Source organism: Rhyacophila brunnea, unplaced genomic scaffold (genome assembly GCF_057557595.1).
Source record: "Rhyacophila brunnea isolate RB1 unplaced genomic scaffold, BYU_Rbru_1.0 scaffold_2, whole genome shotgun sequence".
Classification (NCBI taxonomy): domain Eukaryota; kingdom Metazoa; phylum Arthropoda; class Insecta; order Trichoptera; family Rhyacophilidae; genus Rhyacophila; species Rhyacophila brunnea.
This window is the reverse complement of record NW_028232859.1, coordinates 46,966,410-47,543,125: the sequence shown is the minus strand read 5'-3', so window position 1 is coordinate 47,543,125 and position 576,716 is coordinate 46,966,410. Positions and strand designations below refer to the sequence as shown.

Here is a 576,716-nt window from a genome sequence, read left to right as displayed (position 1 = left end):
AAGTTTTCTTTCTGTACGTCTAGTTGGCGGGAAGCAAGCAACGAAAAACTTTTCGTAGATTGCTACAGCATTTAAAATTTAAATTCCGCGTAAAGTTTGCAGCGGCCGACCCAAAGGAAGGTGTTTTGACTCTGAAAAGTTACCTTCCGTCCTAGTTATCTTTACCTTTATTAACTCTCTGGTAAACTTTGGGAGATTGCGGTCATACATTTGATGAAATAGTCACATTAATAAATTGTAAGATAATTTCTGGGTTTCCTTAGTGCTAAAGAAAATGATTCCCCGGTGAAATTATGAAACATGTACCTAACCGAAAAAAACTATTTTTTTAAACGGTACATGTTCAAACACGCGCGTTAACATGATTTTACTCCCTACTTCAGTTATAATTTATCAGTTTATGGCTACGGCCGTATGTTGTAGCTTAACCACTGGGAAATGCCATTAGAAATGGCGTATTTAAAAAAAATACTACCTTATTCTTAGGTCAATAATTATTATAAAGCAATCATTATTAATAGAATGTTTATCACATTGTAATGGTCAAAGACATGGCTTATAATCAGTATCTTTAGAATTATCTTCAAATGTGTTAATCGTGCCCATTTTTTGAATAATAAAATCCCTAATTCCTATATAATATATTTTTTTGTCGTAAATATGTCACTAAATAATGTTAACATTAATTTTACTAATGGTTTTGTAAATGCGTTTAAAAATTAATAAATCTAAAAAATCTTAACACCACTGCACATGGACGTACTGAAATATGACTATATTCTAAAACATAAGATCGAGAGGTTTAAAAGAATACTATTTTATATAATAAAAATACTTTATTTATAGTCATCAAATGTTTAAAATAAAATTAAAGGATAATAAGGCTTCAAAATTATATAAATAGATTATCTACAACGTTTAAGGAATGTCCAGGGTTATGCTCTGAAAATACCATAAAAGCTCCATTTTTACCTACGCTGAGCATGTGGGCCCTTAAGAAAGAGTGGGCAATTTCTAATTCCTTGTCTCGAGCTTCCAATGACTTTTAACGCTGCGAGAATTTTGGGGAAGAATTGCGATGTCCAAGAAAAGTCATTATCCGTGTCAGTAAGGTAATATGTGAAATCCGCAGAATCAGAAAAAAACACTAAAAATACTCGTTTCAATATTCATATGCGCTGTTGAAATCTGGAATATAATCAAATTAAATGTAGTTTATACGAATACAATACAAATTTATAAGCTTTAATAAAAATAACACTATAGCTACTAGAATACGCGTCGCGACTTTCGATGAAACGAATATAAAAAATTACCCCAAACGTGACCTCACATGCTTTTGCATCCGTATCTTTGGACATAGTTTTTTTCCATCCCCACCGGAATATTAAAAAAAAACCATAAACATGTTGATAAACGTTTTTTTTTCTTTCACTTTCATTTTATTCATGCACATGTACCTATTTTTTGGTCTGGGGTAGACATATAGTGTAAATGAAGTTGCAACTAACATTATAGTATTAAGTATTGTACTATTAAATTAGGATTATAGATTTTTTAAAACGCCATAGCGGCCGTTTCTGATTCCCACCAAATTTGACAATAATAATGAATCTATTCGAACTACTTTTCGGGCATTACGTGAAATTTATGATCAAAATAATTAACCTACAGAGCTCATTATTCGTAATTTAGTTAGAAAATTCAAGTCAAATGGTAATTTTTTAATGTTAAGAATCTAACTCGTCAAAAACGTAAACTTACTACTGAAAATATCGATGTAGTGAATTAAAGTATATATATGAAAATCCAGATCAATCAATCGCAAGTCGTTCTCAAGAACTTTTTTTGGCACTTCATGGAATATTCTAAATAAAGATGTGCATTTGAAGGGATATAAAATACAGTTAACACAAGAACTTAAACCGAATGGCCATTTGGTGCTTCGATATTTTGCTGATTGTGCTTTAGAGCAACTTCAAATAGACCCGTTATTTCATAAAAAAATCATCTTCAGTGATGAAGCTCATTTTTGGTTAAATGACTTCGTAAATGAGCACAATAATTATTGTTGTACTTGGAGTTATGAAAACCCATATGCTATTCTTGAAACACCTTCACATCCACAAAAATAAACAGTTTTGTATGGTTTATGGGTCTCGAGGTGTAATTGGACCATATTTTTTGAAAACGAAAATGGTAAAGGAAAACGCCACAGAAATATGATTAGGTACTAAGTTTTTCTGGCATAAATTAGATGATTTTGATCTGGATGATATTATGTGGTTCCAACATGAATGTGCAACATTCCATACAGCTCATGAAACAATCAACTTATTGAGAGAAAAGTTCAGTATATTACATATTATATCTCTTATTTGATATCCCTTTATATGCATATATTATGCTGATATCGATTTTTTGGGTCAAAGTTGTTTTGATAGAATTGTTTACCTTTTCACATTAGCTAATTCATATTATAATAAACCTACTTCTCCTTGTTCCATAAATAAAATTAGATCTTGATAGAAGTCAACACGGATAACTTGATTTATTTATTCGTGTCATAGAAAATTGACCTATTTTTTTTCATTATTTTGTTTACCATCATATCACACGCCTCATTAATTCATTCATTGTGGTGTCACCATCACCATCATCATCATCAGAAAACTCTTCTCTATCCTTGACCTAAATTAAAGTTATCACGTATTATCATAAAATTTATTTAGTTCATTTTTACACAACCCTTTTTAAAAATATCAATTCTGTGGCAATTAAAATTTTGGCATACTGGAATAGGGTTTTTGTTTTCGAGACGATCCTGGCTAAACCGATACCGAAGTCATGGTTTCGGTGTGTTGTTAAATCCTAAAATTATCACGTGTGAAATATTATGCACAAGTCATCAATTTATTTTTGAAAACTAAATAATAATATTATATTAAAATATCAGCAAACACAAACACAATTTAGGGATGGGAAATTTTCTATTCGTTGGATAGCAATAATACCTAGATCAAGTAAAAATATCTACTAGATTTTTTTTAATACGACGCCTGACGAGACTTGAACCTGTAACTACTGGATTCGCGCCAATATGCTTTACTAATTAAGCTACGGGAATCCTACCTAATTCCGACGAAATTAATCATCGGTTGCAGTAACGAAGGGTGGTCTGCTGGAAGGACCCTGGAAGGTCTGGAAGGCTGCTGACGTTTACTGTGCACTATTTATATCAGATATTAACAGGCCTACCTCCACCTTTCACCACTGATCGGTTGTTGTGTTTTAATAAATAGGTACCATACAATATCGTCCTTCAGAATATTAAATATGTTAAGATAATGAAAATGGTTTAATTAATTTTATTGTGTTACCTTTTAATTCGTAGTTGAAATGCACTGTGTTATTAATTTAAATATAACGTAATTTTACCGTAATTCTATTAAGTATAGTATTTTTAGTGAGTTAATTTTCTTGGTAAAATCCTAGTATTTAAACATTTACTCTGTAGAAGATGGAGTACTATATACTTATAATACCAATAAATAATAATATATTGTGTACTGTAAAAATAGATTGAAAAATTTCCCTAAATATCTCTAAACTGGTCAACGAAAAATTTAACCTAGGTACTAAAATATGTCTTAGACTTGGCAATGTCAGGTTTGGGAAAATTTAATTTGGAAAATACAACAAAAAAACAATATTATAATAATCATTGAACCAAAAATTATGTTCTTTTCACACAAAGCAATACATTACACCGGAGTACTCCAACTGGTGTGCCGCAGGTTTTCATTATATTAAGTTTTTAATATAAAGTGATATTTTCGCGTATATTTCTTAGAAATGTGTATAACTCGTATGTAAAGTAAAAAGTATACGTAAACATGTTGAAGATTTTTTTATTTATATTTTCAACTCGGTATTATTTAGTGGTAGTTTACCACTTTTTCAATGTTGCCTGTATTACTTGTATTTTATTCAGCGCTTGAATTGGAAAATTTTACGAACCGGAGCGTTCGATAAATAATCTATCAATATAGTTATACAGTTTTATGTGTATTTTATTTAAATAATTCTGTTGGATTTATTTATTATAATATGGCTACCTAGTTCAGAGGGTCAAATATTTTTTCCACGAGACAGAGCGATAATGTTGGGGATTGTATGAACCCGACCGGCGCTTCGGTGCGCTCCGGTCCATTTCGAGCCGTGATTTTATTATGATTCTAAATTAAACAATATTTTATCGCAATAAACTGTATTTTAACCATTCAGTCAGTTTCAGGAAATTGTTTTACAGAACATAATATTATAGTTAAATAATTGCAACATAATAATGATTGATAGTATAAATTTAAAAAAAAATGATTGGATAGTTAGTTACCTGTATATTTTACCCAATAGCCATCCTTGCTAACAATATCATAAACAGTGAGATTATAGGTGGCATATTATTTTCTCTTATAATGAAAGACTCATACTTCACTTTGTGACACCGTTAAAACTTTTTGTAAATCAAAGCATGCTGTAACAGTTGTAATGAGATTTTCTTTTTCACGATTTATATCACCCTGTTTCATCTCTCTCGAACGTTCTGTAAATAATAAATATTGCTGATAATCACTTTCCAGTTATTGTTTCATTGAAATTCACTATTTTTATGGAATTATATAAATCTTGACTGGCAAAATTGACTATTTTGTGATTGTCGGCGCATTTATGCTACATTATTGACTGTTGTTTGAACAATCTCAAAAACTCCCAAGTAACTTATACCTATTATGTGATAGCTACATTATATCACAACTTCAAAAATGTCGAGAATGATGATTATTAATAGTATTATCAATATCCATCTTCCAATGTGTCAACGTACTGATTATTCATTTTTCTATGACCGTCAAAGCACACACGCTAAAAATCTCGTTGAATCGATATACAAAAAAATCATATGATAGCGTCTATCCAAAGAAATGTGAAAAATATGTTACATAACTTGTAATTATTTAATAAGCTATAATAAATTTTCTTGAGTGTGTTGGAAAATTTTATAATTTGAAAATGAATAAATTTGGGAAGCACTGCCTAACAACACAGCTTGTTATTCATTTGAAAATAAAAATAGGTATTGTCGATATTACTAAGTTTTTCGTTGTGAAGTAAAAAAAAAACATGACAGTGGAACGAACCTATTTCTTTTAACAAAGAGGTTATTTTCATTTATCTTCTTTGCTTTGAAAGAAGTCCCGACTGAAACCAATAGCAAGGCATTGGTTTCATTTGTTGAACACTCTTTGAATACTGCTAATGGCGTTTCTTTTCCATCTACACGTATGAGTTCAATAGCTGCCAGCTATAAATATAACCTATTCATTCCCTACTACAAAAATGGTATTTTTATCTTTTCACTATCAACACTTTTCCGTTGTGAAGTTTGAAATATCACGGAAAATAAAAAATAACAATCAAGCTACGCGTGAGAAAATTGTTATAAAATTATGGTATAATAATTACAAGATAAAAAGAACTTTTTATATACAACGTTTTTAAATTTTCTGTTGTATCATATAAACTTGACTTGATTAGCTTAAAGGATCAAAAAAATTGTACTTGATAGAAATACTGAATAATGAAATGTCATTCCATATTAATTTCCATAGTAACGCACGTATATATTATTAATGATTTAGTTGCTAGGACCCCTTAGCGAACAATAATGGAACTTTTCATACAAAACAGAATTAACTAAAAATTAATTCAATTCTACTTTTAAGTAGAATGGAATTAATTTGATGGCTAAAAGTATTTAAAAAAATGCATCGGCATCGTGTTCTGATATATTCTAAAAGTTTAAAATATCTAGCTAGTCGGGAAGTAAGTTAAAAATCGATGATTTGTCAAAAATCTCTTATTAAGCGATGCTTAAAAAACGTAATAAACTAAATTTTAATAATAAATATGACCATAATATATAAATGTAATAATCAACAAATTCACATGTTATTACATTTTTTACAATAATTGTAAGTTTATCATTGATTTAAAATAAAAAATATTCTTCTTCTTCACGTATTTATTAATACAGTTGAAATTGTAAATTATCAAAAAAATGTCTCAAATTGCAAGCTTCGTATTTTTCCGCTAGGTGCCTCTGGGACGTAAAGACATCACCTTATGTAGATATATAGATCATGTTAGTCGAAACATTTTGATGTGATAGTTTCACCAAATTCTTTGTACACGGCTGTGTCGTCAGTGTTACAGATCAAATCCCTTGATAAAAAAGTGTCTAGTTAAATATTTAATACAGTATAAATAATAATGTCAATTTAAAATTATTTTTAATTCACACACCCCTGACTTTCTATCCCAATCTTTACGATTTAGGTAGAAGCGTACACGTTTTTAACATTAAGTTTACAATCGTCTTATACTGATAGAATATTTTATTGATCTTTAAAACCGTATTCTTTTCTGAATCTCAAAATATCTTTATATCTACCTAGTTAATCATTTCTTCCTGAAATTCACACATACAAACGCGACATAAATCGTGACTCTTGGGAGTCAGGAGTCGGCTTACCTGACGATGTGAGTGAACAGCGCAACACGATATTTACGATTACTCTTCTCAATTGTAGACACATCTTACTTCTATCCAAAGAAGTGTCAGAAGTTTCGTCCCTTTATATAATTAAATCCATTTATCCAAATTTATCCAACGCCCACGATGACCAAGAAGTAACGTGTCGGCTTTTAGCCAATAGCTCTAGCCAATATAATATGTGTTATTTTTCAACGTATTTTTGAACCCAGAATAAGTTAAACAAGTAGATAACATCCATTTCTTGTAAAAAAAAATCGGTTAATTCAATTTCCAGTTTGAGGAGGCTCATATTATGATTTTTTTACGATCAAACATTGTGATTTTTAGTTTTCACAAGAAATGGACGTAAATCATTTGCTCAACCTATTAGATTCGGTGGCTCTTGTGGTACAGTGCGTAAGGCGCTGGCCTTCCACCTGAGAGTTCTTTGGTTAGGAGATGATGTAGGGAACTAGAGGGTAGGTTGGTTTGACTCCAATAATAAGAAGGTTGATGCGTGCATTAAACGAACCTTGGTTTTATTATCTCCTTCCAAATAAATATCAATTTAATTATTACAGGTAAGTTTACAGATTATAATTTAGATGAGTGAAATCACGGGTATGCATTCTGATGATTACGAGTTTGACCGGGCAAAGCTTACGATAACCCTACGGCTAAATATTTTATAACTGAATGACGATGTTGCTTTCTTCTACTGAGTGTTTTAAATAATGATTCTATACAATAGAAAATGCTGTTATCAGCTACTTGAATAGTTTGATAATCATGCTTATGAGGTTTATTTTGCAATGCATGATTCGTTACGTAAATTATAAACAATTGATTTTAATTTGAACAATTATGCAGTTTTAATAATTGAGCAAGATTGATTTTTATACAAACAACTTTTGTGCATATCATAGTAAACCTATATAGCATTATGTATTCATTTGCAATATTATTGATTAATTGAATTATTATATTATTTTGCTAAATATTAGCTTTCTGTTGAAATTTGATTGACTCACATAAATCGCTTATTTTGCAATTTTACCAATATTATGTTGCAAGATACATTGTAATAAATTAATGGTTTCTCGCTGGAAGTCATGCTGGATGGTAGGGTATTCAACCTACAGTTCTGGGTTCGATTCTGGGTGAGGATACAATATTTATGTGTTTTTCTCAAAGCCTGACTGTTTGTGATTATTCAAAATTACTAACAACTACATTGTACATAAAATCAAGGACATGGTTATTGATAATTCTAAAAAAAACCCTATTAGGTTCACACTCTGAGTCCAAACACAAGTTGAAAAACAATATTTGATTTTTTCCAGAGCCGATATTCAAACCCGGGACCCGCGACATTGTAGGCCAACACGTTACCCATTCAGCAATCATGGGCGCGAATACAAAAAGGGGACCAGAAAAAAATTCATTATTTTTCCGCACTGTTTCTGGAGTTCGTGGCTGTACACGATGGAGTGTGTTGGTGATTTTTTTTACGATAGTATTGGTTAACTTTATTTTTTCTATATTATTATTGTTATGGCTAAACGTTCAAAGCCTGAAAAAATAACTCATTGTTTGACATTGTACGCTGTTTTTTGCAACCAGGGGGTCAATGACAGGAAGGCTACCAAATATATTAAAAATAATACAAGTACAGGTTGAAATAATATTATGTCAATAGTGATTCAAAACATTTTTATCGGTTAATATGGATTTAAAGGATACCTTTAAGCCAAGACTACCCTTAAAATTTAATGACAACATAATGATATTGCTAATTGAAACAGATCCCCGGAATTTTGGAAATCTCGGAAAATTATCAAAAAAACTAGTATCTTTATGATCCACAGCGCAGAAACAATCACAAAAGATCAGTAAAGTAAATTATATTTATTATCAGGAGTAAGGTAATTTAATATCATAACAATACGCGCATTTTTTCAGTATGAATATAAAAATTATGGGTCCTATCACATCCTCCAATTTCCTCATCTGGATTAATATCTATTCAAGTATTCTCACGTTGGACATATACCTAAACTGAAAATAGGTAAAGGCTGAGCAAGTAGAAGAGGATGCAAGATTGGTTTTCTCTTTTACACCAACCACAACCCTGCGGCAGGACAAGGTCCCATTTTTGCTTGGACTAAGTCACTTTACCCTGGCGACCCACCTGGAAGGAGCTCTGCACTTAAAATCAACTTACTTTGATGACGGCCGGTTCGGACGCCGGTCAACTCTAATTCTCAGTATTGCTTTAGCTTCACTTAAACTTTCTTCACTATTTATTTTGTAGAATCAGTGACTTTCAATGGACAAGCATATGAGTACCCCCATTTTTGTATTATAATGTTCTTGTAAAACTATATGTTCACAAAGCATTGATCACGAGTCTCTTAAATTCCATGTCTCTATCTTTATACTTGTTTTAATAAATTCAATATGTTTTCTAGCTTTAATTGTTACCCCTAAATATAGTGTTTTCTTTAATTATACAGTATTTCATCATGTACACATCTAGAAAGCACTTGGCGCCCCAATTATTAATTTTATCATACACTTAGAAGTCTTGTTTATTCACACCTTTTACTTTCTATTTAAATTCATTCTGTATTATATTCTATATATACTCATGCCCTGAGCAACTTAATAATCATGCTTTATTTCTTTATGTTTTACTTCATAATACCTAGCTCTCTACTCTACTCTACTCTTTACTTTTAACTTCTCTAATTACAATCTCATCTCTCCCCCTTTTTAACCATTACAGTATATAGAACACATAATGAAAAGATAAACAATAATTTTATAATAATATAACAAGAATCTCAAAATGAAGATAAATAGGAAATAGTTTAATATCATTTTTTTTTTAATAAACTTTTTATCAGCCCTATGAAAATATAATGGATTTCTGTTTCAGTCCCTCTTATACTACGGGTGTATTATCATTGTCATATCAAATCTTATACAAGCACATACTTACCCTTGTCACGATTGAACATCGGAACATAGGGTAAGTACAAGGTCAAGGTCGTACCATTTTCCTAGGCCATATTAGGGTAGTAATCCAAAAGAGCGTTAGGAAAATGTTTGCTTAAATGACTATTTATGGGTTTAGATAGTTTAAGGCTTAATTTTTAACATGTGAAAAAACGTCTACAAAAATTATTCTATAACAACGAAACATCCTATATTGGTAGGGCATTAATGATAAAAAAGACAAGCAAAGGGAAATCTCTTACAATACTATCAGTTGGCTTTCCAAAAATATAGCCTACGCGCCTATGATTATAACATCCCTCTTTTCGTCTAAGCCAGGCCCATTATACAACACTATTATGTAATTACATAGTAAATTTAAAGATTTAAAAAGGTTACATAGACAGTTGGTTTCAAAAGGAAAAGCTTACGTGTACGAAGGAAACATATTTTGTTTCTATAAAATGATAGTTTTTAAAATTTTCAAAGAAAGCGCTGTAATAAAACAACCTACCCAGCTCTTTCCAATTAATTGATGTTTAATTAAAATTTCACGGTGAAGTGTGATACGGCGAACTGTATACGTACAAGTTTCAGGATACGCTACACCACCAATAACCACTGATCTATCCACTCAGACTCAATGTTGTTTTAAAAATATCCTAAATTGTCTTGGTTCAGTATTGCTATTTTTACCAAAGCTCTCTTCTTTACTAACAATAATAATTTATAACTAAACGACATTGTAACAAAGATTTTTTGCGTCGTCTTCTATATATTTCTTCGGTGGCGGTAAGCACAGAGCTTTAACCCGCCCGCGGCTCTAGAGCGTCGTGGCGTAGAGGGAGCTTTCCTGCAATTCTCCTATTGCTAGAACACACAAGTACTCTCCACATAGAGCTTTATTACAACTTCGTGTAGCGGGTAGTCAAGGAAAGAAAATTTGTAAAATATTGCTTCGTAAGTACATAGTTTTTTTATAAATTTCACTTATTATCAGAATAGTGTAAATGCCATTCAATTCAATGCATTATTAGTTATATAATATGCATTTATTGTTTTAATTAAGAAGGTTGGTTGTAGTATAAATTTAAGTACCTACATATTATATTTTAACAAGTATTGCAAGATAATTTACGAAGTACCAAAATAATTTGTAATATTAAGGACCCACATTTATGAATATGGATATTAATAGACTCTGTTAAAAATATATATACGTCATTAGCATTTCATATCTTTTGTCATTCAAGAATTTAAAATCTCATCAATGAATAAAATATATTTATATTTATTACAAAAAGGTATTATTGTAAACGTCTTCATTTGAAATTGAGAATGAAGTTACATTTTGATATAATCAGATTAACGCGGCTATAGCCATTTTCAAAATAATTCATTTGTCCATACGTGTACTACCTATTCCTTTAATTTTAGTCATAAGGAACATTATATAGGCAAATATATTTTTAACTTTATATTGGAGTTTGAAATTGACTCGTTATTTTGGAGAAATTGCAGCACGTTACTCTCTATATTTTCTGTGATATACGTTATTATATCATTATAATGGTTCAATATTACATTTTTATCTCAATACCATTTTATAAGAAATGTTAAAATTAACTTACTATTTCTTTTATTCAACGAATAATTCACAAGATTTAAGAATGTACCATTCTAATTATTGAACAAATTTGGGAGAGCGCTGATAAGCAGGCCAATAGTTGAAATGTGTCGTAATTAGTATGTCACCTAGTAGCATAGTGGACAATGCGTGGACGGGGCGTAAACCCAAGAGATGCAGGTTCGATTCCTGCTGGGTTTCTTACTTTTTTCAAACAGATTTTTTCTATTGGTTATAATAGGACACATTTTTATTTATTGTGATCCTTAAATCAGTATTTTCAACAGCTGACAAATCACCGATGATAAATCACGTTACTCAACGAAAAAAATATTTTGTGTACTTGTTTTACCATTTTTTAATGGTAAATATCGTGGTAAAAAACAAATGTTCCAAAAGTACGAGACAATTACGAACTCAAATAGAAAGTTTTCCAAATTTATTTTACTATTTAAATTCTTTGTCATTAAAATTATGTATAATCCACGTATTGATCAAAATGATGATTTAAAATTGTGCTATAACCACGCAAATGGAATGTAACAAAAAATGTTCTATGCTCAAATTCAAAAGACAACCCATCGATGGTATTCATATATTTTATATGAAATATTGAATGATGAAGAATCCAAGAACTCGCGGATGTCAGTCAAACGGTCGGCCTAAAGATGACAGGAGTACGCGATGCAATAGACGTTGCCAAACAGCTGAAATGGAGATAGGTGGGACACATTGCTCGCCGAACGGAGGGCCGCTGGACAAATGCCGTCATCCAGTGGTATCCAAGGAGAACGAAATGGCCACAGGGTCACCCTAAAAGCAGCTGGATTGACGAACTGGTAAAGATAGGCGGAAATACGTGGCAGCAAAAGACACAGGACCGAGAGAGTTGGAAGAAGCTTAAGAAGGCCTTCATCCAGCAGTGGATTGATCCCGGCTGATGATGATATGAAATATTAATTTCTAGGTTGAGAAAAGACAGGGCATAATAATAACATATCGTTCTACAACTCGTTGAGACTTAGTTTCCAAAGATACCATAAACTCTTTATTTTCGAGGGATTGTGGGCTGTATTGTGATATTTTAATTGTTCGTAATATCTCCAACGTTTCTTAGTAAGTGTAAATAATTTTAACTGCAAAAGAAAAATCTACTTTCTTAACAATAACTTTGTTTTAAGTGTTCAACTCTGCTGGCTTAAGCACACTCTCTGTTACTCTATTTTAACAAGAAAGTTTTAGAACGAACGTCAAATAAAACTTCAATACTTATATTAATGAAAATATTATCAGTTTCATACTCTTTAATATGATATTCTCAATTAATATTAAAAATTCAGTCTGACAGTAAAGTTATTAAACTATTTATTAAACTAATAATATCAAAAAAAAAAACTATTTATCCAAAACAATTAACACTGATTAAATAATTGGAGAGAAACGAGTCCGCTGGGAACCAAGCATTATCAGCAAAATCCGTGACATACGAATTGATCGCAAAATTACAATTTAATTGTTTTAATATAGATTTTTCATAGGCGGTAAGCGGTATCGGTTAGTACTTACTTAGTGAGAAACGCTAACGGCGAAAATAAAATTGTTTATTACCGGTTGGGCCGATTATAATCCCAATCCAAAATTTAAAACCACACAAATATCCCATACCTACTATCCTCATATATTGTTGTCAACCAGGCGCCCAACTATTTAACGAGTCATCAGTCGCCCGTGATTGATACATATGCAGTGTTATTCATAGATGAATACCGGGTAAACTTGCTACAGTATAACCGTCGTCCAAGCAATAATTTAAATCGAGTCTCATTACGAACTCCGTAAACTAAACACCTAGCAAGCCGTGATACCGGCTCTTGTGATTTAACAACCGTAAACGCATACAGGGATACTCATCAAGCGAGTACCCTTTCGTGTGATCTAAACCCCATACACCCCGTGTACCGTGCAATAAATAAACAGAACCATTTACACACTAGTGCGTGAGTTCATGATTCGGGACCGGCTCCAGCCATAAAGCCGTACAACACCAAGGTTAGTGCCTGGATTAACTACCGTATAAACCACCATCCCCCAGCATCCGCATCCAAAATCATCCCAAATTACAGTCAACAAAAGTATATATACCTATATAAAACATATATTCTCTTAGCATAAAAAATTTACACGAATCTAGCTATCACTAGCAAATAATAACTTTTACCTCAGTAATATTTATTATGTTAAAATGCATTTATAATCGATAAGCATAGGATACTCAGTGTTAGCATTATTCAATCGTGAGGGGTTCTATAAATAGCCTATCATGATCGAATGAATGTCACTCCATATAAGTCACTCCGTATCGCCGATCCTCGGGCTAAATATCTCACTTGTTTTTATCTCTTGTATTATTGTCTTTATGTACCTATATAAACTACACTTGCCAATTCTTAAATAAACACGCCATCTCTACCAACAAGTACAATTCTTCATACTCCACTCATCACATCACACATCATCAGCATCCCTCATCTCCACACACACTCTTCATAGCAAAAATACAATACGTGAAAATAAATTAATTGAATTTATTAATTAAACTATTTCCTATTTTCAAATCTTGAAAGTTCACAAGATTTATAGTGTGGTGTTCGATGTGTGGGTTATGGTGTTGAGGATGATGATGAAGAAGTCGAAGATGTATGCAGGAGCGAGTTTTATTTGCAGCGTAACGGTCGGTAGGATAGTAGAAATACAATGACAGTACATAATATTATCTACTGAGATAGTTACGAGCCAGGTACTTAGATTCGAGTGACATTTTGATAAATCATTATTCGTAATTTATATAGTCGAAAGTAATACCTAAACATTATATTCTAGTATATAATTATATTGAACGAGTCAGCGGTTTAAATACGAGTGGCTGTGAATTTTATTTATTATTACCGTCATAATATAATATGATACTATGGGAATGGATATTAGACTAATTTTCCATTGCAATACCGTATTTCATATCGCCAATCAATCTGCTGATACAGGTAATGAGTTTTTTACCGGCATATGAGTCGCTGAGAATTTATTATTGCGGTCGAATAATTTGATACATTAAAAATAGATATAATGATCAATAATATACTGACAGCTACAATAGTATTCACAAAATCACGAATGTTAATATATTATTATATCGTGTATATTATTGATAAAAGTTATTTTAAATAAATAAAATTAGTACATAAACCAAGAAGAGTGTAGTATCTACCTACTGTTAATGAATTGATTTAAAATTATAAAAAAAAATAGTTAGGTACTAATATTAGGGGAATTTAAATATTGTTAAGAAATTTCGGCTAAATTGCTCATGCACAGCTCCCGGCTTGCAAAGTTCGGGCCCATTCGATATTTTTTTTCTTATGGTATGTTTCAGAAATGCTCCATAGTATGTACGCCTAATTAAATACACATACGATATTATTAATATACAAGTTAAATTTTGCCAAAACTTAGTAAAATACTAACTCTCTCCCTAGCCTAATAAGTGACATCAATTAATTATTGCATCTATTTTTTTTTTTTTGAATAAGTATTACATATAGGTACGTATTTTATATATTATGTAGTACAATTTCTATCTACCATTAAGGCCATGAAATGCTACTGCAGGTTTTCTGGAGGTATGCTGATAATACAGTAGCTCGATTCGAGATAAATAAAAATGGTTTCAAATTAATCACATTTTTATTTTCTATAAAATATGTTTATTATTTTATTTTAAATATATATCTAGAATTAATTATCCATAAATTGCGCCAGTTCATCTGATAGAACTTATTAAACTACATTGTAATCATAAAAATATTCTTGAATCGCGTAATTACAAATTGTAAAATATTTTCATTGAAATGTTTTTAAATACAATTAAACACTTTTAAATATAAATTATTAGTAAAATATATTTAATATAAAACTTTCAAAGATACATCTAGAAGAGTTCACTCGCCTTAAAGTGAATGATAATACCTAATAATTTTCTGTCAAAGAAAATAAAATACAACATTCCTAAGAAATCGAACGAGCTGTGTTATAAAGGGAACCTGATATTATTTTATATGTGACGTTTTCAACGTAGTTTGACTTTAACGAATAATATCGTATTAACTCAGTTGAGAAGCTGTTTCACATACTGCTCCGCAACATTTCTAAGAAATACTACGTCAGATTTAAGAAGCTGGCGCTTGAATCGGGTAAGCTACAGAAATATGAGATGGAAGAAGACATACATTTACCTAACAACAAATAAATGTTCTCAAATATATTCTTATGTTAATAATTAATGCTGTGTATTGTATTTATATTATTTACTTCTTCTTGGGAGCTAGGTTTTAATTACGAGCTGAATTTTCAATACTGATATTTCGCGATTAATATTCTTGATTTTGGCCCCGGGATTAGTGAAAACAAATGAAATTTTATAAATAATAATTGGTGGCGCCTTTTGCAGTGAACTAGGGGGGAGGGTTACACAGGATGCCAGGCACTGACCTTTATGTTGAGAGGGATGGCGCGCGCTGGGGCCGGTTCGGTGTTCACGCACTCACGCACTGATAAATGGATGGTACACTTTTTATGGATGCTATAAGGTTGATGAATGATGATGTTAAGTTCAAGGTGGATGATAGACGTGACGTTCGCTCAAACCGTATCAGATTTAGCACAACAAAGGTCAAACGGGTACATTTCGTATGAATCACTCTGTAGCTAACGCGGCGTCATTCGTATCGTATCAGATATAGCGCGATATCTTTATCAAGCCTACGTCCTCGGCTGTCTTGGAGTAACTGAATGTTATTCGCAATCACGTTCGTCTCATGACCCGTAATTGCTAGTTGCCTGGTCTTGTGACAATAATACTTCTACTAATTCCTATTGCAAGCTCGCTGTAAAAAAGTATGGGCTCTGCGGTGACTTTTTGAAGTGAGCACAGGCGACATAAATGATGCATGCAGTCAAATATATTGCATTCGACGGTAGACTTTTTTTGGATGCGGTATGCGGATGTACATTAAGTGACGGGGTGTGCGATTATGATAAATGTGTTTTGTGAATGCCAGCAAAATGATATCGACAAATTAGGTTTATTTCAGTCGAGACGAGTTTTAATATGCGATCCAGCTAAAGAACACTTACGTACTGTCGACTGGTCTGCAATACATGGATGCCAGTAACTACATAAGAACTATGGTTGTGTGAAGCAACCACGTGCATACATGCTGATTTCCTCTCTTCTGTCCCGTAGTTGATGATAACCTCAATGCTGGAAACTGATCGATAATTCATTGAGTACTTCTAGTAAAATATCAGATTCTAATGAATAGTTTTCTTTTAAATTAAAAAAAATCAATTTGTCATATTATTCCATAAAAGAAGTAATAAGTAATAAATAAGTATTATGTCGTATGCCTTCCTTGTGATTTCCAGAATGTATAACTTCATAATTAATAAATTACATTATAATAATATATTATTCAGTTTTTGTATCTCCAGTAAAATTTGTAATTTGTGGTTTATGACATATTGCAGTTTGTCAAACGTTAAAGCTCATTCTTAAAACCCACATTTCCAACAATAAATTAAGCTAGATTCAAAAATCTATTGATAAATAAAAGCTTGTAATTTATAAATCTAATATCCAATGAATTATATCGTACTATAAGTATAAAACAATATGTGTGTATACTTACATTATTACATTCACCTTCACCGGGTCCATTCTGTTTGCTTGTTTTTTATATTACGAGAAGCATCATCGTTCATTCACTTCTGACAAGAATAAAAACACTTCAACAGTGCAACAAGTATTTATAGTGTTTACAGTGAACATTTTCTTATAATATTTTTACTTTGAAAACACGAAACAATCTATTGCTTAAGCTTACTTGTTGTATTTCTTATTTATTTTAGTTAACTTGGGTTGTAAGAAAATAACACCTAATAAACATTATAAAATCGTGGCAACCAACGAGTCCTGTGGGAACCAAGATTTGTCAGCACATAAATCCGCAACAAAGGAGCCGATCTCAAATATATTATTCAATTGTTTTAATATCAATTTTCAAAGGGCGTCAGCGGTATCAATTGTTATCGTTTACTTGATAAGAACACTGACGGCGATTATATTATTGTTTACTACTACTTACTAAGAAGAACGATTATCTCAATTAATATTTATTATTTTTACTATGCATTTCTCACGAAAATTCATGTTTTATTCAGTGTCATCATTATTTTAATATAATGCTTCAATAAATAGCCCATCACAATTGAATGGAGATATCACTCTGTATCACAGCGCCACGGGCTAAACATCTAGCTCAGCTTTTATCTTATATTATTGATAACTTTCACTCGTATACATTAATACCATTATATTTGTTTTAACCAGTAAATAAACTCGCAATCTCAATTTACAATACAAGTCTGCACATCAGTTATAACATCATAAATCCTCATCTCCACATAAACTTTGAATTCCAAAGAATAAAAATAATATTTAATAACTAGCAGCACCCGGCGCTGCCCGGTAGTGGAATGGTTTAATATTTGAAAATAAAAATTCTAAATTTAATACGTAGAGTGCAAAGGATTGAATTTAAAAAAGTAAAAAATATATTATTAGAGATTTTTATTTTTATTTAAATAAGTAGATACAGATTATACAGAATAATAAATATTCAAATATTATCTTTGAACCTAGCTTACTCAAAAATGACCAGAATGGACTTGGTTCACTATGCTCGTGAACCACTCAATTATTGTCCGTGAGTGAAGCATTCCAATCTAATGTGGCAGCACTGCGTCGCCTGCGCCAAACTGCCGATTAGTAATTCTAATAACACAATTATTTTCATCTAACTTTGCCATTTGACCTCCAATCGCGCTGAAATAAACGCCGATATTTTTTTTAAATGTACACATTCTAGCGACATTTTCAATAAAAAACGGGGGTTGCAGCATTACCTACCGCATTTCAAGGCCCTGTTTGCGGCGCCCTTTTTTTGCAAAAACCGTAAAACTGTTGTTCCCTGGGTGCAACGGGTTAAATCTGAAATTCGAGACTCCTACCACGCACGCCAGCTCTGATGCAGCTACATACAATTATTGTCCGTGAGTGAAGCATTCTGATCTAATGTGGCAGCACTGGATAGCCCGCGCCAACCTGCCGATTAGCGATTCTAATAACGCAATTATTTGCATCTAACTTTGCCATTTGACCTCCGATCAAGCTGAAATAAAAGCTAATACACATTCTAGGACATTTTCAATTAAAATGAGGGTTGCAGCATTAACTGCCGCGTTTCAAGGCCCTGTACGCTGCGCCCTTTTTCCGCAAAAGCCGTAAAACTCTTCCCAGGGTGCAACGGGTTAAATCTGAAATTCGAGATCCCGACCACTCCGGCTCGTCGGCCTCTGTCTACTATTTTGCCGAAATCCGACTGCACGTGTGTATTTCTATAAATAAAAACCGAAGAACGATACATAGAAACATCCAAATAATATACTCTTCAAATTATAGTATAGATATGCATTTTCACAACCAAACTAACCAAACATGCATTTCCAACTGAATAACTGAATATTAAATAGTTACCTCCTTCATTTTATCAATCACACTCCAATATCAGACAACGACCACTATAATATTCCAGCCACGACACAAAGGGTAAACTTCGATGGTAGTGGTAGCTTTTATTCATACTTCGAATGCAATATGGTGAATTGTATATTGATGATGACTGCCCGTTGATGGGATCCGACCGAGTAGCTGTGTGCCAGGATCTGCCCACACACGGGCCCGATTAGCCACGCCAACTTGATATCAACCAAGGCCAACTTTGAGGCATTTTAAAAATTTGCTGCATCATATGGAGTACGGAATAATTATTCCAATCTCTTCTTAGATTCATTACTTTCAACTCCTGACGCCTCTGTTTTGATACACGGTTACAGATGACACTTCATGTCATTAAAGATAAATGACGGCAGAGCAAGTCAAGGTTCTTTTTATTTTCTAAAGCTCTTTTTTCAAGTGACATAGTTGCTACATCAGTCCCGTACAGCATCACTTCGGGACAAAGAACTGTGGCACAAAAAAATATTTTCATCTTGACTTGCTCTGCCGTTATTTATCTTTAATGGTTGAAATTATTTATATAAAGGCCTCCATTTAATTTTTAGAATTTAACGATTCGATTGCGTCATGTGTGTTAAAGAAAATCTCCGCGCTGACTTCGAAGACACCAATTCGTTTAAATGACGTGAGCTATTCAAATATTGTAATGATATTTCCATTTAGACGAGCAGTGATTTAAGTCAATGTTATGTTAATGTCTCAAGTTGTCAGTCGGTAATTAAATCCCAACAACCACCACCGTAATTTCCTGATGAGGCTATTCAATCAGATGGGGTAGGTAAAGACAATGATAATAATAATAATATCGCTCTTCCCCATCGCTTTCTCGGGACAAGCAGTGACGGCATCTGACAGTGTTGAGTGTGGGAGGAAACAGTAAACAATTAATCAAATTATGATTATTCTTTGTGAAACTGTCGACACTTGGGGTTATGAGCCTTGAATCAAATATATTTCTCAATCATGAGTCGAATTCGTTGCTAACTCCAATGTCCTCGACATTTGACAGCAAAACATCGACCCACAGCATACGCTGAAAATCTTTCGAAGGTCTTATAATATCTTATATACAATTAAGATAATATAAATTTTTAATATTTCTAGTACACGACGTTAATGTGCTCCAAGTATAAATATGTCGCTAGACTTCAAAATCAGCCAAGTCCATAATAGATGAATAGGAGAAAAACAGCTTTTTGTTTTCTCAAGTACACAGTCACAAGGGTGAAAGTTTATATTATTTCGAGTACAGAATATTTAAAATTAATAAGTTCCACATTCCGATAATGCAGAAATGTTAGAAAGTAGTAGTTCTTCAGCAATTCACAAAAATTCAAAAATACCCAAAGGTGGACTTGGCTGATTTTGAAATCTAGCGACACAAATGATTGATTTTAACGTTAGTGTCATTTTAAACGCAAATGTGCAATACAAGCAAAAAAAATTGAACATAAATAATTTGAAAACATCTCATGCATATTCCACTAGGAAAAATATTATACCCGACGATACCTATATTGATTTAATATACAAAAACCGATAGATATAAAATTATATCGCAATTAGATAAGCATTTCATATTAGAATCACTAATTAAAGTCGTCTTAAAGGATGCCCGTAGCTTAATTAGTAAACCACACTGGCGCGAATCCAGTGGTTACATGTCCAATTCCCGTTGCATGTCGTTTTTTTTTTCTAAAAAAAGATTTTTTCCAGTGGTTATATTATACACGTGATATTTTCAAATTTTTGTGAAAATATTATTATTGTAAGTACTAAAAAAATCCTTTTTTGATTCTTTATAACATATGGAGTCGGAATAAGCGTATCTGAATAAGTATGAACATAAAAATGGTTATCAGCTTAAGATCATTGATCTTAAAAATGTAACAAATGTAACAGAATATACTTTTTAATGTTTTTTTCTTCACATAAACAATGCTTGTAACTAATGCATTGACGTATATTTAAATCAATATTCTTAAATATACAGTTTTCAAATTAATGACAAAAAAAAATTTTAAAGTGCTCTCCTGTAAAATGGCAAAAAAATCAATTAGGCTTGTTCTGTTCTAAGGGGACGAAATTATGTTTGTTCAATATTATAAAATCTTACATTCTTAAATCGTGTGAATTATTCGTTGAATAAAATAAATAGTTTATTAAAATAAAAATTGTTTGAATTATTTCAATTTTCAGTGTATGTAAATCGTTAAGTTTCCAAAGATTATTTTTTCGTATTCTTTTGTCAGATTTTGGGAGTTTTATTATATAGATTAATAATTACGTTTCATTTAAAGCTAAATAATAACAAGATAAAAAGATTTTTTTATATACAACGTTTTTAAATTTTCTGTTGAATCATTTATATGATGCCAATGCATTTTTTAATACTTTTAGGCATCTTAAGTAGAATTGAATTCATTTTCAGTTGATTCTGTTTTGTATGAAAAGTTATTTTGACACCATTATTGGTTGCTAAGCGGACGGTCCTAGCAACTAAATTATTAATATATACGTGCGTTACTATGAAAATCAATATGAATGTCAAAATGACATTTCAGTATTATTTCTATCAAGTACATTTTTTTTGATCATTTAAGCTAGTCAAGTCAAGTATAAACTTGATAAGTTATTAGTTATTGTCGTTAAGAATCGACTGTCACATTGACAAACGTCCTTGTGTATTTTGATATTATTATAAAGTATGCTTACTTTGATCGTCACTTCCAATTATTAATAACACAATATAACTACTAAATCAGATGAACTCCAAGGTCTCCAAGATAAAGATGCCTAAAAGTATTAAAAAATGCATTGGCATCGTGTTCTGATATATTCTAAAAGTTTCAAATGTTTAGATAGTCGGGAAGTTAGTTAAAAATCGATTGCAAGATTTGTACCGGACAAAGAACCACCGGACAAATAAGAATACGAGCTAAGAAAAACGTTGTAAAATATGATACTATGTAGTTATTATATAATGCAATTTAGCACACTTAATATACTCGTACGTTGTCTTTTCTTTTAATTTATAACTTGAATTTGTCACAGAAATAATGAAGACAATATATTGCTTAAACATTCATGACTGTTTGTTGTGTTTGATTACAAAATGTCATCTACATATTATTATGTACCTATAGTTGAATATTTTTTATCTTAAATGTGGAAATATTGTCCTTTAAAGCATTTAAAAACGTTATTGGTTTCCTGTTTCTTGACAAAATTAATTAATTCTATACCAGAAATAAATATAATTTATTGTCCCTTTAAACTAAAGCACTTACATCCCCTATTTATTTTAATAGCCCTTATCAATTTCAATTATTTTGAAGTGTGATATCTTTAGTCGACTGTTTGCTCCTCCGCGCTAGGCACGTCACAAGAAAGCTCTCGCCCTCGCTATTCAGGAAACCCCCATGGGGAGGGTAGGGAAGCCTTTCTGCGGCACAGGTGCCTTGTTATATTACCCTTATTTTCATCTCCCGACACCTCAATCTCGGCTTTCATTATTCTTGGTCTGCGGTCGAGAATTGAGAACATTTACAATGGAAACACTATCAATGAAAGCTATCCACAGGTATTAAAGTTAAACCATATCAGAGAACATTCGATATTTTAACTATTAATTCCGTATAAATGTAATATTAACTTCAGTTTTACGTTATTTTTAACTGTTTTATAATATGCTTAAGTACTGGTGAGTGATGTAATACCTAGCGCAAATATTATGAACCGTTTTGCAAATTACCCATTAACAAGGGTGTCCGGCAAAGAGACACGATTTCATCAAAATAATTCACCACTACTCAGGTGACTTGAATGGTAAAACAGTGTAATCACCAAATGGCGAATACCTCAGTCACTCGAATTTTGCGAACGTCTAGGTTTAAAGATAAATGCCTCGATGACAATTAATAGTAATGATAAACTACTGCTTTGCTGAACCAAAAACAATTCTCATTAATAGCACTTAAGTCCAGAGTGTTGGAGCGGAGCTCGGAGCAAGAACACGGAACAGTGGAGCAATTGAGTCTTACTCGGAGCACCGAAAACTTTTAGTGCTCTACTGCTCCGGATGTTTTTTTTTATTATTAAATTTTCGTCGTAAAATATTATATTTGACACTTTGCAACACAGGTATTATTTGAAATACAGCAACACTGCAGAGTGATAAATAACCTCACTTTTTTGACAGACGAGGCAGATAATAAAATCAATAATGAACAATTAACCTTATTTCATAAAAAAATATGTAATTTTTAAACATCTGTATACAAAATAAAACTTTTACGCGGAGCGGAGCAGACCCTGGAGCAAGTTTTAGGTCCCGGAGCGGAGCAACTCAAAAAACGCTCCGCTCTAATCCACTGCTTAAATCGATCGGGTAGACAACTACGCAATTATATACTACGTTGTAATATGTGCTACCAGTGCTCACGGATGCATGGGAAACATATACCCTTATTGAAAGAGAAATAAAAAAAATACGAATAAACACTCAACGTGGCATAGAAGGGTACATGTTGAGCGTAACACTGAAAGACAAAAAAAAAACAATGAATAAGGAGGCAGGCAAGTATACGCGATTTGGTAGAGATAAAATGGCCGTAATCAAAAATATTGTATGCAAAAACAACATAGTGGTAGGTACTATCTTTAAGCGATTGCAAGTAAAGATAAAGCACTTGCAACAATTCAATACGAGTACAAAAAGTGGTCGGTGAAATGGCAGCGGCGGAGTGGTGAGGTGAGGTGCGGTTAAATCGGCGCGCGCCTATATACAACTGTTGTCTGTCTCATTGTTTAGGGAAAAAATCGAATCAGTTTATCTCACCTCTTGTAATGTAAAACCGTCAAACAAAGAAGGATTAAAATATTATATCTGATTTACCTAGTTGTTTCAGAGGCCAACCTACTAATGCTTTTATGTTACAATCACAATAAAATCTTCAGGCATATTTTCAATGATTATTTGGAAAGGACTTCTGGGTGGGCTATACTTTGTTCCGAAAAAAACCAACACAATTGATACATTTAAATATTCTATTAGTATTCCCTTGCCCGAAAGCCTCACCAAAGGAAGAAAGGCTTTTAAAATGAGAGACAATTTGAATGATTTATGTGTAGATTTTTATTCTGGTTGCCAGTGTTGGGCTGGTGAACATAATATGTTATTATATAATATTTTTAACCTTTTATGGTTATCAAATAAGAGATATATATATTTAATTTAACTCTCAATGAGTTGACTGTGTGCTGTATGGCATGTTGCACCATCTTCGTCCAGATAAAAATCATCTAATTCATGCCAGAAAAAACAGTAATCAGTTTATGTGGCATTCTCCACTGACAGTAACTGCATGTCCATTTTCTTTTTCAAAAAATTACAGTCCAATTCCATATCACGAACCACGCCAAACCGTATTTTTTTGTAGATGTAAGGTCTGGCCTATAAAGGTGTTTTAACCGTTTCAATACTGGCAAAAAAAAATAGAAAACCCTCCCACACCGGCATGATTTCTGAAAAATCTTTCATTACGTAGTGTTGTACTAAAATACTTACAAAAGATATATTTATGGGGACATTGGAATAAAACTCAGATTTTTTAACAATGTAATCAATATTTATTTATTGTGTGGTATTTTTGCCAGCGAGATCCTTTGTGAAGAGGCACATTGCACTCTTGACAAAGGTATCTGGTCTCTCCTCGCCTCTAATGAACAGCACATACTTGGCAGACTCGCGATGGATACTCTTTTTTTTCAATCGGTGGAATCGCCTTCAGAATATGTCTGGACATTATTCCAGACAATCTATTATTGCCGGTGAATTCATTTAATTCGGGATTCGAAGAATCCAAACTGTCTCCAACTGTCCCCAACTCTCGCCAACTGTCTCCAAATATTTTCAACTGTCTTCAACTATCCTCAACTCTCGCCAACTGTCTCCAAATCTCCAAGCATGTAGGTTTTCATTACTTCAAATGCGACAATTGTGCTTATTTACGAAGCTATTTACCCCTAAAATGAGCTTCATCGCTGAAGTTGGTTTTTTCATAAAGTAATGGGTCTCTAACGCTAAATCAGCAAAATTTCGACGAACCAAACCAAATAGTCATTCGGTTTAAGTTCTTATATTAACTGTGTTTTATACGCCTTCTCTTTATCTATCTTTATCTATAGTTATCTATCTATCTTTATCTATCTTTATTTATAGTTCATTTTCGTTTTGACGAGTTGGATTCCTAACATCAGAAACATTGCCATTTGACTCGAATTTTCAAAGTAAATAAAATTACGAATATTAGGCTATGTAGGTCGATTATTTTGACCATATATTTCACGTAATATCCAAAACGTAGAGATACAAAAAAATACACTTTGTCAGTCATACTAATTTGTTTTCATTGTGCTAAGAATACAAATAGGATTTTTTTTAAATTTGATTACTTAAACCAAACTATAAAATATAAAAAAAATCTTCTATCTATAAAATATCTAAAATTATGTATGATTTAATGCCACAATTTTAGATATATATCTATAAACCATACTAGCTTATGCTTTAGGCAGGAATTTATTGATTAAAAAAACCAATTTATTATTCGTATTAACCAATACCATCTGTAATTTTATTTGTGTTCTTTTTTTTTTTTTTTTTTTTTTTTTTTTTTTTAACCATGTCCGATCCTAATAGGATCATATGGGCCTCCACAGAGTAGAGGTTTGTAATAACAGATTTTTTTTTACGAGAAATGGATGTCAGCCACTTGCTCAACCTATTAGGTCCATACCCTGACTCACACACATATTGAAAAACAATATGTGTACTTGCCAGACCCAGGATTCGAACCTGGGACCCACGGCATGATAGTCCAACGCTTATGCCGCGCGGCCATTTATGCCGGTTTTCCACAGCCTATATACACTCTTTACCACTGTTGCAAGTTAAACATACTGCATTACATACTGCATACATTACATGAAAGCACACATAGTGAACTGAGAAGACAAAACCTTACCTGACAAAACATTGTCCACCTTAACTCACCTTCATGTAAATGGAATATATTATCAAAAGCGATTTGATTAAACATACTTGGTTAGTTAGTTCTGCAATTTAAGAGAACAAAGAACTAATGCTCTCGATTTCTAAAAGAGTTATATAGCATTTTTTACTCTTTATTTTGGAGTACTTACCTCAATTAATATATTTATATTTTTTTTCAACGCATACCGACATCTAATGCGGCCCTGCCGTACGCATTTTTTGAATGATATCTTTTCGTTCAATATCAATTTGAAGGATGACAAAACTTGATGAGTTCACAAACAGAGAGGCAGACTCAAGATGAATGTGCTTCAAAGTTTTGTTTACTTTGCCATATTCAATAAGAGCAGATTGACTTAAGTTGTCATTGCACCCAGAGAATTGAAGCATTGACATTTTTTTCTTTATGAATTTTCGATATAATATGCTTGAAATTCATATTGAAACGTGTGGACGTTTAAATTTAATATTGATAGACTTTTGAATTCTATCAAATTATAATAATATGAAGTTTATTACTATCAGCATAAATAATATTTAAAAGCTGTTTTCATAAAATACAAAATCGATACAATATTAAATTTATCTCGATGGAAGAGATTGATATTTTGTGCAAAAGATCGCAGGTAAAATAATTAGTTTTTTTGATAAAAAGAATATAAATATTGCAATAACATAAATATATTAAAACTCTCATTTTAAAAAAATCACCCTCGATGGCCGAGCGGACTAAGCGTCTGCTTATACCGTCGATATTCGTCAGACGAAAGACGTCTGCTTATATCGAGTATGGACCTTATAGGTTGAGCAAGTGGTTTACATCTATTTCTCGTAAAAATAAAAAAATCTGTTAATATAAACTTCCACTCTGTGGAGGCCCATATAATCTTATTAGGATTTTAAATGGTAAAAAAACATATTAAAAATAATATACAAGCCTAGCTCATCGGCAGATAAAAACTCTTTCTTGGGCGGAAGCCGGCATCCGTTGTAGGAGACCACGTCGTGTATCTAAAAGCACGTGAACCATAAATAAGAGTAGAATTTCTCTCTTCTGTCCATAATGTATATCAATGTATATTTGTGATAATAAAAGATTCAATAAAGCGTCAATTACATTGAGCCTTTTTACGAGCTGATTATTGGCAAATTTATAATCTGCCTGTAAATTCGCCCAGTGTAATCATCGAACAAGCTAATAAGCAGGTTGTAAACACTCCACCGAGAAAAGTTGAAAGCCGGTCAACTTTATAAGCTACACGCCGGCTTGTGGGCGTATCGCGTCTGCGCAGTAGAGCGTGGTGGTGGAAAAACGAACTACTCATTTTGAAATTTACCTTTTTGACGTTTAATGGAAACATTATTATGGAGCGTAGCGACCTCCCGGCAAAAAAACGAACTACGTTCCGTCAAAATCGCTCGCTGGCTTGTGGCTTATCAGCGAATGGAAAATTTTGTGTGTAATCATGAAATCGCAGTAGCTGAACCGCCCGCTTTTAAATTTGCCAATAATCAGCTCATAAAAAAGCTCAATGTAATTGACGCTTTAGGGGAAACACGCAAAATAAAACACGATGGAGTCAATTTCAGAACATTATAATTTACAATCAAGTTACAATACATGGAAGACCATGCTACAGACAGGACAGATGATAAAAATACGATTATCCTAGACATTATTATGATTTGAAAGTGATTATTTTTTAAATATACTACAAAATTGCCGTTATATAAATAATGAATCTCTCTAATCTCGGGAGTAGGGAATCCAATCCCGAGCCAAAATTCTGATCCCGGGATTACAATTTGACAATCCCGGGATCCCGGGACTGGTCCCGGGATTGGCATCTTTTGTCATTGTTAATATATTTTTTTTATATTTACAAATAACGTGGTTAAAATCGGTCATAAATAAATCTAGTATAATTTATACTATTTAAGACATGTATTGTTAATATTGTATACGTTCAATCTTGGAAATACACAAGTTTAATGGAGTAAATAATAATATTTTAATATAAATAATAATGTGAATTTAATATGAGATTGCTGTTTCTGATAATAAAGACATAATGAATGGATTAGCGAGATTTAAAATAGTAAAGCAAATAATCATGGCGTACTTATGGCCTTTCCGCTTCATAATTCTAATTATTAGTCAGCCAAATATGAAACTGCCGTAAAACGTATGATATCATGGTAAAATTACTTTGTTAAAAGTGCGAAGCATTGTTTTTTTTCAATCTTTCTCATTTTTAATAATTCATGTGAAAAAATTAAATGAATTCGCAACCTACACATGGGTATAAATCAAACTTCATTCAAACTCAGTTTATTTCTAATGTAGCTATTTTTTATTAAAAGTATTTTTTCTGTTTTATTTTCGCTTTTATTTTATTTTTCATAAAAATTGATAAAAAAATCAATCCCGAAATCCCGGGATTATGTTTATCAATCCCGGGATTCATAGGTATCGAAAATAGCTCGGGATCCCGGGATTCCGGGATTCGGGATCCCGGGATTGGAATCCCTACTCGGGAGTCTCTCGTGGTCCAGTGTATAAGGCACTGGACTCTCTCTCATCCGGGAGCAGGTTGGCAAACTCTACATCGACCATCAAAGCAGAGTCAATTTTCGCGTCTACATTGATATAGCTTTTGGCGACCGCATTTCAACATCACCCACACAGACTTTATTTCCAAACCATACTTATAGGAACTCAGTTCATCGCAGTAGTTGCGTATAAGTCAGAAAGCTCATCCATTGGATAGATTCACAATTAAAAATAAGTTTCACGCGCTTTTGCTGGCCAGTATAAATATTACTTCTATACGAGTAATAGATTAGTCTTAAACTGAACGTGGTATTTGTGAATAGGGATTCCAATCCCGGGATCCCGAGCTATTTTCGATATCTATGAATCCCGGGATTGATAAAAATAATCCCGAAACTTTCGGGATTGATTGCAATTTTTCAATTCAATTTTTATGGAAAATAAAATAAAAACGAAAATATTACAAAAAAAATACTTTTAATAACAATTAACCACATTAGAAATTAACTGAGTTTGAATGAAGTTTGATTTATACCCATGTGTCAGTTGCCGATTCATTTTTTTTTCACATAAATTAATAAAAATGAGAAAAATTGGAAAAAACAATGCTTCGCGCTATTAACAGAGTAATCCCACCATGATCTCATACGTTTTACGGCAGTTTCAAATTTGGCTGACTAATTAGATTTATGAAGTGGAAAGGCCATAAGTACACCATGATTTGCTTTACTATTTTAATCTCGCTAACCCATTCATTAGGTCTTTACTATCAGAAATAGCAATTTTATATTAAATTCACATTATTATTTATATTACAATATTATTTACTCCATTCAACTTATATATTTCCAAGATTGAACGTATACAATATTAACGATAAATGTCTTAAATAGTATAAATTATACTAGATTTATTTTTGACCAATTTTATCAATGTTATTTGTAAATATAAAATTTTTATATTAACAATGGAAAAAATGCCAATCCCGGGATTGTCAAATTGTAATCCCGAAATCCCGGGATCAGAATTTTGGCTCGGGATTGGATTCCCTATTTGTGAGTAGGCTCACACGAGAACCCGATTTTCATGTTGTTACATCGAATATCAGAATCGCACTGAGTTGAAACTGTGCGTACATCATTACAAGACTGGTCCCAATATTCACGGATGTTTTTCTTCGCGTTCACTATTTTATTCATAAATTAATTAATACCATACGTATATAATATTCTACAATATATTAAAAACTAATCATCCTGTACTATCTTCGTAGAAGTAGAGACTTACCTTTTAACACGGGGAGACGAGAATCAGCCAAAGAAGTAGACATTGTCATCAATAAATGATACATAGATACTAGTTATCTTAATAAATGCATTAATTTTTAAAATACTCACTCGTTCCTTCCAGATTTTTTTTAATACGTAAAATTAAATAATGGCTTAATCATTATTAGCTACTTGATACTTCTTCAGTTTCGTGGTCTCACTTTTTATCTTACCAATTTAAAACAATTCAAATACATGTAAAAACCAAGATAATGGTTGTCGATCGGGCTAACCTTCTACCAACAGCAAGTACACTCCAAAACTTAGAAACAGTATACGAGTTTGTATATTCGTCGGTGTTTTGTAAAAAGGGCGAATTAACCAAAATGCTACTTTACAGGAGGAGGATTTTTAACTTTTGACATTTATTTGTTTTTTACCTGTAGATGATTATAAATATCTAACAAGTTTATAATAAAGCTTAGAAAAAATACTGTCATTATAATAGGTAGTATTATATAATATTTTTAAAGGCCTAATATGTCACATTTGCTTTTTATTTCGTAATTTTAATTAATTTAATTTTAGTCGATTATCGTTTTTAAGTACTTTCCTGTGGAGATAAAAATTCTCCGTTTTTACACAACAAAGCTAGTGGGGTACATATTGTATTTTCATTAAAATCTCGATTTCGCCAAAATGGTTGATTCGCCCTTTTTACAAAACACCGACGATATGGGATCGACCATTAGTGGAAAAGGCGGATGTGAAGCGGAATTAAGAAGGCGCACACAGATTGCATAAAATGGGATGACACATCTTACCACTATATGGAATAATCGGGGAATTTCGATTGCCACAAAAATTATGTTAGTGCTTGTGTTCTCTATATTTTTATTCGGAGACAAGTCATCTACCCTAAAGGCAAGGTAGCGGAAGTCAATTGATGCTTTTCAGATATGGTGTTGGCGCCGAATGCTTTGTATTTCTTGGACAGAACAGAGGACGAACCAATCCATCATCCAGAGACTGCATATAAAGGAACGGCTCTCAACAATATGTCTGAGATGCATTCTGCAATCTTTTGGACATATTTTCCGGCGCGGATCGGACAACCTGGAGGGACTGGTGGTTTTGGGTGGCCTCTAGGGAAGGCGAATCAGAGGAAGAGCGTCTGCGCGCTGGATCGATCAAGTGAAAGAGCTGATTGGGGACACAATTCATTCTTCCATAAGAGAAGCGGAAGATTGAGAAGGATGGAAAGTCTTGGTCGTTCAAAGGATGGCAAAATTAAAAAGTGGTCACGATCCTCAGCCATGAGTGTATTACCAAGAAGAAGTAAAGGAATTAAATAGGTACACCGTGAGTATCACTTTGATGTGTGGTAGGTCATCGCTGTGAGTGTCATGGTTTAATGGATGAGGAAGTCGTCAGAAGGAGGTTACAATACTAAGTTTATGATACGTATCCGAGGTCCGCATCTCGGTATAATAAGATGTTGTGCGGGACGATACGGAGATTGAGATAGTAACAGACCGGAAACGTATATTCGAGTGACATTTCCGATGAATTATTATTCGCTCTTATTATTTTATACAATCAAAATAATATTATTTTTATTGAAATAATCGAGTCAGATATTATCTGGTGTTTGCGTCAATGGATGACTGACTAAGTGAAAAACGGATTTGCGGAATTTATTATTGCGGTCAGCTCCTTACCGAGTTTGCTATAATTTGACACTACGGAAAATAGATACTTTTTTTACAAAGTTTTTATTAGCTCGTATTCTTATTTGTCCGGTAGTTTTTTTATCTTGCAATCGATTTTTAACTAACTTTCCGACTAGTTAGACATTTGAAACTTTTAGAATATATCAGAATACGATGCTAATGCATTCTTTTAATACTTTTAGCCATCTTTAAGTAGAATTGAATTCATTTTCAGTTAATTCTGTATTGCATGAAAAGTTATTTCGGAAGAAATCCGTAATCCAATCCACTATTATTGGTTGCTAAGTGGGTGGTCCTAGCAACTAAATTATTAATATATACGTGCGTGACTATGGACATTTTAGTATTCTATATTTGTTTGTTTTTTATTTACTTCATATCAAGTACAAGTTTGAGCATATTGAGTATAATAATTCAACAGAAAATTTAAAAACGTTGTAAATAAAAAGTTCTTTTTATATTGTAATTATGTAATTCTATATCTCTATAGATGCATATGCAAACATTGAGTTTATTAAGCACTGACATAATTTTAACGTATAAACTAAACTTCAAACAAAAACAATGTGACAATGTATAACGGATACAAAAGCGAAATTTGCATCGGCCATGCTTTTCTATGACATCGCGTTAACGTCACGTTAATTAAACGGTGCCGTGTAAATTAATTAACATCGCAATTAATGCACTATGTTTGCACATAATTACTGCGATTCTCCACGCTGCCCTATGCAACGTGCAATATAGAACGGGCACATTATTCTTTCGATGTAGGTTGTACGCGCCATATTGATTTCATGATAATTGTTAGCCTTTTGTTATATTGGTAACCGTGCAATAGAAGCGGTAAATTCAATTATATAGTTTTAGAATAATTATATGGAATTAATAACTATGAGGTCAGTAATTCTTATGATTTAAAAATGAACCTCAAGAAAACAAAACTATTACTAGTATCAAAAATAGCGACACCAGACACCAACACAAATTTTGTCATTAACCAATCGAACGTGTGACCCATTATAAATATTTAGGTACATGGGTCAGTGACAAATGGGACCAGTCTCAGGAAATAAAAACTAGAATAATTGAGATCGCAAGGAGCGCCTTTCTCAAAATGAGACGCCTCCTTAGCAATCGAGACCTTAACCTAGATCTGAGACTGCGTATGGTGAGTTGTTATGTTCTCTCAATTCTTTTCTATGGTATGGAAGTATGGACACTAAATCAAGAGATGTCACGGAGACTTGAAGCTTTCGAGATGTGGCTGTGTGACAGGGTGACAAATATTGAAGTTCTCAATCGAATGGGGAAAGACCGAGAAGTTCTACGTAGTATCAAAACCAGGAAACTACAGTACCTCGGCCACATTATGAGAGGACAAAAGAACAGCATTCTCCAACTTGCCATTCAAGGAAAGATCAATGGTAAGCGTAGCAGAGGACGGCGCCGCATTTCGTGGCTTAAGAACCTCCGTGATTGGTAAAAGTGCAGCTCCACTGAACTGTTCCGGGTAGCAGACGACAAAGCTAAGATCGCCTTGATTGTGGCCAACCCTCACTAGGGGATGGCACAATAAGAAGAAGAAGAATAAACTTAAAAAAAACAAACACATCACTTAACCTGATTACAAAACTACATACAACCCCCCGCAATCAAATTATAATATAGTTTATAACCTTGAGCTTGCGCAAATTTTCATGCACAATCATTTATTTGAAACTCAACATAATTGTCCACATCTCTACACTTGTAAAGACAGCTAGCAGTGGCAAAGGGTGGAGTTAGGCTGGTAAGATCCGACATAAATAGTGCATATTAAACATTGTCAGTTTAACGTATTTGTTTTCATTGAACTAAGTCTAAAATATAATATTTTACAGGTGGTGTTGGTTAGTTTTTTTTTTAATTCAATTAAACATTCCGAAAACCAAACCATTAATAGATAATAATCAAAAAATTAATCGTCCATCGATAAAATATCTAAAGTTATGCCATTAAACCATATATCATTTTTGATATTTTATAGATAGAATAATATTTTTTATCTTCCATGATTTGGCTTAGGCAGGGCATAATAAATTTAAAAAAACTAACCAACAACATGTGTAATTTGTATTCTTAATTCAACGAAAATAAATAAGTTTGAATGAAAAAGTGTGCACTATTTTGTCGAATTATCCATAACATACCAAAAATAGTGTGGTTTGGTTTAGGCAAGGTTTAATTGATTTTTAAAAACTAACCAATACCATCTGTAAATTGTAGTCTTAGTTCAGTCTTAGTAAATGTGGAAGGGTTATGTCACCTGCGAGATTTTGTTCACCTCAGCCTGTTCTGCTGCTTTAAAATCCTTTAAACGCGGACTGCACACCTGCTGTGCCCTCATTAAATAACCATTCGATATAATTAGCATGTTATTTAAATGTGATAATTAAATAATAATTAAATAGTAATTAAACAGGGATTAAATAATAGTTAAATCGTAACTAAATCGTAATTAAATAATAATTAAATGGTCCGCGGTTAGCTTAAAAATATTATTGATAATTTTTCAAAATTGACCCCCCCCCCCCAAAAGCATTTTTCTGTGTGCGTGTCTGCGCAATGATGTTAATATTTTATAATGAATAAATATTACGCTCGACCTATACAGATTTTCGCACTTTTTGATAGTCGGGTCAAATAATAATATATTCAGTGTTAATTAATTTATACAGCCGTTGATTATGACATTGTGAGCTTAACGCCCGAACACCTACCACAATAATTGTGGTTATTCTCCATTATTGATCGAAATATTCACAAAAACCATACTTTTTCAAATAAACTCTAATTAAATGTTGTCATGAGCAATTAATTCCATACATTGTATTCATTTTAATTAAACAACAACACTCTTTCCATTGTGTATGCCATCAATTATTTTATGTAACAATATAATTGTTTTCCTTTAAGGGGGTCATAATATAGGCCAACAGAGAACGTAACGGAAAAATACGAAGCTTGCAATTTGAGATTTTTTTTTTGATAATTTACAATTTAAACTGTATTAATTAATAAATATGTATCTGAAAACATTAAAAATATTTTTTTTTTATTAAAGTCAAAGATAAACTTAGAATTGTAAAAAAATGTGAATTTGTCACATACTTGGTACATAGCTTTCGTTATCATTACTTTATTTTTATGGTTATATTTATTATTAAAATTTAGTTTATTAAGTTTTCAAATTTTTACCGTTTAGATTTTTGACTAATTCATAGTTATAATATTTTTATCTATATTTAAAAAAAAACATCGATTTTTATTAAAAATACAAATGTGTATAACTTGAAATCCTTTTTATTTATATCAAATCTAGCTTAAGGAGGAGAGGCACACCAGCAGAGAACCTAGCGGAAAAATTCGAAGCTTGCGATTTGAGATTTTTTTTGATACTTTACAATTTTAACTGTATTAATTAAAAAAAAAGGATTTCAAGTTATAAACATTTATATTTTTTATAAAAATCGATGTTTTTTAAAATAGATATAAAAAATAATAAAACTGTGAATTAGTCAAAAATCTAAACGGTGAAAATTTGAAAACTTAATAAACTAAATTTTAATAATAAATATAACCATAAAAATAATGTTATAATAACGAAAGCTATGAACCAAATATCTTTAATGTTTTCAGATACATATTTATTAATTAATATAGTTGAAATTGTAAATTATCAAAAAAAACCTCAAATTGCAAGCTTCGTATTTTTCCGCTAGGTTCTGTGTTGGCATATTTATGATCCCCCTTAACCCGGGTAGGTTTGCATGCGTCAGAGTACCTACAGTATTTCGTAAAGGAAAACGTGATACTATTTTTTCCAATACCGAAACCATACTAAATCTACAAAATACAATTTTGCGGTTTTAAAAAGAATTTTGTGTGGCCTCCACGGCCAGGCATTGTACTATGTATAATAATGACAAGTGACGTACGAATTAATCATTTGAAACGTATATATATATACAAAGAAAATCACAAGTTAAAAGTACCAACAAAACCTATTTAGGTATTTTTTTAATACATATAGAAAATCTTTTGTGTTTTTTTAGAACTAGTAAATCGTCTTCTTTTCCGAAAAAAAATATGAGCATTTGAATCACTGAGACTGACAACCTATATGAAAGCCATTTTATATAATTTTTCGGGATATTGATATAGTTTTTTCTATGTCCACCAATATCATAATATTTCGTTTTGAAAAAGTCACTATTCATCCTAGTATCAAAATTTCCCTTAATACACTAACTCTAACTTAAAGTTTCAAAATATTGATAGCTAAATCCGTACAGGCATTCAGTTTTTTCCATGTAAAATAGCAAAATAAAAAAAAATAAAGAATATTTAGTCGCCTGACATTCAAAATGTAGTAAAACCCATATCTTATTATCAAGACTAATTAAATATATCTTACAAATCAAAATTATTTAAATATACGTTTACCACGAAAAATTCTATTAGATATTCACTTTTAATCAATATTCTATAATATTGTTAAACTATTTTACAACGTTTTCTTAGGTCGTATTCTTATTTGTCCAGGAGTTGTTAGTCCGGTATCGATTTTCAACTAACTTCCCGACTAGCTAGACATTTGAAACTTTTAGAATATAATATCAGAACACGATGCCAATGCATTTTTAATACTTTTAGCCATCTTTAAGTAGAATTGAATTCATTTTTAGTTAATTCTGTTTTGTAAGAAAAGTTATTTTGATACCATTATTGGTTGCTAGGGGTCCTAGCAACTAAATTATTAAATTATATAAACGTGCGTTACTATAGAAATCAATATGATATGAAATGACATTTCATTATTCAGTATTTCTATCAAGTACAATTTTTTTGATCGTTTAAGCTAGTCAAGTCAAGTTTATATGATTCAATAGAAAATTTAAAAACGTTGTATATAAAAAGTTCTTTTTATCTTGTAATTATTAAAAGCTCAAGTGCAAAAACTCGTTTCGTGAATATGCTTTAAAAGTCATAAATAATGTATTCATCGATTTGACAGGTAAATTCATGTTATTTGTTTTGAATGTGTTATTCATATGTATTTAAATATTGACCTTTTTATATTCTGATTTAAAATTATTATCATCGAGACTTTATGAGACGATAAAAACGCAATCTTTTTAAAGCTCAGAAATTATCCCACGTTTATATACAATTAAAATATACATAATTTTATAACCAATAGAAAAAATCTTTTTGAAAAAAGTAAGACACCCCGCAGGATCGAACTTGCACCTCCCGGGTATCGCGCCCGCCACGCATTGACCACTATGCTAAAGCTGTCATACTAATTACGACAATTATTATCTATTGGCTCTTATAATACTATCTGTAAAGTGTGGCATTATTTTTTTCATTCTGACACGTTTATAGCGTCATAGAAGATGGCCGTGCACAAACAGCGGCTGCATATGTATGGCGGGTGGTGATGGGTAACTCAAATCATGTCGTATGCTTTGATAGTAGAGCATAAATGGTTAGGCAAAGTAAGTAAGGTACATAATTATTAATAGTCTCAATGTTAGTGAAAGCTTGAAAAATATGCATGAACAAATACAACATAAATAAATAAGCATTACCATTATATTAATATCTGTGATTTCACCCTCCTAGAGTTTTATATTTTGCTGATTGATCTGATCTTAGATTCCACCGAAAACAATATTATTTCAAGATGCATCGAATATATTTCATTCAAAAATCACTTGTATCAAGTTTTTAAGTTGGCCCCTTTTTTCAGCTTCCCTATATTATAAGATATATCGCAACCAATCTGCATGAAAACCCTTTGTAAATATTCGCATGATAATACAAAATATTTCATACCAGTTACCTAAGCGTAATACAATAAAGTTATGCAAAACTTTTTCATTGCTCGAAGCTGTATAATGCCAAGTGTCACGTGGAAACAGAATGACTTCAAATTTCTTTTTTATTATTTCATTTCATGATGGATAATTGTATTCCCTCGCAAAGTCGGTGAATCATTTTATGCGAGAGTAAAAGCGTTACGTTTCCGGGACATTTTAGAAAAATAACTTCTACTGTAAAGTATAAAATATAATAAAATATTTTTAACTATAAATTAGTATAAATAATAATAATGGTTTCGTCTAGCGCCTCTAAGAAGCTCTGTCAGTCGACAGTCCTCAAACGTCTTCCCAAGTAATGCCATAATCCCGTGGTTCCGCCGTATATACCTACCTACCTAGCCTACTTCAATGAAACGGCAAATAATTTTCAACAGTAGATGTGACGAAATTTTCACTAGTCGCCAATCGGAAACCGACAGTCGAAGTCATGTCATGGCGTCAGATGAAAATATTCTTAAATCGTGTAAAGATGACTAAAAAACTTGACGTATGTACTTAAAAAAGAAATCATGTCAATAAATATACTATTATTATTAGTAATATAACAATAAACATAACATTAAATGGACGCATGTTGGATTTTTATGACAAATTATATTTCGTTCGGCACGCGTCATTTGTACAATCCGCACATCGACCTAGCCACGATCTTTTTAGACCATGCCTCAACTGAAGTATAGCCTTAAGCTACTTTTCAGGACGTTGGAATGCGAATGACTTAATTATAGAAAATATAGACCAAGTTGAGAGTATCTTAAAACATTCGTAGCATGTGACCAAGCCAGGTCCAGTATTGCTTCTTCACAGTCGATTTGATGAGAAGCTGCATGGTCTACCTCTTCTCTTTACATTTATACCACCCCATCCTTCCAGTATCCACTGCAAGCATCTGTTCTCTAACCTTAGTATATGGATTCTCTGAGCCTTCTTAATATGCAATAATCACTACCGTAAAGCAACAGCGTTATAACACAATCGTCAAACATGTGATATTTATTTTTAATCGAATATAACCTTGATTTCCAGACAATTAGCATCAAGCTATTTTTCCAGCCATACCAATTTGATTAGCGAAGCTCTTTTTGCAAAATACCATCTCGTACAACTTCAGGTATACAAATCCGTCGACATTCTCGACATTTTGTGGGTCACTAAATAGGGGAAATCTGAAACGTGACAAGTGCTATTGCGAAAAACATTGGTTTTCTTCGCCTTGATTTTCAAACCAACTTAAGACAATATAATGTACATATAGGTACTATATGCCGGCCACCTAGCACGTACAGATGACACAGCATTTAAAAAGAAAAAAGAAAACCATGAATGACACGCATTTCCTTCACTTAGTTATTAGTGGATACATACTATCTACCTATATGGTTGTATCATGAGAGCCGAACAGACATCGCAATGCTTTCAAGATCCGCAATAGTGCTTTGGAGAGAATAATTTTGGATACTTGGGGTCCTCTATTAACAATGAGAGTAACCTAGAAATCGAAATTAAAAGAAGAATATTTATTCTACTTGGTAACAAAATAAATGTCGTTTTGGTCTAATGATGGTGCTACATTCTATGGCATATAACCGACATTTGAAATGTATATTGTATAAAATACTAATAAGACCAGTTGCCATGTGAGGCTCGAAGACCTGGTCTATGACTAAACGCATGGAAATAGTGTTGGACTCATTTGAGCGGAGCATACCGCGCGGTATCTTTGGACCCATCAATGACAAACAGTTGGGGTAAGGATACAATTACGAACTGTACACTTTGTACGGAGGCCCGCACATTGTAAAGTCGATCAAATCGGGCTACCTTGGATAGACACGCCATCGATACACAGTGTGTACAATACAGTCTAGTGGTGAAGGTGGAGGTAAGCTGTTAAGATCCGATTTCAATTAAAACTAGTAGGTCATACATGAAATGCTTATCCAATTGGGTTATTATTGACTAAAGGTTTCTAGTGTGTATAATATATCTGAGGTGTTTTCAAGTTATGTATGTTCAATATATGGAATGTTATATTCTCAAAAACTTGTGAATTGTTCGTTAAATAACAAAAATGGTTTATATATATTTAAGTTCTGTACATTTTACACTTAACAATATCTATTTTGGCCTCACAGTTTGATGCTAATCTCTACTTGTCAACGGTAAGAGAACACAATTTATTGCGACAACTCCGTAAAGCAGTCACTTATAACTTTGCTAAGTCCCTCCATTTCGTTGATGAATGTTTCTTCTAACGAAGCTCATTAAGAGATGCGATAATATTCTATTGTCAGTTATTTGCGTATTCGACAGAGTTAATTTAGTTAGGGGTTTGAAACATCAAGTAAGTAGTTGTCAAAAACTTGACATTGTTTTCTATCAGAGATGTAAGATATGAATTAACAAAACGTATATGTATATATATATATATGAAAACTCATTAGAAATTTACATGAGTAATAATTGTTTATGACATTTACTTATGGGTCCACGTACCATGTAAATGTCGAAAATTAATAATTTGAGGGAGCTATGAGAAAATAATTACAAGATAAAAAGAACTTTTTATACACCACGTATTTAATTTTTCTGTTGAATCATATAAACTTGACAATTCTATGTATTAATAAATACTTTTTATTGTACTTGATAGAAATACTGAATAAATATTATAGAATACAGAAATGTCATTTGGACATTTTCATATTGATTCCCATAGTAACGCACGTATATATTAATAATTTAGTTGCTAGTACCCACATAGCAACCAATAATAGTGAGTAGTAAATATTACTTTTAACGATTTTTTCCCGAAACATTCAAAACAGAATTAACTGAAAATTAATTCAATTCTGCTTAAAGATAGCCAAAAGTATTAAAAGAATGCATTGTCGTCGAGTTGTGATTTATTTTAAAAGTTTCAAATGTCTAGCTAGTCGGGAAGTTAGTTGAAAAATTTGTATTGCACAAGAAAAAATCTGTACCGGACAAACAAGAATACGAGCTAATAAAATCATGGTAAAACGAACGCTTAGATATAAATTCTAATGAATTTAAGTTTTGTGCTATTCCATTTGAGTCGTTTTTTGCGATCTGGGTTTCGTCTTTCGGCATCTTCAAGCACTGTGTACACTCACCAAAAGGCAAATACACACTGACAACGAATACTATTAACTCCAACTTACATAACAAATCAATACAATAAAGTAGGTAAAAACTTTATCACTATCTATTAATTCAAGGTTTACAATAAAAAAAATATAATAAATATATAAACAAATTATGAATAGTTGAAGTGTTTGTAAAAAAACTCCCTACCTTATCAATAATAATACACTCGATAAACGTAGGAATATTTCGTCAAAACCTAATAATAGGTTATTAGTAATTACCTATAAATAATAAAAATAAATACAAATTTCATTGTAAATATATAACGCAACGAGTGAATTGAATACTCAAATTAAAATTTTATCAAAATATTTTGTTATAATGTAATTTTTTAATAAAATTATTCATATTAATACACGGATTGATAAATGTATATTTTTTAATGTGCTTTAACTATGGACATCAGTGTATACTAAAATAAAACTCATTTTAAAACGATGATTCCAATGGATTTAAGTTTTGTACTATTCCATTTAAGTCGTTTTTTGCGACCCGGGTTTCGCCTTTCGGCATCTTCAGGCGCTGTACACACTCACCAAAGGCAATCATACACTAACAACGGCGAAACTCGGGTCATAAAAACGACTCAAATGGAATACTACAAAACTTAAATCTATTAGAATTTAAATTCAAATTCCATCATGTACCTTCGGTCGGTAGTATTAATATAATAAAACGATGATCTTTACAATCCTTTATGGTAATAGTATATTACATATTATATTCATGAAATACATGTTTACTTATCTAGTAAAATAATATAAAAAGTGGGGATACACCAATGATTCTTTAAACTGCGAATATGGCGCGGAGGAGACTGCGAAACATGTGATAGTTTGATTGCTCGTTGCATCAAGCTGCACCATCGATGATGTGGAACGTCCATCACAGTGGTCAATGTGTGGTTAGGAAGAATCTACGTGCATCTGTCGTACTGTTATACAACATCCCATGTTTCAGAGTATGTAATACCTACCAAGCTTTGCAAGTTTATAAGGGTTAATAAACAATAGCCATGTAATATTATGCAGTACCTACAGAATTTCATGACTTGATACACACAAATGTAGGGCAGAGACGGTCATTGGACTATAGAGCTACGCCGGATATCATACACAAGACGTCAAGAAACTAATTAAAATGATATCACCAAAAATGTATAAAAAGGGACATGCACTCGCGCCCTTCCCCTATTATTTATAAATCATTGTAATGCGTATATCTTGTCCACTGTATATGTACTCGCATCTCTGTTGAATAAACTTTATTTTAACTTTCGTGAAAGCTTATTGTTTCTCGATCATCTTCTCGCTATTTAGTCTGAATACATCCTTGAAGGTAAATCACCTGACAATTACCTTCAAGACGACGATCTTTAAACGTAACAGCTGTGACAGAAGTCCAGTCTTTGGTAAGGAGGCGAAGGAAGGATAACACCATTACACCATATTAAGCTCCTGTCAACCCAAGCTGCAGGTTTCCTTTGCCTTTCTCGTTGAGGGACATAACAGTACGGATATGACAGAAGAATATTATCTACCTATAATATTTATATATCCACACATAATTGTATTTTTTATGAATGGCAGCATGCAGGGTTTACCAAACCCTTAGTGCATTATGATTTTTCCGCAATGCCCAAATAAACCGATACGGACTCGTTGTCTTCATTGAAAATATGTTCTCACGACATACTTTGATAACCTTTGGTGTATGGACACTGTGGTATTGCCAACTGGATTTGTCCATGTCACCCCACCGTTTCTTCATTTCACCTCGTTTTTTTTCCGTTGTGAACGTATGGTTGACAATTAACATTCCATTAATCAACTTAAATAGGGGAAGGATATTGATTATAGTAACTTAAATATACCAATAATAATGTTATGTTTTATATGATTTGTTTATTTGAACAATACCATACGATACGTTATATTTGTTTTACTGTGAAAGCTTAAGTCAATAGTAACTTTTCATTCGTTGAGCAAATTTGCTTCACACGTTGTGACGTGAGCTTTTCTATTCGCTTGAAAACGTTCGTAATCAAAAGACACGCCATAACAAAAGTTTTGCACTGATCAAACGTAAATCTACAAAGAAACGCGTTGACCTGATTCATTATTCATAATTATACCCTCCTTCTTATCGAGCAGCGACACATCATTCAAAAAAAAGGGTAAACCAAGTAAACTTACGTCTAGCAAACGAAACTTTAAATTAAATACTTATATCCGCTATCACGTTATCTACTATAATCCTATGCAGGTATAGAGAAAAGATTATAATCTATAATTCTCGAACAATAATCAGAAAAGCTGAATCTCGAATCCCGAAAAACAGATTTTCCGAAATTAAGAGAATTCTCATTTCTCGAGAAATCATTAATGAAACTCGAGAATTATCTATCTTGTCGCAATAAGATAGGACTAATGTGGCTTAGAGTTAATAGCGAAGATATGCGTGAATTCCAGGAGCGCGGGTTCGAAGTCCGGTTGGCGTCGTATTTTTGAATTATGATTGTTTTAATTATTTAGATAACTTTTAGTGTTTTTACAATATTTTAGGAATTGCAATGCCGATATTCAATTATTTATCGATACAGAAATACCGGTTTCGAAAATCCAAAATACCGATATTTTTGAGTATTAAGAATTTATTTACCAGTTTTTAATTTATAATAAATTTATATCTCGTTTATTTTTGTCAAAAATGAATTTAATGCTATTTTTTAATTACTTAAATCTATAGTATATATTAAATTTAGTGTATAACATGAATGCTGCCTAAATGCAAATATTGACTGAAACCAACAATAGTTTAATAATAATAAAACAAAATCCTTCAAATATTATAGAATTGTCGCGATGAATTACAAACATTCGTGGCAAATATTTCCAATTATTTTATAACTATTGACCCAACGTTGATAGAATATCCAACAAACGTAGAATTTGAGAGAGATTTTTCTGTACCTGGACTTATTAAAATATTATGATCTATACATATTTATAAAGGTCAACATAATACATGTAGGTAAGTACTTTAGGTTGGTACAACATAGCGTTTTAAATAGATTTAATAGATATTTTTTTGATTGGTACTTCTTTTTTTCTATAATATGTTTTGACGAATACCGAAATTGAAATATTCATTCGGTATTGCAATCTCTATTAATAATATACTATATAAATAGATTTTTTGCTGACATAATGTGAGTTTAATATAAGTAATATACATATAAAATGACCATTTCAGACTGTCGAGAGTATTTTACTGGGGGGGGGGGTGCGTTATTATGAAAATTATCTGGTCCGCCTAGCTCACCATGTATTTTGAGAGGTGTAACCAATGACATTTATATGGACGATGCATCTGGAAATAAAAATGACACTCACTTTTTTGTCGGGCCTGCCGAATGACATAATCTGTTCTAACGCCATAACAATAAAGGTGATATTGCTATAAATTCCCGACGCTTTTTGTCGGGTCTGCCGAATGGTTCGGTTCGAATGGGTTCGCTCAAATGAACATTGACACTAGAAACACTGTTCTAACGCCATTACAATAAAGGTCATATTGCTATAAATTCCCGATGCGTGATATCGCATAATGGAAATTGCGTGACGTCTAACTATACAGTGCGAATGTCGCTATGCGTAAATTTACTTGCTAGCTACTGTATTGAGTGCGTTGGCCATTAATAATGTCATTGGGTGTAACCATTGATAAACTACTGGATGAATCATATTCTTCTTAAAATGACGCCCGATTTTCAGCGACTCGGCCAGTGTTAAAACTTACTGTTTTAATATCAGCGGACTTAACTCGATATAAGCTCACTTAATATTTGTCTCGAAAACGACCTGGCAATAATTATAAGTAAGCCCGATCTAGCTTGCATCTTACTCTAACTAATAGTCAGCGCATGACGACTTGCTCTGTCCGCTCAGACATGAATTTTTGGTAGCTTGCAAGCTTTGGGTTGCAGCACCCTTAGGGTCACTATTCCAAGAACGCAAATTTAGTTTTACAGCCAAGGCAATACGGGTGAAATTCGGGAATCCGTGTTAACGGTCTTAACGCATTATACCTACAAGGAAATATTATAAGACGATATTCGTAATATCTTTTTTTGTGGTACATTTTTAAAATGACACTTGTATGGGAACTCCTCATCTAGTAGTATATCAATGGGTGTAACACGTATAATATAATGGAGGGCGTTTAGACTTCGTTACGCCACTGTATACGTATGCATAACAGTTGTATAAACGTGATGAGTGATAGAGTAAAAGACAAATTCAAGCTCTTAGTAAGTCGTAACCAAATGAATTAAGGAGGAGTACTTATACAATCGCGTCGCATTGTAGCAGTGAAACCATTGGCTACGGGAGAGTTTTCTTTTTATTATGGATCCTTTATCGCGCAAAAAAAAGATCGTGTCTATGGGGTGCTATTTCCGAAAGAATCCTCAAAATAATTTGGCGGGAAAATCATCGGTTGGTACTCCTATTCACCATCTGTTGCGACGTAATCAAAAAGGCGTCCTTGAGATGAAAACTCAATTGAATATTTTATTTAAAGGTCGATTGTGTGTACCACCAATATATCACCGGAAATCAAATATGCGTTTCAATTTATTATTGAATGGGAGATGGCATTCTTTTTAATCTGATCATTTCGTGGCATCTTATGAATACGCCCGCCTCGTTTACATTTTTAATATCGAAGACGATTCAATATTTGTTTAATAAAAAAATGATTGCTTTTTAACCAACCTTAAACCCCGTTTATACATGCAATACGTACGTTTATGCGTGTTTTTTTGAGAATCTCGTTGAAAGAGGAGACGTGACCGCTGTGTTTGGGTAAGACCAGGAGGTGTAGATGGAGAGTCGTCAGGAGGAGAGATGAGAAGTCGAGATTTGGTGATGATTGCTCCGATGGATGCAGTATCCAGTTTTATTTGTAGCGTAAACAGTCGGTACAAGAGTATGTTACAAGAACGTCATGTTACAATAGTTATGATATTGTCCCGAGGTCCGAACTCGTGGGACAGGAGCGACTTACACGAAAGCTTACTGATCGGACGGAGATTATGATTGATACTAATAGGTATTTAGACTGAGTTACTAATTAACTATGACCTGCTAATTTTATGCATGAATATTCGGTAAATTGCGAGTTATTGCTGATGAAGTTTGCTATTGAGAAATCTGCTGGCCTCTGCATTATTGTACTTCGATGTCACGCGAGTAGAATATGCTGACTGTAGATGCGACTATTAATTGTGCGATAGTTTAAATGATTTGCTAATTCTTACACTGTCGAAATAATGCTGAGAAGGCCCGAAGTCATTGACAACTAGGTACATGTTTACTGCTGACAGTACGTATTATCGCAGCCATAACAAGAAAATGCACATCTAAACATGTATTATCCTGCAAGTTGCAAGATTGAATGCATGAATCAAAAAAGTTCGGAAGCTTCTGAATTTTCACGCGACAGTTGGGATTTGTTCGATATTCTGCGCAGTAGGACGATAGTGTCGAACTTACCGGGAAAATAACGAACTGCAGGTTAACCGATTTTCACTGCCTGTCAATTAGTACCATACAATGACAACATCGCGTCTCGCTTACTCTTGAAGAATGAGGTTGGCGAGACAGTCAGCACTTCTACATGTTACAACAGTTATTATCGCGATAATTTAAAATACACAGTATTGGTGCAAGTAAATCTATGCACCACAAGCGCTATTATATTAGCGTCTGGTGTCCAAGAAAATACAATTCTGGGCATATAGCGTGAAAGTGGAACCGATAGTTCTGTATGGATATAGAACCTGGAGCCTGGTAGAGAGACGAGAAAAACTTATTTAAGTATTCTAAAATAAAATTCTCCGAAGCATACTAGAAAGGTGGTGCATATATTTGAACCATATACAGAAGGAAACTAATACGTTTTTCGTATTAAAATGTTTGAAAACAGTTTGATTTTCGAATCGAACGTTTATACTAGAGTGGTTGTATTTGTAATAATTTTATTATTTTCCTCTTCTATTGGCAGCGCCAAAAACAAAATGGTGGCTCGAATTCTGATTCGCAGTACATTGCTTTTTTATACAATTATTTATGTACGCGTTTCTCGTTGTTTTGCGTGATTATTAATCATAAATAATTACAAGATAAAAAGAACTTTTTCTAAAATTTTCTGTTGAATCATATAAACTTGACTTGACTAGCTTAAGCTATCAAAAAAATTTATACTTGATAGAAATAATACTGAAATGTCATTTTGACATTTCATATTGATTTACTTCGTACCTAACGCACTTATATATTAATAATTTAGTTGCTAGGACCCCAGTCCGCTAGCAACAAATAATAGTGGATTGGATTACGGATTTCTTCCGAAATAACTTTTCATACAAAACAGAATTAACTGAAAATGAATTCAATTCTACTTAATGATGGCTAAAAGTATTAAAAGAATGCATTGGCATCGTGTTCTGATATACTCTAAAAGTTTAAAATGTCTAGCTTGTCGGAAAGTTAGTTAAAAATCGATTGCAAGATTTGTATGTTAATGTAAATGTAATGTAATTGTAAATGTTTTTTTCTACATTTTTGGTATCGTGTGGTTCCTAGATTTCCGAGGAGGCATATCTCATGCTCGATGGGCATACGTCAGTGAAAATACGCTTCGCCATACTGTGAAATCGTGTTTTGGGTTGACCATTTAATTTCGCCGATCAATTATGGCAAAATCAGCCACACAAAGGTCGAAAGAATACATGCGAATGCACGTCCTAAAATTAAGGAAACTGCTACTAGTGAACGACGGCGTGTCCGAGAACGGAGAATAAAATAAAATATGTTACTTTCTGTCATATTATGTTCGCATTCATTTTTGTTATGAAAAATGTTCCTATTGGGATAATTGGAACATTATCCCAATATCCCGCATAAAAATTAGTGAATTTGAGTCTTCGGTTCCCGGGATATTGTGAGTGAATTCAACTTTCAAAACACTTTTTATCATAATATTTTTAGTGGTATGTAATTAATACCCACGGTGGCCGCGCGGCTTAAGCGTTGTACTATCACGCCGTGGGTCCTAGGTTTGAATCCTGGGTCTGGCAAGTACACATGTTGTTTTTCAATTTATGTCTGTCATGGTATGGAACTGATAGGTTGAGCAAGAGACTGATATCCATTTCTCGTAAAAAACAAAATCTGTTAATACAAACCTCTACTCTGTGGAGGCCCATATGATCTTATTAGGATCGGACATGGTCGAAAGAAAAAAGAAGAAATTAATACAGATATTAATTGTAAACACTTAAATAAGTGGATCATATTATCATATTCAAATAAGTTATGTATGTATGAAAATTATTAACCATTAAGTTAGTAGAATTTTCTTGTAATTTTATTAGTAGGTGTCAATTCCTCCTTTCTCTTCTAATATATATTACACGTTGATAACAAACTTTGGTTAAAAAATTATCGCTTATAACTCAAAGCCTAGACGACTTAGTCTAATTACCATATTATTATTATATCTTCCCAACTGTCTGTGACCCTTTTCCCTTTACGCGCGTTTAATTTATTTGGCCTAGATTCTGCCATATTATATAGTTGGCAAAAGATGTTATCAATAGATGATTTTTCAGAAGTTTTCAGTTTAGCTGTGTACATATGTGATACAATGACAAACGCTACTACCTACAGCAAAAATAAAAGTGTATTTCAAAAGATGAAGTTTCGTTTAGAGTTATAGAAATAAGGCGTGGTTCTTGGTGAAATTAAAACAGACTAGTGTTGATCTTTATGTCCCGAAAAACCATCTAAGAGAGGGGCAGGAAACCGGCGAACCTCAAATGGTTGACTATGCTTAAAATAGCCGAATGTCTCTGACATAAAAGCTTCTGAATCTGAATCCTAACTATATAATATGTAGAACATAATTAAATATGTTTTTTTACCCTTTTTATATTTATGTGTGTCCACATGGTGGGATAATACACTACAGCAGTTCTACGTATAAATTTTGATTCACACATTAATATGTACCTATATGGTGATGTGAAAACTGTTTCTTATTCATTTTATTTAATATTTGTGTCGCTGAGTTTCAAAACCCACTATTACACTTTTTCATTTTGTTGAGAAAATCAACAAAAACTTTTTGAACTAATAAGGTTTTTGAATGTTTCAGTAGTGTTATAGCGGGATTTGATAGACACATTGATTTTGTTTCATAAATGACAGTTAATCGTAGTGGATTTTGATAGAGGCAATAAAATTTTCATGTAGAGATTTTAATAACGAATCCAACGATATATATATATATATATATATCTTAATTATTTCAAAAAAGTGTTATAGCTGGTTTTGAAATTTAGCGACACATTTATCTATTATGTCAAAGCGCAACACAGCCTCGATATGTGCATGTTGGGCATAGCGCGTAAAGATCACAAAATATACCAATGGATAAGGAAGCCTCACCAACGATGGTCGCGCGGCTTAAGCGTCGGCCTATAGCGTCGTGGGTCCCAGGTTCAAATCCTGGGTCTGGCAAGTACACATATTTTGTGTTTTTTTGTTTATTAATTTATGTATGAGTCAGAGTATGGACCTAATAGGTTGAGCAAGTGGCTGACATCCATTTCTCGTAAAAACTAAATCTGTTAATACAAACCTCTACTATCTGGAGGCCCATAATTATCTTATTAGGATCGGTCATGGTCGAAAAAAAGGAAGAAAACGAGAATACGCGATGTGATAGAGGTTGCTAAGCAGATTAAATGACAATGGATTGTACATGTCGTTTGGCGAGTGGACAACTGCTGGACAAATGCCGTCATACAGTGGTACCAAAGGGGCACTAAACGCCCAACAGGATGCTCTAAAATCCGTTGAATAGATGAACTCAAACAATTCTGTGATTGTACGTGGCAAAGAACTAGGGACCTCGAAGCTTAGAGGAAGCTAGAAGAGGCTTTCATCCAACAGTGGATTGTTCCCAGCTAATGATGATGATGATGATGTCACTTGTACTTGTGTAATTCTTAGCACAGTAATTTTGTTATTGGGAGTCGAACAATACTTTCTCTTAAGGCGAAGTCTTCACTGAGCCTTTTTTAAAGAGGCACCTAGCGGAAAAATACGAAGCTTGCAATTTGAGACATTTTTTTGATAATTTACAATTCCAACTGTATTAATGAATAAATATGTATCTGAAAACATTAAAAATAAAAATATTTTTTATTTTAAGTCAAAGACAAACTTACAATTTTAAAAAATGTTTAAGTGATGCTTAGAAAACTTAATAAATTAAATTTTAATAATACATATGACCATAAAATATATGTTATATTAGGGTGCGGACCGATAGAACAAATTCACATTTTATTACATTTTTTACAATTGTAAGTTTGTCTTTGACTTAAAATAAAAAATATTTTTATTTTTAATGTTTTCAGATACATATTTATTCATTAATATAGTTGAAATTGTAAATTATCAAAAAAATGTCTCAAATTGCAAACTTCGTATTTTTCCGCTAGGTGCCTCTTTAAAAAAGGCTCAGTGAAGACTTCGCCTTCTGTTAAATGTTTTAAAATAGTTTCAGTTAGTAGGGTCCCTAGATCATTATTAGAAAATTACACGAGAATGACATTACAAAAAAACATACTAAACTAATAAATACCCCACAAAATCGCATAACAAAAGCAATATCTTAAAATAACCCCGGTTTGTTTTTCATTTCAAATTTTAGGGCTGATTTATTTACGTGTTTTTGTTATTTTTGCAACACAGGTTGCGCTATTGAATATATTACACCAGTGATACAAAACGTTTATATTGTCAGTAATGCCAATTAAATGTCTCCACTTTCTGATATTATGGCTTTGTGTTTTGATAATAGAGTCTCTCTCGTTTAAATTAAATGAGTTTATCTGGATACATACTAGACACTCCGATTACTTTACAATCTCCATTATGTATACATTTATTTACAAGATGCATCTCAGTGTCAGTGCTAGTGGGGTCATTGACGATTAGATGTTTACCTATATAATATAATATACCCAGTATATTATTACCAACCAATAAACTTTTTTTTATAGTAATAATATATTATATTCAATGGGCGAGTCATGAAGCAAGAATTGCCGAGCAGGCCAGACTGTGTTGTAAATCAACTTGAGCAAGTTGGTTAGACGATGTTAGCAAGGACGCTAAAGCAGCCGATACCCGAAATATACTGGTTCAAGATCTGTGTAGGATACTAGGACCCACTGTTTTGTGGCACTAAGCCGTCTCGCATATCTAAACTAGTCTTGCAACATGTCAAATACGTCGATGTGACGTCATCGTTATTCAGAAAACACATGCTGATGATGCTGCCAAAATGGAGATCCGCACGTTGGTGGAATGCGGCTTTTTAGTTTTAAAAAACATCTATTGTTGCTGGCAACAAATCGCGCGCATTTCTTGTTGCGAGTCGAAGCCGCCAGTGGTGCGAATTAGTTATTTCTTTTTAGCCATCAAAGCTCGCAGGTCGTCGCATCCCAAACACATCCACGTTTCGAGAGGTCACGCGCAACTGTCGCTAGATGCATATGTGCGCGATATTCATATGCAACATCGGTGCGACGTTCCTAGGAGGTTTGATTTATGGCTATGCCGCAAATGAGACGAGTTTAGATGTGAGAGCCGGGTAATGAGGCATTAACGGATGGATGAAAACATTTTAGCGATGCTTCAATGGAAATATAATAATAAATTATTTATTAATATTTTTTGATACCTTATTTAGTCAATGGGTCTATTTAAATATCATAAAGAGTTGAGAACCAATGCATTAGGTACACAGCGTATTTCAAAATACGCAGCGAGACAATTGAAATGAATAAGATATATCGTCCAAACAATGTCAGCAGAAATCCCAGAAACCATAGTGGGTACCTACAAATACAGTAATTATAATAAAAGCATTTATGACCATGATGTATCTAACTTACTCATACAAATTGATATAGCTTACCACTAATAATTAAATATATTCATTTTAACACGTTTTTCTTAGCTCGTATTCTTGTTTGCCCGGTGGTTGTTTATTCAGTACAAATCTTGCAATCGATTTTTAACTAACTTCCCGACTAGCTAGACATTTTAAACTTTTAGAATATATCAGAACACGATGCCAATGCATTCTTTTAATATTTTTAGCCATCTTTAAGTAGAATTGAATTCATTTTCAGTTAATTCTGTTTTGTATGAAAAGTTATTTCGGAAGATATCCGTAATCCAATCCACTATTATTGGTTGCTAAGGGGGTGGTCCTAGCAACTAAATTATTAATATATACGTGCGTTACTATGGAAATCAAAATGATATTTCAGTATTCTATATTATTGTTTGTTTGTTGCAAAATAGCAAAAAAATGATTTTTTGACAATTGACTTATGTGTCCTAAATTATTAATATATAGAATTGTCAAGTGTATTATTGATTCAACAGAAAATTTAAAAACTTAGTAAGTATATAAAAAGTTCTTTTTATCTTGTAATTATTTCATTTATCTTCAATTTTATTCATCGGTAATTTGCACTTGACTTGCAATCCACATTCATTATTAATTATTTTAAAAATTTAAAATAAGAACACTTTTAAACTCCAACCCTCGTTTGTTTACCAGTGTTGCCATGCTTTTTCGCTTTCGCAAAAAATACCCGATTCATATTATGCGACACAGGCCGTTACCTACTGGGGTCGAAACAGAAATAGAATATGCTATGTTATTATTATTTTCATCAAGTTTAGTGGAATTTACAACAAACTTCCAGATTTATTTCTACGGTAGGCAATAAATTCTACAAGTTCACCCATATCGTCTTGGCTTTCTCGTAAACTTATTCATCAAAACATTTATAACAATAAAATATGTCTTGGCGTTGGTTGGTATGACTAAATTCGGAAACATGACTCTGTGTCCATCCCCTGACAATTATTAATATTATAACAACATGAATATTAATGGTGTATAACGATGATTATTGCAGCATTATCTTCTCCTTCAAGGGGTCATTCATATTATTAAGTATGATTAGAGTTGGGTTTCGGGAATTTCCCGATGGGAATTCTCGAGAAATGAAATTTTTAACATTTCGGGAAATTCCGGATCTCGAGAATCTTTTCTCGGGATTCGGGATTTCTTTATTATCAAATATTAATTGAAAAAATGATTTTCTAAATGAAAAAAGTAGATAGAAAACACAAAACATTCAAAGACTGATCGGGACATTTAACACAATTAAGCCAACGTCGACTCAAAATGAGCGGAATTTTTGCAACATCAGGGAATTTTGTGTCTAAAAAACGTACGCGATTGTCAGACGCAGAGACTGGCAGTCTGTGTTATTTTTGAAATTCTATTTTAATAAGTTATGTTTTGAATTATTTTTGTTTTCCTACTTCTATTTTGTTTTGTCTTCTTACAAAATTCTTTAAGAGAATTCTTTTCTGGAAATCCCGGAATTCTGGAATTTCCTCGGGAAATACCCAACTCTAGGTATGATGCCATGACTTACGGATGGCAAGGGGTCTAATATAATATTAAGATTTGTAATTAAGAATATAGGAGTGTTATAAACATTGTGACGTCATAAAACAAACAAAATGCAAACTATATTTTTCTAAGAATATATAATTTTCAAGGAAATTGTTTTCTTTTTTAATTAATGTGGGGGAGTTAAAATGACGTCACCTAATTGAGAACATATTTTCTGACGAAATGTGCGCGACGGATGTTTAAAAAAAATACCGAAAATCAAGTGACGTCATTTATGGACGATCCATAAGAAGTATATACGCCATATTTTTGGATAGTCATGATAGAAATTTACCGCCTGGGCACTGTTAACAAGGAAAGATACCTACCTAATGAGGAAGAAAACCCATTAGAAAGCCTAGTATGAAGCAATGCAGTCATTTGTTAGATAATTCACACGTTTTAATGCGAATTTATTACATGCCACAATTTATTGAGGCTTTTGGTTTTAAAGTCAGTTGTATTTAGGATTCGAACCTGGGACCCTCGACACTATAGACCGGCGCTTAAGCCACGCGGCAATCGTGTGTGTCTTTTACACTAAGGGGATTATTTACACTAAATGTTAATTATTTCGGCTAAAAATTTGTTTTTTTTTAACCATGATTGACGTCTACGTATATTGGTTAGTTATGTAGAAATCTCTCTTCAAGTTTGTGTAAATTATTCACTATTTTACAACGTTTTTCTTAGCACGTATTCCTATTTGTCCGGTGGTTTTTTGTCCGGTACAAATCTTGCAATCGATTTTTAACTAACTTCCCGACTAGCTAGACATTTGAAACTTTTAAAATATATCAGAGCACGAAGCCAATGTATTTTTTAATACTTTTAGCCATCTTTAAGTAGAATTGAATTCATTTTCAGTTAATTCTGTTTTGTATGAAAAGTTATTGCGACACCATTATTGGTTGCTAAGTGGATGGTCCTAGCAACTAAATTATGAATATATACGTGCGTTACTATGGAAATCAAAATGACATTTCAGTTTCTATCAAGTACAAATTTTTTTGATCGTTTAAGCTAGTCAAGTCAAGTTTATATGATTCAACAGAAAATTTAAAAACGTTGTATATAAAAAGTTCTTTTTATCTTATAATTATTATATTTTTCATGATTCACGTAAACCAAGTAAATGGTGACTAAATTAATAGATATCTTTCCATTTTTTGCATGTATCGCGAGGGATGGTTTCCAATACTGGTGTCCTAAAGAATTTAAAATTTACATGCGCCTGTCAATTACATACGTGATCGCAGACAGGATTTATTCTGGATCAGAACCGTTTCCTCGTGTCAAGCCAAGCAGGTACCATTAGCAAGTGATAAAAGACTAATCAATGCGCTCCACAACGACGTAGGTATTTTCGGTGACGTTTTATTTTTCTGTATAAAATTGTACTTATATTTTTGTTTAATTATTATTCTTCTTCTTCTCTCTTGTGAGACTAATATTTTGTTATAATGTAAATCTCATATTGTGAACCTCTTGAATTTGCATTTATTATGTCCACAATTTTTTGTTTTCTTATAAATAAATAAATAAATATCTATCAAATCTAACCCAATTTGGTATTAAGATAGTATTATACCAGAAGTTGATTACCATGTCCATTATAATATTCATTAGCCAGTCGATTGTCCGTAGAATTATTGTTACACAGCCCCTCGATAGCCTCTTGAATTATATCGATTGAGTTTTCGAAAGGGACATCTCTGTCAGTCATATACCTTCACTCTAGGGATGACAGCCATGCCCCTCAGCCGGAGGATATTGACTTTCGTTGTATGAAGTTGAAAAAGATGATGAAGAGAAGCGAAACAAGGACACGACCTTATATGACTCCAGTCATGACCCAAAACATTGCCCACTGAAGAAGGAAGCCGATACATTACACGACTGGTCCTACTTTTCGCCCCTCCAGTTGTCAATGGATGACCTGGCATTGCCTGTCATTGTCTATAGAGTGCTCATACTGACGCGTCTGTCATGTTCACTTGTCGGAGTATTCTTAGTTTCAGATTTCTTTCATTATTTTAACGTATCTTGGAGACCTTGGAGTTTATCTGATTTAGTGGTTATGTGTTATTAATAATTGGAAGTGACGATCAAAGTAAGTAAACTTCTTCTGGGTATAATAATATCATAATACACTAGGACGTTTGTCAATGTGACAGTCGATTCTAAACGACAATAACTAATAACTTATTTATACTCTTCAGTCATTATAAAATACCAAACTTTGCTTGCAAGTACATTATCAATAAATAGTATGGCAGTGGACCACGTTGCTTGCGCAAAAAGTTATGCTCAGGCTTTATTAATCTAAAGATGGCGGTGCCCAAAACCATTATGTGACATTATCACAAATTTTGATACAGCATTCTCTATTATCATACAGTGAATTGTCTATGGCGATCATTTGAAAATATAATATGATTATAAAATTCGACCCACGGTGGCCGCGCGGCTAAAGCGTTGGACTATCACGCCGTGGGTCTCAGGTTCAAATCCTGGGTCTGGCAAGTACACATATTGTTTTTCAATTTGTGTGTGAGTCATGATATGGACATAATATGTTGAGCAAGATGCTGACATCCATTTCTCGTAAAAAACAAAATCTGTTAATACAAACCTCTACTCTGTGGACATGGTCGAAACGAAACGTTGTCGTTTACCATGTTTATATTTAATTGGTATTAGAAAATATACGCTTCGTATAGGAATGAATTTATGTAAGCCGACCAAGTTTCGTGAAGTTGCCTACAAAACGTGATGTCAAAGCGAATGACAAAACCGCGGTAATTTATTTAAATTTTCAATTTACGAAAAATCTTTAATATTCGGTAAAGTTTGAATTATTAAAACTGTTTTTACAGTGTGAGAGGTTTTTCTGTTATTTTTTCACATAAATAAATCATTAGCATTTAATATTGTATTTCACATTGCAACATCTGTTATTTTTCTAGCATATAGGATAGAGGAGAGATCCCGATTGATTGATATATTGTTATATCGTATTATTAAATTGTATGCCAATATTATGCCAAATTTTATTATACCACGCCCACGATGATCAAGCGGTTACGCGTCACTCCTATATGTAATTACATTGGTGCCGGGTTTGAATCATTTATCTGTAAAATCCACGTGTTATTTTTTTATTACCACATTTTTATTAGCTCGCATTCTTGTTTGTCCGGTACAGATTTTTTCTTGCGTGTCCAGTACATTTTTTTTCTTGTTTGTCCAAGATTTTTATTGGACGATTGAAGATTTTTAACTAACTTCCCGACTAGCTAGACATTTGAAACTTTTAGAATATATCAGAACACGACGACAATGCAGTCTTTTAATATTTTTAGCCATTTTTAAGCAGAATTGAAATCATTTTCAGTTAATTCTGTTTTGTATGGAAAGTTATTATTGTCGGTTGCTAAGAGGGTCCGAGAAACTAAATTATTAATATATACGTGCGTTACTGTGGAAATCAATATGAAATGTCAAAATGACATTTCAATATTCTATAATATTTATTCAGTATTTCTATCAAGTACAATAAAAAGTTTTTATTAATACATATAATTGTCAAGTTTATATGATTCAACAGAAAATTTAAAAACGTGGTAAGTATATAAAAAGTTCTTTTTATCTTGTAATTATTTCAATATCTGTTTAGAACCAGAGTACCTATAGATAGACTTAATATGTTAAGCAAGTGGTTAACATCCATTTCTCGTAAAAAAACAAAAAAATCTGTTAATACAACCTCCTCTATGACGTGGAGGCCCATATTATGATCTTTTTAGAATCGGACATAGTTTTTTTTAAGCAGTATAAGATACGAAACGCGTCAAAGCCTTATTACTATACGCATATTTGACATTTGCCTTGACTTAAATAAGTTAACTATTAAAATTATTGCCAATTCTAATATTATTTACATGCCTATTGCCACAAATAGTGCAAATTAGTTTATTATTTCATACGAAGGTAATGAAATTACAACATGAGAAATAAGCGATATCTTTAAGTAGTATAAAATTTCATCTTCTTCTTCTTTTGACCATGTGGAGTGGAGTCCAAAGAGTGGAGGTTTATATTAACAGATTTTTTTACGAGAAATGGATGTCAGCTACTTGCTCAACCTATTAGGTCCATACTCTAACTCATACACAAATTGAAAAACAATATGTGTACTTGCCAGACTCAGGATTCGAACCTGGGACCCTTGACACAATTGACGGCCATCGTGGATTATTGGAGATTTTTTTTTATTTCGACCATGTCCGATTCTAATAGGATCATATGGGCCTCCACAGAGTAGAGGTTTGTATTAACAGATTTTGTTTTTTAGGAGAAATGGATGTCAGCCACTTGCTCAACCTATTAGGCCCATACTCTGACTCATACACAAATTGAAAAACAATATGTGTACTTGCCAGACCCAGGATTCGAACCTGGGGCCCTCGACACTATAGACCGGCGCTTAAGCCACGCGGCCATCGTGGATTATTGGAGATTAACCGTAACCAAATATTTTGTGGCTGTTATCGGATTCCTGTTAGCCAGATCTCAATTATAATATTATTAAAAAAAAAAAAACATTTTTCACGTAGAATCACTTATAGGTACATATAATATGCGTTTGTAATAATATTATGACAAGTAATATGATTGCATAATTATGTGCGCCGGTCAATAAATAGCAGGTCATAATTGATTGGACATTTCACTCCCGTTACATAAGTCCCCGTTAAAGACACATCACACCGAATTGTCATCATATTTATTATATTGCATCGATTGTACCCTTGGAATTGTAAATAAACTTTCGCCTCCTCCACTATCACGAACAACTACTACCATCTTTCATCTGCAGTACCTATCCACCGCCGAAGTGGAACAGCTACATTTATATAAAAATACTTGCTAGTAGTATAATTAAATTTGAGAAATGATAATAATTCAAAAGTTCATAAGTCAAATATACCAGCAAAAAATACCTCATGTTAATTAATATATTATACTTACTATGGCTTTTTTAATAAGCATCGCTTAATATCTAAATGTGAATTATTATTAGTAACATTTGTTGCAGTTGTGTAATACGCCTAAAAAGGTAAGTTTTCCACTTTTTTTTAAATCTCCTAACGACAAATTAATATAGCACTGTATATACGTACTCACTCTATTCTATACCAAACGTCTGTAACGATGCATTTTATATTTCCAAGAGCATTCATCAACGTCACAATATAAATCAAGAGATAGATTATATTTCAATCAATCCAGTAAACCATTGTTTTCTCTGAATCAATCACAGAGGCATGCATCATATATATATAATATATATATATATATATCTCTCCCCTTCAGTTCGTTCAATTTTTGTCTCAAATTGTATGAATTTTTTATGTGCATACCTGCCTATTTTACTATCAAAATGACAAATGCAACAAAAATCATGAAACAAATACGTACATATCGTCTACTGAGAATTAGAGCATTTGTACGAAACTTCTCTATTAAACAGCGATGGTTTTATATTTGTGGAGGTCTGAAGTACTGACAAGTTTGGAGGAACTCTTTCGAGTTCTGTAAACTAAGACACAAATGCTCAATTCAATCATGTATTTATTTTACATATAATGATCATGCCAAATTATAAATTCAAAGCGTTCACGATATGACATAAAGTAAGTGTTAACAATTTTCAAATAAAAATACAAGTTAATGTGAGTATGTAAATAATACAATAATAAAATAAGAAAAATAAAAGTACGTGGAAGCACACAAAGTGAACGTGGTTGATAGACCCTATCTTAGAAACTTATAAGACAACGTCCACCTCAATTCATCTTCACGTAAGTGGAATATATCAATATCCGAAGCGATTTAATTAAACATAGTTATTGCCCTCCCAATTGGTATTACCAAGACATTCAAGGTGCATTTGACAATGCATGGTGGCCAAACATAAAAAACGCCCTTGCAATCAAGTCAACACCGCCTTACTTGTACAAACTGTTCAGCAGTTATCTACAAGATAGAGAAGTAAAACTCAAGTATGCAGGCGAAGAAATAAAACAAGACCAAACCAAAGGTTGCATCCAAGGCTCAACTTGTGGCCCAACACTATGGAATATCGCTTTAGACAGTCTATTAACAACACTCTTACCCCACAATACACACATACAAGCCTTTGCTGACGATGTGTTAATATTAATAGCAGCAAAAGATACCGACGAACTGGAATCAAAAACTAATAGCGTGCTTCAAAAAGTAAACTCGTGGGGTGAAGACGCTAAACTAACCTTCTCAGATATTAAAACAAATGTAATGTTTATCAACAAAAGAAAAATACGGACACCAGAAATCCAGTGGAAAGGAAAACCGAAAGAGTTGGTGGATTCTTTTAAAATTCTTGGCATAATACTAGACAGGCACATCAATTGGGCGAAACACATCGACTACATATGTAAGAAAGCAGCTCAAATGGGAAAATTCTTTTTAAAAACAGCAAGAGCCACATGGGGAGCATCACCTGAAGTTTTAAAAATTATATATCATGGAGCTGTAGAGCCAACCTTAACGTACGCGGCATCGGTCTGGAATAAAGCAACTCATAGAAAGTCGGTCCAAAAAAGACTGAATTCCGCGCAAAGACCTTTCGCAATATCAATTTGTAAGGGATATCGCACAATATCACTAACGTCAGCACCAGTTCTGGCAGGCATAGTGCCAATAGATATAAAAATACAAGAACTCACAGGAATATACCAAGTTAAAACAAGCCACATACTTCCTCGACACTTACCTACAGACAGAACATACGAAAACAAAATACACTACACAGAACTTCCACACCCTGGTATCAGACATCTAGAAAATATAGAACACATAGGAACAGTTGACGAAGACACTAAAACAAAATATCACATCACAGGATTGGAGATCTACACAGATGGCAGTCTAATTGATAACAAAGTAGGGGGGGCAGCTTTTGTAGCTTACGAAAATGAAACATTAATAACCCCCCGAAAATTGAAGCTCGAAAGCTACTGCACTGTTTTCCAAGCAGAAATATTTGCTATCAAAGAATCTCTCAAGTGGACACTGAAAAGATTAAAGTTCCACAGATACGACTCAACACAGCTTCAAATGATAGGAACAAACCCTAGATTCTTCTGGATACGAAGTCACACAGGGATAGCCGCAAACGAGGAAGCTGATAAATACGCTAAACAAGCCACAACAGATAAAAGACCTTCAACCTACACACACTTCTCTCAAAGTTACGCAAAACAAAAACTAAACGAAGACACAATAGAGCTATGGAACCACTGATACACAACATCCGCCACAGGATCAATAACGCAGAAATTTATTCCAAACATAAACTGTGACATCACTCTTGCCAGGAACTTAAAAATATCACACGAACTCACACAGATACTAACAGGCCACGGGCGGTGCGAGCTTATCTAAAAAGATTTAAATTGAGGGATGACGACTGTTGTCCATGTGACGGCAACACATCTCAAACTGTGTGGCATATCATCAACGACTGCCCTATACTAGAAAGGGAGCGATGGACTCTCAGGACTCGATGTAGACAGCATAATTATGAAATTGACCTCCAAAAGCCTCACAAAGTACTAAGCAATAGAACAACTCAAAAACACTACACAAAATATTTAATCCTGGCCATAAAGAAAATTAAAGACATAAATGGAGGAACCTAATTAGCCCCACATCAATGCAACTAACCCAGCCAACCACCTTGTACGAAAAAGCAAGGGCATGGCTATTAATATTTAAAAAAAAAAATGGCAGGTTAGTTCTGCACCTTGGTAGAACAAACAACGGATTCCCCCGATTCCTAACACACAAGCCAATACCACCAACAATGGTAGAGTTTTCATTTACGCCGCGTATAACTCGGAAAAAATATTTAGCTTAATAAAGATCCCTTCTAAAGTTTAAGCTACAGTATAATATTTGACCACTAAACATTTGACCACTAAACGTCAGTTTTCTGTCAAACGTAATGCCGAGATCCCTTACAGATGATATTCGTGATAAAAATTTGCCATGCATCGAATACTGGAAAAACAATATGTACCATGAGGCTTTAGTAAACGATAAAATATTGCATTTATCAATATTGAAGTCCAGTTTGTTACGCCTGCCCCAATGTAATATGATTAATATCTATATCAAGTTGGAGTCGACGACAATCGTCCAAGATGACAACTTCCAAGAAGAGTTTCAAGCCATCAGCGGTACTGCAAAATAGGTATTGCAAATAATGGCTTCTTCTCCTATTTTGAGTATGATATTATTAGAATATTTCTATAAAATATATCAAACTTTGGGTGCAGTCCGAGAGTCCGGGTGGAGTCAGCCCACAAAGCTTTTATTTAAATATATTATATATATTATTGATGATATTCGTGTAATAATTATATTTATTTATAATTGTATAAAAACGTCACAATATTAATTATATTAAGGAGCAATCCTCATCTACAACGATGACGTATTTACGATGGGTAAGTTTACAAAATATTTTTATTTCTACTTTTTGCCATGTTTTTATTAGCTCGTATTCTGTTTGTCCAAGATTTTTAACTAACTTCCCGACTAGCTAGACAATTGAAACTTTTAGAATATATCAGAACACGACGGGAATGCATTGTTTATATACTTTTGGTCATCTTTAAGCAGAATTGAATTCATTTTCAGTTAATTCTGTTTTGTATGTTTCGGAAAAAAATCGTTAAAAGTAATATTTACTACTCACTATTATTGGTTGCTAAGGGGATCCTAGCAACTAAATTATTAATATGTACGTGCGTTACTATGGAAATCAATATGAAATGTCAAAATGACATTTCAGTATTCTATATTTATTAATACATAGAAATGTCAAGTTTATATGATTTAACAGACAATTTAAAAACGTGGCATATAAAAAGTTCTTTTTATCTTATAATTATTTATTATTAATAAACTGACTGGTTTCGTCCGCTGCAAAGGGACATTTTCAACTAGTGATAGTGCTAGTAGTCATTTCCACCATCAATTAACAGTTAACATCATTAAATAAATTTATTTATAAACGGCGCATGCACCTATGAAATACAGACGTACCTACATATCGTAAACTTATATATTATTATTATTGATTCGATGAAAAAGGGTTTCTTTAAGCGTAGAATTTTATTATTTCATGATTTTTATAATAATATATACATATTTTTTTTTTATTTACTCTAAATTATTTTTAAATGGAATTACTTTTTATGGACAAATAAATAAAAAAGGTAAAAATGTGCAATTTACAAATCAAGTGGACTGGAAATATAACATATTCCAATATATTCAAATTGATTTTTCATTTAATTTAAAATCATGGAAGCTGAAACCAAAATATAAAGAAAAAACGAAAATAGGTATATAAAGTAAGTTTGCAAAAAAGTCTTTTGTGAACTCATTTCTTTAAGCATTTTCAAATAGCGATCGTCGACTGTATATGCATTTTTTTTATTATTGAAATTCCAAGTTTCTTTTTAAAGGGGCGAAAAATGTCGAAAGAGCGGAGAAAAAAGCGAGATGATGTTCAAATAAAATTTTCCGGTTCCCTTCGGAGCGTCACGCTTTGCTAAATCTTACACAAAAGGTTTTTTTTCTCCGTCTAGTCCCTCGGAATGCATAACTTCTCGGAAACAATACACACAACTCTGCATTATATCCCCCTTTAGAATATGTGAATGATGCGGGATGCGCGGAGGAATTCAGCTTTTTATACACTTTTCTAACGTTGTCCACTAGGGGTTCGCGGGAACTGCTTGATTAAAATTCAAATTATTTATTACTAGCTGAAGTACCCGGCTTTACACGAGGGCCATTCATCGATCGATATTCATTCATACTTAATAGTATACTTCAGTGAAACGGCAAATAATTTTCAACAATAGATGGGACGAAATTTCGGACTCGTTGCCAATCGGAGAGCGATAGTCGAACTGTAAGCACGACAATTTGTTTTGTGATAGCGTCGGAGGAATATATTCTTAAATCGTGTAAAGATGACTAAAAAACGTTACGCATTTACTCGAAAAAGAAAACATGTTAATGAATATATTATGATTATTATTACTAATATAACATTAAATGGACGCATGTTGAATTTTTATGACAAATTATGTTTTGTTCTGCACGCATCGCACGTGTTGCGTAATAACGATCTTTTTAGACCATGCCTCAGCTGAAGTATAGCCATAACAAAACTGTAATGTTCAATGACTTCGGGCCTTCGAGCATTATTTCAACAATTAGCGAATCATGTAAATTATCCCACAATTATAGTCGCATATACAGTCTGCATATTCTACACGCGTGACATCGAAGTGCAATAATGCGGAGGCCAGCAGATTTCTCAATAATTGCAAACTTCATCAGCAATGACTCGCAATTTACCGAAGATGCATGCATATAATTAGCAGGCCATAGTCGATTAGTTGCTCAGTCTAAATACCTATTAGTATCAATCATGTATAATCTCCGTCCGATCAGTAATTTTCATGTCAGTCGCATTCGATTCCACCAAGTTCAGACCTCGGAACATTACCATAAGTATTGTGACATAACGCTCTTGTAACATACTCTTGTATCAACTGTTTACGCTGCTAATAAAACTCGCTCCTCCACCCATCGGAGCAACTACCAAATCTCGACTTCTCATCTTTCCTCCTGACGACTCTCCATCTACACCTCCTGGTCATCCCCAAACACGGCGGTATCATCCCTCAACAATGAGACCTTGCAAAAAAACAATAATAATTATATTCTTCAATACCAAAATATCTATATCTAACCAAACAACAATATATGTCAAAATTAAAATAATTCTGACAGCTACCTTAGTCAAAATAAAAGAACGTAAAATAATTGAAAATTCAAAGTTGGAATTGACAGGAAATGTAATTTCAATAAACACTTTGTATTTTTTATTAATGTCAATAATCAAACGAGGTCCTTGAGGGCTGATGTAGAGGAGGGTTCCGCGTTAACAGCCGTTAAAAACCCTAACTGGGCGTCTTACGTGGGCGAAGTCGGTGAAGCGTTGAGCGGCGCGCGCAACTCAAACGCATAACCGTGTGTGAAAATGTTCGTACACAAAGTTTTTTTTATTATACGTTTGAGTTGCGCGCGCCGCTCAACGCGCCGCCAAACGCGCTTACCTAAGACGAGCCGTAAGAGAAATCAGTATATAGATTACGTTCGATCCGAATCATGTTGGCATAATAGTATAAAAAAACATACATGCTGTCCCGCTTTGACATTTCTCTCATGCAGTGGCCAATTGAATTTAATGCAGTAATACGTGGTATCTAATAACATTTATCAATACGATGTAACATTTTATAAGCAAATTTTATGTTAACTGTTTATACATTTGATTTGTAATAGGTATTCTGTATAACAATTTATTTTATTCAAATATAGTAATTTCAATTTAAGGACAGTATCGTTAATTCATAGTTAAACTACGGTATTGACTTATTTTTTAATGATACATACCTACGGCAAAAATACGTCAAAAAACAGATACAGCGTGTAAAATTTAGCTATAATTTTTACGGGGTGCAGACTATAACTAGCGATAGCCCGTGACTTTGTCCACATGAAATACTGAAATAAAAAGTGGTCAGCTATAAATACAGAATGAAGAAATATACTGATTCGATTTTACTAATGGACAACGGTTGCATCTTGACGCGCGCTCTTCAATTACACCTTAAATCACCACCCCATCTAACTACTTAACTTACTCGTGATTCAATTAATATTTTATTATATCCGACTAATCTTCCGCGATCGGCAACGGTCGGATGTAGGCATGAGCCTTTCTATCCGCATCACAAAAGTGTGATGTCCGCATTAAAAAAAACTTTATTTTGTGTTTAAAGATCATGAAAACAGTTTAAACGTTGATTAAACGAGAAATATTTTGAAATCGAAGACGGATTCTTTTATTATTAGTAAAGATTAAATTATTATTTTTCCGAAAACAGAAATGGCACGAAAATAAGAAGAGTGGTGCGAGGTTTGATGTATCAATGTTTCTGATTAATTTTTAATAATAAAAATACTAATTGGGAAGTGCATGGCCCCCAGGCCAGGATCTTTGGTGGGTCTCCCTACCTATTCCTAGGATTGAAGATGTTGTGTGTTGTTCCAGGTAATATTAAGGGTATTCAGTATATTTTTAACGAGTTTTCGTATTTTTAAAAAATCCACTTGAAGTTGTCGAGTATCAAAATTGTATCGCACAACCACGTGTTATAAAATGTTAAAACTTCTTAAGTAAAATGCGCCGCAGGCGACTTTTTATTATTAGGGAAAAATTGTGAAGTGTGCTTATCTCACTTATCTGGTCGATCGGCCACGCCGGGCACCCCATGAGCAGACTAGAGCCCTGTCAGCCCCCATGGTGAGGTCCATGAGGAAGTGTATCCAGAGGATAGCTTCAACCGAACCGCTTGTTAATTATTTTGCGGGGCATCACTCACTATATCTCTCAAAGCGCAACATCGCTGGAGAGTTTTTCATTTTGTACTATATATACATTTCTACGCCACCGGGCAACATAAATTATGTTTTATTTTCTCACTTCGGAGCATTTTTGAGGTTCCGTTTTCCGCAGAGGTCACCCAAATGTTCGCGTCGCTATTTTACTTTTTGATAATATTATACCAAGCTTTACTTTTTCCCGGTGCGAAACAGGCGAAAATAATGGCCATTATTTTGATGGATTATAATATGATACCGCGGGTCGTTTTTATAATAGATGTCAACAATTTTGATATAAGTAGAACAATGTAGGTGAAATAACTCGAGATCACTATCATTCTTTTAACACTGCCTTTGATAGTATATATTATTATGATATATATGACATACAGACATATTATTATTAGTATCGTCATAACATAACATAAATAAATATAAGAATATCATATTAAGAATTATATTTAAAAAATAATATTTATACATATAAACATATTATTGTTGCGTTGTAGTTTCAAACAAAATTCTATATTATATTCTATATTATAATTCAAAATTCTATATTATAACATATTATGCTTATTTGAAACAATTTTATTTAATCATAATGTTTTATTTTTCTTCGAAAGCTCAGCTGAGCTTTTTTACTGAAAGTATGTAGATACGAATAAACAAGAAGCTTAGTGTTCTCGTTTTGTGCGTTGCAATACTTTTATTGCAGTATGGTAAGCAGGGAATGCACCTGATGTCACTATTCGCGTATTTCCTAACACAGCGGTTCCCAATATTAATCCTCAATCCAAGTTGCCGAATCCGTGATGCTTTAATGTACGTAAGACAACGATACGACTTGGTAAGTCATTCTGGACTATTTGGCACATCGATGGATGAGTTGATAACATTTTAAAACTCATAGTATGTCAGTAAGCCTATAATTTCGCAGGTTTAATATTATATTCGATCGTTTGGTGACGATGCGAGGCAGATTATAGTGGAATCGTCGGGTTAGAGATGAATCGTCAAATCCATGTGCAGTGTTGCCATGTCTGCTGAAATTTCAGTAGATCAACTGATATTTTTTGCCAATATACTGAATTTTTGATTTTTTTTCGAAATTCAAGAAATCTACTGATATTTGTGTTTCTACATAATTGTAAATTAACTGATGATTCTTTTAATAATAAACTTGAAATGATTTACGCATGACCTTTTTTGATGTTATACACTTCTAAATTGACATAAAAAGCATTGTAACTCTACCCAAGAGCGCCATTTTACCCATTAATATCATCATTGTTTACAATAAATTAATATTATTAGTTATTGTTATTCTTATTAGTTTTAAATCATATCTAATAAACCACATTTTTCAAAATCTACTGATATTTTATAAAAACTAAATTTTTTGTCAAAATCTACTGGAATTTTAAATTTTGACTTGGCAATACTGTCCATGTGCAACATGGAATTGAATCGATTTACAGTGCCAACTAATTAGGAACATACTTTAGCGAAACGGCAAATAATTTTCAACAATATGTGCGACGAAATTGCCAATAATCGGAGAGCGAAAGTCGAGCTGTGAACACGTCAATTTGTTTTGTGATGGCGTCGGGGGAATTAATTCTGAAATCGTGTAAAGGTGACTAAAACACGTTACCCGTTTACTTGGAAAAAAAACAAGTCAATGAATATATTAATATTATTACTAATAGAACAATAAACATAACATTAAATTTTTATAAAAAATTATGTTTTGTTCTGCATGCGTCGTTTGCACAATCGCTTCGCCTAGTCACGATCGTTTTAGATTTAGAATGTGCCCCAGCTAAAGTAGAGCCTTAAGTAGATAGGTATCTATATATTTTTACCTGCGTACCTAGTCCAATTACTTTCAATGATTGTCTTTCTAATCGAATCCTAGTTAAATATATCAACTACTTAAGTAGTTGATATAAATACTTATTATGATGCCAAATAATGTATTTTAAATAACAATTTCAGATTATGTGTCATAAGGTCACTAGTTCAAGTTCTTTATCTCTTAAACGAAATAAATCGCAATATTCCTTATTATTCGTGAATGTTAACATCATTCAAGTAAATTTGTGAAACAACTTACAAATGAGTGGTTGTGTAGATACTATTCATAGTATAAACTTGTAAGATGTATAACAGTTGTAACTTCAACAATATGTCGACAAGAGACATCGTCATAATATATTATGTATTATGTACCATCGCACAAATTTCCTGTCACTCAAGTAAGTTCAAAACAAATGATTATAATCATAGTCTATGTATGTTTTACGTACTTACTTATTACAATAATTTGAATAAACGTCATCGTGACAGTTTAGTTTTCGTCCACTACAGAACATAATCCATTGTTTTTTAATAAATGTTATATTCTAATGTCACAATTGGCAATATACTTTAATATTCTGATTTCATAGCATGGTACATAATGTTTATGAATACTATTGACTCGATAATAACACGTAACTCATACGCTTGGTCAGTGGCGCACTCAGAATTTAATATTGGGGGGGTCAAGGAGAACATAAATTAGTCCCATAGGCTCTTTTTCTTCTTCATATAATTATTTTTTTTATATATTTTCACAATATACGGCGGTATATTTTTACAGTTTCTCTTAGTTTTTTTTAATTGGAGGCATAGTGGCGGTAACCGTTGAGCGTGTCATGAGCAACTGGCGGATTGGAAGTGACTAACAGCGACCATGCTGGACATGACGTGTGCCTAGTATGCTAAAACACTACTCAAATAATATCGGCTGTGCTACCCGCTTGGTCTAGAGAGCTACAATATTTATGTCGAATTCCACTTTAAAAAGTTCTTTTGATTTACACCACCACCGACTGTAGTGGGTGTAGTCGTTCTTTTCGCCGAATGTTTATCGTCGATTTTTGGTTTTTTTTATTGAGGTTCCAAAATGTTAATTGAAAATGGACAAAAAAAATATTGCATTTAACTTATACACAAACCTACTCAACACAACACAGCCTAATTTCTCCTTTATCGGTGTTTTGTCTATTGCACTCGGTGTACCTACACCATGGCCCCCACCATCCTGAAACGGGCCCTCAGGCTAGAATATTTGGCGGGCCCCCTACCTACCTCTAAGATTAAAGGCAGTGTGAAAAAACACAAAAACATAAATGCCGCCTATTCGACGCTTGCATTCTGACGGTGTTGCTTTACGGTAGCGAATCATGGCACCTTACGAAGGCTCAGAGCAACCGTATACTGAGCTTCGAAAACAGATGTTTGCGACGAATACTGGGTGTGCGGTGGTATGACTTTAGGAGCAACGAGGACATAAGAGAATGCACCAAGCAACCTCTCATCACGCTGAAAGTGAAGACGCGACGTTGGACCTAGCACGGCCACATGCTGTGGATGCCAGAAGAGAAGTTCAACCTGGTGACACGAACAGAAACGCCGACCTTCAGTCAGTGTTTATGGCGGAGTATGGTTTAACGACATAACTATACAAATCTAGCCTTGTAGTCAATTCTACTTCTCAATAGCCGTGCGACAACCTCACGACAAGGTACAAACAGGATATATAAGTCCCATGGTTCTAAACTATGGAAGAAGCAGGAATGAAATGGTCGAAAAAGACCATGAACAGGTAACCAGTAGCGTAATCGTTTAGTAATAGGAAGTAAAATGTACGTTGTTAACCTTTTCTTTGTAAATGTAATAAAAATTTTACGTAAAAATCTCGCCTCAGAAAATCGAGACTACTGAAGTGTAATTGGAACACTGTGACCACAGCCCTCGAAATGTCACGTCATGAAATTTCAACGCGATCTATTTGGATATAAATTTCCGGGAAATCTCCATTAAACTTAGAAAATAAGTTATAGGAGAGATTGTTTACGTAAAATTTAGCAAGTACATGCTTCAATAACTTTTATAGCTATAATGGAAATGTATGAAAATTGAAAAAGAAAATTGAATATTTATAAATTTATATACTGTATAATTGTGAATAAAGGATTTTAATACTAATTTTATCGATACCAGATAGAAGCTAACTATCGTTATAAAAATACTGTAAACGCGTACCTATATCTATAGACGCGTAATTATAATTATAGATTTTGTTAATGCTATAACTCGCTAACTATTATAAATATTATAAAAGTAACAATTGGAATAACTTGAGATTCTGGTATAGATGGGTTTCTACCCATAAACAGTAATAAATCTTAATCGCATCTTAAGTGATAAAAGAATCAAAAATCGTAACTAAAAATACGAATTATCACATAACCTTGAACTTTAAAGCAGATCTATTTCAGGCAAAAACACGGCCCAGCTGTGCTGGCTCGCGAAGTAAAAATAGATTCAAGGTTACATTCAAATTACTATGTAAAAGTTACCATGCAAGATTAAATAAGTTAGTAACCGCTCATGATTAACATCTTGTTAGAATTAAGCATTTATATAATTAAGTGGAAATGTTAAGTATAATATTATAGTATTTTCACGTAATAATGTTCGTCTGAAAGGTAAATATCGAATGAAAAAGTTTCTGCGGGACCAAACAGTTTTATTAAAACTTAGTAAAATTCTATTGGCCTAAAAAGGCCAAGAGTGGTGGAAAGGACCAGCACGTGGGTGTCAACCTTTCGTTTTGACGTTTTAAATTTAAAGACTGCCATCCCCTTATCTAGTACACGAATACCTATTCCGATGCCTCGTTGGAAAGCTAAAAACTTTCCCCTTCGTTTGAACACGAAAAATTATATAAAATCAACTATTTTGCTTACGTCATCATAACTGCGTATTTAAGGGACATGTTCTAGAGGGTGTTTAAAACATCCCTATTGAGTCTTAATTTTGCGGAAATAAAGTAGAGTAAATTTAACCTGACTAAAGTAGAAGATATCTCTATTAGAAAGTTGTCAGGAACGGGAGATATACGTAAATTTATCCCATGAGAGAGAGATATAGATCTGCTATCCCTTACGGACTGTTTCCTGTTAAGCCTCTATCCGGAGGGTATAAAAGGTGACGTCTTTTTCCGTAAATTCATTAGTTTCTACACTCTTCACCGGCGATCTTCAGCAAGCAGCAGTCCTCACTGCCAAGTTGCGAGACACGGTTCTCAGTACATTCGCGATACATACGTACCAGTAAGTCCCCTTCGGCGGGCAAAACGTAGCGCGAATACCACGTATCTGTCGGTAGTGACGTATGCCGCTAAAACGTAGCGCGAATACCACGTATCTGCCGGTAGTGACGCACGTCGCGGAGTAACTTTATTTTTTACGCATCATACGAGGTGACGTAATCGGGATAAATTACGTGATCGGATTGTTTTATAAAAACAAATTAATAAACTCAGTTTGTAATAATAAATTTTACAAATCATTTCGGAATTATAAAATAAATTTTTGAAACTTTATTAAGTAAACATAATTATAAAAATAAATTTTAGTAAATAAAATTGTAAACATTAACAAACCTTTTGTAAACAAGTTTGTAAACACAAATAAATATTTGTAAACATACTGTGAACATAAATAAACTTTATAAACAACAATAAAATAAATTCTATTCTTTTTATAAACCCAATACTATGTGACTAAAGAATAATTTATATTTTCTTATGGGAAAATATTTCATGAAATAAAAATATTCAAAGAATATCTGCGTATACATTTTCCGAGTTAGGTGTGACTTTTTGGAAACTTGTGAAAGATTTCACAGAGATTCTATAGTGAACAAATAAATGGTTTACTGATACTTTAATGAGATTTAATTACGGGAACAATGACAGTTAACTTTATTGTGAAACCGTGAACTCTAGAACCTGAATAAATTCGGTACCACACCAGCTGAGAGTTTTATTTGGGAATTCAAAGGTTGTGATACTACAAAGGAGATCCACCCTCCTAGTTCATCACTAGTCTCCTCAGTGACGGCCCGGTAGCATTATTGAGCTAGCCGTGAGCCGGGTCATGTCACTGGCTTGCCTGTTCTTCAAGCCGACCGGATTCCGGCGTCCTGGAAGGCCACTAAATACAATCTACAGAGAGTATACGGCGGAGCTACAGGATGCTGGTTTGACCTGGAACGAATGGCGAGCGACAGGGACTCATGGAGGCGCTGCGTGGTGTCCATATGCTCCAGTTAAGGGGCGGATATGGCCAAAGAAGAAGAAGAAGAAACATTACATTAACGGTTTTCAAATTGTGTTTTAGTTCAAATTAATGGTATCTACTTATACAGTGAATTATTGGCGATTTTTAATACTTACATCAACTTTAACGATAGAGCTGTCGAGTATCGACACATAATAATCAGAAAATATATTACACAATTATATAATTTTAAATGTTCATGGCTATGAAGTATAATATCAGGCGACTTTTTAACTATTAAAGCTAATTTATGATCTGTGTTTATCTCACTTATCTGGTCAACCCGACACGCCGGGCCCCCCACAGCCCGGGCCCCCAGGCTAGAGCCCTGTCAGCCCTCCCCAGCCATGACCTACACCACTCCGGAATTCGGGTGGACACCGAGATTTTTTTGACAGTTCCATTAGGGATTGGGTTTCTAAAAAAACCCGACATTAGTGTTTCGATATTTTTGTGTTAGAAATTAAAATCTAAGAAATTTTTCTAAAAAGGGTGCTGGAGAATAATTATTACAAATGATTTTTTTGCCGTCTTTTTATTTGTCTAAGCCCAAGATATAGTTTATTACCTTTCAATTTCAATGTTTAAAATCATTCTGATAATTTTCATGTTTGGGGTCCCAGGGCCCCTTGCCCCACCCCCTGGGTGCGCCACTGCGCTTGGTAGTTCTAATAACATGTAAGCCCTGTAAGTATACCTATACCTACATTATATTTAAAAATTATCGAATGAGTATAATTCAGAATAGTAAATATTGTCCTACAACAAAATGAGTATATTCATTTGATTCCGTAAGTTGAAATATTTAGTTTTAACTCCGTCCTGATCACTTGGATTAAACGGTGTGTTAGAATTAAGCCGACGATATTCAGGCAAGGTTGCATTTGCTGTTCAAACATGCGCGCACAGAAGGGGAAAAATATAAACTATTGAAGTAAATCGCACATTAGTTATTCTTCTTATTCATCAGTACTTCATGGCTGAGGATTGATCCCCGGATTATTCGATCAAACAGCCTTCTCAATGGCTCACTCATCTAGGCATTCTACGACACGCAAGGCCTGTAGTCATTTGGAAGACCTGTGGCACTCATAAATTGGTTCAACTGTCTGGGACATCCAATATACCAATGTCATGTCCGAAAGACAAGGCAGCGCGGGTGACACAAACGCAAACTAACAATCCTAATAAGTATGACTGTTAAGCCATTCGCATTCGATAACCACGTAGGTTAGTTATACCTACAGGCCAGGTGCGTATCGCTAAACTCAAATTGTAGAGTATCTGGGTATGTAGAATTTACCCGTAAAAGTGCTATGTTCCGCAATTAAAGCAACGAGATGGTCAATGGCACCTGCCAGATTTTGTTAATTTCACCCTCTCCCGCCGCCATAAAAATCAATAAAAATATATTATAGCTAATTTTTCGAAACGTACCCCCCCCCCCCCCCCCATAGAGGTATTAAATAAAAAAAGTGGGGTAAGGAATCGGCTTTCTCATACAACTGAATGAAGCAGGCCAACAATAGCCAATAACTTACGAGAAATAGCGACGCGATAAAAAAAAATGCAAAGCATCACCGAGGATTTACTTTGGTTATTATATCGTACCCGTATAATATAATGTTAACGTGGTAATTTTTCCGCAAATTGATTACCAGCCTGCCTCACCATACCTACTTGCCTGCTTCACCATACTTTCATATAACCTGCTGCCCCTTGGTACCACCCCCTCCCAAACAATTTTTCTGTGTGCTCATAGAAACCTTGACTAATACGTAATACTAAATTGAAAAACCTCCCCTGAAATTATCATAACAGAAAATATTGTACCCAAGTATAAAACTTATATTTATAGTCAAAATTCTTTGATAATATTATAATATGTTAATCAACCTTTGCAGTAGGACCGAGAATTGAAATTCAACCAATCGAAGATGTCAAAATCCTCGACGGGGGCGATGCTGAATTCCATTGCAATGTGAAAACCGCTATTCCACATTCGATACGCTGGGTTCGTGATGGATTCGATTTCACCGAAAGACGATATTCAACCGACAGGAACGGACTTCTCCTCATCCAGAGGGTATCACTAGACGATGCTGGCACCTACACATGTGTCGTATCAAGCGAATATGTGCAAGCAACCTTGGAATCAGAACTCATTGTCATAGGTACCTATAATAATTTGCAATCCATGATAATAATCAAAACTATCTCGTAGCATGACACTTACCGAAACGAATATTCTATCTTTGTTTCATGATGAGAGCTTTTGTAAAATACTATAGGTGCTTTTTTCTTTCTTTTTTGCTTTCATTTATTTTGAACCCCTAATAATAAATTTCAAAAATTTACTTCCACACTGAATAATAGTGTCTGGGTATGGGTAATGTACCTGGAAAAGTGCCATATTCTCTGGTTGAAGCGATGAGAATTGTAAGTAATTGGCGGGGTAAATGTGGATTTCAGTGACACCTGCTAGATTTTCTTAACCCCGCCCCCCACCCGTCTCCTTTAAAATCAATAAAAAAAAATTAGATGGACCCCCCCCCCCCAAACTATTTTTGTGTGTGCGCCTACGGTAGACCAGTCATGAAAACTATTTGTTATTCAGACATTAAAATCGGGTTTTATTGATTAGATATACCGCAATCATTGTCAATTCTTAACAGGGCATGGTGGAGTTACTGCCGAACTCTTTGGAGTTTGGACTTGTCACCCGACCAATATGTCCATCTGGCGGAGAACTACAGGATGCAAACCACATCATCTAGGAATATTCTAGAATGTGCTCCGAAAAGAAGAGATGCTCAAGTCGGTCCAACCAGCTGTTGGGCCTATCGGGTCGTCCGACCTGATCGCCGTAAAGGTCAACAAAAACGCTTTTGAAGATCTCTTCACTTAGTTTAGTATGTCCGTATTGTTTTAGCTTTGTTTTTACATAATATTATACGTACCTAAATTAATTAGAATCATTCTTTTTGTTAATTCTCTATGCTCCTCTCACCCATGGGCGCTTTGATTAAATTATGTTTCAGTAAACTCAGTGAAAGCACACTTGAGTGAGTGGCGACCTCAATCTTAGGCATCTGCTCCTGAGATATTCCTAGGCATAAACAACTGCTGGTGCTTCACATCCAATTGTAAGACCTCATGATACACATGATTAAGACCAATATGTGGTGCGGGGCATGTTGGTTTGGAGGAATCAATTAGGTAGTCATTGTTAGTTGTAAAAGTTTTCATACATATTACATAATATTTCCAGAAAAAACTCGGATAATTGAAGACCCTGAAGACTTTGAAGCCGTTGTTGGAGCACCGGCATGGTTCCATTGCGAGGTCTATTCAGACCGAAGAGTTGATCTGAAGATTCAATGGATGCATAATAACGAACCGATAGATTTCGATAGAGAAATAAGGTTAACCATTAAAAAAGACCATACACTGCACATAAATGCATTAATTGATTTGGATTTCGGAACATATGAATGCGTTGCGTCTACACCTTTTGACAGAGTCACTTCGTCATCAGCTGAGCTTATGGTCATGGGTATGTAATGAATTTTTTTTATACATATAAAATAGGTAGGTAATTAATGATGTATACAGGTACTGTAATACCATATGCCTATTACAACAGATAACATGTAAAATTTTCCGAGAATGATTAAGGTGAGTCGGGGTAAGTGTGACATATCGCACCCCTAGTTTTAAACTATTACAAGTCAAAAAACTGACATTTTGAGTTAATAATGCAGAAAGGTTGAAAATATCATTATTTATCTGGTCAAAGACTATCACAAGTCTAAATAAATTCTACGGAAATACAGGACAGAAAGAATAGTCTATCATTTTTAAAAATAGTATTGTGTGATATTTAAAGACTATGCTATTTTGAGTTGTTATGGTCTTAAATTAGGATTCAAAATTTTAGCGAGTTTAAGACTATGACATCTTGAATTATCATAGGTCAGGAATGGACAAAGTAAATAAAACTTGTGTTGTGGTCACACTGTTGACTAGCCATTCTGACAATTGAACAGTAGTTTGTTGATAAATACAATAATAAATAAAACAAACAGTGATGGAATCATAGAAAAGGATCTCAGAGAAACACATGAAAACCATAAGAAAATTGATACCGAATTAAAACAATATGTTAGAGATCACATCAATTGCATTCCTAGGGTAGAATCCCACTTCCTGAGAGCTCAAACTTTCAACCATGTCCGATCTAATAAGATTATAATATGGGCCTCCACGGTGTGGTTTGTATTAACAGATTTTTGTTTTTTTTTCGAGATATGGATGTCAGCCACTTGCTCAACCTATTAGGTCCATAATCTGACTCATTCACAAATTGAAAAACAATATGTGTACTTGCCAGACCCAGGATTTGAACCTATGACCCACGACGCTTACACCAGACTAACTACCAGACAACTTATTGATGGCTCTTTAAATTTAGCAACACTATAGGCTATACAAAGGAAAGTGTCAACAAAATGATCGACATTTCGTGAAGTTATCTCAGTATTCTACGATCTTTAATACAGAATTTAATATTGGGCGCTTTCAGTCAAAAAAGATCAATGGTCAGCACAGCATAATATACAAATTTAAATGATACACAAAAAGCAAAACAATTAATTTCGTTCAATATCATATCCCAAATAAAGATAAAGTACGAGAGGAGAAAAAAATGACGTGAAAAATGGAGCTATCTCTGATCCAGATAATATTATGATAGTTTCATGTTTCGATTTGCAAGCAGTTCTCTCATAACCCTGTGGTGAAGTCTCAAACTTCTATTACACCAGAAAACTTGCAACATATTTCACCATCTTTGATATTGCTGAGAAAAAGGGTTTTGTTGTATCTGGAACGAAATGACTGCTAAAAGAGGTTCTAATGAAATTGGTAGTTGTATTTACATACCATTACTTGAAAAAAAATCTAAATAAGAATGTGCATTTTTGGTCCGATAACTGTGCTAGACAGAATAAGAATAAATATTTAGTTGCGTTGTATTTATCATTGGAAACAGAAAATGTAAAGTCTATAAAGCAAAAATATTTGATGGGTCACACCCAAGATCAGTGGATTGCGATGCACTCACTCATTGAAAAAGCAAAAAGAGAATGCTAAAAGTGCTCCAGTATTCCAGCTCAATATAGATACCCATTATTGCCATGGCTGAAAAGAATGGTGAACCTTATAGAGTTAATGCAATGGCAACTGATGATATATTTGACCTGAAATTGCTGTCCGATGAGCTGGAACAAAAGTATGTTATAACTACCGTAGGTACGAAGGTAACATGGCAAGCAATCAAAGTCATGCATTTGAAAAGAGAATCACCGTATAGTTTTGTCATTAAAACCAATTTTATTGATTCTTCCTACGAGGAAATTAATATAAGGCATCGCATGACGGGTCGTCCGGTTCACATGAATATGATAATTTTACAGAAAGCTTATAATGAGCCACCAGGAATAACCATGCAGAAAAGGCAAGATCTTTTAACTATATGCAAAAAAATTAATACCGATGACGTACCACAATTTTTACAATAATTTGAAAGTCGCTAGAAGTACTCAAGTGGCAACAAATGACTTGGTTCACGAAGAGAGTGATGGAAATTACTCTGATTAATTCTAAATTATATAATAATTTTCATTACGTAATGTGCAAGAATCTTGAATAGGTAATCATAATCTTATATAATTATATATTTTAAAAATTTGGTAGGTATGTGATGGTTTACCTGTTCCAGTTATTTTATTTTGAAATAAAAATTTCAAATAACCATTTCGTTTATTATTTTACTTGATATGCATAATATATTGAAGAGATTTTATGTTGTTTCATATTAGTTTGTATTGTGTGCATGATGGGTTATTTCAAAATTTATCAAAATAGTCCAATTTTAGACTATGACATTTCAAAAAAACTACCAAAAATATGTGTTCTGTATAATTTTTCAATATAATAATAATTTCATACAAAAATATAAGCCCTGATACACATTGAGCAAGAAAATCAGTTTGGTACATACATTTTTAGATTTAGTTGAGAGGGTTTGAATCTTTGAATCCAATTATCTCAGAATGCTGTTTTTTGACTTGTCATACTTTAAAACTAGGGGTGCGATATAATTTGATGAGATGAATTTCAACCTGGTTCATGATGAATAGGTATGTTTTAAACAGTTGAAAACTTTACCATAGGATCTAAAATATCATTACAATTAATATGTACAGAAGGAACCCACTGTAAATCTTACTATAATACGACATTTTAATATTTTTTGATCACTAGTCAGTTTGTCACACTTACCCCGATATTGGGGTAAGTGTAACTAAATTCACCATTGTTCCAAAAGTTCTTCAAAACCATAACGTATTACATGCATAGAAAGGTAATATATCATTTAATGGATATTGATTCTTAAATTAAAGATTTTGTATAGATTTTCACCAAAAATTATCTATATCATTTTTTTTGGGGTAAGTGTGTCATACTAATGTATGTAGAGCTAGTGATGTCCCGAAACAAAAATTACGTTTTTTATTAGGTAGGTACTTAATTATTTAATGTGGTTATCTCAGCAACAGGAGTGGTAGGTAAATGAATCAAAGGCTTTTGAAGATTGACTTATAATTTTATTTGTCTCGAAAGAGCACAAATACAAAGTATACAATACAGGAATGCAGAGTAACCCTAAAAATAGTCAGTACTTACATGACACGACATGAAACGATTTTAGATAGTTTTGATAAAAATGAGAAAAGGGCATATCTATTGAATACGTAAACACTATGTAGGTATTTATTACTTGATTTATACATTATAAAGAGTATTATACCTATTTAATATATTTTACTCACTTTTTACACATTATTTTACTAAGAGAATAAATTAAAAATCAAATGATTTTTATTTTAGGGGACTTTGAAACTAACCTACCATTTTAAGGGCTTTTGAAATTAACATGTATGATTTTAGAGTATTATGAAATTTGCATTGTAGCAATGACGCACGAGGAAATAGCAAAAGGCGTTCTGTGGTTATTTTTCTTGGAGAAAAAATAAATGTAAGTCGAAGTATTTACTAAATTTAACAATATAATTATGTTTGCGACATATATTTTATTACCGTATACATATACATAATATGTAAGTATAATGACAAATATTACAAATAATAAAATAGATCAGTAGGTGTTTATTATAAAAAAACTGGAAGATATTTAATACATTTTCGTTGAAAATGCTCAATTAACGAAACCAGTTCTGATTATTTACAAATAGGTTACACATTTTTAAAATTTGAAATGTTATAATAGCTTCACCAAGAATTAACAGGGTAAAATATTATTTTTTAGCTCGAAACAGTGAGCATTAACAAACAGTTGATGAAATTTAATACACCTAACATGATTATTTTGGTATTATTACAAATTTAAATAACAATCAGCAAAAATAAAATGTGGATACAAATAGAGAGTAAGATATAAAAGAAAAAATAGTAATTAATACACAAAAACATTAAAACTCTAGTAACGTTTTGGGTCTCATTCTCGAATCATTCTTTCGTTTTTACTGTACTTAAAATTCAAGTTAAGTACTTAACTTACAAAACTATTTATTCTAACTTAATTATTTCGAATTGCAATATTTGAAATTGCATGACTAGGTACCTACTGAATATTGTAACCAGAGATTTTTGTTTTGAAAATTATTTCGCCTCTTCGTCCAGTTGATGGTTGAGGCGATATGCAGATGACATCCTCTTCTTTCACTTCGTAAATGTCTTCTACTCTTGGAAATGAAAACATAATTTCGTTTTCTTTTTTAATCGTCTTAAGTTTTCGAGCAAACTTTGTCAGAATTCTGTCATCTTGCTCAAGTTTTATTATAACTCCGACAAAATGTTTCACAGTTTTTTTTGTAGCAAATTGTACTACAATCCACTTTCCAATCTCTAACATTTCTTAATTAGATGCAACTGCAGTATCATCGAACTGATCAGACAATTAATTGAAGGATCGTTTTCCTCATCGCCGAGCAAATTATTAATATAGTCTTGCATATTATCTTCGCTTTCGTCACTTGATGTCCATGACAAATCTTCTTCTGATGACATGGGTTCGTGTTTTTTTTGTTTTGGTGTACTTTTATCGGTTTCAATACCTTCTTCTGCATGTTAGTTTTGTCTTGCAATGGCTTTATTTTCTTTTCTATTGGGACATTATTTTTCATTCTCTCTATAACATCATAACATGTAATCACTTCTGCTCCTGGGGCAACCATTTTTCTCTTATTCTTTATATGCGCCTTACTACTAATAAAATTCAGCAAACGTGTTTCAAACAAAGTTTTTTCTATATTTTCTGCAGGAAACTTCTTTATTTGGTAATTGAACAACTTTGCAATCCAGAATTATAGGCTTAGAAGAACATTTTTGAGTCGAACAGTCCCCATACAAATTGACGTTTTTTTTTCTTCTTCGGAAAATTCGATTTATAGCAATTTTCGCGAATTCGAAATCAAATTTTCAGAGTCCCTTGGATTTCGAATTATCTAGGTTATACGGGTACACAAATTCTTACATATAAACATTCTATTTCAATTACGAACATGTTCGATCTTCGATACTTCGATCGATATAAATAATGCGTCATGTCCCATCACTAGTTAAAATATTGACTTTGCAAATTCATACAAAATATATGGGGGAAGTGTGACACAATACAAAGGCACACTTACCCCACGCGTTTACTTTCGTGGGGGAAGTGTGTCTACTTGATTAAAGGTTTCAAATGCTTATAATTCAGTAAAACGATAACACCACGTGAAGCAGCGTATCAAAACACATAAACTCACCAATTTTTACAACCACAATGTGCAGATTTCCATGTTTAAAAAAATATTTTAGTAACAGCTACCATCTCACTCGTCGACTTCAAAATGTCGTCTGGAGAAAATTCCATGTAGTCACCTCAAAAAACATGGTATCGACACCATTTCTGATTATTTTTATAAATCGGTGATTTTGCTATCACCTTTCCATAGATGGCATCATCCAATTTGTAGTAGATACTGAGATATCTTAGTAGCTACACTTACCCCAAAGTCACACTTACCCCGACTCACCTTACATTTAATAACAAACTGAGCAATATATTGAAGCAACATTCAACTCGTTGAGAAACTAGCAATTTTTTTATTCAATGAATAATACAAATTTCTTTATTAAACATAGATAATTTAGAACTATCTCAGAAACATATATATCGTCACTTCAATACTACAACTATAGTGCAAAAACATCTTCTTGGCTACGTGTTAAAACTGTGAACTAACATGTTCCGCCCATTTTTAACCGCACTTCCATTATAAACTAACATGCTCCTCCCATTTAGTAAACAACAGCGCTTAGAAGTGTAGCCAAGATGTTTTCACACAGTAGATAACTTGATTTTCACTGTTTTTGAGATAGCTATTGAACATGATTCTACATTTCCTTCTCTACAAAATGATACAACTATGTAGGTAAGTCAGAAATTAATGGGAACTGTATTAATTTTGTGTTTGAAAATATTAGATAACTTAAAACCATAGATGCGTTAAATAAATAAAATAATATATCTACAATATTTTTTCATACAATTGAACATTGTTTAATTGTTCCCAATTAGGCAAGCACAATTTTCCATTAATAGTATATAATAATGTATATAATTATAGCCTGGATTTAAGTAAAGTAAAGTAAAGTTTAAATTTCATTTTCCCAACAATGACCAAATCAGAATTATCTAGTTGTAGTATTGAGGTGATGATATGTATTGAAACAATTTTTGTTTGCCTGCCATGGCTTCATATTTAGGCCATCATGCGTGCAACACAATAAAATAATCATCTTTCAGATATACCAGAACCCCCTGAAATTGAAGATATTACTTGCGACCCCGCCAGTACGACCATACAATGGCGGGGAATTGGAATCAATCGTTGGAAAATTCAGAACCACACAGTGATATACAGTATAAACATGAGACCTGAAATCTGGATAACCTCTTGCCAAAATGTACCTGTCATCTATAACTCCTGCAGCATTGTTTTAAAACCTGGAGGTGACTACAAATTTAGAGTAATTGCTACGAACAGTGTGGGTCAATCTTTGCCATCAAAGGCTTCAAAAGTTTGCTCAGCATAGGTCAAAGATCAGCAAATCGATTTTCATTTTGATACATAGCCATTCCTAATATACAATCTATTAATGATAAATTATTAAAATATCCACATAATATTATCATTTGAATATAAATGTGACAACATACAAAACATTAAATTACTCTTATCTCAATATTATTTTTGACCTTTCGTCACTGTAGGATTGGTTTGTCGAATAGACCAAATGGCAAATGTTCAGGAGACGAAAAACAAATTTCATTATCCTATATTTAAATACATGGAGGTATTGAAATTGTTGTTTTTACATCATATGCATGCTGTATTCATTACAAAGCAATTTAAAGAAAAGGATGGTTCTGGTCCATTTAGATACAAAAAATCATTCTGCATCAAAAGGTCGATTTCGACAATAACGGATATTCGACAAACCAATCCTATAGCGACGCTTTATGGACGCATACTCAAGCACGCACACAAGGGGCAGGGGTGAAATATTTATTCTTCGAACGTATCATAGGATCATGACTCAGATAATTTTGTAAGGCCTGTAGACACTGGAAGACCCGTGGCATTCATGAGGGCCTATTCTAACATATCACTCAACATCCAAAAGAGCTAATTGTGATAAATATATCACATTTACCACTTTACATATTCTGGCGGTTGGTTAATTATGTAAAAAAGTTAACCGTCTGAACTGTCAAAAGGTGATATCTTTTTAACTGCGCCTCTGTTCGGTGTGCTAACGTGAGAACGGGACAGAGTACGTCAATTTTACATATTGAGAATTGAGATGCAAGATGTTTCGAAAAATAATTACGACAACATCTACGTGCCCGGCTGACAGAATTGTAGGTTATGTTGACTGTTTGAGCTTTAAAGGTTTAATGTTTGTTGAAAAAACTTATTTGTAAACTTGTCTGTATTTCGACGTTCGGAAGCAAAACCATATCACATGACTTATAAAATTGTAGGTTAGGTTATTACCGATTAGATGGCACTGGTTCGACTTTATCCGCTTGTATTCGTTCTTATCCGCTTGGGTTCAGTCGCACGAACATATTATCCAAATTTGACCGACATGTCTACCAAGAATTAAAGATAGCCGCTACTAACAGTTTAATCAAGTTTAGTGTACAGAATTCCTAGCGTGCTAATTTTGACCAATGATAATAACGGAAACATGCTAAAGTGATAACTGTTAAGAATAGACCTAATGAATTGGTGCAACCATCTCGGGCATTCAATGTTTGCTTAAAGATTTTGATGCGACACGTCTAAAAGTCGAAACAGCGCATAAATTATAACCGTTAGGCCACACTCATCCGATAATCACTTGTGGATGTGGATGTATATGTACAAGTCTCATCTCTATAGAAGGTTTTCTACATCCTTAGGCACTCCTAGTATCCATGATGCAAATGTTGTGTTGTGTAGTGTAGTGTTGCAAAACTCACATATTCTTTTCTCCCTGTGTGTTTGATCCAAAACAAAAAAACCAATAGGTCGCACAATATAATAATAGGACTAATAAAATATAGAAGACATTTAAATTCTAATGGATTGAAATTTTCTACTATTCCATTTGAGTCATTTTTTGCGACCTGGGTTTCGCCATTGCCAGTGTATGTTTGCCTTAGGTGAGTCTACACAGCGCCTGAAGATGCCGAAAAGTGAAACCCGGGTCGCAAAAAACGACTTAAATGGAATAGTACAAAACTTAAATCCATTAGAATCATCGTTTTAAAATGAGCTTTATTTTAGTATACACTGATGTCCATGGTTAAAGCACATTATAAAAATATTCATTTATCAATAAGTGTATTAATAGCAATAATTTTAATAAAAAATTACATTATAACAAAATATTTTGATAAAATTTTAGTAGTTTAGAGTATTCAATTCACTCGTTGCGTTATATATTTACAATGATATATGTATTTATTTTTATTGTTTGTAGGTAATTCCTAATAACCTATTATTAGGTTTTGACAATTTATTATACGCTTATCGAGTGTATTATTATTGATAATGTAGGCACTGTGTACACTCACCAATCGGCAAACACACACTGACAATGAGCACTATTAACTCTAACTTATATAACAAATCAATACAATAAAGTAGGTAAAAACTTTATCACCTACCTATTAAGTCAAGGATCCAATAACAAATAAATTATGAATAGTTGAAGTGTTTGTAAAAAAACCCCCTACCTACCTTATCAATAATAATACACTCGATAAGCGTATAATAAATCGTCAAAACCTAATAGATCATTAGTAATTATAAAAAATAAAAATACTACACACAAAAATGACTCAAATGGAATAGTACAAAACTTAAAACCATAAGAATTTAAATTCAAATTCCATCAAGTACCTTCGGTCGATAGTATTAATATTAGAAGACATTTGTTCTGTTTAGCAGAAAAGATGGTAATTTACCTTATTTTTTAGATACCTAATAAAAAATTGTATAAAATTTATTCATAAGTTCACTAATTCTTGTGATATTTGTAATAAGTTTCTTAAAATAAAGGATAACACCCACGGTGGCCGTGCGGCATAAGCGTTGGACTATAAAGCCGTGGGTCCCAGGTTCGAATCCTGGGTCTGGCAAGTACACATATTGTTTTTCAATTTGTGTGTCAGGGTATGGACCTAATAGGTTGAGCAAATGGCTGACATCCATTTCTCGCAAAAAACAAAATCTGTCAATACAACCTCCACTCTGTAGAGGCCCATATGATCCTATCAGGATCGGACATGGTCGAGAAAAAAAAAAAAAAAAAAAACAACATAATTTACCTTCTTTTATAAAAAAAAATATCATTTGATATGAACAGATGAATGTTTACATGTAAAATTTCATCACAAATAAATTTATAAATACAGCACAGCTTGATGTGAAAACCCTTTGTTACAAAAATATTCATATTTGCCGAACAATGTTTCACACATAAAAAGTTTTCTGAAAGGCCAGAAAACTTTTTCCATATTTTTTTGCGAAGATCTGTTTGGATTGAAAACCAAACAAATTGAATTTACAAATACAAAATGGCACAAACATTTCGACGCACATACATACTATTACATATTATTATATTACCACAACTGATTGATTTGAATTTTTTTTATAAACATGTAGTAAAAAGTATTTGCATGTACCATGTCGTGTCCGGAAATTTGTACGTATGCAGTTCACTGTATCACACTTCACCGTGAAATGTTGTATAGGAAATTCGTGGGTATACTGCGAATAAGCATTAAGTCAAAAATACTAGTTTTGAGATAATCGAGTTTGAAAGTTTGAACGGTCTTAACTTGATTTTATATATATAAAAGGCAAATTCCTTTCTGCGATATTGCTTTGAGTATGACTTAGTGCAGTTTTGCACGCAGAATTTTGTGAATATAGCCTGAGAATGAGAGAAGCAAATGCACTAAGTCCTTTAGTGCCTTTTCTCTGAATAGATGTATGTCTTTTTGACTTATAACATAAATTATCTTCGCCAGTTTTATAGATATGACTGTGTGTGTTTTTGTAGACTATAGAGCGTACTCTTAATAAGATTACCTCATCATTAAGTCAAAACAGCAAAATTTTGACTTAGTGCCTTTTCGCAGAATACCCACGATATATACAGTAAAACCTCGTTAATACGAATTCCACAGGACCGAAAATCGAAAAAAATTCGAATTACGAAATATATGGAGGGAAATGTTTAAAATTTTGATTTTCATTAATTTCGTTTACAATCATAGATGTGCCTACGAAATTTCCGATTCCATATGTGTTAATGGGTCATAAAATGTCAGGATTATTAATTATATTACCTTCTTAAAATAAGTAATTCATGTTTTAAGAAAAATCTGTCACAATTTTCAATGACTGCCTCATGAAATAGTGTACTTTATTACGATTTATTGAATATTTTGCATGCCTGGACTCTGAAATCATTTCGAATTACGAAATTCGAATTAAAGGTATGGTTTTATATAAAAATAATGTTCAAGGGATATCGCACTAACCTCATCAGGCGGCGGGGGAAGCCGCACCGCGAACCTCTGATTTGATCGATTTACAATGCTTGAGACCACTGTAGCAATGCCCCATCTGTTCCGAGCAATTATGATGTCAATTTGTGCGTAAAGAATCAAAATAAGTAATACAGTAACAATCATTTCATTACTTCCTTCCACAAAAATGGCTGTACCAGATTAAAAAATAATAATTGGTGGAGCTAGTAGTAATAATTCTGGCACACAGTTTCAAATTTGGTGGACAGAAATGTGAGAAATGTGTGGCGTAATTGAAAAATGATAAACCTATATGTGTGCTATGTGTTCTTAAAAAATATTTTTTCCCCATGAAAAACTGCTCTACACGTCAGAGAGTCGAAAAATAATATTTGGGAAATTTTGGCATGCGTACGTAAAAAGGTTCGCCAACCCTGCACTTCGCCACTTCGCTTCTGCAGGCCGTATTAATTAGATGAGCCCGCAACCTGAGTAATGTAAATATTAAAGTAGGTACCAAAAAAACAATGAATTTATAAAAATACTGCTGTTTATTTGAGTCAAAAATAAATAATGAGTACATATCCAATAAATACGGATACAACATCATTATAATATCATAATAAAATAATAATATATATATATAATCACACAACAACCGGCTTATATTAATCCGATTTGACGTCCAGGGTAGGCTTAAATTCGGTTAGAAAATGTTTCAATTCAGATCTGACAGAAACTGGCTTGTCATCTGACTTGATAATGTCACTCAGCCCGTCCGTGGTGCCATCCTTCATCAGCTGCTCACCAAGCATCGCATGCTCCGGAGATATTTCGTTTAACTCATCCAGTGACATTGGGGTATCTAAACGTGTAAATGTTAAAACATGAAAATTACTCAAAAATCACACAATTCTACATTCTAAAGAAAACATATTAATTTGTCACACTATAAAAGGTCACAAGGACACCAATTACAGTAGTGAAATATATCACAGACACACCTTGATAAAATCACACCATATTATGTATTGTAACCTCGTAGCGACCCAGTAGCCCAGTGGGGCTCCGGGTTTGATTGCTGGTTAGGTCACAATATATTTATGTGATTTTATCAAAACCAAACTAAAATATTTGCGATTGTCTCACTTATATCAGTAATTACACTACTGTCATTGCGCCTCATGGCCTGTTATAGTATTAAAAAAAAGCCTCATCGAGAATCAAACCTGAAAAACATGGTGTGCGAAACCAGTTGCTTATGCAATACGGGAGTCTTAGATATTAAAGTGAATCTTCGTCAGAAAAAATATCTTTCACACTAACATCCAAACCTTCAAAAACAACAAAAAATGCAACTTGCAAACATTTAATCAGAGATATACCAAAATATAGTTCCATTTACATTTGGAGAATTTCTTTGAGAAGAGATGATGAATAACAATGAATTCTTTAATTTATATGAAAAGCTAGATCAAAATACAAGTATTTTTCACACGACTGTGACTAAACTGCCACAAATTACAATAATGAATATGTTGAGTAACACTTTAACTTTAGGGTCCAGATGGCTCTATTAAAAAATAAGTACAAAACATCGTAGAATAATATACTTACCAAGGTGAGCAAGGGTAATTCCCATTGCTTTTCTGACACTCATTAAAGGTGCGACATGCTGCGGTTGGACACGCGCTGCCATATCCTTCAAGTTGGCAACAACTGCTCTTGCGACCTCTTGTTCAGACAAAGACGGCTTTGGCACCATAGACAAATGAGTCGGTATTGGCTGCGACAAACTGTAATAAAAGGCAAAATCATAATACAATAATGAACACTTTCAGATCAATCAAAATTTAATTATAAATAGTCCTGATTGCAGTTAGCGACTGTTAGCAACACGGCTCAATTCGTTGTTCATTTCGGAAAAAGTAATAAAAATTAATTTCTTTTATTTTGTGAACTGTCAATTCATGGTGGAAATGCATTGTATTATTGATTTAATTTAATAAAACACAATTTTTTTAGTACTTAGTCCTCTTTTAATCAATAAATCTGGACCGGTTTCGTCCGCCTCAGAGGGAAATTTTCAACTAATCTTTATAAAACAGACATTTATTAAAAACAAATTCAAAAGGCAACACAAATAATCTATTAACCTTTCTAACGCGGCAACTGACTTTAGTCAGCCTATACGCGCGAGTCATCCGCGCGTCAGCTGACTAAAGTCATTTCGATTTTCGTTTGCCTAGTACTGCTTTCCGCCAGGCGCGAATAATTCGAATATTGATTTAATTTATTCAAAAATCATCCTTCTCTTGACATCTGTCAATGGATAGCCTAAACTTTTGTTCTATCTAATTTAAATAAATATTTTTCGGGAGCGTGTCTTGAATAAAAATATATCAGTCATCGGGCCAATTCAAATTTGCCGCGTATATAGTGTCTTATCGCTTCTTAGTGCATGTGCGCCGAAGACATTTGACTGACGTGTTTGTAACGATACGAGTTTGCGATATAATAAGTTATATTGTTTTTTAGTGATTGAAAAACTATTTGGTGCGTAAACTGTTAAATAGAATATTCGAAAGTTACATTGATCAAAGTGAATTTACAAAATATTTTTACAAAAGGAATGCTTTTGGAGATTGCATTCATTCGCCTATCTGCCAGTATATTATCCGCGAGTTTATAGTTTCGGAAAATAATTTGAACCAGGTGTCATTTAAATATACCTAGAAGTCCGCGATTTAATATGTCTCTTTGTTTATCATTGATTAACATTTTTAAATACTATTTTCTGGTTATAGTATTAGGTGAAACAGACAAAAATTATTTATTTACCCTAGTTATCAGCCATTTATAAAGAAAAGACACGAACACTCAGACGCCCGTTCCCGCATAAATGCGGAAATTGTCGTATTACGCAAACACCAGGTCCCGCGCTACTGAATTTTTATACACTGCGCGGCAAATCATCGTCTGCTGGTGTGAGACAGACACTTGAGAATTATTTTTTTCGTAATACTATTCAAAAGGGTTTGATTCATGACTACTATTTTTTTTATGTAGAATTCTTCTTATATTTATAGTCGAAAATAACTCGAGTTACTTACTATCACGTCATTATAATAAAATAAGAGATTACCTATTCTAGTACCAGGTTATTGAAGTAATATAATAAAAAAAAAACAAATGAACTTGAAAATAAAATTGTGGTGACTATAAAGCATTTAGAAGTGCAAAAAGTGTTTGAAATTTAATATTTTACGAATTGTAATAGGTATTCGAAAAATAAACCATTTTGTTATATAAACTATGTGTCATTCGATTCCATTCAGTTCGGGGTCAATGGTAGGTACAAACCAGGCACTGGTGGTAAGTACATCACTCTCAAATAGCCAGTAGTTCTCAAGGATGATTTATTTATACTCGGCCTGCAGTGCTGCAATGTGTATGCGAGTTCAAACAAAAGTTACACAGTTTGAGATGTCCTGGATGCTATAAAAATGAGTTATTTATGACTGATATTTTTTCAACACACTCAACAAAAATGCTCATAAAAGTCATAAACCATATTATTATTCATTATGTGTATGACATATTTGTCGAAATGGTAGCCGGTAGACTATAAGAATACTGAACTGTTCTTACACTTGTTAATCTGTCATCGACGCATTAGTCCAGCACCATTTCGTAAGTGTCATGGCGCCGCTCGAGTAAGCTGGCATTTTTTCAATGAAGAAGTCTTGTTCGTGATTTCTTATCAGATTTAGGCGACGAATGTTTATTTTTAGAGTCACATAAAATATTAGGTTCTGTCATAATCATTTTTGAACTTGACTCCGATTTTTTACTACTCTATTTGTGTATGTTTGACTGACATTTATTACGATTTATTGATGCTTGAAATCACAACGCGCACTGTTGTACTAAGTCGGGATTCGTAACGCTTAGAAAGGGTTAATACATTGAATTATCCATCCAATAACAATTAAATTAAAATTAATAAAACCGGATATTAATATTTCATACTACATCATGTCCCTCTGAGGGTCCCCATATGGTGTTGGAAACAGAGAAGTCAACAACATACATAATCAATACAATTTGGCATAATAAGCTGTGAAATATTTTATTAGGTTGATACTACTAAATACTGGTAAAATACTTTTTAGTCTGTGTGTAAACATTTTTATAAGTTAAAAGAAAATAATATGTCAAAAAATAATGTAAATCAACAATCTGACTCAACAATATTCACAGGAGTTTATTTCGGGACTATTTTGTTATTAAACTGGGAATTTACTTGCTACCCATGTATCTACCTCCACTGTTGGTGATGTAAGATGGACAGAAATTCAATTACCGTTCCCTCTGTTCTGCCTCTAACTTGCGCAATACAACCAGATTACTCTGCAGTGCCTGCTGAAGGCCGTAGTCTTGTTGTGAAGCTATTATATCATCTTCAACGTCCGCCAAGAAATCCACATCCACGCCAATCTCAGCGAGGGTCTTGAGCCTCTCAATGTCCACCTTTGCGTCAGCGATATCGGTCTAGAAATATCAAGAGAATTTTTTTAATTGGGATATAAAACCTTTTGATAACATAAAGAACCCAGTCCCAACCTAGTGAAAGCGGATTCATAATGTCAAAAAAATAGCATAACGCGAGTGGAGAATAATTACAAGGTACTAAGTGTTTGTCCTCAGTGAAACGAAAGTAACAATGAGGCAGCTTAGAAATACTACTTTATTGTTGGGTTTGTTTTCTCAAAGATGAAGACTTCGAACGTTGTAGTATTAAGCTTGTGATGAGTTAAATTACATTTCGGATCAGTATACATTGGATATTCAACAATTATTAAAGGTAAAACTATCATTATGATATATACTAATATTGAGTCACAGCACTTGACAGTTGCGACACCCACACAAGACGATGGTACGGTGTGCACAAGGGTACGAGTCCCGGCGTTTGGAGAATGATTGTATAGTAAATTTTTTGAAATGAAATGAAATGGTTTTAAAAAAGGAAAAAAAATGTATGAACGTCGCACTAATGTGGTACGCTTATATTATCGAATATTACTTTTGGTGTAACAAAGTAGTCAAGAAAACAATAATTATTATTGATTGTTTTCTAATGTCATAATCATATGGACGAGTGGTAAACTGTGTGCTTGTGAAGTCGTGGGTTCGAATTCCGTGTTTGACAAATTCATATGTTGTTTTTAAATGTGTTTGGAGCCAGAATGGATCTAATAGATTGACCAAGCGACTAACATCCATTTCTCACAAACAAACAAAAAAATCTGTTGTGAATCCTCCTCGAGGAGGCTAAGATTCACATCAGATTATTAAAGTCAATGAAAAAAAATGTGACACTTAATTTACTCCAGTATACCAATGAGCAGTAATAGTTTTTTAATAAGCTTGTGAATCTGCCAGTGGTGAAGGGTAGTAGGCTGTTAGATCCGACATAGTGAGCATTAAACTTTTTCTGTTATACGTATTTGTTTTTATTGAATATGGCTTGGTTTTCGCAGGGTTTAATTGAATTTTAAAAACTAACTAACACCATCTACAAATTGTAGTCTTTTTTCAATGAAAACAAATATGTATGACTAACAAAGTTTAGTGTGCACTATTTATGTCAGATCTTAACAGCCTACCTCCACCCTTCAACACTGGAATTTGCCTAAGCGTATAATATGGCAGTCTTTTGCAATATTTTCTTATGTTGTTAGTTTGTAAGCCATCTTACCTCAGTTGTATTATCAGGCGAAGACTTCAATACATTTCGATTTGGGAATAACTCATCCATGTTGTAAATACAATTCCATGGAGAATCGGATGAAAATCTTAATACACTATCATTCGATGAAAGACCACTTTCATCACCTATGAAATATAAGAATATCATTAGATAGCACTATAAACAATAATACTACTTAAATACTTTAAACATATCCATGTGCACTCCATTCTAACATTCTGGTCCACATTAACTTCATGTGCTAATCAAAGAATTTGACCCAATTACGTTTCATTTTTTCAGTACCCTTATGGAACGCCCTTACAAATGAAAATCAGACAGAATCTACACTTAGTTTGGACTCACCTACATCATAAGGATGTAAAATCGCATTGGCTGAAAATAGTTCCATACTAATCAACTGATACCTCATTGGCTGCATATCGTCTAACACGAATAGGCAAACCAAAAATCTGTACTTATATAAACTGTAATCGCATACTACTTACTACAAAATGTACGTTGCAGAGGTTGAAAACATTTGTGCGGATAAATTTGCGCGCATCCTCAAGGGATCGACGACTATGAGCTTTTAGTTTTACAGAAATTGATGCGAATTCAGGAATGTACCTAGTGTGGTTGAATTGGTAAAGAGTTATCCAACTTGTGGTACGAATTTCAGTCCTGTCATTCGTTACCTGTCAAATATTTCGTGCCTATTTTTTGACATATCATCAGTTGAAAGTCAACCATTTAACACAATAGATCGTTTTTGACATATCTGCACATTTTATAATCTGAATCATGGGATTGAGTCTAAGTGTTTTTTTAAATGCATGCGATTTTTGACAGATATGAAATGGTGTAAAGTTCACTACATTGCTGCTCATGTAATCATGTTACTTCCTTATAGTTAGGCTCTGTTTTCTGGAGGTTTTCTTCAACTTCATTGAAATAAGTAATGTAAAATTATGATATAAATTTGCTATTTTAGACAACGATGAATATTTAACAATAAACTTCAACTCACCAAAAGTATAATATAGTAAATGTGAATCTTCTTTGGATAATGTTGCAAATGTGGAATCATAGCTTGGTGCGTAGGACCCAAACGCGCCATAATTTAAAGGCTTAACACCTTTTACAATATTTCTTCGATCTTCCTTAAATCCTGGAAACAAAAATGATCTTATTATTACAATATTATGAGTTTTATCATCACTTTCATGCAGGAACATAACTATTGATTATGTATAATGATTTCCTGTTTGAGTGCAAGCCTTAAGTTTGCACAAGAATTAATACATGCTGTCACTTTGGCAGACTTGCTTCGACTGCGTAATTACACAATCAATTTGGGAAGGAGAAAATATTGCACCCATATCTCGATTACTATTATCTCACCAATTTAATTTCTAACTGAATCAAGAACTAGATAGTTAAAATATATTGAAACTATTAGATTATTCAATCCTAATCCACATCACGTATTATTCATTAGCTTATTTCAAATCGCATTTACCCTGAAGTGTCCCTGTTCCATGAGCTATTCGTCCTGTGTATAGGCCCAAAGAGACTGGTCTCTGATTACTTGTCGGTGACATGCCATCATTATCCACCAACACCTTAAGAGATGTAAAGCCTTCAGCGTCCAAACGAGGGAAGGCTGAAAAGACATTCATAATTATTTAAAGGAGAAAGGCATAGGATTGTAATGTCAAATTGAAGCTTTAAACATATTTTAACAGCTTTGCTGCCGCCGTATACGATCGGAGCCACCTGTATAGTAATCACGAAATTGTCATTATTTCACTGGCACTACCATTGAGTGGTTTATTTCTTAGCTGGCATCATAGTTGAATACGTTACCGATATTTTTTGCTAGTTGGTTTTTATTTTGCATCATAATTAGACTTTTTATAGACATTTTTCGGCACTGTGATTTATAAGGTCCTACCTACATACCACTTATCACATGTTCAGCAGTGGCAGCATTAGGTAATTTAGAATATATTTTTCAGTATGATAAAAAAAGATAAAAAGTTTTTTAGTCAAGCAAGCCACTGTTCAAAGAAAATATTAATTGGTCTTCATATTAGTGTTACTCAAGTGGATTGCTTTGATTGATTTACAATGCTTGAGAACACTGCAGCGAGAGAATGCCTTGTCTGGTCAGAGCAATTCTGGTGTCGATTTGTGGATTAAGAACCAAACTAATTAATACAGTAGCAAACAATTATATTAATTCATTTATATCCACAACAAGGTTCGCCAACCCTGTCCTAGATATTTGATAGGTGGGGAAATGTCTACCAACCAATCCTTATAAAAAGTAATACATATGTATTAATAAGATTAACACTATTATTAAGAGAGTGAATAGTTTTACTATGATTAATACTACATATTCACAACATAATGTCCATAATATTTGCAGTCTAGGAGTGAGCATGTTGAAATAAAAATTGAATGGATAAGAAGCTAAATACATAATATAGTCGGGATTTTGTAATAGAATTTTTAATACACAGTTAGAAAAAACTACTTATAGATGTACGGACCAAATCAAGAGTACAAAAGGTTTCCCACTTGCACAGACTATGCATGATTTAAACAGATGGTAGTAAAAAGAAGGTACATAATTGAGACTATCGCAGATACACATGCTCCCATTCTAAATGATAAAAATGTAAAAGATATTTCCAATTATTTAATACCTTTTTTAGCAAGCCTTTTTCGATGCTGCTCCCTTATAGCCTCCATTTTTAATTTCATCTCATCATCAACGGCGGAAATGTTGTCTTTGGCTTCGTCTCCGTCTGCCTCATTATCAACATTGTTCGTCTCCTGCTTGAGTGCCTTCTGAGGACAGAGAAAAATGCTTCAGTCAATACATATTTAAATCTTCGCAGTCAATCAGTTTTGATTCAATTTATGGCCTTGAGAACAATTTTTACTATTTACAGAGATAAATTCAGAGTCTCATAGGACAATTAGCTGAAGCGTGAAATCAGTGTTTTCAGTAAAAAAAAGATTTTAAAAGTAACATTATTTTTGGTTCCATATTTATTTTTATTTATACGCTACAATATTAGGCATTAAAGTTTTGTACGTCTGTATTTGAAATTTCGAAGCCTAAAATTCCTATTTCTATACAATATTTAATATGGGTTACCATCGGTAATTTTCTACACACGTATTTCAAAAAAACACAACAACTTTATCCTCTCGGTTTTAAATTCAGAAATAAATTCAATGAAATATCCATTTAGTTAGGTACTATATATATATATATTTTAATGAAAAAAATGTTATTTTTCTTCAATATCTCGTACTAAACTTTCAACCGATCAGTCATATTATCGAAGATACGAGAATGCGTTGCAACTTTACTGTTACTTATTATTGCAGTAAACACATACCTTGACTTAAGAGAAATAACTCCAGTATAATCATCTGTCGGAGTTCAGTATTCCATGTACTTACAAACACGTAACTCAAGATACAAGTTTATAATAATTCAAGTTTAAGTAAGTGTAAGTCTTTTACTGTGATACGATTTTTTTGCATTGCTTAAATCTATTATGTTATAAAGTATGTTTTGAGATACATGTTAGTAGAATATGTGCAATTCTGAATTCACTACATCAAACCACTCAAAACTGACAAAGATTGAGATACGTGTTTGTACAAAATTACCGAGGTTACGCCATTTAACTTTCAACATTATCAATTTTCGAAAAATTTGTTTGGACATTTACTGGTTATTTGACTTTCATTAAAAAAAATTTAATTATGGCTTGAGCCGATTGTTCTTTAAACTTAAAGCCCACAATTATTAGTAACATACAAAACTAATTCAATAGTCAATATAAGACTGATATTTTAAATATTTGGCACATTGTTACGTTAATTAATTTTGACACAATAACAGTGTATTCGAGGTGATTTTTTAACAAGCGCGTTGGCACATTTATTGCTACTGAGATAAATGTTATAGGACAATTTCAAACATAGACTAAAATGAGTTACAAGATTATTATGTGTAACTATACAGAATAGACATAGAAGTGATAAAAAAATTATGAACTGTACCCGTGCATGGCGTGAATAAATTGATAAGCCAAAAATCGTCAATGTTCATAACAGCACTTAGTTTAAGTAGATATGTAAATCTGGTTGATTTGTTCGTCTGGGAAGCAAGTAGATATATCGAAATGTCTATATAATATCTGTACCTCAAAGGCAGACGGATGCAAATCCAAATACCCAATTGTTCAGGAGAGCCAAAAAACAATTTTTATTTTAAACAAATACTCATAACTTCTAAGAAAATATACATAGAATGATCATTATTTTTTTTATTCTACATCAATTAAAGTAGGTACTTCTGGAATATGTAAGAAAGGAATAAATATAATACAATTTTATATCTAAAAAAAATAAAATAAAAAACGTAGAGTGGATTTGCATCCTTCTGCCTCTAAAGATATTTTGTTAATGTGGATTTGTATCCTATTTACCTAGCCAAAATAAAACAATTTATAAGTTAAAAAAAATTATAGGTATAAATATAACAAAGCAAAACAATTTTTTTTTTTAATTTTATTATATCATCATCATCAGCCTGAATCTATTCACTGCTGGATGAAGGCCTCGCTAATCTCCAAGCTGATTCCACTTCTCTCGTTCCTGTGCGTTGCGTTGCCAAGTTTTTCCGCAGAACTTTATCATTTCATCGATCCAGCGGCCTCTAGGTCTACCTTGCGGATGTTTTTTACCTCTTGGATACCACTGGATAACTAAATTTGTGCAACGATTGTCCTTTCTTCGAGCCATGTTCCAGCCCATTTCCATTTGAGGTTTTTAGCAAACTCTATCACATCATTAATACTTGTCTGTTCCCTTATCCACTCATTCCTTTTTTTGTCCTTTTGCGTTATGCCCAGCATGCACCTTTCCATACCACGTTGTGCTACTCTAAGTTTCTGGATCTCTCTTTTACTTAGGCTCAATGTTTCACACGTATGTGGTTACGGGAAGTACACACTGGTTGAACACTTTGCACTTTAGGCATTTTCGAAGAAATTATTCAGGCGGCCAAAAGCACTCCAGCCTAGCTTTACTCTGCGAACAATTTCATCAAATATACATCCATCTATAGACACTTATTGCGCCAGATAGATGTAGTTTATCACCTGTTCGAGCTGAATGCCATTGATGAGGATCTCTTTTTGGCCCGCAAAGCAGTTGAACATGACTTTATTCTTTGATACATTTATTTTCTAGCCTACTTTGTTGCTTACTCCAGCGAGTTACTGCATTCTGCTTTGGAGGCCTACTGAGTCTTGCAAACTACTATTTATTGTTATCGGCAAAGCGTAGATGACTCACGTATTCTCCATTTATGGGGACCCGTGTCATTCCAGTCAAGTTGTCTAAATAAGTGTTCAAATGTAGCTGTAAATAGTTTAGGTGAGATTGTATCACCTTGTCGGACTCCTTTGCTGATAGGAAATGCGCGATGGTTTATGGAGATGTTGTTGCGCTACTGTATATATTATTGAAAATATTTATATAGCGCCCGGGGATTCCTTGATTTCTGAGTGCATCAAGTATTGAAAATTTCTTTATGGAATTGAACGCTTTCTCATAGTCTATAAAACCCATGGATACCGGCAGCTTGTATTCCTGCTACCGCTCTGATTTCTCTGATGACTTGGATAATATGGTCCATAGTGCTGTATCCTCCACTAAAGCTCGTTCTCCTGGCTGGTTCTCGTCTAGTACATATTGCAGACGGTTTGAGAGAATTTTATCTTAGTGGATTATTGGATTTGCATCCTTCTGCTTCTAAGGTAGGTATGGCATTTGCATCTTTATGCTATGCATATCTTGGACTAGGACTTTCACCTCTCTGCCACTAATAGATAAAGCCTTTAGCATGACGATTCTTAAAAAAACTCATTTTCCCCAAAAACGGAGTTGCATCCGTCTGCCTCTGAGGTACAGATATTATGATTTCACTACATCACATTGCAAAACTTTAAAATGAAGATGTTTCTTTAACCTTATTCTTACTGTGCTAGTAATAATTTCCGTTCAGTTCTGTACCGTGACATTGCGCTACAACGCTAATTTTACAATATGACGGTATTTTTAAATCGAAATGCTGATTTTAGTGACAATAAATATTAATTCAACATTATGCACTATTTATTTTGTCGATAACTCTAGGAATAATTTAAATATGAATTAAATGAAGACATACAATATATTAATCAATATAAGGATAAAAAAAATTACGATATTTGAGTTATCAATGTACCGTTTGCTCTACAGATACGTTGTTTTTCATTATATGGCTTATTATGTTTTTAATATCAAGATCTGAGCTTAGCCACAATTAATCCATAAAACCTGCAATCTATTTTAATATTACAATAGTGACCTTTTCTTTCAATTAAAACAATAAACATTAACAATTCACTAAAGCATTATTAAAATAACCTATTCAAAAAATATATATACCTACCTATAGATATACAATAAGACTTCTCTTGATGTAATTATGTTATGAAAAAATACATACCCTTTTAAATGATTGATTTTGAAGAGGTTATTTACAAAACATACTATCTATTACTCACACTACATCTATGATTTTTATAACTAGCATACCTTTTGTTTTCCAGCTGGTTTAGGAGGCTATCATAAGATTAGAGAATGATGTTAATTTCCGATTCAAAAAAATAAATGCAACATAGAAATAAAAATGTAAATACATCAAAAAACATCAAATATAAAAAAACACTTCAGTATAATAACATCAAACGCTTCGAATGCGACAGACACGCAACGAACGAAAATCAAAAATTAATTAATTAACAAATTGTCAAGTATCTATCGATAAATAATTGAAATTAAGATAACCGAATTGATAAGTTTGAAACTCATTATAACCTTTAGTAATTCAACAATTTATTAGATTAAATGATGTTTTTGTAAATCGGTTTGTCATTATTATGATGACTTGCATGTAATTAATTAATAACATCATAAACATCCATTTGGTTTTATTTTAGATAATCTATAACCAATTGAACTTAAAAATAACTTTAAATGAACACAATCAGATGATAATTGGGTGTATACTCACTGACAAAAAAAACAAACAGTTACTTTTCAACCTACATTATGCAAAACATTAAAATTTAGAAAACAACTACATGTAGATAATAATCGACCATCCTTTAATGATAATTAACTCTAGTGATGACTCCGAATGTGCATGATGTTCAATGGAAAATAAGCCGGTGAAGATAGGGTGATAAAATTGACTGCTGATGACAAGACATTGATATGAGAATGTAGTTAGCAACGAGTTTGACTGACCACATCCATCTTGCCCATGTCGAAGCCGAGCTCGCGTATTGGGATCTCGTACATGTAAGTGAGGATGTTGCCGAGGGGGCGGAGCTTGGCCGGCTGCAACTGCCGCATCCCGATATGTAGCAGCTTTCGAGCCGCTTTGTGGTAAACTGTCCCCGTTTTATTGTACTTCATAGCGTTGTTGCACATCAGCTTGAAATCGCCCTGAAAATGTCATTTTATGATTATTACAACAGTAGTGGCGTTCGGTCCACAGATGCTGTAGATGCGGAACATCCCCAGAAATAATCAATGTTACTCTGTAGTAATATCTTTAAATATTATGTAACTATTTACAGTGTGGAAATTTCAACTGATTATATCTCTAGAGGTTATATTATTTTATTGATAGTATAGTTGATATTTTTACAATATCTCAGAGCTACTACTCTGCAATATCACACACTACAATACTATCATAAATCAAATAAAATTCAATTAGTAGATACTTAATTGCAGCAAATATACATGTAGTATATTCTTATATTATGTGTATGTTTTTTTAACAGAATCAGTACAATAAAAATCAATGTACAACAGATACTAATGCACTAAACTCATAATATCAAAACATTACTTAAAATTAACATGACTAAAATAATAAAGGAATCCCTATAAATGGGAAAAATCCCTATAATTTAACCATGTCATAATTTTATCGCCCGACTCAGAAGACATCCAAAACAGAATGCAGGAACTCATAGAACTATAAGTGGCATTGTAGGCTTCAAAATAAACGTATCAAAAGACAAAAGGCACATGGCGATATTACATATTACAAATTGAATTAATAGACATTTCCATGTAGGTATCGAGTTATAGCTAACTTTGTAGATCAATGACCGCGACAATAATCTTTGTATATCTGTTCTCACTTAGTTAGTTAATAGCCTAATTATTACATAATTATAAGTTGATAAAATAATAATCAGTACGTCATGATTGATAAAAAGAGAATTATTCGATTGTAAGTTTTCGACCGAAGCACATCGCTCTGTGCTGTGATTCACATTATTGTAACAATTGTACACATGTGCTGACGCAATTTAAATAACCTCACGCCCTTCATAATCACGACAACGACTTCTCATCTCTCCTCGTCACAACACCATTGGCCCTCACATCGACAACACCTACAGGCATGTTTAACTACTTTGCTGCCCAAAAAGAGAATTCATCAACAGCAATCAGCTCGAAGAGGTGAAGAACTAGGTACATCTATCAGGGACAGTGAGTGTCAATAAATAATTGTATGTGTCAAAGACTGTAAGATTATCTTCGGGGAAAAGAATGTAATCTAACCAAGCAAATGCAACAATCTTGACACCCTGGCAACTAACACATTGATTATTTTGTTTTGTAGTAATTTGAAATAGCAATACTTTACAAATACGAGGGGAAACCCCCAAGCAAAGCTGGGTACAAAATGCTGGTTGAGTATAACTCTTAAATTTTATTGTGCCTCAACAATATTGCGGTGTACTTTTTTTTGTAAATAATAATAATATGTATAATATATACATATAATATTCTTTTCAACGCTACCTCACCACCTCAACGCCAGATAAAAGACTAGCACCTTATGCACTGCACCACGAGAGCTGCTATATTGTAGTTATATTTCCCTCGCTTAAGCTTGATGCATAGTAAGTACATATTAATATAACAATCAATGTATGTATAATTTGAGTATAAATAATAAACAGTTTTCACTAGATATAATACCCCGTTTACACGTGCATGGACTTACTGTTGACAGTAAGTATTATCGCGGCCTTAACAAGAAAATGTATGGGTGGGTGTATGGGTAACACCCACGGTGGCCGCGCGGCTTAAGCGTTGGACTATCACGCCGTGGGTCACAGGTTCGAATCGTGGGTCTGGCAAGTACACATATTGTTTTTCAATTTGTGTATTAATAGGTTGAGCAAGTGGCTGACATCCATTTCTTGTAAAAACAAAATCTGTTAATACAAACCTCTACCCTGTGGAGGCCCATATGATCCTATTAGGATCGGACATGGTCAAAAAAAAAAAAAAAACATGTATTTCCTGCAGTTGCAAGCTTGCATGCATGAATCAAAAAAGTTTTCATGTGACAGTAGGGATTTTTTCGGTCTGCACCTGCGCAGTAGAACGATACTGGCAAACCTGCCGGCAAAAAAACCAACTATACTCATCTCGAGGTTAACCAATTTTCACTGCCTGTGAAATAGTACCATAAAATGACAAAATAGCGTCTCGCTTACTCTTGAAGAATGAGATTGGAGACAGTCAGCACTTTTACATGTAAACAGTTATTGTCACGATAGTTTAAAATACGCACTATTGCTGCCAGTAAATACATGCACGTGTACAGGCGCTATAATATTATGTTGAAAAAATATCGGATACCCATGATACCTGTACCCTGTATAAAGTGACACGGTGAGGGAAGTGGTAGATAAAGGTATTACGTAAGTTAAGACATATCATAGACAATGTAACAACATAAAAAAGTAATCTTACGATGAAACAGTTCAAGGATCTGTAATCATTATCATCAATCTTCTGCTTCATGGAAGAAAAATCCATTGGTCGCTTGATGATTGTTGAATAATTAGGAGCATAATTGTCCGTGACTGGCCACGCGAAGAATTGATTCTGATCTCTCTTTTCCAAGTTCCTCAACAGCTGCTCCAATAGCCTAGAGAGAGGTTTCCTTTTCTGCCGTTGATTTAAAACACATGACCGTGGCTCCCGAACTCCTGAATTACCCGGCGAGTGAGATCCTGGACTTCCGAGGAAGCTGATGTCTTTTTGACGCTTTGTGCCGGGTTCATCATCCGAATCGTCATCATTAGAAGCGTCGTCGTCGTCTAATTTTATCTGTAAACATGTGAACGATTAAAAATAAAATAATATGACTTTACAATAGGTAGGTACTTCTAAACTTATAAGCTAAAAGGTATTACAAAAAGTCAACATGGGTTTTCGTGCCGCAGATGCCCGCATGAGCTTTTATAATTATTTTTTTTACGAAAACAGTTTATTCCATGTAGACAATTATAAAATACCTTTTTCTGTCGGCGCAGATCCTGTTCGATCCAATAATTGTTAGTTTAAAATTTGATTATAACACGCTAAGATTATGTTAGGTTATATTAGGTTGGGCCAGGTTAAGTTAGGTAAGGTTACGTTGGGTTTGATCTAAAAAGAAAGTTATAAAAGCTCATGCGGGCATCTGCGGCATATTTACCCAGAAAAATGTCTGAAATAATTATTATCAAAGATACTAGACTTATTGTTATCACTGCGACAGATAGAATGGGACCAAAAATAAAAAGATTATGCAAAAAATCCAAATTTTTGCTTTTCTCTCTGGGACCACCTCACACTGAACATTGTAGGAGACAGTAGTTGATGAGTTTGTCTACTACAGATGGGCGACGAAATTAAAAGGTAGTCTCTATGGGGCACCTTAAATGACTTAAAACATCCAAATTATCATAAAACACAAGTCTGTCCATATTAAACATTGTTGACAAAATATATTGGGCTATGGTTCGGGGAGTCGGGAGTTAGGAGTCAGTGATTCTCCAAAATTACATAATGCTGGTGCGAAATGTATTAGTCGAGGAATATTAATACTATTACTTTGAGTATCGTCTACAATCGCCTACAAAGGTGTTGAGAATTGAGATACATCCATCACTATGCAAAAAACTAGGTTGGTCTGACCTATGTAAACATACCATTTCGAGTTCACGCTTTCGTCTTCTCCTTTTCTTAGGTTTTCCTTCGGCCTCTTTCGTTTCATCGGCAGCAGACAGGATTTCAGCATCACTAGTATCCCGTAATTCTGAAAGCAGCAACAGAATAAATCAGGTAAACAGGCCCTTTATAAGTTCAGACAATTTCAGTCAGACATAAAAATAGGGGATACACGAACAATTCAGATGGACAATCATTTAGTTACATTTGATTACCTGAGGAGGAATCATCCATTGCTGGAATCGTATTTATTAATCTTTAAAACATGAAAAATCTACAGACAACTAATTGAAACAAACGACATGTCAAAATTTGACAAAAAACCAAGCCGGCGTCAATATCATTACCATAGACAATATTATACGTAAAATCGATCCGTCTGTCTATGGTATCATAGATATAGTCATAGATAATACTATGTAAAATCGATACGTCTGTCTATGGTATCATAGATATAGTCATAGATAATACTATACATTCTTTATGCCAGCGAGCCAAACTTCAGAGGACAATAAATCGTCCGATTTGTCTATGCTCTGCTACTGATCAACGAACGAATAAAAAAGTCGACCTGTCAAAAGTTGCGATTATTGTAATATCTTCCGATAATCCTATAATTTTGTGTTATTTATAAGTAGACTTGCATAAAATAGTATAGCAGTGAAAACAACAAAAGTTTCACGTTTTCTTTTTTGAATGTAAATTAACATATTAATCAATGAGCATGTTTAAAACAATTAGAGATTTTTTCGGTCCGAATGATCGCGTATAGCCTCCCCCAAACCAAAGCGAATATTCGCAGCGAATTCGCAACGCCCTCGCTATCGCTGTCGCTACCGCTTGGATTTGATGCGAATTTCGCGTTTGGCCCCACACCAAAGCGTCAGCGACGCAGCCATAGACTAAATAATTTTATTTACGCGCCAGATTTAAAATTGTAAATATTATTAATATTTTACGCCAATTATTCTATAATTTTTATGAATTAAATATAAAAAATACACATACACTATAGCGCTTTCAGAATTGCTACAACTTTTACCCATTTTGCGTAAAGTGTATTTTAATTATCTGAAACAAGGTGGCAGCATTGGATGCAGCCATAGACTAAATACATATACGAATGTCAAAGTGACAGTTGTGTGTTGACAAAATGTACACGTCTTCTGAATGCTTATTACACGCTGAAGATATAATGAGATGGCGTGCGACAAATTACATCGACATTTAATATAACCTTACTTTATGACAGGGCAAGATTGCCATGGCTCATAGGTAAGATAGATTTACTCAGTTTCATAACTGCACATATTATAAATAAGCATTTACCATGAAGGGTTAACAGGAATTGAAGGTAATATGCTATTGAAAGAACATGTCTCCGTTATTTGAATTGTAGGTTTTGACTATTTTGCGTTTCTACGCAGAGGGAGCGTACCAAAAACGGGTAGGCCAAGTCTTCTGCGCAATGAGCCAGGCATCAGTAAGCAGATGCATAGGAAACGTGTCCGATGCTATAATAGCAGTGCTTAGTAATACTTACATACAGTCGCCATACAGCGCTGACAGTCTTTAGTGTTGTGTTGATACCCTCTGATCAATTTATACAATATTACAATGTACATGTCATGTAACTAGAGTAACTGCGCATAGACACAACAAGTAAATTACCTACTCAATAAGAATTTAACGGGAATATTATTTTGTGTCGGTAAAAATATTTTTTAATTTCAGACTTCAAGAAAGGGCAGGTTTCCCGAAAATCATTGGGTGCATTAACTGCACCCATGTGCGAATATACCCGTCATACTTGGAGACTTTCAAAAATGAGCACAGAAAATTTTCTGTAAATGTGAAATTCGTAATAAAATCTATGTTGTTTCTGATACATTCATATTCATTACGTATAATATCATAACATGACATTTATTTTTATGCAGGTATCTGACATGGACATTCTGGCAGTGAGTGCCAGATTTCCTTTGAGTGTTTATGACCAATTCATATTTAGTGGATCGTTGGTAAAAACTGAAATGAAACATCTACAGAACGACAAGAATTGGGAATTTTGTTTTATTAGGGAAGTATGTTAAACTTTACTTTACTATGGCAGTACCAGTAACAAATATTTTTGTTTGGTTTATATTCATCCGTATTTTGTATAGGTACTTCAAAGGAATCAAAATTTTGCATAGGTATTAATATGATATTTAATGAAACAGTTTTTTAATTATTTAAATCCTGATTTCTAATATTTTTACAACTTTCAGTCGAAAACATATTCAAATTAACAGACTGTGTATATTGAAATCATTCTAGTGCCACCATAGGCCAGCCAGACTCACTACACGGCTGCCCGCTGTTTGACCAGGGATGTGATTGAGTGTTTTTGGATAATGGACCACACCAGATCGCATAGCTACAGCAACAAGTGCAAGACCAACCGTGGCTATACATACAGTATACATGTATATATTAAATATAATTTATGTATATTTATTTATGGCTTATACACCGAAACAAAATATGTCACTTAACTGTACTTGAATATTTTTGCAGGATCATTCAATAAAAAATACTTGGTTTAGGTTAAAAAAGTTTTAATAATCATTTTTGCACAGAATACAAGAAAAATATTTATATAATTATTAGAATTACAATGAGCTTTAAAAGTAACACGATATTGTAATAAAATGGACAAATATGAAAAAAAATAACAATAAATTGTATATAGATAGGTAGACAGGGTTCAGATGATTCTGGCAGTGCAGGCGACTCATTTAGGTGTCAGTATTGTTACTTTCAAATGACAATAACACCGTTCCAATGTGATTCGGTCGTGCCAGAAGACTCTGTCCTTCCTCTATTTAGTAACCGGGCGTTTTACAACTTTAAATGAAAATTAAGTGGGTATATAGATAGTATATGTTTTCTAGTATAATATTATTTAATTAGGTAACTTTTTATTTCTTTATTACTTGAAATGGTGTTTATATGGTAGATGGATTATAATGGTTTTGAAATATGGTTATTTTTGTTAATTCTACTTTAACTGAGTCATTTACCTTGACAGCTGTTTCGGCACATAAACTCATTTTCGGAACATTCAACAATAATTTGTGATTATAAAAGAGCTACAGGTCACGTAGCAAATTAAATACGCTTAGTTAAATAATAAATACGTACCAAATATTTTACAAAATACACCACATACATCCATCGAATATGGTATATAAAATACAGATTCAAGTATCAAATAATTCTTGGATAAATAATGTTTATGTAAGTATATGTTTTTTTAAATACTTACATGATACTGTGTTGTATAACATTTAAATTTATATTTTTGATTTTGATTTACATACTTAAATGTACCTACATAAATTTGTAATGTACAGTAGGTACTTAATTACATTTTTAACATTAGGAAATTACCATTATTCGATTCTATCCACCCGCCATGTCTATAATCACCCCAACGCTGGATAGAAAGAGACATCACACAAAATTGGCTGTTTGATAATAAATGGTAGTTGAAAAATATTTTAGAGTATGATTATGTCCATAGAAACAGGTTTTAAGTCATTCATATTTGTCCGAATAATGTGTAGCAGAAAAATAGAAATTTTAAAAAGGGTCTATTCAGTATTCACCCCATTCTACGGCAAACATTTTTCTTAATAAAAATAGGTACATCAATAGAGGAATCATAAAATGGACCTTGGCCCTCGCCCACGCCTTATTCATCCTTGTATATTATATTATCACACTTAATGTTTTGGAAAATTCATTAACATTGTGCACAAATGCCACTTTTGTTGATTGACACTTCACTTAGTTGATCTCTTTGTTCACGTGAAGTACAATAAAAGTATGTAGCAGCGAAGAACTAGAGACCGAAAATAGTAGAAGGAGCTAGAAGAGGCTTTCATCTAGCAGTGGAATGACCCCGACTGATGTTTATGATGAAATATTATTTTATTCCTGTTAATGCCGGGGGTTTCATTTTTAATTTCTTCTGGTGCTTTGTACCTACGTTGAAAGGTTGAAGATCTTTGCTAAAATTAAATTCATCACAAAGCATTAGTATATCTCCAACATCATTCAGGTAGGTATTCATGATGATAATATAATATTATGTACTTAGAGGAGGTACCTGACCTTTATATTTACATGCACATAAAATTATTAATCTTATTGCCTAATGCAGACCAAGATATACCTACCTACATAATATTACATGAACAGAAGTTTAAGAACATCTCAATTAAGTTTAAAATGTTTGTAGGTATACAAATTAATGTGAAACAGAAAACATTGGTTATGTTAGGTAGGTACATGGAACATGTAGATATTATCTTGGTTCGCGGTCGGCACTGGGCAAAACCAGTTTATTAGCTCAATATACCTATACATAATGAAGGAAATATATACCTAGTAGGTATATAGGTACATAATATCGTTTTTGTGATTGAGGTCTCTTGAGATCAAAAAACAAACACAACCTAGGTATGTCCTACTGTAAATAACCCGATAGTAAGTAGTTAACCTTACAAAATACCACAATGACGACATGGAGTACCTACTTATCTACCTATATGTATATTATATCTTTAGCTAGGTACAATAGAAATGCTATGCTGCATAATGTTAGATGCAAAAAAATAATCTTAAAGACTACCTATCTAACCTAAAAAAATATTATCAACGAATATAAAATGGGTATTTACGTGACCGATACCGAATATGATTGAAGTAGGTATTGTAAATGATACCTAATTATAACATTATTGATATGACTGCTCGAAAGTCGAAACCAAAACGTCAAACGATCGCAATAAGTTAGAACTGTCAGTGCACTAACAATCAAAGTTATAAAGTTTCTGTTATTAAAGGCTGTGCATGACGCAAATTAATAATATGTATTTTTTAAATATCGGGACCTTAGATTAAAGTTATTTATTTATAATAGCGTATTCATCCTGTCAAAAAACTTTACATACTTTGGTTAGACAAAGATACCTACATAATATTATTATGACGACCTTCATACCATTTTCAACAATTTCCCTGCCAATTTCATCCCATATCTTATCTTTCTTTCTTATGTTTTGTAGTCACTGTCAGAGAAATCATAAAGGATTGGATATTTCCGGACCAACTCGATCAGCTGCTCAATGTCTTCGCCATTTTGATTTTACTAATTCCCTTGGCGAAATTGTCCGCCGCGAATAAATTCGCTGTCGACAGAGTTCCCGAAAATCGCAGCGAATATTCGCTGCAAATTCGCACTCAAGACGCAAGGCGGTCGCGCAAGCGTGCTCTGTCCCGTAAGCCAATACGAGCTTGATTGGCGAATAATTCGCTGCGAATATTCGCTTTGGTTTGGGGGAGGCTTTGTCAAGTCGAATTTGCAATGTGATCGACGGACGAAGTCTGGCAACTCGGAGAGTAAAATATCAAACATGTTTGAAATCCAACGAGCCTGGTCCGCAGACTGCTCCACGCGAAAAAGAAGTCCTAAGGCTGTAAATCGTCTCACTTGCGAGCCAATGGAGTGCCAGCATTATCTTCTATATATTATTATCCTACAGCTTTTCCCGTTTTGGCGAACGATTGTGTGCCTTATTCGTTATGTTTGATGGGTTCAAAAAAATAATCCGTTCTCGAATAGATTAAAATGGTAATTTCAAAGTTTTGACACCCGCATGATTAGTTTCCATACGAATTCGGTGATTTTTGATCGGTTTTCAATATATTTTCGATCGACACGTGACTTTATTGACAACTTAATAATATCGGGGAATTTATATTTTCACAGTGTTTGTATTTGGTATTTATCAAAATTGCTGATATTATAATATCTACCTATCCATATCGTCATTATCATCATCAACCCGGATTAATCCACAGTTTGATGAAGGTTATCCCAACTTGATTCTACTCTTTTTGGTCATATAAATTATTGGTGTATTTTTAAAATTTGTGATTTTATATACCTACTCGTTTATATCGTCATTATCGTTATCAACCTGTTTCAATCAACTGCCGGATGAAGGCCTCTCTAAGCTGACCTTTGGGTCTTACAAATTCATACTCTTATCAGAATTGCTCTATTCCTCTCAGATAGATGCATTGCTTCATTATTATTATCAACATTTGTTTCGATATGAAAGTCGCATCGGGAAACTATAATATTATTTAAGGCTAAAATTTTAATTCAAAATTTGATTTTTTAAATATTTATCTATGGCTGCAAGCACTTATTATTTATAGAAAATGAAACAAAATAGTGTTTAAATTTATTTTGTACACTGCTAACCTTCTATTATCTAAATGAGACCCGTGGGAGATTAATATTCACGTTATATTTGATAGCTTTTTATGAATCATTAGGCTCAGAATCCTTAGGTATTAAATATTATTTTGAGCGGCCCAGAACCAAATATCAAAAATATCTATCCGTTTCAGACAATTTTAAAATATTTAAGCCCTATTTGTTAGCACCTATTTTTAAATATTTTTGGAAAATTACATATTTTTACATATTCTAGGTTAAAGCACATATTTTCACATAAACACAAAATTTCAATGTTCCTGGACCAATTGGAATAAAAATAGGTACAAAATTAAATATGTAGTATTTTAAATAAAAATACTGGACTTTGGGAAATCCATTAGATGTCTCAGATGTTTAAATTTTTTCTACTTCAGAAATAGTTTCATTTAAGTATATACGCAATAATAACATCTGTAAAAGTGGTAAGAAGTTTTTCCATGTATAAAATTTTTCTAAGATCATAATATTATGTGAAGTGTTTTCTGTTTGTGAATAAATAATAAATTAAACTGTTGAAATATATTTATGATTTATTGTAATAAGTATGTACTTATTAAAATTTTTAGCACCTATTTTTGTTTTTTAGCACATAATTATGAAATTTTAATCACATATTTTCCAATTAATATGTCTACATATTTTAGGTACCTATTATTATTTTTTTAGCACCTAAAAATCCTAAGCCTAATAATCATATATCTGTGGCAATCAGGAGAAGTGGTATATGTCATCAAAAATCCGAAAATGAGTTAAGTATGCAGATGTCTAAAATTTCAATCATTCTATGCAGGAGAACAATCACAAGTCATGAAAAAAAATTGCTTATACCCGTTTTCGCTATTTTAATATGGTATAATAAATATGTACAGAAATATACAGAAAGCTGTTAAGAAAACAGTGTTATGTGACCCTCTACTCCCAATTCGCTGTGGCGTGAATTAATACTGCAGTGCTGTTTGAATCAGCGACATATATACTAAAATAGGTTGGATAGCAGCGCTCGAAATGGACAGGAACGCACCGGAGCGCCGTTGTGGTTCGTGGAATTCCAAAATATACCGTTCCGGCTCGTGGATTCATTTAAAATTGCGTTGCGGTTCGTTAGATTGAGGTATTTATGTGTGAATGTATCTTTTAAAGTTTTATTCAAAATTAAAAATTAACGAAGTTATGTCATGCCGGGCGTGCAAGGGTTAAAAATAAAATTTATGACATCCCTAAATTTCTTTCAATTTTCTTTTTTGTGTCGATACATCCGTGTCTAAATGCATTGTCTAAACACTCCAAATAATTGCATACTTACATAAAAAAAGTAACTACAGCTGCAAGCTACAAAAGAATTGTGCCTTTGCTGACATTGTTTGAAAACCTTTTGTACTTAAATAACTTAAATTCAATAAAAAATAAAGATGGCACCTACATATTTGTATAATAATTTCTAAAGTATGAAATATCTCAGTACAGTCTCGCTTTTACCTTTGACTGGTATGCATTGCGAATTTACTTACCTACTAATTTATTACTTATATTTTATTGTGAGTGATAAAACTTATTTATTTTCATCGCCATCTAATCGCCGTGTTAATTTTATACCCACGTCTATTTTTGCGGGCAAAATTTTCGGTGGTAAAATTAATATGATAAAGTTTGGTAATTTAAATCGTACAATTCCGCTAAAATCTACTTATTAGTGATAATCGCTTGTTTTTTAAAACATTTTGTATTATTTAAATTTGTTCTCTTGAAATTTGGTTAAACATCTCAGCAGGCGATACCTTTCTATATATTACATATAAGTATATTTTTTGTCGTTGGTATCCAAACTGATTTAACATATCGCACCCTCAGTAAAATACTGTAGTAAGTCAAAAATTGGCATTTTGCAGGAGAGCCATTTGAAGTTTCAAATATTCTTTGTAAATACAGGAAAAGTCTGAATGTAAAAATTATTACTCATTTTTATGGAAAAACATGATCTATTTTCAACTGTATTCATCATTTTTCTCTAAAACATATACAAACGGAGATATTTGAATATTTCTGAGTTACGACTGTATTTTATTAGGATATTTGACAATTTCATGTTAAAATTTGAATCAACTCAATACTTTCTATGTAAATTTCCCTACCATCACTCTAATAATTTCAACTAATTTGTTGGGCACTGTAAAGGAAGGTTTTCAAAATATTAAGTTATGGTACAATCTTTAAAGATTTATTGAAAAAAAAAAAAGAAAAATACATTAGTTCAAAACAACAAAAAAATACTTAATTATTTAATTTAATGGAAAAATAAATTTTTTACATACGATTTTTAATTTTTAAACATCACTTGGAAGAGAAGCAAAAAATCATAATAAAATTCACGATGTTTAGCGGTGTAGAGGAAAGCAAATCCTTCTTTTTAATTGTCGTTATTTTTGGCCACTCTTGATATGCTTTGGATATATTGAGACCATCCATTGGTAACGGTTTGCCTATTTGCTGTTGTCGAACATTCAATTTCCTACATTCTTCATGATTACTGGTTTTAAAAAAAATAATGTATGGATAGTCTCTGTCTACTTTTATAACTTTAATCTTCTGCCACAAAACTTTTTCTCCATTTTCATCCGTGTTGTAATTTTTACCGATTTCATCTGCTAGTTTTTTCATGGTGAGAAAATTATTTGTCGTCATGGGTTTAACTATGTATGGTTGTCCTGTTTTCTTACTTGTTTGTACAATGGTAATCATTTGGCTGGGCACAAATATTGGTCCACTTTTTAGAGCCCTGGTTTTCTGCTGCTCAATTGTAGAATGGACGATATCGCCTTCATTTTGTTTATGCCCGGTGACCAAAAACTTATGAGAGATCGTTGTATTTTTTTGTGAATTCCCGGTGGCATATAAATACATTGCAGCAATGTATTTATTTTTTTTCTGCCCGGCACAATTGTCACTGTAAAAAATAAAATGCTCATTGTGGTGATATTTTTTACATGCATTGTAATCGAGTACACAGCTACCAATTTTATTGGATCCTCATGCAGCTTGACTCTCGTCCCACATGTATCAGTTTGCAATATTTTCAGTGATATTATAGACTGTACGATTGTACATTGCCAAACTTTCGTTTATAATAGAAATTTGACACATTTCCGCAAGGAAGCGGTAAAACAGCCTGCAAATCATATACAGCTACATTAATGACGCTATTTTGGCCATTAGTTCGGGACTCTGCTACGTCTTTGATCTTTTCATCCCTTGCCTCTTTTTTCCAGGTTGATGTGTCTCATATTTTTCTTGAAGTTGTTTTTTTTCATCATGTGGTGAAGAATTATTGTATAGGTCGCATTCAACGCACAAATCTTTTTTTAGGCTTAAAGAAGCCAAAATACAATTCGTCATTAAATATAGATGCGTATAATAGTGTTCTTTTCCAAATGGCATATTGCTGTCAGCTTGTTGTTTTTTGTATAACCGATACATTTCAGCAATTGTTAATTTACCATCTAAATACAATTTGGACGTCTGTGCACGCAAATAATGTTACTCGATCACTGGGAAAGACTTAATGTGAGCTCTTATATCATTTTTTTAAACATCACTAATTTTTTTGTGATTTTTGTGATCTCTTTGTTCTGGAATTGGCGTTCCGGAAAGAAGATCTCTTGTTTTCCATGCAGTAAAGCAGTACCTTTCACTCACCCCAAATGTGTTGATAAAGTATTTTTTGCATACTTCTTGTATTTTACTTCCATTTAATTGTTGATAACAAAAATTGTTGCCTCTGCTGCTTCCAGTTTTTTTTGTTTGAATACTTTAGAACAATAATATCCATGCAATTAGTGAGAAAATTACGCTGTATCTCAAGATTTTCCTGTAGTAACAGAGTTACAACAGTATTTTTTGAAAAGTATTGTTTTAGTTTTTTAGAAAGCTTCTTGTAAAATACTGTCGTAACTTAGTTACAACACTATTTTATTATCTATTCAACAGTTTTCGGAAAGTAATGTACTGTATTAAGTGCTTTCTCTCCGACACTATTTGAGTTTGAGATACGATAGTATTTTATTAAAATGGCAAAAAAAAATACGAATCCAACCACATCCATAACTCAAAACGCCCATTTCAGACTTACGACAGTATTTTACTGGGGGTGCGATATATAATGCTGTTGACCAGTGGCCACAAGCAGAATTTTTTCGTTTTGAAAATGATAAATATGAGTGGATATTTATAAATTTTATGAAGGTTTAATTAAGTAGTAGGTACTTCGTGTAAATCTGCTAAAAAATTAAGAATTCACTCCGATAAGCATTTAAGATCGACAATACAGTTGAAACAGGGTTTTCTGATTCAATGTCATTTCGACAATTGACTCGACGTGTTAAAAATATTTATGACGTGTCGTAAACCCTTATTTTTACAATGAGTAATAAATAAATGCACCATTATGCCATTTTCCTACAAAAATGTTTTTGGTATGAAACTATTGAATAGCCTACCGTAATTAGTTTATTTTTAAGGGACGTTTCTATTGTGTTATTACATACGTTGTAACTTGCTACTTAAAAAAAATAGAAATAATAGATACCTACTATGTAGAGAACTTTTAGTTAATTTTTGTTTGTAAATTTGTTTTAAAAAAAAAGATCCTCCAATAAAATTTTATTACTATCATAATAATAAATTATTGTTCTGTATTATCATTATTCATCACCGTGGCAATAATAATGACTATAATGAGACTAGGTAAGGACAAACATCACAAATTGAATCGTTTAGTTTAAAATACACTCACAAATTAGGTAGGTACGTGTTCAGTGCGGACAACAAATAATTTTAGATGGTAGTCATAGATTAAATAAATACGGTGGTAAGTTCTTTAATCTGAGGTGGTAAGTGTACGTATATTACAATAATGGTAACCAAAGCATCATCATTGTAACATATATGTCATGGTCTCCACAACGAGTGGCTGAAAGGGCTCTAGCCTGGGAGCCCGTGCTCAGGAGGAGCCCGGCGAGGCGAATCGACCAGATAAGTGAGATAAACACACATCACAAATTTGCTTTAATAGTAAAAAAAAAGAATTTTCTTACAATACTATTATTTATAGTTATGTGGTTATACGAAACAATTCTTAATTGTTTATCAATACTCGACATCTCCATAATTCGTATGGATGTTTTAAAATATACAATAAAACACTAAATATACAGATTATTGTTACCCCGTACATACTGCCTTTATTCTTAGCGATAAGAAGGGGGCCCCACCAAAGATCCTAGCCTGGGGGCCAGCTTCACGATGTGGGGCCTATGGTATAGGTATATACATACACTACAATATTAGTCCTTATAATGTTGAATATAGGTAGGTACCTACTGATTAATGACAATTTTATATTATTCTATAGGAATCGTGTTTAGCAACTCGAGTTGCACCTTCCGTCATGTTTTATCTTATATAATTAATGATACTTCTTCTTCTACCCTGTCATGTCTTAATATTGGGGCATAGGGCAAGCATTGGCGCCACTTCCCTCGGTCCATCGCCATGAGCCTCCCGCCATGTCAGACCTGCAGCAAATAGGTCGCTTTTTAGCAACGCTGCAGGGTGAGGGAGAGGCGGCCACGGCGATGGAACCCTTGAGGCTGTGCCACAAGGGTACGAAGTGCCGCACTCTTTGGCGGCATCCGGAATACGTGTCCCAGCCACGTAAATCGTCTTTTCGTGATAACTTCAATCACCGAAGGCTGCTGTGCTCACGAACTCGGGTATTTGTAACGCGGTCGTACCAATGTACCCCTAAGATTCGGCGGAGACATCGATTCTCAAAGTTCAAAAGCCGATAATTAATGATACACCATTGGTAATTTAAAATGCTATAATTACGTAGTTTGGTGATGATGGCTTGAAGCTTTTCTTAGAAGTAGGTATGGCCTAATGGCCCTTATGGTGGAGAAGGTCCAAAAGAAATCTTTGAGGATCCTTTGTTTGAAGCTGTGTGGATGCCATCCATGGCTTTATCCGATTGATTTATCTTAAGAACGCTTACACACTGTGTTCAACCAAATCGCTTCGGATATTGGTATATTCCTCCTGCGTGAGAACGAGTTTATGTGAACGATTTATAAATTCTTAGTTTGATAACTTCTTAAATAATTAAATGGCGTAGTTAGCTCTATCGGTATACAGATATGTACTGTATAAATTTTGTATTTACTCGTCTCTGTATAGGTACTTACTATTTTTTCTAATAGTTGCTGCATCTATTTCTTTATTTTTAAACACTATTTTAATACTATTTCTTTAATTTTTTTAAAAATATTCTGTGCTCGTCTTGAATCTATAATCTGTAAAATTTGTTATATGTAAATTAATTTTTAATTTGAATCTTTATGGTAGGTATGTGGATATGTTGTTTTTTAAGTTTAATTAATTAACAAACTGAACTATCCCAAATGAGACAGTAATATAAGTTATAAGCAGTGACGAGTGGTGGTAGAAGTAACATGCCTGCTGATTATGGGTGGTAGATAAAGTAAGAGTAAAGAATAATACAATTCTTGACGGTATACTTTGTTGAGACGAGGTTCTTTCGCCTGCGGCGCTGACAATCCTTGCCCACTTGCTCAATATACATCCGCGTAAGAAGTTCAAAGTTTATTGTTGCATTTATACATCCAACGTACGTACGTATGTAAAGAAAAAAATTAAGCATACCGTTTTTTCGGAAAATTATAGAGCGTTCCTGTTCGTGAAATTTTCCATTTCGAGCACTGTTGGATAGTGCCTATAGAGAAAGCATAAAAATGCCAGTCTGATGCACTTTTGTCAAACAAAACTCTATTACAATGATATTATATACACTTGGGCCTATTCCCTTTATTTGTGACATCAATGTTTTTTCCGGTAAAATCCTAAGTTATGATTGTTATTAGTGATATTTCAACACATAAAACGTATCATAATAAGTGTGCATTCTATTTTACGTTGACATGGTATAATTGACGTTTGTAATAGTAAGTCATTGCAATGATTATTATACAAAGAGGTTAGATAAAGAGGAAGCCAACTTGGATCCAACCAAAGGAGTTTTTTCATTAGATCTCCGGCTGTGCCTACCAACCCTGATGTTAGCATTTATTGTTGCCTTCTATAAACGCCTACTTTGTACATTCAAATTAACCATCTACGATTGTGATGATAGGCATTCATGGAGTTACATAGTGGGTAAATTGCACCTGTCTCAATAAGCAACAGTCAAATCAATTGACCACATATTTTTGATAGGTACCTGGGCACAATCACATGGAGTGTTAACAGTGCCCACTCAATAATAGAGAGAATAAATGAACAAAACAACAAAGAAGGCATACTGATATAACATCCACGAGAATGGTGTCAACTAGTAAGATCAGCGGGGGAAAACATCCATGTTTATGTTATGGATCGAGATCAATTTTATGAAAATTCTGATTTATTGAGGGTACCTTTCCAAAACCGCAAAGTTGATACGGAAGGACAGAAATATTCATGGTTTGACATAAAATCGTCAGCTGAATGCAGAACTATTATAACGCACATTTGAAATAATTTAGAATGGAATTCTTTAAAACAACCTACTTACTTATCACTTGTATAGATAAATGTACCTTTACATCATATTTTAGTAGGACGGTTGATAAAAATAATGATGTATAAATGTGTCTATATAAATAATAAATAACATAAATAGGATGTTTCAAAACTACTCATGTAAAATATATTTTCTAATGTGAGATAAAATAGTTCCCATTCAGCTAACGAAATGGTTTCAATACAGTAAAGAATTTAGGATGATTTATTTCAAAACATTTAAGAATACGGAAACTGTATTTAGAAAAATGAGTTATAGGTATTCGATCCAGATTTTGAAAAGAAGCCACTAGTGACTAGATTAATAAGATTTAATTTTACGTTAAAATTAAGGTAAAACGGATGGATATTATATAGTGGATATGTAGGTACTTTATAGTGTTCAATTTTATATTTCTTCTGAATATTTCAAATGTGTAAAACAGTAAAATATTAAATATCATTTCAAGTTTCATTATTTTTAGTCATATAAAAACTGTAACTGTAAGATATAATAATCTTATTTGTTTGTTTTACTTAAGATATTGCATTGTTACTTCACGAATAAATTAAAACTTTAATGACACATAATCATCTTCTTATAAAATATCTATTCCACATTTATTTAAGTCCTAGTCCATACCAAATTATGAAAACAACTTGATAATAATAGTATTATGTCAGCTAAGTGCTCGAATTTCATTCAGGAGAATAGGTATATGTCAATTTTTAGACAAATTACTAATAAAAATGTAAAAAATATGCAGATTACATAAACATTATTTTTTTATAATATGTATAAAATAAAAATTCCTCAAATTTATATTGGCAGTGACGTCTTGCAAATCATAAGGCTGACAGATCAGCGAAATGTCAAACTGTCTGATGTGAATGAAAATCCATCCCGAAAGGAAAACTATAACTTCACAATTTATTAGACCCCAACACCATGTCATTACGACGAAAAGCTGTCTGCAAGACCTAGCGAGACAGGCTAGCGAGAGCCAGATGGCTCAGCTAGTAGTAAATTAGTACGTGTCGTAGGTATATAATAATACGGTTTGATTCGGACTGCAAATTATGCCAACAATTTATTAATGTGACAATATATTTTTTAAACCCGACAAAAACAAAATAGTTCTGAAACACCTATATTGATCTGTCGTCTTAATATAGGTAGTATAGTAATATAGGTTAACCAAACTTAATATAGGTAGCGCCTACATGTGCATGGATTTCTTTGCACCAATAGTGTAATGTGTACCTATGTATTTTAAACTTAGACTATAGATTAAACCATTACGATAATAATGCGAGTAAGTTTAAATTTAAAAAAGTTAAAATAGTAAAAAAAAGTTGCCTGCGGTCCTACTTTACTCCAGGACTATTAAATGTTTTAAATAAGTACCTATATGATTTGTGTGTCGTAATTCGATGAGAAATGTATTGTCACTGACATGGTCCCACAAGGGGGGGGCTGAGAGGGCTCTAGCCTGGGGGCCCGGGCTCAGAAGGGGCCCGGCGAGGCCAGTCGACCAGATAAGTGAGATAAACACGCAGCACAAATTTGCTTTAATAGCGAAAAAAGTCGCCTTTGCCTTCGATAATCTTATTACTTAAAATTATATGGTTATACGATACAATTTTTAATTGTGTATCGACACTCGACAACTCCTTAATTCAAATGGATGTATTAAAATTTAATATAGGTACAACAAAATACACTAAATATACACATTAATTTTACCGCGTCCACCATTTGGAAAACGCTACTGTAGAGCATCACACTGCCTTTATCCTTAAAGATAGGTAGGGGGCCCGCCAAAGATCCATGGCATTGGGGCTCGGTTCAGGATGTGGGGGCCATGGTCACTGAATACCATTAATTTTACCTAGAACACCATTGACGACACCAACGCGACTGTTGAGCGTCACACTGCTCTTAACCTTAGCGATAGGTGAGTGTCCCTTCTAAATAATCTGACCTTGGGGGGCGCTTCAGGATGAGGGAGCCATGAAGCGAGACGTGATGTTGTCATTGTATGGTGCTATTTTTGACAGGTAGTGAAAATCGGTTAACCTCAAAATGACTCTCTGCGCGGTGTAGTTCGTCTTTTTACCGGCAGGTTCGTCACTATCGTTGTACTGCGCAGTCGCATATATCGCGTAGTTCGTTTTTTTACTGGGAGGTTGCTACTACGCTATACTGGGCAGACGCAGTAAGCCCACACGCCGGCGTATAGCGTGTAAAGTTGGCCGGCTTTCAACTTTTCTCGGTAGAGTGTTTACAACCTGCTTGTTAGCTTGTTCGATGATTACACTGGGCGACTTTACAGGCAGATTGTAAATTCGCCAACAAACAGCTCGTAAAGAAGCTCAATGTAATTGACGCTTTAATGGTTATTAATGATGCTTGTTCGCTAGGGATTTATTTCCAAATAAGGTTCTATCATCGAAAGGAAAGTATGTATAGGTACTTTTTGGCCCTAGTTTCACCGTAGTACCTAAGTACAGTCATACTTATTGTAATACAAAACTTTAATTCCGATTTAGCAAAAATGTATGCCTACATGTCCAGTATAGAACTTCTATTTTATTTTATTTTTAAACTCACCCCACCCATTCATTTTGCAAAGGTGACATCTTTTCAACATCCAACTCATCAGGGTTCGAAACTGTCTCTACTAGATCTGCGTTATCTTGTTTAGGTACTATTATTTCACTAGTATTAAGTATGTCTATGTTTAGAGAAGGAGGCATGGAGCTCAAAATAATACAACATTTAATTAAATTTATTTTTACCACTGAAATTATGTACCGAATCGTCCTAACACACATGCGCTGTGATGTGGGTATGTGACAGTGCCAGTGACTGCTTTCGCGCCTTCGTCGGCCATTCATTTGTATTTTTAGATGTTTTTCTACCTCGTTTTTCTTAGCTTGTATTCTTGTTTCTCCGGTGGTTGTTCATCCAGTACAAATCTTGCAATCGATTTTTAACTAACTTCCCGACTAGCTAGACATTTGAAACTTTTAGAATATATCAGAACACGATGCCAATGCATTCTTTTAATACTTTTAGCAATCTTTAAGCAGAATTGAATTCATTTTCAGTTAATTCTGTTTTGTATGAAAAATTATTTCGGAAGAAATCCGTAATCCAATCCACTATTCAGTATTCTATTTGTTTGTTTGTTGCAAAATAGCAAAAAAATGATTTGTTGACAATTGCCCTATTTGTCCAAAATTATTAATACATAGAATTTTCAAGTTTATATGAAATATTCAACAGAAAATTTAGAAACGTGGTAAGTATATAAAAAGTTCTTTTTATCTTGTAATTCTTTTATCTTTAGAATGTCCTGTGCGTCCTGTGTTTCTGGAGAAAAGCTGAACACGGCGTTATAATAGTCAAATACAAACGCATTCGACTGCATACTTACTCAGATACTTCAAATTCGGTACACAGATGAAAAACAAACTTTCTTATTAATGATCCTATCGATTTAAAACCTTCACTAATAGATTCCTCACGGATGTATCCGCAATGAAAAAATATGGGTGTTTGATCTACTTTTAGAGATATATATTTTATATAATATTATATTATACACTTTGTAGCTACCTACGAATTTGTTTGCGGTTTCATTGTTTTGTGATGTTATAATAATTGTGACCAGGTTAAAATATTGCATTGAAAAGTTTCATAACGTGATGTGGTTTTTATGGATAGGTAGGTAGATTTTTTTTTTTACTTTAGTCAACTTCAAAATATTATTTGTTACTAAACTTCGAGACTGATTTTTTGCTATCTACAAAAGCTTTTAAATTATCTGCTAATACTTATGGTAATATTGTTAAGTATTTTATAAACCCAAACTGAACCAAAATTCGTCCTGATAATATACCTATTATAACGATTTATATATCAAGTCTCTACGTCACAGCGCTCCGTGCGCTGATACTGTTACGTATCGTGCTATTTGCGTGTTGACTTGTCATAAAAGATAGTAAAGATACTCTATATCTGACACTATTAAGAGGAATTAAAAGTTTTTTTTCTGTTTCTCCTCACGATACGTCTACATTCAAAATAATGTACTTCATCCGCTTCCACAAACTTCTTCTTCTGTCAAATAGTTTGTGGCGCATAGTTTGAACCAGGGCTCGAAATGGATCGGAACGCACCGGAGCGCCGTTCCGATTAATAAAATCTCGTTGGAAAATAATTTGACCGTCTGAGCTAGATCGGCCATAAAAAAAAACCTAACACTTATTTTTATAAAATACTCATAAATTTAGATAACTATGTTAATATTTTCATAAAATCATGGAGCGCTCCGGTTCGTAAAATTTTCCATTTCGAGCGCTGGTTTGAACCAGAACGTTGGAGCGGGTCCTTTTTTGAGTTGCTCCGCTCCGGGACCTAATACTTGCTCCAGCTCCGCTCCAGAGTCTGCTCCGCTCCGGGTAAAAAGTTTTAATAAGTATTATATGTATACAAATTTAAAAAAAAAACAAAAAAATAAGTTTATATATAGTTTTAAAATAATCGTCATTTTTATTATTAATTTTAATATACAAAATAGCAACAGCAAATCGTCTCTCATTATTTGCCTCTTTTGTCAAAAAAGTGAGGTTATTTATCACTCGGCAGTATTGCCATATTTCAAATAATTCTAGTGTTGCAAAGTGTCAAATTATACTATTTTCATTGGATTTTAGGATGAAAATTTAATAATAAAAAAAAACATCCGGAGCAGTGGAGCACTACAAATTTTCGGTGCTCCGGCTCCGAGCAAATTCCCATTGCTCCAGTGCTCCCTGCTCCTGCTCCGAGCTCCGCTCCAACGCTCTGGTTTGAACACCAGTGCCCCACGCATTCAGTTACGCGCAACTGTGCAATAATATGCCATTGTATTAAATTTATTATTGATGTTTTAGTTCATTTATGTTTATCGGGCATTAAATTGTTGGTTTTTAAGAACCATTTTACGCGTGAAGGTCACTTTTATTGATTGTTTTACACTTTAATTTTGATTTAATCATACAGGTACATACCAGGTACCTATTCAATAGGTATATTATATGTTTAAAGGAATAAGCCCATATTGGCAGTTCCTTCCGTGCACAAAAAGTAGATGAATGAGTATGTATTTACTTACTATCTGTATCTATGGTCTCTGTCGCCGACTGTGTTTCGGTGGGAACCCCTTCCACTAGATATTTATTGTTTCCTGTGCAAATAATATCGTACCTTACAATATAATCATTGTAATAAATAAAATAAACTACTTATAACATGGTTTTACACACCCGGCAAAGCACATTGAATAAGAGCTTCATGCTCAAAAGAAATGAACGAACGGTCGAACGCGAAACTTTGGTTTCACGCTTAGAGCGGCACCCACGGAGGATACGCGTATCCAACGTGCGAGGGCTAGTATGAAGAATACCAAGCTTGCATTAAAACAAACGGAGCCTTTTATACGACGATACTCAATTGATTTGATATAGATCACGATATAGAATTAGAGTTGGCTAGAAACCTCGGCCGCCGGGCTGTACCTATCCGGTATCCAGAAGACGAATCAAAAACAGGAGGGAATAGACAGGGAACTCAGAAATAATGGGAACTGAAATACATAACGGGTAAGGCGATAGCAGGCAACCGACTTGAGTAAGGAAGAATCCGTGTTAAACTTACACTCGTGTCAAGAATACGTTTTACGTCGAATACTGAAAACTGCTCTCGGTTTATGCATTTACGCTCATTTAATGTTGGTGTATTACACACACTATTGCACGTGCATAATGCGTGCTTCATTTTCGTAGGACACTCACACATTCAAAAGCGTGCTTCAACATGCGGCGTATTGAATATAGCCTATCGGTATTCTATTTATTATCTGTTCTGTGGGAATATAGATAGGGGGATAATGTAGGTACTGTATGACAGGGGTGTCGAATTTCTTTCTTGTTGCTATCGAATTTTTACTTAAGAAATTAGTTGAGAACTAGGTACCTACCTATCAAATTCGCGAGATTTAACACATTATACAAAGCAGTGGCGTCTACAAGGAAAGTGCCGCCCTTAAGCAGCAGACTTACGGCTCGTCTAGGCAAGCGCGTTCGGCGGCGCGTTGATCGGCGCGCCCAAGTCAAACGTATAACCAAAAAACGACTTTATCTACGAACATTTTCACACACGTTTATACGTTTGAGTTGCGCGCGCCGCTCAACGCTTCACCGACTTCGCCCACGTAAGACGCCGAGTTATAAACCGCCCTCTTTCACTTTTAGCTTAAAATTATGTGCGAATTCGTTAACACAATACTGCTAACCTTTTAATTACCATATTTAAATAACACGTTAATTATATCTAATGGCCAAGTACTCCAAATGCGCCAGTCGCGGTGTTAGCACTAAGTGAGTTAAGCACCCGCTTACATATTTTATTATTCATTTTACAAATAGGTACACAAAAAATCTTTAAATTGACATACACACCACTGACTGAGATTTAGAGCATCATACTCTTTAATAGTGACTGACAACAATAATAGTTATGTTGTCGGGATTATTTATGTTTCAAATATTTTTGAAACTAAGATGTCAATAATTTCTGATGATGCGACAACTGTCATCGTCTACTTTATAGAAAAATAGCACTGGTTTTAACAGTTATAATATTTGTATTTATTCCATCATACGCCGCATTTTATAATCGTGGTCTTATTGCCAGAAGTTGGTAAGTCTCGAAATCATGTTATGGAGTAATTTCAATTTTATGTTTGACATGCCCTCTAAAATCAAGCATAATGCTAATTTCTTTGTGCTTTATGTGGATTTTCTATATCAATGGTTGCGAACCTATGGCACGCGAGATGATTTTGCACGTCACGCGAATGTTTTAGTTTGAAGAGAAAAAAATATATATAATAATAATAAATGACAGATCGCATTGTATAAATATAGCAAACAAATAGGTTGGTACCTACCTAGGGGCGGCATGGTATATGAAAGTATGGTGAAGCCGGCAAGTATGGCGAAAAAGTATGGTGAAACAGGTTGGTAATCAATTTGCGGCAAAATTTACACGATTACATTATATTATATGGATACGTTATAATGACCAAAGTAAATCCTCCGTGATGCTCTGCATTTTTTTTATCGCATCGCCATTTCTGGTGAGTTATCGGCTGTTGTCGGCATGCTTCATTCAGTTCTATGATGAAGCCAAATCGTTGCCTATCTCTACTTTTAATACATCTATGGTACCTACTCTTCAAAAATAAGCATTTCGTTTAATGTAAATATAATAATATAGTTGCATAGGTTGATTTGTAGGCTTTATCGCACTAACCTTACCAGGCGGCGGGGGAAGCCGCGCCGCAAACCTCTGATTTGGTCGATTTACAATGCTTGAGACCACTGTAGCAACTTGTAGCAAGAGAATGTCTCATATGATCGGAGCAATTATGATGTCAATTTTTGCGTAAAGAACCAATATGTTAAGTACTACAGTAACAATCATTTCATCATTAATTCTATCCACAAAAATGGCTTTACCAGGTAAAAAAAACAAATAATTGGTGGAGCTAGTACTAGTAATTCTGACAGGCAGTTTCAAAATTGGTGGAACGAAATGTATGGCGTACTTATTGGAAAAAGTGATAAACCTATATATGCGCTGTGTTCTGTTAATGGTACGAGTATCTATATTCTAGCTAAAACATCATAAATTTTTAATAGTAAGATTTTTAAAAAAATATTTTGTCAACATAAAAAAGTGGTCGGCACGTCACAGTCGAAAAATAATATTTGGGAAATTGTGGCACGCATACGTAAAAAGGTTTGCCAACCCTGTTCTATATATTGGATGACCTTGATATTTTTTTTGGCACACATATTTATATATAAACACATAAACCGTTGTTAACTCTAAATTCCTAAATTATCGACTTATCAACTTTTGGCAGCAACAACACGTAATATACCGCCCGTATGCAACGGTATGTATTGGTATATAGCCTATCGGAATTCTATTTATTATTTGTTTTGTGATTAAAAAATATAGTAACTACTATTAATTAAAATATTGTGTGAAGCCGCCCTTAGGGTTGATTTAACACTTTAGCACCGGATAGCGTTAACATCAATACTCGATGGAAGTCACGATTTATGTTTACTTAATTGAACAAATTCATAAATCCAAACATCGTGCGATTTTGTATCTTTTAATACGTGTAGTGAATATAGGATTCCATCGCGACGGTTCATAAGTAGTGTAAGTTATTCGAAATAATTAAGTAGCATCGCACGTTTTACCACGCCATTACCAGCTTTGTGTAGAGACGAAGGGAATAATTATTTTCACGCTTGATCGATCCTCATAAGATATCTGTTTCAGATTTATATAAAGATTCTCGCCAGTGATGCCTCGGACTCGGAATCGGTATCTATTCGCGAACCGTTTGATAGTATCGGCGATCTGGTTCTTAGTCTTGATTATAATAAGTAGCAATAGCAGCGCTCGAAATGAAACATTTTATGAACCGGAGCGTTCGATAATTTTCCGAAAATATTAAATTTGTTATCTAATTTTATATACTTACTTAACACTTATGTATACCTATTTTATAAAATTATGTGTGTTAGATTTTTTGACATATGGACTATAATAGATATTTAGACGAAAAATATTCAAGAGCACCAGCTACATCGGAAAACAAATATGTGTTTGAAACAGCATTCCAAATTGAAAAGTTTACGAACCGGAGCTCTCGACAATTTTCTGAAGATATTAACATAAGTACATGATTATTAAATTTTGTGTATTTTATAAAAATAAGTGCTAGATTTTTTATTACTGCTTATCTAGCTCAGACGGTTAAATTATTTTTTCCACGAGACGGAGCGATAATTTTACCAATTTCACGAACTGGAACTGCGCTCCAGTGCGTTCCGGTTCATTTCGAGCCCTGGTTTGAAAATTGTCAGATAAAATAATATAAGGGACCTAGTGTTTTATCAAAAATCTTCATGGCGTGTAGGCATCCAGTTTCAACTACTACTGTTAATTTGTTATGAATGTTCTCACAATATCTTCTAAGTAATTAATTATGATCATAATATAATAAATGGACGCTCACGATGGCCGAGCAGTTGCCGCGTTGGTTTACAATGCCGTGGGTTTCGGGTTCGAATCTCGGGTTCGACACATTTTCATGTTGTTTTTGTGTTAAATCCTGAGTAGCTGAGTACTTTCTTGACCGAATAGGTTCAGTAAGGGGCTAACATCCGTTTTTCGTAAAAACTAAAATCTGTTTAAAAAATAACACATAATGTGATCTTTTTAGGATCGGATATGGTAAAATAAATATTAAATAAACATTATGGATACCTTCACAAGTAATCTATTATCAGCGCACGAAATGACAAATTTTACGAACCGGCACGCTGCCTAATTTTCGTATAAATCAAGTCTTTGCTTAAACTTCGTAAACTTTTTATTATATACTTACCTCATACGGACAAAAGCAACAAGTTTTTTTAACTTCTGATATGCATTGCAATATCTACTGAAGAGTGATCTTTTATGTAGTTTTCTCTTTAACGGCCACTCATGAACAGTGCAAGGTCTGCCTATCAATATGTCACGCCACTGCTCTGTACTTGAATACATTTATGTGATATTTGCGATCATTTAATTAAATTAATCTAATAATAACATACAATACATAAACAAACCCTGAAGGTGTCGAAAATGTGAATTTCATATTTCACGAACTGGAACTGCGTTCTGATTCGTTTCAATCCATTTCTGGCCCTGATCTATTTTTAATGCTGCAATACCTATATTCTCGATTAACCGTTTTTTAATAGGAACTTTAACACCTATTATCGATTTTGTGGAGTAGGTATGTAGTGACATAATAATAATAATAATAATAATAAAAATTAACCAGAAAAAATAGTTAAGAGGGTTTAATATTTTTTTGCAAAAGGGCCATAGTTGTAATATCACTGTATCTGTTCTATGATGGGTGATAGTATGTACATACCTAATATCTAATGAATATGCTTGTGTATATTAAGGTCATGGAATAGTCATGAAATTATCCGAATTTCTCTGCGGCGACCAAATCGACTGCTGTCAAATGCACGATATAATAATGTGGTTTCTTAAATCTTAATTTATGTGTAATAGTTTTAAAGTAAACGATACTTTCATAGTTTTCGTGCATTCAGAAACTTTTAATATTTACAGGACTGAGTTCATTTTCGTGTTCATGCATGGTTTTTATCATGTTTTCGTGATTTTATTACCTATTAGGTACAGCCGCAATTAAAAATGTTGCTGAAGACTACCTTCCGACTTTTAATGGCTCAATGTCCAGGGCGTTGGGAATCTGATACATGATTTGAGTTACCCCATCTCCACCCGCCATGTATATGTAGCTGCACGGGACTGATAATCTTGGCTTGCTCTGTCGTCATTTATCTTTAATGACGTCATTAAGTGTTCTCTATACCCGTGTACTGAAACTCTGCCGAAACAGAGGAGTCAGGGGTTGAAGATGATGAATCTAAGGAGGGATAGGAATTATTCAATCCTCCATATGACGCAGCAATTTTTTTAAATGCCTCAAAGTTGGCCTTGGTTGATATCAAGTCGGCGTGGCCAATCGGGCTCGTGACAGCCCCCATCAGCGGGCAGTCTCGGAGGACGTATTCAGCGTCTTGACACGTCTAGCCCAGAATAGAGAGGAAGTGTTACAGAGTTATTTAAAAGACGGCACAATAATAAGAAAATATTCATCACCAGCCAGAGTCGATCGACTGCTGGATGAAGGCCTACCATAGTAGTTGAATCTATTCTTCTCGGCCCCTAGTTCTACGATGATACTTAGATTCATTGCACTTTGTGAGTTCGTAGATGCAGCAGATCTTAGAATGGCTCTGTAGTCGCGACATATCTATACCAGATCGCAAAATCTTGTCTCTCCCGTATCCTTTGTTTTATTTTGTCGTTTATCCACTTTACATTCAACATGCACCTTCCTGTGGCACGTTTCGCGACACACCGTTTTTGAATTTCTTTTATATTATTAAACATCCATATTTATTTCACATGCATACCACATGAATACTGGTAGCATGAATTAGTTGAAAACTCTACCCTTTAGGGACGATGGGAGTTAAACGGTAGTTTAAGATACTATTCACCTCTTCCATCATGTTCCAAACGGGCCCTACATTTGCTATGACAAGCGGACCAGTTATGAGAACTGTAATAATTATAAGTAGGTACTTTATAATATTTTCAATTTTTCATTTAAAACATATTGAAATAAGATAGCCTTTAAAATTTAGTCAAAAAATTGTTTCAGCAAACCGGTTGATGACGATACAGAACTGTGCTGATACTCTTGCGCAAAATATATAGCGCAGAAGTTCAGCTAACCGCAGATGCAGAGAAGACGCAGAGAAAAAAATGAGAAGTCTTCACCTCGATTTCATGAAATAATGCACATAACGATTGTGAATAATGAATGGTGTTTACTGTTTAGTACCTTTTGTTTTCGTGAAAAACAATAATATTGTACCTACGACAGTAGCCGATTTCCATGAAGCATTTGATGTAGTTGTTTTAAGCGAGTACATATAAAAATTATCTGGGGGGGGGTCTATTTTGAAAAAGTATTTTTTATAGATTTTAAAGACGGTAGGAGGGTGTTAACAAAACCTATCAGATGCCACTGACTTCCACATTTACGCCGAATACTACGTATAACTTCTCATCGCTTCAACCGCAGAATACTCTACTTTTCCAGGTACACTTTCCATACCCAGACACTCCGCACTTTGAGTCTAGCGTAGAACTACCTACGAATTATTGTGAGCTGTCGCATCCGCGAGTGGTTATCGAATGCGCGTGTATGCGAAATATTTGGATCGTTAGTGTCCGTTTGTGTCATCTGCGCTGTATTTTCTTTTAGAGGGTCGCAAAAATTTATGAGTGTTAAAGGCCTTGCGTGTCGTAGAATGCCGAGAGGAATGGGGTCAACCCATTGAGAAGACTATTCGAAAACCGAATCATTCGTGTCACGGTCCTCCGTCACGAGGTCCTGACGAAGAATTATAAATTGCATTAATATTCTATTTAACTAAATATATTTTTTTCCTTTTCTGAAGGGGGTGGTCTAAGCCCGAAACCCCTCCCCCCTTGTGTGCACGCATGAGGTGTTTCTTCAGAAATGTAAGGCTCTGAAAGGTTTGATAATTTAGGTACATACAGAATATATACTCAACTAATTTTAACATAATCGAACTTTAGACACATTGGATCTAAAGCAGTGTTTCTCAACCGGTGGTCCGCAGAGATTTTCTGGTGGTCTGCAAATTTTCGGCGTCCAAATACCGATGCTAAAAAATCCAATTAAATCTTCAAAATCAATACACCCGTTGTGTTTTTGGATTGTGTTTTGTTCTTAAAATATATTAATGGTTTTATGTGACGAAATCTGCGATCAGACGTTATTGTATCTATGTTATTATGTAGGTAAATAATATTTTTTTAATTCTGCTTAACGGTCCGCAAAACGTCTCTCCTATTTTCAGTGGTCCGCAGGTGTAAAAAGGTTTAGAAATACTTTAATTTTAAGGTTTATAAATATATAAGCATGATAGTTTTATACGATGACTAGAAACTTTAATAATTATGTTAACCAATTTTATCATTTTATAAAAGTGCCTACACAGGGAACTCAGAAATAATGGGATCTGAAATACCTAACGAGTAAGGAGAAGCAGGCAACCAATCTCGAGTAAGGAAGAATACGGGATAAATTTAAACACGTGTCAAGAATACGTCATTCGTCGAATACTGACAACTGCTCTTGGTTTATGCATTGACGCTCATTTAATATTGGTGTATTACACACACTATTGCACGTCTATAATACGTGGTTCGTTTTCGTAGGACACTCACACATTCAAAACCCTGCATCAAAATTTACTGTATCGGTATACAGCCTATCGGAATATTAGGAATTTTATTTATTATCTGTTCTGTGTGCCTACATGTTTTTTTATTGTTTATTATACTTACATTGTGTATATTTAGAATAAAATGAAATAAAAGTATTGCCTTTAATATTTTTCTATAATCTAAGCCTTTAATGGAGTTGGAATCAGGAAATGATACTGGATGTAATATATTTTTCAACAGAAACATTTCATCTAATGGTGCTCATTAGTTGTTTTTAATTCGTGAGAATTTTCAACTAGCAGTTTCGCGAAAGGAAATAGTTAAGTGTTCATGAATCGACTTTTATTACGACTGTTCAAAATCATACATCGATTCGTTTCCCTTCGGCTTTGACGCCCGTCCGAAGCAGCCGCGACACCCACTGCGAAGACCATACTGCAGTCTCCCAACACCTGATGAATGTTTATTACTCCGAGAGAGCAGCGAAACCAAACTTACCTGAGCGCGCGGCAAGATCGGCAGAGAGAGAGCCACGAGTGCCTCTCAGTCCTCAAACCTCAGTCATTCGGTGCCATTCGAGTAGGCCGCACACGAATCATTCAACGAAATAAAAAAAAATAATAATTTCAACGTCGTCACTGACAGTTATTTCAACATCAATACATAAAAGGTTTTAAAAGTCAAATACAACGTGGGCTGCTCAAAAAGCTATCGCAATAAAATGTGGACATTTAAATCATAAACAAAAACTGTGGCGTATTATTAATTCTTGATTTATATTAAATAACACAGTGATACGAAAAGTAGTTAACTGTTGAAAATATCGTCCGAACGGGTGGGTACATACTTACAGTGACAGAACTTGTGTTGTAGTAAAGTTGTAAAGTTTCGAAGACTTCATCGTTCATTGTTTGAGAGATTATTAGTATTTTTGTTCGCGAATTATTTAACATCGTTGTGGGCTGAGCCGCTGAGGAATCGCGTCGGCTTTTGCCAGCGCTGTTATTTACAAAAACGCGTGCAAGAATCCACTTCCTCGTTGCGAGAGCGGATTGTTATTTCGTTAACAGGTGTTTGTGAGTTGAGTGCATCGCTTTTTTAGGGGAGGCGTTCCCTACTTCCTGACTTCTCTTCACATAATATAAGGTAAACAGACCCCACAACATTTTAATATTTCGTCACATGTTACACATGAATTTAATTGAACATACCTATAGGTAGATAATAATTAATATAGTGCATGCCATTTATGAGACTACCTATTTCAATTTCAATTTTATTATAATTATATCATTATTAATCTGTTGATAGTTTCATAAATTATACTGTACTGAACACGGTACAATTATTGTATAGTAAATTATAATAATTATGTTATACGTGGTTAATGGCTCAATGAGGCAAAAATTAATATTTGTTTTAAAAACAAAGTTAGTTTTATTTGAGCTATTGCATTTGAGTTATGCATTACGTTGACGGTTGTTTCGGGCTATAAATCCATTGAATGAAGCCCAGAACAGGTCTCAACATAAACAACACAAATATTGTAAAAATAACAACAGCAAAAAGTTTATAAAACCGTTAGTTACAATGGAGTTCTGCTACGTAAACATCAGTTCACTTAAAACACAAATAAAACTGGTTAGAATCTAATAAGATAAAAACGATTCAAGAATCCAAATTTAATTCAATATCCATTCAAAATGATAATCTAAAAATATGTAAATAATTAAAGTACTTTTAAGTATTCACAAAATTATACGAGTTGCAGTGGCAAATTTTGTCAGTCATACGTATTTGTTTTCATTGAAATAATACTACAATTTACAGATGGTGTTGGTTAGTTTTTAAAATTTATAAACCATTAAACCAAGCCATAATAGATAATAGTCAAAAAAATACTCGTCTATCTATAAAATATCTAAAACTATGTAATTAAATCATACTCAACTTTGGATAATTTATAGATAGGGTAATATTTCTTATTTATTATAGTTACGTTTAGTCAGGACTTTAAAAAAAATGAAAAAAAACGATATATTGTGTACCTAATACTTACTTGTCGTATCGCCCAAAGTATACCAAAAATATTATGGTTTAATTGACTAAACATTACCAACATCATCTTTAAATAATAATTGCAGTCTTAGTTCAATAAAAACATATATGTACGACTACAAAAGTAAGTTAAATGTGCACTATTTATGGCGGATCTTAACAGCCTACCTCCACCCCTCGCTACTGATGAGTTTTGAATCAATTACATGATGTTGATTTATTTTAATAGATGATGCCTTCATGCCAAGAATTGACAGTTAAATTCATTACAGTTATCATTAACAATAATTGATGTAAGTAGGTAATATTATAATTGATGAAGTTCAATAGTAAACAAAGATTACTACTAACCGGCATCAGTAACCAGTAAGTTAACTATCTCCTAGTATCTAAATACTTGGTTGTCAGTAAGTACATAATGAAAATCATAAAGCTCTCTCAAAAATAAAGAATTTGGGTCGGTACTAATAATTAATGGTTGCCATTTAGGTACGAGTATCTCATTTTTATATTAGCAACATATTATTTTAAAATAAACTTTACATAACAATCAGTGAATCTTATGTTTTATAGTTTTAAGAGTTTCGGGCCTCTGTTATGGATATATCCAAGTATGTATAAGGGATGGGTATGATAATTTAGTTACACAATCTGTAAATCATCATACTATATCACTAAATTTGATTTAAAAAATATGACTCTAATGCAGCGATTTCCATACTGGGAGGCGCGGAGTGTTGCAAAAAGTTTCTCACAATTAATGTAGCCACAGGTTTGCAGTTTGCAAATGCTTATTTTATAAAACGGCCGCTAGAACTACATAAAACAGTCCTATAAAGAATGTTTGCAAACCTGTCAATATGTGAAAATATGGAGACTAATTTTATAATACCTCACTTCTATAGTATATTGTGAAGCGCGCTGGCTATCTCGTGAAAAAATTAAATAAAAGGGACAAATCATAATGTTGAAATTTGAGATAAATTTGTTTAGGAACGACAATTTTGTTGTTAAACTTGTCTATTTGGTTGAAATTTAAAAAAAAATGTGTGAATAAATCAACGCAAGCACCACTTATGCATTCACTGATTTAAAAAGACTAAGTGAAGGCATTCATAAAATATTGGAGCTTTGGACATCAAAATTACAAAATAATAAGTTCGCCATATTTCCACCTTTAAATGATTTGTGCGTCAGATACATTGAAACAAACAAAAATCTATTTACTGAGTTCTTGGATAGTTTTCTAATGCACTTTTCACGTTATTTTATTAATAGTAAACTGCTTTCTTTCGAGACTACTAAATATTTTAAATATGTGGTTATGCGTTTCAATTTGATGTGATACCTAATATATTATTATGATGATTGATATACTTAAATGATATTTTTTTTATACATGATGATATTTAAAAAGGTGTCTGTATTATTTAATGAAATAAAGGGGGGGGAGGCGCCAAGATTAGATTTTTTTAAAGGGAGGCGTAGTAACATAAAGTTTGGAAACCACTGCTCTAATGGTTAGGATTATTTAATTTCTTTCGATCATGTCCGATCCTAATAGGATCATAATATAGGCCTCCACAGAGTGGAGGTTTGTATTAACAGATTTTACTTTTACGAGAAATGGATGTCAGCCACTTGCTCAACCTATTAGGTCCATACTCTGACTCATACACAAATTGAAAAATCATATGTGTACTTGCCAAACCCACGATTTGAACCTGGGACCCTCGGCACTATAGACTGGCGCGACCATCGTGGGTGTTTTTTACACTAAGGGGATTATTTACACTAAGTGTTAATTATGTTGGCTAAAAAGTTGTTGTTTTTAAAACCATGATAGGCAGTAATAGTAATGACGTCTACGTATATTGTTTAATTATGTAGAAATCTCTCTTCAAGTTTGTGTAAATTATTCACTATTTTTACAATAATACGGGCATTTTCCTCACATTTTAATCATGATAATGATTTTACATTTGTATATTTGAAATATGTAAAATTATGTACATTTTGGTTAGTTAAGTAATTAATACGTTCCAACTTTTCTTAAATGATCATATAGGTGTATCATCAAAAAAATATCAAATGAAACGTTGATGATTGATAAAAGTTGGTTATTTTTTTTTAACAAATCGCCGTTTCATGGTAATAGTATCATATCATTGGTGTAAACGTAAACCATCCCTTTCAAAGTTAAAAAGTATTTTAGAAAAGCCAATAGTATTGTCATTTACTTAAGTAAGTATTTTAATAAACTATTTTTTTATATTCAACAGACATTCAGAATAAATCACAAGATTTTCGAATGGAACATTCTTTTTTGAACATACCTAATCTGAAAACTCAGAGAAATATATTATTTTCAAATTATATTAGTTCTAGCGACAAAACACATAAAGCAAGCAGTATCAATATTGGCTAAGAAACGGTTGTATATTTAGTGTACATACACAAAACTGATGTAAACTGGCTCACCCTACTAGGTGTGGTATAACAGGCTATAGATCTTGAGTATGTAAAGATATGGGATAAGCTTAAACACGTGTAGAATAATTTGTTATTTTCAATAGTTAAGTCTGTATCACAATAATATGCATTAAAGTTTCTAACGTGCATTCAATATTTGAAGACAGTCAGAGCGCTTTGATTTACTCGGGTTTTATGGCTTGACCGTCATAAAGTACCCTGCTTCAAAACCTAAGTTTATGGCGATGACATTTATATTTTATTAATCGGTTCTGTGAAGTGTACTTTATATTACAAACCCAATTTAATAATCGTAAGAAACACAGAACATAATAATAATAAATAGAATTACAATATGCCATATACCAATACAGTAAATTTTGACGCAGAGTTTTGAATGTGTGAGTATCCTACGAAAATGAACCACACATTATAGTGTGTGTAATATACCAATATTAAAATTCTAATGAATTTAAGTTTTGTACTATTCTATTTGAGTCGTTTTTTGCGACCCTGAAAGTGTTTATTTGCCTTTTGGTGAGTGTACATAGTGCCGGAAGATGCCGAAAGGCGAAACCCGGGTCGAAAAAACGACTCAAATACATAACTCAAGTACATAACTTAAATACATTAGGATTTAAATTCAAATTCCATCAAGTACCTTCGGTCGATAGTATTAACACCGTAGACTATAAATACATCATTAGCACCAATATTAAATGAGCGTCAGTGCATAAACCAAGAGCAGTTGTCGGTATTCGACGTATGACGTATTCTTGATACGTGTTTAAATTTATTGTGTATTCTTCCTCACTCGAGATCGGTTGCCTGCTTCTTCTTACCCGTTGGATATTTCAGTTCCAATTATTTATGAGTTCCCTGGTAAGAAATAACCTAACAATTGAATCCAATTAGAGTCTTGTCAGGAGAGAAATCGATAAATATTACCATTATTATTATGATGCAAGGGTCGTAATATTATTATATATCATAGATATATCCAACCACCCACTAATGACATTTTTATGACTTCCTTTACACATCTCTCTCGTTGAGTTATTCCATTAAAGTAGTGAGTACGAAGTCAGTCGTCATTATAAAAGAGTTATTTACAGCCTCATGGGTTTAACGGACGCATCAAAAATCTATCCAAACACCTAGACAGTGAAATAATACATACTTTTCCACCTGAGCAAGTGAATTTGAGCGAAACGTTTTTATTAACACGTTTTTATAACGATCGATATAATAACTTCGCTATAGAGTATAGACTAACGAAATAAATAAAAATATGAACTGATGAACAAATTAAATTATGGTTTATTCACCTTTCCAGTGTCCATCAATCATAGTTAATTAAATTTGTATTCTTATAGTTATTATAACAACAATATAAAATACGTGTGTTAGTATTTTGCTTCAGTGAATAATTGGTAGGTTCATTTTTCAATTTTGATTGAGTGCGAAACATTGAAGAAGAAATAAATACTTTGAATAATACAATATGATGAAAATAATCAACCATTTCTTAGTAATGCGGGCAGTATTGTATAAATACAAAGTATATTATAGAATATTATAGTCAATGATTTAATATAACCAGTTAACATTAAAGCTGATATTCATCATCCATTATCAATGGCAGGCATTAGCTTCCTAAAGCAACTCTTCATCCCTGACGATCCAGTATCAGCGCTTTCTAATTATTTTGGCTGAGTATCTTCAAATCTCATGTAGTACAGTCCAGTCCAGATATTTCTGCCACACGATCAATTACCTACACGTTATTCTCAAGAACTTACTTTCTTATAGCCACTACACATGGAATATTCTTCATAAAGATTTGCATTTGAAGGGATATAAAATACAGTTACTTAGAACTTAAACCGAATGACCATTTGGTGCGTCAAAATTTTTCTGTTTGGACTTTAGAACAATTTGAAACAGACTCATTGTTTTTCATGAAAAAATCATGTTCAGCGATGAAGTTCATTTTTGGTTAAATGTCTTCGTAAATAAGAACAATTATTGTTTAGTAATGAAAACCCATAATGCTATTCTTGAAACACATTTATACTCGCAAAAATTAACAGTTAGTTTGTTATGATTTGGAGGTATTGTACCGTATTTTTTTTAAAACGAAAATAGCAATGCAGTTAATGTCAATGGAGAAACGCTATAGAAACATTATTATTGTTTTTTCTGGATTGAATAAAGTGATTTTGATCTGGACGATATGTGGTTCCAACAGGATGGTGCAAAATGCTATACAGCTCGTGACACAATCAAGTTATTGAGAGAGAAGTTTAGTATATTAAATTGTACAATATATATTATATATCTTATTTGATAACCCTATGCCAACGTACTTAGTAAACACAGCAATGTATCTTTTTTCTAGAAATATATCCTGTAAATGAAAATAATTATTATTGAAAATTACAGTGATGGCCATTGATATACTACTGGATGAATCATATGCTTCTTAAAATGACGCCCGATTTTCAGCGACTCGGCCAGTGTTAAAACTTACTCTTTTAATATCAGCGAACTTAACTCGATATAAGCTCACTTAATATTTGTTTCGAAAACGACCTGGCAATGATTATGAGTAAGCCCGATCTAGCTTGCATCTTACTCTAACTAATAGTCAGCGCATGACGACTTGCTCTGTCCCTTCAGACATGAATTTTTGGTAGCTTGCAAGCTTTGGGTTGCAGCACCCTTAGAGTCACTATTCCAAGAACGCAAATTTAGTTTTACAGCCAGGGCAATACGGGTGAAATTCGGAAATCCATGTTAACGGTCTTAACGCATTATACCTACAAGGACGATATTCGTAATATCTTCTTTTGTGGTACATTTTTAAAATGACACTTGTATGGGAACTCCTCATCTAGTAGTATATCAATGGTGATGGCAGATAATAATATTAATCGTTTATTGTGTTGTATGCAAGTACGTATCTATTTATGTGTTTATATTATAGACTCTTTTGATGTTAGTTGCTGTTATGCTTTACGTGATATTTTATACCTGATGAATCTGTGAGAAATAAGGATTTAATAATAATTGTATGATTGCTCTAAACTGTTCAGAGGTATTCTTTTAAATCTTCTTATGCTTCGATTGCGTTAAATCTTCGCTGTGTTAGGTAATCTTTTGGAGTAATTTTCGCTTGGCTAGGGTGTCTTAGGTACCTATCTCAATTAGATATTTGATGCTTTTCTCTTTTTAATATCCACTTAAATCTACATACTGTTTCTTCATCCATAAATACTGCCAACATTGACCTTCATTTCTATTGCAATCCGGAGCGTTTATCTCATATAATTATATAACGAGCCGCGACCATTTTCTTGTTTGAATTGCTCGCATGAACATTTCCGCCGCCATTGCTTCTGGCGACATAAAACATGTAACTATTGCTCGAATCATATATCTATAATAATAGCATACACAAACATAAATAATGATAGTATCTATCATATTATCAATATGTACTGTGGTCATAAACTTAGCCAAAGAGAAGGTACACCTACATATTATTATTATGTGATATCCCTAACCCTTAATTTGATTTATATATAGAAACATAAACAGTTGATGTTCTGTTAGTGATTCACAATTTGAGAATATTGGAAGCCAAGATGGTGATAGAGTGTCACTAGAATATTTAAAAGAAGAAATAATATATAGTTTACTCGAGAACTCTCATCATTACCTGTATGCATGTAGGTATTTTTGAGTTTTCCGGAATCATGTGGTGTTTTGTTCATGAAAAGGAAAAAACTTGTCATTTTCCGGTGTATGTTATTGAAAGTATTGGTTTAAAATCGATAACCTCCATTTTTACTTTTTTGATATTTTTCTTGATTCTGATTCTATATGTAGGTATATCAAATCCAACTACGTTTGTTAATTAAACGGGAGGCTGATGGAAAAGTCACTTCTATTCATTATCCGCCATTATAACTAACTTTATTAATTCTGTCTTAAACTTCTTTATTAATTGTAATGACGTTAAAGATATTTTATTTTCTATTTACAATGTCAAATAAGATCGGTGGTTATTTGCTATATGGCGAAATATGGCGGTTACCAACTTTGAAACTAACGTTCTCAATTAATTGTGATAGTTATTTGATTTAAGTGGTCAAGTTTTCTGGAAACATAATATGCATTAACGACTAATTTAAATGTTTTCTTTACCAGTATGTGTCATTTTATTTGATTTGAAGCAGTGATACATTACTATTGATACAAGCAACGTATTTAATTCAAAAATATCTCAAACTGTAGTTAACATAACATTAATTATAGTAAAGAGTAAAGCTTTAAAATTATTATGACTCAGTTAAGAGTTAAATCGTGACTCAATTTTTTCTGTTATTTATAATGTAATGACTTTTGAACATCTTCTGGCAACATTAAATGAATTTCTTTTGAAATAACTGAATACATAACGATGAATATTATTAGTATCATTCAGTAACTGTAAATGTTTGAAAATAAACACAACGCAAATATTTTAATTGTATGCAAAACTACTTCACACTCTAGTTTAGATAGCCAAAATGGGGAACATATCAAAATTCATGATGCCTATTTCATTTTACAGTTTCAAATTTTAGAACCAAGACTGTGATACTTTCTCAAATAATTTATCAATGTCTGACAATTTATGACTGATTTTTATTACTGATTATACTAAATCACATTATTTCTTATTTTTCAATGTCGCCGCACCCCAAAATCAAACCTTTTTTGTTTTGTAATATCTTTTCTTTTGCCAGTTTGGTCCTCTGCATATTTTAGTTATGTCAATAGTTATGGCTAATAGTTAATAGTTATAGTTAATAGTTATGGCATAAAATACATATTATGTTTTCACGGTGATGTGATTAAATTTCTGGTTATTTTTATTATTTTTTTCTATACTCGTATATTCATCATATTAACAATTACGTAGACACTCTGTGTTCATAGTTGGTAGTCTTTGAATATCATGGGAAATATATTTTGCTGTTAGAGAATTCATCTTCTTGGGAATATTCTATCAAATTAAATAACACTAATATTTCCAGTAGAGTGACATAAAACTAAAGACTAAGCATAACCAAACCTAACCATAACTTTTAGTGTAAGAATGTTGTCGATATGCTATGTGAAAACATACATTTATGATATGGCATATTTACCAATATAGCAAGTGTTTTATTTTTATTTAATTTAAAAAAAAATAGAGAAAAACAACAAAAATGTTGTTACCAGTGAAGTTTCTACAGATAGTAGACAACCTAACCTAACAGTATGGTAAACATACTAAAGAATAACGATAATAAGTATATAAGTATATTTAAAATAATATATATTATACTCACCTTATATAGTAAGAAAAAAAAGAATGGAAAAAAGAGAAAAATACACACTCTTACAAATTTTTATGCTTATCCAATATTCCCCTACACTAGAAAATCATACTCCCAGAAGGTACCATTATTTTTCTGTTCCCTGAAAGCAGTTTGTTTGTTGTTGGCGAGTTGGCCAATATTTATTGTGAATCACTTTTTATAGCAAATCCATGTAGAACAATTGTTGGACTAGGTATTTTATTAAAAAAATAATACAAGCATGAAAAGGAGACTCGATTTTTTTAAAAATCTAATATTAAGAGCTGAAGAAAATACAATAAGACCGTAGTCATCATTAAACGACAGAGAAAATTATACGATTGATGAATATCGCTAAAATGCATTTATTTTGAATATCATTTGTCACCGAGAACTGTCACATAAACATGAATAGTATACAATGACATTAGATATTATAACGTTCATTTGTTTTTTTTAATCTTACATAAAAAGAATATCAGATTTTCCAAATAATAAATTTTAAAATTGGAATAACGGAAACGGAAGTGTTTACAAAATAAATATGGGAAAATACCCCTGATGATTTTAATATATTATGTAGGTATAGTGTATACGATAAGTACATACCTACCTACCTACCTACCTACTAATTAATTATTAATCTTGTATAAATAGAATGTAATGATAAAACAATTTCGTAGCTTAATAAAATATGTATCGGAAATGGCGCGTTTAAAGAAAATAAGTAAGTTGGATATATGATTGATAAATGACAAGTATTGCAAGAGAGCTTAAAGAAGGAATTTTTGATGAAATTATAATTATTTAGGTTGACATGGTACAAAAACAAAGGCCATTGCATAAATCTAGATGGAATATAATATTATAGATATACCTAAGTAGTAAATAGCGTGGTCAATAATAACTGTTTCTGAATACAACAATCGTAAGATGCATTACGACATATTATGCATCTTCATTTCGATTACCCAATTATCCATAAATGTAAGTAAGTACGGGATGCTTTCGTGGAATTCGATCAGCGGCCAGACCGGGGCTAGAGATGGGAATTCACTCCGCCTTGACCGATCAAATAATTGAGTTAGATAAGTCACGCGTCGGTTTGTACCTTCACAGCTATATCCTGCCTGCATCTCGCCTGAAGCATTACGAAATATCCGCAATAAAACAAAAAGATAAAAGCACGAAATATTATTAAAATCATAAATCAATGCGGCTTGAATGGGAACTAGCTAACACTAGATATCCGTTTTTGAATAATACCAGTTTTATCTTGCAAAAGAGTTATTAACGCAATGAAGTCTTTTGTTTTTTTTCTTTGTTGGCTGTTCTACCGTAAAAATATAATACCGACATGGTTCATTACCTTTTAATAACATCTACTGGATTTTTATAAAATCAAAAAGTAATAATAAACCCACCTTTATAATTTACAGTGACGTCGCTAGGCAAAGTGCCGCCCTTAAGTAGACTTTTAATGCCACACCATTTCATTTTTAGTTTCGTTAGGTACCTACTTACTTATTTTATTATTTATTTTTGGCTATTTTAAACAGACAAGTATAACCACAAATCTTTTAGTTGTCATACACACTATCTATTGAGAATAATTAGAGAATTTCCTTGAAGCCTACTCTCAAACAGTGATGTTTTTAAGTACGTGAAAGTCAATGGTGATGACAGGTTTGGAGGTACCCTTGTAAAAATATTGCCTGTGCAATAAACCGCCATTACAATATGTATTACAATACTACACTAATTGTGTAGTCAGGTTCATCAATGCTTCGATCATTTTTTAAACTATGATACTGTTTAATGAAACGACCGCATCGTCTGTTTTATGGAAAACTGTCACTGCTCTCAAAAGTTTTGTATTCGTTCCTTCATTCGCCTCCCTTTGTAATGGGACCAGTGGCGGCTCGTAGATATTATATCTGGGGGTGCTGCCCAGATATAATATCCACGAAAAACATTTTTTTACATATATTATCTTTTTATTTTCTTATTACTACATATATTGTAATAATATAAGTGAATATCATTTGGTCTAATTTTATGCAAGGTAATCGGGCAAAGAGGCGTATCAGTGTCCCTTCATCACACTGCTACGTTTGCTTTAGTGTATTTAATGTAGAGGAGGTAGATTTTATTTTTCAGGCATTCACACACCCTTGCTCCGAGGTAAGGTTCGGATTTCAACATCCGCCCGTGGAGATAAATAATTTGTCTTAATCCATTTAGCTTAATGTTGTTTGTATCTTTTATTACACCAAGTGATTGAATAAAGCTTAGACTATAGATAAATCTAGACGCCACCCATTGCATTGCTAAATGAAACTGCGTGCCGTGCGTTTGGTTTGTGGGCGAGCGAACGCATTCGCATACAAATGTTTGAGACTATATACCATTTCGCTAGTGCTTGCCCAAAGTGCTCGCACTAGACGCTCAAAATTAAAATATAATTTTTTATTTTTTTTACGTTATATTGTATTTTTAAGCGGTCAAAATGCAACCATTAGGTAAAGATATCCATAATTTAAAATATATAATAATATACAAATAAATTATCACGAACATGTATCAACTTACCTATGAAACGTAATACCATCTTCTTGCTTATCAGTACGGCTGCCACATTTTAATACAACACACACTACTTAATTAACTAAAAATATTTACCACTGACTTTATGTTTAACACAAAAATAGCAATTTTAGCAACACGGTTATCGACGCTTAGTTAAATAACAAACTAAGATTTGGCGGCTACACTTTAACAAACCTTCTCCCACATCTGTAAACCTTTTATCTTACTCGATTATAAGGGTGCCGAATACTTTCTCACTCGCACTTATGCATCGTTTTTGTTCAGGCTTTAGAATAAAGGAATAAACTAACTCCGCCCCCTACAGTCCTCTTTTAAAGTGCCGGACTTAGATGTATCAGTAGGTACTTACGTATCATGTATTATCAACTACCTATAATATATTATTTTATAGCTAAATCAAGTAAGTAATTACTTCTCTGCTACAATATGCAATAGTAGAAAATATCATAATAAACGTAATGAAATTGTGCAATCAAACGAGATTAAAAGATTATCACTATTTTATGTACTTACCAGTAGGTAACAATATTATAATTATTATTGTTTTAATAAATTAATTTTGCATCATCAGGTGAGAAAATCCTAAAACAACGAGTAATCCTAATTTCATTGTTACCAATTTAATAATTATTTCATGTGTTTTAATTCTTTGAATAAAAATAATAATAAATACAATATAATAATAAAGAACTTATTGGTACGAGTACGCAATATTTTCTTACTAGTTATTATTTTATTATTACAAGATTATCCACTTTTATTCGTTTTTTTACTTCTTGCAATATTGCTTTTGTACCGATTCCAATCGCCATTAAAACTGACCGCGCAAATTTAATACGTTCGAATTAAGAACATAATAATTTATTCAAATGAAATGTGTTTTCCATACGCCATTTCCCTATGCGTGCGATTTCTTTCAAAGATGGTAATTATTTAGCCATGCGTTTAACATAACGTTTCACTCGCCAGTAATACATACTTAAACTATTTACGTGTTTTTTTCTCCTACCTATGTAGATATACTACTTACACAGTTATTACAAATACATAACCAATAATTATTAGATAGAGATGAAGTCACGAAAAGAAGCAACGCAAAGTTTGCATGTTGATTTACTGGATATTGACTATGTTACCGAACTTACGTCATATACCGTTATTTAATAAGCAAAATATTCAGAGTTGGAAACGATTTAAAAAATTTAGTATCTTCTATATAATATTTATAATAATATTATGTATTTAGGTAAGTGTCAAGATTTATAAAACTAAATATTTTTAACTCAACAACTAATTGAATACATATCTAGCTACTTCTCTCGGAATGGAGCACATAATCTATAGAATCTATCGAATATTAAATAGTGAACGAAGATTTAACTTTGAAAATATTTATTTATTTATTAACAAAACAAACAGTTACATTTTGAATAGAAAAATATGTTTAAAAAAGAATAGTAAAATTATATTGCAACCAATAAAGTTTTATAAATCATAATATATGTAGTTAAGCCTAACTAGAATAAAAAGTGAGAAAGTAAAAAGAGCATACATATAACGAAATTACATATGACTATTAACTCAACAACTAATTAAATACTTATCTAGCTACTTCTCTCGGAATGGAGCACATAATCTATAGAATATTAATAGTGAACGAAGCTTTAACTTTGAAAATATCATCAGTTATTTGCTTTCTGGTATTTTCCCTAATCTAGTTTCTACTCCGTTTCTCCTTTCTATGAATATGTGTCAAATAATATTTCACCAACTAAATCAGTTGTATTATTATAATTAGAAGATAAAAAGAACTTTTTATATCCTACGTTTTTAAATTTTCTGTTGAATCATAAATAAACTTGACATGACTAGCTTAAACGATCAAAAAAAAATTGTACTTGATAGAATTAATACTGAAATGTCATTTTGACATTTCATATTGATTTCCATAGTAACGCACGTATATATATTAATAATTTAGTTGCTAGGACCCCCGACCCCTGGCAACCAATAACAGTGGATTGGAATACTGATTTCTTCCGAAATAACTTTGAAAATGAATTCAATTCTACTTAAATATGGCTAAAAGTATTAAAATAATGCATTGGCATCGTGTTATGATATATTCTAAAAGTTTCAAATGCATAGCTAGTCGGGAAGTTAGTTAAAAATTGATTGCAAGGTTTGTACTCGATAAAAAACTACCGGACAAATAAGAATACGACCTAATAAAAACGTTGTAATAAAAATAAAACTGAACGTCACATCTTTATTTTAGGTAGGAAGGTATCTTTAAATAAATGATATAAAGCCACAGAATGCCATGTAGGTATGTAAAAGTTTTTTAAACAGAATAATTAAATTCGGTGTTGTTTGGGCATAACCTGATAACTGCTTTTTTGGTCATTTTATGTGAAAATTGGGTCACTATAGTATCATCTTCCATTTGGTAGCAACCCGATATATATTTATTTTATTTGAAATGCTCAAAACGCTACGGTAATAATATGATGATATGTGAACAAACACAACAGTTAGTTTGCTCAAAACATGACCAAAAACCTTATCATAGTTCAATTACTGATAAGTGAAATTATTTTCCTAATTCGTGGAATAATTTACAATCTAATTATTGTCATATTCTTCGTCAATTAGTATTTTATTTAAAAAAAAAATCTCAATGTTAGACAAGAAATGAACCGATATATTATGTGGGCAATTTAAAGCTTAAAATAGTTGCTCGCCTGCAAATTCAACATTTTGCAGTTAACATGATATGCCCAAACAGAAACCGATTTGTTCCTGAAGCATACCGGAAGACAAATTTGAATACGTCAGAATATTTTCCATATACTTAAATTATTTATCTCAATAAACTATAATTATTATTTAACTTAGGTACTTAACAATATTATGAATGTTAAAACCTGCACATATTTCCAAAACAAGACTTAATTTCATTGTATTATAAAGTTGCCGTACTTGTATCTTTCAAAGACTTTGTTAAATTATATTACATTCATTAGTTTATTGCTATCCAGAATTAAATTAAACAAATCATCTGGTACTTAATAAAGTATACCTAATATAAGATATTAGAAAATGGTGAAAGTTTTCCGAAATTCAAAATAATTTGACAAAATAACAAACAGATACGCTTTTTGTATTGTGTCTAAATTCACAACGTTTTTGTTCCGCTGCAATTATTCATACATTTAATACAATAATAAGTATGAGCATTTTAATCGCTGAGCTTTTGAAGCAATTATAACACTGAAAAGCAGAAAAAAACATAATGATTTTAGAAACGACATTTGTAATTATTATTGTATGGAGAAAATGTTATCTATCATTTTCATTTATAAGTAGATCAAATGGGCTGCCACGGAATGGAGGAGAATCATTTTTATGAGAAATATTTGATATCATTTTACCCAAACCATAGTGTTATTGCTCAATGGTAGAGAACACGTGACTTATGTATAATGCGTTATTTAAACCAGCATGACAGCATAAAAAAATGAACGGGACTATAAATTGTTATATACTAATACCATACGTAATAGAAAGAAGATTTTTTTCTGCAATAATAAAACTGTATGTACATTATTTAATCAGCAAGATAATCGGGGGACTCTCAATAAATTAGTGTATAAATTAATCAGATAGTCCAGCCTGCAAAACCTAGCAGAATATATGGAAATCGCTAGTTGTTCCTTAATTTGTACAATATTAAAATGCTGGTGGGACTAAAATAATCTTAATTCATTTCTTTTTTTACTAAAACTCAGTGATTAGTATTTTATTACACGATATAATATGTTATTGAAAACCATAAAATTATACAAGAGTTCCGCAAATAAAAGTGAATATGTTTACAGGGAAATATTATCATAGTATACCTACTTTGTTCGAACCAGGAAATCCCGCATGATAAGCGGCATCTTTAATAGCTGAGCCATTTCACAGTTAAATCGTAAACAACGGATGTTTAGATCAGAAGGTAAACATAATTATTCTTAAGGTTACTTTCAGACGTTGGAGTAAGATATTCTGCGTGTTTAAAATAAAAACACAGATCCAAATGATGGAACGGAAGAAAGTAATTAGCATTTAGGTCTATGAAAATAATACATATTTTTATGAAGCGTTGAAAAATGGGCAATACAACAGAATAAGTAATTAAATTCCTTTTTTCATTACAATAAGAATACATATTACTATTCTTGTGAAGTATTATTTTAATATGTGTGAAAATTAGTCTTGTCTACTTTAACAAATTATAGATATATTATCATAACCGCATTTCTACCAAGGGGAAATACCTCTTTGAAGTACCATCAGTTATCACAAAATGTTTTTAGTTAGAGAAGCGAGGTATGGAATTCGCAAGGGTTTATAGATACTAGATTTTTTCAACGCATACTCAAGTAAATTCTCCTGCACTACTCATATTTTTACCTTCGTTATCTCGGAAAGTAAATAGGGAATATATATTTTTTTACATTTCTCTCTGGAAACTGAACACGAAGAATCAATCGATTGGCGAAAAATTCAGTTCGATAAAACCGATTGAAAAGCTACCAAATATATTGCTAATTATTTAATTTTCGGCCAATATATTTATTATCAATCTATCTGTTCAGTTAACATTGAAAATAATATTCCAATTATTTTTATTTTAATATAATATTTTAATAATTTTAAGACGGTAGAAAACATAACTGCTCTGTCCAAGAAATTCAAAGCAGTCGGCGCCAATACCAAATTTCGAAGGCATCAATTGCCTTCCGCTTCCTTACCTTTAAGGTCCATGATTCGACACCGTACAAAAATATGGAGAACACTAATTTTTGCACAACATCATTTTCGTGGCAATAGAAACGCATTTTGCGCCTTCTTATCTTTGTTTCACACCCGCCTTTTCCACTAATAACTATGGGTATTGAAATTGAATATTGGCATCGAGCCATTGTAAGTCAGTAGTGCCATTAAATTTTTTTCAATCATCATTTATCATAACGCCAGTCAGACTTTCTCGATTCTGTTTATCGCAGAACAAGGTGCGAAATATACAATAGAAATATGTTGGTAAGTATTCACTTACAGAGATTTCCTAATCGTTCATCGTAACGGTTTGCACACTGCTAATATACTTTAAAGAAGTCAGAAGCGTGTTAAGTAATTAAAAGTACTATAAATAGTTCAACAACCGAAGATTAGAAGGTAACGGGTTACGCTTTCGATTTGCGGGTAGTAGATACTGGTTAAAAAAAAAACGTTATTACACCCGATCCTCTTTTTGCACGAAGGATATGTTCCAAAGACTACCGTGAAAAACAAAACCGTGTAAAAAAAGATAAGGCGCCCATACAAAAATGATAGATAGGTTCCATTACTTAAAATCAACTCAAAATAAGAAATTCTTGAACTCACAAAAAAATCTAATTTATTTATTATTTATACATAAAAATATGTATACATAAAAATACATAGTTTTCGATTTAAATTAATTTTAGCAAAATAAATATATTCATTCAGTGTCGCTACTTGACAATAAACGTGCCCGTTTACTGCTGTTTTTTGCTGGTGAAAAATCACTCTCATTGCGTGAAATCTTTAATGACGCTGACGCCGAAGCACGCGGCGCATCTCTCGTATCGAACCCGAAGTGACTGACTAGTGGCGCCATGCATGTCCATATGTATGTCTGGGCGGCATCCGGTGACAACATATATATGCACCAGTGGCGTGCGGTCCATTGCAACGCAATTTTTTGCCAAATATGTACATACATACGTATTTTTATTCTAGTTTTTTTAAACCGTGTTAAAGCAAAAAAATCTGTGTAAATAAAAAATAATAAAAAATAATCGGTACTTTTTTTAAACCGTGTTATTTCTAAACCGTGCAAAGAGAGGATTGGGTGTACTTCACACATTGCATATCATTATATTTGTCATTTAAAATAACTTTATAACTTGAAAACACCTCAGATAATAATTATATACCCACTAGAAAAAATCATATTTGAAAACATACGATGCTCGACGGGATTTTAATTCGTATAACCACTGGTATAGCGCCAACTATGCATTAACCAATTATGCTACGAGCCTCCTATCTAATAACGACAATTTAAACTAGTAAATCACACATGAAATGCTTAACAAATTATGTTTTTTTTTTACTATCGGTTTTTGTGTATTAAATCAAGGAATTTTAATTACCTTACTAACTAATCGACGCCCGGCTCTAGCTAAATATTTTAGTTATAACGTCTACTTGAAAAAAGAGTTGTTTACGATGACAGAATTCATGAGGCAGTGTTTCTGCGGTATCCATAGCATACACCCTAGTCACGTAAAGCGCCTTTTTGTGATTACATCAGTCATCAAGGACCTACACATATATGTTTACGAACTCGAGCATTCGAAGTGCGGCTGTATCGATGCACCCAAAATATTTGAATCGTTTCCGAGAAACCAAGAGCTCATGCAACACGCAGTCTTTCGTAATCTCGTTTTATCTCACAGAATACAATAAGATTGCAAATGAAAATTTACTGCAGTAATTTATAAAATAGTCAAAAATAAATTGTGTTTTCCTTCCTTCCTTCCTGATATTTAGTAATGTCTGAAAGGATGTAAAATAAAAATAAATAATTCATTATTTTCCGGAAAACCTTACTATTGGTTATTCAAGATCTTGTATTATTATTAATTTACACGTTAATTAACGAATGCATTTCATTTTACTCGCCTTCATTCATACGCCATATTATAAAATGTGAGTAATATGAGCTTGGCACAGTTATTGTGTCTAAATACTTACTGACGTTTCCGCTGTATTATCTCTGATTTTGACAGCTTATTTACTTCTTGTTAACGAATAATATCCAATACCTTTTATATCTGGTATTACACACTTGGTTTAAGAGATTTTGATTGTGTTTGTAATATAAACGATTTTGTTTATATTTTTGTAAGATATCGAATCATGGACTCAAGGCAAGAGAGCGGAAGGAAATTGATGCCTTTAGAATGTGGTATTAGCACTGAATGTTTTGTATTTCTTGGATAGAGCATGAGATAAAAATATCCATCATCCAGTGATTTCGGATAAATAAACGGTTCTCGATAAGAAATTGATATCTCTCGAGGTGCCGCATAATGTAGCCAAAGTATGCCAATTTTTTGTTTTTAATTCTTTAGTCTTTTTCAGCCTCAACATTTGTAACTTTGTCTTTTCAACTAGCATATTATGTACACCACATATTTTGAAAGTTTTTTAGGAAGATCTATGAAGGTTTTTGAAATTCATGAATAGTGAAGTGATCATAGCTTTTCCCGCTTTTATCGATGCCACTCGGTGTTTCCAAACATCCCTGTTGATTGCCAGTCCTCTTGCGTTTTCCCAGGTCAGAGTCTGAAGGAGATTGTGTTTTGCATAACTACATAGATCCGTATGTGAATTTCTATGTTTTTGTATGAAATTTACTCTCTGTAATAAATACTGAATCTTGAGTTGGTGAAGATATAAAAAGTTTAATCACATTTCCGCTCTTGGAGCATACGGTCCTATACCGTGTAAAGGTATCTTAACAGACTTTTTAGTAAACCCATGAGAAACTTTCTATTCACTATTTCCGATAAATCTATGTATTATATACGTATGTAGTGTAATTAGACACCTTCATAGTAATTTGAAAAGTGACCTCCAATAATTATTGTGTCAAATGTCTTGAACAAATGTGCGTTAACACGTACCCACGTGAAACATTGACTATTGATATAAAAAAAGTACGAGCAGCGCAAAGTAGCAGATAAATGGGCATGTTGGTTATAACGCGGAGAGACCACAATGTAAACAAATGGGTATGCATATATAGAATTATAGTACTCTATGTAGTAGAGGTCGCAATCTGAATGAATTGGAATTTCACTCGATGTGTGGATGACTTCTGGGCAAATATAGAAATATAGTGGTATTCGAAACGTACTAAACGACTACAGGACCGTCCTTTAAGCCTGTTGAATCGATGGATACGTTATGTTTGAGGGATCTACTTGCAGTGATGTCCCGTGGGGGTAGGCAGGTCATACGGTGCATAGTAATGACACATTATAAAGGGTGACAAATGAGGAAACAAATACAGTTTTATTGAAAGCAGTGGCGGTTTTCAATGACACAGACAATGTGGTCGCTTTATTCGAAAATATCGCCATCTTAGTTTAAAAAAAATTAAAACATGAAAAATCATAAATATTGTTGTAATACCGATTGTGATGACGGTTTATCACACATGCAGAATTGTGTACAAAGGTGCCTCCAAGCCAGCCATTGCCACAGATATCCACGTACCTAAAACCACCACTATTTAAGAGTACATATGTAGAAATACTGATTCGATGTCTGTTTAACGGGGGGTACTTTGCCTAGGGACATCACTATTTACTCGGCAGTGAAAAACTAGGGACTGAGAAAAATAGAAGGAACTAAGAAAACCCTTTATCTAGTACTAGTTACTAATACACATTTATTAATATTTCAATGGATACGTATGAAAAACAGAAATGGCAATGATTGTAGATAGAAGATAAATACAAAATGATTGGATGCTAAACATCAATATATTCTCTCATAATCACTTAAAAATTCAATTGACTCATCGCTTACTCATTTTTACCATCGGTTTATTAGCTCTCGATTTTTCCCAACTGCGACATAATTCTCTTTATTCAAAACTATTTCGTGTAACATAATCATGGCCCCCACAAGAGGGGGCTGACAGGGCTCTAGCCTGGGGGCCCGGCGTGGTGGACCGACCAGCTAAGTGAGATAAACACACATCACATAATTGCACTAATAGTAAAAAATGTTCAAGCATACTAACATTTCAAAATATGTACTTGTGCGATGCAATTTTCGATTATTGTTTGTCGATATTTGACAACTCCAAAATTCAAATACGTGTATTAAAAATACAAAAATCGCTATAAAATACCCTTAATTACACTATTTGTATTACACAACTGTAGATCGTCACACTGACTTTAACCTTAGCGATAGGTAGGGGGGCCCGCCGAAGATTGTAGCCTGGGGGCCCGCTTCAAGATGTGGGGGCCATGAACATAATATTTATGATAATAAGTGCCGGAGCTCCGCCGTGATTCGCTCCGGTTCCACTACACCACTGCTGATGATGATGATATTCCGTTTCTTCCCAAAGCCGAATATGCCAGAATACAATTTCATATTAAAATGAGTCAACGTTACCATCTACCGTAGATTGTTATATTATAAAAAATTATAACACATTGACTTCTACTGTATACATGTGAATTATTGTTATTTATTTAATTTTTTTCGTGTAACATGCAGTTTTCCCTGCATTCCACATGGGTGGGTACTTTGTAAGTTATTTATTATAAATAAATCGCGTCAAATTGTTGGGATGCATACTTAGGACGCATACAAAATCATTACCATTTGCAATAGTTTGCATAGTATAAAGAAAAGCCAACAACACCTCGGTTCCCGGCTTTGTGTCGGCGCGACCAGAAATGAAATTGCCCGCGCTCTGGTGACGCGGCGGCTATCGCCTCTTCTCGGCCGGTCACTTACCTCGCCGCAAACCCACCAACTGTTAGTTGCTTCTTCTTACGATGGACACGGCCTAGCCACGAATACTAGCGTTACGATTTAGACACAACTAGAAACAACACCAAAATACTCGTCAGTATAATAATGAAATATCACCCAATTCGATTGAGAGATTTTCGCTAAATAAATTGTCTTAAGATGTTTGAAAGATACAATTGTATCAATGCTATCTAAAGATAATAATATGCGGTAATTTTCTTTTACGCAAATGACGCAACCGTTTTGTCAGAATGAAATGAATGGGGCCTCCAAACGGATCGATTTCACAGAACAAAGAATGTTAAAATATTTGTTGCTAAAATACAGCAAAATAAGGCGTAAATAGCAAATATTTTACACCTACATCTTTGGTAGTGGATTCCGTGAACGTGATTTTTTTTTTTGAGAATACATTTTATTAAATGCGAGGAAATCGTTAAAAGGCCACTAAATGCGCCACTGTGCCAGAACCTAGATTGCTTATGTTTTAAACCAAAAGAATATAAATACATACTTTAAAACCAAACTAAGTAGCTGCTCGTGAAATTAACATCACGTATTATTTATGTAGGTACAAAACGAACAACATTAAATATATCTAAACACTTTAACAGTGTCTTTATGTGTTTGTAAAACCCTTAATTTTTAGCAATCGGCATACAGTATAGGTACATAATATACAAGCTTGCTAATAATATTATTTATATAACTATTATAGCTTGTTTACTCTTTTAAATTAAATAATAATACATATTTTAGAGGGAACTAAAAAAATTACATAAGGTTTTACAATATCATTCTTTATTTACAAGTGTCATATTGGATTTAACTTACTTCATGACAAGTAAATTGGTAAAATAATTAAACCGAAGTTAAATGTACAAGGATTACAATATGTATTTGATAACGAATTCGAAAACGTGTTGGTGTGCATGATATCAGAATCAAATAACAAAGTTATAATCTATCCCTTAGCAGTATTGAAAGATGGTGACAAAAACCTTTTTTTAGTTTTTTAACACTAACTGCTATTTTAATGCATCATAGAGCACAAATTTGCTATAATCCAAAATTATTACGTCATGATTCTCATTAAATTATTTAATGATTAGTCTTTAGTAATCGTATTTTGAGCTACATTTTCGTACATTTTCATTTCAACTTATTAAAATCTTTGTAGAATATAGATAGAGGGAAAAAATGAAAAATTAATTACTAATTACATATTAATATTTTTTGTTACGATTGATTATAATACCTGACAATAAAGTTGATCCCTGGTTATATTTCTCTCTGGTTATAATATCATTAAACTATTAGTAAAATTGATCACTATTGTAAGTACATATTGTTCACTTTTTTAATTCTATACACATTCATATAATATGTAAATACTACGATGTAAAATTCATCCGTTCAAAATATTTCTAGTTGTACGTGGTTAGGTAGTATCTGTTGGCCTCACTAACGTCTAGTTTGGTAGGTCGACTAAGTTCGCTCGGATTTTGAATCTTGAAGCCATTTCGAATTCTATTGCCTTACCGCTAATGTTAATTTCCGTCATGTCTGCGTGGATACAATTTTGACAAATTTTATATTTATAAATTAGGGAGGAAATTCGCAAGACTCTATTATTATTATTGTTGGGTATGTGCTACTAGGGATTGCAATTTCGAATTAATATATCAATACAGTTATATTGATATTCCGGTCTTCGCTAAATCACATAGAAAAAGAGTACCTATCAACAATTATTAATATAGCTAAAAAAATCTATTTCAAATATTATTTTATAGAAACTTAAAGTACCTACCCACATTTATTCATCACCCACAAATATATATAGATCATAATATTGTAGAACTGCTGATTTTTACAAATACCTACTCTATGTCCGAATGCACGAAAATCTCTCTCAAATTCACCGCTTGTTGGATGTATTATCAACGTTAGATCAATAGTTATAGAATATTTGGAAATATTCGTAACAAGTCTACTTCAAGGATGTTTTTTTTATTGTTATTGTTATTTAGCTTGTGTTGATTTCAGTTATTTGCGTTTTGGCACCATACAACTAATACACTAAATTTAATATAATATACAATTATTTATAGTAGTAAGTACATAATACAATAATTACAAGATAAAAAGTAATTTTTAAATACAACGTTTTTATTCTGTTGAATCATATAAACTTGACTAGACTAGACTATCAAAAAAATTTTTACTTGATAGAAATAATACTGAAATGTCATTTTGACATTTCATATTGATTTCAATAGTAACGCACGTATATATTAATAATTTAGTTGCTAGGACCCCAGACCCCTAGCAACCAATAATAATGGATTGGATTACGGATTTCTTCCGAAATAACTTTTCATACAAAATAGAATTAACTGAAAAAGAATTCAATTCTACTTATAGATGGCTAAAAATTAAAAAAAAAAATGAATTGGCATCGTGTTCTGATATATTCTTAAAGTTTCAAATGTCTAGCTAGTCAAGATTTGTACTGGATAAACAACCACCGGACAATAATAAGAATACGACCTAATAAAAACGTTGTAAAATAATATTAAATGCATTTTCTTAAAACACAAATGCGCATGCTTTCTTAATACCGGTATTATGGATTTTTGAATTCGGTTTTTTGGTATCGATCAATAATTGAATACCGGTTTTGAAATACGAATATTTCAATCCCTACGTGCTACATATCATATTTTGCTAAGACTTAAAACCAAGTAGGTACATATTCTGGTAAATTAATTTTGTGGATGGTGATTTAAACCTTTAGAAGAAATCTACGTAAATATGTATTGAGTTCGTAGAAAGCTACTATGAAATATATATATTTATTATATCTATTAAAATATATTATATAATTTCATATTAAGCAGAATTAGTTCCGGATTGTATAGCTAAAAGTTAATTCTGGGATAATAAAGAATTTTATTCAGGAATAATAAAATTGAAAATTATACACAATTGACCGGTGAATGGCCAATATTTATAATAATGTCAATAAACTTCATTATCATTTTTACTCGTAAGCGGAGACTTTTTACGATTAATGTTGCTAAATATTCATCAAAAGTTCTTTCCGTTCATTAATTAAGTTTTTAAAAACCATATCTCTTATTATTACAGTTATAAGATTTGAAACTGGATCAATAGCATTAAAACAACGCAATCCACCAACTACTCTACAGATATATTGGATTAATAAAAATCAAATTGATATTGTGTATTTAGATCCAGGGCACAGGGTGTGTAATATTTCCCCTCCTCTCTACACTATTTTCTACCCCCTTAACCCTAAGCAGAGATTGAGTTAATGGTAGAGGTCTGGGGGATGATATTTTTTATTAAAACTAATATTTAGATTTTAAACAAATATTATATGAATACAAACATCATCTTTAATTCAGACAGTTTGAATGAATTATAAACAAGTAGATATAATAATAAGCATAGTATGATCACGTACTATCGAACAAGAACTTCTTGTGCACGTGTTAAAACTGTGAACTAAGAATCCTCTCCAGTGCAGCTAATGGCACTTCCTTTTTCAAACGAGGAACGCCCCTAAATTTACGAGTATCATTTTATTTTACGTTCCTGGGGTGTACAGATCTATCAACTTACGTAATTTGAAGCTTTTAGTAATAAAAAATATGTCTTAAACGATCAGGAGTGATGTAAGAATTGTTATTATATATTTTTTTGGTTTATTGCAAAGAAAAAAAGGAGTCGCATCTAAAAAGAGAGCCTATACATTATTTAAACATGCCTTTAGCACGCGTTGTCGCCATGATAGGTACTGAGAAGTCTTCTATATGCGACTACAGCGACTTCCTGTTATCGCCAATTTCTTATTTTCGGATAGTTTGTCATAAATAATGTTTCTGCCAAAGTCAGATTCATTAATGATTTTGATTTGTTAAGCAATATGCCAGGAGGCTGATATATTTGGCATTATCCAATAAAGTGTAAATAAAACATATCAGATCTAATATATTGCTCAGGCTTAATGATCACCATTATAGCATAAACTCGTTGATTGATTTTTAAATCCAACATAAAGAACTTTCACTTTTGTAATTTAGAATGTAAAGGTCGCTCACATCATATTGTTTTCCGAACAATGAGGAAGTGTAATTATTATTTTCGTCGCTTCGAACATAATCTAGATTTTAACCTTCAAATTTTAACTGCATCGGAAAAGTAATAACGCGAAATTGCGACAGTTTTGTCTCATGTGAATAAATTACATCCTGTGAATTGCGAATCGATATAGTACCACCTATTGATTATAATTTCAATGTTTTAATATAATATGTTCTAACTAAAAAAATATATTAACTGGAAGCGAAAAAAATGTAACTATTGATGTTAGATAAAAAAAATAATGTGTTCTTGTAATGAACTTAACTTATTATACTTGAAATAACAAAAAGTGATTATAAATATTATAATGATAATCTAAGACGAAATATATGTATAATCATGTACAATAATTTAATGACTAAAAATAATAATTCATTTCGATAATGAACAATAGAAAATACTTAAATTTCTCTCGGTGGTAGACATTGAAGTAAGTACTATATTGTAGTGTAGCACTTGCTTTTCCCTCCACCACCCGTCACGTGTCCACATCCGTTAAGCAGGCGTATACCGTGGCGTAACAAGCGTTAGGCTCTCTTCGAATTTGTGTCCCGGGAGCAACTTTCCAAGACCTTGGTTGACGTGCACTAGAGTGTGCGTGATTCCTACTTCGATATAATGTCATATGGTCAATTCTCGATGAGAAAAGTCCTTACTATTTGTACTAACTATTAGAACATGTAGTATTGTCTCTATAACCCTTGAGTCTTGGTGTCCTTTAGAAACCTACAATATCTCGGACAATATTTTCAAAGTCCAACCATCTATCTAGTCTAGATATTCATTTACCATTATGGCCAAAAAACACTGGAAGTTGCGCGCGCGGCGTAGGTGGCGCGAAGGGTTCTTATCGGCAGTTGTTTTCGTGCCACGCCACTACGCCACTTCTAGTGTGTTTTGGTCCTTAGAGAATACATATTAATATTATATAACCTCTTTGCCAGTAGTTCTTTCAGCATTCTATATTGCATGGTACGATCTATTATAATAGTCTGTACTATTATATACCAAGTAATTGTTTCGCCGTCTTGACCTCAAAATGCTACTTTTAACAGCCGAAAAATTCTGCTTATAATTTTCGTCTCAATGATATTCATATATCGTTCAACCTATTTGCTGAGTGCATAAAATTTTGATTCATATATTGGTACTGACTACAGGATTAAAAAAAATAGTTGTCTGCATTTTCTTTGAGAGGATCTAACTGGAGGTTAAAGTCACACTTATTAGCGAGATTCATTCGTCTATGTATTTCATCGTATATGTTATTATATTAATACTAATGGCCATTTTTAATTAACTATTTTTTTATTCAACGAATAATTCACAAGATTTAAGAATGTAACATTCTAATTATTGAACATACGTAATTTTGAAAACACTCCTAAACAAAATATATTGTAATATAACCAATAGAAAAAATATTTTTGAAAAAAAAAGGTATGACGCCTTTAGCATATTGGTATATGTGTATGGGTGCGAAATCCGAGAGATGCAGGTTCGATTTCGGTGTCTTACTTGTTTCAAAAAGATTTTTTCTATTAGTTATACGTAATATATTTTCTCAGAAGTGTTTTTAAATTTTGTACGTTTTATGACCATTTTGTCAGCTGAATGGAGAACTATTCTAACTTACATTTGAAATTTTTGAGGAGAGAGTTTTTTGAAACAACTTACTGAAAGTATTTATTATTTTTATGGATAAATGTATGCATCATATTTTAGTAGGATTATTGATAAAAAAAAGGGTGCATACACTTAACTACATAAATAATAAATAACTGAAGTACGCTGTTACAAAAAGCTCTTCTGCAAAATATTTCAAATATGAGGTAGAATAGTTCTGTATTCAGGTAGAATAGTTTTGTTTATTGTAAACTCAGATATTAAATTCGTTTCAGAAAAATTGATGTTCCCATGGAATACCTCAATTATACCGTCAGTCGGGAAATTTTCTAATTAGGTTTGAACATCATTATTAAATCATGGGTTCACTACTTAAAATATAAGTGAATTGAGGTCTCTAAATCGTAATAGTAGAATTTATGAAACAGACCATTTTCTTTCGCGACATTGATTGTATCATGCAAAAGTAAAAGCAATAAAACAGTAATAGTCAACAAAATAACGTAAAACAAAAGTTAAAAGATTGAAGTAGGTAATTAACTGATTTTCTCTGTATGCTCAAAGTATCATTATTATAGCCTTTCTCGCTAAATATAACAATAAAAAGCGGGCAGCCGATGTTAGGTGGAATAAAATGCCGCGTTTTAACATTGTTTCAAAATGAAATTATCATTTGAAATGTTCTATAAATAATATGAAATTATTATTTCCCCATTTTAGAAAGCCGGCGAGCTGTCATGCAGTAATTTGAGATAGTCTTCACAGAGCACGTAACATATTATACTTGCAATCGAATAAACAGCTCACTTTATATTATACAAATCGAAACAGAGCATATAATAACACCTGAAACATCTTAAAATATATGTATTTACTTACGTTAATAATGACTATTCATCTATATATCACAATATTATGTGTGTCAGATAATAAACCACCAAATAGAATAATTATTTATAGCAGGTATTGCTTAATAAACAATAAAATAACTATCGGAGACAAAATATTGTGGTCGGTTTTTTGTATGCAATATGAATCTATTTAAAAATAGAATAATCTATCAAATGACATGCGACCAAAAAAAAATGTGAATGAATTATTTTATATACCAAACTGTCAGTATATTACATTACGTAGTTTATTTTCTACCATCACTACAATAAAATCAAATGCAAACGTCGGTACTCATACTTGATACAGGTTGTCATGTGAGCGTTACACGCTTCGTAAAACATTTTTTATATGTGCTAAATAATTAATAAGTAATTTTAATGAAATACCACCAATTAATTGCTTAACTTCTTAAAACATTAAGTGTATATATGATATTAATATTAAATATATTGTGTATTATATCAATTATTGATTAGGTATGGAATAAAAGACTAAGAAACGTCCAAAATTCGATACTTTTGTTATATAGGGAAATAACTCAAAATACCTTGTTCTAAGATAATATCGCTTGAAAATTTGCACAAATTCTCATTTCAATGATTGATTTTTGAAGTCATCTTCATCATCAACCGGGGTCGATCCACTGCTGGATGTAGGCCTACCCTAGCTCTTTCCACTCTTCTCGGTTTCTAGTTCTTTGCTGCCACGTACATCCACCGAACTTTAAGAGCTGCTCGTCTATCTAGCGGCTTTTAGGGCATCTCTGTGGGCGTTTAATTATCATTAGGTACCACTGTATGACGGAATTTGTCCAGCGGGTTTCCACTCGCCGAGTGACATATCCGACATGGTTTTGAAGTTAAAGTGTTTATTTTTTATTTAGTTAAAATTAACTCGCAATGCACAATAAAAATTTACAGTTTTAACAATCAATCAACTGACACATTCCCGTTTATAATTGAATTAATGATTAATCCTAGAAAAAGTTATTCAATTTTATGACCCGTTGAGACAAAATTTGATCATTTTTTTTTGTTGAATTATAAAGAAAATACCTTTCTACATCAAATGGCATTATTAAACAAAAACCTTGACATTTTGAGTTGTTTCCCTATTTATAGAACTAGAGTATAAGCGATATAGGGACTTATAAAGCTTGAATTTAGAAGTTTGTAAGCCAAGAGATATCAGGATTGTTTATAATAATACCATCTTCAGCGTCCGAATAGTACATTAGCAAGAATTATTTTCAAATAGTAGGTAGTGAAAAATATAACAACGTATTTTTGAGAAAATCCAGCATTTATATAACCTAATTATCTTATTTTATTGATAGTTGGTAACAGTGTACAAGTTTGAATAGGTCGTTCTTTATTAGTCCAAATTCTTTGAAGTCATTATATACAATAGAATGCCATAGTGGCAAAGGGTGGAGGTAGGCTGTTAAGATCCGCCACTAGGAGCGGCAGATTATATGAAAGTATGGTGAAGCAGGCAAATATGGTGAAAAAGTATGATGAGGCAGGCTGGTAATCAATTTGCGGCAAAATTTCCACGTTAAAATTATATATTATGGGTACGTTATAATGACCAAAGTAAATCCTCCGTGATGCTCTGCATTTATTTTTATCGCGTTGCTATTTCTTGTAAGTTGTCGGCTATTGTTGGCCTGCTTCATTCAGTTATATGAGAAAGCCGATTCCTTGCCCCTCTTTTTATTTAGTACCTACCTTTATGATCCGCCATAAATAGTGCACACTAGACTTTGTCAGTCAAACGTATTTGTTTTCATTGAAATAAGACTACAATGGGTAGATAATGTTGGTTAGTTTTTATAATTAAGTTAAACCCTGTGAAACCTAGTCATAATAGATAATAGTCAAAAAATACTCGTCAATCTATAAAAAATCTAAAATTTTCCAATTAAATCATACATAACTTTGAATATTTATAGGTACAATAATCTTTTTATCTATTATAATAGTTTTGTTTAAGCAGGACTATGAATTTAAAAAAATGAACCAAGAAAATGAGTAATATGTATTCTTAATCCAACGAAAACAAATAAGTATGAATGAAAAAGTGTGCACAATTTTGTCGTATCGCCCAAAATATACCAAAACTATTATAGTTTGGTTTAAGCAGGGTTTAATTGATTTTTAAAAAATGACCAACTCCATCTGTGAATTGTATTGTGAATTGTCTTAATTCAATAAAAACAAATGCGTATTACTAACAAAGTTGAATGTGCACTATTTATGACGGATCTTAATTACCTACCTTCACCCTTCGCCACTGCTAATTATCTTATTTTATTGACAGTTGGTAACAGTGTACACAAAGTTTGATACGGTCATTCTTTATTAGTCCGAATTCTTTGAAGTCGATCTATACAATAGAATGCAATGTAAACATTACGAAACCTTCACCGGGAAAAGCGTTTAGTTTGCATAATCCAATAATAAATGCAATATACCGTTGCACTTAGACCGAGCGAGAAGAACAAGAAGTGATGATTTCGCATGCAAAGTGATGAGAGTGATGAGGTCGTGGCGTGCAGATTCACTCCTCATGATGACTTCGTGGCCACAAGGCAAGCCGCGAAGCCTCTCCTCTCCCCTCCCCGCCGACTGCTTCCCTCTCACCTCTGCCTCCCGTCACTTTCATCTGGTTTGGTTTTCTTCTGACTTTACTAAGATAACTGTGAATGCTAGATTTATCGTTTATTTTGTTTCTAAATTATCCATCGAAAAGTTTGTCTATTGATATTAAATTATAAATATGTCTTCTTCTTTTTCGAATTCTTCTCTTAACGGAACTCGGATAATAGCATTCATTGACTCGAATACTTCAGCTGCTTGGAATTTATGTATTAAATTATATTGTTATTATTGAATTAAAATGAAGTTAATTGTTTAATATTACTTTTATGTTTTTTTTACTCTATGGCAGATTTTGCTTAAGAAACATCCGTTATCAACTTTTATAATAATACATCAGATCAAACTAGTCGTTTTGAATGAATATAAATATAAAATAAATCTTAATTAATGCAGTTTACTGCACTCTATCGTCAGAGTAGCTACGCACATATTGTCGTGTGAACCCTACCATACGTAGATCATTCTTGTAGCATTATTTCATGGAAAGGGAGGATCAGCACCCCCTCTTATTAATTCACGAAGGTTTTCTTCTTCAAACGTTTGTTTATAATAAAATTTAAGCCCAAACTGTATAATAAAATAACATAATATTGAAAAACCTCAGAAACATGACATAAAACAGCGGTTCTTAACCTATAGGTCGCGACTCAAATTGTGTCGATTGGCATATTTAGTGGGTCATAAAATATTCTAAACAAAACAACATTTTAGAAAAAAATATCATATTCTAGGTACACATTTTTTTTAATAAGTAATAAATTGAGAGGATTATAAAAAAATATATTTTTGTTTATCTTCTTCTTCTTCCACCCTGTCACGTCCCAACATTGGGGCATAGGGCAAGCACAAGTTGGCGCCACTTCCCTCGGTCCTTCGCTAACTCCTGCGCCTCCCGCCATGTCAGATCTGCAGCACGTAGGTGGCTTTTGTAGCACCGCTGCAGGGTGAGGGAGGGCCGGACACGGCGACGGAACCCTTGAGGCTGTGCCACAAGGGTACGAAGTGCCGCACTCTTTAGCGGCATCCGGAATACGTGTCCCAGCCACGTAAATCGTCTCTTCGTGATAACTTCAATCACTGAATCACCGAATCATTTTTGTTTGTGCCTATGTCTTATTTTATTAATATTGTCTTGGGTCACAAAACCAAAACTATTAGGTACCCTAATTTGGGCTACGGTTTAGAAAGGTTAAGAAATTCTGCCTTAATAAATTAAATAGATTGATTTTAGAAAAATCTGTTAATAATTTTCTTTGTGAATAGTCTTAATCCATAATATATGTTTGTAGATAAAACTCTCAAAGTAAAATATCTAACAAATTGTTTTATATATGAAACTAGGAGTGTAATCAATTCTCCATGATGAATTCAACCTCGAAAAGAGTTGTCATGTCCTTATTTTAATGTTAATTTAAAACAGAACATCATAATAACACCTAAAACGAACACGTTTAAATATTTTTTTTCTAAAATTACACTGAATTATGTAAAAAAACGTAACATGATCTGTTTAGTAAAGAATTTGAATGACATTATAATGTGATGCCAAAAGATGGTTGCCGTATGGTTGTATACACTACTGACTATGCTAATCATATCTTATAATAAATCAAATGGATTTAAATACCTACATAATATAATAAATTAAAATTCTTATAATTCTGTTCAACAGATGCATATTAATTTTATGTGTAGGTATATATAAAACATTGAAATGTTTTTTAATACTCAAATGTGTATAACTCTAAATTTAAAATAATAATCTAGTTTGGGTACCTATTTATCATTACATGAATACTAAATTAGTTTTAATATTTTCAAAAATATGTCGTTTAGATTATATTTAAATAATTACAAGATAAAAATAACTTTTTAGATACAACGTTTTAAAATTTTTTGTTGAATTATTATGCTCAATATGCTCAAACTTTTACTTGATACGAAGTATATAAGAACAAACAAACAAACAAATATAGAATACTGAAATGTCATTTTGATTTCCATGGTAACGCACGTATATATTAATAATTTAGTTGGTAGGACCACCCCCTTAGCAACCAATAATAGTCTTTTACTTTTTACGGATTTTTCTGAAATAACTTTCCATACAAAACAGAATTAACTGAAAATGAATTCAATTCTGCTTAAAGATGGCTAAAAGTATTAAAAGAATGCATTGGCATCGTGTTCTGATATATTCTAAAAGTTTCAAGTGTCTAGCTAGTCGGGAAGTTAGTTAAAAATCGATTGCAAAATCTGTACTGGACAAACAAGAATACGAGCTAATAAAAATGTTGTAAAATTAGAACAGTCGCCTAGGCCCTAGTACAATAACGTTTTTATAATAATTTATATCTGTTCATAAATGCTTATATCGTAATAATATGTTATAAAATTGTTTATACATTGTCTACTATTTTAATTATTTAAATATGTATCAAAATAGTTCAAGTCGTAATATGATTATTATGTATGGCTTGCTTATCAAGCAGAAAATTAACTGATATTGATATTGTATTTATATGCATGGAATTCGGATAGGTATGTGGATTGAATTCATGCATACAATTAAAATAATCTACATTGTTTTTATCACTAGTGCAACTAGTAGTAACGCTATTGCGTCGCTAAATTACAACTATGTACCTATGGTAATGTGACATTTATTTTTAACTTGACACTGTAGATTTCGGATTTATTTTGAATAAATAATAAATATGCTTATATTATTATTTATAACTTTATTTTATGTAAATGTATATAATCGAAAATAATTAACTTTAACAAAATTTTGAGGTTATAATATTATAATAGTGTCGATGTAATATAAAAATATATAAGAAAAAAATCACAGATCTATTTTATAGGTAATGTTTTGTAGGTAATGATAAGTAAGTAAGTCATCATCACCATTTCTGGTACTACAGTCATTGGTGTATATGGGATTGCAATACCAAATGAAAATACCGATACCGATAGTTCGGTATTTCCTATTCAATATCAGTATTCGTGAAATATATGAAAAAAAAACAGAACTCTCTACCAATATATATATCTTCTTGGCCCGCATGCAACTGGCGAAAACATTTGGATAAATTTAAAATTAGGGAAGTACTTACGCAAATCTGCACGTGTCCTTGATGACCACCAAGGACATCGAAGGTCAACGGAAGTAAAACAGACATCGTGTAACCCGAAAAAAATTAAGTACTTTTAAATATGTTAATTAATACATTTTGATTCCATTTTTAATACCGAATATATCGGTATTGTCTGATTTTTAAAACTGGGATACCAGTTTTGAAATACAGATATTGCAAACCCTAGTCTTGACTTCTTCCAATTTTTTCCAATTTACTTCATGGACGGATCCGGTATCGACGCCTTCCAGTTGCTTTAGTCGAGAGTCTACGTCAGAGAGAAATTCTACGTCACAGTCTATCCAGCTCAATTTAAGCTGTTCAGGTCTTCTCTTTCCCTTTAGAAATGCATACTTTGTTGGTAACTTCTCCTAAACTATATGCACATGGCTCATCCAATGCAGTCGTTATATTTTCATGTGTAACGTGATGTTTTCACCATTAAATATGCACCTCGACTCCAAATGCCATTTTCTTTAACAGTTACAAAAAATTGTCTCCGTACTTTTCTTTCAAATACCTGTCTCTCATCCTGCTTGAAATGAGCTTATACCTTAGATCCGTTAATTCTGTTTACGGAAGTGGATTTTTTATAAGAGGAATCTGTTCTTCAACGGTCTTTGTTGCTAATTTTATTTGAAAATGTTATTTATTGTAACACAATTTAGACAAAAACAGCATCCATTTTCTTAAGACGGGGAGAGATTGTGATAATAAAATATAAATAAATGATACATGATTATTTGATAATAATAATGATATCATAAAAGGTGATCATTGCAAATGAGGTTAACCGAGTCTAGATACGAAATAAAGATTGTTTTGTGATGCAAAATATTATTCTAGTGCTTTTACAAACACACTATAAAACTATAATATAAAATACGTCTTATTAGTAGTTACTATGTTGGTCATTATTACAAGCAATATTGTATCTAATCTTCAAAGACCATCTTAAATTTCAAAAGTTTACTGCCATTTTGTGTCATGATATTATTATTTTTTTATTCATAAAAGTCGACGCACTAAAAAAATAATATTTCCCAATTTATTAATTTTATTTTCTGCTGTATTTGACTTTTTCACATTATAAAATATTATAATGAGATTAATTTGCTGATAAAATATTTATTATACATAAGCCGAGGGCGATTTTGTTTACATTGCATTTATTAATTTGTTTGTATAAAAATAGCTTACATTGATTTTCGAAGATTATTTTATTTATATTGCAAAACTGAAATTGATTTCATAAAGTTTTAAAGAAAAATCTGCTGACTGTCTGTGTTGAATTTTGTATGAACAATAATGTATTTTATAAGAAAGTATTTCGTAACAATTATACAGTTCATGAATAAACTCTAATTATTTTGTTTCTTGATCAACATTTTATAATATTATGATTTGAAAGATTACCAACGCATTAAGCAATTTCAGTAAACGTTACGTTATTATTTACAATGTTACAAAATGAAACTAGCAGTTCGACTAATTTTATATTTTTATCCCTTAATTTAATGTTTTATTAGTTACAATATCCGTTACCAGTAGGGATTGCAATACCGGTATTCAGTTATTTATGGATACCAAAATACCGATATTTTCGATATTAAAAAAAGCATACACATAATATATGTATACGTAATTTAGTGTATAAGTTGTATGCTGCCAAAACGCAAATATATTGACTGAAACCAACAAAACGTCGCTATAGATTGGTTTCCCGAATATCCGTTTTTGTCGAAATCGACCTTTTAATGCAGAATGTTTTTTTGTATCTAATTGGACTAGAACCATCCCTTTCTTTAAATTACTTTTTAATGATAATGAATATGTCATTAATGTGCTGTAAAAATAACAATTAAAATATCTCCATGTATTTAAATATAGGATTATGAAATTTGTTTTTCGTCTCCTGAACATTTAGTCTATTCGGGAAACCAATCCTACAGCGACGAAAAATTAAATAACATTAAAACAAATTTCCTCAAATATAGTTATAGAATTGTCACGATAAATTAAAATATTTCGAAAGAGAAAACAATCGTAGAAAATATTTCAAATTATTCTATAACTATTGATTCAACGTTGAATTTCACAGAGAGTTTCCTGTACCCGAACTTATAGTATTTGTAAAAAAATATCAGTTCTAAAATATTATGATTTATTATACCTACATATTTAGAAAGGTCAGCAAATTAAATGTAGGTAGGTACTTTAAGTTGCTATAAAATAGTGTTTTGAATAGTTATATTTATTGATAGGTACTTCTTTCTTTCTTTAATATGTTTTGACAAATACCGGTATTGATACCGGTATTCAATAAGAAATACCGATATACCGGTATTGAAATATTCATTCGGTATTGCAATCCCTAGTTACCGGTACTTTTTTATATATGCCAAGGGCCCTGATGACTTATATATTTTGGTAGCTAATACCCCGTTTACACGTGCATGGATTTACTGCTGACAGTACGCATTATCGCCATAACCAGAAATTCTAAGTGTAAACATGTATTATCCTGCGAAATTTCATGCGACAGATGAGAATTTTTCGATCTGCGCCTACGCAGTAGAATGATAGTGGCAAACCTACCGGCAAAAAAACAAACTATGAACTGATTTCGAGGTTAACCAATTATCACTACCTGTCAAATAGTACGATACAATGACAACATCGCGTCTCTCCCTCAATCTTGAAGAATGAGATTGGAGAGACAGATAGTAGGTACTTTTACGTGTAAACAGTTATTGTCACGATAGTTTAAAATACACAATATTGCTACCAGTAAATTCATACAGGCGATATAAGTCTAAACAATCTAATATAGACTTTGTATAATGGTCTGTTTTTCTCATTCTAGAAAAAAATCAATAAATAAAAAATAATGCGTGTTTGTTTGCAAGAAGAATAATTTCTTATTTAGTATTATAGATATTTTTAAACTGATGCAGATTATTTGAAGGTTTCTGATGGGGCATCAGTTTTATGGTAAATATATTTTGACAATAATATGTGTTTATAATATTCTTCTTCTTATTGTGCTATCCCAGCGGAGGTCGGCCACCATCAAGGCGATCTTATCTTTGTCGTCTGCTACCCGGAACAGTTCGGTGTAGATAATAATTAATTTCTTAAAAATAATGCAAATCCATCTCATAATAGTTAAATTAGATGTAAATCTGAAGTTAGCTGCAATATTCAGCAACCAATTCACCAATAAAAAATATGTTTTTTTAATTGTTATAATATATTTTAGGTCACTCTATTTCGCTGTTTGCATTATTTGTCAAGACAAATTTTAATATTATGTTTGAAATAATTCTTTGTATGGCACACGTTTTATTGTGAATATTTCGTAATAATAGTTTTTGGAAGTAACCGATTTTGTAATTAGAATAAGTAGGAACTTACTTAATTTTCAATATTCAGTATTATTGTTTAATTAGGCTATGTATGAATAACATTTTCATAGATCTGAGGTAAACTCATTGTTTTCAAAATCGAGCGTTTGAGCTCCGATAACACGGCGTATTAATGTTGCTTAGATATCAAATAATAACTATAAGTGGGTATTTGAAATTAAATATAATATTTTGTTACTTATATAAACGTTTGATAGAGTTTATGAATACATCAAAGTAGTTATGAATTAAATCAAACGGTATGTAGTAAAATATTTATTTAAATTGAATCATTTTACATAAACGTTTTATATGTTTATGGTAGGCAGTGTAGGCACTTGACCTTATTTCTTTAACATTAATCAATAAAATACTTAAGGAAAAATGTGAAGAATTTTAGTTTTATTACCTAGTTTGGTTCGTATTTTAATTGAAGATTAAAACTACATAACATAGATATATTGCGTTCAAGTTAGTTTGTTGTTGTTTGATTTAACATTTGTGTATGTTCATTTATATCTAATCAATACTATATTAAGGTTATCATGCTGTATTTGGTATATTAAAAGGACACAATATCCCTTTACATATCTATATAAAGTTCACCTCCGTTGCAGCGGACTATAATTACTGTGCAGCAATTAGTTAGTAAGTCATAGACCATTTTAAAAACACTATATACATTTTTAATTGTATGTGCTATATTCATTTTTAAATATTATTGTTATATTTAAGTTTTTAAACTAGAGAAATTGAAGACAACTGTTTTCTATGGAAGTTGATCCAAAAACTATAGTCAAACTTAAAAAAGGTCGTAATTACTGATCATTTCGAATTTCACAATCATTTGTTGCAGATATAATACTTTTGTGTACAAAAATTAATTTTACGTAACTGTACTTGAATAAAAACACATTGAATTAATTACAAGTTACAATTAATAAGTATTTTTTATATAATCAACTATCATTTTTTATATCTACATAAAAAAACACTAAAATTTCAAACTACAGTACGTACATTATGACCAGGGAGCTCAGAAACAATGGGAACTGAAATACCTAACGGATGTGGAGTAACAGGCAACCGATATCGGGTGTTGGGGTGTGGAAAAATATGGGATAAACTTAAACACGTGTCAAGAATACGCCTGTACTTCGTTCTGACAACTGCTATCGGTTTATGCACTGACGCTCATTTAATATTGGTGTAATTTAAGGTTGCAATACACACTATTGCACGTCCATAATGTGTGGCTCATTTTCGTAGGACACTCACACATTCAAAACCTTTCACCAAAATGTTGTGTATTGGGGTATAGCCTATCCCTATCGGAATACCATTTATTAATCTCTTCTGTGATTATATCATTTTTAACTAATATATCATTTTTCATAACCATCTTTTATGACTATCAATTCAACCGCATTATTCTTAGTAAATTTTTCTTCTTTTATTCTCTTTATTTCAACAGAGTTTGACTCATATTTGTTTTATTTTTTTTGTCAACATTTAATATATTAAGTATTTTATATAAAATTGTCAATGTAAAACTGACTTTATTATTGTTCACCATTGTTAGCATTCGTCACAAAGGAACTGAGATACTGTTTTACAGTTTGATATCTACTAGAAATCACTTTTAATCGAAATTTGCACGTGTCTATTTCAACCGTGAGAACAATAATCAAGCATTTAGATTGCTGCCCCTATGGTTTTAAAAATACATGTACCCATCCAACAAGATATTGCAATATACTCAATAATATTTTCATTATTATATAATAGTTTGCCTGCTTATACATTAGTTTATTTTGTTGTATTTTTACGTTATTACTAACATGCACATTTTCATGTAGCATTGTACTAATTTACTTTTTGGATGTCTCTTAAATCCATGTTTTACATACATACTTCAAATACAGGTAATACACATAGATTAAACATTACTCTTTACACACAATGGAAGGTTACGTTTATTATAATTATATACTATTCTGGCGATTAAATCCACTACATTTCAGTTTAGTTTTGCAATCAATCTCGTTATACAGATATCATTGTTATCCGATATAGACATAGTTTTTGACCTGCTCGACATTAATATCATTGACAAGAAGAGTTGCTTTTGTGTCATAAAAACGGTTTATCGTTATTTTTGACTTATTGTAAACCTACTTTACGGTATTCATTTAAAAACTCCTGAATCTAATTTCAGAGGTTTTTTCAATAGTTTACAAAGACAACAGTGTCCTGAGCAAAGCGCTGATGACCGAAGATTAGTATTCGCCGTTAATGGTGATTTTTATTTGTTCTTACAACTCACACACACTGATCTTAGAGAGTAGCGGTGAATAATTTGGGTGAGATCGTATCGCCTTGCCGGATACCTTTTCTAATAGGAAAAGACTCATGAAGTTTTACACATGCTGTTACATCGCTGTATAAATGCTATTTAGGATAAACATGACGTCCTATAAAGAAGTATTTTTTTTTAAATGTATTTGTAAATACAATAAAAGAAAGTTCAATAATTAGAATGTTACATTTTTAAATCTTGTGAATTATTCGTTGAATAAAAAAAATAGTTAATTAACAATTATTAGCAAGTTCAAGTAAGTTACAACAAATTGGAGTGATCCGTGATGTCGGTTAGAAATTAAAGTAATACCTACTTTGATTAAAAATAAAAAAACCGATCGCCAATAGTAACTCAATTTGGAAAGAGCTTCAGAGAGTATTAAGATTCATTGGTTAAAATTTGTCGCAATTAAGTATGGCGCCTATAGCATAGTGGTATATGTGCATGGGCGCGAAACCGGAGAGATGCAGGATCGATTCCTGCTGGGTGTAATATATAATATATTTTCTCAGAAGTGTTAGTTTTTCTAAGAAATCAAAATTATGTAAGTTTAATAAAAAAAGTTTTACACCATCTAAACTTTATATTATCCTTTATTTAGATTCTAAAGGATTATTGTGTACAATATTGTCTCAGAAGCTCTGAGTTCTGAGCGCTAAGTACCTATTATAATCAACTAGTAGTAAGCGAAAAGCCGCATTTCGCAAGTTGTTTGAATCATCTCGAACTAAGTGCTATTTGCTGTGGCCAACCTTTGAAAGCGATTCTTTGACTCGCCGCTTTCCACTGAATTGTATAAATTTTGCATATCTACATTTTATTGCACATTGCAGTGCTTGACGAGTAGGTAATTGAATTTTATATCTCTTTTGATTTTCAGATTAAATATACTTGCTAAAACTAAAAAATCACCTTAAGTGTGAAAACTTGAGTAAAGTTTACAATTGGTTTATGATTAGGAAGGAGCATATAATATATCTGCAACAAATGGGGTGGAAACAATTTATCGAATAATGATGAACAATGAATAATGAACATACATAACACCTCAGATATATACCCACTAGAAAAAATCATATTTGAAAAGAAAATACCATACTCTACGGGATTTGAACCCCTATAACCACTGGTATCGCGCCAACTGTGCATTAACCAATTATGCTACGAGTCTCCTATTTAATTGCGACAATTTAAACTAGTAGGTCATACATAAATTGCTTATCAAATTTCGTTATTATTATTATTATTATTTTCTAGTCGGTATATATCTGAGGTGTTTTCAAATTATGTATGTTCAATAATAAATGGAATATTACATTCTCAAAATCTTGTGAATTATTCGTTGAATAAAAAAAATGGTTTATTAAAAACTACTTAATTGTTTTTTTACCAAGCAACACAATATTATAAATGTAAAGTTAATAAAAATCAAGCATAAATTAATAAAACACTTTTATCTGAAGTTTTCTTATTTAGAAGGCAAATAAGATGGTGATATGGGAATGAAAATGATGGAAATAAGATCATTTTATAGTGGTTCTTTTATCCATAATTATGCTATTTTATATGTTCAATTTTTGCAAAAATATCCACAAATTCGGACGCGTGTACTCACACACAGATGATAAAATTACTTACATGCTCGTATATTTTTTCTAATGTTAACACACAAAATTTACTTGTGAAATTTAAATAGATTTTTGCATATTTTATATGAAATTAAAGTTTAATAAATAATTTGATTTCGTTCCACCAAACAAAACGCCACTGATTTTGCATATTAAGTCCACCATGGCACCCGGTAACTGCTAATGCCAATTTTCGACGGGTACCGGTTCCTGCTCCAGCCAGCATCGCCCCGAGAAAGAGTTCGACTTATTTCATGATTTATCAGCACCATTGGGAAGCGGTACGTCTTTGTGTAAATTGAAACAATAGTAATCTGGACAGTCGAGTGGGTTTTTTTATGATTGCATTACACTGCCTTGAAATTTAATAAATAATATATTGATTGAAAATATTATATTAATGTCTTCATTACTACTTATATTATGTACTAAAATTATAATCAGAAATCCTTCCATGTATTACTTCTAGGCGAGCTAGTATACCGGCATTCATCATGGTGCCTAATAAATATGAATATATGAGAACATTATAATCTTTAAATTAAGAATACTAAAAAAACAAAATAGAGGATGTGACGTAAGATTTTCTTTTTAAAATAGATTTCTTAATATTAAGAATAGATTTTCTTACAAATTTCTAAAACATAGATATTCCTTACTTTAATTTTGATATGGATATAACCCAGGGTTGGTAAACCTTTTTACGTGCGCGTGCCAAAATTTCCCAAATATTATTTTTCGACTGTCTGACGTGCGGAGCAGTTTTTCATAGGGAAAAAATGATAGAAATAAAACAGATTTTAAGAACTCTATTGAGAGTAATAATTTTATTGATTTATGCTTTGTCTCATAATACCGTTTCACTGACAAAATACAAACCGCTTTACTGCCTTCATTAATCATGCCATACTCCTCAGTCCATCAATTTTGAAATTCTCTGCTGTTTGATTCTAATATTTTTTTTATTTCCACTAGTTGTGTTAGATAGGATTTATAAAATTGATTAAACTACAATATGCACACCTTGTCTTTATTGACACTTGCTAGCGCGAACATCGGCTGGATCCAATAATTATTGTACCTAATTAATAACAAACATAACCTCCAATTATTAAAAAAAATATTAACTACATTGCCATTGACATTAAAAGTGTTGCCGGCTTAAAAAATATATAGGTGTACGGAAAGATGAAATATCAAAGATGAGTCCGGTAATACTATGCATAAAAATGAATTTGTAAATTGTTCACGTGCCAGCAAAATTTTCGTATGTGTCACCTCTGGCACGCGTACCATAGGTTCGACAACCCTGATATAACCAATAGTAGCATATTACACTATAAAATGACGCTTTGGAAGCAGCAAAATAACAGTTCATTTAATATATTTAAAAAAAATGTATCAATATTGATCACTAGGTTCTAGAAGACGTCACTAGAGGGAGCAAATTGGTTGAATGTATACTCCTATACATTACCTACCAACACTACTACTACTATAATACCTTAACATCAGCTATACTCTAGAATAAATACCCTACTGGTACAATTTCCAAAAAGGTGACACGAATAGTAAGTTTCTGCTTCGCAGAGCTTGCGATATTCCTTTTTATTAGTTTATTAGGAGTAATATATAATATTTTATAAATAATCTCATAATCAGAGGCGGTTTTATTTGAATTTCGGAAACACCCGCTTTTTCACAAAGCTCCACAATCTTAAAAAAATGCGTAGTTTTTACAATCCAACACAGGACTAGTATGTGTATAAACTAAAACATTGCAGCGCTATACCTTTTGCAGCATTTTTATCACTCAGTGGTGACAAGGGAGTCTAAAAATATCATATCAAATACGATCACGACCCAGTATTGGTGCATAGGGTAAGCACAAGTTCCCGCCACTTCCCTCGATCAATCACCAACGCTTGCGCCTTTCGCCATGCCAGACCTGCAGCGCGTAGATTGCTTTTATAACAGCGCCGCAGGTTAAGGGAGCGCCAGCTGTGCCACAAGGGTACGAAGTGTCGCAATTTTCGGCGGCATCCGAAACACATGTCCCAGCCACGTAAAACGTCTCTTCGTGATTACCTCAATCACCGAAAGTTGCTGTGTCCGCTCACGAACTTCGGTGTTTGTAACGTGGTCGTAGCAATATACCCCTAAGATTCGGCGGAATATATCCGTTAATAATATTCATACAAAACAAAATATTGGCGATTTTGATAAATTCATTGTTACAATTTTTTTCAATCGGTCAAAACGTGCATACGATCGATATATTGGACAAGCATTGGACAAATTTTGACGTTTACCAAATTTAATAGAAAAAAATATTAAATAATTTACTTGCTAACCAATAAATTTACGAAAACTAATTAAATGCAGTAATACTAACCTTATAAATTTCATACAAAATAAAAAAGGAATTATTCTTTCTATTAATTGTTTTGATTTATATTGTATGAGCCTTGTAAATCGGTAAACGCCTGGGGTTTAACTGGATAGTATTGCTTGTTATCATGTGAATGGTAAAGTTTATAGTATGTTAATTAATCGGCAATGTCTATCACATGTGTGAGAAAATCCTTAGCGTTTCAAAATTAGTGTGAAACAAACAGAACAGAGTTTACCCACGCGTTTCATTAAAATTCGACATCCAACTGAAAGCTGTCATCAATCACAAAGCACGCCTCCAGCGATTCACACGTCAACCAGCTGTCAATACTATGACGCGCTCATGTGTGGGCAATAAGGCATCCACCTCGATAGAACACACTAGACATGACTATGTTTACATACTCATAATCGTCCCGCCACGTTTTGACTGTTGAAAGTATATAGGATATATCGTAAATCCTACGTAGAGTCAAGAGGTTACAATATGTAAATTGTACGTAAAACATTTCACCGTGATACCGTTCGCCATGAGCTTTCTATCGGAAAGAGATGTCCGTATACTATACGGTCTCTAATTTCATTAGATTCAACATGGACATTGATTCAATTTTCATAGCTGATTTTGGCAAAATTCATGAATTCAAGAATGGAACCTAACCTAACCTAACCTAACAAATAATCCAGTATATCAGCTATTTTCAAAATTTGGTTGCTGCTGACTTCCTGTAAAGTGTAAACCGACAAGAACCGTGTTTTATTTAGACATGAATCAGTACTATACGACCCAAAAAGGTTGGACGGTCTTTAATATACGGCCATATAAATTTCCGATACAACATTTCACGGTGAAGTGTGATACGGCGAACTGCATCCATACAAGTTTCCAGAGTCAACATTCTCATCAGCCGGGGTAGGTCATTCGACTCTTCTCGGTTTCTAGCGAACTTGGAAAATTTGTCTATCCTGCAGATTTTTGTCCGGTCGCACATAGAAAATCGTCTCGACTGGGACATGGTCATAAATTCTCGTGTCCGGAAATTTGTACGTATGCTGTTTGCTGTATCACACTTCACCGTGACATGTTGTATCGGAAATATATGGTCGTATATTAAAGACCGTCCAACCTCTTAGGATCGTATAATACTGAGATAAAATTCATGTCTAAATAAAACACGGTTCTTGTCGGTTTACAGGAAGCCAGCTGCAAACAAATTGAAAATAGCCGATATACTGGATTATTTGTTAGGTTAGGTTTTCATTTTTGAAGGAAAATTATTGTCTGCAATTCTCGATGAACAACGCGTATTTTATTATTATTACAACGTTTTTCTTCCGTCCGGTACAAATCTTGCAATTGATTTTTAATTAACTTCCCAACTAGCAAGACATTTAAAACTATTAGAATATATCAGAACACGATGCCAATGCATTTTTAAATACTTTTAGCCATCTTTAAGTAGAATTGATTTCATTATTAGTTAATTCTGTTTTGTATGAAAAGTTATTTCGGAAGAAATCCGTAAAAAGTAAAACTATCATTGGTTGCTAAGTGGGTCCTAGCAACTAAATTATTAATATTAATATATACGTGCGTTACTATGGAAATCAATATGACATATCAGTATGATTTTTATCAAGTACGATTTTTTTGATCGTTTAAGCTAGTCAAGTCAAGTTTATATGATTAAACAGAAGCTTTAAAAACGTGGTAGGTATATAAAAAGTTCTTTTTATCTTGTAATTATTTTTAATCTCTTTCCGATAAGAAAGCTCAAGGCAAACTGTGCTACAGTAAAATGTAGTACCTACGTACAATTTATATGTAACCATAAATTCTACAAGGATGCATTTATTGGTTTTCTGGCATTCCAGGGGGTCCTCAACATACAACTCCAACGATTCAATATTTCAAAAGCATTGATTCTTTTTGAAATCGCTTATTATTTGTTCCATGTTTTCACTGCAAGAAAAAATCAACTTTATAAAACAATTTTCAATTTTAATAAATTCAGTTAAATAAATTTGAAAATGACGATGTAGCATTAAAGTTGTCGAAATTAATATTTGCTCTTTGGCAGTGATTTTATAATGGTTATAAAATAGTAGCGAGGTACACAAATTCATAGATAAGGTTCAATAGAATATTGACCATTATGTATAATGTAAAATAGTAAAAACAAATATCGACTTGTTATAAAAATATGCACGAGTGCACTCAAATACCTAACGGTCGAATTATAATTCACAAACACAGTTTCTACGTCAGTAAATAAACTAGTCATGTAGAACATCTCGACGTTACTAGACAAATACTAATAAATAAACTACCTATGCATATTATTATGGTACTGAAAGGTTGTTAAGTATAAAAGCTGAAATTATTGAAGTTACATTTTCATCAGAAATAATTGAAAGTATATTATTTCTTTGTGGGTGTTCTTCTATTGGACGGTAGCAATACTTAGTTAATGATTACTAAAATGATTGATACACTTTTGCATTGCCAAATTAAGTGGACATGCCATCTGAAAAATAAAAAATCTTTTGAAATCGGCTCGACTCAGATAAACACAGATATCATACCAGATCATACAAATAGGATTAACATAATTTTGAAAACACTTCTGAGAAAATATATTATAACCAATAGAAAAAATCTTTTTGAATAAAAAAAAATAGTTAATTAAAAATTATTAAGTTGAAGTAAGTTACAACAAAAAATCTTGAAGTGATGCGTGACGTCGGTTAGTAATAATTAAAGTAATACATACTTTGATTAAAAATACAAAAGCCGATCGCCAATAGTAACTCAATTTGGAAAACGCTTCAGAGTTTTAATTAAAATTTGTCGCAATAAAGTATGACTCCTTTAGCATAGTGGTCTATGTGCATGGGCGCGATACCCGAGAGATGCAAATTTGATTCCTGCTGGGTACTTTACTTTTTTCAAATAGGATTGTTTCGTAAACAGATAAATTTGGTCGTAAAATTAACCTCTACATTGTAATAAGTGTGCATGTTGAAAATCCACGTTTATGGTTTTTATGTAATTGATGTCTTATTATGCATGATATTTATCTCATTGAAATATATTTTGTACCTGCATAATAAATTATTAAATCAAAACGTTCACAACAATAAGATTAAAACATAAAAAAGCAATTTTTAATAAAAATTATGGCAAAATAAAATTATGGCAAAATACATGAAATATCAGTAAAAATATCTACGTCTCTACAAACTACTCTTGCAGCCCTCGCTAGTTGTTTCTAATAAGCCTGAAGAAACAGATTTGATTCAAAAGAAGTAATATCTGTGACCATGCAGGTAATATTGTATTGTACAATGAGCATTAAGTACTGTAGTGAAACAATTATATTTAACACTATATTAATTAGGTGACTGTATCGATTTTTCATTCATATTATTATTGACATACATACGTATTTTGGAAACGTGCTAACGTGTCCACTTAGATATTTAATAAATATGTAAGGGAGTGTTTTGGTTGACAACTACGAGTATCAAATTCGATACTACCGAATAGCTTCACAACCACACTCAACTATGGCCGTTTTATCGTTTCGTTATTCTATGATTATAAATTTATAACAATAGGTATACCAACAACAGTCATTATCTCAAATTGCGTTTGCTGTAATGATAATTTTGTGCGTCATGATTATCAACAAAATTAGCTATGGGCTGTTTCTATTTTGTTTTGTATTGTTTTTGTTTGGGCGACTTTGCATCAGGGAAATTTAAAATAAAGTTCTCCGGCGAGACAATAATTATTTTCTAAACATGCAGAACGAGCTTGCAAAATATCTTCCTTTAATGACTTTTTAACGATTTCTTGTGAAACCACCCAGACAGAGCTGCCACTTATAAAATGCCTTTGTAATAGTTTTTTTCAAAACATTTTACCCGCCATAAATTATATTTCTATATATTTAAATAAACGACCCTGCGTAAGCGATGACCAAACGGTAACGTATCGGCTTATAAAGTCATAGGCCTCGGGTAAAAAATCACATAAGTAAGAAATCCTATTTCTCGTAAAAATAAATAACTGTTAAATTTTGAAAACACGTCTGAGAAAATAATATATATTATAACCAATAGAAAAAATCTAACTTAATTTGGAGAGCGCTTATGAGCAGGCATTAAAAAGGCCAATAGTTAAAAATTTGTCTCAATTAAGCATGGCAGTAGTAGCATAGTGGTAATGCATAGAGCGCGATACCAAAGAGACACAGGTTCGATTCCTGCCGGGTGTCGTAAAGATCTACATCAGATTGTAGAGCCAATAAAAAAATATTAATTTACAGACAGAACTAACAGTCATCAGAATCTTTTTAAAAACATAAATATAATACTGTAAAAATTAGCATGTAATGTAAATATGTATGTATGTAATGTCATGAGTAAGGTTTTCTAAAAATTCATTAAAAATTTACCTACTGACAATCTTGCTCAATAATTATTTGATTCTTTACTAATTTTGAAATAAGTATCTACCTAACAAATTATGCTGACTCTGAAAGACAAAACCGCACAAGTCATTTTTTGTTTACGATTTTTCGTTTTTTTGTCTTATATTTTATCATTTTGTTTACTTTTGCGGTCTGTCAAATCAGCACATCAAAAAAGTGTCTCATTCTATATTTTTTTCACGTCTTAAATAACAAATACATCACATGATTTCAAATGTTTGCTCTAATTTTTTTTTTCTTGTGACTATTCTATATCTTAGATTGGGTCACCATTAGGACTATCCTACCCTTATAGGGTGGGGGTTATTTGGTGAAGTTACGGAGTTATAAGTACTCTTATAAATACATCACTGAGGTTTTTAAGGCAAAAAATGATTTTTCTGCTACGTTTTCCGTTAACTTTTCCTTAGTTAGATAATACTTTAGGGAATGCCGAACATTCGTTTTCTAATAATTTGTCAGAATTACTGTAGTTTTCTGTTTTTAACATTAGAACTTCTCAGTTCTTTCTTATTCATTTTGTCAAAGCCACATCTCGAAGGCTTCAACTCTCCATGATACCATGGAAAATGATTGGAAGAACATACCAGAATACCATGCTCAAACTCTCGATTAAGGCTTTGCTAAGAAGACACCTAATTTCAAAAAAGCCACCCCTTGCTATCTCAATAATATTCTTGTTTTTTTTTTAATTTTTTGAGACTGGTCTAATTGCTCAACTAAAAAGTAGGTAATAAATTTCTACCTGTGTGATTGTCCATTTCAATTATCAATATGTTTTAGATAAGGCTTAATCATTTACAATTATTATTTTTCCTAACTGTTGACGATCTAAATTTTGAAACAGCGATAGGTATTTCTTAATATTTATTAAATAGTTAATATATACATATCTTTTGATAGTGACACAAATAAGGAATGGAGCAGCAGATATACAACATCCGCTGCAGGATCAATAATACAAAGATGTATTCCAAATAATTAATCTCCGCCGATAGTTTTCCCAGTAATATAAAAACATCACACAGACTCTCAGCAATACTAAGAGGCCACCGAGCACTGAGAGTCTATCTACTCAGATTCAAACTAAGGGACTATGACTATTATTCATGTGACGGCAACACATCTCAAACAACGTGGCCATATCATTAACGACTGTCCAATACTAAAAAAGAAGCGATATATTCTTGGAGCTCTCTGCAGATAACATAATGACGAAATTCACGAAATATTAAACAAACCACCATACGAAATATCTAATTCTGACGATTAAAAAAATATGAAATAAATGGGGGAAATATAATGACACATTAGTCAGTAGAATACAATATCTATGGAATGATAGAACCACGTCGAATGAAAAAGCAAAGATATAGTTCATTCATATATTTAAAAGAAATTATACTACAACTAATTTATATTTTTTACAGATACATAACTTAAACATTTTTAAATAAATCGAAGTAAATTGAACGATTTCAAACTGAGTGTTAATTTTTGTTCATTTTAAATGCTCCATAAAAATTGGCATTATAGTAAAAACGTCTATTGTGTATAGATTATAAAAATGATTGTTAAAAATTCGGCGGCTGAATTCGTCTTCACATAAGTAATAGAAAGTGTGCTAGAGGTACCTAGATGGCTCTAACATAATGAGCCAAATTTTTCTCATGCATTTATTTTCATTAGGAAATCAAAAAACCGAATCGGTAGCGTAATTTATTCTTTTTTTGGCGTACACAAATTACAGTTAAGTACTGAGCACTAAAAATTATGATAATTATTTCGAGCGAGCACACTATCCTCAAATTTCTACTCTATTAATCTTAAAATGGTGCTCGTATATAAGTCGGCGTTTTTCAGATGAAATTAGAATGATATAAAGCCCATGCTAACCTACATTTTTATGTTACGTTCATCTGATTACATATTATAAAAAAAAAACTGCGACAGGATGTACATTACACTGTACTTCTTTAGTTGCGAAAAATAAAATTTGACATATATTTAAAATGTCTTATAATGCTTCAATTGCATGTGCCTCTTATTTATTTGAGACACTTTGTCAAGCGAATATTTAATAAATAACACCTTTAAATCTGTGGTCATGTTTTTTCGATTTATTTTTTACTATGTCCAATATTAAGAAGACCGTATGGGCCTCTACAGACTTAGGGATTGAAATACCGGTATTTCAAAAATGGTATTCCAGTATTTTTCGATACTAAAATACCGGTTTTAAAATTCAGACAATACCGATATATTCAGTATTGAAATTGGAAAGAAAATGTATTAGTTAACATAAAATGCTTAATAGACTGTAAAGCACGCGTTTTAATATTTCGACGGATAACAAGGATAGCGGATAAAATTTACTAAAATTATTTCAACGATTGGTTAAGCAGAAAAACTAGATTATTTTGTCTATTTTTATTTTAATAACTAAATTAAGTATAATAATATGTTCTGGGATGAAAAGAAATATTCTGAAATCCACATTGATAAGGTTCTTTTTATTTTAATTGAAGAATACCTAAGAGGTAAGTAGGTACTGTTAATTTCGACAACATAAATTGAGTAACGTGTAATAATGAATTTTGCGGATTGGGGTTCTTAGCTTCACGCCTAATCCCTTAATTTCCGAGAGCGATTGTTTCTTACTTCGTTAGACCTTCCCACCTTATTCACCAGGGTTGGACACCAGGGTCGGTTACCTAATCTACTCGGTTACTTGGGTTACAAGAATTTACCACGTGAAAGTACCTACCTACATGAAAAATAAATTTAATGTTGAACTATAATGCTACTATGTTCATAGTATGGCGATATAATGATTACGTAGCGTATATACATACAAAAAATGAAACGCGCACATATGTATGCATCCCTCTAGGGTTAAAGAAGACCCGAATGACCAATATTAAGATGGCTAGATGGTGTCATAGAATATATGAAAATAATCAGTCAAAATAATCGTATAGCTGCGGTGCTGAATTTTTTGGATTGGGGAATGTTTTAGAAAAAGGCTTAAAGCCCGTCTAGAGTTATAGGATTAAGAATGATGATGATTCATATATAGAGTATCCAATGTACTGATCAGATTACCGATGAAAAGCTTTTACCTTTACGAGCCAGTACGCCAAAACGATGTATAACTACCGTCAAGCACAGAAAGGCTGCATGTTAATGAGAAGTAATATAAATTATTTTAACTCATAATTCAGGAAAAAGTAGAAGGTATCAGAAGCATAGGTAGAAATATATGTTTTGGATTGCGCATCTACCTTAAACAGCGCAATATCCAAGATGTCCAGAAATTTGTACGTATGCAGTTCGCCGTTTCACACTTCACTGTGAAATATCGGGAATATATTATGGTCATATATTAAGGACCGTCCAACCTCTTTGGGTCGTATAATTCTGAGATAAAATCATGTCTAAATAAAACACGGTTCTTGACAGTTTACAGAAAGCCAACGGCAAAAAAATGAAAATAGCTGATATATTGGATTATTTGTTAGGTTAGGTTAGATTTTCATTCTTGAACTCATGATTTTTTTCTAAATCGGCTCTGAAAATTGGCGCAGCTCCCACTTGGCTACCTGTAAACCGATCTGTCCCTAAAATACTTACAAAATTCGTTATGAAAACTACCGAAATACAAGGGAAAGACAGTAGAAATGTTGATTATGAAATGTAATTAAATCAGAAATATAGAACAACGCGTAATTTTTTCATCTCGATACTATAGAGATAAGGTCATTTCTTTCCGATAAGAAAGCTCACGGCAAACTGTGCTACGGCGAAATGAAATACGTACAATTTACATGTAACCATTGGTGACCTGATACGACTGACCCAGGATAGTGTGGTCATACTGCAGTTTAGTTGCCAACCGTCGATAGAACGTGGTAGTAAAATAAGAGTAACCCAATGAAGAGCTAACTAACATAAATACTAATAATAATAGTGCCAAGATAGCGAGTGCATTGAACCAATATAAATTAACGATTTTATACTGACAACTTTTTAAAATAGTTTGTCTATGATTTTTTTTGTTGTTGTTTATTGTACATAATAAGCATCTAATTAAATTTAGCACGATGAAGTTTCAAAGCCGATTCCCAGCAACTGAGCAAGTACTAAAAAGATCTTAAATAATGATTATTACAATGGCAGAAATAGTAATAATGGTCAATACGCATTGCCGGAACAATCTACCTGTCGATCTAATCAACCGTTGAGGAGCGTAAAAACACAGTTTTTTGTTTACATTTTGTGATGCAACTCGAATTTGCATCTAAACGTCTGAACGTCGTAATAAATTAGAACAGGCATTTAAAAGCTTGAGTAGAGCATTACAAATTTTAACTTGGTAAGAAAAACATTTTATTAAGATATAACAACATTTTTACAGCAATATAATAAATAATTTACAACCAAATAAAAGAAGCCGTCGTAAAATTTGTCGATCCTATTTCGATAATGTAAATAATGTTTTGCCTGTTATTGGTATATATTTATTTTTATGGATATCATCATTATAATCGTTAGCCTTAATTGATTCACTATTGGATAAATGTCTCTCTAAGTAGACCCCGTTTCTCTCATTCCACTGAATTGTGCTATTACGTACTTCCACAGATTATCTCAGGGGCTTCTGAGACTATCTTTCGGATGTTTTATACCTCTTGGTCAATAGAGTTGCGCGGTGATTATCTCTTGTAGAGGTGTTACACAACACGATAACTGACATGTTCTTGTCTATTCTAATTTTTAGACTTATATAGCATAGACAAGAACGCAACGGAAATGACACGGTTGTCATTGAGCGCTCTTAATATGTAGTTGACCCGAGCAGTTTGCCGTTCCCTTTCAATATATATTTCAAAAGTAATATTCTAAACCTTTACTCAAAACTTAAATTAATATACTGTCTTTTCATAGTGACATAAATAATAACAACAAATCTATTGATGCCATAATATAAACAATACAAATACCAACTTCCGTTTCCTTCAACGCTGCTCATCACATGTCACACACACAACGCAACTATTTGAAATATACATAACATTGGGGGTAAGATTGTAACGTCGAACCTTCCCCCGACACTCTTCTTCAAACTATATGTCTTCCCCAGTTTCAAATACGGTTTTTAGCTAACTTTAATATATCCCATGCTATTGTTTGCTCTCCTCTATAAGTATATCTTTTTCCATAAAAACACGTTTTCATTTGACTTAATGATATTTTAAATAATATTTCAAATGTTGAAGTATTCCAAGGTTACATTGATTCATATAAATTATATCTGGACTATCACCATGTGCTATATTAGATTGAAAGTAATGATGAACCAGCTTATTAGCTACTCATTAACTGATAATATCTTAATGTACTTCTTTCTATGGTACGAGTATTACCCTCTTTTGAGTCTTGATATCAATAATATAGAGGGATGTTTTTATACCTACGCAACATCTGTTGTGCACACGGGTGGTAGAACCAAGGGGCATTGAGACCGCCCCTTCATTTGGCCATCTTTTTATAAGTGATTAATGCATTAATTTATTTTATATTGCTATTTAAACAAGTTGGTATGTATACAGAAGTGAATGAGAATATTTTTTTCAGACATTAATTATTAGGTACTCATTCATTGTCATTTTGAATAATATGTATGTCAAAATATTAGCACAGCGGTGTTATAATTATTTTAAAAGGTTAGATTCTGAGAAAAGATATATTTTTGAGATATTTATATATCTGCAATTGTATATAAAGTTAGCGTACATATAGCCTACTCTCACGCACTCTCACCCATATATACACACGCACGTAAACACATACCTTATATTATATACTTATTTTAAAGTTGTTTCTTCTATCTCACTTTGTTTTAGTTTAATATAAATGTAATAATAAATGTGTAAACCCATTATTGGTCCTTGTATATTATGTAAAAAGTTGTAATATGTACTTTCAATGTCGACTGTGAGGTTTCCCAAATAAAATAAAATAAAAATATGAAACTTTTGAAAAATTAAAGTGTCCAAAGTGAATGATCGGTAAATTATGATTTTATTTACGTGAGAATGATATTTTTTTACCTGCAGAACGCGTTTTTAAAATATGTTGCTGATGAATGAGTAAGAATTTTTATCAATACACCGTATCTAATTTGTCTTAATGAAAAGAGCAGACAAGAATATGCGATGTGGTAGTGATAGTATGACTATGGAATGAACATGTCGCTTGATAGAAGGACAACCGCCGGAGAAATGCCGCCATTGTTGTACCTAAGTGGCACTAAACAACAAGGGACGCCCTAAAATCCGCTGGATAAACGAAATCAAAAAAGATCAGTGGATGTACGTGGCAGCAAAGAACGAAGAAGAATAAAGATAGACGCCTTCTGAAGATTATGATGATGATTGATATCTAACGTAAAGCGAAATGTTTTTCACACACAAGTGGATGCCTTGATAATTATACTTTGACCACTTGACTGCTAATTGAATTTTCCAAAGTCTTACATATTATTAAGCTCATTTCTAATATTAAACAGTCAAGAAAAGTTTATCCGGCTTAGGGCTTGATGTGTTAGTTATATTACAAGATTTTATTATTCTGATGGTGGAAAATTAGTTTTTTTTAGTCCAATATTTTGTATGGTAAGTGGCGTGCGTAATTAATTAATTTTATTGATTGATCCTAAACATTAAAAGAAATTATTTTGCAAATATAATTGGAGACAAGATTTTCTTCATTATAACTTTAAATTAATTAAAAAAAATCATTAATAAACAATTGTTCCCCATTTTCCATGCTAAAATAATAATTAATCTACCTGGGAACAGAGAAAATACAATAAACAACATGGAAATAATTAAATTTGATCTTCGGACTGAAAAAGAGAAAAATGCGAGTCCAGCATTGATTATACCCGATTGGAGACAATAACCCTCACGCTTGATTAGGCCTGGCAGTTTCGCTCTCAGATAAAATAACAAGCATTTTGCTTCATTTAGCAGAAGTAAATAATATAAACTAGTTAATTATGCGTAAATATCTGTGCTCTACTCAATAATAATATTTAATGATTACTAAAAAATATAAAAACTAGTTTTTAACTATGATTCTTCAAACGTCATAAGTATTTGATATTTTAGAATTCATACTTTTCATCTGGGTGCCATATCCATTTGATAATATTAACCCGGAAATGATTACAGTGATGAAGGCTGTATCGGTTGCTATTTCTTTTTGAGTTCCTTTGAATAATTTTTACAGGCATATATATATCCTTACCTTCACCTGGTAGTTACGAATTTAGAGACGTGGATGCCCGAGACACTGACTGATTTTGAGGTCTCCATGAAATAAATTATTACTAACGTACGTAGTAAAAATATCATCGTATCTCTTTCGTAGAATCACATCCTCTCATTAGAAGTAATTATTATTGAAGACGATATTGATATTACGTAAATGTATATTATATGTAGCTATAATATATCTGTTTGAGCGGTTATGCTATAGACCCTTTTGATCTTAGTTGAAGAGATTTTTTTATACTTTCGGTAATATTTTGAACTCAATTTGGGAAAAATACCAAACTTTTGAAGATCTTGGTACTGTTTCGAGATCCCTTTTTAATTCTTCTGAAGAATAAGTTTGTGTCATTTGCGTGAAATAAAATCGCTGCTGGGACTACGCATCATAAACGAACTTGTTATTATATTATTATTAAACCGAATAATGATCTGTGTGGTTACCAAATCTTTACCACTATCAAAACACTGCGAAAAAGATATTTGTGATATCTCTCTTTTTATATAATACACATCGTAATATTAGTATTATGATGTGTCTGCGTGACATGGACATGTGCATGTTGGGCATAACGCGAAAATATCACAAAATATACAAATGTATAAGAAAGCAGACAAGAGTACGCGATGTGATAGAGGTCGCTAAGCATATGAAATGGAAATGAGCTGAACATGCTGCTCCGCGAGTGGACAATCGCTGGAAGAATACCGTCATACAGTAGTACCCAAGGGGCACTAAACGCCTACAGGCATACTCTAAAACCTGTTGGATAGGGCCCCATGGCCCCCACAGGGAGGGGGGGGGGAGCTGACAGGGCTCTAGCCTGCGGGCCCGGGCTCAGGAGGGGCCCAGCGAGGCGAGTCGACCAAAAAAGTGAGATAAACACACATCACAAATTTGCTTTAATAGTAAAAAAAAAGTCGCCTGTGGAGCTATTTTCCTTCAATAATATTATTATTTAGAATTATGTGGTTGTACGATATAATTTTTAATTGTGTATCAATACTCAACATCTCCATCATAATTCAAATGGATGTATATACAATAAAACACTAAATATACAAATTAATTTTACCGCGTACACCATTTGGAAAACGCTACTGTAAAGCGTTACACTGCCTTTATCCTTAACGATAGGTAAGGGGGCCGCCAAAGATCCTAGCCTGGGGGGCCGCTTCACGATGTGGGGCCCATGGACGGCCCCATACAGTTCCGATACCGACCGATAAGAGTGGAGAGATAGGGGAGGCCTTCATCCGGCAATGGATCGACCGCAGTTGATGATGATGATAATGGTGAATATTATTATTATCACCGAGAAAGGTACCATACAGGTTCCATTATGTCAAATAATCAAATGATTTTGTATGTTCCTAAATTACATTAGTTAAAAATAAATAATCCAGTACAACACTACATGTGAATAACTTTCTAATCTTCATAAAATTGAAAGTAATTCGAAGGTATGGCGTATGTATTTTTTTAAAGAGAGGTCAAGTCTCCCTAATCGGTAATAACTGTGTTTCGTAATATAATTTGAGAATGTAAGAGTATAATACATATTTAGAATAGAAAATCGTATACTATATTTTCTTTAAGCATGATTTTTTTTCTCACGGCGCATATATTATTATGATGTGTATAATTCACTATAATATTGAATCTAAGTGTGAAATGTTTCATAGTACCTCGATTCAATCCACAAAAGCTGGTAGCAGTATTAAAGAAAGTTGAGAAGCGCTTTAGTTGAATGACTATTGGTTAATTTCGTCATGATTAGGTTAAGTTATCTAAATTGGTATATCACATTGGCCGGAACCCCTGAAAGCAGGTTTGAATCTTGTTCAGCACCAACATTTTTTCAAGATTCATTTTAATAGGTATGTTTATAAGTAAGTTTATAGTCGGGCCACATAAGGCGATGGCTTTTCATCTAGGGACTCCAGATTCAATTCCCAATGAGGTCACAATATATTTATGTGATTTTCTCAATGTCTGGGTTTTTGTGATTGTCTCAATTTTATTACTAAAATTTAGTAATATAAGTGATTTTTTTAAACTATTATTTAAGTATGTAATACACTACTGTCATTGTGGCCTATTGTTATCTTAAAAAAATATTGTTTTAAACACTATTTCCAAATCTGCACATATTATTTAAAATAAAAATTATTTTTATTTATTCCTTCCAAATTTGAATTTTAAACACATATTAAGATACAGTTTGCATATTTTGGATTCGATTTTTATTGAGCATTACTTCTGTCAGAATTATTTTAATTTTGACATATTATTGAATACATAGATACAGTTAATTTTTATTGAAACGACGACAATAATTAAGTCTATTGTTTCGTCATTTTGCAGAATATTTTGAACGAACAGCACCTCTGTAAATTCAATGATAGAGAGTTCCAACTCTAATGTAATAATATTTTGAATCATTATTCATGCTAATTTCAATTAATTTTAACAGTTTCTACGTGTGCATGCGTTAAAATTACTTGCGATATTATATCCTTAGATAATATTTTGAACAGAACCCAACCTACAGACAATAGATAATAGATAACATTCTTATGAAAATACATGGTGCCAACACTGCCAATAGCTGAAAATAAAATACAAGCGATTTTGACATACATCGAAAATGTGTAGGCACGTAGAAAATGATAAAAACGTTCACTGAGTCATGCAGGTGTCGATGATGAGGTAACCTTATTGTTGTTCTGGTGACTTCGGCAGATTTTGACTGACAATGTTTGTTTAAAGGTTCAAAACTACGGAATGGGAGCATAAGTCTGATAACCATGTTAACACCGAGAAAAACGATATTACACACTTTTTTCCCGTAGCACCAGCTTACTATGACGTCACGTGATAGTACGCGACGTGCATCTCAATATAATCACAACTTTAGTGATTTTATTATACAAAATATTACTGCGGTTCGTCGCTCGACGTTGACCGCACAGAAAAGATGTCAACCAAAACTCAACTTTCATTGCTAACGATTATATTATAACATTATTTTATTTACTATGTAATCAAATTTTCAAGCGTATTACAATAAATTGATTTACATAACCAGCTTTAATATAACTAACTGGAGATAAATAACGGTTAAATTTTAAAGTGGGACATTTCTGATAGACACCAGAGTTCAACTGATGTTATTTTGATAAAGCTTACATAAACATAATATAGTAGTATGGGTAGGTACCTGGCCTCAAATGATAGGTACGTACAATTATCAATAATTTTACGTTGATTGCAAAAAGATAACCAACGAGCGAAAGAAATATTTTGGTTAAAAACAGTCGGTTAAATTATTTTAAATGGGTATCAATGGCGAACGGTGGTGGTAGGCTGTTAAGATCCGACATAAATTGTGCACATTAAACTTTGTCAGTCATAAGTATTTGTTTTTATTGAACTGAATACAATTTACATGTGTTGTTGGTTAATTTTTAAAAATCATATTAACCCTGCCTAGATCCAACCAAAATAGTTTTGGGCAACACAAAAAAAATGTAAGTACACACTTTTTCATTCATACTTATATGTTTTCATTGATTTAAGAATACATATTACACAAGTTGTTGATTAGTTTTTTTTTTAATTCATTAAGCCCGGCCTAAACCAAGCCATAATAGAGAAAAAATATTATTTAATCTATAAAATATTCAAAATTATGTATGATTTAATGGCATATTTGTTGACTATTATCTATTATGGCTTGGTTTTTGCATGGTTTCAGAGTATTTTAAAAACTAACTAACACCATCTATGAGTTGTAGTCTTAGTTCAATGAAAACAAAAACGTATGATTGACAAAGTTTGGTGTGAACTATTTATATCAGATCTTAACAGCCTACTTCCACCTTTCGCCACTGATGGATGTGCAAACAAGAGTTGTTTTGTGAGAAGGCTACAAATTAACCGTTAAGGTGGTATAAAATTGCTCTCTTGTATAGTTACAAATCGTCGCTTGTACTCTTTTCTCTTAGCAATCTCGATTTCTGGTATATTCATAATTGATCAATACCAAATTTAGTATGATGATGTATAAGTATGGACAAAATCTTCGCATTTATGGTCATGAAGATGATGATTTTTAATATTTTGAGCAATTAAAATATTATGTGTTTGCATAAGAAACGCTTAGTTTCAAATTCCCCTAAAACGGTTTTTGAAAATTTTTGAGTTAGATATATTATATTAATTTAGATGGACATGTCGGTTACCTAAATGGTGGCCAAAAATTTTAATCAAAAACCGTCAATACATATGATCAAAAATTAGGGTAAATTTCAAAACCCGCTAAAATTTTTGGGTGTGCTTTTCAAATACCCCTAAAATTGATAAACCAAAATACTCTTTAGAATGTTCGAATTAAATAATAAATAAGTACATAAAATTCACAGATTTAATAGATGTTTTAGTAAGTTAGAGTTTTTCTCATTTTTATCAAAACTACTAAAAATAGTTTTTCTCATTTTTCTCAGAACTACGTAAAACCGTTTTAGGGGGTTTTGAAACTAGGCGCTTCATAAATATTATGAACATTAGTATCGTTTATTTCTCCAAATCACATACTTATGTAGATAAAGTTATTTATTTTAAGAGGTTAGTAAAAATATATAAGTATTTTGATTATATTGTAATATTTTCAAAAGTATTATAATATACAATTTGTAAATAGTCAAAAATATTTACATTTTATCAGCGGCAAATTTTTCTACCTATGTAAAATAATAAAAATTTCACAACGTCCCGCTTGTAACATACGGTTATTCGGAATTCGTTAAAATAAATTTGCATATGTGTGCCAAGCAATTTTATCAGCTAATGTTCAATATCGTTTTGATATCCACCATAATACAAGTCACATATTTGGCATAGATAACCGAAAAGACTTTCGATTTTGTTGAACAAACTGGTATTCGATTCACATCCAAGGCTCACTGATATCACCGATCTCAATGGCCGACTGCGTTTCTCAATGGATAGGTGTACTCAAGATTTTCACAATACGCTTGCTTGCCATATTTGGTCAAATATCTATCATTATAGAGCGATACTAATTCAAGAAAAACGTACAACTCTATACCTGTTATAAGGCAATGTGACAGCTGTCTATAATGATTGTTCATTTACCAATAGACACAACTAATATCAACGTAAAATACTTGATACTTACTTACAAAGTTCCTTGCACTTGTAATATTAATTATCGTTGCAAGTAAAAACTATGTGAGATGTTTTGTTTCATGTATTTATAAATCTTAACATGGTATATTTCACTTAGGGTTGAGGCGGGCGGGGGTGTTGAGGATGCAGCAGGTGTTAATTATATCATAAAAAAATATATTTTGAATATAATTATGTATACTAAACCGTATGTTATATACGTTATGTCTAATATTTTATCATATAAATGACTACATATGTACCGTATCACCGAAGTTTGACATTCTCTCTGTCTGACGTCTGAAGTCTGACATCGCGAAGAATTAACGGAAAACATATTTAAAAATAGTCATATTAGGTATTAACATTTTTCAAATCTTTTATCTATATCTATCTATTGCAATTTGTAATGCTATTTCTTTAAGATGTAGGTATAAACATATGAGATGTTTTTCTTATACCTAATAAATTATAATATTTGATTGAAAATAAGTATTTCAATTAATTAATTATTTCACTTCCATTTCATTATGCTGACATTAATAAATAATGCAATTTATTTAATATTTAGAGGAGAGGTTTGGCAATTGTGGATTTGTACCTGGGTGGAAACCACTCCCGATTCTACTCCCAAAAATAACTTGTTAGAACATAGAGCATCAAAATATAATATTATCTACATATTATTCGGAAAATATATTTTTCTTCTTCTTCTTTCACCCGATGGGGCATAGGGCATGCACAAGTTTGCGCCACTTCCATCGATCTATCGCCAACTCTTGCGCCTCCCGCCATGTGCGTAGATCGCTTTAGTAGCACCACTGCAGAATGAGGGAGGGCCAATATGTTAATCTTGTGTAAGCAAGTTTTGTGCTTTGAATAAAAAATATGAGAGGACGTCAAAAAATAGTGTTAATAGATTGATAAGAAATTTCAAAAAAATATGGTCGCCAATATGATGGTCAAATAAATAAGGCTGTTCAATTGCGATTTCACGTATATTAACACAAATATAAATGAATTGATTGTCTACAGATATTATACGGCTTGAACATAAAATATATCATATAAAATACCATGTAATTTGGTGCTCACAAAATAAAATGATTCACTTGTTTACTATAAAGTAATTGAGTTGTAGAGTTTTTTCATCTTCCAAAATACAGTCTAAATTGTATAAGATCTCTCATTTTTTATTGTTTTAGAAACAAAAAAAAAAGGTTTTGATTAGCGTAAATAAACATCAATCATAAGCTACACGAACTATTCGAAAAGAAAACTCAATTCGAACTAGAACTTTCACATGTTAGACAAAATGGCCGCGAAGAAATTGATTTATATTGCGACTGACGCGGAGGAACAAAATTAAGACACAATAGTCGGAGAAGTTAAACGAAAAAAGAAACAAGGTAATAATGAACTCTAGATTTTGAGTCGATTTCACACAGAAAAGATATTTTTTCTCGGCGCTCCGAGTGTATTTTTTCGCCGATGCTGAAGGCTATCGGCCTTGAGAAAAAGTGTAACGCTTCATTAGGAAAAACACGTCAAGATCGTAATCCGAGCTCAGTATTGCCACTCCACAATGGGAAAGTCGTATTAAACCTGTGCATACAATAGACAATATACTCCAATGCTGTCGTTTATGAAATATCGAAAATGGTAGTCAGTTTTCATGATCAATATTTTAGTCATTATATTTTAGTATTGTTTTAATATCTAAGGCAAATTGTTGTACAAATTAGAAAATGCAACGCTATTTTCTCCAGATTGTAGGATCGCGATGGAATTTCATTTGAGTGGATATAATATTTTGCATGAAAATGTTTCATGCATACGTTTCGCGACACTTACAGGTTTGGTCATCAGAAAATCCTTGTTCCAGCATATTGCATCAAGTGCGCCTCTCCATATTTCTCAGGTTATTAATTTGTTGAGAACTCGCAGTGACATTCGGTACTTACTCGAAACTGTCTCCTTGATGCTCTGCTGTCTTCACCGATTCTTCAAAACCTCCATAGGCTAAATTCTCGGTCTATGTATTGTTGTGATAAAGGCCTCTCCATATGGTTATTAATTTGTTGAGAACTCGCAGTGACATTCGGTACTTACTCGAAACTGTCTCCTTGATGCTCTACTGCCTTCACCGATTCTTCAAAACCTCCATAGGCTAAATTCTCGGTCTATGTATTGTTGTGATAAAGGTGTACATTTTGTGTCAATATTGTAGCATTTTTTTTTATTTAAAACACAACGTATAACGTCACAACAAAGTTCGAAGAAATCCTGGCGCTATCAACAATTCAAATTGTATAAAATACCTTGATTTATATTAAAAAAAATATTAGGTGGAAAAAATCTCCGTAATATAGGTGGATAATTTATACGAATATTCAAGGACTCTTGGGTTCTCAGCACTCACTCTGCAAGCAAAATATCTGTGTTTGAATTACCGCTATATTCATATTATTGTGAGCAGAGTATGTCTACATTGTATTGTTTATTTCTCTGATTATTTCTTTGGTCTTTTCTATACACTCACATTTTTAAAGCTTTTCTGACCGTTGTTTCTGTTTCCGCACCTCTACTCCATATAATGGGTCCATTACCTGGAGTCCTTAAGAGGTTTCCTATAAGCTTGTTCTAGAGCGTGTCCAGTAAAAATTTCTTCGACACCTCTATTTTAATATATTATATAACCTATTTTCCTTGATAATTTCTAAAACGAGTATTTTCCGACTAGCTTTCTTCAAGGCATGCACTTCTTTCATTCTCTTAAAGCTCATATGCCACTTACGCTCTTAAACCATTTTTTCCTACTTTCACATGGTAGAATTTCTAATTCTGAATTTATGGACAATACCTATGTTCTTTTTAAATAAATAAATAATAGAAGTTAGACATAGCAAATAAATAAAATACGTTCTCATTATGGATCCCCATTTAGGTCGTGACCACATAATATTTACTATTTTCTCGGTGTATTTCTATAAGGGGGGACATGCTCGGCGTAGGTCAAAATTGAGTTGTTATTGTATTTTCAAACCATGATCCTGGACATTCCTTAAACGTTGTAGATAATCTTTTTATATTATTTTGAAGCCTTATTATCCTTTATATTTATTTTAAACATTTGATGACTGCATAAAGTATTTTTGTTACATAAAATAGTATTCTTTTAAACCTCTTGCTCTAATGTTTTAGAATATAGTCATATTTCAGTACATGAATGTGCAGTGGTGTTAAGATTTTTTACATTTATTAATTTTTAATCGCATTTATAAAACTATTAGTATAATTTATGATGAGATAATTTTAGTAAAATATTTACGATAAAAAATTATATTGATAATCTTTGTGATCCCAAATTTGACAAGAATTAGGCATTTTATTATTCAAAATATCGGCAAGATTAACACATTTGAAGATGATTCTACATATACTATGGCTACGGCCGTATGTTGTAGCTTAACTACTGGGGAATGACAAAAGAAATGGCGTATTTCAAAAAAACACTGCCTTATTCTTAGGTCAATAATTATTATAAAGCAATCATTATTCGTAGGATGTTTATCACACTTGAATGGTCAAAAACATAGCTTATAATTAGTATCTGTAGAATTATCTTCAAATGTGTTAATCTTGCCGATATTTTGAATAATAAAATGCCTAATTCTTGTAAAATTTGGGATCACAGAGATTATCAATATAATTTTTTATCGTAAATATTTTACTAAAATTATCTCGTCATAAATTATACTAATGGTTTTATAAATGCGTTTAAAAATTAATAAACGTAAAAAATCTTAACACCACTGCACATTCGTGTACCGAAATATGACTATATTCTAAAACATTAGAGCGAGAGGTTTAAAAGAATACTATTTTATGTAATAAAAATACTTTATGCAGTCATCAAATGTTTAAAATAAATATAAAGGATAACAAGGCTTCAAAATTATATAAATAAATTATCTACAACGTTTAAGAAATGTCCAGGATCATGGTTTGAAAATGAAATAAAAGCTCCATTTTGACCTACGCCGAGCATGTGCCTCCTATTCCTAAAAAAAGTGTACACACTATTGACTTACTCACTTTTGGAAATATTCAATAATAATAGATAAATAGACTTTTCATACGATTAGTTTTCCTAAATCATCATTATCTTGCTAGTGTTTGTTGTCGTTTTTTTGACAATGACCGGCGGACAAAGCGATTGGATTAGTATGCTACGCATTGTTTCATATTTTATGTCAAAAAACTCATAAATGCTTGAATCAAAATATTTTACGACGCGAAATAACACCTTATCCATTATGTGTCATTCATAACATGCTCTCCAGGTTCTGAGAAAAATAGAATTGACAATAGACTTATGAAAAATATAAGCATTGTTGGAGTAAAAACATTTTGGGACAATTTTAATATGTATTATTAGAAAAATTTACTAACCCACCAAAGCATTGTTAATAATAACAGTATGTATAAACGTACTTATTGTGTATTTCATTATATTATAATATATTAGTTGAGAGGTAGTTATTAACGGTTCCATGGAACAATACGCACTTACTGAAAAAATACTTAAAATCTTGTCACTGTTCTTTCATGTTAAACTGTATGTTTGCAGTGGCGATTTTCTTTGACGCAGATGACGCAATCAATTCATCAGAAGATTTAAAAGAGGGTCTAGAAATAGTTTAAAACAATCATACAATTATTAAACTATACCAAAATTTTAAAAATATACGTATTTCTCACAAATTGCGTATAAAATATTACACAAATTATACCAAAATCCCTGCAACTAATATAACCACTCAATATGTTACGTATATACCTATACATATACCAAAAATATATAATAATATTATTATGTGTCATCAATGTCACCTTCAATAATAATTGGATAGAGAAGGGAATATATTATATTGTAATTTTTACTAGGTTCATTATAAATTAGATTTTTCTAATTTATTTACCGCAGCAAACTTCAAAATTAGTCAGTATATCAGGTCTCCAAGTCAATAAATCCGCCACTGTTATTTTGTCCACTATAGTAGACAGGTACGTACAAGTTAGCATTTAGAGTATTGGGTGTACTATATTAATTACCTAGTACACTTTATTCAAATGTTTCAATATGTATTCATCATTATCACGGACCAGTTTTGATTTACTAACGTAGAAGAGCCTCACTTAGCTCTTTCTACTCTGTTCGATCGGTGATTCTTAGTTGCCATGTACATAATCCGAACATGTTTTTGTTGTTGATTGTTTTAAGAAAGCCCTGTAGTTGTTTAGTACCTACTCCTTGGATACCGTTGTATAGTTTTATTACCTATATGTCCAGCGGTCATCCACTCACTGAGCGATTTATAGACAGCGCATTATCAATTCATTAGCTTTGCGACATACGTTATAATATGGAATCGCGCAGTCGTGTCTGCCTCCTTATATATTAGTTTCTTTTGAAGTCATTCGCTATATTTTTGGATTGAAATAATATAATGTATCTACATAAAATTATATATATAATTCTAGTCTAATACACCAACAGATAATTCATTTGATAATAATTATAGTTCACTAGTAGATCATTACAATATAGTTGATATTTTATTTATTATAAAAATTAAACTCAAAACCAAAAATAAAAATGTTTATCCAAAAACAGTATGGCCGTATAAATTTCACGGAAGTCTTATGGAATTTGTTATTTGGATAATTATTTACAATTTTGCAAGCGCGAGTTCGGACTTCAATGAATATTCAAATTTTGTAAAGAAACACAATTTCACACTAATTGCGAATACATTTTTTGTGAAAAGTTTTCTGAATAGAGAAATGTTTGTTACGCGATGTAAAAATATCTACTTCTTTTTTTTTTAAATAAGCATGCAAATTCTGACACCAATGGTAATGATATAAATTATAGCTAAGTATTCATAAATTAATATACCTACTTAACAAGTGAATATATTTTTCAACAAAAAAAAACATTTTCATCTACAATGAAGCTGAAGACTTTATTTTAAAAATATGACACACAAACAATTTCTTAAGTCCATAATATTCAATATTTTTTAACCATTAAATCCTTATAGATACGTTGTATAAACGTATGTATGTCTAATAATGGGTCTAAGACGATTTGGCGCCGGGACAACTGGACGCCACGCAATTCGAAATTAAATAGACGTTATGTACTTATAGGTACTTTAACAAAATATTTTATATTATTATTTCTATTTAAATTATTATACTATGATTATATAGTTGGTGAGAATTTAAATATGCACACTTAAATAATGGTTTAATCGTGCATATGTTTAAGTTCCAACGAAAAAAGAGATTTTTATTTTTATATAAAGCCTTAGGCATGGTAATTCTCAATCCGCAATAAAAAACATTAGGTAAAATTAATTAGAACTACTAAGTAGTAGATAGAAACTGATTAAAGTTCATCGTCTACGTTCTGTTTACGTGTCTACGACAGTGCGGCGTCCAATTGTCCTGGCGCCCAGTTGTCCCATTCCCCTTATAATCAAGTGCAAAATCAGACAATGACAACTCTGCCTTCTGACAACTTAAGTCTTAAATTGTATTTACAATTCTTAATATTACTGTTTTCTTCTCAACTATATTAAAAATACAAATACAAATTCAATAACAATATGTATACTTACCGATATTTTTTCTTTAAAATCTACTCTCAAAATAATGTTAAGTACATTATTATTTTCTCTGTTTCTTTTTTTGCGACATATTAGAATGTGCCGGCACTAAGCAGTGCATGACGCACCTACCCTCACTATAATATGTCATTGCTTATAATTTAAGGAAACATATATTTATAAATAAATTAAATAAAACAAAATATACAACCACACAATTAGTAAAACGACCATTAGAGCATGAGTGATTTCTAACTACTCTTGAATTTTGGTGAATCTTTCATAATGTCTTTCGAAGTTTTTTTAATTGCTATCCTGAACCATTTAGAAAAACAGAAATATCGTGTTTTGCCATCTTACTACAGATTTATGAGTCATGTTTCATGGGAGGGTTATATAATTAAATATATTTTAATTTTGGTGGTTGTAGGTATATGGAACATTGAGGTTTTCTTATATTATTTTATTATTGTTATATAATCTTTAAAAAAAATTAAGATGAAAATTTACAATAAAATGGGAACCATTTCTAAATAGACCAAATATGATTGAACTTAATGGAATAACTGCATATATCAGACATTGCGTTTGTGAGGTCATTTTAGCGGAATGTATGCAACTATAATTACATATAGCTGACAATATACTTGAAAGCAGTAGCGAAGGGTGGAGGTAGGCTGTTAATATGCGCTATAAATAGTGCACATTAAACTTTGTTAGTCATACGTATTTGTTTTTATTGATCTAGGACTACAATTTACAGATGGTGTTGGTTAGTTTTTAAAAATCAATTAAACCCTCCCTAAACCAAACCATAATAATTTAGGTATATTTTGGCCGATACGACAATATTTTGCAAACTTTTTCAATAATTGTTTTCACTGCATTACGAATATGTACATATTACACATAATGTTGTTGGTTCATTTTTTTTTAATTATTCATTACAAACTATAATATATAAAAATAATATTATATCTATAAATATACAAAGTTATGTAAGATTTAATTGTATAATTTAAAACATTTTATGGATAGACGATTTTTTACTATTATCTATTATGGCTTGGTTTTCGCAGGATTTAACACATGGACTGCTGACTAGATAATTACTTTTTAATTACCATATTTAAATAGCATGCTAATTATATCGAATGGATAACTAGTCATTACGCGCTGGGTGCGTCTTTAGCGTCCAATTTTAAAAACTAATCAATACCATCTGTAAATAATTGTAGTTTTGTTTCAATGCAAACAAATACGAATAACTGACAAAGTTTACTTTGTACTATTTATGGCGGATCTTAAGAGCCTACCTTCACCCTTTGCCACTGCTCAGTGACACTACAGTTATAAACAAACCTAATTAAAGTAATTTATAATTTTCATATTATATTTGTATATCATATAATAATGTATGATAAATAGAAGTATTTGATTAATCGATAATCATTTCTGAATTAATTACTCTTTCGGGCGCATGAAAGCATTAACCGATTTCGCAAACCACGCTGATCTAGATTACGATTCGTCACGTTGCTATACCGTTCATCTAACTAAAAGATTTCAACGAACGTGTAACAATATGTTAAAAAAAAACCCACACACTCACATGTTACCTCTTTCACTTTCCATTCACATGCTATTGTTACCGGCGAACCGCTATCTACGTGAATTGATACTCATTCTATTGTGAATGAAATGCTTTTGTAGTCTGGGCCGTGTCATAGGGTCGACGATAGTACAGCTATTTAGTACCTCTACGGTTTGTTATCTCGATATGTACTATTATCCTTTGAATGAATGCACCGCGAGATGTTAATTTGAACCAATAACAAGGGACCTTTTGACACGTTTTTATATATAATTTGTAACGTCATTTGCCGCGTTTACTGAACCAATTAACGCACGTTTTAAATTGTTTATTGAGTATTTGTGTTAATATTTATTTGATAAATGTTTTCTTAATTTGATAACTCGAGGAACAGATTGAGAATAAAACAAATAACATATTAATTTTTTTTTAACTTTTTACTGTATCATTCCTGGAATGGTTAAAAATATAAAATCACTGATGTATACTTAGACTTTAGCGTTTAGAGTATGATAATGCAAAATCAAATTATTCAAACTTACAAAGGAGACACTCAATTTTTTTATGAAACAAAGTGTTCAATATATAATTATTATTTTGCACTTCCATTGTGATTAATAATTGAAAATCTTATAAATCCAAGAGATTTTTTTATCGTTTTAAGTAGAATTTTAAATTTAAAACAAAAAGAAAAATATAAGCAAATTATCAATACAAAATTACAACGGATATTTTACGATGTTTGCAATTTTTTCCATTGTATGGTTATGAGTGGTTTTTGTGGACTGATTTTTAAATCGATTAGATAATAATATGTTATGTGTGCAAAAATCTTGCAAACCTAATTTATACGTAACGTATTCAATAATAATCATTTTTTTGTCAAAAAAATGATTTTCTTGATTTACAAGATAAACGAACAATATTGCGGTGAACATGTTTTTTTAATAAGCTTCTGAATCTGTTTGCGCGTGCAATCGAGGTTGTTAGTTTCAAATTCGGCCATTTTGAGATAACTGCAAAAAACCATGCAACACAGTCGGGACTGCAAATATAATATTTTCTTTTTTCAAACATAAGCAATAAAAACGCAGACAGCTAAAATGTCCTTCGCGTCTCGTTACTCGTTAAATATACAAATTAATAACAGCTGATGACTATACACAAATTTGAAATCAACCTCTGGTTTAATTATATTTAACTAACAGACCGAGCTGTATTTGATATTTTTAGAATATACATATGATGAAAAAGTACTTACAGAATCAGAATCAAGAAACATATATTTTTTTTCAATTAAGAATAGAGGTTCTCAACTTTGAAACTAATAGTCTCAATTGTCCGGCTACGTATTGTACCGACGGGTACTCAGACCATGGCCAACATGTGCATACAGATTCATCTCACGTATTTTGGGTTAAAATTTTCCAACAACAATAAAAAACGAATATCCATCAAATAAATATTTGCATAGCAATCAATAATACTTAGCAGTATGTAATATTTACATTCGAAAAGATCATTTCACAACTTATATCGTGATTTGTTTTTGTTTTGAAACAATTTTCTTAGTAGCGTAATCCATACCGTTTTTTCGGAGCTATCCATTACCTGCCAAAGGTTTTATTGTGTAAATTGCACAACCTCAACAAACAATTAGCTATTGCTACTTGAACTTCTCGCAGAAGAGAAAAATCACGTTCTCTTTTCATCACAATAGAAATATTTTAGTTAGTTAGTAGGCAATAATATCAAGTATTACTTTGTTTTTTTTTAAGACTATTCTGAGAAGAATTAATAATAGACAATAGGTTTATGCGCCTGGATTGTACGCACATTTTACGGTTGAGTATACATTTTTTGAAAACGGCAACAATGATTTGCGTAATTTTAATTTGAAATAAAAGTGAAATTAATAACACTGCGATCCCATATAAATCATACAAATCATAACTATTATCTCCATTGTATTTATTAAGTCACTCTTCATTTAAAAAAATTCGATAATAATTCAATGGAATACTCTTGACATAAAATCAAATTTTACGAAGTTCATTTCAAGTACAAAAACCTTGATTTTTTTTAATTGGATCATTTTTCTTTTCACTTAAAACAATACTTATTTTATTATTATTAATTAGACTAGGTATAAGTTTCTATTCAAGTAAATAATACGCAAGTTTTATGGTTATGAGATTAATTATATTAACGGAATTTGAAACTATACCTTAGTTGTACATTTAGTGAATACATTGTAAAATACAGTTAGTTAAGTGAAAATATTTACGAAAATTATCTTCTTCTGCTTAGTTCATGCCCGTTTCTTAGTAAGACCTCATGGACATTATGTGGGGTTTTCAAGAATCCCTATCGTTTTCTAGTTTTCTCCCATATAGAGTTTCCACTGCATAACTTTGCACTTCGTTGTAACTTTATCTATTTGTTTATTTATTACTACATATTATATTAATACAAGTGAATATCATTTGATCTAATTTCATACGAGGCAATCACGCAAAGAGGCGTATCAGTGTAGTAATAAGTGTAAAAACAGTTTTAAGCTATAAAGCGTATAGTCTACCATGTATAGATTGTAATTAGCGACCTACCAGAACACAGCACCACACGGTGACCGAGCCAGATTGACCATAACGTACATTAACCATCCTTTAACTAAAAAAATAATATCATTAGAGATGACAGTAATGACAAATGGTATATAAAAATTTTAGTGGTATATGTTATTTGTGTACAAGTACTCATCTGTTTGAGTGATTATATTATTATCATATTATGCACCTATGATCAATATTTACTTGCTGGTTATGCTCTGGATTAAATTGTATACCTACTTAATGAATTTGTGATAATAATAGGTATAATTTAATAATTGTATGACTGGTTTGATCTGTTTCAAGGCCCCCTATTTAATCTTCTGACAAATCGTTAGCGCAATTCGCGTCTAAGAAAATCGGCGCTGGCAAAGACCTAAAGTGATAAATTCATAATTTTATTATTGTTCTGTAATATTTTAATGATTATGAATTTTATTCAATATCTTAACTACTATTTCTGTAAAATTTTTGAGAAAGGTTATACAATTACTCACTCATTTAATTTGTCGAAGAACTACGTTATGAGTTGCCTCAATTTTCAAGTATTTACATAAACTAGTTAAAAACAATTAGGTATCTGAAAGTTATATTAAAAATAATGTTTCGTCCGCCTATGCCCGTCTACAGAGATTGCTATCGGAATGAAAACTAGTACGAATAAACTAATTATTTTTAATGTTCATCATAGCTTAGCCTTTATAAATCTCGCCAGAGGTGGAAAATCCGGTATGTGTGCCCATACACAATTTATTATTACCATATATAATTGGATCCCTTATTACTGAAATGCACATTAAAAGTTTGTCGACGCTACTGCTCGTTTAACAACTTTCAATAATATAATCGGAGGTTAAATTTACTTTCAACTGGTTCGCGGACGAAGTTACATACATTATAAGATGCCAGTGGCGAAGGGTGACTTTTGGAAAGAGGCAGGCTGTGGAAAAGACACACTTGTCAGGTATAGGTCAAATGCGTTAGGCGTAGCTCTAGCAGCCTTCGCACTGGATTAGCCAGTTCCTCACAGGCCATGGTGACTTTACCGCCAAACTCCACGAGTTTGACTTGATAGTAGATGGGCCGGGTTGTACCTGCGGGCATGACCACCAATACGTTGAACACGTCCTCTGAGATTTTCCGCTTACTGAACCTGAACGAGCGAACCTGTTTGCCAGGGTCTGTCCTCACACGGGCCCAATTGGCCACGCAGATTTGATAGCAACCGAGGCCAACTTTGCGGCATACGAAAAATTTTCAGCGTCGTATGGGGAGCGGGATTCTCCCGACTCCTCTGTATACTCATCCATTCCAACTCGTGACACTCAGTATGCGGATACATAGGGCGCTTAACGTCAGCGGACAGCAGAGCCAGTGCAAAAAGATTTTTTTCTTCCTCTATAACTGTCTTCTTTAAGCACTGCGGTGCATGGTGGTAGCATCAGTCCCGTGCGGCTCCGTTTTAAGATGAAATGAGCACTTACAATCACTTCTTTCAAACACGTTTCTAGCGTCATGGAAGGCGGCCGTGCATATCTACGGCTGTACATACATGACGGGTGGTGGTGGGAAAATAAAGTAGCCTATTGTTTTGCATGGATTGGAATAGCACGCTGAAGTCACGTGACATAAACTCCATACTAAAAAAATCTCGGATTTACCAGAAAATAATCCATACAATACAATGTTGAACAGAGAAAACGCGATGTGGCGTATATTTTTAAGCTTTCGACAGATGATGCTTTTATATAATACATTCCTACATAATTTTACGATAGATGTCGTTGGAAAATTAAAAATAATTATTATTCTCTAGATAATTTTCATGTGATTATATAAACACGTCAATGTGAAATTAAAAAAATATTTATCGTAAGAAGGTAGGCTTTAAATAATCGCCTAGTATGGAGTCTTTGCCGCTGTAATGTGTTCACAGTAATACGTTAATTTCAAACGTCAATTAATATTAATAATTTTATATTCTCTATTAATGCTCGATGACATTGAGCTACTTTACAAGCTGCTTGTTGGTGAATTTACAATGTGCTTGTAAACTCGCCCAGTGTCATCATCGAACAAGCTAACAAGCAGATTGTAAACAATATACCGAGAAAAATTGAAAGCTGGGCTACTTTACATGCTACTCGTTGGCGTGTGGGCCAATCTGCGTCTGCGCAGTAGAGCGATAGTGGCGACCTCCCGGCAAAAAAACCAACTACATTCTGTCAAAATAGTCGCTAGCTTGTGGCTTCTGAGCGAGTGGAAAGTTTTGTGTGTCATCCTCACAATCGTACTAGCTGACTAGCCCGCTTTTAAATTCGCAAAAAAGCAGCTTGTAAAATAGCTCAATGTCATCGACGCATAACGTAACAAAACGTACGCGAAACAAAGAGTCGGCTTAAAAATCTTGTTTTTCAAAGTCAAAAATATTTGAATTAAATTATTCTTATTTTAAAAGGAAAGCGATTATAGGTGTTGACGCCATTCTTATGTTTTTATACAGTTAATGAATGAAATGCAAAAATTGATAAAATCAAAAAGTTTTGCATACAGCGCGTGTAACCGCGTTGTGTGGATCAACTACAGCCGTTTCTTAGTATTTATGTAGGTGGGTGTAATGTACAGGTTCTGAATTTCGATTATAAAGGTAGCTTAATAAACAAACTACTGATTAAACTTTAAATATGTGTATATTTTTCGCGTAGGTAACTCTTAATTTTATTTTACCTTGGGGAACCCATTTGGGATTAATGATGATCTACGTTTATATCAATCTAAAACCGTCCATTTAGGTATGTAATTTGTTGAAATTCTACTATCTTACGCAATTAAGAACACACTTTTAAAACCTGTGCACACCCACTCCTCGAAGAATTTTAGCATTTTTAAGTCTTTAAAATGAACTACTATTTTCGAAAGAAAACACATTCATAATGTTGCTGCAAAGGTTCCATCACAGTTCACTCGATTAAGATTATGAGATTTTGCTGGTTAGGTTTTGCGCAACGTACTGTTATGTCCCGCAGGTAGGAAGGCAGAGAAAACAGATATCTTGGGTTGACAGGAACCTGATGTGGTTTAATGGTGTTATCCTTTCTTCGTCTCCTTAACAAAGACTGGACTTCTGTGCAACGCCTGAGTAGTATTTACAGCTGTTACTTTTAAATACCGTGATCTTGAAGGTATCGGTCAGGTAATTTACCTTCAAGGATGTATTTAGACTAGATGGCGAGAAAATGATCGGGAAACAATAAACTTTCACGAAAGTTTAAAACATTAAAGTTTATTCAACGGAAATGCGAGTACATAGCCAGCGGACAAGATATAGGTACGCGTTACAATGATTAGAAATAATAGACAAAGAGCGCGAGGTGCGTGTCCTTTTTATATATTTCTGGTGATATCATTTTTATTAGTTTATTGACGTCTTGTGTGTGATATCCGACGTAGCTCCAATGTCCAATGACAGTATCTGCCCTATATTTGTGTTTGTCAAGTTAGAATATTCTGTAGGTACTGCCTCATATTACATGGCTATTGTTTATCCCTTATAAACTTGCAAAGTTTGGTAGGTATAACCTACTCTGAGACTTGGGATAATGTATAACAGTACGACCATATACCGGTAATAAGAGTAATGTTGTATAACTGAATAGGGAGTGGAAGAAGAGACAGGCTAATTTTTTTTTGGCTAAATGGACCTATGGACGTCTGTCATACGTTTGGGGTTTGTATTGAAAAGCCTAATCAGATAGGGAAAATGGATATAGTTGCATACCTACAAACTTATCTGAAGAATGGGACGGGGAAGGCACTGTCGAAAACTACCCAATCAAGACTCGTAATTGGACAAAATCTGACATTCGAATAAAATTTTCAAAATGGCGTCCTATGGTAGTTCGTAGTTCCATTTTTGGCCATTCTACAGATAAATTTGTAGGTCTGTAGTGGAAACTAATGCAATAATAATATTTGCATGATATTAATTTTATTGATACCTATTGTATTTTAATATTTTGATATTTTTTGTGGCTACGTCTAAGTTCATATATAATTAATATTGATAGACAATATTGCCACACTATTTTTATGTCTGTGTTTATCTTTATTTTTAGTAATAACTCTTAAGCAAACAAACATCAACAAAAAGTGAAATCCTATTCAATTAAAATCTCCGCAAGGCATCGATTGGTCAAGATCAAGATGAAACTTAACACATATCATTCAAAAATTACAGAAGCGATGTTTTATTGCATTATTTTATTAGCGGGCTATTTTTAATTATGAACCCCACGACGTGTTTCGTAAAAGCATTGATTTCAATGATCATCTATCACCAAGCACATAAAGAGGCATATGATAGGTAATATATTAGGTATTTGCTTTTATATCGATATATACGTTAGTCTAAACTAGATTAAGTATAATATTTTTTGTAATCTATCAATTATTTGTTTAAATATTTGTTTAGGCGTTCGTTATTTTCATATTATGTATACTTCAATTACAATGATATAGGTAACTTAACGTGATAATAAATTAATGATAAACAGTAAGTAGGTTTGTATAGTTAGATATCGCAGGTACCTACTTATTGTTGAACAATTTAATGGGGAGCAGAAGAGCTGACAGGCAAAAAAAATCAAGCTGGAGCTACGAACAACAACCGTGTCTTGGTGTATTTGCCTGGGAGAGACCACTTTGATAGAAATAGATAATCATTATTATTAGATATACATGTGAAAATTAAAAATACATTAAAAAAATGTAGTATATTAAACAAGCCTCAAAGATAATAGGTTTATATTCTACATATTTTATAATACTTTATTCAATTTAAAAATGACGATATGTTATTTTAAAATAAAATAATATACTCATTTGGACAGCTTGACGACTAAATCAACTCAATAAACAAACGAAAGGAAATTTAATTAGCATGTTGTCTATGTTTTATTTTTTGAATTAAGAATATTATGATTTTAATCGGACCACTTCAGTGAAATTTAAAAATACTTCCTCAATGTTGTAAACATTATTTATTTTTTTGTTTTTCATAATATGGCAAGTATTTTTAAAACAACTTTTTTAATTCTCCATCTAGTGGCAATAAATAAAAATAGCACGTGGGTTTCCGTACAATGCGTCTATACCAACACAACATAATCAGCGATATTTTTTTTTATATTTCTAGCGCAACAAATCAAACATAAACAAATGTGTGTCGCATTCTTTTTTCGAGTGTGACTTTTTAAAAAAAGACATGTGAGAATGTTTGCTTAGAAATCGTAGATATTTTTCCATTAGCACAAGTCGGTGACCGGTTTTTTTACGTGAATATGAAAATATTAATTCTAATGCTAAAAACGCCTAAACAAGAAAAGAAACTCACTTACAACTTATTATTAAATGCTAATTTTATTTAAGTAGATATCTCGTTGAGAACGTACTCGTACCAACAATAATATATACAAATAATAATATATAAATATATCAAACAAAGTTCAAGCCTTAAATTTGATCTGATATTTCTACAATTTTTATACTTATATATAAATAAATCCCACAAGGAAATTGTATATATTTGGCTGATAGAGATTTATGATTTGTACTAATCCTTGGCATCTTCTAATAAAATTGGCACTTTATAAGCATTACATCCCGTCTACACGTACATGAATTTACTGTTGGCAGTAAGTTTTATCGCGGCCATAACAAGAAAATTTATGGGTAAACATGTATTATTTTGCAATTGCAAGCTTGCTTGCATGATTAAAAAAAATGGAAGCTTCTGAATTTTCATGCGACAGTTTGGATTTTTTCGATCTGCGCCTACGCAGTAGAACGATAGTGGCGAACCTGCCGGCAAAAAACGAACTCTACTCGTTTCGAGGTTAACCTATTTTTACTACCTGTCAAATAGTACCAGAAAATGACAACATCGCGTCTCGCTTACTCTTGAAGAATGAGATTGGAGAGACAGTCAGCATTTTAACGTGTAAACAGTTATTGTCACGATAGTTTAAAATACGCAATATTGCTGCCACTAAATCCTATTATACTATTAGACACAATCATCATTTCAATAAATTCTAAATTTAAATTTAAAAAATGAATTTAAAAAAGTAAGAGGATATAATATATTCACCTAAGATGGCTGGATTCATAGTACTTATATATTTTATGATAGGTTCAAGCGTAATCTATCCAAGCTAAAACAAATTACTCCTCTCATTCGTTTTCTATTAGAATGTACGGGACAAACTGGTCGAAATTAATTTCCGGAATAAATCACTATTCATACTGAAAGGTGTTTAACCTTGTGATACCTGTGGAACTTTCACCCTTTGCGTGAGATTTTCAATGAGATGTAACTCCAATATACACAATGCTTAATGAAGACTTCTACTTCATTGAATTCCTATAATAATTTGCTTTAAATAAATCATACTTTGTTACTCTAACAAATTTAAAATCTGTTGAAACAAACCTCCACTCTGTAAAGGGTCATATTATGATCTTCGTGTCCGGAAACTTGTACGTATGCAGTTCGCCGTATCACACTATCGAAAATATATGGTCATATATTAAAGACTGTCCAACCTCTTTGGGTTGTATAGTACTGACATAAAATTCATGTCTAAATAAAACACGGTACTTGTCGGTTTACACTTTACAGAAAGCCAGCAGTAAACAAATTTTGAAAATAGACGATTATGAGTTATTAATACTGGATTATCTATTAAGTTAGCTTAGGTTTTCATTCTTGAATTCATGAATTTTCCCAAAATCAGCTATGAAAATTGAATTAGTGTTCATACCTATAGAATCTAATAAAATTGAAGACCGTATAGTATAGTAAGCTCACGGTGAACTGTGCCATGTTGAAATGATTTAGTACAATTTACATGTAACCAATATTGACACCTAATGAAAACAATGGACCAATTAATAGATAACCGCTTTATGGGATAAATGCTTGGGGCTTAAATGCAGGGAACGAGACTTGTGGAATTAACTAACGGAAGCATTCGTCAAACTTTTAATAATCCATTTTAAAATTCAATAACACACGCTTATCGTTTTAGTATAGTGAATAAACCATAAATCGTATATTTTTACAACTATAATTATTTATCTGCACCTCAAAGTCCAAACAGAATCATTTTGGGAAAATGTAATATATTTAAGATAGGTAGTATTTATACGGTCATCTCTTTCCGATAAGAAAGCTCACGGCGAACTGTGCCACGGTGACATGTAACCTATGACCTTATTAGGATCGGACATGGTCGAAAAAAAATATCAAAATGTGACATGTTCACTTTTATTAAATTTACGTTCTGCGTAACGTATGATTAACTAAGGTATAGTATTTTTTATATTATACGTATTGGTAACACTTTTTATCGTATGTACGCTTGACACAAACTTAATAATAACCTAATAACTATTTATAGTACTTACATTATTATTACTATAAAAATGCGCAGTTCTGTGGTTATTAAAGTGATCGTAAAAAACTTATTAACTACCATTTGATTGTTTTGTATACCAATTATATTCTTCTAGTGTTTGTTTCAATACGTATAATCCACTCGCTATCAAAATTCACTTTCAAAACAATAACACAGCTATTATAAAATACAAAGCCTATTTTGAAGAAAATATTTCTGAGAGGTAGCCACTGCCATGCAATCATTCTGTAATTACTTAGCTGAATTTATGGCCCGGGGTCAAAATATAATAATTTTATAGATGCGTACGATTTTTAAAAACCTTTCAGTTTCTACAGAACTGCTCGTATTATATTTTTAATAACAGCTGTTAACTGCCACGATATTAAATTTTCTCCTCAGTTACCTTCTCTTAAGTAAATGTTTTATTATACTTCACTTCTTTCACACATTCCATGCATCATTTACAGCTGATTACAGGCACTTTGTGCTTCGGGTCATGTCACGATTAGCTTGTAATTTGTATGAAAATTATGATCGTTCTACTGTTGGCTATTTTGCTACCTCTGTAAAATAGCAACGCCTAAGTGAATAGTAAAATTATTTTGATTGTATAAATCTTATCGCGCAAATAAAATATTTCTGACTTATATGCTGTTTTCATTTGTGAAACAAATACCATTACTGTTTAAATTAAATATGTATAGGTTCACATTTATTTAATGATTTGTGTTAATAACCAATTCTTCATGGAATATTGCAGTTACATATTTATAATAACAATTTTTACATTATTTATTGCAAACATGGACAATATTTGGTTCACATTTATTTATTGATATTTGTTAACAACCAATTCTTCGTGGAATATTGCAGCTACATATTTATACTAACAATTTTTAAATTATTTATTGCAAACATGGACAATATTCAAATAAAATTATAATAAATTCTCTGTTCAAAAGAGATCCTGATTAATATTAATATCATATGTGGAATAAGTACTACATACGTATTTTAACCTATTGTGTTTTATTAAAAATATATATATATGTACCGGACCCTGGGTTTTTCAAGCAAGCTACGCATGTTTTTTCTACTTTCTTCTGTATTGTGTCACTCGGTGATAAGAAAATAACTCGAAAATTCTTTTCCATGCCATTCGATTACCAAATCCTCGATATACCAGCACTTGCTCAACACTAAATTTTATTTAAACATGATCAGCTTCTTAAATGATCGTGTTTCATGATTGCCAACAATGTAACAATCAACACTCGAAATGGAAAATTTTACTGGAGTGCTCGATAATTTTACGAAAATATTGACATATATTTATAAACATGTAAATACAGTGTTATCTAATTTTATAAAAATAAGTGTTAGATTCTTTCTTATATGGCTTTATAAGATGGAGCGATAATTTTGGGAACTTTATGAACCGGAACGGTGCTCTGGTACATACCGGTCCATTTCGAGCTCTGGTAACCATCCTAGGAAAATGTTACTGGAGTGCTCGATAATTTTACGAAAATATTGACATATATTAAAACATGTAAATACACAGTGTTATCTAATTTTATAAAAATAAGTGTGTTAGATTCTTTGTTATATGGCTTTATAAGACGGAGCGATAATTTTGGGAATTTTATGAACCGGAACGGTGCTCCGGTACACATCGGTCCATTTCGAGCTCTGGTAACCATCCTATAACAGATACACAAGTTTGATCAATTTTACATCTAGCTCAACGTTGAGATCTCATACTTTTATCGAGAATGTCATATAATAGGCTCAGAAATTTCGGAGGATCGTTCCAATTATTACATACTAGTAATTTCTGAGAGCCAATATTGATTATCGTTCACATTGTGTATGAAAAATTTAGTTACCTAATTATTGAGATAGGTAATACAGAATAGTTATTGATAATAATATTTTTTTTGAAACCCTTACAAAACAATCAACAAAATGCAATATTATATTTCTTTATAAATGGCATAAATCTTTAAAAATATTTGTTTACATTGGCTTAAATAAATAGGTATCTCTTTTGAATTTAACGAATTATTTACAGAGCTTTAATTATCTACTAAATGGTAAAATATAAATATTACTTCACCTTTTCAAATTTGGCTTTGTTAACATTCCAACTCGTTTATTTACGATTATTGTATTTACCTTTGAATCAACTTAACTATTTATTGAAATGTTAGGTGTACCTATTATAAGGTAGGCTAGAAGCGCATTCCTTTTACTTTTGTGTAGCGACCACACCTCTGTGACGGCAAGTTTGTATCACGAATGCCAAGTTGATCTACGAGTCTCAACATATTCATTTAGTTTCACAATTATTACTTATTCAAAAATATCTACAAAAAATAATAGATTCCGACACTTTTATGAATATACTGAAATCGCTAATAAAATAAACTTTCGTAGAACTATTTTTAATGTAAACATTAATGACGGTTATAAAAATATACTTATTAACTTAATGTAACATACATATTTTTGAAAACACTTCTGAAAAAATATATTATAAAAAACAGAAAAAAATCTTTTTGAAAAAAGTGACACACCCGGCAGGAATCAAACCTGCGTCTCTTGGATTTCACGCCCTGTGCACTACCACTATGCTACGACTGCCATAATTGCGACAAACTTTAACTATTGGTAGGCGATCAGTTTTCGTGTTCTAAAAGTAGTTAGTACTTAACTTATTTACTTTTTTAAAAAGATTTTTTCTATTGATTATAATATATTTTCTCAGAAGTATTTTCAAAATTATGTATGTTCAATAATTAGAATGGTACATTCTTAAAATCTTGTGAATTATTCGTTGAATAAAAGAAATACTTAATTAAACTTAGTATGTACTTAATACTATAATAGTTAAAAGAGAAGTGTTTATCTGTAGAGAAGAAAAGGTATAACATGATTATTAAATTGATTACGGTGTGCGATCGCACTGTCACGTGGATATGACTATTAGTGTAACTTGAAACTATAGAATATAATATAAAAATGGATTTAAATTGAATGTAAAGGATGTTGAATGAGCAAGCCTTATAGGTGCTTAATGTATTAATAATTGGGGCGCCAAGTTTGTTCTAAATATCTACATGATGAAATATTGTAGATTTAAAGAAAACACAATAATTAGAGGTAACAATTGTTTATTAGAAGCTATAATATATATTGATTTAATTAAAACAAATGAAAAGATATAGACTTGGTATTTACTGACAACAGAGACTTGTGATCAATGTTTGCAAAGAAAAAGAAATTATTAAAAAACATTATAGTGGATACTCATATGTTTGTCCGTAGATAATCACTGATTCTTTTATAAAAAGTTTAAATTAAGCTACTTGTAATAATGTATTTAACGTTGGTTACCGGTCGAGCGGCAACCGTGAAAGTGACTGTTTATTAAAGAGATCCGTTTATCTGAGAAAGCCAATCTTGCGTCCTTTTCTACTTGTTCCTCTCTACATATATTTGCAACGTGATAACACCTACACTTATTTATTTTATTACATGAGCCAAAACTCCGTAATCACGTGGATTATTAGTGTCTCGGTAGGTAGGTATATCTTTATATTTACAAATAAAAAAGTACAAACATTGAAAAAAGATAGATGAAATATAACCAAATTTTTGATATTAACAAATCATTCATCCCAAGAAATATACCTAGATCTAATGTCAGAATGAATATTAACTATCTGCCACAATTTACTGTTTATTCAACTATTTTTTAGCCATAGAACAATTCACAAGATTTAAGAATGTAGTATGTTCAATATATTATTTGTTTTATATCGTTTTTGAATTGATTATAGAATATTAGCTTGTTTGATATTTACCTCACGTCATCATTATCATTGGAATGGATGACCACTTATCAACTTCATACAATTTTGGTGAGATGATATATTTTATACCAACCTTATATCTTGCGGATTAATAAAGAAAACGAATAACTATTTAAAGTATTATTAATTTAGGAGAAAGGTATATGTACAAAATGATATAGGGTGCAAAATGGTGCTGTCGATAGTATTTCAACTTGCTCTGAAACAATTCATGGCACATATTTCAAATACTCACTTGTATATCCGATGGGATAAAATAATGATTTACTCTATTATAGGATAGGCATTTAGCTAACTAAATTCAAATATATTTGATGCTTACACAATTTCTATCAGTTCAAAACGCATTCGGAGTCAATCATTGGTCGTTTTAGTGATATTAATGATATCAATGAGGTATCAACTAATTAGTATGGAATGGTTATCAGCCAATGAGATTTTCCCAAACTGGTTGTGGGTAATATACAATTATGTTTATTTGCACGATCGTCTCCAAATCAAATCTCATTTGGGGTTAAAGAATTTTTCTGTACTTATATGTTTATGTTTCTTTTTTACCATGTATCACTGATTTTTTTTTACTATAAATATGGCAATAAGTAAATAAAAAATATTATTACTATACAGTTCGGCTCTATTTTTATAATAAATTACATAGTTTGACACTGTCATTTTGAATATATTTATCTGTAGTATAATTAGATGAGTTTTAATGTACCAATTTTTGATGCTATGGGCTGTTGGTTTGAAATACGCGTCTGGAAAAATCACAATTGTATTATGACTATATTATATATATATCTAATAGGTTAAAGTGAAAAATCTTTAAAAAAAAAAAACCTCTTCACAAGGCGATTAAAATCCACAGTGAGTTGTAAAGCCATTCAAAAAAAATGATTGTTTACTATTTTAACTTTGCAATGAAAATATTTGGAATGCACTGCTTTTGTTATACATTCAATCTTTATCGGCCTACGCGGCAAGTGCCTTAAGAAGAAATTAAAAGTGAACGGGCTTGTCTCTCAGTTATCACACGCGCCATTTTAAAGCGGCTCACAAATTGCATTTTATCATTACAAAGGTGAAAAATTGACACACCTGTTTTTAATTGAAAAGTTTTCCCTCCGCATTAGAATATCGAGGTCAGTAGGTATGTTATTCCGCTTAGAGTAAAAAATCGATTAATTTCAATATTGATCGATTTCGCAGAGATATTTTTTAAGATTTTCTCCAAGTAGTTTAATATTTTATAACATCACCAATTACCAATAACCGTAGTATCATATTTTAGTACCGTCAAATAAAATAATATCAGAAGGCAGTTGAAATCCAATCATACTTCATTATGAATCTGTAATTTTGATTGCTTTTTAATCCATATTGAATATTTTTATATGAATAATAAAATTGAATTATATGTCCTTGATTTAAAAATATTTGCCTGTTGATCCATCTGTGTTTTGACTATTCCCATAAGCACAAAATATTAAGTTTTTTAATGTTTCTATTTACCAAATTAATAATTAAAAATTCTGATTAAATAACTATAAATTTAATCCTTCCACGCGGACGGCACACCCGTTTGTGCCCTCATTATTACAACGCTTTTCTTAGCTCGTATTCTTATTTGTTCGGTGGTTCTTTGTCCGGTACAAATCTGGAAATCGATTTTTAACTAACTTCCCGACTAGCTAGACATTTGAAACTTTTAGAATATATCAGAACACGATGCCAATGCACTTTTTAATACTTTTAGATATATTTAAGTAGAATTGAATTCATTTTCAGTTAATTCTGTTTTGTATGAAAAGTTATTTCGACACTATTATTGGTTGCTAAGGGATGGTCCTAGCAACTAAATTATGCGTTACTATGGAAATCAATATGACAATATGTTAAAATGACATTTCAGTATTATTTCTATCAAGTACAATTTTTTTTGATCGTTTAAGCTAGTCAAGTTTATATGATTCAACATAAAATTTAAAAAACGTTGTACTTATGTAAAAAGTTTTTTTTATCTTGTAATTATTTTAAAATGTAATGTAAAATAATTACTGTTAAATAGGTGCCAGTTAACGTATGCGTACAATATAATATATATCTTGATTCAGTAGTATCATAATATTATTATAATAATACTGCTGGTCTTTCGTATTTGGGTAGATTATTGGTATTCAAAATAAAATTCTTTCGATTTCTTATTTGATTATTATTCAAAATATATAATTAAATGACAGTTGTCGCTTTAGTTTCAATTTACAGGACGTCGTTATACATTATGTTTTATTTATTTGAAATTGGCTGACTAGTTCATTAACTGACTTATCTAAATTAGTATTAAGTATATGTTAAATTGTTGTTTACAATATAAACGTAAAATGATTAATAATATTGATTCTTTACTTGCGTTCCGTGAAATTATATTTATTCATAATACGGTGGTGATTTATTGATTGTTTATTAATCATGGCTCAATGAATTGTCAATCATTGAAGCAGTACATAATGATTTATAAATAATGATTAATGTTTGATTACATAATTAATAATAGTAAGAAGGACAGATTCTTCTAGCATTGCGGCCACGATGAAATCACTTTTGGAGCTATATTAGGCCCGTTTCAGACGGGACACCGGTGTCGCGCTCAATATGATATAGGAGGCTTTTGTATTCGAATAAAAGGACCTTTGTATTATGTTTATAAACACACCAGAGCTAATGAGTCAACGTATAATTTCGCGTTATAAATTAGAACATAAAACTGGCTGTGGTAATACAAACAAGTGTATCGGCGGCTTGAGAATGTAGCGGCCGACGGAAAAGTGTACCGGGCACGTGTTGACTCATTAGCTCTGGGGCGTTCATAAATATAATACAAATGCCCCTTTATTCGAATACAAAAGCGTCCTTATTATATACGAGCGCGACACCGGTGTCCCGTCTGAAACGGATCTTAGTGTCATTTGATATCAACACCTAAATGAGTCACCTACACTGCCAGAAGAATCATACACTATTCTACTTGTCAACAATAATTATATTAATAATCGGATTTGCAAATAATAAATTGATTGAAATAATTATTGATATATGTAGTTAATACATTGCCATCATTAATCATCAGCTAACAATGATCACGATGACACTGGTTGATAGATGAATTTTCATTCGCTTTTAACTTCTTTCGGTCCATAGAACTTTCTACCATATATCTCCGCCGAATCAATAAGATTAGAGGCAAGGAACATAAAATCTCCTCTACGGTTATAGGGTAAGCGAGTTTAAAATTATTGTACTATTAGGGCGGTTCGATATTTGAAATGAAGTCGATTCAAGTATCAAGTTGGCAGATGATCATAATATAGATTCTATTAAAAATCGAAAGAAAAATATTGTTTTTTAAACATTAACCATATAAATATTATTTGATCGCCAATCGTATTTAAAAAAAAAGTTAGGTAAGTAAAGTACCTGTATAATTCTAAACGACCCTGAAAATCTTTCATACGAAGTTAACAATAACTATAAGATACCGTGGCCCTTTAAAAGTTAATTAATTTAAACGCTATTATTTCAATTTAAATCTTTTTGTTGTAAGAAAAAACATTATACGAAATATCGAAAGACAACGAATGGGGGTAATTATTAATGTCTTGAAGCAATTTTAATCGCACATCCCTAGCATAGATATTATAATTTGTATCATGAGGACGTGTAGATTAATAATATACTCGTACTATATATACGTATATAACGTCTACTTGAACTTTCTAACAATTTCGATTTAATACACAAAAAACTGATAGTCAATAATAACGCAATTTGATAAGCATTTCATATATGACTTACTATTTTAAATTATCGTAATTAGATAGGAGGCTCGTAGCATAATTGGATAATGCACAGTTGACGCGATACCAGTGGTTATACGGGTTCTAATCCCGTCGAGCATCGTATTTTTTTCAAATGTGATTTTTTCTAGTTACGTATGTTCAATTATAATACTTAATATACTAAAAAAGACTAGACAGGATATCGATAAATGTAACTAAAATTAAAAAAAACAGATACCTCTTTCTGCATTGACTTAATTAATAAATTGTGATTAGATCAAACAAGTCGATACTGATCACTGGATAAGCTGTCAAATTATGTCGTAAAGTGCATCATGTTTTTTAACATGAATTAGTGAACCGGTTATTCGATCTAAGAATTAACCAGACAGCATTCGCGGAATGTATCAATTTCAATTAATAAACATTTTGTTTTTAATCTCTCGTTAAAAAAACACACATTATTTTTGTACCGGATTAAATTTAAGAAGTTGTTTTAAAAATCTTTCTAAATTAACACTCGAGCAGTAAAAGTTGTCATATTATTTTTAATTCAATTTCATATTAAACGTTTTTATAATTTGACAGTTATATTTCAATTTCAAAAACTGGAATTTAAAACACGATATTATCGAGGCTGCTAAGTTCAAAAAGTATTTTTTATCATATGGGGTTATTTTTTTATTATTTTATTTTTCAAAAATTCATAATGAAGTTACAAAAATATGTTTGATAAATTAAAAATAAATATGTGTGGGAAACCAAAAATTGTATTATTCAATTTATATCTTTTATAGACACAGTTAGATATTGTCACTTTAGCTTGACAATCTCGATATTGTAACTAGAGCAATCACCCGGACAGTTCAATACGTGAGTTAGAGTCCCACTTGGCCCATTTTTTTTCTAAGACTTTTACTAATAATATGTTGGTATGTTTCTTAAGTTTATCAAAATTATGTTTATTATCCTTAACTCATTATTATTGACTACCTACTTATTTGATTATACTTTTATTACTCTATGACCGACAATTAAACTTGTAGGTATCTGAGTTATCGTATTGTATTTTGTTTTTCTTTATACAGTTATAAGCCCCGACTTACGCTACTCCGACTTACGCGAACTCGGAGTTACGCGATTTTTTATCCGACACTTCAGTTCCAACCAAAAAGTACATCATGACAATTATTGCAAGCTTGACAAGAGGACTCAGCTCAATTGAAAGGGGGTTAAAAAAATTAGAAAACATAGACTCTAATCAAGAACGCGTTATAGCTACAAAGTAAGAAATAAAAATATATTAGCTTGCTACGAAGAAATTCTGCATGATAAAAAGAAAGCATGATGTCATCAGATGAATTTGTTAGATTTTATGAAGCCATCGACATCGAAATAACTTTTTTACGTAACTCATTTATTTTTTAATATTTTTAAATATTTATATGTACAAAGAACTCCAATTTTATTACATATTTTTTCTAAACTATTGCTTTTATTAGTCCTTGGTCCCAATTAAACAAAAATTATTAATTCTACTTAAGTGTTTACTTATTTTTAAATATTTATATGTACAAAGAACTCCAATTTTATTACATATTTTTTCTAAACTATTGCTTTTATTAGTCCTTGGTCCCAATTAAACAAAAATTATTAATTCGACTTAAGTGATTTTTATCCTACTCATCTATCGCGTAACTTCGGGATATTCTTATATGTGTCGCTATATTTCAAAATCAGCCAAGTCCACCTTTAGGTATTTTTTACTTTTTTATAAATTACTGAAGAACTACTCCTTTTTAACATTTGTGCATTATCAAAATGTGGAATTTATTAATTTTAAATATTCTATACTCGAAATAATATAAACTTTCACCCTTGTGACTGTGTATTTGAGAAAACAAAAAGCTGTTTTTCTCCTATTCATCTATTATGGATTTGGCTGATTTTGAAATCTAGCGACACATATATCCTTTTCATACTTAATTCATTATAATTAGTTACTCATTCGATTATACTTTTATTACTCTATGACCGATTACAAAACTTGTTTGTATCTGTGCTATCGAACTGTAATATGTTTTTTACATTATTTGTTTACTATGCTTTTTTGACAAATATTATTAATTTACAATAACTTATACAACAATTAATTGAATGCACCGTTTATAAACAGATAAATGTGTGCACTTATAGTTAATTGAAAGTGTGTATATTATTAAATGAAATCTGCCAATAATCAATTTATAAACACAATAACTTTTCATTAAATAACAATTATATTATGTGTACTATAAAAAAGAAGTTTTCATAGTTCGTGGTCAAATACGTAAACACGCACAACTTTTGTAACATATGTAATATATTTCACTTCAGTTGTACCGAGACATAATAAATTATTATAATTAATTATTACTGTTTGTTGTAAAGTGATTAATGAGGTTTATAATTTTATTGTTCAGTGAATATATGAAAACAATTGTACTTTCACCACAATTGAAATATAGGTAATACGTTTAACCAAGCACTTACATTATTATACTGTTATATTTAATTCAGTTAAGTTCATAATCACCTTTGATATCTAATCAATTATTAACGTTTGTTGCAAAAAAATATATAAATTGTACGTACACCCAAAAAGCAATTATATTTTTACCATTTTTAAGACCTCGAATACTATTTGAAATCTGTAGACTTTATAAAGAAATGCATTTGTCATTATGGTGCCCTGTCTTCTTTAATCATGGAAAAACACATTTAGTGATCACATTATTATACATTATATTAATATCAAAACTCAAAAGCTACATTATGTCGTATTATATAATTATTAGATAGATCAATATTATAGGCATACCTACTTAAGTACATTCGGTAAAACTTTTGGAAAAATTGCTACATTTCGGGACCATTTTTTGCCTTTTTTAGATCTTCCCTCTTTTTTACATATTGCAGCGATTTCCGAACTGGGAGTGCGCGCCTCCCTGGGGAGCCGCAGACTAGGGTAAAAGGAGGCGCGATCGAGATGATGAATAAAATTTGAAGTGACTACTATTGAAAAGTAAAAAAATGATACTTCATTGAAACAAAAAATTCAAAAATGAAACTCTTGTTCAATTTTAGTTCATTCGAAGTAAAGAATACTAGAATAATACTCTGTAAAGCAATGCAAGTAATATTGCCATTCGTAACATCATATTTTTGCGAAACGAGATTTGCTGAATTATATACAATTTGATAAACTTTGTGCTAATGTAATAGACAAGCACATCCATTCCTTTAAAAATTAATTCACATAATGTATAATTATAATTATAAGTACTTATAGTATAGTAAATTCTTGTTATTATTCTGTCAATTACGATTTGTTTGTATTCAGACATTTAAAAATCTTTGTAATATTTTATGAAATAAGAGGGGAGGCGCCAAGATAAGATTTTTTTAAAGGGGCGCGTAGTAACAAAAAGTTTGGAAACCACTGACATATTTTATTATATGGCCAGAACCCAGATAACGTAATGCACACTATATTTATCGTATAAATCATAGTCATGACATGAGCCCGGAGTCGTATTTTTTTAAATTTTTATCTAATGGGTATAATTCTGATGTATCATAAAATTATGAATTCTCATTAAAGAATAGTCTAATGATAATAATATTTAAATAATACTCACTTAGTGTTTTGAGATTCATTAATTTTGTACTAATTTAGTACTACTTTACACGCTCATTTGCAAATATCTGCTAAACAATACAAATTGCATTGTGAAAAAATCTCTTTACCTTGAATTACATGCATACTAATTGGAGTAATACTATGCAATATCGTTAGCATTATCATTTATGATATACCCCAAGTATAACTAATATCATTCATAAAATATGGAACACGAAAGATTCTAATGGCTTTCCGAATCTGCGAGAATAATAATTAATTTATAATATTTCACATGTTACGTTATACGTATACACGAATAGATTTTGTGATGAATTTGCTACTGTTTTAACTGGCATTGTGTATGTAGAAACTAGTGACTGAGTGAGTAATCGAATCTTGGCATTTCTAACTTGCTATGTCTTTATATTATTATTTTTGTAGGAAATTTAATTTCCGCGCTCATCTTTATTTAACATACATAATTTTGAAAAACACTTCTGAGATACTAACTATCAATAATTAGAATGGTACATTCCTAAATATTGTGAATTATTCGTTGAATAAAAGAAATAGTTAATTGATATTAGCAAGTTCAAGTAAGTTGCATCATAAAATATTGGTGAAAGCCGTGACGTCGGTTAGTAATTAAAGTAGTATGTACCTACTTTGATTTAATAAACAAAAACTGATTGCCAAAGTAGCTTGATTTCAAAGAGCGCTGATGAGCAGGTATTAAAAAGTTCATTAGTTTAAGTTTGTCGCAATTAGTACGTCGCCTTGTAGCATAGAGGATAATGCGCGGACGGGGCGTAAACCCAAGAGATGCTGGTTCGATTCCAGCCGGGTGGCTTACTTTTTTCAATTTTTTTTTTCTATTGGTTATAATATATTTTCTTTATAATGATACTTTATAATAAGATTTAAGAATGGTACATTCTTAAATCTTGTGAATTATTCGTTGAATAAAAGAATTGGTTAATTAAAAAACATTTGGTTTACATATGCATTAAAACATCATAGTGTTAAATTTTAAATTTTCATTTGCGAGGATCTACGAATTCTATTAGTATAGTTACATTTTTACATGAGATTTTTTCCTGGGTGCAAGTAGTAGGCAAAACCAATTTGTAGATTGTCTATGGTCAATATAACCAACAGTGCTTTCATCACTCCTACCGTATATAGGGTTTGCAATACCGAATGAAAATATCAATACCGGTTTTTCGGTATTTCTTATTGAATACCGGTATTTGTTAAAATATAAAAAACAGAAGTAAGTACTATAAAATCTATATTTATTAAAGTAAGCTATTAAAATCTCTTTAAATCATTATTTTACAGCTAAAACCTACCTACCTACCTCATTTAAAAATATGTATTGATCGTAGTATTTGTAGAACTGGTAATTTTTACAAATAATTTAAATATATTGATAATTTTAAATAAAGCCCCCAAAAAGGCTAGTTCATTGAGTGCAAAAAAATAAGAATGTGACTGCAGGAAAAGCTTCTTCAAAATTCGACGCTTAATTTTATTAAATAATAATAATTGACCAATATTTTCACGGATGTTTTCTGTTTCGAAATAATATTATGTTAATTTATCGCGACAATTTTATAAATATGTAGGTATATTTGATGCATTTTGTTTTATTATTATTTCACTTCTGTTGGATTCAGTGAATACATTTGCATTTAAGCACCACATAACTTAAACACTCAATTTAATAGGCAATGCAGTACAACGTTATGAAGATATAAAATTAAATTCATCTTAAAAAACGTAAACGAGTGCGGTTTCTTAATACCGAAAATTACGGTATTTTGGATTTTTGAAACCGGTATTTTGGTATTAATAAACACTGGAATATCGGTTTCGAAATACCGGTATTGTAACCCCTAACCTATATGCTTGTCTCATTTGACCCAAGTCCCGCTCGGTTTTGTTTCACATTAATTTATCGACTTTACTCAGAGAGATATATACTGGATATATTATAAGTATAGGTATTTATATAATTTACTTTTTGAATCGTCCATAATTTTGCTCACGGCTGTTATAAAGCAACCAAATTCGGAAGACATGGACTGCCTGATGATTTGATATTATTACAATATCAATATATATCGTTATGAAGACCAAAAGGCCTAACGATTCGACTAAAAATCCTTCCATGTATAGACGTTGATAAAATGCTAACCGTTCTTTGAAGAGAAAATAATAATATATGTGCATTAGATAAAGAAGTGTTTTAGTCTCTTTTTTTAAATTTAAATTTGTTGTTGTAACGCTCCATATACTCCAGTTCACTCTTTGTGAAACTCCGGTACACAGCATCATTGCTGGCTACACTTATGTTTAATTAATATTCACCAAGTAAATATTTTAATTAATTAATTTATACGGCCAGATAAATGGGATAATATTGATTATTTTGAATTCCACGATAGTTGTGGATACCATACATTATTATATCACTTTTCATTTATGTGCATTTTGTTTATATGTGTGTTTTTAATTAAGTGCGTAGATCCAATAAACTCTGCATATCGACTGCTTAATTTGCAAATCATCCAACTGCACTTTTGGACCAAAAATGTGATTTTGGTGGTATTTTGTTATAAATCATATTTTATAATATGCTCACACAAAATTTGAAACTCCTAAACCTATAAAAAGGCGTTATCATTCTTCAAACAAAACACCCAACTGCAGGTGCCAAATTTCCAATATCGTAACTGGGACAACTGCGCTCTTTATAAAATTTTCTTTATATATTATATAAAAGGGATGCTAAAATAATGTATTTATTCATAGTGCAGCTTATTTGTAAAAAAATCCAAGTGTATTTTTAGAATTAATAGTTAAATTATTATGTTTTTTCCCCTTCGTGAACAATTTTCTCAAATGGAGTTAGCCGGTTTGCAAATTAAGCAGTCGATATGACTATAGTATCCACAGAGTAGTTTGATACTATCATAATATATTATCATTGTTCCTTTACCAACTATGCTGTGGGTACTTAGTAACAATTCTTTTTAAGAAAAGTATGTTAATATAACGTCTACTCTATGGAGATTGATATGGTTTGCTTAGAGCGAAAATAGTAATTTAGTATTTTTTTACCTTTATTTTTTAACAGCATAATCAATATAACTGCGTAGCTTAAAATCATCAGACGTGCTCGTTCCATATCCTAAGTTTTCAGAGCCTCAATGAATTATTAAATATATAAGTACAGTATTATTGCTTTAGTGATCTTATCCAGTGACCTTAATTATATTTGACCCTTTTTCGAGAACATGACCTTACAGTTTATGTTTTGGATAATCAATCATGCATTATAATTCAATCCTACATAATTCACACTTACACCATAATAATTATTAGCAGATATTTTGAACATGAATCTACATAATAATTATATGGCATTCATCATCTTCTTCGTACCTATCAGATATTAAATAACTACAAGTTATCAGTTCAGAAATTGGCTTCCTTTTTAAGTCTTACTATATATATATCTTTGAAATTGCATTTTAGTAAACATTCATTACATGAAGATAAATATTCCGTATGTACTTACATTGCTTTTAGCTGCATTTATAGAGCTTTTCCATTCATCAGAAACTTCCATTGAGCCACATTATTTATCGCAGCATACCATGATTCGCAATTTGTTGAGTGTTTTCCACATTCAATATTTAAAACTGACTCCGGGAAAAAGCTCTCCACTGACCTTAACCATTCTTTGAGACCCTCAGACACTAAAGTAAGTTGCTTCCTATAATATGGCAGTTGGTCTACTTTGGACATTGATAATTCAATTATATTAAAAAAAACGACTTCATGAGCAGACTCGACATTTTTATTTTTCACGTTGTTCATCGAATTATTATATCAAAGCCTTTAGGTGACAAAGACAAAAAATTATAACTGTCGTCATAAAACTTGTCATGTATGTGAGCATAGTTTTATAATGCAAACAATAATAACACAAGCGACAATATAAATTCCCAGATCACCCTCGCCAACAGGTGCTATTTTGGTCTCCAAAGTCTTAAAGTAAAAAACAAGGCACTCTCAAGAAAAACCAAAACAATCGTATATAAAACTGCGCCTAGCATTAACGTGTGAATCAGAATGCTGGGCATTGAGAGGAGAGTTTTGAAAAAAATCTTTGGGACTGTTCAAGAAAATAGCATTTTGAAGTCAAGGTATAGAAGGTATTTTTGGTCAAAGCAACTGGAGAGGGGTCTAGGACGATTTGGCACCGGACAACTGGACGCCACAGAGTTTGAAAATAAATAAATAACTTCAAAATATTTAATATTACCTATTATTTATATTATGATTTAATAGTTGGTGAGAATGTAAATATTCAAACGTAAATAATGATTTAATCGTGCATATGTTTAAGTTCCAACGAAAAAAGAGTTTTTTTTATTTTATATAAAGCCTTAGGCATGGTAATTCTTAATCTGTAATAAAAAATACATTATGTTGAATTAAAACTACTAAATAGTAGATAGAAACTGATTAAAATACCTAGTCTACGTTCTGTATACGTGTCTACGACAGTGCGGCGTCCAATTGTCCGGAGTCCAGTTGTCCCATTCCCACTGGAGAGTATCGGCGATAGATCGTTCAGGACAGAGGAAGTTTTTGAAGGTAGCCTAAACCCGTCAAGGGTTATCGTGCCATAAATGATGAAATACATGTATTCACAAATAAAAAAAATATACAATGTTCTCTCTAACTATAAACGTATATACTATAAAAATATATATAACGATAAACTCTCGTGCACCTAGTAGTTTAACTAACTAGAGATAATAATATAATTCACATAGACAATAAATAATTCTGAGATTATAGGTAATTACGCTTGTTGCTCCAATAAGCTGCCGAAAGGCTGGAAAAGAAAACGAGTTTGTAATAATCACATTACAAACGCTACAAATTTATCAACAAACTGCTTTGATACTGGATACAAAACTAATTTATTATTTTGCCTTGGTGGCATTGGCATATTTTAATAAATCTGACGTATGAAGCTAGAAAACGTTTTAAAATATTAATGCCGGATTCAAAAATATAAAACAGGTTTCAATTATAAAAAAAACTATAATGCATTTTAGATGTTATTGTATCTGTAGTAGGTATGTAGTTTAGGTAATCGGATTAAAAACAAACTAAAACATACTGAGGAGGACGAACTGATTTAAAAAAAATATTTAAGTGTACAGCGGCATTCATAAATATGTAAATACCTATGACCTACCCAACACTAAGAAATAAAGAAGTTTATAGTTTCCAACCTAAGATTATATCAAAATTAATACTGGTGGCGCTTTTTCAGTGGACTGTAATTGAAAGATGCTGGTTGATTACGGATCTAAGGGGGGGTTAACATGCCACGTTAAGATGCCAGACACTGACCTTTCATTTTGAGAGGGTTGGTGCGCGCTAGAGCCGGTTCGGTGTTCACGCACTCACGCACTAGTAAATTGACGGTCAGAATGTCACTCTCACGGTTTCACTTGGTTTTGGGATGAATGGTGATGACAAGTTCAGGATGGATGATAGACGTGGCGTTCGCTCAAACCGTATCAGATTTAGCACAACGAAGGTCAAACAGATGCGTTTTGGATGAATCACGCTGTAGTTAACGCGGCCTTGTTCGTATCGTATCAGATAGAGCGCGATAGCTTTAACAAGCCTAGGCGAATTGGCTATCTTGAAGTAACTAAACTTAACTTGCAATCACGGTCGATCATGACCCGTGACTGCTGGTCGCTTGGTCTTGTGACAATAATAAGAGATTTGAGGTTGGTGTGAAGAAAGGATGAATGCGAATATAATTGGCCCAACCAAATGCTAAAGACTGATGTAGTTGATGGAATTTAAATCCGTTAATTTTACTTTTGCCATCGGCGGGTATTCACGATGCTTGAAGATCCTACAAAGAAAAATCCGGACCACACACAACGATTCAAATTGTAAAATTACAAAATTTTAAAAACAATTAGAATTCAATGGACACATTAAGTCGGAAATCTAATCGAAAACTACGATGACAGAATAAATTAAACAACATTTACATTTTAAATGCAAAACTTTGACAAATACGGCATCGTCTTAGATGAGAACTTTTATTTTCTCATTGCATCAGTATTGACTAAATATTATTTTGTAAGGTTTTGACATTTTAATAAATTTATCAATTAGGTACAATTATTTACCGTTTCCGGAAAATTGTAAGTATGCGATTCGCCGTATCACAGTTTTCCGTTCGCCATTGTATCGGACACAGATTATTTTTAATACTCTAGTTAGTGCTTATACGTGTTCTAAAACAAATAACTTTAATCTGTAATTTATTATAGTAGAAATAACAACACGATCTTATAGCTATACGGTTATCTGATTCCGATAAAACAGTTCACAGTGAACTGTTAATCAAAAACTTTAGTAGGTACATATCTATTTTTGAAAGAAAAGTTCTATGGGTACATGAAATTTGAAGCTTTTGGCCTACCTACCCTAAACTTTTATACATTACAATATTGTTATTTCATTAGCATCTGTCTACTGATTTTTTGCGTACATGGAAAATATAAGAAAATTTTCTTGGTAGGTTTGCGAAGATATTATGTTATTTAAAATAGATATACAATATAATATATACATATGGAGAATAAAAGTGAAGTTCATATTTTACGGTCAAAACTCGCCCACTAAGATTGCACAGTCAAATTACGAGCATTATAAATATATTTTAATAATAAAAAATAAAATGAATAATATCGTTAGTGAATACAATAAATGGATACATCATTATGATTATGTCTGTGCGATACATTTTATGAATAGTTGTAATTTTCTATTTCATTAAAGTAATAATTATTGACATTTAAAGTGATTGTGATAAATCTTTGAAATTATATATTATGAGTTTATTGAAAGGTGTTACAAAATCCTTGGCTTATTTTTTTATAACTATTTTGGTATACTGTATGTTTTTATTTATAATTTATCTAATAATATTTTTTTCTCTCTTTTTCAGGTTGGTAATAATTATTACTCACAGAATGTCTGATATCATTTTGATCTAAGATGTATGAACGCGGCATACTTTTGCGGTAAGCTAATTTGTTTTCTTATTAACAGTATTGAAATAATACTATCATCAATCATCATTCATCAGTACCGTACTGTTTTTAAATTTGTTTTCCCTCCCGGTAATATTTCAATAGGTATATTATGTATTATCAAAAATAGCATATGATATTAGATACATTTTGAGTTGAAGAGTGGGAATCGTAGGCACATGAGAGAGACAAAACTATGATACCTATTTTTGCCCAAATGACAACATCAATGGATAATATAAAGACATTACTTATTTAAAGGTCGTACGTTTTTTGATACTAAACAGCTTAGTTGGCAGTAAATATTGTACGTAATTATTATCGCGATAAAACAAAAATGACTCAATGGTAAAGATTTTGTCTGAATGCTGAAAAGGAATTCGTATCAAAATGAGATAAGGATGGATTGTTATGGTAAAAAGAGAAATCACGTCGAGCCTAACAATTTAGTTACCATGAGTGCAATAAATATATCTCAAATCTGCATTTGAAAGCATTTTGAAAGCTGCGTATTATCTTCTATCGAAAATCAACTACCACAGGGCAATTTTCACTTGTTTTCTAACCGGACCAATCGTTATTTTGTGTTTTTATTAGGGCTGTTACCGCGTGAACTTCCTTTTTACCCTGAGCAACTTTCAGTTAACCCTAATATTTTTCGACACGTATGTATATATAATGTTTGAGGCTTTCACGGTTGTTTTTTATCGTAGTATATTCTTGGGTTTTCACCGTGTCTCCTTCTTCCTTTTTTACTCGACGTTTCGGGCTCGTTGCAGAGGCCATTATCAAGAGATATGTTTTATGATGAAATGTAGTGTATGTATGTGAATGTAAACTTTGCTCTAAGAATGTCAAAATGAATCCGATTATCTAAGAGCAAACGTTGCTCAGAGTAATCTGTCAATCATTACGACCGGGGATACTGGCTCGAATATTAGATTCATAAAACATATCTCTTGATAATGGCCTCTGCAACGAGCCCGAAACGTCGAGTAAAGAAGGAAGAAGGAGACACGGTGAAAACCCAAGAATATACTACGTATGTATATCCCTAAATTTACGTAATAATACACTTACTTACCCATATTATATAATATTATATATAACAGTTCTGCAAAGGGCCGAGAAAACATCGAATGAATTTTTACCCAGCGAAGGCAGAATTTAAAAAAAATCTAATAATTTCATAATTATTGATCATGTTTTTATTTTTATTATATACCTAATTATGTATTTAATAATAAAAGTATATTGTAATATACTTACATACATTATATTCTTTTTAACATCACACGGGGTCCAATGACTGTAGTGTAATGAAACAATAGTACACTAATAGAGTTAAGACGATCACATAAACATCCAGGCTTTGAGAAAACCACAAATTAATATATTGTGAGTTTTAACCTCATCGAGAATCAAAATCTGAGCTCCTGACTGAGAGTCCAGTGGGTCCCTTATTATTATTTTTCTTCGTCTGTGACACTGCACCACTTTTTCCAGTTCTTTAATCAATCATTAACAATCGAGATCTTAACTTAAGTCTGAGACTGCGTATGGTACGTTGTTATGTTCTCTCAATTCTTTTCTAAGGTATGGAAGTATGGACGCTAAACCAAGAGATGTCACGGCGACTTGAAGCTTTCGAGATGTGGCTATATAAGCGTATCCTCAAATTTCCTTGGACTGACCGAGTGACAAATGTTGCAGTTCTCAATCGAATGGGGAAGGGCCGAGAAGTTCTACGTAGTATCAAAAACCAGGAAACTACAGTACCTCGGCCACATTATGAGAGGACAAAAATACAGCATTCCCCAACTTGTCATTCAAGGAAAGATCAATGGGAAGCGTAGCAGAGGACGGCACCGCATTTCGTGGCTTAAGAACCTCCGTGATTGGTACGAGTGCAGCTTCACTGAACTGTTCCGGGTAGCAAACGACAAAGATAAGATCGCCTTGATGGTGGCCGACCTCCGCTAGGGGATGGCACAATAAGAAGAATCAATCATTCTATCGACTTCAAGTCTCTTTTTTTCTGATCACTCGAAATCTGTCGATGATAGATTCACCAAAGTACTTTTAAAACTCACAATAATTGTAGCGACGACGCCAGTTATCATACACACAGATTGACCTAAAGATCTTTCACAAGGTTCTACATTCAAGCTCATTATAGCTGCTAGGAATCATTGACAGTTTAATATTCACGTCTCTGAACTATTACTGAATATAATATTTTATATTATTATATTCAGTTTCATGATAGAAAAAAATCATAAAAAAGAAAATCTGGTAAAATTATTATTAAGAATGAATTATATAATCCTTAAATTGTGGATTATATCATTTAGAATCACTACTTTTTTTTAATTTCTCGGAATACTTCTTGAAAATACACAGTAATCTTATTATTGTAAGTGGTTAGTGGTGAGGGGCGGAAGGATTGCGGAAATAACCGCATAGTACATATTATACCTGTACACCGCACACCTGACTCGACCACCGCCTATCCTGGTACATATTGCTAACCTTGCGAATTTAAGATAGGGGCTGCAAAACCGGTTTTTTACATCAAAACCGGTCTGTAAGTATCTTGAACTTTAAAAAACTAAAATACTGTATGTATGTTATTGATAGAATGTTAGTTATACCTATAATAATGACGTCACATGATTTTCGATATTTTTGATATCAGCCACTTATCCAACCTATTAGAACTATTCATTCTTGGTCCAACCACACATTGGAAACTAGACTACGGTAAATATAACGTGAATCGTGACCGTTTCGAGAATTACAATCCTCCCTAGTTCTTTCCTTTTCGTTCCTCTCGCCCTGCAATCATTTGACGTTTTTTATTTGTACTGCAAGCGTTTAAACGTGTTAATAAAGCAAAAAGTGTAGAAAAGTGGTAGCAGGAGGATTATTAGTCGTGTTATAACCTACTGCGATAATGTCGATGATAGAGTCGATGCAATGACAGGTAGGTATTCTTTGATTTTCAGTGTTACAATATAATTAACTAAAAATATCCCGACAGATTGGAAAAATATTTTCGTTTGGTATTGTATTCGATATTCAAATTCTGAACCAAATTAGGGGAAAAAAGTCTAATAATACTGGCAATCCTTTCATAATATTTCGTAGGGTCATGACGGTGGCCATGATACTTCAAGTTATAATTTTTCGCAGTCTACATGTCTAATTTTCCAGACCCAGGATTCGATTCCGGGACCCACTACATTATAACCGAGCGGTAGCCGATAGGCCATCCTGAGCGTACTTTTCTTGCCCATACTTCGTCAAAAAAAATGAAATGAGTGATTTCATATTCAGTGGCTTAACTATATTACATAAATAAAATTACATAAATTCAAGCTTAATTTAATGAACGATTCTATTGTTTGAGATAGTTAATACACATGTAACAACAGTTGCAAGATGTGCAAAACTTCAAAGATATTAGGTACGTTTGGAAATCCAAGATATTCGGAGAGATATGTAGGTATATATTGTAATAAAAATGTTCGTCATTAACTTGAGAAAAATTGACCTCCATAACACATATTTCCTTTACATATTCTCCTTTATATATACTCCTTTACATATTCTTATTCTGATTTTTAAAAAATCACAATTTCTTAAGCTTTTCTTAGAAATGTTTTCCTTGTACGTAAAGCAAAAACTTAAACGGGGCTAAAGCGTAGTTTTTCAGTTGAATGAGCTTGCGTGATTTAAATGATTGTTTAAGCTTTTAGGCCGTCTAAAAATATCTCATAAAATAAACTAGGTATTCGACATATTACTTTAGTTTTATATTATGATATAACGATTTACTGTTCATTTTGTTAGGTGATATCAGTATTATGTTAATTTTACGCTATACGTCTATCTTTAAACGTCGGGGTCACCATTTTACGAGTCTAATGCTACAAGGTTCTAAGTGATTATTTTTGACAATTAAGTAGTATTCTAAGCTGCCTCATTGTTAATTTTGTTTGGAAAAAAATAAACACTTAGAACCTAGTAGTTCTCCACACACGATCTGTAGTTGTTTGGTATTTTAATTTGTTATGATGTCCAACTACTAAATTTATTTTTATATGGATACATATTAAATTTGATTAATAAACACAGAACTGTTTTAATGGTTGTTTATTGTTTCATATCTATTTGAATATTACATGAGAGAATGGCTTAATTATTTTGATAGTTTAATATCTAATTTTTTATATATAAATAAACATCCCCTTGCTTTTTCGTAAAAGGTGATTGGGAGGGTTAGTTGCATTGATGTGTAGTTCATTATGTTCCTCCATTTATATCTTTAATTTTCTTTATGGCCAGAATTAAATATTTTGTGTAGTGTTCTTGTGTTGTTTTGTTGTTTAGTATTTCGTAAGGTTTTTGAAGATCGATTTCATGGTTATGCTGTCGACATAGAGTCCTTAGAGTCCATAGCTTCTTTTCTAGTATACGAAAGTCGTTGATGACATGCCACACAGTTTGAGATGTGTAGCCGTCACATGGACAATAGACACGGTCCCTCAATTTAAATCTTTTTAGATAGGCTCACACTGCTCCGTGACCTGTTAATATATATTGCGAACAAGCATAGTATGCGAGAAAAGATTATTCAATTTAGAGATTATTAATTGTGAACTGCTTGATTGAAAGGTTTGATATCGAATATGAGCTTTAGTTCTATTTTATGTCGATATATCGTTACTATATAGGATAAACATGTATCTATTATATATTTACATGTATATAAAAATAATTACAGTCCCTAGTGAAAAACGCAACAGCAATGCCTTTGTAGTGATTCCGCCACCACGATTATAATTCGCCTCATTAAAGCTTCGTCAGTGACTTCGCCTTTTCGTAAACGAAACCTGAGAACAAGGTAAAAGAAGATGGTCAAAAACCACAACAAGAATCGCTTTCAGTGTCACTGATGCGATTATAACATTAATTATATCGATACCATATTTCAATAGAGAAACAATGCAAGAGAATGGCATTTGAATTTTTTGTAATTTTAAAGCCTTGATTTTGAGGAAAAAGTGTATTTTACTACGTTTTTATTAGCTCGTATTCTTGTTTGTTCAGTACAGATTTTTTCTTGTTTGTCCAAGATTTTTAACTAACTTCCCGACTAGCTAGACATTTGAAACTTTTAGAATATAATATCATAACATGACGAAAATGCATTCTTTTTATACTTTAGACCATCTTTAAGCAGAATTGAATTCATTTTCAGTTAATTCAGTTGTGTATGTTTCGGAAAAAAATCGTTAAAAGTAATATTTACTACTCACTATTATTGGTTGCTAAGTTGGTCCTAGCAACTAAATTAATAATATATACGTGCTTTACTATGGAAATCAATATGAAATGTCAAAATGACATTTCAGTATTCTATATTTATTAATACATAGAATTGTCAAGTTTATTTGATTCAACAGAAAATTTAAAAACGTGGTATATAAAAAGTTCTTTTTATCTTGTAATTTTATTATATTATTATTATTTGGGATTCTAAGCAAACATTCGATCTATGTGAGTAGGTAAAATAATAATAATAATAATAATAATAATAATAATACCATATCCGTTGAATAAATGAATCACTTCGAATGATTGTCGATTGAAAACGCCAATTCATCTTCGTAATGAGAAAGGTGCCGCTACAATCGCTCTCGACCTAAAAACCATCTTTCCTTATTTGGATAATATGCGCTACACAGATTGTGACCATAATTTCAATTCAGATACATATATACACAATTAATATATATACAATTAAAATGAATTAATCTATAAAATAGACTGTAGATGTCACTTAATTTTATTTTAGTATGATATATGAAAAATCAACTGTATAGGACAAGTACATATGTAACAGTAAACCTCATAAATCAAAAAATGAGAAAATAGTAGAAAAAATGAACAAAAAAGTCTAATTCTCGTTTTTAGTAGAAATTAAAGTAATGAAAACAAAGAATCATCTCTCTTTACAAAATGATTCCTGGTACATTTGCAATTTTTTCTGTTATATTATGGTGACGATGTGGAAGGTTTTTTTTTGGATTATTTTTTTAAATAAAATTATTAGACATATTATAGGTAACAAAATATAACGACAATAAAATAATATAATACGACTCTGTTTAGGAAAAAGGGCGTAACCCTCGATTTTTCGAAAAGTGCTTTTATTAGATATTAACAATGTATACAACTAAATACACGTCCTGTAAAAAGGAAGTAAGCCACAAATGCCGATTTATTATCAAAATTCAGATTTTTAATTTTAAGAACTTTAATTCAATTTTAATTTAAGGAAAAAAGCATTTACTCTCAATTTTAATCATTTTCTGTAATAACTTTAATTCTCACGGTTGTATTAAATTCAGTAACTGTTGGAAAAAGATTGAAGATTAAAGAAAAGTTTGATTTAAGTATAAAAGTCAACGTTAAATGGGTCACAATTTTTAGTCTATCGAATGAAAACATGAAACTAGGTCATGATGAACAGCTTCATTTCCTTAATTTGTGGTATTCTACTGATATTCCCAATATGCATGTTTCCTTGCCACATTAATATCCAATTCATAAGCCGGCTCTCGTAGTGCAGTGTATAAGGTGCTGGCCTTCCACCCGAGAGTTCTGGGTTCAATTCCCGGTGAGGACACAATATTTATGTGTTTTTCTCAAAGCCTGGGTGTTTGCGATTGTTCAAAATTACTAACAACCACCTTGTGCGATATAGAAAGGACGTGGTTATTAATAATTTAAAAAAATATATATCCAATTCATATACCTAACATAACATAGAAAAAAAATAGTGTTACGTATAATATTTTTGGTTAAATACCCAAAACCAATGGGTGACATAGAAAATAACTTAATTAATAAATAAACTAATATAATATTATTAATTCGTAATATTATAATATTAAACAGTATATGGCCACACATATTTATTACAAAACATATTTTTCACACACATGATTTTGTTTATTATGTTTGATGAAAAATGTTGATTGATACAGTACTACCAACTTCAATAAAAAGAACGCCGTGGGAAAATTTTGAAACATTATCTCCCGCCAATTTATTTGCGGAGCACTTTCATTCCTAGTGTAGAAGTCATTCGCTTACCAATAAGACGGCATCTATCACATCGGATGGAATGACTGGCAGAAAACCCTGATTGATAACAGTTACAGATAAGGATAATAAAAAATGATTGTCATTCTAATGAAAGTAAAATAACAATAATGTAATTATTTAAATGGAAATGAAAATTTTGTCGATAGATTTTTTTATGCTTTAAAAAGCATATTATTCTTCCTCTTCTTCCACCCTGTCACGTCTCAACATTGGGGCATAGGGCAAGCACAAGTTGGCGCCATTTCCCTCGGTCCATCGCCAACTCCTGCGCCTCCCATGTCAGACCTGCAGCACGTAGGTCGATTTTGTAGCACCTCTGCAGAGTGAGGGAGGGCCGGCCACGGCGACGGAACCCTTAAGTTTGTGCCACAAGGGTACGAAGTGCCGCACTCTTCGATGTCTCCGCCGAATCTTAGGGGCACATTGGTACGACCGCGTTACATACACCCGAGTTTGTGAGCAGACACAACTGCCTTTGGTGATTGAAGTTATCACAAATAGACGATTTACGTGGCTGGGGACACGTAATATTAGTTAATCTAATTATTTACATTTATTATTTTCAAATACTTTTAATTAATCAATAATCATAATATACAATCATTATTATCAGCTTAATTAAATAAACTTGAAAAGCATCAGAAACAAATTTATTTTATTTTATTTATAACCGGCACATACACAAACAAAAAAAATCCTTGAATAAAAATAATTAATCTAGATTGAGTGAGATTATACTACACAAAATCGAGCTTTACTTAGCTTAGCTTTACACATCGAGTTAACTAAACTTAATGTTAATAAGTATTATATAATTTAATTATTTAATATAATAAGTTATGAATACGTAAATTTTGTAACTTATTGCTATAATTTTAGTGCAATATATCATTACTATTTACATTTTCAAGAGATTTAGCGTTGACTTGATATATCTATTAATACTCCACATAAAATATTATATTATTTATTATACTATTAATTATATTATAAAGAGTGCTTTACGACATGCATTTCACTCACATGATGAAATGTATCAAGTTTGTCTACTGAAGTTGACATTCGTTTTATTATATTATATTCAACAGGTAAAGGTGTATAATATGTTAATTTATTTCTGGGAATTCGAAACTATTCATTTTTAAACCTACTGTGATTAAAAAATTACTATCTTTAACAGAGATACGATCATTTTCAATTAGGTGGTTTGCAAAGCTAACGCTCATTAATGGTTAATAAATTTTAATGTTTATTACTCTAATATTGAAGGCATGTTGGGTTTTTCCGATGTATACTTGATCACAGTCATTACATGCTAATTTATATAATGCTGATGATACCTAAAAGTTAATTTTTGTCTTTGGTCGAAAATATAATATTCAGTTTCGTTTTGTGAAATTTTAATATGAAATACTTAGACACGTTCATATTTAATTTATTATAAGCATTCTGTTTTATATAATTTTGGTATTGTGAAATCAAGATACAAGTATATAGCAATATTAAATTATTATGCCGACCTACAAGTATGTCAAAATGTTAACACAATATTATCTTCTTCATTTCTATATTTTTAAAAAGACGTTAACATTCACTATTCAAACTTTTAAGTCGTCGTTAAGTTTATTTAAATTTCAATGATGCATTACACTTTTTCCTTCCGCGAACTTTCTTAAAAAGTTAAATTTACGAGTCTTCGCCGGAGACGAGCCTACGTGAGAGATGCTCAAGTCACTTTCTTTTAGAGATGACAGTTATTTGATGACGAATCGCCTGGGGAGTGCCGCACAGGTGTACACTCTCGCATGGTGAATCAATTCACCTGCATTTAAAATATAATGGCAATCATTAATTACCAATTTAAAAAACTTTTAAAATCCCAGCGAAAGTTTTTTAATTTAAATATATCATTTAAGTATAATCAATAAAAAGCTTGCGATGTTATACTTAAAATTTTAGATAAAGTCATATAATATACCTTGTAGGTATTTAAATATAATCAATTATTAAATACGAATATTGATAGAATTCAACATCATGTAATATATATAAAGTTACATCACATTCTAAATAATTGCAAAAAATATATTGTTTTTTTGTATTTTATTAATACTTAATATTATTCCAAATCCTTTCAAAACAAATACTTGTATTAATATAATGTCTGAGGCTTTCACGATTGTTTTTTATCGTAGTAGATTTTTGGGTTTCCGCCGTGTGTCCTTCTTCCTTCTTTACTCGACGTTTCGGGCTCGTTGCAGAGGCCATTATCAAGAGATGATGTTTTATGATGAAAATGTAGTGTAGGTATATGCATGGAAACGTTGCTCTAAGAATGACAAAAAAATCCGATTAGCTAAGAGCAAACGTTGCTCAGAGTAATATTTCAATCGTTACGACTAGAGATACCGGCTCGAATATTGGATTTTGCTGATAGTGCCGGAAGCCATGACGTTTTTAACCGTAATCTATCGTCCCTATTAATATTTTCAGGGTTTCTATGGATTTCAGTGGCCTCCTTTACCAATCGTGCGAAGTATCCTTTATTCCGACCCAATATCTTGGTTTCAAAGTCAAATTTGTGTCCTGTATCCATCGAGTGCTCGGCAATTGCTGACATCGTGTAATGTTTAAGTCGGTATGCCTTCTCGTGTTCACTCACACGCTTCTTTACTGTTCTAGAAGTTTGGCCTATATACTTTTTTGGCCATCCGCGACAGCTTAACTAGTATACACCTGCCGAGTCCAAAGGTTGCGAGTTCTTTATCATAAAACATATCATCTCTTGATAATAGCCTCTGCAACGAGCCCGAAACGTCGAGTAAAGAAGGAAGAAGGACACACGGAGGAAACCCAAAAATCTACTACGATACTTGTTTTAACGTCAAATTAAAATATTATTTAGTGAATGGTACCAATTTTATTAATCTGACAAAGAAGCTTTCTTTTCAGATATTTACTTAGTGAATGATGGTATAATATTAGTAGCCGTGTTGTTAATTATGTTTTATAAGCTTACCTATGGCTAATTGAAATTGCCACTACGAACTTTCGCAATTCACAATACAAAGCTATTTAGATATTCATAAGTTTATTTATTAACTGTGTAGCTATATATTATCGATTTCTCAGTTTTGATTGTAGACATTAATATCACAATAGATTTGCAAACGATTTTTTTACCTTCATAGTTGAATAATAATTATGAAACACTCGCGATGGCGGAGCGGTAACCTATCGGGTCTTGGGTTGAGTCCTGGGTCTAGCCTAGCACAATCACACATTATTTTTTCAACGTTGGACGAATAATAACTGCATCGTATTATACAACCTATTATAAGAAAAGAGAAACGAATTTAATAATTCAGAGGTATTGTTTCACAGCAACTATCTGTTTAATTAATGATTATTCATTCGCATAAAATAATATCGACTTTAAAAAGGAGAAAGGGTGTAATCTACACAAATAAAATTTTGCAGGAGTCACAAAAACGTTTTTTTTTTATGGTTTTAGGTCAAAGTTAAAATGCATGATAATTAGTTTTTTTTATATTCCTAATATTAATTATTAAGTTAATAACAACAAAAATTTTTCCATGTCGTTTCCTTCTTTTTTTTTTTTTAAAAATTGTTACCTAAATTTAGATATTAAATCGGCATTTGAAGCTTACATTCTTCGGACACAACGTGTTTTTAGTCGTCGTTGCAATAAAACCTATTTAAAAAAAAAACTTTGGATTATGCCCGTTTTTCCTTTCTACAGTCAATATTATGTAACTACAAAATAATTATTAATTCTAAAAAAATATTGAAATAAAAAATGCATAATTTATTTTTACCGCCTGGATTTTAGAGCTTTGAAAACCAAGTGTTTGATTTTAATCTGTTTTCCAAATTTTTACTACGATTGCAATAAAATCATTGATTTATTTACAGACAATATCTTACAGACATAATATTTGAATATGTTGGCATAATTTTAAGACGTGAACGCAAATTTGCAACATTTATCCATCATTATTAATTACAATATAGCTTTCTCCTTATCCATCTCACTCCTATTCATTCACCATTAAGATATACCATTCTCCTTGTATTACAATATTTTAATTAAATTACTGTGTTCACTAGTAAACGTATACTTCTACTTAGTCACGTCTTTACGCCCGAGTAAAAGTGAACCCAACACTCAAATCAACACCTTATACGCATGTCAATAAATTGCCATATGTTTATAATTATTTCCAAAGGCTGGTTGTAAAATTGCTGACCACGTGACCGCAGCCTTCTCCCTTTCGAGAGGCTTGCATGGGAAAGTTGGTGGCAACACGTGTGTTTAAATAATGCAGCTGTGATATTATGCAACGGCGAATTTATAGTCAATTTCACCTAAATATAATTACCTACGCTATAACATATTTCAATCCATTAGTTTAATAGAAAGCAAGAATTGTTTATTATAGCTATTTTATTTTTTATGCATGATAAACACCTTAAAAACTGTCCAATTTATTTTATAACCTGAAACGTCGAAAACAAGCAATATTTTCCAGTCAACATAATAAATACATGTTTTTTATTGAAAACAAGAAGTTACATATTATAATATTATTACATTGAGAATTATATAAAGAATTAATAAATTATATTATATGTATTGAGATATTAATAATATTAATACAAGTGAAGCGCCTAGTTTCAAAAGCCCCTAAAACGATTTTAGGTAGTTCTGAGAAAAATGAGAAAACTATTTTAGGCCGTTTTGAAAAAACTGAGATAAAATCATATCTATTAAATCTGGGAACTTTATGTACCTATTTTTTAATTCGTTACATTCTAAGGAGTATTTTGGTTTTCCATTTTAGGGGTATTTGAAAAGCACACCCAACGATTTTAGCACGTTTTGAAATTTACCCTAATTTTTGATCATACGTATTGACGGTTTTTGACGTTTTTTTAAGGTCTTTCTCTCTTCTTAAGGTCAATCTTTGGCCATCATATATGTAACAAAAATATTCATTTAAATACATATCTAACTCAAAAATTTTCAAAAACTGTTTTAGGGGCCTTTGAAACTAGGCGCTTCAAGTGTAAAAATAAGCAAAATAAGTGACAAAAGGTCTAAATTAAACGATAAAAGTACATATTATTATATACCAGGGGTGTCAACTAATTTTTACATAAGATCTACTTTGAAGAAGAAAAATACTCCGTGATCTATTTTTCTGAAATTAAAGACATATTTATTTATAGGATCTATATAGTAGATATATTTTTAAACCAAAATATAATCTTATTACGAAAATTAAATAAAGTGTTCTACACAGAATTTTTTTGTTTACATAACTGTTGTTATTTTATTTTTAATGCATACATTTTATTTTGAGCTTCCGGATGCCACAGATCTTGAATTACTTATCCTACATTGTAAGGTGTTTACGTTTTTTTTGTATAATTGGGGGTGTTATAGTTAGGTACTCAAACCATTTCTTAAACATGATTCCAAATGTTCGCCCGTTAAAGTTGTTTTGTACTTTGATTTTCTTCTTCTTTTTGGTCGTGCACTCATGGCTGAGGATCGTGACCACATTTGAATTTCGCCATCCTTTGAGCGACCAAGACTTTGATTTTATAATTTTCATTATGTCGAACCAAAATAGGCGTACACATTTTCAGCACATCATCAACGGGTCATAATTCTTACAAGATACGGAGGTATTTGGTTGGTTCCCATGTTACATTGGTAATTATATATTGATGTTAACGTCACCTATAGGATAGATATTATATGAATTTACAATTTTAATATTACATAATTACAAACATTAAATGACATAAATAATCTAACCTAAGCTGACCTAACTTAACCTATGTAATATCTCGGGGTTTTTGACAGTCACACATTATTTTAATAAAATGTTTTATTAGCAGGGTTTTCTAATAACTCAGTTTAATTCATAACGTGGTCTGATCAATAAGTGTTTTTGATACAATCAATTACTTGCATAAATACGCATTTTTTAAATGGACGAAGAAGATTTATAGTCACTATTTCTAGAAACATTGTCTCCACGTTTTCTCCAGTTTATGAGTTTAATTCAGGCACAAAACGTTTACGTTCATATCTATTGTTTTGTGGTTTGATGGCAACGCAGCAAAGGCTGGCATTATATTTTCTTTGTGCCACAATTGACAAGCAAAATAATGTCTGACAGGGAATTATTAATATTACACAGTAAATTAGAAAACGTCTAATTTATAACAAACTGCTGATCGCTACGCTGTGTGAGTCCAGGAGAAAGATAATCTTGCGTTTATTTTAAATGTGTGTGTTTTTGCTACAATGGGAGAGGTTTTATTATACTGCAAAACCTACGCAATAAATAATATTTTTATATTGTCAGAATACTGACAAAAGTCACCCAATAAAGATAATGGGATGTGGTACTGTTTGGTTATCAGAAATACAGCGGAAAACACATTTTGAAAATACCCGATATACTAGATTATTTGTTAGTTTGGGTTAGTTTAGGTTAGGTTGGGTTAGGTTAGGTTAGGTTTGGTTAGGTTAACCTTACAAATAATCCAGTTTATCGGCTATTTTCAAAATGTGTTTTCCGCTGTATTCCTGATAACCGACAGTACCCTTTATTTTTTTTGTAATAGGTCATCAACTAAGTTGTATTTCCTACTGAAGTGTCCGTCTACTACAGAGACTCCCAACTGGTTATTGACAACTAAAAATATATTCGTTTCCTTTATATGAAGTAGTGTTACCAGAAACATCCAGTACTAGTACTAATGGAATTAACAAACATGTAATTAATGAATATTTATCATTGTTTGGCTTTTTCGTCGAGACCTCGTGACTAAGGATTTGGATGATTTGAATTTCTGACAACATCCGCCGTGGTTCATCTCCATCTCTCTCGGTATTTAACGATACGCAAGGCCTGTGCCAGTTGATAACCAATAACATTCTTGATTTCATCCATCCATGTGTAGAGAACTTCATATCTTTTTATGCGAAGTGTGACCTGATCAAATATTATTAAAATGTCATCTTAAGGTATATAACAAAGAAATTAGAGGGTTCTGCGAATACAAATCGAATGGGTCGTCTTCCTTAAGGTATAAGGAATTGAAGGATCCTGCGAATTTCAAATCTGTCTCGAATATGGAGTTCGCTATGTAATCCGTGGTTCATTTGGCCAACCACAAGACTCTAGCATCGGCACCAAATGTTAAATGCATCTAACATATGACATTCTATTGCGTTACGGTCAGAGTCAGAGACATTTACTTGCCTTTAAAAATCAAATAATACATAAGTATCTAAAAATATTAAATATAAATATATCTCACATTAAAAAATGAGATTTATATATATTTTTTAAATGTTATTGTAAATTAAGCGTTCGTTGAATAAATCTGTATGAAAATTGGTAATCACGTAAATATATCATTGTAATTATGTTTCATTTATTTTGTGAGCAAAACATAACCCACAAATAGGCAGAATATTGTTGATTTTTAATAAAATCTAAGTTTTTTGTGTCTTAAATGCTAGATTCATTGTCAATACGCCTAATGCGTATTTTACAAGCTTATGCGCCATTAACAGAAAGAAAATTAACACAAAGATGAGACAAATATGTACACATACAAAAATAAACTAGGTAATTGCTGATTATTATTACAATAGTATTTTATACACTGTTAAAAATGAGTGATATTCCAAATTTAAATAAATATCATATTTTTAAAATTTCTATCTTAATTCAAAAAAATATATATAAACATGCATATATGTCACTCAAATTCTACATAAATGTTTAGATTTTTCTCAGAAAACTGCCAATACCTGTACGATACAAGTAGAGAAGTAACCGTTTTCACTACTACGATATTTATTTTTTTACCAAGCTTAACAGTCATTAACTCTTTCGAGTTTATTTGCGATGTAAATTAAGACTGTTTTAATGGCACCTGTTTTGCCACTTAATAATATCAATTATTTAATAAACGCTTAGTTAAATCAGGTCAATTTCTATTCTTCCGACAATCTCTTAGATCGTAATAAGTATTCAACTTTATAATAATTATTAATTTGTTCTATATTAAGTGGGTATCACTTTGTATACGTTTAATCGATTCTTCGTTATCTACTGTGGTTTTTACCAGTGAAATGATATATTATGATAGATTATAAATACAAGACAGTTTTTCTCCAAGGTTGTAACCCCAGCCAGAGTTATCAATCCCAGTATTTTGAATCCCGGAATTTTTTTAAATCATGAAATTGTTACCACGTATTCTTTTTCAGTATCTGTTTTTTACTTAAATGGAAATCGACTATAGAAAGGAGTAATTACAAGATAAAAAGAACTTATTATATACAACGTTTTTAAATTGTCTGTTCAATTATTATTCTCAATATGCTCAAACATGTACTTGATATGAAGTAAATAAAAAACAAACAAATATAGAATACTGAAATGTCATTTTGATTTCCATAGTAACGCACGTATATATTAATAATTTAGTTGCTAGGACCACCCACTTAGCAACCAATAATAGTGGATTGGATTATGGATTTCCTACCAAAATAACTTTTCATACAAAACAGAATTAACTGAAAATGGATTCAATTCTGCTTAAAGATAGCTAAAAGTATTAAAAGAATGAATTGGCATCGTGTTCTGATATATTCTAAGAGTTTCAAATGTCTAGCTAGTCGGAAAGTTAGTTAAAAACCGATTGCAAGATTTGTACCGGACAAATAAAAATACGAGCTAATTAAAAGGCTGTAATAAAAAGGGCGTAACCCTCAGTTTTTTTTCCAAAATAGGTTGTATTGCATTATAACGTTGTACACGACTAAATACACGTTGTATCCAAAGGTTGTATGCTGCAAATGCCGATTTATTATCTAAATTTAGCTAGCAATAATTTTTTTAAATAACTCAATAATTAATATAAGATTAGGGATATAAAAACCAAATTATTAATTATCATGCACTTCAAGGTTGTGTATTTTAAATTTGACCGAAAACCGTAACAAAAACGTTTAGCGTTCTTTGGCGTTTTACGTTCAGCAATATTTCAGTGAAAGATATCAATTTATTTTTTTAAGTTAATGTATTTTAAAAAATATGACTCTATAACCAATAAAATATATTATAAGTTGTCTTTCTTATTATTATGATATAATTATTTATCAGCATCATTTCAATGAAAGAAATCAATATTGGTTTTAAAGTTAACGCACTTGCAATTTTTTTAACTCATTCTACAATTATATGTGGATCTTAGCCATATGCCGAATCATTAGTTAACAGGTATTTTTTTACAATAAATGGTTGTCAGTCATTTGCTCAATCTATTATACGTAATGCTCTGCATCATTGCCCACTGAAGAATGAAGCCGATATATTACACGACTGGTCCTATTTTTCGCCTCTCCCGTTGTCTATGGATGACCTGTTATTGTCTATAGAGTGCTCATACTGACGCGTCTGTCATGTTCACTTGTCGGAGTATTCTTAGTTTCAGATTTCTTTCAGATTATTTTAACGTGTCTTGGAGACCTTGGAGTTCATCTGATTTAGTGGTTATGTGTTATTAATAATTGGAAGTGACGATCAAAGTAAGTGAACTTCTTCTGTGTATAATAATATCATAATACACTAGGACGTTTGTCAATGTAACAGTCGATTCTAAACGACAATAACTAATAACTTATGTATACTCTTCAGTCATTAGAGAATACCAAACTCTGTTTGCAAGTATGTTATCAATAAATAGTATGGCAGTGGACCACTCGTTGCTTGTGCAAAAAGTTATTCTCAGGCTTTATTAATCTAAAGATGGCGGTGTCTGAATCCAAATATCTTTTTTAAAAATGTCAATTTGTCACAAGAATTTGAATCCGGGTAAGTAAAAAAAACTTAATCACACTTTTTTAATAATATTTGAATGTATAGATTATTGAGAAACTAGTTATTTATTATCTGGCCATACTTATTTAGGTCACAAAATTGATTCTTTCATATGAAAAATCTTATAAAAGCAAATCGCAATTTTCGAGTTTCCAGCCTTTTAAATCTTTATCACTCAGTGTCAATACATTAAGACGTATTCATTCATTCGGGATCCCTGATTACATGCCTTACAACATAATATTATAGTATTCAATTTCATTTGACAGATCCCTAGGATTAATTTCCACTTCAGTTCGCCTCAGCAAAACTCTAAATGATATAATGTACGTCAATGTTGGAAAAAACGTTATTATAGTATAATAATTACAAAGCAAGTAGTGTTGGTAAAAAATGATTTTAATACAAAACAATGTCGACAGATTTTTTACTGCATTCATAAAATAATGTCTTATACCTGCATTTGTATATAATGTGTAATTATTTTAATCTGGATACTTGTTGTGAGTTCTAGACCTATAAAATGACCAATATACCTAAATATTGTGTATATATATATTATTTGATTTGCAAACCAATTCATATTATTACAACGTTTCTATTAGGTCGTATTCTTTTTGTGCGGTGATTGTTTATCCAGTACAAATCTTGCAATCGATTTTTAACTGACTTCCCGACTAGCTAGACATTTGAAACTTTTAAAATATATCAGAACACGGTGCCAATGCATTCTTTTTTTAGCCATCTTTAAGTAGAATTGAATTCATTTTCTGTTAATTTTGTTTTGTATGAAAAGTTCTTTTGGAAGAAATCCGTAAAAAGTAAAACACTATTATTGGTTCCTAGGGGTCTGGGGTCGTAGCAACTAAATTATTAATATAAACGTGCGTTACTATGGAAGTCAATATGAAATGTCAAAATGACATTTCAGTATTCTCTATTTATCTTATCTCTATTTCTATCAAGTACAAATTTCTTTGATCGTTTAAGCTAGTCAAGTCAAGTTTATATGATTCAAAAGAAAATTCAAAAACGTTGTACATAAAAAGTTCTTTTTATCTTGTAATTATTTATAATGTAGGCCAATGTATTATCCATTGTTTTAACACACCCATTAATTTCAATTCAATAAATAAGACTTACTTACGTAGTCATAAACTTGTGACAATGCGTGTAATTGATTAAATAAACATACAGACAAGAAAAGACGATATAATAATTATTATCTTGTCTGATCTGCTTTCGTATTTTCATTTTAGCAGGGATGATTTTGGGTACTTGGAAGCTCGAGGTCTTGCGAAAATATTGTCATCATTCAGTGAAACAAATACAACAATAATTAAGTTGTCAGTGTTTCTTTTCTATACTTCGATTGTTTTGTTTTGTTTTCATACTGAATATGAAAAATATGCGTAGATTCATAATTTAATAAAAAATGATTAGGACTGGACTTATTCGCAATATTGGCAATGATCTATAAAAATATGTGTTTTTAAAAAATATTAATGCAAAAAGGAATATTTAACAATATGTAGTAAACCTTCTGTAAAATCGTATTTTAAAAAAAAGAACACTATTTAACTTTTGTTTATGCAAACATAAATTTATTAGACTGAAAGAAAAATTGGCACATCGTAATATAACTTTTCTTTTCTACTCATAAATTTAAAACAACTTTTTACAATACAGCGCGTAGCAGTTAATTTTTTCAATCGTTTAACGTCAAATAGAGATGAAGCATTTCATACGATTAAGCCGGCCAATTATTATAAAGACACATAGCATACATTCGCGGCAGAACAATAACGATTCGTCTTCTGTTTCACTCTCGACCGTGGCCTCGATTCTTTTTGCCTTCGCCAATTTCTTCTGCCATATTGCCGGCCGGTCACTTTTTCTTTCGCCGGAAAGCTGTACGCAATGCAAGTGAACAACTTTTCCTTTGACAATGAACGGGGGTAATTTAGTCCGAAACTGAAACAATTATGCTTACTAGTCAACAGTGGTAAAGGCTCTTTACGATTTAGAAACAATTATCACTTAATTTGACTTCACAAATATCTTAAATGTATCTTCATTATCGTCTCGGGGCAATCTATTGCTTGATAAAGACATCCCGAAACTCTTTCCACTCTTCTTCTTCTTCTTTTTTGATGGTGCTACAGCTCAAGTCGAGCCCTGGCCTCCGCACGTCTTTTCCAGTTCCTGATTTTTAGCAGCTGGTTGGCATTTTTTGTAATGTTATCACCCCATCGTGTGCGTGACTCAGGCATGCGCTGGACATAGCCTGCCCAGTTTAGCCTCTGGAGTTTTATGAAGGTGGAGAGTTTTGAATCTTGGTATAAGCGGTATAGTTCCGTGATGTACCTAATTCTCCACTCCCCACCATCATTCATCATCATCAGGATCTTTCTCACAAACTTCTCCTTCCACTCTTATTGGCCCCTAATTCTTTTCTGCCACGTAGTTCGTTGATGGAGAGGGTTTTGCTCTGTGGCTCTATAGTCGTCATACTTGATAAGTTCATCGATACACTGTAGTCTTTTAGGGCCCATTTTGTACCGCTATAATATGACTGCAGTTATCCACTCAGTAACATACCCTCGAAGTCCAGTGCGAAAGGCATTGGCTTCTCATCCGGTAGCTGCGGGGTCGGTTCCGGTGAGGTCACAACACAATTATGTGATTTTGTCAAAGTGAGCTTAGGCGTTCGCAATGCTGTGAGAGTGTTTCATGGCCTGCTGTAGTGTTTCTAATTCTAAAAAGACTAAAAACTATTTCTATATGTGTGTCGCTACATTTCAAAATCAGCCAAGTCCACCTTTAGGTATTTTTGACTTGTTTGTGAATTGCTGAAGAACTACTGCTTTCTAACATTTCTGCATTATCAAAATGTGGAATTTATTAATTTTAAATATTCTATACTCGAAATAATATAAACTTTCACCCTTGTGACTGTGTATTCGAGAAAATAAAAAGCTGTTTTCCTCCTATTCATCTATGATGGACTTGGCTGATTTTGAAATCTAGCGACACATGTGTGTACATCAATATCTATATGTTTAATATTTGTGCGTATCCGGCCTATTGCTATTTGATCAAATCGATGACCTCCATCACATTGCGTACTACTGTATGCCTCCTTATCCTCTTTATTCATTTACCCCACCTTACTTTTGCCTTTCCATGTCACTTTGCGTTTTTCGTAATTATTAGATTTATTTTACAATAAAGGCCTATATTAATATACGCTAGCACTTGTAGTATATTACATTGATTGAATACTTTACACTCTAGGCATAATGGGACGTCTCTTATGAAGATACAATTCAGGCGCCCAAATGCTCTCCATGACTTTTCGTTTTGTTGAATAAATATTACGTCCACCTTATAATTGCAGAAAATATTTAAAATTAATTTATTTTTCCGTACATAGGAGGGTATATGATATATATTATTATTCTTATTTGCGGATGCTCAGTTTTCATATATTAGAGTTATATGTATTATATGAGTTATATGTATTATACAACTTACAACGATGATAATATAGCAACATGATAAACTATCGAGGATAATGTATGTAATTATTGTCCAGGAATCGTAACTCTCATATATGAAAACTAATAATCTGCAAATAAGAATGATCCAGAAATCAAAATAAAGAGAGTAAACATACATAATAGTATGTCTAATTAATTGTCTAGTCTAATTACAAAAAAACGTATTGTAATCATTGACTGACAACCGAATTATAATTTTATTTAAAGACAAATAAAATGCCGATTATGACCATAATGCGATACTGTGTTCTTTATTATAACTGCAGCTTGATTTTAAAATTAAAATAATTAATTGCCAGTTGATAAATTGTTTAAAAACAACGTAACTCAATGTTGCTACAAATCATAAGTTTGCGCGATTGATCAGCAAAAAATCATCTCTCGTCTTTCCACCCGTCGATCTCGTACACTTTCTACGCCAGTGGGTCTATTCTATGCTTATCGACCGCTAAAGTGATAAAGTGAAAAATATTATCAAACTTAGGGTAGGTTTGTATCAAAATATTAGCACTTATTGTAACAATTACACGAAGCCGGTTTTTATTGTTGCAATAAGTGCTATATTTTAACAGCACCTATCTTGCTGCTGTTAAAATATCGCACTTATTGCAACAATAAAAACCGGCTTCGTGTAATTGTTACAATAAGTGCTAATATTTTGATACAAACCTACCCTAAGTTTGATACTATTTATCAATTAAGTGTTCGATAAGTATAGAATAGACCCACTGATGATGATAACATTGGGCACATGATCCACTTATGCCATACCTTTCAAATGGCGTAATTATTTCATAATTATACACGTTTTGTTTGTCATTATAATCAAACAATTCGAAAGGTATCGATCTCTATTATTTATACGTTTTTTCTTAACATACTAAAATATTATTTAAATAAATACCTATATTTATCAAATTGAAACATTTATTAAAATCATATAAGTACTTATATATTAATAGTTAGCTCTACGGTGGAGTAGTGCTAGTGTTTCTGTCTCTGCGCATCATTTCTATTGTATACACAATATTGATTTCGGCCGCTACGGCAGCTATCTAGGGTAGCTTTGTATCAAAATATTGGCACTTATTGTAATAATTACAATAAGTGCTATGTTTTAACAGCACCTCTTTTGGCTATGGTAAGTTTTAGAGCGATATAGACAGTTTTGACAGTTTAGACGGTTAACTTATTATAATTGTTACAATAAGTGCTAATAGTTATATACAAACCTACCCTAGATAGCTGCCGTAGCGGCGGAAAGTAGTCTTGTGTATAGAATAGATGCGCTGAAGTCGTTAATGCGGGTTTACGTTGCGCATCAAAATAAATATTTTTAAATATAATTCAGAGCGACTTAATGGGTTGAGCGAATGGCTAACAAACAGTTCTCATAAAAAATGTTAATATTATCATCATCATTCTACTCTATGTCGGTCCATATACTCCGCCTGGAACTCATATGGTAATTGACCAAATTTTATTTTACTGTGATTTATTTTACCGTGTCTTGTGGTTTATTTTTAACCTTTTGATTATTGGTTAGCTGTATTATTACAAGTATTTACATGACCAAAAAGACCGAATGGTTACTTTTTTTTTCTACGTGTGTTTGAATCTAATAAGTAGATAAAGTGGCTTACATCCATTTCTCGTAAAAAGAAAACTATATTAATGTAATTTCCACTGTGTGGCTTCCCATATGATCGTCGTAGGATCGAACATGGTGATGTAATTTAATGTAATAATATTATTATATGTTTTCTTATTAAATTCGTATTCCTCTTATGTTTAAAGTCACTTGATATGGTAGGTTTAGATTTCCATTAAATCATTTTGTATTTAGATCCGGCAAGTGGGTAACATACATTTATTGTAAAAACGAAAATTTGTTTATACAACCTCCACTCTGTGGAGGCCCGTATGATCTTCTTAGAATCGTATATGGTTAAAAAAAATAATATTAATAATAAATTTAGAGTGAATCATAAAATACTCGTCACTCTCTAAAAAATGGATATTTAATTCAAGTCTAATTTTCTATTATTTAAAAACGACACGTAATAAAGTTATAATTATAATCATAAAATTTAGTAAAAATAATTACAAGATAAACTTTTTTTTTATATACAACGTTTTTAAATTTTCTGTCGAATTATTATGCTCAATATGCTTAAACTTGTACTTGATATGAAGTAAATAAAAAAACAAACAAATATAGAATACTGAAATGTCATTTTGACATTTCATTTTGATTTCCATTGTAACGCACGTATCTATTAATAATTTAGCAACCAATTATAGTCTTTTACTTTTTACGGATTTTTCTGAAATAACTTTCAATACAAAACAGAATTAACTGAAAATGAATTTAATTCTACTTAAAGATGGCTAAAAGTATTAAAAGAATGAATTGGCATCGTGTTCTTATAATATATTCTAAAAGTTTCAAATGTCTAGCTAGTTGGAAAATTAGTTAAAAATCGATTGCAAGATTTGCACTGGACAAACAACCACCGGACAAACAAGAATACGAGCTAATAAAAACGTTATAAAATATAAAAAGTACAAAGTTTTACCTCTACTTCTCCACAAATTATTACACCACCAACCTGTATCAGTGAGTAGTAAAAGCCATCTTGCGCGAATCGACAACACGTGAAATCGGCCGATTTTTAACGGTTATGGTTTTTCATTATTATTAAGACTTATCTATATATTGATCGATACATCAGAGAAAGAGTTACAATACATATGGGCAAACGATGGCCTCAGGGCCGCAAAAACAATACTTAGTAATAACTTGCTATTTTATCTTATGGCTTGAAAAATATAACAACTTCGAAAATTCGTTTATGGTACTTACTACTGCCTTTTTGTGGACGGTTGTCGAAATGAGATCAGTATAATTATAATATGCCAGCAATATACTTTTATTTTTATATTTTCTTATTCTACTTGTAGACTTGTATTGACACTGAGTATTTTATGAACGTGCTCTTTTATCGATGTGTTATCTTGATCAACCAGCACAAACAATTACCTACTTCCTTTGAACCGTGATATTTCTTTTTTCAATCCCCAATTTTAAGGATCCTATACTTTGGGTTGCTGATGAAGTGCCTGAAATTCAAATCCAAATTTATTTATTTTACATGCCTATAATAAACGTGACAAATTATAAATTATTCAAATCGTTCACGACATGACATAAAGTAAGTGTTAACAATTTTCAAAGAAAATACAGGATAATGTGAGAATACAATAAGAAAAATAAAAGTACATGGAAGCACATAGAGTGAACTAGGTTAATAGACCCTATCTTAAAAACTCATAAAAGAACGTTCACATAAATTCACCCTCACGTAAGTGGAATATATCAATATCCGAAGCGATTTAAATAAACATAGTTATTGAAGTATCTAGAATCTAGACGATTTTAATTTTTTCACTGTTTTGAGGAGAATTATTTCTGCTTCGTTTGTCACTCAGTTTTATCTAAGATATTCACAAAATTATACTAGGTATTCAATAAACTTTTATTATGAGCATACATAAGTGAAACGGCAAATAATTTTCAATAGTAGGTGGGACGAATTTTTTCACTCGTCGTCAATCGGAGACCGACAGCGAGCTGTAAGCACGTCAATTTGTTTTGTGATGGCGTCGGAGGAATATATTCTTAAATCGTGTAAAGATGACTAATAAACGTTACCCATTTACTTTAAAAAGAAAACAGGTCAATGAATATACCACTATTATTATTACTAATATAACAATAACATAACATTAAATGGACGCGTGTTGAATTTTTATGTCAAATTATATTTCGTTCGGCTCGCGTCATTTGTACAATCCGCGCATCGCCTAGTCAAGATCTTTTTAGACCATGAATCAACTGAAGTATAACCTTAACGGAATTCAACCTAACGCAGACCACAAGTCAGCGGGTTGCGATTCCAATTAGTCGGACGCGGGATAGATCCCATTCGGCGGTTCTAATTTACATTTTCAATTAATAATTCTGACAAAGTAATAAATTGGAAAAGGGCGATATAGCCACTGTTACTTTCAATTTTTAGTTGAAAAAATTTGGTACAAACGTATTCTATGTTATCGATATTTTTTCAAAAATCTTTAAAAATCAAAGTTTTTCAATATACGTTCAATAATTTTATCATTAAGTTATATTAATGTATGTAAACTGGTCTACAATCCCTGTTTTAACATCATTTCTTCTTTCTCAATGATTAAACCTTTGGTAATTAAGATACTGTAATAATATTTTATCGAAATTACTTTTAAGTGTTACTTCAGAGTGTTATAGCTATCTTATCCATATTAAAACTCACTATACTATAAAATATCGTTCGCTATCGATTATCATCTTATTTTTTTGATTATTATCTTCCATCAATACATTACGTAGGTAGTTACATGTAAGTTGTACGTATGCAGTTCATCGTGGGACACTTATTCGTCCCCCGTAGTACGTGAAACATGAGTTCGTATAACATTTTATCAAATGACGAGTTCTTCGTTGAACATTTCATCGTGGAATACATTTGTACGTATCTTACAAAATGCGGCGATAGTTTGCAAATAGTACTGTTCCAATTAGATTAACCCTAACCTAACCTACTAAAGACATCTCATAAAATTTGCTGGTTATAACACAAAATTCATGTTTCACGTACTGCGGCGCACGAATAAGTGTCCTGCGTTGAACTGTTTACGTACAAATTTCCGGATAAGGACGTAGGTACCCAAATAAATTTAGGAATGCATTATGCATCTTAAATATTATTTACCTGTAAAAATATCAAACGCAAGTAATCAGATTACTATATCTGGCGTTTTATCGTGTGTTTAATACTTTGGACGCGGAAGACGCACACGGTGCGTAATGACCAGGCGGCCGATCGATGTAATTAACGTGCATTTTAAAGGGGGCAATTAAAATCTCATTATCTATTCAGCAGCGAAAGCGTTAAAAAAACTCTCTTAGTAATGCAATTTCCATGTAACTCATAATCTTTTTTTAATTTTACGCATTAGTTTTAGCATGATATAATATGTTTATTTAAAAATAATTCATTATTAAGTTACTTATGAGATGTTTATAATATCGAGTGAGATACAGTCTAAATTGAGCGATGGCCATGTCAATTTTCTGCTACTTTAGTTTTTCACCAGCAGAATGTCTCAACCACGAATCATTCATTCTTTGCAAGTTTCCGCCAATTCTACGGATAATCAAAAATATTATATGGATTATATAGTTCACCATCGTACTCCATACTCTTAAATTATTCACGGTTCCATAGATGCGTCATAAAATATTCTTTTACCTATTCAAGAGCTAATTAAATTGTAATATTTCTAAATAATTCAGATGTTTCTCTCAACTTAGAAATCTTAAACGAAACTATTGCCAATAAACTCGTAAATACTTTATATACATTTTACATCAATATTTATACCAGATATAAAAACAAATTACCTTCTTCTTTTGGCAAATTATTACGGAAATCAATCTGTCAGTTTCTTCTTGCTTTATCTTTCAATTTCACCATTACAGCAAATTATTTACTGCAATGATTATACATTAAACGGCAAGCCTTTGTGTCTTTTGTAGTACTTATAATAAAATTGTATCGTAAATTATTTTCTTAATTAAGTGTTAGCCATATTTATAATAATTCGCTAATTTTAACTATGCATAGTGTGAAATATTTAATTTAGAAATTCATTATCAAACATAAATAATTCAAAATTAATTAACGTATATAATATTATATATATCTACCCTTTATCATGCACTTCGTCTGCATACAACTTTATTTTTTAAATTTGTTTTTATCTTGACGTGGTATAATTTATTAGTATGCATTCATTGAAGTATATGTTTTCTAATTTGAACGATAAATTCCAAAACATTAAAAAATTGTCTGCAATTCGCCATTTGATTCAAAAATTCGAAATTGACCTCCAAAGCCATCAGGAAATACTACACAAAAAGTATCACAGAAACACTACGCAAAATATCTACTACTGGTCATAAAATAAATTTAAAATTTCAGTTTCACCTCACTGCAGACTCAATCTAAAGCATGTAATGTAAACATGGATGTTTTACATCACCATATTCATCACTCCACAGAGTATGGGTTGTATTAACAGATTATTATTTTTACGAGAAATGAATGCTAGCCACTTGCTAAAATTATTCCATAATTTGGATGCCAACACACATTGAATAAACAACATGTGAAATTGCACAGATCCGGAATTTGAAACTCGAGACCGAAGACATTATAAGTCAATACCTAACCACTCGGCGATCGAAGGCGTTAGTTATAATTGTCAAGTGTAATTAATACATAATTAACTATTTCTTTTATTCAACGAAAAATTCACAAGATTTAAGAATGTACCATTCTAATTATTGAACATACATAATTTTGAAAAACACTTTCTGAGAAAATATATTATAACCAATAGAAAAAATCTTTTTGAAAAAAGTAAGCCACCCCGGCAAGGAATCGAACCCTACATCTCCCGGGTTTACGTCCCATCCGCACATTACCTATAAGCTACGCAGTAACATACTAATTGCGACAAAATTTGGAAAAATATTGGAGAAATCCACGACGTCGGTTAGTAATTGAAGTAATAGGTACGATCAACGAAGAACTCGTCATTTGATAAAATGTTATACGAACTTATGTTTCACGTACTGCGGCGCACGAATAAGTGTCCCACGATGAACTGCATACGTCTGACTTACATGTAACCACACATCTAACCGTGATAATGTAGTACATAAGTAGGCAAAAGGGGTTATTTTAATTATATTTGAAATAATATAGGTAATATGTTTTATAGTAAAAACGACCAAATAATAGTTTCAGTCAAAATACGTTTATTTTCAAGGCCTTATCCTATACGGATGAATTAGTAAAACCTGCGACGGCCTCAAACTAAACAGTGTTCGTTTTCAATAATCACTGCTGTTTGCTACAAAATTGTGTTGTTTTGTTCAATACTAATAATTATTAGTCTTGTAACATAGATTGTTTAGTAAAATAAAACAAAAACTTCAGAAGAAGCTTATAAACAGTAATTACCTACGGTTACGTCATATGTGTATGAGAAAAAGAGAAAAATAACAATGAGTGTTTACAGCAATATATAAGAGACATTTGAATACACCAGAATGAAATAAACTAATAAATATTAAATTCAATAATATATTATGAAAACAATTTGCATGTATCTATTACTGTTGATCAAACAGTAATTTATATCACACTAGTAGACACCTGCGACCAACTTCATATTAAAAGCTTCTTACTTATTAAAGAAAAATGAGCTTAAGCTGATCATCATCATCATCATCATCTTCGTCAGCCTGAATCTATCCACTGCTGGATGATGGCCTCTCCACTTCTCTCGGTTGCCACGTACTTCCGCAGAACGTTATCATGTCATCAATCCAGCGGCCTCTGGGTCTACCTTGCGGACGTTTTGTACCTCTTGGATACCACTGGATGACGAACATTGTCCAACGATTGTCCCTTTTTCGAGATATGTATCCAGCTCATTTCCAATTGAGGTTTTTAGCAAACTCTATTACATCGCAAACCCTTGTCTTTATCCACTCATTCCTTTTTTTGTCCTTCCGCGTTATGCCCAGCATGCAAATCTCCATACTACGTTGTGTTACTCTAAGTTTCTGGATCTCTAAAATTATTATGAGACTAAAAACAGGACACACAGTGGGTAAAATATTTGATGGAAAGAAGCGATTCGCAGCTCTGCGATGAATGTCATGTTTTGGAGGACATTGTACATATAGCAGTACAATGCCCTAAATATGAACGACATAGAGTATAGCTGCGAATTGCGGATATCTTTGAGAATGTCGACGAATTTAACGGTACCCTAGCGGTGAGTATGACGGAAGGGCTTGGCAGAATTGTAGAGTTCTTTAACAGAATTACAGTGAGCGCCTGATCGGGGGATCCTCTTCTAGATGAGAAAAGGCGATATGACAACTAGTCGCCGTCAAAGTCTCGGTAAAATCATAAAAAAACCTTCTTACTAAATCAAGCCGCCGCAGTAGCAAAACGTGTATGTATTTTAATTCATTCCCAAATGAAACTGCGAATACGTAAACTCATTGTATGATGTCAGTACAATTGACTTAGCTTATTACTCCTTTTATAAGAATTAGTATAGGTTCTTGCAATAAAAATTAAATCATACAATCTAACGCATTTCTGGTGGACTATTAAAACGACCAAGTGTCTTAGTCCGGTTGATCTGTAATTTTTAAGAATTTACCAATGTACTTTCGTATACAAAATAATATTCATTCCACACCTGTTTACACCGCTTACTAACTCGATAGATAAAACTAACAAGGTTGCATCTCAGTGAAACAGCATTGCTAGTATTGCCAACTATTCACAATATTTAATGCCAAGTCGGGGAAATAAATATAAGCTATTTGGCAACAAAAAAAAATCTAAAATAATAAAAACAAAAACATTTATAAACTTGCATTGACACTACTGGCTTAAGTTGAAGATTTTTTGTTAAATATTACTAACGCTAAATAATTAATAATCACATAACAAGACTTGAGGAAAGATTTATTGTCTGTAGACTTTAATCAACAATAAAATACTAGTATAAAACTAGAATTAACAATGTTTAAAACCCAATAATATATAAATATACCTAAATCATATTTTTAAAACGTTTTTTAATCTAGTCAGTAAGTCGACTTTTTTTTACATAAAATATAGCTAAAACAAAATGATGGATTTTATACAAACACTGTTGTATTTCATGTATTATACAATCTGTCTTAAGCTGTTTGAAGTATCAGAAAACGGTACATGTAGGTAAATTATACGTATCACATTTTTCCGTATCATAGTTTACCGTGAGCTGTCTTACCGAAATGGGTTGGCCGTATAGCATCAAGATCAAAAAATGACGCTTTGTTTATAGCGTATTGCAGACAGTAATGTTTAAATATTATGACATTCAATAATAACATTAATTTGACATTTGATAGGGTACGCCTTAAGAGCATACTTCAATGAAACGGCAAATAATTTTCAACTATAGGTGCGATGAAATTTCGGACTGGCTGCCAATCGGAGACCGATAGTCGAGCTGTGAGGACGTCAATTTGTTTTGTGATGGCGTCGGAGTAATTAATTCTTAAATCGTGTAAAGCTGACTAAAAAACGTTACCCATTTACTTGAAAAAGAAAAAAGAACTAATAGAACAATACACATAACATTAAATGGACGCATGTTGAATTTTTATGACAAATTATGTTTTGTTCTGCACGCGTCGTTTGCACAATCTTCGCGTCGCGTCTTCACGATCGTTTTAGAACGTGCCCCAGCTGAAGTATAGCCTTAATACTTACGAGTACCTACTAGAATTTTATATAAATATACTTACTCTAACGCATATTGTGGAGATATAAGCGTGCCGAATGCGTTCTAATTTGCACTTATGGTTCGTTTTTATTCAGGTCTTGGGTGAAACCTTTTCATTTATTATGTTTATATTGTTGTGGTCCAATGGAAGTCTCTGGATGTTGTTTGGTAAACCAGAACAGAAACTACACACTAATTTCTTCTTTCTTCTTTGGCCATATCCGCCCCTTAATTGGAGCACATGGACACCACGCGGCGCCTCCAAGAATCCCTGTCGCTCGCCAGTCTTCTTGCTTTGTTCCAGGTCAAACGAGAATCCCGTAGCTCCACCGTATACACTCTGTAGACAGTATTTAGCGACCTTTCGGGACGCCGGGATCCGGTCGGCTTGAAGAACAGGCAAGCCAGGTTGAAGTTCTCTTCTGGCATCCGCAGCACGTGGCCGAGCCAGGTCCAACGTCACCTCTTCACTTTCAGCATGATGTGAGGCTGCTTGGTGCGTTCTGTTATCTCCTCGTTGCTCCTAAAGTCATACCACCACACACCCAGTATTCGTCGCAAACATCTGTTTTCGAAGCTCAGTATACGGTTGCTCTGAGCCTTCGTAAGGTGTAATGACTACTACCGTAAAGCAGCACCGTCAGAATGCAAGCATCCGAGTACAATCGTGTACAATCGTGAGTCCCAGACATTCCGCATTGAATTGAATGTTGCTCCAGCCATTCCCATTCTGATTACGAGCTCTGCAAAATGCCATCTCCCGTGATGTGTACCCCCAGGTACTTGAAGCTGTCGATGCTCTCGATGTTTTGTCCGTCGCTAATCAGAGGAAAATCTGGATCAGGACAGGTGCTATTTTTTTTTTTTTTTTTGAATTATTAATAACCATGTCCTTCCTTTTTCGTACAAGGTGGTTGTTAGTAATTTTGAACAATCACAAACACCCAGGCTTTGAGAAAAACACATAAATGTTTTTGTCATGACCGGGAATCGAACCCAGAACTCTCGGGTGGAAGGCCAGCGCCTTACCCACTGCACCACGAGAGCCGCCGGACAGGTGCTATTACATAAGACGTTGGTTTTCTTCCCGTGCAACCTAATGCGACACACTAATTTAATGTAGGCTAATCTTGATATGTTACGCCTGGGATATTCCTGGTACAATGTTAAAGGGCGTAGCACCGAACGTTTGTTATGTCACCTAATTTAGTTGGAAAGACATGGCTAATGTTAGAGGAGAAACCTGACAAAAAAACTTTTAATTGGCAACACTGCACTGTCTCGACTAAAGCATTAAAATTATCTCTACTAATTCTAAAACAATAAATCTTAGGATACGTTTCTATTCATGCGATTTAATTTATGGCCTTGTACCGCCAACTTATAATCCGGACAAAGAAATAAGACTCTGTAATTTATTTTATAACTAATGGTTCGTACACTTCTGATAGAACGGCAATCACAATATCAAAATAGTTTTATTTCCTTTCAGCGAATCATAGCGCTCAATCAATCGAGATGGAATTGAAATAATGCGTAAACTATTCCGTCCCATGTTTACAACGTTATTTGTCACAATATCGAAGCCACACAATAATTTAATACTAATAATAAAACTAGTTTCATTACGGGCATCCAGATGGTAAAGTCACATAAAACTTTTCAACGACATCCATTAGGTATAAGTAATAATTTATCACTTTCACTATGCCCATAGAACCACGCGATCTTCTAAATGGTTCTTTACACCCACAACATTTCGATTATTAACTTAAAATTAAACATTTCAAGTTAAAATGAAACTTCAAAATTTCATTATGTATAACTTATAAATGCAATATATCATGATTTTTAACTTACACAAAAGAGAAAACTATTCAATACGTTGTAAGCATGTGTATTATGAATTATATTAATACTATCGACCGAAGGTACTTGATGGAATTTGGATTTAAATTCTAATGAATTTAAGTTTTGTACTATTCCATTTGAGTTGTTTTTTGCGACCCGGGTTTCGCCTTTCAGCATCTTCAGGCGCTGTGTATACTCACCAAAGGCAAACACACACTGACAATGAACACTCTTAACTCTAACTGATATAATAAATCGATACAATAAAGTAGGTAAAAACTCCATTACCTACCTATCAAGTCAAGGGCCACAATAAAAAATATAACAAACAATAATTATGAATAGTTTAATTGTTTGTAAAAAATCCCCTGTCTTAAATAATACACTCAGTACGCATATTATAATAAATCGTCAAACCTTAATAATAGATCATTAGTACTTATATAAACAATAAAAATACTACGATATTATGAATAATTCCCATTAAGTAATAACGTTATAACTAAACAAAATTTCGTATTATAACATACCTACGTATACTGTCATATGTTTGTCATGAATATTATTTTGTTATTATGCTTCTTCTTAATATGCCATCCCCTAGCGGAGGTCGGCCACCATCAAGGCGATCTTAGATTTGTAATATGCTACCCGTAACAGTTTAGTGGAGTTGCACTCGTACCAGTCACGGAGGTTCTTAAGCCACAAAATGCGGCGTCGTCCTCTGCTACCCTTTCCATTGATCTTTCCTTGAATGACAAGTTGGGGAATGATGTACTTTAATCGTCTCATTATGTGGCCGATTTACTGTAGTTTCCTATAATAATAACAAATAATATTTCTTTTCATCATTTAAACACACTTTTATTTACAGATTTTCCGTATAAACACTACCACGCTGATTATTCATATTTCAATTAAAAAAATACAATTCTGTATTGTAAGTACAATACAGAATTGTATTTTTTAAGTAAGTACTTAATACAAAAAACATATTTCGGTGTTTGATTACTTGAATGAAAAACCTGGGTGCAAAACTAAAAACAAAGCCAAGATACTACCCTTAGATCGAAGCCATTGTCCTAACAAGGCACACTTACTATTATAAATTCATAATTTTATTGTCATATAAAATTAAAATAATTCAATTATTCTAAAATACATATTTTCCCTAATATTTTATGGGACTGCGTGGGGTGAGTTTGGATACTTTAAGAAGGCTACTCTCTCAATTTTTCCACGAATGCACTCGAAAACCTTTTTAGGCATCAATCATTAATAATAAACTCGTGATTTTCTCACAGTGCACCTTACTTTCGGAAAACATCAAGTCGGATAAAAATGTACATAATATTACTATATCAGTTGCAAACATGGCCTTATAAAATTGCAAGTAAATGCTGACTATAATAAATAAACGGAGGTTAATATTAAAGCCGATTATGAACATTTTTACATTGTTATATTTTTTCATAAAAAAAGATTTCTACGATTTAAAGTAATTTCATAAAAAAGGCAAGTGAGCTGTCTTTATTATCATCAGTTATATGTGAATGACTCTTAATGGTCCAACCTTTGGTCCCGAAAAGTGAAATTGACAGTTACCCGTAAGGCACAATCACATCTGTGTACTGCAAAAAAAATCACGGAGAGAAAAAAAAACATTAAATTAGTATTGTTATCGAAATTGAATAGAGGTTTTTAGTTATAAATTACTTAGCGTCGTGTTGGAATGCCGGTGAAAAAAATCTCATAGATTTAAATTGTGATAGCAAACAAAGCGAATCAAATTCCACGGATAACAAGACTATGTACTTGGTAATTCATAATGTTATTAGTAACAGGTGAGTGATATTAATATATTTCAACAATATCTGTAGACTTTCACGGCTTGTATATATATTATATTGTAAACTTCTACCACCTGCGTCTGGGCTCATTAACTGTGGTCATTGTGTATCATTACTCTGAGACTGTGACAAACATTTTCTTAATATTCGTTGTCATCTTACGATGCCATCAATTGATAGATCACACCCTTAGGAAGTCAAAAGGTATGTTATGGCTAGTCGCCAACTTCTTCAGGATTCAATCAATAAAAGGGCAATAAACAATTTATTATCTATCTGCACAGTCAATTATTACTAGAAAATATATACATATCTTCAAGGGAAAGCAAACGGACACTTCTAAATGAAACTAAATGCAATATTAAGTAATTTTAAAGGAGAAGTAAGTTGAATTCTAAAAAGTACGAGGGTGGGTCAATAATTCCTTAGAAAAAAGCATTAAAACAGGTTTTATTTTTGTATTTTTTTTTTATTTCTCAACATAATTTCCTTGGAGCTCAATACACTTGGTTAGACGTTTCTCAATTTTTTTTAAACCGTCAGAAAAATAAGTTTTCGGAAGGTCCTCAAAATAAGCATTTGTCCGATCGATGACTTCTTCATTTGAAAAAAAACGTTGTCCACTTAGCCATTTTTTTAAGTTTGGGAAAAGGAAAAAGTCACTGGGGGCTAAATCTGGCGAATACGGTGGGTGGTCGACCAATTCGAACTTCAATTCTTCAATTTTAGCCATTGATCGTAAACATGTGTGAACACGGGCATTGTCCTGATGAAAGAGGATTTTTTTCCTGTTTAAATGAGGCCGTTTTTCTTCAATTTTGTTTTTTAGCTGGTCCAATAAAGATGCATAATAATCCCCTGTTATTGTTTTTCCTTTTTCCAAATAGTCAACGAAAATAATTTCACGTGCATCCCAAAATACAGTAGCCATAACCTTACCAGCTGATTTTACGGTTTTCGCCTTCTTTGGACTTGGTTTGCCTTCGCAATCCACTGCTTTGACTGTTCTTTCGTCTCGGGAGTATAGTGGTGTATCCATGTTTCATCTACAGTCACAAAGCGACGAAAAAATTCATCCGGATTGCGTTGCATGAGCGACAACAGGGCTTTAGAGGCCACCACCCTACTGCGTTTATTGTCGACTGTGAGCAAACGCGGCACCCATCTTGCAGAAATATTTTTCATGCCCAATTTGTCATGTAAAATAGAAATGACGCTACCTTTTGAGATCCCTGTAACCTCAATTATCTCACTCAACTTTAATCTTCGGTCACTTAACACCATATCGTGGATTTTATTGATCATTTCTGGTGTAGTCACCTCTACAGGACGTCCTGAGCGTGGTTCATCCTTTGTTGATGTACGACCACGTTGAAATTCATTTAACCAGTTATAAATAGTTGCAAGTGAAGGAGCAGATATGCCGTGAACTAAATCCAACTCATTTTTTATTTCCTTTGCTGTTAACCCTTTTATATTAAAATGTTTAATAACAACTCTAAACTCAATTTTCTCCATTTTCCATTTTTCCATTTTCCACAAGCAAATTTTTTTTTAAATGTACGAGAAACACACAACAACCCGACCAATCTGATTGAAACTTCGCAGCATACTGAATCGGTAGTGCCGCTGCATGAAAACAAACCGCTTGCAGTACTAGTCGCGCCACCTGTCGGCTTTTCTAAGGACTTATTGACCCACCCTCGTATTATGTCTAAACTAGACAGAAAACAAACAGAGATTATTAAAGTGAATAAATATGTTATCTATATAAAAACAAATAATTATAAAAAGGAACTTAAAATGTGATTTTATTATGTAATCCACGTTAAACGTTTTATTGTATGATTTTTTTCACCCTATTAAAATGTTACTTTATCGCAAATGTGGTGTTGGGTCACAGGTTACTTGTCTAATATAAAACCGGGTTTTAACATTTTAGCCATTCGCCCAACACACTGGGTCCTTGCACCTGATCAAATAAATGCAAATTGAAAAAGAAGCAACTAGGTATGTCGTATTTTTTACCAATTACGGGACTCAAACCCACACTCCAATATGAAGCAATACATTATTACAAAAATGCTAACATGATATTGTAGCTGAGATATTATAATTATACTTATTTTGTATTAGGTACTCTAATACCTTTTGAGTACCCACCCATTTAAAGAGAATGGTTAATAATATAATATTACAACGTGTTGTACAGAAAAAATATACATCATCTCCAAACCGTTACCCGCGTTATTTTCAAGGATAAAAGTATTATATTTTAATCAATAAGATTATCTTAATTACCTTGTTTTAAAATTGGTTAATTAAATTAAATCAAAAACCTCCAAAACGCCATCTTGTAAAAACCGTTTCGGTCGCGAGCAGTATGGAAGACTCTTTCAATGTCAAGTTTAGTAGCGGATGTTTCGTAGCCGTGACAGTTTCCTTCTTCCTATTACGCGATTTTATGTTTTGAATGAAAAATTTGGCAAACTTCTTCAAACATAAGTAGTTGTCGATCATTGTTTGATATAAGTAAATTTGGCAATTTTATTGTTCATGCTAGTTTCAATTCTAATACTTAATTTAGAAATATTTGAATTTAGTCTGGTTTATTTACTTACCAAATTATTTCACTTTGTCATGCTCTAGCTTCAGACAAGGTCGTACTACTGCCATGTGAGATCTGCAGCACGTGGATTGCTTTCGTAGTACTGCTGCAGGGTATGAATATGTAGTAAATGGTAATGGAATCCAAGAGCACAGTAATATGTTCACGCCACGTAAACTAAAAAATAGTTTAGATAAAGTCCTAAGAAAAATCTTTGGGGTTGTTAAATAGCATGGAGTTGAAGGTTTGAGAAGTGCTTATTCACTTCAAATTAGTAAAATAAGATCAGGCGGTATACGAACATACAGAATTTGCGCTGAATCAGTCACCTATATAATACACTTTTGGGGGTGTTACCACTAAGGGATGTATTAACTATGTAGTGATGAATGATGATAATAATACTCATTATTTATAAAACATAATATTCAAACATGCTTTATAATATTTCGATCAACTTTTGAGATCTCTTCTATAACCTTCAGTTAATCGATTGTATACATTTTATGACACACATTCAAAACGTTTACACTCAATCAAAAACTGCAAACTATTTACGAGAGAAACACAAAAACAGGTGCTTTTGATTCAAACAGCTTTTTTTAGAGTAAACACATCTGTTTCTTGCAAATTATTGTTCAATTTAATAAAAAAGAACCTAAGATATTTTGTTTACAATGGGAAATAAATTCTTCAATATGTGTAAGAGTCATTGTAAATATTTCAAGAATTTTCTTAGTAAATAAAAAAAATATTCAAGCAAATAGGCGTTTTTACTTTGCAAATATTTATGAATATTTCAAATTCTTATTTTATAAGCTGTGTTTACCTTTTCAAAACCCTCAATTGTGGACTATAATAATATTTATATATTATTCTGACTAATATGTAAAGAACTTGATGTTGAATAACATAGTCAAATTCGATTTCACAAATTTAATTTAACACGCATTACGAGATTATTATTTCAATACGTTCACGACAACACATTTAAATTTTACATTTTATAATATACTACGATTGTCAACTATTTTTGACTGTTGCAAGATGCTTAATTATTGTGAACACTAAATACAAATAATATTTATTGAAACCAGCAACATTATTCAAATGAATGATAATACCATCAATTACGTACCCACAATACATGACAATTAATAGTTGTAATGCTATGTCAAAGAAGGTGGATTCAATATTATATGATATATTTCTTTTACTATTAGATGAATAGTTTTGCATACAATTTTGATGACAAATGATTTCTTTTAATATGTCAACAATAACATAACATTCTAAGACTATCGTAAATCTAATTTAACATAATGATGTACCTACCTATATTTATATACATACGTGTTGATATACGTATATGGTATCAAACAAGTAGTAAGGTTCATGTAAAAGATATTGAGAAAAATCCTTTCTCTATCTATACAGATGAATCCATAATAATACATTTCTGTGGTTTTTAGTCAAATTACGATTAATGCAATGTTGATCATTTTAGATACCTTTATACCTACACTTTAACTATTTTTTTATGTCTTCCATTTGGATCAATTGAATCATTGAAACAATTGAAATAATGAATATATTGTCAAGTTATAATATTATTAAGCATTAAAAAAATTACAGTTTGAAACTAGTCTAATATAAAAAAAATGTTTTTCACTTATTCATATATTGAATATAGTACATAAATATGAATCCAGTAATATGTTTGATAATAATTTAAGTATTAAGGCTAATTTATACAACCGAGTAACTAAACGCTGAACTTCTTAAAATACCCTTAATAAAACCATTTGGTTAACACATCTACGAATATTAATATCTAATTACGTTTAAGAGTTTTGTATGTTACCCTCTTATTGGCAACAACGAGAAATAAAGTGTGGCATAAGCAGATATCTAGTTCATGGTTTTCATGAGTATACATTCCTTAGTTCACGAATAAGAACTTCATCCAGACATCCACACATTGGCAAGTAATTATTGACGAATTTACAAGTGAAAATTGCGAGATTGATTTGCGGCTAACTTAATCATTAGAACATGTCCCGTCTATATAGGAAAGTTATTTTTCAATGTTTTCTAACTAAATCGATTGCTCATTAAAATGTAGTAGGTATATTGCCATAAACTTAGAATTAATGTTGTATTAATTATTCAGAAGTATGGAAACTTAGCAGTAAATTTCGCATAGCCTCGTTTATTCTCTGTAAGATGTGTGTTTTGATATTATCATTAGGCTTGCGAGAGAGGCTTAGGCGGCCACGTGGGCGGGCTAGCTGCGGCTCCCCGCTCCGCCCACCGCTAACGACGCCCTCCAGCTGCATTCTTTGCGGGATGATGCTGAATCCTCAGCTGAAAGCAGGCGCGTAGCTGCCTCAATAACAAAAATATAACGCAAAGAATAAAGTTGTAATTACAATATTCTGCACGTCGCGTACTATCACGTGACATTACAGTAAGCTGCGTCTACGGTGGTAAAGTATGTAATATCGTTTTTCTTGCATCTCTTTCTCTCATCCCGTAGGACATTTTGAACCTTTAGCGGCCCACATGCTCAGCGTACGTCAAAATGGAGCTTTTATGCTATTTTCAAAGCATGATCCTGGACATTCCTTAAACGTACTAGATAATCTATTTACATACTTTTGAAGCCTTATTATCCTTTATATTTATTTTAAACATTAATTGATGACTGCATAAAGTATTTTTATTACATAAAATAGTATTCTTTTAAACCTATCGCTCTAATGTTTTAGAATATAGTCATATTTCAGTACGTCCATGTGAAGTGGTGTTAAGATTTTTAATATTTATTAGTTTTTAAAAGCATTTATAAAATCATTAGTAAAATTTATGTCGACATTATTATAGTGAAATACTTACAATAAAAAATTATATTGATAATTTCTGTGATCCCAAATTTGACAAGAATTAGGCATTTTATTATTCAAAAAATGGGCAAGATTTACACATTTAAAGATACTGATTAAAAGCTATGTCTTTGACCATTCAAATGTGATAAACATTCCTACAAAAATACTGCCTTATTCTTAGGTTAATAATTCTTGTCAAATTTGGGATTACAGAGATTATCAATATAATTTTTTATTGTGAATATTTCACTATAATAATGTCGACATAAATTTTACTAATAGCTTTATAAATGCTTTTAAAAAATCTGATTGTAAAGAACCCAGTATTTCCAGCTACATCACTGAAGGATAGAGGAAATCTGCGTCGTCATCTGCAAACGGGAAACCTGTGCGAACTAAACTCGTCTGCTCGCTTGCATATTCAAAAGGTCTCCTTCCTATTGATGCGTTTTCTATCGATTCTATAATAATAACGGGTGATCCGTAACCAACTGGCAGTGTAATAAATGCAAAATCCAATAAAACTTTATGATAGACCACTGTAACTAAATTATTATATATACATACAGCATATAGGTATTATAGGTGCAAGGGATACGATGAATATTTCATTGACGGTAAAAGAAACAAATATCCCAACTTTCAAAGAAATAAGCGAATTTTTTCATTGATCCAGCGGCCTCTAGGTCTACCTTGCTACCTCTTAGATACCAACTAGATTTGTCCAGCGATTATCCCTTCTTCGAGCCTTTGAGGTTTTTTGGAAACACTATTACATCGCAAACCCTTGTCTTTTTTCCTATCCACTCATTCCGCTTTTTGTCCTTTCGTGTTATGCCCAGCATACTCCTCTCCATACTACGCTGTGCTACTCTAAGTTTCTGGATCTCTCTTTTACTTAGGGGTCTATGTTTCACACGCATATGTGATTACGGGAAACACGCACCGGTTGAACACTTTGCGTTTTAGGCACAGTAGGAGGTCATTTTTGAAGACATTATATTCAGACGGCCAAAATATCACTCCATCATCATGTATAAAATTTACCAATAAAACAATGAAAACATAATTTTAATAATCAGTCGAAATCGTTGTATATATTAACAATGTAGCCAATGCAGGGATAGTTTGGACATGACATGACACAGCCGACCAAAATATAATGTTGCGTATATACATAAGTACCTATACCAAAGTATCAATATTGTGAAAAATTATAAGTCGTTTTAGTTAATAATTTTTGCGGAGGAATGGGGTAAAAATTTAAATTCCGCCATTAATTTACGAGTAATTAAAATATAATATACTACTACGTATATTACCTATATAAAATTATAATATTGTATTTTTCTAAATAATATGTATCAATAATTACATTATCTTGTAGTGCCTATTCATTGTATGCAGACAAGTGCAATTAGTCTCATTATCTACCTAAACATGAAAGTCCCGTCATCTTTGCGTTGAACTATGTGAATAATTAGTTTTCCCGCAATAAATTTGTAACCACCTTGTAACAATACCAAAGCGAACTAAACAAAGCAACAGTTGCACCTCAAAACTAATATTAGTAACATGAGTCGACACTTTACTATCCTAAATATTAAAAAAAATTGTTGCTTTGCCTGATAAATGTTATTTATACTTTTACGCTCGTAATAAAAGACGCCTTCCGTGTTGAGAAAACTGTTTAACAGCTAATAAAATGTTATACTTACTTATACGGTTTGCACACATCCTCTTTGTCGATATTATTCTAGTAAACTGTTTTTAAGATATCTGTGGCTAAAAACGTTGAATGGCACTTGAACAATATTATCTATAATAATTATGTATTTCATAAAAAAAATAAACGAAAAATCCACGTAGGCAGCTATAAATAATCAATGGTAGTATTTGCTGTCTATATGATACAACAAAAAATGGTATAAGTATGCATACCAAATATTGCATAATATTGTGGTTAGTTTGCACAATATATTAATTTGGTATGCAATATAAGTAATGTAGTGTATTACGCTATATGGAAAATATCGAGCCATTTGCAAATATTTAGAGGTTAATATCGTGATTTGTAGTCTTTAGAAATAATAAATGAAATTATAATCTTAAATGAGATTCTTGAGAATTCCAGAAATTTTAAGCAACTTCAATTTAGAAACTGGACGAAAAAAAAGCTCTCGGAGGGAAAAAATGGGCAGAAAGAAAACACAAGGTATCAAAAAATCTCCATTGCAAATTATTCGTTTGTTTAATTAACAGTTTGGGTAACATCTTAAATAAAATGAATCCCCCGCAATCCAGCGCTCGAAATGGAAAAATTTACGAACCGGAGCGCTAGACAAATTTTCTGAAGATATTTACATAGTCATCAAATCGTATGTGTATTTTATAAAAATAAGTGTGTTAGATTTTCTATTCTATAGCCTATTTAGCTCAGACGGTCAACATATTTTTTCCACGAGACGGAGTGATAATTTTACAAATTTCACGACCCGGAACGGCGCTCTGGTGCGTTCCGTTCCATTTCGAGCCCTGCCGCAATCAATAAACCAATCTCTAATTCTCAAGAATCAAAATATTCTATATTATGATAAGAAGCTTTACATTAAATTTAATACTATTGCCAATATCACAGCGACTCTGTGAAATATTCAAAAATTAAAACACATAATCGTCATGACTCATAAGTGTCTCAATTATGTAGTTAAAATATTATTATTACAATACTCGTATTATCTAAACTAATGGTAGCGTCACCAGTAGATACTATGAAATTAAAATGTTTATAATATTATAAAATAGTCAAAACTCGTCAATATTTTCTACTTGAGGAATGTCTTTATTAGACTTGGATAGTTACATAATGTTCCACGTCTTTGCGTATGTGTATTCCGCATTTATTGAAACTTATTTAGCCCCAAAAGAAGACGCTGATAATAATTATTGCTCTATTGTTTTGTTTTAATAACAAAACCTACATATTAAAGTATGACACTCATTTAATGTTGAGTGGTATGATTACTGCAGCAATTGTCCAGATTTTCTGTATCGGAAATAGTCACATTCCCGATACCCTGTAGTAATGTAGTTTAAACATACAGCAAAGGAATGAAAAACATTACAAAAATAAATCTGCTAAAAGTGCGGAAGTCACATTTTTATCATTTTTGAGTTAAGTATTCAGATTTTAATGTGTATTCACGTTCTCTTAATGCTAAAAATTGGGAGTCCAATGTCACATGCTTTTCAAAATACTTACACTTCTAGAACGATGGTAGTCCAATTATTATACTTTAGAGCTGAAAGAGTCGATGTCCAATTGAAGTCATTTATTCTTTAAGATATAGCAAAAAGATTAATTGCAAAAGTGCGGAAGTCCAACGTACGGAGTTTTAGTCCGAACGCGAGTGAGTATTTTAACTAGATTAGATTAACTATAATATTAAAACTGTTCTTCTGCATAATATTGAATATGCGACTTCCAGACTTTCAGCTCTAAGGTACAGAAATATTTTATTACCAATGTACTTTTAATGCCTCTTTTTCATATGAGCATATTCTAAGCATTATAATATAATAAAACCTACGCCATAAATAGTGTATATTTACGATACCTTCATAAATGTATTTTCTTATATTATCAAAAAACCTATGCGGAAAATGCGTTTTTACGGCAGGGTCCCGACCTCGCCTAACATAACTTTCCATGAATCGTAAAATATTTAATATACGATGCGAACTCAATGCCTTCCTTAATCACATGCAAAAGCACTTCGTATATTATGATAAATACATACATACTTTGCTAAGTAATCTCACAGAGGTACAGGCTAAGTTTACATTATTTGAAAGTTCAAACACAAACAATACAAAGTCGCATGTCTTTTTCTACTAAGAATCTTCCGTGCACAAACTGCGGCACTTTCACTTGTATTTTTTTGTAATATTCCTTTTGTATTTTTGTGTTCACTGCCTTTGGTCTATCTGTCTTATGTTCACAATTATTTTCTCTTCAAACATTCTCTCCGCCTAATGAATTGCGAGATAGAACGTAACAATTACACTGGGTAAGCACTATTTTGATTAATATTAAGTCATTTTTATTGTTAAAACATTATACTTACTTACGATTCATGTTGAAGTAAAAGTACGATTCATGTTGAAGAATACGAGGATACACTAACTTAAAAATTCACTCATGTAGTAACGCTATAATCAGATATTTCTCATATATAGCAATATTATAACATTTAATTTGACAAATTTACTTCTCCACCCTAGACAGTTACAGGGAACTCAGAAATAATGGGAACTGAAATAACTAACGGGTTAGGAGTAGCAGGTAACCGATCTCAAGTAAGGAATAATCCGATATAAACTTAAACACGATGTGTCAAGAATACGCCATACGTCGAATACTGAAAATTTTATTACTGCTCTCGGTTTATGCATTTATGCTCATTTAATATTGGTGTATTACACACACTATTGCATGTGCATAAAGCGTGTTTCATTTTCGTAAGACAATCATACATTCAAAACACTGCATCAAAATGTAGTGTATTGAATATATTCCTTATCGAAATTCTATTTATTATCTGTTCTGTGGTCAGTTATATTAAAATTATAGCATTTGCAGCATATTTTTTCCTTTTGTATGTACATTAATATATATATATATTATATTGAGTATGTTCGATCCTAATATTATTATGGGTCTTTGTAGTGTAGATGTTGTACAGATTTGTGTTTTTACGAAAAATGGATGTTATCCTTAGGTTAGGTCCATATTCTAGGTCCAAATACACATGAATTTACCAGACCCGAGATTCAAACATGGGATCCACGACATTACAAGCCTACGTGCTGCCGCTCGGACATCGGTAATATAACACGCGACTATGAAAGCAAAAAAATATTTGATTGGCCGATCCAAAAGCTTTCAGTTATGACCATGTCCGATCCAAATAGTCTCTTAACAGCCCCCACATAGTGGAAGTTTTTTTTTTTAGGAGAAATGGATGTTAGCCACTCTAAATACATCCAGGATTCTAACCTGGGACCCATGACATTATACGCCGACGTGTAAGCCACTCGGCTATATAATTACTTACTATTTTTTTCAGTTGTATTTGTTATTTTTTAATACCGTTTCTTTCCATCAATAAATAATAGCAAAAAAAATGATATCTGTATTATTATGCGTTTCCGGTTGGCTTTAAGAAAAGACATGCCAAGTTGAGATAATTTTGAGGCTTCTTCGCTCTATGTGTGACGAGAGGATTCATGGTCCAACTATTTTGTTTCCCTATTACTCTTTAAATTACCCCACATCACCACACACCAATTATATACAGCAAGCATTTTGTTCTCGCAGCTCATTATAAGGTTACTCTGAGCCATCGTAATGTGTCATGACTTGTCCATTCGACAACAACATGATCAGCTTATTTTAGTCGGGAAATTTTTATGGTTTGAAGTATGCTGGCTTCCAAAATTCTTCGTAGACTTCACGGTTGTGATGTATACGACCATTCCATCTTCATTATTTTTTACTCTTTTGAAAAAATACACCATTTATTTCGAAAATTACAAGACCGTGACTAAGATCTATATATGAGGACTGGCTTCAGCAGTGCTTTGTATATCTGGATTTTTGTTTTCCGATATATCACTTTGGATTTCAGATGTTTACGCTATCTGTCTTTGTCTTCTGATGTCTGTTTCCATATGGTTGTTAATAGTTACAATATAACTAGGGATTATAATACTGAATGAAAATATCAATACCGGTTTTTCTTATTGATTACTGGTATTCATTAATACGTCATTATATAGAAAAGACAAAAAACAAGTATCTATCAATAATAATTAATATAGCTATTCAATTTTCTTTAAAACATTGATATTTTATAACAAAGATATTTAAATACCTATATATTGATCTTTAAAAGTATATTTATACAATAATATGAACAACTACTGATTTTTGCAATAATACTTTGAAATTTATTGATTGAATTTAATATTTCTGAAACTCCGTAGAAGTCCGTTATATTATTTTTTTAACCGTATAAGTATTGTAAATAGTGTAATACATCTGAAACGCACAGTTTGCCTCTTTTGTGTTCTTATTTTAATTTTAATTAATTAATCAATGATATATTTTGATAGATCAATATTAAAATTTAATATAAAATTTAGATTAGTGTCTACAATACAATATCACTGCGTCTTGACACTCAACTTAATAGGCATTAAAGTAGAAATCAATGAAAAAATATTAACAAGTGTCTGAAATTTTAATACCGAAAATACCGTTATTTTGGATATTTAAAACCGGTATCGATAAATACTTTATACCTGTATTGTAGTCCCTAAATAATATAATCTATATATTTGAATTAGTCGGTTTTCTCGAATAAGTTATTCCGAATGGACCCTTTAATCAACTATAATCATATTGTTTTCCATCAATCATGTTTAGAAGAAATATTGAATGTAATTTACATAATTTTTCGTGACGTTAAATTATTCAAAATAATAACACCGTGTTTTACAGAATTAATTCAATACTATCTGGCAATACAATCACCAACGCGTGAATGAATAATGAGAAGCTTTTTAATAGTAATTGGTTAACACATTGTGTAGGTCATATAATCACACGATTAGGCTGTACATATCAGTCAGCTATTGTAATATTGTTATGATCTTATATTTTTATGATTTTATACAGCTATGTAATTATTCAGTATTAATAATTTATTATTATGAGCTCTAACAAACCGCCTTTCGTGTAATGTTTAGAATCATACTATACGAAAATACAGATCCGCTGAAAACTAACGCATATAAACCATAATAAGATTATGTTAAATGCAAATCTTCTTCTATGAAAATGAGCCATATAAGTGTTACAAAAAAAATGTTACCAATGTTTAAAATTAAGTTAATTTATAGTAAGCACAGCTTAAATAAAAAATGTCTTAATTACCTGTAAATCCTAAGTGTTAAATATAATCCAGACTAAGAAAAATGAAAAAAAAAATAACTTCCCAACCTCTAATACGATTAAGACGGTACTTCAGTATATAGTTATAGGTGCGACGAAATTTTGGACTGTCTGGCAATCGGAGAGCGAAAGTCGAGCTGTGAACACATCATTTTTTTTTGTGATGGCGACGGGGGAATTAATTCTTAAATCGTGTAAAGATGACTAAAAAACGTTACCCATTTACTTGAAAAAGAAAACATGCCAATGAATATATTATTTTTATTAGTCAATGAATATATAAACATAACATTAAATGGACGCATGTTGACTTTTTATGACAAATTATGTTTTGTTCTGTACGCATAATTTTCACAATCTTCGCGTCGCGTAGTCACGATAGTTTTACACCGTGCCCCAACTAGGCCAGTATAGCCTTAATGTATTTTGGGCATAATACTGCAACTGATGGTTCGAGTTATTATGATATTTATGCACGAGTATTAATTTTAAAGTAGGTATCTATTAACACATTCACTGATGACCTTTTAATTCCGACCATGTCCGATCCTGATAGGATCATATGGGCCTCCACAGAGTTGAGATTTGTATTGACAGATTTTGTTTTTTACGAGAAATGGATGTCAGCCACTTGCTCAACCTATTAGGTCCATACCCTGACACACACAAATTGAAAAACAATATGTGTACTTGCCAGACCCAGGATTCGAACCTGGGACCTACGGCTTTATAGTCCAACGCTTATGCCGCGCGGCCACCGTGGGCGTGTAATGTAAATAGCATGTTAATTATATCTAATGGCCAACTACTCCAAATGCACCAGTCGCGATGTTAGCGATGAGTTAAGTATTCATCATATATTTATTTTATTGATTTTATTATTGACGCATTCGAATAGAAAAATTCAAAAATATCCAAATTATTGGCCGTTGGTTCTAAGCCGGTCCTGTTTCAGACAATAATAATGTAAGTCCACATAAATCTGTGGTTAGACTTAGAGCTGGCGAGTAAATCCATTATGTACGACGCAGATTATGAAATAATCCTCAGGTCTCAGCAGCCCAGCTAAGTATGTATCGAACCACACGACCAGGTTCACCTTGACGAAAACACAAGAGAGTGGAATCCGACGGAATGCAGGGTCCACATATATGGACACTCACCCGCTGAGCAGAGACATGGCCAGGAAATCATATCAATAGGGTGCGAATAGTAAATTTAGTAGACGAACTATGTATTGTGAATATTATAGAATAAACCGAAATACAATATTTCAGCAAATAATCTTCAAATTTATTTATTTAGGTTACGTAATATAAATAGTGAACTTTATAAAATATAAATTTTAGATTAAAAACAAAGCAATATACGCAGGATTAGAAAAAACAGTATAAAGAGTAAATTCAAAAATAGATACATGGAAGTACACCAAATAAGGTACTCGTAAGTAGAATAATAAAATTATAAAACAACGTCCACCTATATTCGTCCTCACGTAGGTGGATCAACATCTGAAGCTATTTGGTTGAACAGAGTTATTACCCTCCCAATTGGCACCACCAATAGAAGATTATATCAGTACCTTAGGATAACAAATAACTGATGCTCCCAATTTCTAAGATAGTTAACAGGGACACACAGGTTGATATCAATAAGAATGGCAGAGTTCTCATTTACACTTCGTTTAAGTTGGTATTTTTTTAAATTCAAAATTAGTTAGTATTTCAGGCATATAGGTCTTTAATGCTTCTCAATGATTCTCATACCGGGTGTTTCGGGCTCGATCCCCATGAGATGACAATACATATTATGTGGCTTTCTCAAGCCTGAATATTTCTATGATGTAGTTCACTATGTACCTACTGTAGTATTAAAAAAACAATGTTTCAATACAATACACTTGTATTTTACCAATTCATAATATGTCGACGCTCATCATTCATAACAAAAATAATGTGTTATTTTTGAGATTTGAATGCACCACTGCGTGGTTATAATTATTTTATGTTAACGTTTCTTTTTTTAATAAATTCTCACCTTTTTACATTAAAATCTTCCATTCAATGAATTTATAAACATGCAAAACGTGATTCTATTATTTTTCACTGGGTTACAAATTTATTAAAACACAAAATCCCAATACTTGTTCTGAATGAGATTATTGAGAATGATCGTTATTTTTTATAATTAATTATTATTGTTTTTTTTTAATAACGACGTCCTATAATAATATGCAAGCACGCTACTGTTATAAACCTGAATATAATAGCTGGCTATCTATAACCATCTAAGAGCAATCTTAAAAGTTAATTGTAGTTTTATTGCTTATTGCAATGGTGATTTTCTGCAGGTGCGATTTAAATAAATATTAGTGCATTGTAAAGAGAATAAAATAACTGGTTCAGTACAAACTACACACATTTTTCATTACGTAGGTACCTATTGAAACATATCTCACGAATGGTCACTAAAGAATTTTTAAAGAAAGAGAAATTTATTAAAATATTGATATTGTAAACATTATTTTGATAGACGTTCTCTTACATATTATATCATATTGTTTGTTGTATTGACATTATTGTTTATGGTTACCAAAAGAATCAAACAACACAATAAAATAATAAAAAAAATGTGTTGATAGCATTCAATAAAACAATAAAACCAAACATCGTATGTATTCAAAATTTCTAATTACCAAAGCATGCATCTATTATTCTTTATTTAAATTAAACTCGTCAAAAGTATGCTTGGCACCTTGTTAGAAAGTAATTTTATTTGGGAAAAATAATTAATGTGTGTTGCCACACGCGAGAATATTTTTTCCCCACCTCCACCCAGAACAGGAGTCACGTATTTACAAAAAAAAAATCACTTGTTTTAAATTATTGCTGGTGCGCACGCGCAGCTTTCTGACAGCCCCCGGCTAAATTTTACTTTCTTCAATACACATATTTACATAAAAGAAACTAAAATTACTATTAACTGGCTTATTAAAATACCCCTTCTAATAATAGTCCTAAATAATAAGTATATTATGTAGGTATTCATATTATCCATTTTAATATTATAATGTTTAAAATCATGCAGACAACGTCACACACAATGTCATTTTATTGTAATGAAGCCGATATACAAAGCGAAATTTTATGTTCTTTTCTAACGAAGCATTTATGGGAAAATTCTTTTATTGCTTTCAAAAAAGTTCCACAATTAATCATAACCATCCATCCTGAAGCAATCCACTCGGTAGTAGCGAAGGGTGGAGGTAGGCTCTTAAGATCCGCTATTAATAGTGCACATTACACTTTGTTAGTCATACGTATTTGTTTTTATTTTGTTTTTATTGAGCCAAGACTACAATTCACGGATGGTATTAAGTTAGTTTTTAAAAATAAATAAAGCCTGCCTAAACCAAACCATAATAGTGTTTGTATATTTTGGGCGATAAGACAAAATTTTGCATACTTTTTCATTCATACTTTTTTATTATACATATTGTTGGCTCATTTTTTTTATTCATTAAGCCCTGCCTACACCAAACTATAATAGATACAAAATATTAATATATCTATAAAATATTCGAAGTGATGTATGATTTAATTGCATTAATTTAGATATTTTATAGATAGACGAGTATGTTTTGACAATTATTTATTATTGCTTGGTTTTGCAGGGTTTAATTGAATTTTATAAACTAACCAACACCGTCTGTTAATTGTAGTCTTATTTCAATGAAAACAAATACGTACGATTGACAAAGTTTATTGTACCCCATTTATGAGGCTTCTTAACAGCCTGCCTCCACCCTTCGCATCTGCCACTCAGTAACTTCATAAATGCGGGTAGGCGGGCCATGTACTGCTAGATTGTACTACATTGAAAGAGGCGTTAAATAAATGGAAAATTAGAATATTGTAACTTTTAAGAATATCGTGTTTAAATGTGACAATTTGTTCTGCGGCGTTATAGGAAATACTGTCAATAATTGGAACGATTGGTAACACGTTATTAATTAGCATTTAATATTAATGGCAAGCTCTTCTTCCGTAGCATATTATTTTATTGTGTAATAAAAATATGTGACTAATCGAAAACTTCTTTTGCAAAATTTTGCTAAGATAATAATTATTGTAAATGATGTATTATCTGACTAAAGTCAGTAGACACCCACGGTGGCCACGCAGCTTAAGCGTTGGACTATCACGCCGTGGGTCTCAGGTTCGAATCCTGGGTCTGGCAAGTACACATATTGTTTTTCAATTTGTGTGTGAGTCAGGGTATCGACCTAATAGGTTGAGCAAGTGGCTGACATCCATTTCTCGTAAAAAACAAAAATTTGTTAATGCAAACCTCTACTCTGTGGAGGCCCATATGATCCTATTAGGATCGGACATGGTCGAAGTAAAAAAAAATCAGTGGAAAGAAAACAAAGATCAAAGTCAAATGAGCCGACATAGTGAGAGAAAACGACTCATATAAAGCATTGGTACTATCAATAAAATTATTCTCATTAGAATAAATCGGCCAGCTCTCGCTTTCAACGATAAATCAAGTCGTTACAAAACATCTCACGTTTCGAGCGATTGCATTCATCAAATTAGAGCCACCTTATAACACTTCGATACGAATTTAATAGATCGTAAAACAGAGTAAACCTTTACGGATTATTCGATGAGTATGGTGTTAATTTCTCTCCCGTAATCTTTGCCGCTCTGTGGGTGCGGCATGTTCTGGAGAAGCAGCAGTTTCATCGTTAAAGTGTACATACCGATTATAAACAAAATCATTTCGACAAACATGTGTACCTACGTCACAATATTTAAGATTTTCACAGCGATTGTCTGCCTATTGTTTTAATCCATTAACTACTATTTTCTGCCACCATTGATGAAAATGGTATTATTTTAAGTACGGGAGACTAATAACAACAACACTAGTAATAGAAAATACAAAATTTACAACTACAATACTACCATTTCACCCCAAAATTTGTTATTACACCAATGATCCACTTTGCACGCGTACCTAATTAATTTTTCATTTTGTTGATATACATACTTCTTGGATTTTCCTATCTATAAATAACTTTAATTTTTAATAAATAAATGATCTTTTTTTAGTACTTATTGACCGCGGAGCATTGTATGACTATTTATTTACTGCATTTAAATATCATGCAAATTATATCGAATTGCAAAATAATGAGGGGTACATACGGATATACCGTTCGCGTGGAAAGGATTACAATTTACGATTTCAAGCATTATGTTATCATTTCTCGCTGTTATTATAAACACCTATAAATATATAAGTAGCTTAGTATCAAAGTGGGACATAAGCCATTTACAAAATTTTACAGAAGACTCACAAACATGTATGAAAAGTGTCCGTTTTTCATATAACATACCAACTTTAAACTCAAAAATCTCTGTGAAAACTACCGTTTTTGATACTTTAGGTGGATTTTTTGAAAATAGCATCACTTGCACTACCATAATCAATTAAAACATGAATTTAATGGGAGGTGGCGTTTGTCCCACTTTGATACCAAGGTACTCATATAATAAGTTATTGAAAAAGTTAGTGAATTTCACTAAAATTTAAGACCAACATAGTAGGGGGAGCACTATTGACACTGACACAAGATCTAAAGGGGGGGGGCTACGAAACAATTCAAACCAATCATAAAAAAATATTAGATTACACACTAAAATTTAAAAAATATGGGTATTACTCAAAAATTTTGTATAAAATATTTACTCGAAGCATAAAAAAATCCCTGCAACTAACAACAAACTCAAACAGATAGTACTTGTATACACTAATATTAATATTGGTCATCACTGTCATATTTGATAATTAGTATTAATATTAGTTATAGGAATTGATTCTAGAAATATCTACATTGCTATTTTTACTAGGTACGTTGGTAGTTGGAATTTTTATTTTGTTGGTAGGGGGGGCTCAAAATTAAACTGTGCTTCGAGCCTCCACGCCTTTAGAAGGGACTGCATAATAAGTCTTTCTGCAATGATTTTATAATACTCTCTAGTGACGGACTCATGCCCAAATTTCCCAATATTGTTTCGGGTTTTTGCCTTGTCTTACCGTTGGAGTTTTTAAAAAAAAAGATAATGTTATTATTGTATATCTATGCAGAGACCAGAGAAGTTAAAGTCCCTCCACCAAACCCGCCCCGTACCACCCTCGGTCTTAATCGAGAGTATCACGGGACCCATCAATTGGTGATGTGAAGCATCTAAGAATTGGCCTGGGAGTGTCCTGGGAGAAGATGCCCAAGACTTAGATTGCTACGCTCAAAGTGAGCTCTGACTCTGTAATTGTGTAATTTTTATGTAGATACTGAAAATTCTGGGATTAACAATCTAATAAATATTATTAATCCTGTTATTGCTAACGGCTATCTTAATAATAGTCTATTAATGCTAAGAGTTCAGCCCTTTAAAGCGTTATTTTATTAGAAACGACAATATAAAATATCTAATCTGAATGCAACGATTTATAAGATGATTTAAACATTCTCAACTATGGTGCCAAGGTACAAGTTTGACTACGAATATAAATAATGTAAACTTACATAACGTATGGGGATTCAATATCAGTGATACCTATAGTGGAGGCAATTTCCAGATGACCAAAAGGACGTTGGATGACACGGTGGTGTTAAAGACCTTTAAAAAAAAAGCTTCTCTAGGCTAATCAAAGAAGCAAAAATAACATAACTGAAATTTTCATCTGTATAAATCATTTTGTAAATAATCATGAAAACAAAATTTAATTACTTTTCTACGAGTTTGCGCACATTTTACAATATTATGTATTAAAGTGGTAATTCGTTCTTCTTGTACAATAACATACATTTAAATAGGCGCTAATGTAATATATGTAGTAAAAAGAGGTGCTTATCTGATAAAACTTCTGGAAACTAGTATATAATAAGTAGACAATATGTCTTCAAAGTATTGTCATTTGATTGATAAAATTTCAATTTCAATGCCACAACTGATCCTATTGCAGTGTTTCTACAAATTTCCATGTCTCAGTTACCATTCGTAGTTGTTTATAAATGATTCTGATACATATTTTATTAATAAAACATTGAAGTATTTTTTGATGCTGTATCTATTGTTTTACTAGTGAAGACCGACTGTAATTATATATAATGATCTTATCTTATGATATATAATGATTTAAGGATATTTCACTTTCGGATAGACACTTCAGTTTATGTCAACTGTTAACGAGAGATTTTACTTTCGACCGAGACAGTTAGTTTTCTTTTCTTGTCGATAGATGTGATTATACTATAACTCAGTGGCGAAAGGTGGATGTAAGCTATTAAGATCCGACATAAATAGTGCACATTAAACTTTGTCAGTCATTCGTATTTGTTTTTATTGAACTAATACTACACTTTACAGATGGTGTTGGTTATTTTTTAGAAATCAATTAAACCCTGCCTAAACCAAACCATAATAGTGTTGATATATTATGGGCTATTCGACAAAATAGTGCACACCTTTTCATTTATACTTATTTGTTTCCGTTGAATTAAGAATACATGTTACACAATGTGTTGTTTGTTAGTTTTTTAAAATTCATTAAACCCTACCTAAATCAAACCATAGTAGATACAAATATTATTATATCTATAAAATATCCAATATTATATATAGTTTAATGGCATAATTTATAGATAGACGATTATTTTTTGACTGTTTTCTATTATGGCTTGGTTTTCGCAGTTTTTAACCATTTGTGAATTGTTGACTTATTTCAATGAAAACAAAAACGTATGAATGGCAAAGTTTAATGTTTATTGTAGACTTTTTATGTCTTATCTTAACAGACTACCTCAACCCTTTGCTACTGCAATTATTAGATACAAATAGAAAAAAACGAAAAAAGTCTTTTCTTGAAAAATATTTTCAGAAACCATTCGAATAATAATATGAGAATCTGACTCCAAGGGAAACACTACTGTAAAAATAGTTCATCAGTGTTTCCCATCAATAAGCGCTTAGTCTTAAATGGCCGCACCTTAATCAGCGTGGATTCCGCCGTGACTTTCGTTTTTTTTCGCTACAAATTTAATTAACCTGGTGGCTGAGACGGCATGCCCACAGTGCCCACCTGCAAAGGCATCTCGTGAGCCGCCATTACCAGATACAATATGATGATTTTTACACTCCGGTTTGCACTTAAAATAAACTCTGAAACACTGGTAACTTTCGGTGCTTCATAATAATTATTACTTTCGTAATTGTAAATTGTAAGTACCTGCTTGCGGTGTAGATAATATCGTCATGATTTTTATAAGCTGATTCTTATTTACATATGTGAACAGGCGACTCGTATTTTTTTTGAATAATGTGTTTACAAATTTATAAGATCCCGCTGTTCTTTATTTATTTAAGAGACTTTATTGTTTATTTGACATAATTTCCCGACGCATATTAATTAAGAATTCACTTTCTTTAATATAATAGTAAGAAGGGATATAGCAAAAACAAATGATGTATTTTAACAGTAGTACATTCAAGTATTTTTTTATGTATCTAGTATATACCTAATTCATATTAAGCTGTTTAAATACTGCTAAATGCTATAAAAAAATTCAGATATGTCATAAAACGATAGATATGACTGCATCGACCTGATGCGTTTTAGTGTTTGGTCTAGGACGATTTGGCGGTGGGACAACTGGACGCCACGCAATTCGAAAATAAATAGACGTACTTTATTATTTATATTCAAATTATTGTAATATGATTTGATAGTTCGTGATACTTTAAATATCGACCCTTAATCTGCAGAACAACGTAAGCGACAATTCATAAATTTTAGAGGAGAAGGTTTTTTTTTAATTATTTCCGTAATTAGTTCCAAAAATGAATTCTGTTAATGTGGTTAATAATAATTGGTTACTGCCTATACGGAAATTATAAAACAATTGCAATAGTGCTTTTAGTTTTCGAGATAGTGGCGGTAACGCTGTTTTGCTTATGTCTATGACACGATATTTTTTCCAGGCATGTCGCTTACGCTATTTGGCGTAGTCGTTTTTATTTATAAATTTCATGCTAATTATCATCACAGGGCATTACTAATTAAGTATTAAAATAAATAACATAAGCACCCATTTATTTTACGAAAGGGAACGTTGTTAAATAAATTAAAAATACTTTGACTTTTTAAATTAATATTTTTGCTTGTAGATACTTAATCACATATAGGTAAAATAAAAACAAATGATTGGTATTTTTAAGGTTTCGCTTATATTATTAATATTATCAGGTATTGCTATTTTTCAAAATGAAATAGGTACGTATCTACTCGTACATAATTAAATATGGGGACCTACTAATTATGATAAAATAAAATTGTAATCAACTATTCAGTTTTACAAAAAAATTATTGTCCCACATTTTTTAAGCAGTAATCGCTGTATTATCCTCATTCACATCTTCCTGATCGGATTCCGGTAATCTATATCGGAAGATAATATATATAATAGTATCTTCCATTAATAATCCATGTGGCAGTTTCATAAACTCATCCGTCATCTCTGAGGGATATTACATTTAACACAGAGACTTTTAAGATCGTTATACTGGATCTCCGATATTGGTGATTTAGCACTATACAGCAAGGGTGGCTGCGCTTAAAGCATCACAGCACTTGATCGGGATCTGATGACATTTTCTAGGTCTAACAGTTTAGTCCTACTGTCACCAGAGTAGGTACAATATTTGGTAAGTTTTTTAAATTATGCCTTTCGTAATTCACCAAATTTAATTTTGAACTTTAAAGGAATGCAAGTAGCAGCGAAAGATTTCCAGTCACGGAATTCTGCATATGACATGATGACCTAGCGTTGGAAATGATGGTGGGTCATTCTGATAGTGCCTAAACTACTCTGAATATAAATGACTCAATTGTCGCATGAAGGGAATCGACCGGCATCGTAGTACGACCAGTGGGTCTATTCTATACTTATCGACCGCTAAAGTGATAGATATTATCAAACTTAGGGTAGGTTTATATAAAAGTGTTAGTACTTATTGCAACAATTATAATCAACGTATTGTAATTGTTACAATAAGTGCTAATTCTATAATACAAACCTACCCTTAGTTTGATAATATTTATCACTTTATCACTTTAGCGGTCGATAAATACAGAATAGACCCACTGGTAATAGAAAATGAAAGTTGAATTTTTCATAAAATAAGATAGCATACCCAGTGTTGCCCGGTTCTTATTCTGACCAATCACAGTATAATAATTCCTTGATTTTTTCCCGCTTTGTCAGTCCTGTCCAAAGATTTGTGCATGATTGCTGAGATCTCATTACTACCACGTTTACCGTCAGTTTCACCCCATAAAAAGCAGTATCCATCATTTGTTCCACTTTCGTAGATACTTTCATTATAGTACTTATGCGTATTTCGACTAGGGAGTGTTTAGCACCTTCTCGAGGTCAAAACTTGCGCACAAAATGTCATTGTGATTTTTACTTTTGGCCAGATCATTAAAAAACATCTCCTTGCATTTATCCTTTACGGTAAGGGGACATTTGTAAGTATCCGTTTCAATTAGCCGAAGTCTCTCGTCACCAGACATATTTGTTACTTTCTCGCAAAAAGAACACTATTATCTTTTTTGGTAGATGAAAACCCAAGTTGAACTCACTGTCTATTAAATACGTTTCTGAAAACATTCCGAATCACGACATTAGTGGATTCATTCAAAGAATCCAAATTTTCAGTATAAATTTTATACCTATACATTTTTAACATTTCAAAAATCTACAGGAAGATACTATTCTTCGTAGATTATTCCGACAGTAGTGAGATGGAACGGCGGGTAATTATTGTTTTATAAACTCTCTTACCAGGTTTATTTTATCTCAGCCAGTTTTACTGAACGGCGCGAGCTTTGCTCCCAAATCGGTTTTCGCACAACTCACTACCAGACGGACCACCGAATAAACCGTACCGTAGCTTACACTATCAAATAACGTCGGTTACGTTGTTATGCTCTACTTTATAATGCGATAAAAGTTAAAACGCTAAAAGGCACAGACCCTAAAAAAATGTCACGCGATTGAGATCGGGCTCTAAAATTTTTGTCACTTATGCGCTAGGTGATATTGAACAGTTCTCCATTTAAAACGCAATTTACCAAAAAGTGTCGCTTACGTTGTTCTGCCGATTAAAGGTCGATATGTACACGTAAAATCGTGCATATGTTTAAGTTCCAACGAAAAAAGAGTTTTTTATTTTTATATAAAGCCTGAGGCACGGTAATTCTCAATCCGCAATAAAAAAAACATTATGTTAGGAGTAAAATGAATTAAAACTATTAAGTAGTAGATAGAAACTGATAAAATTCATCATCTACGTTTTGTTTGCGTGTCTACGACAGTGCGACGTCTAATTCTCATGGCATCCAGTTGTCCCATTTCCGTTTGAGTGTACGTAATACGCGGATTGCAAGGTGTCAATCACATCTTTTGAGAGATATCTATATTGTATCGTTAATAGGAAAGAGATTCTCATAGATACAGTCAATTTCTAACAGCAATCAAGTAAGTTTTTTTAATTAAAGCTTGAATGCATTAATGTACTAAATCAAAACTGCTCATAACGTTGGATATTCTGCATTTGATAGGGCGCCTAAGATATGGTGAAACCTCAGAGTAATAATATAAAGAGAGTGTGTATTGTTCGGCAAAATGAAGCCATGTTTTTTTTAGTATAACACACAGTTAGTAGGACCTCATTTTTATTACAACGTTTTTATTAACTCGTATTCTTGTTTTTCCGGTGGTTGTTTGTCCAGTATAAATCTGGCAATCGATTTTTTACTAACTTCACGACTAGCTAGACAATTGAAACTTTTAGAATATATGAGAACAGGATGCCAATGCATCTTTTAATACTTTTAGCAATCTTTAAGCAGAATTGAATTAATTTTCAGTTAATTCTATTTTGTATGGAAAGTTATTTCAGAAAAATCCGTAAAAAGTAAAAGACTATTATTGGTTGCTAAGGGGGTAGTCCTAGAAACTAAATTATTAATATATACGTGCGTTACTATGGAAATCAAAATGAAATGTCGAAATGACATTTCAGTATTCTATATTTGTCTGTTTGTTTTTTATTTACTTCATATCAAGTATAAGTTTGAGCATATTGAGCATAATAATTCCACAGAAAATTTAAAAACGCTGTATATAACAAGTTTTTTTTATCTTGTAATTTTATTATTATTATCTTAACTTTATTATGAAACGTTATACCATGGTATTGCTTCTCAGTACGGCTACCAAATTTAAACACAACATAGTTAACCATATTATGTTCTACTACTAAATTAACTAAAAATAATTACCACTAACTTTATATTTAACACGTGCTCGCAGTTTTTAAATGGCTGTAATCATCCAAATCAATATATTTCCGCGAAGTGTACAAAAAATATTTAATTCACCCATAGAAATTCTATCTTACTCTAAAAAAGTCTAACGCATATTGCGGAGATACTAGAGTGCCAGTCAATTTAATCTGATTAGCTCCGACCCTTTTGATCATACAGGTCCTCTATTTTGAGACTAAGCACCTTACACTATCGAGATTTGTTTCTAGTGATAAGTGTGGTATCTAATTTTCAAATGTGATACCTACTTGAACTGAACTAATCCTTTGGCAAGTTCATCTGGTTATTTGGTCGAGCGAGTCATCTTATCTTGTTAATCAATTTCCGTGTACCGTTTGAAGTATTCTCTATTATTGTTGATTAATCTCTGCGAACTCGGAATAAATACTAAAACCGGAAGTGTTTTTATTTTATAACTAAAACATACTATAACTGGCGACCAACGTGGGCCGAAAGTGTTTCTAACTTATGAATAAATAAAGCCATCCTATATTACTAATTTCATTTATTGCTGGCGTTAGAAGTATGACAAGATATGGGATCTGTATAAATATAAATCAACACAAAAAATCATAATAAATCAATGTAGCTAAATAATTTAAATGTATTTACAAATTTATTGTATCAGGCGCAAAGAAATAACAGAATTTGATAGGTAGTTTATTCTACTGACGGTCGCATAAAAATAACATAACTACCATTTTATTGCAACATCTAAATTTACCATTATGCATAATTAGACGTGTTAACGCCTTTTCGATTTATTACATACCAACTATAATTATTATTAACACACAAACATTTGGAATAATAAATACAAGTAAGATTCCTTTAAATAAATATATTACATATTATAATAAACCTGATTTAAGTGATGTCATTTTATTGTCTTTACCATTTTCAAAAGCTTTCAAGTAGGCGGGAAATTTGAATTTTGATGCAAAGTGAGCTTCGTTAATCCACCCCCGTACATTGAATTCATTTGAATTACTATATTATAATAATACAGTTTTGCAATGAAAATAACACCAGTTACATCAGGAATGTAACAAATATTATTGTATGATAATTTATAACCCACGTGATTATTTTTTAATGTATTGATTTGTTCGTTTACATATAATTCGTATTCTTCCTACTTAAGACGGTACTTCAGTGAAACGGCAAATAATTTTCAACTATAGGTGTGACGAAATTTTGGATTCGCTGGCAATCGGAGAGCAAAGGTCGAGCTGTGAACACGTCAATTTGTTTCGTGATGGCGACGGGGGTATTAATTCTTAAATCGTGTAAAGGTGACTAAAAAACGTTACCCATTTACTTGAAAAAGAAAACATGTCAATGAATATATTATTATTGTTACTAATAGAACAATACACAGAATATTAATGGACGCATGTTGGATTTATATGACAAATTATATTTCGTTCGGCACGCGTCATTTGCACAATCCGCGCATCGCCTAGCCACGATCTTTTTAGACCATGCCTCAACTGAGGTATAGCCTTAATAAATACTGTAGATGTCGTAAAACAGTGGCGAGGGGTGGAGGTAGGCTGTTAAGATTTGATATAATTAATGCATACTAAACATTATCACTCATACTTATTTGTTGTCATTGAACTAAGACTACACTCAGTGTAGGTAGATAGTGTTTGTTAGTTTTTTTAAATTCACTAATTAAAAATGCACTACTCACCAATGGTAAAGACACATTAACAACGAATAAAGAAAATTGTATTCTGAAGATGCCGAAAGGCGAAACCCGGGTCGCAAAAAACGATTCAAATTGAATAAAACTTAGTACCCTCGGTCGATAGTATGATGACGTATAAGATATATTATATGAACTCACACGTCTTTTTATATTATATACCTCAGCTTTAACTAGTTTTAGTTACAATATAATTTAGCAGACGCGTCGTCGCTATAGGATTGGTTTCCCGAAAATACGTTGTTATCGAAATCAACCTCTTAATGCAGAATGTTTTTTTGTATCTAATTGGACGAGAACCATCTCTTACTTTAAATTACTTTGTAATGGCAATGAATACATCATTCATATGCTGTAAAAATAACAATTTAAATATCTCCATGTATTTAAATATAGGATTATGAAATTTGTTTTTCGTCTCCTGAACATTTGGTCTATTCGGGAAACCAATCCTACAGCGACGGCGTGTTGGAAACCTATAAGCTATAAGATAAGATTTTTATTATTTTATTTGACACGCAACCGTAGAAACGTATAATTAACCTGCACCGTAGATATATCTTTGAAATCTAAACACAGCACTTCACTGTCAAAAACCCTAAGAGTTGACGTCTGTAACACTTTCATTTAACACAATATACCAACCAAGTAATCGATGCCGAGAACGACTTCAGAATTGACAGCTGCGCTATGATTTACAGCCGTTTTTCATCAGCCATTTGACGAGTAAGGCTCATTGTTCCATATAACCGAGTGGCCCCAGAGACTGGTAGGACCTCGGGATGGCTCGGGGCTACCAAGTTACTTTCTATGTGCCGATTCGAGAACCGGCGCTCGATCACTTTCTCGATTAGAGATATGCGATACGAAGTCTCATGTGGCCGACTTGTTTATTTGCGATTCGAGTGCACATTATCGATCGTTAGGAGGCGGAGATGTACCCGAAATTATCGTCACCGGATCTATTACAACAATAATTATACTCAACCAAATGATTCGGGTATTATTGATTATTTGCGGTACTGGAACACAGAAACCTGATTATTACAAATACATTTGCAAATAGAGAAAGATAAAATAATACCATATCGATTTTTAAGAGCAAAACGACTTAACCCACATAAATCAATTTTTTTAGGAGGCACAAAAACGTTGTTATGATTTTCGGTCAAAGTCAAAATATAAAAAAGGCATAAAGTTGAAGTTCATGATGATTAATAATTTGTTGTTTTATTTTCCTAATCTGATTAAATAAATAGAAATGATGGTTAAATCTTTTTTACCTCTTCACTTTCTTCTTTTCAAAATACAAGCTAAAATTAGATAATAATTCGTCATTTGCAGCTTATATTCTTTGGATACAACGTGTATTTATTTAGTCGTGAACAATGTAATCATCCAATAAAACTAATAAAATAAAGCTAATGGTTAAATCCTTTTGCTTTTCTACAGTCTATAATTACATACTCACAATAGCCCGCGACTTCGTCCGGGTGAAATGAAGAAATAAAAATTAGGCTGATATACAAAATGAAGAAATAGACTGTTTCGATTTGATCTCTTTTTCAAATCAACGCGATAACGTGATAGACCATGGTTGGATCTAGACGTACGCCCCCTATATTCGTACCTCACCTAACCATTCCACCGCTGCTATCTGACAACTTTACTTACTCGAAATCATTTTTTGCAAGTGCGTTTTTGGTAAGTTTTATCTTTTAACCTTCAATGTACTCTATAAACCGTGCAAGTTTTATCGATAATCAGTGGTAACAAATAGTTACATAACATGAACAAAATAATATTCTGTGCTTAGGTATTATGCAAAATAATTATAATTCTGGTTAAAAGGCGAATATTTCGAAATCAAATACAGGCATTTTTTTATTGGTATTAAATGAAATGGAGCTGAGTGAGAATTCAAAATAAATTTAGAGTTAGTTTGTTTCTTTATATTCTTTTTTCAAGTCTGCTCCTGGTGAACGATATGGACACCACCCCGCTCCATCAAGAATCCTTATTATATATCTATTTTTGCATCTCCCCTGTACGCATCCTATAGCTCCGCTGATATTTAATGAACTTCCGAGACTTCGTAATCTGAATGGTTTGAAGAAATGATAGTCTAGCTAGATCCTTATCATATTATGGTCGAGCTAGGTCCAATATCATACGATCATCATATGTGATGAAAAATTGTATTTCCGCAGTATTAACTCATGTGTACGGTCTACTTTATTCTCTCGTCGTCATTTTTTTAACCACATTATGGGTAACTGACTTTGACATGCCGTAAACTTAAACTTGTAGTATGTAAGTTCAAAAATCATAAATAAATTGTTCCAGAAATACATAATACAACTTGCGTAGAGGTAAAATGTTATGTTACGTAAAGATAAGTGTTTGGTATAACGTGTCTTTAAAATCATATTATAAACAGATTAACACAACATAAAAAAATATAATTCAGAGACACATGCACCGTTTTAGGTATATTATGTCATATAATAGATACTCGTACCTATATAGAATACCACATTATAATGACCTTATATCGGAAAAGCTTTTTCAATATAATTTTTATACACTTTAAAATGAACGAAATAATAAATTTAATATATACCTACCTACGCTTCAAATTATTAGGTTTACTTTTCTAAAAATGCATTTTATTCGAATTCATTTTTCATGTACAATTCATCAATCAAGTCGAAAATTGGAACCCCTGCTCTCGAGTTCAGTTTCTATTTTTAAAATTAATTATATTCTTATCTAATTATATTTACATAGCTAGTTGTGGGTGTTTTATGGATATTTTATTTTATTTTTAATCTTTGAGGGTAGGTAGATCCTTACTATTTTTCAAAATATCATTACTATGTGAACTCCACAATGAGTATAATATGATGATCAAAAATAATTTAAATTTTAATTTTAAATTTAATTTTAATGGGTTCTGGTTTCGGGAAGAAGTTAAAGATATTTGTAATCAAGGTTTCTGATCCCGGTTCCTTTTCCAAAATAATTGAAGGATTCTAATTTTGATCGATTCAAATTTAGGAATTATTTTAGCAATATCTGCTTATTTAATTTTTGGAATCGATTATTGGATCGTTATTGTCACTATTGTGAGTTGTATATAATAACAGTGTAACGTTTGATACACATGAATCTGCAACGCGAAACGATTAGCTATTCATTTAATCTTTATCCTTACTTATGTTTTTTCATTTTCAAATATTAAAATAAGATATTATTCTTCAACGTCTTTGTTATTATAAACAATATTTTCCAACTAAAACGATGCCATAGTATGAAAGTTATTTGCGTTTGTATTATTACCATCCAACATTTGAATGTAAATTATTATCTTTTTAACATATTGACGCCTCTCTCACCTACTGACCTCAAGTTTACCTTCGTTTGAGCAAATTTCTCATGTGAATTTTTCATTTATTTGCAGGTAAGCGTGCATTCTGCATACGGAGACAACAGTACGTGAGCTTTCATATAAATTATTTATATGTGAGACTTTGAAGAATCAGCCGAATAGAAAGAAACGCATTTTCAAAAAGAAAGGTATATTATTTAAGATGTTCCGTTAATTATAACATTCATATTATAGTATAATAAGGGTACTTTTTATATGTCCTACCAATGGTCATATTACATCCTTATCATTGCCAGTCAATTTTTACTAGGTGGACACGTTTAGTTCAGCTATTTTTAGAAAAAAATCAAATCCTTTAAAAAATATAAAATATGAACAGAAGATAAATAATTCTGAAAATTTACCAAATATTTATGTTTTTTGAGTTTATCGTGAATATTTTCACAATACAATGATAAATATTGCTTAGAAAATATACACAGTTTATTCAGGAGTTATGATGTTTACAAGAACACACGAGTTAACTCGTCCATGGCCTGACGCGTCATAGATGCTTTGACAAGTTAACCGTCGATCAGATTTTAAAGGTATTAAATATACGGTAGGATTCCTAATAAGTATCAAAACTTAATTTCACTAAAATTATAGATTTTTTACTTACGTGTTTCAACGAACAAAAAAGGAAAAAAAAGACCTATCATTAAAAAAAATTCATTCAAATTACTTTAATAGTAAGTTATTGTTTGGGACACTCAATATTTATTGGCCTAGGACTTCTTCAAGCACAGACGGTAGTACAGACAGAAATGCTTTTTCGTGTGATTAATTTATTATAATTTTATACAGATAATTTGATGAAAGTCAATTAAGTTATGAAGCGATTATTTTTTTAAATTGTCATTTTCAGTTGACAAAATTTTAGAATAGGTATAAAGTTTCATAAACAAACCAAAATATCGAATGTAAAATGACACTCATGGCCCTCACATCCTGAAGCGGGTCCCCATACCTATCGCTAAGGTTAAGGGCAACGTGATGTTCTACATTAGTGTTCCCTAAATGATATTCCCCAATGGAACCTCAGGGTTCCGCAAGGTAAAATTAAGTAAGTGTGTATTTTAGCGATTTTTATTATTTTTAATCAAATCCACTTAAATTATTGAGTTGTCGGCACTCTGCATTCTATTATGAAGCACTGATAATTATGAGAAATAATCATTTTTATTAGTCAGGAAATATACTACTTAAAAATAATTAACATTAATTTCTACACGTGAATTATCATTTATTTATATATCAACCAACATGACATCGAATTTCATCACATCCACATAATTGTAAGGCATAAAGCCCATTGACGCAGCGAGTGCGGCGCTCGCGCAAAATTTCTACAAGTGGCGCGTAAATCATCAAAAATACAACGTAATCAAATACGCCAGCGCCCACTGGACTTCACGATGCCTTGCGCCCCGCGTGCCGCATGAGTCACCGTTTTTCGCTTCTCGGCGATACGATTTAATGAAAATACAAAGAAGTCCATTCATTGAACACGGCTACCAAAATTACGCTGCTTGAGGCCTCGTCGATCGACGGGCGAAAAGCAATTATTTAATTACAGAGAAGTCATTGTTTAATTTTATTGCGTGTTCAGTTTATCGCTGGTTGAATAATGTCGTCGTAAATATTAATGACAAGCCCCGAAATAATATAATATTTTTATTGCTTTGTTATGAGAGACACTGTAAAAATAATTATTTTGTGCTGCTTGGACCGCTTATTACATAGGTGAAGGGTAATGCGCGGGAAGAGACGTGTGATTATGGTTATGAATAAACACTGCATTCGCCGACTTCGCCCGCTCGACGCGTTCTATGAGCGCTATCGCTAAATGTTGTTAAATAATTGCTCAAGTAAAATAGCGTCGTATGCATAGTCGATCTGCCCACGCCGAGCCAAAAGGCTAGAGCACTGCCAGCCGCGCCCCCTGGCAATGGTGAATTTACATATCATAATATGCATGCAATAGATAGATTATAGCCTTATTTTCTTTAATCGTAGACTTTAACTAAATTTCAATAATGCCTATGTATGCAAAAATATCTTCTACTATCACTGTGTATGTCACTGGGTGTAAGTAGTGTGGACACTTTCATTGGAAACTCGTTAATATTAGTATTATCATAAATCATACACAGCTGATAAGGTAGAAACCTGTTTTACCTTCCATTGCTATTTAATACAGAAATCAATCAGACAAACAACTAAATCATTTAATTAATCATGTATTAATTAATATACCGTGAATCGGCAATTCTCTGCTATGCATTGAGAAGAAAACTGCACACCAGTTTGCAATGTGCGATGTCGATTTCCTATACGCAACGGTGTCTGTTGATTTGAATTATCATTTTTAACTATCGCTTATAAGTGATTTTACAGTCTTTATTGCAGTGCAGTGCATATTTTGTCTTAAAATATAATAATAAAACGAATTATAATAAAATATTGATTTAATATAAGTAAGTGACATCTACTTATGACTAAATTGACCCACATCCAGATATTTGGGCTGAAACTCGTTTTTGAATCTTAAAATAAATTATTACTTGTAAGATTGTAACAAGTCTTGTATCTGAAATAGTGTGACCTGGCTAAATTCCAAGAAGTCAGGCCGCTATATAGAGCATCGGAAACAGCAAACAATTATCAGTTTGCCCTCCAAGTATGCTCAGCATCCCCCTCGATTTTCACTTTCAATTATTTGCGTCGATATTATCTCTTTGTATTCGTATTTTTTCAATAAATATCTTTCCACAAATAAGACTTTTTTAAATTTCTGTACCGCCATAAGGTATATATACCAATTTTTAATATTCATAATACTGATTACATTCAATTTCAGTATTGAAACAAAATATACTATTTGCATGTATTGGATCCATTGACAAATATAATATTATGAATTAACCATACATGGGATTCGAATCCACGATCATTGGTTTCACATGTAATATTCGAACTCTAACATTTATTAGTCAACCGCTAGCGTACTTAGGTACCTAATACAAAATATACAATATGAATTACCAAATTTTAGTTTATTAAAAATACCATTAAATGGTAATTGTCTTATTTTATTCTAGTTATACTTAATAATGTCTTTCAACTACTCTTTATTTTTGAACTATCTATCATAAATTATATTATCAATTTCATCCCTAATAAAGGTTATTTAAAAATAAGTATTTTACGAATAATGGCCATTCGCCCTACACATTGCTTCGTTGGTCTGGATAAAATGTATATTGAAAAAAAAAACAGTATGTGATTTCTTAAAGACGCATGAATAGAACCCACTTAGTATGCTAACTATATAATAAAAAATATATTATATAAAGCTTTTTCAGCAGTGGTGCGTTTCTGTAAAGCAAAAGACGCAATCGATTCGTCATAAGATTTAAAAGGGGACCTTATATCAGGCATATAATCATTAAATGATTACAAATATTTGCTATTATTTTAAGTTATCATTCACTCGTGCTGGAGTGAGTTATTTTCATATCTAAATAATTCCTGAAAGATGAGATATCAACGATTGCCTTTCGTTCCTAATTAAGGCTATACCTCAGCTGGGGCACAGTCTAAAACGATCGTGACTACGCCACGCGAAGATTGTGCAAACGACGCCTGCAGAACAAAACATAATTTGTCATAAAAATTCAACATGCGTCCATTTAATGTTCTGTTTATTATTCTATTAGTAACAATAATAATATATTCATTGACATGTTTTCTTTTTCAAGTAAATGGGTAACGTTTTTTTAGCCATCTTTACACGATTTAAGAATTAATACCCCCGTCGCCATCACGAAACAATTTGACGTGTTCACAGCTCGACTTTCGCTCTCCGATTGCCAGCGAGTCCAAAATTTCGTCGCACCTATAGTTGAAAATTATTTGCCGTTTCACTGAAGTATGCTCTTAATAGTGTTGTTGCAATTCTCTTGATGTATGTTCATTTTATATAGATTTGAGACAGCATTTTCACATTTATTGTTATTTTATTACAAACTTAATAAGTAATCATATCCCCGAAAAATTATGGGGGATATTATGCATCAATTATGACCGCCACTGTCTGGTATATTATGTCTATGCGCTCCGTTTAACCGCCGGAACACATTTTCCAGTACAAATTCTCTCTAACCGCACGCATTGCAAACATTTCCGACGATTTAACGGTTCCCAGTTATTATATCTGCCGCGCGCCGCAACGTACAGTTAAAAATAACCAATATTGGCAGTCTACCGGAGCAAATTTATTTATTTATTGTAACTCTTGTCGGCCATCGTAATTGGGGCCTAGAGTTTGCCAAAAAATATTGAAAACATACCAACAAAACCTACATAACATTTTCCCATCTAGAATTAGGGTCGGGAATATTATCTAACAGATTTCGTTAGGACGATATTATTCATATTGAAAGCAGCGTGAATATGAAAATTAAAAACTAAAATGTTAAAATTTAATTTAATTAAATTTAAATTAAATTAAATTAAAATTAAAAATTAAATGAAAAGGTACTGTTCGGTTATCAGGAATACAGAGGAAAACACATTTTGAAAATAGCCGATAAACTGGATTATTTGTTAGGTTAACCTAACCAAACCAAACCTAACCTAACCTAACCCAACCTAACCTAACCTAAACTAACCCAAACTAACAAATAATCAAGTTTATCGGCTATTTTCAAAATGTGTTTTCCGCTGTATTCCTGATAATCGAACAGTACCGAAAATTATTATCATTTCAAAATATTTAACCATACCTACATTTTAGTTTTAGTAAACTATTTATTTGATTCAACGAATAAGACACAAAATTTGTGAATGTAACATTCTATATACTGAATATACATAATTTGAAACATATACATACCGATAACCAACATTATAACGCAATTCGATAAGCATCTCATGTAACAAGTACTAGTTAAAATCGTCTTAGTTTAGTAAGATGCCCATTGCTTAATTGGAAAAGCATACTGGCGCGAATCCAGCAGATACAGGTTCAAATCCCATCGGGTGTCGTATTTTTTTCTAGTGTGTATATGCATGAGATGTTTTCAAATTATGTACTTATATTTTAGTAACTGTTATAAGTATACTTCTTGTAAGTGCCGACATCTCAAAATACTTTTCAATAATACAATGAAGACTGGTTCGGTTTGATCTTTTTCAAATCAAATGAAACAGACAACAGCTGGATTTAGGCGAATACTATTTTACCAATTTATTTAATCGTAAAAAAAATGTGCAAATGCACTATTGCACTTTATGTCGTAATCTTTTGAGATACAAAGAATAAACTATAGTAAATTTGTTTCAAAAATGTAGTCTGCATATTGTACAAATTTTATCAATATTGTTCCAAGAGTTTTTAAGTTTTATAACTAAACAACCAGACAGAAAATAAAAAATAAACTATATTTTGTGCTTCAAAATAATCAAAACGGTAAATCTTAACAAATCACAAACATAAAAATATATACGTATATATTGTCAATTTATTAGGTAGATATGTCCCTTTCCTGATTATTTTGATAATAATAAGTTAAAAAGTAAAATATTACCAAATATGCGTAATATAATATCATTATTTCTATGTAGGTACTGCAATATTATACTTCTTATCTTCTTAACAATCAGAGTTAGTTAATAGTAGTTATATAAATAATGAATTAGACATCGTAACGTAGATATGCAATGATAATAGATTAGGCGTAATATAGTTACCAATAGTATCAAAACAATCACTAGTGCCCTAACAATAACTTCCTTCTCCTACACCAATCATTCGTCACTGTCCTACAGGAATCTCCATCAGCTGTCCCAGCATGTTTGTTGTTACCCATCGTGTTTGGCATATACATATGCAATAATTACTACTTACAATGAATCTTAATCCAAAGACAGCAAGTTTCGTGTATCTTGACTTATACGTCATAGATTTAAAATAATCAAACGAGTTGCAAAAATTTCCAGATTTTCCAGCGCAGTGGAAATTGCGTAAAGTTTCCAAGATTCCAGCGAGTAAATCTGCCATCATTTGATGCAAATTTGATGTTGCTTTCGCAAGCAACATCAGCAGATACATCTCTCTCTTTCATAACTGTCGACTGACTTATGATTATTTTGAGTGGGGGGGGTTACCATTCATTGCTAATTATTTTTCATTAAAAATTTTGAAATGTAGTATTCTCCATTGAATATACATACATTAGGAAACCCAGCGAAGCAAGCATATTGCATATTAAAAAAATAAACACACATCTTTCTTTTGCTGGGCGATTGATTTACCAGCTCATAAAAACTTGAATATCAAGATCAGTTTTCCATTAAAATCACCACATAAAATCAGCAAGTACAAATAATCTATCTTTTATATCGTAGTTTATCGAGCAAATTTCAGAACTTATGTCACCATATCAAGGGCCAGTAATGTCAGATGACCAAATGCCTTGAATATTGATTCACTTCAGCAAGATAATTTTCTGCTGCCCACGCCTTTCAACCCTCTACCTTTCCCTGTGTTATGAACTGGAGTAACGTATACTTTTCATTCCGGAAAATGTAGCAGAAATATACAGCCTATCTACTTTGGTTACTTAGGTAATACACTTCATTAATATTGCAAATCATGAATTCACTACATTTGGATGTAAAGCGTCATCAGTAAAGTTATTTTATGCCTGGAAATATCTCAGGAGTAGTTATCTAATAGTGTGGTCGCCACGCACTCTTTTTGACGCACTAACGACTTATGTTTCGATTTACCGATTGATTCCAGCAAATCAAAATCTACTGGTCACCCCAGCTGTGATCGAAGTGATGGTTTGCCATACCGGCGTTTTGCGCATAACAAGGTGAAACTAGGCCAAATAATACCTTACGACGGCATTCTTCCATACGTCGAGTCACATTGCAGTCGGTGCCAATGCGCACAAACTCTGCGCACGTCAAATGCGACTGCGCAATACTGCAAACATTAGTAGAATGCGCGGTAAAATCTACGGAGAAAATTGACTTTAGCGCGGAGAGTTTTTTCTGTGATAAAAAGTATCAATAGAGCCATTCACTACCTAACTTGCTGATAACATGTTATCGACAGCAGGTATAAATGATATTGCAAGAGTTTTACCTATATTATATTGTAAATTGGGGTGGTTGTTTATGTTATTATAATAATATAGTGTTTTTTGACTATCAATTTCTAAATATCAGCATAGGAAATTAAATTATAAAACTAAATATAATCCAGGATACTTATATTTTAATTTTGAGAATGTAACATTCCATAAATTATATGGAATGTTACATTCTCAAAATCTTGTGAATTATTCGTTTAATGAAAGAAATAGTTTATTAAAAATTGTTAGCAAGTTCAAGTAGACGTTATAACTAAAATATTTGGCGAGAGCCGGGCATCGGTTAGTAATTAAGGTAATTAATATTCCTTGATTTAATACACAAAAACCGATAGTCAATAATAACGCAATTTGATTAGCATTTTATGTATGACCCACTAGTTAAAATTATCGCAATTAGATTGGAGGCTCATAGTATAATTGGTTAATGCACAGTTGGCGCGATACTAGTGATTATACGGATCCAAATCCCGTCAAATATCGTATTTTTTTTTCAAATATGATTTTTTCTAGTGGGTATATCTGAGGAGTTTTCAAGTTATGTATGTTCAATATATGGAATGTTACATTCTCAAAATCTTGTGAATTATTCGTTGAAAAAAAGAAATGGTTTTTTAATAACATATTAATTTAAATAGATATCTACCGTTCGAGGGTTGATCTCAAACTATTAAAGGCTAGTGAGTAGCAAGAAAGCTCTTACTGGTAGATACAGAGCTAAAATATATTATGATAATTGACATCGCATTGGGTGATTTTTGCAAACTCTGTAAATCTAAGGAATAAAAAGTGACATCGTGAAATCTGAAAAAGTAATATTTGTAATATAATTATAATTTTTACTTACCTACTAATTACGTAATGGTGTAGCAATCATATCGCAAGAAAATTCAAAACATTGGGGTTGGGCCAAACGGATAAGACCCCCTAAATAACAGTCCGACAGTACTTAGTTAATGACATTTCTGTTGTATACCTAGTATACCGTTCACAAAAAATATAAAATAAATATAAATCGCACAGAAATCTGAAAGGAGTTTTTTGAAAGGAAGAGTTTTTAAGAAATCGCTCCATTGCGACATAATATATAGGAATAAATAATAAGTATATATTATTGTATTTTATTTTCACTAATGCCGACCAGCTATTTACATTTGGTATAATACTCGTATATTTAATTAATTTTAAATTGTTTTAAACGATTTGTTTAAAATTTCGAACTACAATTTAAAATAAATAACAATACAATTAATATTATTATATTAAATTTATTAAATATTTTCATTTACTTACAGTAACTTTTCCACACGTATAATACACCAAGACCGGCTTCGTCTTACGACAGATTATCCAATCGGTAATGTCATAAAACGAAACCGGTCGTATTATAATCAGCTTTGAAAATTTAATATAGAACAAACATAATAATACTCGCATTGTTATTTATTTATTTATTTATTAATTTAATTATCAAGTTTCTACTAAGTAATAATATTAAAGACAGAAATATTCTTGTATATTTACGTACAGAGTTATTTTATTACTAAACATATTTTAATACCACTATAATTAGGATATTAATATAACATATTGGAAAGTTATAAATCATATAATATACCCTGCATAATCTTAAATCACAGATTAAAATTCGCCAATTCTCAGATATCAATGTCTATTTACAATAGATTAACTACCACCACATTATAAATAATAATACTTTTCCGCAATAAAAACTAATATTTTTTTAGACCACATACAATAATTATTATTATTATAATTAGTATCACGCTTTTTATAGTTATTTATCGGCCGAACTAAAAACGTAAAAATGCAAATCAATCATAACTACAGATAAAAATAAACAATTAAATAATAAAATAATAATCGCTCTGTGATATAATTCGTTTTGGCAACACACAATTTGTTTCAGTAGTAATAATTTGTTTAAAGAATGCGGTCATACCAACATTGCGTAATTTTTGTTACTAGTTGTGCTGATACTCGATCTTGGTTAAAATATTCACCAACAAATCGCTGTCTCTTATTGAATAATATTAGTTTTATTCAAATGAGAAATTTCCAATACGTATCGTTTTGCTTTTCAATTAATAATTTGAAAGTCCTTAATATATAATATAGTAATTAAATTAATTATGAAGTCATAGGTGTCGAGATCTAATCCCGGATCGTTGTTTTTCAGTGCGTGGACCTAGCTAGAGCATGAGCATATTATCAGGCTGAGCAAGTGACTAATATCCATAAAGACCATAAAATAAAAAAAGATTTGTTCAGAAACCTTTTCATAAGGCGGTCAAGAGACTATAAAGCGAATTAAAACACAAGTTGTTAATTACAAATACTCATAAACATTATAATATGTATATATTGTCCAGTGATTGTCAAACTGTGGTACTCGTACGCATGAAAGATGTAAAAAGTACTTATTTGAACAATTTTTCGTAAAACTTTTGACTTAGTGCAGATTCGCGCAGTATTATAATAATGTGTGTACCCACAGCTATGTTTCTGAAGTTGTTCAAAATTACGTAGGTGTTTTTTTTTTTATTCGTTTATTGCCTTTTATTGATTTTATTTTATTCTGAGATATATTATAATTCATTTCAGGTATTCAGATATATTATAATCAAGTTTGCATCAAATTGTGACAGATTTATTCGATGAAATTTTGGAAACTTTACGCAATTTCCACTGCTTTGGAAAATTTGGAAATTTTCCTAACTCGTTTAACTATTTTAGGACTATGTCTATGATGTATAGGTTTTATTGCGTCATACGAATATTAATCGGGAAAAAATTAGGTGCATATAACTAAACTTATATGCCTTTAAATTATTTTTCACCGTAACAACCGATTATTGTACATACATAGTATACTGTGGGTATAAACAAGGATGCTAGGATAGGCTTTGCAGATTCCTGTACGACAATAGATAATGATTGAGGTGGGCACTAGTTCTAATGGTGGTCATGATACTGTGGGTCATTATAATATAATTCTAATCTATTTCCGTTATGTTTACACCGTCATCAAATCTGTAACCACCTAAAAACCCGTATGTCGTATGTACGATTTTGTATAAAACAAATCAAGTACAGATAGTGTATCTAAAACAAAAAAAAACTATACAATCTTAAGCTGTGTTTCCCAAGTTCTGGATATAGGTACCTACTGTAAATTAATGACATTATGTCAACTTAATACATCATAACACTTTTATTCTACAAGGGAAGTAAATTACATGTGGGTATAATAATATTATGTCGCCATTGAATGGGCGACACCGACATCGCCACCCGGTTACACATTTTATTCGATTACGTCTTGTTTGAACATAAGTTTACGTTATGGGTTGGTAATAAAAATGGCGTACTCATGCTCCCAGACTTTATCAAGTGCCATTTTTCAAAAAGTCTTCCTGCAGGTACTTTGTACTAGCAATCTAGCAGTGGCGAAGGGTGGAGGTCGGCTTTTAAGATTCGACATAAATAGTGCACATAAAACTATGTCAGTTATGTATTTGTTTTTATTGAACCAAAACTACAATTCACAGATAGTGTTGGTTTGTTTTTAAAAATCAATTAAACCCTGCCAAAACCAAACCATAATAGTTTTAGTATGTTATGGGCGATCCGACAAACTAGTGCACACTTTTTCAGTCATATTTATTTGTTTTTGTCGGTTTAATAATATAATATTATATTGCAGATGGTGTTAAATTCATTAAGCTTTTTCTATACCAAACCATAATCGATAAAAAATATTCTTCTATCTATAAAATATCCAAAATGATTTAATGGCATAATTTTAGATATTTTGTAGATATACGAATATTTTTTGAATATTATCTATTATGGCTTGGTTTTCGCAGGGATTGATTGTATTTTAAAAACTAACCAACACAATCTGTAAATTGTAGACTTAATTCAATAAAAAAACATATACGTATGACTGACAAAGTTTTCTATGCACTATTTATGTCGGATCTTAACAACCTACGTCTACCCTTCACTACTGTAATCTAGTGACCGGGCGGATAACGACTCTATTGGTATATTTTTAAATTATGTCCTGAAATGGCGGGAGTTTTGAATAAATTAAATTAAATTTGGTCTGTTGAGGTCGACCAATTATTTTTATATAGACCGTAATATCACGATGGCAACCCTACCTAAGCACCTACGATCCACAAGCTCTCAGGTACAGATATTACTACGTGAAAATTATCTTCATACCATTGTTAATTTACTGTCATACGTACAAACTAATTCTCACAAAAAATAAACCATTTATTTTATAATTTAAGCATGAATAATGTAATTATTAAGTTTCCTAGTTTTAACCTTGATAAGCACAACGGTGGTTAGTTACAAACTTCCGATTTGAATATTTATTGTGTAATTCGTTTCGTTTGTCTAGTTGTATTTATTGAATTTGCCTATCAAATTGCGATTGAGGACAGGAAATATGCTTTTAAATGCAGTTTGTTTGTTGAATGTTAAGAAGATGCTTCCTGCGGGTCGAATGAGGCATTCAGAATGCAAAAATAGCCAATAAGTAGGCACACGCCAAGGTAATGTGCGTTGCATATTAAAGTGAATGCAAGTACTTTATATTATTGAAGTTAGTTAAAATTTAATCAACCGTGTTCTACCTATCCTATATATCTATTTTATAATTTTGAATAATACGCCAGATAATACTGGCCCTAATTAATATTCTATAAATATTGATTGCAACCATTGCGTAGTGGGTCGACCAGATAAGTGAGATAAACACACACATTACAAATATGCTCAAATAATAAATAAGTCGCCTGCAGCGCTTTACCTACTTCAAAATTATTAACATTGAAAAATATGTGATTGCGCGATGCAATTTTTGATTATTGTGTGTATATATAACTATATATATATATATATATATATATATATATATATATATATATATATATATATATATAATATATAAAGTGAATGTATGAAAAATACGAAAATCCCTAAAATTACACTGAATACCCTTAAATTTACATAAAACAATGGCAGTGCCACCTGTCAACCATTGTTTGATATGATGATTTCTTTATACCTTTTCATCAATCAATCACAAATTAATTATGTTTGATATTTTTGATAAGTACTGCACTGTTGTCTGTTAGCATCTGTCAAATCATTATGAGAGTATTATATCATTTGTTTCCTTCACGACCCGATTAAAATTAAACGATTTTTTTTATGTCAGATTATTTTTCAAATTTATAATTTATGTTGACGTGTATGCCTTCTCTTACCTTATCTTTTTGAATACGTATTACCTCTGCCTTGCTCTCGTCTACGCAATAAATATGTTTTCTCTCGTATATTACAGGTACATCAAGATAACTATAATATAATGTAATGATAGTTTCAGGAAGTGTTTTGTTACAAATAAAACTAATGAAAAGAAACTCTCTTAATGTATATGGTTTTCATTTCAATATGCATACTCCAATAAAAGAAAAACTAATTATTTCCAACGTCATGCGAATAGAAAGGTGTACATAATAATGCTCAAAAATTATTACGCTCACATATGAACATACCTTTTCTCCAACATTAAAAATAAAACCAGTTGACTGTCGGTATATTTCATTATAATAGAATGCCACATAAGTTCGCAATAGCTTGTGTTATTATATATATGACATGATTGTTAGAAGAGTTAGCTACATACTCCAATAGATTATGCTAACTTAGAACATAATATAGATACCACTATATAATAATATGCATGAGAAAATTGCAATACAAAATAAGCTACTGTTGCATGTTATCATACTTTAATATCTACTCGACTAGATAGGCAGAGGGTTGGATGACTTTAAAACAAAAAAAGTTACGACGTTGTAAACGATCTATTTGTACAAATAAATATTACATTTACAACGAAACAATAAAAATTACGACTTAACTGTTTTCACTGCCAACCAAATTTTACTAGATAAATATCTCTAGGCCACCTATTTTTGGAATAAAATAAATCACGTGAGAAATATGAAATATCTACGTATAGAATGATGAATAATAATTATGAAACCTTACCAAATTACCTAACATGTTTGTCTATTTTGTCGTCATAATTTTTATATTAAAATAATAAATATTTGTTTGAAAAATATACATGAACAGCTATATACTAATATCTCGCGGATTAATTCGCTTATGGCCTGACGGTACATAAAAACTTGCACTTAAAGGGTTGACAAAATTGATTATATGTACTTTAAAACAAAAAATAACTGGCAGCCGAGGAATCAGGTTCGTTTTGCCTAGTAATCCTAGTATCAATATCAGTCTATGGTTTTGACTATGAAAAGATCAGTCTATGAAAAGAATTTACATCATGTGACAAAACGGTTTTGTATTTATGAAATATATATTAAATATTGCTTGGTTAGGTGAACGAAAAGAATGTCATACACACGATGTTTTTGAATCGTCATTATATTGGTTTTTTTTAATCAAAATAGGATTATCAATACCTACCTGTACGAATTCAAGCGAATCTTTTTGATCCGCGAAACACATTATATTATAAAGAAAAATATTATGTGTTTTGGTAAATTTTAATCGCAATCACAAATCCATCGGTATACAAAGATTGCGATACATTATTGTATTAACATCGTTACTAACGGTGTATTACCCAATATGCTATAAAGAATAAAAAAAAAAATATATTCAATGTTGAGATAAGTTAATGGATTAACATAATATTCACATAACATATTAGTACTGTTTAATTAATTTTAACTTTATGTATTTTTAATCTCATTCTTCGATTCTTTTGCAATAATGAGAGTGTACCTATATTATATTTTTTAGCATTTTTTTTGTTATTAAAATGAAACAAAGCTTTTTTATAACCGTTTCATAAAATTTAAATATTTATTTCATAATTAAACTTTAATAAGATAAGGAAAGTAAAATTAATGTAAGTACATAGTTTTCAAGGGTTAAAAGATATATTATTGTAGAAATAATTTCAAAATCTAGGTACGTACATATCTATGAGTGCTACGATTCTCACAAGGTCTACGAATATCATCACTTGGTGGAGTGGAACTCAGACTGTTCCTATCAATAGTGTATTACAGAAACTCACTACTATGATGAAAGTTTAATTTTTACTCATAACCCTATGTATAACTTTACATTAATGAATCGTTCATTAGACATATAATGCGGAACATTTTTCAGTTTCTTTTCCTTGTTGTTTCGTAACAGTTCTCACGGTTAACAATTGAAAATGTAAGCTTTTTATATTAAAACACAATAATATATGCAATCATTTCATTTCCTTGCACGTTAAAAAGCTCACGTCATTCAACTTCTCACTCTACTTACCGATTGTCCCGTGTAAAATCTTTGATAATTTATTACGAAAGAAACAATGAAAAATGCAGTTATTTAATAAAAAGTCTCCGTGACTGTTATATGCAGGTACGTCGTACATAATTAATAATAGTATTATGTTACAAATTATAAACACAAAACTGTACTCTTGATAATATATAATAATTTACAATTATTAATACTAAGCACAATAATTGATCTTTCCTTGGATATAAAGTTGGGGTACAATGTATGTATACTGTACTTTTGTCCTCTCATAATGTGGCCGAGGTAGTTTTCCCATTCTGATACTATGCAGAACTTCTGGATCTTTTTCCATTCCTTTGAGAACGAGTCCAAGGAATTTTGAGCATGCGTCCATACAGCCACGTCTTGAAAGCCTCAGCTCTCGTTGACATATCTAGGTTTAGTGATCACAACTCCATACCCAAGGCCGTATATAGTCAGGCCGCGGCACTAAATGGCGAGATACAATACTAGTACTAGTTATTGCTGAATATCGAAAGCAATATGTACAGTAAATGAAGATTTCGTTCATATTAATTAATACATTACCATTTTACAACAATCATCTTTTTCTACAAACAGTTCAATCTACAGAAATTCACAGTTTCGTGCCGCGGCCTGAATATAGTCGATCTTGCTACATACGATAGAAAAGGTTTGAGATTACATAACAATAAACCGTACGCCATCTCCGATTTAGGTTAAGGACGATGCCGTAATTCATGGGTTAGAACCTCTGTGATTGGTACAAGTGCAGCTTCGCTGAACTGATTCTGGTCACAGATAATAGAGCAAAGATCACTGTGATCGATAAGAAGAACAGATACAATAAGAATAAACACAATAATTCAATACTGTTATACTAAATTCCAACATTTTTTGTTTAGCCGATAGCTATTTTGATTTTCACATTGTTATTAAAACTAAAACAAGAAATTTGCATAGAAGCATTAAAATGATTAAAAACCTATTTCTTTTACTAATTTTGGCATCTCGAACCGAAAAAATATTTGTCCTGTTATGTATTCGTAACTTATTCCACTCTCTATGATATCTCCCCAAAAACAATAAATTGTCTTTTGTTTAATTCATCAGCACCCTAAGTTACTAATTCTGTACAATTGTTAAAAATATTCGATCGGTGTGATTTCGACTATTGCAATGTAGGTACCTACTTAATATTATATTATTGATCAACCCCCATTTACCCACCCTATCTAGCTTTGTTACTACACACATAATATAAACCCTTGTATATTAACTAAGCGTCACAAATATTACTTACTTACTATTTCATATTTTATACTATTCTAAATGATTCTGATATCATTCAACTCAGACCATTCAACTTGTTCAAACTTAACTCAGCTCTGTTCACCGAGTTATAGCACTGCGTATCAAACTTTCCTGTGTTCTCTCCTTTTTATTTATACACTATGTAATTGTAAATTGAGAATTGACGAATAAACATCTCTGAAGATTAACATCCATCGACTCTTATTACTGACATACACCATTCACTGGACCACGTGAAGGATCGGGGCCCGTTGGTAAGGATTTCCGTTGCCAAAAAGATAACACTGTATCACCTACATTGCTATTTAAATCGTCTGATAAAAAATAATAAACGCCATCTCTCGTTAGGTTTATTCGCATCATTAGTTGTACCGTGGATATAAAAAAATCTTAACAGATGCATCAGAAATATCTCATCTTTAATGCAAATTGCTGACTTCCGCTGTAATAAGAAATATTAACTACATGTGCAAAACGTGTTAACATCTAACAAGCAGTTTCATTTATTTGCTGGCAACACTCTTAAATGCAATATTTTCTACTACTGCATTCATAATATTTCTGAAGTGTTTCCAATTATGAATGATCATGCAGTAATTTTAAATTCATTATGGACATAAAAGCTGTTCCATCTCATCTTCCTTAATAAATAAATAAATAAAAAATCTCAGTCGCACATTAATGTTTAATAATCTGGTTAAATGTAAATTGTACGTAAAACATTTCACCGTGGCACAGTTCGCCGTGAGCTTTCTTATCGGAAAGAGATGATCGTATACTATACGGTCTCCAATTTTATTAGATTCAACATGAACTTTAATTCAATCTTCATTGCTGATTTTGGCAAAATTCATGAAATTAAGAATGAAAACCTAACCTAACCTAACAAATAATCCAGTATATCGACTATTTTCAAAATGTGTTTGCTGCTGGCTCCCTGTAAAGTGTAAACCGACAACAACCGTGTTTTATTTAGACATAAATTTTGTGTCAGTACTATTCGACCCAAAGATGTTGGACGGTCTTTAAATGATTTATTTATCTATCTATCCGATAGAACATTTCACGGTGAAGTGTGATACGGCGAACTGTATACAAGTTTCCGGACACGTAATAATCTACATGCTATGTAGATACATGTAATGAACCTTCTGAAAGTAATTTCTAAAACAAAATTAAGATATTTTGAAAAATGCTACTACGATAATATAGGTAGGTAGTGTATCAATATACAACTGCCTAGCTAGACACTTACTTTTATTGGCATTTGTTCACTGTATATTTCCGCATCTATTTCACAAGGAAACCGAATAAGGGAACTGCATTAGAATGTTGTTAGTTTACAACAATTTTGCGTTTTACCGTATCTGTGAGATAATCGATTCCATAATATCGTATCTAACTCGCTCAAAAAAGGATTATTATTGTACTACGTAACTTTTAAGGCATTTTTGTTTTTATTTCCATGTCACATTCATTTCAAATACTTACTTTCCCATTACCTCTTACGCGTACAAAAAAAGGTATGTTTGACTTCGCGAACTATGTAGTATTATTTTACATCAGAGCATTGAATTATTTATTATGAATGATTCTTTTAGGATGTATACGAGAATTTGTTGATATTCACTTGCCAATCTTATTAGGTCCAAGCATGCATTGAGAGAACATGCTGTGTTAGCTTGAGCCAGCTTAGAAATTTGAATCCGTGAATCGTGGAGTTGGATTAACAGTAGATTTGAAATGGTGCCAATTTAATATGGATGTCTCAATTTACAATTACAATTAATATTGGAGCTGTTTCTGTTCATGTCAAAGTGACGTGACGATTATATTAAACTGAACAAGTTCGTTTTCTCTACGTTCACAATGCTGCTTCCCATAAAATACCTACTATAAGTATTAATAATATTATGCACGATTTTTTTAAACCAAATAAAAACCAATTTTACATCAAGAGCTTTTCCAAATGTCCTTCAAAGCAGAGAAAGCCTGTCCTACTCATTATTAAAGTGTATGAATTAAATGTTTTATACGATTCAGGTATAATAGATTATTTTAATCATGTATAATAATAAAATGTTTAACTATATGTAGGTACTTAATTGCAACACCATCACTTCATGAATGTATCAACAGAAATATGAGCATTTTTGTTGAAAACTTTAAAGCCATAATATATCTATTGCGTGGAGGCTTTCGTGATGCAGTGATTAAAGCACTGACCTGGGAGCTCTGGGCTTGATACCGGTGAGGATACAATATATTTATGTGATTTTCTCAAAGCGTGGGTGTTTGTGATTGTTCAAAATTGCTAACAACCACCTTCTACAAAAAAGCAAGGACATAGTAATTAATAATATTAATATATGTATATCTATTGCAAGTTTGTGGTAATCCAAGTACTTACGTGAATAGGCTTCAATAAACAATTCGCATTGAGTAACGAAAAAAACACCACAATCTTGTATTTCCTTCAATTTTATACTTACTTAACTTATTTGAAAATCTTAGTTTAATATTGTGACAGGACATGTAGCAGTTTTATTGTCAGTATCATAATTCGTCACGTGAGGGCGCCACCGTTCGTTGGCGCTTTCCAAAATGGGCGTTTGGCGCGAACACGCGCCATGCCGGATGACATGGTCTGAATTCGAATCGCTGTCATTTTTATGTAATGGACTCGGTCGCCGTTGATAATATGGCATTTTAAAATAAAATGACACACCTCGTCAATACACAACAGCCGATAATTTGGTGTATCAATTGAATTTATCCGAGGGAATTAAATAATATTATTTTATTATCGGAGCAACATATCCACGGATATAAAGGAAAATGTTCAAAATATTCAACGTTTCTTTATCCCCATATTATTTATTCTATTCAATATAGTATTTATAATATGGATCGTAAATATTACTGTTAACCAATAATTCATTTCTGTATGAAGGCCTGCCCATCCTTTGCGTTTCGCTTCCACGTGTGTTCGCCTAACTTAACAAATCTTTCATTGGTGTTAAATATTTTAGTATTTCACAACTTTGGTGACATCTATTACATCGCTATTTATTCTTCTACTTTATCAATTTTTCACATAATTATGACACTTCTGCATCATGCCCAATATGCACTATTTCATATGCTTCATTTCCGATAGGTATATTTACATTAAAAACACATTATGATCACCAGTAGCATTCTCTATTTTCTTCTCCTAATCTGGTTATCCGGTTCGCGCCACATAATATGTAAAAATCTGTAAAATACGTCTCAGACATTTATTGTCAATAGTCGTTCCTTTATCTGGAGTCTGTGCTCTGTCCTAGAAATACTAATCATTCGGCGCCAACGCCACATTTCAAAAGCATCAATAAGTATTGTCTCCCGCTCCCTTGCCCACATGGTCAATGAGTCGATTCCGTACATAAAATATGAAGAACACTAATCTTTGCACAGAATCATCTTTGAGTAGAACATAATTTTTATCACGTATGAAACCATCTCCAATGAAAACTCCTTATCAGTCCACGCTCGTTTGCCGTAAATGAAATTATTAATATTAAGAATTCTCTCAATCGTTTCATGTTAAAGATAAACGCTGACTGTTAAATTTAATATGAGCATATCAACGCAACTTATATGACTGAGCGGAATGGATTCAGTTTACAGAGGCCTTCATCCACCAGTGGATTGCTCCAAGCTGATGATGGTGGGTATATAATATCTCAAATTTTAATAAATGAAGCCTCCCCCTCAATAATGATCTATGTTACATTTTGTCAGTTTTTAACTAAAATATGCAATAAGTTTTAGCATATTTTTTTTTTGATCTAGCAACATTAAGTCACTTGTTTTTGATCCGTTGTGTTGGCCTCCCTACAATAATGTTCTATGCATATGTCAAAATGGAGGATGATACGAGAGTTTTTGTTAACCCATGGAGAATTGGAAGAGGAATAAAAACAAGTGATTAAGGAATTCAGGAGAGGCCTTTTAATTATAAATAAATTCTTCTCAACAAAATAGTTTTATTTGATCATTTCAAAATTCCCAAATGTACCTAACATTACATCATTATTGAGGGAGAGGCTTCAAATATAGCAACGCAATACATATGACCGAGAGTAATAGAATTAGTTTGCAATAAAGATTAAGAGACGTGTTTGTGCATCAAACAGTTACAATTCACCAAAATATAAACGCATTTTCTAATCATGTTCAATCGGCAAGCAACTAAAAAATATAAATAGTGCAATTAGTTGTTGAAATTGATTATTATTTTAAATGTTGTATTTGTATTATTGGACGTAATTATTTAACAACACCAACACGTGTGAAGCGCAACAAAAGCGCTGAAAATTAAAATAATCTGCTCGTGCAACTGCACACAACGCAGACAATGGAAACAAAACTGTGAAGCTGGATATCAGATTAAAAAAGGTATAAATAATTCAATTGCTGAGAAACCATTAGGCATTGTTGTGTCGAAGCTAAATCAGTGGGGAAAGCTTTTGTTCTGGCAACACCACTCTTATTTATTATCTAACCAAGGGCATTATCTAATAAATTTTCATTGACTTCCCCTCGCAGATTTTCCGTTTGATAAAACAGAATCCTGCAATATCTACGGGCGGATGAGAGCACTGTTCTCTTTTCAAAAAGATATGCAGGGCTATACAGAAATAAATTGTAATTTTTGTCGGGCAGTTTTCTTTCTTATGATTTAATACCTAATTCCAGGATACTGGTTACAATATCTCGCCGCAATATAATTTGTATGAAAGTTTTGAAGAGAGACGATGGTAGAAATTTAATTTGTATAAAAATTAAAAATTAGTTATTTTAACCGCCATTTTTTGTGTGGCTCTAGGAAATAAAGCTCAGACCAAATAATTACAAGATAAAAAGTACTTTTTATATACAACGTTTTTAAATTTTGTGTTGAATTATTATGCTTAATATGCTCAAACTTGTACTCGATAAGAAGTAAATAAAAATCAAACATAGAATACTGAAATGTCATTTTCACATTTCATTTTGACTTCTATAGTAACGCACGTATATATTAATAATTTAGTTGCTAGGACCACCATCTTAGCTACCAATAATAGGCTTTTACATTTTACGGATTTTTCTGAAATAACTTTCCATACAAAACAGAATTAACTGAAAATGAATTCAATTTTGCTTAAAGATGGCTGAAAGTATTAAAAGAATGCATTGGCATCGTGTTATGATATATTCTAAAAGTTTCAAATATCTAGCTAGTCGGGAAGTTAGTTAAAAATCGATTTCAAGATTTGTACTGGACAAACAATCACCGGACAAACAAGAACTCGAGCTAATAAAAACGTTTTAATAATAGAATATAAGTTGCCTTTGTTGCAATTGAATATGCTTTGCAAGATGACTTTCAGTTAATTTAATCGATATTTACCTACCTACCTACTCCTATTAAGCCTTTTCGGTACCATTTTCACATTATAAGAAGGTGTGTCTAGAATCTGTAATAAATAATATTTTTCTTCAATAACGTATTTGTCCATTGGTTGTTGTCGGTTCACACTTTCCAATCTACACTGTCTCAGATACAAATCTCAATCTATAATGTGGTTACATTAGTAAAATATGTCATGAGCACTAATTTTCAATATACATCCTTATTGTAACGTGAACAGAATTAATAAATGTTCAACTACTTACAAAAAGTAATATATTTGAATGGCGATATTTCAGCATGCAGGTACATGAGGACACGTTATCACAATACGACAACGTATGCGGATTTGCAATATACCTTCTTGTTATGTATAATTTTCAATTACATTAATATTATGAATTTGCTCAGTTGAGACGATGACAAATGAAATTTGAATGAGCAGTCGCTGACACACCCAGTTGTCTATGGGCAGGGTAGTTTAAGACTACTCGTATTTTTCACAATGCTGAATCCACCGTATGTCTGAATAACTATAACTAGAGGGCAGTGGTGTGCGGTGACTTTTGTTTATAGAGAAGCTATTGAAAAAAATATATCTACTATTTACGACCTACTTATAATATTTTTAGGTTTCGTAACTAATTATTGTACTTTGACATACTGTGGGTGTGGTATTGCGAAGTGATAATTCAGCGATATTCTAAAAATACATCCATAATACTAATACTATGTAACCCTCAGATTAACATGCAAATGCATAATACATACATAGGTACGAACTAATATCACTTTTTTAAAGATTTATAGAAATGCTCATTTTTTCGCGTCCGGAAACTTGTACGTATGCAGTTCGCTGTATCTCACTTCACCGTGAAATGCTGTATTGGAAATATATGGCCGTATATTAAAGACCGTCCAACCTCTTCGGGTCGAATAGGTACTGACATAAAATTCATGTCTAAATAAAACACGGCTCTTGTCGGTTTACACTTTGCAGGAAGCTAGCACCAAACAAATTTTGAAAATAACCGATATACTGGATTATTTGTTAGGTAATGTTAAGTTTTCATTCTTGAATTCATGAATTTAGCCAAAATCAGCTATAAAAATTCAATTAATATGCATATTGAATCTAATAAAATTGGAGACCGTATAGTATACGGTCATCTCTTTTCGATAAGAAATCACACGGCGAACTGTGCCACGGTGAAATGTTTTACGTACAATTTACATGTAACCTCATTTTTCTAGAGAGAATCATAGGATCTGAGATGCAACATTTGACAGTAGTTTCATAACGATTTTTTGTACGGTTAACCTATAAAAAAAAAAGTTCTACGTTAAGACGATTGTTTGTATATAAGATAAAATTACGGTATGCTCATATGTTCGCGCAGGGTTTTTTACGACTACCCTTTTAATCTTCATACGCAGTGTCCATTAGTAAATCAATGTTAGTACAGCCTTGAGGGGCTTGCAGTTCTACTGTTATTTCCTTCTTAAATAGCGGGCATTGCGATGACGTAATTAATTCACCCACGCCATTAAAGCCACGCAGTAAGTAAGTGGGTATGGGTATTATTTTATGATCTAACGGAATCTGGAAACTGCATCACGATACTTACCTTGCACAAGAGCTCATCGCGTGTCAGATGCCCATTCATTGTTCCGCCGTCGAAGCGAATCGAGTAATGGCCATGCACAGCCAAACCCTTCGATATTTATCATTTTACAAAAAGATTTAATAAAATAATTATTTAATAAAAACCAAAACGTATGAATCAAAAAAAAAATCCTTGAATTAAGGGCGGACGTGCTCAGCGTGGGTCAAAATGGAGTTTTTTTTCTATTTTCAAAGGATGATCCTGGACATACCTTAAACGTTGTAGATAATCTATTTATATAATTTTGAAGCCTTATTATCCTTTATATCTATTTTAAACATTTGATGACTGCATAAAGTATTTTTATTACATAAAATAGTATTCTTTTAAACCTCTCGCTCTAATGTTTTAGAATATAGTCATATTTCAGTACATGACTGTGCAGTGGTGTTAAGATTTTTTACATTTATTAATTTTTAAATGCATTTACAAAACCATTAGTATAATTTATATCGACATTATTATACTGAAATATTTACGATAAAAAAATATATTGATAATCTCAGCGTGCGATATAATGTATATTATAAACTTTTATGTGTGCAGTGTTCCAATTTTTAAATACAATATTTATTATAAAAATTCAGTGTCAGATTAAAAAAAAAACAAATGAAAATAGTTTTACTGTCATTCGTATTCTAAATTCATTACATTATACACTGAAAAATCAGTTACGCAATTGTTTACGTGTAACGAATGTATAAAGTCATGCTGTTGATGCAATTGATGCATTAATAAGAAACAAGTAATTAGAATGTTGTCGCACATCCGTGGATGGGCTTTTCAGTTCGTATTTAAATATATTATTAACTAATACGATATTATATAATTTAATAATATTACCTACAATCTTCATTAATATATTTAATAATTTTCTTAATTATTTTGATAATTCCCAGCATGCACTTCATTCATCCGATGTACTATATCTTCAAATATTATAACATAGATTTAATATAATATTACAAGCATAATTACATACTTTTATAATCAGTCAATCTTTCTACCAGTGGGGTACCTTAAATTTTGGTCCCTACGCAAAATTTACGGACGTTTTTGAGATGCCATAATTGGATGGAATTTGATTAAGTTGACATAACGGGGTGCATTCATTCCTAGGCTAATCAAAGCACAATATTAATTTATTACTTAGCGGGAATTCTAGTATGATGTACCTACCTATATAGCAGGGTTGAGATAGGCTGTTAGTGTCAAGATTCTCTATAAACAGTGCACGCTAAACTTTGTCTGTCACACATGTTTGTTTTCATTGAAATAAAACTATAATTTTTAGATGGTGTAGTTTTTAAATTTCAATGAAAACCAAGCCATAATAGATACTAGTCAAAAAATACTCATCTAGCTATAAAATATCTTAAATTATGCAATTAAATCATACATAACTTTAGATATTTTATAAATAAAATAATAGTTTTGGTTAGATAGGGCATAATGAATTAAAAAAAAATAACTAACAATATGTGTAACATATACTCTTAATCCAACGAAAACAATTGAATGAAAACATGTACACAATTTCGTCATATCGCCCAAAGTATACCAAAACTATTATGGTTTAAGCAGGGTTTAATTGATTTTTAAAAACCAATCAATGCGATCTGTAAATTGTAGTATAAGTTCAATACAAACAAATACGTATGACTAACACAGTTTAATGTGCACTATTTTATCGTGCGTCTTAACAGCCTACCTCTACCCTTCACTACTGCTATATTATAGTGTTACCACCACAGAACAGATTTGTATTCCCTAGTTACCGCAGTAAGGGTAAGACGCACAGACACCATTATTCTTTCTTTAAACAAGACATAGACGGAGCTAATTTGTAGAAAATTGTCTATTTCCGGCAGTGTTGACATCCGTATCCGATTATCTCCCGCCCGAACTTTCGAACCTTACATTATCATAATTTATTAACTATGAAACTTAAGTTACAATTAATATTATTTATTATGTACCTACCCATAAAAATTGCGTTCATTACAAACCAAATAATATATCGCACTAAGATTTAGGGCACATTATCCCAATACTTTCCGTAGTTACTCTTTCGATAAGGTAGCTATATGTACTGCTCACAGAACAGATGAGTTCCCTGGTACTGCTATTACTAGTGATATTAACAGTTATAATTTGATTTAAAATTCATTTAAAAAAAATCCCAAGACTTCTCGATCGATAAAATGTTAATCTTAAATTTAAACTGTATTATCAATTTCCGCCCTGAAGTGAAATTAAAAATTTCACATGTATATCAAAAATATTAACATAAACCATCTCGTTAACCTTTAAAGAATACTTTCACATTTTAGCAGAAAAAAATAGTAGTCGAACGACGGTGAGCACACAACATTCACTAAATAAGTAATAAGCATACGTTTAAAAAAAATCTAAATAAAATTATTATTACCGAAGTCATTGACATTAGTAAGTCGTTTGACGAATGGTATTGACTTGATTATGAATATTTGGCTAAAGAGTGTTGAAATTTAAGACGGTTAAACGTCAAGCTTTGTATGTAGTATATATTATTTTTTTAACTTCTTGAATTTTAAGTGAAACGAAAGTTTCGAATGTTTAATAATTCTGCTTGGCGAAATTTTCGAATAGTGATATAAATGAACGTTTAATTTATGAAAATATTAGTTTTTTAAATGTTTATGTTTCCGTGTGAACCATGCTAATAAACAGAATCAATCAGCAATAAGTTCGATCCCATTATCATAAATTATTTTCACCTACTGATATTAATTTACATTAAAAATGGAAATACAGCAATAATTCTGAATTAAATACGGACTGAAGGCATTAGTATATTATTATGATACAATCATCACATCTCTGTAATTAAAATCGTAATCATAATTTACAAATATTTCATATAATATACCTAGTCAATGAATCTTTTATTATTACAATTTGGTGTCGCATATTTATTATAAGTATGTGGCGGCCATTACTTCGGATTTTAGAATTTAACCCTAAATGTATTCACTTCCTAATCTTCACTCACAATATCTCAGCTTCAGCTTAGTCTGTTTAGCTCTGTTGTTGAAAAAGTTCTGTGGCGGGTAAGTAAACTTGAAGTCCCGAGGCACTGACACATTTATTGACCCCCCACAATTAACAATAAAATAACATCCCTAAATTCCAGCTACCTGTATATTTTCTCATGAGTGTTTTCAGAAGTATGTATGTATATTATTCAATTATGATTATAGATAGTCATAATATTATTAGTTTATTTTTTGTATACTTACATATTTTTAAGTGGTTACGTTATGCTTTGGGTAATAAGTTTATATTCAAAATGTGAAAAATACACACATTTTTAAGATTTTTGTATAATTTAATAATTTCATGACTGGTTTCAATTCCCCCTTTTAAATTTGTTGACTTGCGTAAACTGCGTCAAAAAAAATCACCGCTGAACGTGTCATATCTTTTAAATCATGTGGAGGTATTTATTTTAACGCAATTCGGCAGTGAGTAAAAACGACTCAAATTGTATTATTTATTATGTCATTTATAATGTAAATGTGAGGTACGTGTAGATGATATATTATGATATATATTATGAGTTACATAATGTCACTGTCTTCTATAATAAATTTGATAATATGCAAGTGCGAGTGTGTATGATAGATAATCAGTTAAGTAAGTACTTGGGTAGTTCATGAAAATAGTTTGAATACTTAATAGAGTAAATACACAATATTACCGACGTTGAATAAAAATCGATTTATTACGCAACACTTTCTAAAAGGTTAAAATTTGCAATAAATTATTATTCAAACTGAGTATGGGTATTTTTTTACGTAACCAACTGCTTCAATGCTATAATATAGTTTGCGACATATTCTACAAACTCTATAAGTAGAGACATCCACAACACTAATTTTTATTTGTAATTAAATTGTTTTACTAATGCGTAATAATATCACTAAAAAATACATTAAATTAATAAAATCGCAGCACCAACCGCGACACAGAAAATAATTAATAATTAATAAACATTTCTCGTAAAAAAAAAAAATCTGTTAATACAAACCTCTACTCTGTGGAGGCTCATATGATCCTATTAGGATCGGACATGGTCGGAAAATTTAATTATTAAATAAAGAAGATAAAAATAACTTTTTATATGCAACGTTTTTAAATTTTCTGTTGAATCATATTATAAACTTGACTTGACTAGCTTAAACGATCAAAAAAATTTGTACTTGATAGAAATACTGAATAAATATAAAATACTGAAATGTCATTTTGACATTTCATTTTGATTTCCATAGTAACGCACGTATATATTAATAATTTAGTTGCTAGGACCACCCCCTTAGCAACCAATAATAGTATTTTACTTTTTACGGATTTCCTCCGAAATAACTTTTCATACAAAACAGAATTAACTGAAAATGAATTCAATTCTACTTAAAGATGGCTAAAAGTATTAAAAATGCATTGGCATCGTGTTCTGATTTATTCTAAAAGTTTCAAATGTCTAGCTAGTAGGGAAATTAGTTAAAAATCGATTGCAAGATTTGTACTGGATAAACAACTACCGGACAAACAAGAATACGAGCTAATGAAAACGTTGTAATAAAATACATTAAATTAATAAAATCGCAGCACCAACCGCGACACATAAAAAATAATATATAGGTACCGATTTTCAAATGACACTAACATCGTTCCAAAGTGATTTCGTCGTGGCCGAAATGCCAGAAGAATCTGCCCAGGAAACATACTAAATACTTTATATCTTAATATTTTTATTATATAAAACACACTTAATTGTATTATAATTATTTACAAATTAGTATTGTAAATAATTGGTAAATTTTAAAAAAAATTAAAATATTGGAAACTGAGAATGCCGCGATCGGCACAGCTATCTTCTTTGTAGAATTGTTCAAAAGAGATACTGAAATATTTACCTAGTGATCATTATTCTTTAATTGAAATACTTGATAATTAACTATTTCTTTTATTCAACGAATAATTCACAAGATTTAAGAATGTACCATTCTGATTATTGAACATACATAATTTTGAAAAACACTTTCTGAGAAAATATATAATAACCAATAGCAAAAATCTTTTTGAAAAAAGTAGTGTTTTTCAAAATTATGTATGAAATACTTGAATTAAAGAGGCCCTTCTCAGAACGGGACCCTACTTACGCACACTAAAAGTATCGGTAAATCCGCCCCTATATGAAGAGAGATCTTATAGCTCGCTTTAGGATGCCATATTTTTTTTAAATTGAACTCATACAAACCAAATTGCATGTCTTTCAACTGATATATGGAGACACTCTCGCATGATGTGATCGGATTCTAGATAACCAATAAAAATATAATCCATAAACTACCGAAAATAATAATAATAATGTAAAGTGGTAAATATATGTAAGAAATAATATAACTGAATTGAATATCACCGTTTTTTTATACAAATATAATATGACCAATGATTCCCAACTTTTTGTTTGTCAGAAACCATGAAACATTTTGTAAAACCTTGCAGAACCCCTACCTGGCTAACATATAATATTAAGTCACATATGAGTAAATTACAAAATATAATTGTATAAAACGTTATTTCAAACACTAAATTAATAATGCCATTGTAGGCGGTTACGTTCATTAGGTGCTTACTGTTAATATTCCTACATCCCTTCCTGCTATTTACGAAAATTCCCGTATCAAGTAAAACTATCACTCCAATTACAACTATGTCATCTAATCAAGATTAACATTCAAATTATTTCATTGCATAATATCACGTTAAACTTTTTTTATTCTATAACCGAAAAGATTTGAAGTATCATACAATTATGGTAATTCTAACGGACCACATGGTTCCGTTATGACTCATGGAACCTCAGTTGGGAATTAGTGCCTATGAAAAAACGTTTACAGACCTACAAACTTATCTGAAGAATTGATGGGGGAGCCCATTGCCCACTGAAGAAGGAAGCCGATACATTACACGACTGGTCCTACTTTTCGCCCCTCTCGTTGTCTATGGATGACCTGTCATTGTCTGTAGAGTGCTCATACTGACGCGTCTGTCGTGTTCACTTGTCGGAGTATTCTTAGTTTCAGATTTCTTTCAGATTATTTTAACGTATCTTGGATTAATAATTGGAAGTGACAATCAAAGTAAGTAAACTTCTTCTGTGTATATTAATATCATAATACACTAAGACGTTTGTCAATGTGACAGTCGATTCTAAACGACAATAACTAATAACTTATTTATACTATTCAGTCATTATAGAATACCAGACTCTGCTTGCAAGTACGTTATCAATAAATAGTATGGCAGTGGACTTGTTGCTTGTGCAAAAAGTTATGTTCAGGCTTTATTAATCTAAAGATGGCGGTGGGAAGCCACATTCAAAAACTACCCAATCAAGACTCGCAATTGGACAAAATCTGAAATTCGAATGACGTTTTCATAATGGCGTCCATTATGGTAGTTCGTAGTTCCATTTTTGACCGTTCTTTAGATAATTTTGTGTGACTGTACAACACTATTTTAATAAAAATAAATAAAAGTAATAAAAGCACACGCGTAAAAAGTAATCGCTTTAAAGAAATAGTAATATACCTAATTAAATTGATTGATCGAGTATAAAAAACACGTTTATCGGCTGCCTGAATTAAATACTTTCTATCAATACTTAATACTGATTACTTATTGTGGGCATCTCTCATTTTTAATTATCACAGGAAACGTAATACTTTCTTCAATTTGTAGTTAAACGCATTGGAATGTTTTTTTAATCTTTGCACGGTCGTTAGTAAGAATCATATTAATTATCTGCAGCTGGTGTTTACTGATAACGCAAATCAAATCACATTAAAAGAACGTTGATAAACCAACATATTATTAGGATTTAATTCATGAACAAAGTGGAACAAGAGTTATAGAAAGATTTCTGCTTGTTCACGGCACGGACACACTGTGATGAATGTTAATCAGTTAACCTTCCGTCACTGTTTATTATTTTTTAGCTCAAGATAATAATTTTCCAAACAGATCTAAGTACAGTGATGATTAATCAATTCTTAATTAATTTATTGAAATGTCTAATTCAGAAATAAATACAATTTTATTGTTAGAAATTTATAATCAATCATATCGTTGTTTAGTACTGTTACTTAGTAATGATCAGATATCCTCATTAATGATGTATAATAACGATAGTTTAACTATTGATTTACACTAAGGTCTATCACATTACTTACTCTTAATTATTAGTGAGGTACCTATAAAATATAAACATACCAAATAAGCAGCAATGTTTGATAATCTGGGCAGGAAACAAGTGAGAGATTGGATAGGAGATACAATTACAAGACAAGACGATACAATATACGCAATATTGACAAAACTCGCAAGAACAGCCATTAACAATGAATACATTAATTCAGCATAATTTCTGAGCACGAGAAGGAATCGCAAGTGTTTCCACTATAGGTATATAATATGAATTCAATCAGTCAATATTTTGTTTAAGATTAGAAACAATGTTATTATACTTCATCATTTATGGCACTACAGCTTTTGGCGGACCCTGGCCTCCTTCCTCCATCCTGGACGATCCATTGTCGACACTCTCCAGTTACTTTGACAGAGCTGTGACGTAGTCCATCTCAATTTCGACCATCCAATTCTTCTCTTTCCCTCGGAGGTTGCGTACATAATCCTCCTTGCTGGTATATACTCCGACATTCTATACACTTGGCCGATCCAGCACAGTCTACATTTTCATATGCTACGTGATCTTTCCGCCCCTATAAAGTGTATATAGCTCCTCATTTTACCTGGACCTCCAAATGCCACTTTCTTGAACAGCCCCAAGGAAGATCCTTCTCAAAACTCTCCTCGTAGACATATTTCTCTCATTCTATTTGCTGAGTGTCCACCATTCTGATTTATTATATACTTAATCGGATATAATCCTCATGTAATTTCGATTTATAACGCTAATTTTTAAATTAACTATTCGTATTTAAGACTGCTCAAGGTTAAATAACGTTGCATCCATCGTCGAGAATACTTAGCTTGTATATAGTTACATTAATTTACAGCAAATAGTAACCATTTATTGACAGAAATTTTAAAATATCTCAAGTAGTTAGGTACATAATTATGGTTACATGTAAGTTTTACGTATGCAGTTCATCGTGGGACACTAATTATTCGTACGCCGCAGTACGTGTAACATAAGTTCGTATAACATTTTATCAAATGACGAGTTCTTCTTGGATATTTCACCGTGGAATACATTTGTACGTATCTTACAAAATGCGGCGATAGTTTGCAGATAGTACCAATTAGATTAACCCTAACCTAACCTATCCTAGTAAAGACATCTCATAAAATTCGCCACATGTTGTAGCATACGTACAAATATACCTACTCCACGGTGAAATGCTTTACGAAGAACTCGACATTTGATTAAATGTTACATGAACTCATGTTTCACGTACTGCGGCGCACGAATAAGTGTCCTGCGGTAAACTGTTTACGTACAAATTTCCGGATACGCTAATTATTAGGAAATATCTGCAATTATGATCAGTAGCTAAATTGTGTGAAGAATTCATCCGACAACCGAAAGGCATATTTTCGAATCCTGGTTTTTTCCAGGTTATGTATTTATCAATACTATCATTCGCATAAATTTAATGTCTATAAGATAGTACATTCCAGGCCGAAGCTTATCTGTAGTTATATTGTAAATAATAATTATGAAGCTATAAATAATATTGATCCAATAGAAAATAACTTACTACAACTAGTAACCAGAGAAAGACTCGAGCATATTATAATAATAAATTTTATCGATATATTACTGATAATCTTGAAAGCCATTGTACGATTATTTTATAAGGTGCATAATGATAATAATACCAGGTAGGCACCTGTACTGAAGGCTCGAGTCGACACTATAAATAGAAATTCTCATTGAATATTTTCGGCCCTCCCTTCCGGCCAGGGTTCCCAGTATCCGATGAATCACCATCAACAAAAGCGCGGGAAATCATCGCCTCATCTCTAACCAGTTAGTCGCAATTCGCGGCGGGTTGTGACCGTTCCACCTACAGATTCCGGCTACTTACACAATGCATGTATCGTCGTAATTGATATAAGTTAGTATAAACGAGTAAAATTGTATTTATAATCATATTTATTGTTAAAAGTTAATTAATATCTACTTCTAATTGTCTTTGTCTATACTATTCAGATGATTAAAATATTTAGAGCGCGATGCAGACCCAAAGTTAGGCGCGTAAGTCTTTAAGCCGGCTCTCACGTGTCAAACGTAACGTGTGTAACGTCATCGTTATTCACGAAACACACGTTGTCAAATGGAGCTCCGCAGATTGGTCGAATGCGACTTTTTAGTTTGAAAAAAAAAGATCTAGCGCTGCTACCAACAAATCGCATGCTTCTCGGGCTGCGAGACGAAGATGCCAGAACGCAAACGGATACCTACGAATTTTTCATTCCTATACTGGCTCGCCGATCGCCGCATCCAAATATTTACACGTTTCGAGAGGTTACGTGCGACTGTCGCTATGTAGATGTGCGCGGTCTTCATATGCAACACCGGATCGACGTACCTAGAAGGTTTGATTTATGGCTGTGCGGCAGACGAGGCGAGTTTAGATATGTGAGCCGGCTAATGGGTCGATGACATTGAGCTACTTTACAAGCTGCCTTGCTTGCTTGCTGCCTGCTTTACGTCATACTTTTATTCTGTTCTCAAATATTATATTGAAAGTATAGGTAATTAATTAAATAGCCAACGAAAAAAAGTTTAAGTTAAAATACTATAGTATCTTACAACGGTGGCATATTTTAGAAATCTTAATAATAGTGCTCTAGTTGTGTAAATCAGCTAAACTAATTGTAGCAATTTATGATGTTTCACATGATAGAACGTAAAATATGGCACATATTACAATGTGCAACAGTTAAGTTCTAAAATGCGTGGCATTTGTGTATGACACGCGTAGTATGAAAAAAATGATGGATAGATAACTACAAATATGTCACCTACACGATATAATATATAATTCTCAATCGTCACATCTGTCCCACAATGGAATATCTTGAAGACCGCAGAGTTACGATTGACCTTGGTAACATTGAAATTTAATTTTTTAAACATTCTAGTGTAGAAAGATTATAAATGAATCCACGAATCAGTGACAAAAATAGACTTTCGTGTGGAAATAAATTATATTGATTTTCCTATGTAAAGAATCTGTCCTAAGTAAGGATTCCAATCTCGGGATCCCGAGCTATTTTCGATACCTATGAATCCCGGGATTGATAAACATAATCCCGGAACTTTCGGGATTGATTTTTTCATAAAATTTTATGGAAATTAAAATAAAAACTAAAATATAACAGAAAAAATACTTTTAATAACAAATAACTACATTAGAAATAAACTGAGTTTGAATGAAGTTTGGTTTATACCCATGTGTAAGTTGCTGATTCATTTTATATTTTCACATAAATTAATAAAAATGAGAAAGATTGTAAAAAACAATGCTTCGCACTTTTAACAAAGTAATTACACCATGATCTCATACGTTTTACGGCAGTTTAATATTTGGCTGACTAATTAGATTTATGAAGCGGAAAGGCCATACGTACACCATGATTATTTGCTTTACTATTTTAAATCTCCCTAATCCATTCATTAAGTCTTTACTATCAGAAACAGCAATCTCATATTAAATTCACATTATTATTTATATTACAATATTATTTACTCCATTAAACTTATGTATTTCCAAGATTGAACGTAGATATACAATATTAACAATAAATATCTTAAATAGTATAAATTATACTAGATTTATTTTTGACCGATTTTATCAATGTTATTTTTTTGTAAATATAAAATTTTTATATTAACAATGGAAAAAAATGCCAATCCCGAGATTGTCAAATTGTAATCCCGAAATCCCGGGATCAGAATTTTGGCTCGGGATTGGATTTCCTAGTCTTAAGTATGTCTTAATTTGATTTCTTATAATATAATGTCGTTTGCCATTTTCCAAATGGCTTCAAATTTCCCCAATCATGTGTGAGTAGGATTATTTTCCAAAAGCAGTAAATTTTCATATGCTACGAGTCATAAGGGTGAATATTCCAAGTTTCTGAATCATTCAGTGAAGCGAAGTCTATCTCATCTTTCGCGCAAAAACAAGAACATTCCCGCCATCGGTCAAACGGAGACTTTCTCAAGTCGCCGGGGTGACCTTATAAGGTTGGTGGGTGGCACTGGTCAGTGGTCACCGGACACCAGACGGCCTCGGGACACGAGACTGCACAGTGATAGGAAAACTTCGGCAACATTATCCACTTCGATTTTCTCCTTAACAATATTATCATACAATTGGTTTAAGTTCGTTCATACTATAATATAATCTAATGACTGTGCTCGTAATGACGAAAACACTGTTTGAGGATAAACTTTAAATAAAATATAAACTAATTCTATGTCTAAAAATATGATTTAGTATACATATTACTAAGAATGATTGATGATCAATAATATTAAAATATAAACCGCTGAGATAAGTTTTTGATTAGCTTGATCTGAGGAGACCTGTGTATTTTTATTTATTTTTTTAGAAATGTTTTCCTTATAATTTCACACTTCTTTATTATTTTAATGAACTTTTCGGCGAAATAGTGTTAACACCGTAACGCAGATAAAATATAATATTCATAGTATTCAAAAATTGTTAATTTTTACTGTTAGGTACAACAATATTATATTTAACGTTTGGTGGTGATACAAATGAAAAATTTGTGGTTAACCCATCGCGCCCTATCGGCGCCATATTGGCGCCGGTGTTACAGGATGCAGGACATGATGAAAATCAAAAAAAATAATTATATTTTGATTTTTTTAAAGTTGAAATTACTTAATAATATATGTAGCTATCATTTTATAATGTTAGTTATATACAGTCCAATATATTTTTTAGGAAATATTTGATTTATAAAATCTATTTTTATTTTTATTTGTCAATAATAATGATCAGTTCGCTAGGTATGAGGTGTTGGAGACAGTAATTAACATAAAATGGCCCTCCATCTTCTACATATCTTAAAGAGTATTATATTAAGCTCCAGTTTTAGTATATCTTCCTTTTATTATTCACTTATATCATGGACTTTTTATCTATGTCATTTTGTATAAAAAGAGGCTAAAAAAACCCAAAAAACTATATTTGACAAGTTTTTTTTTATTCCACTAATACACAAAGTTTACTTAAAATGTAAATACTTAATAGAAAAATTCAAAACCTATAACTATTTAAAAGATTTATTGGAATTGAATGAATAATACATGAGTTATATCAATTTTAGTAATCAGTATGCCTTTTTAAGTGATCCTGAAAAATTAATTCTGTCTGCAATAGGTTAAGGCGATATCTCTACCTACCAGAGGCACCTAGCGGAAAAATACTAAACTTGCAATTTGAGGCATTTTTTTGATAATTTACAATTTAAACTGTACTAATTATTAATATATATAAATGAAAACATTAAAAAGAAAAATATTTTTCAATTTAAGTCGAATAAAATGTGACTTTGTTAAAAGACTCCATCTTATTATTACATATATTTTATGATCATGTTTATTATTAAAATTTAGTTTATTAAGTTTTCTATGTTTTGTTGTAGAGATTTTTGACTATTTCACAGTTTTAATATTATTAACGCGTTCGCTGCTGAAGAGATAATGAGATTTTAATTGCCCCCTTTAAAATGCACGTTAATTACATCGATCGGCCGCCTGGTCATTACGCGCCGTGTGCGTCTTCCGCGTCCAAAGTATTAATATTTATTTTAAAAAACATATATTTTTATGAAAATATAAAATATGTAGTGTAAAAATAAAAGTTAAACTGGTAGGTAGAGGTATCAACTTAATACTAGAAAGACAATATATACGATACACGAGTATAATCAAGTCACTATAATTATAGTATAGATGACAGAACTTGCGAAGGGAATCGAGTATCCTTGTGGATAGTGCATTCTATTGTATACTTATGTTTCACTTTGGATGATAATTGGAATCATACCATTGAACTGAAATGCCGGATCGAGAAAGCCAAGGCTGCTTTTCCATAACTGAGGAAAATACTATGTAGCTTCTACGTAAACATGGAACTTAGAATGAGGATAGTAAGATGCTATACTACGTATTTTCAGTCCTACTATACTCAGTGAAGGCGTGGACACTTACGGAAACAACGCTCAGAATACCTGAAGCTTTCAAAATGTCGATATACAGACGCCTTGTCCGGAAATCTGTACGAATGCAGTTCGCCGTATCACACCTCACCATGAAATATTGTATCGGAAATATATTATGGTCGTACCGGACAACCTGGAGAGACTGGTGGTTTTGGGTGGCCTCCAGGGAAACAGAGGAAGAGCGTCTGCGTGCTGGAGCGACCAAGTGAAAAAGCTGACTGGCACCATTGAATACGTACAATGTACATGTAACCATACAGATGCACGTTTTGAATCAGCTGGAAAGCCCAAGTTACAAATGTCAAGAAGATAACATAAAATTAAAAAGATCAATGAAATAATTATTATAGAAATAAAAACCAGAAAGTTGACATATTTTGGCCATACCAAGCAACACCCCGAGAGATATCAACTTTTTTTATCTTATCATTTAAGGGAATATCTCTGGTAAGAGAGGCATTAGAAGAATAATGAATTTTGGTTCAAGAATTCCAAACATTGTTTTGAGCTCGGTAGGTACTCTATCCCTATTTAGAACAGTGAAAGATAAAGAAAAATAACCGAAATCATCACCGACGTGCGATTATGGGTGGCGCAGAAAGAAGAAGAAGTGATTGAGAAAGTTAACCATTGGGGAGTAAAATATATTTTACGCTTCAGTATCGCTTACTATTATAATTTATAGTAGGTATTGTGCAATAATTCTGATCCCACGTAAAATAATGTACGAAAGTTAAAAATACTATAATTTTACATCAATTATGCTAAAATACTATAATTTTGATATATTGATAGGTAGATACTTCAAAATAACTGCGTACCTATCTAACTACTATTATAGTTTGGTCAGAAATACTATAGTGTGTACAACTTTTTGAGATGTTGTTCTATAATTAACATTAAAAAAAGATATCATCACTGACACGCTTGCTTCTTGAGCGGTCATTCACATATTTTTCAATGCGTGTTTGAGCGGACTCAGATGTCTATCAGTAGGATAATTATTTACGAGAGTTTTTTGTTCTTCAGATCCCGCATCTATTATTAATTCAATGTTCACACCATATTAAAAGGAGTAATTCGTGGATATTATGTTAAAGAAGAAGATGATTAATTTTTAATATAATATACATTACCTACTAAACGAAGCCTGCTGGTGACAGCCATATGAAACAAAATGACAGTAGCAAAGGGTGGAGGTAGGCTGTTAAGATCAGCCATCAATAGTGCACATTAAACTTTGTTAGTCATACGTATTTGTGTTTATTGAACTAAGACTACAATTTACAGATGGTGTTGGATAGATTTACTATTTATGGCTGACCTTAACCTATTGCAGACAGAATTAATTTTTCAGGATCACTTAAAAAGGCATACTGATTACTAAAATTGATATAACTCATGTATTATTCATTCAATTCAAATAAATCTTTTAAACAGTTATAGGTTTTAAATTTTTCTATTAAGTATTTACATTTTAAGTAAACTTCATGTATAAGTGGAATAAAAAAAACATGTCAAATATAGTTTTTTGGGTTTTTTTAGCCTTTTTTTATACAAAATGATATAGATAAAAAGTCCATGATAGAAGTAAATAATAAAAGGAAGATATACTAAAACTGGAGCTAAATATAATACTATTTAAGATATTTAGAAGATGGAGGGCCATTTTATGTTAATTACTGTCTCCAACACCTCATACCTAGCGAACTGATCATTATTTTGACAAATTTAAATAAAAATAGATTTTATAAATCAAATATTTCTTAAAAAAATATATTGGACTGTATATAACTAACATCATAAAATGATAGCTACATATATTATTAAGTAATTTCAACTTAAAAAAAATCAAAATATATATATTTTTTTTTTATTTTCATCACGTCCTGCATCCTGTACCACCGGCGCCAATTTGGCGCCGATAGGGCTCGATGGGTTAATAGCCTACCTCCACCCTTCGCCACACTGCTATCTGACTATATTTTCGTTGTAATTAGTAACGAAATGCACATTTTTTTAAGGTTGCAACTTATTGGACGCTACTGATGTATTCAATTATTTGAATAATCCGAGGGAATATTTTTTTTAATTACTGCGACATATTATCGAAAATCACACGAAATTATTTTTTGATAGGTCGTGTTAAATGTTGCAGAATCTATCAAGTTTCATATCAAGTCGATTTTTAACATTTTTCTCCCATTTCCGAACCTAATAAGATCATAATATGGGCCTCCACAGAGTTGAGGTATGTATTAACAGAATTTTGTTTTTACGAGTAATGGATGTTGCTCACTTACATTGAAAAACAATATGTATATTTTCCAGACACACAATTCGAACCACGCAACCCACGATATTATAAGCCATCGGCCACCGTATCAAACATCTTTTTTAAGCGTCAAATTTCATAATAATAATATTAATATGTGGTGTGTATAAATCGAAAAGAAATTCTAAAATAATCAACAAAGTGGCGTATACCTACGCATTATTTGCGTGTGTTTTCCAAAATGTTTAATAATAATAATTATAACGATCAATAAAATAGAGAATCGCATGGTTATTGTTTGTGTCTAGTATAAAGATAGTCAACCTGATCATTCGCGTCAACCAGTAGATCACTTTGCGAAAACAGGTTGCTACCGCCACATCACATTCACACACGTGCGTCGCATGGGGACTAACGATTTTATAAGACGTGCAATGGCGGGTTCAGTATTTACATTGTTAAGCCTCTTTTAAGTGTTTTATCTTGTTCTTGCTCTTGTGTACTTTGCCTTCAATGACTTTCTCACGCTCAAAACTTGCCGGTGACTATTTTAGCTGGAGACATAATAATATTATCTTTGCAATCATAATTACTAATTATTATATTCTCATGCTTCACATTTATTTTGTCTTTGAATAATTTAAAGCAATAAAACTAGCTACTCGGTTGTTTTATAATTTGATACATATTAATATTTTTATATTATCTATGTATTATGACGTAGGCTGTTTGTAAGATTTGACATCAATAGTGCACACTAAACTTTGTCAATCGAACTTATTTGTTTTCATTGAACTAATAATGCAATTTGCAGATGGTGCTGGTTCGTTTTTAAAATTCAATTAACCCCTGCCTAAACCAAGCCGTAATAGTTTAGGTATGATATGGGCGATCCGACAAAAATAGTGCACGCTTTTTCCGTCATATTTATTTGTTTTCGTTTAATTAATAATATATAGGTATTACAGATTTTGGACAGTGTTGGTTTATTTTTTTAATTCATTAAACCTGCTTGCCAAACCATAATCGATAAGAAATATTATTGTATCTATAAAATAGATAAAAAAATGTATGGTATAATATAATGGCATACTTTTAGATATTTTATAGATAAACGAATATTTTTTTTACTGTTATCTACTATGACTTGGATTAAGCAGAGCTTAATGAAATTTTGAAAACTAACAAACACTATCTACACATTATAGTCTTAGTTCAATGAAAACAAATACATTTGACGATGCACTATTTATGTCGGATCTTAACAGCCTACCTCGACTCTTCGCCACTGTTATGTACGATGGTAGTGGAAGAATTACATATGCCTCTGACCTCAAATAAATGAAGGTTATATTAATAAAATTTTACTAAGAAGATTGGTGAGCCATTTTCCCAACCAATTGCTGGACATTAAAAAAAGAAAATGTTTTTTTGTGCACAGGCGCAGTATGTAACATGACTGTTACACATCTTAAATTTTGTGGCATGTCATCAACGACTGCCCAATACTAGAAAAGGAGAATTTGCTTTCGAAAATCCGCGTAGACAACATAATCATGAAATTTAAATATTAGAAATACTAAACAACAAGAAAACACAAAGACACTACACAAAATATTTTTAATTCTGGCCATGAAGAAAATTGAAGATACCTACAAATGGAGAAATATAATTATCTGCATCCTTCAACTAAAAACTATAATCGAATTAATAATTTGAATATTTAAATAACTCAATTTAATTAACTGTCTCACCTACCTTGTACGAAAAAGTATGGGCATGGTTATTTAAAAAAAAAAAAAAAAACCTCGCGACCCATGGTTTCGGAAACCGAGGCTCTACCAACCATGCCACCGTGGGTCCAATAATATTGATCGAATGATTGTTATAGTGATAAATATTATGTGTTGTAATTCAATACCCGAAACGAGAAAATGTCAACAGCTACCTACTGTCAACTTGACACAACTTCATGACAGAGAATCTTGACGTTTGAAAGTTTCTATACGCTGTCATAATGCTGTGACTTTTGTGATTGATAAATATCGTAAATATTGTACATACTTCATCAGTAAGTACTTATTTTTATAGCATTTTCGGTCATTTTAAGATATCAATTAATATATTTTAAAGCTTCACATCCCTATAATAATTCTAATATTTGATAGAAATGAAAATAATATTTACCTTTCAAGTCGTATTTAACCAACTAGTGGACTCTCCATGTTTGTTTTTAAAGTTTTTCAACACAAAATACCTAATGGTTATATCTCAATTGTACGTAATACGTTTCGAGTTCACCTTGAAAGAGATGGCCGTATAGCATTGAGATAAAATAAAATGACGCGTTGTTCATGGAAGATTGCAGAGTGCGGACTTATTATTCAAATTTTATTAGATTCAATAATAACATTAATTTGATATTGATTGATATCAAATATCTGACAGTAACACTGTCATCATAATCAGATATTTGATATATACGACTTGATTTTTTCGAGGCATTATTTAAATATATACGATATATTTGTATGTCTAATTTACTTATTTACCTATTTTCTTTTGTCTTTTTCTTATATTCCGGTAGTTTTCTTAAGACATGGATTTGATCACATTGCTATACGGCCAATTATTTTCGATGTAACAGATCACGGTGAAATGTAATACGGTCAACTGTATACGTACAAATCTTCGGACACGAAAAATACGTTACGTAGTATATTTTTATGGGTTTTATTTGAAAGATTGAAAACGTTTGTCAGTTAACATTTTAAAACACCTGAATAAACCACTCGTCAACCTTTGTGCCATATTCTATTATACCGGACGGCGGCGAAGATATTGGTAATTTTTTTCCCTGTATGCTCCTCTCAACAGGGACTAGATGCTAAGCTCAAAGTTTTGATAAGATAACAATAGTAAGGGCCCACATGCCCAACGTAGGGCTCAAACTCAACTCAAAATGGAGCTTTTATGGTATTTTCAAAGCATTAGCCTTAACATTCCTTAAACGTTGTTGATAATCTATTTATATAATTTTGAAGAATTATTACCCTTAATATTTATTTTAAACATTTGATGACTGCATAAAGTATTTTTATTACATAAAATAGTATTCTTTTAAACCTCTCTATCTAATGTTTTAGAATATAGTCATATTTCAGTACAGTCCATGTGCAGTGGTGTTAAGATTTTTTAGATTTATTATTTTTTAAACGCATTTATAAAACCATCAGTATAATTTATGTCGACATTATTATAGTGAAATATTTACGATAAAAAATTATATTGATAATCTCTGTGATCCCAAATTTGACAAGAATTAGGCATTTTATTATTCGAAAAATTGGCAAGATTAACACATTTGAAGATAATTCTAAATATACTGATTGTAAGCTATGTCTTTGACCATTCAAGTGTGATAAACATCCTACGAATAATGATTGCTTTATAATAATTATTGACCTAAGAATAAGGTAGTGTTTTTTTGAAATACGCCATTTTTTTGGCATTTCCCAGTGGTTAAGCTACAACATACGGCCATAGCCATAAATTGACAAACTATTAATACCATAAAAAAATACTGTGTACGTAATCTTTTTTTTTATTCTTGCATTTTGAAAGAAATGTACGCATGTATTATCACTGATTGTATAATAACGTACCTACGTATTATACAACCAACTCTATTAGATAATGCTTCCATAATAAGTAAATCCCAATGATTTCCATATGAATCCAATCTTATGGTGAAGAAAGTGAAACTCATTCTCATTCAAAACACCGGACTTATTCCGTCGTGATATTGGTATGATTAAATAATCTGAAAATCGATCAACTTTTATATTCGCTTCATGCAAATCAATTATTACGCGCAATCTAAACTCATCATGTTTTTTCAATCAACCTATTGATGAAATTAAACACACAATCATAAATTATGCAATCTCTATGACTGTTTATAATTTTGCAGAATGGATATTATCTAAATAATGATTCTGATGATACCATTTTCGACATCGAATATCTTTTTATACGCTTTTCTTTGTGTCAATAATAATTATTATTACGACTTTCAATAGAAAAAAAAACTAAGGTACCGAATTAATAGAGAGTGTTGATTCATTAATCACTCTGGTGTGTCCGAAATTTCATTTTTTTTTTAATTAAGTACCTTTTGTTTGATTCCTACATGAAATATTACAGTCAACACATTGTGGGCATTGTGGATACTGATCAAATACCTTATTATGAGGTGCTTTATAGCGTAATATAATTTCAACTACTACCAAATAAAAGTCCATGAAAATCTTTTGCTTTGGCTAAAATTTCCACAGAATTTCTTTATATGAGTTTCTTTATGTTATCTATGAAACTATTATACTACATAGATCATTGGAGATTGGAGCACTAATTTCTTCGTCAATATTCTGACATTCAACATTTGTCGCTGGATTAAAATATTATATAACATTTACTCTCATAGTTATTTAACGTATTTTTTTTATTCTTAACATACTTCGTAAGATCTCTGGTGATTATCTCAATTACGTTATATATTATCTAGTAATCACATTAAACTTTTTTCTGTTTTGCTCTGTCTGACCGTAGTGCAAGTCTTTAAATTTGTTTGAATCCTGTTAATTGGCTAAAATAAATATGTTATGGTTTACCAATCATTGTAGTATAAATTAAACTTTTTAACCGACCACAGTGGTTTCGCCGCCAAACTTTAACCACTCGGTCTAATAGAATCCCACACACCCCGAATCCTGATATATGATAGTCTATTCCAGGGTTCGGCAAACCGCGGCTCGCGAGCCACATGTGGCTCTTTGGGTATTGGCGTGCGGCTCTTTGCCAAATTCCCAATTTTTACAAAAACTTTTGCAAAATTCACAATTTTTATTTTTTGTCATTGATTTGTACACGTATTATATTATATAATGACATTATCGCGAGCCTAATTTTTCCTCAAATAATATAATAAATAAAGGTATGATTGTTCTTTTAAATCCGCCCATTACAAAAGTCGACAAATCAAAATTTTCTCCATTTGATATTGACACGAGCACTTTTGAAATACAATTTTATTGGTGGATTTAAAAAGCAAATAGTTATGGAGCTAAAAATTTGTAGGTCTTGCCACCAAAATTGAGGATATGGAGAGAGAAAAATGCAATTTAATTTGACAACACATGTGGGGTGCTCTAAAAGATCTACATGAAGTAGATACTACGATTTTTAATTCATATTATGGAATAGGTTTCCGAACTCATATTCGAGTCGACATAATAATATGTATGTGAACAATCATTTTCAAATATGAACTTGAGAATTTTTTGGAGTCGCGCCTGAAATTAAAAACTACAAGTTACATACCAAACATACACACTCTCCAAAGAAATGCAAGGAAGGTCATTTTTCACATTAGTTTTAAGGAATGCGTAAAAATTGTATGTAATTCATATTCTGTAAAAATTATATTTATAATGTCAACAATAAAAACATATGATATTAAGTAATTACGTTAGTTTTATTCGGGAAATCATCTTCACTTAATAAATAAACAACTATAAAATGTAATTAATTCATTTAAATAAATCATATTTATAAAAATATACGTATGGCTCTCGAATTTTTTTTTAACCGTTGTGCCACTCATATTTGGCTCTTTTGGTTCAAGAGTTTGCCGACCCCTGGTCTATTCTATACATATCGTCCGCTAAAGTGATAAATATTATCAAACTTAGGGTAGGTTTGTATCAAAGTATCAGCACTTAATTGTTACAATAAGTGCTAATATTTATCACTTTATCACTTTAGCAGTCGATAAGTATAGAATAGAGTGAATAGACCCACAGGACCGATTTCGTCCGTTTCAATATCACATTTTAAACCTATGCATATTTTTTTTGTGAATTACCTTTTTAAACTGAATCCCCTCCCTGGATCTTTTTCTGAATCCGGTATAGATACATTATGTAGGTATAGCTCTCACGACAGTTAAAATGTCAAGGTAACTCGTATGATTATTAACTTTAGAAACCACTGATAATCTCAATCGAATGAGAATATAACTAGAATTAGTTCTTCTACTTACAACCAGCATCTACGGAAGGGGTTTTCCCACTATAGCTTTGAAGGATGGCTTTTATTAAATTTGTTATGTCGTAAAGTATAATATACGAGGGTGGGTCAATAATTCCTTAGAAAAAAGCATTAAAACAGTTTTTATTTTTGTATTTTTTTTTTATTTCTCAACATAATCTTCTTGGAGCTCAATACACTTGGTAAGACGTTTCTCAATGTTTTTTAAACCGTCAGAAAAATAAGTTTTCGGAAGGTCCTCAAAATAAGCATTTGTCTGATTGATGACTTCTTCATTTGAAAAAAAACCTTGTCCACTTAGCCATTTTTTTAAGTTTGGGAAAAGGAAAAAGTCACTGGGGGCTAAATCTGGCGAATACGGTGGGTGGTCGACCAATTCAAACTTCAATTCTTCAATTTTAGCCATTGATCGTAAACATGTGTGAACACGGGCATTGTCCTGATGAAAGAGGATTTTTTTCCTGTTTAAATGAGGCCGTTTTTCTTCAATTTTGTTTTTTAGCTGGTCCAATAAAGATGCATAATAATCCCCTGTTATTGTTTTTCCTTTTTCCAAATAGTCAACGAAAATAATTTCACGTGCATCCCAAAATACAGTAGCCATAACCTTACCAGCTGATTTTACGGTTTTCGCCTTCTTTGAACATGGTTTGCCTTCGCAATCCACTGCTTTGACTGTTCTTTCGTCTCGGGAGTATAGTGGTGTATCCATGTTTCATCTACAGTCACAAAGCGACGAAAAAATTCATCCGGATTGCGTTGCATGAGCGACAACAGGGCTTTAGAGGCCACCAACCTATTGCGTTTATTGTCGACTGTGAGCAAACGCGGCACCCATCTTGCAGAAATATTTTTCATGCCCAATTTGTCATGTAAAATAGAAATGACGCTACCTTTTGAGATCCCTGTAACCTCAATTATCTCACTCAACTTTAATCTTCGGTCACTTAACACCATATCGTGGATTTTATTGATCATTTCTGGTGTAGTCACCTCTACAGGACGTCCTGAGCGTGGTTCATCCTTTGTTGATGTACGACCACGTTTAAATTCATTTAACCAGTTATAAATAGTTGCAAGTGAAGGAGCAGATATGCCGTGAACTAAATCCAACTCATTTTTTATTTCTTTTGCTGTTAACCCTTTTATATTAAAATGTTTAATAACAGCTCTAAACTCAATTTTCTCCATTTTTTCCATTTTCCACAAGCAAATTTTTTTTTTTAAATGTACGAGAAACACACAACAACCCGACCAATCTGATTGAAACTTCGCAGCATACTGAATCGGTAGTGCCGCTGCATGAAAACAAACCGCTTACAGTACTAGTCGCGCCACCTGTCGGCTTTTCTAAGGACTTATTGACCCACCCTCGTATTTTTTGAATTCAGTGAGTGTAAGTATTGCCATGATAATGTTCTGTTTTCCCTACTTTGCCTTTTTACATCGTAAATAAGATAATACCTTCGAAATTGTTGTGACCCATACTCCATAATATACTTAATCAGAAATACTTTCCAATAGATATATACTATGTTATTATAATTAAAATAATATAATTTCAATAAAAATACATAACTATGTTACTGTCTTCTTCATTGACTTTGGCTAGCAAAGATAGCCTCGTGGCCACAGCAAAAAAATACGGCATTATATAATAATTACAAAGTGTGGTCGGGCCGCGAAAAAAGAATTTTGTGTAATTCCGAGTCTGGAGCGGCCGCGAGTTCATTGCCGCCTTATACACAGAGCCGAATTCAGGCGTGGGCGGATCAGTATTTCTGCAGTAGCCAAGCATAATACAAGTTGTATTATATCTTACATAATATATATTCAAATACGAATATGTACATATACCAATACTATGTGTAAATGAGTGTTGTAATATCGGTCGGTACTATTGAGAAAATCGCCAATATTCTTTCATTTAGCTAAGCTTAAATTTCCTGAACATTCTTATTTAGAGAGATGACATACCTACTTTTATATTGATAAGTTTTTTTTTATATCAAAATTATATTTTACATGTATTTATCAAAATAGTGTCAATATTATTAGAATTGTGTGTTGTTTATTTTTAAACTACTGTTTATCAAAAATACAAACCTATAATGTATAATTCAGCAACTATAATTTGGCCCTAGTATTGCGATGTATGTAATCCCGGTGTATTGTAATCCATTAGTTCTCAAAAAACGCCACACCTCCAGTTATAGTTGTACCAAGAATTGTATCACATCGTGAACACTATCAGAAAAAATGAGATGCCTCCACCAACGGTAGTCATACTATTTGTTTTCCCTAAAGTACAATGGCAGTTAGAGATAACGGCACTGACTTCCGACTACTATAACACCAGTAAATTGTTGGCTGGATATGGTGTTTTCAATTATTACTCGAGCACCATGTCCACGTTGCAAGTTCCAAGTACAGGATGTAAACGATACCCTCTGAGGGGTGTTTTAAAAAAATTATGTAAGTACGTATAATGGCCAAAGCACACTGCGAGTCGCCGCGCGATGGGCGCGTGGCGCGAGAGGCATAAAAAGCACTTGCTTTTCGCACAGCGTAGGTATTTCGCGAACCAAGTGCCATTTAGGCCCCTAAGCCGTGCGCGCATCACACGGCTTCTTGCAGTCTGCTCCGCCACTGATAGGCAAACAGTAATGTAAAAATAACTATAAAAAACCTTCAAAATTAATAGCTATAGCTCATATTTTATGTGGACATTTCCAACAGTTCTTTAAAGAAATATGTTTTAAAAAAATTCTGAAAATAGGTATACACAGTAATAATGTATTTATAAGCAGTATTGTAAAAACTTTCTAGACCCAACTCCATTTTTACCACGTTTTTCTTAGCTCGTATTCTTGTTTGTCCGGTGGTTGTTTATCCAGTACAAATCTTGCAATCGATTTTTAACTAACACGATGCCAATGCATTCTTTTAATACTTTTAGCCATCTTTAAGTAGAATTGAATTCATTTTCAGTTAATTCTATTTTGTATGAAAAGTTATTTCGGAAAAAGACCGTAATCCAATCCACTATTATTGGTTGCTAAGGGGGTGGTCCTAGAAACTAAATTATTAATATATACGTACGTTACTATGGAAATCAAAATGACATTTCAGTATTCTATATTTTGTTTGTTGCAAAATAGCAAAAAAATGATTTGTTGACAATTGCCTTATTTGTCCTAAATTATTAATACATAGAATTGTCAAGTTTACATGATTCAACAGAAAATTTAAAAACGTGATATATAAAAAGTTCTCTTTATCATGTAATTATTACAGAAATGTGTTACTTAAGCTATTCATTTCGTATACCATGTCATGGCAGAATACGTAATTGCTGCAAGTATTACTTAATTAAAGTAAAAAGCTGTCAGCAAACAAACTGACTACGGTACTGTTTGTGGACAGATGAGTTTGTCGACCCTAAAGGCCATGACAAATGATGCGATAGCAATCATAGATTGACGCTTTGAAACGACTCACTCAAGTCTTTTGATCCCGAGGAATCCAACAACCAAAACAATGGTCATAATTATATCTCTTTTGCGCGGTACTAGCGTACTTTTATTGTGAGCTTCTTCTTCAAACTTTCAAAGTCTTACTAATTGCCGCTAATACATGGTTACTTTTGAACTTGGCTCTTATACAGTATTGTTACATATCATAATGGATAATAATATACTATCTACATAAGACTTAAGTTGATCGTTTTCTTCGTTAGTTAAGTAGTACTATATCACCGATATTCTCACAGGTATCAATGGGAAGAATACATATTGGATAGAGCAAAACGATTATGATAAACGAAGAGAATAACAATACAAAGTTAGACAGTGATCAATGTGTTCAATACCTGCAGTGCACATATTATAGTAACGCCAAGAATCATACGGAAATCTGTTATACAGAGTTTATATTATCAGTTATTCCAATGTTGAAAACCAGGAATAAACAATAAAAACTCTTTACAAAGCTGATATTTACAATCTTTCTACTTCGTGATGTAATTTGTACTTTCATAGAGTCCAACAAAAAGAAAATTGACGCTTTCTGAAGGATGCGTTTTTCATGGTTGCACAAATGTCTTTAGCCTTGACATCAAAGAAAGTCTCTCCGCCACCTGCAAGAGACGCGTTTAATTTTTCGGTCACATTGTTAGAAAAGATCAGAACAACCTACCGATGTGGGTTATCACAAGTAGAGTAAAAGGGATGATATCACGAGGACGAATGAATTAAAGTCGCAATCCAGTGCGTAAGTTGCTGGCCTTTCATGCGGGGCTACAGGTTCGATTCCTGCTGAGGTCATAATATATTTATATGATTTTCTTAAAGTTTGCGTGTTTACAATTATTTCACTTCTATTACTAACTACACTACTGTCATTGGGCCTCATGGTCTGTTGTAGTAATATCACATTCACTGCTGACCAGTTAATTACTAATTAATTACCACATTTAATTATCATCCTGATAGTATCTAATGGCCACGCGCCGGTCGCGTTGTCAGCGCTAAATGAGATTACTTAAAGAGTATATATATATTGTGTATTTTTTTTATTTAAAAAAACGATTAAATTGACAGCGACTGTATTAAATTATAATTGATTTAAGTCTTTGTATTATTCCAATTAACTCATTTTTGTATCCCGGGCTTCGCCTTTCCACGTCTTCAGGCACTATGCACACTCACCAACGGCAAATGCACACTGACTAAGAATGCAGTTAATTCTCGGTTATAATATAACAAATGAATACAATATAATAACGTGAAAACTTTATTACTTAGGAAAGAAGCAAATATAAAAACGAGTGGTGGAAATTTGAAGTATTTGGAAAAACCGTAGGAGATACATTAGATACTCACTATTTTAATTAACAAGATCAGAGAAGGATCGTTCTAATCTATATTATGAAATAAAATATATGAAGTAGAGATGGTAAATAACAATATAAAATTATTTCACATAACGCAATATCATAGTACCTGCAGTAATATTAAAGGATCACTATTTTTATATTATTAGATTTCTAAATATATAATAAAAACAGATAACAGAAACTAATATAATGTCTCTGTAATGTGTGATACTTATTCAAACATTTATTTAGAGCGACTAGCGGAAAATAGCTCACAATAGATTCACCTCCATTTTCACTCTTGCATATTTCCATGTCACTGTCTTACATAAATGATTGAGACCCTATCAAACGGATCCATTGCGTGTACTTTTCATTCAAAAGGAAAGTGACTTCATTATTGTCAAAGGCTTTGTTGAATACAAAAACACAATGACATCGTAATCTAATTTGACCAGCGGCGTTCTTCACGGAAGCCCAATTGCGTGCTTCATTTACATATTGTTATTGTATCCAACTAATGGTGGAATTCTGCCAGTTCTTAGCGCAATCTGCCAACAAAAGAATCGGGTCACACTATACGTTACTGTCTATCCCTTTCTATTATTATAATGCCGACGTGAGATTGTGGTTTTTAGCAAACGTGGAAAATCGACGAATGTGAGAGAATTATTTCACTTCGCAGAAAGCCTTAAACATGGAAATAATGACCTATGCCAACAATCAAAGCTATTTTCGCATTTCATACTCTGACAAGAACAACTGTCAGTTTCAAAAAAAGCCATTCGATATTGAATTATATACGTATATTAAATGCATACCTACTAAAACTATTGTTTTAGTATGTATGCATTTAATATATGTCTAGACTCTAGAGTATGAAATGCGAAAATAGCTTTGATTCCCAATACATTACCATCGTTCCCAGAATGGACGATTTTATACCCTTTTAGTGTATTACTTTTATTTTTTATAATAACTGATATTAGGTTTTGACGATTTATACGCTTATCGAGTGTATTATTAGTGGTAAGGTATGTGTTTTTTACAAACACTTCAATTATTCACAATTTCTTTGTTATATTTTTTATTGTGATCATTGATTGTATTAATTTGTTATATAGGTTAGAGGTAACTGTATTCGTTGTCAGTGTTCAATCGGATTTTTTTTAAATCGCTAAAAATATACGGAATACTCTCATGAGGTTCCGTGGAAAATTCTTGGGGAACAGTGTACAAAATCATACTGCCCTTAAACTATGCGATAGGTAGGGGGCTGCTTCAGGATGTGGAGGGCATGATAACAGATGTACCTATAGCGTTTTGTAAATTAAATGGATGGGATCCCACTTAATAAATTAAAACTTCTTGTTTATAGAAGTTATAAAGAACTCTCTATAGATACTACCAAGAACAGAAAAGCTGCATATGTTTTCTGCAATAAAAAGTGTGATTTAATACAACCATAATGCAGAAGAACATAGAGACTAGGTACCAGAAGCGTAGATAGAACTGATTATCTTGGCTATGCAACCTCTGTAAGTGGCTCAATGTCCAAGGCTTTATGGGTCCAATACGACTGGCCCAGAATAGGGAGATGTACAACAAGTTGGTCGCCAACCTTCAATAAAATACGGCGCCAAAAGAAGAAGATTTATCACGGAACATTATTTCAATTGTATTTAATTATATTTTTCTCGACATTTTAAAATTCTTTCACGGATTTAAATTAGTAATATATTAATAATAATTGTAATGCAGTAAAATTTGTTCAATAGTCATGCCGACTCTTTGCAATACTAATTGAATAGATTTTCTATTGAAAAATGGCACAAACGCTAAAGAGAATCTCGATTTCTTTGTATTACTTACTGATAGACAAGAAATTCTATATGCAGTCAAGAAATTTTTATACCGTATTTATAAATACACATTAAATTAAATTTCTACCCGGTGCAGTTTGAAAACGTTTTTTTAATACGATACGTTATTTTAAAATGATCGATTGTACCTATGCCAAGCTTAGAATTTATTCCAATTCACTTTGCTGAACTTGGGTAGAAAAAAACACATTTTATAAATATACAAATATAATTCTTCTGGTTCTACGATCATGATAAAATGTTCATTGACATATTATCATGCCTACATTAGACCAACATTGATATTATATTATATCCGCATACAAATTATACAGTGATTATTGTAAACTTTTAAAGCTATACCAATTTTAATGCACGTGTATAATCATTTTGGTTGACACTCATCGCAAGTCCAAACTTGCAAACAATACTGTCAAATTAAATATAGTTTGAACAGTCCACATCGCAAAAATTTGCGCGCTTTAATCATTCCACAAGATGTCACCACTTCCGATGAAGCATTATTTTTCCCCAATTGTTGCCACTATATTTGACATTATGTACTTAATAGTGGAGTAACTTTCTCATAGAATTTTATTATGTATTTCAGTATACAGATTAGAAAAAAATCGTTTAAATTAGCCAAAGAAAACATTAAATAATGTTTGAGACTTTCGCGGTTGTTTTTTATCGTAATAGATTTGTGGGTTACCACCGCGTGTACCTACTTCTTCTGACCTCTGCAACGAGGAAAGAAGGAAGAAGTACACGCGGTGGAAACCCAAGAATATATTACTACTAAACATTAAATAATCGCTTAGTATCGAACCTTAACCACTGGTCGATATTATGACGTCGTCAACCTGTTATAACTGCCGATGTGACAATGCTGCAACATGCTTTTTTTTTTTTTTTAATTAAATCATTTATTTATATTGAACCGTATAACTTAATGAAACCCATAATACTCTGTTTACCATAAAAAGTAAAATGTAATTAATTATGTATACAAGCCTTCAATTTAACATGTTTCATTTTAATGAGACTGAAATACCTCGAATTTATATTGTGGTAATCACATCGGAGCTACAAGCATTCGATTATTATGAGCTTTTTACTGTCGTGTCAGTAAGACAAACTAAATTATTAAAAAAAAAAAAAAAAAAAAACACCACCTTCATGTTTGCACTTATATAGCGGTTCTTTATCTTTTGTATGAAATTATTTAAATTTTGTCACATCTGATGTTTTATTACTCCCGTTACTGTAATGCCACCTTAGGTTACCCACCCGTCTAAACTGCAAATATTTCAGTTAATATACACTTCGTCATCTTCATATTTCGGCAATTGTTAGAATCATCAATATCACAATATATAGGTAATTAAAATATCATTATTGTTCAAATTGATTAAATTATCCAGATATTCGTCATATTTAATGTATTGTAACATTAATTATAAATACACATTGCAAACAGAGCGTCGCATTCCATTACGAACAAAAGACATGTTGAAATTATATACGACATACTCAATTCTGAGAAGGAGATACCTATAAAAGTAAGGAATAATGACTTGTAGGTTGTATAAAAATACTCGTATGATTTTAATTAAGTTTGGATCATTATATAGATAAAACAAATAGTAAATAATGATGATGAAACCTTAATTATTTCTGTTGCGAAAATACATTTCTATTTTACCTACTGTAACAAATTATCAATCTTATACGGTAACCTAAGGTGTTATCACCGGAACGGACGGAATTTATTAGCTTCGTAAAAGGAAGGTTATCAATTCAAAATGGTAATCTCCAGGTTATTGATAGTATATTTTGCTAATTTTTTTAAAAATTATAAATCAGATCCTAAGAAAATCATATGGGCAGGGTAAGATCAAAGTGGAGGTTGTATTAACAGATAATTATATGATATCTTGTGTATATTGATACGAAATGTTTATAATAAAATACATTTAAAAATAAATTCTGTGTATTTCAGTAAAGTTTATATTCGAATTTCGAATCTGGTATTCGATTTGATAATAGTAGTTCCGTTTGTGACGACATATTGACAGATAGACGATCAACTTCTCTCTTTCGCGGAATCGTGAGATATTTTCATAATGCCAAGTAGCATTTAGAAACTAAGAAAAATGCATTAATGCAACGCACTCTGTGTTTTGTTGTCATACATTATCACCATTAATAACAGATGCACTTGACATCTGAATGTGCAATACGCGTTAGCCTCAATTGACAATTTATTCAAATACATTTAATACATCTAACTAGGTTAATAAGTTACAATTGTAATCATTTCAATGGTGGTTCTATCAGAGAATTGATTTTTTTAATAATAAATGATTGATTTTCTTTGGTATGTCTTCATTAATAACAGTAGTCTATCACCAAGTTAATAGTGTTGAATGCAGTCTTTATAAAATGCCTCCACAAGACACCGTTAATGTATGGGCCGACCGACTTTCAGAAATCATGGACTCTTTGGCAAACAATAAGATAAATATTAGCTAGTAGATAAACAGGGCAATACAAAACATTGTGCTTACTGTCTAAAATGTAGTGTATTTCTAGTTTGTGTATATGCCTCAAAAACTTGGACGGTGAAGACAAGAGAAATGTGTACGACAGATTCTCCCTTTGTATTCGACTCTTCGAGCTTATACAGGCGACAACGGAGATGACAACCTGGAGAAACTCCAGGTATTCAGGTCGTAGGTCAGATAAGGCTCACTCAAGATGGATGAACCACGTGAATAATACCACGTGTCTTCACACACAAAAAGTGGATTGTCTTTTGAGTGAGGTTGCAACAAGTTTTAAATCTTGGGTCTAGATAAATGTAGGTTAAACTTAAACGCGTGTTAATTAATATGTGATATATACATGCGTCTGTTTATCCAGTGACGTCCCTAGATAAAATGCCGCCCCATTTTTTATACAGTATTTTTAACATCCTTTCATAAGCGAATAAATACACCCAAATTATCAGAGGCTGAGATTATATGTGGTTGATATTCTATTTGGCTTATACCATTTAGCAATACACTGATTTATTATTTCCACACCATTTTTACTATGCTATTATTAATTGTGGGTACAAAATGTGAACAAAATTGTTAACTTAATTTTAGCTATATACCAAATGATTCTTCTCAACTTTTCCACCCTTCGAGTAACTTCCGCCCCCAAGCGACGCTCAATCTGCCTACCCCCACGGGACGTCACTGTGTTTATCATACTTGTAATATACATTAATGTTTGTCACGTAAATGAAGGGCGCATTCAATTTTAGCAATATTTAAGTATACTCAGCACCCTTTGTGTTTATCATTTTTTGTGACCTAGTCGTCATACAATAATAAACTTAGTCGAGCCTTAACTCCTTGGTCCATGGCGACAGACTTTGACATTTCTTGTATTTCTTCTTGTTTTGAAGGCTGATCGTCGGCCAAGGCATCAAGAGGCATTACCTACTGCATTCAGAATAAGCACTCATTTTTTTAATATAACAGCAGTATCCAAACTGGTTTGTATGTTGTTATTTACATATTATCTTCTTGATTATTTCACCCTCCTACGCTCCACTATTTGTGTATATAACAATCACGAGGTCACGCTATTTCCCTCGCTCCAGCTCTTATTATTATATTAATTGTCAAACCTGCAGCGTGTATAATATATTTCTTATAGCAACACTGTGTCGACGAAATCCGCATAGTAGAGTAACAAGGGCGCGGTATTAGACACCCGGAAGTAGTGTCTAGCCACTAGTTTATTGTAATTAACATGAACGATAACTTAACGTACCACCCTTCTATCATATAAGTCATCACTAACCCATCAATAGTAATATAACTCCCTAAAAATGCGCAATTCTTTTCGGTTGCCCATTGGTTACCTACCCCCCAACATCAGTAGCGAAGCGTAGAAGCAGGCTGTTAAGATCCGCCATAAATAGTGCGCATTAAACTTTGTTAGTCATACGTATTTGTTTTTATTGAACTAAGACTACAATTTACAGATGGTATTGGTTAGTTTTTAAAATTCAATTAAGCCCTGCCTAAACTAAACCATAATAGTTTTGTATATTTTGTATATTTTGAACGATACCTACGACAAAATTATGCACACTGTTTCATTCATACTTATTTGTTTTCGTATGATTAAGAATACATAATATAACACAATATGTTGGTTCGTTTTTTTAACTCATTAATCTCTGCCTAAACCAAACTACAATAGATAACAATATTATTCTATCAATAAAATATTCAAAGTTATGCATGATTTAACTGCATAATTTTAGATATTTATTTTTAATTATGAATATAATTTAATTATAGATAGACGAGTATTTTTGACTAGTATCTATTATGGCTTGGTTTTCGCAGGGTTTAATTGAATTTTAAAAACTAACCAACACCATCAGCCTGTAAATAATTGTAGTCTTATTTCAATGAAAACAAATACATAATTTTTAAAAACACTTCTGAGAAAAATATTAAATAACCAATAGAAAATTTTTTGCACAAAATGCGCACGGGGCGTCAACCCAAGAGATGCAGGTTCGATCCTGCCGGGTGTCTTACTTTTTTCAAAAAGATTTTTTCTCAGGAGTGTTTTTAAAAATTATGTGTGTCCAATAATTGGTACAAATACATTCTTAAATCTTCTGAATTATTCATTGAATAAAAGAAATAGTTAATTGAAAACAAATACGTATGACTGGCAAAGTTTAGTGTGCAATATTTATGGTGGATCGTAACAACCTACCTCCACCCATCGCCACTGCCAAACATAAACTCTACGCCATTACTGGGTAGTATAGTAATAATAGTAATTTGTGGAATAATAATTATATGCTTTCACTATATTATATTATATTTTTAGAGGCCATCCATGGACTGAAACCGTATGCGGTTTAGATCCGTGTGCCATACTAAACTTATGATTTTTGTTCATGAAAATATATTTTCACTAAATTTGTAAGTGTAAGTGTATAATATAAACGGATATGATCAGATGCTTATAATATACTTTGTGAAAATATATTTCCTTGAACAGAAAAGGTAAGCTTAGTATGGCACACGGTTTGAAAGCGCATACGGTTTCAGCTTAAACTCAGATTTTCTCATAACTTTTAGAATAGAATGGCGTTCAAATTTTCTTTTCGTTGATAATTCCTTTTCACCTGCGGCTTCCGCAAGAGGAATATCTCATACGGCTTCCATAACTAGTGTAACAGAGAATTAATGGAATAATTGCTCGCCAGGTTGGACTCGGTATGTGGAAGTTCCGAGAAGTAGCGTGAAATAATCACGTCCAGTGTACAGCATCACGCATTGAGCGCTGGCCCTCAGAACAATGGCAGATTAAAATAATTGTGATAAAACATGACTAATCTGTAATATCCGCATTATATGGTTAGGTATAGTTGGCATTTAATAGTCGATGGTGAGTATTGATTGTGGACTAGCCATTGCTTTACACATTTCTCACAAATGTGATTGATAGATAATAAACAATGCTGACAATTCCCGCCTCTAAGCCTTTATGCTGAAAAAGTATCACTTAGGAATCGGACAATACGTCAAATGACGCTAAATGCGGCGTCAAAGACCTGGCAGCGAAACTTTGATTCCTTCACCAAGAGCAGACACATATATTTATTCTTTCCTAATATCCAATGCCGATTGGAGATAACCAGTTCGACTCCTGACTTTATCTGTCAATTCTTGACTTGGCAAGGTGGATTCGCTGCCAAGCTCTTTTTCACCCATGTGACGGAGAACTACAGGATGCAAACCACATCCTCTTGTAATTTCTGAGATTGAGAAGAGATGTCCAAGTCAATTCAACCAGTTGTTGGGCCCATCGGCCCGTCCCATCTTGTCGCCATAATGGGACAACTGGACGCCAAGACAATTGGACGCCGCACTGTCGTAGATTGATTGAGTGATTTTTATCAGTTTCTATCTACTACTTATTAGTTTTAATTCATTTTACCCTTAACATAATGTTTTTTTATTGCGGATTGAGAATTACCATTCTTTATATAAAAATAAAAAAAACTCTTTTTTCTTTGGAACTTAAACATATGTACGATTAAATCATTATTTACGTGTGCATATTTAAATTCTCACCAACTATTAAATATAAATAATAGTATTAAATATTTTTTTTAAAGTACGCACAAGTACCTAACGTCTGTTTATTTTCGAATTACGTAGCATCCAGTTGTCCTGGCGCCAAATCGTGCTAGATCCCGCCATAAATTCCAACTATATATTATAATGCTTATAAAAAAATTGCGGCGTCCTATTGCGGACGTGAAGATCTCTTCACTTAGTTTGGTATATCCGTATTGTTTTAGCTTTGGTTTTACATATTATATATACATTAATTAGACTCATTTATTTTTGTTAATTCCCATGCTCCTCTATCCCGTGGGATTTTTTTTAAATAAAATAATTTCAGTAAACTCATTAAAAAGCACTCTTGAGTGCGTGGCGAGACATTCTCAGACGTAAACAACTTCTGATGCTTCACAACTAACGTTGGGCCTCGTGATACGCTCGACCAAGACCGAGTATGGTTCGGGGTGAATTGCTTTAGGCGGTCTATCTTTGTGTTGTCCTCTCATCTGGAATTCCTACGGAAAAAAGGTTTTTTTTAAACAAGGTATCCATTAGAAATTGGTACCTATGTAGGTGTAGGAATGTTATAAATAAATAATAACATTTAAGTATGAATTACCTCAAGACTGTTTTTCCTGTTTTATTTGTTACTCGGAAAAGTACCATATTATGTGATATAGGTACCTAACGTGACCATTTATTTTTTTCCTCAAAACGGGACATCCACTAATTTTAGGTAATAGTGGGTACTATTGTATATTCAAGAAAACGCATATATCTTCATAGTTTTTTTATTTATTTATTAATGCAGATAACAGAAATGAACACGTGATAACGAATAATTTATGTGGTCTTATATTTTTTTGAAGAATAAATTTGCTTAACTATTAGTATTTGGTTTTGATTTCAAATAATAATTAAATTCTTGGCAGGACTTCTTAAAATCTACTTTGGTAATTAACATTGCTTTAGGACAGTTTAAGAACTACGACTTGCAACTGTGTTTTTTCGATCGTCCACAACTTATTCATTAAGAGAAAAGACCCTGTGTTCAGTATTCCATTCTGTCACTTTTTGGCGTGTAATGTAGTGAAAAATAAGTAAATAGGTAGGTACTCATCAAATACTTCTGTATCTTGGTTACAATAATTGATGAATCCTTTTTCAATCTATACATCTATAACAATTTGAATTTCTTCCCATGTAGGTATTTTGGTTAAATTCGCCCATTTATTTCTAATTGTTACCGTGGGTTGCTCTCATTCTGAAAACGGGACATTTCGGCGCCCCAAATCTGTGCTTGAGACAACGGGGACACATTAGATATACCCGTATTCTTTATATACGTTCCGCAGTCATTCACCTAATACCTACACTGTATTTCGGTATCTCTTCAAAGTGTCTTCTGTTCCGAAGCCGAAACAAGGAAAAGATTAAGAAGATAACCCGGGATATCTCAAGTACGAAAAATAATACAAGTTTTAGCAGTGACGTCCCTAGACAAAATGCCGCCCCTGGGCAGCGCCATAATGCCGCCTCATTATTTTATATAATATTTTTTATCATCCGTGCTCGTGTCGTTTCTGATCACCAAGGACGTCTAATGGCAACGGAAGTAAACTAGACATCGCGAACCCGACAAAAACTTACTGTCCTGTTTAACCTTTTATGTTAATTAATATATTTTCTTTCCAACCAGTGAGCTGAATTTTTAAAGGAAAGATATTTTCGTTATTAAGTACCCAGTTTAAGTAGCTATTTCTATATGATTCTCCTCGATTTGCTGCCCTTCGAGTAACAGCCGCCCCCAAACGACGCTCAATCTGCCTACCCCCACGGAACGTCACTGAGTTTTAGGTACAAAACTACTTACGTTGATATGTGATATGATATCCTTTATTAACAAACACATATATATGTTGGTTAACGCTTTGATTACTAAAACTGACAAGAGTCATCTGATACATTAAATATTACGTATTATTATTTTATGTTTTGACCTTTAAAGTGTGACCTTTATTCGACTCTCACAGAGTTATATTATATTTTAAGCAGCCGACCGTGCGAGCCTGATTCGCTTTCAACCCAACTTTTTATACGCCTAAATATTAAACCTAATCTTTAACAATAAAATATAATATATTATGTATAAACGATTAATGATAATATATGAATATCTAAAAATTGTATTATAATCAATGAGTAATTTATTGTAGAAAGTTGGATAGGAGTTAATTTATAGATAGATAGATAGATACCTCTACCAAACTATACCAACTGTATTTTAATGAAGTAATATTATTGGAAACTTTTTCACAATAATTTATTTAAATTTAGATTATCGAGTCTTTCTGTATATTTTTTACAAACAATATTATTATGTATTTAAATTTTCCTAAATATATAACCAATAATAAAGCAACAATGATTTACTTTATAAACGCCACGAATTCTATTACGGGACAGAAAATAAATTTCTTATTTATAATTCTCTCAGAACATTTTCTTTGGTACCATCTAGCGGTGTTAAGCTTAAGTTATGTGAGACGTTTGGAAATTTTCCGCCAGAGTGTACTATAAATAACACATTGAAAATTATTATTATCTGATAACAATGAAAATATTATTATTCTGAAGCTTATGTATTTGTATTAATTATTGTTTTTCTTTTTCTGCAGATGATCTTCTATCGCCATCATGGGTAACGGCGGATCCCATGGACAACCGGGGGGTGGCGTGGCAGCAGCCGTCGTCTCCCGGCACCAGCCTCACCAGCCTGCTCATTGGCACCATTCGCTGCCAAGCGACCCGGTGATGAAGGCATCACATCTAAAGGTGAAATAAACTTCTAATTAATTATATTGATTTAACATAGATACATTAAATAAACATTAATAATCAAACAAGGATTGAGACTACTATCATAAAATATAACGGAGATGCATATATTATTATAAATAGGTATATATTTTTTATGCTGATAGATTACTATCAGTATGAACCTTACAAAGCGCATGTTTGATTGTCTGCTGATACTATTTCGTAGCAGAAATAGCTAGCTTTCATAATAGTACAATGAAGCCATTTTTATATGTATTATATAATGTACACTAGGTAACAATAAATCGGTCTATCCTACAGGCGCATGAAGTTCCTTCTTCAAAAATTTGCATGGCATGGATTTCATGGAAATAATTAAATATTAGCCTGCGGCGCAATTGTATCTATCGCTACTTAACACCTCATATATTTAAAAGTCACACTGATACCCATATTAACGTCACATAATAATATTAGGATGATTTAATTAAATTCTGAATACAAATACTTACAATTCTAATGGTAAAAGTTTTGTACTATTCCATTTGAGTCGTTTTTGCGACACGGGTTTCGGCTTTCGGCATCTTCTGAGGCTGTGTACACTCACCAAAAGGCAAACACACACTAACAACGAACACTATTTACTCTAACTTATAATAAATCAATACAATAAAGTAGGTAAAAACTTATCACCTAGGTATCTATTAAGTCAAGGATCCAATAAAAAAATATATAACAAACAAATTATGAATAGTTGAAGTTTTTGTAAAAAAAATCCCATACCTTGTCAATAATAATACATTCGACAAGCGTATAATAAATCGTCAGACCTAATAGATTATTAGTAATTAATTATAAACAATAAAATACTACACTCAAGAGGTGTAAAATCGTCCATTCTGGGAGCAATGGAAATTAGTGGAGTTAACTAATGAGATATATCTATTATATCAGTATTTGTAGATAGATTGATCTAGTCTTAGTCTAAGATAGTCTTTAAAGATACCAAAAGGCGAACCCCGGCTAATATTATTACGTGGCGTTAATATGGGTATCAGTGTGACTTTGGAATTGATAATGTGATAAGCAGCGATAGATAGATAGATAAATGGAAACAAATTGAAATTCAGCATTCTTAGAGGATATTCTATAAAAATATACGTACGTTTTCAGTACACGAAAAATAATTCCAGTAATTATATTATTATTGCATATTAATTTTAACTGCTATAACAAAAACATAAATACATATTTCTTTAACAAAAAATAGTAATTAGGTATAAATTGTACGCCCCTTGCTAAGTCATAGATTATTCACACAGATTCATTCAAGGTATATTATTATACTATGAATTAAGTATCACAATGCGGAAATTAGTTTTCTATTGTGATCATAATATGCAATACATGACGTAAACATTTTTCTCTCAGGTTCTCCCGGACTTGGATCAAAACCCCCGTCTCCGGAGTACCAACAATGGCGCCATATTGCATTCGGGAGGCACCATCAGCGGGAGGAGGCCATTGTCACTCGCCCTGCCGCATGACAGAGATCCTATGCACAGTCATGTGAGTATATATTTTTAGGTAAACGGAAATTGATTATAATGCAGAGAGTGACTATGTGAAATGATTGATAATGCCATTATATCTTATATACATTAGAACACTTTCGGAAAAACACAGTCAAATGTTTTCCATGGCGTTGTTAATGCGTTTACGGCTTTGTGGTTTTAAGAATTTTAGCTTTATGTTAGGTATGGGAAGGAAGATAAAATTTATGTACAAAAACTGTTTTTTGGAAAATTTGATTTTAGACACTTAAGTCACAGGTACATATATTTTATGTATTACTAGAGCGACGCCGAGCGAGAAAAAAAGATGCGAAAGGCTTCAGTAAGAGTAGTCGAAAATAATAGCGCCTCTATTGCATGGCGTGTGTTTATACTATCGTGATAATAACTGTTAATACGTAATAGTGCTGACTGTCTCTCCAATCTCATTCTTTAAGCGTAAGCGAGACGCTATGTTGTCATCGTATGGTGCTATTTGACATATTCAGACATTTTCGCCACTTTCGTTCTACTGTCCATGCGCACCGCCATGCAGGTACCAATTATTACGTGTATTTTCTTATTATGGCCGCGATAATACATACTGTCAGCGTCAATCTATGGACGAGTAAACGGGGTAACAACAATAAAATTTACCCTATATAATTCGTGCGTAGTAGAAGATATCGCGATCTGCGCAATTTCAATGTTAAGTTGTTTCACTATATAATATAATTATATAAATATATATTTTATTGAAGTCAAGTCATACAGATATTCAATATTACAAAATCAATTTTGTTTCTTGAATTTTTATCATTATAAAAAAACTGTTCAACTAAAAATATGTGTCTCGCTAAAGTCATATAAAATTACGTATTACTAAATTGCACTATATTAAAATAATTAGACTTAACTCACATTTTTGTAAAAATAGAGGTAAAGTTGGGACGATCGTTGTTTTATATAGTTTTACGATAAATATTGTTTACTTTAATTATTAAATTAATTTTTGACTATCTTTTTTCCGATAATATGTAACGCACTGTTTTTTTCAGAATGGCGTTCATAGATCTAAAAGTATCAACCAAGATCCTTACGAAGGAGAACGACAACAAAGATTTTCCTACCTCTCCAACCAAAGAGATCCTCTTCACAGGTCTCATACTCACCTGCATTTAGAAGAACCTGAAGGTAATTATTATTATGTTCAATCAATTAATTTACGTAAATATTTTGTAACTTACTGAATATTATAATCATAATTTATTTATTTTACATTGCAGAGTCTTTTGCTACTCAATCTAAGAGGTTTGGATCAGAACCTGATTTGAGAAGTAGTCAAGAAATACAAAGTAAAAATAAAGTTAATAATAAAAATATGAAGAAAAAGTACAAAGCACCACCCCCACCTCAATACCAGGTTTGTTATACTATTCATAAATTGATTTCAATAATCCTTCAATAAATTATAAATATAGATATATACAGGTAGGTCGCATCATTTAGCATTACAGTACAGTGCGGGCCCTGGCCCATCAGTTAATCATCATCCAAAATCCGGTCTATCATTTACTACCCTTAAGGTGCCGATATAATATTATTTACATATATTATGTAATATTATTTTAGGATAATCACGGAGGTTCGTCTCCAGATTCCTGGAAGATCCAACAGTCATATGATCACCAACCACCACAGCCGCCTTCAAGAAAACTTCGCCTATTTAAGACGAGGGCGGAGACGAAGAAAAATGTAAAGCACCATCACGACATCAAAAGTAATGGTTACATTCATCACACCCAAGAACACATACGGCCATATGAAATAGAAGACAACAGACAATATCCTAATGATATTTTTGAACAATCACGATTTAACGAAAGAGAAAAACTTATTAGGTCTCCTTCTCGAGAAAGAGAAGAATATCTTAAATATCCCAGTAATAGAGAAGATGATATGGTGCAAACTCAATCTTCTTTAAAGAGAGAAGAAAATATACTCCAAACCGCATTTAGTAGACAAGAGTTCATCAGAACCAAAAATTCCCAACAAAATATGTACAGAGAAAAATCAAAAGCGAACGAGTCAAGGTTTGAATCCAATAGAGGCTTTAGAAATTCTGAAAGATTCAAAAAACAAGACACTGACACATTTGTTATGAGAAGAGAAAAATCTTTTGATACTAGTTTAATCCAAGAATCCAGTCATAATAATATGAACGGTGTAAATAGAATGCATAACGATAGAAAAACTTTGCTGGAAACCCAACACAAGTTCAATAACCGCGATGATCCTCTTGTCGAAGAAAGACAGAGAGAAAGAAGTGTAGAAAAAAGTGCCATAAACAACAGAAAATCGGCACCAGCCGGTGGTCTGCCGAGTGCGATAGGGTCTTCAGATTTTCAAGCCGAATTGAAGATGGCCACTAGAAAATTAAGAAATATCAGTAAACCACTACCACCTAAAGAAACTAAGATAGAAAAGAAGATAATTACAAGTAAAGTTGATAGCGGTCTCAAAGAGAAGATGATAAATGATAAAGTTACAACGAAACCACTGAATCGAGTAGAAGAACGAAATATTAGAAATACAGATGCCAGAACGAACGGGGTGAAGAACACAACTAACCAAAATAAATCTTATATTGTAACTCTAGATAGGTCAAAGCAGACTAAACCTAAAGCACCCAGAGTCGTCCGCGAGGAGAAGAAAGAAGAAACGAAGGCTGGAGTGAAAGCTATTGGAACAAAAGTGTTACCAGTCGATAAAATAGCTAAAGAAAATGTCAGGAATCGAAGAGAGAGTAGAGTACTTGCTGACAGAGGCCAGGCTTCTGGGAAAGAATCAACACCTGAACAGTCTCCGAGTCGAGTGAAAGCGGAAGCACCATGGGACAGGTATTACATACTTGTATTGTATTCGTATCCCTAAACACACCTTTATAGTAACGATCCAATAACATAAGTATTTGAAAAAAATATATTAGATATATCTATGTATATTGTGCCGCATTGTTTGACACTTCTTACTTGTTTATATTTGCAAAGCTTTGATAGCAAAATGTCACATACACAGTCTTACTTTGTTTGAAATGAGTCACAGAGCTAAAAATGCTTTTAGCGAAGCTACGAGTACAGTGATTGTCAATCGATGTGCCGGAAACTCTGAAATTTTATAAAATCAACGAAATTATTGAATTTAATGACTAAATTTTGTCAGAAATATGCTTAGTTTATTATTATATACTATATTTAATGTTGTCATCGTGCCATGCCCAAAATGCACGTAACTTTTGGATCTACGTATTGCATAATGCTACTACCGACATCAAAAAAACTATCGACACTTTTCGACAGATACCAGATTTCGATATAACGTCTTTACACATAACACACTATCATACACAATATTCATAATAAAACTTTTAATAAATTCACATAATAATATCGTCACGTCAATACTACAACTAGATATCTTGATTTTTACTGTTTTTGAGTTAGCTATTGAATATGATTCTACACTATCTTCTCTACCAAATGATAAAACTAGGTAAGTCACAAGTTATTGGAGCTGTATTAATTTTGCGTTTGAAAATATTAGATAACTTTGAAACCATAAATGCATTAAATAAATAAAATAATATATCTACAATATTTTTTCATACAATTGAACATTATTTAAGTATTCCCAATTAGACAAGTACAATTTTCCATTTTTATTTTAAATAATAATTATGCAATTAGCAATGTCCAAATCAGAATTACCTAGTTGTAGTATTGAGGTGACGATATGGTTATATATATATATTAGATAATAAGCTATTTCTTTTATTCAACGAATAAGACACAAGATTTGAGAATGTTACATTCTATATATTATTGAACATACATAATTTAAAAACATCTCATGCATATTATACGCACTAGAAAAAATCTTTTTGTAGAAAAAAATACGACACCTGACGGGACATGAACCTGAATCCGTTGCATTCGCACTAGTGTGCTTTTCCAATTAAGCTACGGGCATCCAACTTAATTACGACGATTTTAACTAGTCGTTGTTACATGAAATGCTTACCGAATTGTGAATTAGAATCAAAGTCAACAAATTTTCACATTACTATATAACTGAAAACATCAAAAACCTCTCGTAGTAATCTGGTCGCTAATTATTATAGTCACTTATATAAATATCTGTAGTTGTTGATCAAAATGATCACTGATATCATATTTATTAGATGTATACTTACATATCAATAATTTCATTATATGCTTCGGGCTTTGCAATTTGATGATATTGAAACTTTAAGCTAATACTTCAGGCCGGGTGACAATTTTGCAATAAAAGCAAATGTTTAAATTAAATTTACATTTAGTGAAAAATATATTTAGGTACTTTCAAAATTATGAATTAATTATTTTAAAGATTCATTCATATTTTCAAGCACCTGCTATAGTTATGCAAACAATAGTCTCTTATGTTCTTTTTGGTTACATTTTAGGAACCAACAAAATCAGCCATGTAAATCTTTTTACTTTGGAATGGACAAGAGCATCTTACCCGCGGCCGAAGAGGAGGTGAACGTCCACGAAAAGGTCCGCAGGCATTTGGAGATGAACTACAAGGAATTTTCAAAAACAAATGCATATCTTGCTGACGATAAAGTCATTCCGAACACGCCTAAAGACGACTACAATACAAAACTGGAACTACCTCAAGGTATTTATGTACTTAACATTATACAGCCATTTAAACAACAGTTTTTTTGTTCTAACTGTCGATTATTAATGGGACACCATTGTAATTAAAATAACATCAACTAATTTTAATAAAGACATCTCGATTACTTTTTTTAAATAAAAATATGTGGGAGTAGCAATTAAAAAAATCTAATTGTTGATATTTTAATACAGTGTTATATTTTTAAGTTCAATATTATTTTTAAATGTTCTTCTGTGAGGAATAAATCTTTCACCCTGATATTTCCGCGTACAGCCTACAAAGGATTTTAATCCCGGACAAAATATTTAATACCCAGGATTAGACAAAAACGAGACGTGATATTGAGGACCCTGCAATTTGACACTGTAATTTTCATTCTCGTAAAATGTTGGCAAGTCAATAAAAATTGTTCTACTTTCTTCTTATATTATGTATTTGCACTGGAAAAACTATTCTAAAATGTTATTTTTTATTAATATAGATTAGTGGCGAAAGGTGGAGGTAGGCTGTTAAGATCAGCCATTAATATTGCAAACTAAACTTTGTCAGCCATACGTATTTGTTTTCATTGAAATAAGACTAAAATTTACAGACGGTTAGTTAGTTTTTAAAAATCAATTAAATCCTGCAAAACGAAGCCATGATAAATAATAGGTAGTCAAAAAATACTTCTCTACCTATAAAATATAACAACAAAAATAATATGTTGTATCTATAATCGTTTGGTTAGGCAGGGTTTAATGAATTTAAAAAAATGAACCAACAATATGACGTGTAATATATATTCTTAATCCAACGAAAACAAATAAGTATGAATGAAAAAGTACCTATGTACAATTTTGTCGTATCGCCCAAAGTATACCAAAACTATTATGGCTAGGTGTAAATTGTAGTCTTAGTTCAATAAAAACAAATACGTATGACTAATAAACTTTAATGTGCACTATTTATGGCGAATCTTAACAGCCTATCTCCATCCTTCGCCACTGATATATGTATACCATTTTAGAATATTTTGTTTAGAAGATATACCTACATAGTATAAGAAACAAATTATACATTTTTGTTTCCAGAGCCCTCAGTATAATTAGTATATTGAGGTTGCTAAGTGATATTTCTGCATTACATCAAGTATAAAATTTATTTTCACCACGAAAATTCCCTTAGTAAGATGTATTTCTTGATGAAGGAACAAATAATTTTAGCAGGGCGTAAGTGAAAAATAAATAAATATGTTACACCAACATAATTATTGTTATTTAATTTTACTCTCCTATAAAGTTGTAATTATCAGTTACGCCATTTTGATTCACAAGTCGGTATTACTGTTTCTACAGGTTCATCGGAATCGGCATTATCAAGTGAACCAGAACCAGATGACCCCATGTCGGTGGAAAACAACCCTCACGGCATTGCACTGCAACTTCGGCCCACACTCCCCAAAAAACAACTCGAAATACCTCGATTCTCCCCTGCGGCAGCATGGAGATTACTGGCAGCCATGGAAGCAGAAAACGAAAGCGGCACGGGATCGGAGGTCATCACTCCGAGGCCAGATCTTCCGCCAGCTCCTCATCACGAGGAAGAACGCATCAGAAGACTCTCGAGACCGAGACCGGCGCGGAGTACGCATGATAAATCTGGTGATAGTGGAATTTCTGGTGATGCCGGGCCAGGGAACGACGACTGCATCGAGGCTACTATTGGACCTAGCAGTGCCATAATTACTCATGAGGTTAGCACCTAATTCTTATGTTGCAATTAAATCCACATACTTTTTATCCAATAGCAATCAAATAAAAAATAGTTTTCAAATACCTACATAGTTAATATATTTCACATATATAAAACGATCTCATTTCATCAAACATGCAAGAAAATGATTTAATGATTTTGGTAATCGTATAACATATTTTACTATTTAGGATTTTGGTATAATTTTTATATTTGAGCTGTTTCAAAGCCCCTTTGGAATCTTCTTACGAATTGATTGCGTCTCTGCGTCAAAGAAAATCGCCGCTGTAAACATCGGTAGTAACGTAAACGTAACGTATTCTTGTACAATATACGTTTTATAACTTTGCACTTTTTACTACACTGATACGCCTCTTTGTCTGATTACCTCGCATAAATTTATTAAAATCAGAACAAATGATTTTCACTTGTATTAATAGGATAATTAAATAAATATATAATATTTTTATCTAAAAAAGGTATTTTTAGAATATCTTACATCATTTTCATCCTAGAGTCGGAGTGCAAAATTGTGAAGCATATACTCTACAGTCTACCTAGACAATATTAAGTATCACGCAAATTATCGACCGGCAGACAATTCTTTTTAATATTTTTTTTTAGTTTATTTCACATTTAAATTTTGTTACAATTTATAATATATACGTACATCGTTTTGACTGTGACTGTACATACTGTTACGTCTATATAAAAATATGTAAATAATTTTGGTGACACAATATATAGGTCCCTACCTACATAATTATTGTTTGCTATTGTTCTAAACTAATTATTGGATTATAATATTATTATTTTTGGCTTGTTTTTTTTATAGATGTAAGAATGACTTGGATACATTAATGGTTCAATTAAGTAACTGCGTATGTCTATCTACTCAAATGGCAAAAATAGTAACCTTTTATTATTTAAATTATATGTAACTACCTAATGTGACTAAGACATTAGTATGGCATAACAGTTTTTTTTTTTTATATAAGTGATGTGTCTTCAATAAGTAGATATCCTTTGTTGACCAGCCCTAAAGTTATATTTCGCGAATGAAAACACTGTTAAGTTGTACCAAAAAAAATAAGTATCTTATTCAAATTCACATGAATTTAATAGCATATTTTATCTTTAATTCTCTTATATTAAAATTCACAGCCATGATCATTTTCAATTGGAATTCTTTGTTTTTAAACTTCTCATAAAACTACAAATACATAATACGCTTTACGAATACTGAATCGCTTTGTAATAATATCGATATAATGAAAGAGTCTTAGGCCCGTTTCAGACGGGACACCGGTGTCGCGCTCGATATAATATAGTAGGCCTTTGTATTATGTTTATATACGCCCCAGAGCTAATGAGTCAACGCATAATTTCGCGTTATAAATTAGAACATAAAGCTGGCTGCGGTAATAAAAACAAGTGTATCGGCGGCTTGAGAATGTAGCGGCTGACGGAAAAGTGTACCGGACACGCGTTGACTCATTAGCTCTGGGGCATTCATAAACATAATACAAAGTCCCCTTTATTCGAATACAAAGGCCTCCTTATTATATACGAGCGCGACACCGGTGTCCCGTCTGAAACGGGCCTAAGACAGTATGGCATAACAGTTTTTTTTAATGTAGGTAATGTGTCTTCAATAAGTATCCTTTGTTGGCCAGCCCTAAAGTTATATTTCGCGAATGAATACACTGTTAAGTTGTCGTAGTATATTCTTGGGTTTCCACCGTGTCTCCTTCTTCTCCTTTACTTGATTTTACTTCTTTCTGACTTCTTTACACGATGTCGGCAATTGCCGAGCACTCGATGGATACAGGACACAAATTTGACTTTGAAACCAAGATATTGGGTCGGAATAAAGGATATTTCGCACGATTGGTAAAGGAGGCCATTGAAATCCATAGAAACCCTGAAAATATTAATAGGGATGATGGATTACGGTTAAAAACGTCATGGTTTCCGGCACTATAAGCAAAATCTAATATTCGAGCCGGTATCTCTGGTCGTAACGATTGACAGATTACTCTGAGCAACGTTTGCTCTTAGCTAATCGGATTCCTTTTGACATTCTTAGAGCAACGGTTACATTCACATACCTACACTACATTTTCATCATAAAACATATCATCTCTTGATAATGGCCTCTGCAACGAGCCCGAAACGTCGAGTAAAGAAGGAAGAAGGAGACACGGTGGAACCCCAAGAATATACTAGGATAAAAAACAACCGTGAAAGCCTCAAACATTATATAACTGTTAAGTTGTACCAACAGAAATAAGTATCATATTCAAATTCACATGAATTTAATAGCATATTTTGTCTTTAATTCTCTTATATTAAAATTCACAGCCATGATCATTTTCAATTGGAATTGTTTGTTTTTAACCTTCTCATAATACTACAAATACATAATCCGCTTTACGAATATTGAATCGCTTTGTAATAATATCGATATAATGCAAGAGTCTTAGTATTAGAGACCCAGAAGGAAACCCACGTTTCATTATTTTTGTGTTCCCTAACCCCATTTAAATTATCTCTCCATACCTACTCATCGTGTGCTGCGGTTCTAAGGTTTCAAAACCCAGTATTATAGCGTATTTAATATCTCATTCATCTTAAAACTTCGATCCTCTAATGACACTATAAAAAATAAACCACTTTGTTTCACTGCAATATCGAGTGCTTAAAGTCAGACAACGTTATCTACAAAAAATGTGAGATTTGAGATAACGTTATTTTACATTTATGGCTACATGATAGTCAAACAACGTTATGTCAATCTTTTCTAATTTCTTATTAAATCGTCAGTAAAGTTTAACGCTAACTACATAAGTTACCCTTATTTTCATATTTTTTTAAAACTATCCCTATAAATTTTAACATCATCATAAGCAAGATAAATGTACAATACACAATAAATTATAAAATATTAACATTAGGTTTTAAATAAACATTTTCCTTGTTTAGTTACAAGAATCTAAAATAACGATTTTTGGCTCTCCTGTAAAGTTGCACTTTTGTAGATAGTGTTGTTTGACACTAAGCCCTCGATATGTAAACAGAGATTTTTAATAATTCGCGTTCGTAGCCAATCCATGAGTTAGATGCCTAGATTTTTCTGTCTGTTCTTTTTTGAATAGTGCAAAAACTATCAAAGGTTAATTTTGTTATTTCTTTTTAGGAATCACCAAGCCGTCCACTCCTCACAGCCTGGACTCCGCAGCAGGACTTAGAAGAAGAAAGCAGTTCCGATGCTGGAGTGGATTCACCTCATAGTGCCAACATCGAGAATGCCCCTGCCAAGTTTTCAGCCAGACAACAGGTTTTCAGTTTATCTCTGCCTCGAGAGACGCATCTCGCACATTTAGGAGAGAAGGTATTGCGTAGAACCATCAAATACCCTTTATTTGGCAATATTACAACACCTGTCTTATTGCTTTCCTCATACCTCATTTCTCGCAATATTTGTAATTAAACAGGTAGCACCCGTATCTTATTTTATTACAATTTATTTATGATTATCATTTAAATAATGTTTGTATAAATCCACCAAGTAATTCATTACATTATAGCATTCCTTAATAGTCTACTTACTATAAACTTACATAATATTTTTCATTTCGTTAATTATTTCAAATGTAATACTTATGTACACAATCGTATTTAGTCTAATATACCAGCCTCTGTTCCGGTTGGTTATGGGTTCACATTCCGTTAATTGGTCAAATTCCTTTTTTTTTCAATCAATATCTGTTCGGATCACTGGGAACCAAGAGTTCAATTGAATGGTCGACGACAAAATCTTATTAAAAAATACACATCTACACAGTATAAAGAACCGACCACATTGTGCTTCATTTTAGGTTGAAATCAAGGCTCCCTAAAATCAGGTCGCGGCACGAAATTACGAATTCTGATCATAGTGCCAGTTATTGATTATTCTTCAAATATAATGCGGTAAATGGTTATTATTAATTCATACAGATAACAATGGTAAAACGATATTTAATACTAATGAAATTCACTGGAAAATTTGCATTTGCCACAAACAGTTTTGTTTCAATCCGTTTGAAGTAAAAACAATATCTAGCACTATTATCAAAAATCGTAATTTCACGCCGTGGAAGCTGGTGGAACACCTACCTATTATTTTAATTAAATATTTTTTTTCATTTTTACTGTCATTTCCCTTATTTAATATATTTTTTACATTATTATACTATATTATTATGCAAGCTTTTATTTAGGCTTATATACTTTATATTATTTGAGTACATATTTCATTTGGTCACATACTTTAAACTTGAATATTATACCACTTGAAATAAAATATTAAGCACCACAATATACCAAAGAGCAAACTACCATTATAAATACATATATATAATATTGTCATATCGCGGAAAATCGTTTAAATGTTCCGAAAAACCATAAAAATATCCTGAAAATAATAATGGATGACAGTCTATGGCGTGTTTTTGTTTTATTTGAAAGACAATATTTGCTACGCAACAGATCTAAATTCTCTAAAATTATTATGAAATTACTTATTTATGATTTTTTTAAATGTTTTATATCTTCAGCTAGTTTACTGTATTATTTTTTTAAAGAAATGTCATTCAGATTTAAAGTTCAGTCCTTTTTATTTAGCTATTTCGGCAAAAAAATACCGGGAAATTTAAGTAATTTCGTTAAAGAAAGTCGAGGGCTTTCTTTTAATCAATAAATTTAAATTTATTGACAAATTACATTCGATTTCTTTTAAATTCCAGTTGCGGTCGGTAGTTTTGCCTAGTGATAATTTTTCAATTTATCGATACTTAATCTCATTATCTCGAAATCTCCAAAAAAAAATATTTCTCGTGATTAAAGATCGGCTTTATCTGTTTTTTTCTGATTCTTTCATGAATTAATTAAGGCTTTTGTTTTAAAATAGTTTAAGTATATCTACTTATAATAATTTTTTAAATCTTATATTTCAACTTTTTGGTACATTGTTCTTTTACATCATTCGAAAAACATAGTATTGTTTTATACAAAGCACAGATTGTAAATGATTTGTAAAATGTAAATACAATCACCATTTCTATAATATTTATTATATTCAATCTGTTCAATATAATATAACCTATTTGGCACGTCTTGACGACATTTTTCAACTGAATGCACCGTTTCAAAAACGACGTTGCCAAATAAAGGGACCATGTACCCTTAACTTCGCCAACAGCAATGATAATTCCGAGTAGTCCAAAAGTATGTTGTGTCTCTATGACTGCTTCCAGAACAAGCAATTCCAGCAGCCATTCAACAGCTTGCAAAAGTTCAAGAAGTCAGTGTCCGGAGCCTTGGGAGTAGCGTTGGGCGCGAAGAAGTTGGAAACGGAGATCGAAGAGACCAGTGATGAGCAGGCCGACAACAACTGGTTCCTCAGCAGGTCCGCGCCCAATTCGCTGAATAATGGGATGAACTCGAACTTGAAACTCTCCGCAGCCAAGTCAAATGATTCTGGTCAGCAACAGACACCTCCTTCATCAGATCAGGTGGGTGATATATAGTTTCCATTTCAATTTGCTAATTGCGTGCACTCTTGCTCAAACTTGTTAATAATATTACTGGAGCTAGTAGCTTAATTTATTAAAGTACTCGTCCAAGTAGAATATCACTCGATCAAAGATATATTTGTATTTTTAAACTATGAAAAGCCATTTCTCGTTTGCGAAGCTTTTACTTATTGATATTTTAATAATGTCGTAGATATAACTCTTTATTTCGAGGTACGTAAGTCAAAAGGGTATAAGTGATATGCGTATATGAAAATCAGTTATTTGGTTGATTAAACTGTTTAGAATGCTATTTTCAGCAATGATCCAAAAGATCTCAGTTAGACTGATTCAGTAACGAACTTACACCTTTTTTGTAGACACGAAAACAATAAAATTCTTATATTTCGCCTTTTTGGATTAAAAATCTCAATTTAATTAAATAAAACAGTATCCACATAATTTTGACCGTACATTTATAATTTTTGTGTGATATTTGATTTCTCTTGAAATTTTCTAAATAATTGTCACTAACCCATCTTGGTACATCTATCTCGTTTTAATAAAATGGAACACGTTTCATATTTTTTTCCGACCATGTCCGATCCTAATAAGATCATATGGGCCTCCACAGAGTGGAGGTTTTGTATTAACAGATTTTGTTTTTACGAAAAATGGATGCACAGTCACTTGCTCAACCTATTAGGTCCATACTCTGACTTATACACTAATTATTTAAAAACAATATGTGTACTTGCCAGACCCAGGATTCGAACCTCATAAGCCGCGCGGCCAATCGTTTCACATATTATATATCACTAAATTTATAATGTATAATTTCTTGATAGGAGGACGATCGCCTTCCCCCTGTTCTTCCCAACATCATGAGACAGCAACCGCCATTCTCCTACCTAGCAACGGGTGGTCACGTCATGTACCTTCCCCAATACGACTCACAGAGATCAACCGCTCCACCCCATGGTCAGGGTCTCTCACTCCCACTACATGACCAGCCATACTCCATGTCATACGCCGAAGCGGGAAAGAAGGATCGACTGCACCACCATCATCACCACCAGTACCAGGATGATATAATGGAAAGGAGAAGCGATGGAGAGATTGAAGAAATCGACGCAGCTGACAAAGATAAATACAAAGGATTCCGCGATGGAAGAATGATGATGAGGTGACTATTTTTCTTTCATTTCGATTTTCATATTTTCTAACATGGAACATGCTTTACTCATGATCTCCGATGCAAAAGCGTTACGAAAAATAGACGTAGAATAACTATTGACGCGCTGCCCGCGCCCCGCTTTGCGTTCAGTAGCCTACATTCTGTGCGACGTATTGTTCGTCTGTTATTATTACTCCTTTAGTTTTATTATTGTAATTACATGATTTTCAGAAAAGTAAAATTGTTTGAATCTTTTGGATTCGGTACTATCTTACAAATAAATTTTCTTTCGAATTTGGACAACCAGCATTCAGAGTATCAGTAGGCAAAGCATGTTCCATGTTTAATAATTTTAGCCGTCAGGGTTAATTTTTCCTTTTCAAGAGTTTTAGCGTTTATAACATGGATCGAGCACAACATACATTATTATTATCATCCAAGGCAGAAATAAGTAACCAGCGGCCCGTGGGTCACATACTGTATGTATACACGTGCATTATTGCGTCTCAAAAATGGTTGATCATACTAACATAACAGGCCACGTCTTACTAATATTACTTCACCATGTTCGATCCAAGAGGATCATATGGGTATCCACAGTGTCCAACAGGTCACGTTCTGTTCAGCTTCTAGATCCACGTCAATGCGCTGTATGCGATGACAGTATTACCTCACGCGCTTTTTACATGCTGGCGGTATTGCAACGGTTTTAGTTCTAAAAACGGCCGCAGTGACGTGTACGTCTCGATAATAATATAGACGTCGAAGTCTACGCAGAAATATTTCAATAATAAATATTATTTGAAAATTAAAAAAAATATATTTATACACCACAAGTATATACAATTTGCAAGGCTTTCCTTAAGAATTAAAGAATTATTCATTTTAGCTAAGAATTTAGTTGGAATTGCAAGCATTTACTTTTGCAAACAATCGTTTTCTGCCATGAATGAGCTTTAGAATGAATATTTATTTTCTTCTCGACTGACGAAAGCTTCAATTCAAATTTGCACCTCAGATTTGAAGTGAATTTAGATAAATTGACTAATGAAGCCACAAAAGGCACTGAGAAAGATAATGATAGGTATATAAACTGTTCGTTGTTTTATTATATTCACCTCTTTGTTCTTTAAACGTTTGTGCTCTATTATTAACACTAAAACTAAAATACGACTCATAAATTTAAAAAAAATGCTGACCCGTGATTTAAATATGTAAGAGGTTTAAACAGTCGTTATCTCAAATAAGTATATTTTTATATTGTGACTTCTACCGTTACCTACCTCACAAATCGGTTAAATTTATGTATTTAGTAAGAATTTTCAAATATTATATGATGTGCGTTTCCCATTCCTTTTAAAATGATGTTAACCGGATGATTGATGAGTAATTTTCATTATAAATATATTTTTAAACTTATTTTATAATGCATAGTATTCAATTATGATCCGATGCATAGTCTGAAAATCTGCTAATAGTAACAATAAAAATATAATTATGATACATTCTTAAAAAATATTTATAAAATATTTTTTGTAATTTGAGTATTTTCCTTATGAGTAATTCAATAATCATTAATAGTATTTTTGAACATCCGAAAACTTCCATAATATTAAAGTAATGACACTAATAAATACAGAGTTTTATTTTCCAGGGCTGACATAAAACAATAGTTTCTACGCCCTACTTTTAATACTAATCCAATCTCACTGATTAAGTCACGAATCAAGCGATAGTTATTCGCAGGGATGTCACAAACGTATCGAAACTTATTTAAATTATCTTTCGATTCAATAATGTATTGATACTTTCATTCTATTTATGATTTCGATACCGTGTATCGGTACTTACGGTTCTAGAAGATTGAAAAACTCTCCCAAATTTCATCCATGCGAAACTTACAATATTTCCAATTATCAATATTTTCTTTCGATGCAATATACTTTTTTGTTTAAATAATAATAGTCTAAAACTATCCGCGCGTGCAACGGTTACATGTAAGTTGTACGTATGCAGTTCATCGTGGGACACTTATTCGTGCGCCGCAGTACGTGAAACATGAGTTCGTATAACATTTTATCAAATGACGAGTTCCTCGTTGAACATTTCACCGTGGAGTACATTTGTACGTATCTTACAAAATCCGGTGATAGTTTGCAAATAGTACTGTTCTAATTAGAATAACCTTAACCTTACCTAACCTAACCTAACCTAGTAAAGACATCTCCACATGTTGTAGCATACGTACAAATATACTCCACGGTGAAATATTAATGTTTAACGAAGAACTCATTTGATTAAATGTTACACGAACTCATGTTGCACGTACTGCGGCACACGAATAAGTGTCCTGCGGTGAACTGTTTACGTACAAATTTCCGGATACGGTGTGCAACTGTCGTATCGGTATATAAACTGTCGGGGTATGAGTATCAATACTATTTTTTTAACACAACACCCCTAGTTATTCATAAAAAAATATACGCTGGTAACATGTTTTTTATTAGTGGTCCACCAAACGCACCCTTTTCAATGAATTTATCATTCCATATCTCACTGTCAGACTCGTTTTCAATGTTTATTTATAGAAAAGTACCATTATTACGGTAGGTAGGAAAGGTTGCATAAATATCGTTTTTTATGATTTTCAGGAGAAAATTGATACCAATAAATAATTCTTATTTATCCAAACTATTAAAACTGGTCTCTAAATCAGTGAAATTATCGGTAATTATTTTGACATTAAAACTGGTTATTTTGCCTTTTAACACAAATATTCAAATTTATTTCATATAAAAGTATTTTTTCATAAAATTAAAAATTATATTCTTTTTAATAAATAATAATATGTGGGAGCTTAGATAAGTATGTGCATATGTACCAGGAGATAATAATAAAATAATATAACTAGCCTTCCCTCGAGCGTATTTTTGGTTTACATTAATGCCGTAAATTCTCTAAAAATGACTGTCAATCAGGGAATACAGAATTAAAGGGAACTGAAATACCTAACGGGTGTTGAGTAACAAGAAACCGATCCCGAGTGTAGAAGAATATGAGATAAACTTAAACACGTGTCAAAAATACGTAATTCTAAGCTTGTCCTTAGTTCTGACAACTGCTCGCGGCTTATACACTGACGCTCATTCAATATTGGTTTATTTGATGGCTGCAACACACACTATTGCACGTCAATATAATGTGTTTCATTTTCGTCGTATACTCTAGCCTATCTGAAATCTATTTATTCATCTGTTCTGTTCTGTCAGTTTATTACACCCACCAAACGGGATAAAGCACCAAAATCGAATAAAAATATTATGCAATTTACATATAAAAACAATAATTTCCTTGTTAGTTGTGTACTTGTTTTCGCGGTATAATAATTTGTCGAGTACATTTATCTACTTAATCAAAAATGGCCATTTTCATTGCGCATATTTTTTTGTAAAAAAATAACTGCTCACATGAGTTTATGATCCCCGTATACAATAGAAACATTAGAGGAAACGTTGCTTGCGTCTAATCAATTTTAATATAGATATTACTTTAAAGCATTATTCTATTTTTACCACGTTTTTCTTAGCTCGTATTCTTGCTTGTCCGGTGGTTGTTTATCCAGTACAAATCTTGCAATCGATTTTTAACTAACTTCCCGACTAGCATACCATTTGAAAGTTTTAGAATATATCACAACACGATGCCAGTGTATTCTTTTAATACTTTTAGCCATCTTTAAGCAGAATTGAATTCATTTTCAGCTAATTCTGTTTTGTATGAAAAGTTAATTCGGAAGAAATCCTTAATCCAATCCACTATTAATTATTGGTTGGTAAAGGGGTTGTCCTAGCAACTAAATTATTAATATATACGTGCGTTACTATGGAAATCAAAAGGATATTTCAGTATTCAATATTTGTTTGTTTGTTGCAAAATGGCGAAAAAATGATTTGTTGACAATTGTCAATTGCCTTATTTGTCCTAAGTTATTAATACAAGTCAAATTTACATGATTCAACAGAAAATTTAAAATCATTGTATATGAAAAGTTTTTTTTTTATCTTGTTATTATTATTCAATAATTATTATTAATAAACTTATAATTGATAGCCACTAATAGGGAAGAAATATATGTACACTTCTTTTTTATATTACTCTTGATTAATTTGTGTTTTTAAAGCGGCTGCTGTGGATCACGGGTTCGAATCCGCGGCTACTCGAAAAATGTTGTTTTTTTTCAGTCTGTATTTTTGATCCAGTACATAAACCATATGAGATGGGTGAATGGTTAACAACCTTGTAAAAATGTGGTTAATATAACCTCCACTTTGTGGAGTCCCATATGCTTCGCTTAGGAGTGAATATATTATTGTAATTTACCTTTTTTTATATTTACACATTTTTGTTTGTTTTTTTTAGCCGAAGCAAGTCAAGCGGAGAGATCATCACATCATCGCGAGCTTTGGCGGTGAGTAATAGATCATCTACATATATATTTATATTTTTTTTCATTCAATAAATCGTGTTTAGATAAAATACATACTTATCGACCGAAAACATTTTTTTAACAATCAATTTTAACTAGGTAGCTATCTATACAGGAATGTACAACACAATAATGACATTTCAATATTTTTGCTTTATTCATTTCGTGGTTATTATACCTCGGAAAACCTCGGTGTTCGGAAAATTGTACGTATGCAGTTCGGCGTATCACAATAATTCACAGTGAGTTATTAAAATTCATTTTTTTTAAACATATTGTGGACATTACAAATTATAAGTTTAAGACGTTCACAACATGACATTTAGAAACAAAGATATATAAAATATAACAGTACTACATAAAAAAGAGATAGATGAGTAGAAAAATTAGATAGGTACAAGGAAGTACACCGGATGAGTTAAGCAGACGCTATTTTAAGAATTTATAAAACAACGTCCACCTAAACTCATTCTCACGTAGGTGGAATATATCAACACCCGAAGCAATTTCGTTGAACATAGTTATCGCCCTCCCAATTGGCATTACCAGTGGCAGGTTGGTTCTGCACCTTGGGAGAATAAACAACTGATGGTCTCTATTTCTGAGATAGTTATCAGGGACACACAGGTCAACACTGTCCAGAATGGCATAGTTCTCATTTATACCTCGTATAAGTCGAAAAAAAATACGTAGCTAAATAAAGATTTCTTCTACATTGCAGACTGCAGTATGTAAGCATGCCTAAGAGAAAGTCAGTTGGATAAAGCCAACTTTATTATTATAATATTATTAAAATAATAAAAGATTATAATATCTTAAAAAGATTGCGGTATAGCATTGATCAAATTCATGGATAAATAATACATTTAACATACTTAACAAACACCACCGGAAAAGTGAAAAACAGAAGAAAATAGGTGTGTAAGTAAATTAGAAATACAATCGTATCGTATATATCGTACATATCGTATAATATATTTAAGTAATATAAAATTCTGAATAATTCAAAATTAGGTGTTCCACGAACAACGTGTCATTTTTTTATCTAATTTCTATGCTTTACGCCCAACATTTTCCGGTACGACAGTTAGAGCCCTTATAACATTCGATTATAGTAGAAACATCGAAGTGGGTCCGGTTCCGAAGCTCAGTTCTATCAATAATCGTTACCCTGGTTACGGGATTCAGTTCTGATTTTAAAAAATCTATATAATTAGTTACTTATTATTTACACCTACTTAGTTTATAAGTATATTACAAATATTTTATTTTCAAAACTCAAAAAGTGTGCCTGAACAAAATTTTCCTACGAACTGAAGTATATAGACATCAAAATTTGTACCCTCACTAAATAACCTTTTTCAAAACTGAGTAATATGTTATGTATAATGTTTGGCAACATTATTAATATTTTTTTTACAGTTGACTTCAATGTGAGTGAGGTATGTCCAAAAATAGTATAATATAAATAACACAAAAGAAAATAGTATCTCCAGATCCCCGTCACTTTGCGACAGGTTCCAGTTTGATTTCAAAATCATCATACTTGAAACTTTCCATACCAACGATCATGTAAATCTAAAATAATGTTCGAATGCAATTCAATAGTAAATTATAGTGTTTTTTTTTCTCTGATGACAATATAGTATGTAGGTAATTTATTTTGTGTAACTCCTAACCAAACAACAATATTACATAATTTAATGAAAAATGAAATTTCTTCAAAATTCTTTTCAATATTATAAAATACATAATGCATACGTACCCAACGTGACCTATTTATTAGACTGAATATTAAAATCAACACTTTTATTTACAATTAGCGATCCATCGCGATTTCGTCCGAGTAAACTATGGATATTAAAAAATAGACAGATATGCACAATAAAAAATAGGCTGATTCGATATGTATGTAATTTATCAACCTATATAGACAACTGTTGCATATATGCGTGCGCATCTCTTTCTGCACTTAACCTCATGACTCCACTGTAACTATATATCTACTTTACCTAAATGTAATATGTTGTTGCAAAAGTTTAACTTGTAACTTGTAACTTAGGAGCCTTTTGAAATCTATAAACTGTGCAAGTTAAATAAATTTCGGTTTAATTAGTATTTTTTCAATCCAAAAAATATACAAAAATTAAAATAATGACTATAATACCTACTTATATTATGTTGTGCTTGGTTGTCATGGAAATAGTAAAAAACATTGGTCAAAAGGCAATTATTTCAATAATCACAGACAATTTTTCTTGTATTAGGTTTGTGTAGATAGCTATTTTGTAGTAATTATGTTGTCTTTCAAGTAAGAGAATGAATTATAAAATGCGATTGTTACATTGAATCATCACTCACATATCGGTTGTTGAATTTTAGTTGAGAATTTGCGCATTGTACAAAATTCTCTCAAATTAAAATACAGACCAGGAGGTACGTCAAAAGAATGTAATGTGCTGTTTTTTACGTTTTTTTAGTTGTATGAAATAACAAAAACAATTTCAAAACCGCAAAAATCTTTGAAGGTTAAGCCATTGAAACGTTTATTAGCTGTTTTCGTCAACTTGGTTTGGATTTTGTACGTGACGATTCATAAAATAGTTCGGATGACTCTGTGTTGACTTATTTGCTCACCACCTGTAACAGATACTACTAATTGACATTCACAAACATATACTTACAGTGGCAGAAATACACAAACCACAAAGAAATACGACTTATATTTATTTTTAGCAATTTCAAAGTTTTTTTTTTATATTATTGTTTAAGTGGTATTTTTTATAATGTATATTGGCAGCATTGCTTGCGTTTTCCACATAGTATCTTGCCAGATCTAGCATTTTTAGAAGATATCTAGCTTGAAAAAAAAATATATCTGGTATGCAGCACTAAATCTAGCATTTTTAATGACGTATATAGGTAGCTTTAAGTAGCATGCAACTTGTCGATTGCAACAGTAGATGTTTTTTTCAAACTAAAAAGTCGCATTCGACCAATCTGCGGAGCTCTATTTGGCAACGTGTGTTTTGTGAATAATGATGACGCCACATCGACGTATTCGACACGTTGCAGGTGGACGAGTTTTGATGTCAGAGCAGGTTTAAAGTTTTCATAGAATGCTAGATTCGTCGGAGAAAAGCTTTTACGTATTTTCACGTTAATTTGAGTTATTTTAACATGAGCCTAAAAAACCTCCCCACTGAATGGGCATCGACAAAAATAATGCAAACTTTTTCAGTCACACTTATTTGTTTTCGTTGAATTAAGAATTACTTATTAGAACTACAGATGGTGTTGGTTAGTTTTTTTTAAATTCATTAAGACGATACTTCAGTGAAACGGCAAATAATTTTCAATTATAGGCGCGACGAAATTTTGGACTCGCTGGCTGGGGAGAACGTCGAGCTGGGAACACGTCAATTTGTTTCGTGATGGCGACGGGGGTATTAATTCTTAAATCGTGTAAAGATGACTAAAAACGTTACCCATTTACTCGAAAAAGAAAACATGTCAATGAATATATTATTATTGCTACTAATAAACAATAAACAGAACATTAAATGGACGCATGTTGGATTTATATGTCAAATTATATTTCGTTCAGCATGCGTCATTTGCACCCGCGATTCGCATTCCGCCCATCGCCTAACTACGATCTTGTTAGACCGTGCCTCAACTGAGGTATAGCCTTAAGCCCTGCCTATTCAAACCATAATCGATAAAAATATTTTTCTATCTATAAAATATCTAAAATTATAAATGGTTTAACGGCATAGTTTTAGATATTTTATAAATAAATCTTTTTTTTACTATTATCTACGATGATTTGGTTTGGGCAAGGCTTAATTGAATTTAAAAAATGAATTAACAATATCCACACAGAAAACAAATAAGTTTGAATTACCTACATAGTTTAGTGTGAATTATTTATGTCGGATCTCAACAGCTTACCCCTTCACCACAGATATACATATAAGTCTGTATATGTAGGTATATTGGTTAATTTATTTGTCACAATAAATATATACCAAGATTAATAAAAAATTAATTACATTTTATTAAAATTTGACATCTATGACAAATAAAAAACATTTAAAGATTAGATCCTTCAAGTCTTTTCCAAATATCAAGAAACTATTTATGTCATTTTTGAGTCTCAGGTAAATATTTTTATACAACTACAACGTGAGTGATTATGTCACCTAATCACTCATGTTAACTCATTCTTTTGTGATCAGTGAATCGTTTTTTTTTCCATCATAATGTCCTAACGGTATATTTTTATTATCCAAGGTTTTATCTCAGAACATTAGAGGAACTGGAGATTACTGTGACATACTAGGACTAGATATAAGTAAAAAATAGTAAAGTGTAGTTTACACGTCACCACATACACATGTATGCGTAAAAATGATTCAATAGTGCAACTGCTTTTTGTCATTCGCGCTTTTTTTCACACTTCACCGTGAAATGTTGTATCGTAAATATATGCCCGTGCAACCTCTTTGGGTCGTATAGTATTGACATAAAATTCATGTATAAATGAAACACGGTTCTTGTCAGGATGCCAGCGGCAAACAAATTTTGAAAATAGCCGATATACTGGCTTATTTTTTAGGTTGGGTTAGGTTTTCATTCTTGAAATTATGGATTTTTCCAAAATCAGCTATGAAAATTGAATTAATGTTCATATTGAATCTAATAAAATTGTCATCTCTTTCCGATAAGAAAGCTCACGGCGAACTGTGCCACGGTAAAATATTTTACGTACAATTTACATGTAACCCCTTAGGAGGAGGCTTCGTAGCAGTTTTTTTTTTTTTTTTTCGAGAAATGGATGTTAGCCACTCGTTAAACCAATTAAGTCCATGCTCTCTGTCTAAAAATAACAAATGAATTTGCCAAACCGAGAATCAAAGACCCATAACTTCATAAGAGGATACGTTACCACTCTACCACGATACACACAGTATATTTCTCTTGGATTGTAGTGTGTATTTACTAAAAGAAGTCAAAATATCGATAACTACAAAAAAACACGAAAAATACAGCAATATGCATAAATATATTTAATATAAAAGCTTACATATGCATCTCTATGATATTATTAAATTCGACAATATAAATAAAACTAATTTAAACTTTCATAGATTCTTAGACATTTTATAACAATTTTTAATACATACCTAATTAATAATTGAAATTAATGATTTATATTTAAGTTTATTAATAATATTCAAAAACAGTTAATTTATATATAAAAATAATGAGTTAACAGTCCATTACCTACTGGGTGTAGTTATTAGAATGTATGGTTCTCGAGTGTGGAGAAATATGGGTTTAAAAATACTTATTTTCAATATTTAAGTCTGAATAAAAATGTGCATTTAAGTTTATCACATAATCGCAACGCGCATTCAATATCTGCAATATTATTTGAGGACATATTGTATTTCTTACGATCAATGTTTTGGTCTTCGTTAAATCATAAACCAAAACTGCCGCCAAAGTCTTGGTCTGTGGCGACTTGCTATTGAATTTTGATCTTATTAATCAGTTCTGTGCACAAAACCATTCCTTCTTATTTTATTTTTATATATATTTTAATACTGTATAATATTATAAACTGATAAATATGAACAAAATCTTTCTTTTAATAGATATATTATTATTATTACATTACTTTTGTATACAACCGCATAAAATAAATATTATTTTTTTACCGTACTTCATCATAGATTTTAATTATTCCACCGTTGTTCAAAATACCGTTGCCAAAAAAAAAGAAATTCATAAGAAATATTTCATTCTAATAATGACATACTATGCTTTCTTTTGTTCATTCATATTATTATATTTGCCGTATGAATTAAACAGAGCAATATTGAACATATAAATTGTACAGGAATGAGTATGTGAGTACGTACTGAAAATTTTCTTTTTTATAATTTTGATAATTAATTGGTCTCTCGGGTAATTAATTCGTTTGTTGGTATTGTATTGTTATTCCAGTTATTATGATTTTAAGCCATTGTGACGATTTTATTGTCTATTTATTTATTTATAATCATGGTGAAAGTAGACACAATGAAGACTTTATAAAAATCTTCGTTATATAAATGGTTATCAAATAAGAGATATTATATATTTTTTTTAATTTGAAATAAAAACATAACGGTGAAAGATATCAATGTGTTATTTTTGCACCATTTTACATAATATCCTCCAGATCAAAATCATCTTATTCATGCCAGAAAAATCAGTAATCATGTTGCTGTAACGTTCTCCATTGATAGTACCTAACTGCATTGTCATTTTCAGTTTCAAAAAATACAGTCCAATTACACACCCAAACCATAAACCACTCACTACTTACTTACTTCACCATGTATGCTCGATCGTGAGAGGATCACATGGGCCTCCACCGAGTGGAGGTTGTATTAACGGATTTTTTTACGAGAAATCGATGTTAGCCACTTGCTTGGGTCCATACTTTGACTCCAAATACAGTTTGAAAAATAATGTAAGTATAATTTAAGTATTTGGCTTAGGATTCAAACTTAAGACCCACAACATTAACATTATTTATTATTAAGGCTACACCTCAGTTGAGGCATGGTCTAAAAAGATCGTGGTTAGGCGATGCGGGGAGGATTCGAAACAAATTGACGTATTCACACCTCGACGTTAGGTCTCCGAGTGCCAGCGAGTCCAAAATTTCGTCGCGCCTATATTTGAAAATTATTTGCCGCTTCACTGAAGTATCGCCTTAACTGTATTGTATACATAATTAAATGTAAAGGTTAATGAAGAATATTGTGATGTGTGTCCTGGATTTTCATTTACATTTTGATTCACAACATCGATATCTTCAGCAGTACGTTTACTTTGTTGACAGGTTGAATTTTTAACATGACAAACATTACCATTTGACTCGAACATTTTCTATTCAAATTACGAATAGGTCGATTATTTTGACCATAAATTTTACGCATTGTCCGAAACGTAGCTCGAATAGATTCAATATTGTTAATAAATTTTAACAATTTGTGTACACTGTACAACTGTGTATCTTTTCATGATAATTTGCCAAGCAATGGTGAACACAAATGTAAATTTTGGTGAGAATCAGCAAAAAAAAAATGGCTGGTATGACGTTTTAATAATCTATAGTACTAATTTGATAAATCTTTATATGGAAATAAATTCTAGTACTGTCATAGAAGTATATTTAATTTATGATAAATTAAAGAAATATATATAATATGTAGTTACCTACGCATAATCGTTCTTGCAGTCGGTTAAGTTTCAATTTCAAAAAAGTCATTGCGAAATTTTCTCGTGAGAAACAATTTCGTAAAAAAAAACGTTATCATCACAATCTCGCGAGTTATTCAATTTCGCCCGCGCAATTCAACCGCAAACTTATATATATTATTATAAAACAAAATAACCTCCGAATAGCGCGCGCGTTTCACGTGAACACGTACCAATTAATAAACAGACGCCGACGAGAGAAAAAAACATTCATCTGATTACGAATCTCTTTTTTTGTTTTCACCGTTACAATTTAGTGTTGCATTATCGTTGAAATGGCTAATTGTAACGTTGTGCGGCCGCGAGATAACTAGAGACAAAGCTCCCATAAAACAAACTTTCATTTTTATTTCACCCAACAAAGGCGACCGCGCACAGTGCACCGGTGTGTGCAATTTTCATCTACGCCGCTGGTTTGTAAACTCGAGTGCGTGTATTCTGGGGGAATCCCAAAAATCACAGTGAAACAAGACTGATATCATAGTAGATATTATATCTCATTACATAACTCCATTTTAATTTCCAATACGTTACCATTGTTTCCAGAATGGACGATTTTACACCTCTTGAGCGTAGTATTTTTATTGTTTATAAATTACTAATGATGATAATTATCGAGTGTCCGTTAACGTTGTTCCCAGAATGGACGATTTTACACCTCTTGAGTGTAGTATTTTTATTGTTTATAATTTAAGCGCCTAGTTTCAAATCACCCTAAATCGGTTTTTGAATATTTTTGAGTTAGATAATAATATGTAGTTAGAAGGATATTTTCGTTACTTGATGATGATGATGATGGCCAAAGATTGAACTTTAAAAACGGCAAAAACCGTCAATACGTATTATCAAAAATTAGGGTAAATTTCAAAACCCGCTAAAATGGTTGGGTTTGCTTTTCAAGTACCCCTAAAATGGAAAGCCAAAATACTCTTTAGAATGTAACGAATTAAAAAATAAATACCTATATTTACAGATCACAGTTTACAGATTTAGTAGATATGAGTTTGAATTTAACTATTGGCCTTTTGGAGAGGCGCTTATGAGCAGGTATAGTTAAAATTTGTCACAATTAAGCATGGTAGTCGTTTCAAAATTATGTATGTTCAATAATTAGAATGGTACATTCTTGAAATCTTGTGAATTATTTGTTGAATAAAAGAAATACCTAGGTAATTTTAAAGATTTTCTATCTCAGCTCTGAGCGCATTTATACCAGCCTGAATAATTATGGTGGCAAATAAATAATATAGTAAATAACATCCAAATAAAATTCAATAAACTGAAACATTTTCCTATTAGTTTTTTTTGCTTGGGTCAATATTTGATTTTGGTCTAAATTAGGAAAGATTTGGAAGCCACTTCTGTACACCACGCAAGTACATTAACTCCATACTAATTAACTTATATAATATACCGAATGTTCGCACGGCTGCCCCTGTCTACCTGTACCGAGCACTCGAATAATCATAGACGCAAAATGGAAATCATCGCGTCATACAGTTAGAGACAGGTAGCGTCGCGGCACACCTGTGTTAGTTCATCACCTGCGGTATTCGCACGTCTCTGTGTTTGTTTACATTCGCATCTCTGACAGCCGAGTGCGGCCCTATTTAGTCAACAAACGCCACACCTGTGATATCAATCATAACTAATACTAACTCACGGTAATAAATTATCCCCGTTTTTTAATTATTGACTTTACTAATGATACAAAAATAAAATGATGTCACTGATATTTTACGAAAATAATTAACTATACCTATATCTGTTTGTTTATGTATTAATTGCTATTTTATCACAGTGAAATCATAATATATTGTGACAAAGTGATGTTTTGTAAGTGAAAATCTCCACAGTGTATATGTTATCCATATCTACTCTGCGAATGTTTTATATATTTTTCAAGGCACATTATTTTTATATTATGGCAATGGAATTATTAATCTTATCGTGTTTTAGACCCCTTCATTTGTCTTCTACTCACCCCTAAATATAAGTATAGCAAGTGATCAACAATCAATATTTGGCAATAAAAACCAACTTATCGAACACAGAAAAACATATATTTAATAATATTCTCTTTTAAAATCCCTAAATACATTATATCAAAGTTTTTAATATACATTGCAGCTTTTTTTTATCAAACATAGTTTTGCATTATTTACAGCGATTGAGGTAGAATTAACTATGTCACAGTTAATTCTTGCCTACCTTATGGATATTTTGTAATACTGGATAATAATATATTAAATTTGTCCAACGAGTATTTGTTCTTTTGAGCTTTATGTCCTCTTTATTTATATGTAAGGCTTGTAGAAACTTGATTACACCGCACAATTCTAATAATTGTCGTCTTATCCAATGTTGTTTTAATCTGTATCCGTTATACCCAGTTACGCACATTTCGATTGCGAGCTCTTTCGTTTATTCACTACAAAATAATTATAGAAATAATAATAGTTCTTTGATGATTATATTTTATAAAATTTAAGTACCATTGCAATTTCTTTTATTGGTTTACAGATACAAACTCTTCTTATAAAAAATATCAATTTTGCACTTAACATTAATTATTGACAACAGATATAAGTAATAATATTATAGTTTTATCTATTTAAATAATCAATTTACGTTTTATCATCAATCACTGTAATCCTACGAAGGTAAAAATTAATATCATACCAATACAATAGCAAATGTACAAGTTGATTGATTTAAATTCTAGCAAAAACAGAGTAAATCCGGTAGTAGTTAAAAATACTGTAATTTCTAACCTTAACTCTACTCAATCCTCTTCTGCTTTCGTCTCGTCGTATTACAAGCAACAGCTCCTTGGCGTCTATCCCCATTGTCTCCCCAGCGAAGTCTTTTTTTTACCTTGGCATCAATAAAGCATCTTCTTTAGAATGCCAAAGATTAGATCATTTTGTAGGTATCGTCCAGGTTATCCTAGTCGAAGCATTTTTATATGTATGGATAAACACGGATCTTTTGCTAGATTATGGCAGTTTACTATTATGCCAGACTTATATGTGTTGCAGGATCTTCCTACCAATCGGCATGTGATCCATAATATAGGTTACTCCCATACAGATAATTGTTTTGTATGCAGATATCATATATTATATTTCTAAGCCTTAGTATTGGTATAAGTGAGAAGTATATTCTATTCCCTGCAGTTATTGTGACATCGATGAATTCTTCGTTAATTTTTTTATGATATTGGATCTAATATTAATAAATATTATTTTTTGTGTGTTTATAGACGAAACCTAGAGCAAAGGGGAAACGTTTCACGTTTCAAAGCACAGTTCGTCAGATTGAGAGGCGGCGCCTAGCGGAAAAACTCTCAAGGGAGGCTGAAACCAAGGAAAGACAGAGGCTTAGCGAATTGGAAGCAATGAGAAGGTAAATACCACCATATATACACTTAATAATATTGTAATCCCTCACAACTATGATTCAGAGTTAATTAACTTAAGCGCGATGAAAACCCGCTATCCCTTATCTTTAGAAGTAGATGCACTGCATCTACCCCACTACTCGTTACCTTCTTCGTCCAAGGACATTTTACAATGTATATAATATAATTAATATACCCGCCTATATTAAATTTCTCAGATGACTCATCGGTAACTTTATTATCGATCTGATAAAAGGACTTTTTATGCATTGGAGTTATATTGTAGGTTGCTTAATCGTTTATTCGTGTATTTAAAAATATTTAGTCTGGACCTACGCAATATGCTTATTTTTTCGACATAACTACCTATAGGTCAGGGATGGCGAACCTATGGCACGCGAATGTTTCATTTTCAAGAGAAAATAAATATAACTATTTTATATATATTTAAAAAATGTTTTTTTTATATAAAACAGTTTTACAAATAAATATATACTTACTTAAGTAAGTAAGTACTTACTTATAATATTAAAAAAATAATTACTACATAGCCATGCGTATTTTCTTCGGTTTTTCATATTATGTTTAGGTACCAATCGATGACGAAATGGAAACGACGAAATACATCCATAAATAATGACAAATCGCATTGTATAAATAATTGCAGGCAAATCATTTTACAGAATAATCATTACGTTTAATGTAAATATACGATTGCATAGGTCGGTCCTTAGGATCGGGGAATTAAAAATAAAAATATACAACCAACAAACCTTATGAAACTAATTATCGACATTCACTCAAAAATAATAACTGCTCGTTATTTTACCTCATACATAATCTCTAAAAATGGAAAACCGCTCCAGTGATGGAGAATATAATATGAAAGAAGAGTGGTTTAAATGCTTCCACGATCTCTTTGGATAATTTGAAAACAAGGAAAAAATATTCAAAGAATAAAAGATATGCATTCGGCTAGAAATACGGTGAAAGATAGAATATCAATAACTCAATTGTAATTTTTAAACCTTTTCATAGAATTCTTTAAAACTATTTTTTTAGAAAACTAAAAAATATTCGCCATAAAAAACTGCTTGGCACGTCAGACAGTCGAAACATATTATTTGGTAAATTTTGACACGCGTACATAAAAAGGTTCACCATCCCTGCTATAAGTCATACCTACACTGTATTTTGTCTTAAAGAAATATATGAGATGGCTAAATGCATATAACATAATAATATGTAATGTAGGTACAGTTTAAATTTGAATTTAGAATTTATAATTTTAGTATTATACTTACTAACATTTTGATACTGGTGAAATCTGTGATAGTAATATCGTGTATGCATAGAGAAAAATTTTACAAGTAATTATAATAATATCATAATCAATTGTACCATAAATTATTTTAATGCATTATTGGGGTAACAATTTATTGATTTTGATTATTTTTGCGGAAATTTATATTCCAGTGTCTATACTGTCTTTTTAAAATACAATAATTATATGTCATATACGCAAAAAAAAAATTAAATGTGAATGTAGGTACTACAACTATTACATATTTTGAGATTATTTTTTTATAATCAACATAAAAAAGATGGCAACACCGGTACATATAAAATCATAGTATTGTTTTGATTCTATCCTTGACACTCTAAAATGTATAATGATTGTCTATCATTATTCGATTTAAATATGACAGCAAATCCACCAGTATCCATGATACAATATTGTTCCATTGAGTTCAGGAAGTCAAGGTGATATAGCTACTGCAACGTGATAATTGGACAAATGTTGTAATAGAATAGACGATGAGCACATCACCTGTGTACTATTATTGTGCCAACACTCGAGTGTGCTTACTACTTACCTATATTAGGTAATGGAATGTCAATACATATTTTTGTTATGATAATTTGAGAACAGTGTCGAATATTTACGTACCTATTTACTTACTGTTGTTTTGGTCAAGGATTTTTGTCACGTATCTTAAAATCATCGAAAACCGCAGCATAGACAAGCTACTTTATCATCAGCAGCTTGCTTGATCAACTGCTGAACAGTGTCGCCAACTATCATTGATACGAATATGTATACAAAATACGTAAAAAATGCAAGATTTTATTAAAATTCTATTAAGTTTACAAAGTTCCCTCAATTGTTCTCAGCTAGTTTCAAACGATATAAACTCCAGTGGCGCGCAGTTAATAGATTTTGTAGAAACGGAGCAATCCCAGAAATATTTGATAAATAACTCTTTACTCGAATGCGTCATTGTGTCGTAAAGTTTAGTTAACCACACATTTTTCAAAGTAAGTTTATATTTTATATTATTTAAGACTTTCACGATTGGTTGTTGTTTTTTAAGTTTTCATTTTTTTTAATATTACATGAATATTCTTATAATATTGCAGAGTTAATACACACTAATTCCTGCCCCAATTTTTAGTTAGTGACATATCCTAAATAGATAATATTATGTAGCAAATACTCGTTATTATACAGATAGCATACCCACCAGGAAAAGTCATCGCACACCATTTTAGTCAACTCCAATAATTTTATCTGCCATATGTATATTATAAAATGTTTTTAACGCTCTATCCTTCCATTACAACTGTAAATATTTTGTTTATATACTCGTAGCTACTATATACGGCGCTTATCTCTTTTTTTATAATCTAAACTATGATAATAATATAATATATTATATATAATTAACTATTTCTTTTATTCAACGAATAATTCATAAGTTTTAAGAATGTACCATTCTGATTATTGAACATACATAATTTTTGAAAAACACTTTCTGAGAAAATATATTATAACCAATAGAAAAAATCTTTTTGAAAAAAGTAAGCCACCTCGGCAGGGAATCGAACCCTGCATCTCCTGGGTTTACGCCCCGTCCGTTGCATTTACCTCTATGTTACGCAGTGACATACTAATTGCGACAAATTTTAACTATTGGCCTTTTTAATACCCACTCATCAGCGTTCTTCTACCTTGATTTAGATTTTAGCCGGAGTGGCTTACTTTTTTCAAAAATATTTTTTCTATTGGTTATAATATATTATCCCAGAAAGTGTTTTTCAAAAATTATGTATGTTTAATATATATATATATATATTATTTTTAACACTACAACAGGCCACGAGGCTCAATGGCAGTAATATAGGTATTTAGTAATATAAGAGAGACAATCACAATATATTATATTGTGACCTCACCGAAAATCGTACTCGGGATCTCCAGATGAAAGGCTAGCGCCTTACGCAGTGCTATATCTATATGATATATCTCAAAACCAATGTTAGTTGACATGTTTTGAAGCTATAGGACTCATATGCGAATGATATGGGCGGCAAAGCATCGCATTTTAAATTATTCCAAGTAATGACACATATTATTTTTCGAAAACGATAATTATATGATTTTTTATTTATTTTTTATTTACATACTTAATCATTTTAAACAAACAAAACATTTCTGGCGTTTTAATTAATAGATACTTTTATAATTTTTAGCCAATCATATGGCGTATTAAAATCATTTTCATTTATTTAAAACAAATAAATTTTTACCACGTTTTTCTTAGCTCGTATTCTTGTTTGTCCGGTGGTTGTTTATCCAGTACAAATCTTGTAATCGATTTTTAACTAACTTCCCGACTAGCTAGATATTTGAAACTATTAGAATATATCAGAACACGATGTCCAATGCATTCTTTTAATACTTTTAGCCATCTTTAAGTAGAATTGAATTCATTTTCAATTAATTCTGTTTTGTATGAAAAGTTATTTCGGAAGAAATCCGTAATCCAATCCACTATTATTGGTTGCTAAGGGGCTGGTCCTAAATTATTAATATATACGTGCGTTACTATGGTAATCAAAATGAGATTTCTGTATTCTATATTTGTTTGTTTCTTTCAAAATAGCAAAAAAATGATTTGTTGACAATTGCCTTATTTGTCCTAAATTATTAATACATAGAATTGTCAAGTTTATATGATTCAACAGAAAATTTGAAAACGTGGTATATAAAAAGTTCTTTTTATCTTGTAATTATTTTGTTTGTGTTTAAATTTAATTACTTGCATACATTTTTTTTAAATACTCATTTATGTAATAATTATTTTAACGTTATCAATATGCACTTAAATTAAGTACATGATATTCACATTATTGCAATTAAAAAAAACATACTTTGTAATTTTTAAAAAGACATGTAGTCAAATAACGAGTAACATAACATAATATTTGCCTCAATTAGGTATGTTTAACCTAATAAAAACTACACAACCTTGTAATTATAATTAACGGGAGACGAGACAAGCTGTGATTGATACATCCGTGGCCGTGTTAATTGTAGAAAACATAAAGGTATACTTTATTTTTAAGTTAATTGTTTTTATCGTGTACTTTACATATATTAAAGGTATTTCAACATTTTTTTTATGCAATAAAAATGCTATTTTACGTTGTTATCTGCAAATTGTCATTCCACGGCGAATAAGACCTATTTCGTCAATAGGTCTTATTATAGGTTTCACAAATAATAACTTCACACGCTTAGATACTTTTTTTAAAAAGTCAAACTGAAATATATTATGTATATTACGAGTATATTATAATTACATAAATACTATTTTGGAGGTAAAAAAATTCTCGTTTAAAAACTACAATACTACCCTGCTAAGTAAAAATATGGTATTTTTTGGTGAAAACCGAAGTTTTAAACTAACTTTTCTCTTATATTATCGTCACTGTAGAGGCCAATAATTGTCGTTACCCTCATTTTTCACCGAAGTGAATTTTTGGTAGCAATGGACTTATTGCATACTCTTATACGAACTGGCCAAGTATCATAAATCCCAAAAAAAATATTTCATATCAAAATAATTCAAAACTATTTTTAAGCCATTTGTAACTTGACAAAAAATATTACAGCCAATTGCTATAATCCTCTAAACGTAAGCCACTGGTGTGTCAATAAAAGAAAATTCTCAATTTGTAATAAAATAATATATATAAAATAAAAAATAAGTATTATGTAAAATAAAAAATATTTTTTTTTTACTTTCACAGTTTTTTTCACTTCCTGAACAATTTAATATTTGAGGGTTGTAAAATTATTGAATTGTTTTGACATGATCTCTAAATATACAGTCTTTTTACTTAGTATGGCAGAATAGGCCACGAGATAAGATTACAGTAGTATATAGTAGCAGTTAAATAATCATAAAAAATACCGGGTTGAGAAAATCACAAAGATATAGATATTGTGACCCCCACGGTGACCGCGCGGCATAAGTGTTGGACTTTAAAGCCGTGGGTCCCAGGTTCGAATCCTGGGTCTGGCAAGTACACATATTGTTTTTCAATTTGTGTGTGTCAGGATATGGACCTAATAGGTTGAGCAAGTGGCTGACATCCATTTCTCGTAAAAAACAAAATCTGTCAATACAAACCTCCACTCTGTGGAGGCCCATATGATCCTATCAGGATCGGACATGGTCGAAAAAAAAAATATAGATATTGTGAGTATTCATTTACGGGGTCGCAATTTTATTGTACTGATTTATCAGAGTGCGCTTCTCAAAATGAACATAAAATACGTTTTCTGAAAACAGTCCGGGTTATTATTAAGTTATTAGGATTAAGTGGTTAAAAAATGTTTTATTTTTTAACCAAATACTAACTTAATATCACACATATGCTTTAAGTGATATTCCTATGCAAAGGTAACCCGACTCAAAATATTGTACTTTTACACCCGACAGTCATAAATTGAATGTTAATTCATAATCTAAGATGTTTTCTAGTTCCTTCTTAACTGGAAAATTCAATAAAAAAAATGATGAATAATATTTATTTTAATGCCCCTTTAAAAAGATGAATATTAGGTTCGTAATATCGAAAATAAATAAATTGAGGCTATCGGTTTCAAAGTCAGTTACCGCCATTTATTATATTATTCTTAATTCTCTTAGTACTGTTCTATCTTAATATTATGTTTATTCATAAACTATTAAATCCAGCTTCGTTTGTTAGGAAAATAGTTAACTGGAGATTGATTTCATAACATATTTTTATTGATTGAAAAATAAACTTTTATATCGTTTTTATTTCATTAATCGCTTTTTAAAATTACTTTCCAATAATATGTTTGAAATAAAAAAAAATATTATTACTTCTTTCTTGCGATTATCTCAAAATGGTGTAATATGGAGGTAATCGACTTTAGAATAATTTTGAAAAACTGTAGAAAACGTCATATTATATAATGTACACCACGTGGGACTCGAACCTCACACCTTTTTACCGTTTGGTTTATACCACAGCCCCAACACAAACCTATGCTTAATAACCAAAACAATAATAATGATTTATTGTTATAATAGTTATTCATATTTTTTTCGTATTAATCATATTGCCAATAATGCTATTTTTAATTGCCATCTCTTTGTCACGATCCCGTCAATATAACTGTGACTTATTTTCAAAAGCTATCGACCATCTTAAAACTCATTTGCGAATGGTCTACACTCTACAATATAAATTCCTGTTAATTTCCGTTTTCAGTGGTACTATTGATTTTCATATACATAACGTCTCACATACCAGGACATGGTTACTGTTTCACATTATGCACAATAGGTCGATTAAATTTTCATATAAAAGAGAAACTGTTTACGGTATATGCACATAATATCAATTTGCATCTACATACGCAAATAGGTAAACTCTACGATATGTTCCGCTTCATATATGGACACAATTGCAATATTCGCGATTATTTTACCATACTCTATGTATAATAGTTTCGTTAGTAAGCATTTATTAAACTGTATAGATTTTTTTGAGTTCTACTAAAACTTTTGGTTAGGTACTAAAATTACCAGGAATAATAAATCTATTAACTTATCATGTATGCTTATAAGACGTGGTTTCTCTTTTTTATGTTTCCAAAAAGTATTATAACTAATTGTAAGTGCATAATCAACATCATATTATAATGTTCTGACGGTCTTATTGAATATGCACACATAGACGAACCTTTTTGTATTCTAATCTAAGTTGTATCTATTCTAAAAATATGTCGGTCTGTGATTTTTAAATATTATCCATTTTATCATTATATTGACTATTTTAATGATACACAAACAATAATATATATAAATATATTTGTGACCAACTTTTATAGCATGTCTTTCGATATAATACTGGTCAATGGGTATACTTTGAATGGCTCCTTAGTGGTTACTATTCTCACCCAAATGGAGCAAACTACGGAATTCGAATTCCACTCAGTTCATGACGTTTTCTAGGTTTTTTACTTATATGATTATTTCAGAAACTTTTAAAGATTACTAATGTTCAGTAAATAATGATACATTCTTCAATCTTGTGTATACGTCTTGAATTGCTAACTCGGGTCAGTAGCTTATTGTATAGAACTCTCACAAAGAATCTATCATTTTGCATACTGCCCTTCCAAGGAATAAGACAGTAACTGACTCTCACACACTTTCTAGATAAATTACATGTGTTTTTTTTTCAAATTTGAATACTGTCAATTAATAAAAAGGGTGATATTTTTATTAGTAAGATGTTAAAATACAAACAAAGTAATAAAAAAAACAAGCTGTAAATGCAATATATAGGTGCAATGACTGCCTGTTTGCTAAGAAATGTGTATCATTTTAGCAGATGTCTATTTTTTCACTTAGGATTTCATCGGTATTTTAGTGATAATACTGATTTTAAAGTGAACATAATACATACTTCATTGCATACTACATAGGCATTCATAACTCAATTTCACAAATTTTGCGAATTACTGCCTTCTTCCTTGGAAGAGCAATATAGAAAATTTGCTGTTCGTTTTAATTTTTTTTAAATTTTTCAATTTCAAAAAGTTTTTTATTTCTGAATTTTAGAATATATGACGACAATATTGCGTGCTTTATATACATTACATTCATACTAATAAATTCTCTAGTTTAAAGTATCCATGCATAATTATCACATTAACCATAAAATCAACACACAACATAATTTATCACACCATACAATACTTTGTGTCTTTCCAGTGATAAGTTCAGTTATCACCACAAACGATCGTTTGTAATAAAAATGGCTGTTAAAAACGATGCTAATCGTTTGATTTGACCTACATACTTGCGCACATTTTTAGTAAAAACATATACAAGACATACATTACATGAATAGATTAATCAACACGGTTTTTCTGTGAAACGGTAATCTTATTCGCCTTTTCTGTCAATGCAGATTATAATCTACTTTATAAATAATCTACCTGCACCTCAGATGTTGATGAAACCTTTATCTATAGAGATGGAGGCCAAATGTTTATATGTAATTCATTTGCCTTACTTGAGACTCATACCCACTACCCGATCGTGTCCATAGAACAATTTTTAATACACATTTAATGATAACTGCTTTGAATATTAATTTGCTACTGTAAGTAGATTGCAGGTACGCCTTCGATTTGAATTTTTCTATCTTTTTTAGATACTTTAATTTGGGGTTGGTTGACTATGAAAAATATCATATATAATTTTTGATAAGATAACTGGGTGGAAGGAAAAAAATTGAAAGCAAACGAGAAATCTATCTACATAAATTCTGGGCAGAAAAATAGTTTTTACGGTTGGACAGAAAATACTAAAAAAAATATATATAAAATATTATATATTTTAAACTGCATTCTATTGAATTGTTTTTTTAATACAGCCCTATTATATTACTTAATACGAGCTTTAAGCATAAAAAGCTACCCCATGCTTCAAACTTTTTGACTTTGAAAAAATATTCCTTATATAAGAGAAAAGTTAATAATTCAACCGATTGTTGCTTCCAAAATATTTATAAAAATACACTATTTGCAAAATAAATGCATAATTTAAAAATAACTTTGATAAATAATTTTGAATGACCTTTATATGCAGTTATATTTACATCATCACTAAACTTATACAATTTTTTTTATATTATTATTAGTAGTTATTTTAATTTGTTATGCATTGAATAATTAATTATATATTATACAGTTATCTAACCAAATGTTAACATCATCATTTGCATTAATATGCAGTGACATATTATGTTTTTTTTTATACTTTGACGTAGTAATTGTAAGCCATACTCATAATAATTTGTTCTCAACACAAATATTAATATTCAAGCAAAAAACTGCGTTGTTGTCGTTCTCTTTTTGTCGTGCGCACAAAAACTTCCTAACGAAAAAGCTACAAAGGTCATCCGTTCGATAAGTATCTACCCAAGTCGATAAATCATCGAAATATGATATCATGGGAATCACGATGATTCGTAAAAATAACAAATTTGATGAAGCGATTTCACCTTGGAATATTAAGTAAACCAAGATTTCTTTGTTTCTTGAAAACTCCCAACAGGTATTAACAGTAAATAGCAAATTAATAAATAATAAATATCATTGTTTCCGATGCTAATATTCAATTTCATTGACATTAATAATACGCCAACATTAATCAGATGCATTTAGTAAAATATTTTTGTTTGGTAAAATTCTCTTCAATGTTATTTGATTCTAATAGACTCAAGCTTTGTACCATTCCATTTGAGTCATTTTTTACGACCCGGGTTTTGCCTTCCGGCATCTTCAGGCGCTGTGTACGCTCACCAAAGGCAAACATACAATGACAACAAACACTCTTAACTCTAGCTTATATTATAATAAATCAATACAATAAAGTAGGTAAAAAACTTCATTACCTATCCATCAAGACAACTCAAGGGTCAACAATAAAAAAAATAACAAACAAATTATGAATAGTTGAAGTGTTAGTAAAAAACCTAATTAGTAAAAACCCCTATCTTCTTAATAATAATACACTCGATTAGCATATTATAATAAATCGTCAATGCCTAATAATAAATCATTAGTAGGTACTTATAAACAGTAAAAAATACTACCCTCAAGAAGTATAAATCGTCAATTCTAGGAACAATGGTAACGTATTGGAAATTAAATGGAATGGTACAAAGCTTACATATATTAGAATTTAAATTCAAATTCATTCAACTACCTTCGGTCGATAGTAGTCATTAATGTTATTTGATTCATTCAAAAACAATCTGATGGCTAAAAGTAAATACTTATACATATATATCTATTCTATTAGAATATAGTGATGTTATTTAACTCTCATTTTTATCAAAATACATATTGATGTATAGTGTCATGGCCCGCACATCCTGAAGCGGGCCCCGGGCCTGGATCTACGGTGGGCCCCCCTACCTATAGCTAAGGTTAAGGGCACTTACCATATTATGAAGCACTGATCGCGACTTCCTTTTATGGTAGCCAAGTAACATGCCACCCTTTGCCATATTGGATAAAAGCCATTTTGCAAGTTAGTGGACACAGTTAAAATAATTATAAAATAAAATTCTACACTTAAATTATCATTTAATTATGCGAATCATCATTATACCTACATCAAATTACATTGGAGAGCCACATATTTTTGAATGATGATAATCATCCCACAGGCGACTTTTTTACTATTAGAGCAAATTTGTGGTGTGTGTTTTTCTCACATAACTGGTTGACCCGCCACACCGGGCCCCCAGGCTAGAGCCCCCCATGTGTGGCCCTGATGACGGTTTACTAAAGCTATTCTTAACTCATTGTGATTTTTCAATGAAACTTATTCAGCATATTTGTGTTTTAGCGTATTACACAAATGTTTAATATTCGGTTGAATAGTCAAAAGAGGTTTCATCAAATTCCTGTCGTGTGCAAAGCAGCCTTCCCCGTTTATTATTTTTTTATATTTCTCAATGCTGAACGCCCCAAATTCACACTGTAAATATTTTTGAAATAGCGGTAGAGCTTTTTTCGATAATTCACGAATGTTGGAAGGTTTGGTGTTATCATCATCAGCCGGGGTCAATCGACTGCTGAATTGAGGCCTACCCAAGCTTCTTCCAACTCTCTCGGTCCTGTGTCATTCGCTGCCACGTATTTCCGCCGAACTTTACCAGTTCGTCAATCCAGTGGCTTTTAGGACGACCCTGTGGCCGTTTCGTGCCCCTTGGGTACCACTGGAGGACGGCATTTGTCCAGCAAACGTCCTTTCGGCGAGCAATGTGCCCCGCCCATCTCCATTTCAGCTGTTTGGCAAAGTCTATTACATCGCGTACTCCTGTCTGCTTCCTAACCCATTCGTTTCTCTTACGGTCCTTTCGCGTGATGCCCGACATACACCTCTCCATGCCTCGCTGTGCGACTCTTAACCTTTGGACATCTCTCGTGTTGAGGCTCCACGTCTCGCAGCCATACATGAGCTCATTACTAAGCAATATAATATATGTAAAACTAAAGAAAATTTAACGGCTTACTTGGAGGCCTCACTTGGCACATCGGTTGAAAAACACTGATAAATAAAACATTATTTAGACTCTAACTTTTAATATTTTGTCCGAAATATCTTAACATTAAAATTGATAACTAAGAGCGGAATGCACAATCTAAGATTTCGTTCCTAAGGATAAGTCGCCGAAAAGCATGACTTAACTATAGACAATCCTGAGTAGAGAGTTAAGGAATCCTTAACCATAGACTACTTTTGTTATGAACACGCCCCCTTCTGTATTACCATTTACCACTGACAGCTGCTGTCAAAATAAATTCGCATGTCTATAACACAGTCCATACACTCAAATTCATTTAACAATGTATCTCAATATGGATATTGATAGTGTTAATTCGTTTGGCATGTACTTGCAGAGTTTTATTTTATTTTTATACGCCAGCCCGCAGAAATACAAAATACCAGATGAAGAATGACACTTGATGCTAGTGTTACCATGTTTAAAAAAAATCTTGTGGTGCCTGTGCAATCACGTATAATGACTTATAACGGAAACATAAGAGTATTATAATTAAATATTATTATGTATTTATAGTTATTGCATTTATTAAATGCAGTTGTCATATTTTTGTCATCGTTTAACAATAATAAAATAATTTACCTAATTTACCTAACGAGAATTTTTAAATATGGTATTATTTTCAATAAAAATGATCTTAACTAAGGACAGTGTTTCTGCATAGTGTTTTCTGCTAAGGAAATTTTAGTTATGACAAATGTTTCTGCATTCCGCTCTAACTTTACAAAAATTCTTAAAATAATTTACGAAATGTGTTTCAAAAGAATGTTTAATGTATTACAGTAAATAAATACTCCGGGAATGCTACGATTTTGCGATTCAGAAAAGAGTTCTTGTAGCTCTCAATACAGTTATGAATACCTTCGCATCTTCTGACATACTTATCTACATATTATTAATTTGTTAAGTGAATTGTCACTTAATTATAAAGTCGCTTATATTGACACATATCCAGAATCGTAGCTTTTGAAATTAAATCTTCAACATTACTAAGTGTGTACTTATATATTTAATACCGTTGAATCCGGTCAATATAAAAGCCATTGAATATTGTGCGATATGTCAGGTCAAACCGCAAAGTACAAACCGATAGGTCACCACTCAATCATTTTATAAATCAACAGTACGATTGACATAACGAAATGTTATGCAGAGGAATGCATGTAAATATTATAGGAAATAAATAATGATATTTGCGGGAAGGTACTTGAATAAATAATAAAAAATATATATTATATAAAATATTTAGTCAGCTGTGCTTTACATATCGATGTAATGTCAATACCCCGTATCTGAGTCAGTGGCGGCCGATGACAATAATATTAGGGAGTGCAAAAAAAAACTCACCTATTTATGCAAGAAGTTCACCCTCCGATTTTTTTACTTTGAAAACATGTCGATTACGCAAAATATTGAAGTCCGATATTAATGATAAGTATCTAAATTTAAATATGTCCAAAGGGCGTCCCGCTGCATTATTTACCAGTATTTTGGAGAAATCGCAACGATTTTCTTTAATATATTCAACTAAATATGATATCATAGTCACTGTTCAATACTGTACATAGTTAACGAACCTTACAAGTTCAACAATACACCTCGACTGACCTTGACTGATGTGAATACATACTTATAACTTTTCGTAAAGCTCGTAATAAACAGTCGTTTCGGGGAGAACAGCAACATTTGACGATTAAAATATTCCATATTTGAATGTGTCACCACCAGTTTCATTATGAAAGTAATATTAGTATGACGTCACAAATATTAATTTTTAGGCAGGACATATCCGATTATGCACGCCTTAGTAGTGTTTTTTGGAAGGAATTCGCGGGAAATTTCGAATTGGTGAACTCGTATACATATTATATTGTTATGATATGGATATCGTCTTTTAATTGATAATAATACAGAGATGCACTGCACTTTTGCTCTTTTACAAGAGCCGTCACTTTATCTCACCTATATGATGAAAATGACTTTTTTGTGTACTAAAAACAACAAAAATACTGCCCATCCACTGCGTAATTCCCATATCTGTAGTTATTTTAACAAAAATAATATATTAGTAATTTCCGGTATCTGAAGATTGCAGAAATGAACCTGTAATAGGCCGTATCATGACAATCGTGTTGCATGACGTGTGTTGAATTCAGCTTCAAAATGTCACTTTCGAATAATTTAAAAGGTAAAACAGTAAGTAATAAATAATAAATTTGGATGTTTATCTTTATATATATATGTCCCATTTTATTGGATGTTATCATTATATGAGGCGTTATGTGCTTTGCTTTACCACTTTTTACGTTACGGGTTATTGACATGCTATGTAGTTACAACATGTGTGAACTATTAACAGTCAGATATTAAATATTTAGGTAGTTTATTTAGCTTCTTGCACAATTTTTATAAAGTCACTTACGAGATATTGACATTAGGACATTAATATTTTTCTCAAATATACATTTTTTCGATTATAAACATTACTTCCTCACTTTACAAATCGGTATCATTTATTATTCAGACGAATATTAGAGATTTCACTCCCGGAAAGAATTATCGATATTGGGATTTCGGAATTGATATTGTTTTAACCCAGGGTTGGCGAATCTTTTTACGTATGCGTGCCACAAATTTCCATATATTATTTTTCAATTGTCTGACGTGCCGAGTAGTTTTTCATGGGGGAAAAATGAAAAAAAAATTCTATTAAAAAGGTTTGAAAATTACAATTGAGTTCTTGAGATTCTATCTTTCGCCGTGTTTGTAGCCTTTCTATATCTTTTATTCTTTGAATAATTTTTTCATGTTCAAAGAAATCGTAGAAGCATTTTAACCACACTTCTTCTTTCATTTTTAGCGATTATTTTTGAAGATCAGCTGTTGATATTTGAATGACTGCCGATAAATTTCATGATGTTTATTGAATGAATATTTTTATTTTTAATTGCCTGAATGGTCTCAAGCATTGTAAATCGATCAACATCAGTGGTTGACGACGCGGCTTTTCCCCCGCCTGATGAGGTAAGTGCGATCATAGTATTTATTTATGACGCACAAAGCTAAAGGACCGGCCTATAAAATTATATATTTACATTAATTTATGAATTTCGTCGTTTCCGTTTGCGCATCGTTTGGTAAATATTATTCGTAAAAATAATATCAAATTTAAATAAAAATAAATATTTTTTAATATTATGTAACTTATATATTTATTTGTAAAACTCTTTGGTATTTTTTTATTATGTAATTTTACTCTCTTCAAAATAAAACATTCGCGAGCCATAAGCTCGCCACCCCTGTTTTGACCCAATCCCGAGATTTGTAAAAATAAAATGAAACTAAATATATTTTCTTATATTATCGTATTATTTAAGTAAGTATAGCAAAATAATTTCAATAATCATACTAAATAAAAAAATGTAGTTTTATGAATAATTAAACAGTTATGGTGTTGTACAGTTTTGAATGTTATCAATCGAAGCGGGTTCTATTTAGAAAAATATAAATTTAAAAAAAATGGCACCATGAATACTAATAATTATTTTATCTAACTATAATAAAATAATAATATAAGAAACCGTATATTTCCATAAATATCTAGCCATTTTCATATATTTTAATGTTTTATTTTTCTAGAAATTCTTCGATCCCATTATTCAAATTATTAAAAATTTTGACATCAAAAAATCAAAATCTAATGACATTTATTATATGTATGCATCTTAAATTTGAATATAAATAGTGATATTATGAATTGCTCATCATTACCATAAATTAAAAGCTAAATTAATATGGAGATTATTTAAATGCTTATTTTTTCACAGGGTCGAAGAAGAATTCCAGCGGAAGAGGGCTCGCGAGAAGGCATCCATCAGACAGCAACTTCGTCTCGTCAGCTTGGATGAGTCATGCTCCAGTCTGCCGTCATCCTGGGGACAGGTCAGTTGATATCATCACCTATTATTTACTTCTAAGTACCAATAAATTGCAACACACGTTTTATACTTTTTTGTAGTGGTAATAAAACTGATTAAAAATTAATTAATTTTGTAAAATTGGAAAATCTAATATAAACGTGTTTCAAATGTAAATCTGTTGATTTCAATAGTCTTCTTTTACTTAATAGATATTATGGTCCAAGTAGTTCAATGCATAAGGTACTTACGTCTCTTATCGAGGGTTTCGGGTTCAAATCCCACTGAGTTCACAACACAATACATCTTTCTGATTTTCTCAAACCTGAGTAATTCTATAATGTGTTTCGCTAAGTACTGTAATAACCGGTTAAAAGAATGATAACATTTTTATAAAATGTATATAATATTATGTTCGCCTTGATGGCCGAGCGGGTAACGTGTCAGCCTATAATGTCGTATGCCCGTGTTTGAATCCCGGGTGTGGAAAAAAATATCACATATTATTTATCAATGTGTATTTGGACCCAGAGTCTGGACTGGACCTATTGGGTTGAACAAGTGGCTAACATACAGTTCTGGAAAAACAAAAATCTGTTAACAAATCCACCACTATTTTTGTGGTTCATATAATTTTCTTAGAATAAGAAAAAAAATATCGCCACATATAAAAAAACAGTACGAGACATTATTACCCCACATAATAAATTTTATCAGGTATAGATACAAAAAAAAATAAGTTTATAATTTATTATACTTAAGTAATACTTATTATAATATTGCGGACAGCTGAAATAATTTCCAAATTAAAATAGAGTAAAGACAGGGCGAAATTATCATGAACTATCTCCAATTAAACACTGAATAATTCTATATCCAATGCTTACTATTGATTGGCGATATCTTTCTAATATAATTCGTCACCTCAATACTATAACTTTACTAGATAACTTGATTTTCACTGTTTTTGACATAGCTATTAAATATGATTCTACATTTGTTTTTCTACAAATTGGTAAAAATGGGTAAGTTAGAAGTTAATGGGAACTGTACTAATTTTGTGTTTAAAAATATTAGATAACTGTCTTTAAAACCATAAATGCATTAAATAAATAAAATAATATATCTACGATATTGTTTCATAGAATTGAATATTATTTAATCGTTCCCAATTAAACAAGTACAATATTCTATTTTTATTTTAAATAATAATTATAGCCTAGATTCATGTTAATCAAGTAAAGTTTGAATTTCATTTTCCCACCAATAGCCAAATCAGAGTTATCTAGTTTATTGAGGTGATGAACTTATTGTTGAAATACACCAATAAAATAATTATTAAAGTTTGACAAATTGGGTCAAATAAAACACTTTTTTTTCATTGGCCCATTATAACGGGCGAACGTTGTTATAGTTTTATAGTTCTTTGCAGTATGTTCATTTGACATTTTATTGTAACGTTTATGAATATAAATTTAGCATTGTCTTTTATAACATCAATTTAGGTTGGCATTTAAAACGTGGTGCCCTTTTTGGGCGGGCTGGTATGCATGAAGAATTCCTTCGCACGACAATACAGTTACGACTTTCTTTAACGAGCTTATAAACTAAGCTAGATAGCGGTATCTCCACAATCCGAAAAATAAGGGTAATTAAATCCGCGTTGACAGTCAACGGTTCGGATATAAATTCGGTCATTTTCCGCTTTGATGAGCTGTCGCCACCTCAATGGTAATATGTTTCGTCACCTATGTGGAGTTATCTAAATAAATTGTCATAAAAAATAAAAGACATTTTGAATAAATTAATAAATTGTGAAGTCTTATAAAACCTATACTTATTACTAGTCTAAATATAAGCCATAAATAAAATCTGGACAAAATTAGGACGTCATTATTTGGCTAGATTTGATTATACATAATTTTGAAAACACTTCTGAGAAAATGTATTATAACCAATAGAAAAAATCTTTTTGAAAAAAGTAAGATACCCCGCAGGAATCGAACCTGCACCTATTGGGTTTCGCACCCGTGCACATTGACCACAATTCTGAAGACGCCGTACTTAATTGCGACAAATTTTAACTAGTGGCTCTTATAATACTCTCTGAAGCGATTTTCAAAATTGAGCTACATTGGCTATCGGCGTTTGTACTTTAAATCAAAGTAGGTATTACTTTGATTACTAACCGACGTCACGGATTACTTCATATTTTGTGTTGTAACTTACTTGAACTTGCTAATAATTTTTAAATAACAATTTTTTTTATTAAACGAATAATTCACAAGATTTAAGAATTTAACATTAATTATTGAACAAACTATTTTTACATAATTTTGAAAACATTTGATTATTTACAAAATTCAAAATGTTAAAATATTTTATACTAGCCGAAGTACCTGGCTACGCATAATTTCGCCTCTTTAATCGATATAATAATATGTATCCTACTTAACAAAACAATAATAATTACATTCTTCATTATTCAAATATCTATATCTAGGCATACAACATGTCAAAACGGAAATAATTCTGAACAAAAAATATTAATCCAAAACAATATGCGAACTTCATTTGTCGTGAAAATTTATAATTGGAATTGGCAGGAAATATAATTTTTACACACAAACTTTGTATTTTTTGGGTCTAGGACGATTCGGCGCCGGGAAACTGGGCGCTACGCAATCGAATGAAACTCGAAAATAAAGACGTTCGTGAATAATTGTACTTTAAAAATATGTATTTAATACATAATATAATATATCATTAAATATTACTTCGTGAGAATTTAAATATTTGCACGTAAATAGTGCATATTAATATTAATTATGCCAACGATAAGGAAGAAGACAAGAGTACGCGATGTGATAGTGGACTGGAAATGTCGAGTAGACAACCGCTGGACAAATACCGTCCTACAGTGGCACCCAAAGGGCACTAAACGCACACAGGGTTGCCATAAAACACGCTGGATAGACGAATTCATAAGTTTCAGTAGATATGCGTGGCAGCAAAGAACAGGGGACCGATAAGAGTAGAGGGAGCTAGAGGAGGCTTTCATCCAGCAGTGGATCGACCCCGGCTGATGATGATGATTTAATTTGTATATGAACATATTATTGTATCTTAGTAGGCAATAAAATATATTCCGCGTTATTCAAGTCTCAAAATATGATAATTTATTTTGGCGGAAATACTGAAGTATTCCATACTATTGGAAGATTTCTATTCATATACATACCTAATAATTAATACTATTTTAATGCCATATAATATAATAAAATTAATACTGACACGTAGATTGTTTCCTTCTGGATGTATTTGTATTGAATTAAAGCTAGTTGGAAGTTGCATGCAGTGTTAATATGAAATTCTCGGTAACACCACAATGTGCGAAATGCATTCCACTCCAGATTTGTATGCAAAATATGATCTTGCGGGACATATTTCCGTATTGTTTTGGTTAGATAAGTACATACAGTACATTCCATTCGAGATGGTCGGCTAACTTCCTCAAATTCGCGGTCTACCGATTGTTACACCGCTATGCTTATGAATATAATCATGATTCATACGAAACAGAAGTTTTCAAGGAGATCATAATACAACTAATATAACTTCCTCCTCTTATAACAACACTGGCTACACATCGATTATTCCAAAGACAAATCACTACTATTCATGAGAGCAAAAAGAGTGAAAAAAATTCATGTTAATGAAAACCACTTCTTTCTTAGTATTGTAGTTTTTTTTTTCTTTCATTTGTAATAGAATAATATTGTTTTGGAGTATGTAGTGGTAATTTATTTATTTATTTAGAATTCGAATTTTTAAATCACTTAATTCTTTTTGGCTGTCCAAAAAAAAATACGAAGTTCATATAGGAAACAACGAATTGTTTCTTTTTCCATCATTTTATTCATGTTTTTGTTATGTGTTATTTGTTTATTATAATCATTTTAATTTTGGTACGTTACATTAGTGGTGGATACAACAATTCCTATTGGTTTTCTGTAGGGTTATCACTTACGCACAAAATCGTAACTCTGCAAGCATATATGAAGAACGCCCTTTTGCCAGTCTGTAGATATTTATTTTGTAAACCTAACCTCATATTTAACTCAAAATCACCAAAATGTTACTTACGCCCTTTTGGCATGGATAAGTCGATGCACATAATGTATTTAAAACTAAATAAAGCATCATAAACACCACTTTCGAGATGCTCATTCATCGAATTTTAAAGATTTTGTATCGCGTCAAAAGTCCGTATAACATTCATTCACGAAAATAAATGCTCAACTTGATGGCTAAAACAGTAATTTGGTAATGGTGGTTTTAAATACAGGGAATCCCGAACAGTGATTGATACACAGATTGATTTTAATCAGATGGCGAATGAAGATAACCGCTATGACTCCAGATCATTACTCCAGTCAATTCTTGACTGGAAATGATGACTTCGCTGGCATGCTCTATGAGCTTGGTCTTGTTGCCATATTGTCATAAAATGTGTACGGAAAGGTAAGAGTTGCTCAAGTCGGTTCAACCAGCTGTTGGGCCCATCAGACAGTCCGACCTGTTCGCCACAAATGCCAATTTTGTTGCATTTTGCCAATTTTTTCATATTGCCAACGTGAAGATCTTAGATTGTTCAGCGGTTTGTAATAGCTTTTATTAATTACTACACATTAGTAATTGGCTCTACGTGCTCCTCTCTTCCATAGGTACTCTTCACTTAAAGTTGTGTAAATTCAGTCAAAGCACATTTGAGTTAATGGCGACCTCAGTCTTGGGTAACTGCTCCTGAGACATTCCCAGTCATAAAAAAATATATGATTCACAACCAAACGTAGGGTCTCGTGATACGCCCGATGAAGACCGGGTGTGGTGCGGGGCGGGTGTGATTTGGTGGGCCCATTAGCTCAAATGACTGATTTTAAGCACCGTGATAAAAAAAATCATAAAATTTCAACGTTCCTAGTAAAAATATCAATATAAGTATTTCTTTACTAGTATCACATCTATTACCTAACTAAAAATAATTATTATTGAAGCGGTTATGTTGATATATTATTTACATGGTTTTTTATGCTTTTGCGTAATATGTTGTACTCATTTTATGGGAAATACGCATATTTAAAAAAATAAACGTTACAATAATTCACAGGTTTGAATTGTTTCAAAGCCCCCTTTTAAAACAATTGCGTTATCTGTGTTAAGGAAAGTCAGTCAATTGCAGTCCCGAGGGTTTTCTTTAAAACTTTTTGTCAGCGGGAAAATGAATTGCAGTACGTCTCTCTGTCTTGTGCATGCGGAAAGTCTCAAACCGAATTTGGATTCATTTTCTGATTTTACATAACCATGAAAAACTCAATTTTCTAATTAGCATCTATTACCATAAATATTATCATAGATGAACATGTCCGAAATATACGAAAAAAATGTATAAATATCCTGGAAAAATAATTGCAACATAAGCATTTTTTTAGGAAAGGGGTTCAAACCTTGTAGCTATGAAAATAGGTCACGTTTTTGTAAGAACATCAAAACTAACTTAGTAATATTAAAAAAAACAAACTCATTGATAATATTATCATGCAATATTTACAACTAGGAAATGTTTTTACCTTGAATACCCCTATTAATCTGTCTAATCTTACATGATTTAAATACTTTCACAACGGCACCAGACGCGAGGGAATACTCGCGCATGTCTAAAACGCGTGATGCATTCATTACTGTGCTATTTTTCCTTTTGTCTTTCCAGATAATATTTTTTTTATGTAGATTACGTTTGACATTTTAGGATTTTATTTGAAATTATCACGAAATATTTGTATTAATAGTATTTTTTGTATGGCTAAAAGAAAACCTTTCAATGAACAGTTTGTTTATTTATGAATGCCTGGTTCATATTTTACCACCGACATAATATGTTGCGAATACATTGAATATAGTTTCTCTGGTGTTTTAAAAATATTATCATAATAAATGTTGAAACTTTAACTGTAATCATCTTCCAAAACCTATACATATCGTAGAATCGCTCACACTGTTTTATTATCGACAGTTTAAAAATGAGAAAATTATGTGCAAAGAAAAACAAAGGAATAACCAAAAAGAAGACAAAATCTGAACAGTAAAAATTTTAATTTGAAAAAGCCATGAATTTTTTATAATATTACTAGCTGAAGTACCCGGCTTCGCACAGGGTCGCTTCGTGGTTATATTTATCTTAGATATTTGAAAAATAATAAGAGGTAATTATTTTTTTAATATTAAAATATCTGTGTAATACAATATGGCAATATGAAAATAATTCTAATAGGAGTAAAGGTCAAACATAAAAACACTAAATTAAAATCGAATCCAAAATATGAAAACGTTATTAATGTTATTAATATGTAGTAAAAAAAAATCAAAATTGGATGGAACAAACAAACAACAAACTTTGTATGTTATATAATAATAATTTAGAAACCTTCGTAGGTGTGCGCACACAACTGACAAAAGTTTCATCGCAATCGGATGAATGGTATAGGAACGCATACGAATAGAAGAAGAAGAATATGGTTGTACTAATTCAGAACTCTTCGCGGGCGTGCTCACAACAACTGGTCAAAATTTCATCGCAATAGGATGAATGGTATAAGAATGCATACAAATGGAAGAAGATAGAATAGAAGAAAAAGAAAATAGTTGTAACAATTCAGAAACATTTGCGGCGTGAGCACAACACTTGATCAAAATTTCATTCCAATCGGATGAATGGTATATGAACGCATACGAATAGAAGATAGAATAGAAGAAGAAGATGGTTGTACTAATTCAGAAACCTTCGCGGGTGTTGGCACAATTACTGACGAAAAATTTATTGCAATCGGATGAATGGAATAGAAACGCATACGAATAGAAGAAAAAGAATAAGAAGAAGATAGTTGTACTAATTCAAAAACCATTGCGAGTGTTACCACAACAACTGACGAAGGTTTCATCGCAATCGGATGAATGGTATAGGGACCATACGAATAAAAGAAGATAGAATGAAGAAGAAGAAGAAGAAGAAGATGATGATTTTTCTAATTCAGAAACCTTCATGGGTGTGCATACAACCACCTACCAAAAATTCATTGCAATCGGATGAATGGTATAGGAACCATACGAATAAAAGAAAATATAATGAAGAAGAAGAAGAAAATGATGATTTTTCTAATTCAGAAACCTTTATGGGTGTGCATGCAACCACTTACCAAAATTTTATTGCAATCGGATGAATGGAATAGGAACGCATACAAATAGAAGAATATAGAATAGAAGAAGAAGAAGAAGAAGAAGATGGTTGTACTAATTCAAAAACCATTGCGGGTGTTACCACAACAACTGACGAAGGTTTCATTGCAATCGGATGAATGGTATAGGGACCATACGAATAAAAGAAGATAGAATGAGGAATAAGAAGAAGATGATGATTTTTCTAATTCAGAAACCTTCATGGGTGTGCATACAACCACTTACCAAAAATTCATTGCAATCGGATGAATGGTATAGGAACCATACGAATAAAAGAAAATATAATGAAGAAGAAGAAGAAAATGATGATTTTTCTAATTCAGAAACCTTTATGGGTGTGCATGCAACCACTTACCAAAATTTTATTGCAATCGGATGAATGGAATAGGAACGCATACAAATAGAAGAATATAGAATAGAAGAAGAAGAAGAAGAAGAAGAAGAAGAAGAAGATGGTGTTACCACAACAACTGACGAAGGTTTCATTGCAATCGGATGAATGGTATAGGGACCATACGAATAAAAGAAGATAGAATGAAGAAGAAGAAGAAGAAGAAGATGATGATTTTTTTAATTCAGAAACCTTCATGGGTGTGCATACAACCACTTACCAAAATTTCATTGCAATCGGATGAATGGTATAGGAACCATACGAATAAAAGAAAATATAATGAAGAAGAAGAAAAAAATGATGATTTTTCTAATTCAGAAACCTTCATGGGTGTGTATGCAACCACTTACCAAAATTTCATTGCAATCGGATGAATGGTATAGGAACGCATACAAATAGAAGAATATAGAATAGAAGAAGAAGAAGAAGAAGAAGAAGAAGATGGTTGTACTAATTCAAAAACCATTGCGGGTGTTACCACAACAACTGACGAAGGTTTCATTGCAATCGGATGAATGGTATAGGGACCATACGAATAAAAGAAGATAGAATGAAGAAGAAAAAGAAGAAGAAGATGATGATTTTTTTAATTCAGAAACCTTCATGGGTGTGCATACAACCACTTACCAAAATTTCATTGCAATCGGATGAATGGTATAGGAACCATACGAATAAAAGAAAATATAATGAAGAAGAAGAAAAAAATTATGATTTTTCTAATTCAGAAACCTTCATGGGTGTGTATGCAACCACTTAACAAAATTTCATTGCAATCGGATGAATGGTATAGGAACGCATACGGGACAGACACACAGACAGACAGACATACAGACAGACAGACATTCATTTTTATATATTAGTATAGCCTATACTCTTCCCGCAAGTGCAAGCAATAAGTTTACAAAGTTTTATCGCAATCGGATGAACGGTATGGCTGCGCATTAAATACGAACAAACAAACACACAAATATTATTTTTTATATATTAGATATAGCTACTCATTATTATAAACATTTAGCGTTAAGCAGTTAGCGACACATATTTTTTGATAAAAGTAAATTACCATCTTCAATTCTAAGCGAAATATATGAATCTTCACAGTTATTAATTATATTTTATATTAAACTTTTTGTAAAAATTAATAAAACTAAAAAATCTTAACACCACTGCACATGGATGTGCTGAAATATGATTATATTCTAAAACATTAGATCGAGAGGTTTTAAAGAATAATTTTATGTAATAAAAATACTTTATGCAGTCATCAAATCTTTAAAATAAATATAAAGGATAATAAGGCTTCAAAATTATATAAATAGATTTTCTACAACGTTTAAGAAAAGTCCAAGCTTATGCTCTGAAAATACCATAAAATCTCAATTGTAACCTACGTTGGGCATGTAGACCGTTAAGAACCTCTGTGATTGAACAGCTCCACCAAACTCTTCCAGATAACAGTTGATAAATGAAAGATCCCCTTGACAGTGGCCGACCTCTGTTAGGGGATGGCACGATAAGAAAAATATGGTAGTTCTAGTTATTGATTATCCTCAAATGCAAAGCGGTAACCTCTTGATGAAGAATGATGAAGATTTTTGATCGCATCAATTTAATTGAAGTTTCAATTTTCAATATAATATCATAATTTTCTATAAACAGTTTACCAAATTGCATTCTAAATATGAGCAATAACTACCACTACGTTCGAAGTTCACATTTTCGTGCCACGGTCAGACTACAGAAGGTCTATCGGGGGGTATCTTGAAGATGCTGATGTAGCCCCGATGTCATTAATATAATATGTTCTGGAAGGTTGCGTTAAGTGTGCACAATATGGTTATGCGGGTAGTGAGGAATGATACACAGAGGTTTCATTTTCTTGTTTTTATAGTGTTACATTAGTTTTTATGTTGAGTTGATATGTTTACATTGTAATTTTGAATCTAGATTAAGTGAGACGCGCGGCACAGTGGCACGCATGAACTACATTGTAGGAAGGCCGAAACGCAACTGATTTTTTGACTGTCATATCCTGTTCGTATTATTGTATATGCTATATAAATGAGCATAGACAATAATGCGTCAGTTATAGGGATGAGTAAACCTCTACAGGCCTTGCCTTCCAAAATGTAAACAAATAGGTACTACGTTAAGAAAATAAGGCATCGAAATCAGTCACTGATTATGGAATTGCTCCTAATCTCATATAATTGAATGGTATATAATTCATCAGGGCCGCGCCGAACCAGAAGGCGCAGTCTCCCCAAGTCCACCTCCAGCGTCAGGCAGCGCGAGCGGAAGCGGCAGCGGAAGTGGCAGCGCCGCGTCGGGAGGCCGGGCCTCCAGCACGTCTTTAGAAGGCGCACCCAGGGCCCCCGCCACGAGGGTCCTGTCAGAGTACAGACAGGCTACGAGAGAGTACAGGGACTATCGCCGCGCCCCTCAAGCACCCACGATACACCCCCCGGCGTGCTACAACATGCCGCGGGCCCCTACCTCATCCAACAGGACAGGTGCGTGTCTTGCGTTCTATTTACTAATCCTCTCTCGGCTCTCCCATGGCGTATTAGCATATTATTATTTTAATAAAAATAGAGTATATTTTTAGGGGAATATATATTAGATAATATATGAATACATGTCTCATAATATACTATTATGAAAACACAAATAAATTATAATTTTAATTTTAAAGTCTACGTTTGTGGCGTAATAACTATATATACAAATCTTGATAATTAATTATAAACTATATGTTATAGTGTTTTCACTAGTACATAATAATATTATATACGTATTTACGACAATCTTTTTGTCCATCACTCTGTTGGTACTTTATCAATGAAGTTGTATAATTATTATCTTAGTAACTCATAAAACTCCAAAAAAAATCATTTAGAATCCAGTAGCTACTTAAAATCTTAAAAGTGTTCATCGTGTAACAGGGACTAGAATTGATTCCCGCAATCGAGTCAAACCAGCGCCATCTTTAGATTAATAAAGCCTGAGAATATCTTTTTGCACAACCAACGAGTGGTCCACTGTTCAGCTGTCAAAATCAGATCCCAGATTGCTGACATATTGATTCGCTCTTTCTCGTTTCAAATTGAATTATAAAAAATTCTCAAATCAAATATATTAACTATCAATGTTATTATAAATACTATACATTCCTGTTATTCATCAGCTGTCAAAGTCAGACTAGTCATTCACACAAAAATCGGTGGTAATATCGATTTCCAAAAAATATGTAGCATTGATTTATGTATTACATTATTGTAGAAGGTGTGTTAATGCTAGTGTATTATTTATCATGTAACTCATCTATCCAAATCAAACCATTCCCTGTACGATCATGACAGACGCGTCAGTATAAACACTCTATAGAACAATGACAGACAATGACAGGTCATCTTTAGACAACAACGAGAGGGGCGGATAAGGTAGGACCAGTCGTTGTGAATGTATCGGCTTTCTACTTGAGTCAGCAATGGTCAAACTCATATATTGTTGCTTTGCGTTCAGTACGTGTCTTTTGATAAATCGCATAGTTAAATAGAATGGCTAACCTAACCTAATTTAACAAGGCTTTCCAATAGTCTAGCTTATTTCATAGTCGCAAGGTGGAAATTGGGGAAATGGAGGTTCAACAATGAAGTATATGTATAAATACAATTTTACATAATAATATAGGTACTGAAGATTTATATATACAGCTAAATATACGATATTGGTAGATTTGTTTTCACCATCACCTGGCTACGTCATGACAGAAGTAAATCGAGGAGAATAATAATTAGTGTAGATACTTGATTTACTGAAATAAATTGATAGATATTCTTCACAAATGTTGTAGTTTCTCTTAGCGTTGTTACTATCGCTAACAATAATTTGTATCAACGTGGAAGACATAGTAATAATATTATGCATTAACTTTATTTGCAAATGGTGCATTTCAATCTTTTACTGCATGGGTTCCCAATCCATAGGTCACGACCTCTAGAAGTGTTGCACGGTATTTTCTAGGCGGTGTCAACTAATATAGGAATCAAGTAACTTTGCTTAATTAATAATTATTTTAAATAATTAATATTGACTATCAAAATTCATTTGTAAGTATAAAATGTTTTAAAGTTATGTAACACTCGGGAAATCCATAAACAACACACAATCTGTTATCGTTGAATAACATAAAAATTAGTCACAATAAAGGTGTAATGTTTGAAAGTCAGCAAACAGCGAAATGTAAAGTGAACCCACTAGTAGTGTTTGCTAATTTAAAAGTAGAATCAAATCCATTGCAAAAAATATGTAAAACATAATAGTATACATACAGAAATGTGAAATAAAGTGAATGAAAATGTGATTGATAAGGGGTCGTCCATGTATGACTCCAGGCCCTAAGGGCGTGTGGAAATCTAATATAATATGGTGCTATGACGTGACGGGTCATATTACGGGTACGGATATAATTAAATGTGTTACACATAAAACCAATATAATTTAAACTCAATGAATTTCAACGAATTTCTTTATAATGAAATGGGTGCTCAAAACTGTGACAGGATTGTTGTAAAAATGTCTAAAATTGTGTGACATCATTTTTGGATGACTTTTAAGCCACATTTAAAATGCCATTACATGATTAGATACTTTTGTTCTATGAAAAAAGCCTATTTGAAAATGTGGCGGGGGGGGGTTGCAGGAAATTTAGCTATTATGAAACACGGTCGATACGGTTGGGAGCCTATGCTTTATTGCAATCACCATAACATATTGCTATAATGGAGTCTAATCGCAATGTTAGAGTATTGCACTGCAAGTAATGTATTTTTCGCGTGCACGACAAAAATGGAGAGCAGTTAACACACCAATAACACAGCTGGACATTAATCCACAGACGCTTTCATATTGTAAATCTTACTTAACCAAACATAACTCACGAAATGGCGGAACCGGGGGTCATTGACCTCGTAACCCAATTAAGGTTAAAGGGCCGACGAATTGCTGCGTAAATTGTGCATGTGCTGATTATTTCTTTAGGCGTGACCCGAAATCACTGATCATACAAAGGAGGATCCTCTGGAAAACAATGAATATTGCTGTAATTTATAATAAGATAGTATGCGATTGCCCATATATGACGTCACACCCAAGGGGTAGCGGAGGAGTGGGCAAATAGTATAATACAATTAGTCAATTTATGACTAAAGCGCCGGCTACACGGCAGAGACTTGCCTGCGTGGTATAGTTTGTGCAAAAATACGGAACACTTTTACAGCGCTTTTCGGTTTGCGCAAGCTACAGCTTTCCCGTCCATACACACGGGCTTTCCTATACAAACCGGTTTGCGCAGGTAAGCTTGTGGTAAAGCATGAACGTCTAGCCGGCGCTTACAGGGAAATACTGATTTTTATGGGAATAAAACGTTCCATTAATACTGAATATTTTACTGAAATCTACCATTTTTAATAAAGTTAAGCGCTGGCTAGGCGCTCATGCTTTACCACAAGCTTGACTGCGCAAACTGGTTTGTATCGGGAAGCCCGTGTATATGGACGGGAAAACTGTAGCTCGCGCAAACCGAAAATTGTTTCGTATTTTTTGCACAAACTATATCGCGCAGGCTAGTCGCTGCGGTCTAGCCTGTGCATTTGAGAGAGTTAAATGTGACATAATTTAAACAGGGAGATAAAAGATTTTTCGACTATGTTTGACAATGAGTGAATGAGATGATTCATGTGACGTCGTTTATAGACAAACCCTTGTAGTAAGCGGAGCAAATCCATTTGATCGCTGTTCTATAACGTATTGAATCTACAAAGAGTATTTAGTCACATTTTTATTTACTACCATTTTTTTACCATTTAACATTTAAAACTTGTTTGATATATTCAAATGCAAGGAAAATAGTGACGTTCCTTTTGAAAAATTGTCAAAAAATTGTTTTTAGAACACTGTTTTCGATGTATGAATATTATGAATTACATAAAATATACAATTATAATATCAGCCAAATAAATCCTATTTATTAAATTTATTTTATTTTATTCAATACTTTTAATTGACTTAACAATATTCAAACGACAATTTCCTCCTTGTTTCAATCCATGGCACGATTTTCGTATATTACAAAAACACACTCTATCCTATGGATAAAACACTTGGGAGGTTTTTATTTATTTAAAAAAAAACATATTGAGCACATAACAAATTATTAATTCAAGACGTTCACAACATGACATTTAGAATAAAAAGTACAGGTAAATCAACTTAGTAAAAAAAACAAAGCAAATAATTACAAGATAAAAAGAACTTTTTATATACAACGTTTTTAAATTTTCTGTTGAATCATATAAACTTGAGTTGACTAGCTTAAACGATCAAAAAAATTGTACTTGATAGAAATACTGAATAATGAAATGTCATTCCATATTGATTTTCATAGTAACGCACGTATATATTATTATTAATTTAGTTGCTAGGACCCCCTAGCAAACAATAATGGTATCGAAATATCTTTTCATACAAAACAGAATTAACTAAAAATTAATTCAATTCTACTTAAAGATGGCTAAAAGTATTTAAAAAAAATGCATTGGCATCGTGTTCTGATATATTCTAAAAGTTTCAAATGTCTAGCTAGTCGAGAAGTTAGTTAAAAATCGATTGCAAGATTTGTACCGGACAAACAACCACCGGCCAAATAAGAATACGGCCTAAGAAAAAATAAGTAAAAAATAAGTTCATCCCAAAGGAAATAAAATAAAAAAACAATAATTCAAAAAAATACAAATTAAATAATAAAATAGAATTTTAAAAACAAAATACATAATGCATCGCTAAAAATGTTTTATATAATATTATAATATTTAATCAGCTCATACAAACATGCATCACTAGTGTAGACTAATGTAATGTAAAGAGTGGTCTACAAGTTTCAAATAAAATCTACATGAAATTTTATGTGTAGTGTCAACAACATATTATGGATTTACTAGTATGTTATCTTTGTGTTAGTCTACTACGCAATTGTTGGTGAATCAGGTCAAAATAGAAGTAGGTACTTTACGTTTCATTCAGTTTTCCAGGTCACGTTTTAACGGCGTAGCATCCATCCCCCATGACCCAAAATTCTAGTGTAACTTATGTAGTGTCATAAGTCTAATATACCAGGAATGAAATATCAATAACAATTATAATATTTTATCTTATTGCGAGGATTTATTCAACGAATATGTTATTAATTTTGTGTTTCCGGATTAAAATATCTTAAATGAAATTTTGTGTGAAGTCTTTTATGTGTATCGCTTGTTGAAAACAGCATTCGGTCAAAATAAATCAAAAATCTAGGTAAATATTCTTATGTGGCTGCGGATGTCACCGTCGTGTATATAATTTTAACCATGGCAACCCTACTATGGATGATGATCCAACCGTGATTTACTTTCTGTCTATCCGTAAACACATAAAACTAATATATTTTTTTGAAAATGCTATAGTTATTACGTTAATTGATATTTCTTAATGAAGTATTTTAAATTAGTTGGGCATACCTAATTAAAATTTTCTAAGCTAAATTATTTTAAAAATCAGCGATATATAATATATCAGCGAACAGTATAAGATGGTATTAAGTTTATGTTAATATTGAGACATATTTTACAAAGACCATTTGCCACTCTTTTTTAGTACTTACTCGTATTTATTTCACTAAATTTTCTAATATTCAAGTAATAAAGAGCATATGGCGTCGGTCATTAACCAGCAAATCTTGTATTGTATGTTTGTAGAAGTATCGATGCCGTGCTATTAACGAAAAGGAAATATTTGTTTCCTTTATTAACATTGTAAGTAAATTGGATTGCTCTGGATGCTGATTACATCAGTATATTGACCTGAATCAAGTCTATTTGAATATAAACACCATTATAAACCCGGAAAATGTGTTATTTTCCACGTTGAAAACATTTAGGCTTAGATTTCAATAATTATCAGATAGTATCTCAAATTTGGTGCCGTATTTCAATGCTATTTTTATCCAGAAAACATGTTCAATGTAAACCTATCCATTCCCATAATTATCTATCTGCCTACTTTTAATTGCATAAAACTGTAAGCTTTTCCCATAGTTGATAAGAAAAAAATAACCACAATCCCAAAATAAGTGATAAAAATATAATATATGCAGATATATTCTTTGTTCATTCAAAAATCATCTAATGAGTATAGTTTCGTTTTTTATTAGTATGATTAATAAATTAAATATTTTTCTATTGATTTTTCTGGTAACTTTCATAAATGATTTTGTGGTGGCAAATTCCGTCTCTGTCTGTGATGTCTTTACCTACCAGAGACACCTAGCGGAAAAATACGAAGCTTTTATTTAGGTATGGTCTCAATTTTGAAGCTCGATTTGATATAAATAAAAAGGATTTCAAGTTAAACACATTTATATTTTTATAAAAGTCGATGTTTTTTTAAAATAAATATAAAAAATATTAAAACTATGTATTAGTCAAAAATCTCTACGATAAAACATATAAAACTTAATAAACTAAATTTTAATAATAAATATGACCATAAAATATATGTAATAATAAGATTAGGTCCTTCAACAAATTCACATTTTTTTTTGTAACAATTGTAAGCTGTTTATCTTTGACTTAAAATAAAAAATATTTTTCTTTTTAATGTTTTCAGATAAATTATTTATTAATTAATACAATTGAAGTTGTAAATTATCAAAAAAATGTCTCAAATTGCAAACTTCTTATTTTCCGCTGGGTGCCTCCGGTAGGTAAAGACATCACCTTAACGTGAATATTTTTACAATGAAATGACACAATCCAAATGAAATTAAAACTTATATAAAAGCATGGTATAAGTAAATACAACAATTACTTATGTTTATATTACTCTTGATTAGCATTATGCCATGAGGGCAAAAGCTTATATGTATTGCTAAAGGTTGCTTATTTTGGGATTGGATTATCAATAGCTGATGGAAAGGTCTGTTTGGTTCGGTTGTGGTGGCGATAGGTGGGGGCGGAGGTGGCTCCGGAGGGTGGGCGACCACTTCGGACGCGGCGAACGACTCCGACAACTATCGCAAAGAGTTCGCGAGAGGGCGGCGAGCGCCCAGCAGTTCCGGCTCGGACCTCTCGCAGGGCGGCAGAGGAAGGCTTGTCACGCCGCCCAGGTAATTCTGGCATCCAAAATACCTTCAGCCATACTTGGTATGGTGAGCACAACGACAAAGAGGACGAACTGACTTCTGACATTACCTACATGAGACCTCGTTGACAACAAGGATAACATAATCATTACTTTCGACTGACGTACTTCTTTCGAATTTCTTCTGACAAACATATTATCTAACTGAAAGCTTTTCACACTTTAGGTTTAATATAATTAAGTGTCATTAAACTTACATAACAATTACGTGAATCTATCCTAAGTAAACCAATAACGCTCTTTTATTTCATTATCATTTCATCATTCAACGTGTTTTCTCACAACACGATGTGGTTTGTTCTCATTCACTTAATGTCGGTGCAACATTGTTGGTTGAAAAAAACATCGGTTTGTCGCATGTAATAAATTTCATTCGACATGGAAATTAATATATAAATAAATACCCTCAGGCCTTAATAGAAAAATGTCATATATGCGCATGTGCAGACGGTGATTTTTCATTATTTTCGGATAGCCGGGTAACGTCACTATCCCGACAGCTATTTGGTCCAACCAGCTGCTTTACCTATCGGGCCGTCCGACCTGGTCGCCACAAAGCCAATTGTATTTAATTTAAAAAATTGCGGACGTGAAGACCTCTTCACATAGTTTTTGTATGTCCGTAATATTTAGCTTTGTTTATGTAATATAAGTAAATATAATACAATTAATTATTTTCTTTTATGTTAGTTCTCCGTGCCTTTCTCTCCCATGGCACTTTTTATTAATTTAATTCAATTCAACTAAAGATCATTTGAGAGCGTGGCGACCTCAGTTTGGGTATCTGCTCCTGAGACATTACCAAAAGTAAAAAACTACTGATGCTTGATGTCCAAACGTAGGGCCTCGTGATACGCTCGATTAAGACCGAGTGTCGTGCGGGGCGGGTTGATTTGTTTGTGTTGTCCCGGAATGGTCTCCCCTGTGCACGCTGAAGAGAATTGCAACATTGCCATCGGTTTTTATTTATGACCATGTATGTCCCAGACGAGACGATTTTATATATTGTGCTACCGAGCTTATAACAAAATTTTAGATGTCTAAATAAAAAAAACTGCAATTATAATAATATTATAGTTCAACCAAGTCAATGAAAACTCTACGATATCAACGACCCTTTTAACCGAACATAACAATATTGACCGAAAACAACTTGACCTTTTGTAGCACGCTAATAAAATGAAAATCTTCTACACGCCACATAAGTTCGATAAACTATTTATGATGTTAACTAAAGCTCAACTTTCTTGAAACAATACATTATCAATACGTCTAATGTTTCAATTTATGAAAATAATTTTCAATTATTTTTCAACTTATGTTACATTATCACAAAAGCTATTTTAAATATGTATAGTAAAAAAATAACCTTTTCAATTAACATACTACTAATGGCATGAAGCTTTTGACTGGGTACTAACAAATAAATAGTTTGCTTTATTAAATAGTTTAACAGGTAGATGTTTTGATTGTAACAGGTGGTGAAGTCTTCGTTTGATGGAACACTGTAAGCAGAATTAACACCATCTTCCCTGCCTTATTATCTAGTCAAGTTAAACGTCTTCCACATACCTATCGTGCATCTGATTCAGTGTACTTCTTCGAGACGGTTTGAATTATCGCTTTGTATAAAGAAGAATTTATAGAAAATTAAGGTAGGCAAAGTATACAATGTAACTATTATTACTGAACAAGTAAACTTCGCAGTAGAATTTTATTATTTTGACAACTTTTTAAAATACCAACGAAAAATAACTTAAGTACCGACGATGGGAAAGTTATTTTTTAAGTCAAAGAATAGCTTTTTTTGAAATGCGTTCTTATTAAACAATGTTCTAATTATTTGCATACTTCAACGAATATTATACTTTTTTTAAACTGTGTTAAAAGTTACTTTATCAAAAGAAATATTATCTCATTGCTACTCAGAGATCTGGCATTTTTAAACTGACTAAAAAAAACTTATTTTACAAACATTTCGCATTAAAATAGTGTGCACTAAACTTTTTTATAAATTAAAACAATCACGAGATATGTATGGCTCATTCCATTTGACACTGCGTCAGCGCATCTATTCTATGCACAAGGTTGTTATCGGCGGCTATCGAGGGTAGTTTATCATATTTATATACCTAACGAGGTATTATAATAATTAGTACAATAAGTTAGCCGTCAAAACTGTGTATCTCGCTGTAAAAGTTAACATGGTGTTGTTAAAACATAGCACTTTTTGACAGTTCAGACGGTTAACGTATTGCAACAATAAACCACCTCAATATGATAAACTACCCTCTATAGCCATCTACAGCCACCTTGTGTATAGAATAGACGGGCAGGTCTGGATAACTTGGCTAGTTGAGACGTGGACAACTTGTCGCAGTAGTTTCGACCCAATATGTTAAATGTCTCACTTTTTGGAATTCAAAATATACAATGGATACATAATAATATGTATATTTTTGTTTCTTTTATCATGTACGATCCTAATAAGATTATATGGACCTCTACAGAGTAGAGGTTTGTATTAACAGATGTTTGCTTTTACGAGAAGTAGCTATGTTAGCTAGCCACTTGCTCAACCTACTAGGTCCATACTCTGGACTCCAAACACAAATTTAAAAACAATACGTGTGTTTTCCAGACCAACGTTCGACCCTGGGACCTACGACATTATAAAGACACTTTTTATCAATCATAATAATTTATGGATAGCGTAATTTTGGTAATATTCGTAGCAGCGATGGATAAAAAATGTGTAATTCTTGAAAATATTAAAGTGTCAAAAATAGGCCTTCACTGATTTAGAATGTCTGATATGACTGATATTAACTGATCACATTTCTGATAATTTAAAAAATGTAAATATAACTATTATTTGTATCTTCCTCTTTTATCAACAACCATTCTTTTGATTTCTCAACGATGCATAAAATGCGCATCATAATCATAAGGGGTCGTCCACATATGACGTCACGCTCTAGGGGGCATCTGATATAATGCAATGATTTTTGACGAAGGGGTGAGGAGGGTCATAGGAAATGAAATGTGACGTCACAAAGTAAACTAGAAAGGGGTATAAGGATATATATTTTATATACATTATACATATACATTTTTTTCTGTTTTTAACGTTTAGGGCGGGGGATCAAAAAAAACGTGATATAGATAGGGGGTAAAAGGTTATGTGACAAAATTGTATGTCATATGTGGACGGGCCCCTAATGAAAATCATCAAAAATTCATGTCAAATCAGATAAATCCCATGTTAACAAACTGAGAATATTCAATTTAATCTTCATCCCAAATACCTCTACATGAATTATTCTCGCATTCTTCTAATCGTGTCTTTTGATTTTCAGGTCAAGTGAAAACTACTTGAACGATGACCTTCATGAAAAGTTCTCAACATCGTTACCGCGTAGAGATAGAGGGACGATGCCACTGTTTTCAATGCAGTAATTTGACAGTACACATTGTTGTGAAAATGCTGTAATGAAATCAAGAAGCGCTGTTTTCTTTTACGAAAGAAATTTTATCGAATCTTTTTGTACAATTGCACATATTTTGTAAAGTATAAAATATTTGTAAATAGGTAAAGGCTTACGTACAAAACAATTACGTATATCGTATTGTTAAAAAAAATTGTTATTTTTTTTAAAAAAGAATCATGATTTTTAGATGAAGACTATTGAAAAAGAAATTTTAATATTTTAAAAAAATCTATGAAATATATTACATAAATTCACATACATTTTATCGTTTTTATAGGTATAACTACTTATTTTTATATTTATTTGGTCAATAATTCGAAACCGGAGAGCCAGTCTATCTTATTTCCAAATAGATAGAACATTTTCTGAAAAATACAATTTAAGATTTTTGGCGGCTTTATGGTTTGAATAATTTCAGGTTTTTATTATTAATAGACACAAAATGTGAATTAGATTTGAGAAATATGATACTTCAAGTACAACACCTGTAATTAATTATTTTTTTGCAAAATCGTGCATACAACACATTCAGCCTGAAGTACGGATATAATAATATAATATATTTTTAAATTTTATTTCAAGGAAGTTTCCCCTGTTTATTATTTACTTTTTTTATTGAAAGTCAATTTCTAAAAATATTTTCAGGCGTTAGGAAAGTAGGTACTTCTATTTTTATATAGTTTTATAGAATAACATTAACTTTGGTGCTAATATTGACAATATTATGTATTTTTATCGATTTTTTCTGAATATATTTTCAAAATATAAGAAATATTAACTTGTTCAATTATATTTTTTTGTAACATTTATTGTCTAATGTAAAATCAAATTATTAATCAATTCGCTTCTATTTTTAGATTTCTTAACACCATAATACATTTACGAGTACAATATACCAAATGAAAACATTCTATCCGTTTAAAATAGTGTATACAATTTATTTTACTACTGTATTTCAGTAAAATATTTAAAATAAACATAGATAATAGATAAATAAGTGTAATATTAAAACCTGTTGACAGGATTAATACGCGTCTAAATCTTATAATATAATATAGTTTAAGTAAATTAAAATATATTTGTCAGTTACCCATTAAATTAATTTGATTCCAATAATACTTATACGTAGGTACTTTGAGCAAACAGAATAATATTATTTATCGATGTTTTCTCCATCTTAGTAATAATAAAATAATAATATGTTAATTAAAACATCTGTTATTCTTATATTAATTAAATATATAGGGTGCCCACTTAAATATTATGTTATATTTATAATTGTTACGTCTGAAATCAATATGTTGTTGAATTTATAAGTAAATTATTGATTTAATTCAGATTATCACGATGCTTACAATTATTATACTCATTTTTTTTAAGAAAAATATTCAAGTCGAAATAATATTATATAAGAATATATTTTTTTAAATAATATAATAATCATTGTGACTAATAAATGTTAAATAAAACAAATCTGTTGCTTATATACTGTATAATAAAATTGTTGTATAATGAATTAATATGTCGTGTCACAAATTGCTCAATTTTTATAAGAAAAGCCGATGTAAATAATGTATTTCAAAAAAATTATATTTTTTATTTCATTTTTATCAAATTGTATTTTATTAACACAAAGACCCAATAAATATTTAATAAATAAATGTTGTTTGTTATTCGTGTAAGCACATACTACTGTTTTTTTTTATAATCAATATAGCCGAGACACAATAAATATAATATAGAATATTATGAAACGATGAAACCGAAACATTTTTCTGTCACACTCAATTTTCGTATACTTCCAGTATATACACAGAGACTTGAAATTCAGTACACAAGTGTTAATGCGGTGACAATACGTTCTATGATCCTGCGCATCTATCATATACACAAGACTGCTTTGGGCCGCTATAGTAGCTATTAGAATTATTTTCATATTTCCATATTATATAACACAGATATTTTAATATTAAAAAAATAATTACCTCTTACTATTTTTTAAATATCTAAGATAAATATAACCACGAAGCGACCCTGTGCAAAGCCGGGTACTTCAGCTAGTTATTATTAAAATAAAAACATCAATTTATGAGAAATACGCATCTTTTACATATTTTATATAGTTTAAGAGGACGCTCTACAGAATCGGCCTTGAGAATTGAAAATATGATTTTTTTACAAATGGTCCATAATAACTGGTCTACTAGTTAATATAAAAAGGTTGCCGCCAATGTTTGTCTCAATAAACTCCCTACAAGTGAAGCTTGTGAAGTGAAGCTATGGGGTGACCAAAAAATAGTACTTTCTAATAAAATTTATTTTCTAATAAATTTACTAATAACATTTAATGTTACTAAATTCAATATGTTTATCAGTTCTTTGGTGGGAAGTATTGCAACTGATATGATGGATATGATAACTTTTTTGATTATGTGTTGGCCACGATATAAACTTAATAATATATTAATAACTTTTTAACCTGAAATTGTCCGACAACTAAACATACGAAGGATGTTGACATACATATCAACCTACATTTTTATTTCATGTGCTATCCAAAAAACATTACTAATGAATAGTGCTTATTTGTAATGTTTAGGACCTACATATTAAAAATAATAGGTATTGTTTAATTCTAATGCATATTTTTTAAAACGTAGAATTTACTGTCTGCCTATAAAAAGAAAGTGACTTTTTATTGCCTGCGCAACTTCACTTTTATACTAGTGAAACAAGTGGTAGGTAAAGCCAATGGGCGAAATTATATATTATATTAAGAGTGCCTAAAAATAATTATTAACATACAGTCACTAGACACATTATTTTTTTATTAATCCATCGGACTGGCGGGCATATAAAAAATGACTATAAAAAATGACTGTCGTTAGAAAAAGTGTCTGACAGGGCTGCCGACGCAATTATTAATTATATTGTACTTTTTAAATTTAATTTATAATATATTTTATTTAAGTTTTGTGCATCTAATGCCGGGTCCACACTGGCGCAAAACAATGTCGCGCGACAACCTCGATAAATTTTACGATAATTATCATAATGGCTTAAAAATTTTTACGATAATTATCATACTTATCGTAAAATTTAACGAGGTTGCCGGCAACATGTTGCCAATTTGGACCCGGCATAATATCCACTGTGGTTCACGTAGTGGCATGTACCTGTTTTTCTGGGGTCAGCTAATTCAAAAAGTAAACACCCATAATAGAATTTTTCCAGTTTTGGTTGCATTATATTCCAACTCATTTCCGATATTATTAATGGAAATTTCTCGGTGTACATAGTAAACAAACCTACGAATAAAAAAAGACAGTAAGGAACACAGTGATTCATCGCAGTAAAAACTGGCAACCAAAATGGATTATATAATATATTCCATCGTATTATTTTCTCGAAATCATAAAGATACTATAATAGTATTTGAGTATCAACCTATGTTCAATTTGAATTGGGTTATAATAATAATATACCCGTAGATATATCAATAGTATGTTTGCCACGATATCCACCCAAGTTATCAGTATGTACTTGCACAGGTTTGATTAAAAACTATGATGAAATTAACATTTTACAAATATTATATTATTTTGACAGCCCTGTTTTCTGATCAGCGTACACGTGCAGGTGGTGTTTATCAAATAATAATGTAAGATTGTCCACAATAATAATAATGTAGAAGGTCGACAATAGTAATAATACTAATAATAATGTTTTTTTTTTAAATAAAATCTCCGATGATTAGTGATTTTTGCCAAAAGATCGATTTAAATTAACGTGCGCACGACGCCGAGGTCGATTTCATACTAAATTATATTTGAATACGGAGCTCTTCAGCCGCCCCTTAATAATTATATGACTGGCTTCAACAATTAGGAGGCTTCCTTTAACATTTTCTGACGGATTTGTTTCAATAGTTGCGTTAAAGAAATTATCCACCGTTGCATATCCTTGCTTGTACGTTTAATATTGCGTGCATTTAAGTTCAATTATAGATTTTACGTTTTTGAGATAGTTATAATGTTTATTTACGTACATTTTTGAAATTAAGATGGATTCTGTAGTGAGGATTTATTACCTGATGTAATTTCCAACCAATTAATAGCGATATGAATGATAGTTTGTATCGAAGTATTAGCACTTATTGTAACAATTATTGTGCGGCTGAAAGCAGTCTTGTGTATAGAATATTATGCGCTTCAACCTTTACGAATAGGCTTACCGTGAACGGTTTTTAGATAGAAATGTAAACAAACATGCATGTCATCTTTAATTGTGTTAACTGTCAATAGTCATGGTATAAATCCATTGTATTAATAATTTTAATAAAACTCATTTTTTTTACACTGAATCCACTTATTATATTAAATTATAGAAGTTGACGAAACCGGTACAATTATTTAATATAAAAAAGTGAATTCAGTACAAAAAAATGTGTTTTATCAAAATTATTAATTAATGGATGTTATCGTTATACTTTTTGAGATAATCAAACTTAAACACATTAACTCACATTAGTGAGCTGTGGAACGAGATTGGGGGTGGACCCCCACTAGTTAAATATAAATTTAATATACATATCTCTAAACAATATGTATATATTAATATAATAAAATCGTTGTTGAAAACTAATCAGAAAAAAAACTGGAAACCGGAGTGGAATGATGTAGAAGAAGCTTTTAACGATTAATGGATCAAACAAAAACTAAGATATTTTTTCAAATCATTTATGTAGGAGCAAATTTTATTGTGTAGGAGTATATTTGTACCTAATATCGATGTTATAATTAAGTTCACCAGAAGTAGATACGTGACAGTGCAAAGAGTAAGGGCCGAGAGAAATTGGGACAGAAGGAAGGGGTCCAGCGAAGGTGCATTCACCCAGCGCTCAGAAAATGATGGAGGGTAATAACACTAATAACACAACCAATAACGGTTTTTCATGAAGCAGGTGAGGTGGTCACCTCTTCATAAATAAGTCTTGAAAAGATGCGTACCTACTTTTCACTAACTGAGTGTACATTTTTTTTAAATAACTCTTTCTGTATGTTAATACTAATTATTGATGATCTATTTTATTGGAATTCAATTGGGTACCCACGATGACCGTGCGGCCTTTTACGTCGTGGGTGCCAGGTTCGAATCCTGGGTCTGGCAAGTACACGTCATATTGTTTTTCAAATTATGTATGTATCTTTGGCCATATCCGCCCCTTAACTGGAGCATATGGACACCACGCGGCACCTCCAAGAATCCCTGTCGCTCGCCAGTCTTCTTGTTTCATTCCAGGTCAAACCAGCATCCCGTAGCTCTGCCGTATAAACTCTGTAGATTGTATTTAGCGGCCTTCCAGGACGCCGGAATCCGGTCGGCTTGAAGAACAGGCAAGCCAGGTTGAAGTTCTCTTCTGGCATCCGCAGCACATGGCCGAGCCAGGCCCAACATCGCCTCTTCACTTTCAGCATGATGAGAGGCTGCTTGCGAACATCTGTTTTCGAAGCTCAGTATACGGTTGCTCTGAGCATTCGTAAGGTGCCATGATTCGCTACAGTAAAGCAGCACCGTCAGAATTCAAGCGTCGAATAGGCGGCATTTGGTTTTGACCGAGTACAATCGTGAGTCCCAGACATTCCGCATCGAGTTGAATGTTGCTCCAGCCATTCCCATTCGGATAGCGAGCTCTTGCTGCAAAATGCCATCTCCCGTGATGTGTACCCCCAGGTACTTGAAGCTGCCGACTCTCTCGATGTTTTGTCCGTCGCTAATCGAAGGGAAATTTGGATCAGGACAGGTACTATTACACAAGACGTTGGTTTTCTTAGCGTTGAAATTGACGCCTGGAATTTATTTATGGAACCTCTAAAAATGTCAGCACATTTGGCCTCCATGTACCTCTGGATCACCATTACCAGTGGACACAGCAGATACGTACCTACAAGTTCGCTTTATTGTTTCATTATTTGTTACATTTAACTACGCTAGATTTTCTTTCAGATATCACAATATGTGCTCTTTATGAATGGTAGGTATTTAGATGTAGGATTGGATTAAATTGATGTCAACTTCTAGCAGTACCTACACTTTAGATTGGAATTATTTCTTTAATGGTCATTCGCTGACCTCGTTTGGTGAGTAACTTGTACATTTCGCGAAAATAGAACAAAGAAAATCCACTCGACAAAAAATCACACGAAAGCTCGGTGGCGGATAAAAAAATCATATAGCCACTTACTTATACGTGATGGTAGAAAAGGCAACTACCACGCGTTATCCAGCCATTGATAACCATATTTCAACGTTAAGGGCGGACGTGCTCAGTGTGGGTCAAAATGGAGCTTTTTTTCTATTTTTAAAGCATAATCCTGGACATTCCTTAAATGTTGTAGATAATCTATTTTAATAATTTTAAAGCCTTATTATTCTTTCGTGTTTCTTATCCACGCGTGTTTGAACATGTACCTAACCGATTTTTTTTAAAACGGTACATGTTCAAACACGCGCGTTAACATCATTTTACTCCCTACTTCAATTAAAGTTTGTCAATTTATGGCTACGGCCGTATGTTGTAGCTTAACCACTGGGGAATGCCAAAAGGAATGGCGTATTTCAAAAAAACACTACCTTATTCTTAAGTCAATAATTATTATAAAGCAATCATTATTCGTAGGAAGTTTATCACACTTGAATGGTCAAAGACATAGCTTATAATTAGTATCTTTAGAATTATCTTGAAATGTGTTCATCTTGCCCATTTTTTGAATATTAAAATGCCTAATTCTTGTCAAATTTGGGATCACAGAGATTATCAATATATTTTTTTATCATAAATATTTCACTATAATAATCTCAACATAAATTATACTGATGGTTTTATAAATGCGTTTAAAAATTAATAAATGTAAAAAATCTTAACACCACTGCACATTTATGTACTGAAATATGACTATATTCTAAAACATTAGAGTGAGAGGTTTAAAAGAATACTATTTTATGTAATAAAAATACTGTATGCAGTCATCAAATGTTTAAAATAAATATAAAGGATAATAAAGCTTCAAATATATATAAATAGATTATCTACAACGTTTAAAGAATGTCCAGGATCATGCTTTGAAAATAGAACAAAAACTTAATTTTGACCTACGCTGAGCATGTCCCCCTTTAAGTATCTTATTAATACTGTCGACCGAAGGTAAGTATATAAATATATATTACGTGAGTGTATTTGTGGATTTGTTATATTTAAAAAAATAAAAAAGCAGGTATCAAGCAAGAATATTAATTATTTAACTCAGCGCTGTCCAACTTCTTTTAGGCGCGGGCCATTTTTTCTTTAGCAAACATTTCGGAACCAAAGAGGATAGGTAAATGAAAAGCCAGTTAATTTCAATTCAAAAGTTATTTTTCATATAAAAAAAATCAAAAATAACACATTACTAGAAATAATAAAAAAAAAAATATTATTAAGTTATTTAATTTTTTTTGTAAAAATTGTTATTCATCGTAAATTAATTACGTTTATAAAACAAAGATTGTACTTATATGTACTTATAAGTTATTTAATGGGAGCATTGTGGCCAAATTTGTTGAGCAACAATTTCTTTTATATCAATATCAACATTTGTTGTGGCAAGTCTAATTATATTTTCAAGCGTGGAGTCCTTCAAGCTATTTCTTTATTTTGATTTGATGTATTTCATGTCAGAGAAGGATCGCACGTAGATAATATGTACCTACTTCCGAACATAGAAATGATTTGAAGTCCAAAATCTCTCATTTTGGGTATTTTTCTATATCCAAAAGTTTGTACACTTCTATTCCAGTTGCTCCACTAGATGCAATAAATGGGTCAGCCTGAAGGTCGCATTATTCCAATTGATATTTAGTATTATACTAAAATGTTTTCATATTTTAATGTATGATGGGTAATTCTCTCCCCAATGTTTGATGAAAAATTTACTGTACAGCTCGCGGGCCGCAATAAAAATTTGACAGGCCGCCAGTTGGACAGCGCTGGTTTAACTAATAACTTTTAAAGACTGATGTCATAGATATGTCTCATTAGATGAGTGTAGTATTTTTATTGTTTATAATAATTACTAATGATCTATTATTAGGTTTTTACGATTTATATACGCTAATCGAGTGTATTATTATTGATAAAGTATGGGGTTTTTTACAAACACTTTAAGTATTCGCCAGGTCGGAGATTCTATTAGGACAAGCTGACAGAGCTTGGAGGCAAAACCACCCTATCACTGAAACCACTGGTGCTACCTTATTGCCAATGGAACCACTGTAGAATAATTTAGCATTGCTTTTTTCTGGCTACAAACTCATTTTCAGTATGATTTCACAACAATTGATTCTAAGATCGATCTACCGTACCTAGATAAATAAGTAACCATAAGTTCTCGACTACTGCCACAGAGCTTTCAAAGGAACTACCATTAACGAGTCGCGCGCATGCAATAGCCGACGTCACGCAACACAGCCTGCGCCGTCCGACGTCGCTTCAGCTTGGACGTCGCGGCGCTTACAAAGCCAAGCACTTAACGAAAACAGTCGCTCTGTAAATATTACATCGGCCGGACATGTAGAAATTCTACTTAAAATCATATATATCCCGGAACAACGTAAAAAGATTACAAACTCAATAAAACAAACATATTTTTATAGATTTATCTCATAATTAACATACCTTAATCAACTTATTATTTTAATATCATAAATTAGAGTTATTTACAACTTGTATACTTTAATACGACGTTTTAACTGTTTTATAAAGACAATATTTTGTTCATCATACTTAAACTGAAGTTACTGTAAACAATTCATTTCATATCTTTTACCATAACATTAAGTTTTTAAATTAGTTTACCTTGTTATATTAAATTGAGTTAAGTAAGAATTGTTTTAAACATTGTTGAATTGCTATTATATTAATTATTAAAAGTAATATTTCATTCACAGAATTACAAAAACTTTTTTGAAAATAAACACGTCTAAGTAAAACGGTGAAAAGTAAACAATATGTCGAAACCCGGAAGTGCCGTCGTTGATTTGGAAGATCGTGATCCAAATAATTTGAACCAACATCTACAGGTAACAAAATTTATATGAAGTACTCCATTAAATGTGAAATATCCTTAATAAGTAGATACCTGTCAAAACTTTTGTTTACAACTTGATCGGTAGTCAGTTACTACTCATAACTGTATCTAAAGTCAATGTGTTTTATAATATTGTAATGCCATTCCAAAGCAGAGATTTACGATAATTCTTCCATCCGATGAATAGTAATAGTATACTCTTTCTTTTATTTGTCTATGGAATGATTATTTAAAAATCTACTTTTCATAATCTTATTTTATTCGCATTAAAATCGTGTATTGAATTATATTGCAGTCCAATTTCAGACATTTTAAACTTTATTATTTTAACACGCCACTCGCTTGCAAAAGGATCATTAAAGTAACATTTATTATTAAATGACGTATAATTAAATATTCTTAGCATGGTGGTATTTAGAAAATCAAATTTGTATCACGCTATGTTTATTTTGCATAACATTATCGCCGTTTCCCTCAATTATTTTAAAATATTTTCTTTTTTTTAAAGATATTTATAACGTTTTTAACATCAAATTTTCTTTGTTCTGTTATCAATTAATATAAGCGTATTTTTTAAATAACTCAGGGGTTGATGACACAATGAGAACAAAGTATGACCATTTTCTGTAAATTAATTTAAACGTTACAATACGTATTCACCAAATATTTTTAGAAATCTGTTTATGTGAATTAATTGTAAAAAAATACAGTTTAATATTATTATTATATTTGTAACGCATAAAATTATTATTTAAAAAGTGCACTCATTTCTTGGTGTATCAATAATTGTCTCTAGTATCCTTATTAATCTAAACATGTAGATATACATAGGTATATTAAATATGTTGAAAAATAAGTACATATTATAGTATCTATGAAATTTTAAAAAAATGTACTAAATTAATAGATTAAGTCTATAAAATATAGAGAAAAAATCACAGTCTTAATCAGGCGAATTTTGATCCATTTTGATTATGGCATTACGAGACTATTATTACATAATTGACCGTTATGATCTTTTTCTGTTATCATTAATTTATTTGTGAGTTGATTCCTCTCCAGACTCAAGACTCTGTTTTCAACATTTATACGTTTAAGAAGTGCAGTCACTTGATGTTCGGATTTTACAATAATTTTAGTGTTTCCGTATTCACGAATAAACTGTGTTTTTCGTTAAAAGGTTTAGGCGATAGTATGTGTCCTTTTCGAACATCTTTTTGCATTGTAAATATTTGAGACAATATGATGGTTTGAGTCATTCAATTATATCCATGCATAGCTTTGATTAAGTATACATTGCAGCTTGATGTTTTTGAGATGTGGTGTTTGGGATACATGCTAATGATTCTATGGATGGCAAAGAGGTCGAAAACATATGTTCAGAAGAAAAGATATAAACTTGAAAAACCAGCTCACTGAAATATATCTCCATAGAATTCTGATACCACATACCCGCAGAGAAAACAATAATTTGATACCAAGAACCAACTCGAAAGAAAAAAAGTTGCCTACATCATAGTCCGACCAAGTGAAAGACTCTGCTGATCTCTTAATATGTTCAGCTATCCAGATAGTGGAATAAAGGAATCGCTGAAGAGACAAAACTTGGACATGAATTTCAATTTATAAGGAAATATAATCTTGAACATTAAGCGACACGAAGACAACGAATTAAACAGATAAATATTTGAAAACAATAATTTAATATCCTAATAAAACCTTATCATCACCATGTTCAATCACTGGTTCATATTATAGAGTGGAGGTTTTAACTATTCGTATTTTGTTTCAACAAGAAATGGATACACTTTCTCAACCTATTAAGTCAATACACTGACTCCAAACATACATTGAAAAATAACGTAGACACGTTACCACTTGGCTATCGTGGGCGTAAAATAATGACATATTATTATAACTACTTTGTAATTATACAAAATCTGAAACACAATATTAACAACGATAATAATATTTCATGTTTCTAACATACACGTGTATTTATAATTGAACGTATTTTCAAGAATCTATTTATACCTACACTACAGTACTTAATTCTTTAATTTTAACAAAATTTATAGAATTATTGTAATATAGTTTATTGTCAATTGTTATATTATTGTAAATTGCGATTGCGAGACAGTCTGTATTTTGTACCAATAACGAAAAAACATTATGTTATTAAAGAGCCATAAAGCAATATTCCGAAAATGTCAATTTCCAGGTGAGGTGGAACGATGTGATTGGTGAACCAGATGGAGTCCGCAGTCCAGAGTGTGCATGGACGCTGAGCAACCACTGCTTTCGGCTTTCAAGGAACTGCTGCTACATCTTTCTCTCCGTTCTGGTCGCCCCTTGCGCCGCTCTTTGCCTTGGATTGACATTTGCTTGCCTGGCATTTGAGGTAATGACCTTTTTTGTATTTCAGCCATTTCGCACAATAGTGAAAATGTAATGGTAAATTTAGATTTTACAAATACCTTTTAAAAAACATGTCAGAATGGAAAACTCGTCCACCAATATACCTATACCATAGTTTTCGAAACGAAACGAAGTAGCGTTTTATAGATATGAATTTTGGTTCTCCGTGTACTAAAAGTATTTATAATTATGTATTACACTTTTATCTTATTTATACTCTTCAAATATAGACTTGTTGAATTAGAAGTCGTTCCTATTTTTAATCGATATTTAACGTAATCATGTATCTTGTCATCATCATCAGCCGGGGTCAATCCACTGCTGGATGAAGGCCTCCCCAAGCTTTCTCCAACTCTCTCGGTCCTGTGTCGTTCGCTGCCACGTATTTCCGCCGAACTTTACCAGTTCGTCAATCCAGCGGCTTTTAGGGCGACCCTGTGGCCGTTTCGTACCCCTTGGGTACCATTGGATGACGGCATTTGTCCAGCGGCCGTCCTTTCGGCGAGCAATGTGCCCCGCCCATCTCCATTTCAGCTGTTTGGCAACGTCTATTACATCGCGTACTCTTGTCTGCTTTCTAACCCATTCGTTTCTTTTACGGTCCTTTCGCGTGATGCCCAACATGCACCTCTCCATGCCTCGCTGTGTGACTCTTAGCCTTTGGACATCTCTCGTGTTGAGGGTCCACGTCTCGCAGCCATACGTGAGCACGGGTAGCACACATTGGTTTAACACCCTACGCTTAAGACATAATGGTAGGTCACTCTTGAAGATACTATTCAGACGTCCGAAAGCACTCCATCCCAGTTTGTTCTTCGAGCAATTTCATCGTGGACACCTGCTGTCCGAGATAGACGTAGCTGCTGACTTGCTCGAGTTGGGTGCCAGAAATACAGATAATCGCAGGGTCCGAAAAACAGTTCCTCATCACTTTTGTCTTTGAGACATTTATCTTTAGACCGACCGTTTGACTGACGTCCGCGAGTTCTTGCATTCTACCTTGGAGGTCTTTCGGGTCTTGTGTATCATGTACATTGTAAATATCATGTACATTATTATGTATCATGAACAATTAATAAAATATATCATGAAATTACTAAGTTTCTCACCTGTTACTCATATGTAGGTAAGTACCATAAAGAAATATGATTAAAACACTGATAAGCGATCGTAGAAAAGCTCCACTTCATAACGATCTAGAATCACGCGATACGGAAGTGCCCTCTTATGTTGTAATGTGTGTAAGTTGACATTTATGTTTTGACATTTTTCGCCCTTTTGTTCTCTTGATATAACTACTATTTTTGTTATCCCAATATAAAGGATTTGATCGAATTCTAACAACTTCAAAATGGATAGAAAAATTCGTTGTACGAACACATTACTAGTGTGAGGCTTAATTTTGTTGAACAATTTTTCACGCAGTGATTTATTGTTATTCTCAACAGATTTTTTTCACAAAATATTTACATTTCCAAAAATACAAGCAATTCATAATGTAATTTTTTCAGATTTTTTAATAAAATAAATCATTCTTGTATACAATTCTCTAATAAATCTCGTGCCATAACAGTTTTTTACACACAGACATCATCTGGAACAGCTTTCGCATTCAAGTATAGATTTCCAACAATATTCTGGGTATTCTATCATTAAAATCTTTATCTAAAGAGCGTTTTTCTGTAAAATTGTTATTAACTATTTCTTTCTCTGCAATAATATGTTTTCTTTTCTCTTTTAACGTATTGTATAATATAATGTATATTATAATATACTGTATTAAAAATATATATATTAATATATCGAGCGTGTTTACATCTGTACATTTTATGGATTGTTTTACACATTTTTTGGCACTATAGTCGTTATTATTATTTTTTAATTTCAACAAAAACATAATTAAACATAGGTACCTACATCATGGCCCCACAGGCCTGAATCTTTGGCAGCTATCTTAGCTTCTATCGCCAAGGTTAAAGGAATTGTTATGCTCTATCTATAGCAGTGTTTCCCAAATTACCAACGTAAAATTAAGGGTAGGTATCCATTTTTTTGTATTCATACATAAATCCATTTCAATTTTTTAGTTATCGGTACCTACACATCATAACATTATGAATATAATATAATCGCGATGCCCTTTTGTGGCACTCAATTAACATGCAACCCCTTGCCATATTGGATTAATAGCTGTTTTTCTTTTGTTAGTCAAAAATTACACCAAAAATAACTATACAATAAAATTCTGTACGTGTATTATCATTGAAATTTATCAATTATCATACATCTTCTTTCGCTTTGTAAATTTTTGCTGATTGATGAATGTTTGATGAATGATGAAATTTGATGAAGATGTAAACAGTGATTACTCCTAGAACACAAAAACACAGAGAATGGCTTATTAATAAAATATTTTATTTGTGTACCAGGATCAAGTTTTTATTTCCTATTATCTATTTCTATATTCTATTCTATATTAACTATTTCTGAAATAATGTGTCAATTTTTCAAATAAACAAAATGGAGTCTACGGGATAATATTATACGGTCATAAAGATGGTAGGTTAGGTGTACCTAAACTCCTAAACATAAATAAATTATAACATCAATCATTGTGGCATAAATAATATAATCTACTTTAGTGCAATGTGTATCAGGATGAAGTACATTAAACTATGTTCCACTTATCTGAGAATGTACAAACATAAAAATAACAAGAAAGGGTAACCAAACAACAATTATTATGGAAACTATAATTTGAAAAACTGTTTTAATCGAGAACAAACTTATATAAGGTTTACTTAATTGATTAAACTTTTTGCAATCTACTTACAATTTATTTGAGTGTTGGATTCCGATAATAATAATTTTAACCGTGTCAGCGGAGACCACACCTGTCACAATATTTTAATCAGGAAAAAGCATTTCAATAGTTTGTTATCAGCGTTATCACATTAGCTTTCAGTGCATTCAATGATACTAATTACATAATATTATTAGTACATTATCTTTTGCACTAATTCTAATTACTAATATACTAGAAGTAGGTACTTCTAATAACTACATACTTAATTAAAGTTTGCATGTGAATGAATATCACACGTTTTATAATTGTATCTATTTTTTAACGTTACAATTTAACACTGTCTAACACTAACTTAATTATTTTAATAATTACAAGACGTAAAGAACTTTTTATATACCACGTTTTTAAATTGTCTGTTGAATCATATAAACTTGATAATTCTATGTATTAATAATTTAGGACAAATAAGGCAATTGTCAACAAATCATTTTTTCGCTATTTTGCAACAAACAAACAAACAAATATAGAATTCTGAAATGTCATTTTGATATCCATAGTAACGCACGTATATATTATTAATTTAGTTGCTAGGACCACCCCCTTACCAACCAATAATAGTGGATTGGATTACGGATTTCTTCCGAATTAACTTTTCATACAAAACAGAATTAACTGAAAATGAATTCAATTCTGCTTAAAGACGGCTATTAAAAGAATGCATTGGCATGGTGTTCTGATATATTCTAAAAGTTTCAAATGTCTAGCTAGTCGGGAAGTTAGTTAAAAATCGATCGCAAGATTTGTACTGGTCAAACAACCATCGGACAAAATACGAGCTAATAAAAACGTTGTGAAACGTAAGCAATCGAACCGAATTCGATATTTGAAATTGCATCGATTATAGGATTATACGATACGATGGTTTCTCACCTCATATTGTTATATTCATCGTGCAAGTGGGCTATTTTCGAGAAGTTTCTTTCAAGATATCGAGAATCGAGATAAAAGTCTACTAAATTTATAGTACCACCAACAATTTAGCAATTATAAGCAGTGCAAGTTTTAACAATATTGGTCTAGTAATTTTTGAGTTATAACACTTTAATAAGAGGCCATTCATAGACTTAAACCGTATGCGATTTAGAACCGTGTGCCATTCATACTACATGATTTCTGTTCATGGAAATATATTTTGACAAAGTATTTATTATTATAATCATCTGATCATATTCGTTTATACATTACACTTACAAACTTAGTGGAAATATATTTTCATGAACAGAAATCATAAGTTTAGTATGCCACACGGTTTCAGTCTATGGATGCCCTCTAAGATAAAAATAAGGCGGGACTTTTAAGGCAGTTTCAATTTATGAGTCAATGGCGAACCTATTACCAATATTGAATGCGCGTTTCGTTTTAAGTGACAAACTTTAATAACTTAAGTATTGAAAAGAACTTATTTTTAACACATGTTTAAGTTTATTCCATATTTCTCCATATTCAAGAATCGTACCTTCTTACAGCCACACCCAGGGTACACAAAATTAATGGGAACTGGCTTACCCTACGGAGTGTGGTAGCAGTTTTGAAGCAGGTTTCGCTTTATTATTTTAGACACAAAGCACGCCGGCTCTCCTCAAATATTGATTACGTGATAAACTTTTCTGCGTATTACGAGATAGACGTATCTATTGAAAATAACGTATATCCCATATTTTTCTACAGTCGAGAAGCATACCATATTATACTACTGACCACATCCCGTAGGGTAAGCCAGTTCCCATTAATGTTGTGTTCACTGACCACACCTATAAGGTAGCCCACTTCTCTCATGTTTGTATTCCCTGGTTATAACCGAACAAACGGGTAAACACTCCAATTTTATTATTAGTGTAACGGATGTGTGCATCGATATACCCCTGTGAATATTTGACTTCATGGTGAAAACATCCCCATACAAATATTCATTCACCCTAGCTTTATATTGACAAATTGTGTTTCATTTTTTTCTTCCTTATTCAGCACATCTGGTGCGTCGCTCCATGCATGCGGGTCCTCAAGATTAGCTGCGCCGCTTGCAGGACTTGCACCAAGTCCTGCGCCCAGGCCGTCGTCACACCATGCGCGGAAGCCTTCGGAAGTTTCTGGGGCGGCATGAAACTCCAGCACTACACCCTTGTCGACCCTCCAGACAGGCGATCTGACGACGTCCTCATGATATGAAGACTAAGTGACGAACAGCCTATCACCCTGCAAGGAGTGTTTACGATTCAGCCAAAAAGTTCATAAGTGCTTATAATAGTAACGATAGGCGATCGAATACCTATGGTCCGATGTGCCAAAAATACTTTCACTTCATTGTTTAAAAAAGGAACTATGACGTCACAAAAATAATCAAATATATCGATCATTCAAACTGTTTCATTGCAGAATTCGAAATTGGAACGTAATTCGAGACAGATATTCTAAGCCTGAAAAAATATGGAAAATCATCACAAGTGTTTCCCTCAATTACCAAAAAATATCGTGTATAATTTTAATTTTTAATAATTACAAGATAAAAAGAACTTTTTATATATAACGTTTTTAAATTTTCTGTTGAAAATTTACTTGATAGAAATACTGAATAAATATAAAATACTGAAATGTCATTTTGACATTTCATTTTGATTTCCATAGTAACGCACGTATATATTAATAATTTAGTTGCTAGGACCACCCCCTTAGCAACCAGTAATAGTATTTTACTTTTTACGGATTTTTCTGAAATAACTTTCTATACAAAACAGAATTAACTGAAAATGAATTCAATTCTACTTAAAGATGGCTAAAAGTATTAAAAGAATGCATTGGCATCGTGTTCTGATATACCTATTCTAAAAGTTTCAAATGTCTAACTAGTCGGTAAGTTACTTAAAAATTGATTGAAAGATTTGTACTGGATAAACAACCACCGGACAAACAAGAATACGACCTAATAAAAACGTTGAAGCCAAGGAAAGTGAATTTAAAACGAAAAAATTCTTGAGTTTATTAGTATGAACGGGAAAATATTCGAGAATATTGTGTGTAATCGTCTAATTGCCTAGTCATTAGTCAGTGTACCTAGTTTGTTATAAATAATTTATATTATCCAATATTAAATTGACATACCTAGTAGATAATATATTTATTTCTATGTTCTATTTCTATAATCAAAGTGTTGTATTATGTTAACTGATATTCTTTAAAATCGTTATTAATTTTCTGTTATGATATTATATAAGTATATTGTTTGTAATTAACATTTTTTTTTTAATTTATTTTATTTTGTTAACTGTCAATTCATGGTGGAACTGCATTGTATTGTTGTTTTTATTTAATAAAACGCAATTTTTATGTAATTTTATTGTATGTATTTTTTGTATTTTTATGTTGAAAATGTCCCTCTGAGGCGGACGAAACCGGTCCTAATCTCTTGATTAAAAGTACATAAAAATTGCGTTTTATTAAATAAAAACAACAATACAACTATTTTTTTAATCAAACGAATAATTCACAAGATTTAAGAGTGCAAAATTCTTTTTATTGAACATACATTTGAAAACACTTATATAACCAATATAAAGCGCTTCGAAGAGTACCTATAGTAAGAACCATTAGTTAAAATTCGTCGCAATTAGATCAGATTTCTATAGCATAGTTGTCAATGCACGTGGGCGCGAATCCTGCTGGGGGTCGTATTTTTTCAAAAAGATTTTTTTCTATTAATTAGATATATATTTCTCAGAAGTGTTTTCAAATTATGTATATACTTATATTGTTTGTAATTTATTTGTGTAGGGAAAAAAACAAAAAACGAGTCAGTGTGTTTATAATAATACAGTATATTTTAATGAATAAGTATGCTTACAGCTTCAATGAAAAATAAATATTGTCCACTGGCAATTTTATCGAAGTCATTTTACCAGGCGGCGAGGCGGATATGAATTTATACAGTTCCATTAAATTTGTACCTGTGGTGGCTGTACTAAAAAATGCTTAGTGATCTATCTACCATTATTGTTATATTTTCACGGGTGAATTGGCGCGATTGTTATTTTATACAAACATTCAAAACGAGCAGTAATATTGAATAGGAATGTAAGAATACAATTATAATTGCGTAGCTATGAATATTTTCATAATTGTTTTGAATTAATCGTTTATTAATCATTTATCCGAATAAACTGAGAGTCAACTGAACGCAAGGGGAGATTCAGTAACGTCCCGCGGGGGTAGGCAGATTGGCCGTCGCTTGGGGGCGGCAGTTACTAGAAGGGCGGCAAATTGAGGAAAATCGTTTGGTATAGAAATAGCGACCTAAACTGAGTACCTACCTAATAACGAAGATATATTTCTTTTAAAAAACTCAGCTCACTGGTTGGAACCAAATGTATTAATTAACATAAAAGGTTTAACATGACTGTATTTTTTGTCGGGTTCACGATGTCTAGTTTACTTCCTTGTCCTTCGACGTCTTTGGTGACCAGAAATGACACGAGCACGAATGATAAAAAATATTGTATAAAAAAATGGGGCGGCATTATGGCCCTGCCCAAGGGCGGAATTTTGTCTAGGGACGTCACTGGCTAGATTTACCCTAGGGCCCGGGACTCTGGCAAAATAAATTTAAAAAAAACAAATCACCGGTCAATCGATGAGTTTTCCATATGTTATGAAATAATTCAAAACGATATTGAAAGTCGCCATTTTAAATGTAGGTATTATTACAATTCTACTAATCATTTTGATTGATACCAGTGGGTCTATTCTATACTTATCGACCGCTAAAGTGATAAATATTATCAAACATAGGGTAGTTGTGTATCAAAGTATTAGCACTTATTATAATTGTTACAATATGTGCTAATACTTTGATACAAACCTACCCTAAGTTTGATAATATTTATCACTTTATTATTTTAGCGGTCGATAAGTATAGAATAGACCCACTGCAACCAACATTGGAAAGGTTAAATATAATAATATTTTCTACATTGTCACATATTCCAATACAGTTTCAAATACATTCAAAGTGTTTATGATTTTTTTTTTCAAAAATGGAATACTGCGTAACTATGCTAATATATATCGTAATATGTAGCGCCAAATAATTTGAATGCCAGTGGTGATTAATAGGCTATAGTTTTGGAATTAGGTCGGTTAAAATGATTACTTTGCCAGTAGGAAAACAGTAAGATAACGTGACTTCATAGGTATTATATTATTACCGCGTTTACGATGACACAGTTTAAGAATGTATTCTTTAGCTCGATGCTTTTAGTTTCCATCCGTTTCCGGCCGCACCTCTCCGGCGCACCTACAAAAATGAAATGCACCCCTTAGTGTGATTATCTATTTTATGAACACCAATACTTTTACGGTTATGGCCGTTCTTATGTGCCTCTAATAAAAATATAAGACATTTCCTATTTTAGAAATAAAAAGATTCAAATGACTAAATAACTATGTTATCTAATTAAAACTGTAGACATTTATATCTTTTTATTTAAAGGCCTGATAATTAATTCAATAAAAACGTTTACAACTTGATATTTAAATAAAGAAAAAAAGTAAAACCAATAAAAATAAATATGATAAATGATACTGATTGAATAGTAGGTACCGAGTGATTTCAATAAAAATAGAGAAACGCACTGGAAAGTAAACAATATATAATTATAATAATATATAGAAATAATAATCTGATAAAAAATAAACAATAATATAAATCTTGAAAAACAGAGTAGGTACATATCATACCTAAGCATATGAACGAAAATGTCTTAAGTCTCTAAATATTACATTGTTCAATCGTGTAACCCTCACTATACTACCCGATAAAAAGAAAAAGTGAAAATATCATTTTTACATTCCACACATCCATGGTGAGTGATCACCATATTATAATATTATGAACTAGAAACAGTAGAGTTTACAAAACTAGTAAGTACATATTATTATTATGTAGGTTGGTAATATGTTTTGAAACTTTGTATCATGGCCCACACAAAGGGGGGGCTGACAGGGCTCTAGCCTGGGGGCCCGGGCTCAGGAGGGACCCGGCGTGGCAAGTCGGCCAGATAAGCGGGATAAAAACACATCAAAAATTTTCTTTATGAGTAAAAAAAAGTTTTAACTATTTTCCTTCAATAATGTTATTATTTAAAATTATTTAGCTGTACGATACTATTTTAAATTACCAATGTATTGATACTCGACACCTCCATAATTCAAATGAATGTATTAAAGTATACAAAAAAACACTAAATATACACATTAATTTTACCGTGTACAATTTGGAAAACGCTACTGTAGACCTTCACACTGACTTTATAATTAGCAATAGGTAGGGGGGCACCAAAGATACTAGCCTGGGGGCCCGCTTCAGGATGTGGGGGCCATGATTTGTATAATACCTTAAACTCTTAAACTATGAAACTTTCAAGGGCTGATGACTATTTCGAAGCTTTTATATTGCAGGTATTTAGGTATATGTAATGTATATGTATTTTATATTACAAATTGATTAACTACGTATTTTTACCTAATAAATTATGTTCATTATTCATAACATTTTCCTATGTCGAAAAAAAATGTGGAAATTGTACTCCACCTGAAAGCCTATATTTAAGTATGATTTTAAGCTATTGAAAGCCCAATCTATAATATACAAATGATGAAAAACTGAAACATATCGATAAACATATTTTTTTACCGAAAAAAATTTTTTTTGGCATGAATTGAACGTATCATCAAAAAAATATATTTCTTGTTCTGGTATAACAAATATTTTGTTTGAATTATAAATACATTATTATGTTTGCTGCAACTTATACCAGATTTATGTATACTAGTTTACAGTTGATAATTGTCGCAATACGATTATTATAAGAGCATGCTGAATAGGAACAAGCTCTGTGCTAAATATACTAAAAGCTCCAATAAAAATGGTTTCAAGAAAAACTCGTAAACTCTTTGATTGTCTTGCATTTATTTATTGATTATACTACTGTATTTTTATACACCACGATAATAAACATTATTTATAATAAAATTTTATATTAAATTACGCGCTGGAAATACTCTTTTACACGAATAAATAATTTTCCTTTTTAAAATTTTTGTAAATTTCCTCGAAGGTGATGAAACTCTATTTTTATACAAAATCATTAAAACATGAGTTAGTCCGAAATTTTCACGTAGCTTTAATTTGCATATTAATTCTACGTTGATTTTTCTCAGTTCTTTGTGAAAATAAACTTTGTATCATTTACATTTTTCATGAATTATTTATTAAACAAAAAGTCACAAATTAATGACGTTTTTTATGTATAAAAGCAATTTATTTGACCGCACTGTTTTTCATATAGTAATAGTGAATAAATGAAATATCACTATCAAAATCATTGTAGACATATTATAATTAATTAACATAACGTTTTATAAAGTATTTTTTTTTAATAATTTAGAAATAAAAATAATGAATCAATCATGTCATTAATATGTTTATTTTTCTCTATGTCGACATGGAAAATTGTTTTTTTTTCTAACTAGGTACGTTTTGAAGTGTTTGCAAACTCCCCATAAATGAAAAAGTGGTGTTATACCAAACGTCAAATCAAATCAATTAGTAATTTGAACCTACAATGAACCCAACACATTGAAAATACTCTCACGATAATAAAACAACATTTGTTATATTTCTCACGAAACAGTAGAAACATAAAAGTAACTAAAACTGTAAATATCACATATCTGAAAGATCTTCTTTCTGCCTTATTATATTATAAACATTACTGTTCATGTCTATATACTCCATTAATGTAATACTATTTCTGTGTCTATCATAATAATTATTTATTCTTCTGCTAATTTATAAGATGGATTCCTAAATTGAGTGCATGTATGGACCAAGAAGTAATGAAATTATTAAAAATAGTAAAGTAGGTATGGCTATAAATTGGGATTCCATTATTTAAATAATATATGTAGTAAGTCATAATACAATATGAGTGTAATTATTAATTTATTGAATAAAGTTTTCATACATTCAACTGAAGTGTAAGATTTTTATTCTGTAGTATCTTAACATTCAGTATTCAAATATGTGTGTGTAAAGAAAATGGAAATTACATAAATAAATTGAACTTTTAAGTCATTCTCAGCCGGCGTCAATCCACTGCTAGATGAAAGCCTTCCTAGCTCCCTCCACTCTTTTCGGTCCCTAGTTCTTTGCTTCCACGGTCTATCCAGTAAGTTTTAGGGCATCCCTGTGGGCATTTAGTTCCCCTTGGGTGCCACTGTATGACGGCATCTGTCCACCCCACTGCCATTTCATCTGCTTGGCGACCTCTATCACATCGCGTACCCTTGTCTTCTTTTTAAGTATGCCTGATTATTCATAGTGCATACTATAAGATTTTTTTTTCGACCATGTCCGATCCTAATAGGATCATATGGGCCTCCACAGAGTAGAGGTTTGTATTTTGTTTTTTACGAGAAATGGATGTCAGCCACTTGCTCAACCTATTAGGTACATACCCCGACTCACACACAAATTTAAAAACAATGTGTGTACGTGTATGTGTACTTGCCAGACTCACGGTTCGAACCTGATACCCACGGCGTGATAGTCCAACGCTAAACCCGCGCGGCCACCGTGGGTGTAACTATAAGATTATGTAGGTATAAAGGTAAAATATGACAAATCGAACGGGTGCCGCTGAACTAATAATTTTCACAAAGAAACATAGAAGTTCTTATACAAAGATTACAAAGTTACACAGAATATCAATATTTTAGCCAAAAAAATGATATTTAACCTCAAAAATAGTAATTACAGATGTACCTATTTCCTTTTTCTTTTCGTATAGGTACAGAATATTATTCTTTGGACCTTTTGCAGAGTCGAAGAATCATACTCACCATCAGACGCATTGGACGGGAATATAATATTAGTGCCATATATCTAGGGAGCACACACTGCATAGCGAGGAACGACGGATGGACGTGAAACTCTGCAGCGTCCATTCCCTGTACACATTCCCCATACTCAGACACTCCGCATTTTTATTCAAGCGATGAGCACCTGGCCTACATACTGCCTATCGTGTGCACAGCCTAAACCCAACACCATGGTCCCCACATCTTGAAGCGGGCCCGCCAAGCCAGGATCTTTGGCGTGTCCACCTACCCATCGCTACGGTTAAAGGCAGTAGGACCCTCTACAGTAGAATCGTTTTATAAACGTTGTTTCAGGTAACATTAAGGGTATTCGGTGTATTTTTTGTGTTGTTCAATAAATCTACTTGAATTATGGAATTGTCGAATATCGACACACAATAATCAAAAATTGCATCACACAACTAGATATTTTAAAATGTTAACACTCTTCAAGTACAATAGCACCACAGGCGACTTTTTTCCCATTAAAGCAAATCTGTGGTGTATATTTATCTCACTTATCAGGTCGACCCCCTTCGCCGGGTCCTCGGACTACAGCCCTGTCAGCCCTCCGCTTGTGGGGGCCATGCCCAACACCATCACATTATCATATTATGAAACAAATAAAAATTATAGTAGGTAATATACATAGTTAGCACAAAATATTCACATGACAACCACTAAAAAAAGATTATGACAAATTGGCATTTAATATGATGTGTAAAAATTATAATAATTGCAGTGTATTTTGCCAGGCCGCAATTCGTGTATCACCCCATTATGTCACCTACTAAATTTGTTACGCGTATAATAGCCACCAAGGCGTGCTGTCATCGTGTCACCGTGACACAATAAAACGTCCGTCCGCCAAATTCGAAGGGATGTTTATTCTTCGTCCCGGCATCCCCCCAAAGGTCAACGGTTCAGTACAATAGACGCAGTGTTCTCGGTCAAAACACAGACCACTCCTTCCCCACACCTTCACAGTGGTCATTTGAGAAATCGATCGATAGGTAGTTCGGTACTAAATAAACGTTACTCTGTGTAAGAACTCAAAGTAGGGGAATTTCCCCTAACACAAAAAACACATCAAACCGACTACAGCTGACTTGTTAAAACTTATAATTATATTTTTTTATATTTCGAACAACATAAAGTAGGTAGGCAGATACCAGCGTCATTAACATGTCATAAAATATATGAATTAGACAATAATTAAACCACTATTTATAGTACCAACCTATTAGTCTGTATTCTACTTAGTTCCGACATTTATCGTTTCAACGGGTGAAGGTGGGGAAATTACTCAAATCATATCAATAATCACGTGGTTTTTGTCAATATTTCCGAGCCTTTTATACGGAAATGGTTAGATCACCGTTCCAAATTTAGTACCTACAGTTCCAAAACAATTTAGGAGTTATCTGGTTCCGGAGTTCCCTTCCGGTCAGTTTTACAAAATGTTACATGTGAACTATTATTACTACTTCACCCTGTTACGTTACAGCTAGGGATTGCAATACCGAATGAAAATACCAATACCGGTATTTTGGTATTTCCTATTAAACATCGGTATTTGTGAAATATATGGTAAAAAGTATTTACCAATAAATATAGATAATATAAAAATCTCTTTGAAATATTAATATTTTATAGCAAAAATATTTAAATATGTACCTACATAATATTATAATATGTAAACTTTATATAGAGGTAAGATATGGTAGAGATTCGGGTGTTTATAAATAGAAAGTTAAACTATTGGCACTTTCTTCATGATTATACAAACGAACAGTATTTAACCGAGATTTCGGATATAATATCGAAGTACTAAAAATACACTGGACAACTTCTAAAACCCGCGAGCGACTAGCGAAAATATTTGAATAAATTTAAAATTACAGAAGTATGTACCTTCCTACCTTTAATGCAAGTGTATTACGCAACCTTTGCACGTATCATTGCTAGTCACCAAGGAAGTTGAAGGGTAACGCAAGTAAACCAGACATCGCGTAACCCGAAAAAAAATACAGTCTTGGTAAACTTTGTATGTTAAATAATACATTTTTTTCCACTTTCAATACTGAATATATCGGTGTTGTCTGATTTTTAAAACGGGTATTTCAGTATCGTAATATATTGGGATACCGGTTATGAAATACCGGTATTGTAATCCCTAGCATTGAGGAATAGGACAACGTCACTTTCTCGATACATCGCCACGTCTCGTGCTTCCCGCTACGCAAGATCTGCAGCGCGTAAGTCAGTTTTGTAGCACCACTGTAATGTGAAAAATGGTGGCCACAGTGACGTAATCGCTGAAGCTGTGTCATAGAGGTATGGAGTGTCGCACTCTCTGGCGGTATCCGAAGTACATGGCCAACCCACGTGAAGGTCTCTTCATGTCGCGTGGGGCGTGTCCGATAACCAACTCGAGTGTTCATTTACCAATGAATAGATAAATCATTCTATAGTGGCACCATAGGCGATTCGCGAGTGTATTGAATTGCTTGCGATAATGCCTGTTTCAATGCTAGCAAACAATACCACTACAACTGCAAGCCGCGTTTGCCGTACCCATCCGTGTCACTGTAGAATGATTTACCTATACCCTGTGATTCGGCGGAGACATATTGAATACCGGAAACTTAAAAGGATGTAAGTGCCAGAATATTCTCCAATATTCTTAAAGTTAAAAAGTCGATACCTTTGGAACCTAGGAAGATGCCATGTCTCACAGCCATACCGAAGTACAGGCAGTGCGCACGCGTTGAACAAACGACGAATACAGTCTTGATCTCCACGCAAAGTTTGATGAATGCAACTCGCCATGCCCCTGTGAATTCCAAGTTCACTGAAAAACTGTCAAACTGCAACCGTGGCACCTCAGTATTTAAACTCTGACACCAGCTTGATATGCAGACTGGAAACCTGTATAGGATTGTCGGCGTCAATGTATACAGCCTTCCACATGGATTTGGTGATTGAAGCATTCAAATGAAGAGCTACACCAGCGCCCGGCAACCTATGCCACTAGGTGGCACGCTAAAGGATTTTTGGTGGCACGCCTCGAAAATGACGATTTGAAATGTGCATAAAATTAAAAACTTCAAACTATGAACCAAATATTGAGGTGTTAGCTTCCAAAATTGAGCCACAGGGAGTCACTAATGTTGTTATTTTTATGATGTTTTTATATAGCGTGTATTATTATAGGCAAATAAAATTGTCTTACAAAAATTTACTAGTTTTATTTCAGAGGCATGCTGAGTATCCAGTCATTTGAATTAGGTACCTGTTTTGTGGTACGCCAATGCATTTGAGCTGCCGACCGCTGGTATAGAATCCAGTGTCCAATATAGTGGCAATATAGTGTTCAGTACTTTTAATTACCTGTTTTGTGGCATGCCAATGCATTTGAGTTGTCGACCGCTGAGCTACACGGTTCGATTTCGCGGCCATTATATTCATTGAATATAATATGTGAAAATAACCCCAAAATCCATGATCTACGTATACCTACCCACAACAAAATAAATCAAAGTGGTTATTACATACAGCTCACATCACACAATGTTGTATGATTTAACCATTTTTGACAAGTCGATGCCCCATACAAACTGACCAAAAATAAAACCGAGGAAAACCTTCTTGGAACGGCGTTCCGATTTGATTTTTTGGCTGCGCTCATGGAGACATTCTTACAAACGAAAATCGTACATTATCCACCTTAATTTGGGCAAACTCGATAAAAAAAATTCATTGCCTGAAAACCACTAACGGTCAATACTTCATTGGCTCCATACCGTTTAATAACAATACGTGGACCAATAGATGGCTCTGAATGCTTTACGAACTATAAGAAAATGTGTATGTATGTATACAGCAAATCTACATGAATCTAAAATCTTAATAATTATTCTATATAGTAAATCAATTAGATTGACACAGAATTGTTTTCAGAACGGGTGTCGTAAGATATGGGTAATAAATATCAAAATATCATGTAGCATATTATTATTACATGAGAGATTCATGACGACGTGCCACCAAAGTGGTCGCCAATGGATAGACGTATCAGATGGACGCCGCAGTTTCGGGAACCCCAAACTTCACGATATGAACGGAATCCTCGAAAGTGCACTACTGTACTCAATATCCTGAATTGGAACCAAGACCAGAACATAATCATTATCATTGCTTGACCAGATTGACGCCCGTCCCCAACTGGCAAGCATAATGATAAATGATAATGATATAAACATCAAAATTCAATATTATCTATGCTAACTGCACATGTCACGTTAAATGGAGGACAATCACTCCCTTTGTCTCTATGACATGCCTAGAAATATTATATACTGAAAGCAGATAAGTACCTACAACAGCGTATGTTTGCAAATCGAACACGCAATAAGCTTTTAACCTGCATGTTCGTACACTGACCTGAAAATATTTACCTAAGTAGGTACCTACCTATTTTCTGTAGCAATATCGATGCTCGGTAAATAGGTAGATACATTGTAAATATAATATGGGGATAAGTCAAATATTAAAAACCTCTAGAGGTAGTGGTCCAATTATATGGGGGCCCGTTTTTGTTTGGATTAAAACTCATAGGCACAAATTATAATGATAACTATATAGGATAGGTACATATATATACTTATACGAGGGTAGCCGTTTATATTTCGGGAATAACAAACAAAAACGAATTTTTTATCAATGAAAACAGTTTTATTATTTTTTTAAATATTCTCCACGACAATTTATATACTTTTCCATACGTTTGAACCAATCTGAAAAGCATTTTTGCCACTTTGTAGAAGGTAACTCCAAAACATGGTTTTTGAATGCATCAACCCCGTTAGAAAATCTTTGACCACGAAATATATCTTTGACTGTCGGGAATAAAAACAAATCATTTGGTGCCAACTCAGGGCTGTACGGCGGATGACCCATCAATTTGATGTTTTGAGTGCTCAAATAGGCGCTTGTTTGAGTCGATGTGTGAGAGCTCGCATTGTCTTGACGAAAGATGATTTGACGCCGACGGTTGCTTTTCCTCATTTCTCTAAAAATTTCTGGAAAACAAATGGTTGTGTACCATTCAGAATTGACTGTTCTATAATTCTCTAAAGGTACAGTTGTGACATGGCCCGTTTTTTCCGAAAAACAGACGACCACTTGCTTCGAAGTGCTTCGAGCGCGAGCAACTTTTGTTGGTTTAAGGTCATTTTGAAGACCCATATGGACTGCTGTTTACTTTCGGGCTCATACGTATAGATCCAAGATTCATCACCTGTAACAATCTTATAAACGATTTTTAAAACACCTCGATCGTATTTTTTGAGCATTTCCTTGCACCAATCGACACGCGTCTCTTTTTGTGCGATTGTCAAATTATGCGGAATCCAACATGAACATACGTAGCTTCCTTACGTCTTAATGTTCATGCAAGATCATATACACGCCAGTGTTACTAATGCCCAGAGATGCTTCATTCTCACGGTATGTCACATGACGATCTTGCATTATCAGTTCATGCACTTCATCGGTGTTTTCTAGAGACTGAATTGATTCTGAACTGATTTTGGATGACCTTCACGCGGCTCGTCTGTAAGCAAACGACAGCCACGATAAAATTCGCTAAATCAGCGATATACCGTAGTTTTGGATGGTGCTTCATCCCCATATAAAGCATTAAATTCAGCGATGCACTGTTCCCGTGATAATCCACGTCGAAAGATGTTAAAAATAATCGCACGAAAATTTTCACGAGTTAATTCCATTTTTTGGCCGAGATTAATTTTTCAAATGAATTAAAAAAAAAAACAAAAAGCGTCCGTTTGTTAAAACGTTCTGAGTACTTTTGCCGTTAAAAATGTCAAACTTCAAAATACAGAAGTCAAATTGCACCTAGCAACACTAGTGTTGCAAATTCCCGAAATATAAACGGCTACCTATGTATTTTATATTATATATTACGATATAGTCCAGCGAATCTATTCTATACACAAGACTGCTATCGGCCGCATCGACGGCTATCGAGGGTAGTTTTTCATATTTTTGTATTGAAGTATTATAATTTTTACATTAAGTGCTATGTTTGAACAGCACCTCTCTTGTGATGGACGTAATAGGTTGGCCAAATGGCTAACATCCATTTCTCGTATAACACAAATCCGTCAAGAAACGCCTTCGTGAGGCGGCCAGATCCACATAGGATTGTAGAGCCAATTATTATAATACGGCAATATTATATACTCACATAATGACACTATTATAGTGGAACCACTTAACCTTGAAAATGCGCAGATTGCGATTTCTTCAACTGCGCACGAATTACGACGAGTAAATTTAATTATAGTTACCTTTATTATTGCAGACTGCTCTTACGTGAAGCCAATTACATCGTTGTCTCTCGCTCGGCGACGCTCGAACTACGTATACGTACACTTTATTACATTCTCAAACTGTTCCGCCAAATAATGTGTACCTAATACGGGAATACATAATATATTATGTACAATTGTGTTTACAACAGAGAGTTGGAGCGGACTCTTTTTTGAGTTGCTCCGGGACCTAATACTTGCTCCAGCTCCGCTCAAGGGTCTGCTCCGCTCCGGGTAAAAAGTTTTAATAGGTATTATGTACTTGTACAAATATTGAAAAATTAAAGAAATAAAAACCGACACCAAATCGTCTTTCATTATCTGCTTATTCTGTTAAAAAGTTGAAGTTATTTATCACTCAGCAGTGTTACCGTATTTCAAATAATTCCAGTGTTGCAAAGTGAAATACAATATTTTCATTGGATTTGACGATTTGAGGATGAAAATTTATTAATAATAAAAACATTCGGAGCAGTGGAGCACTACAAATATTCGATACTCCGGCTCCGATCCTACTCCGGGAAAAACCCCATTGCTCCACTGCTCCGTGCTCCTGCTCCGAGCTCCGCTCCAACGCTCTGGTTTACAATCTAAACTCTAAACGGACAGGTAGCATATTATTACAACACAAGGTGAGTAAGCATGGGTAAATAAATTGTTCTCATTATCAAAATATTTTAGGTTCACCAGGGCTCACCCTCGGTAATAAATTTGAATGTTGCCCGAAGTATAATAAATTAAGTTACCGCGTTCCTGTTCTTTAATTAATTAAAAATACTACACAAAATGATATCACTGACATACTCTACCTACTAGTTACTAATTAATTAATATTAAGATTTTATTTATGTATGTGAATTTTCCCAGATGTAATAAAACAGAATAATATATCAAACCAGTGCCGCCATTAGGCAGACTAATTTATTGTAACGTCGTCCCATTTTATATTATTTCGTTTCAAATCATTTGTAACTAAATTTATTAGGTACCCACTAATTATCTAATTTTTATAATCAATTTCGGGTATCTATCTTAAACAAACAAATTAATATATCTACTGAGAATTACGGCATTTCTTACAGGAAATCTACTCTAAAATAAGCGTGGTTTTAGGTACGTATAGGTCTGCGGCGCTGACAGGTTTGGAGACATCCTTGTCAAAATGTTGACTGTGCGATAATCCGTGATAAAAATATGTATTATAACGGCTATTACAATACAACAACATAGCCGTTATGTTTTCAGGATTTTATATGCTACGATTATTATTATTTAAACTAAGATATTGATATTTTCTAATGAAGCAACCACATTGTCTGTTGCTTGGAAAACCGGCACTGCTCATAAAAGTTCTAATAGTTGTATTCGTTCCTCCATCCGCTGCCCTTTATTAAGCCGGGTACTCATTAGCGAGTTGTAACTGTAACCGTTCCATATACTGTAACTCCCAAGATGAGAACTAATTATTTATTAGGCTTGCGATCTAATTATTTGGCGTCCATAATAGTTACTGTATCTGCAACCCGGTCACAGTTGCTAATCAGTACCCGGCTTTATGTGCCACCCCTATGCAACGCATAGCTTGCCTACCCCCACGAGATGTCACTGTATCAAAGTATCCTCGTCAGTCCAATAATAACATTGGCAACTCGCGTCTCCTTTTTTTAAAATTCGGTTGTGTTTAATGATGCCATATCGAAAATAGAACCGCACGCAAAGAAATAAATCATTTGCGTAAATTCTATTGTAATTACTTTCTTCCTAATAATATTTTCCAATGAATTTGACAACATGCACCAAGTAACATGGTACACATTATTGTTTTTCACGTTGTCCAAACGAGTGAAATGAGTGAAATTATATATCAATAAATAAATAAATTTTGTGAATGTTGAGTTTGTAAATAATTCAAATACTTAATGGTATGTTGGAAAATTTACAATATTTAGACACTCCATACACAAAAATACATATTTCAAGGATAATAAGTTTAGGATAATATTTGTCGCATATCCCATGTCAATTTATTTATTAGCGGTTTATAATAATTGAAGACAATAATAATTATTATGTTTCATCACAAAAGCCAATATCACGTTTCAGTTAAACCATTAAAAGGGCTATGTTTTACCTTTGATTTGTAATAAATTATTAACGAAAATAGTTGTACAGTCATCTGTTTAAGCAAAGATGGTCGAAATAGCGGTTTGCTAAAATTATGAAACACAGGTTTTGAAATTTTTTTCTTCCAAAGTAGGTACATTCAGCAATAATATTATTGCTGACGGTACCTATATCGATAAAATACCCTTGAGATCGAAATGAATATTATCATAATAACATAACCAATAAAATTTGATTTTTTATTAATTGATCATGGGCCTGAATCGATTATAACCGCTATATGGCAAAGATGGGTGTTTTGTTTTGTTACGCCAAAGAAGTATAACTTCTAACGCGCATACATAACACCGATTTTTTATTTCTGTGTTAGCGGTCCGCAAAACGTTTCTCCTATTTTCAGTGGTCCATACTGTAAAAAGATTGAGAAACACTGTCTGTCTAGATTCTAGACTAACTAAACTGTAATCTGGAAGAAGATTCGATATCTTAGGTAACATACAAACCAATTATTATACCATTTTCTCGTCGTCTGTCGGGATCTGTCGAGATTGTGTTCTTGGTTCTGGATTTTATTAGTGTGGGAGAGCCGTCAAAAAAGTTTCGATATCTGTTGATCGATACTCCGATACATTGGTATCGATACATTTCTTTCAACACCGATACAGGTACGAATACTTTTTCTTTCGATATGACGACCCTAGTGGTAGGTACCTGCATGAGATAAATAAATTATGATCAGATAATTCGAAATCGAATAGAAATGTCCATATGCTTAGCGCTTTATATTAATTTAGTCAATACGAGTAGCTTCGCAGTATAGATAATTCGTCGATATTAATGTACACATCTCTATGGTATTATAATAATGGCAATAAAATATTCAAATTAAGAATTATTTTTATAGTGACATCTGTGAGATTTATTGTTCGTTAAATTATTTTCCGATACAAAAGTTTTCATTTGACAGGCGCGAAAATTGGTTGTGCATACTTAATTAAAATAATCAATTAATATTAAATATTAACATGGATACTTTTAACAAACTTTCAAGTGATGATAATCATTCCGAACATCCAATGTCCCCTTATAAAAGAATGGCTATGAGTTCATTTTCGGAATGTAGCGAATTATCCACCCAGGAAAATTCCTCCAGAGGCCCAGGAAAGTTTTCTCTTGTGAAAGGTTTGTACTAAAATTAATAACTATAGGTATATTAATAATTAGACAAGATTACATAGTTTTATATAATATTCATTATACATTTATATAAACTAACTTCACTTTTGTAGATAAGATATCACCCAACTCACAATTCAAAGATGCCCAAGATGATAAAGACATTTCACAAGATGACATACAAGAGTCAGATTTGAAAGAAATCTCAAATGATAATAATTTGCATCCAATTAGCACCACTGAATCCGATGAAGACGAGGTACCTAATTAAATATTAATTTCCATAGGTACCTACCTATTCAGTATTATTTTCCTTTTATTTGTATTATATAAATTGGAATTCCATATTTTTTTGGTAAATACTTAGGTATGAATAGGTAAGTATATAAACATTATTTTTAGTGTACCTTCCCAAACTCATGGGGAACGGCCATGGCCCCCACAAGAGGGGGCTGACAGGGCTGTAGCATCTAGGAGGGGCCCGGCGAGGCGAGTCGACCAGATAAGTGAGATAAACACACATCATAAATTTGGTTTAATAGTAAGAAATTCGAATGTAGTTGTATGATACAATATTTAATTGTGTATCGATACTCGACAACTCCATAATTCAAATGGGTGTATTAAAATATACAAAAAAAAAACACTAAATACACACATTAATTTTACCGCGTACACCATTTGAAAAACACTACTGTAGAGAGTCACACTGCCTTTATCCTTAACGATGGGTAGGGGGCCCCGCCAAAGATCTTAGCCTGGGGGCCCACTTCAGGATGTGGGGACCATGGTCACAGCCTTCTAAATTAATCAGCTAAGGTCTGCTTTATAAAGCCGGACTTCAAGCTTATTGGTCCACAAAAAAAATATGTAATTCGGTCATTTCTTAGCATGTTGTTACCCAATCGTTTATGTTTTTTTTTTCAGATTATTATGGCTGTTTTCTGGCGAAACCAAAAATTCGGAGCTGCTTACTACAATATTACTACATCGGAGGTACCCAATAAACATAGATAATATACCTAATGCCCCTGTTCTATTACCATGCAAGTCAAACGATTGAAAGTTGTCAAATTTTGCAGCCTTTAAACAAATATGTTTGATATTGTACTCGCTAAGTCACCGTTAATTCGAACTACGCTAATACCCCATTTACACATGCATGGATTTACTGTTGACAATAAGTATTATCGCGGCCATAACAAGAAAATGTATGGGTAAAAATGTATTATCCTGCAGTTGCAAGCTTGCATGAATGAATCAAAATAGTTTGGAAGCTTCTGAATTTTCATGCGACAGTAGGGATTTTTTCGATCTGCGCCTGTCCAGTGGAACGATAGTGGCGAACCTGCCTGCAAAAAAACGAACTATACTCATTTTGAGGTTCAGCGATTTTCACTACCTGTCAAATAGTACTATAAAAATAAATGACATCATCGCGTCTCGTTAACTCTTGAAGAATGAGATTGGAGAGACAGTCAGCACTTTTATGTGTAAACAGTTATCGTCACAATAGTTTAAAATATTATGCACTATTGTTGCCAGTAAATCCATGCACGTGTACAGGCGCTATAACATTTAGTAATATTTTAATTAGACAATAAAACCATAATATTAATATGGTTTAAAATGTCAAGTACCTATACCTTTTTTTTGGATTGGACATTGTTTCTTCGAGGCACTAATTTAGATATTTTCTCTTAATAAAGTGGAAATTAATCCAATTATTATGGTACCTACACACTACTAATATATTATATATTATATATCACAATATTACTTCACTATCAAAAAATCCAAAATCCAAAATTTATATACAATATATTACATTCTTATATAAAATGAGTAATGAAAGATTCTCTTCAATCAGCTGTCCACCCTGAATGAAATAACAGACTTGAAACCAGAGCACATAATGCTAAGAAACCTGTATAGGCAAACAAATCCAAACATCATCATCACAGACTCTCGCGCTCAAGAATCATTTGTGAAGTGCTTGAAAGAAATCATCGGTAATGTGGATCCTGCATCGACGACAGACACAGAGTCAATCCCCAGCGTTAACTCAAAAACACAGCTTGACTTTCTGCCCAGCAAAGAATATAGTACGCAATTTTGTTTTTATTATTACTATTAATTGTGAACTATAACTTCTAAATCCGGCAGGATACCAAAAGATTGGCAGATTAGTACCAGATTCCATACTAGATATCAATGAAATTTGAAACTGTTGAATGAGACCATACGCAATAATTCATGGTGCTGTGTCGTATTGTGTAAAGCGCTCCGAGCCATACAATATTCAGTAACATAATTAATTCATTTTCATGTCAACATTTTATTTTTTGTAAAGATTTTTTTTATTGTTTTAATTAGGTAATAATTTAATTAATGGCAGATTAAGTAAAACTAATCCCAGACTGCCAGTCTTAAGCCTCAATTACATTGAGCTTCTTTACGAGCTGTTTATTGGCGAATTTAAAAGCGGGCGATTCAGCTACTGCGATTTGATAATTACACACAAAATTTTCCATTCGCTGAAAAGCCACAAGCCAACGACTATTTTGACGGAACGTAGTTCGTTTTTTACCGGGAGGTTGGTACTGCGCTCTACTGCGCAGACGCAGTAGGCCCACACACCGGCGTGTAGCGCCTAAAGTTGACCGGCTTTCAACTCTTTACAACCTGCTTATTAGCTTATTCGATGATTACACTGGGCGACTTTACAGGCAGATTGTAAATTCGCCAATAAACTTCTCGTAAAGAAGCTCAATGTAATTGAGGCTTTAGTAGCTTGTCTTAGTAGCTTGTCTTAGTGCCAGTCTTAGTGCCAGTATTAGTAGCTTAGTAGCCAGTCTTAGTAGATTGGTAGCTTGTAGCCTACAAGCCTCCAATCCACCCCTGCTTGTAAATATGAATGTAAATAATTGATAAGACTCCTCAATAACATAATATTTTTCTATAAACCATTTTTTATTAATTTCTTAACAAACTTGAATTGACTTAACAATAAAGTTTTGGGATGTGTTGTAATTTGCACCAGATTGTTGTATATTACAGATTTTGAGACATGCAAGCGAAGAATCATCCAACTGACTCTCCCAAACGAGCCGAGTGATTCATCAGACGCTGACCACCAAACTTTCTTACACTCCATAATAAACTTCCGATACACGCAGACAGTGCATGCACTTGGCGCACTATTGAAATATGTAGACAAGAATTGGTGTAGAATCATTTTGGAAGATATTCCATCGCCAACTTACCTGAGCCTCAATACAGTTTCGTTGTAAGCATTGAATTCTCTATAATTTCCCTCCCTGGCATTACAGCCTTTACAGTTTAGACTCTGCCCGATCCTCCGCCCTCCTTCTTCAATCCATCACCCTTAGCACTCACAAGTCTCTCTGTAGACCATCAAGCCACTGAAGTCGTGATCTTTCCGCACTCCATTTTGTGAGGTGCTCTATCAAAGCTTGAACATTCGTACATTTCACATAGCCAGCACATCACACGGATTGGGTTTTGATAAATTTGACATGAGGCTTGTCAAAGAGTTTAGAGAACTGATGATTGTAGCGATATTGTCAGACACCATTAGCGAAATGCGATGTTGTCATTATATGGTGCTATTTTTTATTTCCTACAGAGTCCAGAGGCAGTGTAGTCCGTATTTCTTCCGGCAGGTTCACCACTATCATTCTACTGTAGTACCAATTATTGCATGAAAATTCAGAAGCTTTTGAACTTTTTTGCTCCATACATTCAATCTTGCAACTTGCACGATACTATGTGTTAACACGTGCATTTTCTTGTTATGGCTGTGATAATACGTACTGCCAGCAGTAAATCCATTGTGTAAACGGGGTATAAAGATCTTTTGCAAGACTCTATATTGTGTTTATCATCAATATTCTTTACTGCACCTCCCAGACATTGATATTTATAAACGTTTAATTTCAGGTACAGACTTCTCAATATGGATGATGAAAGTTACAAAGCCTTACAAGTCTTCAATAGACTATCGCATCCGAGTAACTTCAAAAAGGGCACCGCACATAGCGCCAAAGAGGGATTGAGTTTATTTGGAATATTCAATAAATGCTATTCAAAAATGGGGATGCAATATCTCAGGTAAGCATTGCAAAATATATTATTGCAGTGATATAAATAATCAATGAAAATAATCAAATTTAACTGGATTATTTTAGAGTGATGCTTCAGCACCCCACAAACGATATGAAGGTTTTAGAAGGCAGGTTAAACACAATCGCTTTCTGCAATAAACCGGGGAATGAAGATATCATTAAAAATATATGCTCTTGTTTGAGACATATTAAAAATGTTAATGTAAGTAGAGAATAAAAATCTATACTAGTATATTACTACTTAATTATATTGCCTGATTTAACTTTAACGACTGGAGCCCACGATTGCCTCAAAGATTAACGGTCGAAACTATCCAATGAAAGCATTAGGTCCTACTTCCAATCGTGCAGTGTGTGCTGTCCATGCATGTCTATGTTTTAATTCTAGACGATATATTGAGTATTATAGCGCCTGTACACGTGCATGGATTTACTGGCACCAGTGGTGTGTAAATTAAACTATCACAATAATAACGGTTTACATGTAAAAGTGCTGATTGTCTCACCAATCGCATTTTTCAAGTGCTCGGGAGATGCATTGTTGTCATTTTGTGATGCTATTTGACTGGTTGTAAAAATTGGTAAACGTCAAAATGCTCAGAGTCAGTAGTAAATTCATGCATGTGTAAACAGGCTATTAAGACAATCAGATTGGTACCTGATATGTTGCATGTAATAGTTATTCATGATTTGACGATTGCTTATTATAATTGGCATGAATCAGCGAACCTACTTATAAAATTAGAGCATTCTTAACTGATTCAATTTTTTGTCTTGTATTTTAATAATATAAACATATTTTCATCATTGACAGGGTATCATGACCAGAATAAAAGGTTTACGAGCGACACCATACGAATGGAAATCACTATTCAATGTAAATACAAATAATTATAATATCAATTAAGTATGTAGTTTAATACCTAAATAGTTTATTTAGGACAAAAATTTTGTATTAAAACATTTATATAATATTTAGGATTAGAAAAATCTCATTTTTAAATTAATATAAGCCCGCTCTCACATCTAACCTCGCCTTGTCTGCCGCACAGCTATAAATCAAACCTTCAAAGAACGTTGATCCGGTGTTGCATATAAAGACCGAGCACATCTACATAGTGATAGTCACACGTAACCTTCGAAACGTATAGATATTTAGATGCGGCAATCGGCGAGCCGGTATAGGAATGACCATTCGTAGGTGTTTGTATGCGTCCTGGCGTCTTCAACTCACAACCCGAGAAGCATGCAACTTGTCGATTGCAATTAGATGTTTTTTTCAAACTAAACAGTCACATTCAACCAATCTGCGAAGCTCCATTTGGCAACGTGTGTTTTGTGAATAACGACGATTTCACATCGACATACTCGGCACGTTGCTGGCAAGATGAGTTTTGATGTGAGAGCCGGCTAATGGTTAAATAATTGTTTTGTATTAAGTCTTGGCCACTAACTGGTGTCAATACCTATGTAGTTAATAATGCATATTAATGTAAATTATTATCATTACAGACACTCTACAATGGTGTATTAATTTGTGAAATGTGTGAAAAGCATCAAGGACATTCACCGTTGATTGATTCTCTCGGATCCAGAAACAATCATGACTTATTCCAAGTAATAATCTATTTGTTTAATATATTTTCAAGAATTTTCATAGTTTTTTTTTTATACTAACTTTTTACACGCTTGATAATAAATTTTTACTTACAGGTAGCGCACCACATGAATACGGTCATTGATTTTGAAGTGTCAAAAGTGCAAGGAAAATTTACTGTGAAAATAGGTTTAGATCCTGAGCTAGACCGTAGTGAGTATTTCAATTGAATTGAATCTATGAATAATACAAAAAGCTTGGACTACAGCTAAAGGGAGTCATACGAACATTTTGTATTACTCGGTACATATTTTGATGACGATTCCTCAAAATTTTTACAGTGATTAAAAATTAATATTTATGGCTATAATATACCTAATGTTGATGGCTCTAATCCAGTATGGATTAATATTTCAGTACCATGTATGTATGACACTTTTGTGATTGTTCATATGACAACAATGTGAAGTTTGATGCATGTGCTTTTACAGCAGCAATTCGCAGTTTTTGTGATCACATCACACTGCTGATTGACGGGCATGCGACACCTCCGCATCCCTATGTTCAAACCGTCCAAAAATATTCACCTAGACTGCTACTTCATGTATTTTGTGGTTGTGTCTAACTGTTGTAATGGGCTGTAGACTTTGTCTATATGGATCATGTTGTCTCCAACACTTTGGATTAATGTAATTCTCTAATATGTGAAAACATACTAATAATCCCCAAATTTAAAATAGACATTATTAATGTAATACTGATTAAAGTGAAACCATTTAGCCTTGAATATCCGTAGATGTGATGTCTTTTTGTGTCCAAGAAATCATTATTGTAAAGCAGGGGGGGGCAAACTGCAGCCCGCGGGCCGCATGTGGCCCGCCGGGTATTTTTTTGCGGCCCGCCATCATTAATAATTGTAGTTCTGATTACAAAAATAACTTTTTTATAATTTTTAAAAAAATATTATATTATATTAAAAAATATAATATAGAAGAATTTGTTGTTTCGTAAATGTATTATCTCAGTACGTCTTCCTAGCGTCTCGTCTCACACTATGTAACCACTATTTTCTACGTTGAGCATCGTGACACATTTAAATACTTTTAACTCCGCGTTGCAAGGAAAAAAAATTATATGCCCATGATATGGTAAAAAGTTTGAATGGATTTCAATTTTAAAGTTAAAAAAAAAATTAAAAAGGTTATTCCTTTGACAAAATAAATATCGAATAACAACGTGGACCACTTTCCAACTTTGAAGTTGCTGAATATACCAGAATATAAATTTGAAGAATATGGTAAAATTATTAAAGCTCTGAATGACGATTTTTCACAAAGATTTGGTGACTTCCGAAAAATTTAGACAAGTTTAGCAATAGTACGCGATCCATTTTCAATAGATATTGATAGTGTACCGACAGAGCTACAACTTGAGAGTATTGATCTGCAGTGTGACACTGATTTAAGAGAATTGCATCGTCGTGAAGAAATCTCCAAATTTTACAATGCTATTAATTCAGACAAATTCGACCAACTTAAAGATTATGCAAGAAAAATGTTCGTTATTTTTGGATCAACCTATATATATGAACAAACATTTTCGATCATGAACCTCAATAAAAAATCTTTACGATCAAATATCTCCGATGCCCATTTACAAGCAGTTTTGAGAATATCAACTACAAAATTAACACCTGAATTTAAAAAAAATGTACAACAGTTTCATTCTTCTGAATTTTTTTGTAATGTTTATTTTTCGTGATAATAAATAGAGTATATCGAAAAATGGTACTTTACTTGCGGCCCGCCGCTCATTTTGAATTCTTGAATTTGGCCCTCCATCCAAAAAGTTTGCCCCCCCTGTTGAATAGGGTGCTATCGTCGACAATACTTCGATCATTGCTATGTTTTGTTTCGTACCAAAACTATCAAACCTCACGAACAAATTGAGTATAATAATTATTATTCCAAATAACCAGAATATCAAATAATACATATTATAACATATTGGTGATAATTTAAATGGACTGTATTTTCTTATATGTTGGGTTTGGGTGGATAGAGGGAATCCAGGCACTAACCTTTTGATGGTGGAACTCCAGGGTCGCTCACTCGCACACTTGTTTTGTTTATGATGAGTTTAAGTTACTTTATCACTTGCTTGGCGGACACCATCAACTTTAAGGTTATTGGTTTAGTTGAATTTATTTGTTTGATTGTTGATTGTAAGTTTGGCGGCGGTCGTGTTAGCACTAAATTAAATGTGCCAAGAAGATTCATGGATGGCCATGATTTCGGATTGTTTGGAGGGATTATTAGAGGAAATTGGCTCTAACATATATTTTTACTTGTAATGTCTCAAAATAGTACTAGGTTATAGTAAGTATACGATATAATATACTATATATAAATATTAATTTCAGAAAGGCAAACCATGATGGGACTTCACGGATTAATGACGTCCGTAGCAACACAGGAATTAGAGAAACTCCCCCAATTTGTCGAGGAGTGCACGATGGTCTACCTGCCCAATTTGGGGTATCTTTTGGGTGTTAAAGCATGGGCACCAAACCTAACCAAAGAAGATAAAGCACTGCCTAACTTGAGATTCATGGTTCGTTAAAATATATTGATGGGTATTTCCCAATACCTTATATGAATGTACATTACTTTTATAGTATGAATGTATGAATGCAGACAGGTTATTTAATTTCAGTAAAAACTGGACATGCAATATCTGAACGCTAACCTATGGTATCTGTGTGTGCATTATAAAAAATTTCACAATTGAATCATCGGGCTATAATAACACTTCCATTTTTAGTTTCAGAATCATGACTACATTCATTACAAAAGCAGAGGATGTGAAGGTATGATGACTTTTCAAAATGAAAACGTAAAAAATTTAAAATGTCTGAACTTTTTCAATTAATTATGTTTGTATGTCTTAGAGTTGGACAATCTGATTGGAGATACACATCCTGAAATATTAGCGCACGAAATGCGAATCATGATGCGGCTCACCAAATTTATCTTAGAGCATCTCGATTCACTCTCGACTGTAATAAAACTCTGCGCTGAATTAGACTGGTAAATAGTATAATACCCCGTTTACACGTGCATGGATTTACTGCTGACAGTACATATCATCGTGGAATTTGCAGGATTGCAAGCATGGATCAAAAAAGTTCAGCAGCTTATGAATTTTCATACGATAGTTGGAACTAATGCAATATCTGCACCTGCCCAGTAAAACGATAGTGACAAATCTGCAGAAAAAAATAGTAACTAAACCGCTCGCAGAGCATTTTGACGTTTACCAATTTTCATAGCCACGCATCTCGCTTACGGTTGAAGAATGACATTGGCAAGACAGTCAGTACTTTTATGTGTAAACAGTTATTATTGTGATAGTTTAATTTATAGACTATTGGTGCCAGTAAATCCATGCACGTGTACAGGCACTATAATATTCAATATCATCTAGAAACAAAGCACTTTTAATATGAAATATAAATAGCCATAATTTTGAAAGGAGTGGGTGGCTTTAATCGAATGGATGAATAACTGCAACCACAGGGTTGGGAGGTGGAGCGCTGTGGTCACTGACCTTGAATTCGTAGACACGTCCGCAACTGGATGTCAAAACCTCAGATGCCGACAAGCTAATGAGGCGTCTAATAGGCGATAAGTCCACATTTGGTCAAAATCGAGAAAAAAATACGCACGTATTCTTTGTATAATTTTACACAATATGTATTGATCTATAAATTCCAAAACGCGACATAACCCTATGAAAAAAAATATTTTAAGTCTCGATTTATTACAAAAAGCGCCAAGTCCGTGTTTCATATTATTTAAAGCTTGGTTGATTTCGCGCGTGTTTAAGTGAACCAATAAGGGAACGTTCAATATTGAAAAGGGCGTCTCCCATGTTGTAGCATCTGGTAAACTCATGACAGTGCCACGGAAATATGTGCCCTATGCGGAGTAAATTAAAAAGTGAGGTACAAATAGCGCTACGTCCAATTTTATTTTGCCTATATTTATTACATTTAAGAGTTTATCGGCTGAAACAATTTGCCATTTGGTTCTAATTTCAACATAGAATACAACGGAAAAAATAATCTCACGTTAAAACAAATAATTGAAGCTTGTCACATAAAAACGTTGTTTCCCGAAAATATTGAATTGTGGACTTATCGCTTTTTGTAATCAGACGCCTCTAATGTCATACCATTCACCACGAATAGACTCATTATTATTGGAAATACAGGTTTATTATTGATAATTATTAATATTATTAATACATACGTATTGATATGTGATATGTGTAACTGGCACTTGCAAATAGATGTTACTGTGTTGAAGATGGTTAGAATACTTTATTATAGTGTATTCGCCTATGACTCAACTGTCTATTGATTAAGTTGTTGTTGTATATGTATTGTATGCATATAAATGGGTGGGAACAGGAAGATGAAGGTGCAACTGAAATAATTGGCAATACTTTTAAGGTACCCATCATAGTTTCATTATATTTATGCTTTTTCAGTCTTATATCGATGGCAAGAACATCCAGAGACAACGACTACAAAAGACCTACACTGACAACTGAGAAAATTATCGACATAAAACATGGCAGGCACCCTCTGCAAGAATTATGCATCGGGAACTTCGTGCCAAACTCTACCGTGTCGACAGCGGATGCGAATTTGGTGACAATACTGACAGGCCCAAACGCGAGCGGTAAATCAATCTACCTGAAACAGGTCGCCCTTATTGTGTACATGGCCCATATTGGATCCTTTGTGCCGGCGGATGCTGCTACTATAGGAATGCTTCGTCACCTTTACACGAGAGTACAAACTGTCGAAAACATATCGACCAGAATGTCTGCATTTCTGATTGATCTACGACAAGTAAGATTTTATTTTATAACCTTATATCAATTTCAATAAAATTGGACTCTTTATACATATTATATAATTATATAATTATATTATATCTGTGTTTAAATTGAAATTAAACTTTATTCACCAATTTCCATGTACCCAGACACTTGTAATTCAGTACACAGATGTTAATACAGCAAAAATACATTCCTTTAAAATTTGAGAACAGCCATGGGCTACAACGTTCTTCCAAAAAACAAACCTTTTTATTAATGATGCTTTCAATGTGAAACCTATGGTGGTAGATTCTTTATGGTCGGTTTCTAAATAAATGTAAAAAAAAGTCCAAATAGTCCATCTAATTTTTGAAATAACTGAATTCAAATAAACGGTTTTGCATTATCAATCAATGATAATTTCTTGAATAAAAATCCCACTACCCCCACAGTATGCTAAATACCTATTGATTCAATAATTCAACATCTTTCTATTTTATGATGTTTTGGTGACTTTACAAGGTTAGTGTTTTAAAACGTATTTATACCTAAATTATTATTATTTATATTATATATACAGATAAAAATGACTGTCTTCTTGTTCTCAATAGATGTCGCTGGCAATACAAGGGTCAACGAGCTCGTCTCTAATAATCATCGATGAATTTGGAAAAGGTACATCGGAGATAGATGGACTATCATTATTAGCAGCCAGCATCAATCATTTTCTTTTCCGTGAAGACAAATCACCGCACATATTCGTCTCGACTCATTTCCACTACTTACACAAATACGTCATAGCTTCATCACTTCTAAAACTACAGGTATGTATGTGCATAACTTTCACTTCTATTATAGTGTAATAATTACATTTTGCTGCCTTTGTTGGCGTAGAACTACGTTTTTCCTCAAGTCCGTGTAAGGGGTTACGTATGGACTTTCAGATGTCCCAAATAATGCCAAATTAAATACGTTTAATACGGCAATTAAATGGAAACTATGCAAGCTACATCAATAACTTATTTACTATTGGATAGACGACAGATGACGCTTCCTAACAACATGTAAGCTGGTTGGACCAGATGAGCACGTTTAGAAAAGAAGAAGACACGTGAGCAAGACAGAAATACCGTAGGAGTGTGGGATTGACAGATTGAAAGTGACAGTTGATGACTGTGAACTATAATTGCGCTTGTGTTTTTATTCGTTTTTGTAGTTTTTTTGCATTCTCCTGCAAATTCGTAACTGCCGGGACTCGGATAACGAATACTTGGATAATGAGGAACCCTTGTACTAAACAATTTTTTTTTTCCGACCATGTCCGACCCTAATAAGATAATATGGACCTCCACAGAGTAGAGGTTTATATCAAAAGATTTTGTTTTTACGAGAAATGGTTGTCAGCCACTTGCTCAAGCTATGTATTAGATCCATACTCTGACTCATACATAAATTGAAAAACAATATGTGTACTTGCCAGACCCAAGATTCGAACCTGGGACCCACGGCGCTATAGGCCGACGTTTAAGCCTAGCGGCCATCGTTAATTATGTATACGGATTCAGAAATGTTTGATAATAATTTTGATTTACATAGTTATTTTTTTAATATTTTTGATGTCTTTACAGACTCTTGAGCATTTAATTCAAGACAATGAGTTGGTGTTTCTTTACAAATTAATGGATGGGGTGACGGAGAGCAGCTTTGCATATCAAGTAGCTGAGACTGTGGGAATAGATACCGCCATTACTAACAGAGCTAAGAATATATTCAACTATCTGGCGGTAAAAAAATATTCTCAGCATTTCAAAAACAATTCTATAATTTAAATGTAATATACTATAAAAATTGTAATTCTGGTTTCTTTTTTGCAGAAACTCCCACTTCCCACAGCCGATGAAAGTTTGCGCAAAGCTGCATTAAAGAAAAAATATATCGACCACATGGAATTTATACTTTCAAATGACAGTATTTCGTTTAATATGATAAACAAGCTTAAATAGAATCAAAATACAGTACAGTCTCAGTAATCCGCCGCTCGATTATCCAACAACTACTATAATCCGCCGTTATTTTTACTAGTTGAAAGCACAAAATCAAGCTCTATAATTCGCCGGTATTCGATTTTCATATTCAGTAGTCCGCCGCGTACAAATATACAACGCAGATGACACGGGTTTACTTTGGAAACTTCTCCTTCGTAAAACGTACGTTCATTGCGATGAAAGTAATGTACCAGGGATGAAAGTGCCTGTGCCGTGCTTCAATGGAACCGGGACACATAAACTGAAGCTTTTGGTCATAGGAAAGCCAGGAATCCTAAACCATTCAAGAATACTTGCCTCACTGAATAACTGGTTGTGTCAAGTGATTTACTGTTTAATAATTAGTTAATACTTGATTTTAATTATAAATAAAACCGTAATTTGCTAGTACAAATTTCTCAAACCTGTTTTAATTTTTACCATATTTTGTATGTATGCACTATAATCCGCCGCTTTCACTAATTGGACACTTGTCTGGTTTTTGGGGTGGCGGATTACTGAGAGAGTACTGTATAGCATACCAAATGATTTATCAAGGAATACATACTTACTAAGTATACTGTTTTGTTGTAAATAATAGGTTAATATAAGCCGTAACACAAGTATTATGTACTGGGAACTTGAAAAATCTTAATTGATAAACAAGGTATACCCCGTTTACACGTGCATGTATTTACTATTGACAGTAAGTATTATCTCGGCTATAACAAGAAAATGTATGGGTATTCTGCAGTTGGCAAGATTGCATGCATAAATCAGGATTTTTTCGATATGCGCCTGCGCAGTAGAACGATAGTGGCGAGCCTGCCGACAAAAAAACGAACTACAAACAAATTTTCAGGTTGACCGATTTTCACTACCTGTCAAATAGTATGAAATAGTACCATAAAATGACAACATCGAGTCTCACTCACTCTTAAAGAATGAATTGGAGAGACAGTCAGCACTTTTACGTGCAAACAGTTATTGTCACGATGGTTTAAAATACTCACTATTGCTGCTAGTAAATCCATGCACGTGTACAGGTGCTATAAAGCTAAAGAAAACAATACTATTTGATAGGCATAAATAATTTAATTTTCAAGAAATAATTCAGAGGCTTATCGGCCAAAATACCAAATATTATAGTTGCTTTGTAAACTGGCATACTCATGGCAAATAAAACACAAAATAATACAAGCGATATGCTTTAAATATATTATTTAAAATAATAATATAATATTTATTATAAAAAAATAAAAATATAAAATGTAAAACTTTTACCAATACTTTAATAAATGTATATAATAATATATTATTTGTAATATGTTAAACCTAAATGGACTTCATTTGAGCCATCAGCTCGTCGAGAGAGAGTTCAGAGGCGGCCACTGCAGCTCCGGTACTCGATTCGGGTGATCCATCGTCCACCGGCAGAGTGTAGGCCACCTTCAAAAGTGAAATAAAAATGTATGCAGGTACGTTACAAGCAGGCAATGATTTTTTTCACAAGATCTTATAGACTCTTTGATTATCGGTTGTCTTTATAAAAAGTAAATATTTGTTAAAGACAGATAAAATAAAATTCACGTGATTGACAATACCTACTTCTATCTTTAGTTCATTTTTATCAATAATCATACTGTTCTGAGTTTACAGTAACTTGTTATTATGAAACAATAAATTACTATCTAGTACGACATCAAACACTGTGGGTAACACGTCAAAATATTGTATGTAGTGTGAAGAGACGGCGGTAGAAATGCACATGAAAGGGCTGAGGGACTTTTAGTTCCTCAGATGATGGTGATAATGTATCAGCTACAATAATGAAGTTGCATTATATTATCTTATCCTAATGTAGTATTTATGCAATATAAAATATTGGACGTATGCACACTGATATTTGATTACCAAAATCCCAACTCAGAAATGCTAACAAAGTTGCATTCACTCCTCCGCACACACAAGCAACATAATCCATAAAGTAGAAACTCTTGAAAAAAATATTGAATACATTAATATCGAGTAGAAATATACCAATGCAGTATTTAATTCATTCGTCGCTTGAACAAGCTTGAAAAGCGACTTGCTTGCTATGAATAATATGGATTCTGTGACTTTTTGTACTACACACTTTGGCGACATTCACACTGAGCACTTCCAAGTATGGTGCATTGATGATGTGTGCGATAGTACATTACACAACGTTGTGAATACCAACAAACCCACCTTCTACTCTTTAACCCTTAGGGTCAAAGAAACTTGTCAGTTTTAAGCAATTTTTAATTATGTGTGGTACTGGATATAATATAAAAACAATTATTACGTTAAGTGACAAGGAGAAAAATTAAAAAAAAAAAAGATAGTTCAATAGGTATCTCCTAAAAATACTTTATCGTTAATGTTAGTGGAATATAAATTTACGTGTGATTGGGCTCGCTTGTAAAGTAGAGAAAAATGAGATATGATTCTTTGACCTTTAGGGGCTGACTAAAGAATGAGAGTATTAAAATGATTAAAATATTAACACACAATACTAATAATAAGCATGTATGTATATAATTTATGAAACTTATATATTACCTGAATGCCTTCGGCTAAATGCAAATTTGATGTGTCTTCATCTTTATCATCTTGAGTTTCATCCATGAGAGAAATTCCTAAAAAAATATATATTTGTAATACAATTATTTAATAAGGATTACAAAAAATACATTTCTAGCCATGAAACGGTATCAAAAAATGAAATGCACACAAATTCTGAGGATGTATACTAAAAATCTGCACCCTCGGTGGTCAAATAGTAACATGTCTGCTTATAAAGTCATGGGTCTGACAAATTTCTCCGATCTAGATCAGATTAAAGAGCCAATAAAAAAAATAAACTAATAATAAATAACGCTGCAGAGACCATCGAGGGAAATGTGGGTTGCTCACCTCCAGGGAATAATTCAAAAATAGTCCTGGATGCAAGTAACATTAACCAGCGATTCATGGCACAATAAGGCCTTGAGAACAGCACGTACTTATTGTAAGGAAAAATCACAATTTTAGGGGAAAAGAATATGCGTAAGAAATAATGTTTTATTAAACCCACCCCAATCATTTTCCTCGTGTATTGGTCCCTCTGGTAACTTTTCAACAACAACAGCCTTCACGACAGGCTTTGCTTTAAATTCATCCTGACGTTTACGACAATAATTGTCATCACATGTAGGATTAGGCTGAAACCACAAAAAAACCCAATTATATTCAAATGAACATTTTGTAATAATTGGATTTATGATAATATAGTGAAAAATATTATTACCCTTAAGGTCATCGTAGGGAAGAAATCTGTCAAAGCACTGTATCCCAAATAATATGATACATTTCCAAATTTCAGCAAATATTTCAATGTATTCTGAACTGTAATACAAAGACCAAATAAATCAATAAACAAAATTGTATGTAGATGGATACAAATATAATATATTTAGTTACTTTATTCTATTTACCTAAAAATCCAGCAACAATTCCCATTGTGGTAGGTAAACTTGCAGCACAAACGCCATCTCTTTTCAATGTTTTCTCATCTATATTTGATGCAACTATCAATGGAGGTGCGCACTGTTAAAATAAACAAATAATTATCGTGAACTCAGCAATTATAATCTAAGTTAAGGTAGGTCCAGATAGATTCAAGATATTGAAAATACAGAATGAAGTGTGCAAAGTAAATTTCCTGCAATTGTCGGATAAGAAAAATAACCACTTAAAAGTGAATATTCTTTTGTAAAATTATTAATAACCATGTCCTTGCTTTTTTGTACAAGGTGGTTGTTAGTAATTTTAAGCAATCACAAACTCCCAGGCTTTGAGAAAAACTCTAAAAATATTGTGTCCTCGCCGGGAATTGAACCCAGAACTCTCGGGTGGAAGGCCAGCGCCTTACGCACTGCACCACGAGAGTCGCCTAAGAGTAAATATTATACAATATTATGTGTAAGAATGTAATTAACTTTATCTATTTGGTATGTATCCGAGACTCTCCCAAGTAATGAATCTCAGTAAAACGCAAACAGAGGAACAGGATTCAAAAATAAGTGACAATACTTACAGCAAAACATGCTGACTCTCCAGGAACTATGAATTGGATATGGCCGGATACTGCATTTTCAGAAACTCCAGACTCAAACCATTTTTGGTTCAGTTCATTACAAGCAGCATTGATAGCCATTCGAGCTTCAAAATTATCTACACAGCTTAAAACTAACTCAACAGGTGATCCAGTAATACTGCCAGTACTGCAATGAAATTAAAATATAAAGAATTTATTGTGAACATTATTATTAGACAGAAACAAACTGATTCACCATTTATTGATGTTCAAGAGATTCAATGTTTATGGTATTTCATGATAATTTTATAGAATTTATCATGAATTAATATCAGTATTCAGCACATTTGATATAAAAGGTGCATAAATTTTGATATAAAATTATTTGAGAAAGTAAAACATAAATAATTGTTAACGTAGTCACAACAAATAATTCTATTTTGCTTTTTTTTAATGTGGTATTACACATTACAATTACACTAATAAAACCCGCCACGCAAAGGCTAACTTTTTTTTACGTATCTAGTGATCTTTCAGCTGAAATTGTATATGCGACGGGCACGTTTGGAGTAGTTGGCCATTAGATATAATTAATATGTTATTTAAATGTGGTAATTAAAAGGTTAGCAGTGTAACTAACTATTATGGAGATATCATTAAATAGGAGATGATTTTAAAAGATTTCGCATTGGTTTTTAGCGATAGGCGGAGAGGTTGTATTCTTTTATTATAATACTAAATGTATGTATGACCAAAGTGATACATTTACGATTTTGACGCACAAGAGCATTTCCAGTGATAGTAAATTAAAACCATATGATTTCCTCACCTTATAATGTCCATAAATTTTTGAAAATTGTCCACTGTGGTGATATTATAATTGTGAGGTTCTATGATGACATCTGGATTTATGTCTTGCAAGGTGTGAGCGGCTGCTTCTACTTTATTTAGGCCAGCTTGATGAGGTTGGAAAAAAAGCCGATTCATGTTTGCCAGTTCCACTTTATCGTAATCGAATAAAATAAGCTGGAAAACAAAACATTTTTTCATTTGTAATTCATAATGTTATGAATTAATAAAGATAAGACACTAGACGTTATATAGATAATGATTTTCTGACAATTTAATTCGTGATTAATTACCTTTCCTATGCCACATCTGGTCAACATTTCTGCGGTAACACTTCCTACTCCGCCAACTCCTACAATGGCCACAGAATACTCTCTTATTTTTTCATAGTTGTCAACTATTCCCATGCGTTTTAATGCCATCAAACGACTGAAACATATTTCATAAGAATGTATCATGCTTTGTTAAAAGTCAATATAACCCTATAAATAACGTAAGAACAAAAACTCAATTATTTTATCCAACAAAAGTTATTTTACCTGTAAGGGTTCGAATCGACGACTTCTGAAGAGAGTTCGGTGATTTTTTGTCGGACGGGCCCTTTTCTTTGATTCTGTGCGGATAATTGACTTTCTAAGTCTTTTATTTTTGCAAGCAACTCCTTAACGTTCGCCATTATTACAAATTTATAATCTTGTTGTTAAAGTGTATCCCTATTATTATTTTTTCTAATAAAAAAAATAAGGAATCCTATGGGTAATAAAACAGCCTCTTCCTACTACTTTCTACCAGATGTTGAAACGTCAGAATAAAGTATATTAGTCTATGGTCAGAATCACGCAAGCCCACGACAGCAAAGCTTGACAGTTGTGGCTAGTGTTGCTATATAAATATTTAGTTTTCCTTACCTTCGTGGATAGATGATACTTGAATCTCCAATTTGAATTTTCTGAAATTTTAAATAGAACCAACCACCCAACAAGTTTATAAACTTTTCATAAAATACAAAAATTTTCCATTATTTGCTTATGTTTGTGCACGTGGTTTTTTGTTTTCGAGTTTATATAAGAGATATTATTTTTTTTTAAATTTAGTGACTTGATACATAAAATATATCGCACCCCCAGTAAGATACTGTAGTAATCCATTAATTGGCATTTTGCAGGAGAGCCATTTGAAGTTTCAAATATTCTTTGTAAATACAGGAAAAGTCTGAATGTAAAAATTATTACTCATTTTTATGGAAAAACGTGATCTATTTTCAACTGTATTCATCATTTTTCTCTAAAACACATACAAATGGAGATATTTGAATATTTCTGAGTTACAACTGTATTTTATTAGGATATTTGAAAGTTTCGTGGTAAAATTTGAATCAACTCAATACTTTCTATATAAAATTCCCTACCATCACTATAATAATTTTAACTAATTTGTTAGGCACTGTAAAGGAAGGTTTTCAAAATATTAAGTTATGGTACAATCTTTAAAGATTTATTGAAAAAAAACTAGAAAAACACAATTATTAGTTCAAAACAACAAAAAAAATACTTAATTATTTTATTTAATGGGCAAATAAAAATTGTAGGATCAATTTTTTATTTTTAAACATCGCTTGGAAGAGAAGCAAAAAAAATCATAATAAAATTCACTATGTTTAGTGAATTATAATTACAATGAATATAATTACTTAAGCAAATCCTTCTTTTTAATTGTCGTTATTTTTGGCCGCTCTTGATAATTATGCTTTGGATAAATTGAGACTATCCATTGGTAACGGCTTACCTATTTGCCATTGACGAACATTCAATTTCCTACATTCTTCATGATAACTGGTTTAAAAAAAAAGAATGTATGGATAGTCTCTGTATACTTTTATAACTTTAATCTTCTGCCACAAAACTTTTTCTTCATTTTCATCTGTATTGTAATTTTTACCGATTTCATCTGCTAGTTTTTTCATGTTGTGAAAATTATTTGTCGTTATAGGTTTAACTATGTATGGTTGTCCTGTTTTCTTACTTGTTTGTACAATGGGAATCATTTGGCTGGGCACAAATATTGGTCCACTTTTTAGAGCCCTAGTCTTCTGCTGCTCAATTGTAGAATGGACAACATCACCTTCATTTTGGGTATGCCCAGTGACCAAAAACTTATGAGAGATCGTTTTATTTTTTTGTGAATTCCCGATGGCATACAAATACATTGCAGCAATGTTTTTATTTTTATTCTGCCCGGCACAATTGTCGCTGTAAAAAATAAAATGCTCAATGTGGTGATATTTTTCACATGCAATGTAATCGAGTACACAGCTACCAATTTCATTGGATCTTCGTGCAGCTTGACTCTCGTCCCACATGAAGCAGTTTGCAATATTTTCAGTGATATTATAGACTGTAAGATAGTACATTGCCAACTTTCGTTTATAATAGAAAGTTGACACATTTCCGCAAGGAAGCGGTAAAACAGAATGCAAATCATATACAGCTACATTAATGACGCTATTTTGGCCATTAGTTTGGGACTCTGCTACGTCTTTGGTCTTTTCATCCCTTGCCTCTTTTTTCCAGGTTGATGTGTCTCATACTTTTCTTGAAGTTGTTCTTTTTCTTCTGGTGAAGAATTATTGTATTGGTCGCATTCAACGCAGAAATCTTTTTTGGGCTTAAAGAAGCCAATATTAAATTCGTTATTAAATATGGATGCGTATAATAGTGTTCTTTTCCAAATGGCATATTGCTGTCAGCTTGTTGTTTTTTGTATAACCGATACATGTCAGCAATTGTTAATTTACCATCTTAATACAATCTAGACGTCTGTGCATGTAAATAATGTGACTCGATCACTGGGAAAGACTTAATGTGAGCTCTTGTATCATTTTTTAAAACATCATCAATTTTTTTGTGATTGCCATGGTGACTTCTTTGTTCTGGAATTGGCGTTCCGGCAAGGAGATCTCTTGTTTTCCATGCAGTAGAGCAGTACCTTTCACTCACCCCAAATGTGGTGATAAAGTATTTTTTGCATACTTCTTGTATTTTACTTCCATTTAATTGAAGTTGATAACAAAAATTGTTGCCTCTGCTGCTTCCAGTTTTTTTGTTTGAATACTTTGGAACAATAATATCCATGCAACTAGTGAGAAAATTACGCTGTATATCAAGATCTCCCTGCTGTAACAGAGTTACAACAGTATTTTTTGAAAAGTATTGTTTTAGTTTTTTAGAAAGCTTCTTGTAAAATACTGTCGTTACTTAGTTACAACACTATTTTATTATCGATTTAACAGTTTTCGGAAAGTAATGTACTGTATTAAGTGCTTTCTCTCTGACACTATTTGAGTTTGAGATACGACAGTATTTTATTAAAATAGCAAAAAAAAATACGAATCCAACCACATCCATAACTCGAAAACGCCAATTTCAGACTTACGACAGTATCTTACTGGGGGTGCGATATATTATATAACCAATGAACTCGCTTTAAAAATATTTAATATTAAATATCAGCTCACATACAGAGGTACTAGGAATAGGAAAAAAAAATTGCACAGGATTGCACTGGCTACGCGTCAAAAGATTTCAGTATAAAAAAATTAAACCACGAAGCAGATTTTGCATACAATTTTTAAATCAAATACCTAGCTCGGTTATTGTAAATGCAAAAACAAAAAAAAAAATCCGTGCAGAATCGTTCACTGCGATGGACAAATTATTGTTTGATATTTTAAAATGTTTTTATTTACCTATGAATATTTATTTGATCTTTTTTACACATTTTATTATTTTTACCTCTTATAGGTACTTAGGTATTAATCGAGAAATTTGGGTAATCCAAATGGACCTGTCGATCTATTCTATACACAACCTACTTCCTATAATATTAATTTGTGCTATGCATTATTGTGAAAAGTGGATATTATTATTTATCAAAATAAAAACAATGAAAATAATAGCTATAAGTAATCTTCAAAAATTAATTCTAAATAAATGTTGTTGTTCGTAGATAAATAAAATCTTTGTTTTGAAAAAAAAGATACCTCACTTTGATTTTTACAAAGGTTTTCACTATTTTTCTATAATCTAAGGTTTTCACGGATATTATGTAAAATTAATATGTAATGAATTTAATAGTCTTTCAAAAGAAAAGTATTTCAACAGAAATGTGGAATTTGATTGTTTACATAACTAAGCATTTAATTGGACAATGGTTATTACTTTTCACTAATTAAGTAAGTAATAAATAATAAATTGTAATAATTCCGTTAAATTTACCCACTAAAGTTAACTAGGTAGCATGAAATTAATAAGTTGAGGAACGACATGCCAACAGTCACGTACGCAGGAAAATAATATACGTAGGTAATAAAATATAATACTTACCTATAGGTAGAATAGGTGTTGACCCTAGATCCCCATAGGTAAAAAAATACATAGATAATCAACCAGCGCCTGATATCATAGGTAAAACAGGCTAATTAATTATAACATCCTGACTTTGATATTATTATTGTAGGTACGAAAAAAATATTATTGTCTTCAATTTGAATATCAAGAAATACTATTGAAAACTCCTCCATAAGCCTTTATTTTCTTTATTGATCTTATCTTCAACAATAAATATTGTTAATAATAAGTCCTATCTACCTGTAATAATTATGTGCCTATATTTTTTAAGTTTCGACAGTTACATCGTAGCCGGTACTTTAACTAAACTAAACATACATAGATAACAACAAACCTGAGCTATAATAGTATTAGGTACATAGCCGCCACAAGGAAAGACTGACAGGGCTCTAGCCTAGGGCCCGGCGTGACGGGTCGACCTGATAAGTGAGATAAACACACATTACACATTTGCTCTAATGAGAAAAAAATTCGCCTGCGGTGCTATTTTGCTTGCGGAATATTAACATTTTAATATACCTACCCAGTTGTGTGATGCGATTTTTGATTAGTTTGTGTCGATTTTGTGTGGATTTATTCAACACTAAAAAAACACTTCTGTAAACTATTCTGTAGACTGTAGAGCGTCCCACTGCCTTTAACCCTAGCGATGGGTAGGGGGGCCGCCAAAGATCCTGGGGGCCTGCTTTAAATGTGGGGGCCATTATTAGGTATGTCATATAATGGGGTCGTAATAAAAACATACCTACCCATTGAGTACAATAATGTTTCATAATCAGCTTGTGCACTAAAAAGCTAAAATATTTTGAAAATCACAATCATACTGTTATATTGCACATAATAGTAGGTATTTATAATTATTATTATTGTAAATAATAAATTAGTTACTATGTAGTTACATACTAGTTTCAGTAGTATCTATTATAATACTACATACAATAAATTCATTTCGTTCCACTACCAATGTATTTTATACAATAATAATTATGAACACTCAAAGTTGAAGGCCCTGCAGCTGTGGGAAGCCTCATCGAAGCTTGTTGTCATTCGATCTCACGTTTCACAACCTTTTCTTCAGCATTTAAGTGTGCCCAAACTTTTTTCGAAGCTTTGTCGACTTTTAAATACCTTAATATTAAACATAGTTAGGTATATAGGTTGATAACACCTCAGAAACATACATACATACTAGAAAAAACAACCGGGACTTGACATCGCGTCCATCAGATTCCGGCCAATGTGCTTTACCCAACTATTGTAAGACCACTCGCATCCTACATATCATACTCGTAATATTACGACAAAACAAATTAATAGTCAGCTATGCAGTAATAAGTACTTCTCAAATTGCATTAATATTAGCAACCGGCTATTGCGCTTGAATTAATGCACTGGCTCTTTACAAGAATGTAGTATGTATCGAGGGTATACTTGCAGAACGCATTAAGTGAGTTTTTGCTGTTTTTCTGTTTTAAATGCCAAAATTCTTAGAATTTTACGCTCTACGTTCTGGTAAAACGCACTTAGTCATAGGATATACTGGTAAGAAAATAGAAACTGCATTAAGTCATATTGTTATTTTTTTATACTGACAGAAAGCATTATATGACCTATAATGCGTTATGTGTGTACAAAATACAGGACTTGTAACATGGCATATGCATTAAGTGTGACATAATGCATTCTGTCAGTACAAATTTTGTCAAAAGATGTCACCATAGGGCATATGCCATACCTTTGCAATTTTAATTCATCTGTCTTTAGTGATTAGTGAAACAATACAATGAACCATTTGAAGAATTTATTAGAATGGCTTCGTCTCAAAGAGCAAAACATATTATATTAAAGATGTGTTGGAGTTGTTTTTATGATCGCAAAAAAGATTACTTTCTAAAAAATGTTGAGATTGAAATTCCCGTTGATAGAAAACCAAGGAATGAAAAAAGGAAATCCAGACAAAACTAAAGTGTTATTTCTTTTTCAAGAGTGGACAAAAAGTCAGAGTCTGAAAAATTTTTTTAGAGTACTTTACACATTTCAAATAGATCAGTAATTCGCGCATTTAAAGGACAAGAAGACGTGGGAGTACAGTTTACGTTACACGATCGTAGAGGTAAACATCCCCCTATTCACAAAACAAGCAATGAGAATTTAATCCATATAAAGTCTCACATAGAATCCTTCCCGTTTATGAAGTCACTACACGAGAAAGGACATATATATATAAGGTAATATTTAGACAGTAAATTAACAATTTTTTAAAATGTATAGCCTGTGTAAAGACTATTGCACAGAAAAAGGCGTATCACCATTGACACAGATAACCTATCATAGAGTGTTCTGCAAAAATTATAATTTATCGTTTTTCAAACCAAAAAAGGACCAGTGCACATTTTGTAATAAATACAAAGTAAGTTGCCTCGAAGACAACATCATAATGGAAGAGGATTTTCAGAGTCATTTGAAAAGGAAAAATGAATGTCATTCTGAAAAAGAAAAAGATAAGGATATGTCCAATAATGATTCCTTATTCATGACTGTAACATACGATCTTCAGAGTGTGTTACATATACCATATACAGAGGTTTCACTGCTCTATTATAAAAGAAAATTAAATATGTTTAACTTAACTATTTACGAAGGTCCAAAGCCGAATAAAGGATTTTGTTTGGCTTGGACCGAAATAAATGGAAAGCGAGGGAGTTGCGAAATAGGAAGTTGTCTCATGTGGTATCTCAAGCAGCTTCCATCGAGTGTAACTGAAATATCTTTCTTCTCCGATACATGCGGAGGCCATAATAGTATCTGCTCTTTTCTTGAATCTATGGAATGCAATTCTATGCATAGTGCCATAGAAAACAGGCAAAAGTTTGGGTCGATTTATTGTGCCAATGACTAAATGATTTTTGAATGTCTCGTTTCATTTCGAAAAAGAAACCATACGAAGCAAGCGAACTAAAATATACTGACTTTTATGACCTCAAAATCAGTTAATAAAAAATAAAAAGTTGGCGTAAATTGGCTAAAAATGAAATGTCTTAAATATGAAAAGGAAAAACCATTTACCATTCAATATAAATATAATTTTAGTGATGTGTACGAAACAATAAACGTTTTAAAAATTAGAAATGCTTCGCGTATCAACCAAATTTGTTTTGTAGAAATCGAAAACATTCCACAATTATAATATAAAAATCCATTAAAAATAAGTTGTGCCAAAAAAAAGGATTTGTGTGAAAAAAGTGTAATACTGGACATTTTTCATTGGTGGTTTCAACAATTATCTGCCGAGAATAACAGCCATCCAGACTTACTTCCGGAGCCCGATATGAATGATTCCGATGCCAAAAACGACGAATAATAATGAACATTCTTTTTTTAAATATTAATACTGATTCTAATCTAATTGTTTTCATGAATAAGTGCAATGTGCAAGTGCAAGGAAATGCAAAGAATGTCAATCAGAATTAAGGCTAGTCGTAATATGTAGCATACTATCCAATCTGCATACCCTTCAGAGAAATGTTATTGTAGTTTACGGTAAATAATTTAATTTAAAAAAAATCTGTTTAAAAATTATTGTGATTTATTATTATTTTCATTGTATTTTTTCTATATTTCTCTAATTTGAAATAAATAATGTTATTTTCACTAAAAATATTATTTTTATTTGTATTATTATGTACCAATCTAATCATTAACATAAAAAAATATAACAATAATGCATTGTCATTTATCTAATAATATGTCAAAGTTAGCGAATAGTTACTGACAGAATGCATTATGTCAGAGGTCACATTACATTTACATTTTTAAAAAAATATCCATACAACTTATCAACATCAAATCTTATGTTTTGTATGCCAAAAAGGTTATTCTTTATAATGTAGAAAAAAAATATATAAAACATATAACATTCTACGTGGGAGAAAGCTTTGAAAAAAAAATTAAGCTATTAATGCGATTATCTCAGAACTTGTTTTAATGACTTAATGCTTTCTGTCAGTATACCCTCGGTATATTACATTCTCAAATTTTGTGCATTATTTCGATATCCGACATTGGGTTCCATGTATAAACAGAACATGAAGAAACAGAACGGTGACAAAACAGCACAATGACAAAACAGAACAGCGATAAATATAACTATGACGTTTCACGAAAAATATACCTAGCATTTAATATTGAAAATGTCGTAAATATTATGTTGCATAGATTTTTAATAACAGGTTTTCAATACAGTTTTCAATGGAGTTGTGCATGATTATTAAAATCAAGCAGATAAACTTAACTTTTTACGCCGAATGATCAACATGCAGTGATTATATAATATTATTTATTAAATATTTCGTTTATAAACTTAAGTTTTATAAGTATTTAATTAATAAATAAAAACGACAAAAATGAATGTTTTATTTTTCCGCTGGCTGTTCTGTTTTGTCACTGTTCTATTTTTTCATGTTCTGTTTTGTCCAGTTACCCTGACATTGACACCTCGTATCTGGCATTCAATATGTTTAACAGGGGGAGTTAAAATGTTATACAAAAACTATTAATTGGAATTAAATAAAAACAAAAATACGCTTAGTGCAAAAATAATTTAGTTTATTTTCTGTTTTAATTTAATTTGATCACCTGATTTTTTTGAATCCCCCTATCAAAAATATTGATTGTCAGATAATATGTCATTGGTCAGATAAGAGTGCCAATGTTAGACCATCGATGTGTTACATAAAAAATGGTTTATCACAAGAATATTAGTACAACATAACGTTATCAATATAAACAGGTAGACCGTTGACGGTTTTCCAGGAAGCAGGTGAGGCAGTCAATTCGTCAGAAAGTATGAAAATCTTAAAAAGAAGAGTATTGTTCACAATATCAGCGTAAATTATAAAAAAAGTCTTCGAGAAAATTCTGTATTTGTAACGGTTTGAGTTATACGCAATACGCAATACTATATATATAATAGTGCATACGCAATACTTTTGCAAGACGTGCTCCAGGCTCGTACACAAACCCGCCGACGTGCATGGTTACCTTAACCCCGTGAAGAGTTGCTTCTTCATAACTTTGCACTCCCAGCTCTACGATGAAAATGATGTAGATAATTTATATTCTAAAAACATTTTTTACATAATTAATTATATATTTATTTCCTTATTATACATTGTATATTATACATTAAATTTATTAATACAAGTAAATATCATTTGAACTAATTTTATGCGAGGTAATTAGGCAGAGGCGAATTAGTGTAGTAAGTAAAAAATGCAAAAAAGTGCCGTATACTCGTAGTCTATATAATTATTACTTACAACGATATTGGGACTGCAATAACAATGTTCAACCAAACTGTTTTGGATATTAATATAAGTATTCCACTTGCGTGATGTGAGTTTGGGTAAACGTCGGTTTTATAAAATTACGATCGACTCTTGATGAAAATCCATTATGCAAAATAAAGCTTTTTTACAATATTTTCATTGGTAATAAAATTAATATTATTTAATATCTAAATTCATTAATAATATTATGTACCTACATATATTATATTATATATATAATACATTCCTAAGTTTATCCTTCATGTTGTGTCTTTTGTAGGACGTTGAACTAACCACATTGTATAAAGCGGAGTATTATTGGATGGCTGAAGGTTATTAGACGTCTGGCGACGACTATTCATAATATGACAATTGATATATGCATGCCTTCATCAGACAATTTCTCGCAGAAAACAGTTTGAGGGTTTGTGACTGTATGATGTGCAAGTATCAAGCGCCCGACGAAACATAATCCGGGGCACTTTATTATCAACAGCATACAAATATTATAAATTGCATGCGTTTATCAGAAAACAATAATTTTTAAAATGACTGCAAATAATAATCGTCGAAAGAAAAACTTTTTCCGCAACGCAAACAACTCAAAACAACTTTTAAAAATACAATTATTCTTGGCAGACGTTCAACAATCGAAGTATTTAAAAAAAACTTTCAACCAGTGGTGTTCGCGAAAACTCGGATTTGAAGAGACTATAAAAAATGAGCTCGTCAGACTAAAACCGAAGTCGCAATTTAAATTGTACCTATTCACCCTTCATATTTTAAAATGTCATGGAGGTATTTATCCACCGAAAATTAATAAAATATAGTCAAAAATATTATACCCAATAACTGCCTACTGTTTTCGACTAGTTTTTTTTTAAATTTTCTGACTAGTATAATAATAATACAGTCTTTTACAGAACCGGTACCTAGGTATATGGAGGTATATTTGGATCTTTTTAATACGAGGGTGGGTCAATAAGTCCTTAGAAAAGCCGACAGGTGGCGCGACTAGTACTGTAAGCGGTTTGTTTTCATGCAGCGGCACTACCGATTCAGTATGCTGCGAAGTTTCAATCAGATTGGTCGGGGTGTTGTGTGTTTCTCGTACATTTAAAAAAAAAATTTGCTTGTGGAAAATGGGAAAATGGAAAATGGAGAAAATTGAGTTTAGAGCTGTTATTAAACATTTGAATATAAAAGGGTTTACAGCAAAGGAAATAAAAAATGAGTTGGATTTAGTTCACGGCATATCTGCTCCTTCACTTGCAACTATTTATAACTGGTTAAATGAATTTAAACGTGGTCGTACATCAACAAAGGATGAACCACGCTCAGGACGTCCTGTAGAGGTGATTACACCAGAAATGATCAATAAAATCCACGATATGGTGTTAAGTGACCGAAGATTAAAGTTGAGTGAGATAATTGAGGTTACAGGGATCTCAAAAGGTAGCGTCATTTCTATTTTACATGACAAATTGGGCATGAAAAAAATTTCTGCAAGATGGGTGCCGCGTTTGCTCACAGTCGACAATAAACGCAATAGGGTGGTGGCCTCTAAAGCCCTGTTGTCGCTCATGCAACGCAATCCGGATGAATTTTTTCGTCGCTTTGTGACTGTAGATGAAACATGGATACACCACTATACTCCCGAGACGAAAGAACAGTCAAAGCAGTGGATTGCGAAAGGCGAACCATGTCCAAAGAAGGCGAAAACCGTAAAATCAGCTGGTAAGGTTATGGCTACTGTATTTTGGGATGCACGTGGAATTATTTTCGTTGACTATTTGGAAAAAGGAAAAACAATAACAGGGAATTATTATGCATCTTTATTGGACCAGCTAAAAAACAAAATTGAAGAAAAACGGCCTCATTTAAACAGGAAAAAAATCCTCTTTCATCAGGACAATGCCCGTGTTCACACATGTTTACGATCAATGGCTAAAATTGAAGAATTGAAGTTCGAATTGGTCGACCACCCACCGTATTCGCCAGATTTAGCCCCCAGTGACTTTTTCCTTTTCCCAAACTTAAAAAAATGGCTAAGTGGACAACGTTTTTTTTCAAATGAAGAAGTCATCGATCGGACAAATGCTTATTTTGAGGACCTTCCGAAAACTTATTTTTCTGACGGTTTAAAAAAAATTGAGAAACGTCTAACCAAGTGTATTGAGCTCCAAGGAGATTATGTTGAGAAATAAAAAAAAAATACAAAAATAAAAACTGTTTTAATGCTTTTTTCTAAGGACTTATTGACCCACCCTCGTATTAGAGAGACACGTATAATACATAACGAAAGTAATTTAGGAATTTGAATAGGTACATCCTTATTAGTATTCTGTAAAATAACCAATTCCGCTCGCATATCATAATATATGGATTTTCACAGTGTCACGACACACATTATTATAAATAAATAATATATCCCTTTACTGCATGATTTTTTTTTTTTGAAAATATTGATTTTTTTCTTGGTGTCAAAATGCCTTGTGAATGAAGGAAAAATAATAAAAAAAATATTTTTCGAAAATTTCATTAAATTTTGTATGTTACTGCGTGGCGTCGCAGATTTACGACATTTGGAAATCTTACATTTCAGTATGTCAAAATACAAAACCAAATGAAAACAATTATAAAAAACTAATGTACACACCTTATTTGATGTGTAGATATTTTTATTCAACCAATTTCAATCTTCTGTATATTTTTTTAATTTATTTACAAATGCGGATTTTCGCGTACATACGAATTCGTCAACTGTCAAAGCAGAAATGCAGAGACTATAATGCAGAAATGCTTTATTTCTTGAAATGTCGAAACAAAATCGGTAAAGTAGGATGTTTATGGTAAAAACAGTTTTCTAGGCATCGAAAAAGGATATTATTTGATAATTTACACAGATGGCATTGGCTATTTCGAAATAGTTTGAAATGTCGCAAATTTGCGACACTATGCAGTAAAGGGATATACTTACGTCTGTTATTTAATATGCACAATTGAATTTGGTTTTGTTCCATTTATTTTGAATCTGCGACACAGGGCTACATGTAAATTGTACGTATTACACTTCACTGTATCACAGTTCACAGTGAGTTGTCTTACCGGAAATATATGGCCGTATAACATTGAGATAAAACATCATGCGTTGTTCGTGGATCATTGCCGACAGTAATGTTAAAATTTTATTAGATTCTTAGACATTAATTTGATATTTATCGGTAACAAATATCTGATAATAACGTTGTCATTATTATCAGATATTTGTTAGTTACGACTTGATACTTGGGACTTACTTACTACTACTTACTTATTTATAATTTACGTACCTAGGTACCTATTTTCTCCTGTTTTCCCCTTGTGTTCCGGTGGTTTTATTACATTTTTTGAAGTGTTTTATTTAGACACGAATTTCATCTTAATACTATACGGCCGTCTATTTACGATACAATAGCTTACAGTGAACTGTGATACGGCCAATTGCATACGTACAAATTTCCTGACACAGCACCACAATGGGCGCCAAACATTTTAGCATTTTCTTTATTTATTTATTATTATTTTCTTAAAATTTTCACTTTTTCGAGTCACGTTCTAGTAGTTGGGGAGGTAATTGACACAATGTTTTTGTAGGTTAAGCCTCAATTACATTGAGCTTCTTTACGAGCTGTTTGTTGGCGAATTTATAATCTGCCTGTAAAGTCGCCCAGTGTAATCATCGAACATGTTAGCTTGTTCGATGATTACACTGGGCGACTTTACAGGCGGATTATAAATTCGCCAACACACAGCTCGTAAAGAAGCTCAATGTAATTGAGGCTTTAGCGATTAATTTTTATTATTGAATGTTCCGGTAGTGCTGGCATGTGAGCACACGTGACATCATGGTAATATTATGTTTCTATCATTTTGTTTTTTTTAGAATTATTAATAACCATGTCATTGCTTTATCGTACAAGGTGGTTGTTAGTAATTTTTAACAATCACAAACACCCAGGCTTTGAGAAAAATACATAAAATAATACTGTGCCCTCACCGGGAATCGAACCTAGGACTCTCGGGTGGAAGGCCAGCGCCTTAAGAGCGTACATAAGTGAAACGGAAAATAATTTTCAACACTATGTGGAACGAAATTTTGCGGCGCGTTGCCATTCTGAGAGATATAGTCGACCTGTTCGCACGTTAATTTCTTTTCTGATGGAGTCGGACGAAAATATTCTTAAATCGTGTAAAGATGACTGAAAAACGTTCCGCATGTAGGTACTTGAAAAAGAAAACATGTCGATTAATATAAGTACTTTTATTATTTCGAATATAATAATAAACATAACATAAAAAGGACGCATGTTGAACTTTTATGACAAATTATATTTCGTTCGGCTTGCGTGATTTGCACCCGCGACCCGCAATCCGCGCATCGCCTAGGCACGATCTTTTTAGACCATGCCGCAGCTGAGCCTTAAGCACTGCACGACGAGAGCCGCCTCTATCATTTCGTTATTCGGAGGTATACCTAATATGTCACATAAATTATTATTAACAAAATAATATATAATGTCAAAGGTAGTTAAGTCAAAAGTGCGTCAGGGACGGTAAGGATAGAATGAGTTCTCAATCTCATTCAAAATCATTTTCAGTCTCCCAAAAGCACGTGAGAAAACTATTTTACGGCAGGGTCTAAAATGTACGACGCGATCGACGCCTTTTTGGTTTTGACGTTATTATAAATCAATAGGTAGATAGATATATTGGTGACAGTGCAGGCGACTCATTTAGGTGTCGGTTTGTTACTTTCAAATGACACTATTCAATTTATTTATTTTTAACATATTGTGGACATCACAAATTATAAGTTTAAGACGTTCACAACATGACATTCAGAAACAAAGAAATATAAAACAATATTACATAAAAAGAGATAGATCAGTATAGAGATAGATAGTAAGTTATTAAACAGTAGAAATGTGTACATACATAAAATATAAATTAGATAGGTACAAGGATGTACACCGGATGAGTTAAGCAGACCCTATTTTAAGAATTCATAAAACAACGTCCACCTATATACATCCTCACGTAGCAATATGGTTGAACATAGTTATCGCCAACCCAATTGGCATTACCAGTGGCAGGTTGGTTCTGCACCTTGGGAGAATAAACAACTGATGTTCTCTATTTCTAAGGTAGTTATCAGGGACAAACAGGTCAACACTGCGCAGAATGGCAGAGTTCTCATTTATACCTTGTATAAGTCGAAAAAAATAAGTAGCTAAATAAAGATATCTTCTAAATTGCAGACTGCAGTATGTAAGCATGCCTAAGAGAAAGTCAGTCGGATAAAGCCACGGATAGTATCCATACAACCTCAAGTAAATGAGTCTCAAGAATTTCTTCTGAACCCTCTCCATCATAAGGCCATACTTCAACTGATGCGGTGCCCAAACAATAGACCCTAAAGAATTAAATAAAAGTTTTAATACCGTAACATCCGAAAAGACCCGGGAAGCACTATCACCGTTCCAAAGTGATTTCGTCGTAGCCGCAATTCCAGAAGAATATCTCCTTCATCTACATACAACAATATTACGCTAATACGCCATTCGTATGTCTAAAATGAATTAATTAAAGCAGTAGGTATAGAAATACAAAATTTGAAGTAAATCTAACATATGGCGAAAAAAACATAATCGAAAAGTTTAATTTTCTTTAAATCAATCTAACATAATATAGAACGCCACTGTTGCCAATGAATGAACTTCATTTTATGTGAGTACGTATTCTATTTAGAGTGTTTTGCTGAAAAGCTTACGTGTTCCACATTCTACCTACGAATTTTTTCCATAATACATTATCACCTCGGAAGGAATCCTCTCAAGTGTACAGTAAGCGCTTATTTGGAAATATTTTAAGTTAATCTGCTTAGGTATGGAAAAAAAATCACCAAACAAACCAGGGATGCAAATGTTATGATGTACCTTTGTTGACTATCATTCTGAATTTATATAGAATTGTGGGAGTGATGGTTGTTGATGAGGAAGTCGAGATTTGGTGGTTGCTCCGATGGATGGAGGAGCGAGTTTTATTTGCAGCGTAAACAGTCAGTACAAGAGTATGTTACAATAGTTATGTTACAATACTTATGATACTGTTCCGAGGTCCGAGTCTCGGTGGAATGAGATGTTGTGCGGAGCGATACAGAGACTGAGATACTAACAGACCGGGAACTTATATTCGAATGACAAGTCCAATGAATTATGATCCTATATTTATTGACGTAGTCACAATCAAAATAATATCTTGAAAAGAATATTTAGGAAATAATTATTATTATTGAATCAGTTACTCTATATAGAGTTTACTTGATTGGATATGGCTGACTAGGTGGAAAAATGGATATTGCGGAAATTATAATTGCAGTAAGCTATTTACTGAGTTTTCCATACTTGAATACTACGGGAAATGGATATTAAAGAATTTATAATTGCGGTAATGCATTTAATATCACCGATCAATATGCTGACACGAATTGAGTTGTTTATTCCCATAGTACCTATCTTGTACCAATAATTATAGTTTCCTGCTTGCAATATTATCTGTAGTATGCAATGGATTAATGGCGGTGAGATAGCGGCTCGTAAGTACCGCCTTGCCAGCTATTGTACGGTAATGCAGGCCGAACTCTATGCCATCCATTGCGCTCTGGAGTGGGCAGGCTCAGATCCAATCCAACGTAAGATCACCGAAAACCATAGTATTTGTATTTATTCGGACTCCAAAAGCTCAATCCAAGCAATTGGAGATCCCTTGTCTACTAATCCGATTGTCTTTTCTATTCACAGCGAGTCCGCAATACTGAGACGGCGCCACCCCGAGGTGCACTTCAAGTGGATAAGAGGACACACCGGGATAGAAGGAAATGAAAGAGCTGACAAATTGGCTCGGCATGGTGCCTCTGAACCCAAGACCGCGATAGCCTATGACAAATTTCCTCTGAGCTACGCGAAAATTACAATTTCAGATATGGTGAAAAACGAATGGAACTCACGATACATAAACTCATCGACAGGGGAGTTGACCCGAAAGTTTTTACCTTCAATTTTAGCAGCACGAGACGTCAGGGTGCATAAGGGGCTGTGTTTTGAGATGACTCAGATTCTTACAGGTCACGGAGTCATGCGAGCATACCTGCACCGGTTTAAAATAACATCTGATGGAAAGTGTCCATGCGACGACGGAAGCGACCAGGACGTCCTACATTTACTCCTAGATTGTCAAATCTTTAGCAAGGAGCGGCACAACCTGAACTTTTTATTACAGATGGCAGATGCGGACATTCGAGACCTTCCGGGGACCATGGCAAACGAGGCCGGAAGAGATGCACTTTTTAATTTCTGTATTGATGTAATAAAAAGAATAAAAATAATAAATGGTGACATGTAAAGACGATTCATGCCTTTCAGATCCAGTGACTGCAATCATATAAGATAGGATAAGTATATGTTTAAAATATCAGTCCTATGCGACATTTCTTTTACCACGGGAAAAAAAAAAAAAAAAAAAAAAAAAACTCGACTACTAATCGCAGTCCTCAGTTCCCAATGAATACGACAAAATATTCATCAGAATCACCTCCGCCTTGCGCTACTAAGAATTTTCCAGGGTTTTTGCAAGGCGGTTTCATAGGCCCTGGCCGAATTTAAATTAGCAATACCCGATGCGGGTAGAAGAACAGTTTTCAATAAGGCATATTCTCTCAGCCGGCACAATTTTCATTTGACTAGCATCAAGTAGAGTAGTTTGCGTGCCAAAGTCCTTAAGAAACCTCGGTAGTAAATGCGAGGTATCCATGAAGGCATCTAGAAAAAAAAAAAAAAAAAAAGTATGCAATGGAGGATATCCATAGAGAAAACTAACGACAAACTCACATAGTGTCTGGGCATAATGGGGGGCCCATTGTGTTGTATCACAAATATGCAATAAATTATTCCTTCTATTATTACATAGGAGCTGATCTCGGTGAAAACTCAATAATATGCCATTATTAGTGGAGTTGCCAAACATAACAATGACACAAATACATTATACCGATGCATCCGTAACCTAACGAAAATACGAGATGAACGAGCGACAACGCCTTTAAATAGTATGCAATTATTGATCTGCAATCGTGAACAATATTTGTATGAACATAACTTACATGACTGACGCCTTACTTTTTAAAACATACAAAATAATTTATTCAAAATTAACTGAACATGTTTTCGAATTAAACTGAATAATAATATGGTAGAAGAAATTTCCTGGACCCCTCGAATAAGTTTAGGTAGGTACTTTTTAAAATACTTATAATTTATTTTTCATCATTGTAGTAAATGTCAAAGCTTTCTATACAACGTGTAGGTACTTAGGGGTCGTCCATATATAACGTCACGCCCTAAGGGCCCCCCTCTACCGCCTATCCCTCTAATATACTGTGATGATTTGTGACGAAGGGTATAGGGAGTTGTCGAAAATGTGACGTCACAAAACCAATATTTTTTTTTCGAAGAATAAAATACTCCGTAAAAACGTCGATCATATTTTGTGGGATTTGTTTTTAACGAAGGGGGAGTTTAAAATGTGACATTATTTAGGACAGGGGGGTAAGATTTTGTAACGAAGTGTGATTATGAGGGTACCCCGAAAAAACCGCCCGAACGTTGTGTACCAGTGCTCGTCAATACCGCCCGGACAAATCCGCCTAGACAAAACCGCCCGCAAAAATACAAAAATATATAAAACACGTGCTTTTTTGGTTTTTAGAATTGCGTATAAATAGAAATTTACATACTTACGAGAATCAGTGTAATTTGAGATTTAATCCGTGGCAGCTGCATAGCTTATAACTGAATTCCCTGATGGAATACCTGGATTATCTACTATATATCTATAAGTACATATTTTTTATATCGTTATTTTATTATTTTATTATTACAACGTTTTTATTAGGTCGTATTCTTATTTGTCCGGTACAAATCTTGCAATCGGTTTTTAACTAACTTCCCGACTAGCTAGACATTTGAAACTTTTAGAATATATCAGAACACGATGCCAATGCATTTTTTAATACTGTTAGCCATTTTTAAGTAGAATTAAATTCATTTTCAGTTCATTCTGTTTTGTATGAAAAGTTATTTCGGAAGAAATCCGTAATCCAATCCACTATTATTGGTTGCTAGGGTCATAACAACTAAATTGTTAATATATACCTACGTGCGTTACTATGGAAATCAATATGAGTGTCAAAATGACATTTCAGTAAGTCAAGTTTATAATATGATTCAACAGAAAATTTAAAAATGTTGTATATAAAAAGTTCTTTTCATCTTGTAATTATTTATATGTATTTACGTATGTTTATTTTTATTTGTTTATGTATCTAAAATATAATATAATATTATGTAAAAATGAAAATTGTCTCATTTCTAAATTGGTTTGGCGGCAATGTCCGGGCCGTTTTGGTTCTGCCGGTTTTGTCGGGACCCGATTATGAGGGTCAAAAACGCTGAACATCGTGTGACGTCTTAATTACGACGATTACTGATGAATATAATTAGACGACAATTGTGTTTTGGAAAACATAAGCTACCTGCTACTATGAAATTATGCAATAGATTGTAAAAATTTAATATCAACAATCTCATCAAAATAGCAATTCGTGTTCGCATACTGTATACGATCTTTCAAAATAACTCTGTTGTTTCCCGAAATAACAAATTCAGCCGCTTCATAAAAATGCGAATACAAAAACCACATCGTATATAATTTTATTCTTCTAGGCATTGGTCATTTATTACTTAAATCTGCCTTTTAAAAACTTTAAATACAAGGACACAACGTGATGTATCTATGTTACATAATATCTTTCAAATTGATTATTTCGATTCAAAAGAAACTAACTTTTCAAGCTTGAGTATTTCAAATGCATTATCTATTTTGTAGTATTTTGGCAGAACAACTTTTGGCCAACACTCCGTATATACTTACAACATAATGTCATATTTTAATTTAATCTATTATTGGTTATTACAAGTTTAAAGATAGTTAAAAAGAAAGTATGCATATCAGTGACCGTGTCCGAAAACTTGTACGTATGCAGTTCGCCATATCACACTTCACCGTGAAATGTTGTATCGGAAATTTATATGGCCGTATATTATTCACACCCACGGTGGCCGCTCGGCTTAAGTAAGCTTTGTAATATCACAAAATTAATAATTTGATATCATCCCTCAATACAATATGTAGGTATGTAAGATTGAAATTCAAAGTAATGAAAATTATATCTGTAAATTCATTTTTAAATCTCTATTCGTCCCATAAATCTCTAACAACCTCCTCTTGTCTCTAATCATCCCCCAATCGACACCCCAACAAAACCGCCCGCAAAAAATAAAAATATTTAAGACGCCCACGGTGGCCGCGGGTATAACACCGTGGGTCCCAGGTTCGAATCCTGGGTCTGGCAAGTACACATATTGTTTTTCAATTTGTGTCTGTCAGGGTATAGACCTAATAGGTTGAGCAAGTGGCTGACATCCATTTCTCATAAAAAACAAAATCTGTTAATACAAACCTCTACTCTGTGGAGGCCCATATGATCCTATTAGGATCGGACATGGTCGGAAAAAAAATATTAAAGACCGTTCAACCTTTTTGGGTCGTATAGTACTGATTCATGTCTAAATAAAACACGGTTCTTGTCGGTTTACACTTTACAGGAAGTCAGCAGCAAACAAATTTTGAAAATAGCTGATATACTGGATTATTAGGTTAGGTTTTTCATTCTTGAATTCATGAATTTTGCGAAAATCAGCTATGAAAATTGAATTAATGTTCATATTGAATCTAATAAAATTGGAGACCGTATAGTATATTGTCATCTCTTTCCGATAAAAAAGCTCACGACGAACTGCGACACAGTGAAATGTTTTACGTACAATTTACATGTAACCATCAGTGACCTGCGGTCCATAGATGCTGTGGATGATGCGCATGCCTTAATTATTCCAAGATATTCATATTATGATACCTACTATAAATATTCACAACAACAATAAATAAATTCAATGCCATACTTAATTTCATTAAACTATTTCTATTATTCAACGAATAAGACACAAGATTCAGAATGTAATATTCTACATTACACTGTATATTCAGTACACTAGAAAAAATCATTTTATAGAAAAAATACGACATCCGACGGGACTTAAACCTGAATTTGCTGGATTCGCGCCAGTACCTACCTATGCTTTTTCAATTAAGCTACGGGAATCTTATTGAATCACGACAATTTTGACTAGTATTTGTTATATGAAATGAATATCGACATACTTACACATACTATTATACACATACACAGATATGAAAGATTGTGTGCATTGGTGAATTTCTAAAGAATACAGGGTCTAGGACGATTTGGCGCCGGGACAACTGGGTGCCACGCAATTCGAAATGAAATCGATTTTAGGTACTTATAGGTACTTTTAAAAAATATATTTAATAATATTATTTATATTTAAATTATTATAATATTATGATTTAATAGTTGGTGAGAATTTAAATATGCACACGTAAATAATGATTTAATCGTGCATATGTTTAAGTACCATCGAAAAAAGAGTTTTTTATTTTATATAAAGCCTTAAGTGTGGTAATTCTCAATCCGCAATAAAAAAACATTATGTTAAGAGTAAAATGAATTAAAACCACTGTCTAAGTTGTAGATAGAAACTGATTAAAATTCCTCGTCTACGTTCTGTATACGTGTCTACGACAGTGCGGCGTCCAATTGTTCCGGCGTCCAGTTGTCCCATTCCCAGAGTACAGTATTCTTTTACAGGCTGTTCCTTTTTTGAATGTGTCTGTGTGAGTATTCGTCCGCCTCAACTCTGGTTGTGCGATCTATACGTAATGTAAGTAGGTACCTGTTTGATATTAATGGGCCATTCAAAATATCGACAAATTACGATAAATTACCAATCACATATTTATTTAACTAATCGCAGTTTGTAGAAATTAAAAATACAAAACATTGAAAAACGTATAACCATATGCTGGATGAGGACGATACAAATAATATGTTAGTTGTTATCACACAGACCACGTGTATATTGGGAAAAACATACCTACCTACATACCTGCATACATTTGAAAAGGTTGTTATTTGATCAATACTGGGTGGGTCAATTAAATCAGACATTCGAATAATAATTAAAATATTATTTATTAATCTTACTACTGTAAATCTAGATTCACTAGACCGTATTTATATTTTATCTTTAACGCATATGTAGATACATTTTAAATATGTACTTACAATAAATATCGAACTTATGCACATTTTAATTTTTTATTGATTATCCTTGATTGTCAACACACGTGGAAAAATAGTTCTACTCTTTTAATCAGCGCTCGAAATGGAAAATGTACGAACCTCGAAATGTCGAACGCTCGACATGTTTTTGAAAATATTAACACATTTGTCTATTCTTATAAAAATAAGTGTGTTAGATTTTTTATTGTATGGCCTACTCAGTCACGACAGACAACTTAATTTTTCCATGATACGGAACGATAAGTGCGCGCCGGTCCATTTCGAGGCCTGGTTTTAAAAATGTATTGATCCGCAAGTTTGTTTTATTATGCATGACCTTTCTATGTTATATTACATAATATATAGTTGAATAGTTAAGAGTTTGAACTGAACGCCGGGTGAGTGCGAGTCGTGGGTTTGTGTTCTTTGTCTGACAAAGTTCATATATTTTACAACGTTTTTATTAGTTCGTATTCTTGTTTGTCCAGTACAAATCTTGCAATCGATTTTTAACTAACTTCCCGACTAGCTAGATATTTGAAACTTTTAGGATATATCAGAACACGATGCCAATGCATTCGTTTAAAACTTTTAGCCATCTTTAAGCAGAATTGAATTCATTTTCAGTTAATTCTGTTTTTTTATGGAAAGTTATTTCAGAAAAATTCGTAAAAAGTAAAAGACTAATATTGGTTGCTGAGGAGGTGGTCCTAGCAACAAAATTATTAATATATACGTGCGTTACTATGGAATTCAAAATTATATATTTGTTTGTTTGTTTGTTTTTATTTACTTCATATCAAGTACAAGTTTGAGCATAATAATTCAACAGAAAATTTAAAAACGTTGTATATAAAAAGTTCTTTTTATCTTGTAATTATTTTTTTTCTATTTGTGTTGGATCCATAGTAACGACTATTGAATTGAAGAATCGGGTGAATGGCTAAACATATTGTGTTTATATAAGTACAATAAATAATAATATATCCTCTACTCTGTTGATAACGTGGATCCTCATACTTATACATACTCTGAATATTATGATAAAAAATGAACTTTTCTCCGGTAGTTTTTCAGGTCACCTTGTATTGAAAACATACACCCTGTGATACAGCCTTTCAACGCGTCTTTTTGATTAGTCTTGACAAAATTATCACAAAGCAAACATCTTGGAAAGGTGTTTTTATCTAAAAACGATGTAAACTCGTTTGCTTATTTGCATCTCGAATGTGTGTAGAGCTCCGCGAGTTTGTTATAAAATAAATTATCAACTTTTCAAGCCATCTAAAATATATATTTCAAAATAATAAAACAGTTTTGTGATAACTTAAAAGATTTCTTAATTGGTTTATTTCGACGCTAGTCAGTGGTGCGATTATGTAACTTTTTTTTTAACCAAAAATACATTACTAACATATTAAATACGTACCTATTAAATTAAATCGTTTTCCTTATATTAAGCATAAAATAGTTACGGACAAATTACTGGACTTTAAAAATAACGCCTAAATAAGTATTGTGTAACTGTTTTAGTTAATTAATTAGTTATTAAAAGTTGTGTGTGATTTAGATACAAATAATAATAACTTCTCAGAAAGTTTTCAAAATACAGCGTTAGAGGTGAGAAATTTATTATTATAATAATATACGTATCCATACATACTTATACATTAGTAGCGTTGATTAGGGATTGCAATACCGGTATTTCAGTATTTTTCGTTACCAAAATACCGGTTTTAAAAATCAGACAATACCGATATTTTCTGTATTGAAAGTGGAAACAAAACGTTTTACTTAATTAGCATGAAAGGCTTAACAGGAGTGTATTTTTATCATGTTACTTCCTTACGTTACTTAGTTTACTTCCGTGGCCCTTCATCGTCTTTGGTCACAAGCAATGACACGATAAAGTATTAATATTTTAAAGAGATTTTTACATTGGTACTCGTTTAATATTATATTTATTGGTGGATACTTCTGTTTTTTCAATTATTTTACGAATACCGGTATTAATACCAGTATTCAATAGTAAATACCGAAATATCGGTATTGGTATTTTCATTCGGTACTGCAATCCCTAGCCTTAACTTAATAAAAGTCACTCAAATCCTTACTAATCTACTGTGATTGCTATGTTTTATCAATTTTTTATTCACGAACAGTTTCGTGAAAATAGCAGAAAGGGGATTTTGATGTATTCATTTAATTTAGATAGGTATATAGCTAGAAAATTCGTTTATTGTATTGCCGTTGACCCACTAAGGGACTGCAGAAACTTCCAATTTATTGATACACACTTACTGCTATTAAATCGTCAACTGACTATTTTCAAATATGTACTGTTTTCTGTAGTTGTCGAAATAGTTTTACCCCACATGTGACGATGATTATATACCTACGGGTTTTTACAAAAATAGGCGCAGTAGAAAGAAGGAGAATTTAATAACAACTGTACTATTTACGATTCACACAACCACCACAGATCAATCAGCATATTAATCATTCTGAACTTTTGTGAACTACAATAACGAAATAATTGTGATTTTTATGATAATTAAATTATATTATTGTCTATTGACTATATAGCGATTGATGAGTTTAAAAAAGTGGCTTTCATTACATTATCTTATAAAATGTTTGTTATATGTAATAGTTAGTATTATCATTATGGCCCCCACATCTTGAAGCGGGCCCTTAGGCTAGGATCTTTGGCGGCCCCCCTACCTATCGCTAAGGATAACGGCAGTGTGACGCTATACAGTAGCGTTTTCCAAACAATGTACGCAGTAAAATTAATGTGTATATTTTCTGTATATTCAAATACATCCATTTGAATTATGATGTTATCGAGTATTGATATACTATTAAAAAAAAATTACAACCTTAAATTTTTAATAAAAATATTACTGATGGAAAATAGCGCCGCAGGCGACGTTTTGTACTATTAAAGAAAATTTGTGATGTTTGTTTATCTCACTTATCTGGTCAACTCGCCTCGCCGGGCCCCCAGGCTAAAGCCCTGTCAGCCCCCCTTTGTTCATGGGGTCATGATTATCATAATATGTCATTAAAAAGTCGACGATATCAATAATGAAACACTATTTCTGCGTTGGAAGACTGTGTTGTCTCGTTAGGTAGTGTTCCTCAAAATTTTCCTCTATAAAACAATATCATTTGAAAAATCGCGACAACTCCTTCCGGGTATTTATCACATTTATTTCGTATTAACGCTGTCTCTCCAACATTTTATTTGAAGATTATTAAAACATCCGAATTTAAAATAGAGTTAATACTATAATAAACTTATACATACTAACTTACTTACTTAAGCTGGTGCTATAGACATAGAGTACCTACCTATATACCATTCAGGTTCATGGCCGACTTCACAACCATTTTCCAGGAAACGTTATCCCGATCTCTCTTCCTCTCCAGTCAGTCACACTCAGCTTTTCTGCGTCACTCTTGACGTTATCCTCATCGAGTACCTTCAGGGATTCCTTCATAAACTTTGTGGAGATCTTTAACTCCATCGCATCTAACAACATAACCGGCCCATCTGAGTCTTCGCGTCTTCAAGACATCGACTAATTTAATATGAGGCTTAAATAATTCGCAGAGCTCAGCATTAGTACCAATGCGGTACCTTTGATTTTCCATAAACTTTCCAAGTATTATTTTTTAAAAAATACATCAGGACGCATTTATAATAAAACGGAAATAAGCTGTGTTTTTATGGGAAAATACAAAAGTTTTATTGGTACATTCATTAGGTTGCTATGTAGTGTATAAGTCAAAATTTTAATATTCTTCTCGGTTATATAAAGGATTATCACAAACCTTTGCGAACATTAACTACATTGTTAGGATTCTCACCATAAGTAATGGATCAATCGAATTAAATGTAGGTATAGGTAAAACACTTTACACAGTCACATACGCTAAAATTGCTTCGCATCTGTTTTGGTATTATTTGTGTGTATGCATTAAGCCCTGTAATAAAACCCTACTTAGAACCGCCTGCAATTATTACCTTATCACCAATTGGTTAGGCGTGCAGTGCAGGGGCATACAAGGCAGAGTTTCTATTATTATTGAGAGTCACTTGCCAAAAACCTGTCATAAACTCATTCTTTGCAGTTGTCTACAGTGTGTTCATATAGTGATTGTTATCGAAACGATTTTGCATACTGAATTATGACCCGTTTAATTCATCCATAATATGAATGCCCAAACGAAGGAAGTTGTATATAATATATATATCCATACATAAAAAATTAAAACGAAATGTGTAGTGAAATTAGTGTTGTGACAGAAGTTTCGGATGCATCAGGAGTTGGTTTAAGAACCGTTTGGCGTGTTTAGGTCAAACGGATGACATTAACGATTACCTTCAATAAATTGTGTTCTTCCTATTAGGGGGGACATGCTCGTCGAAGGTCAAAATTGAGTTTTTATTGTATTTTCAAACCATGATCCTGGACACTCCTTAAACGTTGTAGATAATCTATTTATATAATTTTGAAGCCTTATTATCCTTTATAGTTATTTTAAACATTTGATGACTGCATGAAGTATTTTTGTTACATAAAATAGTATTCTTTTAAACCTCTCGCTCTAATGTTTTAGAATATAGTCATATTTCGGTACATAACTGTGCAGTGGTGTTAAGATTTTTTACATTTATTAATTTTTAAACGCATTTATAAAACCATTAGTATAATTTATTACGAGATAATTTTTGTAAAATATTCACGATAAAAAATTATTTTGATAATCTCTGTGATCCCAAATTTGACAAGAATTAGGCATTTTATTATTCAAAAAATCGGCAAGATTAACACATTTGAAGATGATTCTAAAGATATTTATTATAAGCTATGTCTTTGACCATTCAAGTGTGATAAAAATCTTATGAATAATGATTGCTTTATAATAATTATTGACCTAAGAATAAGGTAGTGTTTTTTTGAAATACGCCATTTCTTTTGTCATTCCCTAGTGGTTAAGCTACAACATACGGCCGTAGCCATAAAATGACAAACTATAATTAAAGTAGGGAGTAAAATTATGTTAACGCGCGTGTTTGAACATGTACCTAACCGAATTTTTTTTTTTTTTTTTTTAAACGGTACATGTTCAAACACGCGCGTCAATATCATTTTACTCTTTACTTCAATTATAGTTTGTCAATTTATGGCTACGGCCGTATGTTGTAGCTTAACCACTGGGGAATGACAAAAGAAATGGCGTATTTCAAAAAAACACTACCTTATTCTTAGGTCAATAATTATTATAAAGCAATCATTATTCATAAGATGTTTATCACACTTGAATGGTCAAAGACATAGCTTATAATAAATATCTTTAGAATCATCTTGAAATGTGTTAATCTTGCCGATTTTTTGAATTATAAAATGCCTAATTCTTGTCAAATTTGGGATCACAGAGATTATCAATATAATTTTTTATCGTGAATATTTTACAAAAATTATCTCATAATAAATTATGCTAATGGTTTTATAAATGCGTTTAAAAATTAATAAATTTAAAAAATCTTAACACCACTGCACAGTTATGTACCGAAATATGACTATATTCTAAAACATTAGAGCGAGAGGTTTAAAAGAATACTATTTTATGTAACAAAAATACTTCATGCAGTCATCAAATGTTTAAAATAACTATAAAGGATAATAAGGCTTCAAAAGTATATAAATAGATCATCTACAACGTTTAAGGAGTGTCCAGGATCATGGTTTGAATATACAATAAAAACTCAATTTTGACCTTCGACGAGCATGTCCCCCCTTAACAGCATATCATTTATTGTGTACTTAGAATTGAAAATGCCATTTGTAATTGTTCTCCGAAGTCCTAATTATTCTTCTTCTTCTTCCACGGCGCTACATCCCGGGGTGGGATTTGGCCTCCTCCACAACCGCTCTACACTCACTCCGGTCTCTCGCCACACTTCTCCAGTTACCGGGTCTTCCTATATGATCACCTAATTATTATATGTATACTTAAATGACATTGCCAACGAAATTATGATTTTATTTTTTTGATTTATTAATTTTTAAACGCATTTACAAAACCATTAGTTAAATTAATGTTAACATTATATAGTGACATATTTACGACAAAAAAATATATTTTATAATCTTTGTGATCCCAAGTTTGACAAGAATTAAGCATTTTATTATTTAAAAAATCGGCACGATTAACACATTTGAAGATAATTCTATAGATACTGATTATAAGCTATGTCAATATATATAAATATATTATCTACAACGTTTAAGGAATGTCCATGGTTATGCTCTGAAGATACCATAAAAGCTCCATTTTCACCTACGCTGAGCATGTGGGCCGCAAGGCTAATTCATAAATTCCAAAACATTGTATATTCCCAATCCCCACAAAATAAATAATAATACACGATGTTTTCATTCAATTGTAACTATCAGTATAAATAAGAAAATAATATATAGGTACCTATACGCATTTTTATTCCATATTTTAATAAACAATAAGTCATAAAATATGCTTATTTACTGTAATACTTCATGTACACTCTGTGTCAATACTACTAAAGAACACCAACACAACTGCAAATCGTTTTTAGCGTACAACAGTGTCGCTGTAGAACGAAACACCTATACAATAATATCAACGTACCACTAACAAAACATACCTACACAATGAAATTGCTAATACCTAAAACTCGTATTATATTGTAAATTTATTCATACAATAATTTCAATGAAATCAAGGAGTATAATGCAATTCAGTGGCACACTTTGCACACATGCGAAGCTATTCTATACACAAGGTGGCTGCTATCGACGGTAGTTTATCATATTTATGTATTGAGTGGTTAATCGTTAAAATAAGTTAACCGTCTGAACTGTCAAAAAGTGTTATATTTTAACAGCCCCTCTCTTGGCTGTGTTAACTTTTAGAGCGAGTTAGACAGTTTAGAGACGGTTAACTTATTGTAATAATTATAATACCTCAATAAATAAATATACTACCGTCGATAGTCAAATTGTGTATAGAATAGACCCCCTGACACACAGCTTGCAAATTAGTTGTATTTAGTACTATTATAGTTAGCATCAAGCTACTAATATTTACCACTTAACATGTTTTCATTATTAATATCAAATTACACCCTATGCCAACATGATAATGTGAGATACGGTGACAGTTTTTAAACTGGAGGCAGTGTAGAATTTCAAATCAATAGACATTACCGAAAATGTCAGTCATATTCCACTTCGTAGCTCTGAAAAGCGTAGTACGCACTACTGAATTAAAACTGACATTTAGCATTTTAAGTTAAATATTGACCAGAAATATTTAGCATAAATATTCACTTCCCATGACACGAGGCGTGTAATTTGAATAAAAAAATATGTTTAATCAATGACAACAATTATTTTTCATGGAATTGCAGCCATACTTAAAAAAAAAACCTTTTAGTTACGTCATAATAAATTAACCCATAACAAATTCCAATAAATTCGAAATGCGAATTAAAGATCTGGATGAAAAGTCTTTTTATATTGCAACATTCATGGTATATACGTGCTATTTATATAGGCATTTTAAATATTCAGAATTTAACCCTTCTACATTATGTTTTTTGTAACAATATACCTACCTATGATACCTATCTATTGTATCGGTTGACATGGCAGGAAGACTGGTGTATTTTGTACGGTTTCTTCAAAGGGATGTGTTTCCTGGTTGATTTTGTCCTACTATTAACATGTTATTTTAAATATTGTTTTATTTAGGCGCAGGCCAAGTCTACAATAATGTCACATTATTTTAATTACACACTTATTCATTTGGAACATATTATACATATTCGGTCTACAGATATTATAGAATATTACAATACTAATTAGTGTTTATTTCATTCAGATGTCTTTCCAACAAGAATCATTGATAATTAACACCAATTCAATGATATTAATTTAATAATATTCAAAATTTTACAATAATGTCACATTATTTTAATTACACGCATATTCATTTGGACTAGGGATCCCGAGCTATTTTCGATACCTATGAATCCATTGATAAACATAATCCCGGGATTTCGGGATTGATTTTTTTATCAATTTTATAGAAAATAAAATAAAAGCGAAAATATAACAGAAAAAATACATTTAATAAAAAGTAACTACATTAGAAATAAACTGAGCTTGAATGAAGTTTGATTTATACCCATGTGTAGGTTGCCGATTCATTTTATTTTTTCACGTAAATTATTAAAAATGAAAAGATTGGCAAAAAACAATGCTTCGCACTTTTAACAAAGTAATTCCACCATGATATCATACGTTTTACGGCAATTTCAAATTTGTCTGACTAATTAGATTTATGAAGCGGAAAGGCGATAAGTACGCCATGATTATTTGCTTTAATATTTTTTTTTCCGACCATGTCCAATCCTGATAGATCGTATGGGCCTCCACAGAGTGGAGGTTTGTATTGACAGATTTTGTTTTTTACGAAAAATGGATGTCAGCCACTTGCTCAACCTATTAGGCCTATACCCTGACACACATAAATTGAAAAACAATATGTGTACTTGCCAGACCCAGGATTCGAACCTGGGACCCACGGCTTTATAGTCCAACGCTTAAGCCGCGCGGCCACCGTGGGTGTATTAATTAATTAAATTTAAATAATTAATTAATATTTTAAATCTCGCTAATCCATTCATCAAGTCTTTACTATCAGAAACAGCAATCTCCTATTAAATTCACATTATTATTTAAATTACAATATTATTTACTCCGTTAACCTTGTGTATTTCCAAGATTCAACGTATAAAATATTAACAATAAATGTCTTAAATTGTATAAATTATACTAGATTTATTTTTGACCGATTTTATCAATGTTATTTGTAAATATAAAAATTTTATATTAACAATGGAAAAAATGCCAAACCCGGGATTGTCAAATTGTAATCCCGAAATCCCGGGATCAGAATTTTGGCTCGGGATTGGATTCCCTAATTTGGACCATATACATATTCGGTCTACAGCTATGATAGAATATTACAATACTTCGTGTTTATTTCATTCAGATGTCTTTCCAACAAGAATCATTGATAATTAACACCAATTAAATGATATTAATTTTATAAAATTCAAAATTTTTAAATATTACTAGCTAATAAAAAAATAAATATTACCTTCTTTTCATTTAGTCATCTAATCGGAGATATTAATTATTATTATTCACTGTTCTAAAGTCCACTATATTACTTACTCGCACTAGAGTGCATCCATGACCATGGGAAAAGTGCACGAATTATTGTTCTGAACACGTCTCTATTCTGAGTCTTCTCTCTCCAGCAGGACACATTGACTTTTCTATATACGTATTCACGCCGTCCGTCCATCTCTTACGTGGGCGGCCCAGAGGTGGAGCGCCCATCGGAGTTCCCTCGTGGATCCTGTGGAGAACATTAGAACACACACCTAATTATACCGATATAATAACATACACATGTATTTAACTATTTGAATATTGGTAATACAATGTCCATAGTAATAACTGTTTGCGGTTAAGAAATTTAATGTATTTTACTGTCTAGATCAAGTATGTCCAAACTTCAAATAGTCTGTTAACTACTATCCACTATTAAAACAGGCAGTGATATTCTATACTCTCCCAGTGTCATTCTATAACTTATGTCAACATGTTGTATTTGCCGAAAGATACTGAGAATTTACAAATTAAACAACGACACTAATTATTGCATTTAACCAACCAACACAAAGAAATACTCAACGTAAAGTATAAGTTATTGTCTTCTTTTGTGCTTACATACTCATCGTCAAAAGATTCTCAACTGAATGTATATATTTATATTTTCACGTCTCAATTCCTATTAACCTTCCCTTTACGATGCTAATAAATTATGTGCGTTCCGGTGATGTCACTTTGAGCTACTATATGATATTAACAATATTACAATAAGTAAAATGGAAATGCCTATTTTGGGAAATATAAATAAATCTAATAAGGTTTCATCATTTTACTTTTTATTTATAAAATGATCAAAAAGGCATCAAAACTTTATTAAAATCATACGATTATTTGTATACATTCTTACAACCTACAAGTCATAATATATACTATTTTGATCTGGCCCCATACTTACATATCTTTTTCTCACACTTGAATATGTCTCTCTTTGTCGCATATACTTTTAGTTCTATCAATTATATGTATAACTGGATAATGCTATCGATTTCGATAATAATAAATTTTAATTATATGCAATATTGATGATTCTATGAATAGTCGAAATATGAAGATGACGAAGTGCATTTTAACTGAAATGGTAACCTAAGGTGACATTACAGTAACGAGAGTCTTAAACAAATCCATACCGAAATCGACACGTTTGACATGTCCGGTCTAAATTAATAATAATATAACGACTTAATTGGGAATGTCCATTTAATGTACCTATAACAGATTAACAATTAGGTAGTATTGTTTTAAAATAAATCAGTTTATTTTCAGTATTAATTATAATATAGTCATTGTAGATCTAGTAAAAATATAGTTGAATACAGTGCATAATTTTTGAAACAATCGTTAGAAAAATATTTTGAAAATATGTATTCCATCGTCACCGGGTAGTTAAATAAATAAAACCACATATATTCTTATTGTTTTTATTTTAGGTGTATTTTACTTTTCCAAGTTTGATTTTTAATAATTAACCAATACTGGTTTCGTCTGTTCGAACATTTTCATATGGTTTAAACTTAATATCACGTTATTTGTCATAATTTAAAAATGGTAAAAAAGATGAAACCTACATATTGTTAATTAATTGTTAATAATAAAATGAGAAAAGTTACTTACAAAAAAAAGAGATAGTATTTAATTAGTAGGTATTAATGACTATTTTGATCCTCTAAAAAAATAACAATAAAGATTAATTACAAACCACGAATATATGTTTTCTTTTCAGTGTTAACATGCACCACTGATCAAGAAGATTTTTTTGTGAAAAATCAGAGATGGAAGCGTCGACGTCTGAGAGGACGCCCTTGATGGGCGCTCCGGCTGCCCCCGCCTACGTCTTTTCATCAGCCGCCGCCAGGAATCGCCGCGATAGACTCCGAAGAGTACAATGCTGTATATGCTGCACCATATTGTAAGAGTGTGCATTATTAATTCAATGGATTTCACATGCCATAAATAATTACCTTATCAGCTCTTCTTTGAAATCAGGGGGTACCTACTTTCGACAACAAGATCTCGTCAATAAAATAAAGTCTCTGTAGTCGCATATAGAAGACTTCTCATTGACGTACCTGTCATGGCGGCAACACGTCGTGTATAAATTATGTATCTGTTCTCTTTTTAGATGTGACTACTTTTCTTCTTTGCAATAAACTAAAAGTTTACTAATAATAATTCTTACATCACTCCTGATTGTTTTAGACATATTAGTAATATAAAAACCATCAAGTTACGTAAATTGATAGATCCGTACACAACGGAAGTGTAAAATGAAATGATAAATTTGCAGGCGTTCCTCATTTAAAAACGGAAGTGCGATTAACTGCGCAGGAGGGGCTTCTTAGTTCACAGTTTCAACACGTGGACAAGAAGTTCTTGTTCTTCAATATATTATTAGGGAGGAAGGTTAAGTGGACTTATTACAGGTCACAGATAAGTCAATAAATTGAAGACTGAATTTTAAATTGAAATCACGATTGCCATAAAAACTATAAATGAATATGTTAAATATTTGCGTGATACAAAGTTGTTAAAAAGAGGACAATATCATTTATTTTAGTTTTTCCTGAATTCTCGAGGCATTAGTTAAAATCCACAAAAAATCACAAAGCTATAAGTATGTATTTTCTCGAAACGACACTCCCTCGTTTCATTTCAACTTGGAATTACCGTACAATGGTTGTACCTACTTGTATGACCATAACAAGTTTCCAGTACAATAATTGACCATATTTTATGATATAACATTTTGGACTTTTATAGCTTATACTGGGTCTAGGACGATTCGGCGCCGGGACAACTGGGCGCTACGTTATCGAACGAAATAATGAAAATAAATAGACGTTCGTGAATAAATTATAGGAACTTTAAAAATATATATTTAATACTTATATGTATTTTTATATTATTTGATACTTCGTGAGAATTTAAATATTCACTCGTAAATAATTATTTAATTGTCCATACGTTTAAGTTTCAGCGAGAAGAGATTTATTTTATTTTTATATAAAGCGTCAGGCATAATAATTTTCAATCCGCAATAAAAAAAACAATACGTTAAGAGCAAATTCAATTAAAACTACGGAATAGTAGATATAAACTTAGTAAACCTCGTCTAATTTATGTATCAAATTGAAACGAACATACATTTATTTCATTGATGAACGTTATTTCATTCAACAGTGAGGCGCCCACTTGCCCTGACGTCCAGTTGTCCCAGTGCCATTATACTTCTATTTCAACCGGATAAAAGATTCATTATGATGGGTAGCATGATAATATTAAGAAGATGATTTCAGGAACATACGCAAATTAAAACCATGTACTATTTGTACATGGTTTTAATTTGCGTTGCCTATAAATTTATTTTTTACTTTTTTTATTTTTTTTTTAATTTTAATTTAATTTGTCATTGATAATAAATGTTATGATATTGTTAGTAAATATTCAAAGCTTCAAATTTTCTTGATTATTTCAAACTCTTTATTTATCAACGTAAATTGTAGTGATATTTGAAAATATTATTGACCTCATTGCAAACGTAAAAAGATGTGGGACTGCTATTAGATATTATGGTACATAAATAAATACAACACGTGCAATAAATTCATCAGAGCATTTTTTCGTTTTTCGTTTATTTTCACAATTTTCTTTGGCAAAAACACATCTTTCTTTAAAATAAACACATTATCAAACAGAAATAAATATTCTTACCTATAAATAGATTGATATAAACAATAACAGAATACTTTCTGTATACATATTATACTATTGTGCTTGCAAAATTATCAATAAGTTAATTACCATCGGTGGTAAGGAAAATTCTATATTCAAAAGTTTTTCAAATTGCTGAATGGTCTTTTCTACATTTAGCTATAATTAATAAGTACATAGTATATAGGTATAAAAAAATATTCTCTACCAATACTATTGATATAAACATTCAAACAAAAACGAAACATACGATTAGGTAGTAACTGAGATGTCATGTATTGTAAAAAATGTACATGACGTATTTTAAGATTACCCACATTTTGAATGTGTTTCCTTTTTTCTTCAACGTCAATTTCGTTTAACCCATATTTACATCCATAGATTATTCTATTATATGCTATACTACCTTTACATGTGAGTGATAATTAGTATATAAATGGATATCATCAACATCAGTCGAAGTTGCTACAATGCAATATAAAGATCTCCCATAGCTCCTTCCACTCTTCTCAGTCCACAGTTATTCGCTGTCACATGACTTCACCTATTCAGTAGGTTTTACGACGGAAATGTGGTGATCGTTTAGTGCCCCTTGAGTACCATTTTATTACGACACAGCACGTGTCCAGCGGTTGTCCACTCGCTGAGCGATATGTGCATGGGACATGGCATTGCCACTCTATCTGCTTGGTGATCTCTATCACATCGCGAACTATTATCTGCTTTCTAATCCATTGGTTTTTTGTGGTCTTTCTGAGTTATGCCCAACATGCACATTTCTTACATTAAGGGTCTATGTTTCGCATACATACGCGAGCACTGGCAGCATCCATGAGTTGAACCATTTACACTGAATACCCAACGGGAGGTCACTTTTGAAAATACTATTCAGGCCCCCAAATTCGTTCCATGCCAGTCTGGTTACGAACTATTTTGTCATACATACTAGTACCACCATCGATTTACATTTTCTGTTTGTTTTTTTAGTGCCATAAATGAGGATCGCTTTTGATTTCACAAAGCTATTTATTATTACTTGTGTTATCGAGAAATTTATCTTTAAGCCTACTTAGAGGCTTTCATTTGCAAGCACCAGCATCCTGTTCTGAATTTATTGAATAATAATGCAATGCAGTAAAAGTGTTTATTAAATTTACTTTTTATAAGTTTCTTGAATCAAACAAGACCAATACAAAACATTCTGGACATTGTTGTATTATAATATTATATTATATTGGTGTGAAAATAATTCGCTGTTTCACATAGCATGTGGATTTGGTTCAGATAACCGGTTTTAGTTTTTGATTATAAAACGCATGAGATGAGAGAAGACACTCTCTGGAATCCGTTGATGGGAAATACTTGTTCAATTAAAATTTATATGCATAGCTGATTATACACATTGATGAATATATATATATATATACATATAAAACTATCGAAGTTGTATAATTAAAAAAATATAGCGAATTATGCAATGTTTCATTGGACTATCCAGAATGTATCTATATAAAGTATGTCCGGAATTTAAAAGCTTCGAATGTTTAGAAAATTGTCATTTTTAATGAATATTCATTGGTTAAAATTTGTAGTTTAATTCACATGATAATTATATTTTCCGACATTATCATTAACAGAAGAAGACATAATCCAATGAATTAATGAATTAAATATAAATTTGAATTAATAATTGACATACATATTTCATTTTCTATTCCTTTAATAATCGGTAACCTTGGTAACGGCATAATAATAAAATTATTATCTGATGACATTTTATTCAACGTCAAAAAGATGTCGATTTGAATTAAGAATTCATAGACAATATTATTATCTACAATTTTAGAATGAGGTAATGATCGATGACAATTTTTCGAAATTGCAGGAATCTACTTCTTTATAGGAACAAAGAAACTGAAAAAGCTAAGATCTTGAACGAATCTAAGTCGACTTTATGGTATGATAATTATTAAGAAACTGGTAATAATACATGTATTATTATGATCACGCTGATCGTTATGTTTGATGGTGACTTTCTGTAAAATATTACCATTTATTCCAGAGGTAACATGCAGTTTGCGGTATAAATTAACAGCGTGTGCTGTTATACCGTAAACATAATGGCAGTATTTACTTGTAATCGTTCATAATAAATATTACACCATCCTTAGATTAAATGTATACCTATACTTATTATTTGTGTTTTATATATATTTTAAGATTTATCTTCGTATTGGCGCTGATCATCTCAATATCATACACAATAGTAAATCCAACGGGCGATGACAACGTGACCATATCTGATATCACCAATGGAAGTCTCGCAATGACCACTCTACTCACGCTGTCGTGGCCAATAAAAGGTAACGTGAAACAGATTGAAATCAATACCGTCGACTGAAAGTGGTCGAAGAATCGCATATTCAATTACAATTTCTCACACTAAAGTGACTAAACCATCCACATAGTTAAGTTTCAGACATGTATGAGTAGACACTCATAAAGATACAACGATAAGTTATTTTATAAGACAGGCAATCTAAAATCTATTTCAGAAAATGCAAAAATATCAGTAAATTACTGCAATTTTAGAATACACAAAAATGCAAACAGAAGCTATTAAACCATTTTCTGCAGCTCTCTCCAAAATAATATATTAATCACAAGGTGTAGTTAATAAATCAGAATACTTATAAAACTGTATTTTACCATAGGCTCCGAGCCGATATACACATACATGTCAGTTGCTGCCAAAAATTAGTAAGTCGATAATTTAGGTAATTAGAGTTTACAACGGATTATAGGTCTATATATAAATATGTATAAGTACATAGAAAAAATATTCAAGGTCATCCGATATAATATAGAACAGGCACATAAAGCACCAAGAAATTAGTATTATACCTAGAGGACATGTCAAACTTCAAATTGAAATTACTTCATAGCATGATTTCGAGACTTTTTGCAGTAACATTGTATAAAATCTATTTTAAAGTTGTTTAAAATAAAATAAAACACAGTATAATATTATAGTAGGGTAAGGTTGCTATGATTGGACCACTTAACTTTGTGATGGTGTAACTCATCAAATATTATTGATAAAATAAAACAAATTGTTGATTTCAATGTATTATTTACTTTATTATGTATACACTTAGCATCAGTCCAATAAAATTAACCATTTTCGAGATTTAACAAGAAAACCAAATTTTTGTTTGTTGCCGTCTTTGGACCTCATACTCCTTGATTGGACCACTAGGTTTCCATCATTGGACTTTGAAAAAATAATAATAATTTACACACGTGGTCCAATCAAGGTGATTTATAATAATATTTTATAACAATGAAACAAAAGTACATTTAATAATAGTAGGTATCGTATATTATAATAGTAATAATAATACATGTAGATAATTATTATTTATGTTTTGCATATAGGACAAATATATTTTGTATACCTTTACTAACGCAAGCGCAGACTTCGTGGATCCAGGCTTGACACATTAGGCATTGTATCATATCCTCTACGGAACACTGGAGGCTGATTTTGCAAAACCATTTCTCAATATCTTTATTGCATTTTTGATTTTTGATTTGAGTCTTTTTTGACTTTTTCTCCTTTTGTTTCGGCGTCTTGACACTTGTCAATTCGATGTCAATTCCGTCTGGGTTGAAAGCAAATATTGAACCAGGTGGTGCTCCATCTTTCAATTCATCCTTTGCTCTCTTCCGTTTAAATATGATAAGCGGAGGAACGAATAAGCCAGCAGCATTGGCACAGCATACAGCTGTGGTCGTTGCCACGTTCTCCACTAGTGATTGCTCCAACTTGGTGCTTACCCTTCAATGCCAAAAATTTTCTAGGTTTTCTCTGCACGTTGGAGAGACCCGTTTCATCAATGTTGAATACACGCCGACCATCGTTAATGTCATGCATATCCATAGATGTCTGAAGTTTATCAAAAAAATCTTTAACTGTAGATTGATTAAATCCGGTAGCTCTGTTGAATGAAGTAGCTCTCGGTTGTCGTAGGCTCAAGTTCGGACACCGGTTCATAAACCCGTAATACCATTTCTTTCCCGCAATTCGCTTTTCTTTATTAAATCTATTCTTTATATTATTTTGCTCAGCTAATTGAAATGCAAATCGCCTGACATCTACTGGAGTGATACCATACAAACAACTTTCAAGCTCGAAAATGTGTTCGCAAAGCTCTGTCTCTAATTCTAATGGTAGATCACCTTCGGAACCAACTATCTGAATTTCTTCTTTGGCTTTTTAATTGCTTCCATCTAGTCTTCGTTTCAGTGTCGCTTTAGGAACTCCAAGAATTCGACTTGCCTCGTTCAAACCTACTCCTTTTTTCCTTAATGCCTGTAATGCCAATTACATGCTGGGCTCATTCCAGGTATAGTAATTCCCTCTCTTCGCCATTCAGGAATGCAAAAAGAATATAATGTGAAAAATGTTATAAAATCGTTCCTATGATTGGACCGGTCCAATGGTAAATGTTACCCATGGTCCAATGATAGCAACTACGGGTGCTGTCACAAAAACAAGTTTCACAAAAAAACCAAAGTAATAACGTAACAACTATTATCATAGTTGCAAATAGTAATAAATTACCTTATATAATTGATGTAAGTTCAACCAAATATAGTTAATGGAATCATACTTACATTCGTTTTAGTTTTACCTGATTGTTATATTTTAAGCACGATGAACACACCAACGAATGTGACTCATTTACCACGTCCAAGATGAGACTGAAAAAAAAGAGGCGCGAAAGAGGCATGGAAAGCTTGCTTTGTGAGGTCACTGATGGTTTCTAACATCTTTTATTTCTGATATACCTACGTGGTCCAATGAAAGCACTGGTCCAATGATCGCGACCTTCCCCTAATAACTTATTCCACATTCTTTAATAAACAACAGTAGCGGTTTCGTCCGCTTCACCAATAATTTACTGTTAACATCATTAATTAAAAGTTGTTTAAAACGGTTTACAAACAATTGTTGCATTTAGTATTCACGATAGTATCTTAGTATAGGCTCTGAGCACAGAATAACACAGATTTTCCGCCATGTCTCTCAATCATGGCAACCATACAATACGTAGATTACTCTTGTAGTGTCACTGTAAGGTGAGAGAGGCCGATCACAACAAGCAATTAATTAATATAATATGTTACTTTTAAAATGATAAATGTGAGCTTTAAATTATCAATTTTATAATCCTCTCATTCACGCATAAGAGAAGTGAACGCTAAGGAAATCTTTTAAAGCTAAAAATGAAAGCAAGGGTCTTCCGACCCTTTACTTTCGACTCAAGTGATCGGCAAGGATTAATAGGAAACAATATATTTACTATTTACGATATGCTCACCTGTGTCGCAGTATTTTTATTTTAAATTGTTATTAAGGCTGCAGATACACGGAATTGCAGTGAACGTACGTAGACTGCAATGCCGTGTGTCTGCGCACTAAGGCCACAATAGTTTAATGCGCCTAAGTACAGCCCATTGTAAATTGGTCCAATAACATGTTTATTTTCTTCCCTTTGAATAAAACATAGTATTATGTATTTTTTGAGAGTTATGTCATAAATAATAATTTATTCTAACTATTTCCAGATCCTGGCGTAGCGAATTGGTCCGAAACCATGGCTTTACAGGATAGCGACTTGGAAGAAGCTGCCAAGGTGGGAGCAGACGCGCTTGAAATGAGGATGAAGTTCGAAGCGTTGGGTCCAGGATCGGGAGCCATTACGAAACCACCGGCACCAGGATCTCCGGCGCACAGAGCTCAACTCGCTATGGCTGGCGTTCCGCCCTCTCTCAGGCTGGCCAAGGCAGGATATGCGAAAGATCACGCCACAAAACATTTTGTGAAAAAGTAATGTGATAAATTCCACTTAACAATAAATTTATTTATATTGTATTGTGTATATTATACTGCGCTATTTATTATGTACTGCTGTTTTGGGTAGTTGTATCACTCCTGTCGTACTTTATAATTCATAAGTGTACCTACAAATACAGTGTCATAGCTACCTCATCACAAGAGTATGAAATCATTGGGGCAAACCGAACATGGGGACATAAATTTTAATCCTTTATTACCTAGTGAATTTGTAATTGTATAATATTTATCACTGGCGAAGGATGTAGGTAAGCTGTTAAGATCAGACATAAATAGTGCACAGTAAACTTTGTCAGTCATACGTATTTGTTTTCATTGAATTAAGACTAAAATTTACGGATGGGGTTGGTTAGTTTTTTAAATTCAATTAAACCCTGCGAAACCAAGCGATAATAGATAATAGTCAAAAAAAAAATCGTCTATAAAACATCTAAAATTACCTATGCAATTAAATAATACATAACTTTAGATACTTTATAAATAGAATAATATTTGTACCTATCTATTTTAGTTTGGTACAGGGGGGCTTAATGGATTAAAAAAAATGAACCAACAATATTATGTGTAGGTAATATGTATTCTTAATCCAACGAAAAACAAATAAGTATGAATGAAAAAATGTGAAGGTATAATTTTGTCATGTCGCCCAAAGTATACCACGAATATTATTGTTTGATTCGGGTAGCGTTGTTCGTGGAGCATTGTAGACAATAATGTTCCAATATTATTGATTTTCAATAAGAACATTAATTTGATATTGGTTGGTGTAAAATATCTGATAATAACGCTGTCAATATTATTAGATATTTAGATATAACTTGATATTTACGCCTACTTATATAAAATTTATTTATCTTCCTATTTCCTTGTCTTTCCTTTGTAATCGGGTATGTATAAGTGTTTTATTTAGACATGAATTTGATCTCAATATTATTCGGCCATCAATTTCCGATACAAGTTGATATGATGCTACGTGAACGATAACAATCTAATTAAGACGTTTCGCGCTATTGTGATACCTATAATAACAGTACACTGTCCTATCTAGCTAGCACGTGGTAAAACAACTTTGAAGAAGTATCACAATAATTTAGGAGAATAACAATAATTGCAAATTAAAAGGAAATAATAAAAACCTTTTTAATTACAAGAAATACACACACAATAATATTATGCTTAATGACTTAACTACGTTACTCAAGTAATTTTAGTGACGGAATCCATAATCATCGATCAACATAACTTCAATATTTTAGCTTCGTATATTTTTTTATTTTGCTGCGAATTTCTCATCCATAGTCTTTTAGGTATCTACATATTATTTCACGATAGCTGAGTTCCAAAATGACATTTTCCGAGACAATTAGAATATGCTATGTCTTCCATTAAAAATGGTTTTCATTAGAGTAGGTTAAAATCTTCATTTATTTTTTCACAATAAGTGTATTTTTAGATAGTCGAAATTTATGATACAGAAAATATTCATACATTCTAACGAACACTTTACCTCGTGAATCCATCGATCTTCTGAAAGTTGCTAAACTTCCCATATAGGTACTTCATTTTAAATTATCGTAGTTATAATGGTACACCCACGATGGCCGCGCGGCTTAAGCGTCAGCCTATAGCGTCGTGAGTCCCAGGTTCAAATCCTGGGTCTGGCAATTACACATTGTCATATTGTTTTTCAATTTGTGTATGAGTCAGTGGCTGACATCCATTTCTCGTTAAAACAAAACCTCCACTCTGTGGATATGATCTTATTAGGATCGGACATGGTCGGAATGGTCGACTTTAAATTAAAATTGATAATATATTATGCCGCTTCGTCTAGCATAGTTAATATTCATATAAACATATTATGTATATTTTAAAAGAATCATATTATACAATTCATAAGACGTTTGTTATGAAAACAAGTGTCTCAAAACCAGTGACGACCCTAGGCAAAGTGCTGCCCTTAGAAAGACTTAGAATACCACCCCCTTTCATTTTTAGTCTCAAACTGTATTCAAGTTTGTTGGAACCTACCGACCAATGTAATTAGTTATCATCTACTGAGGATTAGAGCATTTCAACGAAATATATTCGCAAACAGCGGTGTTTTTAGAAACGTTGAGGTCTGAGGCGTTGACATTTCCCTATGCAATAAACCGTCATTGGGTAAGTATTACAATACAAAATAGGAATAATAATAGAGATTACCAGGATTTTTAATGCTTCCGTTATTTTTTAAACTAACATGTTGACACTTTCTAACGAATCGACCGTATCGTCTCTTTCATAGAAAATCGAAACTGCTCTCAAAAGTTCCTCTCCTAAACAACTCATGACATACCTACCCCCACGGGACGTCACTGCTCGAAGCCTTACGGGTTTTTATATTTCACTCGTGTATTGTATTGCCCCGTGGACTTATATCATAACCTCATTTGAGAAACGCTGGTATAGACACATATGGACTATTTATTTCCAATAACAACATACCGTCTCTGTTCTGGCAGAACACACTAACTGGAGAATACTAGTTATGAGTAATTTGACTTTGAAGTTGATAAATTTTTGAAATGGTCTATCATGTGAGTTTATTAAGTAATCGTAAAAAGGATGACTTTAAAATAAAGACTGTTTATTTATTAAGAAGGTTTCCAGACGGTAAAGCTTGAAATAAGGAACATTTTGGTATATCTAACTCAATTTGTAATTTTTTCGAATTAGTGTCTTCTGCCAGAACAGTGACGATTACACTTTCAAGCAGGCCGAGTGTCCAAACTTTACTCTGAAAAATTATGGTAAACTAATTATTTATTTTGCTTAAAAAGATATGATATTTTATAATAGTATGTAGTGTAGTTTGTAGTATGTTTTATATACCTATCATGTTTTCGGGGTTATACTAAGGATTGTTTGGTACTACATCAATTGTATTGTGAAAACATTTTGTTACGTTATTTTGATAGTGAAATTTTCGCAAGAATTGCATTGTTTCCAGCATTTTAGCGTTCGCATGCATCTAAATAACTTACGACCTTCGCCAGCGAAAGGATCGTTGAAAATAGCTCGAGCGAGTTTCTCGCCTGTGCTTAGACGCCTGCTGATGGCATAAGAACCCGAAATAGCACTTGATTTTTCTCACGCGTATAAGCTGTCATATTCACACTCTCTTTCGTCACGAACTCTCTCACTTCTCTCTTTAACACGGCTACATCAGTCGCCTGATTTTTTCAAATAACACATAATAATAATATGTAGGTCTCCATGAAAATAACAAACAACAAACAGCAGCTGTTTGACTAAGATTTTTATGTAAGATAATCATATTATGAAGCATTGTAAAATTATTCAAGATTGTTCAATTAACAATAGTTTTAATCTTGATCGTTGTCAGCCAGTGTCTATCCACTGCTAAATGAGGACTCCCCAATGCACCGTTTATGCTTCTCGGCCCCTATATCATTGATGCCGCATACATCCGCTAAATTCAAGCCATTACGTATAATGTTCCGTATCCGGTAACTTCTACGTATGCAGTTCGCCACATTGCACTTCACCGTGAATTAATGTTGTATCGGAAATATATGGCCGTAATATATTAAAGACAGTCCAACCTCTTTGGGTCGTATAGTACTGAAATAAAATTAATGTCTGAATAAAACACGGTTCTGGTCGGCTTACACTTTACAAGAAGCCAGAAGCAAACAAATTATGAAAATAGCTGATATAGGTATTGGATTATTTTTTAGGTTAGGTTTTCATTCTTGAATTCATGAATTTTGTCAAAATCAGCTGTGAAAATTGAATTAATGTTCATATAGAATCTAATAAAATAGGAGACCGTATAGTATACGGTCATCTCTTTCCGATAGAAAGCTCACGGCGAACTGTGCCACAGTGAAATTTTTTACGTACAATTTAAATTTAACCATAATTCTCAGTGCTAGCTATCTCATTGAAAGAGTTTTCAAAGTATTGGGGCCCAACCGGACAAATGGCCCTAAATCTCATATAGATAGATAGTTATAGGACTGATATAAGAAAACAATGGAAGGAAACCTAAACAACTATCTTTTTAATTCTTTTTTGAAACATTTTTGCATGAAGACCTAACAATTCTAGATATACAAGGTTAGTCTCAGAAGTACCCGACCTAACAAAGAAAACACAAAAAATTTGGGATTTTTTTTTTATTTATCTACGTAGTTTCCTTTTAGGTCGATACACTTTTTCCAGCGATGTTCAATAGCTTTGATACCCTGTTTATAGTGAGAATCGTCGAGCTCCTCAAAATAGCCATCAACCGCCGACTCCACCTCTTCATTGTTGGCAAATCTTTTACCACCAAGCCATTTTTTCAAGTTTGGAAACTGAAAATAATCCGAGGGGGCTAAATCTGGCGAATAGGGTGCGTGAGGAAGCAATTCGAACTTTAACTCATTGATTTTGGCCATCACGATAACGGATGTGTGAACTGATGAATTGTCCTGATGAAAAGAAACTATCTTTTTCGCCATATGCGGTTGTTTTTTCTTGATTTCATCACTCAAACGCTGCAATAAGTTTGCATAATACACGCCGTTGATTGATTTTCCTTTCTGAAGATAATCAATGAAAATTACCCCACGCGCATCCCAAAAAACTGACGCCATGACCTTGCCTGCAGATGGAACTGTCTTCGCCTTCTTTGGAACCGATTCTCCCCTTTCAGTCGATTGTGTTGACTGTTCTTTCGTCTCAGGTGTGAAGTGATGGACCCATGTTTTATCAATGGTTATGAATAGACGCAAAAACTCTGCTTTATTGCTGTGAAACTTCGCCAAACACTCGATTGAAACATCCTCACGATGCTGTTTTTGTTCCATTGTGAGTAATCGCGGCACTCACCTTGCGCACAGCTTTTTCATGTCCAAATTTTCAGTCAATATGTGATGTATAGCACTTTTTGAAATGCCTACCATGTCTACTAGCTCGCGCAATTTCAGTCGACGTTCATCCAATACCATTTTGTGGATTTTCGTCACCATTTCTGGCATGGTCACCTCATTTGGTCGACCACTGCGATGTTCGTCTTGGCAGCTCGTATAGCCTTGTTTAAACTCACCCACCCAATATGTTACTGTTGTAAACAAAGGAGCAGACACCCCCAGAGTAGAATCTAGCGCCGCTTTGATATTGGTTGGATTGAAGCCTTTCAAATGAAAGTATTGGATCACATAAATTTGACCAATTTTTTCCATGTTTACAAATTCACTAAGAGCGTTCACTGTTGATGGCTTGAACGTAGCGTCGTCAAACTTCAACCTTTGGCTTTATAAGGTTGGTACTTTCTATCATGGTCACTATTTTCAAACAACAACTGATATCTATACGTCAGGTCGGGTACTTCTGGGACTACCGGTACACTAACAGCTGTATAGCTGCATTAATTGTTTAGCGACTATCCACTCGGAAAGCGACGGTCCGTTGCCATTTCATCTACTTGGCGATCTCTATGATGTTGTATACTCTTGGCCATCTCCTGATCCATCGGTTTCTTTCGTGACCTTTCCGCGTTATGGCCAACATACAAATTTCTACGCCACGTTTACTCTTAATTACATGTCCACGTTTCAGATGCACTGGTTGCACACATCGGTTGAATACTACGCTTTAAGCTCAATAGGAATACATAATCATAATAACTTATAGTTAGGCATTTTTTTACAACCATGTCCGATCCTAATAAGATCATATGGGCCTCCAAAGAGTGGAGGTCTGTACTAACAGATTTTGTTTTTACGAGAAATGGATGTCAGCCATTTGCTCAACCTATTAGGTCCACACTCTGACTCATAAACAAATTGAAAACAATATGTGTAGGTACTTGTCAGACCCAGGATTCGAACGCTTAAACCGCGTGGCCATTGTTAGCAATAAAACTGTTATAAATATATTGTTATATAACTATAGTTAGGTATATTTTGTAGCAGTGGCGAAGGGTGGAGGTAGGCTGTTAAGATCCGACATAAATAGTGCAGACTAAACTTTGTCAGTCATACGTATTTGTTTTCATTGAACTAATACTACTCTTTAGTTTATAAAATTTAATTAAATCCTGCGAAACCAAACCATAATAGAAAATAGTCAAAAATATTATTCTATCTATAAAATATCTAAAATTATGCCATTAAATCATACATAATTTTGGATATTTTATAGATAGAATAATATTTTTGACTATTATAGTTTGATTTAGGCAGGGCTTAATGAATTTAAAAAAATAACCAACAACATGTGTAATGTGTATTTCTAATTCAAAGAAAACAAATAAGTATGAATGAAAATGTGTACACAATTTTGTCGGATCGCCCATAACATATACCATAACTATTATGGTTTGGTTAGGCAGGGCTTAATTGATTTTTAAAAACTAGCCAACACCATCTGGAAATTGTAGTCTTAGTTCAATAAGCACAACTACGTATGACTAATAAAGTTTAATGTGCACTATTCATGTCGGATCTTAATAGCCTACCTCCACCCTTCGCCAATGTTATGTAGGTACTATAGGTCGATGGAATCACTAAATTTCATACAGTTTTACACTTCAGTATGCCAAACTAGTTATTCGCACTATCCGTGTGAGAGATACTACTAAAACTCGTTTGGTGTTCCATGGGTAGTGTGTTCGAGTATATTCGCTGGGTAAATTTCACGTATTTCCTTTAACATGATATTACCTGCTTACAGTATGTAGTGGTTTAGGCAAATGGCTAGCAATCATTCCTCGTAAAAATCACTTTATATAACCTTCACCGTGGAGGTTCTTAGACTCCTATGAGTTAAGGTTATACTTCATCTGAGGCATGGTCTAAAAAGATCGTGACTACGTGACGCGCAGATTGTGCAAACAACGCGTGACGAACAAAACATAATTTGTCATAAAAATTCAACATGCGTCTATTTAATGTTATGTTTATTGTTATATTAGTAATGATAATAATATATTCATTGACATGCTTTCTTTTCCGAGTAAATGCGTAACGTTTTTTAGTCATCTTTACACGATTTAAGAATATATTCTTCCGACGTCATCACAAAACAAATTGACGTGCTCACAGCTCGACTATCACTATCCGATTGGCAATGAGTGCGAAATTACGTCCCACCTATTATTGAAAATTATTTGCCGTTTCACTGATGTCTCTTAACGAAAACGGGAGATGTTAATAATCTTCGGTTCCATTTTTATCAGCATTTATTTTGAGTCCTTGTTCGTGTTACGCCATTTATGGATAACTCCTAACTACCCCAAAGTTAAAGCAAGACAAATCAATGTTTATTTTATTGAATTTGTTACAGTAAGCCATACAAAGCAAATTGGTGCATTGGAAGAGGTCCAACAATCAACGCGAGCTGGTCATTACCGGAATGCAGCCAGAGTCTCCACAAAAACTGCCCCCCTGCAAAATACCGATCCATAAACGGGACTTGCAACAATCTTAACCACCCCATAGAGTGGGGGGTTGCTTTTACCCCGTTTAGACGTGTACTTCAACCCGATTATGCTGACGGTAATTATTATAGCTTATATATTATTTATTTTTTATACTTAAACCTACTTTTCGTTACTAAGTAATATATTAGTGAAAAATATAAATAAAAAAATATATGTATAGCAACAGGGTGTAGGATTTATTATTAACCCAGGTGAAACCGTGAGATATTACTATATTCGGTTCCATTTTGGAGGCAAATTGTCACTTGATCTGACGAAAATTGAATAAATTGAAAAAAGATATTAATTGTTAACCGTGTCTCTATCTACTGTAATTCATTGTCTGTAACGGTAGTTACTCATATATTTGACTGTAAACTATAATTATTATTCTGTATTGTCATGATGATTATTATTTTCTTTCATTATATTAAAATAAGCCTGTGAATCTATCTGCGCAAAACCCTGTACGATTTTCTTGTGCATCCACGTATTATCACTTTAATAATAAAATAAATGTTGTTAAACAGCTCTTCATTTTCACTTTCAGGTGTGTCGGCCCCCAGAATAAGTCACAATGGTGGACCGCTTCCATCAGCACGAGATGTCAGTCTCCAAGTTCACAGGCCAGTCTACAGAGCGGATCCTGAGTTTACAGTCGTCTTAGCTGTGTGGGGACAGTTCTTCGATCATGACATTACAGCGACTGCCCTTAATCAAGGTTGAAGAGAAAAATAAATTAAGTTAAAAAAAATACGAATAAAAAGATAAATAGTATAATAGCGCCTGTACACGTGCATAGATTCACTTGCACCAATATTGTGTATTTTAAACTATCGTGATATTAACTGTTTACACGTAAAAGTGCTGACTGTCTCGCCAATCTCATTCTTCAAGCGTGAGCGAGACGCGATGTTGTCATTTTATGGTAGGTACTATTATTGACAGTCATAAAAATCGGTTAATCTCAAAATGAGTGTCTGATCGATGTAATTCGTTTTTTCTTTTCGGCAAGTTCGCCACTATCGTTCTACTGCGCAGGCGCAGATATCTAAGAAATCCCAACTGTCGCGTGAAAATTCAGAAGCTTCCGAACTTTTTTGATTTATGCATGCAATCTTGCAACTTACAGGATAATACATATTTACACGTGCATTTTCTTGTTATGGCCGCGATAATACGTACTGTCAGCAGTAAATCCATGCACGTGTAAACGGGGTATAATATCATATTGGTCTAAATTTCAGGCATTTAAATTAGACTTACCTATGTTATTAATAAAATATTATAAGCGTCTAGGTAACCATATTTCTTAATCCTTGGTAATAAATGTATATTTTTGCATTAGTACTTAAGGAATCAATTTCCGAGTTTTAATGCGATTGTGCATGAAAAACTATATCCCACAAAGTAAAACATATTGAGCTACGTGTATTTAATAAGATGGGGAAGTTAAAATTTTTAAAAAATTCAAACATTACACCAACCAAAACTGTAACAGTAAAGGAACCTACTAAGAAATATTGAGGTTACATTAACATACTTCTTACGAACAATGAGCCATTCTCGCAACCTTGTCCTGGATCAACCATGATTTGAAAAAAAACAATATATCATTTTTACCAAACAAGGGCTTCCAACCCTTTAGTTAAATGAATACAATTGATAGTCATGTGTAAACTTTCAGGAGTAAACGGATCGGCGATCTCGTGTTGCGAGGCTTTTGAGTCGTCAGGTCTTCGCGCACACCCTGAATGCTTCCCAGTCATGCTGAGTCCGGAAGATCCTAATACCTTGAAGTACAACGTCTCCTGCATGAACTTCGTTAGATCAGCGCCAGCCCCGTCCTGTTCTTTAGGTGATTATTCTTTTTTGTGGTATTTTAACAACTTTTTTTATAAATTGGTAGTGCGAAATGCGGGTAGATTGAATAGAGTGTGGATAGTATGACAACCAAACATAACTCCAATCAACATACATCCCGTTATCCTCGATGATCCTCCGCACTTCCCTCCTGCACTCTACAGCTCTGAGGTAATTCAGCTGGTCACTTCAGCCAGTCGGGATTCTTCTACATCATCTTCATCCTTCAAAGTTTCCTGTGACTTTTCTGCTCTTCGGAATGTCAGCGCTTCTGTATTTTTTTTGCTCAAACGTCGATATTCAGTTCCTTCAAAATAGAGGCGTTTCTGTGCTTGGCTGTTTATGGAATTTGGTAGAATACCTATACGTTTCTCCAGCACTCCACTCCATTTGCATTCAGCCAGTGTTCATCCCACACCGTAATGGAATATTGTATTAGTATAAGTGTTTTGTTTGTTTCTAGTTTATAAACATATAAATGTGTCAAACTAGGAAAAACTATAATGTTTAATAATAGTTGTAGGTCGTGACCCTCAGCATCGAAAGAAACGGCAATAGTAAAATAATCTATTTATAAAATTCAAGCGATATTAAGATGTTTTCAACTCATTTTATTTAATAGTTACCTGGTACTTCTGTATATTATTATGCATGATTCACTGATACATTATTTAGAATTTTCGAGAACATTTACAATATTTTTTCCAATTTATCATTTTCACAAAATAGAATTAAAGTCAGCCTAAACGTTGACCGAGTCATTCGCGGGTGTTGCATTCATTTACGATGTTCTACTTTATACTGAAATTCCGAATTAGGAATCGGTAGCTACATATCTACATTTTTATACGATAGGTAGGTATATCGTATAATTATTATTATAATTGAATATACGTAGTATGGGCTTCATTAAAAAAAAAACAAGTGAATGCTATGTAATAGAGTTTATTCAAAGCTTTAAACGTAAATGGGTAAACATAACTCAATTAAAAAAAAACAATGGTTGTATACCTCTAGTCATCCAGCTGTTATCAAGAGATTTAAAACGACCAAAAAGAAAAGACCACAGACCAGATTAATAAGATATAAATGTGAAAGCCAGAACAAAGCTATAAGCCATAAAACCAAGGGACAGCGCACCGACTGTTATCAAATATTCAATACGCGTTTCGTTTACATGACAATCTGTAATGCATATTATGAGACAGAGGTAAGTATTAAAAATAGACTCATATTCTTTAACACGTGTTAAGTATGGGAAAAAGCTTAAGTTTATTCCATATTTTCTCCACACTCGAGATCCGTACCGTTATACCACACCCTGTAGGGTAAGCCAGTTCTCATATTTATTTTTGTTCCCTGGAAAAGGATATCGCCTGATATAGGGCTAAAAATAGTTAAATTCTGAGGAAGTATACGGCATCGCAATGCACAGAACCGAGAAGGTAAATAATCGTGGTGGGGCTTACATCCGGTAGTGGAAGTTGATGATGATATTTTAAGAATCTAGTATATATTAGTAATTAGTACGTAGGTGCTGGCCTGATATCAGCTATGTGCAGTATGCATTGTGAACTATACATATACAGAGACGCGCGAAGGGTGGCTGCCGCCCGGGTGCCAGCTCAATTTTTTTTTATTGGAAATTTGACAAAAATTCAAGAAAAGTTGAAACAGTTATTCTATTGTCATCAAAATATTGACTTATTTTATCTATTAAATATTGTACTTACCAAATTCAATTATCTCATATATATTATTATCCTACAGATTTGCCCGTTTTTGCGAGCGATTGTGTGCCTTATTCGTCACGTCCGATGGGTTAAAACGCCAAACACACTTATGGAATGTTCGAAATTCAAATAGGTCATATAGAGTATGAAAGGAAGGGTTTTCCGAATTTAAGTTATCTTGCGATATAATATTGATGTTTCTCTAAAGCTTTCCGGCACATACGTCACATTATTGACAATATGGGAATTTATTTTTTCACAATGTTTGCAACACTCGAACCGACTAAACAAAGATGGCCGCTTTAAATTTAAAATGCGTTTTAACCGATATATACAATCAATTTTCACAAACTAATCATAATAAGATTGATCGATAAACATATTAGAACTGATTTATTTAAATTTTTATGAATTAAGTTCTCTGTTTAAGTTAAGTTTCTACACCTCTGACGGAAATCAAGTCTTTTGACACTATAAATTTATTACGCTATGTATACTAACATACGGTATTTCAATTGACTGACCACATATTTACTTATGAGATGCATTCGAGTGACTGTAAGTTGAAGTGAGCACAATTTTATATAACTTAACACAGTCACAAAAAAATCACTTTTAAAAACAAGGTACCATACGTCATTATTTGTTGTTTATGTAAAAAACGACAGGTGATATTATTTACGTCTCCTAATGATTTAAAAATGCACAGCACTATATAATAACTCACATTTATAACAAACACCCATAGATAACTATAAATATTCAAATAAACAATAACATTTATACGAATTCCGATTAAAACTGATCATTTCATTGAAACGCGGGCGTACGACATATCGGCGTTTTACGACACCAAGGAAAATTTTAAAATATGATGTCACTTTTTTTTTTTTTTTGTAAGGCTGTTGAATCAATTTTTATTTTGAACCAATGAAACTTATATACATTTAATTAGCTCATTATAACCCAAAAATATTTAAAAGGTATCAACCAGTGTTGCCAACTAACATTTTCAAAGTTCAGTAGATTTTTTGATTTTTTCTTCAAAATACCATTGATTGACAAAAATGTATGAAATTCAACGATTGTGTTTGGTGAAAGCGTGCATATTGACATAATCTCACAAGTGTCTTTTAAAAAATCATGTAAAAAGTGACTTTTGTTCATCACAAATATCATTATTTCTTCTTTTCCTGACAACAATTTCAGTAGATCTAATGAAATTCCAGTAGACATGGCAACACTGACTATGCGATCAACCCAGTGTTGCCAAGTCAAAATTTAAACATTCAGTAGATAGACATGGCAACACTGACTATGCGATCAACCCAGCAGTGTTGCCATGTCTACTGAAATTTGCCAATATACTGAATTTTTGATTTTTTTTCGAAATTCAAGAAATCTACTGATATTTGTGTTTCTCCATAATTGTAAATTAACTGATGATTCTTTCAATAATAAACTTGAAATGATTTACGCATGACCTTTTTTGATGTTATACACTTCTAAATTTACATAAAAAGCATTGTAACTCTACCCAAGAGCGCCATTTTACCCATTAATATCATCATTGTTTACAGTAAATTAATATTATTAGTTATTGTTATTCTTATTAGTTTTAAATCATATCTAATAAACCACATTTTTCAAAATCTTCTGAAATTTTAAATTTTGACTTGGCAACACTGGGTTGCAGTGTTGCCAAGTCAAAATTTAAAAATTCAGTAGATAGACATGGCAACACTGACTAATGCGATCAACCCAGTGTTGCCAAGTCAAAATTTAAAAAAAAAAATCAGTAGATAGACATGGCAACACTGACTATGCGATCAACCCAGTGTTGCCAAGTCAAAATTTTAAAAAATCAGTAGATAGACATGGCAACACTGACTATGCGATCAACCCAGTGTTGCCAAGCCAAAATTTTAAAAAATCAGTAGATAGACATGGCGACACTGACTATGCGATCAACCCAGTGTTGCCAAGTCAAAATTTAAAATTTCAGTAGATTTTGACAAAAAATTCAGTAGATTTCATAAAATATCAGTAGATTTTGAAAAATGTAGTTTATTAGATATGATTTAAAACTAATAAGAATAACAATAACTAATAATGTTAATTTACTGTAAACAATGATGATATTAATGGGTAAAATGGCGCTCTTGGGTAGAGTTACAATGCTTTTTATGTAAATTTAGAAGTGTATAACATCAAAAAAGGTCATGCGTAAATCATTTCAAGTTTATTATTGAAAGAATCATCAGTTAATTTACAATTGTGGAGAAACACAAATATCAGTAGATTTCTTGAATTTCGAAAAAAAAATCAAAAATTCAGTATATTGGCAAAAAATATCAGTTGATCTACTGAAATTTCAGTAGACATGGCAATACTGGATCAACCATAGAATATTATTTCAAAATTTAATAAAGTAACATTTTTTTATGGCTGTTAAATGATAATTTTTTTAAACCAATGAAACTTATATACATTCAATTGGCTCATATAACCCAAAAATATTTAAAAGGTATTCAACAATAATTGGTGTTATACATATTATTTAAATCATTATCAACCAGGATCAATCCACTGCTATAGCAGGCCTAGCAGCCTGAAGTGGTGTCAGGTGATATTGTGAAGGCCTGACTCCAGAATAGACTACGCATATGACTCCAAATTTGTATTGGCAGTGAGGAGATGCAAATTGTAAAACTGACAAATCAGCGAAATGTCAAAATGTCTGACGTAAATGAAAATCCATCCCGAAGGGAAAACTATGGCGCCGTTTATGCATACTTCACAATTATATTAATATACAATACCGCCAAGCCGTCTGCAAGACCTAGCGAGACAGACTGGCGAGAGCCAGCTGGCTCAGCTAGTTATAAGATAAAGCTTCTTAAATCGATAAATATGTGTCAATGGATCACGAAAGCATTTTTAAATTAATATTCGATGACATGAAAGAGAATAATTGCACCTCATGCGACTTTTCATCATGGAGTTCTTATTATATAATTGAATAACATGTACTTTCAATAAAATCATTAAAAATTATTTGTTCGAATATAGCCGCCTCCTGAATCTTGCCGCCCAGGTGTTTTGCACCTCCTAACACCCCCAATTAGCGAATCACTGACTATACTGTTAGAGTGTTAGACATTGAATGCAACTAAATCTAATTTAAGGTTGCAAAGCTGTATAGACGTTAAAGTTGTTTTTAAATATGGTTACTTAGGTATATAAAAATGAATAAGTAGGTAGTATTCCATATTAATAGGTTATAATTCATTTTTATGTCCAGGTCCACGAGAGCAACTGAATCAGGCGACCGCATATATTGATGGATCAACAGTTTACGGATCATACGAAAATGTGTCCAAAGCTCTCCGAAGATTCGAGGATGGAGAACTCCTGATGCTGTCCACGAAAGACGGAAGAGAACTTCTTCCTGCGTCGCACGACCCCAATGACGGCTGCAATGAAAAGGACCTAAATCGCCAAGGGAAATATTGCTTTGTTTCTGGTAAGCTTTGGCTAAGAGAGAAAATATTAGAACATAATCTCTAAGCATTAATCTTTATCGTTGACCAGGGATGCGCCAAGCGGGGGTGAGAAGCACCCGGGTGGCAAAATACATAGAAAATGCATTTTATAATACCTAATATTAATTATTCAACTCAATTACGTAATAATTTGTCCGTAAGTATATAAATATTTTGATGATAATAAATTAATGATTTTTCAGCTATTTTCGTTTCTTATATATTTTCATTTAAATATATACATATTCGGGGGCGGCCATTTTGGGTTGGCACTTGGGTAACAACTATCAATGGCGGGCCCCTGTCGTTGACATTGTAGTAAATAGATGTGTTTCAAAATCAAATTCCAACCGGGGTCTCCAGTATTTTAAGCTACCTTTGTATGTTGTCACTATTTCAGATGGATAAACACAAATGTCTATATAAAAAGTGAAAAACATCCAATGTATGTTTAATTTATTTCCATTGAAGAAATAATCTGTCTATAAAAAAATAGTGGGCAAGTGCATCTTTCAGATCCATACAAATATCTAGCCGAAAGAGACTTGTAGTTTTATACAAATAATCTCTAGTAATAAATAGACTCTTTTATAATTATTTTCCAGGTGACGTCCGAGCCAATGAAAATCTCCATTTGACGACAATGCATCTTCTGTGGGCGCGACAGCATAACAGGGTGGCAAGATGGCTGGCCAAACTAAACCCTAACTGGGATGACGAGACTCTCTACCAAGAGGCAAGGAGAATTATTGGAGCACAGATGCAGCATATCACTTATAATGAGTTTTTACCAGTTCTATTGGGTAAGGCATAGAAACATTAATATGCTAAATATATACCCCTAGTAACTTCAAATTGGGGTAGGAATTAAGACAAACAGGCTTCAACGCTACTATTGATTATCAATCGCAGCAAAAAGAAAATGCAACCTTTTTAAACTGTAAAACAAGATCAACTTAATAATTAAAAATATATATAACGCTTTTAGGCTTCGACTTGAACTGAAAAACTTTGCTGTAATATCACAAAAATAATAATTTGATATCATCCCTCAATACAATAGGTAGGTATGTGAGATTGAAATTCAAAGTAATGAAAATTATATCTGTCAATTCATTTTTAAATCTCTATTCGTCCCATAAATCTCTAACAACCTCCTCTTGTCTATAATCGTCCCCAAATCGTCACCCTGACAAAACCGCCTGGACATTGCCGCCAAACCAAATGCGCCCGTACCAGTACTCGTCAATACCGCCCGCAAAAAATAAAAATATATATTATAAAACAAGTGATTTTTTGGTTTTCGAATTGTCTAACGATAGAAATTTACATACTTACGATAATCAGTGAAATTTGAGGTTTAATAGAGCAATAACGTAAAAACAGCTTTTAACACTTATTACCTACTAAATCCAATTAAACGAAAGACTGCAAGAGTTAATGGTAGTATTTCTAATTAAGAGTATTTAAGAAGGTTAGTACACAATATTGAAATTTAATTTTAAATAATTTATATATTTTTTATATCTTTATTTTTAATTAAGTATCTTTATTCTTGAAAATTTTTCGAAATAGTCTGTACGAGAGTATTAACATTACATGGGTAGTCGTAATGGGCAAAATGTGTCTACTATAAATACTATAAATAAATCGTCGTTGACCTGTTAAAACCTTCAATATGACATGTTTTTAAAAATGTTTTTAAAATACTTACTTCATCTATACAGTTGAGTAATGCTCTCAATGTTCTGTATACCACTAAAATTAATATACTATATATTTAAATTCCATCACAGCCCATCGACGATAATAATATTATTATATAAAATATTTATGTTAAGCATAGATGTAATAAATGAAATTACTGTTCGGATTTTACATGACTACAAAGCAGATTACCAAAGTAGGTAATTAGTAGATACATAACCGTGAAGTGAAAATATTGGCACTTCTAGTTACTATATTATATTTTCTAAACTACACACAAACGTACATAGTTCTAGTATGAAAATTAATTATATAATGTTCTTTTATACATTTACTACCTACAGGTAATGAAGCAATGGAAAAATTGGAGCTTTCGCCAAAGAAACAAGGATATTACCACGGCTACAATGCATCCGTTGATCCAAACATCGCAAATCATTTCGCGGCGTCAGCATTCAGATTTGCACACACATTATTGCCGGTAAATACATTTTGATTGATGAATATTCTTTATTCAAAATGTATGTCTTTCTTTTGTTTTTTTTTTATTTTACGGTGGTTACGTTACAAGCTAAATTGGTATGAATGAATATATCTATGAATATAATTATTCTCGTTATATCGCATGTCGGAATATTTATATACCTGTAGCTTCGGGATATTATTTCGCAATGCACCAGTTTAATAATAGACGCCGCTTTCACTTTTTGTTAATGAATGGCATTCATAACAATGTATATTTAAATCATGTCACGCAGCCAAGAGATCACACCAAAATATTACTGGTGTCGCTTGCTGCCAATAGATGGCGCAGCATTGCGATTGGCGTAACATTTTCAACGATGTCAGCTGGGCGGAAAATAAACATGGAATGAAAATTTCGGGTCAACCGGGTAGCGATCGCATACCTGCGAGTTGGCATTTTCTAAAATATGTTACTAGTAGTATATACATACGCTACAATCAGGGCGTTGGCCGGTTAAAATGTCATTGGCAATTTAGTAAATTAAGGTTATTACTTATATTCTATTCCAAACAGCTATCCAGTGGTTTCCAACATCGTGCTCGCGGGTGCCCGCCAATGCGCTCGATGCAAAATATTGATAAAAATGAAGAAATATTAAAGAAAAAAATAGTAAATTCAAAACAAATATTTTATAAATCTAAAACTTATGTATAAACATCTCGACAACATTCTTCTATCATAAGTAAGTAAGGCAATATAAATGTATTCAGTTTTATTTCAATTTGATTCAATTATTCACTTTTTTTTAAATTTATTTACGTAAGTGAACATTGCAATGTTTAAGTTCAAGACGTACACGACATGACATGAAACATAATATTAAAAAAGAAAAAGTACATAAGTAGTTCAATGAAAATAGAAAAATGATTCATATCTATAAATATAAAATGCAGTCGACAAGTACAAAAAAGTACACAAAGTATCTAAGTAGGTATGTTATATAATAACGTCCATCTAAAATTCTAAACTCACTCTCACTTAAGTGGAATATATCAATACTCGAAGTAATCTGGTTGAAAAACGTTATTGCTCTCCAAACTGCTATCATCTATAGCAGGCAATGGCAGTGGCAAATATTTTATTTTCAATAGTGCACAAGGTTAATTAGGCCGTCACGTAAGGAGTAATCTGTGTTAAGGTGAAAAGGGAAATTTCATTTTCAAATTACTTACCAACTTGTGGAAAAAATGAACCTCCCCATTTCCCCCCTGAAACTTGCCGATTCTGAAAATAACCTGTCATATTTTATTTCTTACAAATTGTCTGTTTCATGCACTGAAAATAGCAAGTTTTCCGTTAATTTTCTAAAAAAAACACATACATACTTGCACGATATTTTACTGTTGTGTAATAACATTCGCACCGTGAGTGTAAAACCAAGGCATCTGCAAATTTTTCAATTTCGAGATTAAATGCAAAACAACTGCAAAAGTCGTGAACTTGATAATGTAAAAGTGAAGTAACTGAAAGAACGTGCAATATAATGTAGATATAAACCAAATATTATGGTTTTTTTAGAAACTCTATTTCTCCTAACAAAGCGAAGACTTCAAACCCTAATATATCCAAAATATGTATTTTGCAGATGCCTTGGTTTTACACTCACGGTGCGAATATTCATAAAATTATTTATAGATAAGTACTGATTGCTTAGGTATATCTTTATCTCTAAAACTATGGCAATTATTTACTTATTTTATATTATACAAATTAATGTGTTCGAAATCAACAAATATTTGGGAACCCCTGGCTATATTGCCATAGAAAAATGAGGTGTGCTCAAAATTGTGAAGAAAAATTCGGGGTCATAAATAAATTGTCAGCCATTCATTGCTCCTAATAATACTGACCTAATTAATTTGAAAATCGCCTTTTTCTATCTCTAGGTATTCTTTATTTAGGTGATGATACTATTGGAAACGGCCTAATTTATTCATAATATTACTATGTACCTAAGTATTCTAGAATTTATTAATGACTCTAAAATTAAATGTGGACTTTAGGGTTTTTTACGATAAAATTATGTAAGCTACCTGCTCAACTTACAGACCTACAAACTTATCTGAAGAATGGGATAGGGGAGCCTATGGCCCCCATAAGGAGGGGCTGACAGGGCTCTAGCCTGGGGGCCCGGGCTCAAGAGGGGCCCGGCGAGGCCAGTCGACCAGATAAGTGAGATAAACACACAAACCAATTTTGCTTTATTAGTAAAAAATAAGTCAAAATTATCTATCGACACTCGACAACTCCTTAATTCGAATGGATGTATTAAAATATACAACAAAAAACACTAAATATACACATTAATTTTACCGCGTACACCATTTGGAAAACACTACTGTGAGCATAACACTGCTTTTATCCGTAGAGATAAGTAGAGGGGCCCGCTAAAGATCCTAGCATGGGGGCCCGGTTCAGGATGTGGGGGCCATGGCCGGGAGCCACTGTCAAAAACTACACAATCAAGACTCGTAACTGGACAACATCTGACATTCGAATGATATTTTCAAAATAGTGTCCTATGGTAGTTCGTAGTTCCATTTTTGGCCATTCTTTAGATGAGTTTGTAGGTCTGTAATACGCACATGCTTTGGATTCAAACAATCAATGAAAAAACGGTGTGGGCTTAGCATTCGTAATAATCATTAATAATTAATTTTTCGTAATAAATCTCATTAATTAAAAGGTATTCCAACGCGGTGAGAATACATTATTATTTTTATCTTATATGTTCCTCTCTAGACGCTGATGAAAGTGGTGAACGGACAATACCAAACACCCGAATACGTACATCTTCATAAGATGCTCTTCAATCCTTACTCACTTTACGCCAAACACGGAGTCGACGATGCCATCAGAGGAGCCATGCAAACTGATATGCAGAGGGTGGACGCTTTCTTCACTCCTGAGGTATGTATTAATTATTTTTATGTAGCATGAAGTAATGACTTGATGATAAATACTTGGTAAAAGTTCACTCAATATCTTGGGGAAATAACGAAGCTGGCACCATAGTCACATTGAAAAAACGAACAAATACATAAGAATACAGGTGTGAAAAGAATATTTTAAGACCTTAAAATCCTCAATCTTCAGCATAAGACTCGCCATCCAGTGGTACCTTGGTACAGTCATATATACCTACCAGGATACGCAGTCACAGACGAAAGCTCAATATTAAAGTGACCACTTTTTGCAAAATAGGTCAAAAGCATGAACGAAAATCTGCAATTATCATTTTTATTGCAACGTACGTAGAATTCATTTTTGACCTACAAACATGCTATAACAATATGCGGACAACTGTAGGGCCATAGGACAATAACGCTGTAAATATATGAATGCAGATTTGAAATAATGACCCTCATTACAATGTAGATCAAATTCATTTTAACTCATCGTCCACAGCCACGATGGCTGAACGGTTGCTGCGTCGGCTTATAATGTCGTGGGTCCCGGGTTACAATTTCAGGTCTGGCAAATTCACATGTTGTTTTTCAATGTGTGTTTGGACCAGATTATGAACCTAATAGGTTGAGCAAGTGGCTAAAATTCATTTATCGTAAAAACAAAAAATCTTTTAATACAAACTCCTATCTGTGGAAGCCCATACATCTTAGGATCGGACATGGTAAAAAGGTGTATTTATAGTATGAAATTCGTTCGATCAAACACAAAAAAATGTCTATGAACACTACGTTTCTTTACGACCTATTTTTACGTTCTATACCTACCTATTAGGAAGTCAATAATTCGAAAGATGGGATTATGGATAAAAATGGAATGGATGGTTGTGGTGAAAAAAATATTTTATGTGTAAGTAGGTATATAAATAAATTGAAATGAACTAGTTGGCTCCTGTTCAAATATCGTGTCAGGACCCCCTCAGTGTTTCTACAAAAATGCGTCCAAATTCGAGCGATTTATTTTGAAACTTAAAATCCTTTTCAGATTTCCGTGCGATTTATTATGTGCATACAAAATTCATTTACTTAACAACTATCAGACTGAGATTTGGGCCCCTTATCCGGTTGGGCCCCAATCCTTTCACATAGTATTTCGATAAGGTAACTACACCACTATACAATAAAGGAAAACAATGCATTTCTCTCTCTTATCTTGTTTATAATTTGATTGTTCCAAATTTAAATCCGAGTATATAAATGATAAGGATGTTTTTTGCCAGCTTCATATAATTTCGTATATTATACTAGCTGAAGTACCCGGCTTCGCACAGGGTCGCTTCGTGGTTATATTTATCTTAGATATTTGAAAAATAATAAGAGGAAATTATTTTTTTAATATTAAAATATCTGTGTAATACAATATGGCAATATGAAAATAATTCTAATAGGAGTAAAGGTCAAACATAGGAACACTAAATTAAAATCGAATCCAAAATATGAAAACGTTATTAATGTTATTAATATGTAGTAAAAAAAAATCAAAATTGGATGGAACAAACAAACAACAAACTTTGTATGTTATATAATAATAATTTAGAAACCTTCGCAGGTGTGCGCACACAATTGACAAAAGTTTCATCGCAATCGGATGAATGGTATAGGAACGCATACGAATAATAGTAGAAGAAGATGATTTTCTAATTCTGAAATCTTCGTGGGCATGCGCATGACAACTCACCAAAGTTTCATTGCAATCGGATTAATGGTATAGGAACGCATACGAATAGAAGAAGAAGAAGATAGTTGTACTAATTCAAAAACCTTTGCGGGCGTGCGCACAACAACTGGTCAAAATTTCATCGCAATCGGATGAATGGCATAAGAACGCATTCGAATAGAAGAATAAGATGATGGTTGTACTAATTCAGAAACCTTCGCAGGCGTGCGCACAACAACTCACCAAAGTTTCATTGCAATCGGATGAATGGTATAGGAACGCATACGAATAGAAGAAGAAGAAGATGGTTGTACTAATTCAGAACTCTTTGCGGGCGTGCTCACAACAACTGGTCAAAATTTCATCGCAATCGGATGAATGGTATAAGAACGCATACAAATAGAAGAAGATAGAATAGAAGAAAAAGAAAATAGTTGTAACAATTCAGAAACCTTTGCGGCGTGAGCACAACACTTGATCAAAATTTCATTGCAATCGGATGAATGGTATAGGAACGCATACGAATAGAAGATAGAATAGAAGAAGAAGATGGTTGTACTAATTCAGAAACCTTCGCGGGTGTTGGCACAATTACTGATGAAAATTTTATTGCAATCGGATGAATAGAATAGAAACGAATACGAATAGAAGAATATAGAATAGAAGAAGAAGAAGATAGTTGTACTAATTCAAAAACCATTGCGGGTGTTACCACAACAACTGACGAAGGTTTCATCGCAATCGGATGAATGGTATAGGGACCATACGAATAAAAGAAGATAAAATGAAGAAGAAGAAGAAGAAGAAGAAGATGGTTGTGCTAATTCAGAAACCTTCGCGGGTGTTGGCACAATTACTGACGAAAATTTTATTGCAATCGGATGAATGGAATAGTAACGCATACGAATAGAAGAATATAGAATAGAAGAAGAAGAAGAAGATGGTTGTATTAATTCAAAAACCATTGCGGGTGTTACCACAACAACTGACGAAGGTTTCATTGCAATCGGATGAATGGTATAGGGACCATACGAATAAAAGAAGATAGAATGAAGAAGAAGAAAAGGATGAAGATTTTTCTAATTTAGAAACCTTCATGGGTGTGCATACAACCACTTACTAAAATTTCATTGCAATCGGATGAATGGTATAGGAACCATACGAATAAAAAAAAATATAATGAAGAAGAAGAAGAAGGTGATGATTTTTCTAATTCAGAAACCTTCATGGGTATGCATACAACCACTTACCAAAATTTCATTGCAATCAGATGAATGGTATAGGAACCATACGAATAAAAGAAAATATAATGAAGAAGAAGAAGAAGATGATGATTTTTCTAATTCAGAAACCTTCATGGGTGTGCATACAACCACTTACCAAAATTTCATTGCAATCGGATGAATGGTATAGGAACGCATAAGGGACAGACACACAGACAGACAGACATTCATTTTTATATATTAGTATAGCCTATACTCTTCCCGCAAGTGCAAGCAATAAGTTCACAAAGTTTTATCGCAATCGGATGAACGGTATGGCTGCGCATTAAATACGAACAAACAAACACACAAATATTAATTTTTATATATTAGATTATCTTCCTACTTTATAGAAGTATAGATGTATTGTAACAATTACAGTCATGCACATTATGTACGTATACTATCCCATACAAAAATACATTATGACGTATTATATTATAATATGTACCTACATATTTATTAGTGATTCCCAACCGGTGATCCGCGAGCTGTGTCGAGTTCCGTGAGAATTAGCAAAAACTTGCTCATTTCAATCGTTTGAAAGCTGAGCTTGATTACTAAATATATGTTGCGTTGTAGTATTTATTGAATAGTTCCCCAAGGCACCAAGGGATAGTTTTAAAAGGGAAAGTGTTGTAGTAACAATAAACGAAAGAATAAAAATTTAGGAATAAAGTTCACAGTAATAAATGAGTATCACCGTTTACTATCCACTATTCATTTTGTTTCTGCCAAACCGTATACAATTTGCACGCTAATATTACAATTACATCAAAGTACCTACTGATGTTTTTGATCTACTATTAAATTTATTTTGCATTATTGACTGGTCCATTAGTTTTCGACAATATATAAACGGCTCACGTGGTGCAGTGCGTAAGGCGCTGGCCTTCCAACCGAGAGTTCCGGGTTCGATTCACAATGAGGTCAAAATATATTTACATAATCTAATATGTAAAGTCCTCAAGCCTGGGAGTTTTGCCATTGTAATTGGGCTTCACGGCCTGTTGTAGTATTTAACAAAGAAACAAACTAAATTAAATTAACTTGTTTAGATAAGTACCTAGTGTATATAACTATTTTTAATTAAATATATTTTTAGTTTCCGTGGAAATCGCAAAGTTGTCTCCTGCGGCGCTCACAAACTGTCATTGTTTATGCGCATATCACATTTTTAGCAACTTGTAAAATGTTAAGTTTACTTGTGGGATTGACACGTATTTTTGTCGTTTACCCTTAAGAGCACGTTTAATAATATGTCAAACAGAGAGTTGCTAGCGCCTCTACCGCATGTATACTTCAATTGCATACTGTACCTACTTCAGTGAAACGGCAAATAATTTTCAACAGTAGGTGCAACGAAATTTCTCACTCGTCGTCAATCGGAGACTGACAGTCGAGGTGTGCGCACGTAGATTTGTTTTATTATGACGTCGGATGAAAATATTCTCAAATAGTGTAAAGATGACTAAAAAACTTTACGTATGTACTTAAAAAAAGAAAACATATCAATGAACATACTATCATTATTAGTAATATAACAATAAACATAACATTAAATGGACGCATGTTGGATTTTTATGACAAATTATATTTCGTTCGGCACGCGTCATTTGCACAATTCGCACATCGCCTGGTCACGATCTTTTTAGACCATGCCTCAACTGAAGTATAGCCTTAATAATATGTGTCAACTAGGTGGTGGACAGTCTGGCCTACATTAAGGTAACTATACAATTCAATTACGGAACGATTTATATTAATTGATCTAGCTGGTAATAAATTCGTATTAGGTACTTAACGTGTTCTTACCTGCTTAACTTTACAATTCATTACTCTCCCGTAATTGGTTTTATGAAGTTTACACCTTTTAGAAAAATAGGTGAAGTTTTTTTTAATCATTTAATGGATTTTTAATTTATTTAAGAATAGCTCAAAGTTGAACCTCAACAGAACGACGTAACCAAAAAAACACCTAAGTTATTTTAAAACCGGAATCGGGATCTTTAGAAAAATCGGAGTAAAATATTAACTGGTACAGCAGCATCACTGTATTCCGACTGATTAATAATATTTAATGACATTTTATTGTATTTATTTTAATTAATTTGATTTACTCCCAGCGTTTGCAATTATTAAAAATTTATATCTCTAGTCTAGTGAGTCATAAAATCCCGTTTATCATCGACTCATTTAATTAATTTAGTCTATAATTCAAGACATGGTGAACTGCTATAATAATTTATTTTTCTCTGCTAAGTAAGACGTAGGCGACATCGTGCAGAATAATTTTATAAAAATAATCAGGGCCGGATTATCAACGAATTTTTTTAGGAACGTATGTAATTATTTTTTTGTTACGAGATCAATTAACAAGTCCACGCCCAATTAATTGAATTCCTTCGTATTTTGACGGATTACATATTCTCGTAACATTTGCACGACTATTGAGGCAATTACACACTAATCAATTTTTCAAGGCAAACTTTTTTCTAACGCTTCTCTTAAAATTTATTTTACTTTAAAAACATAAATTTATATTCATATCCTGTATACATATGATTATATCATTATTGCTAATCATTGACATTATTTTACAAAAGTGTTATACTATTATCAGAATATTAGAAAATATGTAAAAAAAAAAAAAAATAAAGACGAGAATACAAAAATTGTAACGGTAGAGGCACTTTTTATGTAGAACTGCACCACCGTCGGCCAATTACATAACACTTCTATTAACACAGATCTAGACGGTTACAAATGTAAGTTCTAGGTAAACAGTTCACCGCAGGACACTTATTCGTCCGCCGCAGTACGTGAAACATGAGTTCGTATAACATTTTATCAAATGACGAGTTCTTCGTTGAACATTACACCATGGAATACATTTATATGTATCTTACAAAATGCGGCAATAGTTCGTAAATAGTACTATTCCAATTAGATTAACCCTAACCTAACCTAACCTAACCTAGTAAAGACATCTCCACATGTTGTAGCATACATAAAAATATACTCCATGGTGAAATGTTCAACGAAGAACTCGTCATTTGATTAAATATTACACGAACTCATGTTTCACGTACTGCGGCGCACGAATAAGTGTCCTGCGGTGAACTATTTACGTACAAATTTCTAGACTTGGTAGGTACTTATACAGAAAACGACAATTTTTTAAACCTTTCGCTACAAAATGCTCTGATTTCTTTAGATTTGTTGAAATATCAAGTGTACACTATATTGTGTCGTCTAAGTATAATATAATTCTCTCTTGTTCAAAAAAATATATGGTAGCTCGGTGTCCTACGGGTTTAAAGTCGATGTAGATACGTAATCGTTTTTTTTATAATATTTGCCCCCCACAACCCTTGGTAGGTCTAAGAATTCTCCAAAAACTTTGTCCATTCCTAAAGATTGAATGCAACCATTGTAGCGCAGTTCAGCCTTCCTAGCTTCAACCGTCTAGCTAGGTCTTCTTTTACTCTCGATATGTTTGTGTTGTCCTTGCTGAGAAATCCTCCGGTATCCTATATCTGACTCAGCGCAGTATCTGTATTTTCATATGCCGCGTGATCTTTTCGCCCCCCTACAGCTCCTCATACCACGATCTCCAAACGCCATTTGCTTTAACAACCTCAAAGTTTCTTAACGACTATTTTTTCAAATAATATTATATCAATTTTTTACCTTGTTTACTGAGTGACAAGAATTCTGATCCATACGTACTTTATACTAAGTAGACGGGAATTTTCAGAAAGTTGTTTTGGTTTTTGGACCCTTATTTTATATATGTGTTTTTGTTATATTAGTCATGGCCCCCACATCCTAAAACGGGCCCCCCTACCTATCGCTAATCTTAATGACATGTGTGACGCACAACAGAAACGTTATCAAAATTGTATTAGAGGTAAAAAAAGAGCCTTCGGTTTATTTTTAGGGATTTTTGTAGTTTTAATACATCTACTTGAATTATGTAGTTGTCAAAAATCAACACAAAACAATCAAAATGCATCTAACGACCTCATTTTTTAAATGTAAAATTCTCTTTCGTGAAATAGCGCCGCAGGTTCGAATCCTGGGTCTGGCAAATACACATATTGTTTTTCAATTTGTGTTTGGAGTCAGAGTATGGACCTAATAGGTTGAGCAAGTGGCCAACAACATTTTTTTCGTAAAAACAAAATCTGTTACAACGCTCGAAATGAAAACTTTTACGAACCGGAGCGCTTGATAATTTTTCGAAAATATCAACATAGTTATCTAATTTTATAGGTATTTTATAAAAATAGATGTGTTAGATTTTTTTGTTATATGGCCTATCTAGTTTAGACAGTCAAATTATTTTTCCCACGAGATAGAGCGATAATTTTGGTGATTTTATTTTCCGGTGCGCCTCTGACTAATTCGAGCCCTGCTGTTAAATAACCTTCACTTTGTGGAGGCCCATATAATGATCCTATTAGGATCTTCATGATCAAAAGAAAAAGAAAATTAAATTAAAATAATTATAAGATAAAAAGAACTTTTTATATGCAACGTTTTTAAATTATGTTGAAACATATAAACTTGACTTGACTAGCTTAAACGATCAAAAAAATTTGTACTTGACATGGCGTATTGATTTCCATAGTAACGCACGTATATATTAATAATTTAGTTGCTAGGACCCCAGACCCCTAGCAACCGATAATGGTGTCGAAATAACTTTTCATACAAAACAGAATTAACTGAAAATGAATTCAATTCTACTTAAAGTGGCTAAAAGTATTAAAAAAATGCATTGGCATCGTGTTCTGGTATATTCTAAAAGTTTCAAATATCTAGCTAGTTGGGAAGTTAGTTAAAAATCGATTGCAAGATTTGTACCGGACAAAGAACCACCGGACAAATAAGAATACGAGCTAAGAAAAACGTTGTAAAATAGTTATTATGTTTTATATAAACACGTAAGTATTGATAAATTTTCATAAAATTGTAGAAGATTACATGTTCCGTAATTCCGTCACTAGATAATTAAAAACTATTTTTCAATGTAAACAGTAAATCATCGTTCAACAACCAGTCTTTACCACTGCAAAAATTAGGTAAAATTAAAAATACATACTAGTACCATTTTTATTTTTCACGGATTGGCCATAATCAAAAATAAATTATATATAATATATATTATATATAATTATATATATAATACATATTATGTAATGAGTAACGACATTTTAATAATGATAATATTATTATAATAATGACATGGGAGCGCGATGAGTACATTATTTACAATATGTAGATACGTGGAATCAATCCGTAATGACGAATTATCATTGAATATATTTGCAAGTCGAATATCCTCAATTCGTCACTGTCATAATGACACGTAGGTAAAAAAAATCGGAACAATCTCACTTATGTTCAGCCGGTGTGCAATCAGCCCTATTTTGGACAGTTGAAAGTAGCGTCGAACTATTTTCGGATGACGTCTACCTAAGGTGGTCACAACCGATCACAATTTATATCTTGATGTAATTATTAATGAAATCATTCTAGTTTTTTTTAATTCAACATATTATTTATATTAAATGTATTAGGTACTAGCCAGAATATCAGTTTGAGAATTCTGCTACAAAATAAGCACTAGTTGCTATGTGAACTCAATACAAATGAAGGGTAATAATAATAATTCAAATAAATGTAAATAATATATTAATTGAAGCGCCTAGTTTCAAAAGCCCCTAAAACGATTTTAGGTAGTTCTGAGAAAAATGATAAAACGATTTTAGGTAGTTTTGAGAAAAATAAGAAAAAATCATATCTATTAAATCTGTGAACTTTATGTATTTATTTTTTAATTTGTTACATTCTAAAAAGTATTTTGGCTTTCCATTTTAGGGGTATTTGAAAAGCACACCCAACCATTTTAGCGGGTTTTGAAATTTACCCCAATTTTTGATCATACGTATTGACGGTTTTTGGTGTTTTTTAAAGTTCAATCTTCAAGGCCATCATAAAGGTAACAAAAATATCCATTTAAATACATATCTAACTTAAAATTTTTCAAAAACCGTTTTAGGGGCTGTTGAAACTAGACGCTTCAATGATATATACTCAATGACGTCTTTTGACAATATACACCCCCCTCCCTTCCCTCAAATAGTGACCCCTATCATTCTTAAATCTCAAATTGTATGTAAATGCATTAGGTAGGTACCTACTTAAAAAAATGTATTATTTATGCGTCGCTATCTAAACGATTAAATTCAATGAAAAACCTCTACTAATAATTTTAATAAGCACAATCTCCTAGTGCCGCAGGGGATAAATTTCTCGTCTTGGTGAATGAACTCTCAAAGTTTTATATTATAAGCATATGCTACCCATAAGCAATGCATAACCTGCATATCCCCATGGAACGTTACAGTAATTACGCACTAAAATATAAGTGAAAGCACCATGGCCCCCACAAGGGGGAGGCTGTCAGGGTATCTATTATTTATGCATGGGCCCGGGGCCCGGTGTGGCGAGTCGACCAGTTAGGTGAGATAAACACACACCACAAATTTGCTCTAATAGTAAAAGAGGCGCTTTGTCACGATTAGAATTTTATTTTATAATTATTTTCAGTGTGTTTCCTCAACAATAAAAATGACTATTTTTTCAACATGCCTAAGGGTCACGAGTTACTTGGCAATCACAAAGGGGGGTTGCGATTAGTGGTTCATAATATTATGATGCCGAGTGCCAACAATTCAAGTGGATTTATTTAAAAATACCTGCCAAAAATCGCTTAAAATACACGGAATAGATACCCTTTATTTTACACAGAACCCTGGAGTTCCGCGAAATACCATTTGGGGAACACTACTGTAGAACATTACACTGTCCTTATCTTTAGCGATAGGCTGGGGGACCAGCAAACATCGTGTCCCGGGGTCCCGCTTCAGGATGTGGGGCCATGAAACCCACACTTAAACGATGTAGAGATGTGAAAAATTCTTAACATATATTTAAGGCATACATATATGTATGCCTTTCCTGAAGGACTCCATCCGTTCAGGCTTCGATGGCGCTGTTGTAGATAGTGAAACGAGGAAACTTTGAGTGAAAGTATTTAGATAACGTGGCTTTGTGTTGTCCCTGTGGTTACGGAGCTTCGATCAAATCGACTCATTTTTTGTATTATATGAAAATAAAGCACTTTTACACTTTCTATCAATAGTGTATAAGTCTACCTATGATAAGATTGAATTATAATTTGAAATTTTTAAATACCATAAAATATTATCATGTTATTTCATTCGATGAATTTTGTAAAATCTCCTCGAGTATATCTCTAGAAATATTTAAATAAAATAGTTACCAACCTAATAAATAAATAAGAAGAAAAAAACTACGATCTAACAAATTGTATACTTGCATCTATAAAAATGTTCCTGTATCCGCCTACAATGGTAAAAACCAAATTTTGTTATACTATATTTAAAAAAAAAAAAATATTGAATCTTCTACTATGGCATTATGAGTAGGTTTGTTTCGTATGCTATATCATGATATTCTATATGACAAAGTGATACACAATAGAAAACATCCGCTTTTTAGACAAAATGTTATTTTTGTATGTTGTCAGAATGATGCTAGTGAATTCAATTCAGATGGCTATTTGTATATCAGTATTCAGAATGATCTAATGGGTACATTAATATATGTTAATATTGTAAGCGGAGGATTTCCATATAATGCAATATAATTATTAATTACTTACTATTATTATACCATAATAATTCATCATGAAATATGAATTAAGTAGAATAATACTCCAGTAATCCAAAAAAATGCAATTTTGTGGGAAAGCTTTGAAAAAGTCTGGATGTATAAATTAGCACTTATTTTTATGAGAAAACATGTTCTATTTTCAACAACATTAATTTATTATATTTCTTTATTACATAATAAAATAGAGATACTATTATATTGTTTAGTTGTTTAGATAACTTCTGGAGTCGTAATTTAGTTACAGCAGTATTTTATTAGCGATTAAACGGTGCTAATAATAATAATATACTGTATTAAGAGCTTTTTCGCTGACTAGATTTGAATTTGAGATACGACGGTATTTTATTAAAAAATCGAATCCAACTATGTCCTTCTTCCTCTGGGCATTCATCTCTTGAATTGGTTTGTACATCTGGAGGCAGCTTTTCGTCGCCTTCTCCGATCCGACCCAACATCATGAGTTTTCTAGGTTGTCAACTTCTCTGCGGGTTATATATACATAACATTTAAAGCTTACTGTTATGATTTATCTAATTATATTTGGACCACTGCAACTTTTATGGTGCCATCTTTGGAAAGTCGACGTTCTATATCTGATCAATATTTTCTTTTTAAAATTATCAATGGTTTTGTTGACTCACCAAACCTACTCGAAAGGGTAGGTTTCCATTGTCCATCAAGATTTACGCGAAACCAAACTTTGTACCATATCAGTTGTAGCGGTTCTAATTATACACAAAACTCTTTTATTCGGCGCTCTTGTTTAAATTATAATATGTATTTCTCCACCGTTGATCCTTTTAATAATTCACCTGTTTCATTTAAACGCGCTATCTCCAAAATTTTGTATAAATATATATGTATATATGTTACTTTTCATTGTATATAATTTAATTATTCATTATTCTTCCCGATTTTTATCATGTAATTTCTTTATATTTTTGTTATTCTTACTCTCTTTCTTGTTAGGCTTAACTATATTATAATGTATACATGAAAACTTTGCTGGTTCCAATAACTTTTCATTATTATATTTTAAATTTTTGTAATCAATATATTGTAACTGTTTGTTTCCTTAATAAATAAAATTTAAAAAAAAAAGAAAAAACTAAAACTACAATTTCAGACAGTTTACGACAGTATTTTACTGGGGTTGCGATATATTATGTACGTACAGGAGATATGGGATAAGTTAATTCAATTCTGCTGAATTAATAAATTTCACATACGATGTTAAAATAAAACGATGATAAAACTGAATCTTCTTTTGGCTCTCCTGGAAAATAGTAAACTTAGATGTAGGTATCCCCCTTATCCTTTTAACACACGGCATTTAAAAAAATCAATATATCAATAAATGGCATTTTGCTTGACACACGAATAACCCCGTAGTTTTCCGCTTCTGCCTTCGTATTAATATGTCCACTATTTTTATCAAATTAATAAGTTTATTAATAAGCAAACGCATACCGAACGTCTGGTGATGCATTTGATAGAAGTTGCTTTATCACCCCATTGCTACACGTTTCATTTCTTATTGTATGCAAAATCTCGGAAATTTCATAAACAAGAGCTGCGTTCCGGTTCATTTTGAGCCCTGCAGTAAACATTATTAATTCTAAAGCCAAAGCTTAGTGTCATCCTAATAATTCCTAATAAAAACATAAATATAACATTTTAAGGTGTTTCAAATTCAGCCAAAAATTGCCTATCTTTGTAATGTCAATCAAGGTATGACATTATTAACATGAAAATTATAGATGGTACCAATAGTAATAGCAATCAAAGTGTTCATTTATTCAAGAAGAAAATTATATATCATTTTGAAAAGCCTTCGAAACTGTATGTATGTCAGAATCTTTCCATCCTCCCCATTTCTCGTTCTTCCTCTCGCCCGCTTTATCTTACCACCAAGTTGATTAAGAATAATTAATTATTGCTATCTTTCTAAACGAATGTCACTTGGTACTTCATGTTTTTTTCTTTTTCTCACTGCTTATCCATGAGTCCACGATTTCAAAATGGTCTTCGCGTGCTGAATCTAGGGCCTGGCTGACATTAAATTTTAAGATTTACAATTTACAGTGTGTGTTCAACAGAATATGACTAGCTTAAAACATAACAACATGGAGCATCCGCTTTGGTAATTATTTTCGGCCAATAAACGTAGGCATTATTCGAAATTTAAATAATTTATTTTGCATCCGAAAACGGTAATCTCTATTATTCAAATGATCACATAAAATACGCCGATAACAAAACAATACACAATCCAAATGACAACGCAAAAAAAACAAGGTAGGTAGATACTCTAACACAGAAGTGATTCATGCCATAGACAAAAATCAGGCACTCTCAACTTTACAAACAACAATACAATATAAAACACTCAACTAATATAATTTTATTATTTCCATCACAGTATCTCAACCATTTTTTTTATTTTACAACGTTTTTCTTAGTTCGTATTCTTATTTGTCCGGTGGTTCTTTGTCCAGTACAAATCTTCCAACCGATTTTTAGAATATATCAGAACACGATGCCAATGCATTTTTTAAATACTTTTAGCCATCTTTAAGTAGAATTGAATTCATTCTCAGTTAATTCTGTTTTGTATGAAAAGTTATTTCGACACCATTATTGGTTGCTAAGCGGATGGTCCTAGCAACTAAATTATTTATATATACGTGCGTTACTATGGAAATCAAAATGACATTTCAGTATTATTTCTATCAAGTATGAGTTTTTTTGATCGTTTAAGCTAGCAAGTCAAGTTTATAATATGATTCAACAGAAAATTTAAAAACGTTGTATGTAAAAAGTTCTTTTTATCTTGTAATTATTACATATATAATGTAATTCAGCTTCTCGTATAATTTGTATTTTTTTCTTTGCTAATTATTTCAGTTCAGATTTTTTAAATTATACGTTTGTGATAGTAAATACCTAGTATAGGGTTTCGAACCGTAATTTTTTTTCGTTCCGGTTAAAGTAGAAAAATATAATTATATCGGTTCGGTTCCGGTTTTCGTTCCGAAAAAATAATGGTTTTTCGGTTTTCGATTCAGCTCCGAGTGGATGGTAGTTAGTGACCCAAGAGTCTAGGTCTAAGGGCCAAGACCCAAGACGTAAGTCGTGTTGAGCATGCGACAACTGAAGTAGGGAGTAAGATCAATCATGTTAACGCGCGTGTTTGGACATGTACCAAACCCCCAGTTCGGTTCCAATTTTCGGTTCAGTTTCGGTTCGATTACATTTGAATCTAATACAATTTCAGTTTGGATAACTAACGATGACAATATTATCTTGAATACAATAAGTAATATAAGTACTTATTGGCATTTTCCCCTACGAATGACTCCTATCGTCTGACCAGCGAAATATTTTTTGACCATATCCAATCCTAAAAGGATCATATGTGACTCCACAGAGTGGAGGTTTGCGTGAGATATGGATGATAGCACTTGGTCAAGCTATTAGTTCCATTCTCTGACTCCAAACACGCATTAAATAATAATATGTGTATTTGCCAGATCCATGCTTCGAACCTGGGACCCACGGCATTTTAAGCCGACGCGTCAGCCACTCGGTTATCATGGGCATCGTGGGCATTATATAATTTAGTTGAGTTATACTATTCCGATTTTCAATATTATAGTATTTCCGATGAAAATACTCTTTATAAGAATCCCATTTTATAACTCCTAAATTAGGTAATAGCTCGATGCATTTTTTGTAGTAGTAAAATAAAACATGTTTTTTTTTTAAATTGAATGGCAACAAGCAAGCCAAAGGATAAGATGCAATTGAAATTGAGTAGAACTTTTCTTGGGGACAATATTTAAAACAGGTAATTAAAAATACAGTACGATTTCGAGCACATAACAGATGTTGCAGAATGTTCCGGGCATGAAAGTGCATAAAATAAATAAGCAAACACGTCATAGATTTTTTTAATGATTTTTTTAATCGTGCAACGATGTAGTTGAATAACCAAATGGCAACATTTGCATAAAGATACGCGCAAGGCAACGATCACGCTGCTGACCCTCGGAGCTCATGAATGCAATGAAATGAAGGTACTCACTTACACAAAGAGATTTTTTCCACTTCAAAAAAGGTGAAGGATAATATCTGAGAGCGAAAATCGATTCAAAGTCAACCTCGCCCGCGCATGCCTCCAAATTAATTTAATATGTGAAAAATAACCTAGAATGACATTTATTTGTAACTGGCAAACATAGCAGCATTTTTCTATACTTAATCTAAGATAGCAGCATAATAAGTTTATTTCATTCCGAGTTTAATCATTTGTTTATACTTACTAACATAAGTATATAAATATTTAAATCAATTTCACTTCTTATAACTGAGTCCTTCTGGTAAATACTTGGGCAGAAGAAGGACAGATTCTTCTGGCATTGTGGCCACGGCTCATGGCCCCCACAAAGGAGGAGCTGACAGGGCTCTAGCCTGGGAGCCCGGGCTTAGATGAGGTCCGGCGAGGCAAGCCGACCAGTTAAATGAGAAAAACACACACCGGTCACCACAAATTTGCTCTAATAGTAAAAAAAGTCGCCTGCGGCGCTAATTTCCTAAATGATTAATAACATTTAAAAATATTTGTTTGGGCGATGTAATTTGATGTGATACGATGATTGATATAATTAAATGATAATTCATGCGCAGAATTTTGTTTTATAATTATTTTGTGTGTTTCCTGACGAATATGGCGAAGGGTTCCATGTTACTTGGGTACCACAAAATGAGGTCGCGATCAGTGCTCCATAATATGCGGAGTGCCGACAACTCAATAAATCAACTGTATTTATTTAAAAATCGGTAAAAATAGACGGAATACCCTTAACCCTGGAGTTCCGTGGAAACCACTTGGGGAACACAGCTGTGAAAAATCACACTGCGCTTAACCTTAGCGATAGGTAGGGGGGCCCACCATAGATCCTGGCCTGGGGGCCTGCTGTAAGATGTGGGGGCCATGCCACGACTAAATCGTTTTGGAACGGTGTTGATGATACTATCACCTAAATATGAGTCGACTGCATTGCCACAATATTCTGACACAATTCTACTTCAGAAAGGCAAAATTCAAAAACCATCATTGTTCTGTACTTTTACCATTCCGCGACTGCGTCATAACAGAACGAAGAAAAAATAAAATACAAATTTATTTGATCACATATTATTGTAGTGAACTTTACAAATTACAAATTCAAGACGTCCACAACGTGACATGAAAAGTAAAGAAATGCTATTAAAAATAAAGAAATAGAAAGAATAATAAAGAAAAATAAAAGAGTGAAATACAAAAATGAATTTACGAAACAACGTCCACCCAAACTCATCATCGCGTAGATGGAATATATCATTATCCGAAGCGATTACTTGAACACAATTGCACACCCAATTAGTATTACCAATGTCAGGTTAATTCTGCACCTTGGGAGAACAAACAACTACCGATGTTCTCGGTTTTTAAGATAGTGGAGTTAGTAAGAAGTAATAGGTACCTACTAATGTTTAAAAAAAACTGCAGAAGTAATACTAATTTAGTTAATTTTTAGTTGGGTCAACAATCCGATGGTATCTTGGCCGCTTCACCGCCAGTTTTCTTAAATCGACGTTAGGTACGATAATTCCATAAAGAGGTTTCATTTGTATTTAATTAAAAATAAACAATACTTTTATACACATTGTGCATCACATAATTATATATTATTATCAATTATCATATATAATTATTATTATTACACTTCATTAATTATTTGTATTTATAATACAGTTATAATGTGTTTATTAATTACCGTCTATATTGTTGTTGAATTCCAATTACTAATATTAATAATTAATTATCATCTGATTCAATTTATGCGTTGTTTTGAAATAACGGGGGTGATTGGATGACATCAATAAAATGGCGTCTTTCAGGCTTCATAGCAGTATTTCAAAAGGTGTATGTGTTACGCCGAATGTGCGAAATTGAATATTATATGAAATGGGCAAAATTTTGCCTAAATCATGAAAAATGCAAGCCCGTTGCCTTATTCATGAATTAGACAAAATATCTGGAGAGTGCGTGAAATCGGCAGTAATTTTTCTGCCTACTTCATGTCTTGGACAAATTAGATAGTAGCGCTACGGTGGTATTTTTTGCAACTAAACTAAATGTATCAAATGCTCATGGATTGGTCAAAATGTACATTTATATTATCTATGGTCAAAATAGATGATCGCGCTCCGTGGTGTTTTTTGCAACTAAACAAATGTGTCAAATGTCATTGATTTGAATGACGTTCATATCCATTTACTATGCGCAAAAAAATTCTAGAACCATAATATGATAATGGAAGAATTTTATTGAAAAGTATTTTCGCGATTTGATTCATGCTTGGGTATCAATAATTGTGCAATGGTCGATTGAATGTGTGTGATAGTTTGTTGACACTTGATAGCTAACCTCAAAATGGACATTCAGTTGAATAATTTAATTCAAAATTTCAAAACCTAACCTAACCTAACCTAATAATAATAATATTATATTATGTCCAATTATAACTAATAAAACTATCCGTATTAAATTTACTTTTTCTTCTGTCATGTTGACAGTTCAAGAATTCCATACCGTGGCGAATTCATGTACTCAGCAGAAAAATTACCTAATTCATGAATAAGGCAACAGGCTTGACTATTACATGAATTAGCCAAAATTTTGCCCATTTCATGTAATAGTCAATTTCGCACATTCGGTGTAACATATGTACGTCTCGCCGTTCACCGTGATTTAAGATTTTTAAATTATATTAATGATTTTTTATCAATATCTTTGTATCTAGTCATTCTGATCATTAAAAAACAACATAAATTGAGATTATGACTATAAGACGTAAGTACCTACACAATGACATTCTACGTAATAGATTTTTGTATCGATTAGATAATTTTTATTGATAAATTTTACTCTTATCTGTGATTTAGTGCATTTCAACGAAATGTCTTAACATAAGATACTATACTATAGATATAAAAGACTATAATATATATGTTTGTATCTAATTTTATATACCTAACTGCCTGCAACGTACGAGAGAAAACAGTATATAAATTTGTAAGAGGGGGCGAAATAGGAAGAAAACGTTTTAAACGTAGTAAGGTTGAGAGATAACAAGTAAATGCATATTCTAAATTTGAAAAGTAAATTGACACAAATAAAGAAAATAGTTTATTTTTTAATCGGGTCATGAAAAAAAAGATAATTACTCTCATAATAGTTTGACAGATGCTTACAGCCACATCGCGCCATGTTGACAGGTGGCACTGCCATCGGTATTTTTTCTAGTTTTATTATAATAATTGTGTGTACCTATAGAAAAACGTTGGAAGTACCTAAATTGAATTGAGAATTTGGACAAATTTAAAAATAAATATTTTTTTCTATTTGTGTCGCTAGATTTCAAAATCAGCCAAGTCCATAATAGATGAATAGGAGAAAAACTGCATTTTGTTTTCCCAAATACACAGTCACAATATAGAATATTTAAAATTAATAAATTCCACATTTTGATAATGCATAAATGTTAGAAAGCAGTAGTTCTTCAGCAATTCACAAAAAAGTCAAAAATACCTAAAGGTGGACTTGGTTGATTTTGAAATGTAGCGACACATTTATCGTAATTATAAGTATGAAGTTAATGATGTTGCCATAAAAAATATCTGACAAAATTATGTAAGTGTGCAATATTTGTGTGGGTATACAGAATGCATGAGTTTAACAACATTCGTCACTGCACAGGCCAATTGCCGTAACCCTCACTTTTCACCAAAGTGATGGTAATTGGCTTATTGCATACTCTTACATGAACTGGCCAAGTATCACAAATTCTAAAAAAATATTAATTATCAAAATAATTCAAAACTATTTTTAAGCCATTTGTAACTTGACAAAAAATATTCCAGCCAAATGCTGTAACCCTCTATAAACGTAAGCCACAGAGAAAGGCGCTCAATTTGTAATAAAATAATAAATAAATAATATAAAAAATAATAAGTAAATCTAATGTTCAAAGTTTTTTTCACTTCTGAACAATTTGATATTATTTGAGGGTTACGCTACTTGGCTTGTACCTGGTCAGTGGTCAACGTGGTCAGTGACGATTTTTATATACAGAAAAGATAAATACAATAATCATGTAATATACTGCGTAAATTATGTAATAAATGAATGTTTATCCTGCTTAATTGGATTTGAACCAAAGTTTTATAGACGATGCGGATATTATTATACTTATCCAAGACCTATCGCCCAGCGTCTGCCAGACTTCCATAAATACCACACGCCCACTGATTAACGCCAAAGCGTGGAAAGAAATTAATAATATTATTGAAAATTGTTCTAATCTGATTATATTACTTATACTTGTTGGCAATGCTTATGTTTATTGCGAACTAAATGTAGAACACATTTTAAATTAATAACAATTACTTCACACTACTTACTTACCACCTCACTATGTAGGTAGTTTCAGAGCAGGTTACATGTAAATTGCACGTAAAACAATTCACCGTAGCACAGTTCGCCGTGAGCTTTCTTATCCGGGAAAAGATGACCGTATAATATAGGGTCTCAAATTTTATTAGATTCAATATGAACATTAATTCAATTTTCATAGCTGATTTTGGCAAAATCATGAATTCAAGAATGAAAACCTAATCTGACTTAACAAACAATCCAGTATATCGGCTATTTTCAAAATTTGTTTGCTGCTGGCTTCCTGTAAAGTGTAAACCGATAAGAACCGTGTTTTATTTAGACATGAATTTTATGTCAATACTATACGACCCAAAAAGGTTGGACGGTCTTTAATATACGGCCATATATTTCCAATACAACATTTCACGGTGAATTATTGTGATACGTCGAACTGCATACGTACTGTTACGTCCCCAAAAAGCGGAGTAGTTTAAGTAAAATAGATTATCACTTTCACTAGTTCTTTTAGGTTTTGTAATTACGAATTTAAATAGTCTTTATACGTGTAAACGTATTATTTGCTATTTTATTATTATACAGAGGACTATGGAAATAGGACTCTGTTAAAGTCTCTTTTGTTTTGTCAGGAATAGCAAAAATAGAGCGGAAAACTTCACAGGAGATATCAAATTGACAGAGAAGAACTTTTGATAGATGTTTCGATTTATTAAACGGAGAAGAATTACAGTAATACAGATATTACAACTGACAGAAAGCCAGCTTACAATACAAGTGGTACAATGGTTGACAGAGAACTAACAAATTCATTACGTGTGCAATGGTTCATATATGGAAAGAAATAATATTCTAGAAACTTCTAATTATCAACACAAATAACATTATATTATTGTTTGTGGTTTTCTGGAATTAATTAGAATAATTGAATCAATATTTAAATTAGCAATATTATCGATATCAAAGAGGATGCTGTTGTTATCAGAGGAAGTTGCGGTTTCTCTAATTAGAATCTGTTATCTACTTATTGATTTTATGCATAACAGTAGGTTTCCGGACATGCTCAGAGAATAGGGCAAGCACTTAGGTACCTCGGTCGGCTTATGAAATAGCTTAACATGATAATACAAGCGATATTCTTTTTCATTACCTACTTTCATTATTACAAACCAAACCTATATAAAGGGGAATGGGTTATCTTCTGGGTGCGGTTGTAGGACGATACGATTACTAAGTGTGGAGACATATGGGATTAAAGATATAGAATGTATTAATTTAAATATTTACGTCTGTATCATAATATGCACTACAGTTTGTAAACAGTAAACGAAACGTGCAGTTAATATTGGTTATTTTGGAGGATATTCGGTGTTTTTTTTTTTTTGTATCTCTTGCGTTTTATTGCATGACCACCAATTAACTCAGAAACCAAAACTGGCTTCAAAGTCTTGATCTATGGCGACTGGCTTTCGTATTTCAATCTTGTAAATCTCTGATTATTACTGACCAGTCTTATCTTAACGATAGTTTAAGCTTTTATTATGCATTCATTATTTTTACAATACTTGTAACTAATAAATAATAATAATAATATATGAGTTGAGTGAGTATTTATTTAACGTGAAAGTTTAAAATATTCAAATTTTAAAAAAAATCAGACATGTCCACCATGTCCTTGCTTTTTCGTACAAGGTGGTTGTTAGTAATTTTGAACAATCACAAACACCCAGGCTTTGAGAAAAACACATAAATGTTTTTGTCATGACTGGGAATCGAACCCAGAACGCTCGGGTGGAAGGCCAGCGCCTTACCCATTGCACCACGAGAGAAGCCTGATCTTTTAGTTTGACGATTTTCGGTCAAGATTGAACTGATTTGATTGATACCTATCTAGGTACCATATATACATAGATTCCACCTTCTTATCTTATTTCTTTTTATCTGTAGGTACAAAGTTTTCATAAATAATAGAATATTTTCTAACACAATTTCAAAAGTTCGCGTAACTAATACTTGTGATTATAATCCCCACAGTCTAGCAAGTCACTTCGTGAACACGAATAATATAATATCATTGTCGGTCTCCCTCAACGGATTGTTTAATTATTGTTTAATATAACATTTCATGGAAAAAAATAGGTTCTACGTTATTTAAAAGCACCTATAGTATTTTAATATCTTATATAGGTATGCTCTCAACATGAACCAGAGATAGAACATTCATTCAACAAACTGACGTGCCATAACATATTACTATTGGTGATTGATAGTAGTGTTCCAATGATTTACTAAACGTAATTATTTGTAGTATGGCTATGCTAAAAAGCAATGGTTCATTCTCAAGATCTCTCTGTCTTTCTTCGTGTGTCTTCGTCTTCTTTCAATGAAAACAAGTAAATATGACTGAAAAAGTGTGCACTATTTTTATCGGTTCACCCATAATATACCTAAACTATTATGATTTGGTTTAGGCAGGATTTGATAGAATTTTAAAAACTAACAAACACCATCTACATTATACACAATAATATTGTAGTCATAGTTAAACAATAAAACGTTCGACTGATAAAGTCTAGTATGCATTATTTGTCGGATCTTAATAGCCTACCTCCACCCTTCGCCACTAATGTAAGGTTCTGTTGTCTTTTCTTCGGTATCTTAGAGTACCAATAATAGGTCTCGACGTGCCTCGACTACCAAGAGTCTCTAGGCCAATCCACGCCAAACATTATGATGTATTATAATATATTTATAATAAAATATGTATTATTCTTCCCGATAGTTAACAAGCCACCTCTTCAAGAGAGACGAGCCCCTGGACTCCGACAAAAAAGACACGGCCGGCAAAAAGCCATTGTCTCCGTGTGGACTGGACTTGGTGTCGCTGAACATCCAACGAGGGCGTGACCATGGTCTGCCGTCGTATCCTGCATGGAGGGAACATTGCGGTTTCAAGAGGCCAAAAACCTTCAACGATTTTAATGAGGTCATGGATCCTGACTCACTCAAGAGAATATCATCCATATTCAAGTAAGTTTGTTACCTTTCATTTAACGACAATTAACGTCTTCATCAGCAATATTCTTTTACGGAGCTCGAAATGAAGCGGAGCGCGCTGGAGCTCAGCTCCGGTTCATTAAATCCCCGAGATCATCGCTTCGTCTCGTGATAAAGTTAATTTAACCGTCTGAGCGGATTTTTCGGAAAATTATCGAGCGCTCCGATTCGTAATATTTTCCACTTCGAGTGCTGCTTCTAAACAAGTTGGCGGTCATGGCGACTTCGTGGGTCTACCCAAGAAAGTCATACAATATTTACAGACAAAGAAAACTAAAAATTACATACTTCATAATCTATTTTATTATAATGTATTTGCTTTGATTTATCTATCTGTCTGTCTGTAACGCATGAGAGAAAATATATGTAAATGTCTAGGAGAGAGCGAGGCGTACTTATTAAAAGGGGTAAGGTGAGAGAAAACATATGATTTATCTATCTGTCTATCTGTAACGCATGTGAGAAAATATATGTAAATGTGTAGGAGAGAACGACACAGATAGTACATTAAAATTAGTTAGATACACATAAACGTAAACTAACACGTAAATAAAGTAATCGTTTATTTTAATCAAGTCGTGAATGAAAAGAAATGATTGGATAGTCTCATAATAGTTTGACAGATTCTTTCATATTATTAGCACTAGATCTAGGAATATTGACAGGTATTGGCGTTATTGTTATAATTATGATATCCATCGTTTCACATGCGATTTGTCACTTGCTTACACAATAAACTATTCCTCAAAAGCCTCCCAAAGAAACTGGATCATTCCGATAAAACTGTATTATCTTTTTAATCCTCACCTACACACAGCAAGCTACTATTTTATGACTGACACACTTTCGTATTATAATTAAATATATTAATGCAGCGATTTACATACTGGGGGGCGCGCCTCCCTTGGGAGGCGCGGACTGTTGCAAAGGGAGGCGCGAAAAGTTTAACACAATAATGTAGCCACAGTCTTGCAGTTTGCAAGTCCATAGTTTATAAAACGGCAGCTAGTTATAAACTACATAAAAAAATAGTCCTATGTCCTATAAAAGTTAGGTTGTTTACAAACCTGTATAAAGATATGGAGATTAATTTTATTATACGTCATTTCTATACTGTCATGCATGCCCCCCACAAAAGGGGCGGCTAACAGGGCTCCAGCCTGGGGGCCCGGCGTTGCGGATCGACAACCTCACAACACACCACAAATTTACAGATTATTATCATTTTATAATATGTGTCTGTGTGATACAATTTGATGTGGTTGTGTGGTGTGTGTGATTGATGATAATAATTCACATGTAGAATTTTATTTTATAATTATTTGTAGTGTATTTCCTGACTTATAAAAATGGCTACCTATATGGAAACAAAAACGTTTGTTCAATTTTGGTTGAATCGAACTGAAGAATAATATAATACTTTGTCAAGAAAAGCAATGCAAGTAGGTACTGCTAGCATTCGTAACATCATATTTAAAGGGGTGGAGGCGCCAAGATTAGATTGTTTTAAAAGGGAGGCGTAGTAACGTAAAGTTTGGAAACCACTGTATTAATGTATTATATTGTAGGTGTTTTATATTTCACATGGGTACACAATATTTCAAGTTCAACATGAACTATTTAAAATAATCCAACGCCTCTGTTTAATAAATAAAAAAACGAAACATGTTAATAATATTATGTTTATTAAAAATCTGTGAGAATGATTTGTGTGATCGGTTTCCAACTTTTCCAATACAAGGCGACAACGCTTGGCGTGCCAGAGAAAGATGGTCTGTCCATCTTCCAAGTGGACGTTGTGCTCGGATGGACGATAAATATATTTTTTTGACAGCGCGTAGGAATGAATTATTTAAGATGTCGCCTTTTTTTTATCCATACGAATTCTCAAATTAAAATGACATCGTATAGTTTTCCCAGCGTATTTTTTTTTTATAAATCACACATGTTTCAAATGTGAACATCTTTCTGATTATAAACGCGTAACATAACCAGGTTACAACAAATATATATACAAAAAATACTAGATAGGTACTCCTACAAACATCAGACAAGTTTGTATGATTAAGAATCGACGGACATTCGTCTGTGTTTTATGTAAATCCAATGCATAATTATTAGAAAAAGTACCTACTGTTATCTTTTATGTCAAGGGTCGGGGAACTTTTTCGTACAGATATGTACTTATTGACCTAAACTCCTCACTTTTTTCTTAATTGCTACAGACATGGCCCCCACAAGGGGGGTGGCAGGCAACGTTCCCTCTAATTTTAATATTGTGTGTGCGGATCATCAACGCATCTGAGCAGTGGTGAAACTAGAGTTGGTCACCCCGTCACCCGGTGCAGTAAATGTACACACCCCCGACAAACACATACACAATTTTTCCGTTAAAACTTATATTTTTAAGGTGCATGTGTTATATGGTACAGGTTTGTGCATGGGATGGTTTCGTGCATTCGAGCAAAACTAAAATCAGGCAAAGGAAACTTTCTTTTGCAATATTTTTGTGTGAGGACTGTGCGGCGGATGAAAACATGTGTGCGGACACATTTTGGTAGGTGTGTGCGCGCACACCTTAGAGGGAACATTGGTGACATGGCTCTAACCAGGGGGCCCAGGTTCTGGACGGGCCCGGCGTGGTGGATCAACCATATAAGTGAGATAAACACAGATCACAAATTTATTATATTAATTTAAGATTATGGTTTTAAAACATGCAAGTAGTTATGCGATGCAATTTTTTATGATACTAGACAATTCAACAATTCAAGTGGATGTACTAAAAATACTGAAAATGGCTAAAAAATATAGTACTAAATACTCTTAATAACGTTACTGTAGAGCGTCATACTGCCTTTAATCTTAGTGATAGGTAGGGGGGCCTACCAAAGATCCTGGTTGTGGGGGCCATGACTACAGAATTCGGAAAACGTGAAGAGCGTTTAAATTCAAAATAGTTATTAACTGAATAAATAGTTAATAGTAGGTACAGCCTAAAATGTGAAACCCATGTATTATTAAACGATAAATAAACTTTAATTAAATATAGAACACCATAAAATAAAATAATGATTAAACGGCATACAATAAAGACAATAACATAATATTATGTAAAGAATTTCATTGACAACATTTTCAGTTCAGGGCTTGCAGAAATAAATTACGATGTTACGCATTTTGATGACAGCAATTTTGAAACTATATTCGGGGTTCAACCGATGCATACTTTGTTTTAAAATGTATGAGAATGGAAAATTAACCGACTGCTTTTCGAATTTACCAACAGTAAAACCCCGTTAGCAAAACACTATTTTGTCGTTGAACTTTTGAGCATACTAACAAAGAAAATATAATCTAAACACACTGTATTCGCTTCGTATATTAAATAATACTTATTTGTGCAAATGCATATGTTTATTAAGCCTTCATTGGCACCCTATATCTACCCTGCCGGAATAATTTACCCCGGTTCGCCAACTTCTATTCAGTCTATTCTATATTATTATTCACTTCTATAGATGACGTAAAAGGAAAAATATTACCGAGAGATAATAGCTGGAAAAGCTATAATACTATAGATATATATAAAATCGATTTTCAAGTGTCTTTTTTTAACCGTAAACGAGTAAATAACGATAGGCTATTAAATTAGTTATTATCAATGTCTACCATGTCATTTCACTTTGTTATCTATCCACGGACTGTGGTTACCTCATACAGGAAGCGGCGTAATTAATTAATAGACTGTCAGAGGTAAACACTAACATAAAAAGTATATTTACTATGTCCAGATTCAGCTATGTATAATATTTAATGAATTTAATAAATTTCTATAAAGTAGATAATAGTGTATGCAATGTATCAGGGGCACACCAAGTGGGGGTGTTAGGGGTACGAAACACACGGACGGCAGCATTCAGGGGGCGACATGTCCGAATAAAACATTTTTAATGATATTATTAAAAGTACATGTTATCCAATAACACAAAATAAAGTATAAATGGTGCTATCATGCTCTATAGATACTTACTACACTTCTATTTTTATCGGGATTTCGAGACTTCGATGTATCAATTAATATGTATTGCATCACTCACGGCCTGCCGCAGGAATGAGAAAAGAAACTGAGGCGTAGTGCCCCCTTACCGTCACGTAATAGGTTCATTGCACTGTTTGCACAGTAGGAGAATAGTTTGACGGGGATCTCTATGTAACAAAAATGTCAATAATTTTGTTATTCGCGTGTTATTTTATTAATCATCGTGTGTGTGTGTCATAGTTTTTAATGCAAGTATCTCAGAGGGCCTACAGTGAATTAGTTATAAGTGTTATAAGTGTAAGTATAAGTTAGGAGTGATTATCATTTATTGTTTAGAACATGCCAGTTAACATCGTCACTGTGCGTGGTAGGGTACGGTCTGTACCTAATATCTATAAAGATAAATCATGATTTCCTCTCCAATACACAAATAAAATGACAGGGACCTCCCGTGGGGTTATCTTAATAGGATGTTACAAGTATCGGTTGTAAGCCATCCACTCAACATATTATTGTGGTTTGCATGGGTGGGGGCCATGAAGCGGGCCCCCAGGCTAGGATATTTGGCGGGCCCCTCTATCTATAGCTAAGGATAAAGGCAGTGTGACGCTCTACAGTAGCGTTTTCCAAATGGTGTACGCGATAAAATGTGTATATTAAAATTTAGTATTTTGATTATGATAATAACATTACTGAAAGAAAATAGCACCGCTAACAACTTTTTTTTTTACTATTAAAGCAAATTTGTGATGTGTGTTTATATTCTCACTTATCTGGTCGACTCGCCTTGCCGGGCCCCCCCTGAGCCCGACCTCCAGGCTAAGGCCCTGTCAGGCGCCCTTGTGGGGGCCATAGTCGTATGCACTTGACACAAACATACGTATCATATTGATTAAAGTACAATAATTAGTAAATTTGACCCGACTGTGGCACTCTTTGAGAAACTGTATACAATGTGAACAATACCGTCGATCGCCCTTTCCACTGTAATTGATATTTTAGGGCGACGTCAAAAAGAATACTTTATTCGATAGGGGCACCGTGATACAAAAAAGTTTTAAAACTACTGCGATGAAAGAAAGTTTTTCTTCAACATCTTTATTTTTAAAAATAGATTCCGTAGTACCTATGCTATCTAATAATAACATGATATTTTTACGTTGATCGGCCATTGGGTCGACATGATACTATTAAAGATGACCTCACTGGGAGTCAATTCCCTCACACGTCGCCTGTAAACATTTTTTTTAGATTCTGTATGTCTGAGAATTGGCCTTGTGTCTAAACAAAGTGATTTTGATGAACTGATTAATAATATCGCGAACACACCTACATTAGTGGATGTGAAGAGTGGAGACCGAAACTTGTGACACTTTGTAAATGGCACCTAATCGGACAATGAACATAATATGTATCGCGGAGGGATCATTGAGTTGTTATTACCTTGGTTAGGTACTTAAATTGTTCTTGCATCTTATAAATAAATAAATACATTAATACCTATTCAAAGATGTTGAAACCTCTTTATATATGACATCGAATCAAAAAAAAAGGACTACTGGTCCATATGAATTTAGCTATAAGTGACTGCGCATTGCATGTTCATTTGTAGATAATTTCATACTACTGCTATGTCATTTATTTGACAATTTACAGGGCGTATAAAAATACAATCAGTCACGATGTGTAGATAAGCATCCAATAATAAGACACTTCAGCATTATTATTTACTTAAACTTACTTGAAAAATCATTTATAACATGTGTAAAACCGTTTATAACTGCACTAGAACTGCACTAGAGTGAGAAATCACAATGAATATAAAAATGGCTACCGTTGCGTTTGTAAGAAAATCGGAAAGACAACTGAGCGATCGTAATGTTCGCATAGTTTACCAACTTAACGATACTTCATGGGCTTGCAAAATAATTTTAAATGTCATAAAAGAAATTTAATAATGTATTTCCTAGACTCCTTCAATTTATAGTCTAAATCAGGGGTAGTCAACCTTTTTATATCTATCCCCACTTCTGTATCTCGGTTAGTAGTAAAATTTTCTAACCGCCACCGGTTCCACAGTAATGGTGATTTATAAAGTAGGGAAGTAATTTTACTTTATAAAATTTATAAAACAGAGTTACAGCAAGTTAAAGCATATTATAGTAATTACTTACCAAATACTTTATGTCAGTCTTTCGCCAAGTTTGGCAAAATAAATCTTTATAAAACAACTTACTTTAGTTAAATAATATATCTTTTTATTTATACTTTGCATACATAGAAGCACAAAGTCTGGTGACGACGAGGCTCTTCTGTTTGCGGTCGCACTATAACGCCATTTAGAGTCTGTATTCTATAAGCTGGCGTGCCGGTTCCCCCCCCCCCTCGCTTCAGCATCCATATCATTCCCTCCCATTGAAAACTTGCAACATTTGAACGAGATGCTTTCCGTGTGACGTGTACGTCAGTTTATAGAATACATATTCAAGTTTCACTTACCTAACGTGAACACCCATGATAGCCGCGCGGCTTAAGCGTCGTGGGTCCCAGGTTCGAATCCTGGGTCTGAAAGTACACTTATTGTTTTTTCAATTGATGTATGAATCAGAGTATGGACCTAATAGGTTGAGCAAGTGGCTGACATCCATTTCTCGTAAAAAGAAAATCTGTTAATACAAACTTCCACTCTATAGAGGCTCATATGATCGGACATGGTCAAAAAAAAAAGAAAATTGAACTAAACTTATGCGAAGGCGATTCAAATTAATTGTAGTATATTTTCTGAAATTTAAATTGTCACGGGGAATTTTATGAAATGTTTTTAATACCCCTACCGCCCACCATAAAAGCTGAAACGCCCACTAGTTCGAGGTAGGGACCAGGTTGACCACCCCTGGTCCAAATTCTTTGTACCTATCCAAACGACCTTATTATTATTTTGTTCTTCGATAATCTATTTGAAGTTTAGCGATAGAAATGGCTGAATATGATATGTAAAAAGAGATCCATCATATTATGGCAGCAGCTTAAAAAAACTACCGCATCACGCTTCTCGTGCAGTTTAATTTGAAAAACAAAAAAAACTAATAGGTGCGGCGAGAGGCTGTGTGAATTATTTTGAATACATGCCACTGTCTGTACATTGACTTCTCTCACCTGCAAAAATCTGCATGGTCTATTGATAGAAAAATAAGTTATATCTACTACATACGTATCCCTAATAGCGGCAGATAAATATTAAATAAGTTTACTGACTGTGTACTCTAACAGGTTGAACAAATGGCTAACATCCATTTCTCATAAAAATTAAAATCTTTAAATATAATTTCCACCACGCGGAGGCCCATAATATGTTATTCTTAATGTTCAAATACAGTATGATCACGTCACGTACTGTCACATGCCGGTACGGCGACAACTTCAGTCGATGGTTTCGTCATTCCGCAGAATATTTTGAATGATCACTATCTCTATTAATTCAATGATGGAAAGTGCCATCATCGAATTCCTCAGTATTTTGGATTATTATTCATTATTCGTACTAATTTCAATTAATTGTAACAGGTTCTGTGATATTGCATTCATAGAATCATATTTTGAACAGAACCCAACCTGCACACCATAGATAATAGATAATTATTTAATATAAAATCTATAGAAAAAAACTACTAAAATCAAGGAACACGTGATTTTGAGGAATTGATGCAAAAACGTTCATTGAGTCATGCGGGTGTTGATGAAGTGCGCTACGCGTGCGGTGACCTCTTTGTTGTTCTGGTGATTTCGGCAGAATTTACTAACTTTCTAAGGTTTTAAAGGTTCAAATGTGCTTCTGGACGGGAACATCAGTCGTTTGATAACATTTTAAATACCAAGAAAAACAATTGTGACAGCACATAGGTATAACGTGATCATAATATATTTAAACCTTTAGGATCGGACATGGTATAAAAAAAAACTCAAATTTAAATTAATTACATAACACAATAATACTAATTGTATCTGGCAGCAGACCTCTATGCATAAATAATGTGACATGGAAAAGATAAACAGCTTTACTACTTACTAATCCAATTATACACTAAATAAGCTAATTATTGCACCTATACCGTACACGAAAAAAATCTTGAACTCTGCAGTATATCGATATACCTACCTACTTTGTATATCTATCGTCTACCATGCACCTTATCATGTTGCATAACTGTTGACATATTACATTATGCTTTCATTGTGGATTTGTCTAATTTTCTCCTGAACTTCCAGAGACGTCGAAGATGTTGACCTGTACACAGCCTCATTGAGCGAGATCCCCCTACAAGACAGCGTGTTGGGAGCCACTGTCACCTGCTTACTTCTCGATCAGTTTGTGAGACTCAAGCGGGGGGACCGGTACTGGTACGAATCACCTGAAAAGCCGCACGCGTTCACCGAAGGTCAGTCAAAATTAAGAAGTCCATGCAAAACATATGTTTTAAATATTTTGAAATTTACCAACACGATCTTTTTTGGCTCACCAGATACTACCGTACCCGATCTTAAGGCTCTATATTTCTTATTTCCCACTTGCTTTTTAACTATGATGATACGTATCTACGGCAATAAATACAACCATTAAAACAAGCGCTAATCTTCTATTCTTCATTGATTTCTCCTCTACAATGGTTAAAATAAATGCGATCTCCATCTTTGAGACCGCTAACCGAAACAACGAGGTCTTAGGCCCGTTTCAGACGGTACACGGGTGTCGCGCTCGTATATAATAAAGAGGCCTTTGTATTCGAATAAAGGAGACTTTGCATTATGTTTATGAATGCCCCAGAGCTAATGAGTCAACGCGTGTCCGGTACACTTTTCCGTCGGCCGCTACATTCTCAAGCCATCGATACACTTGTTTTTATTACCGCAGCCAGTTTTATGTTCTAATTTATAACCCAAAGTTATGCGTTGACTCATTAGCTCTGGGGCGTTCATAAACATAATACAAAGGCCCGTTTATTCGAATACAAAGGCCTCTTATATTATATCGAGCGCGACACCGGTGTCCCGTCTGAAACGGGCCTTATACTCTCGAACTCTTCAGCCATGATAATCACTTCAACTCTTCCATCGGAGTTCTCCGTTGTATAAAAAAATAATTTGTAGGAGGTGGCATTTTTCACTATGCAACACAGTGCCCTCTACTGTAATAAATAATAATACACAACTGATTTTTCATTATCTGTACCCAATACGGTAATTTCTTATATTGTCTACACCAGCGATTTCCAAACTGGGAGGCGCGGACTGTTGCAAAGGGAGGCGCGAAAATTTTAACACAATAATGTAGCCACAGGTTTGCAGTTTGCAATAATAATTCATAATTCGTTCATAAAACGGCAGCTAGTTATAAACTACATACAAAACAATCGTATAAAAATTAGGTTGTTTGCAAACCTTTATGAAGATAATATATGAAGACTAATTACTTTTATTATACCTCATTTCTATACTATTGTGTATGGCCCCTGCAAGAGGGAGGCTGACAGGGCTCCAGCATGGGGGCCCGGCGTTGCGGATCGACCAGTTAAGTGAGATAGTATTAGTAAAAAAAGTCGCCTGCGTCGCTGTTTCGTTTGCATAATAATAACATTTTATAATATATGTGTCTGTGAGATACAATTTGATGCGATTATGTGATGTGTTTGATTGATGATAATTCACACGTAGAATTTTATCTTATAATTATTTGTAGTGTTTTCCCTGACTAATAAAAATGCTTTGGTATATGGAAACAAAAACCTTTGTTCAATTTTGGTTGAATCGAACTGAAGAATAATATAATACTTTGTCAAGAAAAGCAATGCAAGTAGGTACTGCTACCGTTCGTAACATCATATTTATGAGAAACGGAATTTTCTGCATTAGATGCAATGAAATCCATATATCGAGCCCGTTTAGTAGGAAAAAAGCACTTTGTGTAAAAATGTATTTAATGAAATAAAGGGGGGGGGGTGAACCACTGGTCTACTATTTTGAAGAAATCAAAGTCAAATCGTGTTTGAAAATAAATACTAGCTGCCTTCATATTAAATGATAGACCATACCCACTATTAATTGGAGAGATTATTATTTCATTGAATATACATTATATTTGGTTCCCCTTTTCAACTACGTTATAATTATAATGAACCACCTTGTGATATTTTTTTATGTTTTTCTTTTTCAAGATGTTTATATAATTTATTTAAAGATGACTCTCAAAAAGTTAAAACCATCCACAATAGACTCGAACAAATAATTGGTGTAATGTTAATAATTATTCTTCATCTCTCTTCCCACCCATTCTTTTTTACAGCAGCTGGGTAAGTACGTACTGCCTACTGAATATCATATTTTTAACGATGATCGTATCATTACTCTAGCTCACTCTACTCTTTCTGCATTCAAAACAGCTGTTATGTTCAAATAAAATACATATAGCTAAATTTAGAATACCATTACACCAGATTACCTACTAATTATAATACAGAAAAACACCCGCTCCATATTATACGCCATTAAAAATATGTCAGTAGACTGTAATCTATTGTTGCTGTTTGGATGGGTATGATGAACTCCGGGCACTAACCTTTAATTGATGATGAGCAGAGGAAGTTCCACAAACTTGGGTCCCAGTCACATACGGACACATTACATAATATTATCAACACCGTCCTAGTTCTATGGATTATATTTGACTTATCGAGTATGAAAATAATATATATCTATATATATAATTCATTATGAACAAGAGTAGGGTTGGCGAACCTTTTTAGGTACGCGTGCCGAAATTTCCCAAATATTATTTTTCAACTCTCTGATGTGCCGAGCATTTATGGGGAAAAATAGTTTTTAAAAATTATATTTAAAACAAAAATAATTATGTTCCAGATAACACTCATAAAACATAGCACACATATTTTATCACTTTCTTCAATTGCTCCATACATTTCCGTCCACCAATTTTGAAACTGTCTGCCAGAATTACTACTCCTAGCTTCACAAAAATTTTGTTTCTTATTTGGTGACTCAAAAAGGAGAAGCTTTAACCATACCTATTTTCATTTTTTTAATCAGCCTACATGAAATTCGTTTTCAAATTAACTATGAAGAAGCCCACGCGACCTCGTCGTATCACCTAAATTGTAGGTATTACACCACTCACGCCACTGTAAGAAAGGGAAGATGTGAATCCACACGCCTTAAACTAAGGCGTAGTTTTCTATACCGTCGCGCAGTAGGCTATTTTCACATTGACAGTAGGGAAATAGTTCGACGATGAGTCCAATGAGTGCCCAAAAGAAGACCAAAACCTTTCACGACGAATGGGAAATTGGGTATTTCTTTGTTATGGAGAAATAGAAGTGAAATTATTTTTTAATTTACAACACATCAGTGTCGTCGACCGAATATAATACGAGGGTGGGTCAATAATTCCTTAGAAAAAAGCATTAAAACAGTTTTTATTTTTGTATTTTTTTTTTTATTTCTCAACATAATCTCCTTGGAGCTCAATACACTTGGTTAGACGTTTCTCAATTTTTTTTAAACCGTCAGAAAAATAAGTTTTCGGAAGGTCCTCAAAATAAGCATTTGTCCGATCCATGACTTCTTCATTTGAAAAAAAACGTTGTCCACTTAGCCATTTTTTTAAGTTTGGGAAAAGGAAAAAGTCACTGGGGGCTAAATCTGGCGAATACGGTGGGTGGTCGACCAATTCGAACTTCAATTCTTCAATTTTAGCCATTGATCGTAAACATGTGTGAACACGGGCATTGTCCTGATGAAAGAGGATTTTTTTCCTGTTTAAATGAGGCCGTTTTTCTTCAATTTTGTTTTTTAGCTGGTCCAATAAAGATGCATAATAATCCCCTGTTATTGTTTTTCCTTTTTCCAAATAGTCAACGAAAATAATTTCACGTGCATCCCAAAATACAGTAGCCATAACCTTACCAGCTGATTTTACGGTTTTCGCCTTCTTTGGACATGGTTTGCCTTCGCAATCCACTGCTTTGACTGTTCTTTCGTCTCGGGAGTATAGTGGTGTATCCATGTTTCATCTACAGTCACAAAGCGACGAAAAAATTTATCCGGATTGCGTTGCATGAGCGACAACAGGGCTTTAGAGGCCACCACCCTATTGCGTTTATTGTCTACTGTGAGCAAACGCGGCACCCATCTTGCAGAAATATTTTTCATGCCCAATTTGTCATGTAAAATAGAAATGACGCTACCTTTTGAGATCCCTGTAAACTCAATTATCTCACTCAACTTTAATCTTCGGTCACTTAACACCATATCGTGGATTTTATTGATCATTTCTGGTGTAGTCACCTCTACAGGACGTCCTGAGCGTGGTTCATCCTTTGTTGACGTACGACCACGTTTAAATTCATTTAACCAGTTATAAATAGTTGCAAGTGAAGGAGCAGATATGCCGTGAACTAAATCCAACTCATTTTTTATTTCCTTTGCTGTTAACCCTTGTATATTAAAATGTTTAATAACAGCTCTAAACTCAATTTTCTCCATTTTTCCATTTTCCACAAGCAAAATTTTTTTTTAAATGTACGAGAAACACACAACAACCCGACCAATCTGATTGAAACTTCGCAGCATACTGAATCGGTAGTGCCGCTGCATGAAAACAAACCGCTTACAGTACTAGTCGCGCCACCTGTCGGCTTTTCTAAGGACTTATTGACCCACCCTCGTACCTACGTTATTTAAAGTTGAAGAATGGCAATGTGAGGTAGTGGATCACTGCTAGTTTTGATACTTTATCGCACATATTTGTGGATAACTGATAGCAATTTAAAAAAAGTCATTATACAGTGTTTTTTCCCCGACCATGTCCGATCCTGATAGGATCATGTGGGCCACCACAGAGTAGAGGTTTGTATTAACAGAGTTTGTTTTTTTTTACGAGAAATGGATGTCAGCCACTTGCTCAACCTATTAGGTCCATACCCTTACACACACAAATTGAAAAACAATATGTGTACTTGCCAGACCCAGGATTCGAACCTGGGACCCACGGCTTTATAGTCCAACGCTTAAGTCGCGCGGCCACTGTGGATGTCTACACACTTGTGGGCCACAGTCTTAGGTAAGGTTAATTTTATAGTGTAGATAATTATATGTAGATAAATAGGTTACAAAGAAAGTCTACGTTATCATAAATGTTATAATATTCTCAGACAGATTTCGAGCTTGCCCTCTACGAGTATTTTAAAAATATCGGGTATTTTATTTGTAACTGTAATACACCATTTATTTTATTCAATCACCTAAAAATAATGAATTCTGCCACTAAACATAATAGACATTTAACATTTCTAGACATTGACGGCAGATCTAAGGGGTTGCCAAGAATCCATTGCTATTTAGTAAAAAGTTCATCGAACTTTGTGATATTGACTACCATCACGAAGATCTAACGAAATTAAAATATTATTATTATACATACATTATTTTTTAGATCATCTTACAATCTATCTTTATACATAATTAAAATTGAAATTGTTGAGATTGGCACGTCTTACCCACTATATGGAAGAATCGAGGATTCTCAATTACCGCGATGATTATGCTTGTCAAAACGTTAGTGTTCTCCATATCTTTTAAATGCTTTGAATCGTGGAGCCTGAGGGCAAGAGGACGCAAGGCAAATGATGCCTTTAAAATGATAGATAGACAATGAATGCTTAGAATTCTTTGGGCAGAACAAGGAATGAACCAAACAAAAATATCGAGACAATCAAAATATAGCATTTCAGTCAACAATATCTTTTAGACATCTAGACTTTTCGTTGACCAGAGAATCTGACGAGACCTGCGGTGATTCTCTTGAAGCAGATTACGTAATCGATAACATAACCACGTGTACCTACACACAAAACAAACCACAATTATTATTGTGTCATCATTGTCGTTTTCATTAATGATTATTTTTAGTTAGAGGATGCGATTCTAGGAAAAGATACATTGATATGTTTATTAAGTAGGTAGGTATTTTGGTAGTAGGAATTTATGGTATTTAATATATTTTTATCGTGGGAGCATCAAACTCAGTCAATGCCTCGGACCTCCACGTTTCTATACTTGACACTGAATGAGAAAGGTGATTTTGATGACTTTGGTACTGTGGACAACCTTTCCTCGACTAGTTGAGAAGTGGGTGGGGGGGAATTAGAAGGGGATGCTGACAGGGTTCAAGCTCGGGGACCCACGCTCAGGGAGGGGAGGCCCGGCGTGGCTGGTCAACCAGCTATGTGAGATAAACACACATTACAAATTTGCTATAGGTAATAGTAAAAAACAGCGCTATTTTACTTCGAGAGTACCTACCTACCAACTATGTAGCTAAAAATCGCTAAATATTATACACTGAATACCCTTAACCCTGGGGTTCCGTGGAAATCACTTGGGGAACACTACTGTATAAAATCACACTGCCCTCAACCTTAGCGATAGATAAGGGGGCCCGCTTCAGGATGTGGGGGCCATGGGGTGGAGTATTGGTTGCGAAGAAGATGGTTGCATTTTAAAGTGGCCACAGTCCTGAGGGAACTACCAAGCAGAAATAATTAATAAAACGTACCTCAATTAAACAGTTGAGTACAGATTTTTAAATCTATATTTATCATAAATAGTGCAAAATAATATTATAGGTTACATACTCGAGAGTAGATTCGTATTTCCGTCATTACAAATTAATCTGTGTTGTCTGTCTAAATGGAAAATCTCAATTAGATTACTGAATAAGGTAGACTGGCTTACCTGCGGCAAAGTTGAACTTGTGTCGATACCTCGATATGGCATTCAAAACCAGCCGACCCAAACTGGGCGTCACACAAAATCACGGAAACGGCAAAGAAATAAACTATACCTACCTACGGACGCGAAGAATGTCGGGTTCCGGAATCCAATCGAAGAGTGAATAATTTATTAAGATACCTACGTTCACGTTGCACGATGACTGGAATATATTTTTAGCTGCATTTTAAGATGCCGGCTGGAAAAAAGAGTAAACCATGAGGAAATGAGTTGCCATCACTATTATTATTCCAGATATTTGCGGGACGCTGAAATAGGGCATCGTGTTTTTTTCGTATGTTTTCACGGAATGCATATTTAAAAAAAATCTACAACGCACTATTTTCTGCTGGAATATCTAATTCCGTTATTAACTTTTTCATCGCATTTACCTGCTGAAAGTTTTACTGTTCAGCAAACGTTTTAATATTTTTATTCCGAACTCATAGATTAAATAAAAACTCCCGTACTATTCGATATTTTTACTGTTATGAGAGGGAGGTCTCAATCAATATAGATGGTAACTATATGGACAATATGCAGTGGGTAAACTTTGTCTGCTATACGTATTTGTTTTCATTGAACTAAGAATACAAATTATTGCAGATGGTGCTGGTTAGTTTTTAAAAATTCAATTAAACCCTGCGTAACCAAACCATAATAGTTCAGGTATGCTATGGGCGATCCGAAAAAAATACTGCACACTTTTTTTAGTCATACTTTTGTTTTCATTGAATTACAGATGGTTTTGGTTAGTTTTTTTTTAATTAATTAAACCCTGCCTAGACCAAACTATAATATATAAAAAATATTCTTCCATCTATAATATATCTAAAACTATGTATGGTTTAATGGAATACTTTTGGATATTTTATATAATATAATATAAACGAATGTTTTTTGACTATGATCTACTATGGCTTAGATTAGGTAGGCTTTAATTGAATTTAAAAAACCAACACTATCTACACATTGTAGTATTAGTTCAATAAAAACACATAATTTGACTGACATAGTTTAGTATGCACTATTTATGTCGGATCTTGACAGCCTACCCACACTCTTCGCCACCATATTGTCAACTAACGATGGCAAGCGACCTAGTCCGCGTGAAATACGAAAATTAAAAGTTGATAGATTTATAGACTTACAGTGATTGTTCAATGAGATAGACAACGGTTGGGTCACCTCCCTCTCACACCTCTACCGAGCCATTCCATTTCTCTGAATTTTCAGTCAGTGTAATTACACCACACACTCTAATCAGCGATTGGATATAGGCGCGCACTCCTCTATCCACCGCACCACTCTAGCATTGCTATCTGACCTCTCGAGTCTCGAGTAGTTAATCGGGATGAATTGTTGCAAAAGTGTTATGTTATAGCTTCGGCATTTTATTGAAAATCCTACTAAATATTTTGTATCAACAATGTAGTCTATAAGCCGTGCATTTATTTTAATACCTATATGGTGGTACGTCATCAATGTGGACCCAACATTCTGAAGCGGGCCCCCAGGCCAAGATCCTGGGCATTTTTTTAGCCCTCTCATACGATGTAAAAGTATGCACTATGAACGAGACTTCATGCAAATGAATCCAGTCTTTTGAGATTTTGTGTATATCCCTTATTACTTTCGCAGGGGTTCTTTATGGCATATCCTCTTTTCATACCAAGACAGTATACTCTCTACGCGAACTGCGGCTGTGATCGTGTCTACCATCACTCGTTGCGACGTGTTTCAGCGAATAACTGTCTTGCCCGCGGTGACATAATTCCGAAAGATCACAACCTTGTTATTCTGGCCATTGGTCTCAAAGTTGACCGCTTTGATTGATTGCTAACTTCGTAGAGGAGGCGGAAAGTAGATCATAGACAATAATCAAATCGTGTAGAATTGAAGATGAAGCGACGTGTCTAAGTAAATGACTTAAAAATTACAATTGCAATATCTCTGTTTTATATGTAAAATACACAAATATTATGCTAGCATTATAATATCTTATCTTAAAGTGTTTATCTGTGTTTGCTTAATTTTATTACGATTTTAACACATTTTTTGGCAAAACAATAAAAGCTAGGTACCTATTACGTACACAAAAATTTCTGGCAGTCTTTTTTTGTCGTATTAAAAAAATTCATAAAATCGATTTTTAGCCCACAAATTACACGAATGGATCATCTCACGCTCGAAAGTCATTATTGTTTGGAAATTTTAAGTAATATTACGAGACATTCTTGAAAATATTCAGATTTCTTTCAGAATGATATAATCGGTAAACTTGCTTGTCTTTCTATAGGTCATTAGCATCGCACACTTTTTTTATATCGTGATAAGAAAATAATATGTTTCTTGACTATTTTTTGTAAGCCAGCGGCAAATAAATTTTGAAAATAGCCGATAATATACTGGATTATTTGTTAGTATTGTTAGATTAGGTAAAAACATAACAAGGCATTGAGAACATAACATTGTTGATAATTGCAAAAGTGCAGGCCAAATTTTAGTGGATTTTTTTTACATATAACTACCAGCGTTGCCAACTTAGCCAGATCTAGTATTTTTCGATAGACGCTAGCTTGTAAAAAATATATCTAGCTTATGGCGTTTTTATTAGCGTTTTTTATGCAAAAAACACAATGAAACAATATGAGCATTCTTGGCGTTATTGAGATATATTGCTAATTTATATTTTTTATAATTTTTAGTAGGTACTTACCTTTTACTTTACTTTTCATAGGTACTGTTTTTGTGATACTGCATATATTTATTTCTTCTTTACACTGTTTCTTTATTTTTAAATGTCATGTTGTGAACGTCTTAAATGTATAATTTGTAATGTTTACGGTACCTATGTAAAAATAAATAAATTTGAATTGAATGGTATCTGATATTATAATTCAATGTGGCATCGGATTGATGATTATCGGGGATTCCACTCTCTGGCATTACATAAACACAAAATCTAGCGTATTTCCTGCTTGTTTTCGTACCCCGTCTGGCATGTTTCTGTCAACGACAATTATTGACAACACTGATAACTACTTACTTTATCCTCGTAATATTCTGTAATCAGAATGAATAGACATTTAAAACACATTACATATTATTCTTTCACTGCCATTGAGAATTTATTAATCTTACATAGTATTATGATAAACAGCATTTTATTTGTAGCCTTGCAGTCTCCTCGTGCACGTACACACAAAATTAACAATCATTTTTTAGGCACGATAAGAAATTGTTATATTGTTAGTCAGTGGTAGCGAACCTATGGCACGCGTTTGAAGAGAGAAAAAATACCTATAATAATAATAAATGACAGATCGCATTGCATAAAAATAACACGCAAATAGTCCTTTAAGAATTACGTTTAATGTAAATATGTATATAATTGCATAGGTCGTTCCTTAGGCTTTATGCGCCACATAAATTATTATCGGACTAACGTCATCAGGCGGTGGTTGATGCCGCGCCGCGAACGTCTAGTTTTTATTGATTTACAATGGTTTGAGACCACTATAGGGAGAAAATGCCTCATCTGATCGGAGCAATTCTGGTGTCAATTTGTGAGCAAAGAACCAAACTAATTTATACATTATCTCATTTAGTGCGGACACCGCGACTGGCGCGTTCGCGTTACCTGACCATTAGATATAATTAACATGCTATTTAAATGTGGTAATTAAAAATTAATTAACAGGGTAATTGTGTTACAAACAATTTCATTTCTGCCAATAAAAAATGGCTGGACTAAATAAGAAACAAAGACGTGGTGGAGCTAGTAGTAGTAATTTTGGCAGACATTTTCTAAATTGGTGCTCCGAAATGTATGGCGTAATTGAAAAAGGCGATAAAGCCATATGTACGCTATGTTCTATCAGTGTAATCTACAACGTCATCACTTATTATATAGAATTCTTAAAAACTATTTTCCCCATGAAAAACTGCTCGGCACGTCAGACAGCAAGTTGAATAATAATATTTGGGAAATTTTGGCACGCGAACGTAAAAAGGTCCGCCGACCCTGTTGTAGGTAGACTGATCTAAAAAAGTACTTAATAATCATTAAGTTCGTATTAGTTAGTATTCAGTTGAAACTGTACTAAAGTGCAAAAAATACTCGTACACACGTAATGTCTTAGCGCAGTGGTTTCCAAACTTTCACGCCTCCCTTTTAAAAAAATCTAATCATGGCGCCCCCCCCCCCCCTTTATTTCATCTTTTTAAACTACTAAATACAAAAATGAAATAAAAAAACTTAATTATAAAAATAAACAAGGTTTTACTGCTTTTATTATATTCATTTTTAAATTAATTTGTTTTTCTTGCGATGGATGTGTTTGTTTGTTAGCACAAAGTGTTATTTTTCTACTAAACGGGATCGATATTTGGGTTTCATTGCAGCTAATGGAGAAAATCCCATTTCGAATAAATATGATGTTACGAATGTTAGCAGTACTTTACTTATTTATAACTTGCAATGAATTTATTGACGAAGCATTAACAAAGAAGAACAGATGAAACAAAGTAGCGCCGTAGGCGACTTTTTTTTTTACTATAAGAGTAAATTTGTGATGTGTGTTAATCTCACTTAGCTGGGCAACCCGCCACGACAGGCCCCTCCTATGCCTAGGCCCCCAGGCTCGAACCCTGTCAGCCCCCCTTGTGGGGGCCATGGATTCTATATCCACGTGAACTTATAAATAAATAATGTGAAAAGTGCATTAGAAAACTACACACGTTCTCAGTAAATAGATTTTTGTTTGCTTCAATATATCTGGCGCAGAAATCTTTTAAAAGTGGAAACATGACGAACTTATTTTTTTGTAATTTTGATTTCCAATATTATGATTTTTATATCATTTATAGAAGTGCAAACCTGAGGCTACATTTGTGTTAAACTTTTCGCGCCTCCCTTTGCATTACTCTGCGCCTCCCAGTTTGGAAATCGCTGTCTTAGCGTATGTACGTTACACCTTTTAGATATTTTAACATCATTAATATTATTTTCGCGAAGCATTGCCAGTCTACATTAGAAAAGTATATGTGAACAATATGTGAACATGAAGCAATACGCAAACATAAGCCTTGTCATGTCATGAAAAGAGTTTGATTTACGGCTATTTCTGGCACTTGTTTAATTTTGTTAATTATATAGACTGAATATTATTGTTCTGTTACACATACATATTTCAATAATTTATTATTGTAAGCCTACTTACCTGCATAAATGAAAAAAAACAGGTGTGATTTTGCCGGCAACTTACTTTTAATTAGACAAGAATGTCTTGAATTTTATTGACTAAATTCACACATGTGACTCAGTGATTAAATAATGAGACACATTTACTAAATGCTAAACTTTAATGGGAATATATATGAAATTATACTACTAGTAGTTCACCCTGTCACGCCCCAGCGTTGGGGCATAGGGCAAGCACAAGTTCGCAATACTTCCCTCGGTCCCTCGCCAACTCTCGCGCCTCCCGCCATATCAGACCTGCAGCGCGTAGGTGGCTCTTGCAGCACCGCTGCAGGTTGATGGAGGGCCGCACTCTCTGGCGGCATCCGGAACATATGTTCCAGCCACGTGAAGCGTCTCTTCGTGATTACCTCAATCACCGAGGCGGCCGTGTCCGCTCACGAGCTAGAGTATTTGTAACGCGGTCGTGCCAATGCACTCCTAAGATTTGGCGGAGACATCGATTCTCAAAGCTCAAAAGCCGAGACCTTTGAAGCTTTGCAAGATACGAGTACCATACGTATTACAAGAAGCCATACGTATTACATATTATAATATTTACCATGGACTACACGAAAACTGGTTCAATGAAACGAATTCAATTTCCATCAAATACTATTTATTATTATTATTATGTTTGTGATTTTTAAAATATAAATTATAATTAAGTCCTTAAATTGTATTTTATTTATTACATATGTTTTACGTTTGAAACATACCTTTCTATATTCTAAAATAATTAAAATAAATGAGGGTTTTTATTGACTTGTTCGGCTGGGCGAACTTTGAAAAGGGCGGTGATCAATAACATTTAAAAACATTAATATCTACATAGTATTTATACTGTACCTACTTAAAAACTTTTTTTTTGTGATTTTACCGTTGACTGCGACTCGCTGTCATATCGCCTCTTCTCTTCTAGAAGGGGATCCGTCGATCAGGTCCTCACTCCTATTCTGTTAAATAACTTTAAAATTTGCCTAGCTCTTCCGTCTTACCCACCGCCAGGACACCCTTCAATTCGTCGACATTCTCATAGATATCTGCAATTCGCAGCTGTACTCCGTGAAGTTTATATTTAGGGGATTGTAGTGCTATATATACAATGTCCTCTAAAACATGACATTCATCGCAGAGCTGCGATTCGCTTCTTCCCATGAGGACATCAAATCTTTTGCCCATAGTGTGCCCTATTCTTAGCCTCAGTATTAACTTAAGCTCATTCCTCGTCAAAGAAGACTCTACAAACCAGGGCACCTCTCGTGGTGATGGTAGAATAGACTTACTCCATTTCCCCTTTTCTAATGATGCCCTATGGTGAAAATCTATCCACATACTTTGGCACATTTTCTTTATAGCCTCATTCCAGTCCAGGTTTTCTGGTATCCACTGATATGAAAACTAATTGTTGACCACTCTTATGCAATTCATATTTCACACATATGTACGGGGCGGGCCTGGTCTAAATTGCTATAAAAAATCATTGCGGGTCCTACTGCACGACTTAAAATGATAATATCAAGAAATTATTATCTATTTTGTATAAATTCTTCGTATAAATATCTACTTTTTATTTTTAATTTTAGAACAATTGAACGAGATTCGCAAGACAACTCTGGCGAGCATAATCTGCGACAACGGCGATTCGCTGAACATGGCCCAGCGCTACGTAATGAGGAGTGTTGGCGCTGACAACCCACTCCTGAACTGTTCGTCCATCGATAGCCCTGACCTTGTCTCATGGACGGAGCGACCTGCGAGGATATCGTTGACATCTTCAGGAGCAAACGTCGCAGTCATCGAGAAAGACATATCGTGAAAAAAATACGTCACATTCTTTTCTTGATCTAAATAAAATAATATCGAAGATTTCATCGTATGTTTAAATATTATTTATTGCAGACGTATTCGCAGAACCGATTATTTTTAGATTCTATTCTTACACGCACCTTTCGTCTATTTTAAGCTCATTCCATAATGTCTAGCATATTCAGTGGAAAAGACAGTAGGTGCCTACTTACTGTCAAGAGTGACAACATCGCACGGTTCCTAAGTATCGATTTATATTATATTTTTAGCATGGCAAAGCGTTTGCTAAAATTTGGTTTAAATCAGCAGTGATCAACAATCAACACACGTAGATAATCAACTATGATAATTAGATAGCTAGGCTTTTAGAAACCTATCATATATTGACGAGGTTGATCTGGCGACTTTTTTTTAACGCTTGTGTTATTTGTATTTGTGACAAGGAACATGTGACAAGGAACAAGGGATCCACAGTTCAAAAGCATTGCCACCAACGATAAGGCTACCATTATCATTTGTAAGAGGTAGGGTGAAATTCCCGTCAATAATAAAATTATAGATTATAAGTAGGTACCTGTTATACGCTTAGAATCTGATTTGATAATAATACAACAGCGATAGCTAGGTGGTAGTTATAGGGTTCCATGATTAAACAGAACATGATATAAAAGAACATGATAAAAAAGAACAGCGATATAATATGACTATGACCTTTCAGGAAAAATATAATATTTAATATTGAAATTGTTCTATCTCTATAATATGTTGTAAGTATAGATTTTTAATAAAAAAAAAAATTAAATCAAATTATATTAGTTCTGCATTCCTAATCGCTGGAAAGCCTCAATTATACGGGACTCAACTTCGTGTTGCCGGCAAGCTAGGTAATATAGTCCAGGATCCCATAGACTTTTCGTATACATAATATGCGGAACGCATTCTGACAATTGGAATAGGTTCTAGGAGTCACAAAGATATATAATGTCGATGTTGCCAGGCGATATTAGTGGTAATTTTTTTTTATTGAGGTTTTAATTTTTTTCTTATAACCCACCAAAAATGTTAGGATCCTCCTTGGCTTAAATTATCTTATTTAGTAGCATTTTTGTATGGAATCACCCAGTTTGTTTTTTTTACTATATCTATGCATATGACATTAGTTTTGGTATTATGGTTAATCTAGAAACAGTGTAGGTTGCATATATAGGAAGGTGAATACTAAATAAAATAATTTAAGCCAAGGAGGATCCTAAGAATCGATAATTTTGAACACATTGCACTACCCGCTATTTTTATTTTATCAAATGGGACGAACCGTTCTACGACCATACCGATAGCATGGTACAATTATTGCATTTTCAATCAATCCCTGATTCGGTCGTGGTTTTATTGAAGAACTCGGAACAATTTTTGGTGGGTTATAAGAAAAAAAATTAAAACCTCAATAAAAAAAATGACGACTAATATCGCCTGGCAACATCGACATTATATATCTTTGTGACCCCTAGAGCCTATTCCAATTGTCAGAATGCGTTCCGCATATTATGTATACGAAAAGTCTATGGGATCCTGCACTAATATTATATCTCATTTTAACCAATCTAGTATGTTCAAAATGCTTGGGTGACTAATCTACACCGAAATAATAAGTTTAAAATAATAATTCTGTGGGTGCATGATTAGTATTTGATTACCAAAGCCAAGCAGATAAATTGAGGTTTTTGCGCCGAATGGCCAACATGCAGTGATTATAAGTATATTAAATATTTATATATATTTGGTTTATAAACTTAAGTTTTATTACTAAGTATTTAATTAATAAATAGATACGACAAAACGAATGTTTTATTTTTCCCCTGGCTGTTCTATTTTGTCACTGTTCTGTTTTTTCATGTTCTGTTTTGTCACCGTTCTGTTTCTTCATCTCATGTTATATCATGTTCTGTTATAGTTACTGAAATTCACAGAAAATTTGCCGACAATTATTGACCGCAAAAATCACAGGTTTTTTTATAATTTCTTTGTTTACTTCATGGATAAAAAGTAAAATACACTAAAATAATTACCTAACTATATAATTTACTATAAACTCTACGCATTCAAAAGTATGTATGTATTATCAATCGTTCTTTTGTGGTGAGATGTGTGAAAGTGGTCAATAGACGTTTTATAGTGTCATACCTAACTTAGTGTTACTTTTGTTTTAATTAAAATGTGAATATGTCCGCGCGGTCAATAATTGTCCGGGTACCTAGATACGAATTATCTTTCTGACTTAAAAACATATGATACAAAATGCCGACATCCGAACCCAATGCCCATGGCTGTTTTTATGGTTACCCCTAATATATACGTACCTAACACTTATCAATATACATAGTTAACATGTAGT

General features: G+C 32.5%; 7 protein-coding genes and 1 long non-coding RNA gene across 14 annotated transcripts; 6 read left to right on the top strand and 2 right to left on the bottom strand.

Moving 5' to 3' along the window:
- The first annotated feature begins 67,937 nt into the window (after nt 1-67,937).
- LOC147072433 (neuroglian-like) lies at nt 67,938-93,061 on the top strand. 3 transcript variants are annotated; one of them, XR_015070600.1, is made up of 6 exons: nt 67,938-68,107; nt 73,930-74,199; nt 75,297-75,581; nt 81,963-82,169; nt 92,311-92,719; nt 92,773-93,038. XR_015070600.1 is itself a non-coding variant. In XM_085946691.1 (5 exons), the coding sequence occupies exons 1-5, from the start codon at nt 68,011-68,013 to the stop codon at nt 92,382-92,384; spliced, it is 933 nt and encodes a 310-aa protein (XP_085802817.1). In that variant the 5' UTR covers nt 67,938-68,010; the 3' UTR covers nt 92,385-93,061. The 3 variants fall into 3 exon arrangements, 2 of the variants coding, with proteins under 2 accessions (XP_085802817.1, XP_085802818.1); XM_085946691.1 differs by having other exon boundaries at nt 92,311-93,061; XM_085946692.1 differs by lacking the exons at nt 92,311-92,719; nt 92,773-93,038 and having other exon boundaries at nt 81,963-85,005.
- On the bottom strand, nt 86,796-103,548 carry Brd7-9 (Bromodomain containing 7/9). Its single transcript, XM_085946690.1, has 11 exons — nt 103,407-103,548; nt 103,173-103,279; nt 101,947-102,306; nt 99,403-99,603; nt 94,725-94,869; nt 93,530-93,673; nt 93,038-93,178; nt 92,017-92,153; nt 90,619-90,806; nt 87,870-88,048; nt 86,796-87,117 (listed from the first exon to the last, which is right to left on the bottom strand). The coding sequence occupies exons 1-11, from the start codon at nt 103,423-103,425 to the stop codon at nt 86,921-86,923; spliced, it is 1,818 nt and encodes a 605-aa protein (XP_085802816.1). The 5' UTR covers nt 103,426-103,548; the 3' UTR covers nt 86,796-86,920.
- A 770-nt stretch (nt 103,549-104,318) lies between these two features.
- On the top strand, nt 104,319-105,788 carry LOC147072431 (uncharacterized). 3 transcript variants are annotated; one of them, XR_015070612.1, is made up of 3 exons: nt 104,319-104,466; nt 105,132-105,275; nt 105,511-105,788. It is a non-coding gene; the product is annotated as an uncharacterized LOC147072431 (long non-coding RNA). The 3 variants fall into 3 exon arrangements; XR_015070613.1 differs by having other exon boundaries at nt 105,132-105,386; XR_015070611.1 differs by having other exon boundaries at nt 105,132-105,788.
- Nucleotides 105,789-130,695: 24,907 nt separating this feature from the next.
- On the top strand, nt 130,696-420,032 carry LOC147072430 (uncharacterized). 3 transcript variants are annotated; one of them, XR_015070705.1, is made up of 18 exons: nt 130,696-131,282; nt 352,777-352,933; nt 354,350-354,487; nt 355,530-355,665; nt 355,758-355,894; nt 356,104-357,371; nt 358,976-359,193; nt 360,534-360,931; nt 364,130-364,324; nt 366,231-366,488; nt 367,337-367,674; nt 372,085-372,133; nt 382,737-382,879; nt 398,180-398,294; nt 408,187-408,466; nt 414,996-415,155; nt 416,669-416,845; nt 418,550-420,032. XR_015070705.1 is itself a non-coding variant. In XM_085947662.1 (17 exons), exons 2-17 carry the CDS (start codon nt 352,796-352,798, stop codon nt 418,647-418,649), a joined length of 4,071 nt encoding a protein of 1,356 aa, XP_085803788.1. In that variant the 5' UTR covers nt 130,696-131,282; nt 352,777-352,795; the 3' UTR covers nt 418,650-420,031. The 3 variants fall into 3 exon arrangements, 2 of the variants coding, with proteins under 2 accessions (XP_085803788.1, XP_085803789.1); XM_085947662.1 differs by lacking the exon at nt 416,669-416,845 and having other exon boundaries at nt 418,550-420,031; XM_085947663.1 differs by lacking the exons at nt 414,996-415,155; nt 416,669-416,845.
- A 7,656-nt stretch (nt 420,033-427,688) lies between these two features.
- LOC147072429 (caveolin-2-like) lies at nt 427,689-435,256 on the top strand. Its single transcript, XM_085947317.1, has 3 exons — nt 427,689-427,798; nt 430,028-430,207; nt 435,056-435,256. The coding sequence occupies exons 1-3, from the start codon at nt 427,727-427,729 to the stop codon at nt 435,254-435,256; spliced, it is 453 nt and encodes a 150-aa protein (XP_085803443.1). The 5' UTR covers nt 427,689-427,726.
- Nucleotides 435,257-451,479: 16,223 nt separating this feature from the next.
- Nucleotides 451,480-465,566, top strand: LOC147072428 (mutS protein homolog 5-like). The gene is made up of 17 exons (XM_085946804.1): nt 451,480-451,701; nt 451,809-451,954; nt 452,623-452,691; nt 453,566-453,800; nt 454,756-454,984; nt 455,659-455,829; nt 455,907-456,045; nt 456,658-456,720; nt 457,356-457,460; nt 457,557-457,653; nt 459,863-460,053; nt 460,264-460,309; nt 460,391-460,529; nt 461,995-462,361; nt 462,942-463,154; nt 463,959-464,114; nt 464,205-465,566. The coding sequence occupies exons 1-17, from the start codon at nt 451,545-451,547 to the stop codon at nt 464,331-464,333; spliced, it is 2,652 nt and encodes an 883-aa protein (XP_085802930.1). The 5' UTR covers nt 451,480-451,544; the 3' UTR covers nt 464,334-465,566.
- Uba5 (Ubiquitin-like activating enzyme 5) lies at nt 465,550-470,113 on the bottom strand. Its single transcript, XM_085946805.1, has 9 exons — nt 469,845-470,113; nt 469,599-469,734; nt 469,286-469,482; nt 468,457-468,643; nt 467,855-467,966; nt 467,668-467,765; nt 467,455-467,581; nt 466,941-467,017; nt 465,550-465,803 (listed from the first exon to the last, which is right to left on the bottom strand). The coding sequence occupies exons 1-9, from the start codon at nt 469,979-469,981 to the stop codon at nt 465,690-465,692; spliced, it is 1,185 nt and encodes a 394-aa protein (XP_085802931.1). The 5' UTR covers nt 469,982-470,113; the 3' UTR covers nt 465,550-465,689.
- A 22,423-nt stretch (nt 470,114-492,536) lies between these two features.
- Nucleotides 492,537-576,157, top strand: cd (peroxidasin homolog cardinal). Its single transcript, XM_085947138.1, has 15 exons — nt 492,537-493,019; nt 502,419-502,604; nt 506,627-506,769; nt 510,041-510,302; nt 517,668-517,879; nt 518,354-518,524; nt 519,491-519,661; nt 524,704-524,925; nt 525,550-525,747; nt 526,996-527,132; nt 529,920-530,087; nt 552,115-552,362; nt 560,698-560,867; nt 574,102-575,352; nt 575,852-576,157. Exons 2-14 carry the CDS (start codon nt 502,468-502,470, stop codon nt 574,332-574,334), a joined length of 2,472 nt encoding a protein of 823 aa, XP_085803264.1. The 5' UTR covers nt 492,537-493,019; nt 502,419-502,467; the 3' UTR covers nt 574,335-575,352; nt 575,852-576,157.
- Nucleotides 576,158-576,716: the final 559 nt, after the last annotated feature.

What these genes read in the sequence shown, in the direction of transcription:
- LOC147072430 (XM_085947662.1), top strand. Translation starts at nt 352,796, where the DNA reads ATGGGTAACGGCGGATCCCATGGACAACCGGGGGGTGGCGTGGCAGCA. An exon ending in TGAAGGCATCACATCTAAAG is followed by an intron (nt 352,934 to 354,349) that starts GTGAAATAAACT and finishes TTTTTCTCTCAG; the next exon opens with GTTCTCCCGGACTTGGATCA. An exon ending in TGCCGTCATCCTGGGGACAG is followed by an intron (nt 398,295 to 408,186) that starts GTCAGTTGATAT and finishes ATAATTCATCAG; the next exon opens with GGCCGCGCCGAACCAGAAGG.
- Brd7-9 (XM_085946690.1), bottom strand. An exon ending in GATCCTTGAACTGTTTCATC is followed by an intron (nt 99,604 to 101,946) that starts GTAAGATTACTT and finishes TGACATTTTCAG; the next exon opens with GGCGATTTCAAGCTGATGTG. An exon ending in AATTACCCTTGCTCACCTTG is followed by an intron (nt 87,118 to 87,869) that starts GTAAGTATATTA and finishes TTACACGTTTAG; the next exon opens with ATACCCCAATGTCACTGGAT.
- cd (XM_085947138.1), top strand. Translation starts at nt 502,468, where the DNA reads ATGGAAGCGTCGACGTCTGAGAGGACGCCCTTGATGGGCGCTCCGGCT. An exon ending in GAAATATTGCTTTGTTTCTG is followed by an intron (nt 524,926 to 525,549) that starts GTAAGCTTTGGC and finishes ATTATTTTCCAG; the next exon opens with GTGACGTCCGAGCCAATGAA. An exon ending in TTGCACACACATTATTGCCG is followed by an intron (nt 527,133 to 529,919) that starts GTAAATACATTT and finishes GTTCCTCTCTAG; the next exon opens with ACGCTGATGAAAGTGGTGAA.
- Uba5 (XM_085946805.1), bottom strand. Translation starts at nt 469,981, where the DNA reads ATGGCGAACGTTAAGGAGTTGCTTGCAAAAATAAAAGACTTAGAAAGT. An exon ending in CCAGATGTGGCATAGGAAAG is followed by an intron (nt 469,483 to 469,598) that starts GTAATTAATCAC and finishes TTTGTTTTCCAG; the next exon opens with CTTATTTTATTCGATTACGA. An exon ending in GAGAGTCAGCATGTTTTGCT is followed by an intron (nt 467,967 to 468,456) that starts GTAAGTATTGTC and finishes TTATTTTAACAG; the next exon opens with TGCGCACCTCCATTGATAGT.
- LOC147072428 (XM_085946804.1), top strand. Translation starts at nt 451,545, where the DNA reads ATGGATACTTTTAACAAACTTTCAAGTGATGATAATCATTCCGAACAT. An exon ending in ATGGGGATGCAATATCTCAG is followed by an intron (nt 455,830 to 455,906) that starts GTAAGCATTGCA and finishes GGATTATTTTAG; the next exon opens with AGTGATGCTTCAGCACCCCA. An exon ending in TGCCTAACTTGAGATTCATG is followed by an intron (nt 460,054 to 460,263) that starts GTTCGTTAAAAT and finishes TTCCATTTTTAG; the next exon opens with TTTCAGAATCATGACTACAT.
- LOC147072433 (XM_085946692.1), top strand. Translation starts at nt 68,011, where the DNA reads ATGTATAACAGTTGTAACTTCAACAATATGTCGACAAGAGACATCGTC. An exon ending in ATCAGAACTCATTGTCATAG is followed by an intron (nt 74,200 to 75,296) that starts GTACCTATAATA and finishes TAATATTTCCAG; the next exon opens with AAAAAACTCGGATAATTGAA. An exon ending in AGCTGAGCTTATGGTCATGG is followed by an intron (nt 75,582 to 81,962) that starts GTATGTAATGAA and finishes ATCATCTTTCAG; the next exon opens with ATATACCAGAACCCCCTGAA.
- LOC147072429 (XM_085947317.1), top strand. Translation starts at nt 427,727, where the DNA reads ATGTCGAAACCCGGAAGTGCCGTCGTTGATTTGGAAGATCGTGATCCA. An exon ending in ATTTGAACCAACATCTACAG is followed by an intron (nt 427,799 to 430,027) that starts GTAACAAAATTT and finishes GTCAATTTCCAG; the next exon opens with GTGAGGTGGAACGATGTGAT. An exon ending in TTGCTTGCCTGGCATTTGAG is followed by an intron (nt 430,208 to 435,055) that starts GTAATGACCTTT and finishes TTCCTTATTCAG; the next exon opens with CACATCTGGTGCGTCGCTCC.